The sequence below is a fragment of the Pieris napi genome, chromosome Z, assembly GCF_905475465.1.
Source record: "Pieris napi chromosome Z, ilPieNapi1.2, whole genome shotgun sequence".
Taxonomy (NCBI): Eukaryota; Metazoa; Arthropoda; class Insecta; order Lepidoptera; family Pieridae; genus Pieris; species Pieris napi.
Window position 1 is genome coordinate 7444545 of NC_062259.1, and position 442995 is coordinate 7887539.

Sequence of the window (442995 nt, forward strand, 5' to 3'; positions counted from 1 at the left end):
TGAGTGCTCCACCCGGCAGTCGGTTTTTTGGCGAATCCTTTGAGTGTTACGCGGTTTGGTCAGTACGGTCTTTGTCAAAAGTCGTCCCGAGCGCACGCGCGTCGCGAGTAATCACACGTCAATCAATCAATCAATCAAACATGGAGTGGAACAAAGAAAAATCTCTGTATTTTTCTATAAAATGGAAGAAAAGAGGAAGTGTTGTGGAACCCAGCTCATCCAGAGCAAAAAAATTCAACAGTTCTTCAAAATCGATCGGAGACATGCGTACTAAGTTTTTATACTGTCCAGTAATCATTTGGTTTTTCAAAGTTGCTATCAATGACAAACCACCACATACGCCTCTGTTTTTAAATAAGTTTGATCTCCAGTAACGTTTTTTCTTCTTCTTAATTTGGAAGAAACAATAATTAAGTAGAATCAAAGATACCAACGCGTCCTCGCTGTCGGCCATCTCGTGAATACTGCCGGCGAAAGCGGAGCACAGACGTTTGACGAGCATATTACGCCGATTTTAATACACAGCGTAACATGCTCGATGCGTTACACGCTCGATGCGAATGCTACATTACACATCGTAACTTTGGTCAGTTCCCACCTTAACGCGATAAAATTTTCGGTCAATGAGGCTAATTTATTATGACTTTCGTTGTGGGCTTACTCAACAACAAAGCTATGATAGGCTGCGATTAGCATTTCTATCTATCAACAGATACGGGCAAGCGGCAAGCCTAGGCATTGGTATGAGTCAACTTCAAAAAATATTACACGAACATTAAGCCGTCAGGAAGCTTTGTACCAGATGGATTCCCCATACTTTAACCGACGACCAGAACACCTTCGCATAGACTGGTGTCCCCAAATGTCAGATAAGTTCAACGGCGTTGACTCAAATGCTGTATCGTCACAGGTGATGAAAGCTGGATATATTGCTACGAACCCGGAACCAAAAGACAATCAGATCAGTGGGTATTTCCTTTCGAGGATCGGCCAACTAAGGTAAAGAAAGGAAGAAGTCAAGGAAAAAAGATGATTGCCTCATTTCGCGACAGTTGTGCTAGAAGATGGAAGGACAGTTACTGCAGACTGGTATGTTAACCGCTGTTTGCCTGTTGTCTTGGAAAAAATTCGACAGCAGTGCCCTCGAAACAGGATCCTCCTTCACCACGACAATGCTTCAGCGCACTCCACAAAACGGACTGTTGAATATTTGACTATGGCAGGTGTCAAGATAATGAGTCATCCGCCATACAGTCCTGACGTGGCGCCCTGCGACTTTCATTTATTCCCAAGAACTAAAGGTAACATTCGAGGTATTACGAGCCCTAAAGATGCGGTGAAAGCGTACGAAAATGCCATAGAAGAGACCTCTAAGGAAGAATGGGCCCACTGCTTTTCTCAGTGGTTCCATCGAATGCGACGATGTGTAGAGAGGAACGGAGATTACTTCGAAAAACAATAAAAGTATTGGCAACTTTCATTTTCTAAACATTTTCAGTGCTACCTAGGTAGTTCGAAACCTTGTCCTTTTGACTTTGTTCCAACTTAATAGTTTTTAGAAGCTGAAAAGCTTCGAGTTTCCCATTCTTATATGAACTACATTTGGCACACAAAAAAAATTAAGGCATCCCCGTTTTTTTGCAATATATTATTTGATAATATAATAACATTTTGGTCTCATACGGTTAGCACTTTTTCTTACAGAATAATTTGGTTCACCTCTCCATAAAAGGAATTTTAATAAGCAAGTTCGCGCTCGGTTTCCCATTTATCTCCCTCAACTGTTTGGTTATCGCTAATTGTATTTCGATACTGTGCATAATGAATTTATCAATATCCCGGATGATAGAAAATTTGTGGATATCGGTGGTTATTCGCAATTAAATACTCCTTAACCACAGGTGCTTTTACTAATGTTTAGGCGCATGTATTTGTTTTCCATGTGAAATGTAATGGATACAACATTAATTAGCGATGTAGGTAATCGTGTATCTAAGTGACGTGTTAAGAAGAATAGGTTCATAATTATTTCAATAATAATATCATAGGCATCAGTGAAGCTTGGGGAATACATGACATATTTCTATGCATCTGACATTTTTAAAGGACAATTTAGTTTTCGTTTATATAGAACAAGCCGTTGTTTTATGAAAAATTATGTAGACGGTTAGAAAAAAAAATTGATTAAATTAAAAAATATTAATTTGAAGTTCAATTAAAATTTAATATATAGCAGGCTAGACGTGATTGTCTAGGATTAACCATCTTGAGCTGCGCCTTCACATGCCAAGTGGTAGGCATGGAACCGTACGGATAACTAATTATATATAACGGGATAAAATAAATCTATCAAAAATGTTTGTACTGCAACACAGTATTTCAATTAATATTACAAAGCAACAGTTTAACGTCGCTCTCGGCTTGAATCTGTGTCTGGTAGTCCTATTGTGTTTTCGTTATATAATCGGTTTATGTGCACTGCTTAGTTTCAAATTCAGTAATGAAATTGACAATTCAGAAGCTCTACAATTTGATAATTTCACAACGCTTAAGTTCAAAACATTGCCTCAAATATTTGTATGGAAATTCTTAGAGAGCGTAACCACCAGAGCGGTATTGGCCAATTCGCTGGGCGCGCAACTTTCAGTGTGACTGTACGTGCACCTATAGATCGTATGTGCGCAATTAATGAAAGGCTCGTTCGCGTGAAGGAAAACATCGAGAGGAAACCGGCATACCCTAAATGTTGATATCGTGCATTAGTCACAGGAGGCGTCTAAGAGAAAAATGTATGGCGTGTGTCAGGGATTGACGACTTATCACCTACATGCCTACATAGAAATATTATCATGAAAATAGATACGGATATCTCAGGCCAAGGGCATTATTTTCTTTTGAGTACCCATATAAAGACCTTTTATCATTTATACAGATTTTGTATCGAGTCGAGTACCGCCACAAGCATTTTTACTCGGAACTTATAACAAATAGTTGATACAGAAAAATTTCCTTCGAGAACCTCAACGGAATTGTGTACATCTACCCTAAGCTAATTATAAAGACTGAGCCAAGAAGCTTACGGCGTTATGCATCTCAATAACGAACATCAAAGGTTTTATAAATTACAATTTTATAACTTCCATCCTGTAGATCGGAAATTACTGTTAAGAAAACTGTTTGCCTTAGATCTATCTTCGCGAATATTACCTTTGTTATTAAGGTCATACTGCAAATGACGTAGAGTTAACAGACTCAAAGAAACTTTACCAATAATAATCAATACTCATTTTCCCCCTTTTTCTATGACACTCTGATATGACATTGAATCGTTGTATATGAATATTCTTTAATATACATAGAAATGTATTTTTTAATATTATAATTATATTATAACTGGCTGTCGCGCAGTGCCCGCAAGATGATTGATGATTAGGGGCCGCATTACCTATGAACTAGGGACAATGGAAAATTAGGGGTAATTATTGAAATGATTTCGAAAACTTAATCAAACGTTTTCTGCTTCCATTAAATATCTTATGTCCGGGGTGAGCGGTGCGCTGGGCCGGACGCGTCCCTTGATTTGGGAGGCTAAAGGATTTGAATTAGGGAAATAGATCAAATTCCCTAAGAAAGATAGGATTCCACGATGGCAATTACTTGTCCAACAAAAAATGCTTTCAAATACCAAATCAAACACTTTCCGGTCTTGGTAAATTTCTGATGTTGAGGGTAAACATGCTGCCTGTGAGATGTGAGATTAAGGGTTCGGAGCCATATTATCTCGGAATTTGGAATGAAAATCATATCCTACAAAGCGCTGTATTACGTAATTAGAATACGTTTGAAATTCTCATTCGAACGCTTTCCGCCCTCGGCAATTTCCTCATGTCGAGACTTAACGTGCACTGGGCTGCACGCCAGGGACTAGATACATAACTAAAAAACATAAAAATAAAATAAAAATAACACTCTCAGGTACCTACTAAAAAAAGGATGACACATATTTTCTTTGAAATTTTCATCAAGACCGGACAGAGATCCTGGTTAAATTTTATGGCTCTTCTCTCTATTCCGCGCCATTTCAGACCACAGAAAAGAATGCTCAATACATTGCATTTTATTTATAATTCAAAAAAATTTAACTACTTCTAAAAGTGCTCCGGGTTCCTGGTCAGTTTTTAACCCCACATTGCTATTTCAAATTGGAAAATGGAAATCAGGTGTTTGAAAAAGCTCTCCCGTATCAATTGCTCAAAAACTTTTATTAATTACCCTAGTTAGATCTCTTAAAGTTTGGCCAGGACATTGACATCTCCAGGGGAGCAGATGAAAAGTTTCTGATTAGTTCCCCGATCTAGTGGGAGTTTAGACACACTCATATTTTCAGCATAGCGCCGATTACTCCTAACATATCGGTTTATGATTTGGTAAAATTATAAATATTCAGAAAAAAACGCTACACACGCAAAAATGCCTCTTAGCATTAGCATAGCCCCAAGTACCTGATTAAAGTTTGTTCGACCACCCCCTTCTATCTGTCTTAGTTAAGACAAGCTGTTGTTTTTTTTAGAATTTTCAGATCCTGGACTGATCCAGTACTAGCTGACCCGGTAAACTATGTACCGTCTAACAGTGAATGACTGATTACAGATTTGCTGAACTTAATAATTAATTTTATGAAAGTAATAAAATTAAATAAGTGGCGCCACAACTTTTTTAGGTCACGGCCTCAGATTTCTGCATCTGTTTCATGATCATTTGACAATCTAATAGGCAAGTAGATGTTCAGCATTCTGTACACGTCGTCGACTTTTTTGGGTCTAAGGCAAACCGGTTTCCTTACGATGTTTTTTCCTTCACAGAAAGTCCATTGGTGCAAGGCTGGGAATCGAACCTACGACCTCAGGGATGAGAATCACACACTGAAACGCACGTGCACTATGAAATGAAAAGAAAGGAATACAAAGAATAAAAAACAAATATTAATTCAATGTTTTTTTTTAAAATGAACAGAAAAAGGAATATACTCATGCATAATTAATGTTTGACAAATAATAAATACATAATATGTCAATCCTATTTCATTTATCTACATTTAAAAAATCTAAAATACGCCATTAGATTTGTGGATATGATTGTGATTTGAAACTTTTATTTTAATACGTTCTTTAATTTGATTTCATTTACCGTATTGATGAACATGAAATGTTTACGAAACCCATGAACATTTTGTTGGTCTCGATGTTTTTTTTCTTTTATTTATTGTTCGTCTATTTTCCAAGGGGGTTTTTATAAACCATTCAAATCAGTCTGGATGTTCTAGAGTTATAAGTATTCGAACAAAGCCAACGATATATAAAGCTACGAAGGTATGGTAAAGGTATTCAGAACTTAGGTGAACATCCTCCGTGACGTTACTAGGAAAAGCTGGATGAGATTCCTGGGACACAATAATTTTACTTAAAAACCATCAGTGAAACACGCGTAAAAGTTTCTGCCTGCCAGTCGGATTACGAGACATCAAACAAAACCAAGGGACTAGAATATGAAATACTATTAATTGTGACTCTTTACTGTGATTGGTCTAGACTATTGACCAATCGCAATCAAGCATTGGAAGTGTTCGTTTTTTAAAAGATAATATATTAAGCTGAAAGTAGGATGTCTTATATTATTAGTAATACAAGAATTATTATTCCAATAATTATTAGAATCTGTTTAGAGAAATTTGAAAGTACGAGAAACAAGTAGAATTTTTATTCATAAAAAGTTCTTAACCCCCTTTACCTAATACGAACATACTATTATAGAAACACAAGTTCCGACCACAAGTTCCGACAACAAGTTCCGACCACAAGTTCCGACCTGCTTTTGTAGGAATCATATGACATAAAACTCATGGGTATAACGGATATGATTCCTCGACACTAATATGAATATAATTTAGATATGAAAATTGCTTAGAGGCAATTTGTTACGTATGCCTGCAAGAATATTACAGGCATGATATTAAAGAACACAAGAATACATTCTAGAGCATATTATCTCCATATAAATTATTTCACCCTGGATTTTTGCCTTTACAACGAAGGAAGTTTCTAGACGGAATTTATGACATAACGGAAAATTGTTGAGATAGTTAAATCCTTTATAATTTAAACTTTAAGAATCAGTACCATAGAAGTAGAAGATAACGCGCATGAATTAGCTCAAAATTATAAAGTTGACCGATGTTTTGTCAAAGCCGTAAGTTGAAACGTTGGAATTTATATAAAAAAGTGTAACTGTTGTAATGTAGAAGTTAAACGCGTTGAATTAGCTCATAATTCTATTCAAAAAAAATATTCTATTCGAAATGGCCACCTATGCCTTTAAAACAGGCCTTTAATCTGTTTGGCCACGAATCTATGGATTTACGCACTTTTTCCAAGAGAAATTTCGCTACTGTTTGCTCCAAAGATTTTGTAAGAGACTCAATGTCGCTGTGTCGTTGAGAGAAGGCCATGTTCTCTAAAACTGACCATAATTTGAAGTCTATTTTCTTTAACATCCCATTCCATATTGTAATTTGATAATAAAGACCAAAAAAATTGTGAAATGGCGCAAAATCGAAATACTTTTTTAAAATAATGTCCGTATTAAAATAAAGTGTAAAAAACGTGTTCCAAATTCAAAATAATTGAAAAATTGAAAAAAAATGCATTTTCATTTGTAACTGAACTTATGGCCTGACTAGTTATAGATTATCTGTGATCCTTTGTCCATACTCTCAAAATATTCAACAGATTTGAACCCGATCCGAATCGTATCGCAAAGCCATTTCAGTAAATTACTAAAACCAAATTAAGTACGATATCTACATAAATGTGTATTTTAAAAGCTGTTCATACATCTTGTTTATCTCTAAAATTTTCATAACAAGGATTTGTATTTCAGCAGAATGTAAATTCGATAATTTGTAGTCGATTTACAAAGTAGATGCCAGCTTTTGACGCTGAATCTACACAAAATTTTGCTTTATCTATATCAAAGTATAATTAAGCCCATTTATCTTAGCAGCGTAGCTAATATTTGTATGGTTTCATTTTCAACTTATCAAGTTTAATTACCGTGGAAATTAAAATATTCCCCCTTCAACAGTTGATATCATTTAACAATGAGGGATGACTACATTTCCGTCAATTGGAATGGTAGATGCCATCTCGTTATATTCTTTGTTATATTGAAATCGTCAATTTCACCTGTTCAAATCAAATTTAGAAAAAAGAAACCAAAGTGGAAACTTACGAACTTGCATAAGCACAGAAGTGAATAAAAAGCAAAAAACTTCGCCATAAACATGCTAATTGAAATAATAGGTAATCGCATGAGCTTTTTTGTGTCAAATAAACAACAGTTATATTTTTTATCAAGATACAGAAAAATAATACAAAAAAAAAATTAGGACATCAAAACATCTAAAGCATCTCACCTCTAAACTCCAATCTTATAACCCTCTCAGCTTTGGATTTAATGATTTTAAAACGCTTTAAATAAACCGTTAGCGACATTTTGAATTAATTGAAATAAATATCACTAAAAATAAAAATTAAAAGGCATCACGCAAAGCGCGCTCCGCCGCGCGATTTTAACTTTTACGCGATGAGGTCTATGTTAGTATTTTCCTAACGACCGCTTCCGATGAACGATGGAACTGAAATGAAGCTCGTTCTCCGGGCAATGAGGTGTTCTACCCAGGAGGCGGGGTTGGGGGATGATGGCTGACAGGGTGGCACCTCACGATTGTGGAGAAAACGCATATTCGCGTATAAAGGACTTCTTTGTCTGTGTGGCGATCAGAATCCTAAAATAAACTGTCAATATTTTTCATAACAATGTCCGACCAATTATTGTATACAAATAATCTTTCTTCTCGATGTTAAAATATGGAGAAACAATAGTTAAATGCAATTTAACGTAGATGAAGCAACAGATAGGTGACAATGATTTTTATTGACATGATAACTATGAACTATCTATCTAAACTAAAATAAAAACTGTCAAAGACAGTGAATGATAATATTTCCGAGATAGCGCTGGTCATTTTACCAGTCCAGTACCAGTTTTTAACAGTCTAAGAAGACTGATAAAGTTTATGAGTAAGGTGATGAAAGTTGTGCCCACATGTATTATACATTTATCACCCAACCAGTTAAAAATTACTTAGCCATTTCACCTAATCAACTTACGTACAATCAACAAAGAACGTAAAACTGATAATAATGTTAAAATTCGCTAATGTTTGCAAACGAAAGTTTTATAATTATTGTGAAACCTTTGTATTAATTATTCAGTTGATAGGGATGGCTTCTATTCAATTGTACTTTATATTAAACAAGCTAAATTGCTAAACCACAAATCTAATTCATATTTTAAACTATCAGCGCTAACTAGGGCTGCCAGATGAAAAAAACGCATGATCGTACACCAACTAAAAAAATCGTATTCCAAGGAAATTTTGTAATGAAAAGATCGTACAACATAAAAGTGGAAAGTTTTTATTTAAAATGAGTGGCTGCCTTTGCCTTGAAGAGTGTAACTTTAAAACTCCATATTCTGAAACCATTTCGACGTCACAAACAATGCATCTGGCTTTAAATTGGTTTTTACCGTGCCCTAACCAGTCCTTAAATAAATCAATTTTTTCCCAATCGATACGATACTTCTGTGCTCTGTGTTTGGTCCTCTCTGTTGCAGAAAGCTCTCCTATTTTGTCTATTCTAATTTTTTTTGGAGTACCTGGCGCAGGTCGCTCTTATTCATTTTCACTACCCATTCTTGCTTAAGCGTATTGAAGTAACACAATAAACACTAAAGTTAATATGCAGATCAAAAGAGGATAATATAATTACTTAGAGCTCGAGACTGATGAGAAAAACAGGTTTTTGACTATCCAATAGAAGTCGTCAAGAGAAAAATAATAAGTTTTGTAACAATGCACACAAATACAGACTTTACGAAAAAAGGGTCTTTAGGCGTAAAGAGTCTTCATTCAAGTAAAAGATCCAGGCATACGTTAGGTTGTTGAAGAATTCCCCGAACACAATATGTTGCCAGGTACAGAAAAATTTTAAATTTTCTGTACGATCTTGGCCTAGCGATCGTACATGAGTAAAAATTACAAAAAATCGTAATAGTACGATTTAAATCGTACATCCGGCAGCCCTAGCGCTAAGTAGTGTTATGAACTGTATAATATATCACTGTAAAACACAAAAGTGTAGTGTAGTTATGTTACATAGTTAGATGGGAAACTTACTAAGTTACTTCGACGGCCTTTTTTATGTAAATGTAAATCGTAATAGTTCCAAACGTAACTATTACGATAAACACGAGTGGGCAATAATCCTTAAGTATACTGAAGTATAGCGTTGTCTATTTCGTAAGATACATGGCCGCGTAACCTGTGATACCTAATAATTTAATAATTGTTTCGAGCAAGAACCAAAGCGTAATCTATTTTTTTTTTATATTATGTTGTCTGATTATAAATTATTAAAAGACCCCAGACCCCTGATTGTGAGTAAGGATTTTAATAAATATTCTTAATGGTGGAATGAAAGGATGCATTACATCTATTCTAAGTTGGTAGACTGCCCTGGCACCTGGCTTTTGAATAATTGACAGACAGTGTCGCAATGGAGTTTTATTCCTATCGAACACTTTATCAAGTTACTAAGATAGGAGAAAATGAAATTAAAAAGTTTTAGTTACCGAATAAACGGTGCTTATCTACGAGCCTTTAAGAAATAATAACAGATGTATTCTTAAATTCTCAATACTGGCTTGATTTTTTATGCAAACATTTCGTAAAGCTTAATAAATAAATCAAGAATATTATAAAAAAAAATAAGCTTTATATATATCAGAACAAACAATGCATACGCAAAACAAAAAAAAGGATTTCTATTTGAAAATACTCGTAATGAATAAATATTAATTTCAAGTCTGGTTGTTAACATTGATACGTCTGCCTTTGAGCACCCAATGTGTTGGAAACGTAATTTAATACTCGTATATCCAAAATGTTCCACACTTTGTATTCAAAAATCGAAATAGAATTCATACTACGCCCACATACGATTTGGATTACAAATATAAGAATATAAAACTAGTCTATCGACGAGTGTCCAGTACACTTAATCTTTTCAATCCATATTCTATAGAATTTATTATTTTGCGCTTTCGTCCAAATACGTGTATTTTGGTCACGTCTTCAATATCAAATTATAGCTTTTCTTTAACACTATTTTGTTAATAAATAATCTAGTGGGGGATACAATTATGGCCTCAGACTGCATTTTATTTTGGTAATTTTATGAACAAGTTGGCGATTAGCCTTCAGCGCCACATTTCCCTTTTTTAATCCAAGATACACCGGTTTGTCATTAACACTTAGAAAGAAGAAAATGAGCTGATATTTAAAATTTAAACCTAAGGTTAAGATTTGCTTAATCACTAATATTTGCTTTTTTATTACGGTATAAGTTTATTATTATATAGCGATTTTTTTTCTTTTTTGCTTTTGGCTTCAATTTATTTATTTGTCGAGTTTCTTTATAATTTATAGGTGCCGTTTATTAAATGTATGTGTATATTACAAAGAGTATCGGTACGTGGCGCTTCAGTCATGCAACCATTTCCGCCGGACCCGAATAGGTTCTTGCTTAAACAAATAACTCTCCATATAATATTTTGTCACGCAGTGGTATAGTCATTGTTTATGTCCTGGCATTTTTGTGCTCCTTGTCACGTATTGGCTCCTTTTCACGAATAAACGTATTATTTAGTTTGAAGGAAACACACGTCGTTAAAGTTTATGCGGTCTTATCTAATTTTTAGTTTAAACATAATATACGTAATTTATAATATATATATAATAAAAAGGATTATAGTAATTTAAAATTTGTAAATTGTGTTATATTATTATAAAGCACATTGCATTTATTCTCATCTTCCGATATTAAATTCTCATTTCTATTGTATGAGAAATCGTAAAATAAATAAAATTATCCTTAGCATCCGCCACACGTTAGTCCACACTAGTTACTCATATTAATGCATTATATTAATTATCGTAAGAAAAGTAATTAAACTAATGGCCTAATTCATCTATCAAGTTTAGCAGGATTAGTTTTAACTCTCGCTTTTCTATACCTAGTCTCTTACTAATAAATTAATACAATATCTATACGTTAATAAAAATGTATTGCAGAATCTGCTAAGCGCAAAAGTTAAAGACCAAATCGATTTTTTTCAAATTTTTCCTTCAACAGAGTATTTTATAGAGAGAAATTTTTTTAGTGAAAACATTTAGTTTTAGCAAAAGTCTCTTTGAGGAACAGATACCGGCGAACTTCTTGAGCATTAAACAAGGGAGTGGGGGAAAGTTTGCGCATCGTACGGGACGCGCGGGACACAAACGTCTACTGATTTACCAAACACGCGATCGACACGTCACTCTTCCGCCCCAGTGATACCTAAAAATCGCTTCTGCGCAGGCAAGGACAATTGTTCAAGATGTTTGCCGGTATCTGTACAATAGTTCCATATGTTGCTATGTTGCTATAATAGTACTAAAAAAACATTAAGGCGACAATATAAAGAATTAAATACATGCTTTTTCACGTCATTTATACGATGTGAGCAGTTAAGTTATAACACAACGTGAAAGAAAATAAACTTATACATGTGTTATCAATATATTCTTTGGTAGAGATTACTCAGTTCCATATTTGAGAATTTAATTTTGCAATTAAATTGTAACTTTCTTCCCTTAATTTAAGGCTTAAATTCGCTTGCCGCAAGTACTCGATATGTTACCAATTAATACCAAAACCAAATCACGTTGTGTGCTGCGTCATTGGGCATGATGCGCGGGCGCATCTCGTCATAACACGAATATAAGTCGGTGCGTGGTATACATGGCTATTCTAAAACCCGTTGCTCATTCAAATTCACGTAAGAAAACAGCTTTGTAAGCGTCATAAGTGTTATCGGCGTTTAAGAATGCGGTCTCACTAGTATTCATTCCGACTAGCTTCAGTTTGATCTCCGCACGCTTTGTGAGTTGCTGAACCTGTGATTATTTCTCCACATTCTCGATATTTCTAAAATGCACGAGACAATACGTAATCAGGTAAGGGCTTTGTTACTAATAGCACTTATAGCGATGTTTTTTTTTAGGTTAGTTGTTTGCGATGCAAATTATTTTGTGTTAAATTTTAAGAAATAAACTCTATTTAATTCCATACTATAGAACAAATAAAAATGTTAACTACGCTGTTTCACCCAACCATATTAATCGATTACCTTTTGTTATCCGATACGTCGTAGTCTATCTATAATACGAAACGTGTACTGTTTGTAAATTAAATATGTTTTAATTAAAAAACACGTCCTTATCTGTAACGCGTTTATAATTGTTCATTAATAATGTGTCCATAATTTGAAATAATTTACGTAAACATCTGCCCTCGACAAGCCGATAAATTTATTATAATTTAATAAGTACTCAATTTATTCACAATCTAAATATAATATGTACTATACACATACGAGTTTCTAAGATTGGGACAACGCGTCATTTTTGCATTACGCACCTAAAGTATTCATGAATTCTTAAAAGGCACGTTGTTAGATTTCAGTTGTGTAAAATGCGAATTTCTTTTTTCGTAAGTAAGACAGACAAGGAACAGGCTTATACATCTTGCTTATGAATATTATTTTAAAACATATTATGTATTTATCCATTACTATACATATTCAACATTCTTTGTATTTATCCTTTGTTATTCGATTAAAATGCCTGTGTCACAATTTACGATTTTTTAATTTATAAGTACTTATTATTACGCTCTCCTGCTTGCTCAATAAAATCTTTAAATTATATATAAGTGTAACATTTTAATAATTTTTCCAAGGGCAGGCCGGGTCATTTGAATGGCCTGCCAAAACTTCAGGTTGCAAAAACTGTCTGCGTCGCCAAATCCGTAGGCGATTTGTACTGCTATGGATAATAGGTCTCCATAGTTATACTTAGTTTTATGGCTTTGTAAGTAGATCTTCAAAAAAGTCCATTTTAAAAAGTTTTTATATAAATATACAGTGTTACTTTATTCTAAAAGCGTTTCACACAGAGGTAACATTTTCATAATAACTTATTATGTTATTGGATGCCTTAAGGCCGATTTACATTATCTTAGTGTTTAGGAGAGTGCTTTAGGATAGTAATTTAGTTGAAACATGTAAACGCTACTTGCTTTAGTAAACGCTACGCTAAAGAACTTACCTTTCAAGTTGTACTAAAGCACTCTCCTAAACACTAAGATAATGTAAATCGGCCCTTACGTTGAATATTACACTTGCATCACCGTAACAGTGGCATCAAAGACTGTAGGTACTATCCTTAGTTGAAGTTTTATATAGCCCTTACTTTTATTTACTAACATTGAGTATCGATCCAAGACGAGGAGCGGTAGTCCAAGGCACCCTAGATCTGCCGCGCAAGATTGCTTTTGAACTTTATACGGACTTTCCTGTCTTGGAACTTTGTCCTTACAAAGTTAACCATAAATATCATCACGTTTAATGTCAATGTGACAGATAAGCAAACGTTCTTCGGTAATCGTTAAATGAAGATACATATATTATGAGAAAATAATAATACATTGTTTATTATCGTTGTTATCAGGATAGTAACTGGTACGCTTATTAACTAATATATATATATATATATATATTGACACTGATAATAAAACTATATATATTAACAGATGATTAATATCATTTCAGCGCAAAATTTTATTATAATACTTGTAGTGTTCCAATAAAATATATAATTATGGGATTCTTTAAATCGATTTCGCGTCTCGAGACAAGCCGTAAAGCATACAGTTAAAATAACCGTAAAATAATGTTAATAAAAATGAGTAACCGAAAATGAATAAGAAAACAATAACTCCCTTAAAACCCTTCATAATTGAGGCCAGTACTACGCTTTTGCCTAGTAGCATGCGATACAAAATTATCATTGTCTATTTTTATGACTTTAATAAATATAGTATAAAGTATATATAATAAGATCTTTAATAGAGTCAAACTACATTCCGTATCTTCCTAGTTAATGGACCGTACACGGTCGGGAAACAGGCTGGAAACAGGCAATGATTTCACGTAACTGGATAAGTGAATGCTTAGCAGAAATAAATACTTTAACGATATAAATGCCCTATAACAATCCAAGTAAATCCATTCACATTTAAAACATCAATATCACTAGAACGAATAAAAGCTCGCATCAGTTCTCTTTTGCATAGCTGAGTGGTGAGCCAAATCTCACGTGAAATACATTTTGTTAGTTGCTAAGTCCTGCAGTTTTTACTCGTGTGTTACTGCGTCGTAATTAAGGTTTTATTGTGACACTGTTTAACCAGGTTATAAAAAAACGATTAAGTCTTGGATTTCTCTGGTAATGTTACATGAAAATATTATATGCCTGTTATCAAATAATAAATATTCTTAATAGTCCATTGAAATGTTACAATTTGAGGGCCAAACTGAATAGAGGACGCAATTTTATTAATGGAACATGTAGGGGGGGTCAATAGAAGCTTAAACCCAAGTTTGTGGTGTTGGCGCCCTTGTCCTCCGGCCGCCATCTTGGAAAAAGGGGTGAAAACACGTTTTTGGCTATATCTCCTAAACTATCCATCTTACAAAAAAATTGTGACTACATATTTTGTAGCAAATCACTTTGCCTATAATGTCTACAGAAAATTTCCTTTTTCAATAAAAGCGTCCCATTTTAAGCGCGCTCTTGACCATCAATTAAATTAACCCTCTCTAGCGATCATGTAAAAAAAAAATAAACGTGTTTTGGTTTTGATTTAAAGGCACACATTTTTATTATGTTAAAAAGAATTCTTCGGTGTCTTTATAGTCGGTAAAAGAAATTGTACAGTTATCATATGAAACACCTAACCAAGGTGCTTCCAAATTTAATCTATGCGACGACTATTATTAAAAATATAATCTTGTTATGAACCACAGTCTTTAACAGGATGGTTTGATAATCGCTGCGTTGTGATTTGTGTATAAATAGAAGTTCCAAAAATAACAATATTAATAATAAACGCTAGGTGGGGTCGTCCGGCGTAAAGAGTATTAATTCCTGTTCTTTATATTACAAACAATTTTTCTTTTTCACTACATTTAGAACGCAGAGGTGATAAATGTTGTTTATACTGGTATGACTTAGTGACTGGTATGATTCCCAGCGAAACAATAATTCCAGTTGGAAAGCAACTAGTTACTTGCTATATGTAAATAGATCAGAAATATGATCTACACTAAACGTATGTTTAATGAACTACGCTTTACATTACAAATACAACGGTTTTGCTGACGTTTTGCACTCGTCTAGTCAGCAGATTTATACATTTGTTAAAGATTGCAATAAATGTTTATAAATACAATTTTAGGCCCTATATTTCGTTCCATAATATAGATCATAGATTTCGTATAAAACACAAATAAATAAAATGGCGCTTTAAGATCTGAGCATCAGATTCTAGTATCTGATTTGTGATTATTCCAATAGGCTAGTAGGTGATGATCCTTATGTTCTTGACACACGCCGCGAAGTCTTATTTCCAAACATATTAGATAAAATATTAATATGTGGTTAACTTAACGAGTGCCAGAATAACCACGTGGAAAAAGTAGCCCCACGGGTCAGAGCCGATCATTGTCCATACTAATAAATATTGTAAAAACTTAAAGCTAATATATTTTTTCGTTTGTTTATAAGAGTAATCTCTATAACTACTAAACCATTCCTTTATTAGATATAATGGCTCTGTAATTTCTCTTTTATATTAAACATATTATAATGATCAATGAATTGCTTACAATTTATATATTTGTTTTTTTTGTTTAAGTACTTAATAATTCTTACCTGTGTTTTATGATGTTCGAATGTGTATTACGTTTTTGGCTTTTGTGTATAATGTAATTGTTTAGATATTATATATTAAGTAGCTGTAGCAAATAAATAAATAAATAAATGGGCAAAATAATAAAGTAGCATCTGTTTAGTATACATATACTACGCGGTTTGATTTGAAATTTCATGGAATCTTTTTTTTTTAATTAATTAACTACGTATTATATATTCTTACTAATATTATAAATGCAAAAGTGTTAAGTTTAGTTTTTGGGAATGGTATTTATTGACCGCTGCTGGCAGAGTGAGGGCGAATGACTAGTGAAACAAACGTGGCATGAGATGAGACGGATGATACAGTGCTTCGCGGAACAAAAATGAAGTCAACGTCCAATGCTTTTTATTTAAATAACTCGTAAAATATACAATATTTCATAAAACCGCTAGTAACAGCTCTCGGTCAAACTAATTTGCTGTAGTCAATTAATTTTGGACTCCATATTACTCGCCATGAATAAATAAAAACTTTGTGAATTTTTTGTATCGAGGAATTTATATTTTATTGTGTTTTTAATTAAAGTCACAAATCATTTATTCGTGTAGGTAACACAATGTACACTCATGAACGACAAAAAAAAGATATATACATTAAATGCTTCTAATTTTACACTTACTGCCAGTTCTCTCCACCACTCTTTACAACCCCCAAGTTTTTTGTTTTACACAACGTTTGTAAGGAGCTGCAACCATGTTCCACATGACATCTTAAGTAATAAATAATAATAAAATAAATTAAAAACAAAGATTTGTCCTCTATCAGCAGGAGGCAAGGTGAAATGGGAGTACGCACTTACATTCTCGTGGGAACAACACGCAAATACATAATCGAAACAACTAACATCACCGCATACACGAATTCAAGTACGACCAGAGACCACAAGTAGCACCCGTTCACGAGTATGACGCATGGCCAGCCATAGTCGACCATTGAAATTATAGTGAAGGATCAAGACATATTTATTATTTATAAATAATTAAAACATCACATACTTAGATAAATCAAACTACGATGAGTGATTTTACTAATAGCCCGCTCTTAAATGCGGACATATACATTGCTCCAGATCACGTATGGTTCTATGATATTTGTAAATTACATTTTCATTCTGATTTCAAAGCTACAAACGTCATAACGAATATACGTATTAGACCAGTGCCGATAATTTTTGAAACCAAAAAAAATTACAGTAGGATGAAACCCATTAGAAAAGCAGGGGAATATGATCAAAATGAAAGGAAAAATAAATTACGGTCGATCTGAGGTCGGGAAGGGGTAGGGGGGGGGGGAGTTTTAAGGGTAAAAAACGGTTTATCTCGATTTCCGGCAAAACTAAAAGTCCTATCGAAGAAAATTAAATGGCAAAGTTGTAGTTCATAAAAAGATCTACAACTTTTTTATTCACACTTACCACACAAATTCAAAAAACCAACTTTTTGGTTTTTTATTTCTATCTTTTACAAAAATTTATTTTTTTAAACGAAATTTGGTGAAAACTTACCTTATTATGTCCCAAATATACTGTAATTTATTTGATTAAAAATATTTATTTTTTCACCTTATTTTGAATTAATATCGAAAAATATCCTGTGTATGGGACCAATGTACAAGATGACTTTCCATAGAGTATGGGTCTGAAATCGCTATAAAAGATATTGGTAACTAGAGATCTTGGCGTTCTAATAAAGAAGACAAATAATATAAAATATTTCTATCAAGATTCAATTAAATTTATTTGCTTACTCCTCTGGTTTTGTGACTACTATTACCATATTGCTTGTATTTATTTCTTACATAATTTACAAAAAAAGTGTAAAATCTCTTTCGACCGCATTAGTGCATATTAATATTCTCATTCTTATCAATTTAGTATATTTTGTACCACGAAATACACAGATATTATAAACTAATAATATTACGAAAAGATTACGCCTGCGGGTATCTTCGATGAGGTCCAATTAATACATTTATGAAATACCTATCTATTCAGGTAGGAGTAATAACTGGTAAACAATAGGAATTGTTCTGCTCCTGTATGTATTATAAAATAGCACTGGAATAATGTTTGAATAGTTGTCGTAAATTTTCAGTTGGACCGAGATGGGTTTGCCGTTTTGGAGGATTTTCTACGACCAGCAGAATGCGACGAGCTGGTTGCAGCGGGAATTGAAATTACAAAACAAATCCAAGATGGTACCCATAAATCCGTGTTTTCAGCTAATTTAGAGAATCCCGTAAGTATCTCCTACGAGTGCTTCTAACGAGTTTATGTTTGAAGCTATTTATCAATACTGAGAATTTATATCTGCACTTTGATGCCCAAACGAGAATGGTTGTTGAAACTTTATAGTACCTAACTTGTTAGTCAATTTGCATGGTCAGTTCAATTAATGGTTCTTTTGTGTAATAAAATTTTCAAATCGAATATCTCAAAAATATTTCTTATTTAACATGAACCATTGATACAATCTATTTAATAAAATAGTGCTTTTGATAGATTTTGCGTAGGTTGCCTCAATATAGGTAATAGGATTTCCAAGTTTCTAATATCCTTGTAGCTGAAAGAAAATGCTATTAGAATTTATAAAGGTAGTTGGAAAATGAATAGAAGTATTAAATTATGCTATGCCTTTGAAGTAAACACATCAATTTTCCATATTTCAAACCATTTAAGGTTATTTCACTTAAACACTATACAATTACCAAATCGATCCATGTAATACGACTGGCTGATTTATTAACGCGGCTTAACCACAGTAGTCAAAAACTTCGCCTTTTCATCAATGATGATTTTACAGTAGAACGTATTTAGATATTCATACTAATTTCATATATTAATAAAAAAATTAAAATATATAATTATTAAATTCATAATAATTAAGGGTATTAAAGGTAGGTCCTTTCATTATCAGTAAATTTTGGGATAGTTTAAAGAATGATATTTCATATAGTATCGTATATATACTAATATTTTGGAGAAAATTTTACTTAATACATTATAATTTATGCACGAATGTAGCCGGGATCAGTCACGAATATTAGAAAAATATATTTTTGTTTCTTTTTTCAGGCAACAAAGGATAAATATTTCTTAGAGAGCAATGATAAAATAAGATATTTCTTTGAAACAGACGCTCTGGATGAAAATGGTGAACTGAAAGTGGACCCCAGCGTTTCCCTCAATAAGGTATATATTTAGCAAGTTTGATTCGTTCTTTACATTTTTACTTATTACAAATTGTATTCTAAAACTGAATAATATTTAAATGGTTTCAAATGTTACTATAGGACATCTCCAGTAGGCGAGCATATTTCTGTGCGTATTTTTTGTCATATGCAATTAGATCATCTATGTACATAATATGCAATATTATACTTATTTATGATATTCAATTGTCAGCCCATCGCTGCCCGATTCATGGATGCGTTCATATCGTATTTAGTCGTACAAAATGCGACTCAATTGTTTCTGCTCGAACTTTTACTAAGAATTTGCAAACTCCTAAGCGACGAGTTCATAAAATATTTGTGTTGTGTTCTAGGTCGGGCACGCTCTTCACCTCCTGCATCCAATCTTCAGATGTTACACATACAGCGATCGGGTCAAGGCCGTCTGTCAACAACTAGGTTTCACAGAACCAGCTGTCGTACAGAGCATGTACATTTACAAAAATCCCGGGATCGGTGGAGAAGGTAACATTTTGCGAAAATTTATTCAAATTGCTTTACTTCACGTATTTCTTTGATGTTATTTCGATAATGCCTATAAAATATCTGCCAAATAAATGTAATATTTATCTGTTTCCGCTCTAGCATTTGGAGACATGGACTGGTCTTGCTATTTAATTTTATGAAAACTCTGTTATATAAATATTATTTTGGCATAAAATCGATTTAGTTAAAACGTCGTCTTTGCAGTGAAGCCTCACCAGGACATTACATACCTACACACTGATCCTGTCGCACCAATTGGGTTTTGGATTGCTTTACAAGATGCGACAATCCAAAATGGTTGTCTCTGGATGTTGCCGGGATCTCACAAATCAGGTGTACATAGGAGAATGAAGAGAACACAAGAAGGGACTCTGGACTATGACCGACCAGCTCCAATATACCCACAGTCCAGTTTCACGCCAGTACCTGTCAGTAAAGGTAATTATCAAGGTCAAAGTCACATGATAATATAAATCTTCATATAAGATTATCACCAAATCATTAAAAATTTGAGTTAATCACCAATATTAACTTAATAAAAGGATTCCTTAAGAGCGAGAAGTAATTCAAAATAGCAAAACGTATATGATTATTAATATTACCGTAATATTATTCTTGACAGGCAGCTGTGTATTACTTCATGGTAATGTGGTCCACAAGAGCGCACACAACAGTTCAGATAAGAGTCGGCACGCCTACACGTTTCATATTATTGAGAGAAAGAACAACAACTTCTCACAGGATAATTGGCTTCAAGAGGGCAAGGAGGCACCGTTCGTAAATATTTACACAACTTCGCAGATAGCATAATGAATATACCATTTTCGAAATAATACATTTAATTGATTCTAATTATTTTTATTTCTCTTTGGGCTGAACGAAGAAAACTATGTAAGGACCTCTCTACTTTGAATCATCATAATTATTATCATTTAGATAAGACCGATTATAGTTTTGCTTTTAGCACATTCCTCACGATGCTTTCCTTCACCGTACGAGCAAGTGTGAATTGCGCATATAGAAAAATAACTATGTTCGTGTAGCCGGTGTCTGAAAAAACCTCAGCTATGCTTCTTATTTCAACCTCAAAGAGATTAAGTAAGGGGATTTTAATAATACTTCTGAACATGCAACGAGAATTAATTTACGCTTCGAGTAGAATATCATGAATTATTTGTGAAATATGTGCATAATTTTTTAATCATAGGGAGAACGTACAAAGCATTAGCGCTACATTAATGTCGTTTTTACCTTTTTAAAAAGTACTAGCTTCGTTCGTATGAAACGTAAGGTTTCGATTTAAAGGACTTTGGAATATGGAAGAGGGTTCGAGAAAGTTATTCAATCATGAAGTATTAGAGGTTGGTAAACGTTGTTTAATAGTTGTATAAAACGACACTTTAGTGGGCGATGTTTAACCGATTTTTCAAGTAGTCCTCATATTTTCCATATCTCATGGAAAATTTCTTTGAAATCTACAATATAATCCATTATACTTTATTATATTAAAAACAATATAAGAGGCGAATCATAATGAACAGAAGTATGATTGGTTACAGAACAATTAAATTGGCTAATATTGAAGATTTTTCGAACTTTTTACCCTTACTTTTTCTCTTAGTAAATTAAAATATTGACGACGGATTATTTTCGCCATTTGTTACAGGACCTAATTATTATGTTATTAGCTGAGTTATATCGAGTGAATCTTATTAATGACTTTTACAAGTTTTCTTATTAAACTTAACTCATCCTGTAATAAGTTTGCTTCCATGCAACCTTTAGATGCTCATTCCTGGAAAACTGTGTCCGCTGAACCGGATAAAGGATTTGCGCTGCAGATTTTTAATGGGATGTAAGTCGCATTTGTTTACTTGAAATTTTTTGTATGTAAGCAAATAACCTTTGTATTTTAATAGTACTCAGAGTGGTTCATTTACTTATATAGGTATAATAATTGTATTTAATATTCGAAAACTGTGCATGTCGGATTTGAAATCAAATGTTTACTAATTCGTTTATAAGGCAGCGAAAGACTTTAACTTAATGAACGACTCTGAGTCAGGAACTAAGTGCTCGTGTAAGTCCGACAGGAATTAGCGGTACTACTATTTTTATTAATTTATTTTTTTCGTTTAATCTATTGTTAGAGAAATAAGTCCTTTGGAAACAAAAAACTGTAACGATATAGAATAATCATAAAAGTGTAAATACCTGATTATGATCAGCTTGATGTAAGCTATTTTATATCTTAGTTTTAAAAATATCATACCAGCGATTGCACTTGTGATATTTTTCAATAAAGATTCTTATTTTGTCTATTGTGGTTTTTTTTTTAATATTAATATTTTACGATTTTTGTTAAAGCAAACAGTAGAAAATGTTACAAATTGTGTGTTACAACACCCTGTATTGCTTGAGATTGGGAGAGGGGATTTCCAAAAAAAATAATGTCGTCGACAAAGATCAGATCGGTCATGTAAAGAATAAATAGCTAATATTTGTAACTGATAAGGAGGGAGTTTGTAGTTTATTGTTTATCAGAATGCCAAATCGTAAAATGACTGCTTTACGACTGATTTGAGCGCGACCGCCGCTGTGATAACCGCTGTGTGAGTTCGAAAAGTGAGTTACAGAATCGCAAGGCTGAACTTATAAAATATTAAGTTCAGTTATATGAGGTAAAGCTAATTGTAATTGTAGTAATTTTTGGTATGTTGTCAATTCATTTTCTTAAATTATTTGTTTAATTGCCTACAAACAGATACTCAAATTAACTAATAATTCTTACTATCGATGATATATTTTATAAGTATTTTTTTTAAACTCCATTACTTAGAGTACCCTCCAGGCGCTGAACCACTCCGTTTCTAAGAACCTCGCTATTGTTCTAGTAGGTATTAAAGGACATTGACCTTAAGTTTAAAAAACAATCTCATTACTACAATGCGTTATCCGATAAAGTTATTCGGAAAAGAGTCAGTGGACGCAGTAGATAACAGAAAAAAATATTTATGTTGCATTATTATGGAACAAATTATTCCTCGATGCGGAATTTAATTTTTTTACTAATTAGACAACCTTTTTTTTATTTTTATATAAGTCTTTATCTTGCAATCAGTCAGCTAGACTATGAGCAGATGTGTTGAGAGCTGTTAGGCGTTCAAACCAAAATCTCCATCGAGACTGCTCCTCTCTTTCAAACGTGTCTATCAAGACTTAGGATTTGTCGCCTTTTAAGCCTATTTATTAGGTCCGGTATGGTTAGTTGCGTGGCAAGCTTATTAGGATGCATTTCTAGCCTTCTTCTGTATTTCATACTCCAGGTCTTGTTCTCCGCTTTGAGAGTCCTGATTTTGAGGTGCTCATGAATCTCCGATGTTTTTATAAACCACGGATAGTTGGATATTTGTTTCAAAATGTAATTTTGAACCCTAAGACAACCTTTTAGATAAGATATGTAGTACCATCCACTGGGCATGGGGACATTTACCTTTTAATTGGTCTTTTTCTTTATATATAAGCAGGCGATCACGCGAGCCAAGTGCTAGTAGATGTACATTTGGATTAAGACGAAGAACGCATAGGATAAGACCTAACTTTATACAACACAAAGAACACAATTACACGGGAATGCGCATGGTTTACTAGGTACTTGAGCTATCAAGATCACATCGCGGTTAACATTACAATATATGTTAGTTAGTAGTTAGTACAAATCGACGCTGTTATATTTTTAGTAACTTGCTATGAAGCCTGACAATAAATAATTTTATTTATTAAGCATTAGATTTATTTGACCTGTTGTATATTTGTAAAGTAGGAAAAAGCCACGTAGCCACACTAAAGAAAATCTCATTTGGCTTTTAAATATTTATGTCCTAATGCCAAGATACAGTGAGATTTTAAGTTTATCCGTTTTCTTATAAAATTTCGCTCGCAACGTGTGCTTACGTATACGTGCTCGCAACTATACAAGTGCGCACAATATTAAAATAAAAAATAAAGCTTTTAAAAGATAAAGGCTCTACATCTCGGTCATGGTCTCAGAGTTCTCTATCCCTTTTCTTTCTAAATTTTGTATGTACCTATACCGTCGATGTTAGGATCTTCACTATATTTTCCTTTACCGTATAAGTATTATTTGCCTAGAACAATCAATTGGTGCAACGCCGGGGCTCAAATGCGCACCCTCAGTTGAGAGACGCGTATCATAGCTAGGCTTAAACTAATTTAGTAACAGTATTTTTTTTTACATATAAGTCACAGTTTTATTCTTTTGATGAGGCAGCCAGTTGCCCCACCAACGTTCACTATGCAAGGAAATATAGAACCAAAAAAACTGTTACAGGTGAAAGTGGTGCACTCTAAAATAAATAATATGCATAAGAACCCAACCGAAATAATCATAAAAGAGGGTTACATTATCCGCATAGAGCGAGCAATGAATGTGGAGGTCGTAGTTTACTATAGATATCGGTGATACGAAGGGGCGTTCACTCTTCCAGAGGAAGTAGCATATCAGTAGAAGCCCAGCAGCCGTTTGAACAGCACATACAATGCATTTGAGGCTAGTATTTCTTCTGCTCCTAATCGCCTACTTGCAATGTAAGTACAAACAATACTAAAACGCAATCAGCGAATTCGCCTTGCAATTTTAAAATATTTAATTGTTAGTCAACACTATCTTGTATATATAGTTAATTAAAATTTAATGCAAAAAATACTAAAGAGTATATAGATGTATAATACATTTTATTATGCAGACCCATTCGATAAATAAAACCAACTAAAAGAAATAATGCGAATTCCAAACAACATAATAAATATAATAAGCACAGTCCATATAATATTATGCTGGGTTAAATCAAAACTACAAGTTATAAGTTCAGATTTTTAACGCTGGATCACTTTGTCTTTATTTTACATTAACAATGTCTATTCATAACTCATTAGAGTAACACAATTCGATAGCGACCCACTGACCCTAAAAGTCCGATATGCTTCAGAATGTCAATGAATTTGTTCATATTTCATATTATGTTCTGTTATTTCTACCAGTTGCTGTCCGCGATTTGGGTACCTAACATAAAAGTATGCTATTTTTAATCTAAAGAATCAATCAATCGTATCATTATATTAAATAAAAAGAGTCAAATCTGCGTTGTTTAGGTAACAATAATCATAAAAACGTATATTGTATTCCATTTGCGGATGCTCACTTGAAAAGTTTTTAAATCTCGTAACGGCTTTTCATGTTTGAGCTGTAGCAGAAGTAGTGCGCCGTAAATACCAAATCGATAATAAGTATTAATGATTATTTAATACAGAATACAAAGAATAAAAATCCCTGGCATTTCATCTAGGATTGACTTGTGTAAAGCTAGCCGATAGATTTACATATTCAATTAAATTTATCATTGTCCTCGGTGGCAATGAACCCAATGTAGAGACAATTAAAATGTAGGTGAATAGGAAAATAATAGCAACTGTCGCTTTAGTTAAGTTGCGGTAAGTTGTCTAATACTTCTGACATGTTTTAGGTACGCATGCTTGTGAGCCGAGCCAATCTCAAAATGGCTGCAAAATGAACGGATCATCCTGCATGTGTGGATATGGCTGCAAAACTGAGTACATTTACAAATCACGACGTTTTTGTCTAAATGCACTACGAGGTAACGCCTTTAATTATTCAATTCTCAATTCAAAATGAAACGGAAGATAAAAATTTTCTCTCCAAGAAAGCGTCTGTGTGCAAAGGAATTACACAAACATAGACCGATTCCACGATTGCCCTTAGAATAATAAAAACATTTGGATTTTTTGTATGACATCTAAATCTTTATTTTTATATGATTACTGGCTTGTAACAAGATATTAAAAAAATAAAACAGCTTATGGCTGAAGAAAGAATAAGAGGGTTATGACCTCACTTTAATTTGCAAATCAAATTACTCTATAATCGAAACTAAGGCTAGTTTTATATTACAATAAATATTCAACTCATAGGTTCCTAGAAGTTACGTTAGGTACGATTCCACAGAATCAACCTCACTTTACCACTTCAATTGACTTTGTAGTCCACGAAATAGTTTATAGTTATTGTTTAGTTGTGTTAACCCGCAGATTTAATAGAATAGAACAATAGGAAATTTAGAGAAAAGTTATGTTGCAAGTTCGTTCGTGAGTTAAGGATCGTACATAAAATAATAGATAATTGTAATACTTATTCACTATTTTAAATCCTTTTCGCGTTACATAATTTGCGTAAGAGATTATCAACTGAGGATTACATTTCCGATATTGATAATTATATAAATATTAAATATCGGAAATAGTTATTTGCCCACAACAATAGCCTGTATTATTGTAGGTACCGTAACTTTTTGGTAGCCGTACCCAATTAGTTCTCTATTATATATACCAAAATAGATTATTGCTGGCCTTTGGCAACTATTGCTATGATTGCCCAATTATCTATAACATCTGATATTGTAATCGCTTGTTGCACTGTACTGCATCTGTGGTTAGGTGAAAATTGCCGGATGTTGCATTTTGACCCATTTAGCCTAAATAGTCGTCAAAATTGACCCATTTCAATCGTTGTTATGGACCAAAGAGAACTTGTACTTTGATTGTAAAGCAACGGTTTGAAATTTTAGAACTCAACTCAGAGTTGTTCATTAATAATAAACGGTTTCTCAAGGAATTTCGTTGAATAAAGTCACTATAAACGGAAGCTTAAAAAGTTTTTGTTTAAAACCTCAAATAATGGGGCAAATAATTTTTATTAGGCGATTAAATTTATTAGTCGTATTTACTACTACTACTACCATTGTATTTGTATACGTAGTATTATATGAGTATTAATTATTACATTAGGAAATTACTGGTGACATAAGGGAGATTTTTATTCCATCGTATGCCACATCCACCGATTCAATTTTGATGTGTTGACCAATATGCGTAAAATTTTTTGTTTTTATAATTTTCCTAATCGGTTATAACGTTAAAAATTGAGAACCTCTGAAAAATTGATCTTATGTTGAAGATAATTTTTCTAACAGGGATTTTTTTCTACTTACACTCTTGGCCAAAGACCAATCTGAATCATAGCTACGGAATCAAGAGAAGGCCCGGACATTCTTGCACAACTTTTATATTATTTTCTTTCGGGTTGCCTGGAAGAGTTCCCATATTAGCAACAACGCCAACCGTTTCACAATATTATTATATTTTTGTACTGTTTTATGACACCTTTATTTCAATAATCTCAGAAAGGAGTTCAAATGTATGTGCTCGGATGCCTTGCGTTCGGGGGAACTGCATACAAACTGTACTGGACCCTGGCTTTACTTGCAAGTGTGAAGGCACTGGCTTCTACGGGCAAAGGTGTGAGAGAGGTATGGCCATCTCAATTTCAGGCTTGCTGAATTTTTAAGGCATGTGCGAACCGTAACTCGAGCCTACCAATGAAAACGTTTTTTCTTTTGGAGAGTACCTACGTGTATACTGTATAGTATACAATGTTTTAGCTTTTTTATTCACGTAAATAATATAAGAATATATCTTAGTGTCATAGGGCGTAGCTTGATTCTAATTTGTTGCCGTTTTATCATTTAAAAATTAATTCATGAAATACAAGCAAGGGCGAGATTTGGGATGAAACTTTAGTTACATAATACATATGTTAAGGTATTCAAAAGGGGACTTTGTTCTTATTCATCCTAATAAAAGTTATTGTAGTATATTGTTTAAAAAAGATACATTATGGAATTCGATATGCTTATTCTGAATTTTGCATGTTGCTTTGACTTGACAAAAATTGCAAACCATGGTAAGACGTTTTTTCATGGTACCACGTTTGTCTGTTTTAAAAAGTTTTTATTGTTTCTTCTTTATCTTCAGAGCACATATTTCTACTATTCATATGAGTTTTACGGAACAGAAACCCGAACCTTATATGCATAACGTCCCTAAAATCATCTAAGTAGATTTGTGTAATGATTAAAAATGTTGTATCTTTTCCCAGATTCTGTATAAATAAATTCATATTTATACGTTGTAAAGTTCAGTTAAGGTTTAATAGTAAAAGCCTGGGTAAGGAATATATTCGTTCAGATTTATTTTCTAGCCACGTCTTCTATATAAAGTTTAATAAGGTTAAGACAATTTAAGCTATCTTCTATTTTGTGCGTAAAATAACCTTTATTTAGTTAAATATTGTTTTTGTCACTTTTTTTGTTTTAAGATACATAAATGGTGCTTTAATTAAAATTACGTTTAATATAAAAATTAAGCAAGGAGGCCCTCAGTTCGATTCCCAAGTATTTCGGGTTTCAAAACAAACGCTCCCTTATCGTTCAACTGCACTAGGCGTTTGCCTGGTAAGGAACATGATCTCTGAATCAGTAGTTAGTCAACCCTATAACCCCAAAGGAGCTACATAATTACTAATAAATAATTTATAATTTCAGCATGTCCAACAGACCAATCACGGGGATTGGTATTTCCACACGAATGCATTGTTATTTAGTGGAACCACACAGCTAAGGATACATGTACCTTATAATTTATTTTCATGGTATTACCATTATATACTGTATCACTGTACCATTCTGTAAAAAAGTTATTAAAATAAACGCATCGTTACTGTGTTGTATCTTTATTTTTTCGCGGAGTAAACCACTGATCCTCCATGACATTAACAAAGTATTCATTCCAAAAAGTTTAACCAAGTATGGCTCGTACAACAAAAACGTTTTGGATTTTGTTATAATTCGCGCTACTCTCTACTATGATTTTTGTCCAAAGAGTTGGTAGGTAATTTATTACTATTATTGTCTTTGTCTATGGCCAGTAATACGAATACATATAGGTATCAGAGGCTAAACATAATAAACCTTAATATTTTGCATATTTTTTTTTCCAGCATTGAATACAAAAAAACGTTCATTGTATTCAATGCTGGAAAGATAGGCTTTTTTCAATACAATTTATTAGTTAGATAGTTGTATAATATATAAATCAGATACATATTATTATATTAACCTCTAAATCTAAAACTTTTTATACACAATAATGAAAAACCTCTCAGAAAAGAACTACGCGATTTTATAGGTACTCCTATTCAATTAAAACCCTTGGCAAACTTTACACAGAAAGTTTGCGTCAATGAAGCACCACCAACAATGCAAAATGAAACCTAATATTATTGTTATAAAAAAGGGATATTTCATGTCTTAGTGCTATTCAATTATTATGATTTTGTAATGAGGACGAAGAATGAAATATGAATACGAATCTATACTCATTAATAAAATTGAGTAATTATAGAACGTAAAGCTGTAATTCGTAATAATAATATTGCGCAATACATAGTACCTGAAAACATCATTTTTAATTACATATTATATGGAACTCCTCGTAAGGCGCCCTCTGTTATAAATTTTTGTAAAGAGCAAATATAAAAAGCGCCATCTACTGGTGCCAAATATTTTTAATATAAAGAATATTTGACTATTAATGCCATTATTATTTCTGACGTGAATTTATCACATAACTCATAATTGAATTAGTATATTAAGAGTTTATTAAAAGTGAATAATATTGCAAAGCAAAATATATCTATGGTCTCGACTCTCGCGCCTTCATCAATGTGGAATGTCATCTGTCAATTGTCAGTTGTTAATATGGCAGCTGGTTAATTTTTTATCTAAAAATATTTTATTTATTGTTTACAATTTCATTAATTGTCACAAATTTATATTATGATGTTTCATATTAGATTTCTATCATGCACTGAAGCTGAATATTACCAAAACACAGTTTTTGAAATAATTCATTTTTTAAACTAGGTTAACCAAATTTTATATTCTTTCTATTTGCTATTTTGTTGGTAAAACATTCATATTATAATACCAGTGAACCTTATGACCTTATGATTAAGTATGTCGATTTTAAAGCAATTATATAAATTCAGACATATGTATGAATAAGAGATAATATTAAATATAATAGTACATAATAATTCTTGACTTAAGTGATTCTGGGATATAAATTCCCTATTGTTCATGTTTTCATATAAGTTCTCCAAGTTCAAATTTTATTTTTTTTCTTCCATTCTGAGATGATCTTACCTATCTCTTTTCAGACCATTGCGGATAATGCTGTAGTTTATTTAAAAGTGAAGATGTTTTAAACATAGAGGTTAAATTATACTAATTTCTTGCAATGATTTGTACTAATTATTTGTTGTAGCAATAACATGATGTTCATCCTACTTCATTGCTACATTAAAACCTAGGATTAATATAAATTAAAAATAATAAATAGCAATAGGAGTCATACTTCAAAAATTAGGAGCAATATCTAAATAGTGTGAATGAATACATAACTAGGATAATATATTCTACTTGATATAATATAATTTTTATTTCAACTTTAATCTTGTATTAAAAAATGAAATAAAAATCTATACAACATAGGTACATGTATAATAGTACAACACTAATAGATTTCTTATTTTGAATTGTAAATAAAAAAGTAAAATAATTAATAAAATTAAAAATAAATACAAAAATATTTTTTTTTTTATTTGAAGTCAGAGTGAACTCATATACATTTAAGTTATGTTACATAGAATACAGGTATTATAGTCAATAGAGAAAAATGCAAATAGGTTTGAAGACAGGCAATAAATACATTGTCATCTACAACATTATATAAAAATTAATATAAATCATAAACAGCCTCGCGCGGCCGCCGCATATGTAAAGCTACGTAAGTACGATCCCCTCGCCCTTAAACCGCTTTACCGATTTTAGTTGTGTGACTATTTCATTGTAACGTAACAGAGAGCCCTTATGACATAGTTACCCTAATTTTGTGATTTGAAATACACGCCTTATTGCAATGCATTAAATACGCCTATTCATGAAGTAAAAGTAAAAATGATTGAATAATTATTCATTATTGTTGTGTAAGACTTTGAGCCCCAATCAAACAACCAAAAGTCAATATAAAATAGGTATATTATTATTTTATGTTAATATAGCTCACAGTGCTGGTTAGAAATTAGCATTGCACCCATGTAAATAAAATACAAACGATAATAAAAGGAGTGAGATTTACTATATAGGTATGCAATATATTATCAGTTTTGTGTAATCTTTTGAAATTATCTTCTGGAAATCCTCGTCACTTATAACACAATGGCTTAGTCCTACTCAAATTACATACATCAGTCGTCAGCCATTTTGTGACATCATCGCAAACATTCATTACTTGGGTCTTGGAAACTGAAATTATTGAGTCATTTAAATGTACTGCTTACACAACCCAAAAGTTGGGTGGTTAAATTACATTTTAAATGTGATAGGTACCTAGTTATAGAGAACAAAAGGTTAAAGGACCCATTCGTAGAATAGCATTATCCTTAATAGGACAATGGGTTTTTACTTATCTCTGTAATCATTGGCCTCCATATTGAATTTAGTATGTCCGGGTATTGCTTCATTTATTAAAAAATGCAAACCCAATCGCTCATCGATGTTTTTATCAAATTTGATATCAGTTAAGTGCTTGAAACTATTCACAGTGCATACGATAAACCATTTCATAAATCGTCCTGTATCAATTGATCGAGTGTATAGGAAATTCAACCGAGTTTATTTGTAATTTAGGTAGATTTTGGAGGAGAGTGCAGCATTTATTCGGGCATGCGTGGTGGCGTGGCTTCTAAAATGGATTGTTGAAGGTCACCTTGAATTAACTCGCCGGCCGCCTCGCAGCTGGTGTCTCTATAACATCTCCAGACGCCCCCACTACGTGACCTACCGCACGGCACTTTCTACCTGGAAGTGTGCACGTAGGTAGGTACACTACGTGTTTATAATTGCACCTACTTCCGCAACTAAGCGTATACGCTTCGAAGCGAATAGAAATAGTGTAAATTGTTAGTTTCGATTGAACTTTTAAGCGCAACAGTGGTTTTTGTTTGTGTTAGGTTTTAGTGCGGCGCCCGAATAACAGGTAAAGTTCAGTCTTTGTATGTAGTAATCATTATGAAACTGTATGATGAATTTTTACCGATGATTACTCATATGTTGCAATAGTGAGGCAAAATTTATTTGTACTCAGGATTTTAAAATTCAATAATTATATCCTTCAATCTAGTAAAATTTGCTTTATTATATTTCTATTTATCAAAACATCGAACGTTTCTTTTTTATAAATCCATTAAATAGATAGAGATGTCAAATTTTCTAATCTATTTGTGGAACTAAAAACAAATATTTGTATTTACATTATACAGTTCAATTAGAAAAAAAATTAGTCATTTTGATAACTGATCTTGATAATGACCTTGAAGACACACCAGACACCAACCGTTTTGTTCTAGCAGCTCTATCTTTTATTTAAAACCTACTATACAACAGCGATTTTGGTTCTGATTTGTATAAACCTACAAATCGCTGTTAATAAGAGCTTTAATATTAGTAAATACTTACTATGTTTTGACAAAATTCAATTTATTATTGATTTTAATTATTGAACAGATATTTTTTTATAATTACGAGTGTAATTTGTATTCATTGGATTAATCTATTCAAGTAATGCAAAGCAGTTTTTTAACCGAATGCAGTTATCAATTCGACGTTTAATTTTTTTCCGAAACATCCTTTTTTTTTACCATAAAAAGTGCATAATTTTTCGCGCTCTACTGTTCTCTATATTGTGTCTATTATAAAATAATTTAAGTAGTATAGTAAATACCTAGCATTAACTAAACTTTTGTCCTGCGTTGCGCAGTTTACGTGTTGCGTCCTTCAGTTGTCCTTGTAATATAAAACTGTAATTCGAGAATGAGAAAGAGAAGTAAATCAACACATGTTTAGATGAGTTATTAAATTGGTGTTTTAATTGATCAAGAACATTTGAGATATATATATTTTTTAATATCTCAACTGTTCATTTTCTAATAAAGCCAATTTATTAATGTTTTGTATCGCTTTAAGTGTTAGCAAAGGCGAGCAGTTTTAGTTTGATGTTATTAAAAGCTAAATTTTCGTATAATGGAAATTTTATACTCTAGATAATTGATATTAGTGTAAAAGTGCTTTGGTTTAATAATTAATTATTCAATTTTATTACTAGTAAGAAAAATGTTTATAATTGCTTCAGCTAGATTTTCAGCATACGGTTGAGGGGCAACTTAATACATTCATATTATGAAATATGAGAAAATTTATCAGGTACAGTCAACATCATATTATGGCGTAAAATTAATAGAGCGTATAAAACTTGATGTACAAGTTTTAATAATAATTATTTGATATTCCCATTCTTCAAATGTGAAAAAAATTATGATCTGTTCTGAAAAGTCATTTAGTAGCAAACGTGAGCGGTGACACTCAGCATGACCGTTTAGTTCTACACAAGCACGCGATCACGCTGAATCACTTCCCCCACCGCCGAAAACTAAACTAAAACAACTGCACCTATAATTTGCCGGGTTCAATTCGATCGTCACACATTTGTATCAAACTTTCGTTACGTGCTTACCCACATTTAATTCAGTGCTGACTACTTTACATAATATTAATTTAATTTCATAATGCCTTCAAATCAAGTAAATGGACAAAAATATTATGATCGTAAGTTAATTTTTCCTTCTAAGCTTATTCGCAATTATTTTATGCTCCACAATTATCCTTAATTGCAGCGAATTGCTATTTTATCCTCAACCGCGATGTAACTTTGTGTTATAATGTTACAACTAGCAGTTACTAGTGTCAGTAAAATGTTTGTGTATAAGTGTAAGTTTATTTTATAATACAAATTGAATTTTAAATATTGTATGTTTTTAATTGCCGAGTTCTAAATTTAATACTATTATTTTTTCCGAGTAATAATTCGAGTTTATTTTTTTCTATGTAGACTTTTATATACATATTAATGTTTTTACAGGCTTTCTTGATTTTAGATTAGATTTTTTGTGATATAGCGTGATAACAATAAGTAGTAAAATTCAAATTCTAGCATTGTATATTTATATTTAAACCGTGGAATAGAAATGATATTATATTATTTTATTTGTTAAATATTTTTTGATATTAATAAAGTTTTATTTTTAGAAAAGTGTTAAATATCGGTACCATTTAATTATTAATAAGGCAACATTATTCAGGGGATTGTGAGAATAGGTTTATATTTTATATATTTTTACATACGTAACATTATAACCTAACTTATAAACTAACTAACCTAACGTACATTGTACATGTTATATATTTTTAATTTTATTGCACTATATAAAAACTATTTACAAAATATAAAACCAAAATAAAAAATCATTACAGAGTGCGCGCTTATGGCTATTATTCCTAGCAGCCCTAAGTACTCTAGAAACTAAATACATAACTTAAAAATATTAATTATACTGAAGAATCCCAATATATTGTGATGGATATGTCATCAGATAAAGAGTATAAATGTAAATGCTAAATTATTTATTCATTTTATCAAAAATAAAACTTTAAAGAAAAATCTATCACGAACTGTCAAAATATAAAATTTGCAAATAAATATACATTTGAAATTTATAATATAATGAAATAGGATAAACTTGAGATATATAAGTCTAAAGATGTATATCTGTGGCTAATTTCAAAAGTGTTAGTAGGTTGTGGTGTTACATAAAAATCGGAGTTTATTTCCGTTTCAAAATAAATCTGTTTTGACCGGGCAAAATGTATATTGTCATGCTCGTACCTGCTCAAATCCACCCGTGACATGCCATATAAAAAGAGAGAGGAGAAAAAAAGACTAACTTATCTTAATTATTTCTACTTCTAGCTGTATTATATTTCAATGTGTTAACTGTGTGTCTATCATTACATTTTTAGCCAAAATGGCGACAATACTGAAGCTGTTTCAACCGCTCCAGCCCAAGCAGGAAGACACTGGCTGTAAGATAACTGTCGTTGGAGCTGGCCAAGTCGGTATGGCTGCGGTCTTCTCGATGCTTACCCAGGTATAAATTTCAATATTAATCTATACCTAAATCCATATCAGCTTTAAAAGTTTACTGTTAGTAAATTTAGAAATTTGTATAACTTTTTGTTTTAACATAGTACATTTTAACAAAGTAAAAAGTATGTATCTTCTCGACTACTTGGATTCTTAATTTGTTATAAACTGAATTATAAAATATTTATTCTTCAGTATGTTCTACCGCTCCATGTATTTTATGTTTGTTGTAGTCATCCAAACGTCAGTGAGACTATATATTTATAAAATGTAATTTAGTTTTATACAATGATTTTATTTCAAAGAGTTAAAAGTATTGTCACACTCTGATACAGAGTATAAAAATAACTTCGAGAAATTGCATTTCAGCGTGCCTGACATTCCAAAGATTTTCATTTGAGTAAATTAAATCGAAAAAGATCGCAACTATATCGTTTTATACTTTTGCTATTACGTTGACTCTTAAATTCATTTTACTATTAAATAAGACTCAATAATTTTAAGTTTATTTCAAGGTTGTATAGAAAATTATAGCTGTGTGAGTATAAAGCAGGTTTTATTTAATACATGATATAAACTTTGTTCATTCGTTAGTAGAGTAAATAAATATCAAGGCGTTAATTTCGTTTTATTATAAATGAAACTTAGGGATGCGATAAAACTACAGAATTTTGATTAAATCGTTACTCTTTTAACAGGACACGATGTAGTTCTCATTAAGGTTTTCTCAATAAAAATATAATTCAAGCATCTTACAAGCGGAATCAGACTCATTTTCCGCTTGAACGGTTAACTTTTTGATAAACACAAATTTTTAATTGCTTGAAAATAAAAATTAAATATTAATAATCATATCTTAAGTTCTCTATAACGTTATTTTTAACCCTAAAACTCCTAGTTACTTAAAGCTAAATTTTATATTCCTTTCTGGCGGTAGTTTTGATTTGCGTTCCCGTGTCAATGTAATTCTTGAAACCCCTATTCATAAAACTGAATTCTATCACTCCTCCTTTACTGTGCAAAGTATCCTGCTTTGGATCTTCTTACCTCTTGATATCAGACGAGCTTTGTCTTTAAATTTATTTTAAAATCTTCTTTTTGATCATTTATCTTCTGCCTCGTAAATTAGCTACTTATATATATTAATTGTGACCCATTAACCATTGGATTAGCTTTTACATTTTTGTATAAATTATATTTTTTTTTCTTTCCAGTCTTTAGTTTTGTTTTTGTTGTAGAGTTGCGCTATTTTTAAATATAATTATAAAGTAGCATTTTCGAATTATGGCTAAAAAACTTATCTTTTTTGTCAGGGAGTTTCAAACAACATAGCTCTAGTAGATGTGATGGCGGAAAAGCTTAGAGGAGAAATGATGGATCTTCAACATGGATCGGCTTTTATGAATAATGCCAAGATTAATGCTAGCACCGGTAAGATTCTTTTCTCTTCATTATATCAAGAAACCATCATGAGGTGTGGTGAATATTTAAAATTAATAATTACAAAAATTGTTTGTAATTTTAAGTGGGAAATTGACATATATTTCCCTATACGAACTATTGCAAAAATAAGCAAATCAAGGCCTTTAAGTTAATTGTTTAACATAACTTTGTTTTATCTTTCGCATGGTTCACAGTTAACACGTAGTAATATTTGAAAGATTGTTTTAAAAAATGCGTTAATTTCAGTTACTAGTATTGGAGGCTTGCCTACATTTAAAAGTTGTTTCTTATTTTCTTAAGTGTGGCGGAGGTAAGATTTAAATAAATAATAGGCAACGTTAATTCTCGATAGATTATGCAATTACTGCTGGTTCAAAGATTTGTGTGGTGACTGCTGGTGTCCGGCAGCGAGAAGGAGAGACTCGGCTCGATCTGGTGCAAAGAAATACTGACATCTTAAAAGTCATCATCCCAAAAGTAAGAACTTTTTTGTAACAACTAACAAATATTTTAGTAGATTTTTTTATTCAAGTTTGTACGAAATCTATCGCATTTTTAATTTAAGTGTTTTCAAAAATGGTTTAGTAAATTATGCCTTGTAATATAAATTATCAATAAATTATAGTCCAAATGTAGCTCCGATCTATGCTTCTATTGGCGTAATGCGTTCAGTAGTGTCGGAGGTTAGCGTCTGCACATGGTTAGAGACTTTCTTCTCTTCTTAGAGAAGTCTTTTCCTATTTTGGTTATATTGTTATATGACACGTGGTGTCTCTCTCATTTATTATGTTAGCGTAAAAGTGTAGCAGATAAAGCGAATTTGTATATTTTTATAGTAGTAGCGTTTCTTAAAAACGGTTGATTAAAACCTGGACGGCAGGCGTACAGTGAATAAGACTAAGCTAAGGCTTTCAGACTTCAGTCTGAAAGCAGTTACGTCCCCAGTTTTTTTTTATTGTTATAATTTCTTGTAGTCTATGTATTAGTAGTTTTTTGTGGTATAGCGATTTGATATAAAATACTACATCTCCAAGCACTTGGATAACCCACTGCTCAGCTGCCGTTTACACCTCACGTACGCACTACGGCGACTACTTTTTAGTGTGTGCTATTTGCGTTCGTTGTATAGTATTTGTTAGATAATAATTTAATTTTAATGCGCATTCAATCTAAAGTTTGCCAATTAAACGTACCGAAATCTCGCGTGCCCCGTGATAAACCTGAGGTTGACACTGTGTGAAATTGTAATTATTAATTTTTGATAAGGATACCAGATTTTAAATTACATTGTTTGTTTAATAAATGATATTAAAGTTTCAAATGTCAATGTTAACTTTTTGATTATGTATTTTGTTACTTAAGCATATCTAAGATATTATATAATGAATGTTTAAGTGTTGTGTTACAATCAGTCATAATATATGTTCTGACTTCCTGAAACGTCTACCAACATTGCCATATATAGTCATACATATACCTTCATACATACACAGGTTTAAGGTCCTCAGATAGTATATAGTCCTATAATCCACGAAACATCATTAGTTTTTTTTTATAGATTAGGGGGCGAACGGACAGGAGGCTTATCTAATGTTAAGCGATACCGCCGCCCATGGACATACTCAATGCCAGAGGGCTCACGAGTGCGTTGCCGGCCTTTTAAGAATTAATACGCTCTGAAACTTAAATGGCTGGTACCATATTAGTGTTGTTTTCCTTAAATCGTGTATATAGAAATCAATATGATGACTTTTAGGCCAACGCACTTCAAAAAGCTTAAGTTTATGATATGTAGCAGGTGTTAGCCCAACACACTTTAGCTATTAAACTCTACATTACCGCTAGGTATTGGGAATGCTTGAGATCGCGAAAGCTACCAGTTGATGAAAATTATTCCCCTACTAATTATTTGTACATGCTTTTTTAATGATGTCGTTAATAAAATATTTTTTGTACAGCTGTTACAATATAGCCCTGACACAATCTTCCTGATTGCCAGTAACCCGGTAGATATTTTGACTTACGTCACGTGGAAAATCAGCGGGCTCCCAAAGCATAGAGTTATTGGTTCAGGAACGAACCTCGATTCTGCAAGATTTAGATATCTTCTCTCTGAAAGACTCTCTATTGCAACCACCTCCTGCCACGGTTATATTATTGGAGAGCACGGAGACAGTAGTGGTATGTACTATTTCAATATTTATTTTCCAAGTTATGTAACTAAGAACGTTCTCTGATAGTTAATTTTAAGCTTTTGTATACGCCCTTTGTATTGACACCAGGTTGGAGGCAAACTTTGGGTTTTTTATTGGGAATAGCGATTCATATTTTGTTTTTGAGGCCAGAATCAAGAGTTTTATGCTCTAAAAAAAAATTACAATATATATATTGATTTACGTATACTCGTAAGCATGGCATAAGACATGAATATGTAAGGATTTACAAATTAAAAAATATGACCCAATTTTAATAATTAAGGGTGCAACAAGTTAATTACTTCAAAATGTAGTGACAAGCGTACGGACTTTTATTTCTTCCAAATATTTCTTATTTGATAATTATAATTACGATGGGGTCAATGTAATCAATAAATTATCTCAAAAACTTTAAATAAGTCTGAATTATATCGTAAACCGATAAAAATAACTGGTTATAATTCTGTACTAATTGGTTAAAGATATTAAATAATGATGACTTGCTAGAAATGATGATGAGACTGTAAAGGCCCATTTGGACAGAGAGAGTCAAGAGTCAAATCGTCTAGCAATGATCGCCATAGCATTATCATATCAAAATGTTTACATACAGGCAAATTTCCTGCGTCTGTTTATACATCGACATTTTAGTAAGAAGATTCTTACTTATGAGATTCTCGACTAATATAAACACGATCTCGTATGACATGTTTTTATGTTCATACGTGTATCGTACAAATCAGTTTGAATCGTTTTGAGTTCGAGATGTTTCATTCGAGTTTAGTGATTATTAGAGTATTGGGTATTGTATTGGATTTTTGTCTCAAAAATGACACAAAAATCCTTTTAATTTTGGGGCTGCCGATAATATTATGTTAATTGAACTTTTTAAAAGTAACGAGTGTTTGTGGAACACGGAAAAAATCAATTATAAACACCCATTTTTTTACCCAAAAGATTTTGGATTTCTTTCCGTTTAATTTATTCTTATATTAATAATTAAAATACCCTCACGCACTCCACTCATGGTAGCAACTGCCACAAAACCTCGAAATACGATTATAGCGTTTGGAACTCTGTTTACACGGACACAATAAATTTTCCATTGCGAGGCAATTGTCGCCAAAGTGGAAGAGCAATTGGTGTGAATGTTTACGTTTGTAGACGAATAAACTTTTTTTACATTCTTTCGATAATCGTTAACTTCGGACCACTATCACCGGTACCGGTAACTACCTTTTTGCTTCCTGAAACTGTAGAAGATGCCGCTAATATCTCACTGCTGCTAAATGATTTACTCTTCACTGGCTTCATAACAAGCATAGAGACTAAATTATTTATTGAAATAGCTTAATTTAATAAATTTGTGGAATTCTATTATCGTTAGAATAATATATCTTTTAGTTGGTTCCTTTTTTATGGCATGTCGGCGATCAGATAACTAAAAACAATACTTTTATACGTGCCCCATTAAACTTTTGGAAACACTGCTAATACATATTATATACTATACTTTACATTTATACCTGTTTATTTTACAGTGCCAGTATGGTCGGGTGTCAACATCGCTGGTGTTAGACTCAGTGATATGAATCCTGACATCGGAACTGACAAAGACTCTGAAAGCTGGAAGGATATCCACGATATGGTGGTGAAAAGTGCGTACGAAGTAATCAAATTGAAGGGATACACATCATGGGCCATTGGATTGTCGCTTTCGCAGCTGTGTTCTGCAATACTAACAAACGCAAATAGCGTGCACGCAGTGACAACATATGTGAAGGTATTTATTTAATTATATAATTATGTTGTCTACATAATAATAAGTCTCATTTGTCTCAATATGTGGTTCGGTTTCGATTGGTGAAACAATATATATTGGTCTCGGATAGTCAAACACGCAGGCATAGAATACTATGTCTAAAATTATGTTTCCTTAATTACAAAAATTCCAGATTGAGATATTAAGGAAGTTATGTTTTTGTTAGGCTTTGCAGCAGGCGCAGCATAGCTGATATCTGTAGGCCCGAACTTTTGGACCATTACCTGAAGTTGTGATTTGCGTGCGGGTGATCGTGATTCATGTGATCTCTCGAACCGCCGCGTCGTACAACTAGCAACTATATTTAAAAACATTGTTTATTGCAGGGTGAACACGGAATCGAGCAGGACGTGTTTTTGTCTCTGCCATGCGTTTTGGGCTCTAGTGGCGTATCGGATGTGATACGACAACGGTTGACCGAAAATGAACAGACCCAATTTCGCAAATCGGCTGAAATGATGGCAAAAGTTCAGTCGGGAATAAAGTATTGATTTGACACCAAAGTTTTGTCTTAAATTATTCAATGTATCGTGTTCGATGTTGTGATGATCATTTGGTTTATACACGCAATATGATATGCGATATTTTTTATCCTATTAATGTCTCTTGCATTTTATAAAATATTTTCAATAATATTTCGAGTCTATGTCTATTAAAATGTTTAATTTAATTAATACGTATATATTTAAGAAGAAGAAATGTGTTTTTTATTTGAGTTGTTGGGAATTTGAACTGGATTAATTATTACATCTAACTGCACTGATTTTATGAAGTATTTTCAGAAATGTTAGGGATATTTCAATTTAAGTTTATTTTAATGTTTAATTAAACCTCAACACAATGAGCCAAAGTAGGTTTTGTAGTTTTGATATGCTGTAACACCTCTTTTTGTATTTAAATATTACTTTAATAGGCACATGATTTATTTAATAAATGAGTTTCATTACAACTGTTATTGAATTGACTCAAATACCTAATTGAATATGAATTATCAGATCGAGACTTGGCGGCTAAGTACATGTTCCTATAAAATATGTACAACTATAACAAAATATTCTGCCTTTTCAATATTTAACTTTTTATTATATTTTATACGAGTATTTATGGATCCACACTTAAACATTCTCTCTCAATAAAATTCACTGTTGTTGATCTATTTGTCACCGTAAAATTGTAAAAACCGTTAGATTGTAATCTATCTCGCGAGATTGTAAACTGTCGAAAGATTGTGAACCTCAACGAACTGCTTACAAATTAACGTATTATTATTCGGTAGTTATATGAAATTGTTGGGAAGTAAAATTAATCTGTAATTGACCAAAGAAGTTTAAATGATAACTAAGTTAGTGTAGTACAATAATACGTTAAATTGTAAGCAGTACGCTGAGGTTCACAATCTTTCGACAGTTTATAATCTCGCGAGAGAGATTACAATCTAACGGTGTTTACAATTTTACGTTAACATATTCTAACGGTATTAGCGTTCTTATCTACATTTACTCTCAGACTTAAATAGCGTTTTAAAGCGTAAAAATATAACATATCTCTAGTACGAACCAGAGCGATAATCGAATTAACGTAGAATTATTTGGCACGAAGCATACGGGCATACATACGGGAGGTGACGCAAAGCAATCTCCTTGTGTTGGACTGTTGACATTCTATTGACCACATTCAAACGGGCCGTGCCGTAAATATCTCTTTTCTCAGCGTCACGCTCTTTAACCATATATTTGTAAAGAATAAGAATTAAAAAAACTCACTTCTAAACAGAGAACGGTAAAAATAAAACACAATATTTTCCGAAAATTATATATTGAGTTTTTATAATACGGTGATTGAAAATGATAATTATAGATATACATCAAAGTACATTAGTACTTACAGTTTCTTTTAAAGTATCCTTCAGTGTCATTATTATAAATATTATTTTAAAATAATGCTGCTGAAGAATTGCGATGACCGTTAAAGCGCAAAATGCCTTGTGTGCGTTATACTAAAGTACATATGACAAATAAGAAATAATTTCGATAAAGTATGCAATTTTATATTCATCAGATTATACTATGACGAACTATTAATTATAAGGTTCGACATATGAAGCTTATAGAAATTAGAACAAATTGCGATTGAAATACTTTATAATTCTTAAAATTATAATGAACGAAATAAGTAAACTCAAGTGTACATTGAGAATTTTCATACAAAATACGCCACAATGTTGATATTAGTGTGGTCAAGATCAGGGAATTTAAAAACATTTTCGATTTAAAATATTTTGACTAGCAAATTAACCGATATAATCATTGTCAGTATGGCCAAAAAGTATACAAAGTGGCAAATTAATTAACATCAAAATATGTAAATAAACGAAATTAAAAAAAAACCTAATATGTGTTTGTGTAAATATAAGACAAAACAAATTCCTTACAATATTTTTACTGAGCCAAAATATGCAATTTGGATCGACGTCTTAATAATTCATAATTTGGTCAAAAAATTAAAATAAGACTTAAAGCTATTAAATCTAGGTGCTATATACATTTATAATTAAAAGTACAAGATTAAATTAGGTAAAAGCACGTAATACATTATCAAGCAAAAATCACAGACACTTCCCTTATACGCCCAGTCGTCATGAGCTCCACAAAGTTTAATAACGTCTGTTTCAAATATTTGTATGACATGTCTCTTGCGTAGCCACTAAGCGTTCTACCGTACAAATATACTCAGACGTTTAATAGTTATTAAACTTACCGTGGAGTTTTACGCAGTCACTTTGGTCAAAGCGTTTACGTCAATAACAGCCTATTCTCTTATAAATGGAGAATAGATATACAATTACCATTTTGTGACTCAGGGCTAGATTGGCGTAAATGCGTTAAGACCATCAGAAATTATAAAAAATCTGAGAAGATTTCTGCGTAACTAAATTGATTTTAAAAAGTCCCGAGTGGTATTCAAAAATATTGTGTCTTCAGAGTACCCTTAGTATCTTTGATTTTTTTAGTAAAGTATTCGTAAACTAATGTTCGTTCCGGACGAACGAATTTGCATCCGTTAGTTCCAAATACGTCCACAGCGTCTTCAAGTTTCCCATGCTAAAATCTATTGTTAATTTTACATTCAATTATATAAATATATTAGATTAAAAAAAAAAACGTATTCATCGTACTAAGGGTGCTGCGAGATAGCAATAGGTTTGAGTAGCTCTCATATTTGACGTTTAAGTTTGACTTTATTCGGACATTAAGCATCAAGTTCACCGACATATTAAATGATTCAAAATGTTATCTACGCTAAAAGAAAACGGACCATTGACGGTATCGGTGAAGTTTAATTTCTTATATAATTTCAATAAAAATAACGACTGATATTTTTGATATAAGAGTAGCCTCCTTATTCATAAAAAATAAATCAATTTAATTACAAAATTTTAACTAACGTACTCATGTCACTTTCAATCACAGCGTAATCACAATTTGACAGAAAGAGACGGAAAAGTACGTTAGTTAAGACTGTAATTAGATTGATTTAGTTTTTATTCATAAGCCTTTAAGTCAGGAGAAGTAAACACGAAAGTTGAAGCGTGCACGCGTTCACACGCGAATTAAAAGCGAAATTCATTTGGCATAAAAATATCGACTAAAACATTGAAAATATCGCAGTGATTTCGTGTCGAAACCGGAAGGTGGGTACAATGACTATATTATACGATAAACCTTTGAACCGTTAAGATCTACTTTACAAGACGTGGGCCATTATCAAGCAAAGCTAAGCTCGACCGCCCGCCAGACATCTTTAAGCAACACAATCCGTTGAAAAAGTGCTGATAACGGCAAAAGCCTAAAGGGATACAATACTTCATTGTAAAATGCACCTTAACCTCAAGGATTACAGCATATTTAGTTGATATATTGTATCTGTCCAGCTAGAAGCTGGATTCAAAATCGGTTTTAGCGTCGGATTAGAAAAATACAATCCAATACCAACTCAAATTCGTATACTTGGTTATTGAGATTGGCCGTGACCAAAATGTATGTGTGTAAATGAGCTATCAAGTGTCGTTGGGTGAGCGCAAAGAGTGAAGTGCGTTACCATGGCCGGAGGGTCGCCGTCGATCGAGGAACGTCTTGAGTTGTGTTGCTGATAGGCATGAGCTTGGTGCCTGTAAATAATATACAAATAAATATATAAGGGTACTATTACTATACTAGGTCTATGTAATATTCCTATAAAATTCCCTCTATTCTAAATATCCCTCCTATAAAATTATATTGATTGAATTATTAATAATTGCATTTCATGGTTTACTTCTGATGTCTGGGCCTATTCCTACATACATATATTATATGTTATAAACTGTTAATAAATGTTTTTTAACGACTTATTTTTTATCTATGACAAGGACGGCGCTTCAACTTACTAACTATAATGATTTATGTTTAATATAACCGTATGGTTATTGTATATTTAATGCTTTTTAAGAAGACTTCTCGAAGGTTTATTTCTTAATTGAATTGCAGAATGTCAAAGTCAGATAATAAAAAAATCCAACCCATTTGTCTATACAAATTAGCATTGAAGAGTGCTCATCTTTTTTACATATAAATTATTATTACTGTAGTAATTGAACACGAATTTTGGGGGCGATTCTATGCTATGCAATGAACGAAGGTGTCCCGGCTTAAATAAATTAGGTATGAGACCCACATGATCTTAATTACTCATATATTAAATAAACGTACATCATCAAACCAGGGGTCCGTAAGGGCGTCCTTTGGTGTAAGTCGACGACTTGGTGTCGAGTCTAGAAGAGATCTAATAAGTGTTTGTGCGCGTTCCTCTATCCCCGACCAATGTTCCGGCGGAAAACAATAATCGCATTTAATTATATTTGCTGTTGTCTCCTCTATAGACTCGTCCAGGAATGGTGACAGCTGAAAAAGAAAGAAAATATTTTTTAAGTATCTCTTTTCAAAATTCAACACTGAATCAAAAAAACTCTGGCTTTTTTTTTTGTAAATAAATTACCTGAAAGGGTCATTGGCTATATTTAGAATTAGAGCGAACTATGACTCTTGATATATGTAATTATTATAAATAAAAAAGTTACGTACCCCAGTTAGGAACACATATAAAAAGACCCCAGCCGCCCAAGCGTCCCATGCGGGGGCGGGCGGACGGCCAAGGACGCACTCGGGGGGCGCAAACTCAAGTTGGGCGGGCGCAGGCGGTAATACAGTGCCACGACACCCTTCTGTTTCCGTGTTTATTTCTATAGCCGATCCGAAGTCCACCAATTTGAGCTGAGGTTGACTACCGCTGAGTTCCACAAGGATGTTCTCAGGCTGAGGAAAAAAGAACCAAATGTATAAGTGTTTAACCATTAATATGTTTATATTTAAAAAAATATATATTCTTACTAAATTGACTATACATAAGAGTACAGTATGTGTAAATTAGGCCAGATGAATATTTTTGCTACTATTGAAGAAGGATAGCAAAGTAGTCGTTCAAAACTAAAGTGTGTATCGTACTATAGAAAAAAAAAATATAAAATTGTAAATAATAAAGTTACTTATAAAGGTTGAGAGGGAGTTAAAAATAAAGCACTTACCCGGACATCAAGATGTGCAACATTATTGGAATGAAGCCAATCGAGGGCAGATAGCAATTGTCTAGAGTGCATTGCGACTGCGCGTTGTGTATACGCGAGCGGGTTAGCAGCAGCGTAGTCAAGTAACGCGCCGCCAGCTACTAGCTCCAGTACTAGAGTGTGTGCACCGGCTCTTGGTACTTCCGCGAATAGAGCCAGTGCCCGCACGACTGCATTGTGAGCTCCACCCGATAGAATACGGTATTCTCGCATCGCATCTGCACCCCTGCCTGCTACAACCTAAAAAGTATGCAAAGGATTGTAGATAGCTTACACGGTTCTTTGATCACGCCATAAATGGGTGATTGTTAATCAATTGTATTCTTTCTAAGAGTTTTAAAAATAATTTTCAACAATTTTATCCGTGTTTCAACACCAGCATTATACATTCCATTATTAAATAAAAATGATGTCTATACAAGACTTAAACTAAAAAAAATAAGAACCGTTACGCCTTTTACTTGATAATTTATTAATGCCTATTAATAATTATTGCCTGAGAGAGGCATAGTCACAGAAAGCTAACGCTGTAGATTTTTGGGTCTAAAGCATGCTGGGTTTCCTCACAATGTTTTTCTTCATCATATGAGCTAATGCTAAATGTGCACTTACAAAGAAAATTCCTGCATGAAAACTGATGCACTGAAACATTCGAACGCACTATATCAGGGTTGAGAGGCGCACGATCAAGCCACTAGCTCTACTCTGCTCTTAAACTGATAGCATTTAAAGTATTTCTTACACTAATGAGAACTTAAAGGATTGACAGCACTTTTCAACTATTTCTAATAATTTTAAGAATTTATTAGGCTTAAACATAAAAATGTACCTGTTTTAAAGCAACTCGCTGTCCAGTCCCAGTATCCCGGGCAGCCAACACGCGAGCTGTACGACCTCGACCAATCTCTTCTTCAATAGAGTATCTTCTTGAAAATTGTTCTCTTTGCCAACCTCCACCGCCACCACACGTTGCTGGGTCAGACGCCGCGCCTGCTGCACTACTACGAGCACAGATAAGGCGAAAGCTATATTGGCCCGCGGGAAGTTCTTCTAAAGCCAAAGTATTTGCAGCAGCAGGTGTTTCTGTCGCTCGTCGCCACTCGCCTTCGCCAAAACGACAATATTCGAGATGGGCGGCTTCAGGTTCATCCCAATGCACTACAAGTCCACCCCCGGGGTGTGCTCGCACAGCAGGAATACCGGGTGTGCCACCGGAGCCAACAGTCAACCGTGCAGATGTCTGCACACCACCCAGCTCGTTACCCACAAGGCAACAGTAAACACCAGCATCAGACGCGCGGCAAGCGTGTATGACTAAAGACGCCAGTCCGTCCGCTGCAAGGCTTATAGCGAAACGACCGCCGTGTCGTAACGCACGTGTTTCAGGTGCAGTTTTTCGCCACGAAGCTGTGGCACGTGTGGCGTTAGCCCGGCAAGAAAGAACTGCAGAGGCCCCTGGCGCGACCGTCACGTCTGTAGCTGGCTCGATCAGCTCAGGCGGTCGTAACTCAGTGACCAGCCCGTCACTCGGTTCGCCAGCGCCACTTCCGCCTCGACGAAGCTTCAGGCCCCAAGCCCGCTTTGATAGACCCTGCCATACATATATTCATAATAATCGGGCACAGAAAATAACATTCAAGCCATTCATGCACGCTTACCCTATTGCAGTCGAACCCACTGTCCATTAAACTAATTATAGTCAATAAAAATAACTTTAAATAACTTGGCGCTATTTAATAACACTTAACACATTGCAGTCTTGTTTCTTATCGATCGTATCACAGTCTATGTTAAAAATGCATTCCCGTGTATATCATACCTACAACAAAAGAAATAAATAAAAGCGTTAAGAACATGCAAAGGAGAAGAAACCACAGAATGCAGAAATAGAAATATATTATAGTATATTGTAATAAATGCATAGAAAAGATTCCTTCATGATCAAGCTCATAATGAATATAATAAAACATAGTAAGCAAACTCCGAACTTTCAATTTCAGCTATATTAATGGAGGCAATGTTTTCGTACCATACTTGCAGTACACTATGCAATTCCAATAATAATTAAATACATATGTTTAATATATCAAGCCTTAATTTAACCCATAAAGTGCAGGAAAAGCTTTAAATACGCCAAGAAGTTTTTATTTTAGTTTAATTTTTGCTCCTAAATTTTCGTATATTCTGTGTCTTCCCAACTGAACAAATATATTAAGTGCATTTAACAGATCAACTGAGCTACGGAGACGGCATAGATGGTTTAATAACCGTTTGTTCGACTTAATAACTATACTTACATTGGCGTGAGGCGGTGAAGTTGGGCTCACGGCAGAACTGGCTTTCTTGTGATCGTCTCTTGCGCTCGTTGGAAGATTAATAGTGTTCGCTTTAGCGTGCGGACGTTGCGTCCTTGGAATTAATTCTTGTCTGTCACCCAAAGATGGCGACACGCTCTCAGCCTTTCGAAGCGCCCACCAACAATCACTAGGAGGGGAAAAGGACGGGTTAAAAAAATAAAATAAAACAAAATAAAATTGGGCACACCAGCTCTTAAATTATACATTGTTCACTATAAAGGCCTACCACATTTTAATAATCATTCGACTTCGGTCTTGTCAACAATTGCTAACTCAGCATATATAATGTTAAACAAAAAGAAAACTTATAATAAATTAGCTGGTATAATAGCTCAGCATCGATAAATGTTGTAAGCTGGAAGCTGGCCCCCTAAAAAAAAAAAACAACCAAATACATAATAAGCATGCAGGACTAGAAGCATTAAACCACAAGCATTTCTTTATTCACATTTATTGGTTACTCATTGTAAAAGATACATGGTTACCATTACAGTGATTTAGCACTAGATATATACAGCCCAAAACAATATAGAGTATATATATATACATATATATACAGTCTACAGTTCAAAATTATAAATACACAGTGTTACAAGTATAATTCGAACAAATACATAGTATCTAAGTGGTTAGTTGGATCGTGCAGTTACTTTAATAAGAAAATACGCTTAATATTGTTTGAAATATACTAGTGTTAAAATCAGTAATGGATCTGTATGTCTCTAAATGCTCTCACGTTACAAAAGTTACAATGATTTTAAGTGCGGTTCGTAAAATACAAGCGACGACAACCGACACTTAAATAACTACGGCGTAACAAATTACTTAACATCACTGATCAATTTTTCACTTTTATAAAAACCTTCACCAGGTGGAAGACAATGTACCTAGCTAACTCTTAATAAAATCAATACATAATTGGGTAGCATCTAGTGGTCGCCTATATACCTTAGAATCTAAACTGTATTTCAGTAGTACTATATGCTATTGCATGGTGTTATTCAACCAATTAGTGCTTAAACATTTTCCATAAAATGACGTCGATATACGAAATATTGTTTGCACTAGATTCTATTGATTCTAGATATCGCAGAAAATTTTATGATGTTGTTCGTAGCGTTTTTAAGCATTAATAATACTGAATTCCTATTTCCTGAGAGCGTGGGATACTTGCAATGAAAATATTAATTTCATATATGAATCTTAATAGAAATATAAATAAATCACACGAATAAGATACATTCTTTAATTTAAATCAATAAAAGTCATAATTCCTCCCGATTGTATAAGTTTGTATGGAAAAACTTGATTGATTACAATAATGGGCAATACTAAACGTAATATGTAAAATAACATCAAATTTCCCAGTCATAAATATCTAGATTCTAAAGCATTGCAACTTACACTAGTTTACATGTATCCTAAAGAAAAATATAGTTGTATAAAGTATATATTGCTGTCTACATGCAACTATGTCCCGTTAAAATGAGCAAATGTGTACTTTACAAGCGTAAACAGTGTATATCAGAAATAACTTACACACTACGTAACCCGATATGTATTTTTTTTACAAAGATTATAATAGAAGATGACGACAATTCTATAGTATTTAGGAAATTTCATCTTGAAAGTACTATTTTAACAACAAGTCCAACTATTCCTTCAAATACTTGATATAAGATTTTGTTTTCAATAAATGCTGTATTAAGTATATATGTTAACTACATAGAAGTCGAATAGCTGCCATAAACTAAACACGTGAATTATCGATACGAAAAGGATCTTTAATATTGCTTTAATGTGTTAAACAACTACGTGGATCTCCATGCAAATTTTATTCATAATGCAACCCAAACGCAACGTACTACTGTATGTATACGCGTATACTATGACAATCTTAATTTCGATACTGTTCCATGTAAATATTAAGGCTTTTTCTACAATAAATGCTCATCAATTGCTATCTATATTAAAAGCACAAAGCACACTCAATATATAAAACTTATACAATAAGACACCGGCATAGAACGGTATAATGTTAGTTGGACCAGAATATCATAATAAGCAATATTGATGACGTTAAAATGTTTACTAGCGAATAGCTAAATATGTTAGTGATTTCTGTGAATGATATTATTGATAATCACTAATCGCTAATTCAATTCCAAATTCCTAGCCTACGCGTCTAATAAACACGATATAATGACGAACAAAATGTGACATAACACTATGGCAGTATTTTATTGCGACTCCGTTCAAGATTCGTTGGGAAGGCATGTGGGCCGACTCCTTACATTTTCAGGCTATAAAAGATGGTGTAAAATATATTATTATGCAAAATATAAAGAAACACGTACATTTGATAACTGTTGATTATATAGATTATAGCATAAACCACAACGCAAGTAATTAAGCCAAGCACTGAATTTTTAAAATTATTATAAATTCTTTGTTAATAATCGTGTAACGACATTGGTGCTAGCATAATACAACAGTTATAGGCCGCTTACTAATTACTTAATACGGTTTATAACTAATACATTAAATAAATAGCAAGTTAAATTATGTTTCGATAGTAAACATTTAAAGAGTTAGCACCTTACAATCTTAGTATGTGCCACCACCAATTAGTTTGAGTTAAATAAGGCTTTAATTTCTGAGAAAACCCGATATTTATGAAGAAAGCTGTTAAAACTTACGCGGAAGGTTCACGTGGCGGTTCATCGTTCATGAACGCGCTAGGGTTTTCAAGTCTCATTCCAAAATTGAGTTGCGACTCAAGGATACTGGAAAGTGTCTTAATCCAGTGTTGAAGGCGCCCGTCAGGAGCACGGCAGTAGAAAGAGCGGGGCTTGTTCGAATTGGACTTCACAATGAACAAATTGGCGCCATCTTCGTGCTCCAAACGCATTTTGTTCACCTGAAATAATTATTATAACATGGTTCACTTACTCTATAGTAGGAGGACATAAATTAAAAAGATATAATTTGGCTTTAGTGAAACATAAACCGGACCTATTTTATAATGTAGTGGCGTTTTGAAAGGAATCACAAACAATAATGCACATTTATAAACACCCATTGAATTTTAGAAAATTTAAAATTTTGTCAGACTAATTTAGTAATAATATTATAGTTAATAGGGAAAACAATTATAAAGCTTTATTTCGATACGTGAGAATGTAAAACCAAAGACGCAAGACGTAACGTCGCGATCGATTGTGCTTTGTCGAATATGTCGCGTATCGTACGTACGTATTTATTTATATATAAAAGCGGGGTGCTTTTTTATACAGGACTGGTTAGGACAGGGTACAATCCCACCTGATCTTAAGTGAGATGCGGCCTATTGGAGACTGTATAGGGGAGATTGAAAGAGGCAAAGAATTCCAGTCCTTTGCTATTTTTAAGTATTCTCCGGAGTTCAATCAATATATGACTTAATGGCTTAACGGAACGGTGATGGTCAAGACTTAGAGTTGACATTCAAAAAGTGAATCGACATCTATAATTAGGTTAGTCCACCTCCACAAAGTTTGTGTTCTATCACTTAGCCAACTTTGACGTCATTCATTCAATATTACATTAACTTTTTATTTTAATAAGGTAATTTATAAATATATGACTAGATAATGTGTAAAATTAGATATAACCAAAACATCCAAATAAAACCGTTAAACACCTCACTTTATCGATATTTAACATTTTTAATAACCAAAATCCGTAATAATGTAACGCAACTTAAAAGCAAACATGGTCCAAAATTTCATAATTAAATAAAGAACGAAAATTCCTATATTTTTTGTGTCATTTCCAAAATGTATATGTAAAATATCAATTATTGATTTAAATTATTTCGCCTCAAACAATGATTTCCTACTGGCTTACATAATTTAAGTTTTACCTGCACTTGCGCCTTGTAATGGTAAGTGGGGCTTGTAAACTGTGTCCGCTTGCCGACGGGTTCAGTAAAGATCATGCACTGTTCAAATAGAAACACATGCAACTCTTTTCCTTTATCATTAGTGGCTTCAGAAACTATCAGCCCCTCTTGGAACAATAGTTTGCCCTGCGCCGCTATGTTGCCCTGAAAGAAAAAACGACAAATCTTCACTTAATTAATATTCGTTCACGAAAACTAATTTAACTCTTTCGCATAGCAAACTATTCATTATTTTAAATCTTTTTATACGCAAATCAGTAGTCATGGCAGAGCTGAGTTTGTAAAGGTAACAAAATTATTGTAGCTAGGACGCGTCAATTAATGAAATTTCAGCAAACGACGTAAACATTATAACACAAGCACTAAGTATACTGTAATCTAGTTAAGCTAAACCAAAGAAATCTGATCGTTAGATCGTTACAATGCTTGTTAGTACGCCACTCTAATTTGTCAAACTCATGTTACAATCATACTTTACGAGTTAAATTTTATTTGTTCTCATATTAGTTGGTTAAATTTACCAATCGTGATTTATAATAAAATATTTAAATTCAGTCGCTTTAGATACATTTGCATTAGCAAAACACCATTCGCAAATAGAAACACAGATTGCCAAATTGAAATAATAGAATAACGCTCGCATAGCATAAACATAGATCAAATACAATTTCAATAATTAATACCAGAGCCACTCAAAGCTTGTGATTGCTTGTAAATTATTTTTTTATAAATTATCATGCAATTTAATACCTCTAAAAGACGCTTAGGGCACCTCTGATATAAGGCACACATTCAAAACGTATTTCAAGTCACAAAATCAACTTTCAAGTCACTGAAACCACTACTAATTGTCACCAATTGACCAGATTAAAGTCAGGTGTTTTCCACGGTCCGGAGATGAATTTGGACTGACTTCAGGACAGTCAAAGCAAAACTGATACTTAAGTAATGTTTATTTGAGTATTGCATCGCAAAATACTTTATTAGTATTTAGCTGAGGTAGCTTTGTAATTTGCGTCATAAAAATTTACACCAAAAAAAAAAAATGCAAGAATCGTATTAATGCTGGCCATGGCACATGCTTCGAACCCAAATCTAGAACCAAGATTTACAATCCAATTCTCAAGTGTAGATTATAACTTGAGATACGTTGCAAAAAATATGCAACTAAATTATCATAATGCATACCGTAAATCCCTGAAGGCGTCCGACATCCATCATGTCATTGGCGTTCTTCGGAATAATTGAAGTGCATTGCACGGCGTCAAGAAGCGAATCGATAACAATTGCCGGCTCGTTCGCAGTCTCCGAGTATTTGAGGATCTTCTTCACCAGCAAGTGATACTTTTGGATACGTTGGATCGGCTTGATCAGTAGATCACCCAGCTGAAATTAAGAGAGAAGAATATTTTTCACATCTCTCCTCCATATCTTTATTCATGCATATTAAGATTCTTCCATTTGAGCACCTTTCAGTGATGCCTAGCTAGCTTTTTTTCCAGCACACGGGCTGGAGGCTCATCTGATTTTAAGTTATGTTATTATCCGCTTATGGATACTTTTATGAAGGACTTTATAATATTTTTTTGTAAAAACGCTTTCTTTATCTCTTGGTAAACAAGTTATTCTTATATATGATGACATTTAAAACGTCTGATAAGACAGTTCATAACAATATTTCAGGTACTGTCAAACAATAATCCGCGCAGAAATATTCGAAGCACAAGAGCGGAGTGATTAAATAAATCGTACACAAACATAGCTCTATTGTAAGAAGTGCAGCGAAGAGTGAACGAGTAATAGCCGTAGCGAACAACATAAAATGTACCTGTAGCTTGTGTCCCAGTTTGTGTCTCAATTCTTGAAAGTAATGTTCGTGTTCAGACACAATGTACTCGGAGACTGGCTTGTTACGGCAATACGCTTCGTATAGGAACATTTTCTTCTCGAGGAACCGTCTGAAAAGCGGCCCCAACAGCTCTGGCGACTCGATACAGGCCTCCAGCTCGCGTACAAATTTACTGCACACATCATTTTAACGTCACACTAAATAAAAAAGGTCACAACATTCGCAATACAGCAATAAAAAATTCGCATAGGATATTAACGCGAGCGTGTATCAGGTAACATAAGTGCGTCTTTATATCGCGCTCGTTAAAGTTACGTGTCGATAATGAGATGTCATCTCTGGCCATCATTTGTTAACAGGATTCGCTATAAAATACTGACATTTTGCAAAATATTGGGATAACAAGGTCAGTTACTCACTCGCGGTGCCATTCGTAAATAGCCTCGACGTTACCGAAGATCATACGTAGGCGACGATCGCGAAGGCTTTCCGGGATCGGAGGGTCAGCATTGGGGTCCTGCGTCATTAATTAATAAATATTACGAGTTATCTAATCATAGATACAAAACAAGCCACAACCCACTTTTTGAAAGACAATATTTTTATAATTTTGTAGATTTCCAGCCCCTTTTAAAATCGATCTTGTAGTTGATTGTATGTATGTATGTATTTTGTGTATGTTTGTTTTATTTTTAATTTAATTTGTTTACTCCTACTTTTTTTTTGTGTGCAACAATTTAAGGAATCTTTTATAATTATAACTTGTTTTATTTTGTACATATTTTGTCTTATGATGTATCTGTCAAGTTTCCTTATTTATAAATAAATAAACAAATCAAAAGTGTGTTCGTGAAGTTATTCTAGGGTATTTATATCATTTTTGATCTCCAAAACACTTGAATAAAGTACTAATTGACTCGCTCCACAAAGTCTACTCGACAGCTTTACTTAGCAATTCTGACGGTATTCGAGACTGGAACTTGCTGAAAGCTTACAAATAAGTGCTCTACTTATATATTTAAGCGCTTTAAATATACCGGACAGTTCCGCTTTCAAAACTATTTAAACAAAGTTAATTTTATTGCATTTAAGTACCATCATGTGCTTCATATATCCCTCGCAGACAAGACGTAGGTCGGAAACGTACACTTCTTCAGTCTCATAGAGTTCCCTGAGTACATATTCACGCTTTTTGAGAATTGCATCCCTGCTCTCAGCAACAGGTGTTGAACTATCGTCGTCTTCACCATCTCCACTACGCCCTGATGTGCTGGCCGTACCACCATGCTGCTCCTACATTTTTTAATACTTTAACATGTGATACCATATTATAAGAATAACACGCAAATATGAGGTAAGCAAGAAACAATAGAAACCGAAAGCTGAAGCGAAATGCAATACAACAAAAAGCATAGGTATGGATATAAACTTAAAAAAAAATTAAAATGTTATTAAATCTTACATAATTAATGGTTATGTGTAAGATTTGACTCGCGTGCAATTAAGTGACTGTTACCAAAAACAGCTACATTAACAATTGTACAGGTTTTTTTTTAAAATTATATATAGTCTCCATTTTAAGCCGTTGATTTTATCAACACAGTTTATTATACCGTGGATTTGGGTTACAATAAAACGGTTAATGTATTACTTAAAAAATAAAGAAACCACAAATACAACAGTTTAGTGGAATATAATAATAATAGTATATCGCCCAACGGCAAGTGATAAATGCTAAAATTAGCTTTACTTTTGGATCGCACTCCAATCAAAAGCCGATGAGTTATTTATAATCCGGCCGATGAAAGCTTAAATATTATCTGTGATATCGTGTCCAATGTAAAATAGGGCTTTGTGCTGATTTACGCAAAATTGAATTGAGTGAGCGCGGTCATTAAATTACACGCTCAACTACATTTATTTCCACTCGCTGTTATGATCTTTATGAAAAGGCAATACAACGATAATGATATTTAATAGTCAATTAATCGGTCAATGTTATTTTATTATAGTTCAATGACACAACTGAGTGTTTCATTCGTTCACAAATTATCAGACTCCATAGCACAGGTTTAAAATTGGGTCAAGAGCTCGTCCGTCGTAACAGACGATATTCATAAACCAATGACTTCATCTAAATGGTCTTGTAAATGCATATTCAAAAACCAAGAGAAAAAACTAATAAAACGCAACCATGCGCACACTACATGCTCATATTCGAACCATTTTTTCCTTGACAATTTGCTCAATCTCGGCGATATCAGCGTGACCACCGTTAGGTTCCAGTGCATCCATAGCCAACGAGTTCTGAAAATGTCACCAACGTTACACCGTATGAAGCACCTATACCTCGGTTAGTTACAAAGTTAGAAGGACAGCGTGAAAGTTAGGTAATGTATGTAGTAATTTGGCTTAATGAGTGTTAGTCGTTTTAACTCACGCGAGTGTTGGGTACCGAAGCAGCTGTCGGCGTTGGGGTCTGTTGAAGAACTGCTGGCGGGTTCTGCTAAATCAAAAAATAAAAATAAGAATATAATAGCGCGATACAGTTAAAGCTTTCGTACTGTCCTGAATAGTGCAGAAAATCGTTTACTTAAACTTAAATTTCGTCCGGTTTGGCGATTAGTCTATCCTAACGGGCCAACTGTGCTTACAGGTTGAAATCTCTCTAAAGTGTAATGTTATTTTAATGCTATCTTAAATTTAAAACTACGTGCCCATTAAACTTGTTTTTAGCGTTGAAAACGTGTGACAGTTGGTTTCAATCAGGCTAAAACATAAAAACATTCTTTACATTGATTAAATGAATGAGTCCGATAGTCATTTATTCTAGCACGAAAACAGCTCAGTTTCCAACAAAGTATGAATATGCGTTTCTAGTAGTAATTGTCTGATACGCAATGAAGGTCAGGGCTATCAAGTAGGCGTTATTTTAAGATTCGCATCCTGTACTACATACTAAGGAGAGATAAGGTCTTCTTCTGTTTAACTACATCGTTCATTAATACGTATTTATTGATTGTAGATTTTAAAAGAAATACAATGCGCGTGTGTCGAACAACAAAGTCTTAATGTAATATTAGTAATTTGTAATATCCTTTGATATGGGTATCTCGCCTCGTAGAATACTATATCAAATCTACAAAATATGCAAAAGATTTAATAGTTCGATGATCAAATTATACCGTAACAACAGGCCAGTTAAAATTATAATATGAAAGGGGTAGTTTACGTAGAATTATCACTGAACTATGCAGAATGTACACTACGCGTCGAGTACGCTAGTTGCGTTAATTAGATAGTGAGGGATGTGAGCTATTCAATTACATATAAGGGCTAGTGACGTAATAAAGTATACATGTCTCCATTACATCGTGAGTGAAGTTAACGAGATGCCGGTTTCATGTCAGTGAATTGGATATGACAATGGACGAGGGCGCATTAATTGGAGTAAAGAATCATCTATTCACTAAACCGCGAATCAATTTAACAACTGTCAATACAGGAGAGAGAGTCTGTTTACACTTTACGCACAAGGCCTGTAAAGTAAAGTGTACGTCTAGATGCTTTTTGGGGAATGGAGTTACAGTTGAGACTTTGTGTTTGTTTTAATATTTAAGTTTTTTCTGTGCTTACTGGTGGACATACTTCTTACATTATGCCTTAAAACGGAAGTGGAAGAGGGGACTTATAACAAGACGTACAGATACAACTACACTTGGCAAATATCTGGAAAGGATTAAGTCGAAGATGAAGCAAAACGCGCCCTAGAAAAAGGTAGATAGACGATATAGAAGCGATAGAAAGAAGTGAATGGAGAAAGAAGACCCATGGATGGAAAAAGCAGGAGAAGGCGTTTTACCCGAGAAGGGGTTCCGTTAATTAGTACTCAAGGATATTGCAACAAGTATTAAGAAAAAAATATGTGTAAGCTTGCTTAAATAAACTTATGTTGAATCTGAAATGCGTTGAAATGGTTCTGTCTCTTTTGATACTTTACTTTCTATTAACCCTATCAGGCTCCATACCATCCAAGATATAGATAGGTAAGAGTCGTTTCACAAAACATAGTTTTACAAGTTATCCAACCACTAGATTAAGAACCCAAAATCATATACATAATAACATAGTTACGGAAAATAACTAACCTAACTAACCTAATAACTCGATTTAATAATAAAACAAACGAGGTATTCAAGATTACCCATAGAACGAAAAATCGGTATGCTGAAATAATAAATTGATGAACATAATAATAGCAATGAAGCGGCCTACGCAACACTCACGATGTCGGACTAACATTTTATACACAATTGTACTGTCTGTGGTCTTTTTCAAGCCAATCGTGTTTATGTTTTTAAAAATTTGTATATCGTGGACCAATATAGCAATTTCATTTGAATCAAGAGGTTGGGGTCTGATACTTATTAATAGACTAATGAATTTGGATTACTAAATTATGTTTATAAGTAAAAACGTTTCAGGCTAGAGTGGCTAAGAAGATGATGGGAGAGATTTGAATAAAAAATGGCCTATTTAGTAGCCCTTAGTAAACCTCATGTAAAAGCATATCTAATGAGATTTATGGTGTTGCAATAGAATATAATTTAACGTGATACGGAAATATAAAAAATATGCTGTATTTGGAGCAAGTATTTGAAATTGAAGATCGTAGGATCAATACGATGAATTACGAACTGCATTGTTAAAAACATCGAACATTTTGTGAATTTAAACCTCACCAACAATTCAATTTCAATTACGTGAACAACACGTTACGATTGATAACCACGTTCGAAATATGCAAAATTTCAAAAAAAATCAGGACGCTTCATAAAGGCGAACAAGCCTGATTGGCAATCAGTGTCGTCCCCTCTAACCGGACGAATTGAACAGTGCCCTTGTACTCAGGAAATATACAAGGTGAAAATTTTATCCCATGTGATGAGGTAGTCTTGCGCATTAGGTAATTAATACATAAGAAACTGAAAAGGGTTTCAGTATACGTAATGAAAACTTAATGAGATAGAATTAGACTTGTTATAAATATATTCAGCAAACGTTAAGAATCATAAGAGGATATAAATAGAAACAATTTTATTTAAATACATTCTTAGAGGCCAAGCCTTGAGACACAAGAAATATTTAAGATAAAAATTGAAGTAAGGTTTGGTTTTGACAATAATTAACTAATTTCGTCCAATAGAGTTTAATGTGTTTAACATCAATGGAAAAGGATGAAGGAATTCTGTATATATAAACAAACATATGCAATCTACTAGACCTATAAAAGTGGTATTATTAGTAATAACTTATTGTTATTTGGTTGCTAGTTATACATTTTTCTTCTGTCACTCTCATAGATTTGAGCCTGAAACACCTGGAGGGGTAAATACTAGTAGTTTACTTAAAGAACTTTTTAATGAACTTCATTGGTTAAAACAAATCGATTACTATTTCTTTTTCAATTAAAGTTTCGATTTAATTTGTCAATTAAATTACCCCGTTCATAAGGATTTATGAGTCTACAATTGGTATTAAAAACGATAAAATTAATTTTAAAGTGAACAAATTTTTCTGACGCAAGACTTAATGGGTTATGACTTTGATTTCTCGTAAATGTAACCGTAATAGCATGTTAATTTCTTTGTAAAAAACGTAGTTTTTAATTATTTCAAATTAACTCCAACAAATTTTATTCGGGAAATTAAATAATTTTCGTCACATTTTCTCAAGTTGCAAGAAGACATCTTTAGATTTATTGGATGCATTCTAACCTGTAGCGGCTTCATCGGAGGCGGCAGTTCGACGTCTGGCACGTCATCCTCAGCTTCATCAAGCGCGGAATTGACGCTATTTTCACCAAGATCATCAACGCGACGATTGTCACTTAGCGGCATCTATACAAACAATATTTCTATTTAAAAAACTATCATACCAAGTCATGTTTTTGTCTATTTCTAAATTTAATGCAAGCTAATGTGCTTCCTACCTACCTAATCCATTCTTGAGTAGAAGGAATATAATTATATTCGGGGTATATCTCACTAAGCAAACACAACCAGGAATTCTGCTAATTCGGAAACGAAGAAAAAATTCTGTGAAATTGCGATTACTGATACTTTTACTATCAATTAAAAATTTGTGTATGTGTTAAAACTATATATAATAAATAATGCCCTCATTCAATTCAAATTTATTGTAATCTAAAACATTACAGTCACCGATAGTATACCTACACAAGTCACCTTTGTGGAGTAGTAAAAATTAATTAATGTTGAAATAACCATTAAATAAAACTGCACCACTCGACTCGTTCAAATTGTTCAAAGTCACGAATTGAGACAGTTGTTATAACAATATAACGAGACTATCTTTATATAGATAAAGGAAATAATTAATATTACATTAACGTCTGCAAGCTTGCGACAATAAATAAAAATTTCCTTTCAGTAGCGTAAACTAAAAGTTAATTAGAATTTTCTCTGTGACTAGTCCAGATGTTTTATAAATAAGAAATGTAATAATGTATATTTACCTTTATTTTCTTTTCAGATGGAACCTTTTTGAGAGCAGGTTTCTCTGCGGGGGACTTAACTCCCGCTAATGCCTTTTCAGCTTTTCCTTGCGACTTGTTCGGCTTCATCCATTTCCTCCTAAATTAATAAATTATATCTATACTAACATAGATAATGGTATTCGTTATCGAAGCGATGGCAAAGTGAATAAATGGAAAATTAATTAGCTGATATTAAAACGGGACTTTTAAATAATGCTTACAGAATTGATTAATACTTTTAATGGCTGCTCAGCAACGCTCTTTGTAAGGGTTATATCAAAAGCTTATCGGACAGACAAGTCACGGGAATTAGCAATTATTAATAATAATTCAACAAAAGCGATTCATCAGCTCCTGTCACATATTTGGAATCCTATCACTGTGTTTAATTAACGGAATATGGAAATTAATATCTTTGAATAATGTCTAAATTTTGATATGAAGCGTCCAGGCATTTCAATTCCGCCCCAATGCTCCGAACGCATTTGTGCGCATTCAATGTTTATACACAATAAACTTCAACACTGCATAACACTCGGAATTATGCTGACTAAATACTCAGCATAATTTGGAATGTGTGTTTAATTATTGAAATATGTATGTAACCCGTTTGTAAAGTTCGCAATTTGAACATTAATGTTTACATAGGTTCAGTGAATCGGAAAAATGTTAAATTAGCATGTTGTGAGATAGAAAGCGACCAATGTATCCGAACTTCAAGAACCGCCCGCCGCATTGCGGTCTCAAATGAGAAATACCGCGGCCGTGTTGGGATATTACACAATTACAAAAACTACATTTTTGGTTATTATCTGTAATCTATTATTGTCTGCTAAGATAAAAAATTAAAGTTACGCTTATTTTATTGTGTTTATTAAACGCATAAGACAGAGGTTGTTTTGTAAGATTCTACCCGTCTTATTTATATCAATTAATTATGTCTCAATAGATTATTATAAATTAACAACTACCTACTGCGTTTTTTTTAAAACAGCGAAACAAAATTTACGGAAAAAGTCGAATGGGTACTTTAGTTAGAACAGAATGTATTGTTTAATAATAATAACAATGACCTACGCTATTGGAAGCAATGCAAATGATTACATTTGATATGAATACATTAGAATTTCTGTATAGATAAGCATTTAGATTTTAGATTATCATTAACGTGCGAAAACCCATGACAAATCATTCGTAAATTAGTATGATATTCTCTCATGGACTTAAAAAGAACATTGCGCGCACATAAGAGAATAAAATTTTATATATTTTATTTGACTACTCTAGTTTGATATTGTCTTCATTGTATAAACGCTACCCTTAAATATAAAAAAAAACTCTACTCACAAAACGTAGCACAGCGTACTTATATGTTGTGTGAATCACAACATACATACGTATATATAGCCTTATACAATATTATATTCATACAGAAAGATTATGCAACCCTATGAATTTAATTCACTAAAATTTTCATTCGGTTTATATTTAAATTACTGGTCTATAATGAGCTGAATCAATAGCATTGTAAAAATTTTACTCGTATTGAAAACAAAGCCCTGTAATGTATTCATTATTATTGTATTCATATTATTATATTGAATATTTCTTTATTATTCCCATTACAACTTACTTTGAAAATACTAATTGACTCCACATAACTAACGAAAGCCTTCACGATATAGCACATCACTATACTGATTAATGCTTCAAAAGCCACTATGTGCGCACAATGATTTCACAAATAATTTAAACATTTATTGGTGCAAATTTCCTTATCGAGCCGAAGCTGACAACGAACAGTCGAAGTACTCCGAGGGTCGCACTATCAATCGTCAAGATTACGATAATAATTTTGTAATCTATTCGGGCGAACGTCTACAGAAAGGGCTTACGCGCGCTCGTTGTGCAAGCGGACGGGACTGACCGCGCGACTCGCGGCACACACTCAATGCCACTACTATCCCTTTAATAACATTGCACATCAATTAAGCCCGTGTCCCTTGTCACCGGGCCAATCGCCGAAATGTCGTTCACTAAAGATACCTATCACCTATATACTATATTAAAAACGGCTGTCACGTTTCTATTAGAGCCAATTATGTATATATCTAGTACATTCGTGTGCCGTTCAAAACATCGGTACCAAAGATAAGATATGCGCGTGATAGACATTAGTTCGCACTTGTTCTTGAGTTATATACTCTGACATAATCAAATAGTACAATTACTTTACCGTCCAATCCAAAAAGAGTTTGCATTAATACACCCCAACATTTTAATCTCACACAACAGACACTAGACACTGTTACAAAGGGAAGTGAAAAGCGCTAACCAAACCTGGGTATAATTAGTGTACGTCATTAATGCTAACAATTTTAAACAGAAGCAAATTACCAAAAGTTAATTATTATTGGAGAAATGATTATTTAATTACTCTAATCCTTCAATTTCAATGAAAGGACTTGATGTGAAACAGTGTCGGCTTATATCAGAATCAATTAACTAAAATGTGCCGAGATCGCAATTACAATATCTCAACAATAATGGTACACGGTGTGTTAATCAATAATGTATACCGAGAAATCATCATGGTATACGCATCATATTGTAAGCACATCATATCAGAGAATAAACAGATAATTAATATTAAGTCAGCTATACAGTGACGTGAAACTACGTTTTCCTATGTTCTTGATTGCTTCAATTCATCTATCCTTCAAGTTGGGAAATCTATTCCAATTTGGACAATCTGAGAACGTGTAGTATTAAATTGTTAATCAAATATTAACACAACTAAACAAGGTGTTTTTAACATTTCAAGTTCATTGAGACATATATAAGTCAAGCGTGAAAAAGAACAAAATAAAAAGTACAACATAAATTTGGAGTAGAAAAGCACCTGATTATACGACAGCAACACTCAGATATACGATTACGATCGTTTTGTCGTCCCTCAAACATAGCGACAAACCACACGCCTACTTCACACAAAATTACTGAACACACTATCAACTAAGGAATAAGACGTAAGAAAGATAAAAGATGACTAATGCAATGAAACTGTTCAGTCAGATGATGTGGTAGCAAATAAAAACTAAAGGCACCTCTAAATTCCCGTGAAAGCATGAAATTTCCAATTCCGTGAATGGTCTAACTTTAGAGAACCGACCTGCGGCGTTTCAATTTCGTAGTAACCAATCTGAGTAAAATCGTTCCGCATCGGTTACAAAAATAAACAAACGAATACTCACTGCAATATTCCCCTCCTATTTTTCCCGGGGCTTGCTGCACTCACACTGCCTCCCGGGTCTGAAGTCGAGGCATCTGTAAAAGAAATTATATTTAAAAGTAGCACTCACAATATCGTACAAAATTCTCACGTATACAAATGTTCAAGGGAAATTTTCTGTTAACAACTAAGTAAATTTCCCGACCACGCGCGTTACGGTAATATCAGGAAAATAATTTATTCAGTCTGAATTGTAAAAGCCTTTAGGGCGTCACAGTAATGACATCGATATAAATTGGCCCATAACAATCACTTGAGGTAATAGTGGATATGATTAAAGCCTAGCGGCCTTTAAAGTTAAAAGTTAGTTCTTAGGGTTAATAGCTTTTTGGAATTAGGCGCACTCTTTAATTTTGCTAATTGCGTAGGTTACAAGAATAGAACATGTTTATTTTAGTTTCAAATTATATTTTATCAATTCGTCGAACTTTGGATTTACATGTCTATAAAGCAGACGGTGCCGTCAGTTCATAATTGAAAGCTACGATACCAAGTACCGTCTATAATAGAGGCTTTCTACGTTGAATACTGCGGCCGGAAATTTGATTTAGCATGCATTAATTGCATACGATAGATATAAATGGTAGATTAGACATAGGGAAATTGGCTTGACGTTTAACGTCCATAGAATTGGAAAATAAAATGGATTTTTTTACTTCGTATACAATGATAGTTTTGCCAGCGAAGCATAGACAGCATAGACACCAAGCGAGGTATGTACCTAGTTTTGAACAACACAATGTATACTTGAACATGCACTCAATCTGCAACGCATACACGACTAGTTAGAGTGCAGATTTATTCAATATCAATAACAGTAAATGAAAAATCAAGCCAACTACACGTTGAGATTGCAAACTGTTTAAATAATTAAGATCCTTTCAATTTAATTGGCTTTTATCTCGTTAGCAAAAATTATGGATCACAATACAGTTTTGTAAATAGCAGTTTATGGACAGTACACAGCATATATAGGTAATGCACTTTATATATTACCGACAAAGGAGTTTATTCCAACAATAGGACAAACGGAGACAAAATGTTAACTTGATTAAAAGATAGCTATTTTAAAATTGATATTCTGCCTAAGAAGCTTTATTCACTTATTTTATTTCAGTAAGACTATAAAATTTGAAGTTTGGTATAGAATGAATGCTATATTATGGGTATTAATGCTTTGACTAAACTAACTAATACATTGGTTATTATAGTTAAAAAAGATTTAGTAACGATTATATTGAAGTGATACGATAGTGATAACAAAAGATTCAATAGCTTATTTATAATTTTATAAAATTCTTTTCGCCTATATTAAATACGAAAGAGATTTCTCACTTATTAACACTTCGCAAGTACAGAAATATAATACAATTGACACAATTAAATAAAAAGGAGGGCAACTAGCGGCGTTATCGCTTGCGAGCGATCTGTTCCAGGCAACCACTGGTTATTTAGTTACGCATTATAAACTTTTGGTATACCTAAAGATAGTACATTCTTTCAGAACGAATCTAAATCAAGACTCATTAAAGATGATCTATCTATATATAATCTTGTGAGTATGTGTTCGTGGTAGTCGTAGAAAATAACGGTAAAACAAAAACGTTTCTTACGAACGCTGCCTAAACTGCTAAGAGATTGATAACGCCTACAAAAAATCACTTTTATACTACAATCACTTATTTACTTTTATATTATATAAAAACAACTCCTCCGCCAGTATTTATATATGTATTTTCGCGATAAACCTTAACTCTACTGCACGGAAATCATTGCGGTTTGCAGCAATATCGAAAATGATTGTTGAAGAATTTTTAAGAATTTTTCAAGGTAAACGCGGCACGGTGGCCCATGCGAAGGCCCCAAAGTAGTATTTTATAAAAATGCAATGTATACGTAAAAATATATCACTATGTACAATGTACATAATAAGCAACAGAAATACAGACGTTACAACCAAAATTCCGTATTCAATTGTAATTATAGGATATTTAAAATGGAATTTCATTAGCTTTCGTGTTTATCGAATTTTATGTACAGTTTACCCCGAGATATAATATATTTTAACGCTTCAAACTAAAACATCTGCGAATAATATATTTGCTTTGAGTATATGCATATGTTAATTCATTGGCCACATTCAAAACTTCAGATAACGATGACATAATAATGCACTCAAAGTTGTTGACCTGTCAATGATATTTACATTGATGGTTGAAATAGCAGACAATATCAGAACAAAATATAACAATGATTTATTACCGTTCGCGGCTAATACTCGTTTCAGATATTCTTATCATATCAAAGGTTAACCCGAAGAGGAAAGCGTAGCATATGTCAGATTCAGTATTCTATTTGTAACAAATCGAAATGGAGAAACGTGCGAAACTAGTTGGCTGTCCGCCCAATTGTTATTCTCCTTCATCTACTACCATGTGTACGCAGGTAAAGCATGCGGTTATAATTTAGATAATTTATTCTTACCCAATACATAAAATAATTGAATACAACAATTACTAAATTAACTGTTAGACTCAATAATTTAGATAACGGAGTTTGATATTCAGCATGATTTTTATATATAACAAACGGGCAAGAGGCTCATCTGATGTTGTTGTGATCTTGCAATGCCGGCCTTTTAAGAATTCCTACGCTCTTTTCTTGAAGGACCCTTTAATTGGTTCGGAAACTTCAGTAGGTAGCTAGTTGCACATAGTGGTGGAGCGCGGCAAAAACTGTCTTAAGAAACTCAATCCGAATAACTCCTCTGAACATAGTTTAATACTCATGGTAATAGAAACTCCTGCGTAGTTCGGTCAGGTTATTCAAAGACATATATAGCGTAAGAAGATATTCTGCAATTTATATCGTCCCGTCCTCTCGCCCCTCCACTTGTCAACAAAGGTAAGCAAAGCTTATAAGCATATGATAATCATAGCAAAGTAGATATTTTGAGTAAATTAATCACTAAACCTATTGGCAACTATACAGGGTGGCCAAAAAGTCGTGGATCAAACGCAAATAGGGGATAGATGAGGTCATCAGCGGCAAAAAATTGTTCTACGGGAGGTCTCTAAGGTCAACCCCTGCAGAGTTATGATTTATTTTGGTTTTTATATGAAAATTGACTTTTTTTTACTAATTCTTCTTAAAATTCGAAAATATCTACATCCTGTATCTTTCTCATAATATCCACTAGATTGGTACTGATGAGTTCTTGCGTTAGACATACTATTTATAGTTATTTATTGAATGTATTGAAGATAATATTTAGTTATACGATATAACATTTTTTCAAATCATAAATTTTTCTTTACTTTGGACCCCACTGTGAAAAAAAATTACTCCACCGAAAAGTGACCCTGTACTACAAGTTTTGGCGCATTTAATACGGATTCTGAAAAGGTATTACACGTGGCCATGAGTCGCTCTAATATCTTTCTAGGAAGAATTACAAACAACGATTTGGAAATAATAATTGTATTAAAACAATTATTTCTCAATCGTTGTTTGTAGGAAACAAAATATTTTACAATAAAATATGCTCAAAATTCCTGACTCTGACCATAATACTTAATCTGCATCGTCTAATCAAATTTGTAAGTGGGTTACAGCCATCTGTCCAATTATTTGAATCTAGTCCGATTCACACAGTACTGGTCACAGGTAGGTAAATAATCTATCATAAGTCCGAATCGTTGTTGTCTTTTCGTCCTAGAAAGATATTAGAGCGACTCATGGCCATGTGTAATACCTTTTCAGAATCCATATTAAATGCGCCAAAACTTGTAATACAGGGTCACTTTTCGGTGAAGTAATTTTTTTTCACAGTGGGGTCCGAAATAAACAAAAAGTTATGATTTGAAAAAAATTTATATCGTATAACTTAATATTATCTTCAATACACTCAATCAACAACTATAAATAGTATGTCTAACGCAAGAACTCATCAGTACCAATCTAGTGGGTATTATTAAAAAGATACAGGATGTAGATTTTTTCGAATTTTAATAAGAATTAGTAAAAAAAAGTCAATTTTCATATAAAAATCAAAATAAATCATAACTCTGCAGGGGTTGACCTTAGAGACCTCCCGTAGAACAATTTTTTGCCGCTGATGACCTCATCTATCCCCTATTTGCGTTTGATCCACGACTTTTTGGCCACCCTGTATATTCAGCAATAAAAAAATCCCAGCTATGGAATTCTGTTTTGGACCGTAACACTGTAGATTTCTCTTTTCAGATGACTGAAAATTTTCCCTAGTTAGAGCTTGACCCTTAACATCGTGCACACGGCTGCTCTTTTTATCTCTTAACGGTTGAATGAGCCGTACCAAATCAAACTTCTTATACGGTATTTTTCTGTAGTAGATTTATGTTTACTTCTTGTTGACTGTACCTATTCAAATTTATATTTTTTTAAACTAACGAAGGAATTGTAACCGGAATAAAGTTTAGATTAATTATAAATAAAATATTATATTCTAGTAGTAAATAGTATAAAACATACATAAATTGTTTGGTCATAGTTTATTTTTAAGAACTAATTTAAAATTTACGAATAGTGTAATATAAATAAGATGTAATATTGGCATGTGTTCTCATGTTCTTCTATATTATGCATCAGTAAAATTAGCAGTCTTGAATCATGACTTTTAACAACAAAAAAAATTGCTATTAATAATTATTATGATTAACATATTGTTTTCTCTACACTATTTTATATGCAAGTAAGTAAATTCCTTAATTCTTTTGGCAATGTAGAGTAATAGCACGAATGGCAGATTCACCACGGACATATCAGAAATAGTGTCTCATAAAATATTACAACACTGCGTTGTGGATTAAAATAATATAAAACTGAAATAAAAATAATGTGGCGCCGGCGCCGAAGCCGTCTCGAATCCGGTCATCGTCAGCCGTCTCTGACCCTGGATTGTTTACATTATTATGAAATGCGAATATCAACCAGTACAACAACAATGACGTAAGCAACAGCTGGTGTATAAATGATCTATGTTAAAATCTATTCAAAATGTTACACACATATTATACTTTATAATAACCACGTAAGGGCGGTACAATGTTAGCCAGGCGTAAAACGGCTTAAATTTCTACTGCCTTTTGTAATGGTACGAGTTTGTAGTAAGAACGTGGGACAGGTTTTATCGTGATCTCTGTAACATTTGAACGTGAGAATGGTTAGTATTTGCACCGGTGCACATGGTAAACAGTGCCAGCATATATTCCAAACATGCACGGCGGAGTCACGTCGTTCCAACGGGTTTCACCGCACCAATGCCATTTATGAATGAAACTCAATTCGTATATAATGTTATGCGGAGTAGGAAGTCTCGTATAACATATTTAGTAGAAAACTAATTTAACTGCCCAGTGGGATCCTGTGATCGCAACACAATTTAGTGCTTTGAAATACAGACAATTTTCAAATATAAAACTTTAATGGATTAGTTTAAATAATTTAATAAACATTTTTGTATAACGAATTCACACACATAAAAAATTTCCATCAACAACTATTCCCTAACAAAAACACTACCACAAAGCTACATTGTCACGAACTATACCGTGGGATATAAACTGTATCTCGACGTATAAGAATTACAACAAAGTTCAGATTGAATATTTAACCTTCCAGATATAGCTTCAAAATACACCTAATATTGGTACGTGATTATCGCATGATTTGTGAAATTTATCTTACCATGGTGTTTGTCCATCAACACAAGCTTCACCATGAGAACACGATACGCGTATCAAAAGGATCGTGTGCGAGTCTTGAGCTCACCAGCCGTACATTATTGTGCAAGACCCGTCCGAGCTATTCAATTTCGTATATGGTAGCAGTCGCGCACGCACGTTCCATTGGCCGCCTACCGAATTCGAATGAATTCGCCACGAAAAATCATTTGTACATCGCTGATCCGATACGGTTATGCACGGAAAATGTATTACAACCGAAAACGGCACAAAAAAGATATTTACGCTTACTAAAACCGAGTATACGGAACTTTAACGAGTTTATAGAATAAAGGTTTACACGAACTTGTAATAACACGAGTTTATCATGTGTTAGGCTGGAAGTATACAAACGCGTGAGTCACTCAACTGTTTTGAGAATATTAAAAATTTCATATCGTTATGTAACAAACAAGTACTCTGTTATAATAACCAGTGCTACCTCAACAAAGATCTTCTTATATAAAGGAAAGTTGTAGCGCTCTTTCTGACGACATTAAACATCAAAATATTTAAGCGTATCTTATGCCTTTTTGATTTATTAAAGAACGTTTAATATCCAAATCAAACCACACCCTTTGATTTGAAATTCATAGAACCATTCCAATAATAATGTAAAATTACCAATACTAATACAAAATAATTTATTAATCGTTCACAGTTTTATTAAAATAGCATCCAAAATACTGGAAAGAGCGATTAATGGATTCCGTGGAATTAATTAATATTTAAAATTAAATGTCAACATGTATGACTTTGTTCGTGCGGGATTAAAATTTTGAAGAGGATTAATTTATGTACTTTATCAGTTTCGAACTCCCAGCAAATGAATTGCAAGCCGGCTTAAGTTTTATTACACAAATTCTGAATTGAACTAAACACTGATTTTAGAAACTAAATTCTTTCCGCTAAACTGTACCTTTGCCTGTAATTACCATTTAAATTTAAAACGAATACAATTTATTATTTCCGTTTCAGTTATAGTTATCGCTAGAGCTATACCTATAAACATTTTCTTACTTTTACAAGTAAGAGTAAACTTTTGGTACTTTAAAATAGAATTTTTACAAAGTTATTTTAAAAAAACTTTTGTAGCATTAAATAATTACTATTGCATATTTCTAATACTATTTTAATAATTCGCATTTTATTACAATTAATATTTTATACAACAAGTCATAAAGTGCCCTCACCTGATAGACTTCCATTTGTAATCGAATGAGAAATAATTTTAGACATCTTATGGTAAGCCGACCTCAGGGAGATGCGAGAGTTACCGTTGCTAGACGATCCGCTTGAGCCATTGCTTGATGAAAAGCCGTTCAAACTCATCGAAGACTCGATGTCGGAGGGAATATCCGAATCACTAACATGGCTAGAATCCGTACCCGAAGCCATTATAATCTTCACACGCAAAATTGTTTTATAATAAAGTAATTTGCAAATGCAAAAAAGTCAACGAATGCAATTTATACACCGCTGCGTTGTAAATACAGGAGGCGAGCAGACGGACCGGAAGTAGGGCTCGTTGTGCTCGCAGCATTCGGCGTCGACGACCGGTAAGTTCCGGGTCAAAAGGCGTTCCCGACGCACCGGGGTGTGTGTATGCATCGGAAGGAGAAGGCGACACGGACAGCGAATGCAGCGGGCGGGTGCACGCTTTTCATCCGCCCGCCCAACTGACCTGTGCACGCCCATCTGCGCCGACGATCTTCCTGGCGACCCAGTCCCGGCGCGGCACTGGTGCCCCCGTTTCTATACCAACGCGACGTTACACAAGGTCGACGCCGCGAAAAAAGCGGCGCATACGCACGTTAACACCGACGCGTAAATTACTACTGTCGTGTAACTGCGACGAGAATTCGTTAACAATAACAAAGTGACTTAACATAGCTACGCCAACGCTAACATCGCACCGGGCCAAAATATACACATATATACGCACTGTATTATTATAACTTTTTCTTTTTTATATTAACACATGTAGACACTTAATCATTAATATAAGCCTTCATTGTAAATTTAGTTTTCTTTAATTTTCTTTAAGATATAATTTACTAATTGGGGAAATCAATTAAGTAATAATAACATTTTAAATATTTCTGCATTACAAGTGCAGATCGACAAAAATTGTAGAAATACAAAAAATTCTTATCTTTTAATTAAGTTGCTAAAGAATTATAAATTAAATTTGACGCATGGAAAAGACATTATTTTTTTTAAATTTATATTTCGGGAAAGTAATTTTATTTATTTAAAAGTCAATTAACTGCTGAGGAATGTAGTAAGAAATTATAAATTTCATATAAGTGAAAGATTCCTAACAACCGATGACTTGCATTTATAATAATGATTAATTATAATTTAATTTATTTATATAATATGAACATTTTCTGTTTTTTGTGTACATGTATAAATAGAATTTAAATTACAATAGAAATCAAATTACCACTTAATTCATTCTAAATTACTAAATCCAGTAACTTTTTCGCACCTGATTGGTATACTATTTATAATAGGTGTAATTAAAAATTTCTTCGATATTTATTGATATACCTATGCAAGGTCTAATTTAAAAAACGTGTTAACTATATATTCGTAAAGAACAAAGAAAAGCCGTCAGTCAATATTCATTCTTAGCAAACATTTTTAGTATGCTTTTGTTAAAAACTTTGTTAAAAAAAGAGGTGGTTTTTAAGTTTTTTACAAATCATAAATGCACTCAGTTTAATAAAATTCAGTTCTTGACGCTGCGGTTATAAAGACAAAAATTGATTTAAATGGAATTTTATAAAACAAAAGTGACAATGCACCCAAAGAGTTCACGGTAATGGCTTAGCGCGATGAAGTTACGGCGTGAGTTCAAAGTTCGTTATAGTTCAGTAAAATAGTAACAAAGGGATTTTGTGTAACGCAATAACATCTCATTATTCTAGACTCTAGAGTAACTTTCGGTATAATATCAGTTAATTTACGTTGCGTTAATTTGATTTAGATGGAGAATCAAAATCCCATTATAAAAGTTACAATGGACTTAGTAGAATCTACTGAAAAAACGTTTTGCAACTAATTAGGATATTGTCACTTTGACTACCGGCTGATTACCATGCCATATATGTGAAGTAAGTGAACGCTAATAATAAAGCCCTAAAGCCAATATATTATTAATCTATTTAACCCAAAATAGAGTACTCAGTTTGAGTGCAACGACCAAAGTTACTTTACCTTAAAATAACAGTGTCGCTGAAATATCCGACTGAAATACGTCCAAGTTTGCTACTAATTTAATTCCTAAGATTATATTTGGAATAGAACGAAAATTTTAACATTGGAAAAATAATGAACGTGTAGACGGAACGAAAATATACCTATATAAATATGTATATAATGTTTTGTTATCTACATTATCATAGTTACAGGTCTTAAAGAAACGATTGGCACTACAATACATACAACATTTGGAAATATTTGTTGAGCACATAAAATTCAACGGTGTGAGGTTAGAACGCACGAGTCCAGGGTAAAGAGGCGCGCCTAGCCTGTATGCTATTTCTGCTTTTAACAGTTCTAGAGTTCATACATATAGGCTTTGTACACAAGTACTATAATACTAATTAACTCCTTTTCTCGTAGTCTAGATTGATCTCCCTAGAACGTTGGTTCTGTCTGATTAAATGTCTGAGAGTTGTCTCAGACATTGATCAAATCTCTAGAAATGATTAACGTGTTCCATATACAAATGAAGTCATCAACTAAGATTAAAATCCCACGGAATAATACAATAATCTACCTCTAGTATGTTATAACATACAATAACTATCGCAGTATCAAACAAAGTGTTTAACAATTTAGTTTTCAAATTAAAATTGCTTATCTAAACAGAACTATTTATTTGAAACGTAAGTACTACCCAAATGTAGTACTTACGTTTCAAAAAGCCATGCTATGGCAATATAGGCTTGTCTAAGTTTTTTTTGTAATAAAAAGGGGGTAATCGGACTGGATCATCACCTGATGTTAAGTGACACCGTCGATCATGGTCACTTACATTGCCACAATCGGTACTATGATATATTATATTACTACTTTTATACACTATGTTAATCTAAATAAATTATATTAAGAATCCAAATTCCACTAACACAACTATACGGTACACCTACACCAACTTGTGTATAATTAAAGGTAAATTCCATTAAAAATTTAATGAATTAGTTAACAACTGACCCAAGGAATCGTATGTATGGATATGAAACAAGTTTTGAATGTATCACGAATTTATTAAAATATTTGGTAAATAAGTGGAAATTCTGACGCAATGAACAACTTTGAGTACCTAATTGCTACGCATAAACTAAATAATCAATCTGAAAATTATTCACAAAATGTATTATTATTATTATTTCGTACTAGCTGGCCTGGCGAACATCGTACCGCCTAACAGTCGATTCTTTATTTTTTTTTAAATACTTATTCTGCTATTCGGGACAACGGTTTAGCTAGTAAGATAAAAAAAAGAAAGTTGATAATACAACAAATACATTATGTCAAAAAATAAAATTTACCTTCCCGGAACCCCACCACTAACACTTGAACTTTATGATATGGTATTAAAGTTCAAATTGCCTTTAAATATTATTACGAATATTTTGTATGGGAATATAGAAAAGTGTTGTTTTTAGACTTTTTCACTCAATTTTTTTAATTTTTCTCTCCGTATCATCCATCCGAGAACCATCCTCGTACTTCAAGGAATATTATAAAAAAAGAATCAGACAAATCGGTCAAGCCGTTTTCATGTTATGTCGTGACAACGGAAAACGGGTTTCATTTTTATATATATAGATTATATAAGAGTTTTTCTTTTTTTCAAAAGTATAAGAAACTTCCAAAAGGGAGTTTCTAAGTCAATCACTTAAAATTCAAAACACGTTATATAGGTATACGTTAGTATAGCATATGGGAGGTAACACGGCATTTTAGTGAAAATTACATACAGTAACGTAACGTAAAAGTAGAATACACAGAACATTCTCAAAGGAAAAACCGTTCTTTATAGACAATGTTCATCTTTGAAATGGAGAGCTCTTTATGAAATACCCCGTATTGATTCGAAAATATTTCTATCACGCATGCTATGACAGACATGGAAGTAATATCGGTGGAATTCAGTATTCCGCGTGGACGAAACTCACATGGAGTAGTTCGAATATTAGAAAAATTTCAAATGAAAAATTGTACTTTCTAGCTAGAAATATTTATTTCAAAGCGGAGATATACACGACAATTCACCCAGGAAGGCGAACAAGTAAATTATTTACAACAATAAAACGATTTTGTTATTTGTGAATGCGGATTGAAATATTCAATACGTACCTAAAAAGATTCTTCTATACACTTAGTTATCAAAAATATTTGTTACGTGAATTGTATTCAATGTATGTCTTAACTGAGCGCAAAACTTCCGCGACTTTTCATCTAAAACTACAAACACAAACTACGCAATTTAAGTAGAAACAAAGGAACGTCTAAATATCGATAAGCCTTAATGGCATCATTTACTTTGCACATTAATGAATCACCATTTCATCGTCACTTAGGGCACACGAAATAGGGCTTATGTAGATCGACTGATGCTATTGACATCCCCTATTGATATTGGCAAGGAGTTGATTACGTAGCATAGCCAGATTCATTTGCATATACGTTTATTTCAGGTAACTCTAGAAGCTTTAAGTTTGTCACCCCCATATTAGAATATTGATTGGATCCGCCAAGAGCCAAAATATATGTATCTACGATAAGAATTCGTAAAAATTAAATTTAAACTGCATTTTCATATCTTTTTTTACAGCAAAACGTAAATAAATATTTCAGTTAGTGCAAAGCATGTCTCCAAAACTATTCGCCTATCGTCAGTCTCGAACGAGATAGACTACGTGAGCGGTATCTACTTAGACTAAGATACAAACAATTTCTTAACTCACTTGAGATTACTCAATAGGAGCTCACAACTTGTTTGAAACGCCCAGAAGAGGGATGTATTTTTAAAAGTAAAGCCTAAACGCTCGCTATGATATCTATTACGTACGTTAATTTTAAACCGGCAAACATTAAAATATCCAGTTCCATTATCAAAACTAATTTTAGTACGTTCGAATGCCTAGGCAACATTCCAAATTACGTCTTAATTGTGGTTTTTAAACCCAGTTAAAACAATACAAATTCTAAGAGTCATTAATCAAATTGCAATAAACGTTCAATTAAAAAACCTATTAAGAACTAATGGTTTCGCAATCGTAACAGTTGGTTTGGGAGTGACTGGATTTAAGTTCGATGTTCGTTTAACTAACAGGTGGTTATAGAATTTTAATGTTAGGTATTTCGTAAATGTAGTGAAAATAAAAATCAACGTTTTGTGGACCTACGGTAGTAAGACTTCACGGTTGAATTGACGTACAAGTGCTACGACGTGAAAAGAGTGGCGGCGAGTTTCTAGCCAGTTTTTCTCGTCCGGTCTACGTCAATTAATTGAGAAGTGGTAGTAATTTTAAATTTGTAATAATTTAATTTCTACTAGCGTTCATAAGTAGGAATTATGTTAGCTATTATTAAAAAATATCAATTCCGGTAACCTAGGTTTACAACTTTAAGGCAACTATATGGAAAGGATCAAAGGGAAGAAGGAGAAGAAGGCGCCCTAGAAAAAGGTGTATAATAGAAATAGAAGAGTTAGCAGGAAAGACAGCCATGGACAGAGAGATATTTGGAATAAGCTTGCGGAGGCCTTTACCCGTGAAGGGGTTCCGATTAACAGTACTAAAAGAAGCTAGGATATTAGGATACATTCTATTTTTGAAATTTGTAATTACATTAATTTTTAATTATTGAAAATTACACATGCTTTTATTATTATTATTATATAGGTTTAATTTCTTCTCCTCTAGTCGGTTACAAGAACACTACAAAACGGTTAATTTTCTCGTATGAATAATTTCACAGTAGCCGACCGGAAACCCGGTGTTGGAGACCAAAGATCCTAATTGCGCCTCAGAAATTCCTTTAGACGATTATGTCTAGGTTTCTTACTTAAACGACTTAAGCGAACCCTGAGAGTACTCTAGAGACCCTGGACAAAAAACGCTTTTTAGTTTATTATGTGTCAATTATGTGCAGCACTCTAGTTAGTAGTTCTCTACTTTCCTACTTTCACAAGATCGCTAGTATTGTTAACTATGAAATTCAGCAACTTACCGTTGGCTTCATCTCCAGTACCCAAAGGTTGTCTCGAAGGTGATGTTTTTTGATGTGGTTGCGGCTTCAGAACTTGGGCTGGCACAGCGCCCTCTTGTGGAGGGTCGCCATGAATCCTCACGACCCACCATTCTAGTCTTGCCTGCCATGCCTCTAGCACTTCTACCTGCTGGCCTTTCGAGACTGTCAGCTCGCCGGCACCTCCAGATATGTGGTCTGCGACAACCCATGTCATCTCCGGACCGGCCTGATGACAAAACCCTTATTAGATTTGCTGAATATAACAAATATTAAACATTATTGATATAATAATTAAAGACTTAAAAGATTATTTTATTCTTGCAGTTAGACAACTTAGTTTTTTGTAGACCTTATGAAGAGTTTTTAGTGTAAAAATAATAAATTTCAACTTTTATGTTATAACCTCTTACATAGTATTTATCGAGCATTATTAAAATATAAATAATAAATCACTAACAATATATATATTCATATAAATAAGCTTAGCAGCTCCGCAACATGATCATGTAGAATAACCTTTTATTAAATTAAATGGTTCACGTTCCTTGACTCAATTCCAAATGAAAAGTCTTTGTCTCTTCAAAAGAAGGTAAGAAGACGATCTACGAAGATTTTTGTCCGTATTTCTCGGGAGAAATTGCATGCCGCTAATCCAAAGAGGCGTTTAAAGTATTTTTAAATTAAGTTTACTTGGAGATAATAGACATAAATATACAAAAGTGACATGACATGAATCCAACCGAATTGCCAAACGCTATTTTGCAAATTTCTGAACCAATATATATCCAAAAAAACTCGAGTGAATAAAATACATATAATAGCGACAAATACCGCGAGATTTGCGTTCTAACTTTTTCCACAGCAAAGTGTTAGGTACGCACAAATTTAGGAAATCTATTTTTGTATACCATGATATTCGCGAAAGTGATAATGATAACCCGTGCAGCGCTGGCTGAGTGGTTAATTGTGCGACTTTCAAACCTAAGGTCGTAACCTCTTGCTGTGCATTAACAGATTCCTCCAACACTTGCTGATACGATAACGTCTTAGCCCAAATATCAAAAGAAAAGCCGTTTTGGATGATTGCAAAATGTTTTAATACTATTTATTAATTTATTAAGAATGTAATTATTTTCAAGTACTGTTTAATATAACACGTTTCGGTCGCACATCTTCAGTATTCCAGAAACATGAAGCTAGCTAGTGTGCTTCTTTTGTTTTTAAAAAATTCACAAGTTTCTTACGTTTTTCATTTTATTTAATATGAATATCAAAGATCTAAAGCTTAATTTACGTTTTAAATTATCTCACACAAAGATTTATTCCGATTAGCTGGCGAAAAAGTACATTTATCCACTTAATATGGAGCGCCAACTTCCCTATCCATAAAATGAGTGACATCTAGAACTTGAAAATAGCTCCATTTTACTGAGAAAAATGGACTGCATTTTACAACCAAACTGAAAGCACAGTAGGTAAAGTTTTCGTAGTAACTTATTATTCTTTTAAATACTGTATATCATGAAAATTGGCTTTGGTATAAGTCTTTGTGTATATATATATGGTTAGTATGTCTTATGCAAAAATAAATTTTCTAATTTTCTCTTACTAATTGCATTGACTTGAATTAACAGAAAAACACTTTCCCATAACATTTAATGTCAAGTCGACAACAGGCTCGGGTGCAATTTAAAATATGGAGGAGTAATATTAACCTTTAAAAAAAACATTTCAAAATTAATGTATTTTATTGATTTATTTTTTGCAATTACCAAGAGATATGCTATCATTAAAACTTTTTTATATAAGCCCAACAGCAGGGAAGAACTATAATAGTTTATTATTCGTCCCTCCATAATTCGGAACCTTCTAAATCATTTGATAAGTCTTGACACCTATTCTCGACGCTGGGAAGCTTCCATAAAGTCTTAAAGTCTGATGTTACAACAAACTTTTCTTAAAAACTCTAAATGATTTTATCATCCGTAAAAAACAAACAACAAACAAACTTATAAAGTTTGCAACGTTTAAAGTTTGAATACCAACTTCATCAAAGAGCTAAATTGATATTTATTAGCAGTAAATGTTGTATGAAAGTAATTAAAAAAATAATTGCCACTCAAATTAGGTCCCAAGCCAAAGAACCGCTTTTAATTATTCACCAGCACACCTTTCACTCTCAAAAATGCAGCGACTGGTGTAGAATTTAGAAATTGTTGGAGAACACCTACCATCATCATCATCACGAATATACATCACACACAAATCTATTGTATATTATACGGTCAAGAGCAGGGATCGATGTCAACACTACAGGCTGTTGATAACCAAATCTACTAATACAAGATAACAACCGCGATAAGGTAACATACTGACAGATAAATATATTCTATTGCTTCTATTAACACTTATTGAAACTTATGTTTACATAATTATTAGCAATTTGTATATCACAATTACTTATGCGGAAATATTTCGCAGATACAAGCGAATATGTTTTTAATGCTATATGTGCTAAGAGTACATTTTCTTTGTCATAAACCGAGAGACTACAGCTATTGAACCGAGCAAGCAGTTTTTCAACCCTTTTTCTTTCAAATTTGATAGTATAAAGCCGACAGCCATGACCGTGTCGCATGACTGATTCAAAATATAAATGTATTGTTAACATAAATATAACGCTAGTATATCACTAGCACTGATTACAGAGCTTTAAATAAAATCTTCTGATATCAATAAAATAACAGGTTCTAATTATTTCGTTTATATTAAATAGAATTTAAAATTTTATCTATTGGCTGTTACCGACTACACTGACAGCCAAACAGGATAAAGTAGATTACTATTTATTCATAATAAAATAAATCAGTGGCGCTACAACCTGTGGGCTTCAGATTTCTGAATCTGTTTCATTATCATTTTTTAAATCTAATAGGCAATTAGGTTATCTGCCTCCAGTGCCTGACACACGCCGTCGACTTTTTGGGTCTAAGACATGTCGGTTTCTTCACGATGTTTTCCTTCACCATTCTAGCTAATGTTTGCACATAAAAAAAAGTCCATTAAAAGTACAGCCGGGGATCGAACCTACGACCTCAGGGATGAGAGTCGCACGCTGAAGCCACTAGGTCAACACTGCTCTTATTCATAATAGTTATATAAATATTGTGTGCATCCAATAAATTGTATAAAATCAATTCCGCGAGATGGATCGCTGAACGTACTATAATTATCTAACTGATCCTCGGCCACTCGCGAACCTTGAACAGATATTTCCATCACTAACATTCGAAAGCGTCAGTAACTCGCTCTACAGCTTTACTTGTGATTGATGACAAAAATAGCGATCGCATACCAATACATTGTTTCCATTCACTGATTTCAGTTACTAAATTTTAATAATTTTCTACGAAATTAGGAAGTCTTAAGTGGCTCTGGGAAGTTGCGTATATCGCCCTCCGTCATGGATATTGATGGAATACAAGTGAGACTTTAACATAGACCTCTGTGGTAAGCCGATAAAAAAACTTTAGAAAATACACTTCATGAATTAAATACATATATTTAAATATAGGAGGATATTGCCACAGCGGTTCTAGTAGATAAATAAATACCGCGAACAACGTCGTCATATTATTAATAATAAACCATTATTATTTCCTCTTCAATCAGGATTCCTGAACTATATAATATTAAATGCATAACGAACGTTGAGTGTAAATAAATATGTAATTCATGACATATTTTTTTTTAATGAATTGTCATCCGGTGAATAATAAAAAACTACTTAATAAACAAAAAAGATCAGGAGAACAGAATATTGCTAGTCTCAACTAATCGCTGCGGATAGTTTGTGACGTCATACTCCCAGTGTATAAACGCCGGCTGAGGGTATGTTTTCGTAATCACCTGCCGGCGGCTGCCCTTAAGGAGACGAGCATGGAAAGAGCTCGGCGTGTCTATGGTGTGCTGCCGCGTTAGAGATGCATGTGGCGAGGTGACGGAACTCTGCCGGAACCATGGCAGAGAAATCTTTCGCCGGCTCTTGTCCTGTTTTGTGAGCGGCGCAGGCGAGGGGTGAGGCGGGGTGGCAGTCATCGCGCGGGCGCGGCGGCGGGGTGCGGTCGCGGCCGCCTCGTCCGGTGAGGCGCGCGGCGCTCGTACCACTGCCGGCTTCACTCACTCGCCTCAACACTCGCACACTACGCAGCCTCTGTATCGAGCTATCTTAGCTGATTTACTCCTAACACTTCCTCGCCGAAGGACGCGCGTAGTCCAATGACAACTTCCGAAATACGTAACCAATATAAGTTGTACAACATTATAGCAAATGTGTATAAGAAATTATTTCATAGTGTAAACGAAGCATATTCCCACAATTCAGAAATCCTCAAATAATTATAGCAATAAGACCGCTTCCAATTATTATACAACATTCGATACGGGTAAATTAAGCGCTTAGGTAGAACCTAACTTTGAGCTAACTAAACCAATTTAATGTTCCATGCACTAAATTGGTAAAAGGCTCAATTAAAACTTTGGTCTGCAAGGATTTTAAAGTCAAACTTATTTCAACCTTAATTATGATATTATTTAGTATTAAATACAATATTTATGGGAGATGCAGGGGTAGTTAAGAATATACCTAAACTAAGGTTCTGTGGACTTTACGAGATGATGATAAAATAACTGAAATATTAAACTAATCAAGTGGAAACATTCAAATTATTTTTAATAAATTGTGACTAAGTTTATTCATGTATGAAAGTATCAATCAAAGCGCGGGCGAGAGTCGAGGCGTATAATAAATGTATAGCTCTGCTACATCTAGTCATTCATTTTCAACTCTCGTTAGTGTAACGACATCTCCAATTACCGGGACTTTCTTAAGTTTCCTTTGATAGTAACTTATCAGGTACGTTCTGAGGAACATACGAGATTCGCAATTCGTTAACTTGTATTGTTTACAGCTTAATTCATAACAAAGATCGTATCGTTTGTATACAATAGTTAACTTTAACTTGAAGAATCTTCAAGAGTCGGTAGAAATTCTATTCGATCTTATTTTAATATATTATACGCCAGAAATTGTAAATAAACTTTACAACAATATGAACACGGAAAAACATCCTAAACGGTGGTATCGGCACCCTTTTGAATATAAATGAAAAGACATAGAGGTGTTAACAAACTAATTACAAGTTAGCCCTCTAATTAACAAGTTGCATAACTCCTCATTTCTCACTACCATGCAGTTTCTAATAAATAATAGATAAAATGTTCAGCAAAGATGTAGTTATAAGTTTACAAAGTGTTAAAACAGAAGAAAATTTAAACCTTTTATTATAGTCATTTAAAATTTGGGTCCATTGTACAACGAATATTATATATAGAATATAATAATATGTAACAATATATAATACCTAATGATTGTAACAATTGCTGTTCAATTACATGCTTCCGTTTCTTTCTTATTACCTTTGGATGTATTGATTGTACTATTTTTGTGCCACTATTATGCGATACGAACCCAAAATATAGTTTTTAGTGCCGATTAGTTTAGAGGAACACAGTACGACAGTGCTGCATAATTATGCATTCGTTTTTTACAATAGATTAAATAACTACTACTTTCCAACGTGTATTTCAAAAATACAATAACCTGTATTCATCATATCTTTTACAGTGGTAGAAAAGTACAAAACCAATTAAAGGGAATTAAAAAGCGAATCACGTAAATGAACATAAACCTATCATTATAACTAATCAGATATATTGGTACATGCATTCGACGCATTTAATTTTCTCTAATCTAGTTTTTTAATTTCTTAAGTGAAATAATAAAAAATACTCCACGTAAAAAGCATGTAATTTATAAAGCTTATCGTTGAACACAAGCATTCATTTATAAAAAGACCAGAAGCTTTGAAATGCAATATAAAATAATATTTGAAAGGTATCCTCTACTCTAATTAATTGAATTTTCCATTTTATAAAAATTGTCGTATCTTATGAAAGCAGTATTACATAATAAAATTTCGCCTTTACAAACTTGTAGTACTGCTTGCGTCTCTTTCGTCCGTTATTCTTCATTAGCACCAGTCCTTTGTTTATTGAAACCTAGAGTTCCTAGCAAAATAATTGTTTTCGCAATAAGCCTTTAAATTTGAGACAGAAATGCGGTAAGATGAGGACGTACTCTAATGAAATTATGACTCTTAATATCAATCTCGATAAATAGTTCTTCGAGTGCAGCTATCCAATCATCTAAGGCCACAGCGTTGCGAGAGATATTCTAAACTAAAAGCAGTAAATGCAAGTTTGTTAGTTACTACTTAGTTACTTGTATTCATTAGCTGAATTCAAAATACATTTTCTTGATATATATTGAAAGGATGACATATTCATTTGACTAATAGCTCTTCTCAGAATCATTCATTAAGTGTTAAGTTAAAAAAAATGTGTAGAAATAATGAATATAACTTATAAAATACTGTTTTCATGTCAAAAGGAAGAGACTGGCTGCCCACAACACAGGGAATCCTAGTGTGGGGGCCAGTGCACTTTACTTTATCTAAATATCTTGTATTTTGTGCATAATAAAGTTTTCTTTCTTTCTTTCTTTCTGTTAAAAGTTACTTAAGTAATTATATAAATTACAAAACCTAAAAATAGATTGAAGAATAAATAATGCTTAAATAAGAAGAGGCTTTAAATTTTGTAGCCTAGTTGCACGGTCTTAAAATTGCCTAGATAAATTTTTTTACCTAGCATTAGTGTTATCGACCGAGAGCACAAGAAATATATAAAATAAAATGTTACAAAGATACTAACATGGAAAAGGATAAATTGTTAAAGCTCTTTATATAGAGTAAAGTTGGGGATGGTTTATATACGGAAGGACGACCTTTCATTCGACATTCAGGCTTGAGCAAATCTAAAATTTTATTGATGTTAAATGGGGAATGGGATTTTGTTATTTTTATAAGCATTGACACTAGAAAACATCAAGGCAAAAAAAAATATTACAATAAAACGCAAGATGTGAAAATTATGTACACAAAAGGTTTTAAAATTAATAAAAAAGGCTAAAAAAAGACCACTCAAATCATATTAATTGATTAACCAAGATAACTTTTCCATTCGCTCGCTTAATACTGAGGTTAATAATAATCTATTCTAACAAAGAAAACTCAACATTCGTTATTTAAAAAGCGGAGGTAGAGACCGTGTTAGTAAAATGAGTTTCTTGATAAAAGAAAAATGAGTTTGCAAAGTCTACGAGAATTTCATAACACATATTCTCTCTACAATTAAGAAATGATCTTTAAAAATTTGTTGAATTTTGTTCATAACATGCTTTCAAGAACTTCGTTGTCCTCTTAAGTCTTTATTAAAACAACAATAAAGAGACATTACATCAAAGGACGCTCGAGAAATAAGCTTCAGAAAGGATTTTAAAACAATTATTAATACTTTTACAAAGACTACATATTACGATGTAGTTTATAAAAATCCTCTATAAATTTTCTTTCTATAATTCATAACGCATATATACCTTATTTACTGAGTAATAATGAAATACCTTTAGTTAATTTTCATTATTCTTTTTCCGTATCATATACCCGAAGCTAAAATTGTTTTAAAAATCCACCCCGATTTGCATATTTATTTCGTATGCAAAGCATTGAGAGAAATGAATTCCCTCCCGGTCGTTTTCTCTGAATACCTGGTTCAAGGAAACATGATGCTTCGTTCTACATTTATTTATATCATCCTTCTCTATGAACATATTTAATATTTAGACATCATATATGGGATATAAGCGATCGCCTGAGTTTTAAGAAGTTCGCTAATTTTTTTAGCTAACTAGTGCCCTTAGGCACTATTATAATCCGACTAACAATTTAAATGGGTAACAAAACAATAATTTATATTCCCGCGTGAATTTTGTGTTTTAAGCCAAGAATCTTAGCTCATCAACAATAAACGTTATATTAAAGTAAAACAATTTTCATTAACTATATTTTGTAATACTTATTATATATATCTCAAGAATATATATTGGCGTTCATAATACATAAATATAGATACATCATCGTCATCTAAAACTAAGATAAGAAATGTGATCAAAATAAATGCTGCAACATAAATTTTCCATATTTCGATAATCGATTTAAAATGTAATTAGAAGGCTACTTGCAAGATCTAAATTATAAAAGAGCTCTTACCTTATCTGAGTCGGTGGTATTTCCACTGCCGAAGGAAGCTAGTGAATTGCGGTCAAGATTCTCGGTGTCCGTGTCATCGAAGTCCCTGTTGAAATCACTCATTAGAACCACCAGTATTTTTACTACTCGAGTATATCAAATAAATACGTAAGGGAATAATTATTGATTATTGAGTGATTCTTCAGATTGTTAATTATCTATTATGTGCTAACTGAAGTTTTATTAAATTTGTAATATTGAGTGTTTGTTGTAAAAGACGAGAATTTCGGATTGACATTTGAATTTTTACAAGAATAATTTTTGTTCACAAAAACACAAAAAACACATTTTTTTTTGGTTTTTAATGGAATTAGATTAAAATAAGTGTTTTGGAGAACTTTTATGAAATACATGTACAGTAAAACTATTGCAGTATTAGGCGCAAATGTAACATTTACGAATAAAAATTGATGCAATACGAAAGAACGGGTGTTTCTTTACAGTCTGTCCTTTAACGTATATAACTATAGAATGTTTGAAACAGTATCTAGAATTTTCAAATAAACAAAAAATAGACCGTTTATAATTGCTACATAAAAAAATAGATGATTGTTACTATTTTAAACATAACATAACTATAGTATTAATTAGTACCTCGCTGTTCATATGGTTTACTAAAATATGAAACCAGTAAGACAAAAGTCTAGAGTACTTGAAACAGCGTAAATGCAAAGTGCTATACTGAACTTCGCAAACTAATATTGGCGAACTAAAATTTCACAGACTCGAGTATTAAAGCGTTCAGGTATTTTGATAACCTCATCAAACATAAAATTACTGACCAACATGCAACACGTAATTATAATATTCATGTAAAATTTTACACGCTCAGAACTTTGAGAAGCGTTAAATTTATTAAATCTCTATGAAATAATACACTGACAAAGTATTAAACGCTGTTTTACAACGAATTCAAATGTTTCTACACAAAGTTATACGTGTGTTTTAAGAACTTTCATACATTTGCTGCAGACATTCGCTGCACTCACGATATATCAAAATTCTATTTGATATTAATATCAAGATGTGTTTAATATTAAAATTAAAAAGAGCTATTTTAATTTTTTTTTAACATTTATCAGATATCACGTGTACGTATAATTCGTAGTACGTAAAAGGATGTCTTGGCAGAATTTTTACAAATAAATGTAGTAAGAGCTGAAATTTAACGATTATCCGACGCATCACTGAGTAACGTAAATTTCCACTTAATATTTAAAATAAGAATTTTAAATATAAAGTCAGTTGGCCGATACAAATATTAATAGTTATTTTTAATATGTTTTTAGTTTACACAGAGGAACAATTTTTTTTTTATTATTGTATGGAATTTTGAACCTGTTGTTAAGTAATTTGGGGAGGCTGATATCGAATATTTTTTTAGAAGCTTTATTTTTCAGATATAAAGATAAAAACGTTCCGTTCTACCCTGTTAATATATTTCATGGGTTGTCATGAATATTATTGATGAAATTGAATTTAACAACGTATAATAATGTGAATAACTTATGTATGTTTACCTGCTGGAACGCTGTGAACTTGTAGGTCGTACGCGGGCCGGACTACGCGGCGGCAACGCTTTGTTGAAATATGTTTCCTGTAGAGAAATAACATTTTAGCAATTGACTAAATCAATGTACCTTAGAAATATCAGAGGCACAAGTTTAAAAACTCAACGCTTCGGTACAGTTTTGCAAAACTGTACTGTGTTTGTTGAAATATGTTTCCTGTAGAGAAATAATATTTTAGCATTTGACTAAATCAATGTACCTTAGAAATATCAGAGGCACAAGTTTAAAAACTCAACGCTTCGGTACAGTTTTGTAAAATGTATAATAATTTTCTTTAAAAAAATATTGGTTTAAACAATCGTTTGCACACTTACACGAGAGTAGCGGGGTCCAAAGACCTTAATTATAGTTTATAGTTCGTTTATGTACGTAAACGTTGAGAATAAATAATTTTATCAATTGAGGATCCATGGTTGTCTTCATTCTGTTGTGAATCAGAGACAAAGCCTTTTTCAGGTTAACATTTTACTCATATCGATTGATATCGTAAAGGTAAAGAGTGTTACTTATTCTATGATTGATTCTTATCGTTTCAATTACCGAGTAAAACAATCGGATATCAATAACTGTATTAATTTTAATTTCTTATAAAGTATTTTTTTGAGACTATTCAAAAACTTCTTGCGGTACTTGAAATAATCTTACCACAAAAATGGAACATGTCCAACGATCTATAGATTTTTATTAAAACCGATGTGACACGAAGAAATTCGAATACTACTTTCCTTAGGTGTATAGTATTATAAATAAAACATTTGCTAAAACACAATCCTTTTCCACAAACCAATTTCCGGGCAATAACGTTAGCAAATGTTGTATCAGATTTTATTTACGCGCAGTAAACAAGCTTCGATTGCTATTATATGTGACGTCAACATGTGAATTTACTTATACTGTTCATAATCAAAAGCCCTTTATATAAATCACAAGCCTCAAAAGCTTCAAAGCTTCAAGTGAACTTATGTATGAACTTTACTAGCTATTATTATCAATAATATTTCTGTGGCCAGTACAGTTGTAGTACAATATCAAAATTTTAGACTAATTAATAAGCACGTTCCGGCTTAGAAGAGCTCAAGAGAGAGAGACCCAGACGGGGTCAATGAAATACGAGAAAATAAACTTAATAACTTAAGAAAATAACGTTAAAAATGTATGAGGATTTTTCGCAATATTTATTTAACCTACGACTGATGATAGTGGTATCATTAATATATATATATATTCGATCCCCTGCAAATCGTCACGATGAACCCAATTTTATGTGACCACAAACAATCATGATGCCAGCAGGAGAAGTACTATGTCGGCCTTTTAAGAATTGAAACGCTCGTCTTAAACAGTATTGATTCGTAAGTAGCTCGACGGGCAACTGTTGGTAATTCGCGGCAAGGATATTTCCCAGGGCACATAAAAAATTCAATAGAAATATGTATTTGAAAGAACCGAGCTAATAAATTAAAAAGAAAAGAGAGAGAAAGTCTCATTGGTAGATTTTATTACCAATACGTGTAATGAGATTATAATAACGAAATTTTTTAGTGATTACGAATACTTTAATAAAACAAAACAAATACAAAAAATATATAAATAAATTGTATACTTACTTGTATAACCTCCCGCAGTCTTCTAACCCAAGTCTGCTTGACCTCAAGTGAAGGGGCCTTAAGCATTATACGACAATCGCTGGCCATCGGCTCTCGGCCAGTCCACACAGAGAACTTGCATTCGTCACCTTCAATGTGTTCTGTTACGCCCAGTTCTGACGTCTATAAAAATAAAGTAGCTTAAATTTGCGCACTTTGACTAACGCCCTAATACTATTGAAAATACGCAACGCAATTACATTGTGCCATACTTTTCTATAGAATATATATATAATAAGAATAACCTGTCATAATATGCAAGATAGAAAAATATTATCTAAAAAATAAATAGGTCTATATGTTAGTTGTAAACATCATAACGAACAAAAATCAACAAGAGTAACAGTAAGATTTATGAAATTGTAGGGTTTTACTGTACTGAATGTTTATAATATACTGTTTTTATGTACTATTTTCGTGTTACTATATATTTAGATTTAAAAACAAATCTTACCATGAATTTAGTCTTGTAGATATATTTAGCCTTTCCATGGGTATCCTTAACCTCCTTTGCAAGCAGGAGATGCAGGTCGAAGAGGAAGACTCGTCTTTCACGACACTTTTTGATAATCTGACGAAGATCCCATACTTGGAACGAATCTTGGAGTACAACTTCACCCAGACTATCTGTCGGCACGTCACAACCCTCAAGATTAGAGAGGTGCATCGCATCATTTGCTTTCTTCGGCACTGAGAGCATAACCTCCAAACCGTCCTATCAAAACAAGCACATAATTAAATTAATACTTTTGGTTTTATATATTTTTTTACTTAACTTGTATGGGCTACATCTATTGAATTTTTAATTAACGATTGCCCCTAGGCTTTTAAGCTTTACGGCTTTCGTAGCCACAGTACATTTAAAATTCATGGAACGGCGCTTCGATGAAACTTTGTGTTTACCCTTTTTATCTGAGATGGCCCATGATGGATTCCGTGTGGAATTAGGCAAAATATAATCATAGTTGTTTATTTAGTCTTAAATCACATTCAGGAAAACCACCGCAAGACTATACCGCAAAGGAAAATACTTTGTATTTGACGTACGTAATGAAGATATGGATTGATCATTAGCAAAAAGGACGGTGACACACTTTTATTTGTGTAGGACAAAAGTCATTACTAAACGAACGATAAAAATTAAAAAATCCTTTTGCGCGTTCTAATTGACTAGCTTATTATATCGACAATATTTTTTTAGGAATTAAATTAATTAATACAAAATAATACATACAACATGTTGTGCAGGCCCAAGACGATTATGCCGATGACTATTTAGATATTTTAACATTATAAAACAAACACTATCAACACTGAAACGAACCATTCCATTTGTATTATTAATCAAATGAACGTTCTGAATACGTTACAAGTCCCGATGTGTAACTCTAATGGAACACAAGGAAAATTGTTTCGAACATATGTATTGTTAATTACAGCGAATTAATTTGTTTAATCTCAAATATTGTTCGACGTATTGTAATGGGGCAAACATCTACTTGATACGACCTAATGGCTTCGACTATACAAAACAAAGGTCATTAGTTGATAAAAGAAATTTTGTCTTGTGTATACAAGTTCAAAGCGTTTCACTGAAGCTGATTAGAAGCGCAGCTTAACGTTTTTATCGATTCGCTATGCTCTCATAAGTGACATTTATGTATGAATTTAATCTAGCGTATAGTGATAACATTGTATTTTTAGTTTAGGCTATATACCGCAGAAGTTAGACATAGTAAATGTTACTAGTAAAAGTTACTCTTAACGGTAACGCACTAGAATTTTATGTGTCAAGCGATATGACTAAACCAAACACAAAATGGAAATTAATCTCAATTGTATTGTTTGTAGAAGGAAAAACATGTCTATCGTGAGCCAAGGGGTTTCCTTCACGCATATGCAACAATCTAACGAATAAATTATAGAATATTATAAAAAAAGAAAAACTACTATCAGTATGTTCACTCAAAAGCATTTATCAACAATATATACCTTTTATTGCAACAACAAAACAACTATAAATTCGTTTCTTTCTTTTATAACAATTTTACAAACAACTTACTTGAATTCTAACAAACACTGTAAACAAAGTTTGCGAAGAAATTTTGTGTTCTGTGCACACCATAAGTCATTACGGCGTTGTTATCTTATCTCAAGTATCGAGGCGAAAGATAAAATTCACGATTAGTGTCTTTGACACTTCTATTGTGGTTCTAGTTCTACTATTATATGTTCAATTGTTTACATTGTTTTTTCTTTTTTTTAGTTTTAATACCGTATTTGCCTTGCGGTTTAACCCTTAAATGCGTTCATAACGTTTTGTTAGATACCTATAGCCAATGGGAACCAGATTTTCCTGAGATTAGCGGATTCAACCAAACAAACTTCTCAGATTTATATTAGTATAGATAAATTTTCGAAATTCTTTTGTTTTAAACAAATTCATCATGCCATGAAATAGCGCATCTCAAACTTTATAGTCGACTTCAAAATTCTAAAAACGTTATTGTTAATGTTCCTCTATAGTCTGTACCAAAAACACTGGAATGTGATGGAATACCTTTGCCTAAAAAAACTAAAAGTGCTATTGGACACATTCTTATTACCATATATGATTAAACTTGACACTGTTCTTATATAAGACAAATCCTATAATTAAAAAAAAAATTCCTTGACAGCGCCACATTTTTTAAAACATTTATACTATTGTGAAAACGGAATCATCGTATCAAATTAAAACATAATGGTTAAGTTCTTTCAGTCTGGTTACTCAATCTAAATTAAAATAATATAGTTAAAACTTATAACTTACTTTTATTTCTCCTTGTCCCTCAGCACAGCATGCTTGAAGATCTTTGAGTAGTAGCTGGTATTTGGTAATTCTTTGTACCGGCTTGATTAGATACGCTGCGAGGGGATGCTCCAACTTTTTTCTTCTTTGAACCCTAAAAATTGGAATAGTATAACTAGGGACACCTATTGGATGATTACTAAACAGCATAAAAAAATTAAAAGCGCCATCTATTGAGCATTTATTTGAACATAATAGTTGAAGGTTGGTTATGGTTATGGTTGGTGGACTCATTTTCCGCACTTAAGACTCATAATAATAGTTGAAGGTTTATGGTATAACAGTACATGATCTGCTCTATAGATGTCGCTCCAATGAGTTCCATTTAACTAATGTAAGAATCTGATTAAAATATTTATTTTAATAATTTTATTTATTCACTTTGCAGATAAAAAATATTATTCATCAATGTTTTGTTTGAAATTCTGCAAGGGTATAATACAAAAATTGAGATCGTGTATTTTAGCCCCGAATATGAACCATTAAAGTTTTCCTTTATTTGCGCAACTAGCACATACTTGTATAGTAACCAAAAAATTTAAGAAAACCGGCATATTAGGGGAGATTCAAAGTCGAGACAAGTACGTAAAATTGAAAATTGGGTGTGACCCTTACACTCCAAAATCTATTTGTTAGCCACGGCTAAAAATTTAAGATTTAAAAAGGGATGTAGCAACAATAAATATATCAATTAGAACCCTTTAATAAAATCAAGTCTCGCGACCGCTTTATGTCTTTGTGAACGCGAAAGCTACCGAATGAATTATTAAGGAAGCTTTTAATTATGGTGTTATTAAAGTAACTAAAATGTAACAACAATTGTGGAAGAGGTCGCAAAATATCCTGCCAAAATCAACGGGCAAAGCTACGGAAGGCAGCTGTTAGTATAAGTTTTGAATCGCGGAGCACACAGCGACCACTATTTAAGGTTCGACTTGTTTAAGCTATCTCGGAATATGCTTAAGGAATATTAAGAATATCCAAAGTACGAAATGACGTCATCATGAGCGCGCCCACATACACGCCCGAATTAGGTATTACTAAATTAAGTATATTTAATATTTGTTATTATACAATTAAATTATTACCATTTTTGGCTATATCTTTAGTATATTTGTTTTTGTTATATATATTAAAAGTTAGCTGGAGGAGTAAAAAATAAATAAATAGTTCACCTTTCAAAATAATCTCCTGCGTGCTGTACAACGGCCGCATTACTGTCCGGCTTGTTACGGCAATAGGACACATACATATCGAACTGCCTCGCCCAAGTCACAAAACAATGGCCAACGTCCTCAGGCCACGCCTCATACTTGTCCAACTCACGAAGGAATATACGCTCGTGGAAACGATGGATCTCTTCGATGTTACCGAATATGAGTTCCTCCTGAAAATAGGAACAAAATTAGCTTCCCATTTAGTACAGTCAGGTAGAAAAGTTGGTAAGAATCGAATGTTTTCTTAGAACTATTGCAAACACGCCAACTAAAAAAATATTGCCAACTTCGTAACCTACCTATTAACTGCTTGAAATTTTTTTTTTTAAATGTGCTTGCGGAAGTCAATTTCACAGACACATTTAATCGGTTTGTTTACAAATTTGGATTCACATTTCAAGAATGTTAGGAAGCGTTCAAGTATTACGTCACGTAATTTTTTAAGATTATTGACCCTCCCCCCATGTATCGCGCCGTAACGTTTTTCTGTACCCAAATATAGTAAAATGTTTCGTGACCACTTAGTGACTCTTTATACCTAAAAGTTACCATTATGTAGTGTAAAGTACTGGAAAGTCGAAAATAATATTAGCAATAACGCGTAATTCAATCCCCGCCCCGCATCGTAACGTTTTACAAAAAGACCTCCCCCCCCCAAAATTCGTTACGTAATACTTGAACGCTCCCTTATTTCTCATCTTCTACTAAATTTAATAAATATATTTCTTTATCAATACTAAAATTGTGTAAGGCATTTATTAACCTTGCCCTGAAGTAGCGCTGGAACTGAAGCTGGATCTGTCCGCATTTCACGTAAATACCCCGTGATGCACGTCTCGAGATCTTTAACGTAGGCGCGCTCAGTTTGCAGCAACTCGGCCATTATGAACCTGCAGCAATTAAAAGTTGTATTGCTTGTAAAGCAGATGAGAATGTTGAACTGAAAAATTAACCTATATACGATAGGATCTTCTGGCGTGTTGCGCTAGAAGATCGTATCGCCGTATGATGTGGCGTATTAACGCGTTGGACTAGACTTGCTTTTGAGGAAGCAATATAAAACCGTACCTACAATCGTTTGGTTTTCATACTTAGCTGAGATATCGTTCTGCGAAAATAAGATCGCGATTTTGGTCACATATTTGTATTATTTATTTCGAAATTTTCTATTCGTTTCTGAACTAAATTGACAGGGATATTATTCATATTATAATATGGCATGTGTTATATAATAGTATCTAGTTGAATTAAATTAACGGTTTTATTACAAACTATATTTTTTCTTCCTAAAGGCTGTCAAGTGTAAATTGATTGTTTAATAAATAGATAATTTGTAAAATACGTGATAAATACTAAATTATAGTGAATAATTACTCTTTTCGCCTGGCACTGCGTCTCTTCTCATCAGTGGATGCTGGTGGCTGTGGTTCTCCTCGTACCTCACTTTCAGAATGTGTCGAAGCTAGAGATGGCGCCATACCAGAGTCACTTTCCACTTCCACCTCACCAGCCTCCATGGTACCACTGAACTCGGCATATCTGAAAAATAATTTAATTCAATCCTTCATTATTTTAAAATATTAGTTCATAGAAAAATCAGCGGAAGGTACATATGGGTACAAATATGGAAAAAAAATTAAGAATGATGTGGAACAAAATTAAAATGAATAATTCAAGAGTTATTGCTACACTAATACTGTTAAAAAGCGCTTCATTACTCTTATCAAATATAGAAACATATCATTACTTCCTAACATGTATTGCGAGACTGTTATATATGAAATTGTATCTGTACCTGGCATCAACAGCAGCCACCCACTCCTTGATCTGAACGGCATGCGGATGTCCCTTTTCAACAAGTCCGTCGGCCAATTGTGCGAGCAATCTGACACGCTCACGGCTTTCTCTTGCCACACCAGCGGCCGCAGCAGCGGCGGCCGCCCCACATCGCTCTTGCGTCTCCCGAATCCATTCGACAGCCGCACGCGCAGATCGCTCAAATAAAGCGAATTGCTGGCACTGTTCTAGACGCTTTTTGCGAACTGTCCAGTGTTCCAGTACCTACGATTAACGTTGATTTATAGCCACCATAATGCCACAATAGGGATTTATTAAATCAGTAGAAATATAAAATTATTCATGTATAAAAAAAAATCATGTAAGAAAAATATTGTGGTAGACATAGATATGTTTTTTATTAGAATATAGACATAACATGTCTATGTCTATCACAATATTTTTCGATCATGATCACAATTTTTTATTAGAATATAAATTATTCCGAATATTACATTCACATTGCTAATTAAAACAGAAGTGACGAGATTTGTATACACTAAAAATCTAAGGGATTTTTAAATTTGCTATTTTAATTCATAAAATCAAAATAAAATTACCGGTTGTATCAAAATCATAACAACAGTTCCCCACATGAAGCACAACTACGTTTGACAACCGACCATTATTTAGCTACATCACTGATATCATCGCAAACTAACAAAAGCTTTATTGTGTAAAAATATAAAAGCAATGCCACTGACAATGACTCTTGATTACATTCAATGATTTCAAAATAATTGTGTGTCACTCGTCACGGAAATAGTATATCGTCAAAATCGCAATAACTAGTTTACGTGTGATCGCGATCGTATTCAGTAATTGTATTTACTGTATATTGTATCTTGTACCCGGAAAACAACAATTTGTACTGATAGACTAAAAATAGAATTAATTGCATTCGATCGGTGCCAGGCAGTCTAGTGGTCTAGGCTAGAGTGTTATCACATAACCACAATTAGCAGACATAAGTCACACGTGATAGATGTTATATATTCCTGATGGTATAAACAAAAGAATCTAAAATAAATAATAAATACGAATTCAGACCTTATTTTCTTGACATAGTAGAGTATCGAGTATGGCCCGGGTTTGCTCGTGGTGGGCCTTACTCGCTGCTGCAGTTTGTCCGTGAACTTGAGCTGACCTTGCCGCGTACTTGAGGAACGTCTCGGCAGTGCGTCGAGCGAGCGTACATGCTTTGAGGAACGCCTCTTTTTGCTCGCCATGCTTTACTATTAATGCTGCCACCTACAAATTATCATAATCAAAATAAAATTTCAGTTTATTAGAGATTAAGTGCAAAACATTATTAAAAAAACCAGCCGAAACTAGTGACAGCTAAATCTTGTTGACGTCTCTTAAGTGAGAATTTTTTAGTTAATGGTTTATGAAATTAAGAAATATAATTTGGTATATATCTAACAAACACATATTAAACAATGCGATTTTGCCTCACACGCACGCACGCATAGTATATTCACTCAATATACTATATAATTGAAATGCCCATCAAATAGAATAATAAATATCACATAAGGAATAAAAGTTTTTTTAATTTTAAATGCTGATAATTATGGCATAACACCAACTCACATGGTAAAAAACAGCTTAAACATGTACATAAATGTATGCTGAAGTAATATTGAATATACCTGAGCAGCCTTATCCAAGTTCTGCGTTTGGTTATTCTGTGTATCTTCTGTATTAGTTGTGATTGTGGAAATAGCAGCGCCTGAACCACACCAGTCTTCATCACGGCGATACTCCCTCTCCAAGGAATCGAGTACAGAGCAAACTTGTTCAGCCGTTTTGTAGAAATTCAACGAAGCAGTGACTAGTTTGTGACGCTCTTCCGCGCACGTAACAAGGCGCTGCCAACGCTCTGTCACCTCTTCGGATATCTCTCTGAAAAAACCAAGCAAATGTTTCACTTACGAATAGGGCACGAATAATGCAAAGATATAAGTATTAATGATATTGAATTTCGTAAATTTGTATGCTATTTGTAACTATCATGCTGTTCGCGTTTGCGATGTACTTAGCTGATAAATGTAAGCAAGCGAAGTACACAAGCTATAAAGCAAGCGCTAAAATTTTACCGAGGAAACAAAATATTTTGGTATGGAAGGCATAGATTACTAACAATTGATTGTAATGAATGAAACAGTCATAGATAGCGTAGCGAATTATTAAATAAAATTGACGAGAATTCCCTAGATGGTATATCTATAATGTAACGTAGTAATATTAGTTTTTTATGACGGCTATTTAGCGTTTCATTAACGCTAATGATGTTTATGGTATTATTGGAAATTGGTTATGCCAAAACCATTTAACATTTCCCTGCACAACTATAGTCAGATATTTTCAAAATATTAATTGATTTGTAGTATTTTTTTTTATATCAAAAATTGTGCAACTAAAGTTATAAATACCTTATAGTATGTGGATCATAATGATTGGCAGCTCGCAGGGCATCAGCTCTATACTTCACTTGAACAGCACTAGCGTGAGTTTTCTCGACAGCCACTTGGAACTGGTCGTGTTCCCGCTTCAACTGTTCTGCTTCAGAAAGAGTTCCGGGAATCGAGAATGAAGCAGCCAACATCGCTTCACCATTTCGTATCCAGCTAACAACTTGTGCCGCATCCTTTTGAAATTGACCTGTAATCGTATTGAAATATTCGGCCTAAATATATGAATGATACATAGGTGGAAACAGTTGTACTATGGAGTTAAGAATATATATTATAGGTTTATAAAATTTACGTATTTCACTAGCTCTTGATACTGAAAAGTAATTGACTCAAACAAATATATTTGTAATACATAAGGCCGTGAGTCAATAAGTTAACCAAAGAATTATTACAATATGTTTATAAGAATAAAATTACCAAGTTGAACGCATTGTTCAAATCTGGCTCGCCGTTCCTCAGCCAGCTCTTCCAAGTCTAGTTGTCGATCATGCAAGAATTCCAGTAAAAGTTGTACTCTCGCCTGGGCGTCGAGTGGTGCACCCTCAGAGCTATCGGAACTGGACGCCATTACGTCTGACGCTTCCGCAATGGCCGAAGCTAAGTCCTGACCTTGCTGCACTACCTTTAAAAGTATGGCAAACTTAATAATCAAATCAAACTAAAAAATATATTAAATATATGCACTAGTAGGTAGGTTGGCTAAGGGAGCGTTGAAGTATTACGTAACGAATTTTGGGGGGGGGGGGGGGCAATTTTGTAAAACGTTACGATGCCGGGCGGGGATTGAATTACACGTTATTTTTAATATTATTTTCGACTTGCACCACATAATAGTAACTGAAGAGTCACTAGGTGGTCACGAAACGTTTTACTTGGGGAGGGGGGTCAATAATCTCCAAAAATTGCGTTACGCTCCCTAAGGCCCATAATATACATAAAAGGGAGTTAAACTCAAATGTGTTGCAAAAATATTTATTTTAAGAAAGAACATTTAGAGTTTGCTATTTCAGTTGAAAATCACTTTTATCCTATTTCTTTTATAATCAATTAAAAATGTACTCATAACAAACACTTCATATTCAAATTAAAAATGACACATACCTAGACAAATAAAACTAGTGTCTTTTCCACAGACTAACAAACAAAACTAATTGAACATTTATAAAAGCAAAATAGATAATGTATAATCTAATTTAACCCTAGAAAGATAACGTTATTTTTTTGTACTGAAAAGATAAACATGCGCCTGCGAGGCGCACTATTTTAATAGCAGATTTTTTTAATGAATGTCAATTATTTTTATTTCATTCACTACTGTAAATTGTTGAATTATTTATAAGTAAATAAAATACATAAGTATTATCATAAATTTTTATTCAAAATATGAAAATTTGTAGGTATTTATAAACCCTTAACAAAAATTAGAAGTCTTCTGTACTTAGGTAGAAATTTTTAAAAATAGGTAATTTTTATAGTGTTTTTTCTTATTAATTAATTAATTATTATATAATCAGTCTCAATTTAAAAAAAATACTGGAAAAATCAACGGCTAAAGACAATTGTTGCAACCATCTTTTTTATGTTCTCCGCACAATGTCTTTTTACATATTGTGCAACTCATCTTGGACATTCTCTTCTTTTTTTTGTATATAAGCTACAGTACCGTCGAATTTTAGCTGGAGGTTCCTCATCAGCTTCTTCAGACATCTCTCGGTTAGTTTGTGGGAGGATATTCTCAATACTTTCTCTTGCATAATCTCGTCAGTTGTAAATATCTCAAAGCATGTAAGTGGTTCAAAAATATTTCGAGACATGCGACTAGGCCCTCTATTGGAATGAACAATATTGATCGCAGACGTTCTTCTGTTATTTTGTCCTTTAGCAGTAGCCCAAACATGCCTATTCTTGCCCCTGATCACGTCATTAGGCGGCGTTGGTCATGTCCAGTATTTTCAGTGACATTCTGCGATGAAGGATCATTCGAATGTTCATAAATCTTAGCTTCATCTACGTACTCATCATCAGTATCGATTTGCACATTGTCTTCACTTACATGGTCCTCGATCTCACTGTCACTGCCGACATCTGCGCCTTCATCTTCTTCATTCAATAAAGAAACAATTTCTCTTTCATCCAACACTCTTCTGCTCGCCATGATGCTAAAACGCTCCTAAAAACAATTAATTACAATAAGTATTCACCAATAAAAAAAACCTACCTTTAAACTTACCGTACATTGGTAAAAAAATATAAAAACAAAATCACTATGAAAGTGGCGAAAGTTACACAAAAGATAAACATGCGCCTCCCGAGCGCAACGCATCGCTCTAACAGCAAAACTGTGGTACTTACCGAACAGAAGCAGTAGTCTCTCGGAAGTGATGACCAAGGACTGAATTGGCCCGGAAACACAAAGTTGTATGCGCGTCGGTAACAAAATGGCAGCGAAATATATATTTCGCGGGCGCCTCTGAGGCGCACGTTATCTTTCTAGGGTTAAGAAATATAATTATTTCTTTACATACATTTACACTTCATCGATTGTTTTTAAGAATGGATGGTAAATAGTCAACGACTCATTAGTCTAGTGGTTAATACCCCTGACTGCGAATCCATGGTTCGAACCCCGGCTGAGACAAACATCGATGTGATGAGCATTTGGTGTTGTGCTTAGGTCTTGGGTGTTTAAATATGTATTTATATGTCTATCTATCTATAATATGTATGTATGTCCGTTGCCTGGTACCCATAACACAAGCTTCACCAGCTTAGCATGGGACTAGGTCAATTGGTGTGAATTGTCCAAAAAAAAAAATCTATAATATATTTAACAGCATATAATAGTCAAGTTATTTAAAAGTTACGTCTCCGGCAACACTCATACTCCATTGTTACCTTTGGGAATTATGTGATTGGGAATATAAAATGATTTATATGTCAGTCTGAAACACCAATTAAACCACTCCAGATATTTAAGTTTTACCTGAAAAGTAGCATGTTGCATCCTAGCTACGCTCTCGTTGTGTGCCGCTAGTGCTTGTTCAGCCTGCTGTGGGTCGCGTGGAGGTTCACTGCGCTGCAACTCGTCTCCCCATAGTTCAAGTCGTGATGATACCTGAGACGATATTTGGTTAATATGTATGGTTTTAAATTCAGCACGCCCCATACACCGTGACTATGTTCAACTGCAGATCATAAGGCCTCATTCGATCATCGGCTAGTCACAATTGATATTTCCCAGTGCGGCCGAATTGCGTGAACATTTTAATATATGATACTAGCAGACTCGGCCAAGCGTTGCTGTGGCTAAGGTTTTTGTTATATTAAATAGTAGTAAACTATGGGGACCATGCTTTTTTTAGTGCTTATGCCATTAAATTGTAGCTTATGTGAAACGTTGGTGCTTTCAACACAGCGCCATCTGTTAGCTGTGACTATCAAATAATAAACAAATAATTTGCAATAAAATAATATTGCGGGCATAAATGAAGATGTTAACTATCCTATCTTTTAAGTTAGATCAAACTGCACACCGTATGCAAATTTGATTGAAATCGGTTAAGTAGTTTAGGAGTCCATAGCGGACAAACAACGTGACACGTAATTTATATATATTAAGAAGATGTACATAATCTTGGTTTGTTAAGTTTTTATAAGTTGTATATTTTCAAGTTGTATATTATCCCATATGACTCTTAGTGGACACTCTTATATGCTCATGTGCGATACAATATTGGGTTAAAGTTGTTAAAGTTTTCGGCTTGAGTGTGTTACTAAAGTAATCTTCCTAAATAATATTAGTATAAATATTATCTAGTGTCTTTATTTATTCCGCAGATATACTTGATGTCGCATTTAGCTTCTTTAGGAAAACTTTATCTCATCTGTATATTTTCTGAAACTTTGAAACTTCATCTAACTTTTATTCACTACGTACAAGTTTTATAAGTTATGAATAGAAAAGCAAAGGCAAAGTTTTATCAGCTTCATGGCAAATTAGAAACGTTGCGTATGTTTTTTATACAGATGTATAATTTGACAACATACTACCTTAAGCAACTATGTAGTTGAACATTTCAACTTGTATAATTACGTAAATATGCACCGGGCTGCAATTTAGTGCTCGTACAAGAAACCTGTTCGCTAAATCCTAATTAATCCAACTACTTTTAGACAAGTCGTGTTTTTATAAGACACGATTTTCCCGTTTCCTTTGTCGAAGGTCGTGGATTCTGACCAGATTACTAATATCAACTTTTATTTTTTTAATGTTAAACTAAGTATATTTTCTTTACGTATAGGGAACTCAATTCACAATTATTTTATTTAAAAGTTAGTATATCACTTAAGCAATGTAATACCGACATTATATATTCTAAATAAAATTTATTTATAAGGGAACTATGTAACTTCATGTACACTTCGATCGTCCGTAAAAAAAATAATTAGATTAAATTTACTGCTATTTCTCAAATCAAGGGCGTAGAACGGACAAGAAGAGCTGAGTCATAAACTTTTCATCACTGTTTGAAATCGATTTTGTGAAGAAGTCAAGAGGTAGTTTTATTAGAAAGTAGAAGGCATTATTTATGAAATCAAACAGCGTTTGCTAACGATAACGATAAACCAAAAAAATTTATTTCCGAAAAACTAAGATTTAAAATGTTTTCGTACTCATGTAGATATTATCTTGATCTGATTTTAAAAAGTGTTCATTGTGAGTAAATCTAGTTTTTTACTATTCCACTATATAATAGTATCAAGGCTATTAAATTTTTTAATTTTCCATTGTACCATTTATAAAAACCATTGTTCCGTAAATATGTAACGGTTTAATCTGTTTGATAGTCAACTAGTTCAAAACATTGTACAAAGAGCAAAAAGACCAAATTTTTTTTGATTTTAATGGTTTTTTATTATTATTTATATAATAGGAGGCAAAATGGCTTTTATGAATCGCTTCGGAAATACTTCAGTGTGGAACCTTAAATACTGGTGCTCAGTTGTGGAACCTCGGCGGCGGAAGGTTAATCCTTCCAAATTAATCCGAACAACTCCTGTGATCACGGGAAGTGTGTTTCGAAATGTCGACGCCCAGTATTCCGATGCTAGCTGTGGCTTTAAGACACACTGTCTTCGAAGAGGAGTAGCGACAAAGGATGTTTTTATAGCGGTCTTACTCCAACTATGCTTCGAATAGATATTTTATCGTCTCCTTATAAACACAGTACACCTTTAATGACTATTAATATACGAAAGGCTTTATCCGAAAGATACATCTAGTAAAATAAATGTAAAGAAATGGTATGTCTTCATTTTCGTTAGTGTACATGACGATTAGCCCGTGATACTGGCGTTTAATTGTAAAATTATAATAGTTGTATAAATAAGGGAATAGAATGATAGATATTATAATTTATATGAATTTGTTGTTTCAGCGAAGCACTTTTTCCAATTTCCAATTCCTTTTAATTGGATTACCTTACTTAACAATTCCTTATAAATTAGATATATTATTCGTAAAATAAAATTCTACTATAATCATAACGTATTAAGTGCAACGCATAACTTGTAAATTAATAATGATACATTATCCCTCTATGATACAAAAATTAGGAAAAAAAATAAATAATAATAATTGTTTAATTTACTTTCTTAAAAATATATTTGTAAAAATAGTATTAAGTTAACTCTGTTCTTTTGCAAGAAATAAAAAGGCTTTTTTTATTTATTTTATTTACATTAACCCTACACAAACGGTAAGCAAATGATCGTTTTATATACACATTTGCAACATTAAAGACCTGATTCACTATACATTTATACCGAAATACTCTAAGCAGGTTCATTTTAGTAGTCAATGTAAAGCTTCAAGATCTATAAGCAAAATATTTCAATACAACGAAATATCTAATAAACCCCCGACAGCAGCCAACTTACCTCCAGGGCGTCCCTCTCAAAATGTCTCAATTGGAGGGTGAGTTCAAGACGCCGCTCCCGATCCGACCAAAGTTCCTCTAGAGCGCTTCGAGTACCGCGTAAACGTTCCAGAGTTGTCTCCACTGCGGACGTGCTTGCTGTATCTGAGTCTCCCGATGATCTGTAAACAGCATATTATTTATCACTAAGCTGTAGATGTTATATATTTTTTAATTTAGTAACGTACTGGGTCACAACTGTTTCTGATATCCTAGTGCTAGTTACAGATAGTGAGGTCGCAGGTTTAATCCCCGGATGTGATTTTTCTTTACGACTTGCTCATGCGGTAAAGAAAATATCGCTCTTTTAGGCTACATACAATCAGCGTGGGTTATCAAAATACTGATATAGTAAAGTAGTTGTATAAAGGATAATTAGCAAGGATACACGAATCTGATGCCAAGAACAAGGGCTCTCACGTCACTGGCTTTTTGTCTTGCTCGTAACGCTCGCTCGACATCTCAACTAATTTCAGGAATACAAAAAAAAAGCTGACGGACAAACTAAACCGTTTTTTGCTCTTGCCCGAACAGACGCGTCTTTCTCATGACCGAAAGGGTCATTATGATAAGGTTATTTTTAAAAACATCGATCAGTTAAAACTGACTGAATCGATTAAAAAAACACAGCAGATTTGATAGCTATGAAAATATACAAAGTTTTTGGAAATAAGGCACCGACCTGTGATAGTTGGAACAAGGTTCATTAAAATCAGAATAGTACTTTAAACAAACCTCCATCGTAAGCATCGTACGGGTGACTTGTGTCTGTGGGAACGCCGATGATATTTGAGCATTTTTTTACAGGAAAATGTTCATTTCATCGCCTTCCGCGATCACTTTTTATACAAAAATCGTTAATCATGAACAGTCGCTACGAATACTAATAAGCGAAGAACAGTTATATCACGAGCACGTTGTTAACTATATTAACCATTACATACGCATGGTGATTAAAACTATAACCGACTGTGACCTACAATCACTGGCTACTGTTATGTTACAGTTGGTTAGCGAATCTTTTACAGCAGTGGACAACAGTGTTTACATATCTGCTATTAAACACATTTGTTTTCATATTTGATTTTGTTGAAAAATACCTGACGCAATACGATAATAAAAGAATTTTAAATTCAATGCGCATTGTCTTCATCTAAATATTATATTGAAAATTTATACTTGATATCGCAAGGCCTACATATTGCGTACTTTTTAATAAGTACAGTTATTTCTACCTTTTTGTGTCAATTCGCAAGCCTTAGTAATATCCGTAGTTTGAACGCGTTGCATTGTAATTTTAAATAGACTTTATTTTCACGCTTTGTCTAGGATTAAGTTGTAATCGGTATACGTTTTCTTTGCGTAACCCAACAGTAAAATTTACCTTACGGCACGTTTTAATAAGATATTCCTAGCATTGTCATGCAGTTCATATACAAAACAAGAAGCTTAAATACTTATAAAGTTGGAAGACGAAAGCTTTGTGAAAGTACTCCTTGATTTCCCTGAGTCGCGATGGTGCGATACTACAGACGTTTAATTTTAAGATGAATATTCCGTGAGGACGTTTTCTACTGTCGCCAGAGCGCGGCATTCCTCACGCGTCGGCGCCCAATCGGAACCAAAGATTCTAAGTCTGAGAATGGCATTGTTTTCGCAAATACAAGGAACAATATTTATATTCATAGACTGTTTTGTCGGCAAATATAAAGTAAAACAAAGGTCAAATTGAAGATTACATCTGCTCATTGAGCTTACGTATGTTAATATATGTTTTAAGCTTTACATGTTGGGTAAACAGTTTTGTATTTTTGATTACACAAGCCACATTCAACTTAAGTTATTAAAAGTCAGTCAAGACCTTACCCACACGATAAGCGATAAATAAAGTCGTTTAAGCCACATCAACGACAGCACTGCCTTTTAAAGTCGAGGGAACATTCAAAGTATATATTAACAGTGCGTTAAACTTTATGACTATTAAACTCGTAAATATTCTGTTCCGAAGTCCTCGAGGATACAACAATTAAGGCTCATTCATAGTTTATGGTACGTTAAAATTCACTAGTCAACGTTTTATATCTTTTATCTATTTACGGTTCCTTAACCTCTAAAAGACTATGTTTAAAATCTTACACAATTATTCTATATCTTTTCAGAAATTCTAACTAAATAATAATACTAACACCTGGATGACTTCTACATTAAATATAAATTACTCTCCTGAAGTTGAAGTAAAATCAATTTGACTTAACAAGATTAAAATGCACATAGACAAAGACACAAGATGGTAGGTAGGGACACAGGGCATCTCGTCGAGAAAGTGACCATTTAGTAAAAGCAACTACTCTAGACAAACGATACTGAATAAGTACATTTAAAATCGTTATTCTAATGCGAAAGTAATTCAATACGCAAAGCAAATTTGTAAATATTAAACGTTGAATTAATTAAATTATTTATTTACAGCATAGCCAAAGAATAATTATAATTAATGAAACAATAACATTTTTTTTTGAAATATAGTATTTAGACGTGGTACGTTTGAATCATTATTTTTTTAAGATTACAGAGTGATTTACAAACTATTGGATTATTTAAGGTTAAGGATTTATGGTAAGAAATAAGAATCGGAACGAGACTTATCGCACAGACTCTCGTACGTCAAAATTGTATTGGATTTGATATACAGGAGACATGTTCGCACTAAGTCACTTATGGTCTAAGATCCCGCTATACAACGACCTTCACCGAGATGCTTATTTAATGAAACTTATTTTATATATAATTTAATATGTCAATAAATATAATCCATATGGGTTGCCTAGCAAATTTCAGTCCAGAGTATTTTTAATTAATTTTAAAAAAAAATATTTTTTTAAACATTTCTCCGGTATGATTATTAGATAAATTCTATACCAATCGAAAGTATGAAGCCCATAGAATATGCAAAAGTTAGGTTGTTTTTAATCAATTAATTATTTATGTGTATATTTTTTATGTGACACTAAAGTATATATACATCTTTAGTATAAAAGAAGTTTTTAGTGACATATATAATACTACCCTGATTAAAAATATTGATTGAAAAAAGTTCAAAAAATTTACTACATGCAAATTATAAAAAAAAAATTTTTTTTTAATATTCATTAAAGATACTCTGGACTGAAATTTGCTAGGCAACCCATATGGATTATATTTATTGACATATTAAATTAAATATAAAATAAGTTTCATTAAATAAGCATCTCGGTGAAGGTCGTTGTATAGCGGGATCTTATACTATTAGAGTGACTTAGCGCTCTTAATGTTATCCTTAATTCTAGAGTATAGAGAGTTCAGTAGTCTTATGCGCCTCTTAAGCATTAACTCCCTTATAAAAATTGAATATAAATAAACATTCATAAACTAATGTAGGCAAAGAGAAGACGTTTGAATAAGATCTCAAATTTCAGACTTAAACTATGTATAAAATAAAATAACAGGAACTTTCGACTGTTGAATTTCAAAGGGAATATTTTTCTCAATGTATGACAACTTTTTTCAAAGAAACATTGTTCCCACATCGGATGCACCGAACCGGCGTCACCTTTGTATTTGTTCGATGGATACAACTTTTTTCTATTATAACACAACGTCAATACACTAAAAGTCGCTATAAGATACAGTATATGTATCTATGTGATGTACATCCAAGCTTTTCAATCTAAAAACTATATGTAAAATGGTGACATCAAAGTAACTCAACCAATCTATGTATAACAATATTTATTATTTCAATAAAATTAACATTATTTAAAACACGTTTCATTACACGCGTAGAAACTTCAAGGCGTGTACATAGATCATCCGCAGACTTTCTATAGACCACAACACAAATCGCGTGACTTGCCACTAGACACTTGACAGTGGCGTATGGAATCCCACAAGAAAGCTTATTGCTAACCAAATACGTAAGCAATCGTTGAGTAACATGGTTAGACTGATCTCAAAAAAAAAAAAAAACATTTCCTACGAATAAAATCAACGGCTATTAGAAACCGATATTATTATTAACATGATAAATACTAGGAACACGAAAGTCTATGACACGCTACATTGTTCAAATACTATTGGTTTTCTTTTTGATTTCACCGTATTATTACCGTAATGTGCTGGATGTGAAAATTTTTACATGAGAGATAAATTTAGAAGTGTAATATCGAAGATGAAGTAAAAGTTCTATATCTGAATGAGGTAAACGACGTTATTAAAAGTTGACGTGAGCGAATATGCTTTAGATGTTAAATTATGCAGGGTTGGCGGAAACCTAAGTACTCTCCACTCACGAAGCTGAGTACAGCTAGTACAAGTACTGAACAATATAATTAGCAATTCGTAAAACCGTAATGCTATAAAATGTAAAACTACTCTTTAATATTCAAGCCACGAGCTAGTCATCATTGGAACTTAATATAACGAATTTAGAAATATATGCAATGTTATTCACGGTAATTGAAAATGTTTGTAATGATTAAGCCATAAGACAATACCGACAAATGGCGTAAAGAAGAAAAACATTATGTAATTCGCTTAAGTTTAGGACAACGCAATTATTATAAAACCGAAACGAAGTAGCCGTGAGAGAGTTCAGATTACGCGAGTTTCCGATGATTGGTAGAGTTTTAGACGTCACACACTGCTGATTAATGAGATAACTTGACACACCTATATAGGCAGTCAAGGATTTTTGCCTAAATTGTAGAAACATTATGAACCAATGCTTGGAAATTTTATACCCCTACGAAATAAAACAACGCTTATGACGAATTAATTTGCGATTAAAACAGAGTTGTAAATAAGACTATAATGAATTTAAAACAATGAAAATCTCTTGAAATGGCAATTATAAATGTGAACAATTGTATGCAGGGGGCGCGAGGGTCCCACGGATCGGTGGGAGGGGGAGGTAAAACGTTCCGTCAAATCCTGTTCTTAACCGTAGGAGCGAGCCGGAAAGAACGATTGTGAGACAATTTAAATCACTCGCAACCCATTAACCATTGTTGTCGACTTCCCAACAACTGAGACTATTCCCCACACGACCGCTATTGTATATTAATAAATCGATCTTATAGGATATCTTAATAGACATATAATTAAAGAAAAATATTAAAACATCCTTATTCTGTGATTTAAAAAGCCCACATGTCACCAGCCTAACAATGGACTAATTACATCATAGCATTATTATTTGCAATATTTTAATCAATCACCTCTAAAAGCATGTTCAATGTAGGGTATATCTGACAGCTGAATAGTATGATGTAAAAGGAAAAAAAACAATAAGAGGTAGGTTCCTATAATCACAATAACCGCCTCCCGGGGGAGAGTAATGTAGCAGGAACAGACTTTCGCATTGCAAATATTGACCAAGACTAGACAGGAGGGTTTCAATACAGATATCAAACCGTCAATAGAGAGATGAAAAATTCGAAAACATCTGTGCTAGAAATCTTTAACAAAAGCTTATTTTTCTACAAGCGAGCGAAACAATTTTCCATTTACGGTATATAGAACATGGGAATATATTTAACAATATTGAAAATATATACATTTTGGAATTGGAGCTATTAAAACCAGTTTAGTGTTATAATAAAGATAAAACTACTAAATAATTAAATTAGTAAAATACAAAATAAGGTTTAAGTTATATTTTTTTAATGTAAATTACGCTAAGGTTATTTTATGTGTCTTTTAATTTGGTCCATTGAATAAGTAAGTTTATATGATAGAAAACAAGGAAATTGAAAAAAACGGCCGGCAACGGACTTGCGAGCCTTCTGGCACTCTGAGTTACAAAAAAAAACATATTAGTTAATAACATTAGAATAAGATTTATGTAGGTTTATATAATTTTTTATTAAATTGCGGACCTTCCGCAGGTAAGAATATTAATCTGACTTCACCATACTGTATAAATATCGGAAATTCTGTACTGTTACGATATTATAAATAAATTTGTTATTACCTGAAAAAAAACATTGACTAAAATATAACAAATTGTGTCAAAAAGCGAAAAAAAAACTATTTCAATTATCACACATCTGTAAATTGTGGGCAGAAGTATCGTTTTATGAACCCTCGTTATGTGTTCAAGTTTTGGGGTGCCGGTCGGAAATTCAATCATACCTACAAAAAGTACTATATCATTGAGGGGCCTAATCCCTACCGAACGTCGAACTTTCCCTGTTCGAAATATATTTTTGATTACACTACATAAAAATATGTTTTGACTATTTACCGATCTATTCATCAATAAAACCAAACATAAATATTATTAAGTAACAATATTAATTATATAATTTTAAATTTAAATTCATTGTCACAAATCACCATGCTTTAGTTAATATAATCAACGTCACATTTTAATTCAGAAAATATTTCTTCCGAAACGTGGTTTGAGCGCGAAAGCGTGTTACACGGAATATACGTGTCGACGCGATGTTGCCCGACAGTGGACTGGACCGCGATCGGATCTCAATCCCATCCGAAAAAGAATTTACTAAAGAAAAACTAATTGGCTTCGCGGAAAATCAACCGCCTAAAATCTTGCCAATCAGAATTAATGATCTTTTGAATGTGTTCAATGGCTAATTAGACCCCACCCCTGTGACCTCGATTTATTATGGGATAACACAAATATTTCGAAAAAGCCAAATAAACTAATAGTATAAGTTTAGATACTGTAACCATATTTGCGATGTATGTTAGAAGTTTACAAAAATATTAATTTGGATTTTAGTAAATAATTATATAGCCTAGTCCCTATAACCGTTCAACATTTGGCGTCTGTTTTAAATATGTTTTTTTATAGTTAAAGATCAACATTTCTTGGACTTCTAACACGAAATAATTATAGTATCGCCGTCTACTAATAGGAATCATAAATCTTAACTAAACAATACTCTGTAGCTACAATGTACAAAAAAAGATAAGCGGCACAGACGTTCTTCATTGGATAATAGCAGAAACTCGACGTTCTATAATATTATGTCGGCAGACGGATTTATGTATGAAAACAGGGGGAAGCGTTGTATGGGCTCTACGCTTCAAAACGAACTTAAGTACTGTTTTTCAAGTATCTGCCGGTTGGAAGCAGCCACTGAATATTATATTTACCTTAAACACAATGCTGAGATATAAGAGAACAACGCGGCGTTAATTACACAAGTTTTTCAGTTTTTTAATTACGTAATAAAAAAAAGGGAAATTTTTACGTGGACAATTTAACTCAAGTTGTACTGTTTTAAAACTTGGAAAGCATACGTTGATCACCTATTAAAAAAATAATTCGTTAAACAAAATTTTTATAATACATGTTTAATGCAGAATAAAATGTTTTAGGGCATATTATTACACCAACTTAAAACAATCGTGTTAACAATACCTATTGTAATATTCTTTGAACGTTAAAGTATTTCAAAATATACTTAATCGCTCTCAATAAATAGTATGGCGTATTTTCCGAACATTATTAAAACCATTATAATAGAACGTATTTGTTGAAGGGCGAAACAATTGAAGTCGTTGAGTACGTGCGTGAGTGTTAGATATTTCTAAAATATTATTGTCAGCCATTCATTTATGTTTGCCTTCGTAAGTTGATCACGTGTATTTACAAAAATAAAAACCCTTATTAATGGCTTAAATATTTACATAATGATTACTATGATGTGTATTGTATTGGAAGGTACAGAAGACTAAATATATTACTTGCCCAAAATATCAAAAAAAAAACAGACGCGAAACAGTACAGCAGTGTCGCAGTATTTAGATAAATTCGATTATTAGTATACCAATTTTAAATTGACCTTTGCTTTGAGTATAAAATTCTATCAGGAATATTTATAAAGAGGAAAGAAAGTAGCGTTTCGGTGTGACGCAGTATTGTAAATTCTAAATGCGTAAATAGACGACATGATGGAATACTAGTGAACCAAATTATATTACGCAATTCATGATTAGTATTTAAATCATGTACTCATGGTGTCTCTCTTATATAATATTTACGGTACATATTGTAACATGTACATTTTAAGGACTTGTCTGATAATTTTTCCAATAAATAAACACGTACGAAATGCATTTTTCTTCAATATTCATAACGCACCATAACATTATTTTTATGTAGAACGATTAAGCACATATTAATTAAAACAATAGTATTTTTTTATTAAAAAATATATTTTAAGAAATTTTAACTTTCTTTTAATTATAGAATCGGAGAGTTTTTACCATCTAACATTTACGTTATAGCCATTAATTATAAAAAAATATATACATTTAAAAGCCATTCATTATAAAAAAAATCCTACTAATATTTCAGATACAACTCGGCCTAAAGAAGTCTATAATTTATTTTAAATCTTTTAAAACATCGCGCCATGTAGCGTGAAATATGGTAGTGTAAATACGGAATATCGTCAAGTAATAATTATACCGTCCACTACTAGAGGAGTTCAAGTGGCCTCACAAAACAAGACACAAACGACTTGCTAGGCTAAATATAAGTTTAATCAAATCGTGAATTACATAAAGGGCAATATGGTCCCAGTCATCCTAAAGGAGTCTGGCGCCAATACAGACGACAACTTTTCCTCTTACGGTAAACAAGTTGCACAGGCTCGCTTATGGAATGAAAAAAAAAAGGAAAAAAGTTCATCAAACTATCACCCATACAAGTTTCCCTAACTATGTTTTATAAAATATTATAGAAAAAACTAAGACTTACACTCTGCCGTTGCTGATATTAAATAACCTTATAGACAGAGTGCTCTGTAACTTTAGAATTCTTTTAGAAACTAAGTGCTTGTAAGATCTTTGATCGAATTCCACAAGTACAAGTTTGACCAATCAATTATATCGAAGTTTAAATTTTAATAAGAAAACATATTTAAGATAATCTTGCAGTGAAATTAGAGGCAATGTACCGGAAATCTAAGCTCTTACACATCTAAGTTAATACTGCGAATGATACGTCAACTTTTTTCATAGTTGAGTCAGTACGTGTACATATGCACCAGAACGAGCCGATACCTTGTAAGGTGCACTATATTTATAGGTGTTTAGGCGACCACGACACCAGTAAATTGAGGATGTTGCTAAACGACTTAAGCGAATGACAATTTTATTTATACAGATCCAATGCGCGTGCAATAATAAACAATTTATTTAACAAACAAAAAAAACTATTATACCATTGTAAAACAGTTAGTCTATCGAAACGCATAAATGATTCCGTATCGCGTGTAACGATACATTTTCAGTGAAACCGAGTAGCGTTCATCTGCAATATGGACGTAGAAATTGGGTCGCAGTCCGTTGTGTAATGTCCCGTAGGCAATGACAACACAGCTATTGTTTGCATTTTAATAAAAAAAAACATATTGAATGTATCGTTGATGTTTGTTTAAAAATAATCAAACATTGAATAGAACTATAAAATACTCGGGTAAATATGCATTTACGCGTGAAAGTCTCCGTAATCCCTACCATTGACATAGTTTGTTTAATGTTCTTCGTTGTCTTCATTACCTGTCTTGAAAAGCCCTAACCGATATGTCGACTTGCTGCCTTCACACCGCTCTACCCTCAGCTTGTTTCAGGGATGTTGAGATCATTAATTGTATTAATTAGGTCAGACCAACGGGTAGCCGATCGACCCCCGACATCTGCCGCCATCACTCCTCCCTACCATTACCAGTTTGTCGAGACTAATCGGTTCTCTCCTAGAAATATGGCCAAAGTAGCTAAGCATCCGTATGTAAATGATAGTTGACAGTCTTGTGGTGATCTTTAGTTGGTTTAGAATGGACTTATTGGTTCTTTTTGCTGTTCATGGTATTCGCAACCGCAACAAATTCGTTTGTTTCATAATATCTTATATAATAATTGGATACAATATTTGGAGCCCTACGTGTCAAACGTAAAAGCGTTTCAAACCTGAATATATTTTTCTAATGACTAAAGATTTTCTTGTCAAGTTGTTGTTGTTTACGCTTTCAATATTTGTAAATATGTGAGGAACATGTATACTAACAATAAAATAATTGACCAATCCGCTGCATTGCTTAATTTGTACGTAATACTTTGTGCCTATTTAAGGATAGTAGTTTTATTTTAGGAGTACATTGTCTTCACATATAATTTTTTTTTTTTTTTTTTAAGACAATTCACACCAATTGACCTAGTCCCATGCTAAGCTGGTGAAGCTTGTGTTATGGGTACTAGGCAACGGATATACATACATATTATAGATATATAGACATATAAATACATATTTAAACACCCAAGACCTAAGCACAACACCAAATGCTCATCACATCGATGTCTTGTCTCAGCCGGGGATCGAACCCGGGACCCATGGATTCGCAGTCAGGGGTACTAACCACTAGACCAATGAGTCGTCAACTAATGTAATTTAACTAATGTAAACAAAATATTGTAAAACCTATTTTAAAAGAGTAAGTGTGGAGTTTCTCTCCCATTCTTCTCCACACGAAACTACCCTTTGGAAGGGACATCTAGAATTATCTTTATATTTTATTTAAAGTTCAAAAGTGCCTTTTTAGGTGGTCTAATTGGAATAAATGATTTGACTATTGACCAGTAAGTAGAAATTTTTAATACCTAGGTAACACTGAAAATGTTTAGAAAATGAAAAACGGCTTAATGTAGAAAATTGCCACTACTTATATTGTTTTTCGAAGTAATTTCCGTTCCTCTCTACACATCGTCGCATTCGATGGAACCACTGAGAAAAGCAGTGGGCCCATTTTTCCTTAAAGGTCTCTTCTATGGCATTTTCGTACGCTTTCACCGCATCTTCAGGGCTCGTAAAGCGAATACCTCGAATTTTATCTTTAGTTCTTGGGAATAAATGAAAGCCGCAGGGCGCCAGGTCACGACTGTATGGCGGATGAGTCATTATCTCGACACCTGCCATAGTCAAATATTCAACAGTCCGTTATGCGGAGTGCGTTGAAGCATTGTCGTGGTGAAGGAGGATCCTGCTTCGAGGGCGCTGCTGTCGAATTTTTTCCAAGACAATAGGCAAACAGTGATTGACATACCTGTCCTTTTATCTTCTAGCACAACTGTCGCGAAATGACCTTTCCGACCAAAGATAAGGCAATCATCTTTTTTCCTTGACTTCTTCCTTTCTTTACCAGCATAGTAAGTGCAGCATAGTAAGCTAGTTTAGCCTTCGACATACTCAAGTGCTGCGTCTGTATGGCTGATATATTACACCAAATTTATACTGATTACAGAACCGGTTTTCTCTAAAGGAAATAGTAGGAAATACCTACATTTCCGCAAAAATTGCATATATTTTTGGATAAAAGTATTATAAGTGGTCGGCAACTTTAAGTGAATTAACAATATTATTAGCTTCTTTATATCACACACCCATTAAGTACACTCCAATTAGTTTTATACATCAATTCGTTCAATGGCTAGGGCGTGACATTTATCAACACCAAACCTAAATATAACCGCTTGCAGGATACAAATTAATTCTTTAAATAATATGTCAATAAAGTAATTAAAAACCTATTATGCCTACAACATAAAAAGAGTACCATCGATTTTGACCTATGAGATTACCTGGGTGAAAAGAAAATTTAAGGAGTATTCATTTAAAAAAGTAAACTTCAATTCCAAGTGCGAGTTATCCGGGAAACAAGCCAACAAAGTTAGAACCTTCATAATTGGAATCGGTTAAAAATAGAATTTAATTGCATTTTCCAATTTGATTTGCCTACGGTAACAACGGATCTCACTAATCCTCTTAACTCCGATAATTGGCATTTCACTCAAATCCTCTTTCATCTAGGGAGTTATTACGCTGGCATAAATCGTAATTGAGTATCGATTTTGAAACGGTCATATACAAATGAGATAAGATGTTATGGTTACATATACATTATTTATAAATAATGTACATGTATGATATGTATGTTACGTTTATTTGTAAAAAAGATATTAACAATTTAATACGTATCTAAGGCGTCTATGACTAATGGTCTTTTAGTAAACTGGGGCAAAAACCTTGTTGAAACGGCAAGAAACAAAAATTTTAAGAATTTTTATAACTACATAATAGTAAATTTTCGCTCGCGAAACCGACACCTCGCTGGTGTGCGAAGTTATTACCTAAATTAAAGTTAACCCAATAATCAATCACCAGCACTATCTTTAGCATTGCATTTCATAGCCTTCACTTAGCATTAAGTTATCTGCTGTACGCGGTAATCAAAAGTAAAAAATATATTAGACATTATTTAAACAAATACACCTGACCCAGCTACGGTATCGTACCAACTCGTAAATATAAATTTGTTAAAATTATTATGCATGCATGAAAAATATTAAACAAGCTTATAAATAAACATTGAACGAGGTGAAATATTAATTTTAACCGAAAATAGATTTTGAATTATTTTTGATGATGGTTTCAAAGGCAGGTCAAGAGCCCTAACCGGCGAGCTTGCATGAAGAATTTAATGCGAGTATATGAAGCAAAAGCGTGTCAGAATCACGTGGAAAACGGTTGCCTAGCGGTGCAAATATTTATTTTCACTTTTATACATTTTTAAGAGGTTATTAATGGCTGTTTTCAATAGTAGAAACACTTTTATCGAAGGTTAAGTTCGTTTAGGAAAGCTGTCGAGAGGAAACCGTGATACAACCCAAACAAGCATGTCAACTGTTATCACTTATTAGAAAAAACAAATGATCACAAAACAAACAAACAAACTAAACAGATACAGAAATCTGGGGCCCAGATCTCGAGTGAAAAAAAAATTGCAGATTTTCGGCGGTATGGCGGCCATTTGGAACCGTCCGAAAAGTATGGCATGGTGATTTTCGTAAATGGCTGCACGTCGATGATAAACTGTGCAAAAATTATCCTTGTACAAATGGTTGAATTTTTTTTTTAATTAACGAAAAGCCCTCGCCTCGGTAACCCGGGCTGTAAGTCACACCGGAGAAGTATGGCATGACACTGCCGCCTCTTATTCTTTTATGGACTATCGGAATATACTAGAATTGTTGTGGAACTAATCGTTTGAGTTTCGTAATTAATCCGACTAACGACCACGCGATTGGGCCGCCGCTACCAGCGCTCTCACCATAATTTTTTCTTGTTTTCATTGCATAATAAGACCCCTGAAGAACCGTCATACTGGTACACATGACCCACTATTTTGTGTCACTATCTCCCGGCCTATTAGTACGTATGTGCTGTATAAATTTTTTAGTAGGTATTTAGTTATCGGTCGACTATATATAGGTATAGTTGTTTTGATTTATACTTCTATGTTTAAAAACTTATTAGTTTACATAGTAAGTTTCGCACTTACTTCAAGTCCGTATAACGTTATATGCATTATTTATAATTTATATACAGTGCCTAGTAAAGTTCTTACCTCAAATCCTGTAGCAAGGCTTCGCCCTGCGCTATAGTAGCTGCGCAGGCGTCGAGACTTGCTCCGCGATGTTGTGCGCATTGCTCTAACGCGCGTCGTGCTGCTTCGGGACTATCATCTGCGGGGCATACACCACCACCGCTACGTAGGGTTTCCAACCATTGTAATAGCTGCAAATAAAATAATCGTTAATATAATCTGGACATCCATATAATTTGTATTATTCTTCGCAGTCTTCCTTATGTTACAGGCACATTGACATCTTAAAGGTACGATTGCACCAGTGTGATGACCTGTGCGGCACAGTGTTGCACAGCGTACGGCACAAATGTATGTTTTGGTCGACTCACTCAAGCAAACAATAACAAATTGTGTGAATATTTAAGCAAAGTTCGCGCACAGCTGTGCATATGTGTGCGCGCACACGTTTACAAGAAGTGGACTTGTGTCGACGCGCACACGCTCGTTGTCCGCGAACTCAGTCTTGCTTCCGCTACCAAAGCGAACATTAAATTGTGTGCGCACTATGCCAAGTAATTTTTTGAATGATCAAGAATATATTACAAAGCACAACGTTTTCCAGTTTCCTGTCTGTCCCTATTAGCTACTGTTGGCCAAAAATCTTCTCAGTTAGCAAGTTCGTAAACAAGTGTGCAAAATTGTGCGGGCACAAAAGTTACACACAGCATTGTCGGTGGAGACTGAAGCCAAACTTGTTTTGCACAAATGTTTGTAAACGAATGTGCCGCACGCTATTTTTAGAGAATCGTACTTTTAGGATAACAATTTCGGCCTATAATAGTTATCCTATTTTATTAGTACTAAAATAGGATTATTGTTATAGGCCGAATGGAATGGAAAATTACGCGGTCCAAACAATTCCACTAAAATATTGACAAAAAATTATGAACATTTCTACATGAGCATTAATCATTATAGATTGTATATTTAATGCCTATTTTATACTGACCCATCAGTTTTAAATAACTGTCCTATGTTCTTTTCTTCTTTAACAATTGTCCATTCCTTATAATTTTAAATTGATGCAAAAAATATATAATAAATACAAGATAATTACCTCCTTCTCATGCGTATAGAGCAAGACAGCAAGATCTAGCCGTCTTCGTCTTCGATCGACTCTAGCCGCGAACGCAGCAACGTGAGCTTCCAACTCACGCGCAACGCCAAGAACCTCTTCGGGATCGCATTCCCCAGAACGCGCTAATTCTTCAGCTGCTGATAGAAGTTTCTCAGCATTCGTGTACGTGTTCTATGGATAAAAAAGCGTATAAAAAGACGGAGAAGATCAAGGGCAAGGAACAAACATACTCTTGTATGTTTTTTTTTTATTTAGTAAATGAATTTATGGCTGATTGAATGGCTTCAACGCAGCAATTTAAAGAAACTAGCTTTCATTCACAGCCCAGAATATAATACTGTATAATGAAGATATTATACGGTTTTATAACCATACATATTTCACTCAAAATTTATTATACTTCCGAGTAGTCTCAGTTTCGTATTTATTTTATCAGTTTGATATGTAAAACTTATAAATGAAAATAAAGTAAGTATCACTCAAAATTTAATTCAATATTGCAAGTATAATGATAACGTAAAGAAATTGTAAGAAAATAAGCAGTTTCTTGTAAAACTTTAACATTACTTACTTGAGCAACATTTTCAAAGTGTTCGTGTGACTTCTGATATACTCTGGCCTTATGGAGATTTCGTCCTATTCCAGTATTCTTCTGCAGAAATACTTCGCCATGATTCGTCAACCAGTCGAGTACCTTAAAATAACAATCATTTTAAAAACAAGGAAATAATGTTAAAATAAAAAATAATCACTTGGTTAAAATCTTGAAATAAAATAATGCTATTATAAAAATTATGAAAATGATTACGAAGGTAAACTCAACGGTTTCTGCGGATTGGGAGACAATAACCAATCCAAAAAATAGTTAGGAATTATCCAGTATATTTAAGCTTATTCATTCACAACTTTGGAGAATGAGAATATACATATATATAGTGGTGATATTCATGAAATGTTTTTGTTTTTTTTCACACACACAGGTGTACTATAAATATATGGACGCTATACTAGTGGCGCTACAACCTTTAATATCTGGGCCTCAGATTTATGTATCTGTTACGTGACCAATTGTTTTTTTTTAATAGGCAAATAGGTTCTGTGCCTGACACAGCCGTCGACCAGTCGCCAGTCGCCTTTTGTGTTAAAGCCGGTTTCATCACGATGTTCTCTTCACCGTATGAACGAGTGTGAATCTCGCTCATAGAACATCCATTAGTGCGCATATGATCGAAACTACGACCTCAGCGATTAAAGTAGCACGCTAAGCCTCTAGGACAACTCTGCTCTACTATGTATATTATACATATGCATTTAATATGATGTACAGAGATTAAAATAAATTTAGTTTAGTCAAAATGGATTGGTTGGAATCTCCCATCACGAGCAAATTTTGCTTAAAGGTCTTCAAAATTATTTGTTATATATTGAGTGAAACCGCATAGCGTAGAAATAAAAACTCACCTGTCTGCAATCCTCCTTATATAGCAATAAAGCGAGTCGTTGATGTAATTTAAGCCTTGCTTGATGATATCTCGCCTCTAAAGCTCGATGGTGTCCAAGTATTTGATGTATCACAGCTAGTACGTGATTGGCACCCGAACTATAATCTGCGGCTGGATCACCACCACTACTACCGGCCGAACTAACTGTGCCGTCTTTTTGCTGTTAAAATAATACACTTGTTCAGTAATACGCCCGTTGCTGTCCTAATTGAAGTGAAACTTCTTTATCGGGGTTGGAAAAAAATTTTGTGTAACATTTTTTCGTTACGCGTCACATTTTTCCGTTACGCGCCATCTTTTGAAGTGAAACTTCTTTATCGACGTATGGGAGAAATTTTGTAGCAGGTTACGCGCCATGTTGCTTTTTGAAGTCAAACTTCTTTATCGGCGTTGGAAAAAAATTTACACACATTTGTCACATTTTTCGGTTACGCGCCATCTTTTTCTTGTCCCTACCACGGTTGATCCGAAGAGATTCGAAGCCATTAGTAACAAAAATATATAATAACGATAACAATGATAGTAATACTAATAATTCTATTACAATTAATGAAATTCTGTAATAATCTTAGTACTACATAGTAGTACCTTTTAGTAGTAGCCTTTTGCTAAACTTTATCTAATTTAACTTTATTTAACCAATTTCTGTAAAGTTGCATATAGTAGATCATTTTTCGAAAAATAAGGTCATAAAGAAGTTTCACTTCTTACGTGTGTACACCTAGTACACGCACACATTTTTATTTAAGTATTCGTTGTTCAGGTTTTGTAATGCAAATTGAAATACATAGATAAGAACCTCGTTGAGTACGGAATAGAATGTAAATGGAAGCCACATTTACATTGCCACGTGAAACAACCATACTTCAAGTATCCCGGGGCATGGGAAACATTTCTGTGGTACGTAATTATTAGGGCAAAAGACAATCTGATTTTGGGGATCTAGGGGATCAGTTTGTCTACTAAATCGAAACAATCATTGCAGTGGAAATCAATTCTAAAACAGCCTATAGAACAGAACTACATTTTTTAAATGTAATTTCATAGAAATTCGACCAAAGGCGATATACCTTCTATATTCCATAATCTATGGTATTATAAACGCGTACGAAATTGCTAAACAGATTAAGATGAGTTAAGTTATCGAAGTTTAAACTGAAGTGACCATTAGACTACCTCCCTAATTCATAAAACATATAACACAAACATACTTCGACATAAGTACACTTTAGTTTATATCAAATAGCGTTTACGTTGCAATAGAAAAAGAGACACAATTACTTCAGTTAAAATGATGCAATTAGTGTGCGTTTTTATGATAATACAATATATGTTGTATAACATACACCACACACTTTCTGAGCAGTTTTTTCCGCGCACTAGGTAGAACCAGCTACCAACTGAAGTGTGAGCGTAAGAACGATTGATAAAAGCAACTTTTTTAATTTGCCGGACAGCAACTTGAAATGCATCACTGTTCCCGTCTACTTTTATCTATAAATAAAATACCATACATTTTTTGACAAACTGCTCTATTTAGTGACTGTTTAAGAATTCTGCGTAAAAAACCCATCAGCGAAACCAAGGAAAATATTTATAAATAATATGGGGACTCTACAACATCAATTTCCCCTACTTTGAGGGAAATCCTATTATTTGGAAGGAATAAATACATTAGAAGAATGGAGGGTTAAATTTATCGAGATAAAACGAGTTTTGAAAAATAAAATCGACATTTTCCGAAATATTTATTCTTTATACAAACAGTCACTGCCTTATCAAACCACTCTGGTTTTTCTAAACCAATTCGAATCAGGGTTCTCCAACCCTAAGTTGATCGAAAGGAGCTTAACGATTATTTAAAGGCCGGCTCACAAGTAGCCTTCTGGCAGTGAGAGTGCTCATGGGCGGCTGTATCATTTAACATCAGGTGAGCTTGCTGCCCATTAGTCTCCTCTTCATAAAAAAAATATGTCACCCGAATAATACATACCAAATCGGCTGGGTCTGTCTGATGACAAACTTGAACTAAATGGTCAAGTTGGTACAGCAGCTTCTTACTCGTTGAGTGAACCTGCAATTAAACACATTCATCAAACATAATCAGATAACACTGACAAACTTTGAAAACAACAGCTTGTAGCTATGAATACTATATTTCACAGAAAATGCGAAAATGTAAGACATACACAGCCGGCATACGAGCACATGATCAAGGTTGAGGGGCTTTAGACATAAATCACATATGCAAAAGACTTTTTGTTTTGATTATTTATCTATTGTGTTATATCTAAAAAAATATGTATTTTTATAATTTACCTCGGTATACGCCTGACACATATGTTCATACAATTGTCTGTGCCTCTGTGCATGTTGTTCCAACGCTCTTGGATCGTTACAAGGAGCGGAGCCCTGTCCAGTAGCCAATTGTAACGCCACTGCACACTGGGCGCCCCAGCCACCAACAGCGGAGGCATAGGCCTCAGCCTTATGGTGGAATACCACGGATAAGGAAAGTACTGCCGAACGCTCTTCAAGACCTATTCAAAACCACATAAGCAATTTATTTTCATAATTCTTTGTGGAAAATCATGTATATATACAAGGGAACGTTCAAGTATTACGTCACGCAATTTTTTCAGATTATTGACCCCCCTCCCCAATGTAACGCGCCGTAACGTTTTCTGAACCCAATAGTAAAACGTTTCGTGACCACCCAGTGACTCTTTATACCTAAAAGCTACCATTATGTGTTTTAAAGTACTGAAAAGTCGAAAATAATATTAACAATAACGCGTAATTCAATCCCCGCCCCGCATCGTAACGTTTTACAAAAGGAAATTCCCAAAATTCGTTACGTAATACTTGAACGCTCCCCAATCGTAAGTTAATATTTTTTATAATAAAACATTTAAGATGAAAACGTCTAAAATAGGAACAATAAAATAAATAACATACCGGCTGACAGTTGTTTATATGCTCGCTCCAGACGATGCGCAAGAGATGTTATCTGTGCTTCGGCATAGTGTCGCTTATCAGCTAGTCTTCGAGCTGCGGCCGTTACTCTGGCAACACTAGGCCTGCCGCCCCCAGTACATGCTGCAGCAAACCTGTTACAAGAAAATATATTACAATTATATTTGAACATTATTAATCGCAGCCAAGAGTCCCTTATTAATAAAAATTCCATCAGAATGCATTTTTAAAAATTCACGTAGCTCAATTGCGATACAAAATCTTTGCTAGACTAATACGTGTTGATCGTTAATTCAAATAATTAAAAAAATCGTCCAGAAGAAAAATGAATTCAATTGTACTTGAAACCTCATACCGTGAGTTTGTCGTTCCGAGTTCTGAACGTTCTACTAATTATTCACTCGTAAATTGTCACCGTGACCAATTTTGTGACCTTGGAAAAAGTTCAATTACTCAGAATACTGAAAGCAAAAAGACAACTGTCTTTTCTATAGTTATTAACAAATAAATTCGAAAATGTACCTGCACTTAAATGATTAGAATAAATTAACCGTGATATTAAAAAATATTAAATATTTACATGTTCCTGAGTAGGAACTTGTAGTTTTCATTTATAAATAATTACAGGAAATATATAATGAACATGTTGGCTGTTAATTGCAGACAAGTTAATGATTTCACAACAAACCATCCACTTCCAAGATGTGTTTTATTAAAACTTGCATTTGCTGCGAGAGAAAATTTTACATTTTTCTATGTGCTAAGGGACCTGTGTCGATCTTTTTAGTTATTGTACCACGATCCCAAGTTTACCACCACAGCGCTACCGGTTTTAAAAATATTGTATCGAAATTGAGTATTAAAGTGGAATCTATAACTGCTTAAATAGACACATACAGTGTAACTAAGGAGGTGCTGTTTATTTAACAGAATTTATGTGAACATAATCTGGCATAATTGTACACATAAATTGTGTTGCATTTTTCAATAGACGACACACATACTAATTTAAATGCTTGTCAATTATCCAATCTTCTGTTTAAAGCAAGAACGATTTCGCTCCTTACTTAGATTGGCTTTAAGATAAACATCCTTGACGTATACGTACATCTGTACATAGTGATGACAGTTTAATCAATCATTCAATCAAGAATTCTACTCGTTCGTTATAAGTACTCCACGGGTTATGATTCGTTGGAATTGCGATGTTATGTCTTGGAACCTTATTCAACCAAACAAATGAACTTATAAAAAAAAATCCCAGATAAATAATATTTACCTGGCATGCTCTTCTTGTAATCGTTTAGCTGCAGTACAAGAGCGTCCAATTTCGACGTATGTAGAGAGAAAGGCCGTGCGGTGGTTAACAATCCATTCCAGCATCTAAATATAATATTACTATATTTGCAGAATCACATACGTGTTCGCGATTGGTTGAAGATTACTTTCCCTTAAGCGTAACAAGGCCGAGATATAAATATATTATTATAAGGTCTTCTTTGTTTACGATTATACTAATTATATACAAATTTATCTTCAAGTTCATCAGTAAAATCAACCTTAATCTTTAAAATAATATTATACTGTCTTACGTTAGGGCTAAAAAGTGAATTTTACGTGGATTTATAGAGTAGGTACCAGACCTACTGTATAACTTTTTACCACGATAGCAAGTTAAGCATAACAATACCTTTTCACAGTCTTGTTCAAACAGTCTCAATTGAAAGCATTGGTCTAGTTGCATCTTCTTGTGTTGCCAGAGTTTATGCGCATGCGCGTGAGCGGAGCGTACAGCGGATAGCTGGGATCGTACTGCGCTCGGTGAACCACAGTGAAACGCTGATTCACCTCCACTGCCGCTGGCTTCTGAACATACTGCTTCAGCTGCCTCCAGGCGTTGAAGGACGCGCTCACCTAAATCGTAATTTTTTTTTATGGCTTGATCGAATACTTAGGAATCATGTTATATACACATAAACATCATATTAATAGCTTTGATCAATTTCATGAATTGAAAACGTCCCAACGGTAAATCGTGCGTCCCAATTGAAAATACGACATAGTCAGAATCATTCCAGACTTTTATCATGAGCTGCAATAAGGATAGTGAGTCATCTTCCCGCCAAATTACAAATACTAACGCGCGCTGATACAGCAATATTTTATCGTACCTTAGAAAAGTCAAGTTTCATTTTCATTAAAAAAAAATCACCTTAATATTTGACTTATTGCGAATACAAAATTCCTACATAGCAAAAAAACAATGAAGAGGCAACAACCGTCCGGTTACTTGATTTTTCTGAATACGACGATTTTTCATTCAAAATGCAATGAGCGTTTTTAAAGCAACTACGTTAAATTTAAAACAGTCGGAGATTCGTTAGTGCGATATTCTTGCCATCACTTAAAGTATGAGCCTTATAACACTATTAACAGAAGCATGCCACTTTGCAGCTAATCCAGGTTCTTTGGAAGCGGTACATCAGTTTCAAAAAAAGCCAGAATAAACCGTCTTCATCACGCCTCTAACAACTCTAGCTTACCAAAAACATCCAATGGCACACATTTATTTTAGTTTAAAGTTGAATACAAATCGTAATGATTATTTCTGCTTCAATCGAATTGGGCCAACATTCGGGAATTACTTGGATGCGAAATTTAATTTCGTATCAATAATAGTATCGGAGATATAAATGTTAAAAATTAAATACAAAACCATTCCGCGGCATCTAAAATGCAGCCAAGCTAAAAATATATGATAAATATCGAGAACTATATATAAGTAGAAATCAATATCGTGCATCCCGGTGAAACGATACGAGAAGCTAAAATAACTATAAATTTATTTTATCGACTTATAACATATACGCGATTTAAAATGATTTAGTTTCACTTCAATAAACTCATAAAAAACGTATTAAATGCCACAGATTATAAAAAGAAATTAATTAATCGTACCACGGTCATCGTTGGATCGTAGGCAATCAAAGCACATGTTACACCGACATTGTTTAACGTGTTATGAAACAATTGTGTGCAATAATCCACTGAAACTTGATAGGCAACAACTAGTGTGGCCACGCGGAAAAAATGTCTATGCTGCTTACTTAAACTACTTTGAATACGAAATAATGGTAATTCATGATTTACTATTAAAAATTTCGCTACGCTACTAATTAACTATGGGTTCCAAATTCAATGCACCAGTCGTAATAAATACATGTCGTAGTTTTCAAAGGAAAATAAAGTTAATAGCGCTTTTGTACAAGCTTATTGGACTCGAACTTATACGACCAGTATTAGCAATATAATATTAAAAATTCTACTCACACTTTCAAAATCTCTATTACTTTATATAATAAACTAAATATTGGTTATTAAATGTGTTGTCTGTTTAACAAGATATTAGAAAGCATAAATAGACTTTACTGTTTTAAAAACATTCATATCTTATTTACTTCAATTAATTTGTTTCATTTAAATTTATTTATGATTGCAGAAGTCTTTGTTTACGGAATGTTTAAAGTATAAAGGTCAACGTTAAGAGATTATATATTAAGAACACTGTTTAATAGTGTCTTAATAAATGCTATTTATTCTTATTAATAGTCTGTTGTATGTTCAACTACTTTGAGGAGCCTATTAAATCCTCGGAAAAGATTAAAAAATATATATATAAATTCCGCCTCCGTGGTTTGCGCTTAACGTCTACAAAAATTGCTGGACATCTGGGGAATTGATAATTAAATTTGTACAACTGTATGAATTCGATTTTAATTTTTTTTGCATAAAAAAGCAATGTTTATTTATATACCTTGAGCCTCAAGTTCATCAACGGGTACTTTGGCGAGACGTTTACTTATGTCAGCATGAGCGTCGATAGCGCGCCTCGCACCAGTAACATCATCTGCAAAGTCAGCACGTGCCACATCCTCTTGTAAATCATCTAGCCGATCAAGTAATTCACCAGCTTGCCACATTAGATCTTCCAATGCCTGTATTTATAAAAAAAATATGATTCAAACAATATAAGTTTGCAACATGCAATGAACGAAACCTAACATTTCCTTCCATTCTCCAAACCTTTCAAAACTTTGCAACTTTTTATATAGGTTACATTTTAAGAGTTTTATGTTACTAACTTTACATAACATAAGCTCTGCCAACCGGAACTTACTATCTAATAAGGCCTGAAATAATTTTATAACACATCCATAAACGTAAATCATTAGCCAGTACATAAATTAGAAACTACTTACCAATCTAAGATCTATCCATTGTGCATGGTCATATTGTAGTGTACCATCTAAATCTGGTGTTAATTGAGAACTATCTATCACTTTAGGCAGTGCTTCTAGACTAATCATTGTTGTCTGGAAATAAGTTATAGAATATAATACACATATACATAATATAAAAGTATAATGATTGCTTTATTTTAATCAACTAACAAAATAGTCCTATTTAGCAATGTACCACTAATAGTATCTTTTTATTATTTCATGCAGAGCTGACCACACTATAGACATCACTCAATAACTTGAATTCTGAACTAACAAAGTACAGGAATTCAAGTCTGTGCTTAATAATTACCTCAAACTTGTACTTATGAGATCCTATTGTTGTGCGTTGTTTCTGCCAAAAATTGTCAGGTTTCACTACAAGTGCCTGATGGACGGATGAAGAAAAGTGTTCTTGTAAAATTTTTAATATTGGCTTTATTGCAGCCCATGCAGAACCTCTCATATCAATCAAAATAGTAAAGCCATGAGTTCTCACAGATCCACTGAAATCAAATATAGAGCAAACAGTGTAATTACATGAAAACAGTATATATTGTACAATGTTCACATTAGCTAGTTTATATTAAAATTTAAAAAAGCATATAAGTTTCCCTAAAGATCAATAAATTATCTTGCTTTAAAATTCATACTTTGGAATGCTGATTAAATAATGCATAAGGCGCCTATAATCATCTGGAGCAACACGATCTCTTCTTGAGTTTGCAGGGAACCAAACAATGGGACCTCCACGTCGATCTCTTCCTCCAGTTAGAGCTGCCACCCTCTCCTGTAGAAGGGGCAGCACATCCAAGGCACGTGCCCCAACCTCCATGGCTGGGTATATAGGCAACTAATGTAGAAGCCTGGTAAACAATATCTATATTATACATTAAGATATAAGATAAATCTGTTAAGATGTATTTATTACAGTTACATAATTTGTTAACTCAATAACAGTATGAGGCTTCATGGTAAGTTAATCACATTAAGTCTTCTTATATCTACTTTATTTTTAACTAGTATTTAAATTTCATTTTTTACATAACATTCTTTAATATACCTATATTTAAATTCCAACAACTAGTGAATATTCTGCTGCATACTACTATATCTCAAAATAGTAACTTAATAGTCATGTACTACAAATAAAATATGATCATTTTCATCATTCTGTTTATGTAAGAATTACAAAGGAATTTTTCAGGACTTTTATGTTGTATGTCAGTGCATATTGTTTAATCAGATCATATTCTTGGTTATTGAAATTGAAAATTGAAATTGAAATAAGTTATATTAAGATAAATTAATTTTATATTTTCAGTTTCGTGGTATTTATTATAGCTATGTAATAAAATAATGTTTATTTATATACTTTCATGCCCGTAAAAATATTTAAAACTTTGCGTTAATAATCTCGTAAGTTATTCTCACTAAAACGACAACAAATTGGAGTTACAAGAGTCATAATATCAGTGTTACTAACGTGTCTTTTAACAAAAATAATATTTACGTATGTAAAAAAGGGTTATGCATAAAATTCGGAAGAAAAGCTATCCGCGAAATCAACAGTAATTATTATTACACTCCCTTACAAGCGTTAAGACCAACGCCAAGACCCTTGTTGGGGTGCCGCCAGTTAACGACCTTATTGTGTTGAATGAAATATATCGCGAATAAGATGAATAATAAGAATTTAGACCATCGGGCTTTGAATCATAAGCTCAAGTAACGGTTAAAATTACTTTTATTTATCGCTGATGACGAATAATTTCCTGAATATATAGCTAGTATGTCACAACAAATAACCTTTAGTGAAAATCAATTTGTACTAACCGTGATTCCAAGATGTTATGAAACTGGTATAAAAGGTTCGGCACACATTATTGTCACTGTTATTATTTTCACTAAAAAATTATATAAAATATATTCATTTGTGCCCTTTGAATCTCACTAAAAACACACAAGCCAAAGAGAATTTAATCACTGACACAAGCCTAGACATAATGACACACAGAGAATACTGTGTTGCCAATAAAGCAAACATAAATTCCTAAGAATTTTACAATATGTAAGATTTCACTTTATACGCAAAATTAGTCAAGACATTTCTATTGCAATTAGAAATATAATTTTTGTTTTTTCAAAAATCGCTTCATTGTGTAAAACTGATACTAATCATATTATAATCCAAGAGCATTCATTTACAATTAAGATTAAAGCAAAACTTTAAAATAATCTTTTCTCAGATAAATAAAAATTAAACTAAAGTATAAAACATGTTAATTTCATGAAAAAGTTCGAGGTTAAATATATTTTTTAACTTTTATTATTTCACGTTTAATTATTTTATTATGTTCTGTGGATAGGGATACCATAAAATAAAATAATTAGTATTATTATAAAATAAAATTGTTAGTAATATTACAATAGTCAATAATGTTTAGGTTAATGTAAAGGCTTATTGAATAAACTTTTTTTCATATTAATATGATAATGTGTAACGTAATAATTAACAACAACATAATTTCTAAACCACAATACGAATTTTAAAAAATTTACTGTCATCAGGATCAGATAAAATTTAAAAATTATTAAACACAATATTTTTAAAATGTTTATTTTCAGCTACAAAATTGACTGGGGCACATGTAATATGTATTTAATTATTAATCCGTTGGCACTAGAAGTTTATATTTAATTTGCCTGACAATCCGTCAATACTTTGATCTGAGTAAATAATTCAATGAACCAATTATTGTTAATTACACACAGAAATAAAATTACGATTTGTATAGGGGTTCGAATTAATGTTGAGAAGCATACACGATGGTGTATGATTCTGATGCATACGTAGTAGCATTATATTGACATCTTTAACATGTTAGTACGTAAATTTCAATATAATGCTACTACAATATATTAACATTTGTACCGTGTTTACTATCTAGTGTACTTAAGTTTTAATATTATTTATAACATTATGACATGTTTGTTCAGTGAAGATCTTTGAGGTACGTGTCGTAAGAGGTTTGGTCCATTAACTGTTCCACTTCTTCGGGTTTGCTTAGCTTCAGTCTGAACAGCCAACCTTCTTCATAGCAAGATTTGTTGATTAGAGCTGGACTTGATTCAACAGCGCTATTCTTTTCAGTAACCTGTTAAAACATTTCCTTAGTTTTACAAAGATAAAGGCGGTAAAAATACATTTGATATTATACATTTCCATTTATTACAAACTGAACAATTTATTTAAATATATTTAACTTTGCGAAGTTGCCACGCAGTTTTTAAAAGGCGTTGTTTTATTGATGTCGTAAATATTGCGGACTTAGGATGGTGTACTGTTCCTCTCACATAGAGGGAGAATCCTTGACCAGTCTGTCCTGACTGGCCAACTCAATACCCCAGTGGTTCAAGATCAATTAGTTGTTTATATTCTTAGCGTTCGGAATTACTTTGCTATCGCATTTCATGGTATGATGTCATCGCAATAATTGATAGTCGAAGATTGAAGATAATGTCATTGAAGATCACTATGAGAAGTACTTACGATACCAGAAACAGGCGAATACACCTCCCCAGCTGCTTTAACACTCTCTAAGGCACCACACTCATCTCCACTAATTATGTTTTTTCCTACATCTGGAAGTTGCGCGAATACTACCTCGCCAAGTGATTCCTGTAAAGTAGTTCTGTATGTAAGCGCCATCTATTTAATATTTCACAAAGCTTGTATCTGTGTAATATTATTATACAAATATGGTTCTAAATTTTACTGAGGAGAGTTAACACTGATATTCAGATGGGATGAAAGCAAAAATATAATTATTTTTCTATTAAAAATTACATGTGTATGTTCTTGGCTTGTTACAGTTTTGTATTCGTGATATCAAATCTCAAAGACGTTGTTTAGTTTGGGTTTTTTGGTTAAGTGTCTCTAACATTTCTAACACGAACTTATTATTGTTAAAATATTTTGTAAGGCAAAAAAATTTAATCCTATTCTAGTCGTGCAATTTTAAGAGTAAATTAATTTTATTTAAAACAATAGCCTGCAATAGACTTGCCTGCGCAAATTTTGAGATTCCAATAGTACCGACACCAGCATCGACCTTCACCCACTCGTGCTTTTTAGTGTAAAAACGACCTAAAATGTAAAAAAAATATTGTTCAGAAAAATTCAAAACGCAATGAAACCATCGCCATTTTCGCTAATCGAATTAGAGCTTAATATTTCATATTATTACATTCGCAAATCGCAGTAATAATATTATAATAATTAATCAGCATTATATTGTTCACGTGTTCGAGAGTATAAATGATATAGAAACTGTATTTTCTCACACTTTGTAATTAGCGTGATGTTTTCATGAACTTAAGGATAAACTATTTTATCTGTCGCGGGGGGCATAAATAATAAATAGTTTAATGTAACATCATTATTGATGTGATCATTATAATTAAATAATATATATATATATATATATTCATTACTATTTTGTACCTTCCAAGCCAAAATACATTTACAACGTGAAGAATCATACATTTGTGCTTAAAGTTGGTTGCGTTAAGCCCAAACAGTGAGAGTAGACAATACTTAGGTAAGAAGTGTTTTCCCAACAACAGTATGCTTATTATGACGCCGAGTTAATAATACACCAATATTATTGAATATCCCCTTTCATTGATAGAGTTAATTCAGTATTGCTGAAGAATAAAATCCTAAACAAAAGCTTAGCTTACCGTTTCCATTGTGTACACGTCTGCAAGTCGATACTATGCCTTGTTGTGAAACGCGACACAGCCCTTTAACAACATTGCTTATAATCATCTTTCGGATCCTAAACAACAATAAAACATAATTAGAGTTAATTTGTTAATCAATAAGTACAACTTTAACTAGCCATAGTCTGACCGAATTCGAATTGTATAACCTTGAGCCCTTTTGTTTTATCGCAAACATATCGTTAAGACACAATATTATAACACAAATAAAGATAGGAATGAAGGCTAGGACAATTGCGTCAAATATAATGATGTAATTAGCATTTAATAACTGTTATTTTAGTTCATATTACTCTTAATATACATGAATTTTATAATATGGATTAAATGGATTGGAAAACAAATGGATTTTTCTATCTATTTGCACACTAGTACCTACTTGCTCGTACACTGTACACATAGTCTAAAGGCCGATTTACATTATCTTAGTGTTTAGGAGAGTGCTTTAGTACAACTTGTACGACAGGCAAGTTCTTTAGCGTAGCGTTTACTAAAGCAAGTAGCGTTTACATGTTTCAACTAAAGTACTATCCTAAAGCACTCTCCTAAACACTAAGATAATGTAAATCGGCCTTAAGCCTCAATGGTAACATTCAGTCAAGACTTAACGCAAAACCAATACGGAAATTTGAGGCCAAGTTCCATAGAAGGTTTTTAGGAACAAATGACTATTATTATACCTACTTTTAATCTAAACAATCTAATCATAGTAAATTGAGAACCATATATAATTTATTGATTTTTGTTTATTACTTTTATTCATAAATAAAATAAACCAATTCGATTAATTAAGTTTAAGTTTAATTGGTCCCATTGTGATTTGTCAGAATTAATAGCTCGTATCTTCAAGTATGCACGTGTTTTTATCATTTCACGTGATAAATGGGAGGTTCAAAAATTTGCCAGAATATTCGAATGATTTAACATAAATGTAATATTTGTGTAATAATATGTTTTGCCTATTTCTACTAAAATGTATATGGCTCATTTTCTTCTACTTTCTGTTCTCGATTATGCTGTCTTATACAGATTATTATTTGAACTGCAGCTTTATGAGTTGGAGAACAAAATATTTGGTTTTAGTATATCAAAGTTACGAAGAATGCTCAACTGGCGGCGCAATATACAATTACAACTTCTTTATAATGTTCTCTTTGATCCTAAATTCCTTACTTTTTATGTTTTTTTCTAGCGTTGGTTTTGGTTTGCGTTCCTCTGACAATCTAAAGCCTATATTACACCGGGGCAACACTGTGCGGCATTGCGGCATGGCACACGGCGGCATGCTGTAAACTTAAAAATGTCGCACATTGTGGCAAGAACCGTACGGCATGGCAACACCTAGCGTCGCAACTTGTATCCGAGCACAATGGATTGCATGACATTTTTCGTGCGTTAAAACAGTTTGTATTTGTTTTGGAAACTGAGAATAATCATCAATCGTTACACCAGTAACGAAAAAAAATTAGACTTAAATTTTTTTTTAAAAAATAAAAAATTCTCATTGTCCTCAATTGACTTTCTGGTAAAGTTTTTAAACAAGGTACTATTGTCTGGCTTAATTTTTGTTAGTAAACTAGCTCATGAGCCATTCTGAAGTAATCTTCTTTTCCACCAACGTTTCTTCTTCCGTTGTTTAGCTGCATGGCTTAGTAGTACAAAATAAGCTACAAGGTAGACCAGTAACACTCCATAAACAGCACAATGCTTTGTAAATTATCCAGGCACGATGTTGCCTCAGCGTAAAATATGCTGCCGTATGCCACATATGCCGCAAATACTTTCAATTTGTAGCATGCCACAAGCTTCCGCATGCCACAATGTGTAGCATGCGGCACTGTCGCACGTTATTGCCTCGGCGTAAACAAGCTTTAAGTCTTGAAACTCCTACTCATAAAACTGAATTTTATCACTCCTTCTTAACTGTGAAAAGCTGCTGTCTGATATCAAGAGGTAAAGAGTTCCTTTAAAGAGAGCTTTGGAACTCTTTACCTCTTGATATCAGACAAGCGGGGTAGCAGAGTATTTTTAAATTTATTTAAGAATCTCCTTTTTGAGAATTTCTCTTCTGCCTCGTTATCAGCTACATATACGTATATATAATAATTATGATTTATTAACCCTTAGATTAGCTTTTATATTTTAGTTTAGTTCCTGTTAGTATATTTGTAGTGTTACATGTAATTTAATGTCTTTTTTTGTTTATATTTATTCACAACTTGTACTTTACCCTCACCCGGTGTTCTTTTTTTACTTTTCCTTACTAGGGTTGCCTGGAAGAAATAGGTTTTTATCGATAAAGCCCCCCGTTGCCTAATAACTTATTTAAGCTTTTTCTTATATGTATGTATGTTTAGGTAACGAAGTATAAATAAATAAAATACCAATACAGCATGAAAAGCGCTTTTAGATAGACTGTAAAATATTTATTTTACCATGAATAATAATTGTGTAATATTATTCTTAATAAACTGTTTCATCGAAAATAATAGCCAATATTAAAACGCTCTAGGTAAAACTTCTGACATATCGTAAATAACAAACGATGGGGAAACATAGTAGGTACATAATTAAAAATACAATTTTAATTTTAACAGTAAATTATTACTTAATCTATATATCACTTACGTCTAAGTAGATGGCTTTTAAATACGTGTAGTCCGTGAGATTTACGCGCACAATGTGCTTCCACTGACCTTTGCTAGATATGCTCCGAAAAGATCAACTATTACATTAACATTATCTTAATTTAGTAAGAATAATAAGTATAACTACAATAACATATTCAAACAAAAAATCGAAGCCGATAACGAAATGTCGACGCTAAATTTTCAACTAACGAGAGACAAACGTACCTACGGGTAGCTAACTACATTGGTAATAGGATCTGAAGTAAAATACAAACTAAACTTCATCATCATCAAGGGGTCATTTGACGTCGTTTTATTAAGTTTCCTTTACTTGTGAGCAATAGTAGTAAGAACCAAATACAGCCAAGTATAATCTGTTCGGTTGCTGAGCGGTTCTTTCCACGTTAATTTGAAATCCGATGTCTAGACGCGCGCATGGTATTGATCATTATTTTGTCGCGGAGTAATTTTAGATTAATTATACCTTGATATTCGTTGAAATAATTAATGTTGTCATCGGTGACTTTGTTTAAATTTAAAAATAATAAACGCATGTGTTATAAATTAGATTTATAAGACAATAAATAGGTTTAATAGAATCAACGATAAACGATAGACATACGATGGTACATATTTCAAGAGCTTTTTAATAAAATATATTTGTTTTCTTAACACATAAATTTCGTATAACTTGACCTCTCATTCAAGTAGAAAACATTTTCATTTTGCAACGACTGTGACTGTTGCTTCGCTTTAATAAATGGACTATCCAATCCATGACAAAAAATGTTTCGATTTAAACAATTAGCATCTTCTACGAAACATACAAACAAATTATTCTGTTTAATTATATAACTATAATAAATAAATTATTTAAATACACATTTTACAATGACGTACGAAATTATATTACATAGAATTACTGCAGCAAATGAACTTAATAAATCTCGAAAATCTATTGAAAACTTGCAAAATTTTCGTACGCATGTAATTCACTTATTCTTAGAAATGAAAAAATAAACGCCTTTTGCTTTATATACAGCAATAATGAATACTGACTATTTCTCAATGAATAATTAAGGTAAGGCTAATATAATAAATTTAATGAAACCAATTGTAGCATTTTAATTAACAATTTTATTTTTTTAAACTATTAAATACATGCTATAGTTATTAATTGAAAATATCCAACATCAGACAGTGTGACCAATGTGGCTATTAAATTCTTCTATTCTAGGCGTTGTTTATGGGAAACATCACATTGTAGATTGTGGCGTATTAACTGAGGTAATAAGTAAGTTCAATCAATAATTAAGTATTATACATTTTAAAAAAACCAGTCTACAAAATGAACCTCAGGTTGCCCTCCCATTTTTGTTTAACATGCATGGAGAGTATTGGGTTGGATAAGTTATAATAGTTATTATCATTAGATTATTTTTATTTACAATTCTATTTTTGTTTCTTAAAATCTCACATCAAAACTAAAATGTATATATATATACATATATATGTGACATACTACGTTGTTCGGCAGTAGTATTTGTCTTTAAATCTGACAAAGTAAGGCAGATTTTGCAGCAATGCTTGGGAGATTTTCAAGTTGGTCACCCTGTTCGCTATTGTGTATTGATTTTCTAAAATTGTCCGCTCACGGCCCGCCGCTGCAGAGTGGGATCGCCGACTCAATAATTATCGTTAGAAGTTTATGTGGTACGTCCATGTAATAAAAATGAATATAACCGGATTTACTTAACTATTCAGGTAATTCATTATAAACATATATTGTAATAACTCGGTACTTCTAATATTCTGCGGCTTATGAATTGTATACTGTATTATAGTATATATATACACTAGTGACTGAAAATTTATTTAAAGGATTTTAGTGAGATTTTTCACTTAAACTTGTGCAGAAATTTCGTTATTCGAATCAAAATGGCAAAATGCATGCGCGATTTTTTTTTATATTATACTTACTGTATAACCATTTGCGATATCATAATTAATCTTTGTATGGCATTTTTGCGTTTAAGTTATTTGCGAATGCTGAGTTTCATCTGTTAAGTATATTTATAGCAAAAAAGTCCTGTTGCTACGGACTCTTAATACATGTTAATAGTATATTTAAAAAATTATAATGTTTCATCCGTTATTCTAATTTTAATACAAAATTAAAATATCTATGCCATTTTTGTATAATTTATTATATTATATTATGTAGTCACCAAAAATGTAAAAAAATCTGTTCCATCTCTGACAAATTCCTTAGAGTTCTAAATTAAAAAGTTGGTTAACCGTGTTTGCTTATTATTATATTATATTGCAAATTACATTTTTGTTAACACAAGACTTAAAGAGACATCACTTTCAGATCTTCGTCCATCATGGCTCAGAAGAATCAAATGGCAGAGATAAGATGCATGGAGCCAGAAAATTATCGGAAATACTTTCGATCCCTTTGTTGGAGTGGAAATAGGTACTATATAAAACAATTAAGGCAAATATAATTGACTGTTCCATTTAATGTATTTCATGTTTATTATTGGTTTTTCAGAAAATTGGACAGAAGAATTGGTAGGAGGGGTATAAGAAAAGAAAGGTCAAGAAGATCAAAAGGGCCAAATGCATTTGCCATATGTTTTGCTCCAGCTTTACTTGGCAATCCATCGCAGTTTGCTGTTTATGCTACTGTCCGAAAATCTATTCTGTCCCGATGGAGACATCTACAAGGATCAGTCGCTGATTTGTCTGATGAAAGTGATAATGACGATCAAAATCAACTTGCAAATGTAAAATTACCAAAAGTATGTTTCATTAATTATCATCATTGTTGCTATTTGCTATAGATGTTGTTGTAATATATAACATAATAATGTTATATTATACTTGGGGGATTATCCATAATTTTTGTATCTTGTTTTAGATTACAGGAATTGGTCTTCGTACTGTGTTTAGTCTAATTGATCAAGCAAGATTTAAAGATGCCAGTTTGTGTGAATCTGCACTTCGAGCTTTGCTTGACGTACTGCAAGCACATGCCCCTGAAGATTTGTCCCATGAAAATTCTGAGGTAATTCAATTTTATATATTTTGAGGTAAAGGCTTTTTTGTGACATAACATGTCCCTAAACCCAGCAGCATTATTTTTTAATTCTGTTTATAGATTTACTTTTCTTAACATAAGTTAATTAAATTATTTTGTTTCCTTTAACAGATAATATCAAACCTTCATGATATACTGGTTGAAATAACCAGTGGTATTGGAGCCTCTGGAAGACCAGAAATTCCAACTGCACTTACATCTATTAGCAGTTCCTGTCTCATTGCCCTTTCAGTAGCTAAGGGTGAAGCAGAACTCATTCTCAACACTGTGAAATGTCTCATCATGGTTTCTCCAAGTTTATCTGATCAATATATTCAGGTAAAAACCAATTCAGAACCATTTATTTTGATTGGTTTTCCTAGTACATAACAAACAATGAGTCTTCACTTCTAACATTTTTAATTACAAAAAAGAGTAGCATAATCTTTCTGCCTTATGACTACTACTACTACACACATAATATGGGAAGACAATTAGTTCAACTACTTACTTTTGCTGACTACTACTACACACATAATATTAGAAGACAATTAGTTCAACTACAAACTCATGCTAGCTAATACTACACACATAATATGGAAAGACAATTAGTTCAACTACAAACTCTTGCTGACTACTACTACACACATAATATTAGAAGACAATTAGTTTAACTACAAACTCTTGCTGACTTATACTACATACATAATATGGGAAGACAATTAGTTCAACTACTTACTTTTGCTGACTACTACTACACACATAATATAAGAAGACAATTAGTTTAACTACACACTCTTGCTGACTACTACTACACACATAATATTAGAAGACAATTAGTTCAACTACAAACTCTTGCTAGCTAATACTACACACATAATATGGAAAGACAATTAGTTCAACTACAAACTCTTACTGACTACTACTACACACATAATATTAGAAGACAATTAGTTTAACTACAAACTCTTGCTGACTTATACTACATACATAATATGGGAAGACAATTAGTTCAACTACTTACTTTTGCTGACTACTACTACACACATAATATAAGAAGACAATTAGTTTAACTACACACTCTTGCTGACTACTACTACACACATAATATTAGAAGACAATTAGTTCAACTACAAACTCTTGCTAGCTAATACTACACACATAATATGGAAAGACATTTAGTTCAACTACAAACTCTTGCTGACTTATACTACACACATATTGGAAGACAATTAGTTCAACTACAAACTCTTGCTGACTTATACTACACACATATTGGAAGACAATTAGTTCAACTACAAACTCTTGCTAGCTAATACTACACACATAATATGGAAAGACATTTAGTTCAACTACAAACTCTTGCTGACTTATACTACACACATATTGGAAGACAATTAGTTCAACTACAGACTGACGACTGAAAACTACACGTAACGTTATGTACATAATGTGGAAAATATTATTAATATTGATTAGGAAATTTTATTAAAACTAGTTTAAGTCTATTATTACTTTTAGGTACCAATTAATCTGACAATGTTACAACGAAGTGTGCAGTCTATCATACTAGGATCACCATCAAGAAACCTTTGGTTGGACTATGGAGTGCCCCATCAATGTCTAGTGAACAGCTTCCCAGTAGATTTACCAGCACAGTTGATTACTGGGTCCCAGGAACTTGTAATACGTTCCCTTGTATCTGACGGTTGCTTCTTGTACGTATTTACGTCCAGGGGTCTTTTGAAAATCGGATCTGGGTATGGCAATTCTATACGGCAGCATGTGTATTTATATAAGCCAGATTTCTTCGCTTCTGACCGACATGGCTGGCTTGGACTTTGTAAGGTATGTTTTGTTTAATTTTGTACTTAATTAGTTATACAGTGTAAATTCTGTAACGTCGTTAGATTAAGCGTCAAACTCCATAAAACGTAGAAATTTCTTGACTTTGATTGGTTTACCTTGTGCATTTAATTATAACTTCCTTTAGTTAACTCTTTATAATGTCAGTTTACACTGTATACTAATTTGCAATATAATATGTACATTACATTATATAAATATTTTATGCTAAATGTATGACGATTTGGTATTTCATTTAAGGATAAGTTATACGTGAGAATTGGACGTAAGAAAACTGATATTTATGAGATAGACAAAGATACTTTTGAGGTTAAAGGTGTGCTACATCTAGAACCTGGGACACCAGTTGCGATTGAACCAAAATCCGCAGTATTTTCTGACGCTAATCAATTGGGATTAGTATTACTCACAAATTTTGTAAGTATATTTAAAATAATAATTTCATGAGCTGCGCGAATGCTGCCTGATTTCGTAGAGTGCTACGAGATTTTTAGTGTTTGAAATATTCTGATTTCATTTTACATCCCACAATATTATTCTTATCAAAACTATATGCATACTTATTAAAATGTTGAAACGGTAAAAATTTATTATTATATTTTGCTATTAAAAAAACCAAATATATGTTACAGTATTTAAAACTTTAAAATCCTCTTAAGCGGCTGTGCTTTTCTTACCCAATTATTTGATTGTTCACGATATAAAATTCGTGCTTGTTTTTTTATCACCTTCAAAGAAACCGAAGGATTGAATTCTTCTTATTTGTTTTTAGTCATATGTGTGTGTGTATGAGTGTATTGTAGTGATAGAACTATTACTATTATATATCATTTATTTAAGTATAATTTATTTATATAAATTGTAATTACATTAATTCCAGGACAATCTAACCATCAAATTCTATGACTTGGATTCGACTTGCAACAGCCGTATAGAGGGTAATTCGAGAATAGTGGAATCTGTCAGGGAGCTTAACGTTCATCTCCTTAGGCGAACTTCTTTGATTCTTGGGCGAGCTCCATATGAAGACGGCATTTCTAGAAGAATTACCGATCTGGACGCACCAGTTGCCATTCAGCTTGATGATAACGAAGATGATCCACTGATGGCAATAAGTGCTGGACAAGATTTTGGATTACTCACTACAGCTTCTGGAAAAGTAAGAATCCGTATAATAATGAATTGTTACATTATTTAGCTTACAGTGAAAGTTGTAAGGACTCGTTTTGTAATTAATGTCAGATATTTTAGTAAAAAGTGTTATTAAAACCAGAATTTTTATAGTTGAAATGTCATTGAAAGTCGAGCGCGCTTCAACCCTGTTAGTACCATACGAGTTGAGACAAGATCAATTGTTTTCCTGTGAAATAAGTTTGAGCGTTATATACTATACTTTCAGTGTTGGCTCGTGAGATCGTAGGTTCGATCCCTGAGTACCAAAGAACTTTCTGTCTATGGGTGCATTTAACACTAGCTCGTATGGTGAAGGAAAACATCGTGAGGAAATTTTAGACCCAAATTGTCGGTGGCGTGTATTAGGCACAAAAGTCTGATAGCCTACTTTCTTATAAAAAAACAAATAATCAAGAAACTGATACAAAAAGGCCGAGCGAAACCCAAAAAGAGCCATTAAATTTTTTATATAATGTAGTGCTAAAACCCCACCAAAGCTACCAAAGTGGTTAAAAACAATTGGTAATTTATAAAATTACCTAAACACGCACACACACTTATACATCATATCCATATTCCCACACACAAACACATCAACAAGCAAATTATTAGTACATTGTCTTTGTTAGTACATTATTTTCGTCACATATTATATTGTGTAAGCCGTTTTCTCTATATTTAAAAATTGTAAATATAATCATTTTTAAGCTGTTAATTAAGTGTTAAATAAATAAACAAAAAACTAGTGGCACTCGGGGACCGCCGCGGTAAAGCTATTGCATAGCATTTCTTATCAACTTATGCAGTTATAATTATTTATTTATTTTTTATTTATGCATTATTTGTTTTTCTTTGATATTATTTCAATCTACCAGACTCAGACTAAAACGCCTATATAGTCTGTCTCACTCTAACGCGTACCGGCTGCACCGGCCGGGCTCACGCTACGTCATCGATCTCGTCAGAGAGATGGGAATGCGTAGTATGCGTTCTGTCCCACTCTAACGCGTATTTTCCGCACCTATATCGTGTGTTAGGTTTTTTTCGTTACGGAATTTCTTGATTCGGTCGCCGCGCTCAAAGCCCGCGATAAAATCTATGCAATAGCTTAAAATGATGTTCTAAAAATTTGGACTCTGTAGATAAGTAATAGCTTGATTCCATTTAATTACATACAAAAATATAACGTTTATTTCTAGGTTTATTATACTGGAAAAGCAACAAGCCTGGGTTATAAAGTGTCATCATCTTATATAGGACGCTGGACGCTTATGAAAGAAACGGTATTTGTCAGGAATGATCACCCAAAAGTTAGAAAGACCAGAGTGATACAGGTAATTGATTATATTATGTAGTGAATAGGGTTGTATGGTGGCAGTTAACTTTAATCAGCGAGGTAGTTGTAGATATAAAAAGTTTTATTTATATGAGGAATGTCCATAATTCGATCAACATCTTTAAAACTCATTATTGTTATAATTAATTACTTCTTTACCAAAGTTTAAACATCCCTTTATACAAAAATAATATGATTTCATAATAATACAATAAACTAAAGCACAAATTTTCAAACTTCGGTCCCTGCAACTACGCCATAATTTCGCCATAAGTTTATGTAAGCCAAATATACTGTAAGGTACACTATACGTATTTTTTACTTAAATACTAGCTGACCCGGCAATCATTTGTTTTGCCATGTATATTATTTCTAGAAAACATTTTTTTAGTTCAATAAAAATAACTATCTACAATAATAAAAAATAGGGGTTGATCGTAGAGGGGTGAAATTTAGGGTTGTATGTATTTTTTAATGGCACATTAAAAGTTAAAATTTCGTCCTAAAAATAAAAATAAAATGTAAGGGGTGGACAACCCTTATCATTTAGGAGTATGAAAAATAGATACTAGCCGATTCATACCTACTGAATATGCATATAAAATTGATAAAAATCGGTCAAGCCGTTTCGGAGGAGTATGGTAACTAACATTGTGACACGAGAATTTTATATATAAAATTAATAGCCGAAGTCAAAGAAAAAGTGTTGACACGTTACTATTATATTTAAAAAAAATACTATCTTTAGGTCGCAGTTGGTCATGAAGGCGTCCACGCCATACTTGTTCTTGACAATGGTACTGCTCTATTTACCGGCATAGCACGACGTGGCGAAGACGGTGATGGAAACAAGAGACGATCACCTAAACCTAGCCGTCCTAAGAAAATTGCTAAGGTAAGCATTTATTTTTCGATCAAATATTTCTAAGTTAGAAAGAAGTATTAATTCTTCTTTTTCTAACTCTCTGACTACACCATTTTAACTGCACTGCCTAAATTCATGCTAGATAGGATTGGTTATGTAGATATTGCTACATAGGTATTGGAAGGGTTTCATATTTTTTATAATTATAAGAAATTAAGAAAGAATATTTATAATTATAATTTCTGTGTTATTGTCGCTTGTCTTTTATTTTATATAAAGAATAGAATTACACTGGTACTTGTAACAGAACTGTGAATTAACGAAACCGGAAACGGTTTTAAACATAATATTTTTGAATATTTGTAGCACGATTAAATATATTTTGCTTGCTTCATTTTGCAGGCAGAGAATTTCTACATAGTGTACGCCGCTTGCAACTATGGTTCTACTGCCCTGGTTACTCGACAAGGAGTTGTCCTTATGTTTGGAAAAGACACACAGCATTGTGATTCTGCTGGAATAGTGACCGGTTTGAGGCACGAAAGGATCGTACAGGTATTTTTTACCTTTGTTTACAGTTATTTATTAGTGAAGGAAGTCTGCGTAGCAAGTAAGCATACCGAAAGTGTAAATTTTGTCTATGATTACACAATCATACTCCTTAGATTTTTTGTATGCGGAAAATTCAACCTTATTTTATTATTCTGTGGGTATTATACAGATAGTAAGCTCAAAGAAGAGCGGCGGTAGTGGGTCGCGTTTTCTCATTATCGATTATGTAATATAAATAGTGATGTAAGAATATTAACATAACTGAAATTGATGAAACGCTTTTACTCCTAACTCTTGAAGCAGGATGTTTTAGTGTACTGTACTTGTAGATTACAGTTTTTAGAATAAAAAAAGGGTGCATGTACTTATGTACGCGCGTAAGAAGTTATACTTCTTTGGCATTACTAATAATACATACGGATAGTTAACCTCAATTGTATTGAAGCACTTAGTTTTTTCACAAATATTTTATAATATTAATTAGTATTGATTTAAATATTCAATTTAAATCTTCTTCTGATCTCTAATCACTTCTGATTATAATTCAGACGCACATATAAAATTCTCACTTGTATAATGAAAACAAAATGAAACCACGTGTTTTAAATGCACAAACACTCAAAGCATGTGGATAAATATTATAAATATAAATACACAGTGAACAGAGGCGGCGTGCGTGCCAACATGCGCCACTAACAGAGGTTCCATTTCTGTTTTGTTGGTAGAATTTTTTCCCTCAACTTAATGAGCGATTTAGTGGGCAACTTTATTCCGTTAATTTTGTGTCACGGTGCGTGCGCTTCGTTAAATATCACTCTCATCAATTTTTCATAACGCGCCTACAGAAGTATAACTTCAAAAAAGATCATAAACAGAAAAAAATTATGGCGTAGCAAGAAATATTTCGTGATCGTGATTCGTTTCGGGAGTCTTACAAGACAGATTATACACAAAGACAATACATTAAACGAATATTTTTATGTCATATAAAATAGGTTGCAACGTTTTTACTTGAACTATACCGCTGAAATGATTTTGATGGATTTCGGATTTATCACGTCGAACTAATTTTAATTAAATCAATAATTTTATATCTTACTTTAGTCTAATAACACATATTATTTTATCACCAGGTTGCCTTAGGAAAGGCTCATGCAGTGGCATTAACAAACTTGGGCCAGGTTTATAGTTTTGGTATCAACAATAAAGGACAATGCGGCCGAGAATTCGGTTACACAAAAGAAAGTAAGTTATCTAAAATAAAAAAGTTATCGAAAACTATTTAAGCTTCTATGAGGCTTCGTAACGTTTGTTTATGAATAAAGTTTTGGTACAAATAGATTGGCGTTTTCTTAATATGTATGTAACATAAATATTTCCAAATGAAAATTTGGAAGTTTGACTATATCAAAGTTATTACGAAATTATTTTATTTTGAGATGAAAACTACTGTAAAGTATAAATAAATTATTTTACAATATTTTTTATCTCTGATTTGCGTCGTCGGTTTCCCGATAAATTATAAATACGTAATTTTTATAGAAGACGCTACACTGAACTCAAACGTGATGTTGAGTGATACCACTTATACTTATTAAAATGTCGTAATGTTTGCGATTGTGTTGCTCGCCTTATTTTACTTTGGAAGGACCGCCAAATTGTAATTTAAATATTATTCGTTCTAGTGTGCGTTAAAAAACTTAATTGTGAAATGCTCTTATTATATTATATACCATCATATTTATTTCAGAACCATATCCACAACGAAAATCATCGTCAAGAGAGGAGCCAAATATTTGTAGCGAACAACATACTTGGTTGACTGATTATTGTCGCATTTGCGTTAATTGTCGGGAATGCACGGGATTCGCTGGGAACTGTAGTTGTGCAGCCTTGCCAAACCGAATACCTGGAGAGTGAGTATACATATTTTATGTGCTTTTTATATACTTTTTTTTACTTAAGACGGATTTTAGACTTTCTCGCTTTGGAAGTCATCTTTTCAGATTCAATAATTTTGAACGATATTATTGAGTACAATCGAAGTAAGTATTAAGTTATATTGACGCAATGCAGAATGGACTTAATTCAACATTTCAATTCAAGGCAAAAAAACTGGCGCTACAACCTCTATAGGTCTGAAATCCTCAATTAAGTCAGAAATCTGAGGCCCAGAACTATAGAGGTTCAATTTTTAATCTAATAGGCAAGAAGGTGATAAGCCTCTTGTGCCTGACACTCGCCGTCCACTTATTGGATCTAAGACATGTCGGTTTCCTCACGATGTTTTCCTTCACTGTTGGAGCGAATGTTAAATGCGCACACAGAAAGAAAGTCCATTCGTGCATAGCCGGGGATCGAACCTATGACCTCAAGGAGGTTAGAGTCGCACGCTGAAGCCACTAGGCCAGCACTGCTCGTCAAGTCAGGGCAGCTTTGTTTAAATATATATATAAATTATTTTTATATCGTCAATTTTACTTATCACCACTACCGAAATTGGGTTCTAACCAATGGTTCTAACAACGGCTGATTTTTTTAAAACGCGAAATGTATAATTTAAAAAACAATAATTTTAACAATATTCGCGTCAAACGCTCTGAAAATATATAGTTTTTATTTTGTTTAGAAAATGCGGATGTGGTGAAGGTGAGAGCGGTTGTAGCACGTGCGGCATTTGCCGACGTTGTGCGGACGTTGCTGACATGACTCGTGAACGCGTACCCGATAGTGAGGACGATATATCAGTATATGATATCCCTAGTAGTAAGTTTCAGCTTTGCTATTATAGTTATTAACGCGAGTAGCTCTTGAGTTAAATAGACATTCAGAATTTCAGAAAATTCAAATTTGAAGTGTTTTGGTATGTGATTTCAAAGACCTAATCACAACAAGTCGTAGATAGTAGTAAATCAGGCTCGTGAATATAATGGTTTTAATTACAAATATGAAGCTAGCGTCGCGCTCAGTAACAGTTCTTGTAACAATAATACAACATTGGTATCATCATATCTTTATTTCTAAAGCTAAGAATCTCTAGAAGTTTAAATATGTAGTATTGTTGTTGTACAAAGTACTATTTATACCTTTCTTTTACCTAGTAGAACCTTAATTTTAAAGTATAGTGTTACAAAATGTCTTTAAAGTCTTCCGCGTAGAATGAGCTGCGATTTGCAAATGCGCGATAGTCTTGCTAATATTTTATATAAAAAAAATATTTTCATGATATTTATTTTAATGTTACTTACGTACTGCTACTATAGTAAATGTAAACGCTTCGCGCGTACATATCGTGTATATTTTTATTATATAATATGTATGTATATTATTTTACGTTGTTATATGGTTACAACCAAAATTTATTTAATTTATTAGGTACAAAATGAGAAAAAAACAAATTAGTTTTTTGGTATTAGTATTGAAGGCTTTTTTTTTCATGTTCTTTTCTGTGTTATTTTTAATGTGATAAAATATATTTAATTTGGTTTTCTATTAATAATTATATAAATTAACATAAGGACTGTTGGGTAAGGCCTGTTTGAGTATATGTAAAATGAAATAGTGAATAAACTTAATGCGTTATTGTAAACATTACAGCATCCGAACAAGTTGTAGAAGAAGAAATTAAATACATTCAATATGAAGCTCATTGTTCCAAAGATGAGGGTGAGAAAGATGCTGGGTTCAAAGGGAGTAGTTTGACACCAGCGCGTATACCCTTACCCGGAGGGCATAAGATTGAAGCGATAGCTTGCGGCCTACATCATACAGTTTTGTTGACTCATATGGGTGAGAATTTTAAACTTTTCTAATATTAACATAATTCAACATATTATTATTATTATTATTTAATTAACACACTGGCAGCTTTTAATAAGCTGATGCGCGTGTATTAAGGGATTTGGAGAAACTTATCCAGTCTATTTTTAAAGGGCCACTACACGGTTTGGAATAAAGTTCTTTAGGGAATTTGTGTTGTGTTGAGTGGTCTTAAGTTTTAAAGAACTACCCCTCAAATGCGTATTTTCACTTAAAATGAAGAGCTTCTCAATTCCTGGAACATTATAGTGGCCAGTGAGGATTTTATAGGTTTCAATGAGATTTCCTCGTAATCTCCTACTTCCTAAATCAGTAAGGTCAAGTGCTTTCAGGCGCTCATTATAAGATTTCTTCCTGAATGACCTGATCATTTTCGTGGCTTTTCTTTGAACCCTTTCAAGCAAACTAATATCCTTTATGAAATAAGGATCCCAAATGCTGTAGGCATACTCTAATAGTGGTCTAATGTAACATTTATATATCTTTAAGAGTGTTCTTGGTGACAGGCATTTGAATGATTTTCTCACTAAATAGAGCATGGAATTAGCCTTTTTCACTATATTCATAATGTGACATTCCCACTTCAAATCACAACTGATGGTAACACCCAAGTCTTTTTGCGTGAATACTGGAATTAACTGCTGTTGACCTAGGCGATAAGTAATGTGCGGATTTTTTCTTTCCTATGTGCAATATTGTGCACTTATTAACATTTAGTGACAGAAGCCACTGCTTGGTCCAATCAAAAATATCATCCAAACCACCCTGTATTGCTTGAGATTGGGAGAGTGGATTTCCAAAAAATTTTATGTCGTCGGCAAAGATCGAATGTGAAATCTGTAGTGAGTTCTTCAGATCGGTCATGTAAAGAATAAAAAGTAAAGGGCCAAGTACTGATCCTTGAGGAACGCCACTTAGTACTTGTCGAGGCAAGGACAGTACATCTCCAATGCGAACTCGAAAACATCTTTCCGTAAGGTAATTCGTAATCCAAGCTAATATTTTTCCTCGGATCCCTAAGTGCTCTAACTTGCATAAAAGTCGGCGAACTGGGACACGGTCAAAAGCTTTTTCAAAATCTAGGTAGATTATATCTATAGGATCACCCCGGTCGAAACTTCTTACCCATTGATTCAGGCACATGAGAAGGTTAGTTGCGACAGATCGTCCTGGTACAAATCCATGCTGTTCGCAGTATTATATTTTCATCCAAAAGGAATTTCCTTAATTTCTCAGCTATAATCTTCTCCATACATTTGGATAATATACACGTAAGACTTATAGGTCGATAGTTGGAGGCTGATAATTTGTTACCTTTCTTAAATATTGGCACAACAACAGCAGATTTCCAATCGGACGGTACAAGGCCTGTGTTTAGCGATGCATTCATAATTTTGGCTATGTTATCTGCGAGTGATTTGCCACATTTTTTTAATAGTATGGATGGAATGCCGTCTGGTCCTGACGCTGTTGTGTCGTCAAATGTATCTAGGGATTTTAAAACCATTTCACTCGTAATCGAGAAAGCATCAAAGGAAGCTTCAGTCCTGGAAAGTTTGATGTTCGGTATTGGTCCATCAGGTTCTGGGGAGTAATTTAACTCAAAGTTATCAGCAAACATTTCCGCTATCATTGATGGCTCAACAACAAGTTCATCTACCTCATTTTTTAAAACCGATGGAATTCCTGTTTTAGAGCTGAATTGTTTTCTAATGTATGCATCAATGACATTTGATTCAAATTCACTTCGTCGTTTTCTTGTAAGTTTAATAATCAAATTATTTATATATCTGTATCTTTTGTACATGCTATCAGTCCTGGCTATTCTGTATAAACGCCATAGTTCTTTTTTCTTCTTAGTTAGATGTAATATTTCGTGATTTATCCACGGCTTTTGTAGGTTTTTATTCTTGCTTTTAGTTTTAAGAGGTATAGATTTTTTAATTGCGTGTTGGATTTGATCTTTAAAGTTATTAAGTATCTGCTACTTATATATCAATTATTTGTGGTAGTAAATGTTTTTGTGAGTTATTCATATCTATATATAGTTATTCATCTACTATATAAAAATAAGTCGGGTTTTTCTTCCTGACGCTATAACTCCAGAACGCACGAACCGATTTGCACGGTTTTGCATTCGTTGGAAAGGTCTCGGGCTCCGTGAGGTTTATAGCAAAGAAAATACAGGAAAAATTTCAACAGAAAAGCGGGATCACCAAACGAAATGTTACATAAAACGAAGCCATCTGGTGGCGAAACGGAGTTCGCCGAGTTTGCTAGTTACATATACATTTAATTATTATCTGCTTTCGTAGAATCTTGGCTATTCAGAAATTAATACCACATTTTAATTCGCAGGTGACGTTCTAACCTTTGGTTCAAACCAGTATGGTGCTTTGGGTGCAGGGGACATTTCAGCCCATCACAGAATCATACGCGTCAGGGTTCCTAGGGCTTCTGCTATCGCGGCTGGCAGTAATCATACCGCCGTTTTGACCAGGGACGGAGAGTTATATACGTTTGGAAATTACCAGGTATGGTTTTATTTTATTGCCTTTGTAATAGCCAAGACAACTTTAAGTTATAATAGTTTATCTGTTTAAGTAATATCTAAATAATCATAAATATAATAAAACGGGTTTCGTATTGGCACTAAATATAATGAATTACTTTCCTTCAAGAAAGTAATTTTCTCTACAAATGTGGGTAGTAATACATTTTTTTGCATTCATACAGCATGTTAGTCTAAAACGGAATACATATTTTAACATACGGTTTTTTGAAATACTTTGAAGATATTCATTTTAAAAGATGAAATGCGAATAAACACATACAAAAAATAGATGCATTATAAAGCAGCGTTTTCGTTTTGAGGCTAACGCAAAATATTCAAGGGGAAGGTGATTGGGTTTCTAAAGTCAAGGTGCTTTTATAGCGTAGGCGAATATTTGGCCTATAAGTATGACAACAATTGATTATAAATAGCTTGACGTATTATCATGACATTATGTTAATGTTTTTATTATATGACATAGCAAAAATTTATGACATTTGCATGCCTATTTATATATGGCTGATTGTCCGGATATAAAAAATAAATAATGTGATTATAAAATCACATAAGGTTTGATTGTAATATAGTAAAATTCTAATTGTTAATTATGTAAGATAAATTTGCACGCCATTATATGTGGCAGAATATGCGGAGTTAAGATTGTACAACCATAAGATTTTTATACCATATTCTTGCAAATAAATGATTATTATTATTATTTAAAATGTGCATATACTATATAAAGAATATACATAGTCGTTGATATAAGCCAATTTCTTTTACAGAAAGGTGCGTTAGGCCGGCCACGTATTGACGAACCAAGAACTGATAGATGCCCGATTTGGTACGCAACGCCTGGAAAAGTACCACGATTAGGGCCCAAGTATAATTGCAAAGCAGTTTCGGTCTCCGCCTCTGGAGATCAAACTTTTGTACAGGTACTTTAAAATCTTCCTTTAATATGTTTGTTATTTACTGGTTTTAAGGTTAATATGTACTAAGGTTCTCTGATACTGTTGCGATGGGTTTTAATAGGGCTGTGTCTTTTGATTTGTTAATTTATCGTTTATAATGAGGTGTATAATTTAAATGGTTATTTATATTTCAGGTTTCGCAAGCTGTGTTAAAAACAGATACAGTATTCAGCGCAACTATAACGGCAAATAAAAACACCATAAGTAAGTCCCAATTTATATTTATACTTTTATATAAAAAGTTATAATAGGGAGATAATTCCAGGACACTTGTGCTAAAACTATTTTTGCAAATTTTTTTTTTGGGGTATGATCCAAATTTGACAAATTCAAACATGCATAAATAATAATTTCATTTGCAGTCAATTCAATCTTCATGCTTTTAATCGTCTTAAAAAAAGGTTATTTTTTTTATAGATAATATTTTTTATCATGTAACTTTTTTTTAGTTATACTACCCAATAGACCGGAACATACATTCAAGTGCGTAACAATCTGTAAAAGCGATGGCTCCTGTTACCCATGGTCTGGTCCAGAACAAGTTGACTTTGTCAACACTTTAGCCTGTCTCGATCCCTTGTATGACGTATTATGGTGTTACCAGCCCCAAATGAGAGTGATGAAGTCATACAACATAAAGGCCTTTGACGCGCACAAACTGCAAAGATGCTGCAAAAATGATCCTGAAGGCTTCATAAATGACATGGACTTTGAATATCCCCATTATGGTATAATGCGGAGGCTAGAAGAATTTAAAAACCTTGATAATTTTGAATGGATCAGTAACAGTGATGATCGGCCAGCAGATGGTGTTGCCATCGCTAATATATCAATTCTAAACCAAGACCTTGCTTTGCCTTGTGTCAAAAATTGCTCTGTTACAAGAATACATGCAGCGTTACATTTACTTGGATGTTTAGATTCCCTGTTATATGCACATGACAACAGGTCAGTCAAGACATTTATTTTGTTATTAACACTATGTTTTATATAAGTAAAATGAGTTTCAAAAAGAGTTTGTATATTTATAGCCCGGCTTCGAAAGAATAAAAAGTGACTATACATTTCATAATTTAATTGAATTCTTTAAAAAGTTAATTGGTTTCAAATAAAAACTTTTTTTGTACCTGTTAATTAAATTCAGCAAAACGCATAAGCATGTTTTATACCCTTCTCTTTCTTACTTTTTTAGGCTGTCGCAAGTGGAGTGTAAGAGAGACAGCTTATCGATACCCATTTCGCCGCTAAGAGAGGATTACTTAACGGTCAATCGCTTCGAAAGTCACGGCGGTGGTTGGGGTTACTCAGGACATTCTATTGAAGCAATCCGTTTTATGAGCGACACTGATATCTTACTCGGTAACTTTTATAACATCGTAATTGATTTAATTTAAAAAAAAAAATAGTTTAATTATTCACGCAGATAATGTTTTGCCTACTTTTCGCCTAAAATCTAAAACTAATTTTAAAACCAGTGCTGGCTGTAAGCTATTACCTACTCTCCTAAATTAAATTTAGGTTTAGAATTGTACATTTATTCCCGTCTTCTAAAAACAATACCAATAGTTAGATAGTAGATAGAGTTAGATAGTTATATCGAATTTAATTCATAACACACGCTAGTTATATTTTCGCATGACTTACTAATGTTAGTTTTTTAAATAATTTTCAGGTGGTTACGGCCTCTTTGGTGGGCGTGGAGAGTATACAGCCAAAATAAAACTAATTGATATCGGTACGGAAGGAGGAGATCAGGAAGGTGATGGAGATGTTCTCGCAGAGACTGGAGAAATTCCATACGAATGTGCACCAAGAGACAAATATCCTATACTATTTGAATCGCCCATTGTACTTGCGGTACGTTAATGTTTTTCAACAGCCTATTTCTATTTCGTTTTGAAAATTTTTAATGGAAATAAATATAGCCTATTCTCATATGAGCATAACATAGTAGTAATGGTGAAAGAATTTTCTGAACAGGGTGGTTGAGTTTATTAGTATAGACACTATGGTTACCCATATATTTATTGATGTAATTTTCCTTAAATATACTGTAGCATTCACTTCATCTATAAACAAATTTCAACTTTGAGTTTGCTTTAGTATGTATTTACCAGAATGCCTATTTTATCTCATTATAAAAAAATATTGTTCAGGCACAACGGTGGTACGTAGCTTGGACGTGCATTAACGGACCGTCATCTGATTGCGGTTCAACGGGCCAAGCGATTGTTATCAATGATGATGTTGGATTTCATTTCAAAACGTCAAAGAAGTCGAATAATGGAACTGATGTTAATGCAGGTCAAATACCCTGCCTTCTTTACAACGTAATTAACCATGAACATGTGCCGAAACGACGCAAAGATCCCGGCGAACCCGTTATTATTCTTTCAAGGAACATCTCCAGAAAAGTAACAGTTGCCTGCTTCAAATCCCTGATAACACTACTTCAGTGGAGCTGGAGCACATTCAAGGAGCTACTCCTAGATACAAACGGACAAATACCGATAAATTACCAGAAACTAACAATTATGAAACACCAGAAACGCTTGGTGTACGTGATTCGAGCGTGCTTGAGGCTCGTTAAGACGTATATCAATGAGATATATCCACAAAATAACAGGAAACGCAATTCTCAAGAGTACATGGCGTATGTTGAAACAATAGCGGATATTCGGAATCTGATCCAAGCGATGATGGCTGATCAAACGCCCACATGTGCTATGTTGCCTCGCAAGCCGGGTCGGAATAAGTCCCAACGAGTATGTTACGTACAATTCGCTTTAGAGATGACAAATGCGATATTGAAGGAAGCCCATGACACAGTTACCGTATGCTTTCATGCGTTTTTCCCGACTCCTATTTTGAAATGGCATCACCTATGCTCGCTGCTATATAATGTCTCGGTAAGTTTAAATCGGCGTAATTTATGTGAAAGTATTCGCTCGTATGGTGAAGTTAAAAATCTTGAGGAAACCGGCAAACAATCCAAAAAGTTGACGGTGTGTATCAGGCACAGTCCAGTTTTAAATCAAATCGTAATATATATAAATTACGTGTCACGTTGTTTGTCCGCTATGGACTCCTAAACTACCCAACCGATATCAATCAAATTTGCACACCGTGTGTAGTTTGATCCAACTTAAAAGATAGGATAGCTTACATCTCAATTTATACCGCATCTCAATTTATTTTATTGCAAAATATTTGTTTATTAATTGATACAATTCTAACAGATGGCGCTGTGTTAAAAGTACCAACGTTTCAAATTAGTTCTCCTACCGCTTTCCTTGAATAGTTTACTATGTAATATAACAAAAACCTTAGCCACAGCAACGCTTAGCCGAGTCTACTAGTGTCATATAAACACAATTGACACATGGAAACTAGGGTTTAATCCAGAATTTGAGACATACTATTCGAACTCTAGTTCTTTATGGGTTGTTATAAGGCTACTAATTAAATATTTCTGACACCAAGCCATTATAATACTGATTTCAGGATGGCATAGTACCAGCCTCACAGATACGTGAATTGACATCTACATGTGCTGCAATGTGTGGATTTCGAAGCATTCGTGACGTGTTACAATATATTGTTCCCGTTACACAAAGCTGTATCATGCTTAATGAGATGAGAAAAGAAAGTAGGGTGAGTTTTTTATAGAACTAGTATATTTAATTATTAGTTATTATCTCTTAATAAATCAAAATATGGGATATCTAAAAAATAACGTGACAAAATTTCATTTGTTATATTTGTTAGGAAAAATTACTAAAGAGGTTACCTCTTATCTCTAAGACCAGTATGCCTTGTAAACTAAAAACTTAGCGATAAAAAAGGGGGAAAGATAATTGCCAGTCCTTCTTGCTCTACGCTCCATTTGAGCATAAATTACCTCTATAAATAATTGATTTGATTCGTACATTTAGTGATATTTTTTGTATTATCAGGTGGTAAAAGAAGTTCCAAGCAAATCAGCCACGGTGCCCCGTTCAGCACATTCTCAACATTCTCCAAAGCCACCACCAATTCCACCGCGCGCTAATCGCGAAGCAAGGGTAAGATAACAATTAGTGTAAAACATCACACACTTTGTTGTTCGGAGTACCTGCAGCTGAGTTTCATCATCGAGTTCGAGGCAGAGTATGAAATCCTTATCACGTCTGTCGTTCCACAACTGAGCGTTGTTTAAGGATTTTTTTCCGCGGCCCACCCGCTTGAACCAGCTACCAACTGAAGTGTTTCCATACCAATTCGACTTATGGCCCTTCAAAAAAAAAGCGTACAACTATATAATATATACGTTGAACACTTGCTCGTACGACAAAAGGATATATTGCGAGGATTAGATCCAAAAGTGACATGTGTCTGCCATGATGTCACGGAACGGTACAGAAATTTGTAGCCAAAACCAAGGGTTGTAGGGCCTCTGAAGTTTTACATTAAAAATTGAGATCTGATCTGATCTGATCTGATATGTGTGAGATATTTAAGTCTTGTTGATGTAATTGTCTATAGGTGACATGTTCTGAAATGGTTTTTTGTTTACAGCCACAGAATCCCGCTTGGAAGTCCAATCATACAGACTGGCATCTTTTGGATATAATTCCGAAATTACTGGATATGGTAATGCTACCAATTAAAGATCAGATGATGACACGGCAATGTGGACAATCCCACGACCATGGCGAGATACAGCAGAATGATAAACTCGCTGACTTTTGCTGCAAATTTATTGTGAGAATAATCGCTGAATTGGCGTTTAGCTCAAAAAATATTAAGGTAATTTGTTTTTCATTATTACGAATTATGGATTTTGTAATTAAAATAGTTTGTTGTATGGGTGTGTATTATTTGCAATTAAACTGATATTAAAAATGTGAAAATGTTTGATTAAATTTAGTAGTTTCAAATATATACGTATACGTAAGGTATACGTTTTAATTGCTCCGTCCGTACCGTCTTATCATCAAAGTCCTTTAAATTCAAGCTTTCAGAAAAAAAAATCCTAAAAAACACATACTTTTGAAAACTTTATTATTTTTTTATGTTTTACAAAAAAAATATATGTCAATAAATTTATTTTTCTATCTTGATTACAGGAGGACTCAGATACAGCTGCAATAAAGCATCTAATTACTCCATCACGATTTATTCGGGTGAATCCGACCCGTTCCTGGAATACTAGTAGTGGTAGTCCAGATGCCATCTGTTTCAACATTGACCGCCCGGGTATTGTCTTAGTAGGTGCTTGTGTCTATGGCGGCCCGGGTACCTTTGAGTATACCCTGGAATTGCTTCACGATGTTCGGGTAAGATTAAATCATCTGACAAAAGTATTTGTATATATGTTATTTCTTCTAAGAAAATATAAAAATCGATAATCCACGTTCAAATAAGCCGTAAAAAGTTTATATTTTATCAATATTTTGTTGTAGCTACGGACTGTGGGTGAAGAGGCGCGATCATCGCATTGCTGGATTAGTGTTGAGGTCGTGCACGGTTCATTTTCCGCTGCGGACTGCCAACATGATATGGTACAGATTAAATTCGATAGACCTGTACCTCTAAAAGTAAGTAATTTTAAATATTATTTTGCTCACAGGCAACATTACTAAGCCAGTTATGTATTTGGGCATAATTTAAAAAAAAATCAACTCATTGCCCTTTGTGATGATTGTTTGTATATATTTGGAATCACCTAACAAAATGTAAAAATTGGTTCAGTTTTATGTTCTATGTGTTTGTGTGTGTATAGATGGACTCGTGTCTGTAGTGGATACATAAATTATCCACTTCCCTAAAGTAGTTAAAAGCGCAGAAAGTGTAAATTTTGCTCACACTATACAATATGTGTACAGCTAACCTTGGGGATTTACCGCGTATTTCTTAACACTTTTTAATACGAGAAAATATTTTGGTATATACTAATACAAGAGTATTTGCAGGAAGATCTGCGCTATGCTTTACGATTCTGTAATAATGGTGGTCGTACGGCTAACGGTGACAGCGGATTGTCCTCTGTGAAGGGACCTGATGGTACAACATTCACATTTTCATCTTGTTCGTTGAGTTTTAACGGGACTACGCTGGTTAGGGGACAGGTTCCCTGCCTCATTTATTATGGGTATGAAAAAACAATTAACTGTCTTCTTAGCTCCTAGTTATTGCTGACGTGTAGCGGTGGAATGAGCAGCCTATGGCCTAGGCCTTCTGCGTGCGACTCTCATCCCTGAGGTCGTAGGTTCGATTCCTGGCTGTGCACTTGACTTTCTTTCCATGTGCCCATTTAACATTCGCTCGAACGGTGAAGGAAAACATCGTGAGGAATACGTCTTACCTTAGACCCAAAAATCGACGGCGTGTGTCAGACACAGAAGGGTGATCACCTATTATAGTCGAATTTTTAATTAGACGAAGCCAACTGACAGTAGCTAATGTCACTTTGTGAAATAATGTTGCCATATTTAAAGTAATAGTGATACGTTCAGTTCTTGTTCAATCAGATAATGAACAATGAGTGTGAATAGCTAATCATTTCAAACAATAAAATAATATTATTTCTATTTTAAAATTGTATAAAAGTGCTCTGATATAAGTTAGGTACTAGTAGTGAACTACAATCAGTTTTTTGTCGGCTTATTACAAAGCGCGGCGTGGTGACTAGTGCCATCACCGATCATTAATTCAGGAGTTTTTTCAATCATTCACTTTGTCACAACACTATTTTTATTTCATTAAAAACTGACAACACCGTAAACGTCAGTTGACTTCGTCTAATTAAAAATACGACTATAGATAGACTAATGAATCATGAAACAGATACATAAATCTGAGGCCCAGACCTAAAAGCGCTACTGATTTATTTATTTTTATAGCGGATGAATAATATATTAACGTTAATATATTAATACACAACCTTATTACCCAAAAAAAATATCAATAATAGGACTTTAAACAATAGACTTAATTTTTAATATTTTCTAGCACTACAAAACCGTCAAACTCTTCGGAGAATCCTGATACTTTAATGGCTGCCCTCAGAGCAATAACTTTGAAAGTTGCTTCAATGGTAATAGAAAGAGCAGCAGAACTATTTTGCACTCTACGAAATGAGTTAACGACAGAAGATTTGCGCAGAAATGCGGTTGTATTACAACAATCGTCTGTCATCAATACCTTGATTCCATATGTATTGGCTTATCTTGAGGGATTGGATGATTCAAAGGTAAATATCCTTCTGTTATTTAGAGAACAACAATTTATAAGTAGATTTGGAAAATGCGTTGCACCTGAAATTTTTTATTCACTAGTAGATTATCAGAATAAAATCTTTCCAATAAACATGGAAAATTAAACGGAAACTAATTGAAATCTAAGGAAACCAGAAATTAGGTAATTTAATAATGGTTATTTAGAAATGAAAGGTACTGTTGTGATCTTATATTTAAAGCATTTAATACATAATATAAAAACTTCATAATTATAATTAGTAGTAGCGTTTCGTTCTATACAATTCAAAACCTATAACCCATGACTTTTATGTTCAGAGCGTAATCCACCTTTTGGAAATAATACACAAATTGCTGCCGCATGTTTCGGCTATGAACTTACTGGTTCCAAGTGTGGAAGAGATAAGCACCACCACAACAACCCATTACTATACATGGATAGAGAGTGACCATCCATACAAACAAGCAACAGTCTCCAATATGAGGTATGGGACAAAGCACTTTATCGTAATAATAACTATATTTTATCCCACTGATGCCTTTATCTAAAAAATTACAGAAAAATCCTATTTAAGGAATTAAAGTATATAATATGCGTAAGAGTATATTATTATATATAAAATAATAATTACTGAAATTTTTGGTTACTTTGATTTGGTATATGGTTTTTATTAAAGTTTACAAATGGGATTTCGTTTACGCTAAAGTAGACTCAAGGAAAAAAGATATAAAATAATGCAAGCTCAATGAAATATTCAACGAATACTTGTATAAAACAAAATTAAACTATCATAAACCGCTCCAGGGTACTGTTCCCATCCCAAGTATCCTGGATAGTTCTGGAAATGGACCCTAGGAGTATAACAGCTCAGCCTGAAGACAACCTGACAATCTACGCAGTAGCCGGTTCCCCTCGCCACAGATGCCACTGCTCTAGCGAGTACAGAGTCCCGGATCCACCATTCCGTAAGGTATATCAGGTAGTGCATCGTCCATCACAACGCATTTGTTCCCGACACTTTCATTCACTCTTCATACAGACATAGTGGGGAATTGTAAGTCAATTTTTTATCCTTATTGGGACCTGCTTGGCATGCCCCGTTTTTCCCTTACCACTTCAATTATCTGACTTTGTTCATAATATGTAGTAATTTTTTGCTAATTTAATATTTTTTTTGAGTTTATAGACCTTATATTAAAAGTAGTTAATTTATTAGTGGCCAGTTTTTTATCGAAGTATTTTGCTGTCGTTAATATGCCTTAATAAGGCTAAAGTTTTTATGAGCTGCGATTGATAAAAGAAAACTGGTTATTAAATTTTATTACATATTTATCTTTATATAACACGATTCCATAGTTTGGTTCTTATATCTTATATATTTGCATGTGTAGGTTTTAAAACTTTACAATGGCAAGCAGGTCCTAAGTTTACTAGTACCGCTTGTGAATAACGCTTAAAATTTTACGATCGCGTAATAGTTTGGCTTGTGAAACACAACACGGTGACAGTTTTCGGATTTTTGCTTGGGTTAAGCTTGATTTGTAGCGAGAATAGAATCTTTTTGATTAAATTTAGATCATGTGAGGTATCGCGTGGCTTGGCATGAGATAGATAGTTGAGACAGTTTACAGACATACATGAGTTTAAAAGTCGTCTGTGCTTTTACTAACTGGAGGGTTATTTCAGAGGATTGTTCAGCTAACGTCAGACTCGGGGGAGGTAGAAGAGCTTGATGAGGGATGCTTAGACGCGCCCTGCATGCAATATAGCTGCACCTATGTCAGTGTTACGCCCAAACTTTCCAATATGTAAGTTTTAACATACAATATTAATAGGATTAGCTATGTGTGGATGTGCGTAAAATCCTGATTTTATTAGGAGGATTAACAATGTAAAAAATATGCATTAATAACGCAATAATGAGTTTAAAAAATTACGATCAGTAAAAAACTGTAGTGATTTTAATACAGCGAATAGTTTTCTGTGACTGAATTGACATTAATTTTAATATAGGTACGTATATTACCTAGATCGACGTCGGATGGAGGAAAATTATATCATATTTATTACATGAGTTATTTTTAATATATTTCAAAATCCTGCTTTCACGTACATAAATGAATATGACAAAAATAAGGCTTAGGTAAAAAAAAATATAAAAAAGTTTAAAAAATCATTAATTGATTTTTCATAGACTTTTTAAAATTTGTGTGACATAAATAACACTGGACACGTTCTGGGTTGTAAATATTTTCCCTTTAATAATGACGTATTTATCTGTTAAATTACACAATTTCGGCAGGGATTATTTTTATCATATACTTGAGTTTGAATTGGAGGAAATATAATACATAAAAGTTGAACAGTACCCCGAACTTACCACAAACAATATTGTGGTGGTAAAAATTCACACAGGTGCGTGGGAAATGGTAGCCGTCTCTTACTACTTTGAACCTTACCCCAAACCCTTGGTGCCATACCTAGACCAACTAGTTAAAATCAAAGGCAAATTTAAACGCAACTTAATTTTTGGAGGAGATGCAAACGCAAAGTGTCTGGTGGGGCAGCTCAGTAATTGATGAAAGGGGAGAAGATATGGCTGCAACACTGGAGCAATTAGAAATGCAAATTTTAAATCAGGGAGACACCCCCACATATTATACCATACGAGCCAATAAACAATATACCAGTTTTATAGACGTAACGGCTTGCACATTAGATATGTTACAAAAAATTGAAAATTGGCAAGTAAATCAAAACTTAATTAGCTCCGACCACAATGCTATTACCTTTACAATAAAACAGAAAATAACAAAGAATAACACAGAATTAAAAACAACAAGGATATATTATACTAAAAAAGCTAACTGGACTAATTTTCTAGAGAAAATCGGTCAGTTACTTTTGGAAAATAGAATAAATCAACAAAACGTAGATAATATAACCGATAAAACAGAGTTAGAAGACATTATAGCAACATATATAAATATTATAACAGAAACCAGTAATGCCTGCATACCTAAAATAAAAAATAAATCACTCCCTACCATACCGTGGTGGACCAAAGAACTGGCAAACCTTAAACGGATAATGGTGACTAAAAAGCGTAGGATTCGATGCGCTGCCGCGGTTCGAAGACAGAAAGTGATAAAAGAATATCTAGAGGCTAAGGATATATATGAGAAAGAAGCAAAAAAAGCACAGATTAATAGTTGGAAAGAGTACTGTGAAAAACAGGATAAAGAAGGAGTCTGGAAGGGGATATATAAAATTATAAATAAAACCACTGAGAGGCATGAAGACCTACCGCTAAATAATCAAGGTAAAACTCTATGTTCAAGGGAGTCGGCTGAGCTACTTGCAGAGGTTTTTTATCCGCGCGATCAAGAGGAAGACGATGATCAGGAACATAAGAAAACAAGACAGCTCGCTGAAACAGTAAATGAACAGGACCATGATGACAACCATGATCCTCCATTTACTGTTACTGAACTCAACATGGTGATTGGTAGCTTTGACTGCAAAAAAGCACCTGGATCAGATGGCCTCACTCTCGATATTTGTTCACGAGCTATCCTGCGGGATCCGGGAGTGTTCCTATCAATGGCAAACAAATGTCTAGAACTTGGATACTTCCCGAAACTATGGAAAGTCGCAACAGTAGTGGTTCTCAGGAAACCTGGTAAGGATGACTACACGAGTCCAAAGTCCTATAGACCAATAGGTCTTCTGCCCGTGATGGGAAAAATTCTAGAAAAGTTGCTTGTGTCTAGATTAAAATGGCATGTGATACCCAAACTAAGCCACCGTCAATACGGTTTTATGCCACAAAAGAGCACAGAAGACTCCCTCTACGACCTTGTCGGCTATATACGAGACCAACTAAATGGGAAAAAACTGATAACGATAGTTTCCTTGGACATAGAGGGCGCCTTTGACAGTGCCTGGTGGCCAATGATACGGGTTCAGCTGGCTAAGCTAGGGGTCCCGATTAACCTGAGAAAGATAATAGATAGCTACCTAAAAGAACGAAAGGTTCAGCTAAAATATGCGGGAGAGGAGGTAAATAGAAATACGTCGAAAGGATGCGTTCAGGGATCCATAGGTGGCCCTATACTCTGGAACCTACTTTTGGATCCATTGCTGCAAGAAATGGAAAAAAAGGGGTACTATTGTCAAGCCTTTGCAGACGACGTCATCATGGTGTTTGTCGGAGAATCAGCATTTGAAATAGAACGAAATGCTAATGCTGCTCTTGCCTATGTAATAGATTGGGGTACCAAAAATAGACTCAGATTTGCTCCACAAAAAACCCAAGCTATGATTATAACTAAAAAAAAAAAATATGACAAACCACATTTGAAAATGGGCTGAGTGTCCGTGAAACTATCAGATGAAATAAAAATACTTGGTTTGACTCTCGATGCTAAATTGACCTTTAATAAACATATCTCCAATATATGCAGGAAAGCAACAAATATTTACAAATTAGCAAGGGCGGCGAGAATTGGCTGGGGTTTACACCGAGATGTAATTCATATTATTTATACAGCAGTCATCGAGTCGATAATCTTATATGCGGCAGCAGTCTGGGCTCCAGCCACTAAAAAGCTAGGAATTAGGAAGCAATTAAATTCAGTACAACGAAGCTTCGCGCTGAAGCTCTGCAGAGCTTACCGAACCGTATCACTGAATGCCAGCTTGATCCTCGCTGGACTATTGCCCTTAGACCTTAGAATCCAGGAGGCCGCTGTGCTATACGAAGCAAAGAGAGGATTATTTCAGTCTGAATTGGAAGGTGACCTGGAGCAAAGAGTATCGTGGATGAGTATTCCTCACCCCTCCAAAGAACCTGATATCAAATTTATAGCCTATAGAGAACAAGAGCGTCCTAGAACAGATGCACCGGCAGTAAAGATATATACGGACGGAAGTAAAGTAGACGAATTGGTCGGTGCCAGCGTTTCCTTATGGAAAAATGGTGCCGAATTCGAGACTTTTAAATTGAAACTATCTTCATGCTGTTCCGTGTATCAAGCTGAACTGGTGGCTATTCTTAAAGCGACTCAAAGGATCCTTTGTCACCCAGAAACAACCTACGGCGTATATAGTGACTCCCGAAGTGCACTCGAAAGTGTCGCTCTTTCAATCCCCTTGTAGTTGAAATTCGTAAGAACATAAATACAGCGCATTTAATCAACAAAAAAATTGATATTTTTTGGGTTAAAGCGCATTCGGGCATGGAGGGGAATGAAAGAGCAGACCAACTAGCAAAGGAAGCTGCGCATCTAGAAGAGGCGCCCGTGTACAATAGATTTCCCATATCGCATTTGAAGAACTGTCTACGTGGAAACACGATAGAAAAATGGAATCACAGATATCGAGACGGTGAAACAGCTGCAATAACCAAGTTATTCCTTCCAAATGTTGCTTCGGCCTTTTCGATAATTAAACAAATGAAACCAACGGGATTGATTACTCAGATGTTGACAGGTCACGGTGGCTTCTTGTCGTATCTTCACAGGTTCAGGGTTAGACAAAGTGCTGCCTGTCCTTGTGACGATGCAGCTGAAGAGACAGTATTGCATGTTCTGACCGACTGTCCCATGTATGGATACGACAGGTATAACGCTGAGCAAGCTATGGGCATGAGGGTAACGGAGACGAGTTTGAAGGGAATAATGCTCAATGTTAGGTTGAGGGGCATCTTTTTGGGATTTGCTGTGAGGGTCATGCAGGGGGTTGTCAAAAGAAATAGGTAGTAGTAGAGTAGTAATATAGTAATAGAAAGTAAACATTCGGGTTACCAATACATTTATGTAAGCTTTTTAACACCTCCGACGACTATATAGTCGGGGAATAATCTGGAAACTTTAAAAAAAAAAAAAAAAAAATACATAAAACCATATTTAATTCAATCGATTTGAAAACGGTACTTGAATGATCTGAATCTCTGAATTATAGTTGATTTAGTCCTTCCTTCGTCGTTAGTCGTATTATATTTACTCCTATTTTCCTGTCGTAAATATTGCCCTTCTAACAAGTAGTAGTGAATCTTCACACCCACTTCTTTTTTCTTTTAACGACCGACTCGCAACATTAGCATTAGCAACGGCAGCGCGAGTGAACTTACATATTCACACTGCTCACTTCTCCGGGCAGTTTTATTATGACAATTGTTCGTCACATTGAAATCAATGTCTATATTTTACTTAGGTCTGCTGATTGGCCTCACAAAGGACTCCTGATTCCTGGAAACGAGGTCATATTTTCTCTAGAGACGGCTTCGGACTATTTAAACGAATATAAGAACGACGATGAGTAAGTAATTTTGCTAATGTTAACGATTTTCATTACTTTTATTTTTAAGAAATCCCGGCTGGGCATCAGTGATTTTATCTTGCCTAATCTTTATAGGTGCCCAATGAAAACTCCTCCACCGCATAGTGAAGGTATATCGATGGTATACGAAACTTATATGATGATTTTAAGTTTAACTGGATTATTATTATTTTATTCCTCTTCAGAAATTCTGCTATTTAAACAAAACATCAAAGTAGTTGCAACATTTTTTCCTTTCGTAGGCCGGACGAGAGCCGATTCGGTTTCCGATGCCTCTGCGCCGGCTACGAAGACGCACCATTTACATCTCAACGTCAAGGCTTGGTCTCTTTAGAGATGGAACTGGTATATACTGGAGCCGCGTGCGCATCGCGTTTACTAGCACCTGACATCGACATATCACCATTGAGTTATTGTGAGTATTAAATGATTTGTTAGCTACTCGTGTTCTCAGCTTTATTGGTCCAATTGTCGGAAAGACTGCACATATACAGAATTCAAGTAGGGTGGAAAAATAAAAAACTCCATTGCGGTTTTAATTCTAAGTAAAGGAAGGGTGTTTCAAAACTTCCTCGTGTGTAAGGACGCCATTAGTTATGCAGTCCAGTCTGCGCACGCACTTGTGCGATATATCTCTTACCTAAATGGTTGCTGAAACTTTATTCAGCTGTTTGCTGAAACTCTATTCAGAAAACATTATGTCTAATCTATCCAAATAGTTGTATATTTGGGTAGCAAATGCAAATTATACCTACCACACTCAAATATCTTACGAACGTACGGTCTACGCTACCGGAGACTACGAGTATATGTCTGTTGTGTATGCTTTCATTGTAAAGTTTGTAAAACAATTATTTGATTTTTATTTCAGACTTGTCAAAGTTATGGTATGAATGTGTTGTTAATAAATTAAATTTTTGTTTAATTTCCAATATCCTCTGTCACTAATTACTTTATACTCATACAATTTGTACTTGACTATGCAAGCTACGAAACAATGTGACACGTTATTCTAGGTCACGTTTATTACAGTGACGGGTAATATTTACTCTGGATTCATCATTGATTCACACAGTGTATCGTGAATATTTATGTGCAGGTGTGAGCTATTCAATATTACTTGCGTAGCATTTGAAATTTGCGGTTTCAATTAGAACCTATTTTCGTGATATGGTTCTAAAATCAAAACTTATTAACAATATACTTAACCTACATAATAATAATTAAAATTCAATAAATAGCGAATAGAGCTCGTACTTAAAATAATACTTTAAGAATTAATTAAACCATACGTGTATTCCGCACGCAATTTGATAGACAAGTGATTCGGTTACATTAAATTATGTTATGTATGATTTGTTAAGTCCATTTACCAACTATATAATATTTTAATAAAACGTACTTAAAAAATTTACTGAAAAATAAAAAATTGTAGCTACAATCTTGATATTTTGTAACATTAATCTGTAGAATGTACTCGGGTTTACATAACCTAGAGATGGTGGTTTAAGTGCTATTACAGGAGAGTTACTTGTACGTGGCGTCTCTACGGAATAGACGATCGAAAGAACCTTTGCTAAATGTAGTACTAAAATTAGAGGCACCGCTTTGATATGAAACAATTTCAAAGTTTTAATATGTTTATTCACACGACATGCTTGCGGTTATTATTAATCGATATAACCGATATTTATTAATCGTACATTTTTAATTTAAACGTTTTTATAGCATTACTAGAAAATTGTTTTGGGTTACACTGGAAGAGATAGCTTAAAGCTTCAACTATTTAAGTTTACATTGTAAGTGTGAAAAATATAAGAAAAGAAAGAAAAGCCCTTACTTTAAAAGCCTGCAGCCGTTACTGTCCTACTCGCTAGCACAACTTTATAGATACGTCAGGTAGATTTTAATGAGAAAACAAAAAGTCACACAGTATATTGTTTCAGTGACTGTTGTGGAACTTCAAATGCTAGCGGGAACGGGCAACAGTCCAGGAGGCGAAGCGGATGGGGCTGATGAGAGCGAAGCCATGTTTCTTTACCGTGGACTGGACTTGCCATCGCCGCCAACTGTTCATAATGTACTCGATGGTCAAGCTTTATTGCGGTGAGTACACTTAAACTTACAGATTTATTAACTGAACGTGCCATGGTACGAGTCTTCAGCCGTTCTGACGTTGTTATGTTTTACAGAGCGAATTAAAAATACAAAATTTGTAGATTTATAAAAAAAGACAAAAACTAAACGCCAAATGTCCGATTAACGGATGAAACGTTAAAAAAATATTTTTAGTGAGTTCACTTGCAACCTCGCATAGTTTTTGTAAGTACATTATCCCGGAGCCAATCCCCTCTTAAAGGGCCGGCAACGCACTTCCGAGCCGATAGGTAGGTGATATACCTAACATCAGGTGAGCCCGATGAGCTCCAGTGAGCCCCTGCCCGAATAAAGTGTTTGGATTACGACAACGAAGTATGTTTGCGAAATTACATATAATAATTTTATAGACAGTAATGATTTTATTCATCTTGTATTGATGTATTTAAATCACTGATGATTATGATGGCGAACTATTAACTTTTGTTATATTGCGATATTTATTTTAAAATAAGTGTTGTTTGATGATTTGCTATTTTAAAAGAGAACCGAGAGTTTTTTACGCCGGCTTTTTCTCTCGGCCTACACCCTCTGTCCTCTTTGCCGATGAGTAGGGATGCCTGCAGTTTCAAATTTAATAACGTGAAATAAGTGATACCTGTATCTTATGTTCCATAATAAACATATTTTTTTTAAATCCTTTAGATCTATACGTAGGTATATATTAGTATTCTTCAGATGTTTGGTTGCTATTAAAACTTAAAAGAGAACATGAATATATATATACTAACTCCTTCCTTAATGAAAATCACGTCTAAGACATCAGTCTAATATCTCTAAATGTACCGTATCGTACTGTCATATGTAATTTCGCTGTGTTGAAAAGAGACTTTAGAAGGGTTCAATCAGTCACATTTTGGGTTTATGAATAGGAAAAAAATATCTTAATAGTACAACACGTTCTATCATTTATTTACTTTATATAGGATTGCTGGTGCATAGAGATTATTGTAAAAGTATCAAAATAAATTTCGCAGTAATGGCATATAGCGCATTCAGTCAGGCACGTCATTGACGCTTAAACTTTTTAACGATCGTGTCCGAACTAGGATTATCTTATATATAAAATTCTCGTGTCACAATGTTAGTTACCATACTCCTCCGAAACGGCTTGACGGATTTTTATCAAATTTTAGATGCATATTCAGTAGGTCTGAGAATCTGCTACTATCTATCTTTCAACACCCTTTAGAATTTTTATTTGTTTTTTTTATGATACAGCATACAAAAATAGATACAACCCCTAATTTTTCACCCCTCTACGATCAAACCTTATTTTTTATTGTAGATAGTTATTTTTATTGAACTAAAATAATATTTCCTAGAAATAATATACATGGCCAAACAAATGTTTGCCGGGTCAGCTAGTGTAAGATATATTTATCCATAATATACAACTGACGCGCACTAATGGACTGTAGACCGCTACCTAGTTGACCCCAGCGTCAACCAATCAAATTAGCCTGAAATAAATGCCTCGCGGTGGCCTGGGATTTTACCATTATTACGAGAGGACAGATATAAAAGGAAATGGAAAACTTTTTTCTCTATTCAATGCAACTTGTTACACCGCACAGCGATCCTACGTTCTACGAATATTACATTAGACAGTATTTGTTAGTATACTTGTTACTTTGAGCGTTCGCTAGTTCTTTTGCGAACTATCGAACTGTGGAATCGGCTCCCGGTGGCGGTATTCCCTGGGAAATACGACCTGCAATTATTTAAAGAGAGATCTTACTTACAAAAGCCGGCACTTTTGAGGAAGGAGTACTGCACCCACTAAAATTGGTGACCATGGGCTGCATCTGCCTTTTATAACTGTCCCGTAAGAACGCCTATCTTATAATAATTAGTAATCGTAATGGAATGACATTTGCCCGGGAAAAGTACAAAGCTAATGATTATACAATCTAAAGACTGATAAATTATTACATTGCGAGAAATACAGCAGATAAATAAATCTCGAAGTAGAGAAAATTGTTGTACTTCAAGAGAAATAGCGTAGCTTAACCAATTACTTATTCATAAAAACTAAATCAGCCTCAATTTTTTACTTAACTCATCCGTCTCTTTCTGTTTGCATAATTAAGCTGTATCGAAAAGGGAACAGCACTAATGACTGATTTATTTTAATAGTTGAGGGAATACTATTAATTATAAAAATAAATCAGCATAATAAATCTATTGTGTATGATGCAAAAGGTCTTAATAAATTTCGCTGTAAACATTGTTGTAATCGCTATTATGATTCAGGTGCATTCTAATAATAGAACATAAAAATATATCAAGGACTGCAAACGCAACGCTCATAATAGTTCAGTCAGAGTATGAGATATTTCTAGGAAAGTAAGATCGGTATTGTATGAAAATATATTATATAACGGCAAGCGACGTGGAAATTTTAATGAGGCATATACGTAATGACTACGTTACATATTGTACGTATATAAAGGCAATAAAAATCTATGTTGACAATTTCTCTGCAATTGTATTGTAGTGATTACGTAAAATGTATAAACCCTTACATTCGCAATGACAACATGACCACATATTTTTAATAACATGTAAATTATAATTAAAATTCGCTAGAAGCACTATATTAATAATGAATACAAAATTCTAACTAAACCACGTATAAGTATGTATGTATTTTACCTAGTTATTTAAACACATTTGCTTTCAAGGAGAATTATTTACATTATCGGTTTCGATTTTCAGGTTAATCAAATTTATAAAAACAATAAAGTTTAACTAAAGTGTTTTTTTTTAATGTCATAAATAACATTTCATACACCAATGGCGCTACAGCCTTCTAGGTCTAGGCCTCAGATCTCTATCTGTTTCGTGATATTTTTTTTCCAAATGGCAAGTAGATGATCATCCTTCTGTGCTTGAGACGCCGCCGACTATTTGTGTCTAAAGCATGTCGGTTTCCTCACAATGTTTTCCTTCACCGTACGAGCGAGTATTAAATGCGCACAGCCAGGCATCGATCAACCACAGGAATAAATATTGCACGCTGGAGCCGCTAAGCCAACACTGAATTTTATATACATATATATTAATTATTAACATGCATTATTGTACATATTTAATAAGTAGGGGATTAATGATGGAGCTTTGTTGCTGTACTGTTTATTAATAATTTTATTACAAACCACTTAAGTCTAGATTAACCTGTTTTAAATTTACATAATAATACTGTTGGAGACTAAATTTAACCGGACTTGGCACATCCTCATTTACTTGATTACCTGAGGTAGAAGTATGTACTTAACTCTATCCTCTCAAGGAATGTTTGATTAGGACAGTTTTCTATGCAACTATACGTTAACTTTACATGTTAGGAATATGATCACTATTCTCACAAATCTGTCGTAAGTAGCTCAGCTCTTTCTACGATAACATGAAACTCAGTTTCTTTATAAGTCTTACCGTCTGGTAAAACTATTTGTAATTTCTTTTTCTTTTCATTCTCCTTTCTGACTATAAAAAATATAGAAATGCCGGCCGCTAGTACAACAAATAGAACGCCTACCGCGACAAAGATCCAAAACGTTTGTTTAAAGGTTCCACACCGTATACTGACGAAAGTTGGCAGCGAAATAAAATATCCTTCCAATTCGTACCAGCAGTTTATAATTCCGCCTTGCTTATTATAAACATCATGCCATTCTTCTGCCAGCTCACAAGTGCAAGAATTATTTAAATTTAGTCCATCAACACGCATTGTAAGAACTGTTTCATTATACACTAAAGCGGCGGGAGTTAAATTAGTTATTGTATTATTATCTATTAATAATTCTTGACGGCCCATTACAGCTATTACTTCCCTTTGCACAGAAAAACCTAATAAAGCTCCCTTATTTAATACAGTTACAGAATTATTTCTAAAGGTTATCGGACCTCTAGAAACCATGTGAAAGCAATCACCTTCTATTGTATCAATAACATTATTTTCTATTAAAATTCTCTTTGGTGCGGTGACAAGAAACGTCAGACTTGATAAATATTTTATTTTTACGCCATCTAGTCGAAATAAATTAGTAACTTCTACATCTGATAAAAATCTACTTGGTAAATGATGTATAGTTCCACCGCGTATTATAAAATTAGATGTAGTAAACTTTTTAAAAGTCTGTATGTCTATATTGATAAAATCATTGTTAATGAATTCGACACTTTTCACTCCCGTTAGACTAGAAAACGCGAAGGGTCGTAAATTAATAATCCGGCTGTTGCTGATGAGCACTTCGTTGATTCTTCCTTGAATAGAGTGCGATGCTATTTCACTTACTGTACTATTTTCTATTGTTAACCGAATTCCTGGATTCATTTCACTGTCTCTGCTAAAGGGAGACCAATCCAAAGCTCGTTCACGGATCACGATGTTGCTGATATTTTTTAATTCTACAGTTCTTAGTTGAATAAGACTTCGAATAGTATTTTCAAGAAATGTTACACTATGACATCCTTCTATGCTTATACCAGTGGTCATAGGTGGTATTCTATAAGCACCTTGTGGCCTGAGAGTCACTTCCTGTAAGATATTATAAGATTATGCATATATGATTAAGATAAAACGGAATGAGGACCATTAGTAATAATGGCTACCGATAGAAATCCGTACACACCTCTAACTCCTTGGTACAGCTGCATATGACCCTTGTAAATGAGTCACAGCGGCAAGCTTCATCCTCGCAGATGGTCGGCGTGGCTGTCTGCCCTATGGAAGGACCTGGCGCGTGGAGCGCTATTAGAATATTCCACCAGATCACCCACCGCATGCTTAACATGTCACGTCACCATCTCCAGGTACTGGTCCTTCCTGAAATCAGTATTTTTTATTGATATTAAATATTATGAAGAAAATATATAGAAAATCGCACACTAAGAAACCTGGTTCTGATTTTTGATTAATAAAGAATTAATGCATAAATCCGAGTGTATTACTTGCAAGTCAGTTGATATGTGACTCAGTTAGGTATCGTTATCAGAGTGTTATCAGATACGCGGTGCGGGTCACGAATAGTGCTAAAGAAACGTTTGTGTGAATTAGCAAGGCTATCGTTGAGCTGATAACGTCCAGCGTTCTAATATACGGCCTATTTCTTAATTAATTGATTACAGTTTAACACCTTTATACTTATCAATTATATCTTTGCGTTTGCTTCAGTAATATGCACTTATTCACATTATAAGAAAGCTAACAAGACAAAATTCCTTCAACGTTGTCTTAAAAATGATTTGATCAATAACTGCCTACCAAAAAAATCTGTTATTTATGATGTCTTTAATCATTTACAAACACATTTTCTGCATATATTCTATATATATAACGTGGACCTACGTTCATACTTAATAATAATAAATCAATAATTACTATAGCCAGACATTCCTTTCCAGGTGACCGCACCCTTGTTATATTACATTGTCATGCACCCACCGAACGGTGTATTACAAGAATGTGTACCAATAAGAAAAGTAAATACTTCGTCTGCTGGCTTAACTAATTGCAGCTTTAAGCTATTTTAGCGTTATTAAGATGTTTTTGGATTTATGTACGCGCGATCGCATCTCACGCGGAATTCGAATTTAATCTATTTCTGGAATATGTGGTGCAATTCGATTCATTAAATCCAATACAACATTATGTTATGTGAACCGTATACTTCGGTGGATAACCGCTAAATGGTTGAGTCCAATTAAATTCTTTAAATGTAACGTTAATGAAACAGCAGTGGTTAAATTGCGATGAATAAGAAAATTAAATCATGCGCGTCAGTTATTTTTCGCTGGCTCTTTTTTAATATACATTAATTTGACTTAAAGATATATATTCCACTTTAATTTAAATGTCCTTTTGTAACCGCCCTGGTCTAAATCGAACAAGCCAAGAATTTCAGCCGCTTTTTTATAATCGTTCCAATCTAAGTGAGAACTAGCGCATGTTTTTTATTTCTTTATGTAGTGTAAATAAATTTCCTACTTCATATCTACTAAAGGTTAACCTCCATAAACATATATACGTAATACGTATATCTATTTGTTTGAAAATTGATATTGTATTCAGGTCATTTAACGTTCATAAAATTAAAATATAAAATACAGGATGTGAATTTTCAGAAGTAATTATGCCTATTTGCCACTGACTACCTCATTTTATCAAATAAACCCAAAAGCAATAAGGTACTTGTTTGATTTATATGTTTACAGTTTACTTAATTGCGATTTCATTGGCATAAACTGATAATAAATGGAACATTTGAGGGTTGTGTAAACGAAATTTTTGTGTAGTTCTTTCAATATTGTGTATACGTGGTAACATAACTTAATGTTGAATGTTCTTAGGTAGTAAGCATTCTGCTAAACCATGCGGGTAAGGTGTAAGGATTTTAGGGTTTTCTTTTGTAGGCTTCGGTCCAGTAAGTGTATGGGAAAAACGCATGAATAGAGTTAATGCATTTTTCTTAATATCGTCTAATCGAAGTTTGTTTTTTAAGCTATTGTACGAACTCACCCTGCTAGGTATTAGGTAACAAAGTTGCATGATCATATAATTCGGTAGCAGGAACCAGCTCAAGAGCCGTCTCTACATATGTACTGACTGTACTATATATATGAAGGGCTTTCGTATCCGTTATAAAAAATATTTTTTTCTCATAGCAATAATGATTAAAAATATATTATAGAAATACACAATGTTTTCCTCTTAAATGCACTCCACATTATAACTTGAAACTATTTACTGTAATTTATAACGCGGAACGCCGTGGCCAGAGCACGTTCGTAAAGGTAGAATAATTACGAACAAAGGTGTTAAAATATAACATTCGATTTCTAGTTTTGGTTAGCTTTTAAAGGAACGTATAATTTTTTAACATAAGCTGGCGTCTGATTTATACATCAGAATTTGAACAAACTAGAGAAAGCGAGCTGCATCTTGAATACTTATACGAGTTTTTATATTGAGCTAGGTACTTGATAGAGATTTTATTTATTGATTTATCAACACGCCTGTTTGCCGAAGAGGTAGGCAGAGACTCCACTTGCTACTGTACTGGCTTACCTCTCATGACATTCACCATGTAACTTGTACTAGAACGTCCTGTAAATTTACGCCGGGATTCAAACCTAGAAATTCGCGCCTTTCCCACTGTATAGATTAGCATAATGGATTTAAAATCATATATTATGTTATGTACCCTTTATTTTAACGAACATAGACACATGAATCTAAAGTATTCCTAAATATTTTTAAAATATTGCGCAGCGGAAGTCTGGCTCAGATTTTATAACATATTTGTTTATCGAATGCACTGTAATAATTTTGTGATCACGAATGTTGATATAAATTTTGCCTTTTATGTTCCTATATTATTAGACGTATTATATCGTGATGGCTTAGACCCCTAAGCCAGTTTGTGATTCTCCATGAGGTCGTGCGTACTAAGCTGTTGTGTTTTAATGAATTATTGATTCATACTCAATTAACACTTGCTTATTTGGTGAAGGACACCGGCACGTCTTCAACCCAAAAATCACGTGTATCTGACAGTAGGATAGTGTAAATAATACACATAAATGTTACAACGATTTTAGTAGTTTATAAACTGAACGCATATGTCTGTATAACTATGTAGGTAAATGTCAAATTGGGTTCAAAACTTCTTGTTTACGAAGATACTGCTGTTCTCAAGACAACATTCATTTTATTCCAATTTCAATTTTACATAACGGATATTACAAGCTCTCTAAGAAAGCTAATTCGTATATAGGATACAAATAAGATTATTACGTATAATTATTAAAAGCCTTTAATAACGTTATGATATTGTTCGCCGGATGTACTAGGAACAAACAAGGGGGTTGCATACAGTTTAACGAGCTTTATTTTCTTGGAAATCTACTTGTTTCATCCTTCTACTGATAACGGATTATACTGAGCATCTTAGCTGATACAATATTACATAGAATTAGTTGCACTTAGCATATTAAAACTCGCCAAAGCTACAAGGCGATGAAAATTAAATCACGTTAAAGTTCGATTGTCCTCAATTGCTATATAACCTTTAATACAAGGACTTGAAAATACCCCACTGCTCGCAGTCCCTCTTACATTTCATAACTACACTAAACATTAATTATTTAATCGGCTACCTGCACTATACAACGACTTTATTTCAAAACTAACTCAATTACCCTCACAACTTTTTAAGAATGATATCCTTAAAACACTATCAGACATTTAAAGTCACTAAATCAACCCGATTCTAACACAGGCGTCAGTCATACACTCACACCCTATACGCATTCTCTCTCTCTCATATTATTAAGTCTGTAAACCTAATTGGTGTTTCAATTTTAAAATTAATTATTAGATTTTAGTAAATAAATATCCAGTTTTTATTTCGGAGTTGATTTTACGTGTGATTCAGAGCCTGAATATCGCGGTTGACCTTCGACCTTTTTGGATTTACAAAAGTTATGACGATAGGTAGTGCTCGCGTTGATCAATAATGATCATTAAGACCACACAATGAGACTTCTAAAATTATGCTTAGATTTTTATGTACATCGCATTCATAAATTATGAGTAAAACAATTTAATTTTAAAAAAGAAACGGACCTTGAACGAACTCTGTGGGTCTAGCGAAATAGGTTTTTATTTTTGAGAAAAAGCGTTACGAAAGCGCCCAAACATTTTAAATGATACTGTGCATTATTTTAACATATATATTGTTTAAAAACCTTGTAATTATGATATTAAGAACGTTGTAGACATTGTAAACATAACAAAACTATACAATCTTATAGAACCTTTCTAAATACTCATTTATTTCTATAGATTTTTGGTCGACGATGTAATAAAAAAGACTGATCAGTTCTTTAATAATAAATATATAATAAATAATCGGTTCTTTTAAAATAAATAATAAATTATTATGAAGTTATACTTTAGAGTATAATAGTTCATGGCTATTTCTTTTTTAGTATTTAAAAATTAAAAATAAATAAATCAGTGGGGCGCTACAACATTTTAAGGTCTCAGATTTCTTTTTATCTGTTTCATGATCATTTATCAATCTAATAGGCAACTAGGTGATCACCCTCTGCCTCAGCTGGCAAGCTGGTATCCTCACGATGTAGTCCGTCACTGTACAAACGAATATTAATATATGCGCACATAGGTAGAAAGTCCATTGGTGCACAGCCGGGGATCGAACCTACGACCTTAGGAATGACAAACGCACGCTGAAGCCACTAGTCCAAAACTGCTCTTTTTTTAGTATTTACACGAGCTTAAATAACACAAAAGCTTGCTTAAAGTAATTATCGCAAGACAGCTCTACGCTCACAGGTCGACTCCGTCAGTCTTATGTACCTACTATATTTTTTTAAATAAGAATTTTAACAGGCGAATTGCGTGCGGTATTCCACGTTTGAAGCAATTAAGGTACGCCAAATATATGAAACCGGCTTACAGAAACTTTCCGAAAAATACTAGATATCACTTCAATGCTCAACGATTCTATCTTAATTACTTGCAATGCACTAAGTTAATAAAAAACTAACTAAAAAACGTCACGTTGAATTGATAACCTCCTCCTTCGGTGTTTTAAGCCGTTTAAAAAGTTATAAAATTATAACGACAATTTTGTTAATAATTCAAAACGCGATGTATTGCGGTCGTGTGATTCGTATAGAAGAATAGATTGAAGGAAAATATTATGACGATTCGGAAGAAATGTAAAAAATACCCATATTATAGATTTATATTAAGACCACGACAGCTTTATATCTTCACATTTATTAAGGTTTGTTACCCTAAATAAGTAAGAGATCTTAACTTTTTACAGATAATGTTTAAGAAAGTGTACGGTGACTCAGTTCAATTACTCAGCGCTTAAAAATGCATAACAACCTATTTTTCCAAAATTATTATTCATTATTTCATTGGAATTTGATGTATTTCAATTATAATTAAACGTTGATGCACGACTGAACATATAAAGGAGAGGACGTTCATTAAATTTAATTAACTAATTGTAAAATATTGGCCATGTTTTCAGTCGTGTCTTTTTAATTTGTATTTAAAAAAGGTAACTCACAATGCAGGCCGATTTAAGTACTAACAGTGCTACAGTACCGAAAGAAGAATGGTATTTGGTAATTTGAAACGCAACTTGATGTATCAAATAGTTGGACAAAAGCTGAACTAGATACTATAGTCTAGAATGGGCGAGTAGAAAACAAAGTGTAATTTGACTCTGCCTCGCTGTTTATTACGTTTCCTGCATTTCATGTACGAGGCATCTATTGTTATCGCAATTTGATGTTACGTATTTCATTTTAACTAAACCTAAACTTCGATTTCTCTATTTCGGAAAGTTATTTATAGATAATAATTGTTGAAGTTTACGCTATTCTATTTAAATAAAATATAAATGTTTTTCTGTGAACTAGCATCAAGTAAAACTCGTTGGGAAAAGTTGATTTAAAATAATAATTTACATATTCGGTTCTTCTCTTCGTTGTTTATTTTATAGTTATTGAAACAATAATGTCGTTTCTTTATATGGACGATGGACTATTGTAGCGATAATTGAATTAAACGGTAATTCGCTACTTCCCGCTTGAAAATGTTACACTACCGACCTGGCCATTGTACACTTACGTTATAATATATTCTAAAATCAGAAATTAGAATAAATTCCGAACAAAATTTCTTGAATAACTGTAGGTGCTAAGATTCATTCTAAACCACACGCTAGTTTACTATGACACACTTTTTTATTATAAGTCAATTAATAAATTAGTAACACAAACATATTATATCTGACTCCTTAACGCTACATTCATCTAAAAAAGTGAATTTGCGAGTGAGATGCGAGTTAAGACCTATAGATATTAAAAAAGGCACGAAATATCCAAATCGACATTTCTAGGAAAGAGATAAGTTAAAAATTGAATCATATCTTGGCCATATTATATTATTTTTATATAAACATAAAGCTATTAATAAAATTACGTAAGATTAATTTAAATAAAAAGAAAATTGCCAAAGTCCAACAAAGATATTTAGCTAATTTTAATACTTCGACGATATTTAAATAGCTTTTTATGGCGCTTCTGGTAATTCCGGTTTAATTATTATACAGATATTAGTCGTACTGATACTCAAAGAACTTATGCGAAATGGGCTAAATTAATAAATCGAAATACCCGTTTGGATTTTCTCAATCTTGGTAATTTATTAATGTTGGTTATTGGTTATTTGGTATTTTGATTAAATTTTAATTTTAACCGACGAATAAGAAAAGAAATAGTGCAAAATTAGAAGTATATGTTGAGTATTACGTGGGTAACACTGAAAATGTTTAGAATTGGCCAGTTAAAAACATTGCTAATGAAAACTTTTTTGAATTTCAATTTTAGAACTCTTTGGTAACCTAATGTAGTATATTGCATTCATTTGTCATTTGTATTTGTGAATTGACGGCAAATCTCAAAACTCTTGTTACACGTGAAAATGAAACTAAAGCGAGAAAATTTTCGGTCAATGATTTATTATGACTCGTTGTGGTCTTACTCAACATCAAAGCTATGATAGGCTGCTATTAGCATTTCTTAATGAAGCCGTTTTTCATTTTCAAAAATTTTCAGTGTTACCTAGGTATCAGAAAAAAATAGAATTAAAACAAACTGTGTGTAAAAGAAAAGCTTTGATCAAATAATGCGTTGATTTTTAATTATTTCTGCAGCTACAGCATTGTATGCCTCGGTAACGATTTCAACAAAGCATAGTTTCATCAAACCTTTTAACAAGCTAGATTTGATTTAATTTAATTTAATCATTAATGTTTTAGTACAATAATATAATGAACAACTGTACAGCTTTTTGGTAAAAAAAAATCAGTGGCGCTACAACCATTTTAGGTCTGGGCCTCAGATTTCTGTATCTGTTTCATCATCATTTGTCAATCTAATAGGTAAGTAGGAGATCGGCCTCCTGTGCCTGAAACACGCCGTCGACTTTTTGGGTCAAAGGCAAGCCGGTTTCGTCACAATGTTTTCCTTCACCGTTCGAGCGAATGTTAAATGCGCACATAGAAAGAAAGTCCATTGGTGCATAGCCGGGGATCGAACCTACGACCTCAGGAATTAGAGTCGCACGCTGAAGCCTCTAAACCTAACACTGCTCCTTGGTAATATAAAAGAGATTTGATTGTAAACTAATATTTCTTACTTTGTTTCATGCAGAGTTTTTGTTTACACTACCATTTCTCAAAACTACTTGGGATATTTAGTTTCAAGTTCTTGCTAAGTCAGTTTACTGTTTACATTATAATTCGAATGTATTCGTTGAGCCACTCATTATGCCACATTAAGATTAAACGCAAACAAAAGCTGTATGTAGATATAAAGCAGGTATGGTTATATGTATACGTAATATAACCATACCTGCTTATGTCTAATATGTGTAATAATTTTGGGTAACTAAGGGTCCTTCGAAAGGATCCTTTGAATTTTTCCTTAGCTACCTTAAGGCCTACAACGCACTAGCGGCTGGCCGCAATGCGGTGTGCCGCCGCGGCGGGCCGCGGTATATACGGTCCGCCGTAGCGGCCTGCCGTATTCCGGCTAACCGTCCCTATTGCGGTCCTATTGCGGTCTGCCGCAATCGTCACTCGTCAGTGCTTCTTTAAATATTACAAATTAAAATTTAATGACGTGGAATAAGTGATACATGTATCTTATGTTCCATAATAAACATATTTCATTTTTTTATTTTTTACTCTTTTAAAATAGGTTTACAATATTTTGTTTACATTTGTTAAATAATTATATGTGATGACGTAGGTAGGACGGCTAACCGCGCCGAGTGCGTGGAGGGGACGCGGCGCGCCGCATCATTCAACCGGTGCGGCTCGCCGGAGCTCCAGATCAACCGGAGCGGTTGACGGTTGACCGCAAGTCAGTGCGTTGTTATCGTGCGGTTTCATATAATAATCGATGTGCGGCCCGCCGCAGCGGCACACCGCATTGCGGCCAGCCGCTAGTGCGTTGTAGGTCTTATAGGTAACTAAGGAAAAATTCAGAGTCGAGATTTAGCGTTAAGTATTATGTCCATCTATATTATGTCAAGGACGTGTTGGAATTGTCATACGATAGTCGAGTGAGTTTCAGTCAGAATCTTACATAAAATCCGTTTCAAAGGATATAAGTCCTCCGCTTTGTGGTTGCTCAGAGCCATAGTTGGTTGTTCATTAAGAATTTACTGTAAGTTATGTAAAGTAAGAATTTAAATACGGTACGCTATCAAAAATCATTGCTCTATGCTTTGCTCAGTTTAAATATTGTTGCTGAGTTGCACGGTTTTTAAGATTATGTAATTATTACCATTAGAAATAGTTTAAACGTAATTTAAAAAGAAAGAAAATGAAAATACGCAAGAATTTAACGAATGAAATATAAATTTATTTTAAACAAGAAACAAATTTACTTGCAAAAGTGAATCCAATTGGACTACGCGGTCCGAGCAAGCTTAGGTCGTGTTTACGCGGATTATAAAACTTTTAAATTCCAACCTCCATTTTCAACAATTGTTAACACTTTTTATATTTAACAATACACGTACTCTACTCTTAAAGTCGTGTCATTATTATTTATATTAAAACTGTCGTCAAGACACGAGTATTATTATAAATTCCACTTATTGAAGCTGCTGATACTGCTGTATTACTGCGTTGTCATATTCAAAGGTAGTATCAGAAATACAAAAGATAATACAAATTATGTGTTGTTTTGATTGTCTGTGGTTATCCGTTGAGTAGTTTATAACTGATGTAAATAATAAAACAAGTATGTTATCTGTTGCTTATAAGTTATAACATTCTTGGCGTGGATAAAATCTTGAATTTAGAATCCAATATATATTTTAAAATGAACAATATATATTTTAAAGCAAACGCTTAATTCAAAATTTTATCTCATCAACATTTTTAAAATCTATTCTTCTATACATACATCGCATTGGCCATACGCATGGCATACAATACCATTTTACGGATAACTCTTTAAAGATATAATATCGATCGGCCTTTACTAAATCATTTGGATAAAAAATCTGAATAGAATTTTTATATCTTCAGTAGATTTGGCCAAAGCTGTTGTAAATTGCATCAAATAGTTATACCCGATAGTTCTAGTTACGCAATGCACTTAATACTATCAAAGCTATTTCACACGTCCTTTGAGTACTTTTAAAGCTTTGAAACCTTTGTTTGTACATCAAAGCCTCGATATTGACTTTGTGGTCTTTTTTTTAAAAGTGAACTGTTTTTGATTTATACATTTTGAATATTTTTAAAATAGCTTTAACACAAAGGTTGACATTCTAAATTAATATTAATTTCGTATAATAAAGGAATGATTTCCTACAAGTTCATTTGTTAACTTGTTAGGTTAGGGCCAAATAGAGCGTCCACATGTGTATGCTTAACTGTAGCCTCTCGTAAACAGACTTGCGATGTTCACTGAGAAGGTCTTTAGTCGGGGATTTCGGCAATTCCCTGATATCCTCGACTCAAAATTGATTAAATAGATACTTGACTTTTCATAAATAATTTTACTATAACAATGTTGTATGCTTATTTTGTATGTGCTACGTAATTGTAATGCGTAGAAGAAAATGGCTGCGATTTTTAATCCTTATCTTGTTTTACAATAATTCTCGATAATATTAACTACCTAGCCATATTGCTAACATTAATTATCAGTATTATTGCAAGTAATTTATTTGCAGTGCACTCGACGTCTACCGTAACCGTGCTCTAACAAACCTTGACGCATAGGTGCTAGTTCTAATGTTAAATTATTTTCAAGTGCCTTTTGCTTTAAAACTTTGATCGTATGCCAACGTTTCAGAACACAACTAGGATTTACTAAATAATTAAAAAATCTTACCGGAGGAGAAATCCATTTAAAGAAAATCATTATATCCCACCATATTGAGAAAATGCGTCGTATGATAAATGGTTTCTTTATAGCGTGTATTAACAATGCGCAGTCGGATTTTCCACGGTTTATTTTACGATTGTGCGCAACACGGCACATGCGCGTTGTTGATTCCCGCGCGAGCGACTGTCGTAATTCGTAAGTCGTTCGGTTGAGATATGAGAGAGTTAGAGCTGTCAAACTCACGCAGACGAAGCCATACCTATAAACTCGACTCATGTAAATTTATATAGTCTGTAATCTTTTTGCAAATATGTATTTAAAACTATATATTTGCCATTCGATATTAATATTGCTCGAATTGTTTAATAACTTCGCTCCTATTGCTCATGTTGAGAAAATGCGATCATTTTTTAATCATTATTGACGCAGTGTTAACTGAATGGGTACCTGATTCATGCAAAAATCAGCTATTCTAAGTAGGTACGACTGACAATATATACGTAATAAGTAAAAAATCGGAACATTAGACGATTTAATTTAAAGTTTTATTCTACTGTTTTATTCTTATTTTTACATCACATAGGTAGGTTAATTTAAAAAACATTTTAATGTGATTTTAAAGTTACGTATCTTTTGAATACAACGTGTAATTTATACCTTCACAAGGTAAAACTCGTTTCGCGATGATGTCATTGTTGCGTTTGATATCGCGCTTAAATCTAAAAAATGAATAATCTTACATTTTGTTTAAGAATTTACATTTTTTTTGCTTATTAAACATTAGCAGTTGTTAGTCTTACGTAGTTATGTAATTGATGTTTTTTGTTCTAGTTTGATACATTATAAGAAAGCTTTCTTTTACAACAATAAAGCATTTTTCTGCATATTTTTCTCAGTGACTTTTATAGCCATATACGGCTATATATATCATATATATATGTATAGTGATATACTAAACCCATGGTTACGATTTCGGTATTTATTTTTAACTCAACACGAATCGTATTCCCTTTACTGAATGCACATGTATTGTATAATATAAAACTGATAATGCCAGCGTTAATTAAACTAGTTCAGTTAGCTAATAAAAAAAAAATGTTTAAATCATCTGAAAACATAAGTTTAGAAGATTTTTTACTCTGGGACATTTTATCAGTTTATGCTTTTACTGTTAATAAATTTCAATACATTTACTTTGTTGATAAGATACAGTAAGTTGGTATTTTTGATTGTACGACAATCGTATAAAAATTTGAGGATAAGGTCACTTCATAGGAAGCCAATTTACGCAATTATTTACTACCTATTTTACGCAATTCGTTCGCATGGAAACTGGAAAGCTTTTAAGAAAGTCATCTAAACTTACAGAGTTTCTTTTACTTTAAAAATATTATAGAAATAAACCTATCTCTTAAATCACTTGGTAAAAATCAAGTTGAAAATCCGTATCGTACTTTAAAAGGTCTAAGCATATAGACGGAGGAAAGCGGCTTTGTTATATAATATATAAAGACGGTATAATTTACTAAAGTGTCCTATACAGTACAGATTCGATCGAAGCTTATCTACATTGATTGTTATGTTTCAACTGATAACCTTACATTTGTGGATAAGATTTTATACATACAATGAGCCGCGAGCTTATCACTAAGTTGACTATTTGAATAAACAAGCAATTATTTTTACCAGAGGTATTCCTGGAAAGATAATGCTTGTGGGATTTGTGTATTTCTTTTTGCTAATCTAATTAGGGTATATTTATTTTAAAATTTTGTGTGTGTTGTGTGGAGACATTATTAGTAAAAGTGTAAACATATTGTGCAAGTGATAACACTGCCTCCGTAGCTTAATCGTTAATTATGGGTATAATGAGGGGTCCTGGGTATGAACTAATCTTAGTATGGACAATACCACGTAAAAGTCTACGGGGATTCAAAATGACGATCGAAGAGACTACAGGTGTAATTAATAAACATGAAAACAAATGTCAAAAATATAGACTCATCTAAGTCATATCTTTTGATAGCCATAAGCTATAATATTATTGCCGCTAATACTACTGTCTCCACAGAGCAGTTTAGTCCGTGTTTTGTTGGGCTGAGAACAAAAAAAAGTTTTGACAGTAGGGTAGTCACCTACTTGTTATACAAATTACCGGTGAAACATAGATATTATATGTCATGCAACATCCCGAGGCAAGATTTTCTATACTGTTACCTGAGGATGATATCTGATAGTTGACATATAACAAAGGGATACGCGCCAAAATTTTGAATACTGACATGTCATTAGAGCACCTCTCAAATGTTTGGACCACTGAAAGCTATCGGCTTAAAGTGAATAACGTACCTATATGTGCATATACTGTATGAAGCTTGTTTATGTAGGAAGGATTACTGAGACGAAATCCAGGAGCTTTGTAATTACAGCTATTGCTTTGAAATTTCTGTTCTATAGATTTCATCGCATACCACCAGTCGTATATAGAAGTTTACTTCTATCGTTAATTCATTGTATTTGTAACATCATTCTTAATTGTTTTATACTTAGTATATTGGAAAACATATTGTTTGTAGAATTCAGATAATTATTATATATTATGTTAATTTATTTAAAATCAATTCTATCTATAAATTACTTTAGTATGTATTAATATATACTTTAGACTGGTCCAGATAGTCTATTTTGTGTTTGTAATATATCTTGATTTTCGAACTATTTTTGAATTGCATTTTATTCAAAATGGCACCGTGTGTAAAAGCACACGCATATTGTCCTTAACTTCTGTTAAGTTAAGAACAATATGAAAACAGAATGTTATGAAAATTTAACTGTGATTTTTTCCTGTTATTAGTGTAATTGCAATGTAAAATAGATTGGTAAATATGCTGTTCAAGGATTTAGTATTAGTATTTTCTTGGTTATGACAGAAGGTATAATTTCATTATCGGTTGACTTCGCTTCTATAGCCTTGAGATGAAAATTGAAGTGCACTTTAACGATATCGGTGGTTGGAGTAAACGTACCGGATGCCACATATTATTTTCGACGAGACGCCGTCGCCCGACGAAGAATTACAGCATTCACACATCTATTAACTTGGCCGAATGTGCTGTTGTTTTTTGTCTGTTCCATTTGTGAATATTTATTGTCAACATAATCAGGAGTTCATAATTCTTTAAAAAGTAAAATAATTTAATTTTATAGATGGCTTTTCATTAAAGTAATCCGCTTAGTTTTAGATTAAGCGTTGTGCTCGTACTTGAAATGTTACAACATTTTGGGTAGGTAAGCCTCACACGAGGATACAATTTATTAGATAAAATCTATACGATTTTATGATGTGCTTTTAGAGTGTAGAGTTCTCTTCGGATAACTTAAGGAAATGTTATTCAAACTTCGATCGATCAACCCTCATCTCGGCTTAACCTTAGCTTTGTATAAACTTTTATAATTTACTGCTAATATTATGTTAAAGTACAATGTTAACCAATATTTTAACGAGCTTGTCTATAAAGGAAAATTAAAAAAAATAATCACATCTAACATTTATTTTATTTATTCGCTTCAATAACACCAAATTACACATCAATATTAGATTAGAGTACAATTTCAGAAATAATTTGTGACGAGTGTAAGATACAAGGAATAATTAATTTTACCATTGCATCTTTGGGCAATTACAATATTGGTTATATTTAAATGCATTATTTTACAAACAGTTAAACACGTCAAAACTTCTACACATTAGATTAACCTCATAGGTTATCCTTGGAACAGATTAAATTATCTAACAGCCAATATAACTATTCAAATTACTGAATACATTTCATTAATCTATAAATAACAATCTCATCTAATGTACATAAATACGACATTTTATTCTTACACTACGAGGATATAATTTGAATATTAAAAATACATTGAGATTTCCTTATTGGATAGAATTTAAAGCAGTTGGTTTTGGGAATAGGGTCTTTTTAGTAAAAAATAAGCTTTAGTTATAGAATTAGATGTAAGTTATAACACGTCGAATAGATTTGAACAAAGAAGGAAATAAGTTTTGAGTAATAAAATTAAGAGTAATTAAAATTATCTCTCACTAACCTTTGGGACGATAGATCAGTAGTTTGACTGTGGAGATATTTATTTAACGATACAGTATTACAGTTATCATCTAAAATATCTGTACTTATTTAATACATTATTCTATTTCTTTAAATGCTTTCAAACTCTAAATACTAAAAAAGCATTGTCTTTTAATATAAGTTTCAACTAACAGCGGGTAACTCTTATTTGGTATAATTATAGTGTTGTTATTTTAACATTGAATTTTTTTACCTACATGTATTGTGCGACGAGCGGCTGTCATCAAAATTTACAGAGTTTAAGAATAATTTATACACCATTAATATATCTTAAAGCTAAGCAAGCATTTATGGCAAATATTATGTATAATGTTAAATTGTGTGGCACGATATATTTTTACTTCAACATACAACTAAAACTACTACAGAAGAAACAATTATTTACAAATACAGCATATCATGCATGATTTAATGTCTCATTTCCAAATTATATAAATAAAAACAAACAAAAGTAATATCACAGCAAAGAAACGCATAAGCCGCCATCCCTTATCTTTACATCGTAATGCAAGGGTCAAGGGATAAGTAAAACTCTACATCATCGGTGTCAGGAATTAGAGTCAGACGATTGCGCTTGCGCTTGGATTTTTTCTTTTCCTTAGAATCGACATCCTGCCTTGACTCTATCACCATTTTCTCCATTACTCATCCGGTCTGAAAAGATGTGCCTTCGCCAGGGTCAGCATGTACAGCAGGTTTTTCTGGCAGTGGCCTGTTTATCATTTTGCTCGAATTATTAGAATTAGTCGATTTGTTTGAAAGTATTGTTGAAGTGTTTTTGGGGAATGAATCGTTTAAAGATTTCAGTGGTGTGTTAGGCACGCTTGAAATCATCTTTTCTCTAACAGCTCGTAAATATGGTCCACGTGGCACTGCTTGTTCTGCGATAACATCAGGCATAGAACCTAATAAGCTCTTTTTTTCTCTATCGTTATTTACAATCTCAGCATACAAATGAACAGCAAAATCTTTAGGCTCGAAATATTCGTGGGATAGAGGTGGATGTCTACTGTATGGAGATAATGGTGTAAGTTTATCAATAGATGGGGTCCTAGTACCAACACTGATCATTTGCTTTTTGTTTTTTCCTACCCGCGGAGTGGTATTCTGAAAAGGTAACTCGTAAATGTTTTCTTGGTCAGTTGTCGGCACAGAATTGTTTGAGTTACAACTTTCTTCGACTTTTATTAGTTCGTACAAATGTTCAATCATTTCACGAGCTTCGACGTAGTTCTCGGGATCGTCTAGTTTTTCTTTTAAGTTTTCCAAAAGTTCTTTGGTTAATTCTTCAGGCAGAGTCTGTGTTGTTTTGTCTTCTGCAGGTACGAGTTCATGTTCTTGGGGTGCACTCGGTATAGTTGTTTCTTGTATTATATTTTCTTGAACTCGTGGTTCATTTAATCGATGGCGTTCTGAATATTCATTAACTGATAATTGAGATATGGACGCTGCGTTATCAAGCCCGATATTTCCACACACGCATAATCTATCGCAAAAACCACACGAAGAGTTAGAGTTTCTAAAATAGTCTTTAATACTTGCGCAGTATCCTCTTTGTTTCATCCATTTAAACAAGGTGAATAACAGAGCCATCGTTATACATCCTAATATTGTAACTATAACGATACCAATCACCTTTGCATTACGTCTCGATAGTCCGCTTTCATTGTCCTCCATAAAAATGTGTGGAAATCTTGGGTTCTTGACTTCTTTTGTTGCTTCTTCGCCTTGAGAATTGTACGATTCACATTCAATACTGGCTTTATCATTGCATACGTTCTGGAAGAATTTACTCAACGCCATATTTTGATCATAAACATTAAAACATCTTGCGAAGAATTCATCAACAGTACAATAACTTTCATTTAAAAAAGGTTCGGCGGACTCAACTCCTAGCCCGCTTGCAAACCAGAAAGACATATTGCAATAGCAGGGTTGTCCATAGTAGTTATTTTTATAATCTATATATTTTTCATATTGCGTAAATGCTTTTCCCAGAAAATCCAAACTTCCGGGATTCATTATTTCAATTTCATTGCCTTTAAAAATAACTTCATGAATGTTTCCACTCGATCCAATAATTGCGTTAGGCGCCAATTCATCAAAAGAATTCCCAATCATATAAACTTTGTTCCAAGATGATAGCTCAAATCCTCTTTCTTTGAATATATGAAATATACAATGTGAGATATCAATCAATACTACTGTTGAATTAATAGCGCCTGTCTCGACAATATCAATTCTGCAACAAAAGTGATTATTGTATAAATTGTATAATTCAGGTGTAATATAGGGTATATTTAAGTCAATACTATACAAAATTGAATTAGACTCACTTAGTGTGCGATATATTCAGCTTAGCCACAGCCGACTGTAGTGCTCCGGTTGCTAAATGGTGAATGGTGCAACCATAGAAATGTAGATTGTTGATTAGAGACTTCTGTGAAAACGACTCTCCTTCAATAATTTGAAAAGTAGTATTCATAGCCATAACAATATTATACGTATTTGCTGAAAATGCTTCCGGGTGAATTACTCGTACTCGAACCCCCACCATAGATATCAATGCAGCTGACGAACCGAATGTTTGTCCGGCTAACTCAGTTATCGACAAGTTTTTCATTTTGATCTGAAAAGGTTTAAGACTTTTTTATTATGTCTAAAGTATGTTAGTTATTATATCTAAAGTAAGTTAATTATTATTAATGTTAATTTTTTTATACATACACAAAGCAAATTTCGCAATGCAAAAATACTGTCGCATTCATATTCTAGATATAGATAAACTTGGAATCGAAACTAACCGTCATCCCAGGGCCATGTTCACCGACATTGGCCGCAGTTGGGTCCAACATGAATGATCCGCTTCTCAGTTGAAGTTTTCCAACGTTATCAATGTTTATGGATAAAAGCCAAGAAAAAGCTTCGCTCTCGATCGAAACATATACGCAGCGATGGATTGACACAGAGAGAGGTCCTGAAATAATTTTCAAATTGGTTACCTTTCAATGTCATGTAAATCAAATGTTAAACGAATTACGTTTTCTATCAAAACATGGGTCTGGCTTGGCATGTTTGATATAACACGTGCTTTATTATTGTACCAGTGCAGTAGCACATGCGTGAATACGCCTCTATTGTCTACGATACATTCACGCTTTTGTATAACGTTCGATTTGCTTCGTGAGTCATTATCCTGTAAACCGCGTATACCGAGTCGGGGAAACGATATTTTTAGATAGCTATCCGCGTACGTCTGCTCGCTACCGGTAAGCGAGAATGCGTTGGCCAATATTGTGTGACATTACAAAAATACTGCTTGCGAATTTAATTATTGATTACTCAATCTTTAGATTATTATTTAAAATAATATAACGGTCTGCGTGTTCGAATGAGAACACAATTCTTGATAACTGAGATTGTCCAGTTACTCAGACCCCTCATGTCTTGCGTGTACGTACAATAAACCAAGCGGCTAATAAGTTGAAACGGGTCTTTCATAAATGGAGACTACTTTATGCTGAATGAGAACAGCAATAAGCGTTTACAAACAGGTTTCAATAAGACTCATGATGCATAATATGACAATTTTATCACATTACCTATATGTGATTTACCGTAGTGTTTAAAATAACTTTTCTGAATACAGAAAATTTGAATGGATTTTCTTTATGGTTGTTTTAATAAATCCGTATTGATCAAAATATTCGGGCACACTGTAGCGTAAAAGGGATTATAGAGATTTCAATCTACTTCGCAGGTAAAATGCACTAATGAAATATTCGTAACTACCAAATTTTTTACAAAAATATTGTACAGTATATATTACGTTTCTTTGAATTTCAAAATCACGCTATTCTTTGTATTGATATGATATAAACGAGGAAAAGTAAATTAATTGAATGTATCCAATGTTTAAAACTATGAACATTATATTATGTATTACATGGGAAATGCCTATACAAATCGATGCATAGGTATAAAATTACTGTAATTAAGCATTTGCAGATAAACATACGAAACTTAAGAACATTTCTAAATTGTTTGCAAATATATCAATACAATTGTAGTAAAATCATAAACATTCATCGTTTATTGGCAAGTTTGAAAGCAGTTTGCTATTTTTAATGAGCATTGCATTTTATATTATGGATTTTCATAACAGATAATAATTTTCATATAAAACAATATTTGTTGTTGGAGAAAAACTATATATCTTTAGATTTATTCTCCTAAAATCCATCTCTAAGGTCCAAATTTATCCATTATTAGAATTAGTTTAGCGTAATAATTAATTAAAGAACGTTATTATATTTGTATTTTTGTATTCGGGTTACTATTACTAACTCCAAGCTGTGAAGATCATTACCGCTAGAAACATTCCGTTGCTATTTAATAATACTGCTGAATATAGGATACGTCACTGGTCACGTCGATATAACAGTCCACATGTTAATCAAATGAACCTCTCGATATTGTTATATTAATTTTATTCTCATTAAAGTTTTAATCTTGTTTGCGCTTTATATTACTTCTGTTCATGTGCACAAAGTTATAGAATAAAATTTTCAGTCTCAGTTCAAGAGAAATGTTCAGGCACTATTAAACTTTAAACACAATATTGCACTTAAAATTTGTACAACCGAATGTGACATTAGTATCTAGACTTAGTAATGCGTCAAAGATGATGTGTTATTGTGTCCAACAAATTTAGTTTAAAATTTTACATCCTAAAGGTCGACAATTGACTAACTCACAAAATACGAACGAGTAGGCGTACGTCAGTGGTCATTACGTACATGACTGACCCCGTATAACAGTCGGGTAATCAACTTAGTTTGCCATTTTAAATTGTGAGCTATTACCTTTACATATTATTGTACTAGCATTTATATTTTTACGTAAAACAACACTTGGTACGCCAAGATAAATAAATAATGAACCGTATTTATGTCACGTCAAGTATCTAAAGACGATATAATCAAAGCAATTTAGCAACGAAAATATTAATACCTTGCAGCGAAATAAAAATACTACAGATTTTAGTAAAACACAACGACCCGATAATCGGGCTCATCCGGCAAAGCGGCATGCGCTTCTTCGATGCAAGGACCGGTTCTCTCAATAACTACTACTTTTCCTACTGTACGCTGAACTTTTACTTCAACAAAATTAAGAAAGTAACAACTCGGTACGCTATAGTGGAGAGAGCTTGCACAGCAAAGTTTCGCAAAAGTTTCTTAGAAAGCAAATTATGTATGGTTGACATTATCAAAAGATCGCAGCTCGCGTAAATACAACTAATTGGATCGCATTAGCAAATATTCTAAATCGCGCAGCATTAATTTTAGGTAAGAATATAATAGATTACCTTTTATATTGATAAAGCTTCTCTCTTCTATGCGTAGGACTTCACATGTGCTTATGTCGAGGTATAGGTTGACGATGTTCATCTGCATGGCGGAAGACTTTGATATGAGTATTGACTTTGTATCTGATATATGAACAAGTCTCGCATCGCTGAGTCGGGATAGAGCGTTCGAGTTAATCGTCACAACTTGGCCTCCGGTTATAATCAGGTCAGTCGTGGTGTCGGGAAGTTCGCCCTCATATATGTCCAACTCCTGAAATAAAATTGTTGGATTAACATTTTGTTAATTCATTTTAGCAATTTACACTGTAAGAGACTGACCAACTTTAATACTCCATTTTCGTACAATCAAAGAACATTCCACAGTCATGCTTTGTATGGCACTACTCTTCAATAGCGAACATAATTTGTACGCGTATTTTTCACATTTAACACGCTACGGTCGTTACCTTTGCTGGCTAATGCACTTCATTTACAAACGTGCATCCGATGGCATAGTCAAAAAGGGAACGGATACGGGCTGCTAATTGAATTGAAATGGGGAAAGTGAATTACTGGACATTTTACTATAAAACATGGAACATAATACATGCATTGGTTAATCTTTCTCTGTGGCGATTAAATTAAAACAAACGCAGAACGCAGGGAACGCAGTAACTTTTCAGACGTGAATAAAGTGAGAGTGGACGGGCCCATTCACTATGAACAATTGTTGCTGCCAACCAATAGGCTCACATCCGCAAGTTTCTACCGAATTTAAGCAGCTGATATCCGTTCATTAAATTTGAATTAAGTAATTGTGTAAAGAAACAATAAATGCGACAATGTTATCTATGGAGAATGCAGATAGTTAAATATATTAGTTTCTTGTGTTTAGTCGTTATCGAGGAGTTCACATTCACTTAGCTCAGATAACGACCGTGACTCATAAAATACAATATGGATGTTACAAGCATTGTGTTCTTAGTTCTTCAGAAAGAACTTATCACTGTAATTTTTCTTCTGCTTATTATAAAGTACGTTTTAGAATCGATAATATATATTTTTTTCACTTTAAAATGATATCCTCGTACATATGCGTAAAGGTTTTCTGACTCAGAAGCGAGTTTGTAACAATTCAACTTTTGTTTGCCTTTTTAGGATACATGAATTTACTGCAATAAAGCTTCTGTATATCGTGTAACATTTGCTCGTTGGAAAGTTAATATTACGTAATTAATTAAGGATAGTCGCATGAAATTTGAGTGCTGTATATAAAAATATAAAATGTTATTTAGACCCTCATTTAGTATCCCGTTCATTTCTTTTCGTTTTCAATGCTCTTATTCCATAATTAAATACTATGTGGGTGCTATATGGCATACTCATATTCTTAAAAACCTTGATCCATATTTTAATCAGAGCATATGACAAGGTAGCTTGTATAGCTCATAATTTATTAACAAAATGTGATAAGTTCCTACGAACAATAGATGGGCGTAACTGCCGGGTTCAATAGCAACAATTTGTAATAGGCACTGATACAGCGGTTTATTTTTTGCTTTGCAACGATACATATCCATTAAAAATCATTTCAAGATTTTAATAAAAAAATTGGCCTTTTCATTCATTGTCATATTCACATAAATTGTAAACCTTTACAATTATGATTGAGAATGTTTATCAGTGAATACAATATTGAGCTTTATGCCGTTGCTGTATCGATCATTTTGCAGTAAAGCAAGTGTGTTATTGTGCTAGTTCGATGTTATGAATGACTACTTGCTATACGTGCTACATAATCTCAGTGAAATGATTGTTAACACTAACCGGACTCTATACTGCGTACCTAAAATATCAAATAAAATTGCTAATAGTTTGAAAAACATTGATTGTTGCTATTGTTCATAACATTATATCTACCTATTACTAACAATGTTTTTAAATTTAACCCTAAATAAAAATTTAAGGCACATATAAAGAAATAATCTGCGAAAACAATTTTATCACTATAGATTTAGATATCTCATATCTCTGCGAATATTATCGGCGGCCTATTTTTCATAATTCATATACGGAATGAATAAACTCCTAATCTTCCCCAAATAAATTAGAATAGAAACTTGTGTTAATCTTGTGTGCGGCATGACCGGCTAACCCGGCGCGGGCGCAGGAAGCGATATCTCTTGATGATTTTTTTGTGGTTTGTTCGTTGCTCCCGCTACACTTAAGTTTTTAAATACGTATCTCAGCATCATTGGAAACAAACATTTACGTTAAATCTATAACCACTAAAATGTTAGTCTGTGTATGTGTACACAGTAAAGATAATTGAAAACAATTCTTGATGGGATATATATCATTGACAAAATAGATGCTTGATAAGATTTTTCATACAATTTATTATTTAGGCATAGTTTTCTAAAACGGTTAACCTTTTGATATAATTTGTTCACAATACGTTAACAGCGTGTAACTTATGAATACGTACTTGAACTTTTTTAATGTTCATCGTAGCGTGGGTTGTCGGCTGACATGCAACAGGTGTACAGCGAGCTTCTTATTAACGCGTGACTTACACTGTTCTACAACTGAGATTTTAAACAATTTATCTGGAACATAGGCTATTCTAAGCAAGTTTTATACTTGTTCCCGATTTTTTAACATTATATATTGTATTGGTTGCATAATTTTATTGATACGATCAAGAGGCTACAAGTTTATGATATATACAAATAACACGTGTACGTAAGTTAAATAATTAACGTAACTAATAAACCGTAAATTTAGTTATGCTATCAATTCAAAAAGAATGTTATGCGAGCTATCCATTGATGAGAGAATGTTGCTCACACATGTTGGTAGTCTGAACGTGACGCAAAACAATGCACTCACTAGGGGCTACACATAACTACAGTACATAGTTTCCGGTTTTACTCTATTGCCTTGTTAAACTATGCAGCGATTTAGCAATTTTGACTACGGTAGATAATTAACGAAATTTCATTTGTCGAATTCCGGATTGGACGAATTACATTTGTATCAAGTACATTTCAAAAACGACATTTTCTTTTGTTTAACGTATATCATTATAAAACACAATTTTCGGTTGGCTACCTTGAGGAAGCTTTAGAATAATTTAATTATTAAAGCGTTATCTTTGCCGTTTCGCTAATATGGTTTGAGGCTATTTAAGTGTAATTGTGCCGTAGGCGTCTCATCGCGTAATTTTTCTAGGTTTAAAATGTATCGGTTTAAAAGTTTTCGGTCGTAAACATTATTTGCTTTAAACAGACCAACCTATAAAAACGTAATCTTGGCAAGTCTGGTGTTATACAATAATAGATATAAAATAGAACAAATCACATATGATCACTGGTTGAACTAAATTGATAATATTTTAGATCGTAACGTTCTTATGTCTACAAAATAAAATTCAATAATTAAAATAAAATTTTAACTTTTAATCTGATTGTTGTTAATAATTCGAAAACACTATTCTATAAAAATTCCGGCCTGACTTAACTTTTATTAATTAGTGAACGCGATATTCCACATTAGATAAGTACGTAAACGAAATATAAATGATGCACCGAAGATGTTATTTATTCAAAACGTGTAGTCACAATGAACCATTTCCGTAGTAGATATTATAAGACAACTTCCGAGTAAACGCATCATTACAATTAAGTATATTGGAATTTATTTTACTGTAATTTCCAAAAGGTAGGTAGGAAGACATTTATATTTTCACACGGACGATTCGAAGTATTCACCTTAGTAACAACACATGTCCCAATATTTGTTTAAGCATATGCATTGTATGTATGTGGATGCTCATTTAATTATTATAGTTATTGAAGGATTATGTCACTTTATTAAATTACGAGAAGATTTAAAGTACATTACACTAAAATAACTCGTGGTTCGTCTTCCTGAGATTGCGACTATGGCAAGATTGGAATAACAACTTGTTTATGCGATGTCTTGAGATGACACACAATGACGCTTTGAGTCCAGGCTTCTACCTGCCATTGTAACAGTAGACTTTTTTTTGTTATAATTGATAATGAATTAATGCTTCTTATTTGTATAATCCGAATTTTAACAAAGAGTATTCTTAACTATGGCGTTCATTCTATGAATCTAAAACGTGGATGTGGATATACATATCCAGTTCACTTATCAGATGCAATTGGTCCTTTGTTCCTAATTACACAATCAATATAGCGATAATATTGTTGTCGTTAATTAAAAACTTTAAGTATGTAAATTAAGATGATGTATATAAGGTAGGTACTGGTTTCTTTCTTATAATGGCTGCCCGTTCAAAACTTAAAACAATTAACCCTCATCAATTATGAGACCAATTCTCGCAAAGGAAAATATAACTCGACCATTGGCGACCGTATGTTTATTAATACACATTCACTTTGTATACCTGATCATTTGAAAGAGTGCAGTTGACGACCAGCCAGTTGGGGTGTCTTGCGGGGGTGCATTCACAATAATCGCGTTCACATATGTCCTGGTGGTCCACCACTTGAGAGGCATTGATAGAAAAGAGCATCAAAAGCACTAACATCACTGAGGGTCGCGACATGTTGCCGCGCACGTGCGCGACGAACCGCGCGCTGCGAACGTCATACACCGACTGCCGCGGGCCGCTAGCCTGCCACCGTCTCTAGAGATCGCGCTGAGCTCTATCCACCAATAGTGTTGCCATTTTATTCATTCCGAGAATATCGATATCGATGATTATATCTAATTAGTATTTGTTAGCTCCTTGTTAGTAACGATCGTGCTTCATTTATTTAATATGTCTACTTTAATTAGTGTAATTCGTTCTCCTTGAAAACCATTATTTTTTTTATCACTATTTATGGCGACTAATGTTCGTTTCGCTTTCAGAGTTACAAGTTTTGATACAAAAATGTAATTCTTATTTTTTTTAACATTTGAAGGAATTAAAATATACTGAACATTCTTTATTAGAAAATATTAATAAGATTTGTCCTAAAATTATAATTCTGTAAAGTTCAGAAGCTTCACAGCCAAGTGTTATATAACTAGATCGAGAGTTTTTATTACATAAATGTGTATTAATTTTATTTAGTATTTTTGTAATGTCATCATGTAATCTTACTTAATTTTATATCTGTAGCGAATATGCATTGTGTTAATAAGTTTATATATATATATTAGTTTTCTTAGTTACTCATGTGGTTGTTTGAAATGTTTTGCTTATAAAAGATAAAGTGTTACTCAAATGTAAATGTCTCCCTTATGTAATGTTTGACCCTTGTTGTCAGGGTATGGGGAGTGTTGTGGTATTCTTGAAACAAATATATTTTATTATATTAAAGCATTATGTCAGAATTGTCGACGTCAAGTTAAAGTTATCGTAACGTTAACACGTCCCTACCTTTTTGTGTAGAACTCAGTAACATAGACTCGGTAAGGTCGAATAGCTACATTCCTGTATCCAATAAAATCTGTCAGATTTGAATTACTTAAGATTTCACTAAACGCTTGAGCTTAATTGCTTGCTTGAGGCATGAACATTGCCATGTAATATAGTTCATAGATAAATTTAATTAAACTGTATCCTTTAATTTACATCGATAAATCCTCTTTTTTAACTACATACCTAGGTAACACTGAAACTGTTTAGAAAATGAAAAACGGCTTAATGTAGAACGTTGCCAATAGTTTTATTGTTCTTCAAAGTAATCTCCGTTCCTCTATACACAACGTCGTATCGGAACCCGTGGGCCCATTCTTTCTTAGAGGTCTCTTCTATGGCATTTTCGTACGCTTTCACCGCATCTTCAGTGCTCGTAAAGCGAATACCTCCAATTTTACCTTTAGTTCTTGGGAATAGATGAAAGTTGCAGGGCGCCAGGTCAGAACTGTATGGCGGATGACTCATTATCTCGACACCTGCCATAGTAAAGTATTCAGTCCGTTTTGCGGAGTGCGCTGCAGCATTGTCGTGGTGAAGGAGGATCCTGCTTCGAGGGCGCTGCTGTCGATTTTTTTTGCAAGACAACAGGCAAACAGCGATTGACATACGAGTCTGCAATAACTGTCCTTCCATCTTCTAGCACAATTGTCGCGAAATAACCTTTCCAACCAAAGAATGAGGCAATCATCTTTTTTCCTTGACTTCTTCCTTTCTTTACCTTAGTTGGCCGATCCTCGAAAATAAACACCCACTGATCTGATTGTCTTTTGGTTTCGGGTTCGTAGCAATATATCCAACTTTCATTACCTGTGACGATGTCAAATACAGCATTTGAATCAGCGCCATTGAACTTATCTAACATTTGGCGACACTAGTCCATGCGAAGGTGTTTCTGGTGGAATATGGGGAATCCATCTGGTACAAAGCTTCATGACGCCTAAATGTTCGTGTATTATTTTTTGAACTTGACTCATACCAATGCCTAGGCTTGCCCGTATCTGCTGATATGTCACTCTCTTATCTTTCTCTATCATGCGTCGCACAGCACGAATGTTATCTTCAGTAGTCGCTGTTAAAGGACGTCCCTCACGCGGATCGTCATTGAAATTGCTACGTCCACGCTTGAACTCGTTAAACCAACTGTAAATATTCGCACGAGATGTGGCTTCATTAAGAAATGCTAAACGCAGCCTATCATTGCCTTGTTGTTGAGTAAGCCCACAACGAAAGTCATAATAAATCATTGACCAAAATCTCACGTTAGGTTCATTTTCACGTGTAACAAGAGTTATAGATTTGCCGCCAATTCACAAAAACAAATGACAAATGAATGCAATATACTACCCCTTAGGTTACCAAAGAGTTCTAAAATTGAAATTCAAAAAAGTTTTCATTAGCAATGTTTCTAACTGGCCAGTTCTAAACTTTTTTCAGTGTTACCCACGTATATACAAAAATTTTATTCAAATATACAGGTTGTTAAATTTTTTTGTTACTTGGATCATATCATGATGAAATAGCTTAATAAAATTTATATTACAAATAGTTAAATTAAGACTTTGCCTTTAAAAGAAGAAAATACGTTAATTGAATTGCCAATAGCTATTTAACACCAGTATTAAAAATCTATAGTCAGAATAATTCATTGGTTCCAGTAGTAATAACTAGTACGCAAAATACAGAATAATTTGTTTACGTAGGAATATTTTCATATCCACTTTCAGAGCTACAATCTCCGGCGCTAACAACCAATTTTGCAACCCCGATAATTAAAAATGGGATGACAATTTGATTCTAGCTCAGTGTTTTCGTTCCTATTTTTTACTAAATAACACATGTAACAACATACGTCTATTGTTAATTTATTGAACATGGTTCTAAAAATAAACTATATTTGTCAAAGTTAATAAGCAAAATTGCATAACATCGTTATATTAATTTAATTAAATATTCCTTGAAACTATATCGCTTTTACTTTATAATAGAAACTAGAAACACGCTTTGGCATGTTTGAACATAAGCTAACGCGCAAACTGCAACTTTTTACTCTAATTCATAATACTTATCGACGCCGTACTATTTTCAACTGTAGCCATTTTCGTAATTAATTTCGCCACGTAATTTTTTTTTAATTATATGATATCCGAGAAAAAACTGCTTCAGTTTTGAAACCGTCAGCAGCCTTTCGGGACTGCGAAGTAAAATGATCAATTGACACAACAGTGTCCTTCTGAGGGTTACAGTTCCATTCTTTCTTCTGCAGATGTGTTTCGACAGAGCGTCAGTTTTTGTCGGACTTCGTGGCGGGTGCTGAGAGTACTGCTGGGGGTAGATTGGCACGATGGTTGGCACCGACGCCTCGTGTCGAACCTTCGAACTGTGACCTTAAAGCTCCAGTCACCGTGGTTCACCCATCAACACGAGTTAATTTACCCGTTGTAGTTCGAGATCAATACGGAGATATTGTGACTTCCTCTGCCGTTAAAATAGAGGTAACACAAATTTATTACTTTGAATTCGAAATGCAAAAATATTAAATTTAATATACCTAGTTTACTTCAAAGATATTTAATATTTATGAAATATGAGCGTCTCCGGAAATAGATTCCTTGAAATTAATTTTCTAACTCCAAGTCAAATGATATTAATTTATATAATTTTCGAGAATGCGTTATATCCTTGACTCTATGTGAATGTATTTAACGTGTTGTTTATCATTAGATAAATGAACCTATCACGAGCTATTGTGACGTAATCGATGCCAGAGGAAGCTATTTTAAGAGGCTTTAATTCTATTGGGCGTAAGCACGGCTAGTTTCCAATTTCAGTAACATCGGCGTCGTAATAAAACATTGAAAAATGAGTTTTCTTACTTACTAATTTAATAAAAATATGAAGCGGGTTATTATTTACACAGCTGTAGAGGAAAGCTTTCACGAATTTTATTTTAGTTTTATTAAAAGTACAAAAACGAATGAAACGTCGCCGCTAAACCGATTGATGAATTGGTCGTACCTTCATTCGATTATATCTCTGAATAGTTTATTGTTATAATAAATAAATAATTATTTTACACTTCTATATTTGGGTTTATTTTTAAAGGTCATAGTACAAAACATGGCCATGTCCCTACGTATGCGTCGACCCACGGAAGCAGAACAAGAGGGTGGAATACCAAATGTACGGTATAGTCCAACAATAAGGGAAACTATGCGTTTTCAAACGATCACTATGATGAAGGTAAAATTTCAGTTATTGATTATATATAACAAAAATTAAGGACAGTCACGACCACGTAAACTTATTTCTTATTTAACAATATAGGCATACCAAGATTATTCTTGGGAAGAACTCCGATTCGCCAGTGGTTTATGGGGTGAGGAAAAGTTGAAAGGCATTGGAATACTGAACGTCCCTACGGAAAAGATAACCGTCAGAGCTCAAACTGATGGTTCATATTCAGCTCTTTGGATTCCGCGAGCCCCAGGCAAATACTTATTTAGATGCACCCTGGACGACCAACCTTCTCCACAGGTAAGTTGTGTAATAGATTGATTCACCGTTTTTTTTCTTAAGTTTAAGGATGACAATATAGTAATAAAAATATAATATTTCTATATAAGGTTATATTATTTTGGTTTTCGTCAGCCAGTTTGATGGACTCAATTTATCCTTAACCAAATCTCTTATGGATTTTATGCTGGAGCTCCCTTCCATTTGATCGCATACAACACAGGGCGGTTGCAATCTTTGACGACCGTACTCTTTCCGATCGGCTTGATCCTTTGGCTTTCATAGAGATTTCCGTTCCCTCAAAATCTGTTACCGGATTTATCATGGGGAGTACTCTGAATATTTGTTCCAACTACTACCTGCGGCTGAATTCCATCATCGGACGTCGAGGCAGAATATAAAATTCCAACACAGCGCTTTTTAAGGCACTTTCTGCCACGGACCACCTATTTATGGAACCAGCTGCCAGTTAAGGTATTTCCAAACCGATACGATTTAGGTACGTACCATTCGGGTTTAGTTGGGCGGCGCGGCGGTTACTTTATTCAAAGTGCCCCCTGGTTTGCCTCCTTGTCCGATGAAAAAAACAAAAGTGCCTCGTAAAACATTTTTTTAAGTCTTTTGAAATATTCTGAAATTAACTTCGTTTATTTGTTCTTCGGCCATTACAAGTAATATTTATTAAAATAATAAGTAGTTATCATGTATACATTTATGTAGAAATTCACAAAAATGAGGTTTCATGTTACCAAAACACTATCATCGTTTTTTGGTTTCCTCTGAGGGTAAAATATTACATAGGGGTGTTAATATAAAAACAATTGTGATATAAACATCTGCCAAAAAATCAAACTTTACATATTAAACATGTTACATTTCAATAACAGGAGGTAATAATAGAAGTCCCGGAAAATGAGAACGTGGATTCTGAAGAATTATGCCCCACGGCAAGGGCTCCCACAAAACTTAAGAAGTTCATGGCACAATGCAGTGCTGGTCTCCGTGTTCGTGCCAGTCCCAGTTTACAAGCTGAAGAACTTGGCAGAGTTCCATCTGGTGCTTATGTCACTTTAATCGAGGAGGTAAACTGTTGTTCCTTGAAATTCTACACGTAGAGTTTTAAAGCTATACTTAGTTATGGGTTTATTCTTACGTGGTATAGTATTGAATAGTTACGTTTAGGAAACAATAAGGAAGGCAGTAGCTCAGTAACGTAAATGAATTTTGAGGGTTTTGATTAGGTGACAAACAAGGATGGGACGTGGGTACGGTTGAACAACGACTCTGTACAAGCTTACGTAGAGGGAAATGTAGACGTTGCCTGGTGTTTGCAGTATCACAGGCAGCTCGACCGCGCCCTACTCGGACCTGTCGAGGATGGACCTACCACTCCAACAGTAAGTTTTGCTGCATATTTTCTACTTCTGTTGTAGTCCACCTATACTCTGATTTTTTATTCCGTAGAATTCTGACCTTTCATAAGTGTTGCTACTAAAAAAGTTCTCCACCGAAAAAGGGACACATTTGACTTATTTGAGGAAAATAAAAAAAATGCTACGTATTTTTTATGTTTTACCTACAAAAAGGTAAATTTAAATATTTACTTACTCAAGTGACCTAATACAAAAATAACAAATATTTGAATATCACGAACAATATATCGAATTAACTTTAATTACTTTATTTTATTCTTTAGCTGGCATCACTATCTACTAATTCCAGGTTTAGTAATCCTTTAAAACAAAAAAAAAATATCTTTACTTGTGCGTTTTTTACTGTTTGTGATGAAAAAAATCGTAATTGCCACTCGTCGTTAAACCATTTTTAATGTGGAGCAGTGCACTTAATAAAATGGGTACATTAACTAACAATAAAATGTATGTATAGATTCAAAAGTTCAGACTCGTTTTGAAATTGAAACATGTGCCCGGGCAAAAAGGTTTGCCATCTTGACTGACATGTCAAAAAATGATAGCTGTCAAAACTCTACGGAATTAAAAATCAGAGTATAATATTTTAAGGCCTGTATTCACTTTGATTAGGGCGAGTGCAAGTGATTAGTGCAGGTGATTAGTGATTAGGAATAAACAAGTGTGGACAGCGACTGATTAGTGCAGGTGATTAGTTGGCTGCGTAGTAAAGTGATTAGAAGCGTGTTCTATTTTTTTGCGAGTGAACTGCGAGTAGTGACGTCGCGTGCGCCCTTTCGTCGTCCCCACTCGCAGCGTGCCTGTCAAACTATATAACAACTGAATTTACTTAACAGAGCCACTAATAATTGGACACTACTTGCACTACACACCTGCACTAATCAATGTCAATTACTAATGACTTGCACTCGCACTAATCAAAGTAAATACAGTCCTTGAAAGCGAAAAGCGAAAGTAATTGCGTCAGTTTTATTATCTAAATTCATACCCTAACTTTATATATGCGAAGATTATTTCTGTATGCTTAAAATAACTATTACACTGATTATTAATTTACACTTAATAATCAGTGTAATAGTTATTTTAAAAATAGTGATTGTCAAAAAGTTATGGCAATTTATTCATAGAGCAAGGGTATAGGTGCAATAAGCATATTTTTATAACAGTACACGGAAAATGCAATTAATCGCTAATTTCTCATACTAACAAATTGAGATTAAATTGATCGATATATTTGACATCATTGCAAATTCATTTATACTAGAGAACAGCATAAATGGCAACACCGCTCATTGCGGTTCGGTAGGATGAAAAGAATACATATACCACCGGAACGTAAATATTGTCGCTAAGTTCTTTGTGTCGAAATCATAAAAAAAAAAAAAAAATTTTATGGCTCTGGCACGATTTGTGAATTAGCCAGCGTCAAGTATAGGATTTTTTATAATTCGTGCTTGTCTTTAGAAATTCGACCGTGCCCTCCATGTACGGTTTAGGCACTCGCCCGGTACCGCACAACCCTCCCAAAGGCCGAGAACAAATTTAAATTAAATTTAAACTTGCCCTCGAACCGGGAATCCAACCCGGTACCCCTCACCGCTAGGCTATGAGGCCTCCAAACCATAACATTAATAATAAATTCAAAACAAAAACTAATTCGAATTAATAATATACGATATGGATACGATTGTTTACTTTTAGATTAAGTTAAATCTCAACTATACACAATGTGTGCCGCGAAGCGACCTATAAAAACAATTCGATCGACTTTTTAATTTCAAAACCATAAATTGTAAAAAATATTACAGCGATTCTACCAACCCACGATTCATCATAAAGTTACTTAAGGTAATGAATAAAATCACAAAACATGTCTTCAGCGATAAAGCCCAAAAGGTAATATTGTTTGGCGTTTCTAAAATTGTATATATCGCGTAAAATTCCTAGAATTAGCGGTCTAAATACTTAATTCAGATAAATGTATATATAGCTTGTAATAAATTCATTAGGTTCACGTTTCATTAAATTGGGTTAACTCACGTTATTAAACATTATGTAAAAACCATACATAACATAGTTTAAACAAGAGCTGTTGCTGAGCTAGGCGAAATAAAAGAATTTGGTGATAGGGTAACCGATCATAAAACATTTGTTGTTTTTTGTGCTTGACTCATTAGTCAAGCTACTTTGTTTGTACGTACGAGATTATTTTATGTATGAAAATTATTCCTTTAAGATGTACGAGTTCTTGGTAAGTCTTCTTTAGAATAAAATGAAGTGTTGGATCACATACATTTTTAAGGTTTCCGAGTAGCTTTTCACTCCTCTTTGCGGCACTTCACTTCAACGGTTAACTTTTATTAATGTCTAAGAAGACTATCTCTTGTTAGCAAATATAATTTTAAATTTATTTTTACCTATAGTTTATTAAAATGAAGTGTCAGCCGGAAGAGGCAATGTATTTCCTGAAGAACTCAAAAACCTCGGAGAAAAAGGTGTTAAAATCATGAAAGACTTATGTGACCAGATCTGGGAATCGGGCAAGTGGCCGATGGACTTGGCATAATCTGTGCTAATACCGCTATACAAAAAAGGCTCGACAAAGTAGTGCGAAAATTTTCGAATAGTAGCTTTTATTGCGCACGGTAGTAAAGTCACGCTCCACATAGTTTTCGGACGCTGACAATCATATCTGCAGCGACAAATAACCAACGAACAGGACGATTTTACCAAAGGTACAAATCGCGGGAACTCATTAGATACTTTAGGCAACTCAGAAATAAAGCCGAGAATTCATGCTATTCAACGTGCCCATGATTAAGTGTTTTCTTGATTATTCTATGGTTTTCGACTGTGTAAGATGAGATAGCTTATCGAAGATCCTTAGAGAGATGATCGTTACAGAGCACTTAGTGGAATTGATTGCCAGCCTATGGGAGAAGGGAGAGTCAATAGTCAGGGTAAATCTCGTAGAGTCTGGGCCTTTCAAACCGCAAAGAGGCGTTTGACAGGGATGCATCTCCTTCTGTTCAATATTTATGGCGAATATATTATGAGGGTAGCGCTAGAAGGTTGGGATGGAGGCATTTCGATTGGAGGCAACAAAATTAGATACGCAGATGACACAAAATTATTTGCCTCCTCAGAACGGTAAGTGACGGAACTCTTTACCAGGGTGCAGCAAGCAAGCGAAATGGTCGGTCTTTATATTAATAGGGTAAAGACAAAACTCATGTTAGTGGATCGGGCTAGACTTTTGGACTGGACAATTTCGGTCACATAGACAAATCGACTGAGGTCAAAAGTTAAGTAGGGCACAGCAGGGGATGGCCCGTGCGGCGTATTTTGTCTACTAACGATATTTCCCTTCTTTTCGCTCAAAAGCCTAACACAAAACGGTAACATCTCTTGTAAAAAACTATCTATTGTATACATACAAGTTGTTGTTTGTAGTAAAAAGGAAAAAATAATGTGACCAAAAAAAAACGGCTAAAATAATTTTGTAGTAAATATTTAATAAAAATTTAAGTCAAGTAGTAGTAAGTAAAACAATTCAAAAAGTTTACTACAACAGACGGTTATATCTATATTCTTCTTAATGGAAGTCACCTTAAAGTGTTGTTTCTTTAGGAGGAGGGTTTGAGCAGCTGGAGTCGATTAGATGCCCCATCAGCAATACCAACACGGCCTAACAAAAGTGATGCCGCCGATGATGGTAAGCATTTTATCTCTTTTTGGATAATTATTATCAAAGAATGGCTAACTCGTCTAAATTTCTCATTTCCAGATATAACAACAGAAGAGAGACCTTTTCCGTTTTCTATCGGATGTGATCTTGGAGATGTAAGTTTTTTAAATGATATTTATAACCATTTGTTATTTTTTTTTCAGTTAAGTAGCTAAAATAATACGGTAGAAATCTCTAATGTTATACATTTTTTAGGAGGACGAAAAATCACATGTCCCGGAACCAAGTAAATTTGAGAGACGAATGAGGAATGAAGCAGTCGCAAGGATGCAGCAGCAAGCTGCAAAAATTGTACAACTGCCTGAATTACCTATGTATGTTTTAGAGTTTACGCTTACCTAAAGGGCTACGTTCTCATAAGTTATGTACAAAATAATTTGTATTTTAAAACAGATATTTTTGTTAAATAATCGAATTTCTTGAATTTATGAATATAATAAGGGATTCTAATATTAATCTTTCTAACTTTAATCAAAAAATGAATTGTTTAGAGACCAATATCGTCGCAACAACGGAAATGGGGATGGAGATGACGAAGATCTAGGACAAGCTATACGCCCCGTAATAAATGAAGTAAACGTCGCAAATATTATTGCTGATGTGAACGATGCAAACATTATTAATGCTGTGGATGCTGTAGCAGCAGTTCTTGATGAAAGCGCTAAAGTAGTCAACGATGCTAGCAGAGACGATTTCGTTCATAAACCACCAGCTATGGATCCAGCCGATAACGCACAAGAAATCGCGATTGGATCGGATGATAATGAGGCTAACGCATTGAAACCTTGTCCTAAAGATGTTGAAGTCGATGAAAACATAGAAGCTGTTCAAACTGCAAATGACAAGCCCGATGCCAAGAGCCTTAATGATGAAAATAATGTAAGTAAATTAAAATGTTGTTTGATTGAATTTTAGCAATGCATTATTATAATCTGTGCAACGTTTACATATAGGATAAAATAGAAGAAGAGAAAAAGCTAACACAAGCTGCAACACAAACTTCGCCCGAGACTAGTGTACAAGGACAAAGTTCCGATCAACCTACACCCAGTACATCAAAGGTAACATAAAAAACTAAATTATAACTTATTTCATCGGTATGGCACATTCTTGATTTTGACACACAACAAAGATAAAAGATAACAACTATAAACATGAAATTTGACTTTCATTGCAAAGCATTAAATTTCGGTAGTTTAGGTCGTAATAAGACGGAAAAAAAATATATGGCATGAAAAACTTTGCTTTTGTGCTTAGAAGACTGATTGAACAAAATTTTAAAAAATCTCGGATTTTAATTTTTGATTGAAAATAAAACGATTGAAATAAAAATGTTTATTATTTTTGCTATCAAATTAGCTTACAGAAAAGTGGAAAATAACTTAAAAGTGCACACTTTTACTTTTTCTTTTATGTTCATAGCTTCTTTCTCTCAATAAACCCCAAATATAGTCGCCCATCATGTTTTCATTGTATTGGCCTTGATAGCGTTGTTCAAAATTCATGATATCCTGATGGAACCGTTCTCCTTGCTCTTCGGAATAGGCTCCCATATTGTTTTTAAATTTATCCAAATGAGCATGCAGCATATGTACTTTTAATGACATCCTGCAGCCCATGACCTTAAAATTTGTAAGCATATCCTCAACCAACTTTTCGTAGTTTTCAGCTTTATTATTTCCTAAAAATCCACAAAAGCAAACTTTATACCGAAAAAAGGTATTTTCGTTTTTGTGCATAACTAACTGGAAAATAATAGTATAAACTTTAGGACAAAGAACGAAAATTTTTTTGTAGAGTCGTGTAATAGATAGAAAGCCTTCAATAACGAGAATACTAGAATTACAATACTTATCTATTCAAGGTACAAATTTGTATTGACAGGGTGAAAAAAGAGTTGTCGTAAGAGAACGTGTTGGAAGTATATCTAGCTTTAAGCAGTCTTCACCACCGCCTTTACCGGCTCGAACTAAGCTAGCACCCATCAAGAAGCAAGCACAGAGCCCAGCCCAGGGTGAATGTCTACGAGCCATATTTGCCGCGTTATTGTGGCATGAAGGTAAAATATTATATATATTTATTTTTTAGCACTAATAAACAGTGTCAATGTCTCTTGTGATTGATTCAAACATAATGAAATTTTTAGTTTATTTCTTAAAGATATATAGATTCTAATTAATAATTATCTTATTTTTTTTATTACTTATTTACTTGTTTCATTTGGTGTATTCAGAAATAGAGAATGCTAGGCCCCATTACAATAATTATTACTTCCACGGTTGTAAGCTCAAGACATCGGGACATAAAATTCAAAATCAAAACTAAAATGTATACTTTATATACCTATATATTTCTAATAATATATTTCCAGGGACCGTCCATGATGCAATAGCGTGTGCAGCCTTTCTTAAATTCCATCCACAATTACCAAAGGCTGGTGCGACGGTAGTGACACGGGCTGTCGCACAAGATTCCCTTTTGCCCAAACATCAGCGCCATTCTGTTGAAGTTTCCAATGCAGGTATGATCACATTTGGGTTTAAAAGTAGATATTTATTAAATTAATAGCACTATTTTAAGTGTAATTTTGTATATGTTATATATACGATCTTGCAATATAATATCCATCACATATGCGTGTATATTGCAAAATAAATAATTTTCTTTTATTTAATACCAGCTCAGTTTCACATGCGTTTATTTGATCGTGGTATCATGTCGTTAAATGGACTCACCTCGTTCGTTCGTTCGTATCGTTTCATCAAAAAACTCTTCATGTCTGAGTACCTATATACTTTTAGGTATAACATATTTATTGCCATATAAATTAAGGCAAGGTGATATTGCCTTTTTAAGCATACTTTAATTTATTTTTTTGTAATTTCAGGCCAGTACCTTCGAATAAACCCATCCACGCTAGAAACGTTGACCCGTTCAGGTACCGAGGCAACTGCAAGTCGAGCTCGGCGAAGCGACATTAACATAACAATACGCGAAGAAGATTCCCATTCTACCATATGTGAAGCTGGTCAGTATATTTCTTCTAGTTTTCTCAAGTTTCCTTCAACGTACGAGCGTACGAACTTCAATTGCGTACATGTAGTGTCGCGCGCCTAGCAACTAACTAATACTGCTCTCATCTCATGTTTGTGAATAAGACTAAGATAATATTCAGATACATTGACAATATTATCGTGATTTTAAAATATTTTAAGGATTAATTATATGCGAAACGTGTTCAGAGAATCGTGGCATGAATATGTATGAAAAGATAAGTACTTATTACCATTGATGCATTTGGTTTTAAATCAGCTTGATTCAAGTATTGATTCTAAAAAAAAAATCAATTAAATTAAAAATAAGCCTGTATTGACCCTACTTTGACAATTTATTACTTAGAAAGCAATAAAATATATACTACGAACATAAACCTATCAATTAAAATAATATGATTACACAATGGAAGACTTGTAGCCATACTCAGAGTTGTTCATTAAATGATAACGACAGCAGCAATACATTTAAGATGCCTTAAATTATTAACTAATTAGATTTTTTTTAGTTTATTTTGAAACGTTAACGTTTTTGAGACGTTTCAAAATACTGTTGTTAATTTTCACTTACCTAAATCCTAGCGCGAGGGACGATACAAATTCCGTTTCAGGATCTGTCAAAATTTATTTATTCAGTACTCAACAATCTTTAACTCTAATAATAAGCAAAATCTACTATTTATCGCATAATTTATTTATGAAATTTATAACATCGCGCCGTGGGTGTTTTGAGAAACTAAACCTAAGCACGAACATGAAAAAAAAATGAAAATGTTTATTTGTATCTCAAATTTTACATTAAATACATGAGTTGAGACAGCCCCCGTAAGTAGTCAGACACTTGTGTTGGGGTTGGCTCGCTACTTCCCTTATTTATACAATATTGAGACAGTTAAAACGGTAAAAAAATAAATTAAATGAAATGTAATTCTCATAAAGAACATACATCGTTAATTTAGAAATTTACTGAAAATCGATGCGTTCCAGTCAAAAACTATTGTATTGACGTATATAAACGATATACGACGTATATAAACACGTGAAAACATAAAAAAATACGGTCAAACATTTCCTCAGGCCCGTCTACTGCGTCAACCTCAACATCAGTAGTAAACGTGCTTCCTCCGGCACTGCGCGCTCTTGTTGCTTTGTGGGATTCACTTTGCGACGCCGACCAACTAAATGCCGCTACGGACAAGTAAGGAGTTCAATAATTTCCTTATTTAAACACAAGCCAAAAAATTCATACACATATGCAAGTGTGATAGTTATTTGTAAAATCTATCGTTACTTCGGCCTTAAATATTTTCTAAGGCTTATTATAAATAAAAGTTTTAAAAATCTCAAAGTTGGTTAGCTGATTGTATAAATTACTAATTTTATTACGTATAAGTGCCCTAATAACTTCCTTTTTGGCTTTCAGGCTTAAAAAGGAAGAAACGAATGATAACGATGAAATAGGACCACTTGGGGGTGCTTTACGTAAGAAAAATTGGAAGCAAGCACCATCAATGAAGTTACCTTCTATGAGTAAGTTTCCTTACATTTTTCTAAACTTTATCAATTTATAACATTAGTGAGTCAATTTCGGTCGGTTTATTGATACTGAATATTAAGATAATTATATTCACAGAGTATCAATAGTGTTTCGATTCGGAATACCAAAAAATACACTTTACAAGAAATGACAATGACAGATCATGGGACTTCATAGTTTATTAACATATACGAACTAATCAATAATTGCCGTATTCATCAAGCACTTTCAGATATCATACTTTAGAACAGAGAAAAACATTGAAATATTTCTTCTATTAACTCCTTGTAAAACATGACAAATACCTTAGCAAGTCTTCATTATCAAATACATGACTGAAATATTGTATCTTAGTCCGCTGTGAACTATGTGGTGGAGCGAATGTTTCGCCACCCTTGGCCTCGCACATGCGTAACACACATCCCGGGTGCCGAGCACCAACCAACCGCGGCTACGACCGAGCTGGTACTTATAAACACGCTGATCCTATACCATCCACTGCTGACAGCCCAGCGTCTGCCTGTGGACAACTTGCTCAAGGTACCAAAATTTCACAACGCACGAGTTATAGATTATTATCGAAGGCGTGTGCTGTTTTACTCGCGTTCGATTTGACGCAAAACCGGTTTTGTTTTTAAGTTTACATTTTAATAAGGTAATTTTTAAGTTTTACGGTTTATATCAAACGCGGGAAAGATCGTTAAACAATACCGTTTAAACTCGTCGATTAAATTTGTCTACGTTTACCTTTGTTCTAAAATTTTGGTATTGCACTGTGCACCAATAATACTGTTTAATACTATTCAAAATCTCTAAGGAAGTAATTAAATAAGGATTTAATCTCATAACCCGTGACCATCACTAAATATAAGTAGAAATTATATCTCCAATATAGTTGTGATATGTGATTTTTATAATTTGTATCTGTATATATCTTGAGTTTATATTTGTATAATTTATGGCAATTTATATTTATTTCTTTAAAATATAGTATTTATTATAATTTTGCATGTAAAGCATGGTTTGATGAATTATTTTATATATTAATTTCCGTTTAATTAATTTTCCTTTGCAACGTCGCCGACCATTTTAGACCTTATCGGTGTGAAAATACGCGCTACCTTAGCAGCGTACCAGCTCTGGTACTTGTACTGCGAGAAATGTCGAGAAAAGGCGCTCAAAGCTTCGAGTGTTAAGCCGAAGAAGACCGTAATGATTTCGGACACGCCTTTGAGACCCGAGCCCGAGATTGACCACAACATTATGAAAGATAACGCAATCTTTCTCCTGGATTTGACTCCTCTCAATACATCCGGTAAGGATTTTTACCTTTAACATATCGTGTTTTTGACTGACTAGCGAGTTGTTTATGCTGACTACAGTCCTAATCTATTAATAACTCATATTAAGATCCCAACCGTTTAAAAATTCATCAAACTTGGCCAGCTGTTTAGTACGATGTTAATTACTATATAGTCTTACGTATTCGATTACAAACCCTAAGAAGTATAAAAAAATAAGCAAGTATGAAATTGCACATAGTATTGTCTTTTATTGACATAACTTTTAGACATACTTTTTGACGACTTTTTGACGACTTTTAGTCGATACCAACTCCAGGGAAATAAATACAGATAACACAACTTTTTCTACAGCTGTGATACTTTTTGACATTCAACACCTTTTGTCTTCAGTCACCGTGACCACGCAAGCTGTAAAGCACGCGAAACGTCGGTTTAATTTAAAATTATGTAACATAATTGTAAATTTATAATAAAACATAACTTCAAATCCGTTAAAAAAGTGTTTTTCTAAGTATGAAATCGTTGCGTTTATATTTGTGTTTCGTCATAACCAATAACTGTATTTATTTAACATAAAAATTTACATTTAGAAGCTCCTAATGCATCACCTTGGCAAGACGTCTCTTGCCGAAGTCCGCCAACTCCTCCGGGAAGCTTATGGCAACCAGCGCCCCCCTTTCAATGTCTCCCAGCCTTAGGCGTTGCCCCGAAAACAAGTGCCGCTGACGCAGCAAGATACCACTCACTTGGGAGACCTATGCCCGTAACGAATGTGGTAAGACATATTTAGGTTTTTGTGTTCATAATAGTAACTAGCAAACTCGGCGAACTCCGTTTCGCCACCAGATGGCTTCGTTTTATGTAACATTTCGTTTGGTGATCCCGCTTTTCTGTTGAAATTTATCCTGAATTTTCTTTGCTATAAACCTCACGGAGGCCGAGACCTTTCCAACGAATGCAAAACCGTGGAAATCGGTTCGTGCGTTCTGGAGTTATAGCGTCAGGAAGGAAAACCCGACTTATTTTTATATAGTAGATATATTATACTACTTATTTTTATAGACACTCGTAACAAAGCTTTTGCTTCATATATATTTTAATCAGTAGAACCTCGTTAAGTCGAACCTCGATAAGTCAAAAACCTCCAAATCTCGAAAAAATGTTTTGTTCCCTTCCCTTAAAACACCAAAACCTCCATTACTTGAAATCTTGACCCTCTGTTAATCGAAATAATCACCGAGTCCCTCCAAGCCATTTTGGTACATATTTTCACTCTATAACTCGAAAAATTAAATTTGACCTCTGTATCTCGAACATAGGAACGTTTTATTTTACAACCTTTAAAATTTGATCATTTGGAATTTATTATCTCTATTGTTCGAACAAAAATAAGTTACCGACTTTAAGAACTTGCCGACAATGTGAGTACACTATTGTTTCTTAGAAAACATTTTAGGAGTATACAATAATAAATTTATGACTCATGGAAACACGTGTTTGCTTGCTTTGTGTCAGGTGTTCAATTTTGATTCCCATTGAAATTTAGCTATAACTTTAACTCAAAATTTATAAGAATAAACCTCAAACTCTTTATGTCGAATCAAAATCCGCCTAAGTCGAAATCCTCCATAAGTTGAAAACTCTATAACTCGAATTTTTTGGCGTCTCCCTTGATGTTCGACTTATAGAGGTTCTACTGTATTGAAACTTTAATTTATTATTTTATTTTCATAGAATAACCCATTCGTTCCAAACGAAATGACAAGCTCTCAGTATCCAAGGGTACATCGATCTGTTTCGATGGGACAGGCTGGTGGAAGGGATTTGGCTTCTGCCGCAAGACCGCCACTTACTAAATTTGAGCCAGATTCTCATGAGGCACTTTCTGGTGAGTACTTTTTATACGGGACACTGGGATAACAATAATATTATTAGTTTTAAGATTAAATTTCATCTTCTTTAACAGTTTTTTATATACAAGGAGATATCTACTGAGCCTGATAACATGTAGATTTTTAGGTCTAAGACATGCTGATATTACTCACGTTGGATGTTTATGTTCACCATAATAACAAGTATTATTGGCGCACGTATACCTTATTCAATTGAATTTTAGGACCTTTGGGTTGAGAGTCGCACGCCTAAACAACAAGGCCAACTTGGCTTGTATAACACATCAAAACGAATACCTTGTAATATATACATATACATAATAAGTTAAGTCGCGACCTAAGATTCAGAATAAGTTTCAGCGTCATTCATAATCCTATGCACATCAAATAGAGGTACTTACCTTGACCATACATCTAATTATGAAACCGAAAGGCAAAAACATCAGATCATTTGGTTAAAAATATAATAAAGAGTAGCCTTTAAGTTTACATTTTTTGTAGGTGCTGGTTCCTCACTCCTCTCTCAGCCAAGTGCAGCCCTTCAGAAACTTGTTGGTTGCGATTGGACTTCAGAAGGTGGAGGAGTTTCCGCTTTCACAACTCCGCGAGTCGAGTCTGACATCTTGATGAGAAACCCTGTCCTTACATTTATCGTCGCTAAACGAGATCTGCAGACCCATAAGCAGAAACTTGACGCCATTGTTCGTATAAACACGGTTCGACAATATGCGTTTGAGGTCAGTATGATTCAAACCATATTAAAATATGTACTCTGTCTTTAACTTAGCTAGCTTATCAATTATCCTAAAGATTAAAAAATATCATTATTTGTGTACGTATAAGTTTAAGCTATTACCGCTAACTTACCTTAAATTTCTATGTTCTTCTGGTGAAATGAAATTCAAGTTCCACATTTAATGAAAAACGCTTATAAAGCAAGGTTCTAATGTATTAGGTAAAATTTTACATTATAGGCCCTAAACTGGTTCCTGCGTTCGACAACTCAACCGACATGTGTCCACGATGTCATGTGGTGGTTCTGCAACGCACTCGACACGTACGCTCGAATAGTTCAACCACCTGATGCTGATGAGGAAAACAAAGAGGTGAATGGAATTAATATTTAACTGGATTATATATAACATATAGTTATTACTCATTATAAGATCAATTTGTATATTAGCGAATTAGGTCTCAACCCCGCGTTTGAATTTATGCACCAATGCGTTTTTCTTTCTGTGTGCCAACAGCATTTGTACGATGAAGGATATCATCGTGAAAAAACCGGATGCACTAAGCCAAAATCTAAAGAAAAATTCAGTGTTGAAATAGACGCAAAAATGTACACACTTATTTTCGGAACTTCATAAATTTTTTATAGATTTTGTTGAACTGTGTATATAATAAATAAATTGAGTCCAGAGCTTTCATCTCGGTAATAATTGTTAATGTCGTAAGACGTTTTAGACCATACCATAACTTATAAAGAAATATGGTTTGTAAAAAAATGTGATGGAAATATTTCAGAACGTCTTAAACAACGATGCGAGCCGTGGTATAATCCCAAGTGCTGCGACATCTGCTCTATGCCCTGGAGGTAGAGCGGCACGTGGTGCTCGTGCGGCCTTCCACGCCTTCCTGGGTTCCATCAGCGCCCTTGCCCCATCCTTACCACCAGCCACTGCTGCCAACCTTCAAGCAGTTCGCTGCTGGGAACTGCACTATTCACAGCACGATCGGGCTTTCTTGCACAGGTATACAATTGACTTAACTATGAAGATGTCTATTTCTCAACGGTGATTGTGTTAGAAGAATTTGACGTTTATAAAATTGTTTTGTTGCTAAAAATTATACTACTTTGACTTACACACTTATGATATTTTATCTCTGTTTGTGACTCAATGTCTCGATTGTAAAAAAAATCCGTAGCATTCTTAGAATTGAATACACAACCAATGATTTCACTTATTAGTAAATGACATGTGATAATGATGATTTAACATTGCTTTTTTAATGCTGCTTGGAATAAGATCGCAAGTGTTTAGTGTTATAAGCAAGATATTGTCGCATACTGAGGACGGGGTCTATGAAGATGGCATTTTGGGAGCACTACATGAAAGCTATCAGAGCTTTATTAATAAGGTATACGTATTATGCGATTATCTGCAACATATTTTACACTCAATTCAATTTTATAAATTATTTTTTAAATCATAGGTTAGATATTTTTGTAACTGTTTGCTTATTACTAAGCTGATCTTATGTGTATTTTCAATAATGATGTTCATTTTTCTGCAGCAGTGTGTAGATTTTATATGTTAGCTATATAAAATCTACACATTATAAATTCGTATAGTACGGAAATACAAAAATTATTCCTACCTCATAATTTAAAATGTATTTTTAGCAACAAAATTATTTATGGAGCTGTCCAGAAGTCACCGGTTGGTGTACTATAACGGTCTCTTCGCGAGAAGGCATGGCTGGTGCCTTAACAGATAATACCACTGAGACATTTTGGGAATCGGGTGATGAAGACAAGAACAGAACCAGGTGGATTCAAATTGCATACAACGGAGGATCAGCTGAAGATCGGCCACATATTGTCTGCGTACACATTGATAATACGAGAGATACTGCGGTAAGAAAATAATTTCTTCTAATTAATATTTTTAGTCACAGATTTTTTCTAGAGGCGTTGAGGAAACAATGATCTAGTAACAGAATTCTGCAACAATTTTTCTTGTAACGATATTGTAGCTTATATGGAACACTATTGTAATGCGCTTATTAAAATGTTTTCTATTTTAATCCGTGGATATTTGACGTATGCAACTACGTAGTCTGTGGTATGGTAGTCAACGATTTATGAAAAATATTGGTAGTTGGAATAAAATTATTTAGATATTTTGCACTAGTTTACTTTGGTTTTATTTTATTAAGGCGTTGCGGATAATATGAGTAAGATAAAAGTAACCGTTCTAATGTGCCAATATATCCCAGTTTAATTTTATTTAATCTAAACAAAACGTTATCTATTTGCTTTTTCAGACAAAGACGCAATTGATAACTTTTTGGTATAGCGGTGGACCATCAGAGTTACTGCAAATGATGGATGTTGATGTTGATACGAAAAATGCTCATTGGGTGTGCTACATATTGCCTAGTAAGTCATAATAAAATACCCGTGAAAACCTATGCGACAATTGTTTCCCAAACAAAACATTACTTCATTAACATGAATTAAAATAAATAAAATACGTAAATGAATCTCATTAAAAAACGAATTTAATGATTTGATTGATTGTAGTATGGTCATTGTAAATGAAATTGTCTATGTCATTTCAACTTTATTATAATTAATTTAATATTCTCGCTTATTACTGTAATTCAAGTACATCTAAGTATAACCATATATTTTAAATATGATGTAATTTTATAGAATCCTCAAGCATATCTGTACGTGTACGTTGTGAATTACGTGGGCCTGACCCGGCTGTACGTGTACGCCAAGTGCGCGTACTTAGCGGTCCACAACCCCACGGTACGCTCTCACTACAAAACCATCCGTTACACTCATTGACTGAAAAAGATACGCTCCGTGTCTTCAGATTATTGACGTCACAAGTAAGTATTATGATTCCGCGTGCAGTAGTAGTAGTAGTAGTAGTAGTGTTATATAAATCATGTTTAATTTTTTACTATTATTAGGTAGTGTTGCTTATTGAGGCAAGTTCAGGAGAAGGTTTTAAATCCCTTAATGTTTTAGGTATTTGGTAAGCTCCTGGAGTGGGAACAAACTGGTGATTCTGAAGGTGTGGTTGCTGGTGAGAGCACTGGTGACGACAGCGATCTACGCGAACATGTTGTTGGGATATTGTTCGCCGGGCACAAGCTTACCACCTTACAAAAACAAGTTAGTGTTATATTAATTAGGTTCTAACCAACTCACCGGCATGTTTCAATATATTGAAATGTACTGTGATGAAAAAACTTTAGCAAATTTCAATATTGCGGCAATTGCTCATCAAAAATCTAAAACATTTCTTCAATTATACTATTTAAAGTATATGAATATATATTTTATAACTACTACCTCGTGACCGATACATCGTCTTATGAATATAAAGTATAAGATAGTTCAACATATATACAAAAATAATACGCAAAAATCGATGACGCGTCATACACTAAAGGCTGATTGCCTGTTTGTCTGTAAAATATTCTTTTGCTGAAACAGTCGCAGTAAACACACTCATAAAGGATCGTAATTTGTAATTATTAGTTATGAGAACTAAACTCATATTTTTTAATAATGTGAACAAGAGATGGGCTAAGTCAGGGATATTTTAAGGCCTACAATATTTGATGGTGCTGTGGGATAAGAAAGCTATGGAAAGCCACTTATCCGACAGTATTTTTTAAGGATATTTAAGCAAGATGTACCACGGTTTTCTTCACTTTCCTTTCTATTAATATGATTAACAAACCTAAAAAAAAAATCACAGATTAGCTTTTAATACGTTAGCTAACTGCTCCACAGTTATACTTGATCTAATTCGTTGCTCCAGGTCTGACCTGGCTGCTGCGAATACTGGAAATTACTTTTTTTTTGTAGGTGATGTCTCATATTGTTTGTGCTATTGGCTGTGAGGCGTCCCGAGTTCGTGATGATTGGGAGACGGCCCTTTTATGCGCTGAAGCAGTTGACAGGTCTGATGAAGATGCGCAACCGAGATTGGCACATCAGCAGGACAACTATTGCTTTGAAATGCTGTCATTGGTAGGCAAAACTGTTCTAAAAGATAGAAAATTTAAATAACATTCTGAAATTTAGTTTGTATAATTTGGCATTGATTAAAATTTTAAGTTTAGGTAAAAATAATACTTCAGATGTCTAGTTAGATATGTCGACTTAGAAAACAGTGTGTCTTATAATAAAATGTTGACAAATCTAAATGTTTGTGTTGATCTGTGTAATCTGAGTATGTGTATTTAATTGATGTTAACAGCTTTTGGCGCTAAGTGGAAGTGTGGCCGGGCGTTCTCATCTTGCCCAAAGAACTGAACTCTTGGCTGATTTATTAGCATTGCTTCATACTGGCAGCGACCGCGTGCAACGACAGGTAATAATATATATTTAGCAAACATAATTATGATGTAACGTTATTCGTTATATTAAATTATGTACTCATTTCAATGTAAAAGTATAAATTTTAGACATCAATTAGGTTATTTTTCTAATAGAATTAAATTGCAACAGCACATTAGGTAATTACTATGTAGTGAAATCTACAATCAGCGCTTATAAATCACTGCGCTGACGTCATACCCTGAAGCGTGTTAAAAAAGTTATTCCGGCCGCTAAGGATATATAAAAATTCTCCACTATAGCCACTGCGGCCCGGATAGACTGGTCAACGATCATCACCCTCTTTAGTTTGGAGGAACATTACACCATACCCACTCCAAACCAGCATACTTAGATTGGCTAATTTGACGCTTAAACTCACGAAATATCCGGTCCCACATCCAATAATATACACGTGACAGTGACACGAAAGACATATTTGTGTAAATTTCGACCGCTGTAGAGCGCGGAGTCCGATTGTGCCTCTCTGTCGCTTCGCGCTCTCGCTTGCACTTCAAGCCTTAAATGGAACGCCTCAGAGCAAGGTAACGCCTCAGAGCGAAGTAACGCCTCAGAGCGAGGTAACGCCGCATGAGTCATGTTTTTTCGTGCGTGCAGCCGGCTCCATCGAATTATAAGACGTTGTCACGTCAAAATTAAAAGTTGCTTCTATATTACTATACTTGTAGAATAGTCCAGGTTTTCCAAGATGGAAGCTATTACTTATAAAAATATTTGTTTTAGGTCATATCTTTATTACGACGAATGATTACTGAAATACCGCCGCAGAAGATGTTAGCTGCCCTCAACTACGGGTCAGACTTAGGCGCAAGATATGAGACTATGTAAGTGAATTTAAGTAGTTTTTTTCTATTATACATCTATGTTGTGTGTGCATAAACATGAAAATTTGTATTTTAAATTGGTTTAGCAATTCAAACGGAACCAGCAAGTTCACAGACAAACCTAAAAGGAAACTAAAAGATGACATTGCTTAACCATGTCTTTCTTATTCTTAAATATAGTGGCTGACGAAATATGCGGTATATTGCCTTTTGATTGAATTTAATCACAATTTTTAAATGATTGTGAATTTAGAATAATGAATCAGTCCCGACTGAGCTAGCGTACCCTATTCCGCCGATCATCTAAAACATTGTCATTTTAAATTGTACAAAAATATTTTTTTTATTTATAGGGTAACACTACTAGATCACTTAGTGTGCTATGTGGGCAAAGCGGTAACTGTCCAAGTCAAAGTCAAAGGTGCGAGTGGTGCCAATTCAAACACAGTAACAATGGGAGGATCTGTTACGCCTGCACCACCAGCTACTTGGTTTATGAGGGGCGAAACTACGAGGAACCACGCCCAAATTGTTGCCAGACTACTCGTCGATATGGCTGAAGTTAGTTTCAATATTTATCACTTTTACCCTTGGTGTCTGAGCAGTAAACATTAGCATAAAGACAAGAAAAATACCCCCTACAAACGGGAAATTATGCCCAGGCGTGTATGGAGTTAGAGGCGTACTTATTTATTTTTAATCACTTTCTCGTTAATTAATTGCGGTGGCAGTTAATATAGAAAATCTTAATATATATAAATTACGTGTCACGTTGTTTGTCCGCTATGGACTCCTAAACTACCGAATCGATATCAATCAAATTTGCACACCGTGTGTTGTTTGATACAACTTAAAAGATAGGATAGCTTACATCTCAATTTATACCCGCCATATTATTTCATTGCAAAATATTTGTTTATTATTTGGCAGTCACAATTCTAACAGATGGCGCTGTGTTGAAAGTACCAACGTTTCACATAAGCTACAATTTATGGCATAACCACCAAAAAAGCATGGTAGTCCCCATGACTGGTGTTCTCCTACCGTTTCCCTTGAATAGTTTGCTACTATCTAATATAACAAAAACCTTAGCCACAACAACGCTTGGCCGGTCTGCTAGTATCATATAAATACGAATAAAATTATATTCGAATTCTAGTGAAGGATATAAAAGGCGTGTTGTCTATATTGGCAATCCCGTCAATGGGGCAAAAGGTAGATATTCTGCATCTATCATCTCTTCATTGATTAATCACTGTTTCGGTATTACTCTCGGGTAATTACGCTAAGTGCGTTTACCACTAAGGCAGTGTTGATCTTTTATGTAGGTATATTGTATGTATACGAACCATCAAATTATCGTGTAAGGCTCTCAAACTATGGGTGCTTTTGGCGTGAATCCAACAACAATAATCGTACTTTTATATACCTTCTTTCCCTTCTGGCCAGCGATACTATCGAGCAAAGGAATTTTCAGAAACAAATGCTTTTGTGGATTTATTATTAAGACGAACGTAATTTCAGTACGTGTTTTATTCTATTTTAGGATAAAATATCTCCAGCATGGGGAACAGCGACTCGTATGGCATTAGCCGAGTACATACGGGCAATCGCAAATGTGGACGAAGGGGAAAGACGACCTCAAACATGCATTGCCCAACCCACAGTTTGGCTTGCTTTAGCGGCTTTATGCGTTTGTGAACAAGAACATATTGAACTGTAAGTTCATTTTAAATATTCTTATTGAAATCCTCAAATCGAGTTAATTTTTTTTGTCAGTTTTAAATTTTTTGTTTGTCAATTTTTTTTTCAAGTTTCGTATCGCCGTTTAGATTTTTTTCGGTATTTAATCAAGCATGTTCCAATTACTTATCATTCCAGTAATCGGACTATAAGAGTATTGGAGGAGAGAGTACGTATGTTTGTAAAGAGAGACCTTACCGGTCAAGATTTTTTTTACATTATACGTTATACATAACATTATACGTAACATTATACGTTTTTTACATTATATTATATTATATATATATATATATATTTTATTTTACGTTGTATATTTATTTTTCACAAAATAATTAATTTTCTTCATATTGGTAGTGCTACTTAAATATTTCATCAAACTACAGACAAATTGAGAAATATATCATGTAATTTAATACCCCTATATGAATATTGAAAACGCTTAATTTGTTAAAAAGTCTTAACAAATAAAATGTAATATGAGAACTTCAATATGATGATGTCACTTGTTATTGATGCATTTAATATGATGAGCTAGGGCACACACAGTAAATATATTTTGCTGACTTTTTCAGAATTAACAACTCAGGTCGTGATTCTCGTAACCGGGACTCTATAGCAGACTCTCGCCAGTTCTGCGCCAACCACGACGACGGAATAACATGTGCTGTTATAGAATGTCGCACTTGTGGTACACTATGTGCCGAATGTGATCGCTTTCTTCATCTCAATAGAACCGCGAGGACTCATCAAAGACAGGTACAAAAACAGTTTTAAATTCTATAATTTTTTTGTTAATATTATCGAAATTATTAAGAGAATTTATTTTAAATAGATTTGCAAAGAAGAAGAGAGTGCCATTCGTGTTGACATTCATGAAGGCTGTGGCAGAGCTAAACTCTTCTGGCTATTGTTGCTTGTGGATCGACGTACTCTCAAAGGTAATTAATAATAAAGAGAAACCTCATAATCCGAGGTATTAAGTAGAGTGATTTCAGTAACGGTTTCTTCTTTCACCGAATCTTTCTTTTCATTTCAGTGATGCTTTACCTAAAAAAACAATATATTATTGGGAATAGGGGCTTTTAAAACCTTTTTGTTTTAGTTATATGATTTAATTCTCCATTTTCGCAAAATTTCTAGGGAAAATAAATCGATTTACATATTGATATAAATGTTCAAGGTCAATAGTTAGATTATAGAATTTGATACTTTAATAAAATCTTCCAATAAATTTTGTTTGCAATCACATTTCTTTGAAGAAGAAGTCCATTCCACAGTATGTCCTATTGATTTTTTTTTAAAGACGTAGACGTAGACCTTACTTACCGGATACACGTCATTTGTTAAAAAAATCTACCCTTAACCACAATGGTTGTCTCTTAGGACTGGCAGAATTTCGTGGAATGAGCTGTGAGACAGGCGAAGAACCACCAGATGCAACTGGCCTTGCCGGTGTCTGCCGCTTTTGCGGTACACGTGGCAACTCTGGCCTGCTTGCTATTGGCAATGTATGCGCAGACCAACAGTGCCAGGTAAATGTTACTTAACTTGTAGATTTGTTAACGAGTTAGTAATTTAAATAACTGAATCGAATAGTAATCTAATATATCACTACTATTTTGTCTTTATAAGTAGTAAACATTTTGCTCGTTACTCAATGATTTATTCAAACGAAAGAACATTCAGACAAAACTAAGTTTAAGATAATATTATTAATTGATATACTTATTATTATTATGTATTTGAAAAAAAAATAAGCCATAAAATAATGATGTGGTTAATCTTACTTGAAAGTTTTTTCTTCTTGAAGGCCTGCGTCTGGCATCTTCATGTTTTTCATTTTGTCTTATATTGGGGAATTTAAAAATTTAAAAACCTGAAATAAGACAGAACTGCTACAGCTTTTTGTTTATATCTACAGGAACATGGCCGTGAAGCGTGCGCCCGTATACTTACTTGCGGTCACCTTTGCGGTGGCGTGCGCGGGGAACGTTCATGCCTGCCTTGTCTCTTTGGATGCGCCGGCGCAGGCTCGTTGCGCCAGGACGCTGATGATATGTGCATGATCTGTTTTACTGATCCCCTACAAGCTGCTCCCGCAATACAGGTATTTTTATTTCCTTTGTTACTAGTATCTTGAAGTTTGATTAATTTATTAGAAAAGCGTGATGATGATGTGTTTTTTATCTTATATCGTTTAGCTACTGTGTTATGTGTACAAAAATATTAATAAAAGTAAAATTTAAAGCTTTTTTTATATTCTCTGGAAATTTTGGAACATTTAACTATAGAACATCAACGTTTGTTTCTTTTACAGTTGACATGCGGGCATGTTTTCCACTTACATTGCTGCAGGAAGGTTCTCTTGAACAAATGGAATGGGCCGCGTATTACATTCTCTTTCTCGAAATGTCCCATCTGCAAGGTAAGCCTTTAAGAGTACATATAAGATATGTATTTGTCTGTGGGTTTTGTAAGCCGACCCTCCGACGAACCTAAATAAAATGAAAGAAATAATGTGTATGTATAGTTTATACTAATGTAATTTTGATTTAGTCAAGATTTATATCTTGTTACATGTTTATATGTTAAAGTTTAAATATATCAGACGTATTCAATAACTGTTTTTGAAGACTTTCCTTAAAAATCAGCATAAAGAGATGCGTTATAATAATCATTACGTCAATGAGTAAATATGAAATTCTAGCCAATTAAAGACATGATAGTATGCATGATATGGAATGACGTACCTTATAGGAAGACATCTCACATTGGACCCTCGAAGAGCAACTAGCTCCCATCAAAAAGTTGCGTGAAGAAGTACGTCGCAAAGCCTTAATGAGATTGGAGTATGAAGGCCTGTCTGCTGGAACCTCGAAGGGCAAAAACGTCGGAGACACTGCTGGCTATGCTATGGATAGATACGCGTACTATGTCTGCCATAAGTGTGGAAAGGTGAGATTTTATTCAGTTATCTGGTTGTATAAAATGCATGTCATCCGTAGGGTGATCGATAACGGTCTACTACAGTAGAAGTAAATTTAAAACTACTAAAACAGAAGTAATTCCCGGAACTGAACGGAACTTGGAGACTACTTAGCTTATATATATATAGACCATAGCTTATATTCAGATACATTTCCATTTTAATCCCCTTATACACTAGGTATCTGTGTGTTTTTGGCAAAGGCCTCCTCCAAACATTCAGACAACACACTCCATTATTAAATTTTAAATTGGTTACGCGTTCTTAAAGTAAATATTTCGATATTAATATTATCCTAATATATTTTCATTGTAGGCTTACTTCGGCGGGTTGGCACGTTGTGAAGCTGAGTCGAATGCGTCATGGGACCCCAAAGAGCTGGTGTGTGGCGCCTGCAGTGACGTAGCTGGAGCAAGGACTTGCCCCAAACACGGCTCTGACTTCCTCGAATACAAGTGCCGGTACTGCTGCTCGGTGAGTGGAATATAATATTCTATGATTCTGATACCATTCGTAATAAATGCGCCATTTTTATGAAAATACTAGCACACTGGCCAAGCGTTGCTGTGGCTAAGGTTTATATTATATTACATACGTAGTATTAAACTATTCAAGGAAAACGGTAGGAGAATACCACTCATGGCGACCACCATGCTTTTTTGGTGGTAATGACATTAAATTGTACATTCAACACAGCGCCATCTGTTAGCTGTGACTATCAAATAATGAACAAACATTTTGAAATAAAATAATATTGCGGGTATAAATTGAGATGTAAGCTATTCTATCTTTTATGTTAGATCAAACTACACACGGTGTGCAAATTTGCTTGAAATCGGTTCCGTAGTTTAGGAGTCCATTGCTTGAAATCGGTTCCGTCATAGCGGACAAACAACGTGACGCGTAATTTATATATATTAAGATGGAAAATCTACAAATCAGTAATTACGTAAGCGAGTTTGTGAAATAATAAATCAGATGTTTTTAATTACATGAATAAATATTTTTCATTTTATAATTTATGTAAAATGACACAATTCATGGAATTAGCAGCGTAGCGGTAGGCAGCTTTCTCTCTCTCATCACTGATTTCGTGTGATCAAACCCCGGCTGAATATGCAATAGTAATTCCATTTTTAATGGAAAATGGAATTCCTAATATAATATAAAATATCAAGTATCTCACATACCTCTTCACGCGCATACACAGACACTATAGGTGTAAATGGGGTAGATTATATTCACTAGGGTGATTAATAGCAATTTTTGTTTCATATTTAGAATTATAATTTCATATAAGCCGACGGCTGCTATAATTTATTTTTAATTTGTTCGTATGGTGTGAGAATTATACGATTTTAAGAGACACAAAGGCTGTTCACTTGCTTGTATATACGATATGTAAAAAAAAAAACAGAACTTCAAGACTATTGGTTATAATAAGTGTATAATATTGTAACGCCTATTTATATATATGTTTTGTTATTCAAGGTGGCAGTGTTCTTCTGCTTTGGCACATCTCATTTTTGTAACGCGTGCCACGATGACTTTCAACGCGTTACCAACATACCTCGCCATATGCTGCCCCAATGTCCAGCAGGTATTTCAACTTATTACAAAAGAAAAAAAAAAATATTTTAGTGGAATTGCTTGCGATCTTAAAGTACAAGACAGAACGAAACAATATTAATACGTATGGTATTAGTAGATTAACGTTACCCACAACGTTTTGTGTTAACTGTAACTATAAAGAAAACGTTGACCAATGGAAAGTGTCTCTTTTGTTTTCTCTCTCTTTTCACCGTGGCCTAATAATAGATAGCCATCATACAAAGACCGATTTAGTTATACTCGCGCGATGGAGTTCAGATATATATGGACTAATCTTGCTTATGGAGCATTTTATAAGAGGTCGTAAAATCTCCCATTAGCAATATTATTTATTTAAATTCGTAGACACGGTATCTTCAATAGTTAAACATTTTAATACTTTTTTTTTGGACCGCAAAATTAAGACAAACACATTATATAAATTGACATACATACAAAAATATAAAAAGCGGTGCCGTCCTTATAACATGTGGAAATCAAGTAGACACAATAACAGTGTCAATACCTATCCAAATGTATCTACAATAAATTAATATATAATTTCTAAATAAGTTATGATAAATGTTTGAAAACTTCTTGTTTTGTAGGTCCAAAATGCGAGCAACTACCAGGAACGACAGAGGAATGCCCTCTACACGTTTTGCACCCTCCCACGGGAGAGGAATTTGCCCTCGGCTGTGGAGTGTGTCGCAATGCACATGCCTTCTAAACTACGTTGTCAACACATCACAAATGCACTTTGGTTGATAGTGAATATATGGTTACAACTAATTCTGAAACATTGAAATGGAACGAGGATCATTTTTCGTAAGGGCGTTTGTGCGCTCAAAATCAATACGATTTTTTTTATTGGTTTAATGACAACCCAAATTAATGACGACGAAATTTTTTGTTGATTGTAAAACTCTGTATTATGCTATGAATTTCATGTTATTTTTAAGAATATTTAAGCTATTGACTAATTTCATTCTACTATTGACTGGTAATCCATCCATTTTTTTTGAAACGTCTATCTGTAATATCAATTTATAGTTCTGTCATATACTAATTTTGATATGTGTAGTAGTAAAATGCATATAATTTGTTTTAAAGGTTCTAGGAAACTACACTTTACGATTAAAACATTTTGTCCAATTATACTAATATAATTTACCTTACTGTAATACAGTAAGACCCGTTTATGACGATAAGGCAAAGCGTTCTAAGCCGGAATCGTGTTTTGTTTTAGGGGCTGACCGTATTATGTGGGAAATTGTATTAAATGGGTTTTATTGTATTCATATAACCTAAGTATACAATTAAGGAAATGATAGGGTATAAAACTTATATGACATTATTAAACTATATTAATTATGACAAAAACCAATTCCGACACTACCACTAAAGCAAGATTGTTCCAGTATTACTTTAAAGACTCGTGAATTGCAGTGAATTTAATATGTCAGTCTTGCTTTGACTGTAACCCCATGATTGTATAAGAATCGTTTGGGCGATTTAATCGAAACATTTATTTATTTATTTCGTAAATTAAAAATTACCCCCTTAAGAATACCAGCAGAATTGATTTTGAATTTTCATTCGTCAGTCAAATTTTAAACAAATTATAAAATTTCGGATATTTAAAAAAAAATATTTATAAAATAATATTTTTATAAAAAAATCCTGGCGCTCTTTTATTTTTAGATAGAATTAAGAAAGTATAGACATATGAGCTTAACTTACGATGCTTATTGATCGAAATCTTACGAAAAAAGGTTTAAATTATTTATTTTAGAAAATTGTTGCTTCGGCAAAACACGACTTAAGTTTATAGAGCGCACTTGGACATTGACTTTTAAATTGGCGATTATTCAATATGTTACTTTCCTATAGAAAGGTAATTCTTGTATTTACTTGTATTATTTCTTATATATTTATTATGAAACGCGTTCGGCATACAATTAGATATTAATTTTATGACATCTATTAAACATTGCTGAAGAGTCTGGTAATATTGGTAACGTTTTCCCAACAATTATTAAAAAAAATTGTGTATGTTATATACATAAGTATGCATAACAATGTCTAACTTTTGGAAACCCTTTTAAGTAAAAATACCTGTGTCAAGGTTCCTAGCAGCATAACAAACTCAATATGTATTTAATTATTTATTTTATAACTTATTATCTAGACTAAACAGAGCATTGGTTTTAAACAAATATTGGAACTTACTAAAGTTCTTAAAAAACATATTAATTTATTCTTGTTTTTAAAATGGTTTTAATCTATATGTTCATAAATTATAACCACAATTATAGGAAAGTCAAATAGGTCCAGTGCGCTCGATAGCTTAGCGATATCGAACGTGGGCCTATTCTGTTTGTCTTTTAAAAAATAGGAAAAAAATGGGAAATTTCATAACACCACCTAAAGGTGAAGTGCACTAAATACTGGAGATGTAATTGAAGGAAAGAAATACTCTCAAATTCTTTAATTATAAGTTAAATTTTAATATTAAATTCCAATGGTTTCCATTTATCTAAACATCTTTTTAGATTCTGATGAAAGATCAGATTGTAGTTGATCAGTAGTTCATTGGGTCGACTCGCGCTTCTAGCAAGTTTTTTATTTTCGAAAAGCAGTTATGTTAATATCCAAAGTTAAATTTACGTGCGGCACTTCATCGCGTTAAATTTTTTCAGCCTGTACAATGATTTAGCTTACCCCGTTTTCTATAATAGACGAGTCGAAACTTTTTCTTTAGACAGCTGGTATATCTCCTATTCATAATTATTTAAGATTTCAACTTTGAACTCGGGTATTATTATGAAGGTTCATGTCATGCGGATGTTCCTGATTGCTTTAATCTATGATATTTTTGTTACTTTATTATATTTTTTGCATTAGCTCTTGCATATCCGTTGCTTATTATTGTACTTATAGTCATTATGTGTAGATGTAATAGGTGTATAAATGTCTAATATTGATATATCTTTCGTCTGTAATAAATACAGATTTAATTGTTAGTTTTGGTAGAATTTAACTGTATATTCAAATTGCCGCTACACGATATTTCTGACTGGTATTTTGACCATAATGTCCATTGATAAGATTAATTTTATTACAAATCGAAGCATGGAACAGCATAGAATTTATTAATATGGATGAAAGATAATGTCCCTCTATCGTTCTGCAACAAAGTTATTTCAACTAATCTGCGCGTTTGCCACTTTGCAATGGAGAAAATTATATTTATTTATTTCACACTTAAATCATGACATATAAAAAAATCTTATTACATGGCGTGTCGTCACTGACACGCTTTGGTATTTTAATGTTGTGTCATAAGCACGAAACTTTTTAGAATTATCTACGTACATACAGATGTTCAGTTTTACAGAAAAATATTCATAATTATATAATTTTAAAATAGGGATGTATTTATATTTATTTTATAATTGATTATTATAACAGATTTTACGTAGTAATGCGCAAGCGGCTGATTTTGGGCTAAAACCAATTTATATATAAAATAACCAAAATTTATTTCGTACTGACCTAAAAAACTTTGTCACGGCAAGAAGGCCTGTTGGTGTACAAAACAAACCACCAAAAATATTATTTTAACTCAGGATATAGACAAAAAGAGGCGACTAATAGATCACAAACCTTACCATCCTTATTAATTATCTATTCTGTAACAAAACACGATCGCATACGTAGTCCAGAAATCCAGTCACTTGCATAATATATTTAAACCACATTGTAAAAAACTAGATACAAGCGACTTACACACAGTACATCGTTTTCATGCAGATAAATTCCAACACTGGATTTGAATAATACCAGTTATTGATATTTCAAGTCATTTAATTTAACTTCTGTTTCCGTGTCAATATTGATAAAATTGTAATTATTATTTATTAAATAAGAATGGCTTTGGCACTAAGAAAAACTACTTTTAGTTAAAAAGGAACCAATTATTGATATATTAGTTTAGCCATTTTAAGGTTTATTATATTATTAATTTGTTATAAAGATTGGTTGTATGTAGCGCGATTTGAATTTTCAATTCCATGTTCGATATATGTCATATCAATGTTGTGAATCGATTGCAAAACTTTCATATATACGTAGTAGTGTTTCATGTTGTTGATCCTAAATGTCTAAATAATAACCAAAGACTTTCTCTGAAAGCAAGTATATGCGTATTTTAGCTTAACTTTTAGTTATATTTATTATACGACGAGTTGGTTAAAACGAGTTTATAGTAGTATGGAAACACAAAGAATTCGTAGTTTTTCTGTCCACCTGGACGTCGAAATTTTATCTTGCAATATAAACTTCCTACAAAATGTCACTACTTTGAAATTAAAAGAAAATTAAACGATAAAAAACCGCAAGTAAACTCCATTCAAAATTATATACAATGTCTTCTTGGAATGCACTAAACTTCCTGTTTGTGACTTCATATTTAATAAATGTAACACTTGCTAGATTAAGAGTTTTTAAATAAAAATAAAGAAATTAATGCTGTTTTTTGTTACCCTACGAATAGTACGATAATATAAAATTACGATATATATTTCTGAGATTAAAAAACAAATGAAATAAGGTTTGAATTAATTACACTTCTGAATCTTGTATTCTTCTTTAGAATTTTAAAGATATAAGCGCCTTACAGCTTAAGCCAAGATACAGGCCTTAGCTCTGTATTTCTGTATAATCATTTTTTAAATAAGCAAGTATGTCATTAGCCTTCTGTGTAGTAAATTTTTAGACCTAATAGATTTCCTCAAGATATTTTTCTTAATCGTATTGAAGCACGTGATAATTGCGCATATAGAAAAGAACACAATGCACAGTCGTTATTCGAACGCACGACCTCGGGATTGAGAGGCGCATGCTTAAGCCACTAGATCAACACGGCTCATATAAGCGTAAGGGAATTTGATTTTTGATAAAGCATAAATTATACCTGCACACATTATCTTCAACCACTATTCATGATTTTATATTTAAATTATAATCTAAAAAAACTCATGTCAGAATAGAGTGGTACGATTTTTTTTTATCTTATCAGTAGAAAATAAAAACAAATGATATGCTTTATCGTGTTCATGTCCAGGTTTCCGGGAGATCAGCCTATGCGAGACCGTACCTGTTGTTGGCGAATATGAATTTTACAATATTATTTATCTAATTTGGGGAATATTTTTGCGACACAGTCTTCACAAGTCACCAGAAATCAACTCGGAGCTTCGGGTCAAATATTTAGAGCAGTTCACCACGACTATTTTTAATTTATGTTTTTGTTGCTCATATTATTTATGTTTTGCTGACTGTGTGTACTAAATTAATAAGTGTTTAAATTTAGTACTAATTATTAAAAATAAGAGCGAAAGTGAGTGACTATTATTATTTCGCTGGTCATCTATAAATTCATTTGGCCTAAAAACCTAGCGATGTACAAATTATTATTTACTATTTACATTCACGAGTCATTGTGTAGCACTCATGCAACACTAGTGCATTAGTTTATCATTGTACAAACAAATACAAGAGACACTTCAGTCCGATATCTTCGAAAGATTTCATCGTACAATCGATATCTTTATCTCAAAAATTCTAGAGCACCAAAACTTACTTATTGATTTGGGTTCGCCAGTTTGTGGTGCTATTTGGATTGGGTGTCATCTATGAAACTAAGATGTTCTTAAAATTTAAGGTAATCTTTATATTATTATATATTTTAATAAGTTCTCATTTTTAATATGCATGGTTCATTTATTATAAATAAAACTAGAAAAACAACATTTCTTTGGAAAAACGAAAAAATAGTTATTGTAACAGCCTGCCTTTAGCCTTGTCACTATTACCGTAAAACAGTAAATCATTTTTTAACTTCTTTAACGGAAATTACTACATATGTAGCATTTACATACATTTTGAGTTTTTCACGACTCGTGGTCACTGAGTCTCTATGTTTTTATAAAGTTGAACGGAGATTAACAGAAAAATGTTCAACAGCAGAACGAAGCGTGAAAATTTACCCAATTTCTGCTTTAGTAAACTTACGACCGAGTCATGCTTCCAAATTCGTAACTGTTAAGAGACATAGATATCTACTTTCTATAAAAAAAAATTAGATATTTAAATTTAGAACTCGTGATTGCCGAGCATATATTTTTTTTTGTTTTTGCCAATTTCTACAACTATACATAATAATACTAAACTACCTACCTATAGTAATACTATATATGAACTAGGTTTATACTACACACTAATCAATAAAATATTTCTTTAAGATTTGGAAAGCGAGGGCGCGTTCGTATCTTGGCATATTGGCTCTTTCCTTCAGCCTGAACACCACATGGCGAATTCCACGTGACGCATTCCACTATGGTGGATTAACATTTGCCCTCCTCGTTACTATAGCGCTGGTAATGGTCGCCTTGCCAGTAGTACTGTTGCAATTGTCAATGGGTCAATTAAGCCAGCAAGATCCCGTAGGAGTTTGGACGGCTGTCCCTCTGTTTAAAGGTAACACTAAATCATCCCAGAACGTCATTGCACTTTTAATCTCCTTGTATGTTTGATGCGATGGTAATTGAAAGTATAATACCTATAACTAACTTACATATGGAAGTAGAAAATAGGTGAATTCGGTACATAGCGTTCACGTAAGCATGTTTTTATCTGTGTTTGCGTAATAACATTTCTAACTATTCCGAAGCAAAATAAAGTTTGATATTTACTTCTTCACTTTGGATTAGCAAAGATCATCATTAACTTCAGACTAAACGAATCCTCCTAAGCGTAGATATATTAAAAAAACAATTAGTTATACAGGTAATATTGGAAGTAGCATCTTCAAAAACATGTTTAAAAAAATTACATATATTATAAATAGTAGTCATAATTTTTAATGTCGAAATTTTCTAATTTGTACAACAGTGAATTAAAAACTTTCTAGGGGTTGGATACCTACGGCTCTTGATTACATATACTGCATCAATTTGTGTCATCATATATCTTGCAATGTCCGCCACGATTTTCCTGTATACTATCAACAACTCCATTCCCTTTGGAGTATGCACTGATCTGTTAGATATAGCGGTGAGTGATATAACTTTCAATTTTGCCATAATCTCCTAGCGACATCCTAAATACACATAAAAAACATATATAGAAGACTCTAATTACTATATTAGCATTATGACGAAGTCTTAAAATGCTGTGTCGGCGCCTAATCAGCCAATATTATGATTTAGCTACGTTGCAATTGGCATCGCATGAAAAAAATATATTTAATTTTGAGTAAATTAAAATCCTGGAAGCTCAATGATTAGGTCTGTTTTTGTATATTTTTCTTTGGACTGTGCTATTACGTAATTTAATTATCTAATATAACCGCTGCACTCAGTTACCTATTAAATTATCTATAAGCTTAGAGCAGTGAATTTTTAGCTTACCTTTTTTGAAACTAAAATCTTGGCTTTAAATTGATTATTAGATATCAATATTTCCAGGGTCAGGAGCCTGAAGTGGTCAATTACAACGCCACACTATGTTTTAAGTGAGTATTTGTTTGTAGCTATTGTATATCCAAATATGTTCATGCATTCAAAGTTCCGTATTGTTTTAGCGAGACGTTTTTTTCTCCCATACGTGAGAAGCCAGAATACTATATTGCATTATCGCTGCTTATTGTTTTCATTTGGCTCCTCTTTCCTTTTATGTAAGTATTCAATTCGATTAACAGACAAACCTTTGTTGCATAATTATAATATTATATTACCTATTCAAATTCCATGTTTGTAATCTTAGTGGTTTTTTTATTGCGTATTACTAATCAAAATATGCGGAGTGCGTCATTGGACGTTCGGAGTCCAGGGTTTTTCCGAAGCTAAGTTTAAGTTAGATCTATGTCATGTATGTAACCCCAATAAGACACAAGTTTGCGCCGCGCCAATAAACACCCTTTGTCGCTACTCCTCTTTTCGAAGACACTCTTCTTAAAGCCACAGCCAGCATTGGAATACCTGGCGTTGACATATCGAACGACCTTCAGTTTCGCGGTCACTTGGAGGGAAAGGCTAAATTAGCCTCCAAAAAGCTTGGTGTGCTCAGCAAAGCGACACGGTACTTCACTCTGGGCCATCGCTTGCAACTGTATAAAGCGCAAATTCGGCTCCACATGGAGTACTGTTGTCACCTCTGGGCGGGGGCTCCCCAGTACCAGCTCTTTCCACTTGACCGTATTCAACGAAGAGCGGTTCGAATCGTCGACGACCAATCCCTCTCCGAGCGGCTTGATCCTTTGGCGTTGCGTAGAGATCTGGGGTCACTCTGCATCTTCTACCGCATATACCATGGAGAGTGTTCAGAAGAGTTGTTCGGATTAATACCTGCAGCTGAGTTTCATCATCGGACGTCAAGGCAGAATATGAAACTTCCACCCGTATCACCTCGGCGTCCGTTGACAACTGATCGTTTTTTAAGGCAGCTTTTGCTCCGAACCACCACTATGTAGAACCAGCTGCCCACTGAAGTATTTCCGACCCAATTCGACTTAGGGTCCTTCAAGAAAGAGCGTACCAATTTTTAAAATGCCATCTTCGGTCTCGCGGCAGTGTCCATGTGCAGAGGTATCAATTAATATCTGGTGAGCCTGTTCGCCCCGTGTTCTACTAAAAAAAACTTTCTCTCCGATACCTTATTATATTTTGTGTGTTATTAAAATATGTTTATTAGACTTTACAGACCTGTGAAGTCGTTGAGAGTAATTTTCTTCGTATTGGGCCCAACTGCCCCAATACTGTGGATTATAATTTTATCAGCTGCTGGAGATAAAACTAGTCTTAGCTGGTTTAGTAAGAGAGACGACTGGGTAAATTTGTTGAGGCCACACATATGGAATAAGGCAATAGCCCAAGCGTTGATAACTGCTCATGTAGCTGGGGGCTTTCTTATATCATCTGGAGACTCAATATTTGTGACTTCGGATGTGGAATGGTAAGTAGAAATAAAGTATGTTAAGTCGATCTAATAATGTCGAAATGCGAATCTTTGCGAACTTTGCGATTTGATATGTCAGCATATTTTGGTGTACCAACGGATATTAATTTACTTATATATATTTAAATCAATTTATGTTCGGTTGTTTTGCTAAAACTCGAGAAACATTGGAAAGTAACATGTCAATAGGAATGACGCAATGACTCCAAGACGCAAAACGGGAGATGTCTTATGGGGAAAATTGGCTTTTAATCATAAAAATGTCCCAAAGATTCGTTATATAAGGAAATACCTTTAACTAAGGAATTTCTCTAGCCATGATGATTATTAAAAAATATTGCGTTCTGAAAACGTAAAGTAATTTAAAAGAAATAAACGTAAAAGTAATAATAATCCTTTTATTATTTTATTAATTAATAATTTGTCAGACGTTCGACGACTGAAAAAAACCCATGTTGTAATATCTGGGGATGATAGAAGGGGTAGATCACCGTAACTTAGATCTGTCATTTTTGTTAAATAAAAAGTTGTATAACCTCTTTATATAGATTACTTAATATATGAGTTCTTAAATGCGTAAGATAACACGATTATGTAACACAAATTCTATAATCAAGTTTCTTATGTTTAACATAACCTGATAATGTTTAAACGTACTTTTCAGGACCTCGCTTTCATTAGTTGGAAGTAACATTATAACAGTTTGGTTTGGGTTGATTGTATGGTTTGCCCTCGGCGATGCAGAGGCTGGTAATGATGTGTTTGCAGTGCTGACTCGGACATACAATTTTACTATAGAGAAAAACCTCAGTACTGTGTGGCCTATTTTAATATTTGCGACGTTATTTTTATCAGGATTAATAAGTATTGTGAGTAAATATTGCCATCGCATTATTTTTGCAACATTAAGATTGAATGTTACTATATCAAAGGATTGCCTTGTAATTTTAAAATAGTTATTGTGTAGCTTGTTTTCTAGTAAGTAGAAAAAATTACAAGATTACATGCTACCAATGATTTTTTGTGATGTTTCAGGCATCTGAGCAGTGCCAGTGTTGGCCTAGTTAGTGGCTTCAGGGTGCGACTCTCATACCTGAGGTCGTAGGTTCGATCCCCGGCTGTGCACCAATGGACTTTCTTTCTATGTGCGCATTTAACATTTGCTCGAACGGTGAAGGAAAACATCGTGAGGAAACCGACATGTCTTAGACCCAAAAAGTCGACGGCGTGTGTCAGGCACTGGAGGCTGATCACCTACTTGCCTATTAAATTTAAAAATAATCATGAAACAGGTTCAGAAATCTGAGGCCAAGATCTAAGGAGGATGTAGCGCCACTGACTTATTTATTTTTATTTTATTCAGGTATCTCTACTCTATCCTTTATATGATCGGTTTCGTCGTATCCAAGGAGTCAAATGGCGATATATTTCAATTGGAAGCTCCTTAGTCGGATCAGGCCTAGCAATTGCGTTATTACTTGATCACAATGCACTAATTTTATTAGAGGATACAGTGTTGCCGTTTCTTGTTAATTTTACTACTATAATTGAAATATCCGCTTTCGTTTTTGTATATGGTATGTATATTTCATTACCATTACAACCAGTAACATTAGGGTAAAAGATATACGTGAGAAGTGTAGGTTAATAGACGACGTAGTGAGAGGAACGAAAGGGAATGCTTAGGTGATTTGGCAACGTAGAACTTATGAATGAGAAGCGGTTAGCATGTAGGATACTCGTATACTACAAGGCAACTGTTGATGGTGAAGCTGGGTTGGATAGACCTTGTCGTTCATAGAGAGGGACAGTTAAAAGTACCCATAACCAACGAGCATGCATGATGAATGTCATGAAATTGGATGAAGCAAGATCTACGTTAGGACCGTAGAAAGTAGATGTTCTTGGTATCAGCGCCTACCTCTTCGGGTAGAAGAGTATAGAAGTTTATACGTTTTTGCTTAACTCTTACGTAGGAAACGTAAGTTGGTAGTAGGTACAAATAAAATATCTTCAGATTAAAAAGGGAATGTAACCTTACTGCTTTAACGGAAAGTGTCTCCTGTTAACACCCCATGTTCCGTGCAATTCGACGCGTGTCTTTTTATATCTTCACTAGCAGACCGGCCAAGCGTTGCTGTGGCTAAGGTTTTTGTTATATTACATAGTAGCAAACTATTCAAGGGAAACGGTAGGAGGACACCAGTCATGGGGACCACCATGCTTCTTTGGTGGTTATGCCATTAAATTGTAGCTTATGTGAAACGTGGGTACTTTAAACACAGCGCCATCTGTTAGAATTGTGACTATCAAATAATAAACAAATATTTTGCAATAAAATAATATTGCAGATATAAATTGAGATGTCAGCTATCCGTTCTTTTAAGTTAGATCAAACTGCACACGGTGTGCAAATTTAATTTAAAATCAGTTAAGTAGTTTAGGAGTCCATCGCGGACAAACAACGTGACACGAGATTTATATATATTAAGATTACTAAAGCTGATAGTGTCATAGTAATGAAATGAGATGGATTCAGTTATTAATAAGTTATAATATAATTGTTTGCCATTTTTTATCAATATACAATTTTAATTATACAATAACTTTTTAGTTTACGTTTTCACAGAATGTTATGTAATTGACAGTAAAGACTTTTTACAGGATGGAATTTGCTTTTACACGATATAGAATTTCTAACTGGCAGAGAGTTACTACGCTTTTGGGTTTGGGGACTATGTTCAGTTCCTGGTATTATAGCACCAATTCTAATTTGGTGGTACACAACTCACTATTTAACAGCGCCACAGTGGACACAAGCGCCGTGGGCAGCGACTGGTCTAACGGCAGCAACAACAATAACCATTATAATTATAATATCTTTTGCTATATATTCGGTTGCTCGACAAGTCCAATATGATACTATCTCGGTAATATATTTTAAATTTTATAACTTGCATTGCGAAATGTCGTTTGTTTCCTTCTGCTTCAGCGAACTTGTCTAATTTTCCGCAATACCGGAACTGTTTAATAAGGAAAAAACTTGAAGGTAAAAGAATGCGTCGCATATACGATTTTTTTTGCTTTACAGAAAATGAAATCATCTATACGACCTTCGCGGCATTGGGGACCCAGAGATCCTATAGCGCATTACTATTGGTTAATGAGACGTGACGAAGCAGATCCTCACGCTCCACGATCTAGGTACCACAGACGAAACTTGGGACAATTCTCCGGCACGTCTAGTGTTTTAAGTATACCTAAATCACAGGAAATTAGCGATGTACCTAAAGAAGTCAAGAGACGTTCCAATTCTGATGATTGGCTTTATAGTTATCGAAAAGAATACCTAGCAGAATTATTTGAAATGCATTACCCAACAAGACGAAGATCGAAGTCTCTAGATTGGCCAAAGACAATAGACAAAGTAAAAACGAACAGCCGAACTTCCACCGACGCCTCTGTTATAATAGTTGAAAATAATGTTACTTCTAAATGTTAGGATACATCTTGTTTCTAATGCTTGTTAATACGGTGTATTACGTACGACAGATTGTGCATTAATTATGATTATCTGTTGTCTAGTCACGATTCAATTAAGAAAATCAAGGACGTACTATTTATAAATTATAATTTTTTGTAATATGGATCCTTTTATTTCGGGCTAAAAATCCTCTTTGTGAATATTTAAAGTGTACAAGGTTTGTCTACATGGCCACTGACCAATTAGTCATTTACAAAACTTTGGTATAAGATATTTTTGTTTCCCTAATGTACGGTAACGTTACATAGCCTTATGTTTGACAAGGAAATGAATCAAAGTGGCCTCATCTATCGCGGGACGGCCTACGTGACTGGTCAAAGCCGACCTTCCTTTAGGAAGATGACGGTTGCCTTATTTCGTTTCTCTTTGTTAATAAAAGATCGGCCGATTATAATATATTCCGAACATATCATATGTGCGTCATCCGATGCACCAAACGCATGTCAAGAACAGTAATTGCTCTTTACTTTTTTATTTAAGTACCGCAGATATCTGTCGCAATACGAGTATATGAATGACACTTATAGGAAAGTGTAAATATAGTATTTATATATTTTTATACCCGTACTATGGTCTGTTACGTAATCGATTTATACATAGTGTTTTTCACTAACATTCCATAATTTCAAAAGTTTGATTTCGGTACACCCTTTTTAGGATAAATTGGCTTATGATTTAAATCGATTATCAATTGTAATAAAAATTAATAAGAGTTATTATATAATAACTTTATAGATATATATATAATATATAAATATCTATAAAGGTAATTGTGAACCCATTGCACGTGTGTAAACTGGTTCGTCTTGGAAAAGCCCGCGATTCGTCACCGTGTACATTCTGCGTTCCCTTCGGGAACAATTTATTTACTTCTTCACCTTGCTTAATCATCAAAAGTATTTTTTAAAAACGTTCTCTTAGAATTGGGAACATTTAATGAAACATTTGTTTTTACCATTTGGGATAGGGAAAAACATTATCTATATTTCATGCTTGAAATGAAGAACAAAAGATGTACACAATTTTTTTTCATCAGGATCATTGACCATAACAAAGGTTGCTTTTTATGATTCATGAAGAAGGCCAATGTGCAAAGAAAAATCTATAGGAAGTAAGATTTTTCCAACTTTTCCGTAAAATCTAGAGGAATCAAATTAATCGTGCTGATATACGTTTAGTACCATTATTCCGATGTTTGATTCGTTAATTTTTTTTTTGCTGTATTTACCTTAAATAATGGCCCTATGGTGTGACTTATCCGAAAATGATACCTTTGACCATGACTATTAGATTGATTATAATAGCTTAAAGATCTATTGTACTCTTTCGTACAATGCGTAACCAATGGCGTTTTTATAGTCTTTTAAATTATTTCTTTGAACATATAAATAAAGGGTGATTAAATGATCCAAGAGGGATGTTACTTCCATTTAAATATATTCCTTATTTCATTGAATACTTGACCTGATCATAAATATCTTACACGAGAAGTATTTATCAAAAACAAAACTCAGTTCCTCTGTCCTTCATAAAAAAATAGTAATCCCCAATGCGTCGAACACCGGTGTTGCGCAGAAAGCGCGCGCGCATTCTCGTTTCAATCTGCGCGCGAAGCAGATCGCAAAGCGGTTACGGTCGTGCGTACTCGATTCTATAATGTCTAAAGACTGTCCTCGACTGAGTAGACTGGGAGTTCTGGCTCCAGCGGCCCTCTCAGCTTGCATGGATGCCTCGGTTTTGGCAGTACCAGCTGCAGGGGCCATTGTGTCCACAGTCCTGAAGGAACTTAGCAAGGCATTTATGTTAAAAAAGTAAGTTTAGACAGTTATGTTTATTTAACGGTTTTTCAAAAACCGTCTAAAAGGAAACAAATATTAATTATTACTTTTATATTATATGTTGTTATTGTTAATTAATTTTATAAAATGCTGGGAACTAACTTTCTCGACTATTTTACGACCAATAAAATAAAAAAAAATACCATAATTTTACTTTTTACTTTTCATTCCTGACCTGGAATTCATACTGAAGAATTAATTAAATTTATTATTAATTAACTGCAGCACTATAAAAGGAAGACGACTTACGCTCATGATTTCTATGAAATTGCAAATTAAATCAATTTATTACTTGGTCCAAATCAATATTATATTTTACGTGAAATAATTTAGAAGGCTACTTGTGATTATTATATAAAACTGATTCGTTAGTAGCCTAAAATGTAGTGTTCTTATCACCCTTGTGTGCTATTTCATGCTTTTATGTATGGCTTCAGGAACGCCTTCAATGACACCAACAGGCCTCAGCTCAAATAAAAATAAAAACTGTCGTTATAGAAACGTTATGGTAGATATATGTAAAACTTAGGAAGCGTTCTGTCGACGTATTTGAAAATTGAAAGCACGAGTATTGTTTGAATATAATGGGTCGTCCTTTGGCTCTGCAAAAAACAAGCATAGTTCCATGAAATTTAAAAAAAAAATTAAAAAATCTATGCGTTTAATTTTACCAAGCTTATACTATTTCTATAATAGAACAAAGATAATAAACAAATCTTTGAGATAATAGTTTTGATTTTTTCAAGAAATTATTGACACATCCTAAATTCTTAACCAAACATATTTAAAGATTGTATGATCTCGTAGTAGTATTAATACTTAAACTGCAGTAATAGTGTATTGACGCATCAACCAATTATTCATAACGTAATTAATTGTTCCGCAACGTCACTCATTTTTTATTTCCAATAGTTTTACGTATCCATTGTCTTTATTTTTCCTTTATCATGTAACAGTACATTCGCAATAAATAATGTCATCGGGAAAATCTTCGGTTTGTACAAAGATGCACTTTTCATCTCAAAGTTTAGATTATATCATTTGACAAACTTAAACGGATATACAATATTACATTATTAACATTATCGTACGTATCGCGTGTGTGTAATGCATGTTTATTATATTTATTATATTTATTATATTTATTATATTTGTAGTATTACTGTGGTAATTCAACAATATATTTTGTTGAATACTGTCATATTCTTTGAAATATTATTGGTATCATAAGCAGAAACAAACGAAGAACGACTTCGGCGCATAACATTAATATCATAATATATAAAGTTTACCCTTTTACCCGGTTACGTATCCAACTTTGTTTGTCTTGGGTAAAGTGTATACAATCATTTAGAAGTAAAGGGGGACCTATCGTACGAAATTTTTTAGGGTCCTTAGAGGTAGGGTACATAATGCGGAAAAGTTAGAGCGAGTGCCAAATATTCACACTCGGCGTGGAAATCGGCCGTAATTGCTAGCGTATTGCGCACTCTTAAAAATATTGTATGTAAGACTGATCTATTTCATTGCACACTGCCTGGATTCAAAAGGATCACATTATTCATAATCTTCAAATAAATAAAATTCTCGTGTCACAATGTTCGTTCCTATACTCCTCCGTAACGGCTCGACCTTTCAAACCCCTAAATGCTTAGGGTGGTCCACCACTAAATTTTTTTTATGTTAAAACATACAAAAATTACATACAACCCTTAATTTTTAACCCTCTACGATCAACTATTTTATTATAGTAGATCAGTTATTTTATTGAACTAATAAAATATTTCCTAGAAATAATATACAACGTTTGCCGGGGTCGAAAATTTAATAAATTTTTACGGATATGTGTGTTATATGTTCTTTGTTAATTTTTATTGGAATTTCAATTCGATGTTTTGTAATGAACTTAAAATAGATAAGCGTTATAATAAAGTTATTTTATTTAAATTAATATAAATGTCTACGCAGACCATAATTTTAGTATCAAATGACATCATATATTATCCAAAAACATATTACTTAGAATAACATTTAACTATCAAAATATTTATTAAAGTATTCTTAAATAGAACGTAAAACGATTTATAGATAATAAATTAGTCGATACATATGCAAGATCACGTTTAATTCTTTACAATATTTCAATATTAAAGTTATTATTGTAAACTTTATTGATCATATAACATATTAGCGAAAAAATAATTTTAAAAGTGATGTTAGTACATATACGTATATGTCAAAAGTACTAAGTTGCTTTTGGCTAATACAAAGTAACCATTTACTAGTTGGTATGCTCAGCTTAAATGTAATTTTTATACATATAAAAAAATAAACTCGTCAAAATTATCATGGATTATTAGACACTATAGGTAACATGATCCACTTCACGGCTCGGCCGGAGCCTTTACCACTATACTAACAAAGCTATATTTGTCTCTGCACTGCATTCTAAATTCAATATTAAGATCGTTATTCTTTAACCATCTAATGATTGTTCAAAATGTCGACATAAGAACTTCCAAATCGGGAGGCAGTGGGCTGAGTCATGACGAAATATTGTGAGGTCGCCCAGGCCCAAAGCCTCAGGCGATCGGGTCACTGCACTAAGGCCGTTCTTATTAATTATTTTAATATCTGCGTATTGTACCTATGTTAGCCTTAAGGTTTTTAAGGTGACTAAAATATATTGGTTAACAAATTTATGCTCAGACACTGTAGTAAAAAATATATCTGATGAAAGCTAACTCTTTGAATAAAATTATATCTTTCCAATAAAACAGATTTGATACTATTTATCTGCAACATGTCCAAGAGGATCTTTTGCCTTAGAGGGTCTTTTAGTTCCATACTTTGCTTCCACGTTTCCCCTTTTGTTCGTGGGTTGACAAGTTTGTGGCATACCTTTATGTAAATAGTCAAGTGCATTCACGATGTCTGGCTTCATAACTTATGTTGGTGAAATGTCATTTATCCCTAATACTAATAATTTGGACAAAATAGGTGCCATATCTAAGTTGTGCGTATCTGTACGATGATAAAGAACGGAAGTGATAGTTTTCGAACACCTAACATTCTCTTAAATGTCAAAGTCATAATGGCTATAGATGTAAATATAACAACCTCCATTATGTAATTTATATCAAGGCTCGTTTAGTACGCTTTAAAAATATGAATCTATTTTTTATGTTTCATTAAAAATGTGTTATATACGACTATATAATCTTAAATTATATATTTTGACATTATCTATTTTTTTTATTTACGAGTATTAACGTTTCGCGAGCTCGACAGGGGTATTCTGTGACCAAATCCGCTTCGATGAAACATATCTTAAAATTTATTTTCTTTTTTATCTTAGGAATATGTAAATATTTCCTATATTAGAAATCCTTGTTAATATCAAAACCTTCAAATTCCTTCGATGCAATGTTGTCATTAGTGCGGGTGTTAAATATGCTATAAACAATGATACAATTTGTATGATAATTCATAAATATTTAATTTATTTACGCTTAATTGCATAAATAAAATAACAATAAACACAGTAAAATTAAAAGGATTTAAAATTACGCAGTGCAACGGGCCTTATAGCTAACAAACGTATTCCGGAAAAATACACAAAAATTAAAAAATCAAAATTGTAAGGAATGTTTTATGAAATTTATATATATACATACATCCATCAAAGCCAACAATATGAGAATTTTTATATTTCCGTTAAGGAAGTTTATGCGCAATTGCTACATTAAAAAATAAATTTATCGACAATGTTTTTGTAAAGTATATTTAGAAATGCGCTTCATTTTTCTACTTCCTATTATTGATATTTTAATTACACCTGTAACAACATAAATTAGTTTAAAGTGACTCTTGAAACCTTTATTAATTATGCATTGTTATATTTTGTAGTACCTAAACATCTTAAGTTATGTATATGGAAGTAGAATAGGAGATAGTTTGTTTGTTTTTATTAGTTTTTTTTTTTTTCTTTCTTGTCTGTTAAAGAAGGTATTATATAAACAAATAATCCATATATTATATTGATTGAATATGTACTCAAACTTATATCTTCGTATCTTCTAGCTCCGTAGAATATTTGTCGTAATCGTCTCCGTGCCACAATTTTTAACGTACTTGGTTTAATTATTAAAGTTTTAAACCACATCCTCCGTGAAATAGGAATACATACTTCTCTGTAATTAATTATGTTATAGTATGCTTTATTGTTATGTTTTGGAGATGAGTTGGAGGGAGTTGTCAAGGAATTCGAAAGAATAGGAGTTCGAAGTTGGACGCAATAAACACGAGGTAGATTGCGATGGTGAAATATACATGTTGAGGCTAAGGCATAAGGAGCTGTATTTGCCATTGACGACGAAGCCACGATTATTCTTATTCCCAATATGTTGTTAATACTTATTTTGTGGCAATACTTGCATTTTAAATATTTTAATAAATCAGCCGTTCTTTATACATACATAATAATAACAATTTTGCCCTTTGCTTACCACAAATTACAATTACCTATTTATTTACCTATACGAACTGGAGATAACTGTGTCATTTTCGTTAGAAATAATATATTGAAAAAGACAAACCTCTGGACATAATATATGTATATAGTTATACATATGTCCAGAGTCCATTTGTATACATACAAATGTATGGACATAATATACGCCATACAAATTGTTACTTTTATAATGTTTATCTGTTGTTATTTTTATAACGATTGCAAAAACATCGATTGTCTGACATTTTCAAAGGAATGATTCTCATAGTTATGTTCACGTGACCCTACCGTGTGTTCATTTACACGCACATTAAGCAGCTATGTACCTTATTCATATGCATATATAAATACTTATGTCACCAGACGCATAACAAATTGTTATAGTACGTTACAATTAAAAACGACAATGTATTAACGTAATTTAGAAGTTGATAAGCAGTTCATGTATACCATTATTACAGTATTTATTTATTATCTATTTACAGATGGTTTCATGGTGTAATGTCTGCAAAAGATGCGGAGAATCTCATCATGGAGAAGGGCAGAAATGGATCATTTCTTGTGAGGGAATCTCAAACGCATCCGGGAGAGTACGTTCTCTCAGTGAGGGTGCGTGGTAGAGTCAGCCACGTTATGATACGACGACAAGTACGTATTTTATATTAATTGGTTAGCTGGCTCTGTACTTAAAACGAGGATGTGCGTTGAAGCCCTTTTGTATATACATATTATAACTTAGTTTAACTTTGCTTGATTAAATGTATAATTAATAAGATTAACTATATGCCCTTATGTTTTTTTGACTTTAAATAACATGTTTCATTTAATCATTTAATAGGCATGATAAGCCTTGCTGCTGTCGATTTTTGGGTCTGAGATATGTCGATCTCGTCGCGATGTTCACTGTCCGAGCAGTAAATTGCGCAAAAGAAAATGGCCGTAATTCGAACAATTAACCTCAGGGTTGAGAGTGTCAGTCACGCTTTGGCTAAATCTGTGTAAATATAATATATTGAATATAAGGCTTAATTAAAGTTTAGGTGCTTTTTAATTTATTAAAAAAAAACCCTGAATGTATTTTATTGTTATTTTTGTAAAATTACATTAAAATATATGCTTAGCCACACGTATGGGCTATTTAAGTATTTTATAATACTTCCGTCTTTAGCACAATATACACCTTCAAACTTTGATCAATTATCATTGTACATAGTGGGTTTTTTTACGTAACACATTTGTTTACAAAAAATCCGGTCACTTTTTTACTCTGTATTCCATGAGCGACCACGGCACGTCGCCTACGTGCCATGAGGACCGATTGTTTATAAGCTATTAATCATTCTCTTCCCATTTTGGATAAATAAGGTAAGTTAAACTCAACACTCGCGCGCTTTTGTTTTCTTTAAGTCAAATTGAATGGAACAATAAAAGGCGAAGAAGTAGTAAATTGTATGTTAATTTTATTTTGACGAAACAGAGGTATATTTGAAAATTTTGCGAAGAAAGTTTACTACACACTACAGTTTACTATAGCATATTTTAAACGAATAGCATCTATATCTACCAATACGACTTAGGGTCCTTCAAGAAAAGAGCATACCAATTCTTGAAAGGCCGGCAACGCACTTGCGAGCCTTCTGGCATTGTGAGTGTCCATGGGCGTGCACATCAGGTGAGCCTCCTGCCCATTTGCCTCCTATGACATAAAAAAAAAGAAAAAAACTATTTAAAAGAAGAACACTTATCTTTGTACTACGTACTTATCTTTACGAGCTTAATGATTCTAAATACCGTTTGAAACCAAAGGAACTTATATGAAGTTCTAGCGACATTGAACACTAAAGATCCCTCTACACCCCGCTACAGTGTATTTAAGGGTGGTGAACTGACTTTGAGCAACTTCAGATGAAATTCATATCAGAGGATTAAGCATACAATCCAGATTTGAAGTGTTGCAAGTGTTTCATTGTGTTTAGGGAAGAAAAATGGATAGCTTCTAAAATATCCCAGTCAAAATAAGCTTTTAAAAAAATACAGATATTAATTTAACCAATGATTTCTGTGTCCCACGTACTTTGTAAAAACAAGACTCACGAAAATCTTTAAATAAATATACAGACAAGTTTTTACTAGAGTTAGGGTCTGTTTCACAATGTACGGATAAGTTCTACATGAGTTCCAAATTAACTATTTATTACTTATTGGTAGGACAAACACTATTGTTGCGTTTCACGACTGTCAGATAGCGATATGAGTCCGATGAATGTCAAATAACACAATTTATCTTCCAAATAATTTATGTGTTGCATAGCTATTCGGTACTTTATCCATACATTGTGAAACAGACCCTTAATACACAAATTCAAACATCTTCTACCCTTACTCTACCCATATCAATGAAACGTAACGGGTAGGTAAAACGTATAATATCATGTTACTAGGAGCGCATAACATTTGAAGAGACGCCAGTTCCTTTTTATTGATCGTTCATTGGGGGTGGGTGTGACGTGACGTATCTAGGTTTCTAGTATTTCCGCCATATAGCCTTCATGCTAGGGGTTATCTCTACTAGGACAACATAACTTGGAAGTAGACATTTCAATAAAATGCACGTACTCACACAGCTATAATTCCTAAAATCATCGGAAACTTTAAAATATTATTTACAATTACAATTATATTAATATAAAGCGTTAATATAGGAATTAACATAATGTGTAGGTGTGTCCAGATATGTAATAATATGACAAGGTAACAAAAACAAGAGGAATACAACAGATTAGAAACTAATACTAAAAAACAAGTAAACATTTTTAAGTTTGTTTTTTCTAATGAAGTATGTATAAACTATAAACATGTAATATAACGCATTTGAATTAATTAAACATGTATTGAATAAGAATAGGGTTACGTCTGTTTAGCGTTCCGATAACATGACATTCTAGAATATATTTTATAATTATATGTATATGTGTAGTAAAATACACTTTTTAAAACATGGAACCTTGGATCGCATCGTATCATTGTACAACTAACTATAAACTTACCATCCATTAAAACATACATAGTTTTTTTATGTCTCTACTCGAATCCATATATCCCAAATTATAGTTTGGAGTTTCTCAATATTCCTATGTTTTTAAACGAAAAATAACGATTTCGGTGAAACTAATACTGGCTCTTGTTATTTTTGGTGACTACAATTTTGGTGTTAAAAACAGCTTAGGAATGACTAAGTGTGCATCACAATTCTTGGAATCCAGTCATCTTAATGAATCGCGTGCAGACTTATTTAGTTATCCTAAGCACGTTTTAATATATATATACTTCTATATCCATGCTAATGTAATGATATCCGGTTTATGTAATAATTAAGTAAGGAGTTAGTAATTAGATATTGGTCGCGCAGTTCAATCCTATGTACCTATTGCTTATATAACTATATCGTAATAAGTTTAATTTCTTCATTGACTTATGTTAATTACAAGTGTCTAAATATAATTACTACAAAACAAAGCACTTTACTTACTACAAGACAGGAGTTCTATGGTACCTTATAATAAAACTCGCTCTTTTGCATGTCGAAATGGAAATGCACATTCTCACAGTGTAGTACGCAAGTCAAATACATGGGTGAATTACCCACTAAAATCACCTTGGGTGCTTCCAACTCTTAAGCCTTTAGAAGCCTTCGTGATCGCCGAAGCTTACAACATCACATAATCATCAGATAATGGCGACACGAGACACGCATTCTTACTTTTGGCGTAATATATTACTTATGTATTACGTAATATATTTTACTGTATCATATAATCAATGCAATCGTTTGATGAATCATTATTTAAATCATTTTGGCTAGCTGATGCTACTCGAGGCATCTAACTTTTCCAAAGCCCGATCCATCGTCTAAACTCTAAACTCTAACGGTTTAACATAGAACACTTGTTAGTTCCAAAACTAAGCATTGAGGGATGGTGATAGAACGAAGATGTTGACGTGGGCTGAAAATCGAGATTCTACTTGTCACAAAGTAAAATCACAGTAAACGAATAAGACGATGCTGACGAAATAAACTAATAAACAAAAGACCAGAACCATAAAGTAATTGAATCCGTAACCTGTAATCGTGATCAAAAATGGGTTTATGATTGTTCCAACTGCTTGTTGAACTATAGCAAAAACTTCCCCCAAAGGCAAATGATGTGGACATTAGACCTAGACCTGTTGCATGTTTGACTTTCAACCTTTCGTATTAATTTGGTACCTTCCTAATGTCTATACGCCCTTTTCATATGCACACGGCAACGGTACGGTCGCCGTGTCGTGTAAAGTTGTAATATATATATGTAGGCAAACATGTACGGAAAAAACGAAAATGAAACGTTTAAAGTTTTTATGATTTACAACACAGGATAACAAAGTGCATCAAAAATCGTTCTCTCTCTCTGACTAGCCTCTGTATCAGTGTGTGCGACGAAACAGTAGCAGTTTCAATATATATTTCTGTTTAAAGCATTCGTAGCTCGTCACACGTCAGTCAAATCATAGCTTTATATAACGACGTACACTAGCCGAGTGCAGTGCATGGGAATAAATAGTCAATACACGATCGTCGGTGCATTTCTGCACCATGCTTACCAGGATCCCAGAATCGTGTTGGAGGTTGATCGCGTTGGAAATGCAGTTTCTCGGGTGCAACCGTACCATGTTATCTCGAGAAATATTGTATTATTATATGTTATTTTATATAAATAAATTATTTATATATTGCCTTCGATCGAATTTTTAAATAAACTTTTTTTTTATATTTTGAAAGTTATGTTATAAATAAAAGTTGTATAAACTACTTATTTTTAATTTGCTATATGGGAGTGTTTATTTACAATTAAGTATACAGTATTGTAAATAAATTAATACTACTTATTTTTAGTTACTTATTACGATTTAATAATAATTATTATATACAAAGGTTATGGCTGATATTAAATTAATATTTACGAATAAGAAATACATTTTAAAATTGAATATTCCATGTGTAACTCATTACAATATGGAATCATTTTCATATCACACGCCTAACATACAATACTACTTACTACACATTTGATAGAAACATAGTTGTCTTTAATATATCTAAAGTACCAGGGAAGCAAAAACTTGAACAGATGAAAACCGGGCATGCGCGCTGAATCTAGATTACCTGTCCACAATGAACTTCTAGTGCATCCTTCATGACCTAACTTCAGCACCTAGCCATTCCGAATGAAGTTAGGTGACAGCTGAATGCGATCTATACGGTGCATAATATTGCATTGTGAATACTAGGATATCACGAATTAAAAGGAGTTGAACCGGATGAACGCGCATCATGAAGTGCATTGTGCATCTGCGCAATAGTCATCTCACTACTTCGTCGTGCTGCAATGGTGTCTAAAGTGTCCAGTACATATTTTTTTACAAAAGATATAGTTTAAAAAGCATGTTTCGATGTTTTCCATTAGAACCTGTGTTTTAAAGGTGTAGAGTGAACACTATAAGGTACCTCTTATGTCTTGATTCGTAAATAAATTAGTAAAACGATTTATGTTTAATATTATTATATATCTATTTTAAGGAAAACTCCCAGTCTATCCGTTCTGAGATATTCAAAACATGATATCTTCATTTGAAATTATAATAGTGACACAAATAGATCTAGCTCCAGACTGAACCAGTGAACTAAATGTACAATTTTCATTTAATTAATCAAAACGATTGCTTTATATGAAAATACCAAGAAATATTGTAAGTGATTTTTACTAAACATGATTTGTTTCACTATGTAAACAGTGGTTAAAATTAAATATATGATGTGATATCAGGATATTACGTCGCTCGATAATAATATAACCTGAAAATAAAATTACAGCGCATTATACTGCAATTTTATTAATTTAATTGAGTGTTATATTTATCAAGCTTAATAATGCACCGCTGTGATGGAATGCAACAGGTTTTGTTGTTTACAAATTGTAGATGTTTATTACAGAAGGATATTTCTCAGAGCCGAACGACTGGTCTGACCTATCAATATTTTCAATACATAAGTTTAATACATTCGATAACCATGTTTAAATAATGGTTCGTTTGAGTTAACTATAAATCTAAATCTCTTCTGCTGCTTTGATAATACATAAATCTCCTTTCATTCTTCTGCATAAAAGCTAATTAAAGTTATAATGATAAAGCCAGAGCTTTTTCGTTGGTTAAACTTAAGGTCTTATATCCCCTACGTGGGGCAAAAGTCAACAGAGTGGTACAACCTCATCGGTCTTATGCTCTCTTTTAATCTCACTCGTCTTTCCAGCATCCTTTGTTTTTGCTCCTTAGTCTTTATTTTTTAATAGCAACTTTATTTTCGGCTTATTTTTTACGATCTTTAATATTTTTGTTACAGCAAAATAAATATGATGTGGGCAGTGGTGAGCAGTTTGATGACTTGGTCGGATTAATTGAGCACTTCCGATCATATCCTATGATTGAAAATTCTGGAGACGTGCTCCGTTTGCTGCAACCTGTATCAGGGACCTGTCTGAGAGCTCAAGATATTAATCGAAAAGTGCAGGTAGATTTTATTGATGTATTTAATTCGTTAGTAGAAGAAGAGAATAGAATATAAGAAAAAAAAAGAACAATATAATAGAAGTGGTGGATAAGCGGATACACCAACAATTTCACCTTTGATTTCTAGCAAAACCAAAAGAGTTTCCATTTGAAAGGGAACATTGTTATATACCTCAAGTAAATATATAATAGTGAAAAGAAAAATAAGGCATGTAAAAATGTATCGAAAAAAATTAGTAAGTAGTCGTAATCAGTGGCGTAGCTACCTAGGGGCTAGGCGGGGCAGTGCCCCGGGGCCCTTAAGCTCATGGGGCCCTCGAACCCTTACAAGAAACCTCGATCGTTCTGAACTTTTGGAAATTTCTCCCATTTTCAAAATAAATATGACAGGTTGCAAGCCCATTTAAAAAAAGACATTAATTTGAGAAAAAAAGTTATGCCTAGGGAATTCGCAAAATTTCGGCTACGGCTATTTGTATATCGCGAATTAGATAGCAATTGAAAACAAAACCGCATCAAGCCTGGATTTAAACGAAGTCATTGGTACTTTGGCGAAAACTAAAGCTAGGATTTTTTTAAATATAATTGTTATTTAGTCAGTTGGTAGGTAGGCCCGACCTTTATATAATAAACCCTTGAATCTTCTCTATGTTGTTACTGTTTATTTTTTTTTACCTGCCCTGAAAAAAAAGCTTAAGTAGCTTAGCATTTTTAAAGTATTTGTATATTTCATATTTTTATTTGATAAAACCTAATCAGTTTACATAGCAGTGGGGCCCCATTTTTGTAATTTGCCCCAGGGCCCTTTGTCACCTAGCTACGCCACTGGTCGTAATACTATATTATAAATAACTAGCTGCCCCCGCAAACTTTGTTTCTCCTTAGTCTAGTCCTTTTTAGTACATACCAACATGGAACATTTTGCTCTGCTACCTCGGAGACGATTTTCCGGAATGAAAACTTTTTAGGTTTTTCTTTGAATTTTTCTCTATATAATCTCTGAGTTCAAGTCATAAGTTTTAAATTAACTAATAAAAAATAGGGGTTGGTCGTAGATGGGTAAAAATTAAGGCTTGTATGTATTTTTGTATGTTGTATCATAAAAAAATAAAAGTTTATATTTTATCCAAAAAATAAATTTGGGGTTGACACCCCTTATCACTTAGGGGTTTGAACCATCGATAGTAGCCGATTCTCAGGCTTAATTAATATGCATAAAAAAATTCATAAGAATCGGTCGAGCCGTTCGGAGGAGTATGGGAACGAACATTGTGACACGAGAATTTTATATATTCAATAAATCGCATAACGTGTAGGGACAATTTGGTTATGTTATTTTCATTTGCAGGTAAAAGTAATAGTATATATATATATAATCTTATATACATAATCTAAAAGATTATATACATATATAATATTATATACGTATATACAATATCCATGTGCATCTTTTTCAGGAGATGAATGACATACAAATGACGGAAAATAAGTCCGGCTTCGATAGTGAATTTCTTTCTTTCAAGATTTTTGACGAAGTTATTGGACTTTCACTGAACGAAGGCATGAAAGCTGAAAATGTTAAGAAAAATCGATACAGGAATATTTTACCTTGTAAGTACTTATTCTATTTTAAGAGAAAATAAAATTAACCTCCACTATAATTAACCTAATATCGGTATAATTATTTCATAATGACTTAATATATCTAAGATTATTTGATGCACGGTAGCGTTTATATGGCTACGTCGATCTCCGATGAAATAGCTTTAAATTAGAAATTTGGCAGTGTTTGAACTCCCGTAGATGTGCATGATGAGCTGTAGATCGTGCGCCTGATTAATCGACTCATTGGGCTATGAAACTATAACTGTTTCTCCAGAGGCTAGTCAGAGAGCGATTCGCTTTGGTGCACTTTGTTATCCTGTCAACTCATCAAAAGTCTAACGTTTCATATTAATTGTTCTTTATTTAGATGACCAAACGCGGGTGGTACTTCGCAAACGCATTGGTCGTTCGATGAACACAGATTATATAAATGCAAACTACATTCGTCCATCAAGATTAGGAAGTTACTCCAGTTCTGTGCAGTCATCGAATGAGAGCCTCGACAGTGTGCACTGTAAGTTGTTGGTCTGTTACTCTTCATACTCTGAAAAATAAATCTACCATCACATATCTTGATTCCATCATCAATTTATTCAGTCCCTACTTAAGGAATCTGCTAAGTTATTACGTAACTAGCCAACCTAACAACGTCTTCCGTCAAAATCGGCCGTCGCATGAAAAGTAATACATATTATATTTAATTAGATTCTTTAATGAATTAGAAAAGGCTTATAGTTATATAACAATAGTGGGGTCAAATGGCCTGAACTGTTTCAAGAAACTATCCTTTCCAAAGGACGTGCCGCTTTTTCGCTCCATTTGGTATGTGTGCCCCCAGATAATACAGCCAACACATGAGTGACCGGAAATGGTGTCGCCAAACTCCATATTTATTACATTTCCTACTGTTTTAAATAGGAATACCCTTACTTGATTCATTGAATACCTATGTTGTAAAACATAAGATAAGAATGATTTCAGATAATTTCAGTTTTTTTAGTTCTATTGAACAATCAAAAACCATATTCAAATCTCAACTATTTTAAATTATCATCTAATATTTCACATTAAGTAAAATAGGAAATAAGGCCTATTAAAAAACACTACACATGTTTCTAATAGAGGCTGTATACAGTCAAGGATTTGTGATAAGATCTAATGTTTTGGTAAATACAAGGAAATCAAGTATGGCTTTTGTTTGCTTAATAAACAAGGACAGTGATCACATTGTTTTTTTTTTTTTTTTTTCAGCTTTAATACTAAGAAGCGAACCAAAAGAGATGGTACCATTGGTCACGAAATCTCTATCAGAAGACACACTCAGAGAAGTAAAAAGATGTATAAAGCTGGACAAGTTCAACGGAAATTTATACAGAAACTTAGGTAATAAGAAAGATTCACTTACCATGAACACTTAATTTAGAATATTGACTACTATTACATAATATTAAATATGATAATAGCTTTGTAAACTTATGAATTTTCAATATTTTTAAGCTTGCCATTGCGTGTCATTCTTCGTAATTTGTTAATTGCCGATCGCGAAAGTACTCGTACTGCTGTTAATTTATGCAAATTGATAACCATGTTTCAATTACAGTCAACGATAAGATATATATTGCAACGCAAGGGTGTCTATCAAATACAATAGACGATTTCTGGCAAATGATATGGCAAGAAAATGTACGAGTTATTGCTATGATTACAAAAGAAGTTGAAAATGGAAAGGTATATTAATTGATTTAATAAAAAAATGATAAAAATAATAAGAATATTTTAAATAATAAGGTATTTTTTTAGAGAAAGTGTGAACGATACTGGCCGGATCTTAATCTTAAAGAAACATACGATGGTCTTACTGTCTCCTCCAACTCAGAGTCATTCCATGCGGACTATATAATTAGGGAGTTTGTAGTCAGCGACAAAATTTCTACCAGGACTATCTATCAGTATCAATTTACAGTAAGTTTTTTTTCAAATATGACTTAATAAGAAAAAGTTTAAGTATTAATTTCATTACAAAAAAAATTATCTTCGCGGTTAAATAAACATTGTGTACATTGGATTCTTTTAAAGGAACAAAAGATGAACTGATTATCTTTTTACAGACCTGGCATGACCATGGCACACCACCAGATCCCCACGGTATACTAGAATTTATTGAAAAAATAAACAGAAAAATGTGTGAAATTACTCAAGAAGATGATGCTCCAGAAAAGGTACTATGACATTTAATATATTTATTAACTGCTTCAATAGACGTGTTCTATAAAACTATTCAATGAGACGTTATTTAATTAGGACGTAATTCACTTAATGATAAGGGAACCTACTTATTATAAGTAGTCCAAATCCCGTGTACGTTAACAAATTGCATACATTGCTTTACTCACTTTGAAATATATTTTACAGAATATTTTGTGCGTCCACTGTTCGGCTGGCGTGGGCAGAACGGGAACATTCATTGTAATAGACACGCTGATTGACACAATCAAGATTTCAGGTAATTTTTTAGGATTATAAATTCCTTGCTTTACGCGAATTTATGCTAATTCAAAATGCGCTGCGACTTTTTTGAACCTTGTATAATGCTAATGCAAATGACTTGCTATTTTTAAACGTATTATAACCCTCAGGTAGTTAATGTTGTCACAGCCTAGTGGCTTTAGCGTGCGACTATCATCCCTGAGGTAGTAGGTTCGATCCCCGGCCGTGCACCAGCATGGATCACGGACTTTCTTTCTATGTGCGCATTTAACATTCACACGAATGCTGAAGGAAGACATTGTTAGGAAACCGCCTTGCCTTAGACCCAAAAAAGTCGACGGCGTGTGTCAGGCAATGGAGGCTGATCACCTACTTGCCTATTAGATTTAAAAATGATCATGAAACAGATTCAAAAATCTGAGGCCAAGACCTAAAGAGGTTGTAGCGTCACTGTTTTTTTATGTACGTTTATGAATAAGGGGTGAGTCTAAATGATGCGATATAACCCGCTTGTCTTATTGAATATAGCGCAGTGTTCTCGTATTTTAGTAGAGTAACGCTAGGATTGTGATATCGATAATAAGGTTTACATTTCTAAATAACCTGATCTAAGTTACGTTGAGAGTTACGAGATCGTTGGAGTGCAGCACACCTAATTGTTAGTGATGACATACTGTTTAATTTTATTCTGCAATAGTATTAAGTTATTAGGACTCACTGAAAATATACAACGGAACTTTTTGATCTTATCTATATTAATTAGCTAGAATATACTTTCAATTGTATTTTGTTATAGGGTTTAATTGTGAAATAGATGCGTATAATGCAGTGAAATCACTTCGTGCGCAGAGACCGGGCATGGTTCAAAATAAAATCCAGTACAGATTTATTTACTTGGCCCTCCAAAGTTATATTGACAACAAAAATGTAAAATTAAAAAAGAAAGTAAGTATATATTTACCTAAGTATTCACAAAACTCCTAGTGCGAAACTATGACTAAAAACAGGTACCTAACGAAATTTACGTTCTAAGGTCGATTTCAGTTAATAAATTCAAATTTAATTGCCTGACATAGTCTTATTATACTTATAATCGTGCAAAATAAATACGCTTGAAGTGAATATTTTTTTCGAATACTTTAAAACCGATGTAAACGGCTAAACAATAAGTGGTCGGCAATAAAGACAATAAAGTTACAAATGTAAAAACCTAATAAACTATGTGACCTCATATGTCGTACACTATATGTTAATATAAATAAAAATTTAACCTTTTTTGCTTTCACAGGATCTATAGAGGCGTAATCGTTAATACACACGGACATCCAATAACATACACATACAGTAGTATTTTGTACAAATTATTTATTAATTTCTATTTTAATATACCAATTAAGTTCAGAATTTGTTTTTATTTCGCCCTCTTATCGAGTGTCGAATTAGCAAACCTACGAGTTATTTCTTTAATTAAGTACTGTTTAATGTATTTTTAAATGTTTGTGGTGTGGGTCTTGAGCATTTAACAAGTATCTACTAACAAATATTTTTTCTAGTATAAATATAAAATTATATTTAACCGAATAAAGTTTTTATTGAAAAAAATTAATATACCTGTATCTACCAAGAGATCCAACACGGCTGTTGCTACACGATGTAATTAAAATATTGTTACGCCATGGCTATCAAACTATTTAAACAGAAGTTATCACATGAGTGATCACTGCCACGTAATCCTTTCAAGGGGAAGATGATTAAATATTTAAAGGCAATGCAATGTGCCTTTATAGTGTGAGAGAGTACCACCAGTTCAAACCACAAGTTTTGATAACAATTATTAACTGTTCTTATTATTATAGCATTATGACATTTGCATGCCCATTTTTTTAAGGCTTGTGTTTTTTTTTTTAAATAATCAACATGAATGTACCACACTTTCATTGCAAATAAACGATTTATTCTTAGTATTTTTAAGGAGATGACAAAATAATACAATCATTTGATGTGTATTTATTTTTATTAATTTCGTTTTAAAACATTTCAAGCTATTAGTAAATCTATTTATAAACATGAAATATTACAAACGGAATAAGACAAGAAAATTAACACTCAGCTATAACATATAAAACAATGAATTTTTAAATACGTATAACTAACGCAATTTCATACTGTACCTTGATAAGTAAATAAGTGCCTCAATGGGAATCTTTCATTTACTCAAAAAAATTATTTAATTTTGGCATTTAGGTATTTTTTATTTATAGTACTTAATCCAAATTATATGACTTTTGAACGTTTTGTCCTGTTACGTCAGTGGCACAATTAATCAAAATATCTTAAACATCAACAATAATAGTTACGGTGGCTTAGTTAAACAGTAGATTAGAATACGCAGATATCTATGTATTTTGTAAATAAAACTATAACCTACTTGTTATATTAATATCATAACTTGGCACAAAGTTACTAAGTCGGAGTGTAAAATAACAAAATCGTAAATTTTGATATGATATTACTTCAGACATCTTTATTTAAATTATTTTAGATTATGCAGGCCACTACGGCGCTAATTTTAGATTATTTCAATGATATTTTTCATTCAATTGGCCCATAATCTAATATTATAAGCCTTTTTACGAAAATTACTAATCTTAGCAATGCCAATATTTTCCATACCGGTGGTAAAAATGGGTAAACTAAACATCATGTTTAAAACGCATTATCCAAACATTTCACGACGTATAATATTTTGTACAATCTAAATGTAATAGGTAGGTATACGATTTATAAAAATAATATGTAAACTTCAAATATTTTACATTGAAGATTAAAAATCTCTCAAAAATAATATTCCAAAGTGCGCTAACATCAAACTCACAGTCGGGTATTTATTTATCATTATTCAAGTTAAATTGCAACAGCAAAGTGTAGTTTTAGTTTGTGAACTTTATTTCATACTAGCTAATATAGGTTTTGAAGATGTGGATTCAACTACTTTAAAAAGAGGTGTTTATACGCTTTAAGTTAAAAAAAGAAATAACTATGATTACAAGTTAAATTTTCATCTAAATTAAATGGAATCTGTGCTCACGGTTCAGTTTAAATACGAATTTCAATAGGTATCTAAGAAAATTACAAAAGACACAAATTTGGTGTAGTTGTTAATTCATTATATTAAGCTTAAATATAAAGTGAATAATGTGCATTACTACTTAAAGGGAACACAATCGTATATTTTACAACAGATAGACATCTATCTATAAGCATATTACAATGTTGTACAAATCAAAATAGTTTAAAATATTCAAATAATTTCAATCGTTTTAACAAGAAAGTCAATAATAAATACATTTTTTACGTTTCATAATGAATGTATACAAAAAATATACAAAGATAAAATAAACATAGTTATCACCAAATGCCCTCTTTCTCGTCGAGAGCCATCGAAGGCACTTAACATAAAATGGTAAACAATTTTATAAAACAAAGCAAAAAATACAATCCAAAACGTAACGAAACAACAAATATTATTTTAATTACAGAAATAATTATTTACATAAAAGCACCGACTGTTGCTTTCAAAGCTTTATCGTAAACTAGACATATGATAAAAATTGAACACATTATTTTTAAACGATGTGTCTATAATCAAATATTATACAAATTAGTTTCATTAATTTCACTAATTATTTAATCTAAGTGAAGATAAGTTTGTGCTCGATAATTTTATATAATATGGGTTGTTTGAGATGATGGTAAAAATATGCTGAGGCGAGCGACTGGAACACTTTAGTATACAGATTCAAAACAGACAATAAGAATTCTCCTTTAACTTTGCCCTTTTCATATGAAGGTTTCGTATAGTGGCTCTGTGGAATGTGTTATATTTAAATGCGAACTTATATAACCAACTCGTAACAACTAGAACGAATAGTTTAATAGCGAACTTATAAGAATCCATAATTTTAGAAGTCATACAGGCATGTCAAGTCATATTTCTATATTAGAGACTTCCGAAAAGTAATACCAATAAAACCTTATTACTTAAGGAATAAATACAAAATATTACCTTCCTATTTAAGACGTTTGCAGGATGTTTTTGCCATTAAATACTATTTCGAACTCTATAAACATTTGGTTTCGTTTTCGGAAGCGTTCTGATTACACTTTGTATGGTGAAGTTCAAAAGAGGTTTTCCTTTACAGATATTGCATAATTGTATCTACAGCTATAGTGCATCAATCAATATAAAAGATCAATAAGCGTGAATATTCACACATAATATATACAAACTTACGTCCTTTTCGTATGTCTAGCCTATTCCGAGACTACTGCGATATTTTGAGCTAAAAATTAAATATACAATATCACCTCAGACCCCTATAAATGCTGGCTTATAAATGAAAAAAATAATACTTATTACTATTTATTATTATTGACGGAATTCAGCGAGTACATTGTCAAAAAGTTAATAAATACATCGTTGTGTGTGGTTCCGATATAGAATTAAAGTAAAAGGTATATAGCTTTTAATTAATCGTTCAATTCATATGCATTGCCTAGGTAACTTTTCACTTATCACAGATATTTAAAGTACGAAAAATTCAGCTTCAACCAAATAATTAATGCAATGTTCATTTTGGTATGTTAAGTCGCGAGGACTGAAAATATGCCTGTTTTCTAGTAATAATAGGATTCAACACAATATCATATAGCAATGTACTATAATTGATTGACAATCTTGTAAGCTTTAAAGCTCGTTTTCGAGGCTTTTACGAAAAGCCACACCTATATTTTCACTCTTGCATACATTTAAGTAATTTTAATTGTCGATTGCAAATCTGCTCGTTAAAGAATATTTCGACAAAATAAAATATAACGACTATAAAATAAACTCTTTAAAATTTTTGCATGTTAATAGTTACCGTCAAAAATATTAAATAGTTATTTTCTTGGCTTTATTATTTTCGTTGTAAAATACTTAAGTATATAAAACTTCAATGTGCAAGTTAATAACCCATACCTACTGTGCAAGCACAGTCAGTCTCAAATGGGAACTCGCATAAAAACATATGCATTTAATGCGATGTAAGTAAGATACTGAAGCAATGCCTAAGTAATAAAAATATAAACTAATTATTTAAAATCAATACTGATAAAAAAATCAACGAATAAACAAGTTCTAAGTGCATAAAAACGGTGTATTCTGGCACTTTAAATTTTTTTAAATACTATAAATTAAACTAGAAAAGGCAAATTTTCGTCTAAGATGACTAAATATTTATGTATATTAGTAAAATATGTTAGTTATTACATATTAGTAAATGTATGAAAACCGAATTTATATTAAGTCCTAATTCCTTCGTATTCAAAAACTAAATCAGTCTGCTTACACTGTTTCAAATAGTCATTTTTCTTTACGCTGTGATGAAATCTGACAGAGAGAGATAGAGAGAGAGACGCTATGAGTTTGATAATACTAATTTAAACGCAAAAATCTAATAAGACCGTTTTAGTTGAGTAACACATTAGTCTATGGCAATATGGTGAATATAACAACAACATTTTAGGGTGTTAATTGTGGTATTTCAAAAACGGTACTTATTATTTAGAACCCTACAACAGTAAAATTAACGTTTGCATACAACGGCGTATTAAATTTTATAGCTGAAATTTTGAATGAGTCTTTTTAATTTAAAAGGAATTATGAATATTGCAAAATAACTGGTTTTAGGCCTGATGTTCCTACAAAAGTGTGCATAGTTATGATAATTATATTTAAAAGTGATATATAAAGCGTGTTAGACATTAAACTACTTTCGTTAATTAGCCACGAATCACCTCAATTATAATAAAATATTGGAAAATAAATAAGAAAATATTGTGATGTAAAATTTCACCTATCACTTATAATTCTTATACTATGGATTAAACACCGATTAACAGCCACGTTATGTTTACGTAATTTTAGGGTTCCTTAAAAGTTACTGTTGTTATAAAATTTATTTAAATCATGTTCCAGTAAAACTTGCCTTGTCGTTTGTATAGCGGATCGAAATTATCTAAAGGTAAAGGTAAAGATACATAGACAATAATACTCCTAATACTAAACTAGGTATACATGGAGTTCTAGCAAGGAAGAGGAAAGGTCAACGTCGTGGAAGATTAGGATCAGTTCTTACAATTTCTTACATACGAAGGAAGTGTTGTGTGACGTATCGAATACTATATAAAACAACTACAAAGTTTAAACTGATATAACGCAACAATTACACGGTCACAGAATGTCAGTCTCATATACTTTGTTTGTGGTGGCAATCGAGTCGCATTTATCATGTGAGGAAGGCGTCTCGGTACTATTGCTTCTTTTCCTCTCACTATCGCCAGCTAAGTGTGTCATGCTGCCCGATATGCTAGCCGGGGCCAGATTGAAGTTCATTTTGGTAAGTAAATTGGATTCACTACCAGTCTTCTTTAAGTCTGGATGGGCAGTAATAGGCAACGTGGGTCCGCTACGTTGTATCATTTGCAAGCGGGCGTATTGTTCTTGGAGAGCCTTTTGTTTTTTGAGTAGTTCTTGGTGCCGTTGTTCGAGAAGAGACTGACGCGCTTGGGCGTTTGTGTCGTTTTGTTCGGTCATGTCAGTGCAGGGTGGCGAGGGGGGCGAAGTGGGCGAAGCGAGGGGCGAGCGGGATGTGGTGCGGGGCGGTGGGGGCGGCGGGGCTCGGCGCGCAGCCATTGCGAGCAACTCTGGATGTCTCTCGGGAACTGGTGGCTTGGGAGGATGCTGCCCGCGGGCACGAACAGGCGGCGAGGCGTCCGTGTCGCTTCCGCTGGGATACGAATGCAGCCTTCTGAGAGGCCCGTCGCCTCTGCCGCTCCGCTCTGCGGGTTTGGCAAACGTCTGCAGCTCGTCTAGTAGCGCATCGAGGGCGTTCTCTGGCCGCACGTCCGTTGTTCCCCGGGACGTACACACTCGCCCGCCGCCGGCTGCCTATACCAGTCCATGCTACTTTAGTTCAATGATTTATTCATTAACGCACACAAAAACATGATTTCTCTTCTCCTTAATAATATTTTTAATTGAGAAAAGAAACCATGTTCAGCTAACATATAAACATTGACAGAAACATTTAGTAACAACCATACAGTAATAGAAAAATCCATTAAGAACAATCAGTATTCACAATATTTATATAGCTAGTCTTAATGGCCACCACAATCATTCAAAGAGAAAATAAAACGTATAAAAACGAGGCGATTGCCGTAACACCGTAGAAGAATACTTAAAAGAATAATTACATAGAATGTTTAAATTTTCTTCTACGGCACAAAAAAAAACAAATAATCTAACCTAAGATTGGAGGACGACATGGTGGTAATATTTCGGAAACGGGTGTAGAAATTATTTAAGAAGAAATAACAATACGGAAATATTTTATTATTGTTGTGATAAAAAGTAGCAATGCATTAATTATAAAAGAGATTTCACTCTTAACAATTGTGACGATTTTGCCATTAGTCAAAATTTTAAACGTGTTGGTGGTAAAATAACTGTGGATGAATATTAAAACCTACGACTACTCTGAAAGCTGTATTAGTGATATTAAATATAGTGAAACAATACAATATGTAAGCTTGTAACTACTTTAATCGAGTTAATAACTTGTAATGTCAATTATATTACCTGTGATCCGGATGCGGGAATTAATTTCATATTTCATATTTTGAGGTTCAGGAAGGGAAACAATTGTATAACGATAAATAAATTTAAAAAGAGGGAATACAGGAATTATGTGCTGACACTAGCTATCGTAATAATTACGTGCAATTATTACAGGGATATCAACCGTTAAAAATGGGAACTGGACGGGGAACGAATATTTTTGGAAGTTAGGTATAGAGTTAGTTTCCAAGATAATGTGAGCTGCTTCTGGTATCGACAACGTGCTGCAACAAAAACAAAAACGCCAAGATGCAATCTATTAAGCGAATACTAGTGTCATGCCGTGTTGGTTGAACAGTGATATGTTTTAAATGTATTGGGGCTTATAAATCTACATATTTAAACTACAGTATATTACGAAGCTTTATAAAATACACTCAACTCAATGTTTATGGCTAGTGTTTGTACTGTGATTATATTATATTAAAATTTTATAGTAAAACATGTGGCATATATATGTTTCCGTATAACAGTGTAGTTCTGCATTTCCGGATATAAGTAGACTAGGTTAATCTAAAATTTAATATATATTCTAAGCACTAGGTACCAACGCTGCTGGCTATTGTATAATTAAATTGATTTTTGTTTGTGTGAGAGAGTACATGATTTCTCACTACGAAACTAGTAAATCATGCGTTAACAATAAATATAATATAAATACAAAGTTAGCGATCACATTAATGTCTCGTCATAAAGAATTTGGTAAGAATATAAAATAAAACGGAATTTAACTTTCAGCTATAATTGGCATCCACATAATACCTGTATTTGATTACAATTTAAATTGAGTAAATTATTGGAACATACAACAATATTATGTGGAATTTCGTGAACTGAGTGATATTAAAAATATATTTTGTTTAGGAAGAATATGAATAATATTAAATATTATTAAGCTGAAAGTTATCTTTAATAAGATTATGAAAGCGACTGCTCAAGCTAAGACACTTTAAATGAGCAATTTAAACATGGTCCAAACGTGTAAATTAATTAAATAGTATTTAAGAAATTGAATCACCACATTTAGATTGCAATAAGCCTCACAAGCAGCATGGACATATTGTTTAGAAAAAAATAATTTCTGTTAGCATGCGTACCGATTGACTTTTCAATAGTGTCTGAACTGGAAAAAAATATGTAAAACGTCTATAAATTTAATCACGATACAGCGAAATATCTTACAATATCGCTAAAGCTTTTGTGCGTCATGCCTTCATGAAGAAACGAATGTGTCAAATCACCCAAATAGATGATACAAAAACTTAAAGTAAAAGACGAACGTGATAAAACTATACAAATAAATATTCGAAACACAGTAAATGAATAATAAATAATGTATATAAATTAGTGAGCTTAATTACTCGTTAATAACTATAGCTTCTCTGAAGTATTGGCTCTGTCTCCACGCGTACTGACGGGATACGGAAAAAAGACGTTGAAATTCATCATTAAACAATACGATTACAACATAAATTCATCATCGTGGGGACGCAAATAACAATATTTCAATTCAATATTTACCTAACTGCTCAACAAGCACTAAGTATACGCGAGGGACAAATTGTATGGCAATTTTCAACTTTTTTGTTGCTACATAATTGTTTAAAGTCTTGATTCATACAAGTTATCCCGAAGTAAAGAAAGAGAGCAGAATACAACTCGACTTTTAAATTATTTAAAGGTTTCACTTACAATATTACAATATAATCTTGCGAAGATAAATACCTAAAACTATAACATGTTAATTACTAATATAAATTAATGAACAAATCCAGACGCATTTGTCCGCTAGCGTTAATCATTCACTTAAATTATAAAATAAACGTATTAAAATTGGCATTATTTTCCTTAAGCGAGGGCAAAAGTACAATGTTGGAAGTGCATTGGTTGCAGGGTAAGTGCAAAAGAATATCTTATATATTCTGTTTGCTGTACTAATCACACTCTGATTTTTCGACTTGTTCAAAACTCCGCAGGCTTGATTACATAAAAATGCCACAAGGTTAGATTTATTTACATTATCTTGGTCGGTAAGGATTGTGAGAAAAAGCCAGTTACCGGGCGGTGCCTTTTAAAATTAAAAGGGGTCGGATGTACATTCGTATGAGCAAGAATTATAACATGCATGTTTCAAAATTATACACACCAATTAGTTAAAAAGGAAGGTTTTCTTTATCAAATACAGAGTGTGACGTACATATTGTATAAAAAGATTAGAATTCTTACATATGCCAATTTCATTAGAACAACATTTCTTAACACTAACAATTTTGTGGGCAATTTATCATCCAGAATACACAAGAAGAAAATTTAAAGAACATTCACAAAGGGTGATAGCGGATATAAAAAGTTAAGGATTCTTAAACTATATATAGTAAATGAAAGAAAAATAAGAATCTACCTCTAAGGACTACACTTCTATCGTACAGGATTAAATAGTATGCATGAGTAGATGAGAAAATGATAAAAAAAGGTGACGTGTAATGTGAAAAATTAAAATAAAGTATGGCAGAGTTTTTGCCAAAAGCCTCTAGGATTGAGTGAGGAAGCAAACAAAAAATATCTAGTAGTCATTCCGCAAAATAGTGGAAGTGTCGGAAAAAATGCAAATTTTAAACTTTTGGCAAACCTGCAATTGTTAAGCGAATCTTTGGTACACATCACGAACCAAGAGAACTGACCTAGCAGAGAGTACTGATCGTATAGGAATATTAAAATATTGGTACTATACTCCATTCCAAGTGATGGGACAAAGAAAAAACAATTTACATCTGAGACACATATTTTAACAGTTTTTTAATGTAGCAAATAAGACAGGTGTTAACGCTTTTCTTTACACTTGAATGCATATTTTATATTTAGATAATGCACGGTTATGAACATATTGGTTTGTTTAGCTTGAATTATACAAGAATAAATTATTTAAAATATTCAAATATTGCATATTAGGCGTAGGCTATTGGAATAGAGTATAGATATAATATAATAAAATTTCCTAATTAATGAATTAGTAGTATATATGAAATAATGATACCTTGTTAGCCTGTGAGACGTGGCAAGTTGATTCAGAGTGATATTCCTCAGAAGATGGTCCAGCGGTGGTAGAACTTTGAGAGGAAGTTGGTGAAACACGTCCATCGCTCATTGGTAGACGTTGTTCTTGTACACATGCCAATCTATGAATTGTTTATTATTAAAAAATTAACTTGAAACTATGAGAAATTATTCTCTAATGCCCGACTTCATACATAAAATTAATAAAAAAATAATATATATAACTCATTAAGGGAGCGTTCAAGTATTACGTAACGTTTTTTTGTCCTTTTGTAAAACGGTACGATGCGGGGCGGGGATTAAATTACGCGTTATTATAATATAATAGTAACTAAAGAGTCACTAGGTGGTCACGAAACGTTTTACTATACTTGCGTACTGAAAAACGTTACGGCGAGTTACATTGGGGGGGGGGATCAATAATCTTAGTTACGTAATACTTGAACGCTCCCTTAAATAGGATACAGGTGAACGTTTTAATCATTAAATTTTTTACTAAGATACAATTCATGGCAATTTGTTCCATATTTTACATTTGGATGTTTATTTTTCATAAGCTGTTGGTTAAATAAATAAATTACATAACTCAAAATGCCTAACTATGCTACGAGTATAGAAAACGGGTTATATGTATATTGTATATTAAAATTCTAGATGGCGCTGACCTTGTATTAGCTGCTAGCTGGCTAATATTGAAAATGAACCCTGAATGAATGAAATGAATAAAAACTAAGGCAAATAGTATATACAATTCTGAAATATACCTTTTTAAAGTAACAAGAGTCCCAGTTAGTTTCTTACACCGACGCAATGCCAACTCTAACCGCTCTGGTTCTTCTTCTAGCATCTTCTCTTTACGCACCACCTAGAATTAAATAATTACGTGCTGCATAACCTGTATTTATACTGTACTACAAGTTAAATATGAAATAAATATGTCTGCGTGATGAAATCTTACACCGCCATCTTGTGGTTATCCGGAAGACTATCTCGTATATTTTACTTAATGTTTAAGTAAAACTTATAGGTGAACCTGTACTATAGACTATCCTAATTTGGAAAGTTGTTAACTATTGTGCTTGAGCCGATAGGTGGCGCTGTAGTCAGTAAAAGCCGTGAAAGATACACACTTTCAATTTAAACACTCACTTAAACGAGAAAACGTATTATATTATATACAGGGAATTAAATATATTACGCATCATTAAATCAAATGTTGCTTAAGAATATATTGGCTGAATACTGCTGGCGTATATACAGTAACTAGTGGACGCGACAGACGTTGTCCTGTATGATATTTCAAGCAATTAGTAAAGCAAAGTATGAAAGTACCGACGACAGCGCCATCTGGCGGGCTGATTTGTGAATCTAAACCATTCCCAGATCCCCTTGAACACACACAAAAAATTTCATCAAAATCGGTCCAGTCGTTTGAGAGAAGTTCAGTGACATACACACTCACAGAAGAATTATATATATAAAGATTTACATCCAATCATAAACATCAATATGCGTATATCAGTAACATAAATATACATGGCTGGCAATGCACTAGCGAGCCTTATGGCAGTGAAGTGTCTATGGGCTTATCGCTTTGCACCAGGTAAACCTCCTGCCCGTTTGCCCCCTGTTTTATAAAAAAGATTGGAACATATGAGTTATTATTAAACTGGTAAAATTTAAACATACCTTTTCCATTTCAGCTGCTAGTTTCACCTTCATTGTTTCCTGAAGAACGGGAAACTTCAACTTCCAGTCAGCGACAGTTTTGCTACTCTTCGATAGAACCATTGCAATGCGTTCAATGTCCGCCATGTTGACTCGAGTTTCCCTGTAATGTCGAAGGACTTATTACTTCAAGATTTTCTTATAATGATAAAAATATATTACTCTAAAATATTGTTATATATGTTTAATAAAGATAAGAGAATAGGTAGAAATTTAATACAAGCTACTTATTTACATGACAGAACAAGAAGATAATTAAACCTAGCTTATAAATACAAAAAAAAAGAACAATAACTAACCTAAAAATATAAAAACTAAAATATATTATTAAAAGGAGTCCCTTTAGGCAAGGTTCCGAAGATACTGGCAGCGTTCCCCCTTTGAATAGCTAGACTAAATCTTTGTCCGAAGTAGCAGCCTGCTCTTCGGTTTAATAACTGAGATTTTATGTATAATACAAAAAACTATTTTAATACATTATTATTTTGCGTTTCAGCAGAGTCAACACAAATATGCTTTGAATAATAGGTATTTTTTAGTCGTAATATATTTTTGTATTATTATTTGCAATTCTCAATTCTCTTTGATTAGGTCTAACATTTATTTGCTATTTAAGGTTAAATTAATGTTAAAAAAAGGCTAAAAATACTCACAATCTATTAGCAGCCTGTCCGCGAAGCCGCTCTACGGTTGCTTCTAATTCATATAAGTCATTTTCTAACAAAAGCATGTCTTGACGGTAAATTTCTTCCTCTCGCGTTAATTGCTGTAGAGAAAATATGAATTTTAGCAATTACTTAACTTTGTAAGAGATCAGTAACGAGAATTCATACACAAATGTTAAATAGGATACTAAAATCGACCCTCAATTATTCAAGAAAGTGACGAAGTTTTTATTAAAGCATTATTTATAAAATACAACGTGAATACGGAAATGGGTACGTAATCGGATGGTTGGTTTCAACGTGACTGATGAATTTGTGATAGTAATTATTTCTAGTTATTTAATTAAAATATCTTCCGTTCTATTATTTAATATAACTCTTATTAAAAAGTAAAAAATTGCCTTTAAAATAGTTTATATGTTTAGTATTTAAATAAAACCTAACAAAACGTCAACATCTGTCTATTTGTTTGTATACGATACGATCATAATTGAACATAGCTAACCATTTTACATATGTATTCTATTAAAACTGTTTATACTATATTTGTGTCATTTAAGATAATTGTTATTTCTGTGTGTTTCCATTAAAATTTAATAAATACTGGTTTAAAACTTACAGATTCCGGGTCTTCCTCACAAAACCTTGCAGCGAGTGTACCAATTTTCACTATAGTATCAGCCATCATTTGTCTCATCTGCATCGCGTGAGATAATGTGGTACGACGTAGGTTACGAGTCTGTGAATTGTAGGTGTAGGCTTTACTTCATACATAAAAAAGTTGGGATTAAAATTCGCAAATGTATTGAAAATTTCGCTGCGCAGTGTTACATTGTGTTCAGTGTACTGCATGTATGTTTAGTGTAGCATCATACCTCTATTCTGAGATCTCGGCTCTGTTTTTGTAGATGATGGAGCTCGCTAAAGAAGTCCGGTGTTACGGTGACCGTATAGGTCTTTTGAGGAACTAATGCCAACGGCTGACTAACAAGCCCAGCTGGTTTAGGTGGTGGTGCTGGCTTATGTCGATCGCGTTCTGCAATAGCAACCATTAGAATTACAATATATGTTTTGACAAAAAAGTCCGATTTAAGCTTAGGGCTACTTTACAATAGTGATGAGGATACCTCGGTAAGAAGCATGATTAGTATTGAAAATTGTTTATAATTCTACATAATTAAAAAGTTCTTTGAAGTATGAAATGTAAATAAGTGATGATATTTGCAGTTACCTTGTGATGATGTCCTCGGCAATGTGGATGACTTGATTGCCGGTTTTGTTGGTTTTGTATCAGCTTGTTATGGCAAAGAAGTAAGCGGAAAGAAATCAAATATAAGAATTATGAATATGGTTTATGATATTAACTACGAAAGAGGGCATACTGGTTCTTCATTCTAACTATGGAAAATATTTGATGTTGATTATGCCACAAATATTCGTTCATAAATTTATTTGTTAATAAACTGTCGATGTGTCTTAATTATTCAATAGTTTCACAGCGCTATTTCAGTAGTTTATTTTCACTTTTCATTTGGTTTGTTTCAGAGAAAACACATTCAATACATTCAGGAAGTCGTGATTTTTAAACAAGAATATGAAGAAGTTTTCGCCTTTAACAAACACGCTAGAAAAGTGAATTGTAAAAATGATTTAGAATCTTTCATTTCTTTTATAAAGTAGAGAAATTACATAACGAGTAAAGCTTTCATATACACGAAATAGAAAAGAATTGACCGTGGTATGGAAGTGAATAGACGAAACATACGAATACTACCCATATTCTGAAAAATAAACAACACAAGGACAGACAAATCTTTACCCTAACTCAGATTCATATTTTTATTTATTTAAATATTTACCTGCATGCTGAGGAGAATGCTGTTTCGGTGAATTCATGTCTGGAGGATCATCGCTGAATGATACCGATTTCTCGAACGACACAGATTTCTCTGAAAGTGTTTCGTATTTGGTGAATACTTGGATATAATCAGTTTGTTAACACCAAAAGTAGTTATTTTGACAGACTCGAACTACATATATGACAGTCTATTGGGAAAAGTGATCATAGTAGAAGCGAAGTTCCGTTGGTGTATGTAGAAACGCAAGATATAGTGAGGGATGTTTCGGAAATTGAAAGATAATATAAGTGCACATGTATAGGGATTTTCACTAACAATGAAACAAGTTATATTCAAAATATAAAAAATGAACATTTTAATTAATGACTTATACAGTTTGTTGAATATTATCACCAGAAGGATAGATTACATTACGTTATAATCTGCATGCAACAATAGTTATACTCATTGTCTCTCAATATATCAATCAACATTAATTTAATTTTAAAATAAAAAAAATAGCAATTCTTTTCTGATATGCACCAACCATACATACTAAACATGACTGCCTCATTTCAACAAAAGCCTGACTACAAGAACATAATATTTTTGCATAATATCACTGAATATAATGCTGCACATATTTTAATATATAACTACTATGGTACTATACGGTACATTTATCCTTCATAGTATATTTTAAGTTACATAATATTATACGTCGAATTAACGTACGCAATATTCTAAATCTTACTTGAACTATACAGCAACTGTTGCACAATCAATGATTTGTAAACTACATTTAATGAGAACGATTGCATCAAGATCATATCAATTAATTTATGGGGATTTAAATATGCCCAATACAAATGTATGATAAGATGATAGTAAGGAAACAAAATCACACGATCGAACAAGCAAGCGTTTGTTTGGCGTGATAATGTGCGGATTCATTAAAATGCATTGCGAATGTTGTAATTTGCAAACAGGAAGTTTTTCTCACTAATGTTCGTGCATTAGAAAGGGCCAATTTTCTTGTGCGTTTCATATTACATGAAATTGAATAGATTTTTGCGGTAAGCCTGAAACTCATTGAGATTTCAATTAGATAACATTTATCCAGTGTATAAACACAACATTAGCAATACACCATCACAGATCCAATCCGCATTCAATAACTTACGAAATCTGTCCCTCCCCAATTTGGGAGGTCTCTCGGTGCTGGCAAAATGTCCGGCATCTGAGTGCAGGAAAACGCAATCCATATTAACTCTATATGGCCTTCATTAGCCGAATTCATATACACGTTAGTATTTCAAATAAATAAATTGATATAGATTTTTCTTAACAAATGATAAACTAGCGTTATATGTATTGAAGGGAAATCTGGAACTCACCTTGATTAGCACGTGGCGGATGAAATTCTTGCCTAGGAGCCACCGCGGGTGGTGGTGTGCTTCCAGGTACCTGAAGAGCTTTTTGGACTAGTCCAGTAAGATTTGCGAGTTGTCTTTCCATTTTTTCTACTCTTAGACGTTGCATATCATCAACGGGTGGACCCAACCTATTTATTTTATGGAAAATTACTTTTACTGCTAGTATTTAAGGATAAGTTATTGTTCGCAAGGCTTATTAATTATTGTGGCCACAATAACGCGCAGCATTTTCATGTTTCACCAAATTAACATCATTTCACCATTTTATTTTCGCAATTCGGTTTTACCTGGCGTCGTAAGGGGGCCTCGGCATTGGACGTGGCGCGGTTGTGATAGCATTAACGCCATACATTTGGTACGAGTCATCAATAACAACACCATCACTGAAATATTTAAAAAAATCTCAAAATATCTGACGGTTAAAAGTTTAGTTTGAAAGCTAGATTGACTTAAAACTGATATCCTTAACGTAAACACATTTTGAATGAAATTAATAAGGTTATTGTAAACCACCTTGACTCCTCGTCGATAATAGGATTGATTCCAGGTCTTGAGCCCGCTGGACCCAAGAACTGCGTATAGTATGGATCTTCGTAAGGTATTCTAGCGGAACTGCGTTCAGGGGATGACATGTAACCCTCGCTTGAGTGTGCTGCTAAATACAAAAAGGATTTATTTTAGGAAATATTTCTCTGATTCAGGAAGACTTCAAGTGAATCAAAAAGTTGAAGCAGTTGTTAAGGAAGAAATAGTTCAGATTAATAAAATACCACTCAAGTTATTTTGAAATTGTCTCCGTTATTATAAACTCTACACAATGTGTGTTCTTTTATAAGAATTACTACACCAGAGTATAGTTTAACCAACAAAAATTTTGCACCGCTAAAAAAAATTGGCCGATGTTATTCGGTAGTATGGTATAAGCAAAAGTAATATTGTATAATTAACTCAATCGTATTAATATTATAGACTATCGTCAGTTTAGCGAAAAATGAATATAAAAGTTTTATACTACGCATCTAAATAAGTATACCTACTATAAGCGTATATTCTAGTTGAAAAACCTGACGCACAAAATCGGAAGTCATAATATTGTTGAGTTTTTCCGTATGGTAGAAAACTAAGTCGCAACCGCAGATAAAATAATGGAGTTGGAAATATTTAGTAAATTGTACTTGTGTAACTATAGCAATATTTCATCGATTTATTAAAAGAAATTACCTTTACATCTAAAATTACTGCAAGAGTAATTTTTATCCCTGCTACTGATAACTCTCTTAAACTAATATTATTGAAGAAATATTATATACATATAGAAACACTCATACCGCAGATACATATAATAAGAAGGATTCTAAATTAAGCAACAAGCAAATATTTCTCTAAAGCGAAAGTAATGCGTTCACAGGGCGAAGTGGGTTTTACCAGGGATTGTGTAAAGTTGATCTGTACCCCGGGGGCAATCACTGGCGGAGAATGGAAAACACCTCTCAGAGCCAGTGCCTGGAACGTAGGAGCGAACTGGCTTGACCGGTGGACCTACACACACACTGCGGTGTACCCAATGCCAAACTTCAGAGCTTATCATGGTTTAACCAAAATATGAATGGATGAATATAGACAAGCGTGGACGCTAGAACAATTTATCACCTGCTGGAGGAATGGTCTTCCCACGATCAGCTGGAACTGGCGGTGCTGCCGGTGAGAAAGCACGAAGTACTGTGCCCCCTCTTGGTAAAGTGCTAGGCGCCGCCGGACCCATGTAGTATGCTGGGGGCTTCGTCTAAAAATGAGTTTTAGTTACCTACGGTTTAACAAAACGGTTCGTATCGTCCGTGGACCGATTTCAAAATCGGTCATCATCAATGATGTTCAAGCTATAATCCGTATTTGGTTGTTCAAGTCATAAACGTCCAAAGTTATCATTTTATATGTGAGATAAAGAAAATATGTTAAAATAACTGTAAATGTAAATAAAAATATGGTGATTCCATTGAATTAACTTCTGTATACAACAATGTATTGTTATGTATTTGTGGTTTACAAATATACTATCAAAGCAATAACAATCTAACCGCCACGAAGAGAGAGTCAGTTAACGATTTGTTTTTATGGTGAGCACACTGTGATAAATTAGAAAACTGTTAAGTGAAGATGACCTTAATATGAAAGTGTTTTGTCATCAATTTCAAGAATTTAATTTCATCACACTAATAATCTTATGGTAAACGGTTGTGTAAAACGTATATAACATACTGTGAGTAACTACTTAATAAAAATATATATAATATATTTATTTAAGCAATAAGATAATTAATTAGGGTAATATAGTATTACAAACTAAACTGGTTTCTCCGAGACAACTTTCACGCTATTGTTCAAGAAGGGTGTCCAATACCTAATGTGTTGGTTAAAATTGCAATCAGTTTCGTCACATGATTTATAAGGTCATTTTCAGTTCTGGTTTGTGTGCCGTATATGGCATCTGGTGTTATTTCAATAATTCCATTCATATACAATAATATCGATAAGCACAGCCCTCACAAAAAAGGTCTTATATATTCTCCAATGGGAATACAATGAAAAGCTCTTAATATTGTGGGATAACGAAACTTGATTACACAAAATATCGAACATGTTTACGTCAATCAAAAGTACTCATAAAGTTTTGTTTACTCTACTACTCCGATGTTAGAAGCTTAAAAACTTCTTGGGTTTCGAAATCTTACGATGATTACAGTGTATCCCTTCGTAGTACATAACTTTACAATTGCTTTGCTTCTGAACAAAGTAAAAAACTCCTTTCAAAGCAGAACCAATACCGGCTTTACAACATTCACTAGATTATTAAATCCTTTGATAACGCTACGTATAATCAATTTCTATTCTATAACCAGTCTCTAACTAATATTTTGAACAATGACTTTGGTATTGCCACTACGAATAACAGTTCCTAAGCCTGTTTTTTTTATTATTTCAGAAAGGAAAATGAGATTTATGACTTATTTTACAGTATTATTAACTGCGATTAACTGTGGGGCAATGAATAGGCCAGTATATAAGATAATATTGACACAAAAAGGCTTTACACAGGTATTTATTACTTAAACACAGTCGAAATAAGCAACTTTGTGTATAATCTTTCTATTTTTATTACAATATCAAGTAATAAAATTATTACTTCGGTTTTAAATTATGAACACATTTAATCGTAATCAAATACGAATCAAAGGTTTACCTTTGATTATTGCTTCTATTACATTAAGAAAATTAATAATGTTTCACATTTCAGTTTCTTCAGTATGATATTGATACGCCACCACTGAGAGAATTCACATTTTGTACGTGGATTAAATTTCGTGATTTCACTCGTGATCAGACTTTGTTTAATTATATTCGTGAGTATTATTCATGGCCCTGTAGATATTATAAAGTACTGCATAAATTAATTAACTCAAAATCCAAGCTCACAAATATATGACTATACATCATATTCGCCATTCGACACTAAAAACATTGCTATTTAAAGAAAACATATCATTCTCGACAGAATAATTCATATTGAAGGACATGATAGTGAGATACTCTTGCAATATTACCTGCCACACCCACACGTAATTAAATAGTTAACGCATTGTTGAATACGTTGTTCGGTGAACGCGATATCCTTAGGCATGATGGGCGTTAATGCAATCACATTTCAAATACAAGTATTATTCAGTATTTATAACATAGTAAACAGGAGTTTGAATTAAATTTCTGTCGCGATGTTATCCTGTCTACATGGCTCGACGTTTCGAGTTTTGTAGTTAAGATGACTGCTGCAAGGTATCCGACTTAAAGGACAGTACCATCAAAAATATTTGTTTTAATACTACCAAGAAAGCCAGATTAAAAACGATAAAAGATAATGGCGGAATCGTAAGTTTTAACCCTGTGATAAAATAGTATAGTTAACACTTAACAATGTAATGTCGAGGTTATACTTTACCTAAACAGAATCCTGCGAATCGCCCGAAATAAATATACTTTTCATATGTATCTAAAGCGATATTGAATACACTATGAGTAATACCCACCGGTCACACTTCTCTCTAACCGGACACTGGAGCACTGGGTTATTGAAGCGTTGTTCTGTTCATTTCATGGCACATTTAACTAATTAGAAAAGTCTTTTAAATTAAATATAGATAACACCAAACATGTCACTGTGTAACAGGAACGTTTGTAGATACTTTAAGTTTTTATAATATTTTTATAACGTTACTATAATTTGATAACAAATATATTTTTTAGGTTTTTGTCGATTAGATAAATTCCCCAAGCTTTATATAATAGTGCATGACCCTATGGAAATGATGTGGCGAACTGTATTAGCATTAAAGCTGTTTTTAATTTCAAATTTATCACGAATTTTTACCATAAATTTTTTTGTCGAAATGTATGACATATGTTTGCGAATTTTATTTAAAATACATATAGTTCGTTAATCATATGATATGTCGATACCGATCCAATTCAGACTTGTTTAAAAATAGAGTTACATAACATATGTTAAGAAATGTGCATTTAGTGTTTAAATTGTAAATTTGTAATTCTTTGGCAATTATTGAAATGGTGTAATTATAATATATCCATTAAATATTATGTAGAAGTATAAGGTAGAATTAATAAATAATTAATGAGCGCGTGATTGGCGACGGCACGATCTAGTTACCGCGATTTTCTTCATTAACGCATTCGACCACGTCATGGCGATAACCAAATTGGTATAGGTAAATTATTATGTTAGCTTTCATGTTAATATGTAACAGAATGACCACCATATATATTTGCTTTGTTTTGCTCTTTCGCACAATTTCATGATTTTATTAGATTCTACAGTCTCCTACTGTCTTATCTGTTAGAATAACATAAAAAAATATTTATGTTTAAAATACTATAGCGTTATTTTGTAAAGAGTAGCTTGTTTTTATAAATTTCCACTTTCAGAAACACAATTGTGTTTATTTTGATTCAATACACCTACTCAAAATTATACGTTGCATCACTTTAATCATAATCGGAAGTTATTGCGTAACTTTTGTAAAAAACAAAACAGAAATTCTTATTTATTTGATTTTTGTTACAGTTCACGGAAAAGATCACATACTAAGACTGTGGTTAGAATCCGGAGGGCGACATTTAAAAATTTCTGTGAATGGAAAAACATCATCTAGTTACCCTGTCAATTTAGCTCAAGATGTATGGCAACATATATGTCTATCGTATCAATCAGATTACGGGGCCTGGGCGCTCTACATTGACAGCCGTCTTGTTACATGTGAAGTCGCACCGAGTGTAAGCTATAATTTAATTATTATAAGAATATGTGAAATAAAATACCTTTATGTTTTCCAATTGATTGAAAGTAAGATATCTGTGACACCATGTCACTTCGTTATACGTGTATTTGATAACATAACTTCCGAAGAGTGTATCAGTTTCAATTAATTTTTTCTTAGTATTAGGAAAGAATTCAATGCTTCAATTGTTTTTACTTTCTTACAGTTACAAGGATTTGTTTTGCCAGCGGGTGGTAGCGTAATTATAGGGTACGGAACTTCAAATGATGGTAATTTAGATGTCTTATTAAGCTGTTATTACTTTACTTGAAATAATACAGAAATTGTGGCAAATGTATTGTAATATTACAGGTGCGCCAGGTGGATTTGAAGGAGAGATATTTGGAGCTAACATGATACTGTCTTCGACCATTGAAAGAAATCATACAATGAAAAGAAATCCTAAAATGAGCCAAAAATATTTTCATAGAAACAAAGTGACGGGTTCAAACGACATTAACTATATCATTCTTGGCGATATAGAGTCGGCCATGTCTCATCAAGACTTTGAAACCACCTCGTCTATTCCCAGCAGTACTAAAAGTTATGTGTCCATAAGAACACCATTTAGTGTAGTAGAACATGATGTTGGTATTGATTTGACGTCCGGAAATAATGATGAGCTAATTCGAAATAAGGTTAATTGGGGTGACCCAGTTATAAAAAAAGGAATGAACGATGACGATAAAATAAGTTTTAGTAATATAATGGATGATGCCACCATGACTCGACCTTTTAAAGAAAAACAATTAAATTTTAAACAATTAAATAAAGGGCCTTCTGTGTCACTTTATGAACAGCCACCACCGCCTGGATCGGTTATTGACTATTCCAAATTTTCAACTAATTCGGTAAAAGAACTTTTTGGCAGTCAAAATATGAGCAAATTTACCCGCAAGACTGTAAAATTACAAAATAATGTTATTTCATATAATAAGCCTCCCTCGTTAGCTTCACTGGATAATGATATCTTAACTAACTCCAGATCTAATTCTCATTTCGCAAATAGTGTGTTAAATTTTATAAAAAACAATAATATTAAATTGGACCACAAGAAGGTACCTTCAACAATTCCTCTATTTAAAATCTCTGATTCATTTCCATATGCTTCAGATTTTAGAGCATCTAAAGCTTATACGCCTTATATTTTTCAAAGGAAAAATTTATTTGATAAACCATATAAAATAATGAAACGCGATGTTCAAAATCATCGAATAAATGTTCAAGTTATTCAAAACGATGACATTAGAAATCAAATTTTAAAGTCTCATTCTAATTTAAATCCAACCAATGTCGAAGTAACTAATTGGGGGGAAATTAAAAGTAACAAGTACTTACGCGTTTATAGAAATACAGGGAATTCAGTCCCCGAAGAAATTATCTCAGATGTATTTGTACCTAGACCATTTTCCGTCGAATCGAAAAAGAGGAATAAAACTTTAATGCCATTGGAGTTTCGAAAGAATAGTATTAACGCAATATTACCATTTATAAAATCTAGTGAATATTTTCCTGAAAGCAATCCCGACATAAAGATTAACCAAAATGATGTCTACAGTCGAAGTTTATCCGCTCCAAATAAGTGGCACAATGTTAAATCGTATAATAACGACTACTCGCCAAGAAAAATTCAAACTGAATTATCTGAAAATAAAAACGATAAAATGGAGATGTACAACAAGAAATTGCCGTCCATTAGGTTAAAATATATTCCAGACAATCATAAAATAGTTAAAAACATAGATAACGATATTTTAAAAGGCCGTGATTTAGCCTTAGAGGTGTCAAACGTTTCCGAGCCATTTACAGATTCAGTTTCAATATTAAAATATAATCACGGATTTTTGCCTAGTAGAACTAAAAAGAAAAAAGAGTCACAATTTGACAAAAATATAAAAATCGGTAATGCCTTAAACGAACGTGCTATTATTGGTGACGATGAAATAGAAAAATATAAAAGTTTCATCGGTGGTAATGACAAAGTTCCAGATATAAATAGTTATAGATCTGACTTAGACAAAGTAAATGAAGAAGTACCTCCATCGTTAGGTTCAAAAATTTGCAAAAATCTTGAACTGTTTGATCGGTTGCTTTATATTCAACCTGATGGAAGTATTGACGTTACACATATATTATCACCAGTGAAAGAAAAAAACCTTGGTATAGCATTTGTAATACAAAATTATAAAAAATGCGCGTTACAGGAATCGATAATGGAAGACCACTCCTTGTTATTTATTGATTGGAGTAACACACCTGTTAGATTGTTTGGTGGTGCAAAACCAAAAAAGACAACTGATCTATGTGGTTTTTTTTAACATTTATTATGTACGACTTTACTAGAATAAGTTTAAAATTTATATATTTTTTGGAATATATATTTTTAACCCAAGTTTCGATTGAAAATCAGAATTTGTTCAAAAAACTTTTATTTTTAACAAAGCATGCTGTCGTAGTAATCATTGACTTTGTGCGTGAAATATTTCAACATCCAATGAAATGATATGTGAAAGGAAATAAGGCCTGCTAATTATTTAGATCACAAAAAGTACGACTCAATTATGTCATAAAAACTGTGTAACCATTACATAATGCTTTCAAACCAATTTAAATTTATAGAATAATGTTATTTTTTATCAGTAAAGGTTATATGTACCTAATACTTTTCATTGAAATATTCTTCAAGAGTCGTTTTATTTATTTTCATTTGTCTCGTGAATTGAAAAGTTATTTTAAAAGATTGACGGGCCTCCACTTCTTCCCACAAATGGAAGTTCTCGGACTTTTGTTAATGAAATTTAAGTTTTCCTCAACGTTGAATCAACATGTTTCGTAACGCTTTTGATTGGTATTTAACATTCACAAATTTAATTTTTTAATGTGTAAGTTTGTCAAACGTACAAAATATTTATTCGTATAATATTATTGTAATTGGACACGTCGTATATCCAAATTCCAGTTTAATCGGAAGTAGAATTAACAGAACAGAAAGGAAGAGAAGATATATGAAAAATGAATTTTGATTATAAAATCAAAACGTCGTAATACTATCCAAAACTATTTCAACTTTGCGTATCTACCTTTTTTAAGAATCACATCACACAACCAAAAAAACGTACAATTAAACGAACACGAGAGAGGATCGCCCTACACACGTTATCAATTATTAATTTGATTACGAAATTTGTGCAATTTCAAAGAAACCACGTTTATCCTGTAACTTTTAAATAAAATGAATTGGTTATATTAATTGCAAACAACATGCAGACATAAGAACGTAACTGGATTTATTTATGGAGTAATGAAGCTGAAGGTTATTGCCTTTTTTAGATATCAAGGACACGTCTTTATTTTTAGTGAATGAATATAAAAGCGGTCATATTTTTTTACGAGTAATTTATTTGTGAAGCCTCTATATTTTTATAAACAGTTTGATTTTGAATTACTTTCATGTCTGTTCAAGATGCAACAACAATCGTTTTGCGCGAAAGTTAAATTTAGGGCAACATTTTTGGATGCACTTCCAACGTATTTACACAAAAAATCAAATAAATGAAGACTCAGAAACGTAAAACCATAAAAAATACTATTATTAGAGTCTCACATAAATTTACTAAATAATTTCATATATAATCAAAAAGTAAATTGTGCGCCAAAAAAGTTTTTGGGAATGCAATGCATGAGCATTTCTCTCATCTTTTTTATATTTACTGTTATTTCAAGAAACTCAAAGATGCCATAAAACTCCCCAGATATCAGATATTATCGAGATGGAAGGATAGTAGACCTAGAGACGAGAGATTTCTGCTAGACCCAATTGTAAACTTTCCTGCAAATGTTATTATTACATACTTTAGATATTGCGTCACCTAAAACCCCTTTACTTATAAATTCATTACTAAATTAAGAAGCAAAATAATCTTAATTAAGTTAAATATTATAATATGTATGATATAATTATATATTAAGACAGAATTCTGCTTTAATATTCAAAACTATGATTCTTAACTCTCCGATAAAGATCCTTGAGCTAAGACTGACAGTCTTACATTCAATAATTACTTTATGGTTTAACAGTAAAAGACATCTGCTGATTGAGTGATTGCATACAAATTTCGAATTTTGTTTATCATATGTTACCATTAATTTTCGACTGCGAATCATGGTCATCACTCTTGATGACCATGATTTGTAAATCGAATGTTTGGCAAAGTTTTTTGTTTTATGTATATAATATATAATGTGGGGGGGAATTTTGAATCTTGTATACTTATTACGTATAAGATGAAAACTAATCAAGCAACAGAATTAACTAATAAAAGATCTGATACTTATTTGAGTAATCTTTTTTCACGAGCCCACAATATCGATCTCACTTTTATATACTCACAATGGACGTGAAATAAACAAAACACATCAAAGTAAATGAATATCAATTACGGCCTCACGGCCTTACGGCCTGTTTAAATTAAAGAACCACCGGTAATTTTAGTGATCTACAACAGCCATGAAACGGTAGCTTGCCGGTACTAACAGGATGCAAAGCTTATCAAGACAAACGATATTTGAACATAATGTTCATATTGTTCTGGAGCATGTATCGTAACGTGATTACCAAATGGCATATTCATTTCATAAGATTCGTAACGATTTTGAGTGGGGTGGTCTTGTGACCACACGGCAAAAGCTGGTTAGTGTTTCTTTGCTAAGTGAATGTGCGCCCGCGCTACAAAAAACAAGAGGAACGAAGGAATCGTAAGTTAATTTTTGTGATATTAACTTCACTCATTATTGATAAGCGATGCGAAATTATTGCGACTTTTAGATTTTCCAATATGTGTAATAAACTAAAGCCCAGATAGTAAAAGTTATATTTATTTACATGTTGTTAGCGCTTCAGTGGTATTTGTAAATTAAAAATTAACAACATAAAGCTGCGACGTATAAGATATGGTTCATACAATTTAATTAAAATATAATGTAAAGAAATTTCGACTAACGATTTCAGAATATCAATAAAATCTCATTGAATTTTGCACCATTTATATCTCCAGTGAAATGGTTTCCAGAAAATAATAGTAATCAATTCCCTGTGCTTCTAAAATGATGGTTGCTTTTTAATGGCTTTAATTTTGATTGAACAAGCTTTGACCGAGATTATATTGTAAAATTCTCTTTGCGTTGTTGTATTACACAATGTTATGTATTTATGGCAAGTATTATAATGAATGATTTATTGTGTATACATTAAAATATTTATACTATTCCTTGTTTCGCTTCAAACATTTGCAAAGACTTAAGGTAATAATCGTATGTCATGTGATGTGGAAATAAAATAAGTTTGAATTTTATACAATTTAAGCTTTACAATGCGCTAAACGGTATTTCACGCGGTATAAACTTATATTCAAAAGCGAATAAAAAGGAATACTTATATTGTAAATAATCAGTTATGACAAGATTAAATCAGGTCACCGAATTGCTTAGAAATCTATTTTACATATTCGAATAATATTACCTGCTTCAAATAACATTTATGAGATTGTTATTTATCACAAAGGACACTCCGCATTATTCGGGAGAAGGGTGTGGAGAGAATTTATTCGTGACAAAAATTTTTATTCACCCATTCACGGTATCAGTGTGTTGATATTACCCCTGACTGACTTACTATACTTTAAGCTTCAATAAATGCGAAATAAGTCGTTAAATTATGACATCATTGATAATAGGCGACTATGTATAACTATTATTAAATAAATCAATAGAATAACAGTAATAATATTCCAGTTCTTTTAATTAAGTAAAAGTTTATTGTGTAGTGTGATGGTTAGTTTGTTAATTAATAACAAATACAGAAAAGTTCGTAATTTTAATTGGACTGCAAACGAGTTTTTAATCGTTAATTAATTTATATATTGTTCCGCAGTGTTGTAATTAAAATAAAATCCCCACGGAAACCTTCATTCGGGATAAGCACTCTCTTTTGTGTAAATCAATTCGTTCACTTTTTAAACAAGAAACTTTCACATTAAATATCAAAATGTTATCTCGTACGCTTGTAAGATCTATTCTCATGTCATTATAGTTACGAAATGGTGTAAAAGAGTAAAAAAATGTTTAGTAATCGGGATGTTGAGTCGTAATAGAGTGAAATTAAACTGCTGTTGTACTTTACGTAACATTCCGGATATATTGGATGCTGCGTGCGAACACCTACTAGACCTTTCCGTCGCGTATATATTATTAGCTTATTGACGACAGTCTGCGTTATTTTGTACTCAGTATTCTAAGTTATATTTTAAATCATACCACTAGTATAGCAGTTTAAAAAAAAAACACAATTTCATCAAAGTCGGTTCTAAACAGCATACACGGTGATGTGATCTTTTCTTTATACCATTAATCGAAAACACGTTCCACTGTCTTATTTTAATGATCGCACGATATTTTCGATTCGCGTTTAACACTTTCTCCGAGAAGTGTTATGATGTTAATGTCATATATTACAGAAGCGCATACCAAAATGTATTGTGTCATATAAAAACATCGCCGTGATTATTAAAAAATTAACCTTACGAATTGACAAAGCTTTGTACGGTTTTCACTAACAAGTGTGACTTCTGAGAAAGACAGGTGTATTATTAAATATTAACAATTATTGGAGAAGACGTCGCAAAAATGAACGAAATATACGAAACGCATAAATCTTATTTACTTTTTTTAATTAACACTAACTAATTATTCCAATTTTGTAAATATAGATATAGGCCATCAAAAAACTGATTATTTATTCACATTATACGCAGATATTATTGCGAGTAAAATCGAGTTAATTAATTGCAGTTTCTAATATCCAAATTTACGAAATATCTTATTCACATTGATTGAATTGCTTGACGGGGGTGGAGTACATGAAAGAGTTTCCTGTATGATTCAACAGTCCTTCATATAACTTATCATATACGCAAATTTATTTATTAAAACCGATACAGATTATGTAGAAAGCGTAACATTATTATAGACGACAATACCTGTTGGATAAACCGGAATTCCGCGAAAGAAATCACTGATTCTATATATCGTGATAAATTATTTCTTACGTAAACTCTGTTACGTGCTAATAACATATTCTTTTGTTTTTATTAAATAAAAAATTTTAACGTATTAAATATATCTAAAGATATAATATCAAGAACTCTCTTTCACAATTTGGTGTAAGTTTTTTACGTTGTCAGCGTATATTTACACAAATAAGTAGAGCACAATAACTTGATTTTTTTAGGCTACCTACTAACAACACCTGTATCATGCAACTGTAGTGATGAAAAGCCAATTATAAGGTATTATGTTCTACTCAATTACTCTTATGTCCTTGAGGTTTAACGATTACATCACCACATATAAGATGCTGATCACTTTTAAATAGGTAGCAAAAATGACAGGCAAAAAGCAACGTACTTAAAAGATTTCTGAGTTTCGTCATAGAAATATAGTTTGGAATATATCGCTAAAGAAGGCCATCTGTAGCATGTATCTGTATTTTGAGTTTATTGTTTATAATGTGTGAATAAATATTGTTTATAATCCTCAAAATCTCAAATATTTCAATGATCATCGATAGATTATTAACAATTAAAACATTGACCAAATAAAACTTTACCAAGAAATCGAACCCAATACCTAGTAATACAGGTAAAGCGCCATGCGAGTTATCTATTAAGTTACGAAGACAATAAATAAGTATCGGTAAAATCAGAATATTAGATATATTAATTAAATAAATAATAATAATATTTAATTCTTCCAGATGCGGATTTTAATATCACTTGCGATATTGGTGGGAGTGGCATGGTGTTTCGAAGAGGATAATTGGCAACCCATTGTACCAGGACCACACGTTTACGCAAGCCTGACGCCAAATGACAGATCTATCGAGCCAAGGTAAAGAAAAACAAAAAAGAATTGTTTTTTAATATCAATATTAATTCAATATAGTTTGAATTGAGAGATAATTGCAGCACCAGCGCCTAAACTAATACCTAGCAGTATATTAATTTGTTCAACAATGGCTAAAACTAATAGTACGACGGCTTATCGATTTACTGGATGGCACATAATAGGATCTTAGATCAAAGGAGTTATTATAATACGTCATACGCTAGAGGCCTTTGTTAACCTGTCTGTAGGTTTCTCAGCAAATAATTGAAAGCGTAATGAAACTTGTGTACATAACACATGTCCTATTATAGAATTCTGAACAAATGAGTTTGTAAACTCTTTCGAAAACATAATTAAAATACATAAATTGTAATAATAATAATAACTTATTTGCAAATATGGTACAAAAATCTTATGGTTGTACAATCTAAACTACGCATATTCTGCCACATATAATGGCGTGCAAATTTATCTTACATAATTAAAAAATAGAATTTTACGTAGTAGTTATATATTACAATCAAACCTTATGTGATTTTATAATATATTTATTTTTTATATCCGCATTTTGTATTCGAATAATTCTTTTTTTTTAGCCCTCAGTTGAAAATTGTGAACAGAAGACCGATATTCAGCAACGTGCAATCGTTCGAAACAAACAAAGTGTCGAGCCCTTACAACGTAGCTCCTACAAACGATGCCGATACCTGCAGCGTCTACAAGGCGTCCATGAATCAGGAACTATTCTACCAGTACCTCGAATACGACACAGTGCTTCCTGATCTTAAGGAGTTTACACTGTGCATGTGGGCCAAATTCCACAACCATTCATCCGACCACCCTTTATTTTCGTACGCAGGTAATGTACTAGCACTTCAATTAAAATAAATACTGCGTTACGTAAGACGCAAGTCCTACATAGGCAGTATTGGAGTACTAAGTACCTATACTTTCACTTTTTGTAGGCATCATAGGAACTGGTGTAAAGCTTCAATGAAACACGTTTAAATTATGGATCATGTCGTGTGTGTTTACATATTTCAAGCAGCAAACCACTTTATACCAGGATTTCTAAACTAGGCTAAACTAAACAGATATATCAGTGTGAACAAAGCTAAGTCTTTTAGGAACGTTTTAGTTAATTTAACTGTTTCTGTTTCTCTAAATAATAAGAACGAAAGCTACATATCGCATATAAATTAATAAGGGTTTAAAATTTTGTTACCAACACAACGGAAATTCAATAATAGTGCGCCAGTGTGCGAACTTCTTAACACAATAACTTCATAACACGTAGTATCATCTCTTTGGCGAAATAATTTAATTTTCATAATGCATTCCTAGACGTGTCTTTGTATACTTTGCAGTATGGGAATGGCATAGAGCACAAAGTGCTATAATAAGGTTCTAGGATTTTCCAGTAGATTGAATTAATTAAGAAATATTCACTTAAACTTGTAAAAAATTTTTATTAATAAAAATTTTACAGTCGAAGGCAATCCCAAAGAGATATCTGCCTGGATCTCAAACACTGCAGAGGCAAGCTACTTCAGCATGGCTGTACATGGCCAAACATTTTTCCGGCTCAACTACCCCATAAAGTTAAACACGTAAGTAAATAAAGAAAACAATAGTTTGATTTTTTGCTTTGACTTCGTTGTATAAATCAGTACAATTATTAGAATAATTAAACAATGGGCGAAAAACGAAATTGCTTTTAAGCAATTTCGTTTAGGCAACAATGTTAAAAAAAAAATTATTACAAAACTAAGAGTATCGTAACTAAAATCGCGTACGTGAGTTGAGAAGAGAGGTATGTTAGATTAGGCATAGGAGACAGTTGTCTCTGCCTTTTGTAAAAAGGCCGTATATGAAACACTACGTCACCTCTTTTGTAATATTAGTAAGTTCGACTTAACTTGAAAGAGTTGTTGATTTATTCTTTTTAACATTCCAGATGGTATCATAGCTGTCAGTCATGGAACGGCAGAACTGGAGAGTGGCAAATATGGATTAACACCGAGAGAGTCGGTAGAGGATTCCATAACAGGGTATGATTATATATTTTATATCCCAATTTGTTAAACGAAATATGATGCTATAGATAAGTTAAATCCGTGGATAAGAAAAACTGCTAGTTTTACTCACTAATCATGACAGAATCAATCAGGGGAAATGTTTATGTCTAATAAAAATAACAATAAATTCATTATTATTTAGCCATCATCTTTTGCTTAATACCTTAATACTTTTATGATACTAGTTTCTACTAGAAATAATATGAATCTGTTGTATTTTAAGACAATACAAATATGCGGTACCTATTGAAACAATCGTAACAAATGAATTCAGAATAGTCCAAATCATAAAATATAAAAAAGAATTATCAGATGATGCAGTTGTAATCAAAAATAGCTCGTCTTTAATATGAAACTAGTTCACAGTAGTTATTCGGAGCATTTCGTTCAACTGGTGCGAGACACTAACTTTTGTATTCTCTTATTTAGGCCAAACCTGTTTTTTAGCTGTGCGTATTAACTTAAACACCGATTATTATTTTCCGGGAACAATTTTGTATTTGTAATTTGGAGAGAAGAGTTAGCGTAATTATGATGTTAAAATTCCCCAATAACCTTACGTATCAGAATATATTTTGCTGATTCTGTTCAGTTGAATTTGTATAAATTCGCATGAAATAATACGCTTCGTTATAAAGATTTTATTTGCTACCATTTATTGGACTGTAAAATTATTAAAACCAACAAGTCTTTGTTTGTAAAATAAAATATATAAATAAATCGAGGTATTATATTTTTCTGTTTAAAGGTGCATTAGATATTAATGTACGTATTTTGGTACGCTAGTCCATGACGTGTGTGAAACTTAATAAACGTATGTTTTTAGCTTGTGGGACACATTATTAAAGGTGGAGGCAAAGTTATAAGTGGACAAGAACAATCACTGCTCTATAAAAATGATGGTTTGGAATCGGTAAAGAGTGAGTGCAAGATTTTGAAACAGTAGATTTTTGTTACTATATAACAATGTCTAATTTTGTTGATATATTAGACACTTAAAATTTATAATATATTTTTTTTTTAAGGTCAATCTGGCTTAGTCGGAGAAATAACCATGCTACAGCTATATCATGTTGCATTGACAGCTGGAAAAGCACACAGAGACCACAAGCACCATCACGCCCATCGCTTTACCCACGATGGGTCTTTCATAGAAACATCCTCAGAGTTTGCCACTGAACCTCCACCACCAGAACCTACTCCAATAGGCAATGGCCATTTCTTAATTGGTGGACAGTTGCAGAAACCTTCCCACATCAATGTTGCAATGCCCCCTCAATCAAATATGTTAACAGCACAGATTCCAAACCAGCTCCAAAATCAACAAGATTTCGCTAACAAATATCAGTTAGTAAATGGTGTAACCCAAATTCCTTTAAACTATATCGGAAACAGACCGCAGAATTTACCCCCAAGTGGGCTACATCTTAATATACAAAGATATCCTAATAGACCGTTTGGTCAAGTTAAAGGAACGAGTGTTTCATTATCAGGTTCACTACTGAATCCCGCTAATGTTCAATATATTGACGATACAGCTTCCCGTAACTTATTTAAAAGAAATTCAAACAAACGTGATAAAAGAGATAATCCTGAAAAAGAACTAGCAGAGGAAATTAATTCAGGTTGTATTTTTATACATATTTGCATTTCACATGAAATATTACTAGTTCATATTACTTATTTAAGTTCTTGCAGGCAAAAAAGATAAACGCGGGCTAGTAGCACTATCCGATGGATCGATAATAGATGAAGCTTTGCTGAGTCCTGATCTCATCGACGATAATAAAGATGATGAACTTCTATTCCAACAGTCGCTCTTAAGCGGTTTAGCAGGTGTTGTTGGAAATTTGCCAGTGCAAAATCTCCAAAAGATGACCGTAAGTAAAGAAACATTAATTTATTTAACAATTAAGAAAACCTAATTAATTTCCACCAATGTTGAAAAGCAGTTATATGTTAAAAGTTGACCGGATTTAAAAACAACAAATGCTCCTAATTGGTTGATAGCTATCAACAAGAGCTAGAAATAAAGCAATTCAATAATCTTTGTCGTGAAAGTTTAGTAGAATATACAATATATTATTCCCAATTAATATTGAATTATAGGTGGATGAGAGAGAGCCAGCTGAAGCAGAAGTCAAAGCAGTAATGAAAGTCTGTAGTGGGTGCACACCGGAACCATTCAAAAAGGTTCTCGTGCTTTCGTGGAGGTCGACACCCAAGAAATTATACAGCGGAGCGCATTATTACAAAGGACTACCTATATGTAGGGCGTTTTAAATTTTTATAAGGTTATAAACAATTCTATCGTAATTCCAAAAATTTTGAATAACACAATCCAGTCACAATATTTTTATAAATATTCTGGGATGTAGATATTCTTGAGGTTTTAATTCACTACCGGCTTGCCATTTATAACCATTATTTATTTTAGGTTTAGACATTTTACTTTAAATTAATTAACCTGTTATTTTTCTTAAGAAGACGTTATTAACATTGTTTCTAAAATCTTAGTAATATAGATGAAAAATAAATACATCTAAAAATGTAATGTTTCAATTTCCTAAGACCGAGACATACACAAATTATAGTTACACTTAAATCTCGTCTCTGAATTTCAATCTAAGTACTCACAATGTAGATTAATTTACTTAATGATATATTAATTATTTTTTGTTAAATAATAAACCATATAAGATCCACGAAATGAGTGATGATATCGTGTATCAACATAAATAATATCCTTATCTTCGTTGTTTCCATTATTTTAAGATAGAACTCAATCAATTTAGTTTATTTTTAACAAGCATACTGAAACATGTGCTCAGTCCGTTGAGAAAAAGAAATCCTAAAAAGACTTATGACTATTTTATACTATAAATATATATATAGTATAGAATATACGATATGCTATTTGGTTCCTGCCCACTGATATCAAGACCACTATTTAAACGATTGATATGAAGAAAATGTTCTGCAATCGAAAAGAGATAGGGATCTTATAAACGAATGTCACGAATAGTCACGCTATTATAGTTTGGCCGTAGTCGTTTTAACCGACATTAAAAAAAAACAGAGGAGGTAAACAATTCGACATGTTTTTTTTTTATAACCGGTAAAACAAATTGTCCTTTTAAAGAAAATTAAAACTCCATACGATGATAAGTTTAAAGACTATCAGATAAATAAATTTCATTTAATTAACTGAAATCGGGCTTAGAACATAAATTTCCCTCGATGCCGTTTTTTTTTGCAAAAGAGTTTATCTCGGACCCTCATGCGGACTTTACGGGTTGAAAAGACTTTTTATATTGTCTTTTTTTTATTTTGAAGGGAAAAACAGCACGTTACAAAGAAATTAGTTTTATACAATGCACTATATTTTTTTTATTCTCACTTTCAGATTTTCCTAGTTTTGTTGGGACGTGAAAATTTAAGAAATAAACAATTTTTGTATGAAATATATTAAAGTATGAATATGCATTATCCGTGGCTTACCTTTGCTTTGTGGATGTTGTGAATGTGATCGGAATCGATTTCTGGCTCGCTGAAGTATGTACTTGAATCCTGAAAACAATACCAACGTTTAATTGTTTCTTTTAATTAAAATATGTTCACGTTCAATAAATAATATTAAAATCTCTTACCTGCAAATACATAAAAATAGGAAAACAATACTAAAATTGAATCTTATTTCGAATAACAATTTTTCATACCTAATTTAAAATAATCATATAAACTAACGAATTTTATACAATGTAATGTGTCGATGGATTGTTTTTTATTAATAATGATAATTTGGTCTAAATAAACAAGAATAAACTTTATGTATCAACTTATATGGTAGAATAAGTAAGTTATATAATTATTACCTCCAAATTAGCGTTTGATGAATTGGTGGCGGCTAGCGCTGGAAGCCTGACTGAACCAACACCCAGAGCTCCAGGAAAGACGCCACCGTTTAAATCTTTAGACTCAAACAAACGAAGAACGGATCGGTCCCTGATGTCCCGAAGATGGGCCCTACACAAATATAAAATTCACTTGTCACACAAGAGGTCTTGAACTTCGTTACACATATTTTCTATATTCTTCTTCCTCAAAAACCACTATTTCGCTAACCCAGGAACCCAAATAAACTTGTATGACAATGCGAGCGTCGGGGCCGGCCAATATTTAAATTAATATATATTTTAAATAATAACATACAATTTAATTTTTCAATGTGTTAAGATGAAACAGAATTTTAACTTTTTAACTATACAAATAATGTCACGTCAGTAAAACTTACGGACAACGATAATCATGTTCATGTATTATATGTTTTTTCATTTTCGAAAAACCGACCGAAACTTTTACTATACTCTGAAAATCGTTTGATATTAACAGCAGTCGGAGATACACTGAAAAGTTATATCGGAGGCATCATGTGTATCGCGCAACGCAGGTAACGCCCTCTTACTATTTCATATATATAACAATTTACAAATTTCTACTAAAAACATCATATTCATTGTTTGAACGTCTACGATTTTCTAAGACCCCCTTTAATATAAAAAATAACAAGTAGTTCCCGAATGTTTTGTCCTTATCACTTCTGTACAAATAAACGAAATAAAGCATGCTATTGCGTCTTATAGTTTAGTCAACATACCTATGGTCTTCTAGTTCATAGAACATGTCCTTTGAGCTGTCATGTATATAAACCTTGACTAATGGACTATCTAAGTAATCCATTGTGAGCTGCTTCGGAAAACTTCGTACAAATAAAGCTTTTACTGTGTCGAGCGATGTGATTTCATTCGGTAGAAGAGCCCTTTTAGTCTCGTTGCGGTATTGTAAAAACACAAGACCTAAAAATGCCCTTAATTCTTTAAATTGTGTTCACCAAATGTTAGCTTACTATTTCAATAGATTAGGAAAAGGTTAAGAAAACAAAGGGTCATTACTCCGCTATATGGGTCTGTGAAGACGATGTGCGTCACCATCAACAGGTACGTTGATGGTGACGACTATCAGGTACTAACTATTCGAATATATTTATACAGGTAAATTAATTAAAGTAGGTACTTAGTTTTTAACCTATAAATAAAATTTTTGGTATTTACACATTAGATTCATTAACAGACTATGAGGAATAGACAAAATAAAAAAAAAATTAGTAATATTTAGAATGACAGGCGAGTATTTGTCTTTTATCTTTATTTCGATTTTATTATTAAAATGTATTTAAATAAAAGAAGAAATGCAAACCAGTGTGAAATTGAGGAATACAAGTTGACATTTTTGTGTGAAATGAAAGAAAATATTGTTTACGTTTTTATAAATTTTAATGAAATGAATAAAGTTTATATTATTTATGTCTGGAAGAAACTGCACTTTAACAGTAAGACATTACAAGACCTATGTGTTATTGTGATATAAATAAAGTGGTGTTACTATTATTATATAAGATGTTATTTCAGTCCATATGCAGGTGAATTTAGAGTATATTCTCATGACAGATTGCCATTAAACGGATAAAAAATGTTTAACTTGTCATTTTTTTTTTAAGTACACCTAAAAGTTTAACCTCTCTTTACACTGAATTAGGTTTAAGGGAGATAGTTTTTCGTTCTCATTTAAACTTTGTTAAATTGAACCACGTTCACGCCGGAAAAACATAAACTTAATTATATATAACGTACCTAAGGGTCTTTCGAGTGTCTTACTAGGTGTGCGAACCACTGGTAATGATGATCTTTGCTTTCCTCCGCGTCTAAACCCAGTAGAGGAAGTCTCAACCTCTGACATAACACCGGGATCATCGTCGTAATACAACATTTGCGGAAGATAACCCCTTGGTAATGGTGGCTGTAAAAAAATACAACCTTAATTCTGATTGTAGTCAAAAGAATAAAGGGATAAAACGCTTTTGTTTTAGACTTTTACTAACAATAACACATTCTCGAAAGCTCTATTTATTTTTACTTTGCTTTCGCTTACACTAGAGTTGCGCCGATTACTCGGGTATTATTCGGTACTCAGCGCTTTCGGCACTCTGCCGAGTAATTATTTTAAAATATTTGCACATTACACAGTGCTCGGTCAACCTAATCCTACCTACACTAGATATTTTTCTGTCAGGATGGTATTAGAAATAAGTATTTATGCAGTAACGTTTAGTGTTTTAATTTTAGTAATAATTATAGAAAACACATATTACATGGAATTTAATAATGAAGGCGCTAGGGCCTCGTTACACTTTTTGTATATTGTAGGTTCTGTTTTATCCGATCAACTCGACAGAAGACTCGGTTCGCTAAAGACAAGCGGCTCCTTGGTAAAACTGCAGCCGGGGCATCCGCACACATCTTAACACTACATATAAATTATACTGTTTAACTGCACTTACTTCAAGCTCAGAATTATTAAGATCTCCAGGATGATGAGAATGGAGGTATAAATGATTTCCAGCGAGTGTATGGCGTCTCGGATCATCGCGACGAGAAGACCGGCTTCGTGGGGCTGAACGGGTTGCTTCTCCATCAGATAACCCTCCTGTTAATACAAAAATTATATATTTGTATGTTTAATGTAGACCATGTGCTTTCATTCAATAAAATATATATGGTACATTATTTTTAATTGTAAGTAAATTTTTAAACAATTTCTTTGCTGTTTGGCCCTAGAACGAAACAATTAAGATATTTAATGTATATCTCTATGTATATCTGAGGCTGGGGATGGGGAAAGCTAAAACTATGGAAGGCCATCTTAAATGTTATCCGCAAGGAAAGTTTCGTTTCAAATTTATTGAGGAACAAAAAACAAATTAATTGAAAATTGTACCTCTTTAAAACTAACATATTTATTATAAACAAACAAAAAACGCTCAACTCGTTCTTTAACCGCTTGGCCACACAGTGTTCATCAAATGTATATAGTGGCTTATTAAATAGACTGTTTTACTACATTATAAAACAATGTCCTACTATTGTATGTTCGCAATAAACTCAAAAACTAATGCATAGAAGGTATAAAGAATTACCTTATACATTTCGTGAAATACACGTAGTATGAAACACAGAAACAGTCGTTAAAACCAAGCGCTTTGAAATGCTAAGAAAACATTCTAGTAGTATAAAGTAGTTCTTATTCAATACTTTAATTGTTGATTGTTCAGGCAAGCCGAAGATAAAATCATTCGGAATTTCTGGGGTAAATGAACTTGCTGCGTAAGTAACATGAATTGCCTACATAAACAGGGACGAAACAAGCATTTTGTAAACAATCTTGACATGGGACATTGTTTCAAGCAAATACAAATAATCGTTTCTTATGAGCGAATCCTGTTTATTTTTTTTGGCCCACGGGATCCCTAAATAGAAGCAGTCTTGGATGGCGTTAGGGTAAAATTCAGAGACGCGACTTAGTGCAAGAACAATTTCCGTATTGACAAAATGGGTTAATATTGGATCTGACAACTTAAGAGCGCCCTTCCTCGTCCGACGAACGTCAACGCGAGCATGGCCAAAAAGCTTGTTGTTTCATGCAGCACATTGTCAGCAAGTGAGAACGCGATAACATTAAAAGAAAAATAGGGTGCGGAAATTTCATAAAACTTGTTCCAAGAAATACGTGTTTTTTCGTAAGGCTTACAAGATTATGAAAAAAAAAGTTTTACATTTAGAAACTCCATTACATTTGCAAGGTTTCTATACAAATATTTCTTTCCGGTTAGAATTAATGAGTACATTATAAGCGCCCAAACTTCATATAAAATTTGTGCAAAAAGGCTGATTTTTGGAGGTTTGTACTGAATTAGTTTCTCAAAATTTTGATTTCACGTTTTAATAGAAACCTAGAAATAGTGCACAAGGTGCCAAGGTTCAAAAGTTTCAAAGAAATATCTGTTAAAACGCCATAATCACGTACGAGCGTCTGTATGAAAAGATAGACGGGTTGGCCGCTCTTAATATGTACGTATACACACTACAATATGACAAGTTAATAGTGAATTCACTTGGCGATAACTTTCAACTCTCGAGTCTATGAAAGATGCACAAATACATTTCCACGCGGGGGAAAAAAAAAGAATATTTTATCCTTTCAACTGAATTATGAAGTCCGTAAACTGACGAAAACAATTCTTACCATCAATTCTGCCATCTGCTTGCCAGTCTTCTTCTGGAACAAAGGTTACGAAATCAAAAATGTATCTTAGAAAAAAAAGCTTTTTTAAATAACTTTAAACGGTATTTTTAAAATAAATTAATGTAAAATGACTCATGAGATTTCTAATACTTCGTACTCGAAAATAAATATAGTAAGTATATACTCATATATACTGTTAATTTATATACATTAAAATTTTAGTATCGCCATTGCATATTATTATCTTAGATTAATAAATAGTAAGTTCTTCTTAAATTAGAACAAGTAAAGTGATAGGTTTTTTATTTAAATGTTTCTAATGTGGTATTTAAAAAAAATAGCAGCCCAATGATAGCCCCTACATTTCAATGAACTGCATGTGTCTACATAGTAAAAATACCCTGTGTGGGTATGTGTGTAGAAATACTCACTTTGATTTGTTAGTAATATAATACATGACTGATAAATTAGTACTTAATATAACCTAACTAATATAATAGTTATGACGATTTTATAACTAACATAAATCTTTATAAATAGAAATAAATTGCAAAACATGCACAAAACTTGAAGACTGCTGGAGCTCTGAGAAATATTTATGGAGAGGAAAGTTACAAAAAATATTTTAAAAAAAAATTACAAAGTTAGTTTTATTTAGAACTAAGGTTTTAATCCGGAAAAGAGGTAGCCTTATTTAGAGGTAGCATAGGAAAATATTCCATAAGTGGGTATGTATCTACTAAAACTGTAGGCTAAGTAAAAAAAACGAAAACAAAATGAGGTTATTAAATAAGTAAATTCCATACATAATAAAATAGAACACAACATCGCAAACAAACCACCGAAAAAACATTTTTCTACTAAATGTTTTCCTATACGGACAAACACATACCATTATCACGTCCTTTTCGTTTCTTCTTGCCACTAGATGTTTTGCCGGACTTCTCTGACTTGTCTTTACTTTTCCAACGACTCAACATCGTTGTTTTCTTCATATGCAATCCCACAGATTATTACGCATCTTCACTATAAACTAAGTCGAATTTCTCACATTTTACGTTACAATTCAGCACAATTACATACATAATAGCACTATCATCCTAAAGAGGCACCTTGTATCGAAAACGAAATTTAATAAGTGTTATTATTTAAATTTAATCATCCTAATCTACAGTAGTTATTAGTAAATAAGAAAAGGAATATGGGTTTCAGTATTTTTTTGGTTAGATTTATCTCAATAGTCATGTTTCGCATAAATAATTTATTGAATATTGGTCACAATTCTTTCTCAAAAAAACTAGCGCTGCAAAATCCTCAATAATATTGAATTGAAATTATTTAAAATACAGAAAAGTTTGAGGTGGAAATTCGTTGATATAAATAAAATGAAATATTAGTTCTATAAACTCTTTGGAGACCGGCAGCGCGAGGAGTGAAACAATAAATGTCATACAATTGGTTTAAACAGACTTAAAGCTGCGTTGGACAAGTTCATGAGTAATATAACAATGCTAGCATGGAGGTCAAGGTACAGTAGAATTTAAAGTAAATTACGACGAACTTTTTTATATACAAAATTTACAAATTTTTAATTGCAAATTGACAGTACCGATTTCACGTCTCATCGCCAAAAATTCAATTTCCATTTTAAATAGATAATTATTTACCATTACAACTTCTGCTGTGTACAAATTAGAAATATTGGTTATTTTCGGGTTTCCTAAATTTTTATTTTATTTATTGTTCTTTATGCCAGAACTTGCCTATCTAGAACTGAATAACATCAAGTCTGATAAGGTAATTTAAAAATGTACGATTTTTAAAACTTTCTTTGAAGTACCACTGAAAACTGTATGTGTATAGGTACAGCGCCACGTGATAATTATCTTGTTAATTATCTTTTGATAAGGGACATTTATTCAGACAGTAGAAAGGCTGTTTGATCAAAGACAGGACATCCATTTCTGCTAAACATGGATTCAATCGTGAAAAAATACTATTTCAGTGAGACAGGATATTTTAAAAGTGATCCATATTGTGAATACAATGTATAAATTTTCTCGCTAAGTGAATGTAATTCTTTGAGAAATAAAGTATCTTTGAACCGAATCAAATAATGATTGTAATGAATGAAAATATTCGAGTTTTATTGTTAAATCCATACAGTATGTATGAGTGAGTGGCAAAGCACTTATGAAAATTAAATATGTATTAATCTATGTTATCAGAAAATTGTTGGGTCCCTAATGTTCTGTGGGACAAAACCTTTTATAACATACGATTACATCAAATAGTTAAGTTATATTAGCTAGTTTAATTATCTTTTGAATCATCAACATGGCGGCTCGTAGGCGTTTTTTGTTCTTTTGAGGTTCGGGTTCGCTTGATGTTTTGGTAAGGCGGCAAACAAACGTTAACAAAAGTTTATAATTGAAAGCCAATCGTTTGATTGGCAAATTTTTGTGTAGTTACAGTGCAATCTAAAAAAGGATAGTTTTTGTATAGATCGTCGAACAAAATATATCGAAATAGGGCATCAATATTATAGGATAGAAATGCAAAGGAGAAATTTAAAATATCTACAAATTGGCAACTCATTCTAGCACTCTTCACTATTTTTAAGAACTTATCAACTTACTTAGTTTTGGTAATAAAATAATTTTCCTTCTGCCCCTCGTGTCCTAAGTTGGCATCACTCACACGACCATTTAATGCATGCTATTATTAATTTCAATCTTTACAATTTCTGTGATCGCTATGCTGATACAACCATTAATCTTACTACCGCGTCTTCTTATCTATGTTTCTAGGTAGAAATTAAGGATGTTAAATTATTAAGAGAGCATGCGCAAATTCAGACAATCGATAATAGAGTGTACTCAATCACCCAATATGAACTTTGATCAGTCGCGGTCAAGGGTAATGTGTGTGGATGGCAACAATATTACGTGTTTCTACAAAGATATATATTTTTAAATTATATTCATATTGACACTAAATCATCCCAAAAATAAATAAGTATTAAAATTATAAATTGGTTTTATCTATTTTTCAAGCGTTAAATATCATAATTCATTTTAAGAGTAAAGAAACGATAGCACTAAATTGTTATTTTGTAGGTTACGACTTTTTTATAGTTTCAGGCAATTATCTTTAAATTGAGGACACCAGGAATATCTGTGGGAGGCGTCACTATTAATTTTGGTGGCTTTCTTCAATAAAAGTTATTACAATCATTAGAAAGTATTCAAATTAACCAAAAGTATCATATTTTGATGTTAAATAAAGGTCAACGTATTCTATACATTATACAATATGCTAATATGGAAATGATAAGCAAGCTTTTTCTTACATATTCCACAAGCTATATTTTATTTAGTAAGTACTGAATTATATGTCCTAATGCACATACATAACTTTTGATGCAACCTCAAGGGAGACATGAGAAATATGTATAGTAAAAGTTTTCTATACATGAAAGAAAAGTTAAAAGTCCTCGGGCCACGCCCACGTAATTGGACCACAAAGTACTACATGCGGCTCCGACGTTCGAAGTACGAGTCATGCGCTACTTCACACTTTATTAACAATTAACAATCGAAATTAATTAAAAGTTTCAAAAAAAAGTATTCAAAACAATTGAGTAATACTCAAAATACTCCGACCGCTGCACGAAGTACAGTAAACTTCACAACAACTTCAGACTATTGAACCATCTGCATAATATTATGAAGGAGACCTATATAGCACGTACAATTGATATTAAACATCAATCTACAAATTCTAAATATTCTATATGTAATAACATAACTAGTTCCTTTTTAAAAACTGCAGATCTAAGCTAGCTTTAATCCAAAAAAGTAATTTAGCATCAGTTTACAGCATACTTATTTTTCTTTTATTATTTAATCTCAACGCTACCAGACATAAGAACGCGTACAGGCAAGATAATCACATAATATTTATAAGTTACCAAGATTCATGTTTCAATTACCATGAATCATTCTTAAAAGTGAATCTGTGTATAAAACTATTTCCAATTACGATTCCAATATACTGTTAGCCCACGCCTTAATTTCAACTCGTATATAGAATCAAATGATGAAATATACATACTCACAAACAGTACGCGTTTGTTGTAGGATTTTTAATAATTTTAAATCAATGCACATCCAGTAACGGTGGCACATTAAAATACGGCACACCATTTATCACTGCCAAGTTTTAATTAAATGAAACAGAGATAAGCCTCCATTTTAATAAGAAAACGCGATCGATTTCAGGAAATTCATTTATCAAATCACGTCACTGATTTCGAACATATTAATTATTCTAGTACGTGGACATCCAAGTTCCTAAATTATTTTAATCGTGAGATACTGCTATTTGTTTTCTCTATGCACTCAAACTACTATTTTGTCCAACCAAATAACGAATTTAAGCTGAAATGCAAAGCGCAGAATCCTATCTGCATGACTACTACCGCCGCCCATGGGAGGCGTCTTCCTACTGGAGTAATACTAATATATATCACGTGTTCGCCATCGTTATATCCACAGACAACGCACGCTTATGCATATCCTCATATCATTATATCATTCTCATTAATTCAGCAAAATATTAAGAATAAATGCTAAGATATCATATACAAACATGAAATAACTTTTGCGCACTGCCCTACGATACGCGCCGCATAGGGCGCCGACTGCGCCCTTGGAAGCCCAGTTCCAAACTGATTCTACGCATGTTTAAACTTATAAAGTGTTGAGGTTAGAATTTGCCCTATTTTACGTCGTGTGCAGTCAGTACCTACCGCACAGGCGCAACATTGGTTCTTATTGATCCACGAGTTCAATGACCTTGCGCATTAAGCTTCCTACTTTATCGACGGTGCAAGTATTTTTCAGTACAGCGCTTGCGTGGTACAGGTGCAGAGAACACAAATATTGCTAAAGTCGAAAAGAGCGCAAGTATTAAAGTACACTGGTAAAATCAGAAAATCAACAAATAAAATAAGTAATTCTTTGCAGACTATATTTCCCTATAATTTAAAGTTAATAGAACGAAGCATTCAAACATCAATAGGGTATTGTGTTAAGTAAACTAATTAAGACTGCATTTTGTTTCAAAGTCAAAGTAAAAAAATATTTAATCATATAGGTAACACAATGTACACTCATGAACGTAAACAAAATGTATATAAAATGCTTCTAACTTTACATTTAGTGCCAGTTCCAAATCAAGGGCGTAGAACGGAAGAGAAGAACTGGCAATAAACTCTTTTTACCCGCCATGTTGTTTTTTACACAACGTTTATAAGGAGCTGCAACCATTACACCATGTTCCACATGACATCTTAAGTAATTAATAATAATAACATAAATTAAAAACAAAGACTTGTCCTCTATCAGCAGGAGGCCTGGTGAAATAGGAGCACGCACTTGGGAACAACACATAGTCGAAATAACTAAGATCACCGCATACACGAATTCAAGTACGACCAGTCACCACAAGTAGCACCCGTTCACGAGTATGACGCATGGCCAGTCATCGGCCCCCTCGCCATATTTTAGGGAGAGAGACAACCCGACGCATGGACGCCGCCACAAGCAGCGACATTTAAGCGAGCATGAAGATCCTTGAAATGTGAACTTTCGTCATTATTACTAAGGGACATACAAATTGAAGCAATATATCTATACTAATATAATAAAGTTGAAGTTGGTTCGTTTGGTAGTCCGCGCTAATCTTAATCATTAAAGTAGTAGAGGAAGATAATAAACATGAATTTGGAGCCTCCCTAATGTTAAGTGATACCGCCACCCATGGACACTCACACTGCCAGAAGGCTTGCAATCGCGCTGCCGGCTATTTACGAATTGGAACGCTCTTTTCTTGAAGGACTAATAGTCGGTTCTACATAGTGGTGTTGCGCGGCAAAATTTCCTTAAATAACGCTCAGTTGTGGAATGACGGACGTCGAGGCGATACGGATGGTATTTTCTATGCTGCCTTGACATGCGATGATGAAACTCAGCTACAGGTATTAGTCCGAACAACTCCTCTGAACACTCACCATGGTAAATGCGGTAGAAGATGCAGAGAGATCCCACATCACTACGCAAAGCCAAGAGATCAAGCGGCTCGGAAAGTGACTGGACGTCGATGATTCGAATTGCTCTTCGTTGAATACGGTCAAGCGGAAGGAGCTGGTACTGGGGAGCTACCACCCAGAGGTGAGAACACTACTCCATGTGGGGCCCAATTTCCGCTTTATAGAGTTGCAAGCGGTGGCCCGGGGTTGAAGTACTGTCTCGCCTTGCTGAGCACACCAAGCTTCTCAGAGCTTACTTAGCCTTTCCTTACAAATGACCGCGAAACTGTAATTCGATATGTCAAGGCCCAGTATTCCGATGCTAGCTGAGGCTTTAAGGAGAGTCATCGAAGAGAGGAGTAGCGACAAAATGTGTTTTTTAGCGGAAAACAAAGGAAGTATCAAAAAAACGTTGACAAAACGGAAAAAAATACTTCAATGCGTGCGCCTCGTTTATATCGCACTCGTTTCTCTTAAGTTTTTAAAAGTTTCCGCGTATATATGTCCATCATTTAAAGGTAAATGATTATATGGTAATAAATATGTTCATAAATAATGCATTAGTTTTTTTATAAAGATAATATTAATGCTTATGCAAATAATGACGCTATTCATCACAAGTATTTATTTTGAAAAAAATTGTCCCTGACATCATTTGACTTCAATGAAACTTACGTTAGGAAATGTCATTCTTAATGTTAATGTTAGTTTTAAAATATAAAAGTGGTCGAACTTGAGCATTTGTAATGTCGGATTCGTCTCAACGTGGGTTAATTAATATTAAATATGATTTATTAGGAACCTATTTCGGAGTGAGTCTACTACAACTTGCATCCTTGGAGAAATATTAGCAGTAGGTCAGTTCTGAATACGCCTGCTTGCGATTTTGTAAATGGACTTAAATAACGTAATTGAGTGCGATCTGTTTTACTTTTTACGTATGTGACATGCATGTTCTTAGTATGAAAACTTCTTTACACCGTTCTTGAAATTAACTTTTATCAGAATTAAAAATAACATATTGTATAGGTTCTACAGTCACCAATAAATAATCTTTGACTTTAAAATGTCATCCCTATTATAATTTCCTCTATATTATTTGAGTTTGTCATGTTTATTAAATTTTCATATGTAATACCACAAGAGAAGAAATACCAGATAATTTTGAAGCTCGAGTGGTATTCGGGGGATTATTTTTCCGACCCAAATGTCGGCTAATAGAATTGCACCATGAGACGAAATGTACAGTTAACAAATAAGAATTTCATAATGAATAAAACAACTACTTAATACTTTTCTTGAAGCAACGACCAGAGAAAATTTTCACAAAAAATTTTCAGTATAATACCATGTAGGTTGTACCACGTGACGTCGAATGGTGCAATTCTATTGGCCGACATTAGGGTCGGAAAAATAATCATGTTTAATAAGTCACCTAGGGTAACGACTATAATAATCGTATGATGTTTCGATTTTTTTCAAAATATTAGGTCCTTACATATGAAATTGGCGTTTCGTATGGGAGAAACAAAAAGTAGATTTTGTTTAAAAGAATATAATTAATCAAACCATGTACCACTGCTATCTATGCACTTTTGAGATCTTATAGGTTGTTCCTTGATCCCAAACCAGACCTAAATCGTATATAAGAACAAGAGCTTTTTTACTTCGTTTTTGAAAAAGAGTTTTCTATAGTATCGAATACACACATACGTAGAATTCATTTATTTGCAGCAGTGTATTGACTTTGGACGATAAACAACGCGCCTCGGCGACCAAGTGGCAGATTCCACGATGGCGACTCCGCGAGCGATTGCACCGAATATATATAATAAGCTACATTATACCGTATTGTGTAATTATTTTTCCAGCATATCATTATATAGTTTTCACATGTAGGCGTATTGCATAGTTTTGGTTTATTACTCACACATTCATAATTGAGTATTACTTTGTCTTAAATTTATTTTATCGAATGAAGCAATTAAAAAAAATATATACCTTTATAGATATCCTTCGGCAACAACTTTGTTTCACCAGCGTCTGAACCGCTCTCCGACCCAAAATAAAGCGCTCTTCCGCCAGTCCGTACCGATTCATTTTTTCTGTAAGTTGATGAAGAGCTTCTGACACTGGATGTACGAATGGGTGGTTGAGGGCATCCCGCACTAATGCTTTGATTACTAAATCTGCCAGCCATTATTGTTTGATGTGAAGTGCAATTTACACACTTCTGTACCTTTTGGGTATTGGATGTAACTACATTTGTGTATAATTTATTTTCAAGAATTATTGGCGTCGATGTTCTTTTTTGATGGTAGTAGTCATTAAACTCTGCGTTGTTCGATTTTCTTACAAAACTATCAGTTCGCCGTTCCGAAACACCTCGAGTGAATGGTGGATTTAGGTGTAAATAATTATTTGACATAATAAAATTATTCCGCCGTCTTACATCTTGTGGTAAGCTACAACTTTTGGAGTTCATCATAAACGAACTTGGAGAGCTGCAGTTTGAATATGTGTTAGCATTCGGAGAAGGTAACATATTGTTCAATGTTTGCTTCAATATATACTCATCTTCTTGAACTTTTAACTCCTTGATTTTTTGCCAATAGAACGCTTCTACTTTAAGTCGAGCCGTTTCTTTAACGTCCTTATTCATTTCGATTGGCGGGGCTGAAGATTTTGATTGAATACTCGTTCGACTAAACGACTTTCGGCCCTCTTCTGCTTCGAGCATATTTTTTTTTAAACTTTCGTAGGGCGAGTGAGTTAGTGGCATACATGGTATTCGATGACCAACCGCGATAGGAGAGGTTGGCGCAGAATAGTGGTAGGGTTTACCTACATCACGATTTTCGTAGTATGTTCTTGATAGGTCTGGTTGCTGGACAAGTCTATTTTTACTAAGGGACAAACTGCGCGCCCTGGTTGGTTGAATTGTACGAACCTCGGCTTCTTTTTTCGGAGAAATTAGGAACTTGGTGCTTACACGTTTTATTTCAGCCCCAACTGATTCTGGATTTGTTTGAAATTGCGATGCTTTGTATATTTCTATTTCATCTACAGGAAGTGTGTTACTTGGTAACTTATCTAGAGAGTGATAGTATGTGTCAGGATATCGCCTTAAATCACTTGACTTTGTATCATGGCTATTTTGTAATGATAATTCTTGTGGGTAACTAGTACCTTGATGTTGATACCAATTATCATTATTGTGAAAACGCGTTTTAGAATCTTTCGTACTTTGTTTATCTTTATAGCTTTGCGCTACAGTACATGGTACAGAGAGATTTTCATATATCGCTTCAGTTTGCTCCGAAACATTTTCTTTATTATCTTTTATCACAGACTGTGGATTGTAATATTGATTGCAGACTTGATTGTGACTCGATCTCTTGGAAATATGAGGAATATCGTCATATTTCTGTTTACATTTTTTTGTGAAAAATGGAAATATTTTGCGAAAACTGCTGCTCTTTCTTTTTTTATTATCACCCATATTGAGACAAAAATCCTGGAACAATACAAAATAGATACATTTATTTGAATTTCACCAAATTGTATTAAGATATACGTAACCTAGTTATTTTTATCTGTATTTTTTTACTAATTTGTTTAATTAAATAATAAATATTAGTTACGTACAAACGAATTAAATGCCCAAAGGTACATGCCGCCGCGCCATTTTGAATATTTAAAGTTTTCCTGTTGTTTTATGTTAGCTGCGTTCAATCAACAGTAGATAATATTAATATATTATTTCTAAATAACCATTATTTTCAAAATGGTGTACTGCATTGTTTGGAATTGCAAGAGTCCACGAAAAAATATGTGTTTCTTACAATGCAAACAAGACGCTTTATTTGACTACTTTTGAGTGTGTAAAGTAAATGTTTTGAGGGAATATTTATTACATTAAAAGATCGTTTGTTAGCCACGGCAAATCCGATATTGTATTGAGGAAGAGATATCAAGTGGAACATTATCTGAACAATTTTAAAGATGACTGTTAGTAAATGGTTCATACTTCTTATGGCATTCCTATAATTAATATAGGATATACTAATATAGTTTCAGTAGGTATTTTATAATCATTTTAGCAACGATATAATGACGACAGACGTTTGACGATGAATAGTTTCGTATGACCATGAGTCATTGACAAACTACATTAATAGTAAGTTTATTTATATTTTTACTCATTTGTAAAATAAAGTCTTAGCAAGAGGATACAACTGTTAAGTTTTAAATTAAATTATACATTTCTGTACTGTTTACAGTATCAACAACAAATTATTAATTTTAACCTTAGAATGAAGGCGCGTAATATGCTTCTTGATAGGAAGTAGATAATCTTATCAGATGATATAACACTATGGGTTTAACATATAAAAACTTTGGGTAATACAATAATTAAACAAGTATATACTGTAAAATTCTTAGCTTAAACTTAGTAGCATAAGAAAATTAAAGTTTTCAAGGCCAATTATTGAAAAGAGAAAACATATAATATTTCTATATGTATAAAAGTTCATAAAGATAAAACTAACCAGATTTTTCGTAAATTTTACAGATCACATAAACAGGATACATTTACTACACTTCGATTAATAAAATAAAAACTTTAAAGTTTTGAATAAGTTTAACATCAAAACAAAAATATAACCAAATGAACTTATGTAAACACGCACAGCGCATAGCATGCACTCGTCTATACCATAGATGACAGATTTAAGATTCACATATTATATCCTACAATACACACTCACAATCGATCCAATGACCAATCCATTGTTACTTAGTACCCCAAACACAGAAAAACGGTCGAATGGTTGCTATGTTGAGTAAGAATCCAGTGATACGGAACTGTGTGCAGTTTCCTATATTTGTACTGCACCGTCCAGCAGGAGCAGCAGGCACCTAACGTACGTGAGAGAACCATATTCTATGATAATTAAGACCTTTCTGTATTTTTACCGATAATGGTTCTTATATACAATTCATTCTAAAACCAGGTAGAAAGAACTGTACTTAAGCGAAATCCTTTAGACCCATTAATAATTATCATCACTTCGATCTTTCTGATGCTGAAGACGCTGGGGGACCTGTAGATAAGAAACCAAGCAACCTTATCTAAATTATTGAAGGCAAATCAACATAATCATCACTGGTAAATCGCCACAACGTGGTGTCTCGTATTTGTAACTCTCTGAAATCAAAGCATTTATTGACATAAAAGGTGCCTTTAACAGAACTAACTCCAACGAGTTACAAGAGCACTAGGAACATGTGGAGTAGCATCAACACTTATGATGAACAACATGTTAAAACAACGAGCGATGCAGTTCACCGTAATAAACAATTAGAGATGACTTACCATGCAGTTTAAGGTAAGATTAATTACGAAGAAATAATGTTAGTACTCTTGAACCATAGTCGTTGAGAATAAAACAACCCGTCATATATTTATTGCATAAAAAAAAACAACCCGTCATATAATTATTGCATAAAAAATAGTCACGTTTTATTGTTAAACATAAAAAGTGAAAAACCCGCGAATAATATAAACAGGTTCACACTTCTTCAACATCACACGTAAATGGTGAATCAAAGCATTTATTGCGTTATTAAGACTAGGCCGTGAAAGAGGTACGATTTTGTAGGTACAATGACCCTAGGCGGGATGCGGTAACACAGCAGAACCTTATCCGCTGTAAAAAAAGTGGAGCTACAACCCTTGGTGTATTATAGTTACTACATTTTAAACACTTCATTGCTGTACATTAGCATCGGTAACAGTAATGGTGCGGTGCGGCGTCGCACCGCAATTACTTCCAGCTATAGGGTGCCACACGGGCGATCTCGTCCCCGTCTCCACGTCTCGTTTCGCAGGTCACAACTCCGGCGCGCTTGCGGTGCGACGCCGCGCGGCGGCGCAACGCTTCGTGTGACATGGTATAGAAATTTGTATGTAGGATGACGTTGCGGCACCGCACCGTTACAATACAATATTTCACAGACAGTATTTCTTCTTAAAAGTCAATTGTCACACGTTAATGGGACTGTACTCTGTAATCTGTACCTGCGGTCAGTTTTTACCGACGTGTACTTATAACATTCGGTAGAATAGTAATCCGTTTTTATAAGTTACTCTTACGTTTTTAAAAATTTTCATTAACAGTTGTAGCATACGTGTCCTTTAAAAAAATATGATTGCATCGGGGTGAACATTCATACAATTTTAGTGTAATACTCTACATGAAGAGAAGTATCAATTAGAAAAGTTCAAATTGTAGTAAACAACTTTAAAATGAATAGAAACAAGAGTGAAATTCGTTTTATTTTTTATGCGAGTGGCATATTTATTTGTTATTTTATATTTGGTATGTTGCAAGAGAAAATAACTAGAGGAAAATATGGAAACAATGATAAATTTACGTGTACTCTTTCACTCGTTCTCGTTCAATGTGTTGTGAATTATATTTTCGCTCAAATTTTAATGGTAAGATTCCTAAATGGATATCCAGAACTCTTTAAAAATTAAATACTTGCATATGATTTTACCTATGATTTGTTACATAAATTAAGATTTTGTTCTGTGTTAAATTCTTCTAGCTATCTTGGAAGCATGAGAAAGATACAACAAGCAAGATATATTATTTTTCTTCAGCACTTACCTACTTGTTGGGTATGATCAGCTCTAATATGGCTTTACAATGGATCAATTACCCGACACAGGTAATCTTCTTCTAAGAAATTTTGTGTTATAAAACATTATAAATCTTTAATGAATCTTAAATGTGGTTTTTCAGGTTGTCGGAAAAGCAGCAAAACCAATACCAGTGTTGATACTTGGTGTAATTTTGGGTAGAAAAGTGTATCCTATAAGAAAATACTTTTTTGTATTGCTAATTGTGATAGGAGTGGTTTTGTTTATGTACAAGGAACAAGCGAGAATGGTTGTGGAAGAATCTCAAGGTTTAGGAGTAGGGGAGCTTCTACTGTTTTGCTCATTGACTATGGATGGATTGACTGGTGCTGTGCAGGTTAAAAAATATATATAATATTATATTAATGATGAAGTGAGGGAATTCTGCTAATAAATATATAAACTGCTATAAACCCATATTGACCTTATATTGCAAACATTTTTTTTATAGGCATATTATTTTAGTGTGATCAGCTTTCTGTGTTGTAATTTCTTAGGTATTACGGTTTTCTTGTCTTGTCTATTATTACAAAGTATTAATCACACAGATACAAACTACAAATTTGCTGACATGACCTCAAGGTTAAGGTTTGCTTGTTTAAGCCAATAGGTTAACCCTCCTAATGAAATGTAGACAGAAATAAGACTGTAGCCATTAGGCATTGACAACTATTGTTGACGCTAGTTTTGGTGTTAAATCCATAAATATATCTTTCATTACATTGACTTACTACTCTCAGATATTTAAAAAACATCTCTTCTGCTTAGAAATAGCAGAACAAATAATAAATTTGATATTATACTAAGATTAATTTATTTTTAAATTATACTTGTTACATGTCTAATAATATAACAAATTCAGAGAAGTTAATTTAATTTCAGGAGAGGATAAAAAGTGAATCTTCTCCTACAGCCTATTCCATGATGTTAAATACAAATGCATGGTAAGTTTATAAATTTTAATATTATATGTTTTCGCCTGTTAGTTTGTATATTTATCATTTGATCAGTTGTTGTTGTGAGTCCTGATCAATATGTTGTATATGTATTACATATAAATATAGTAAGTTACTTGTAAGAAATGTAAACACCAACCTAAACTAAATAAAAACAAGTACTATACAAATTGTATTTGTATTGACATTGTATGTATAGCCTGTGATTCACTTGTCTTGCGTTTTTGTCATGTACATTGTACATCATTGGCAAAATTGCAGGCAACAAGTAATTAAAAATATATTATAAAGTAATTTTAATTTAATTATGATGTGTTTTTTATAGAACAGGGGAAACTGCCGTCCATGGACAGTCTAATTCCAGAGGGCTTGCAGTTACGTTGCCGGCCTTAACGTACTCTCATATACCAATGAGGTATATTTACCGTGGGCAACATGGTTTTTGTGCCTTATAAACCATTTTTGACAATATTTCCAGAAATTATGCTCTAGACTTCCAAGTTCCGTACAATACACAAACCATAAACATATATTTATATATAATAGGTCCTTAATATGAATGAAATTTTCTGTATTTTTGTTAATGGTAATACATCACTTTTATAGGTCATCAATAATCATAAGTGTAAGTGTTATTCTTACTGGGGAATGCTTCAAGTTCGTCGCTTTTGTCAAACTGTACCCAGAAGTTCTAATCTGGCTTACAGGGTTGTCTCTAATGGGTGCTTTGGGACAATTATTCATATTTTTCATGGTAAGTTATTCCTAAAATGTGTGATGATGATTATTATTACCTAGTATTTTGTTATAGTTACTTTATATTTACAATATAAATGGCACATTGCCTAAATAATAAAAATTACTGACAGTCCTAACTGCCCTGGCAACAAGGCCTAATAATAATTGCCTTTTAAGCTTTCAAATTACTAATAACTTTTGTTTTGCTAGAAATTGTGCCCTAAGGGATATACACATTAAATAAACAAAGTTTACACTTAAATCTAAATGGCAATTGTTTTTAAAACATAATAAATTATGGTCCTTGTTATATTGCCATAAAATATTTATGTCCTTTAAATAATTATACAGATTCTATTAAACCTTAAACCACTGGCAACCTACCCATTATGTGATTGTTGAATTTATGTGCCGGATTTTTTATAACTTTATACTAAAAAATAAAACAAAATATTTTTTTTAGGTTTCTGAATTTGGACCTTTGCCATGCTCCGTAGTAACCACAACCAGAAAGTTCTTCACTGTCCTGGCGTCTGTAATTATTTTTGGCAATGTTTTGATGTTAAGGCAATGGATCGGTGCTATTCTTGTCTTTTCTGGTAAGTTGTTTTGTATGTAATTATCCATAATTAATAGTAGGAAGTAATACATAAAAATCAATCTTTACTCAATTTACTTTTCAGAAACAATGGATCTGTTTTAATGATTATTACATTTATTAAGGGACAGATTACACTTTCCATCTCTTGGAGATGAAAAGTCCTTCTCTTCTAAACATGGAATTAATCTCAAGAATACGAAAGCAAATATTTTCTAGTTAATATTTAATTATTTTCTTAATATTAATCAAAGAATATACAATTGATTAATAATTATTATTAACTCTCATTTATACATTTTATTTTTTTCAGGTCTATTTTTAGACATAATCTGCAGAAACGGAAAGAGTCCCCAAACGAAGATAGCTAATAAATAAATTTGTTTAATGTGCTACGGAAACATCAATCATTTGAATATATGTGAAGTACAATGCACAAGTGACATTAAATTATTTCACAAATATATAAAAATGATATCTGCTGTTTCTATTTTCAGTAGGTATTCATTTTTGTGTGTTTGGAAATTAGAATAATTGTAATTTTTAACAAAATATTATTTTTTAAATGTTTTTATACAAGAATATGAACTAAACGGGTTTTCCCAAAGATTTCTGAATACTATTAATGTGTATATTCACATTTTTAATATATTATACTGAAAGCCAGCTATTTGGGATATCATACAAAGTTTGAATATTTTAACAGTTATATATGTCTGCGCTTGTTTATTGATAATTCTTAACTACCAACCATGACATCGCGGGTATACAATCTAGTACTTCCGATTTATACGCCTTTAAAGTTAACCAATAAGCCACAGAGGCATTACGATACTTATGTTTTGTATCAGATATTAAATTTTATTTAAATTAAATATTTATCATGATTGAGGAGTTGGTGTAATTGTCATGTGATATGATATTTCGTTTACTTAATATAGCTAATTTATAAAAACGTATTTTAAATTTGAGAAAATTAATAAATATTTGACAATATTAGTGGTTTTAATAGTAACGAAAATCTATGGATCAAATCCTTTTACTAGATGTGGATACAGCGCAAACATCTGTCCTGATATTTCGTACCAAAAGGAAACGTTCTATCGGTTACGTAAATTTCGTAATAAAAAGTATTACCCTACCTGTACCCAGTTCTGCATGTGTCCTATAAAAAAAGTTAAGAAACTAATTTCATCTTCTCTTAATAGGTACCGGTAAGAATTTGGCGATTTTCACGTTCGCAAGACTAGTATGAAATTTAGTCCATGAGCCTTAGCTTATCTAGAGGCATGTGTGTGTGTGAACTTTCATAAACCGTACATCTCATGGTATGGACACTATGACCATACTGAAGTAAGGACGATCCTCCCGGCCTTCTGTGGGTATAAGATGTATATAACTTGGCAACTATTAAAAAAGTTCAAATTGCGTATGAATGAAAATGAATCTTAATAAATTTTAATGAATTTTTTTCGATTCGGTCAATCGTAACCGACTTCAATAAAAAAAAACCAAAAAAAAAGTAAGAAATAGATAATATGTTTTATGTCTAAGTTGTCAAGGTAACGTTAATGTAGGTACTATATTGGTGTTCACTCTTGGTAACATAGGCCTATCAGAATGTCAAAACATCACTAAATTTCAAAGAAGCATCACAGTAACCTTCTAAATGGGTGATGAAGAAGCTGCTACTCTCGAAGGACAATTCTATGAATTTTCCAGAATGTTAGATAATAAACGCGACGGCACTACCATCACATTATATCGGTCTGATTTTTGGATGCGTCAAGCAAAGCTATTGGATGATAGAAAGCTTACGATGACTGATACTGGAATATTATTTAATAAATTTAGGTAAATATACGCTCTGTGGCATAATTTATCCTGTATTAAGTGTAAAAAGGGAATAAAATACGAAAAATATATTGAATTGATGCCATGCAAATATATTGAAATGCCCAGAATTCCAATTATGTATAATAATAATAAATGTTATTTCTATACAATATTTCATTTTTACGGGTTTGCATGATGCAGGGAGAGGTTGGTGCCTATAGTAGGACTTCAGAAATCCTGTGGCAACAGGTCTCCGTCCTTTCATCAAGGACAGAAAATATACAAAACATGACTTGATACTAGACTAAACTTAACTAATAAACAAAATAAAACCAAAGCATGCGTGGTTGTAGGTGTGCAAATGTGTGTAAGAGTGTTTGAATGAATCATGTGTAAATTTAATTTAGTGTTATACACACCACACCAATTAGTTTAACAGCAACAAATTTATTTACAGTAAGTCTGAATTAGACTGGGATGAGTGGAACCAGTTTTTAGATGAGGTTTGTGAATTAAAAGAATTTGACGAAGAAAAATGTCGTGAAACTCTGACCAATTGTGGGCTACCCGGTCAAACGCCAGTATTAGTGCCTCAATATAGAGATTTCTTTGCGACTTATAAACCCAAAGAAAAATTGCCGTTTTAATCTATATTATGCTATCTGCTTCTTTAAAGGAATTAAAGTTTTTTAAATTACACGGTTGTTTTCATCTTCAAATTAAATTTCTCTACTAGCGAATTGTATCGGCTATGCGTGGCTACTATAATTTTAGAAATGATCATTTTATTGAAAAAAACGACCATACCGACTACAATGGTTAATTTGACTTGTGAAATTTGAAAAAAAAAAAATCTTTTCGAAAAAATTACTCTTTTGCCTTCATGTCAAAGGCTTTCAAAATACTTGTATTTTGAAAGCCTAATCTTATTTAAATCACCTATTATACGTGAACGACGAAGACCTGGGCTTTACACAGCGCCGAAAATGAAATAATCACTCCAACAGTCGATAAAATGTAGTCATAAACAAACATACAAATATTTTTTATGTTTACGACATTTTCTAGCCGCACATTCACAACCATTATTGAAGTGCTTTATCAGAAGAATTAGTTATAGAAATGAGACAGACTATAAGACTACAGGTACGGTCTACATTATTTAATTTAGTTTTTTATGTCTTTCTTATAAATATTATTCTTCGCCGTTAGTTATATTTGTCATTATTAAGACAAGTGCGTAAAAAGATGACAGTAACAGAAGGTATACTCTTTCAGGTTCTGCTAGTAAATGTTCTTCTTTTAAAGACAATTATGTCACTGGAGATAGAGCGATTCGTGATAGAAGATAGGAGTGACCCGGCAGACCAGTTAAATTTTAAAAGAATTCTAGATATTATTTCTAGATCTAGGGAGACGCCGCAGACTTATCGAAGGATGGAGGAACGAGCTGAAAAAATTAAATTCTTGTACAATTTTCTCAGGACTAAACTTGGTACTAGTAGAATAAAAAAAATTCTTCGTAACCAAGGTGAAACAGCCAGTGTCCCTAAGATGGACTTGGAAGGATTAATCGAGAATGAACTTAAAAACGCACTGGCATTAAAATCGTCGGCACTCAATGACCGGCCAGTTCTCCAAAAAAGGGGAAGAAATGATTTTCTTGTGATGAAACCTGATGTTGTGGACCCATTTGTAACTGTGGTCCCAAACAATATTTATTATAATATTGAAAAGAAATGTGTCAATTGGTTAGATGATTGTAACCTTCAAGGTATAAGGTCGAGACTGCTTCAAAAAGTTAAATCTCCATTTAAATAAAACTTTTTTCCAAATATTGAGCTATGTACACGATAGCATGTGCTATACAAGTTTCAACACTAAATATTTATATATTAAAAAAGACATTGGTAAACCTTTAGGCCTCAAAGCATATTGTTATGATTATAGTACGATTATGAATAAGGATAAAATAAAACAATTTTCTACATATTCACAATATTTTTATTTATTGTTAGTTGCATTTATTCACTTACAATATAGGAAAAACATTTTACATGCAAGTATCATTAAAATAGGTATTTGCTTTATAATTCCACAAAATATTTGAAATCATTATCATTAATACAATGTATCCTTATTGGTTGTGCAAATTATTCACTTAGAAAGTCGTTCCTTAATAAAAGCACTTAAAATATGTACGCGGCCTAAAAATAAAGTAATCTATCAAATAAAAAAGCAAATTAAATGGCAGTGGTATAAAAAGCTAATGACGTTACTTTTGGCACATTACCCAATAGATCGATACTTTCAGAAAAACATAATGAAATTATAACTATGTGTATAAAAAAAATATAAAAAAGCCTGCCACAACTTTTAAATTAGAGTACAATACTTCCTTAACTACAACAATTAATTCTTATGGCACCAAAGACCCCCAAAGGGGGATATGTAACTTTAGATAACATACCTATAGATATAATATATACGCAATAACAAAGTCTACTCAAGAAAATATCTAGATTGATTTTTAACAAGGAAAAAAGCAATGATATTTTTATTTCAAATTGCATTTGTTTCTGAAAGTAACGAAACATAATTATTAACGCTTATTATATAATATTATCATCAATTGACATTTATAATGCTTGGAACTCGAATATTTATAGAGAGTTTTATTAAATAGTGTCCCATAAATAGATCTTATGAACTAAGCAGGTTTGTAATTCTGCTTTATCTGTAACAAAAACAATTATTTAACTTCACAACAGAAAATAAGTTTTGCTAAGTAAAGCTACCTATGGACCACGAACAAACCGTGAAATTCATTTGTTTTAGGTAACTTGAACGTGCGTGGGCTATTATACATACATAGTTCGAACAATATAAAATGCTGTGTTTTAAGGAAACAACTGAGATACTAAACAAATTATATAACATATTGTTATGTTATTATATGTATTCATCATATTCAAACCGCAGAAATATTATCGTATTATTTTTTTACTAAAAATAACAAAAACTCACATAATTATAATCGACTCGTATCTCGTATCGTAGACTCAGTAGTGAATCGCTTGGCTGAAAAAGAAATTCTCATGAAAATATTTTTTTTTAATGATTGGACAATTCACACCAATTGACCTAGTTGGGACTAGTGAAGCTGGTGAAGCTTGTGTTATGGGTACTAGGCAACGGATATACATACATATTATAGATAGATAGACATATTTAAACACCCAATACCTAAGCACAACACCAAATGCTCATCACATCGATGTTTGTCTCAGCCGGGGATCGAACCCGGAACCCATGGATTCGCAGTCAGTGGTACCACTAGACCACAAGCCGTCACAATTACTACTACTAGAATGTTTAACCATAATTTTAGCACCACAGCGATTAATTAATGTAGTTATTTCTTACATAGCGTAAACACAATTCAACAGAGCAGATTAGGAAGTGTATTTACAATTATTTTAATTTAATATAAATATTTTTAAATTGTGTTACGATTGGATAAATGTTCTTATGTATAAAGCCGAATTCCACTTTTGATTAAAAAATATACCCCATATAGGTCTAAAGTATTTTCAATTATACATTGCAAACTATGTATATTCAACTTAATCGTAATAAATACGTACCTTTTTAATAATCATTTATAATAAACTTAATGAGGCATAGTAAGGACGGAAATAGTAAGTGATAAAATTTGTAGCTAATTTGAGGAAGGGAGTTGAAATGGTATCCGCGTGGGGGGGATTCGAAAACTTCAATTTCTTCAAAAAAGGGATAAACGTCTGGGAACATAGAACTAATTAATCCAGGGTAGCGTGAAAAGGGGAAAAGAATTGGTTAGTACGAATATATGTAAGGGTTAGTGGTTTTATTAATATACAATTCTAAACAAATATACAAAGGTATCTAATTGAGTCAGTAAATTATATACGCAATAAGTTTTTTTTTTTTTTTTTTTTTAATTTTCTTTATTTTACAAAAAAAATATAATACAATAATAATAAGTTACATTTGAAAACCGCTGTGGTTTGTATTAATGTAACCATAGCAGTCTTGTTTAGGAGCGCGACAAATGCATATAAAAGTAGTTTTTTAATTTGCTGTTTATGTTGGTTGGCGTTAGGCAATCTAATATGTTATTTGGTAGACCATTTATTAGCCGCGGTAACAAATACCTCAACGTTCTCTCGCCATATACGTTGTTTGCTCTCAATGTACAGAGCCGAACTTGCGTTACCGCTCGGGTCTGAACGTCATGCTCCACTCGTTTTTTTATGTCATCTCGAAGAAAAAGTGACCCAATACTTACAATCTTTTCGAGAAAATATATCAGCTAAAGCTCACCATCGAAGGTTACACACGTGTGTGTTAGGGAACACTATTACAGGTAAGGTGTCCACAACAGCCAAATAAATTTGTATGGGAATAACATTAGCTTACGTTTGATCTTGTGACCATTCTCGTACAAAGACAGCCAGTCTATAGTAATTTATTTTAAATCGTCATTTTTTACAATTGGATTATATACCCGGGGGCCAGAGTCTAAAACTTAAACGTTGTCAGGCGTACTTGTCATACGGATTACATAGACCGATCATAAACAGACGAAAGTTCCTAATTTTTATTTGTTTTACACTCTAAGCCCGCTATTCTCTTTTAAATATTGGGTCACTTAAAATCTGTGCTAGAAACTAATTTCTTTTGCAATTTTTGAAAAATTTTATATAAGTTAAAATAGCTATAGCTTTAAATGAAACTTATTGGGAGGGTATACTGCAAATTACTATGAGGGTGTGCCGTATTCGTAACATTGTATTATATTTAATAATTTAAAAGGGTTTTATAATGATACATTATGAGCTCCGAAAAGTAAAATTACAAAATTAAATCTCTGTCCGATGATGAAGTGCGATTCGCAATGTAATATAATTAAGTTTTAATTTGATTTAATTGTCATTTTGTAAATGAGTATAAAGTTCTTTAAACTTTAAATTTGCTTGCTTACTCTTTGCATCGTTGTGTGTTTCTGCCAGCGACAGCGACCTTGCCCAACCGAAGCCCTCGCGTCTCACCAGTGAATTCTACTTGCTCTATGCAGCCAGTTAGACCTTGGTAATTGTCATATTCCGAACTCCAACTCTCAGGAATACCACCTAAGAAAAATAATTTTGTTGGTATCGGCGTCAAACAAGCGTAAACTTATAATATACTCAAAACAGTTTGGTCAAGAAGAAATAATAGAGCCAGCTGAAAGAAAATTTATTGTATTACCATTTTCATTCCTCTTACCTGATCTCAAAAATATGTTCATGGCGTTGAAACGCTCGCAGATATATAGTAGCAAAAGGCCTATCATCTAACTACTTTTGCCAATGTATGTGTTGCAAAGTATAGTTCAAATAAAAATAGTAATTGGATCTCTGCATAAGGCTACGACTAATATAATACCACCATCAAACATTTGATGGAAACCAAAGCAAGAATGTATCTTCCGCATAGGCCAAGTCAATTCACAACAATTTATTATTGATTTGTATAATCGCTTTCTTTAATAAAATTGGTTTTTTAACTTAATTACATATGTTCAAGTACAAACATAGTTGAGTATTCTCAAAAATTACAACTCCCCTATGTCAAATACGTTTTTGACATGTTGAAGTCATGGGGTATGTTCCGATATACACTGCGACCACTGTACAGAGTACCGTCAATTTAGTATACTGTGAAACCGTTTCTCTATAGCCAGCTATACTGGTTACAATTTAAAACGGAACGCAGTCCAGTATACTAGTCAGCTTCGTTTTTCGACACAGTTTTCAAATGAGTGCATCAAAGTTTTTCAATTCAACAAGAAAAACTATTATTGGAGTATTATCGCATTAAAAAAATCTATATTAATATTAACTGTCAATTGAATTAATACTACAAAGAAAGTAAGTTAGAATTTTAAATGTTTGTTATTAAACTGTAAGTTATGTCAGCCGTTAGGCATTCAAGTGGTTTTGATTGATCACGTGATCAAAGCACTGCGAGTACCTTACCTCGAAAACGCCAGTGCTCGCAGTAGAAGTATAGCGGGGATTTGTGACGTCATATATTTCCCTATGACGCTGCGGCTGTATACTGGCAGTCCATATCGGAACGAATTTTTGAACAGTGGGAGCACTATACAGTACTCGCAGTGTATATCGGAACATACCCATAGTTGTAGAGTTTAAATTTATTTTTTAATATTCATTTCAAATCTACTTACCAATATAAATATTCGAATCAGCGTTCATGACATTGGAGATACCATTGGTCGTTTTGGATTTAGAAACACCGTCCACTGTCAATTCAACGCTGTTATCAGGGTTGAGCTTGGCAATCACCTGAAACGATATCATGATTATACTATGGATTCTCTACACATCACATAGACAATATAGTTAAGACTTTCTAGATAAATCACCTTAGATAAAAACTTAGTCATTGTAAATACTAAAATTGTAAGAATTAGATAAAATAAATAATAAGTAATATGATTATTTATTGGTTATGACTGTTTTCTATATGTTTAACGGTTTAAAAAAAGTCATTAAATAGGTCTGCGACAACTTTTTGTCTTGGCTTTTGGCCTTAAACACTGATCAAATAATTTACTCTCTCTTGTGAGATTTTTTTGTAGTTATATTATTAATATAAAAAGCGTTATTATAAGATTTTTTAAAAATAATTAAACGTTAACGATTAATAATCCATCGTTTTACGTTTCATTCACTTACTGCGTGTCTCTCTCCATCGATTACAGTTACTTGATCAATAAGTATACTGTTCAGTCCACTGCCCGTATCCCATTCCATCTCCACAAGGCCTCTATTGACTAAAATATTTAAAAAAATACAATTACCTACTCTCAGAAAATATACAATATAGCAAACACATCAAAAGTAAAATTACTATATATTCTGTGCCTCAAAACTATTTGATTTGTGCTTTTAGCCAGTTGACATGTCGGTCTTACGTCATATTGAGGTATCCAGAATAGGGATGTGACATTCTGCATAAAAAATCGATTTTTTATTAATCGATTACTAAATAATCCATTTTTCTTAAAAAAATAATCGATTTTTTCCTAATTTTTGAATTAATTTCAAAATAAACACCCTAAATATTTTAATGGTTTTTTTTTAATTAAAAATAAACAATAGAATTTAGGAACACAAATTAACGTTTAAGAATAATCAAAATCGACATTAACTCTCTCGTAACTTTTCTCAAAATCTCGTTTTGATAGATTTTAGGTGAAATTTGATAAATGCTGAGTGTATGCCTTTTCAGTAGCACATTGCAGTATTTTTGTTGTCTTTTTAATTGTATGTAGTCTTGTGCTGCTGAGTAAATTGATTTTACTTTTAAATTATAGTGTTCCATTCAAATTTCAAACTTGAGTTTTTGTAAAATGAACTGGTTTTATCATCCTTTCGATGTTTTACAAAAAAACATCAATGCATCTAGTATATCACAATACATCTTCAAAGAATCGGATTCAATGTATCGCATTGTAAACATCATTGTATATCGAATATCCCTAATAGTTCGAGGTCCGGGTTATAAAAGACCAGGCATAATGTCGGGAGGTGGCAGATAAAAAATCGACTATGATTGATTTTCAATTATAAAAATCGCGTAAAAAAATCGATTTTAACTTTTTAAAAAATCGATTTTAATCGATTTTTTCACATCCCTAATCCAGAAGTTTGACAGGATCTTACGCTTACGACTACTTCTTATATTAGAGGCACGTATTATATATTAGCGTTAATTAGTTTGTCAAACTATACATTATTGTGGACGTCGTTTCATATTTCTTTTAATTTTAAAAAACATACCTATAGAATAAGAATTAGCGTCGAGATTAAGTGCTAAATACGACTTTTGTATGAATTCAATACGTTTATGACGTACGGGCGTCATACATGGTCTATTCGCACTAATCCCAATCAAAAGAAACGCACTATAGTTTCAACAATTTTTACCCGTGAACAATTTCAATTTCAACTTCAACAATTTCAATTTCTGCTTGTATAATTATATATATAATAAGACAAATATTGACAATTTTTAAATAAGTAATATAATTACTTTTTGTGGTTTCCTTTTAACTTACCCTTAATTAATATGTAGTCTCCTCCACTTCTAAGTTTAGCTTCCCGTTGGTACAGGAGGACTCCATCGTTCGTTGTGTGGAAAGCAAGTGCGATTGCTGCGGGTTCCAGTTCCAACTGATCGTATCTCAAATAACTGGCTGGTAGTTCTAAGTAACCGTTACCATTGAAGCCGACGCTTTGCAGGAGTTCTAATTCTGTAAACATTAATCGTTTGTTTAGGAAGTTTCTTCAGTAGCTTTGCATTTCCATGTTTCAGTGCATTAATTGTCATGTCATTGTCGTTTATAATAAAAGTCGTTTTTTTGCAAAGAAAGTGGTAAATTCAATTTGATTTATTATAAAAAAAAAACCGCACAATCAGCCATAGAAAAATAGGCATGCAAATTTTATGTTAGTTAACATAGTGACATAATAACGAGAACAGTTAATTTATTGATAATTGTTGTCAAAACTTATGGTCCAAATACTCTCCCACGCTAAAATGCACCTTGCCTTTAAAAATTAATTTAATTTATATTATATACTTAATACTTATGAATATCAGTAATTTACGGTTTCTAGTGAAAAGTGGCGTCTAAAAATAATAATAGAGTGCTACATCCTGCTGAGGCCTTACATTGCATGTAATTTTTTTTTACCTGTCTTCGAAATTTTTCGTAACCAATATTACACCATAAGCAAAAAAAACACTTACGCATTTGGCAACCTTGACCCGCGTATCCCAAGGGACAGTCACATGTATAATTCATTCGGGTTGAGAAATCGCTTTTACACGTCCCACCATTTTTGCACGGCAGAGCTGCGCAAGGGTTGTTCACGGGCTGTCTTTGAGAACTCAGAGGCACCCTGTACTCGCAGTATTGGCCGGAGAAGCCAGACGGACAAGTGCAGTACGCCGAGTCAGCGTTCAGACAATAGCCACCATTGCGACATTGAGAACATATGCTCTCAACCTGAAACAAGGTTAATAAAAATTTTGATCAGATTAACCGCGTCTAGTTGACTGGAGAGATGGAGAGAGATATGCAAATTGTAAAACAGTCCTGACTTTTAAGTGCACGTGCCGGTTTGACATGGTGTAAAGTGAGTGAAGAGAAAGAAAATAAGAGAAGAAGTTAAAATAAATAATTGATAATTAAACGGATTTTAATTCGGAATTATATGTGAAAAAAGTGCAGTAAAATATTATAAGCGGTTACATTTTATTACAGTATTTAGGGGCTTTAAGGACCTCTGAAAGCCCCCAAATAATGAATAGTTTTGACACGATAAGTCTCTTAGCGGTATCCGATTACTTTGTTAATATGTATATAAATTAATGAATGTATACTTATATTCAAGAAATATCTTATTTATTTCTCGAATAATAGTAATCTCGTAAGAATGGTTTTAAATGAAATAAAATATGAATATTAAATAATAAAAAAAAGTGTTAAAATATAGATTAAAAAAAATATAATTCTCACATCTGGTATGTCTCCACGATCGTAGTTGACGCATTCCTGAACATTTGCTGATTGAATTGACGAATTTATTAAGTTCAAGTCATCTCCTTGCAGTTTGACCTTTAAAAAATATTATTCACAACATTTGTCTAAAAAATCTACAAAATTAACAATTATGGTATCGTGAATGAACATTTAAATTAAATCAAAATTCGGATGCAGATGACATTATGACACAACATCAAAATAGTGTTAAAATATTTTTATAGTTACACTCACATCCTTGATGCATCCGCTAAAGCCCCCAACGACGCCAGTATTGTTGTTTAGAACGACAGAGTCATCAACGCCGCCCACGAACAATGGTGTTTCCAAGCTCAGATACTGTTGGGAAATGGAACATTTTATATAGAACCATCTTAGGTGCTATACTCAAGTTATCGTCTAGATGATTACAATGATTTTTATTGAAAAAGAATGTACCTATGTATAATTGTATACACAAAACTCGTATTCATATATAAATCTTCTATGTGTGTTTTTTTAATTAAACTCTTTAAAATCCAGCCGATTTTGATTAAATGTTTTCTTCAAGTGGATTCTAGAATGGTTTAGATTTAAAAATAGTTGTTTTTTTTGTATCAAAGACATGTGTACCGTGTACCACGTCCACTAGTTATTCTATAAAAAGGAAAGGAACCGGCCTCTCACTATGATAAGACGTGTTTTATGAAATCTAAACTGGTATCATAAAAAAATAAATCAAAAACTGGTGCTTCTTTTGGTTTTCTTTCACGAATATAAACGCGTATTGTTTTACGTGTAAATATACATCAAGCCTCGTTCATCATTATGAAGAAAAACTACTTAGGTAGCAGATGTCACAGTAAAATTAACAAACTTAAGTGGAAATTGACTTAAGGGCACATGGGAAGAGAATCAGAAAAGTTGAGCAAGAAACAGATATTTAAGGATGTTTGCCAGCTCATGGCAGAGAGTGGCATATTGCAGATAGAAATGGCGGGATTTGATGGAGGCCTTTGCCAGAAAGGGCAGATGAGATGATAAAATATAAACCTCTTTAACTGTAAAAGTATCTGAAATAAAAGGCTATTATTATATACAACCTATGAGTTATAGTATGTAATATCCATGTTCGGTTATATACATGAAATAAATAAAACACAATATTATATTTACTTTAAAATAATACATACCCTAGGTGATGTCAGCTTATGATTGTAGCTATGGATCATATCTACTGTCAACGAGACTAAATCCCCGCTTCTTATAATTTGAACTGATGTCCATGAGTTAGCTTGAAGGGTCTTGTTACTTGTCAGTACCACCGGGTCGGTATCTGAAAATAGTACATTTGCGGAATTTGGTAACGAGGAACTGTATTATTATTACAAACAGAAGACAAATATAAAGTTAGAGTATTGCATGCATCGGACAATTGTTTCACATAAATATTATAATGGGAAAGTCAAGTGGATAAGACCAATAATACAAATAATTGTAACATTGAAAGCAGATACAAGATTAAAAAAGATAAAAAGTGTCAATTCTTTGGGTCTCAGTATGGGATGATACTTGTGTCTACACACGCACACTTGGGGTATAATATCTCCTGCATACACAAGAAACACGTGGCGTTTCAAGCCCGGTTCTCGGCATCTTCCTATATATGTATATTGTTTTTAATAGGCAGGTAGGTGATCAGCCATCTGAGACACTCGCCTTCGACTTTTGAGTCTAAGGTCAGCACACACGACGCGGCCGTACTAGGAGAACATTATATTACAAATAAATAATATCTTACTGTCGCCAAGGTCGTATCTGAACTCCAAGTGTCCATCACGGACTGTGAGTGATGTGAATCCACCGTAGCCTCTAGGTGATTGTGCGCAGTACATTATAATACCATCAGTCACAGGTGGTTTTGGTTTGATCTTCATAGACATTTTGAGATAACGTGAAGTCTGAGGCGGTTTGATCGCTAAGAATGCGCTACCCGTAAATGCTGGATATTCGATATTTTGCCTAACGTCGCAACTGAAAATAAAAAATATTATATTTTATTTATGAAAGCTTTTGAGAACCAAAATCAAATATAATGAAAGCAAGATACATAGCATTTTAGTATACTTTATACAGCACTTCAACGCTTTAAAATTTATAATGACGAAATAATGTTGCTGGAAATTGCGGCCTCCTTTATTTTGGAACCTCATTTATGAGTAAATTAAAATACCTTTTTAATGAGTTGAGAGAATGAGAATGGTCTAGGACAAATTCGAGTCTCATTAAAAAACAGGACTCCTAAAAATGACGGCTTACTTTCTTCCAGCATAAGTGACAGGACATGCGCATCTATAGCCATCGGCGGTGTCCGTACATTTGCCTGGTCCACACAACCCTGGGCGGCAGGCTTCGCCGGTCTTGTCACAGTTTTGACCAGCAAAACCGCCAGGACAAAGGCATCTGTAGCCGCGTTCATTGCGTGCTTCCTGTTACGAAAAAAGTAATAATTTAAAAGTGTTTTCAGCATATAGTATTTTTAATATACAAATATGTTTTATATTTTTTCTGTATATATCTTCCTATATTTATAGCCGATATAAGAAAACAATTTTTTAAATATATATGTTTTCAACTCGTGGATAATGCCATCTAAGCGGGACTAGACCATTATTAATTTCCATGTTCCATAAAGATTTGGCGATATATAGCCCTAAGAGAGTAGATATTAAACCGGATATTGGGATTTTTACTTTCTTGGTTTTGAGTGTAAAGCTCACAACCTGTGCTAAAGTACATCCAAGTAAAATACTTTACGATTATTGACTCTTTCATACAAAGTAATATTTCACTTACAGCGCGAAAGAATGCTCAAAACTGATATCAAAAGAAATGGATCTAATAGCTACCTGACACACGCCGCTATTGAGGCATAGATTTGGTGTACAGGAGTCGCACTCGTAGACATTGTTTCTTTCTATGCTATCTGCCATTATATTCTTTTCTTCCTTGCCAAGTATCAACATGCTTACGCAACCTACGAATCTGAAAATTAAGGCAATTATTTATATCCTACAAAAATCGCATGCTTTCGGTTTTAAGGCACTATGGGAGCTATGGAGGAATACATTAATTGTTGACAAAAGTCAGTGCACCATTATTATACTTGGGATAAAGTACAATTTCTCTCAGTCGAGTTATTTTCTGTAGGAACATAAGGCTATAAATATTCGAATACCTTTATATCGTATAACTTAAAACATCGTAATTCATTTAGTCCGAGTGATTCTTACCCTGAAGTAGTTTCAAGTTCATATGGCCGTTGTTGTGGTGCATTACCAATGTATAATGGTGCATATAGATCCAAGGTCTGGTACTGAATTGATGATTCCGCTGAGAATGGTCCCGTGTTGTCCACATCCATGGTGACTATAAGATATAATATTATGTTGAAATAATCGAATAATAGATTAAAGCTATCAATGAATTATAGCTTTCATCGAGTAGTATTAAAATAAATTATAAATGCTGCTTTATTAGCGAATCCTTGAAAATTTAATATAAAAACATTTTAAGACACGTGTAAGATTGTATTCATACAAATACATTGTAAGTTTTTTTAGAACCTTGCTATAAAAGTATACCACTATTACTGAATTAATAAATAAATCTAGTTAAAGCGTTTCAAGCATAACGCTTAATTTAGCGTTTTTTTTTCTGTGACTTAAGTGGGATATTTAAATTACCTTTAGATCCACTTCGTCTGAGGCGAATTGTATGCCAAGCGTTAAGGGTAAGTGGCCTATCGCCCCTAGTCACTAAGGCATCAGCTGCATCAAACTTGAGGGTAAATTGTGGTACTCCATCGACTAATTGCAAGACCAAGTAGTGCCCTGTTCCGTCTTCTTTTTGACTGTTGTAGAGTATTATTCCGTTAGAATCTAAAACATATATTTTCATTAATAATTTGAAAATTCAGTGCGATCGAATTTGGGTAGATTTTTTAAAATATATTTTTATAACACGTCTGAATTTACTCCGCTAACATCACCGATTTATTCAATACCTTAACCTGATAAATGGTTGCTGTAAGGCACGCAAAACATCAAGTATTTCGATCTAAAATATTTGTCAAATGATAAATACAAAAAAAACTGTTTATTTACATTACGTTTAAGTTTATATACATTAAAGGCATATAAATGTACGATAAAAATAAATTATTTACCAAATCAATTATATGTATTTTTTTAAATGGAAGCGCTAAAATACAGCAAAGGATAACTGTCGAAAACTTTACACTAGAAAAAAAAATATGTAAAAGAAAAAGAACTGGAGAATAAAAGAAAATTACGGTGGATGTGTACAACTCCACCTATTTAAATTTGGAATGATGATTTGACGTCATCTATCACAATACTAATCATGTGTTGAAGTTGAATTATGATTAATGACATACCAGCAGGTTTGAAGGAGACCTCAATTTCAAACTGCATGTATGCATCCTTCAAGGTAGGTAGAGCCAGCCATCCATCGCCATTTAATTTGGGTACAATGCCAATGACGCGTAGAGTAGCTCTTGTCTTAACACTACCTACGTTGTTCCTCACATGACACACATAGGTCCCAGCATCGGCTTCAGTCACACTGTCTATGTGAAGGCTCCGCTAAAAATAAATTAAATTTTAAGCATACAATCTTAAAAACCCATTGTACAAGAGCGATATTTTCACTAAAGCATTGTCTATTGTCGTCATAAACATTTGAATTACTTTTTAGTCGGAACATGTGCTTTTATATACATAGATTATTATGATGGCTGTAAAAACGATTTCTTCAGTATTATCGAGGTAAATCACGTCAGTTAAATCTCAAAAAATTATAACTAAATCTAAACCACTTTTTGTTGTTTATTTTAAATTGACTTAGACGACTGATTTAATTTTTTTTTCTTTTCAATTACATGTTGTACTTTATATGTTTTTAACGCGTTAAAAATAAAAAGTTTGTTTGAAAGAGTGTAGAATTGGTAAGTTAATATCAAATGCATGTTTTATAATAGGTTCAGCGATTACACTAACTGACCACATTTACTTAATATAATAGTTGAAAACTCTCATTTATTACTCTTTATAGTCAGTTAGACTAGACAAAACAATTAGACCTGTTTATATTACCTCATTTAGCCCAACGCCGGCTGGTAGTGGTGAAAATTCACGTCCCCATGAAATAACTACGGGTTCTTGTAAATTGCTGGTGCATGGCAAGTCAATCGTATCACCCAAGCGTGCAGTGTACATGGTATCATCATCATTTATGGGGTATGGTTTTGAATCAGACACTGAAATATATTTAATACTATATTTAATGCTAGTTGAGCCGACGACCATTGGTTGCCATATAAACTATAAAAGACATGCTGCTGTCTGTACTTTATTTTAGGAATTTATATTTCTCTATAACTCCATAAGACTTAATCTTTTCTCGTTGTTAAGACAGGGTTCGTTATAATATACGTTTTCGTTCGACCGATTTTTCAAATCTTACTACCACTAAAATGTCGGATAATATACCTATTAAACTCGCAAATAATGTGGCTTTATGGTAAAAGAATTTTCTAAATTGGTTCAGTCGATCGAGATAATCCCTTTACTTCTTTGTAATATTTGTATCAATTATTCATATTATATTAACAAGACATTTCAATGAAACTTTAACTTATAAATAATGGACTCCCTTCCAATTACATAATGTTAGAAATAGGTACAGTGGACAACTTATTATAAATTTTAAGGTATTATTATTATTATAGAATTTTTCAAATTCCCAAAAAATATTTGTGTAAGCACAGGTACAAAATTGAAATAATTCTAGATATATTAGAATAGAAATTGGGAAATAAAAGGACCTCTGCTTTATATACAATTGGCCAACGAACGGAAACGAAGAAGTTTTACCTGGCACAACTTCAAGTACGAAATCATCCGAAGATTGTCTTCCATAGGGGTCAATTCCAGTACATCTGTATACGTCAGCATCGGATTGCTCAACATTAGGTATCAGCAATAGCGATCCATCGCCATAGGTCTGTAAAGAATTATGTAATAGTTGTGTTTGTTGAAGTCTCGAAACCTGCTAAGGGTACATATTTCAGTCAGTGAAGAATCTGTGGTACATACCAACCCGATCAATTATAATTTCGATTGGAATCAAGTCTTAATAAAAATATACTTTTTATAAAATATCTATGAATTATCTTACCCTTGTTTCTACGTATTGGTTTGTATTATATCTCTCCCATGAAACTCTGATATTTCTAGATCTTGCTCTGCAAAGGACTTCCACTTTTTCTCTAACCCTAAAAGGTCTCCGTGGCTGATCGATTGAAACTAAGGCCGGTGTTTCGTCACGAGTTCCTAAAATATATTTATAATTACAGACCAAAATTTCTATTTCTAACGCCTTGAAAGTTTTATCCAAATCACAGAGTATCTAATAATGTCCCCTAAAATATTTAAAACAAAGACATTCAATAATAAATTTGTGTACATGTATGCCCCATAGCAATAAAACAATAGCCGTACTCAGAGACTTTTAATTAATTATCTCAAAGGGTAGATATTTTGACTATAACGAACATATGCTAGTTTAATGATGTACAGTCAAAATAGTCTTATAAGCTTGGAATTGGATCTACTATGAACTTTTGAACGTAATATTTTAACATCTTATAAACGACTCTGAGTACGGCTGATATAAAAAGTTAACAGCCACTTATACTTAGGTTATCAACAATTTAAAAAATACACAAAATCGAAACATATCGTGCAAATACTTACATCGTCATCATCTCTAACAAAACAATCGCAAACACATGCAAGAGGTTAGTAAAATAAAACTGTTATCACAAGTAAAGGATTCATCATAAAGATCAACAATTATACAACAAATTGTGACACCGCTCCCAGCATAATTGGTTACCTTATTCATTTTAAAACGAACGACAGTAGAAGATACGTAGACTTATTTGAAAATTTCGTAGAATTTGATATGTTTGATTTGTAAAATGAATAAGAACCTTTATTCACAATTCTTAACAATGAGCTGAATATATCTTATTGCAATATGGAGTACATTTGTATTAACACATATCAAGGGAATAAGACACGCCCGGGAAAATACTGCACAAAGACCTTTACACATATCCCTTTAGCCCTCATTAGAATTACCAGTTCGACGTGGATCCGAATGCGGCTGCAATAGTCTTTTTTCTCTTAATATGCAGTTATTTTCATCGCTACCATCCAGACAGTTATCATATCCATCGCAAATTAAGTCCTCGTGAATACAAGCACTGTCGTCATAACAATGAAACTCTGATGGTGAGCATTCAACACCTTTGGCGTAAAATAAAAATATTATTTATCAGCAACTATGCTATAGAATTACGTATACGTATACATAACTAAGAGACAACTTACAAAAACGATGATAGAAGAAAGAAGTTTTACATGCTAGGGTTAAAATAGAACAGTTAAGCGGACTATTAGACCAAAAACCGACCACTACTTAATGGGCAAACACTGACCCTCTATGTGAAGGTTGATGTAATTGCTAGTTTGTCGTCCATAGCCGTCCCAAATGATACAAACATAGCGGCCACTGTCTGTTTTCTGAGCAAGTCTAATGAATAGAGATCCATCTGTCTTCTGAGTTACGGTGCGTGGTAGGGTTCTGCCATCTTTGTTCCATCTTATTTTCATTCCGGGCTGAGTGACGTTGCAGCTCAGATGAACAGCGGCTCCCACGTGTGCGAATTGTTCGTTATCATGCGACTTCGACGGCGCACGATCGGCTTCTTCTATGATTTATGACATGCAATACCCTTAGCATTCAATGAAATTAAGCATTCAACTGAAAATCTTGTTATGAAATTTTATGATAAATATTCATTGCAAATAATTCGTTTACTTGATTAACGTTGGTGCTGTACAATGTGTAAAGCTCTAACATTGTTGTAATCGTGGACATTATATAATATACTTATTTTCTCTCATAGATTGAAAGGTTAGAGCATGGAATAGATGAATAATGTTAATTGAATCTTGTACGAAATCTGACCCGAGACCCTTGTAACCTTATTAATCTATTCCGTGGGTTAGAGATGTTTTTGAATGCATGGCTCCATTAAGTCGTTTCAATCTAGGAGAATGATTGTGTTGCTACGTGCTTTTCGTTTTCAGGCAAACATCATGTATAAAACTTACCGTTAACAATAACCTCAGCTATCGCAGTTGCATTAGCCAATCTGTTCATTGCAAAACATTCGTATTTTCCAGCATCTTCAACCTCAATTTGACGGAACAATAAGGTGGAATCACGGATCTCTACGCGGCTATAAAACACAAAAGATTAATGTAAATGTTTATTTTAATCATTTTTTTTATCCAAAACAAAGCGATTGACAAATAAAGTATTAATAATAATAAGACGGTAAGAGAAGCAATCTAGCCATCCCTATATTGGTTCTAGCGTAATATTACTACCGTGTCTTTGCTGAGGATGTTCTTACACAAGAAGTACTAGTAAGTGTTAAAAAACGCGTATAATCTATGATTTAAAAGCATTTCCCTAAAGCCACCTTACCTTGAAGGTAACCGATCAACTGGTCTCCATGAAATGCTAATAATATCGTCTCCTTCAACGACACACTCGACTGTTGGTGATTGTCCTGGGTGTACTATTTGTGATGGAGGTCTCAAAGTGATCCTGGGAGCGGCCATCACTTGCAAACTTGTGTACACAGATTGCTGTACTTCGTTCGTACGTTGGTTTATCAATGTGCATTCGTATCTGCCAGAGTCTGCTTTTGATGTCTGAAAATTTAAATTTAATACGTTACTTATTTAGTTTTGATGTAAGGGTAAGATGTAGAATAGATCCTAGCGCGTGCTATCAGTCGCGAATGTCAAAATGCAAAACATTTTCGATACGAAATCTTACTTAGCCATAAGCATGAAATGGTGTTTTGATTTATAATGGGTTATATTTAATAAAGGGTTTTCTTTTAATAAAAATATAATAAGGTATATCATATGTTAATATTTTTTATCCATTGTATAAAGGAATAGTGATACTTGATTTTCTTTAATTTTAATTCTACAGTAATCTAGCAATAACATATAAATGAAATTATAACTTGAAATGTACTTTTTTAAAACTTTACGTGATGCACAGATTCATCGCTTCTTCTATCTGCCAAATGTACTTATTAAACACTCAATTAAAACCCGTAGGACCTATTACTCAACGAAATCGACCATGATATACTTACGTTGTAAATGATAAGCTCGGAACCATATTGTCTAGCGTTGAACTGAAGTGGGCTTCTGTCAGCTCGTCCCCAAACAACTTGGAACTCCCTCGACGCATTGCACCTTCACAAAAATGTGTATTATGAGTTAGTTACGTGCATTTTTATTGCTATAAGCGTATACTTTGTCACCTTTATATTTTTATGAACTGACTCGGAAGTAAAAGTGAAATTATTCAAAAGAATTTATTACGTAGAGGGTAGAAAGTATTACAATTTACAAGGAATATAATATTTATTATCACGTACGCTGGATAAGGTGAACAATATGGAGATTATTGTAAAATAAAATATATAGATATTAATAAAAGTATTCTAGATCAATAGAACTTAAATCTAGTCTCTAGAACCGTTTTTCTCTATATGAAGTTTGACTTTTTGGAAGCGTTCAATAAGAGATGTTGACTAGAATCAGAATATGGACCTAATAGTATTTTCAAATTTATATATTGAGTCTCAAAACCTTCTTTAACTTGGCTTGACACAGAGCCGCTTGTTCATATGATAATTGGTATCTCAGAATAACTTTATAGCTAAAAAATCAATCATATGCCGTCACTACATGATGTTTTTTGTAAAACCAGACAGACGGTCTTAGGGCTAGGTCACATAATCTAAGTCTACTACTATTTTGTTACTTACCCAAGGCGACTTTCTTGTCCTTCAATGGCTACCATATTACTCGGTGCGTTTTCATCAAAATCTGGTTGATACTCTGACCCAATGCTGTCTTCGCCACTGCCTTCTACTAAAAAAAATATAACTTAAGAGGTCTACTTAAATAGTATGTTACATTACAATTAAACATAGCTCATAAACATAACTCTAAGAAGTTATAACAGTTTCGATATCGTTTATTACGGTATAGGCAACGAACGAAAACAAAGACCTCTACTTTCGCTTGATATAAGTATGAATTAATCTTACATCATAACTAATACATATTTTATAGATTATTAGAAAATATTTGGTTATCACATCTGTCTGTGTAAACACTTGATCATCAGTGGCGTAACTATATCTGGGGCCCGTGGCAAATTCTTTTGATGGGCCCTATCAGTATCGTCACGTTGTACTCAGTTTAATTTTAGTAAAATTCGAGATTTTCAGCGTACTCAATTACAAGTTGTATATGTCCCACTAATGGCCATAGGCCCCCTCTCTTAGGCGAGAGGATATGGTCTGTACGCTAGCCCAATGCCAAGACTTCACATTGATCTAGAGAACATAATATCTCTTGGGTCTGGGGCCCGTGGAAATTTGCCAGCCCTGCCACCCTATTGTTACGCCACTGCTGATCATGCTGTAACTAATTCTTGTCAAAATTCGATTAGGCAATTTAGGTATTGTGAACATAATTTTTTTTTAATATGATATCTCCAATTAACTTTGACTTGTGTTAGAGTGTATGGGTATTTAAAATTGGATCATTTTCTGCTCTCTCGAGTCATGCATGTATAAAAACGTAATTTTTCATTACTGAGGTACTTACCATCATTCCCAAAGCCTCCGTCACCCCTTTCAACTCGAATAGCGAACTGTTCTTCGACAGTACCAGCAGCAGAGGTAGCAATACATGTGTAGTCACCCTCATGCCTTTCATTCACATAGGATATTGACAACACAGCGATTCTAGGTGATGGAGACACGAATTCACGATCAGCTGAAAAGTGTTTATTATTTAAAATTACGTGATGTGGTATATATGTGATTTTAAATATATAAAGAGTAGATAGTACTCCCCCTTCCTAGACAATGTTCCACATTCACATGACATCACACAATTATTTCGATGTGATTTTTAGTTTCCAAGAAATTAGTGGCCAGACATTAAGTAAGCTACATATCTAAGAGTTGAAGCTTAAACAGATCATCATATTCTAACAATATCAGATACATACAAGTCAAACTATTAACCTTTTGTTGTCGGCAAAAAATAAAAGCTTGTGGATTATTTTCTGAATTAGCTCCTTGCAATAATTTAAATTATGTTACTTACATAATTTAATAGAAACCATTGGCTCCGGGTATCCATCTGCCCTACATTCGACATCAACCTTGTCTCCCTTTATCACTTGAATAAAATTGCTTGGAGTGATAGTTATTTCCGGTGGAGACCTAACTTTTACAGTTGCACTCGCGCTTGTTGATCCAGCTTCGTTGGTTGCTGTACATGTGTAGGTGCCTTCGTCATTGACCTCTACTGTTTGGAAACTGAAAAAAATACCGTCACGTTTTTAATGATTATACTTTAAATATCGTTTGAACATAAAAAAAACTACAATAATTAATCGATGACGTCAAAACACTTGAAGCAACTTTACAATTCGGCAAGTATGAATATTTATCTAAAATCCCCAAATTTAATTTAATACTTGAAGGTATTTGTTCGTATTGGTCTACGTTTTGGATGATGCCTATAATCTTTAACTTTTGTTGATGTTTAAAATTACCTTAGAACATTGTTATTCTGTTGAATTTCTACGTGCGGTGACAACTGTCCTCTATTCTTGTCCCAAGTTATAACTGGTGAAGGAATGCCACCAGTTACACGGCAGTGTATTTGAAATTGGTTGCCTAATGTAACGTAGTTTTCTCCTTGTGGATATATTTCTAAACGTGGAGCCTCGCGTTCTAGAAACGTTAGAATAGAGAAGTTAGTGTTACATTATAACATTACGTCCTAAATTACTATTAAAAAATACAATTTGAGAATTAACATTGTATGAGAAATAATATAAAAGGCTGATAAGCTTCAAAGTGACTTTAGAAACTAACTGACCAATATCAAAGCCTTTTACAACATTTGTATAAAGATTTTAAACACGGGGTTTTAAAAATTAGTGGAACAATAAAACAAGACATACTTTCAATCTCCACATAGACATAGGTGCTGATAATAGGCACTCCCTCCACTGATCCCTCGCAAAGGTAGTAACCCTGGTCGCTGTCTTGGGCGTTACTTATTATAAGAGTATTCTCGCGTTGGCTGGTACCAAGACCAAATGAATCTTGATGCTGTTGAGAAATTGTCTTATTTATTAATTTTGGCTAAGTTATATGTAAAAAATATGACATTAGAGTATTTTTATCAAAAAGCAGGTTGAGTCAGTTTTGATTTTTGTGAAAGCATTAACCGTAATAAAGAAATTAAAATACATTTCATAAACTCGTGAAACTTTATGTATATGTGCAACCTATTTTCACACATGTCACGCACTTTTCTAACTAACCTTAGTCCATTTAATAAGTGGTACTGGATATCCTTGGGGAGTGCATTCTATTGTTCCGCTTCCACCAGTTGGAATTCTGAGATGGTCGACAGAGAGGGTGATATTTGATGTTTCTACGGGCGGACCTAGCGGTCTTACTTCAAGAGTAATTAAGGTTGGATTAACACCAAAGGCTGACGTTTGGCAGATGTAAACTCCAGAGTTTTCGAGTCGAGCATAATCAATGTACAAAACACCACTATCGGAGCGTACGTTTGGTAAGAAATCAGTACCGTCTTGTCTGAAAATGAAAAATTTGGAACGTTAATATTTAATAGGAATGAAGATAATAATATTTTTGACCGAGAGTACTAAATTATTAAAGAGGATTCTATAAAATTGTAAATAAGACAACAGCGAAAATGATTGACGCTGAGATGGTGATGAGATTAACAATTTAATTTTAAAGTAAATAAACAGATACATGTAAAAAACTATTCGGAAATACCATACCTGACCCAATTAATGGCTCCAGCTGGCACATTAGTAGTTCCAGTGCACACGACTGTAGTGCTTCTACCCTCATCGACAGTCGGAGTTTGAGTAGACACAGTCAATTCTTGATACGATGGCCGTGAAGGTCTTTGGCGGATTGTCACAACTGCTGTTCTGTCCCTGGTTCCAGCTGCGTTTGATGCGATACACCTGAAACAAAATGTTTTGATTATTTGGTTTAGGCAAAGATATAGATGAAATATTTGAACGAAGTCAAACAAAAAAATAGTTTCACGGCTTTATAAAGTGTTTCATTCTGTTTAATCTGTCATCGAACTTCATGGATAAATTTTGATTTCGCCTTTGTTTTTAACGGGTAATGCGATAATGTATTTATACATATTAAACAACAAATTTTCAAAATCTATTCCGAAGTTTTTGAGTCTCTTCGTTACCTTCATACTAATATTTCCTGTTACTTGTAGAAGTCTAAAGCTCATAAACGCTCAGTAATCATAATTTTATATTTCTTACAGATTTTACTTAATTTTTTACTAGTAATATTTGTTAGACTCGAGGAAGACTCGAGGAAGTCTGAATCCCGGTCGGATCAATTCGGGAGGCATATTCATTCTAAGTCAAAAGTCAGTGAAAAAGTGAAGACATCGGGTATTTTATTTGCTTTAAGACATAGTTAAATATAGTTTTCGTAAAACTGTATACGAAATTAAAATTATTACCTGTATTCGCCTGAATCGTCCTGTCTTGCATTTTCAATAACCAATAAAGCGTCATATCTTTGAGTTGTTCGTGGTAGTGGCCGGTTGTATGCTCTCTGCCATGTGATTCTTGGTGCAGGGTTGCCAGTTGTGGAACAAGTTAGTTCGATCCTGTCACCTTCGTAGTATTCCGCTATTGGCGGGCTGATAGATACAGTTGGTAGTCTCATATCATTGCCTGTAAATAATTATATATTATAAAATAAAACACGTTGTTTGTAGAAAAGTAAACTTTGGATAATCTGTTTTAACTGCTAATTTTTGCTACGAAAAAAAACAATATAATTAACAGAACAGTCACTAAACAAACAAATTATGTTTCATTAGTTAAAAAGCTCCGACTGACCTCTCGCATAAAACACAAGTTCCGGTACAACTATTCCAAATGAGGCATGGCAAAAACGGTTATCAGAAATATTCAAACCCAAATACAACACACATATTTAAACAAATAATGCTTATTTTACCTGGTACTTTGAGCGTTGCGAAAGCTTGGTTCGTGGATACTCCATCGCTCGTTTGACATATATACTTTCCACTGTCGGAGACTTGCAGGTTGGTTATACGAAGCATTCCGGAGTCTTGATCGAATTGCGTTCTGCCCTGTGGTAGCTCCCCGTCAGACTTATACCAGTTAACAATTAGTGGGCCTCGGACATTGATGCTTTGGGCCTGACATGTGAAATTAACTGTGCTTCCCACTTCCTCAATTTTAATAGTTGGACTTGTAATGGTCACTGTTACAGTGCTTTGAGGTGGAACTGGTCTTGTTGTCTGATCAACGCTGGAATCACCACCTGGAAGTATTAAAATACTAGTTAAGCGAAATTTTAGATATTTTTTTAAGGCTTGTTTTACAATAATTTACATCTATCAATGGAAAGAAAAAATCATTGAACATGTCGAATAAATATTAAAATATCTGAACTTGAGTAACAAAAGCACGAGTAAACAATATAAGTGTAGACTACACTTGAAGTAGACATAACAAGACATTTCAACATTAGTTATCATGATGATTATGAGTTATTATTCATCGATGAACAGAGTATAAGCGTGTGGAACAAAACAGACATGGCACTTTCTGTCTACCTTTCTCTGGTAGAGTAGTTGTTAAAACCCCAAGAGTGAAGCCGCCTTTAGTAAAAGTTCGGCATTCGTATATGTCTCCTTCTAACATAGTATTCCACGTAGTGCGCACGCTATGCTCTCCCCGCCAACCATCGTTGTAAAGCTTTGATTCGTTATATAACTTTTCTGGTTTTATTTCTATTCCAGCTCGGAAGAATTTTATTGTAAGAGGCTCGGGAGCTCGGTATTTGCACGTTAATGTTACTTCGACAAATATGGAGTTTTGGTAGTCTTCATGTATTTTCGGATGAAGTTCCATGATCACGCCTATATTAAATGTATAAAATAAGGATATTGTAAACTTTGCTACAACACTTCACTTGAACTTATAGTAGAATGTCAAAATATCAAGCTTGACGAAAATTAAAATTGTAAATCGTGGAAACTTAGTTTCTTGATAATTTTGAGCTATAAATTTTTGGACGCTTAAACTTCTCTCAAGCTATAATCGGTTAAAAAATAAAATTCTTCTCACTAAACCATAATTTCTAATTGGTAATTTTGAATATTCTAATAGACAAAAATTATCTTACCGACGGTCGAGCAATCTGGTCCTATGTAGGGCGGACGGCAGTTGCAGATGAGTTCGTCGTAGCTATTCAGCTGACAGTCGTGTCCATTGCAATTGCATTGCCTGCACCGGCCATTCTGATCCTTGTAATATCCAGCATTACATATTTCACAACTTGTTCCTGAGTACCCTTCCGGACAAATACAAATCTAAAAGAAAAAAAAAATCATAACATAACTTTTTTATAGTCAAAAACCACCAACAAGTAACTCGAGGTATCTGTAGGTGAACTAATCTGATCTACCATAGAAAGGGATTCTAAGACTGAAAACAGGAATACCAGGTATCCAAAGTGTATGCTTCAAATGTGATGTTATGAAAATCCAATATAACTATCATTAAAGAAAGTGTCTTCTAAGATTCTTTAAGAACTGAATTGATGTAAATTCTATAAAACAAGCTCTCTACGATATCATTTTTTTAAATAATAATAGCGATTCTAAAATGTACTAAACTTAGGTTTTTTAACAGCTTGATTTAATGAATTTAATAAATTGAATTTTTCAATAAAATAAGGAGGTTTGAAACTTGCCTCAACGCTCTTAGCAACAGGGGAAGATGAGTCGGAGAGCTCTAATGCGGTATCCATAGACACGTCAGCAATTGCCGTAGACAAGAGTTCATCAGATAGCGTCGCCCTGACCAGTACACGGCGAAGGTTTTTCAAGACACTCATGAAGTCCCGACGGCTCGCTGGTGTTGCTGTGTTCAGAATGAACCAGCCACTTTCCTGAAGCGGCACTTGGTAACTCTGAAGATAGGTTGTTTAAGATTAGTTTTTATTCAGCCTTAATTGTTGTGTTCAAATATACCAATAATTAAATTATACATCAAATAACAATGATGTTATATTTTTTTTTAATAAAATTAAACCACTATTTCGAGTCCTTAAGAAAAACATTTTATTTATATGTTGTCTTGCGTAAACCAAAGTTAGGAATTGAACAATACTTTTATAGTAAATATTTCTATGCGAGTGATGCTTACCAATGATTCACCAGATCTAATAGGTGTTGGGTTTGACCAGTATACAGAGATCTCATCACCAATGAAGATGACGTCATTTCCAGGTACAGATTCTTCAGCATATCCGCCAGTTTGGAACTTCTGCGTTAGTGACAATGTACCGCCGTATGAGAGAACTCGGTTACCTGCAACAATACAATAATTATTAATTTATACTTCAACAATTAAAACATTGCATATATTTTAAGAAGAATACGGCGTGTTTTGAAAAAAATATATAAGGTTATCTATCGAAATATGTTCAATAAAATCTCAAATCTAGTTTCAAGACCTGACAATTAGACTATCTTGACAATAAAGCATTGTTTTTGATATAGTATACAATATAAAATGCCTTATTTCTTATAAGCGTTTACTTCCAGACAACCTGTTATTACTACTGTTTTTTTAAACTACGCACAGATTATTGTTACTTAAAACTGCTCTAGAATCATTATTGATTTATAAGAACCAATTTAAAATTTATTGCGAAGGTTAAATGTTATACGCATACAGATGGCGGAAAGAACAGTAAGATTCAACAAACTTTATAGTAAAGGATTAAGAAAAATAATATTACCCGGGAAGACCGGCAAGGACCAGTATAATTCTTCTTGAGGAGGAGATGAGAACGTGTACATGAGTTCGCTTTCATCGGGGGCCGGTATGAATTGATCGTTGATAACCAATTGTCCATTCAAGTCAGTAAGCGTATAACCTCCATAGTTCTCACCAAATATAGGAGCTGCGATTGGTATTCTTGCGTAGTGACTTGCCTGTAGGAAAAAAAATCAGAAAGTAATAAATATATTGAAGCAAAACTTAGTATTATATTACTAACCCCTTAATTGAGAACACTTTTAAATCATAATACTTGTATCAGGGTTCCCTGCTCTTCCATAACAAAGTTACTATATATATTTAGAATGTATTTAAACAGCATACGTGACGCGTATCACGCGTGAGTATACCTACGTGTGCATGTGAGTGAATGCGTGAGTATAATGTGTATGAAAGGAACTACATGTTAAGTATCAGTAGCTGACCTAGCAGATTATATTATAGTGTCATTTCGATCTTGTTTTATCTTAGTTTATCCTTTTTCATTTTCTTTTCAAAAAATCATATGTATTATATGATTTATTGTATTATATGTATTTATAATATCAATTCATACCTCGTGACAGTTGTTGGTGACTCCAGAGCAATAACATGACAAGCAACCGAGTGGATTAGCAGCATCGAGTCCAAACGTTCCCGTCCTGCAACGACCGCATGTATCGCCCTCTACATTCTGCTTGCACGTACAATATCCAGACCCATCACAGGGAATTTCTTCTCCGCGGGGATCGCAACTAGAGAAAAAATTATATTATACAAAGTTTTGTACCCAATAATGCGATGAATTCAATGTTTGAATTTTTTTGTTGAAAACACAAATTTAGAAAAACAATATCAGGCAATACTTATTTTATAATTAAATTGATAGTTGAAAAAAAGTAACTATAGCCTTATAAGATATATGACAAAACATTAAAATGATATTAGGCTCTTAACTTCTGTGGAAATGTACTCAATAACTGACTGTTTTTAAAAACCCTTTGCTCAACACTTACTTGCATGGAGCTGGCGTGTTAGAACTACGGAGAACACAGTTATTGTAAATATCCCTTTCATATCCTTCCTTACAGTCCTCACAATTGGCTCCAGCGGTGTTATCGGCACAATCCTATAAGTATGCCGTCATTTAAATCTCGCAATAATTGAACCGAGACTCCAGGTTATATTGGACGTCAAACATTTGTTAAATTAATGTCATCACTTACTTTATTTAATTTATAACAATTAAAAAACTTGTATTGTAACGATTTAAAATTAAGAGCAACCACGATGCAAGGAACGAAGAATCATATAGCCACTTATTCCTTGCGTCTTTAGTTTACTTTGAAAAAAAATAAAAAAATCTCTCGCAAACATTCAAAATTAAAACCGTATTTGTACTAATGTTTACTATATATCGATTTAAGTTCATAATTACAGTTGTTGTTCATAAGAATTTGAGAGTAAAAGTTCATCAGAATATGAATAAAACTTTCTTATCAAATAAACACAAAATTTGAAAAAAGTCTTAAATAATACTTACGTAACAAACGCCCGTTTCCGGGTGACACATGCTTGAGTGTCCATTGCATTCACACGCTCCACAATGCTCCAAATATAAGCCACTTGATATTCTGTAATTCAGGAATTTTATATAAAAATAAATACAAGATGAATATTTTTGTGTAATGTTCAATTTTATAGAGATTTATGTATAAAAGAATTGGTACAAATTGTGGTCTACATTCCAGTAGCAATACAATATTTTCTGACGCTGGAATGATAAAGTTATTTTCATTAAGACATACGCCTGCTCTATTCTTATACTTTATCAAAATCTCCGCCTTTATAGGTTTTTAAACCCCAATTGGCATACTACGTACTATTCCTAACATGTTAATTATATAACTTTAATCCCTCATATACTTTAGCCTTACGATTATTTCTATATTGATCTAGTCTCCATAATCAAACCACAAGTATAATAACTTAGCCAACAGGGCTTGAGGATTTAGCACTAACCTAGTGTATCCAGGAGCACAGTCTTCACAAGATGTTCCCATATAGCCTCCAGGGCAAACACATTGTTCGACATGTTGGGCCAATGGCCCATCTCCACCAGACTCCGCTGTTTCAATGCTCGCACTAACAACGGACGCTACCTCAGTATTGGTAGTGTATGTGGCTTTAATCAAAATCGTCTTAACGTCTGCTAAAGCTAAAAGGAAGTGCTCCCGCGATACTTCTTTACCATCAGGCCTGAAAATGTGTAATTGAAAAAATAAAACTTCTATTGATTGCTAGTCTTTACATATTGCAAATCGTTATTTTTATCCTTGGAAATACTACGTTTAGATTTTTTTATATATTTTTCTTTTCTTTTTCGACGCTGCTAAATAATCAAACAGTTTATATAGCACTATTTTCAGTATTTAAAAGAGATTTCAGAATGTAAACAATTTCAAAAAAAGCGACGAATGCGTAACAGTTCAATTCAGTAAATAGTATACACTGGGAGTGAGAATGTAAAATGGAATACCAAACGATTGTGCACTCCGTTTGATTATGATTGCTCAGAACATGAACATGTTCGTTTGTTCAATCAGAAAACGATCGCAAGTTTGCGTCCTAGGTTTTACATTCTTACCCTCTTGATTTACAAGGATGAACAAGGATAGTTTATTTAAAAAGTAACTTAACTTAATCATAAAAATAATTAATAGAAGTTTATAAAAGCTCTATTTTACATGAGCCTCGCATACCTTTGCCATCCTTTTTCCAGGAGTTGTAGACTGGCGTTCAAGTATCCGTCACCATTCGGCGCAAAGCTTCCAAAGTAGTTGAAAGTCAGACTATTGTCCTGCAATTTGTAGAAAATCGGACGTTAATTTCTATTAAAAATAATTTATATTATAAATTTAATTTAATTTAATTTAATTGTTTAATTCAGAAAACAAGGTTCCATAACAATGTTAGTAAAATTACAGCTTAATACCTTAAATCTAAGTGTTAGTATGTTTACATTAATTCATACCGGAATAATTCCGCATGAAATAGAATAAAGGAAATTGTATGATATTTGAGAAAATAGCCAAGGGGATATTATATTATCTTTTATCTATCAAAGTCTAGTATTTATTGAAATATGGGCACTCAAAAGAGCATTAAAATTATGTTATATTGAATTACAAATATTTGAATAGGAACAAAAAAACGAACATAAAACATTTTTGATTTAGCAATAGATTAAAAAAAAAACATCTTTACCTTAGTAAAATAGGTAAAAGGTATAAAATAAAAGATAGTTTTGACAAAAGAGCTGAGTTGGCTTAGTGGCTTCAGCGTGCGACTCTCGTCCCTGTGTTCGATCCCCGGCAGTGCACCAATAGACCTTCTTTCTATGTGCGCATTACACATTCGCTCGAATGGTGAAGGAAAACATCAGAAGAAACCACCATACCTTAGACTCAAAAAAGTTTGCGGCGTGTGTCAGGCACAGGGGGCACCTACTTGACTATTAGATTGAGAAATGACCAAGAAGCAGATAGGTACAGAAATCCGAGACCTAAAGAGGTTATAGCGCCACTCATTTATTTTATGACGAATGACTTACACTTATAAGCTGAACATCAGCAGCGTTGTTTCTCGATCCTTGGCTTCCAGGAGTAGGCACGTGCCGCAGTTCGTAATTCAAAAATCCACCGTAGGAAGTAACTTTATCTCCCGCAAAACTGAAATACACAAGTTGAGTTAAATTTAAGATAGGTGCATGCCATTATCTATGTGTGACAGTTTAAATCTATTTTGAAAATGACAGTCAAATGAATGACAGTAAAATATTGTTTTACCTCGGCGGTAGACTCCAATAGTAAATAGATGGCTGCGTTCTATCAAAGCTGCTTAGACTCATTTCGCCTCTGAACAACTCCGGTTGGGCATCGGTCTCAATTGGTGCATTGTATCTAACTGTACCTCCAGAACCGAAGGGAGCACTCTTGTACAATTTTACTTGTCCTACTATTTGTGGTACGTTGAAACGAACAATAGTGGTTTTCCTGCGTAAATTGCTGCTCATACACTGTTGGGATACACCCGAACAGAAACATGAGGCGCATCCATCTCTGCAATAAATGATCAACAATATCTAAAATGGTCAGATATAAGATAGGTGTTCAGCCTACCAGCCAGATTTAAAAGCCTTAAATTATTTTTTTCTTGGACGAAATAAACGAGGGTCAACGTGCGTGTTCTAAACACTTGTGATCGCAATTTAACTTATAAGAATTAGTGCTATATTTCAATAAAAATCTATTAAAATAATTTTATTCTTTGCACATAAAAAAAATCCGTTAAAATAATTGATGCGGTATGTTACGTACCTGAAATCGTTAGAAAGGAAGAAGGTTCCAGCTTTACATTGATCACAGTATCTTCCTTGAACGTTGTCTTTGCAAACACATTCATCTGGTAAGCGAACTTGAGCAGTACCCAGACCATTGCAGTTATCTGACGGTCTTGGTTTGCAAGAGTCACCAGGGATCAGAGGATTTCCGAAATAGTTAGGAGCACAACGGCTGCAGTCATTTCCTTCATAGCTAAAAGGACAATTGCAAATTTATAAAATCACTTTTTTGGGAAGTTATGCAAAAATATACATATTTTTATTTGTAGTCTAGATCTTGAACAGATCTTTGCGTATCGTAAATCAATAAAGCTAGAAATACCAACACTGTACAGTGTACATACATTGTAAATATATGTATTCCTTGGGTAATTATCAGAGCCAAAAGATATAGAAAAGGCGTGTTGTTTAATGTTCTTCCAAATCACAACGCAAAAGTCGTTGAAATTATTTGGTTTACTTTTCCTTGAGATTATTTTTTCATTTCACTTGACTGAGTGAAGCAGGCTCATTTTTGGTTCAGTTCCAGACAACATAAGTTCTATATGACATATATTTAATTAATTGGCTTACCCTGGATTGCAGTCGCAAATAACAATTCCACTGGGTCCGAGTGAACATGTTCTAGCGAACTGGTTATCTCTGTTAGTGAGAGGGCAGGGGCAAGGTCTGCAGTCTCCACCACTGTTAGGGTCTCCATAAGTTCCAGGAGGACAAGCGCGTTTGGGGACACACGATCCCAACCACGGACCATTTCTCTCTCGCGCGAAGCCTGATGCACATTTCTAGGGAAAAATAAATATATATATGACATATGAAACCTTTTAAGTGATTGTTAGTGTAAGGAATAAATTAATATTTCACATAAATTAGATGTCTATGTACTACGCGTAGAATATAGTTTTGGAACGAAGTACCTTATCGCGCGTTGTGAAAGGGGGCTAGACGGAAAAAATTCTTACGAAAAGTTGTCACGACACTTTTTTGCTATTTGCTATTGTAATACACCGGTTCTCGTCCGATCACCGAAGTTCAGCAACGTCGGGCGAGGTCAGTACTTGGATGGGTGACCGCCTGGGAACACCTCGTGATGTTGGCTTTTTTTTTCGTCGTAATTTGGTGTCGAGAAAATCTATCATACTGTTATGATACCAATTAACATATAAATTAATCGAAAGGAATTTCGTTCCATCCGGGTGTCCCTTGACACCTCTAAAGTTTTTTTTTTTAATTTTGTACCTGACAGGAGAGGCCTTCATATCCAGGAGGACAGCTACATTCTTCGACTAAACTTGCAGAGCCGAGACCAACATTGATGTGCTGAGCAGACTCCATAGTAAAGTCGGTTATGTTGACACCAGCGTTGTTTAAGTCAGCGCGGACTAAGATCATTTCTATGTCATCCAACCTTCAAGAAAAAATATTACTGTCTAACATGTCATGTCATTTAAACTTTTTTTCGCCTGGAACCTATATTTACTCTTTTAATTTTTATATATCATTTGGAATACTTTATATTCAAGAAATTTTATCAGACATATTACCGATATAAAGTGGTTTAAACAGTTTGCAGTGAAATTAATACTGAAAAAGGTCATCAGCTGATTATGATGATGTATACATCAAGAACGATTGTAAAATACATACGCCATCATAATGTCCTCTCTAGTGACTGCAATCAAACCGCGAGGGCTTGGTTTCATCCAGTTATCCGGAGTCAGGCGGGCGTCAACCACCAAGTCTCTTCCACGATCTCCCCGAAATTGATGTACAAGGCTTTGATATTTTCCCTGTTATAAAAAGCCCCAGTGTTAGTTTATAAGCATTAGGCATATAAGACAGACAAAAAAATATTAAAAAATATTTTGATTACTCAACGTAAAATTTGCATGTTCTATTGTAATTCAATTGTATTAATTAAGTTTTTATGAACCGATTTAATTTAAACAAAGGTTTATCATTAATATTTTCGATCGATTGAGCAATTTTTTTTATTTAGCAAAACTAGCGCATTCCATCCCAAATTAAATTCAAAGATATCACGAACTTAGAATGTATATGAAATGTTACTCGCTGTCCCGAGCACAAAACTGAATTGGAAAAACCAAACCAATAAAAAATGCATTGACATTTTTTGTGGATTCTGCTTTCTATTTATTATGTTGAAAATAGGTGAAAATCATGTACGTACTATTATAACGACGTCAGGTACATTGTCATTATAGCCATAAGGTTGAGGGTTGTGTGGCGACAATCTATATTTGATATGGCCACCGTAGGAAGTGAGTTGGTTTCCATTGTAGCTTTCTGGTAGAGTCAAGTAGGGACGGGACCCCGAAGTTCTTGACCCGGCAGGGCTGTAGTCTGCTAATTTGGTTACCTACAAAAATAATCGTTCGTTGCATCTCGAAGGTTAAGTTAAGGTTAAGTTTATTTTAGAAATTTGATACTACTTTTATTTAATCATTTTCATCAGCGTTATTTAAAATACAGTGAAATAATTTTATCATAACGTATTGGTCTAAGATCCCGCTATACAACGACCTTCACCGAGATGCTTATTTAATGAAACTTATTTTATATATAATTTAATATGTCAATAAATATAATCCATATGGGTTGCCTAGCAAATTTCAGTCCAGAATATTTTTAATTAATTTAAAAAAAAAAAATTTTTTTAAACATTTCACCGGTATGATTATTAGATAAATTCTATACCAATCGAAAGTATGAAGCCCATAAAATATGCAAATGTTAGGTTGTTTTTAATCAATTAATTATTTATGTGTTTATTTTTTATGTGACACTAAAGTATATATACATCTTTAGTATAAAAGAAGGTTTTAGTGATACATATATAATACTACCCTGATTAAAAATATTGATTGAAAAAAGTTCAAAAAATTTACTACATGCAAATTATAAAAAAAAAAAATTTTTTTAATATTAATTAAACATACTCTGGACTGAAATTTGCTAGGCAACCCATATGGATTATATTTATTGACATATTAAATTAAATATAAAATAAGTTTCATTAAATAAGCATCTCGGTGAAGGTCGTTGTATAGCGGGATCTTATACTATATACAACTATACCGTTGCTCCATTCCTTAGTGGTTGGTAGTAATACTGATTGTTGATCGTCTGTTGTTTGTCAATCTGTACATCACCGTTGTAGGCCTGTTTCACGCCAATAAGCCTAGTACCACCTTCGCCGAGCGGAGTTGGCATATTGTATGTGAAGAGATCTGCGCTCTTGCAAGTTGTTGATTCTCCGAAACAGAAGCATCGGATGCATTCGTTTTGAGAGCGAGCCTCGCTGCAAGTTATATTATTTAATTAATTTAAAATAAGCTTTCACAATAATATTTACAGTTATTTTCAGGATTAACTGGATTTAACATAACCTATAAGTAAATATTATAACACTATACAATAAAATAAGTCTAATTATACACGAAATCTCATACCTATTGAAATATCCAGCTGGACATAGAGCTTCAGTTCTATTAACGTACACAATAGCATCTGGTATAGCAAATACCGTCCCACTATTGTTGATAGCTTCACAAGAGTATGCGCCACTGTCTTCGGGCTATAAAATTAACAATCATTAACATTACACAAAATTTTTACTGTAACACCTTGACTTTTTTTTAAGTTTACAATAAAGATAGCGTGAGTCTATTGTCTATTGTTGGCCTAGTGGCTTCAGCGTGTGACTCTCATCACTGAGGTCGTAGGTTCGATGACCGGCTGTGCATCAATGGATTCATTTTCTAAATATGTGCTCGCAACACTTGCTCGTACGATAAAAGAGAACATCGTGAGGAAGTTTGCTTTAGATCCAAAAAGTCGCTGGCGTGTGTCAGGCACTAGAGGCTGCTCACCTACTTGCCTATTAGATTGACAAATGATCATGATACAGATACAGAAATCTGAGGCACCTAAAATGTTGGTTCTTTTTTTATACAATAAAGAGGAGCGTATAGATTTGTACGTACGGGATTTTGATTTTCAGCGAAACAGTAATGGTTATGCATGCCTGGCTGTTATGCACAGTAAAATGATTGCCTACTTGCCTATGTTCTTTGGGATTTCACGTTACTTACTACTACTATAGTTTATTATAAAAAACTCCACTTAATGGTGTTTATCAAAGTTTACCTGCATGTTTGAACATGTGAGTCTTCCAATTCCTTTTTCACTGGTGGATGTACACTTTTGTGGCACATGGCCCCAATTCAACCTCCAGGATATAAGAGGCGTGGGCACACCGACGGCTTCGCAAACAAGCGTTAAGGTGTCACCAGGATTCAGTCTTACATTTGATGGTGCAGGTGGTCGAGTGACGTGAACGGGGGCTGAATAAAAAAAAATAAGTATGGAACACATGTTAGAAAATACATTACTACTTATAAAAAAAGGTTATTCTTATCTTAAAATGCAGTAATATATTTTTGCATCTTTTTTTATTCAATAGGTACTGAATAAATTGAAAACAAATACGTACCGCATCCTGTCTCATCGGATTTATCAAGACAATCACTCTGTCCATCACAATGAAAGCTTCTCGGAATACATTGGTCATTGCTAGTACACGCGAATTCTACTCGACTACAGTTTTGGTGAGGATCGAGAGTGGGACAGTTGATTTCATCCGAACCATCACCACAGTCATCGTCAGAGTCGCAAAACCAAGTTTTTAACACACACTTGTGATTCGCGCACTGGTACTCGTTTGGTTGACATAGTCCGTTTTGACCACAAGTGTCTTCATCTGATCCGTCATCGCAGTCGATTTTACGGTCACAGACCGCTGTCTTTGGTATACACTGTCCATTACCACACGTTGCTTCGTCAAACTGACATGTAATGAATGGAGGTCGGACCGTAGCAGCTAAAACAATAAATCAATTATACACTAGACTAACAATAGATTTTTTTATTTATTTACACTTCGTTAGCTTATACAAAAACATAGATATAAAAAAGCAGGTTACATAAGCTATTAGGCAACGGGCTGCCTTATCGCTAACAAACGATTTCTTCCAGGCAACCCTAATAAGGAACAATAAAAAAAGAAACACATAAAGATGGTAAAGTACAAGAAGTGCATAAATAATTAACAAAATCACAAACTCAAAATTACATATAACACTACCTTAACTTAAATAAAATCTAAACAAATAAATAAACAATAATATGTAAAATCTAATCCAATATTGATATAATTAGAAGAAAAACAACATAATACTTACAAGGTCTTTCGACGACAAGAGTAACCCTCACTTCGGAACCAGGAGAGCCCAAGTATCTAGGCGCTTGACACATGTAGATACCGCTATCGCCCATCTGTAAATTTTCATTACGTTTGTAAATATTTCTAATGAAGAAAATCCTCTTCGAAAAACCTATATTTAAGATGTAATCGCCGTAAAAAATAATAACTATTATTTTCCAGGTTTCTGCAGGTTCTGCTTATAAGAACTCTTCGAGTATTTTCAATCAGTGCCATTATCTCTAATAGGAGATTAAGTATTAGTGTACATATTATTACATAGGTGTTAGGGATGTTGTTATCAAAGATGTCATCAATTAATTCATAATTCAACTACTACAGACTAAGCTCCTCATTATTTACCGTACTTTTTGTCACATAATAAAAACCAGTCATCATACACCAACAACGGGGCAATGAAAGGCATAAATAATCATTAACTTTTAATAACGATTCTGAGTATGATACATACTCTCTGTGTATCAGCTATCCCATTCTAAATAAATTATTAAATACGTAGTATAATGTTTCAAGAACTTTTACTTACCGTCACGTGGTTCATTTCAAGACGACCGTTTCTGTCCACCGATCCGGGTTTGAGGGATCTGCCTCCTTCCCTAACCCATCTCACTGGAGCTCTGATGGGACCTTCGTCTCGGCAAGAGAAAACCACATCACCACCTAGAATGAGCTAATGAGTTAAATAGAGAACTACATCTTGCATGCTCCCAGGCCCGATGCATCATTCAATGAATATGTAGTATGCACTGTATACAATTCCTAAAATTTCAGAATCATAATTCGTATTAAGGTTATTTTTATCAAATAATGTAGATATTATTTTTTATTTGTTATGTTTGTAATGTGTTTGTGTAAATATGTAACAAGAATCATGCTCATATTAGAATAAGTGATATTAAAAACCCAAAAAAAAACTGTAAAACTAGCAACCGTGTTAAATATGTCATTGTTCTTGCTGATTACCAATAAATGCGTAGAAATTACAACATTTATCTATTCCAAGACGTAATTCAAACTTACATCAAGTAATAATTTTGAACAAAGCTCAAGTTTGATTGTGTCTTGAGATACACATTGGAATGCAGGTCTTAAATGTTGTAAATTAAAAACCATAATACCATTTATTTGATGTTTATATGATAGTTATGAAGTGATGAATTAGGTATAACTTGCCTACCAGCCACAATGTTAGACTGAAGAGTCTGCGCGGAAAGAGAACCTCGACCTCAAATCCTACGTTGAGATTTGAGGTCGCAGCAGTAATAAGGTAGGTAACTTATTTTTATCTTGACAACACTAACATTGTCATAGTTCGAAATTAATCATCTTGTAATATGAAGAATTAATAGCACATAATTTTTGTGAATAAATGACAAAAAATGAATAAATGACACGTAGCAAAAGACGCTTGTTTCTTTCCCTACAGACTCTATACGTTTTTAAAATTGTATACATCGGCTTCTGTAGACTTTATTATTAATAAAATATCCATTATGGTACTTGCAACACTTGGTCACAAATTTCTTCGATCTTGTTTTACAATTTTCCATTGTAAGAACAATAACACATCATACAACCCATTATTAAAAACCACACCATTATGATATTATAAATAATTATAGAGTTAAATAAACATAATGATTTCTAGTATAACTATGTGAAATATACTATAGTGTGCACCCATAATATATTTATCCTGGACTCACCATAGTGTACTGTTCCACCACCATGAAAGAAATAAAGTTCATTAAAATTTGTTGACAAATATTTGTTCCGAAGTAGTTAATTTATGTACCTATTACTCCTCTGATTTAGCCGCCACCAAAATGTTAGTTTGGGAAAAGTATTATAAAATTTATATATTAAATCGTTCATATCGTGTTACTATTTATTTTTGGATCTTAAGATTTGGGTTCATAGCTCTCAGCTCTGATTAAAATATTATTTAATTATGTATAATAATACTAACACGTTTTACTAAAAAACACAAAATAGGTCTAAAACAAATCCTGATCCTTTGCTTGCTATTAATAACACCACAATATCATTTTTGAATGAATACAATGAACATTAAAAGATATCGGACTGAGTAAACAACAGTGCACTATCTATTGCTAAAAGACTGAAATGTTTATTTGTTTGGTTGCGCGATCTTGGGTTCAAAGCAAAAGTTCCGAATCGACGTGGTAGAAAACAGATTGAAGACAAAAAAGAACATAGAAAAAATATATAAGTACTTTTCGGTATACTAAAACCATTATACATATCTTCTTACATCTTTTTGTTTCATCAGGTAACATTTCTATATTAAATTTTTACTCCATATAATATAACTAGCAGACTCGGCCAAGTGTTGCTATGGCTAAGGTTTTATAAGGTTCTATATTACACAGTGGTAACCTATTCAAGGGAAACGGTAAGAGAACACCAGTCATGGGGACCACCATGCATTTCTATATTAAATTTTTACTCCATATAATATAACTAGCAGACTCGGCCAAGTGTTGCTATGGCTAAGGTTTTATAAGGTTCTATATTACACAGTGGTAAACTATTCAAGGGAAACGGTAAGAGAACACCAGTCATGGGGACCACCATGCTTTTTGGTTGCTATGCCATTAAATTGTAGCTTAAGTGAAACGTTGGTACTTTCAACACAGCGCCATCTGTTAGAATTGTGACTATCAAATAATAAACAAATAATTTGCAATAAAATAATATTGCGGGTATAAATTAAGATGTAAGCTATCCTATCTTTTAAGTTAGATTAAACTGCACACGGTGTGCAAATTTGATTGAAATCGGTTATGTAGTTTAGGCGTCCATAGCGGACAAACAACGTGACACGTGATTTATATATATTAAGATTTATAAAACTGAGCAATTGATATCTTATATAACAACCACCAACAGACTAGGTTTACCAAATAATATATTATTTATTTAATTGCCTTTATGGACAGAATATGAATATTAAATTTGTCCAAACTTTTTTTAAACGATTGCAACGCAAAGGCTCGACGAATGTTTAGTGCTTCCTCGAGTACTACACTCTCAATGCCATAATATTTCTAGCCCGTTGCTGTTCAATACAGATTAACAATAAAAATCTTACAATAACTAATAAATGCTTACCGTTTCGCACTGTTTGTTCCACGGGATAAGTCTTCAAATTGAGTGCTATGGGGCCTGAAATAATTAAATATTCTTAATAAATTATGTAGTAGTTTTATTAGGTAAAGCATACGAAAATATTTTTTATGTACAGAATAGAATACAATGATTTTAAAGTGTCATTATATAACTTATTAATAAAAATAAACCTAATTTTTTTAAATTACGCTATTTTGTATTCAACATTATTTTAACTAGAAAACATATGTTAATAATTATATACAGTATTGTTATTTTTAACCACATTATTAAGAATACGGTTAGTAATCCATCTCCTGTTTGTATTAAAAGAAAACATATTAATTCCGTTAATTTAAATAAAACTATATATTATATTAATACATTTAAAGATCATGCTACCGAACCAATTTATTAATCTAATTAATTTATTAAGGTAGAGAGATACCTTGTTTAAATTTGGTAAACCAAATCATTTAAATATTTTATAGAAGATTTAATGAGTATTCCAGTTGCATGTCGGATCTTGTCAAAACAATTTATCACTTAAGTTTTAATTCAAACGTGATTCTAAATCCCTTTGTTACATTTATATAAGGTTGTTTGTACAAAGAGTGAAATTTGAAACAAAAATTAAAAAACTTAATTATAAAACAGGCTTTCTTTAGAATAAATTCATATCATGGTCAGTAAAGTTCAATTTTACAGGGCTTCTTTCCAAAGAACAATAGAATGCTGCACGAGTTTAAAATCATTTCAATCCACAAGCATTTTTGGTCGTCATAACTTTTTAAATAAAAAAATAATAATCGGAAAATCGACTACTTACAATATTTTTCTAAATATACAGTACAGACCGACAGTAATTAAACAATTAACACGTTAGAAGTATTTACATCCATATTAGTTAAACTTATAGTTATTTACAGAAGAAAGTAAGTACTTTCTGAGAGAAGAAAAGATAAACGTTGGTCGTGCTTTTAGCACAACCATTTACTTAAGGTAGGTTAGAAACAAAAGGTAGCTGTAATAATTCGATGAGCGATTTCTGTATTCATTACATATTTGTAGCGCTTTTATTTTTGTACAATTCATGACCCACATTCTCAAGCTTTTTAAAACTAAATACTGTATCGGATGATCTTTTCTTCTCCGTTATAAATTAGTAACAATTCATTTGTAATATCCTCCTTACTGCCTGCTGGACAATCGAATTCATCGCTGCCATCTTTCGGACAATCCACATGACCATCACATCGTTGGTTCTTGTTTATACACGGTCCGTTTTCGCACCGCCATTGATGTCTTTTACATTCCCCTACTGTTAACGAAGCTTATCTTAGTGCGAGAACTAGAGTGGATGTAATGGATATAGCGCGACTAGCTCTGGTACTCTAGCAAACTGCTATGAAGATGTAAGTCAACCCAATCGTAAAATATTATTTTATATATTTTTCTGTTATGCGTTGAATAGTAGCTTAACTTAATAATACTAATCATGGTATGTTGAAATATAATGATCATTGATATTCTTTATTAAAAATAGGAAAAAGCATTACCTCGATTGTCAGGCACATATGGGTTTAAGAACGGTGCAGAAGTAGTTGTGAAGTAGCGCGGAGGCTGTGTCGGTGGCGGTTGAGTATAAGGATAAGCAGTGGTAAAAGGTCTGTACGTAGTGGGACAGTTGTTTTCATCGGAACCATCACTGCAATGATAGGTTCCGTCGCAGTGTTCTGAGTCTCGGATGCACTGCCCAGTTCGGCATTGCCAGTAACCGTCATCACATGCTAAAATAAAATGAAAAGTTAAACGTCTACAATATTTTTTACACATAAATTTCTACGATAACGAGAAAATGTCTATTATAAACCATTAATGACAGAATAAGTAAAGTAACGTTACACATACTCGTAAATACTGCATGATATTCACTTCCGGAGATTGCCACTACTTTAACTTTAAGTCATTCAAAAGCATTTCATGCTGGTATCATTAGTTGAGTTTGCAAGGGTAATAGGCAAAAAAGGAATAGAATCAAAAATAGCGAATATTGATTTCAAAAAACATGCGACAAAATTTTAGAAAAGAATGTACATAGCTTCAAACGTTTATTTCTCTCGTCTAAAGGCGCCTAAAAATAATACGGAGCATAACAATAACTGGGGCTCTACAATTTGACAATCGTATACCAGAGTTGTAACAGTTTTGTTCATCAGAGAAGTCCATACAATCGTAAAAATTGTCGCATCTTCGGATGTGTGGTATGCACTTGCCATCGTTACACGTAAATTCAGATTCTTGGCACGTTGTCGTCTGTATCGGTGATCGGGACGGCCTCATCATGAACCATGCTGTATAGTAGTCCCATTTAGCTTATACATTAATTAACAACTTCTAAACTACCTATTTATACTTTGTTTGGCGCGATTAGACGTTCACGTCAATATTAATTATTAAGACAGATTGAAGAAATACCTAAAACAATCCTCTAATTGCGTGCTGTGTATAAACAGAGTTGTAGCGTGACAGTGCTTCAATTGAAGTGAGCTTAAGCAGTATTATTATTTTCAGTGCTTCGTGCCGCTTTAATACATTGCGACGCATTTGTGCTTATTAAACTCTAGTTAGTTATGCAGTGTCATAATACTTAAGTTGAGTACTTACGGCAGTTTTCTTCGTCGGAGTTGTCGGTACAGTCTGGATTTCTGTCGCAAAAGAATTGCATGTCTATGCAAAAACCGTTTCGGCACTGGTATTGGTCTTCATTGCAAGTGACTGTTGAGACAAATATTATATCAATTGAATATAAATGTCTTATATGCATTTATATTTTTATTGTTTATATTAATAACAGTGGACACTTACTTGGTCCAGTTGTCATCGTATCGTTACATTGCAACTCGTCACTTGCATCGGAGCATTCCTCGACTGAGTTACAGCGCTGAGAAGCTTTAATGCATTCACCATTTCTACATCTAAGGACAAAATATTTCAAAATTTAATGAGATAATAATTTAAAACATTTTACACATACATAGCAATATGTTATCAATAACAATTTGCAATTGCTACAGAGTATATTTAATTAAAATCGCATAAATCGCAAGCCATCATCGCGCGCTACTTACCGATACAATAAATTTATTATAGCATCATATTAACACAATTACCTGAAGTCGTTCGGTCCATCGCAAGTGTTACAGTCGATCTCATCCGAAGAATCAGAGCAGTCGGAGACGCCGTCGCATATTAGAGTTTCATCTATGCACCTGCCGTCGCATTTGTGAGCGCAATCTTTAAAACAAATACGATTTATTTGTAGAATATTACTATGAGATACCAGAATATATCATAAACATAAACTTAAATACAATCGCGTTGCGTTAATAATTTGCAGAGCATAACATTAATTAAAATTCGCAATATGAATGACAGACATAGATACAATATAGTATTACCACCGAGTATTTAAAATTAACCTTAAACTAATCACGCTAGTGCGTGCATAATATTGAAAAAAATCTACTTATCAATTACATTTTGGGCAAATCAATTGTAACCTTTAATTTAATTTAAAAATGGTCTGGAGTCAAATTTTATTTTATATACCAGTAGGTCTTAACGTCTTCATTAATAAATACTCAAGGGTTCTATTTTATTTATCCCCTATTCCAGTATCAAAAAATCTGGACCTGATAAAATACATTATTTATAAGACCCAACGACTGTTTTGTTCTCTTAAGTATTTATTTAGTTATACATGGTAGAAGGTATTTACCAGGACAACCATCTTCATCTTCACCATTGTCGCATTCGGGATTATTGTCACAACGAGTTGCACAGGGAACACTGGAACCACGGTCGCAAGTAAAACTCTCTGGAGAGCAACGTTCGACACCTGCAAATTGAAAATCAATTTTAGTTTTACGTAAATTTCATACTATGTTGTATAACAAATGAACGAGATTTTGAGCCATCAATCGAAGAACACCCAACTAAAACAATATATAAAGTATCTACACGAATATTCATTCTACAAATGAACAGTTACATTAGGTTATGTAATACGTCTACATATAAATAGTTATATACTTACATTGTAGTCACTTGGTGGATAGTCTACCATGCGGAACTGACATACAGTCATGAAAGCATACAAACATGCACGTGCTTAACTTACACAAAAAGATCAGTAATAAATGAAACACGTTATTTACAATCGGGCAATCTAGCCCGATCACTTACCGCAGTTGTTTTCATCTTCACCACTAGGTCGACAGTCTCTGAGACCATTACATCGTTGAGCAATATTAATACAAGAGCCGTCTCGGCATTGGAATTGACCTCTTTTACAAGGGCAATTCTTTTCGTCAGAACCATCATCACACTCCACAGTCCCATTGCACCTAGCTTCAGCCTTAATACATTGTCCGCTCGAACACTTATACTGATAAGCCATGCATATGGAGCCTGTCATAATATAAGGCATACACCATAACCAAAATAATATCATATAAATTTAAATTGTTATATATTTGATTATATTCATAAGTGAAGTGTATACCAATAATGCTGTAGTCACAATCCTTGATTGCGACTTAAAATATTATATTCATAGAAATATTAGAATTATTTTTTGTATTAATTTAACTATAAACTGCATTATTAGTATGTACGACACTGTGCTATAGGATTTGTAACCATATTTTATGTGCTGTAAGACAAATAATAAAGCATAGGCAATTACTTATAACATAGGGTAACTTCATGCTAAACGTACAAGTAAATAGAAATATTTTTTGCATCTCATCAATTTTGACATCAATCAGCTTAAATGTACAAGATCTGTTTGATTATTAAATTTTGAAAAGAGCCAAACCATAAGTGCAATGTCGTTCATCAGAACCATCCTGACAGTCATGCGTTCTGTCACATTGTTTAGATCTGGGAATGCAGTAGCCATTGTCACATTTGAAGTCGTCGTCACCACATGCTGACCGGTAAAAGAAAAACCAAACTAATTTCTGGCTCTCATAAAAGTAGTCATTAATACTGAAGATTTTAGAGAAATAGTTACGAAAAGAAACGAAAGAAATGATGATGAAACATCGATAGACACAAAACGTTCAACTAAAACAATCCAAATAAATTATAGAAGGAGAAACGAATATAAACAATAGAAAGAGACAATCAATATGAAAGTAGAAATAATGGAACGAAGAAGAACGAACATAGGGGCCAAATTATCGAAACTTACGACAATTTTGTTCATCGCTATAATCTCCAGGATCACAATCGTATCGACGATTGCATCTCGCATTTTCAGGTATTAACTTGCCACCTCTGCATCTAAAGTATCCCTTTGCTGTAAATACATGCAAAGCTTATCAATTGTGTTTTAATTATCAATACGTGCAAAAGCTTTGAAAAAAAAATTTATATGTAAAATATAAAATATATTTTGTGTCACATATTTTTTTTAGTATTGTCGAAAAATGCATCACACTGTGTACCTGAATAATCCAACGATGTTGTTTTTATACATGACAAGGAATGAAATGATAAAGTACCCATAATACATACAATTTTATTTTAAGGACCTTACCCATGGTGATAATAATGAAGTGCTGTTCACATGGTAAAAAACATATTCGTGTATTTGAGTGCTATAGTGACAGATAAAAGAGAATTGCTTAGATCTTACCTACACAATTCCTTTCATCCGATTTATCGGTTGGACAGTCGACACGACCATCACAACGTTGGCTGCGCTTGATGCAGTTGCCATGATCGCATTGCCATTGATTAGAGCGGCATGCTTCGTAAACGAGTAATTTATAAATAGTTTTATATAATAAATTGTGTGATATATTATATTTTTATCGAGATACTTACGACATGCAGACTCATCGCTACCATCGCGACAGTCTTTGAAACCGTCACAACGGAGGAGCACAGATATACAAGATCCATCTCGACAATGAAATTTCCCTCTATCCTTACAGATATGATGCCCAGACCAACTAAGTAACTGCGAGACTTACCGTTCCAAATGAAGTTAACGAAGCGTGTGGAAAGTAATGGAATGGCTTGTTAGATATTCATTAAGGTTTATAGATTAGAATACTAGTGGTGACGTTATCGACTTGCTTCTTACCTGTGCACTGGTTTTCATCCGACCCATCTCTACAATGATTGATACCATCACAACGCTTTCTGCTTTCTATACAGGACCCATCATCTTGACACTGGAATTCATCAGGCCGGCAGTCTGCAATTGTATGAGATATTTACCAAAATGATCAAAATAAAATTTAATCAGCGTATACCTCGTTTGCCTATACTATTACTCTCTATGATCTAACCTTCCCAAGGTATTGCTTTACAGTTTGCATGGTCACTGGTTACTTTGATGTATTTAATATCACTGGATTGATATTTCTCTGAATATAGCAATGATTGTGTTTTCTTGTAAATGTTAACAAAATAATAATAAGGAGCATAAAAATTTAAATAAAATCATTGTAACTCGGAAGTGTTGATAGTTTAGAATCAATAAAGAATTTTACCACAGGCAACTTCATCTTCTCCATCTGGACAATCTACCACGCGATCACAGCGTCGATAACCTTCTACGCATTTTCCATTATTGCAGCGGAAATAGTCGACACCACAAGATTCTAAAAAGAAAATATATTTGTTATTGTGGTAAAAATTATTATACTCTGAAAAAAAAACAGAACGTGAAGTCCAATTTTGCTTTTCTACTTTGTTAATTTTGGCATAGATATATTTGGGTAATTAAAATTGGCTTCAATTTCGCATTTATGTTCTTAATGGGCTATAGTACTACAAGGTATGTGTTTAACAAAACGACACTAGATGGCGTTTCATATCGGATAAACTCAGCTTTGACTAAGAAAGTTTGCGTAGTAATTAATACGAACATTTAAACCGCTGTGAATCTTGTACAAACTTCAAGCGTATCGCTGCATATCTACTGTTAATTGGTTTGTCTTTTAATAACTTAAATTTTATAAATGAACATTTTGCTTAAGTTTCATACGAAGGGACATATTCTCACAAAATTAGCATAACTCACTATTTTATTACATTTTGTTATATTACATGATTGTAGTATATTTTACGTAAATTAACATAAACTAAAACACGCTGAATTTTACTAAATATAATGTTTTATAGTTAACTAGCTGGCCTGGCGAACATCGTTTCGCCTAACAGTCGATTCTTTATTTTTTTTAAATACTTATTAAATTTTAAATACTTAATACTGTCTAGCTAGTAAGATGAAAAAAGAAAGTTGATAAGACAACAAAAATACATTATGTCAAAAAATAAAAATTTACCTTCCCGGAACCCCTCCACTAACATTTGAACTTTATGATATAGGATTAAAGTTCTTTTAAGTATTATTACGAATATTTTGTATGGGAATATAGAAGTGTTGTTTTTAGACTTTTTCACTCAGTTATATAACGCAGTTTCATGTCACAATTGTCCAAAACAAAATAAATTTATTGAAATGTAAACCCCACAAATACGAATATTGTCAACGCAACGGAATCACGTAATAGTCGTACAAACATGTTTTCATAAATCTGTCGTAAAATGTAAGAAAAAGAGATTCCCCTCGCAGATTTTTTCTCGGTAAAATATTTTCAGGATCACCTTTGTATCGTTAAAATTCTGAGGACGCAGTCGGCCTACGTGATATACTTATCGCTGTATTCTAAATACGTCCAAGTTTCCAGTTAAAAGAGCTGTAAAACGGTTAAAACTTACTTCGCGTACTAATAATGTGGATTTTGTATCTTCAAGTAAAGTATTTTGTAGCAGTAAAAATTAAAGAACTATTTAATCCATAACCAATACTGCGTTAAATTAATATGATCAAATATTCCTTAGTAATTCTCTTTAAATATCTCTATCGTAGATCGGTGGCTAATCTTTTTTCCCAGAGTTCGAATTGCAGCGAAAACTAATTATTATAAGGACAAATTAAGTAAGTACTTTTGTGAGCTTTCAAAAATCTCATATAATGTGTACTACGTATTTGTTTTAAATTATATTCATATATGTATTTTAGAGCTAAAATTAAATATTAATGATAGGTCAACCAGACTATTTGGTATCTATAGTTCAGGTTATTAGTACATTTGACTTTAAGTAATAATAACCTTGGATTGAAATACATGACGTAAACACAGTGTAATTTAGGACAGATTGGTACTAGGGGCAAGTTAGGAATGCAATTTATGAATAATATTTGAATATACTAAATCTCTTGCTTTATTGCTATTGAAACTTTATATCTACACTTTAACACATTGAACGCGAAACAGCCTTGATCGCGTCTTTCCAAAGGAACAGCTTTGAAAAACATAATCTAAGTTAATATGGGGTTTCCTAAACTTAAAAAGGAGTATAAAGTTTTATTACAATGCGAACAAAATAAAGCTTTAAATTGTTTTAGAGTTTACTAGGTCTCCTTCCGCCGTGTAATAGTGTAAGTATATTATATATAACACAATGTGGGAATTAAAAATAAATGTACTGGCAGGTAGATCAGTTTTTTATAAAGTTTCTTAGGACTCATCAGAGTCCAATTTTAGCTTAAAATAATACGGTATGATAAAATCCAATACTTTTTTCCGTAGTCTCTACTCAGAATGTTATCGTAAGTTCATTATTTAATATACGAGCTTACGTATAGGTGTTTTTTGAATTAACGCAAAGCATGAAGGCTTTTAAATAACAATAATTGTATTACGTAGCATGATAGAAATATTAAATTCTTTGAACATCGACCTCAATCGTTCTACTTTTAGATTTAACGCTGACATTTCACTAAAGCTATTGTCAAATTATCTTTAAGCAATATACGTCACACATCGATATGATACAGTAAATTAATTAAATTTTCATGTTATATTTTTTTTATAATGTCATTAATTTCACATTGTGTATGCACTTCTATCGTAAAATATGTAAAAATACGTAGAAATAACATAGCGCTATTTATAATAACGGGATACCCACAACTTTGCCAGCTTAATGTAAAAATAGTTGTATATTATATGATTTTAGAACGGTTAGCATCCGAATGAATATCATGTACACAATAGCCCATATAAAAACGTAGTTTATGAGACTTAAAAGTTCGCTCCAGTTCTTAACGGAACAAATAGTTCAAAACGCTAAAAATTAAATTCATATCCAACTGTTTTTCGACGATGACACTAACATAATGGGTTCCAAACAAGCCGGAATCCACAAATAAATTAAACTGTGTTATAAGACGGGCTGCACCAGGCACAGCCTTCCCCTTATTACGAAATTGTCCCCGCGAGGTTTTACTTGAGGCCCACTTCTTTACATACTTTGCCCTAACTGGGACATATCAACGAAGTTGGGATTGATTATTATTGGACGAAAGTTATTACAAGTTAGCATGCGCTTCAAACATTATTTAATGTCTAGGTAACCCCCGTTTCTGCAAGAAACGATAATCAATAATACGTTATGTCTAGTAGAAGTGATTAGACACTATTTTGGCTATGGTATCAAAATGTAAGACACGAAATAGACTATATTTATGTCGCTATGCATGAATTAGTTCGAGTTTCAATGATAATTAATGCGGTTGAAATTCTCTATTCAATCGAACTGTTTCTCGTTTTTTTATGATAATTGGCGGAGCAAATCTAACCTTATGAAATCTTTAATTAGCTTTGCAATACATTAATGTATTAACATAGAAACATTACAGTTAGTTATAATTTTAGTAAATAACATCGATAAATGTATTTTTTAGTATTTCATTTCAGTTGACATTTAAAGTTTATGCAGGCACATTTAACATTTTATGTTTGGTCGATACGATTCCTTGAATCACACCAAGCTTATTTTTATCAGAAATGTTTAATATGTTTTCAACGCAGTGAACAATCAAGCAATTAATGTAAACTGATCTCTTAAAGGATGGTGAATGCAAACTGAAGCATATAGTTCTGTGATACAATGTTTAAGTAAAGCAATATCTTTTTTTTGTATTTTAATACAAGTAATATTAAATTGACTTTCATTTAAAAGTGTACGTACCGCGTATAGCAGTTCTTTTTTATAAGGATATCGCGGAATTACTAACTGTTAATCAAGGTCATACAAGAAAACATAATATCTTATCTTTCGTGTCTTATATTCTTATCTTTGATTATCTTATGTTAATATCCAATTCGTAATAACATTCGTTAGTTTTTCTTAGTGTCTGTTGGTTAAGTTAAAGTTACAAATATAGGTACCATACTAATTTAGACGATCTGTACGCTATTTAAATAAAGGGCTATTTAAATGATACTCCCTTTTCGAAAAAAACATAGAAACGAAAGATATTATTGCTACTTAAAAAAAGCCAAATTTGTTGTTGTCTTATATTAAATTCAGTGGTTATTAAAACCATCCTATTTGTACGTCGTTAGTACGGGACACAATAGTAATTGATAAAATATGCAAAACAACCATATTGGGGTCTGCTATTTAAAAGAGCTTTGTCCCGTTTGTTATCCTTTCATTCAATGTACCTTTCTTAAATATTTATAAAAAATACTGAATTAAATACATCTTAAATAAATCATCTTAACAATTGTATTTGAGAATGTTAATTGAGTTCTAGTTTTAACTAGGATTTTTCAGATTCTCGAACTGCCTATAATGCTTATATATGTGTCCAAATATATAATTTTATATCTATATGAGTTTTGGTAGTTTTATGACTTACTAAAATATTGATCAGTAAAACAAAGCAATCTTAAATATTACAGTTTCCTCTGTCATGCGTCAATGTGTCGCACGATTATGACGTCTAATTGCAAAAATTTGCATTAATTAAAATCTTCAATTATTTCTACGAAAACCTTCATGAAGTTCACCCATTATTACTTTTCTTGTTTCATTTATATGAAGTCTCTGAAGACAAACTTTACTATATAAACATTAAATATAAAAGTATACGCATTTAATAAAACATCCCTGGCTCCAAATAGGGTACGGCAATATAACATCGTCAAATTCTTGTATCATGCTAAAATCTGTGGTTAATCTTTCGTGAAGCGCGGAGGGTCGTTTCACAAAAAATAGTATAACGAAAATGCATCTATTAACATCATAATATGTTCAGGATCAGGTCTTCGCATGTCTAATGTTTATACAAAAATAAAATAAAATTTTGTTTTCCCATCTGTGGGAAATCTAGTCCGGTCTCTAGATTTTCTTAACATTATACTTTAATGTATGACTAGTATATGATCTGTAACCCGGATGTGTTAAATGGGTACTAGAAAAATGCATAATTTTAGTTTAGTTTTGTTTTAGTACTTCCTCTCTTTACTTCTCTTCCGTTCTACGCCTTTGATTTGAGAACTGGCAGTGAATGTAAAATTAGAAGCATTTAATAAATATTTCTTTTTTGACGTTCATAAGTGTACATTGTGTTACCTATATGAAAAAATGATTTTGACTTTTGACATAAGTGCACAGCCGGAGTTCAAACACACCTCAAAGTATGTGTGTCTCCCGTCCAACCATTGTGGTTGAATGGGGTAAGACTAGTAATGAAGAATATTACGTTATGTCCGAAATAATTTTGATATAAGTATATTAATCGATAGTCTTATTGAAAAACCTACTTCTTTGTGGCAAACATCGAGTGTGACACAAAGGGGCCATGAATATTAAACAGCTGAGTCTCATCAGATCAATTACCTCGTGACCAAGTCTTAAATATCGAATAAAAGGCAATAGACTTTTGGTAAATGGTCGTCCCTAAGAATACAATTGGAAAAAGCTTTAGTTAATCGCATTCAGGACATTATTAGGTGTAATAAGTGTAAATATAATTCTAATTACAATCATATTTCCAAACAACGATATCTACTTCTTCGATTGGAATGCACAACTGCTATAGAGATTCAGAAGAACTTGTGGGGCTGCAGGAACATATTAAAATATAACCTTCAGATATATTTTATATGACGCTGTCTAATGAATTTTGACTTCCTTTTCACTAAAAGAGACGAGACAATAACAAGCTAAACATTATTGACATCTAATTATCTAATTTACAAAATTATTTATTTATTATTATTATAACTGACGGGATAAAATATAAAGGCCAAAATAGTCTTTGTAAGCTGAATGAGCAATACCTACTATTAAAATTGACGTTGCCAATAAATAGATCTTTAGTTGCAATATTGGTTTTGGATTAAAAGTAACTATTTGCAACAGTCTTTTGTTTATGGTAATTGATAAACAAAAGACTGTTGTATATAACTAACACTCATATAACACCTGAATACAACGTGAGCGGATAGCTGGCACACATTGTTCGACAGGTTACGAGGTAATTCATAGAGACTGTCACATTCATACTACAGCACTCTTTACTGAAAGATGATTTATTTAGATATTGATCGGTATATTTCATGACACCTCTAAAAGAACTAAAAATATTAGAGGCCTATAGTGATCGTATGTAACTACAGCCTATGTGTTAGGTAGATAATTATCCAATATGGTTTAAGTATAAGCTTTCGGTTTTAGGTAGTCTGATACACGTTCAGTCTACAGGCAAGACCTATCTCTAAACAGAAGACTGCAAATAAAACATAATCATGAATACTTTCTTTGTTACCAAGTTAAATATCTTCTTCGCTTAAATAAACAGTTATGAAGCGAGCTCTTCCACTAAACACGAATTAAGAAATAATTTAGATTTTTCATCTTCCAACCCTTATTCATAAAATATACACATATTAATGAGACCAACCTCTTCCAGGTAGAGTTGTATATTTCGAGAGTTACAATAAGCTCTTGTTAAATACTAAAACAGTTGCCTGGATTAATACCAGTCGAGAAGCTGGAACTTTCTTTTGCACTGGAATACATTACCAAAAGAGCTTGTGGCATGAGGGGTTTACCGTAGGAACAAAATTATTTAAATAAGTTATTTATTTTGTCTGCGTTTGCGAATTAATGTACATGATATATTCTATTTTATTTAAGTTAGGTTAAAACGCCACCTACTGTGAAATATAAATCTTTGTCGTTTACTTGTAATACAGTTGCAAACAATTATGTTTTGTGGACGAATTGTTGGAGGACCGCAATCTGATTATACCACGCCCACAAGACCCGCTGTATAAATTTTGGCGTTAAACTTGATTGTAAAATATGAAATTATTGCATACATTTTAGCAATCTTGTTCTTGGTCGATATCCTAATTAAAATTATCCAGGTTTTATAAAACACGGGTTTAATAGAACGCGGAGGGCGTTCTAATCTACTGTTTTGGTATTCTGTAATTTCTAATAACGACAGCAATACCGATCAAGATGTTATTATTTGCTCAACATTCAAAACTCGACTGCTTTGATATTGAGAGTACGCACCCACACCGATAAAAATGGTTGACGTATTTGGTTCTAACAAAATTGAACCAGTAGCAAATCCTTGAACAGATTTGGTTTAAAACGAAGAGAATTCTAAGAAATTATCTCCGAAAAAATCGCAAGAAGTTATCTAATTCTAATCAGTGAAATTCTATTATAAGTATGTCTACTGTCTACCAATATGTAATATGTACACTATTTTCTAATTCTTATGACTAATAATTAGATGATTTTCTATAATCTATGTACGCGTCCTTATTAGTAGTGTAAATATAAATAAAATGACTTTACAGATTTTATAATTCAATACCGAGGAATAAATCACTCAAAAAAATATCTAATGGTAAAAACCTTACATAACAGAATAATTTATTAAGGTAAATAATGTAATCAAAGTCATTTATTTTCAGAATAACAAGAGTATAATATTATTATTAAGGCTTAGTATAATTATGAATTAAGCTTAGTATTTGGAAAAGCACTAACCAGTCTTTGAAGCTTTAAAACGCTTTAGAATGTAATATTTAATTATGTTTGCAATAACTCGCTCGTCTCTAATGAAATCAAATTAAATCTGAATCATTGAATTTGATTTGCAAAAATGAAAAATAGGATGCGTTGGCAGTATGCAATAAGCAATTTATGAGATTTCTCGCTTACAAAAACGTAATAGAAGAAAATTTAATTATTATGACTATTAAAATATTTCTGAATATTTATTACGTTCATATTGGACATGCTTTCATAAAATAGCCGTTATGGCAGCGGGTTCGAATCCAGGGGGCAAAAGTAGGCACTGCTATTTTCTCGCTATGATTTGATTAAATATACTAACAAACCGGTTATGGATACCACCCACACGCAATATCTATGTTTGTTTGTTTTTCATTATATATAAGTAAGTACGAAATTCGACCGAAAGTCTACTAACCTTATATGTTGCCTCGTTTGTATATATATGTATAACAAAGCAGCACACATATTAAAGAGTAAAAAATGTATTGATCTGTTCATCTTAAATTAGACTCATAAAATTATAGGTATGCAATAAAAAATTAAGAATTTTCCTGTATAACACGTTCATAAATATTTTGACCCAAATATCTGATCTCTGTTCGAATTATGATGAAGTTATTTCTGATCATAATAAATGGAATCTATGCTATTACGTATGTGAATTATGTCTACTAATATTAACCATCTTCATTAAGCGATCGGTTATTTCTACAGTTATTTTATTTAATTACATGGTTCGCAGACATATTTCTGAATCTGATTACTAAGTGATCTATCACCGGAATGCGTTAATACAAAAACAAATATTTTTCTTTTATTTTTGGGAGATGAACCTAGGTCCTCTAGATGTAACACGAAAAATATCTCGGCGTAAAGGATTCAAAATATTATAAATTGAGCAGAGGAAATGCTTTATATTTATGCATAGGTACTTTTGTTAACATTTTCCTTTTCCATTAATTAAAATACACTCTAATGTTTGAAAACGCTTCAAGCTATTTTTAAGCCAGTATGTTCGAATCCGTAGTTTTGAAGGATGGCCATTAAATTCAAAACTAATATGTGTTTTATGATGTGATAAAAGTTAGCTAATGGAAATACTGTGATTGTCTAATCTAAAGACCTGAGTTTGACTTCCGGATTATCATTGTACCTTATTTTCTGCACCGATAATAATCAAGCCGTTTTAGGCACATATGGTTGAGCACATGTCTATAAAGAAAAATTACTAACGAAATATACGTCGATATCTGAGGACATACATTAAGAGTTGTAGAGGCACTGTAGTATAAATGAACTTTATAAAACATTTGGGTTAGTTTGACATTCTTTATTCGACAATAACTTGATAAATAAAATAAAAACAATTTATTTCAATAAGAGTAAGGATAACGTTAATAATTGTTGATAATAAAAATGAACTCACTTCTGAGATAACTTCATTAAAATATCGTATCTGAATAGAAAAAAAATCAAATATATTTCATAAGTGATAGAAATGGTCAAGTTTAATGATAGCGAATTAGTGTTAAGTTGCTGTAATAGTGTAAAATAGAATTCAAATAAATAAGTAGAGTAACTTCGTAACTTACAATTTAAGAATTTATTATCTTAAAGGGAATAGATTTCATTATACATGTCGTAATTGTTTATATGACTTAATTTCCTGTTATTGTTTAGTCTAGTACAACGATAATAGCTGAGTGTGAAAAATAACGACAGACAAATGTTACAATACACATTCACGCTTTAATTTCATGAGTCATGTAATATAAAGCAATCTTAAAAATGTCATACAGATATAGTATAGCGGGAAAATGTTATTTTAGATTTTTAAATACCTCAATTCTTGATGAATGAAAATGAAATGAAATTAGAGGTATTAAGAGGTAGAAAATTAAAATAGTAATAACAAGCAAGCTATTCCTTTTGTCGAGCCAGGGTTGTCCAATCTTCACTATCTATAAATACATTAAGAATACTTACGTCGTATGATGTTCTGGGCGTGAAGAGATGAACAAAGTAGAACGCACAGGGACACAAGTGTCCCTTTGCAAATAATCATTGTTAACACTTTGTTATTGCATTTAATTTAGTTTCACTGTAGCACTGCGATCTAAAAGTATTGTGACAGTTTCCCAAACATTATTTGTTAGCCGTTGAAGCAATACCGACACAACATTATAAAATAACAATAAAGGATAATTTAATATCATGATACATATTAATCTGTCAATTTAGTAATAATTAATTCGCCGAGACTTAAATATTTCTTTTATAAGATTGCTATTCAGCAACTATAATATCAATTAATTATTTAATTGATATTATAGTTGCTGAATAGGAGCTATGTACGGCTTTTTCGCACCAAAAGAACACTGATGTGAAATGAAACCGTTTCTGTAATGTTGAATTGCCCAAACCGTTAGAATACTCGCGATTGTGTTACGGCCCTTTATGAGATCAAGGATCTTTGACTTAAACAGTAATTTGATTTGTATGGACTTTGATCGGTTGATAAGTAATCATTATTCGAATTTAGCACTAAAGGGTATATCACAGGAAGGCGCTAATGTGTGTCTTTACATTATTCTTAGAGGTTACTTACGAGTACTTTAAAATGTTTAATAAATGATAGCTTTATGCTTCTTCCGTATGCAATATAAGGATAGAGTACGTTATTTCAACACTTGATAAACTTACAAAAACGTCCGTCTTGATCTCAGTAGATAAAGGTATCATAAAAGTACATGACAAGGTTGGTTTCGTGTTATCAATATGATAATGTAGGTACCTAATGGTCCATTAAACTTTATAATGATCTTGACGGTATAATTTGTTTAATTATTATTAATACTAATTAAAAAATCTTTTATTCGGATTTAATGTTTTTTAACCTCTATGGATTTATAGAATTATATATTGCATACCCGCTAATTCCCCTTTTCAAAAACGCATTATAACCCTCAATTAAGAGTTGAATATTTTACCCTTGTCACTGTCGTGTCACATTGTAACTATGTAAGCGAGACATTCTTTAAACGTTTGAGGTTATGAATTTTACCTTATGTTATACTATAGGACCATTGGCATGTACAATTTAGATTAATCTGCGTGTCAGACCAAATAGAATGTGTTCATCATTAATTTATTACAAAAATCGATGAATAATTGTAAATGTATATTAAAGATTCACGAAAGCTTTCGCTGCTGTACACAGTTTATTATAATATCTGTCACGGTGCAGATTAGCTTTGATAGACATTATTTATGTAGGTCATTCATTAAAATGTTCTAAAATAAAACGAAGCCCTTGAATTCGTACCATCTGGTGTCTATTTCGCCGTCATAGTTATAACTGAAAAATTACGCCCACGCATTTTAATTTTAAGACTTAATGAACACATATCCTGTCTTAAGATGTTATACAAATAGCAGTGGCCATACTTATAATAATTGTTAATCAAAATGACTGCATCATAATATCTGTTATAGATACATTCGTATTCAGAATAATGTTAAAGGCACTTTTGAATTTAACAAAAAAATCGTGAGAATCAAATGATATAGAAGAGACAACTAAACGTGGGAACAAAAATAAAAATTAACTCACAACACACCATGTGTGTTTTAATCTCATCTGTTTTGCAATGAATATAGACATTTTCTTTCAGTACCAAAATCATAAGAAGTATGCCATACGTGACTCAGAGTGACAAAAAGCTCGCTTTAATCAGAACCTGTTGTTCTGAGACATTACACCTTTTCATCCCGTAGTTTGAGAGGGAAATCTCACCCCTGTACCAAAACGTTGCATTTTAACATTAAGGCTCAATGGGTTAATTAAACATAAAAGTAATGATCCAATAGAACATTTTATGAAATTATTATTACAGAGCTTTGATTAATATTTGTGATTTATAGAATTACAATTTATAAAAAAAATTGCTGAACTAATAGTGGCAAGCCCCAGGTTCGACCGGCTGAACATTATCATTATTTATAAAAAAAAGTCAGTCTAAATGCGATCTTTTAACTAAGGGAATGATAATGATGGTATTTTTTATGTTACGGAAATAATTAAAGACTATGGGGGATAACGGAAGATTGTAATGGTGAAAGAAAGTTTGAAACAAAAATATATTTTATAAAATATTAGATAGATTTTAGTTATAAAATGTATTGAATATTTTTTCCGATACATTCGTTGATTATACGCATTTGTAAAAAGCAAGGCTTATCGTATTAGTCACAAGCTGGCTAATGTCATATAAATTGTCGAAGGAAATTGCCGACGCTACGATTATTACGATTCTAGTAAAACTTTAACTAAAATCAGGTACGTGGGTCGAACGAGGCGATATATTGGAAATACAATAACGGATTCTAAGAATTGAACTATACAAGAACGTTCACTGTCTGTTTTTATGGTACACCATTAATAATGCTATTTATAAAAAACCTATTAAATTTTAGATTTTCCAAAATATTTTGAAATAAGGTTTTTATTAATCAATGACAACATTTAGGTCCTGACACTACTCAAGACTCTCTTGTCGTACCGTAACCTCGAGTGGACTCAAATAAGTCGGTGACTTCATATAGGCCTATAAGAGATAAAGAAGGCAACCGTACACTTTCTCCTTATAAAGATCGGACTACGTCCTCCTGGTAAGTTGAATTTTTTTTGATGTGAAACAGCTATAGATAGCCGCACGTAAAACCGATTTCTGGCGTGGCGACGCATGCCGTGGCGGTATATATATATACGGTCTATATGAAGTAGTGTGTACGGTGTGTGTATTTCGAAGTCACTGATTAAATGAATTAAGTAGTAACGATTTGAAATAAATTCGTAAATTTTTGTATCTAATGAAAATAAATGTTCATTCAATAAATAGTTATTGTTATCTGGAAAAAAAATCGTAATATTTTATTATATCATTATAACATATTATGACATATTTAGTTCCTATCACAATCTGTTCTTTTCTGCATATTACTTTTACAAAATAATGTCGATGTCTCACATTTGCCAGGCGTCCCGTGACTGCTCACATTTTTTTATAGTTAATTTTCAATTTGTAATAATTAACAGATTGAAAGTTAACTCAATATTTGCTCTGCCTCTCGAATAGTTAAGCTTTAATAACTGTTTTCCAATTACAAATAATATTTATATGGTTGGAATTATTTTTCAATAACAAATTATACGAACGTCGAATAGCACCGTAAATGTTGTAAAATGTCTTGATGTCGATAAGACAAAGGCTCCCTAATGAACGAGGACACTCAGACTCCGAGTCGTTTGCTAGTTCATCCAACATTATTATGAGAACACTCATTTTAAGGACACGCTTTAAGTTTTCATACGGGTAATACGGCAATTATAAGGAATGCATAATAATAGAGGACAAAGTAATGTCCTTGGAAAGGCGAGCACCTCCCATGTTCTGTGAATTCCAATAGCAATACCGATCGCAAAGATTTAGTATGCAATTTTGAAATAGTTTTCAAAGGCTTTGACTGTGAAATAATTATAATTTTCACAATACATTGAATCCGTTATTCGTTCCTTCGGTTTGTTTAGTCAATAAGATTCAGCATAAACTACGCAACAACAAATGTTAGGGAAAATAATTCAGAGACCGGTGACAGTTGGAACGGAATGGAAAGTCGCTCAAACTCTGCATTATCAAATTTACCACAAAAATGTCTATGCGAGACACTTATTTATACTGATATTAATTTCACAAAGAGGCACCATCGCGTGCGCATACCACCGTGATTGCTTGTGTGGTTTAAGTCATAAGCAAAATTATTCACTATGAAACCTCTAAGACAGTATTATGTAATAATTAGTCTACCGTTGAAAACAAGTTAATAACCGTCAGACGATAATAAGACTACACAATAACAAATACATAAAACTGACACAATAATATTCTTTTTGTAAAGCAAACCACATAAAATTGAAATAAACAAATTTACTCAATAATTGCTCTGCCTCGCAAATAGGTGAAAAGTTTTTATTGTTTGTTCCTTTATAAGGAAAAAACGACGTTATGGCATGGCACTATGATTCAAAGTTATAAAGAAATTATGCTTTTAGAAGTAAAAAATTGTGGAGGCCTTTGTTTGACACCGTTTGATGATAGGTATTAGTAGAGACTAAATATCATATTACTTAAGTCATATACATTTTATATATTATTATTTTTGTATGATTGGACAATTCACACCAATTGACCTAGTCCCATGCTAAGCTGGTGAAGCTTGTGTTATGGGTACTTGGCAACGGATATACATACATATTATACATAGATAGACCTAACACATATACATACATACTTAAACACCCAAGACCTAAGCACAACACCAAATGCTCATCACATCGATGTTTCTCTCAGCAGGGGATCGAACCCGGGACCTATGGATTCGCAGTCAGTATGTAACTTATATAGCGTTAAAGGCTTATTATTATAGTATGTTAGTAAAAAAAAAATATTCGAAAACCTAACCCTATTCTGGTGTGGGAATACTAAAATTCATATTTCAAAATATGGAATACCCTAAAACGCTACATTTTATAACATAACGATGAACGAAGTTAATCGTTAAATAGTTGCTCTTTATGCAAATCTGTACATCGTCACGACAACTTTATGTTTTTGTCTTTTTGGGCCACAAACTTTATAGCATTTAATAACAAAAGTTATGATCTGCATTGAAATTAAATATTTATTTTTATTTTTCAAACTTTTTATGTAACAACAAAGTTTTTTCATAAACATTAGTTAATTCCATATTTAAAGTTGTGAGAACTAAAACATTTTCTATAAGTTTAGTTGGAATAGGATTTCTTTTATTTAGATGTATTTTAAAATTAAATAAATCAGTAGGACTACAACTGGTCTGGGCCTCAGATTTCTGAATCTGCATGATTTGCCAATCTAACAGGCAAGGCAACTTTTTCGTTTTAAGCCAAAGTTTCCTCACGATGTTTTCCTTCACCATTCGAGCGAATGTCAAATACGCAAATACACAGAACATCTATTGGTGCACAGCCTGAGATCGAACCTACGACCTCAGGGATGGGAGACGTACGCTGAAGCCACTAGGCCAACACTGCTCTAATTTGCTGTATTGCAATACAATTATACGTATGTACGTACTATTGTCTAGTATTGTGTAACTATGTAGTTACACAATTATAATAAAAACAATAATATATATATTTTAAGTGGTTGTGTTGTATATGGTAAGTAGTTACAAGTTTTGAGATACTAATATAGAATATGATATAATAAATAATATGATTGTTTTTAATAATAGTTTGCATTTTCATGCAGGTCCGGTATGGCTAATTGTGCGGTTTCCCTTTTAATTTATCCATTATAATATCACTTTCAAGGTAAATAAACCAAATACTTTTAGCTGTTTATTACTAATTATTAAGGAGGTATTTATTTATTTAATTGATTTGATTACCATGGTTAGTCTTCGTCTCATTTGAGCCTATTGAAAATTCCACAATTAATATTTTTCTCAGTAATGCCAAACTTAGTTATGTAACTCAGTTCACAACATTAAAATGCGTTCGAATAAGTGTTGCTTAACGTAAATTTTTCAAAATCAAACTTAAATGCATTTCCGAGTTTAAACTTTTATACAACTTAAATTGAAAACTTTTTATCGCGTAAGTAAAAATTAAATTGCTACCTGCAATAAAGAACTTAACCCTTATGATATGTAAAATTAACATATTATACAAAGAAAAAGTGACGTAGGAAAAGGGAACAGCGCATCAGACTGCTCACAGCAATTCTAGTAGGGATCTTCGGATAAAAGTGGGACAAGTGTGGCTTATATTACATGGAAGATATTTGCATCGAGCAGAGATGAAAACTATTTATTGGGTAGATAAGATGACTAAGGATGTGTAAGGTATCACTAAGCACAAATAGTGCCGAATATTGAATGACATTCTATTAGATTTACAACGTATATATTGGTTATAATCTATTGAGTGTTTTGTCCTTATCGCTCTCGTGACATTTTGCAAATAAATAAGCGTGACAAAACATTCTTTAGCGAAAAATGTCGATAAATTTTATGTCAAGTATACATTTGCCTCTAGTACGAAGACACTTCGGTAATTCAATTTATATAGTCAAACTGATCACAAAGAACATCTTTCTCTTAACTTTTTACTATAGAAACCCATTGTAAACTTGAATACGGTAGTTTAACAAACAATCTAATTAAAGTTGACACAATATACGAGGCGGCGTGCTACACACTTGTGCATTCGATGTATAACATTATTATATAAAGTATAACATTAAGAAATTTTCACTGAGAAGTGGTTTTGACTGACCGGTTTGGTTCAGCTGTACTGTGTTATTAACATTCAACTTCATAAGCTCTGCAATTATTACGGGAAAGTATTAAATCTAATATACAAACATATTTTACGCATCATTTAACTAAGGATTATTGATCTAGTGATCTAGTGGTCTAGTTAGACGGCTCATTGGTCTAGTGGTTAGTACCCCTGACTGCGAATCCATGGGTCCCGGGTTCGATCCCCGGCTGAGACAAACATCGATGTGATGAGCATTTGGTGTTGTGCTTAGGTCTTTTAGGTGTTTAAATATGTATTTATATGTCTATCTATCTATAATATATATGTATATCCGTTGCCTAGTACCCATAACACAAGCTTCACCAGCTTAGCATGGGACTAGGTCAATTGGTGTGAATTGTCAAAAAAAAAAAAATATTTCACTCACTAAAGTTATTCAACGAAAATATTTATAAAAACTTAATAATCTGTAGAATAATTTATGCGAATAATCTCTGACTTAAGCTTAAGAATAAAGTGTAGACAGATGGTGAAGAATTCATACAACTCATTCGATTTTATTATGAAGATTAAGCTCAATAGAACGGAATATAATCTGATGTTCACATTGCTTTGTTAATTACTGCTGTCCATCCGCATGTCGTCCATGATTAGTAGAACACGTCTCAATTTGTGTAAAGATGACTGATGACTTGGACCGATTGTTTTGTTTAAAAAGTTATTTTCTACTATAAAGAAAATAGCGGTGAAAATTGCAATTCACCCAAATTGTAATAATTGTTATATTAAAACCCAAAAATATGTTTTCCTTTCAGTTTTCGTTTAGTTACGAATGTATTTTTTCGATTTTTCTACATTTAATTGTTGCATAATACTTTATACGATTAATTAGTTTAATGAAATACAGTTATAGGCATAGATTTGATAAGTTATTTACACAATGCGTGACCTGAGTTTATCATCAGGGTCCTTTAGGGCTATTATGTCAACTGATAAACGTTATATTAAGCTGTACTCTACAAGATCTTGAAAAACAATTACTTTGACCTTAGTGTCTATGGAAACAACAAACATATATTAATTAAAAATGATTGAAATTGTGTTTATTGAGATATCCAAAGCATTTATCGCAGAGAATTTTGTAAATTCAGGGACACTTGTGTGACTAAATATTTAGTGTTTTTTTGAAAAAGATTATAAGGTGAATATTGAAAGAGGCAGAAGGCCCATCTGACGTTAAGTGATATGCCCACGGAAACTAAGTCTCGCGAGTGTGTTGTCAGCCTTTTAAGAATATGTACGTCTTTTCTGGTACTACATGGCTGAGTAATACCTCGATGTGCAGCTGTTTGCTTAAATTCATTAATTTAATTACCGTAAAAAGTTCTGAACGAACGTCTACATCGAAAATAATATCGTATTAAACACATTAATGACGACTTTACATTTGTGCGAGTGCATTTCAAGCCTCATCAGGTATTATGTATTTGTAATTACAAAAATAATCGTATAAACTTAATTTCATTTTTATAGCATTTTAAATTCACAAACACAAACATATAGCGACCGCTTCTAACAGTGTGTTTAATTCATCATAGTTTAAATACGATAACATATTCATGAATATTATGATCCCGCATTCATACTTTGATAATTATTCAGTGAATATATTATTTTAAATTTCTCTCAACAATTATATGTGTTTAAGAAGTGTATTGTGGTATATCTTAATCGTTATACGATGAAACATTTCTAATTTCACGAGTAAAGAACACATATCGTTTCAACAACACGACCCTACATCAAAGCGAATTTAAATGGCGGCAATAGCAAAATAACAATTTGTAAAGGTCTTGAAATGTTTGTTAAACAAACCCTAAATACATTGTTTTGTGTATAAAAAGTAAATTGAACCAGTATTGTTAAGCGTGTGAGGCTCAACATTGAGATCCTGCGTTCAGATTATGTGTACCAATGAATTATTCTGGCCGCAATTAATTTACTTGTATGATATAGAAAACATCGCTAGGCCTAGCCTGTATTAGAATGACAGAGCGACGCGCGAGTTTAACTAATGTATAAATTTATTGATACAGTTGAAAATAGCTATAAAGGACACGACACAGGATTCTATCTACATCTATACTAATATTACAACGAGGACCATTTTGTATTTCTATATGTTGTTACCCAATTAATTAATAAACTACGAAAACCTTAGAAAAATTATCTATAGACTGCGTATAAATTCATTTTCATATCCAAAATATTAGAAAAATGTCTTAGAAGGACGCTAGTGTACATTATAATCGTCAGTGTAATTAAAAATATTTGAATGAAATTCGCTGATTCGTTACAATGTGTCTCATAATGAACTAACACCCAAATGCTTATCAATTCGTAGTCTTTTTATAGCAGGAAATTCTAAGAACACAAGCAGTATCAATGATTGATAATACTGTTCATGTTACATTATTGACAATTGACACCAGAGACAAAACTATTGTGTTTATTTCTTTACATTTCAACTTCAATTTATGGGTGACATTTGACGAATGCGTAAGATAGGTTGGAACGATGTAACCTAGTACTTGGAATTAATTTGAACCTGACCAGAATGATAACTCAGTAACTGCGCATTATTCATTCAAAGATCTGCTTTCAGATTTGTTAGTTACCCGGACTAGAGCTTTTAATATTTTTTTTAACAAAGAATCGATTTTGGATTTTTTGATAATCTTACATCAGCTCTGTATCTTGTATAGAATTATTTTTATTCAAATAATTCTTAAACCCGTTCAAGCGGACTAAAAATAATTAAAGGAAATTTGGATAGGTATCCATTGTACAAATATCATTAGTAAAGTTGAATAGCTTCCACTCTAAATTTATTACTTTGACGTTCATATAAATATAATCATAATTTAAGAAAAGATAATTTATGGAATGGTTCTGGTACATTTTTAAAGTTTATTTTTTGTACTTACTAAGTTTATGCTTATGATTTTTGTATGTCTCAAGCCAATGGCGTGATACTGACAATACAGCAAAGTCTTGCAAAACAATATTAGATTATTACTTTACACAGATATATTCTAAAAAGTTCCAAAAGGCATTATTATTTAATATTAGTTACAAAATTTAACAAACATAACAAAATTCAGAAAGAACGGACGGAAGAAGACGTGAAAGCTGATTGTAATAAATGGGAACCCTTGTTTCACTCAATGGGCGGCTGAAACAGGGTTGTTAACCTGCCGATACCGTTAGATATCTCAACTCACGCGCATCTGATTCGTAATGCCGGTGCTAGTCTCTACTGACGGTATAATGAAATGTTATGAAATATTTGTTAAGGGAGCAAACTACTATTTTAAGACGAACTTTTGGAATCAATAGTAGATTCAAAGTAAGACTCGAATAAAACAGTGTCGCTTTCAATTTGGAATTTGTACCTTTTATCACATCTATGAGAATAAATATGCATCGCATGAAATAGAATTACGTTTAATTAAATAATTATTATTCTTGAGACAATGTTTTTTAATTATTTATTCAAATTATAAACGATAACAAAGGTAGTAATTTTCTTTCTTTCACTCTTTGTTGGTCCGCGTACGGATTTGTTTTTGATCGCCAGTAACATGTCATACAATGTTCGATTAAGACTTATACTTATAATAAATATCCAGATCTAAATTCAATACTTTTAATCCATATTAAATATCTAAATGTGTCCCGGGTGGAGTTAAAAATAGAGTGTTTCTTGGAATTATCTCAATAAAATTAAAACGTTATTTTCGACCTTAAGTAAGTAGTAAGTGTATCGAAAGGTCTTATCTCAAAAACGAAATCCGATTTTGTTAAACATTTCAGTTCTCTTACTGTTAAATTATGGTTAAGCTGATAAACAATTATTAACTGAAAACAATAAATTTTGTTTGTACGAAGAAGTGCGTAAAAAACGCTTACGCTCTATGTAGTCTTCATACAGTAAGTAAAAATGTTATCATTATTTCGTTTAAAGATTAAAAATAGTTTAGACTCTACCTCTCAACAGGCATAAACGTGAAACATACTAAATAAAATTCTTGTATTGTTCAATTGCACTTTAGTACCTACTGGTTCATTTCAATTATGAGTTCACGATAAATTTTTCCAAGTTTAAACATGCTTTTCAGACTGAATGAGGCAGTTATAAGTTATTTTATTAGTTTTATATGAAGCCTTGAAAAAACAAAGAAAATCCGAGTACGTTTTTCCTTTGCCGTCCTTCATCGTGTCTTGATATTGGAAACTCTATACGATACACTTTCCTTTGATTTCTAGCCCGCTTAGATCTTTAAGGATTTATTTGATTCTTTTTAACCCAATGCATGTTTTTCCGTGTATTTTAAAAGGAAATGTGTAATATAACACTGTCATTATTTTTACTGTTTCGAGTATATGCCCCGTGTCATTCCCGGGGAACTGTGTGCCTTAGTATTGAGGTAGAAAAATATGTTTGCTTACAAAGATTGTCTTATATTTATTTTATTTGAAAATAAACATATAGCATTCTGAACACCCTCTGCCCCAAATTGTTAACGTAGGCAATTATCAAGAGCACTTGAATCAAACTCGGGAAAAATTAACATTTTGTAAACACTGGCTTGACAGTAAGATATCGACGGAAAATATACAATATTTTATTAATTTCATTTGCAACTTTCAAGGTTATTTTGAATCAAGTATTGTTAGCTTTCCAATCATCAACTTAAAAAAACTCATACATTAATGTTTTAATGTCTGGCTGTTTGTAATGTCCAATTATGTGTTGGTTATAATTCCTTTATCATATTATGTACCCTTTAAATTCAAGCTGTCACACTATTTTTGGTCTTCGAGTTTTGGATCTGATGTCATAGTACCTATTTTGGTTCATATTAAAAGGGATGTGCAATAATATGTCACATTAAATTAAACCTATCATAGCTAATTGAAGAGATTGAAGAGGGCTTTTAAACAGTTACTTCGGAAATATTCTTAACAGTTAGCTATGGGATGTTTTATCCTCCAAATTACCTATGGCCATTGAAAAATATTAAACGTTTGTATGACTATATTCATTTTAGTATTTCCATACACTGCGTATTAAAGCCAGGCTTTAGGTGTCACTAACAAAGTCTGGTTGTCAATTGTTGCAAACGCTAAACTAAAATGACTGAAATTAGTTGTGGCCAGGTTTTTGTCAAATAGAACAACAATACATCCGTTACTAACAAATACATAAACCTACATTCAACGGTCTCTTTCGAGCATAAGTGAATTTTATAGTTTCACAGAATCTTATTTCTACACAAATATTGCTAGTTAAAAATAGAGTGTCCCAGAATGCCTTTTTTTTTACTAATTACCGCAACAACTGTTTCGAATATATATTGTTTTGTTTTCTTATTTCTTTAACAACATACATTGTTCAGTTTATGTAAATTTAATTGGAATTCTAATGACGTTTTTAAATAAATTTTCCAACCACCACCTAGAACCAGGCGTAAAAAGTAAGGCAGCAAGTTCCCTTGGATTGTGATTATCTAACAGCATCTTAATCCAATACGCGACAAGATATGTCATGACCATATGTCCACGTTCCATTATTACTATGTCGTTTTACAATATCAAATTTCCTTCTGAACACCGATATATTTTTAAAATCTTAAAGTATGTTTTTAAATTGCCAAAAGTAATATTACTATAATATATAAAGTACAAATACCTAGAATACTTAAATTAATTTGATATTTTCAAGCACGTAAAGCCGTAATTGACCGGTAACAAGAAATAGAGTTTATTTATTATAAAACGTTTGTAAGAGCAGATTGCTACCCACTAGGGCTTAAAATAATTAGAACACCAGAGAATGATTAGAAGTGAACTCGATAGGACCAAAATAAACAATTTAAATTCATAGAAAGATAAATAAAAATGTATCTCATAATTAGTTAGAAGACTTTTTTAAATGACACTTTTTTTGAAAACCAATGGAAGCAAATTGGTGCATTTATCATTTTTAAACACAAGATTTGTAACTATCGTCCGTTTACGTGCAAATCAAACCTTGGACTTTGTTATCCGATAGTTTGTCGCGAAAGGTTTATTTTTCATAAAGGAAATGCAATTTACGGACGCACTGTAGTAATATTATTAGTAATTAAAAATTTTGCAACTAGAGCTTTATTTTAAGCAACGGTGAGATGAGGTTTTATTATATCCTTATAGTTGGTTACCTAATATTATATAAGAAAACTAATGTGTGTTTGAAGACGGGTAAGTTAGCATCCATATAATATGTCATGCACTTATGCTATATCCGAACATAACTCTCTAGACTCTAGCATATTTTAATAGCTTTATTTTTGGCGTAATTTCATGATTGACACTGCATAGATGTATCAGGATAACGAAATAAATTTTAATAAGGTTTTAATGCATTTTGTACTTTAATTCCTCCTACGTGTTTTAATTGTAATTAATCCAACACAAAAATCTTACGCAGATTCATAAAAGCTTAAAGCACCATTGTTTAAAATTCAAATAATTAAAGGCATAACTACTGTATATTTAGATTTATTACTAATTTAATTAAGTTAATATTTTTTAAACCATAATTATTACTATATTCTACGAATAATTATGTAGCATGCCCTATTTTTATATAATTTATTTTTATAATATGTAGATTTTAGATATATATGAACACGTTTTTTTATTAAAGAATACCTAGACGTATTAATTCAAGCTTGTTATTGAAATAATGTACAATTTATAATTATAGTTATTAATATTTTAAATCTTACATTGAACCTTTTATGTATAGATAATCTACAAAGCCTTTGTAACTAAATAATCTTGTGACCAAGATTTAAAGTCCATACACTGAACGCGTTTATGTAAAACTGATACAGTTTTGCTGATAATTATTCTAAAATAATACGTTTTCAAAAACATTTGCGTCAAATTGTAAACCAGGGAATTTTCGGTCAAAAATAAGATTATAAAGTTAACATAGTAAGATTAAATTTTTGTTATCTTAAAAAATTTAAATGTTAACTATAATTTTCAGCAATTTTCATATTGTGTTTTCCAACAAAATTTCGGCGTATTGGAAGTTTCGTTTTTATTATAATTAATGAATCTCGTTGCACGTAAAAATAAATTTGTTTTTATTTCGATAATATTTTTCTTTAAGCTCACTGAGCCGATACGTAATAAAATTAGAGGTGTTTGTTTTACAAAATTTAAGTTATTTTCGCAAAGTTTTAGGAGTAGCCCAGTGAAGTACACATTGACAGCTTTGAACCAATATTATTAGAACAGCGACAAAGCTTAATATTGGCGCTCCATTTAAAGTAATTATCATTTATGTTTCGTTACTCAAAAAATGTATTATTTCCTTCGGACAATACTATTTTAATTTCATTTATCTTCGTGATCGCACTCTCTAAAAATTTAAAGGCATGTTATACTCTGTTCTGCGTAATGATGCTATCAATTACATAGACTTCTGTTTGCATTGATAACGAGATTACGTGCGAAGCCTTCAAAAAACTCTCTTATTAACGTAACGATACATCCGCGAGCAATCGTTTTAATCCTATTATTATTTTAAAAATTCCTACAAAATATTGTAAAATAAATATTACAAGTAATAAATATGCGGGAATCTATTTATTTAGGCCATAACCATTTGGATATTTAATATGATAATAATACAAATATAGACATCATTAATTACCTAATATGAAAATAATCAATCTACATAATAGTGACGAATTAACTGCCCCTTTCGCACGATTTATCACAATTCAACTTCTCAACAAATCAGCAGAACGGCAATTTTAAGTTTAAAAACTCCGAATGTAAGTGGAGAAATGTTAGAATAAAATAAAAGTTTTGGCGCGGGATTTCTTAAATTGGTGCACATCTGTGAGTAGCCGAGAAGGGACCAAGAAAAGTTGTGTCGGGTTAAGTTTGGGATACTGTCACAAAACTTACGGATAAATGTGGACTAACCGCGCGGTAAGGGAAACGTCCAACCGGCAGCCCGTGCCGTATTCGACTAGCTGTAGCCTGTAAGCCGACTGGCGAGAGCGGGCTGGAGCCTTGCAGATAGCTTTATTGCTCCAGTGGACTCTAAATTAACGCATTAATAGGCTAGGGTACATCGTGTCACGCTAAGTGCATAGAAGGGCCTGTCAAACCTCTCGAACACATGCAGGTGAACTCACTAAAGCTGTTTTCAAACTTCCACATTCTATTGAAAACTTGTTGGACCAAAAATCCAATTAGCATAGACAATCATGTGATTGCGTCCATTACGAAATGAATCACCTATTGTTGTTTAATGAACCTAAAATATTTAGGAGTAAATTAGATGCCGCACATATTTAGTACATTTTGGATATTTTGGATATATTTTGACGGCTGTTGAATAGTAATGGAAAATAGCGTGTTAAATTTTCTGTATGGCTACCAGATCTTAGTCCTTGTACTAAAAAGCCGTTTTAATAAAACCATGGTTTATTCTATTCACATTTCCTGCTTTTGTCGCGAACAAAGAAACACATCCAGTTAATGAGGTATGTTAAGTCCAGTTTCATTACAGAGCGCACTGAAGGGAAAATTTGAAGTAATGTAGACAAGTGTCGTTTGAAAGTTGGAAGTGCGACCGCTGTACCTTACCTTGTAAAGTGTTACAGAAAACTTTGTCATCGAAAACGTGTGACTGACGTGGCACTTTGAAATTTCTAAGTCCCTCAATATGGGTCGTCTGGAGTACTGTACTATTTATAGTTGCACATCTTATGGCACTCGAAACGTCTTGTTGGATTAAAGCTATATCGAATTCATTGATGAACGTTAAATTTACTTGCTGATCGATTTAGTCGCAGGAAATTTCTACTGTCTTTCCACAAGGTGCAACTGGAGTTTAAACCAATAATATTCTATGTCACATCTATCACGATCAAAGACATACTCCAAGTCAGGTCGCTCGCTTTAAACTACAATCTTACATACAAAGGTTAAAGCGAACATAGGAAGCAACGGGTGTAAGGCTTAAATTGGTAACCTTGATCGCTCCCATAGACTTAATCATATTCAATTATAGAAATATAGATAACATTAATATCTCTTATAGTCTATAGCTGTACTTAAATAAGCTTATTGTAAATTATAAATAATCTGGGGCTCAAATATGATATCGTTTTTACTTTTTAAAATTCAGAGGCGAGACAGGGCTCTGTATGACGCCCGTCAAATACTTTTTTTTACGGGATATTGTGTTAGTGTGTTACATAAATCATCACATAGAGTCTTTCTAATAGACTACTAAATATTACATCTTAGTAAATCTTAAGTTTAATCTTCGCTGTGTTAACAAAAAGTGTGATTTATATAGCTTCATATTTTTACGTTGCACGTAGGTACTTATAGTATTTTTAAAGCGTCCTTCCGCTAACAGCTTAGCACATTTAAACGGATTAGCAATGAACTCAAGAGTAGAAAGTGCTACATAGTTGAAAGGGTTGTCTTATAACCAAAGTTTTACTTCGAAAAACTTATATTATACCGTTTTATATAAGGTAATAATTTCTTTTTTTATTTAGCACTGTTTATAACACGGTGTGCGAAACAAAGAGAAAACGACCTAGCTTTAAAAAGGGTTAATTATATTATGTGTTGGGGTTCTATCCTATTGATCCTATTATTTTAATAAAAACTTTTTTTTTACGACGATAAAATAAGGTTTTGTACATTTTATTTATTATCTTATTTAAACCAAAGGAGAAGTTTAATTAGTCATAAATGGCTTCAAGTTCAAGTAACAAAAATAAATGTTTACCCTTCTACGTTCCGTAAAATATATGGGGCTAAGTAACAAAAAGTGTAGCCTATCTGAGTAAGACAACCTCAAGGATCTCTTTGAGTAACATTAATCGGGTTTCATAGTCTCCAAGTTGACTAGCGCATTACTAAAGGTCGTAACTACAGTTAGACTCTTTCTCTGTACATTTAAGATATGTTTTAATACAAGAAAGTTATTAAGGTTAAATAGACGTGTCACATGTCGATATTCGTTTACCAGGCGTGATTAAAAATGACGCGGTCAAATGTTTTAAACGTTTGTTATGTGTTTGTAATAGAATGGTATTCTATCATATTTAAAGGGTCTTCCCATAGGGTTGTAACAAACAAAAGAGATTTTGATAATTCGTGATACAATTCAGAGTCATTCTTTAAGAGTCAACGGTTAATATTTAGTAAGGTTTGAATGAGTAAGGATGATCGTTCGCATAATTGGAGGTTAGAACAACTTTACTGCGCTACTATAAATCGATCGGAAACTAACCAGCATGAACTTTACTATAATTTCCTCAAGTATTCGTACATACATATACGTTTTTGACAGGTAAAAATTATTGTACCTACAGTTTTACACGTATTCTGTTCGATTTTACGTATTGTATTTAAACTTACAACAACCTTTGGGCGATGTAATAATGATAAATGTCATACAAAAAAAATTGTGAGGGTGAACTTGAAATTGGTGTAAGTATAATTCTCGTTTATTAAATGCGAGTACTGGACATTCAGGCTTAATCGTCTTTTTAATGATTTCCATCAGAAGGGAAGTTTTGCTTATTCTGAAATTTATTATATAAATATAAATACTATAATTTTATTAATATATTATAAATTGGTTTCTTTATTTTCTTTTGTAATAAAAAAAAAGTGTCGCGGCAACAATGCCTTTAATTTTGAACAGCTTATATATAATTTTACGTATAACTATTTCTCAGTTATATATTAAGGTGACGCTATATGGTTGATAATAAATATATTATTAGTACGTTAGTCACATAAACTACGGAACGGTATGTTAAACTAATCTAACGATGACGTTTCTAAGAAACTCATAACATGTATGCGAAACCATGTCAACTAGTAACCTATTTATTATATATTAAGTGATAAATAGGACAAGCTTATAACCAAAAAATTGCAGTTATACTCGTATATAGATTTGACAAATTCATTTTTTGCCATGGAATATTTATTAGCCCCTTAAGGTCAATATTATTAAATAATTAATGCAAACCACATATAAGAAATCGATGTTTGAATTTACCGAGAGTATAAAGCTAATCAACAAAAATTATAAATATCCGGACGATTCCCGTGTTTAAGTAACACTTTGTTTAAGTACCAATAAGGATTTTTTTGTAATTACGAAAGCCTCGAGGTTAACTTAGAGATTCTTCACCGTAATGCCGTGAGTTCAAAACAAGACTGCACTATTCCTTTTAATACCTCGGAGAGTATAGGGATGAAAGCGGCATGCCTCAGAGCCAGAAACGACGTGTGTCAGGCACATAAGGCTGATCACCTACTTGGCTATACTTGCCTTGATTTGCCGAAACCCAAGAAGGTTTGTGTATGGAAATATTATAATCACTTACATAAAATACATTAAAAAAATCGATTATAACTACTCAATTCACGACCACGCCACGGACAGCCCTTTAATATATTTGTCCTCGAACAAACTTAATCATTGTTACCAAATATCTAACCGTTAGCTTGATTAAACGACATAATATATTGTTGTAGTGAAAACTGAACCTTGTTTTTATACAAAATAAAATTCAATTTTGTTTATATTATGGTGTTTTCATCAATCATTATCAACACATTGTTGTTGAGGTTTTGAACTGGTTAAGCTGTAATTCTAATGCGTGTATTGAATTTTGTCATATCGCATTAGTTTATTGAAAAGGCCTAGATATATATTAGTTAAAAATGTATATCTTTTTGTACCGAGAGATCAGTTTTGGGGCATAAATAATTATTTACAACTCTACAATTTTCATTGCTTTATTAATTTTTCATACTTACTGAAAACCGAAAAATATTTGAATTGGCTCGCAATAAGAGGTCCTGGTAGGGCCGGGCCATAGACGGACCTCTTAATAGGAATGGGCTTTAGAACGACTTCGATTGCAGTTCATATCCGTCCTTTTCAAAGGTCCTAGGCTATGTGTTCGATTTCGTGGAAATAATGGTTTCTAGTTGCTAAGTATGGATGGCTACTCTATCTATTTTTTACTGATAAGTCTTGGGTGAAAAAACGGCATTTGAATAGTTTTTTTTTATTGTAAGGAAATACTAATTCCTTTTTACAATTACTTATAATAGAAATTAAAATACTTGTCTCGGATAAAATAGAAAGCATAACACATTTTCGTATCACCTTACAACACATCGCGATTGTTTAAAATCTCCTATCGTATCGAATTGACATGGTGACCAAGTGTTCACTAAAAATTTGTGGTAAGCTTATTACTCATCAGACACATGACGTCATATAAGAAGATAACGCCTGCATTCCTGTGCAAACCAAACAAACATTGCTCCAATTTAAAAGATTATGAGCGAGACGTGAGATTGTTTTGTCTGCATTTAAAATTCTAAACAAGAAAATACACTTCTATAATGTGTGTAATAGTAGTTTGAATTTATATTTCAGTAATAAATTAATAAAAATATACCTAACCAATTTTGATGGAACATGGAATGATCTCTAAGTTGGAATACATTTAATTTAAATAGACATCTATAGTCTGAGATATTTGTGACAAACATACATTTAGCGCATGCTTCGAACCCTAAATAATCATATCTTTACAGATACATCAAACTGATAGCCTCAGTTTGAATTCGGTTAAAAAGAAACCACGTCGTAAAATGTAGTTAAAATTATATTAAACATATAGTGAAAACTAAATCATAAACATAAATGAAGAAGAGATTATATAAAATCGACATAGCAAAAAGTCCAAACAAACGTCCCGTTATCGCCCGCTGACTTAATTATACGTTCGTTAGAATCGCAGGACAGAGTGCAAAGTTCTGACAAAAACAATCACATATATTACATATATGAATATGTAGAACTTGTGGCAGGATATGATCACCGTCTGACGTGCATTTTAACAAAAAGCGATATACTGTCGGAACTGTGTCATAAAATGTGTTGAATGGTGGTCGTGCATGCGATACGAACTGATTTTTTACGGGAACTCAACACCCCTTTTTAGCCAAACAAGCTTGATGTTTAATATATATATTAAACATCAAGCTTGTATATATTATGTAAGTCAATAATATTATGTACTAGCTGACCTGGCAAACGTCGTTTTGCCATGTATATCGATTGTAATAAAAAATAGGGGTTGATCGTAGAGGGGTGAAAATTGGGTGTTGTATGTATTTTTAATGCTGTATCATAAAAACATCAATAATAAAAATTTATCTAAAAATTAAAAAAAATATATATGAGCGGTGGACTACCCTTAACATTTAGGGGGATGTAAAATAGATGTTATCCGATTCTCAGACATACCCAATATGCACACAAAATTTCATGAGAATCGGTCAAGCCGTTTCGGAGGAGTTTAACCATAAACACCGCGACACGAGATCTTTATATATGTATTAGATATTGATTCATTCCTTGTTTATATATAGAAATTTCGTATAAATTTTTCTAAATATGACAGCCGTTAGTTTTCAAAGAATACGACTCGTAAGTTGTTATGATAATAACGCTAGTTACCGAATTTTATGCATAAAATTCTAAGTTATATAGTTATATATGAGTGCTATTGCGGTACGTTCCAGGGAAACAATAAATAATTTAAAATTGGAATGCTGTTTATACTTTTGTTAATTTGCAGTAAAATTTTGTCTCTATTAAGTTTTAGTAAGAGACAAACACGAAGTTTTATGTTTTATATATGCGTATACAAAGTCACTATCACTACAAAGATATATATTTGTAGGGTTCATAGATACTAACCTAATGGTTTTGTAATACAGCGAATCATACATGATGTCATCATTCTTACGCAATGATACACTCATTCAGACTAATTACTTTACAATGGAGGCGTCTAATAAATCAGTGACAATTACCGATCTATGGAGCAAAGCCATGAGCACAACACTTGTTACTTTGTTAAAATATTTCGAAAGATTTGTTTTTTCCTAAGATTTTTATTTCAACGCCTACGTTTAAGTTATATTAAGATGGAGAATCTATCGAAACTATTTTCATCCTGCAGAAGAGGGCTTTTCGTGCAATCTATAATTTAAAATGTAGGGAATCTCTGAGAGATAAATTCAAGGAAATTCATATACTTACCTTTCCCTCGCAATATATATATGAAAATTTTATTTATGTGTACAAAAATAGTGCTAAGTTTACTAGAATAGAACATACTCACAATGCTAATACTCGGAACAAACGCAGCCTGCAATTTCCCCGTACTAGACTATCTAAAGCTAGTAATTCTTTTCTGGGAAAAGGGATACTTTTCTTTAATAAAACCACAGAGGCTCTTTTATCTCTGCCTTTTAATAAATTTAAGAAATGTATTAAAGAAAAGCTGTGTAAAAAGGCTTACTATAAAGTTAACGATTATCTAGTTAATAAAAGGGCCTGGGACTAGTGCAAGACAGGCTACTTATAATTAATTTGCGATATTTGTTTTAAAATAAGTGTTGTTTGATGATTTGCTATTTTAAAAGAGTACCGAGAGTTTTTTACGCCGGCTTTTTCTCTCGGCCTACACCCTCTGTCTTCAAAATTTAATGACGTGGAATAAGTGATACCTGTATCTTATATTCCATAATAAATATATTTTATTTTATTTATTTAAGAATGAAATATGAAAGTGATATGAAATATTTAGTATTATTTGTTGTTATAATGTTAAATTTCAGTTTTCTTTATATGGTTTTGTCTATTGATGTGCTTTTTATTTTTCGTATATAATATTGTTTATCTATGTAATCTGTTTTGGCTTTCTGTACTGTCTAAGTGTTTGTTTTATTATATTAGGTATGTTAGCTGTAAGATTACTCATAAAAATAAATAAATAGATTTTGATTTTAATTTTTGGCAAATCAACCATTGTTTTGTATTGGTAAGTACAGAATAGATAAATGAAAATAGGAAAATGTTTGCCTTATTGCTCAATTAGACAACACAACAAGCTATTAAAATATCATAAACTTTCAAAGGAAATAAATTTATTTCTTTCTTATCGATAATTGTAATATGAACATAAATAAAATAGCGAAAAATTGTGGTTACTTCATTTTGTTTGACTCAAACGCAAAACAAAATTAATAGCTTTTTGAAGTTAGTATCAGAAAGCAATAACTACTGTGTTTATCCGATAAGGAGATAGGAGGTCTGGTACATTCCCTAATCAATACCAAACTCTCTGTTTAGAATATCCCAAGAAATCGTACATAAGTTGTGGGTTGCTTGGAGCTACTAAGAGTTAACGTGTCGCGTCGGACGCACGACAATTCTTCCGTCGCGCGTCATTCCGATCGCGACACTATCTTCTCACGTCAGCCGCGCCTGATTTATGTGTGGACACTTTTATAGAGAACTCGTGCACTAAACATTCACCGCTTGTCGCTGATTCAGCCCCGTAATTTACAACTCAACATGCATTTAACTTAACATAAGATTAACTCCGTTTAGGAATGTTAATTAATAATGCAATATTGTTCGAAATATTAAGGATATGTTTTTAATATGACGGATTGAAATTTGATACAACATGTTAACACCGTAGACTTAAAATCGACGACGTACCTATGGCACAGTACGTGCCAAAGGATCATATAAACAGACAAGGAAATTCATCAGTCCTTAACCCACTGGAAGGTTTCAGGACGTTATACTATCTGTATACATATTTCCAATACTTGTATTAACAAAGAAGAGGTGTCAGTGGTCACTTACTACTTAAAATGTCACATGGGACATGGTGTAATGGTTGCAGCTCCTTACAAACATTTTGTAAAAAAAATGGCGGTTAAAAAGAGTAGCGGAGAGTTTATTGCCAGTTCTTTTCTCCCGTTCTGCGCCCTTGATTTGAGAACTGGCAGTAAATGTAAAATTAGAAGCATTCATATGTATTTCTACAGTCATAAGTGGAAATTATGTTACCTATATGATTAAATGATTTTTTACTTTTTACTTTACTTGGTTCTTTATGGAAATATAAAAAGAAACGATCTAAGTCTTGTTTAGTAAAATTTTTATGTAAAGTTATGAGAAAGTAATTAATTATAAATCGTACAACTAAAGCAAAAATACTATAAGATTGGATAATACTCGTATAATAACATTGGGTTATTTTTTACAATGTCCGGCCTCTTTGCTTAGGTTATCTAGGTATCAAGAGTTGACATACTACAGATAATACAATTTAAATAATGTATATTTAATGAAATTGCTACTTGTAATTCTGATAAAGTGCCAAAACAAATAGCAGTTGTGGAAAACAAATTTTAAGGTATATCTAAAAAGATCGATTATTGTATACATGTGGTTAGTGGCCATTCAATTTTGTTACTAAAAGGTCAATATATTATATTTTGAACAACATATTTTTATTTATAATTTCATTGAAACACGACCCATTCTATACAATTCACAGTTAACATACCTTTTTTTGGAATTACCTAATGCAAGTTTTTTAATTGTCACTCATCTTCAAAAACATAATTTGTGTAAAATAAGATGAACGACTAACTCCAAGCATCTAAATAAACCTAACCTAACCCTTTGGTTACATACAAAAAAGACGTTACTTGCAAGTTATAAAGAACACATTTATATGCATTTATAATATTCTATTTAGAACGAACCCAATACTCTATTAAGAAAATTTTCAACTGTATTCAATCTAACTACGTAAAAGTACTTTTAGATACTTAATCGGGTTAATATCGGCAATTTTGTGTATTCCCCAAAGATTTGTGGGATATAGTATATAAATCGAAAAGTGAACAGCACGAAGCACGCGACCCTTCTTCACAAACATTCTATTAAAGGAAATTGTTTCGTTTTATAAGGAAATGTTAAGCAATCCATAACAATTCCCTACTTGTTCATCGATAAAAAACTTATTTTTTTGATAATTGATGTTGAGGAGTGTTAGTGAGAGCTTTATGGAACGCGAATTTTCAATGTTTATAGTCGGTCGTTAAAACGCCTATATATTTTTTTTTACAGTGACAATGAACGATATTGTCAGATGACCATCCAAAAATCGACGTCAATCAGACAAGGAGAGCTGATTACCTATTTGCCAAAAAAATATTACTAACAGAAAACAAACGAATTTTACCTAAGCTAACTAAATGTTATTTAGTAAATTAAAAAATAATTTCTTATTGAGTGAATTATTTATTACCATATTAACTTAAAAATATATAAATAAAATCATAACAAAAAAAATTAATTAAAAAATATTGGAAATACGTAAGAATTAGGGTCACTTTAAATGAAAAAATATCAACGACATAATTATAAATAAGACAGAATAATCATTCTCATAAGTTGCTTCCAAATATAGACATATATCTAATATATAAAATTCTCGTGTCGCGGTGTTTGTGGTTAAACTCGTCCGAAACGGCTCAACCGATTCTCATGAAATTTTGTGTGCATATTGGGTATGTCTGAGAATCGGACAACATCTATTTTTCATCCCCCTAAATGTTAAGGGTAGTCCATCCCAAAAAAAAATTAAAATTTTAGATAAAATTTTTATTCTTTATTTTTTAAGATACAGCATTAAAAAATACATACAACTCCTAATTTTCACCCCTCTACGATCAACCCCTATTTTTTATTATAAATGATAAACATGGCAAAACGACGTTTTCCGGATCAGCCAGGATTAATATAAAATTTGATTGATAACGCTTGACCACTTACTAAACTTGTTTCTATATGACAATACGAGTATACATACAATATGATTTTATTTCATTAATTCGTTAATAATAATTTGTTTATTTTATAGACTGAAAAGTGTATATCGAATCAAAAATATCTCGTTTGATTAAAATCTAAATCGAAACAAAAATTTGAATTCAAATTGAATTAACTGATTGTTGCCGCTCAAATTTTGCTGCCATGCGACGATGCACGAACTATGCACGTCTAGTTTTAAGGGCTCTACACACTGGCTATTTTCTGATGAGTTTTGAAAATATAGTTTTAAACACGTTAATGATTGTTAAAATACTTTTAGTTCAATTGGACTACTCGGTATCCAAAATTACAACTGCAGCGCATACTTCCTACTACACTTTCATAATTTAATTGTTTATGTTTATAATAACGTTTTAAAGTGGTATTCGTATCCGCTAGTTCTATCGCTCTATCATATATGAATATATAGCCTTACCTTCAACGCAATATTAGTTCATATTAACCACATGCAATGATCAAAGTCTATGAATCACAATATCGATTAACAAAACCACGCAAGGTATCTAAAAGTCACATATTTTACGATACTGACAAACTGCCATCCACTGGAATGAATTATAAGTCAACCAGTTTAACAATATCCCGACTTTGTTGACGGGGCCAACTTATCGCGGTGATCACGGTGAGAAGCGAATCAGCCAATGTCCAAGAGAGCTGCGTAATCCAGGTAAAGAATATTAGATAGGATAAATGTGAGCCTGATAGGACGTGGAATAATGAATATTGAATAATTGTCTGAGGCCACGGTTCACTTCAAAGACACGGCGCGTAAATCGTAACTTCATAATAATGGCTAAAATAACGTATGTAATTTTTGTATCATTGATATTGGTAGGAAGTAGATTTGAATAACATCATTTTGGATTTATCAAACTAAGACAAATTTATTGTTTCTGTGGGAATGGAACCCAAATCATATAAGAAAGAATGTGTATATACGCACGGAGAGCTCGAAAAGCGCAACGTATAGGTTTTTCAGTTAGAAATTAATTTGTAAAAATCGTCGAGCGTTTGTTTTTATTATTTATTTCCTCCAACTTTGATTTTGTTCTCTATGGAGTAGAGACTCTTGGACCATGGAGTTCAAGTGCGCTAATTAAAGATTTAAGTTGGCGACTGGTAGACAGTATTTACTGGTAACCCCAGAGCTGGTGCTATCCTCGCTCAACGAATAAGTAGTGCAATACAGCTAGGAAATACTGCCAGCGTTAAAGGTACACTGCCACAGGGACCAAACTTTTTAAATTTATTTATTTTTGACTATTATTATTATAACTATGTAAAGCTGTAAATTGTAAATACTGTGTGATTGTTATGTTTCGGTTTTAATAAACGATAAATATATGTTAATAAAATGCAATTAAGTAATTATTACATTGTCAAATACAAAATATAAAAAGTATTATGTTAAAGTCTTATAAAACCGAACCAAGCCGAACTAAGTAGTTGCTATATTTAAGTGCCATATTGTTATAGAGAGTTAAGCTTAACATATCGAGTATCAAAGCGAGTGTAGTGTCTTGAATCTTCGTAAACGTTATATGATCCTTACAAAGGTAACTCCTTAACCTTCTACACTTTGGTAAGAAAATCTTTAAAGAGAGTGCGTATGTTGTTGTGCGTGTGTTCTTGCCTCATAATATAAATTCTTAAATCATAAATAAGTACAGGAATTCTCGGATAATTGATTTTTAAAACGTAGAAGAAACAATAGTTAAGATTCACCAACATCTCTCTAACCCAACTTACCTACTATGTCTTAGTTGGGTTAAATTTCCTTCCACACGATAACTGTGACAGGCAGGAATAGAATGTGTCCCATACACTGGAGAGTTAGAGAGAAAAGACAAATATAGAAACCTAGTCATTTAAGGATTTGAATGGAATATTTTTCCCCAACGAAATAATTTAAATTAACACCGCAAATCAATGAAAGCGAATGTTAATAATAATTAACAATAGGCCTAAGAGGCGCCGTCTTGATTGGTATAAAGTGGTTCAAATTACATTTATACGCACAATTTACGAGTATGCTATAAATTCAGCCATTTAAAATTTTTGTACCAATTTACACCTATCAAATTATAACAATTAATTCTTTAATTTTTTTAGTATCGACACTTTTCCATCTGTTTATATATATTTTTTTAGTGAGGGAATTGTTATTTTACGATGGTGAAGGGTAGGTAGACGATGAATAAGGCATTACCAATCATACTAGAAACGTTAAAACCAGTGGTACAAGTGATCAGCCTTGTGTGCCACATGTCATACATTTTTATTTTCTGATGATGTCTACCGTCACAGCGCGTGTATTAATAATCCATATTGAAAAAAAATACATTGGTGCAAAGCCTCGAATTGAACGCACAGCTCAGGATTTAAAGTAACATGCTATAGCCAGTAGACCAAGAAGACATTATATGTAAGAGATACTTCCAAAAGACTTGACCTTATGCTTATATATTTAGTGTGCTATACGCCCAACGATAAAGAGGAACTGCTGAAAAACTCATCACCATAAAGACAGAGCTGTTTTAGCGATTACAGATATTATTGTTGGTTTGAAAATTACTTTGAAATTGAACGATGTAATGGGACGTTATACATCATTATGGGCTCCAGTTTAACAAGATGTTTGAATAGATTTTTTTAGATCTACATTTAAAATATTTGGACTGGCATTTGTATGGGATATTTATTTGAAGTCTTTTCTACAATAAATAACATGCTCGTAGTAACAATTTTAGGCTTATATTTTTTGGTGGAATTTGAGTCTGTAATTTTTAATTAAAATATTATAGTATTTCTTATATTTCAAGTTAGACCATTTAAAAAGTACTACTCGTATAAATGTGATTTAATAATAATTAATTGATTATCTTTATCATTTCACAAAAATAATTATTTAATGACATAAATTACATTCCTGTATCTATTACATGTTTTTGTTTTAATACAAAAAAAAATGATTTACTTAAATAAATTTCGCGTATGGTTTTGGTACTTTTAATTAACACTCATTTTACTTGTAGGGTAATAAATTCACATTTTAAACAACGAAGTGGACTGGACCTACTGTAAAGAGATGTATAGGATGACAAAAGAATAGATAGACTGATGACGTAATAAAACTAGAAGGGAAAAACTGAAAGAATGATGCTCGAGACAAAGGGAAATGGAAAAATATGGAGGAGGGTTTCACCCTAAAAAGGGGCCAAACAAATACAAATACTAGAACACTAACGAAACTTACATGAATTTTTAGAACTTATACGAACACATCTAATACTAAATGTCTTAGATGTAAACTTCAAAATGTAAACTAAACAATTAATTACCATATGGATTAATTAATAAAGCTTTAATAGTACTGAATACACAAAACCATAGTACTAATTTGGCTCTTCTTGTCACATTTGGTCAACGCTATAATGAAAGAGATTATAATTAGGATAAATCAAGCAATAAGGCATTAGTTTGTTCATGAAGAAATTAATAAATATAAATTTTTATTCCCACGATACCCAAGAGCATACTAGAATTGTTTATGTAATAATTATACACTGTTTCAGTACTTGAGATTTCTGGTGCACTCGACATTCCTTAATGAGAGCATTACGCTGTTTAGTTTAATATTGCTTGTCAATTATGAAATAGGAATATTCGAAATATAAATTTGTATACAATCACCTAGCTATGGTATTATTTATAAACTTTATTTACACGATATTATGCAACTAAAAGCGTATGCCTTTCTACGAAATTAGTATTAAGTACATATATGAAAGTGAAGAACACAATGTATGAAATGTAAAATATTTTTTATGCACCTTGATTTATATAGCATATTTCTAAAATTGTTAGAAATCTTTATATTTTATTACGATAAATAGTATAGATTACACTAGGATAACTTAGTCTAGGGCCGGGTTTCTATATCAACGCAGTCGTTGTGACTACGAATTGAAAATAGCTTCAATAAAATTAATCATTGTTGTAGCGAGTTTTATATTTGTTCTCTAAACCAATAAATTTGATTGATTCTTTGAATAGTATATTTAATTGCGTAAGAATACGCAAGACTGCCATTTTCAATTAGGTCGGTTCCGTATTGTGATTGAAATCAATCCTATCTTAATCGACGATAAATTAATTTTATGTACCATTAAGATCCATTCAAATATGCCTCTAACACTAGTTAGTAATGAGTTACGGCAAGGTTCTGAATCTTTATTGAGTGTGACAATGAATGAATCTGTAACGTAAGGTAAGAACGAGGACTTAAGCTACTTCTTTAGTTATTTTTCTTACAAGGTAAAAGTACTTTGTCAATTATTGTATGAAAACGACACGCACGACACGCTTAAGGAAATATTAAACAGTTGAAACTGTTAATACAAAAAATTAAGAAGAAAACAATCTCTTAAATAAACATAATATCCGTTTGATCGCGATCGGTTATCTAAAGAATCAGTGACATTTGGGATATATTAGGTTTGATTTTCGATCATAATGATTCATTCATTACGTAGGTATAGCCAGAGTGTTTTTCAGCAATGCTTGAAAGGCAATTTTTATTGTATTTTACAGTAGTCATAATTCATTTTATGGGTTTAATTATCTATACTGTACAAGTAATACAGCAACCGAATCACGTAAAATAATCTGTTAACGCTTCAACTATGCACATATAGATAGGCGGAGTTAGACTTGATTCTTGAAGCTTACATATATTACCTTCTCCGGTGGCTTACATATATTACCTCTCAAGGTGTGACTAACGAAACTTTTACGGTCACCAGTTTTAAATATACAAGTTAATTATAAATTTACTGAAATTGAGATATCTACTCACCATCCGGACATCCCTCTTCATCAGCTCCGTCGTTGCAGTCTCTGTATTGGTCACAACGTTTTGCATTTGGGACGCAACGGGTCTCATCACATCGCATTGAATTTTCTGGACAAGCTGTAGACAAAGATGTGTTATATAACTTATGAGTTTTTATTTTCGTGGACTATATTTTTTTGTCCTGTATTAATAAACACCCCTAAGTCACACATACATCTGCCTTGCGATTCTGTAACTCACTTTTCGAACTCACACAGCGGTTATCGCATCGGCGGTCGCTCTCAAATCACTCGTGAAGCAGTCATTTTATGATTTGGCATTCTGATAAACAATAAACTACAAGCTCCCACCTTATCAGAATGCCAAATCATAAAATGACTGCTTCACGACTGATTTGAGAGCGACCGCCGATGCGAAAACCGCTGTGTGAGTTCAAAAAGTGAATTACAGAATCGCAGGGCTGAATGCAATAGTGAACTTATTTCAAGCGCATCTATACAATTGAAGTTTAGTGGCACTTAGCATCATATCAGCCGAGTAAGCTTAATTATTTGATAATTATTCCACTGTAGTTATCTACCCATGAATGTCGGGACTAGCATAACTGGCCTAACAAGGTTTCCATTGACATTTTCGTTCCGTATATTTTTCTATAAGTCTCTTTTATTCAGCTATCACTGGTATGTTTATAAACCTGGTACATACATTCTGATGTTTCGTCCAAGCCAGGATAGTCCGTTGCAGTGTCTGTTGGTTGCAAATCAGGTGTGTCTCCCCTGTCTTTAAGTAAAAGAAACAAAAGCAAAAATTAAAAAAAAACAATAATACTAACGAATAAAAAAAACAATAATACTAACGAATAAAAAAAAACAATAATATGAATTTTTTTTCGGAATAGTAACCGTACTGTACAAATATGTTTGTGAAGATACAATGAAATTACGGTATATGAAATTTCAGGTACTGACTACGCTTAGCTCTGTTTACCTGTTTCTATTTCTTTATGTTTACATTATACTTCTTGCATAAAAAAAACAACAAAAATAAACTTAAAAAATAACAAAGTAATACCTCCGTTGGGGGATTCTCCAGCTCGATTTTTGTCTTCAGAAATTATAAGGTTATCATCATCAATCTCATTTGCATTTGTATTTTCATAAGGATCAGCTTCGTTATTTACGTCTCTTGGTTTATCATCTGGAGATATAAGCTCATCTTCCCTTTCATTTTCACTGTATGGGCCTGGCGTATTTTCATTTACTTCTGGATTAGGGTAATCGTCATCGGAACTTTCTGATACAAACTGATCATCATTTTTGTTGTCATCTGGGTTTTCCGGATCGTATGGATTCTGTTCTTCGTTGTTGTTATCTTCTTGGATAAAAAAATAAGGTCAAATAAACAAAATAATACATAAAACTAAAATAATTATACTTATATAAATTAAGATAGGATATAATTATAAAGCTGTGTTAAGCATTTCTAAATACTGTTACTAAAATTTCCATGATTGTCAAAGTTCGACAAGCTTATGAATATTAAAATTGATGTATATTTAATCCGAGGCGGTATAATCACAAAAAAGGTATATAATGACATAGTTCGTTAAGATCAAAATGGTAAAGCAAACGTTATAATACACGTGATTAGCAAAATCTACATTTCAATTTCCTTGCTATTTATTTAATTTGTACTTAAAAATTATTCGGATGCGATATGACATGGAAATGAACGAGGTATGAAAAGGAAGCGCTTTTATTTTGTTTTTGATTGGTCTATAGAAGTTTTTGTCTGATCACTTGTCTGTGGGACACTGTCCAATATTTATCAATGCCTACCTACTAATTTAAATTCAATAGAAGTAAGAAATATAAACCAGATTGATTTTTGTTTTATTTATAGTTTTGTGTGATAATTTATTAATTTTTACCTTTCATTTGAAACACCAAATTTTACTATTCTAAGCTCAAATTATGCTCATCAAGTCATACTTAACTTATCTAAGGTAACGCTTAAAGAAAGTTTTTAGTAGAATAAAATACATATTCTATTAACAAAGTTTAAATTATAATATACATACGTAAATACCACATACGTTAAAATGCTAGCCAAATAATATTTCATAGAATAAATAAATTTATAATAAAAAAAGCTTCAGATATAATTTTAAATTTTTTTTTTGAAAATAACTGAATACCATAACGACACCCAATTTCATCTGAATTATCGGCACAGTCTCTGTTTCCATCGCATCTCGCTGTTCCCGGTACACATCTACCGTCTGAGCAAGTCAACTGATCCACGGAGCATGAATCAAGGGGCGTACTATATGCTAAGGAATGGAAAATGGCCAATTGTAGATTTTGTGACATATTAGTAGTGCGCAATTTTTGGGGAAAATTTGGAATTCGGTATTCTGTGAGGTGCTTTTATTAACATTTTCAATTTGATAATACACAACTTATAACTATAGTAAAAAATATATAACTTTGCAAACCGTATTTGTTGTTATGTACTTTTTACAACCGACAACGTCTAAAATATTTACAATCGTTCCATTTCAGATTTTTAATTAACAACCTTCTCTCCAAAAACTCTAAAATAGTAAACCTTCTGACATATTTGATATCTATCTAATGAATGAATGAATGCCCTATTTAAGTGTAATACTTTTTTAATAAGACCAAACCTGGATCGATGACAATAGTACTAAAGTCTTCATCACTGACAACGACATCACCAAGTATCCTCTTCTTTTGGATATGGGCTCGAAGAATTTCAGCAATCTTGTCGGTGTCATCATAGCCTGTAGTGACGATCTCAATCGTCACTTTACAGGAGAATTCATCTGTCGCTCTGGATCTGTAAAAAAAAAATGTTTATTATGGAACATAAGTTAGGTAGTAAGAAGACAGAGGCCGAGAGAAAAAGCCGGCGTAAAAAAACTCTCGGTATTCTTTTAAAATAGCAAATCATCAAACAACACTTATTTTAAAACAAATATCGCAAATTAATTAGAAGTAGCCTGTCTAGCACTAGACCCAGGCCCTTTTATCACCTAGATAATCGTTAACTTTATAGTAAGCCTTTTTACACAGCTTTTCTTTAATACTCTAATACATTAATTTCGTGAATAAACCGTTTATCCTTATAAATTAGAATGTATTACATGATTTATATATTTATTCAAGAGCTTTATACAAGTCAGTAAAATAAGTGACGAGAATAATTGGCTACTAATTTCTAATATATCTAATGGTCTAAGATCCTGCTATACAACGACCTTCACCGAGATGCTTATTTAATGAAACTTATTTTATATATAATTGAATATGTCAATAAATAAAATCCATATGGGTTGCCTATCAAATTTCAGTCCAGAGAATGTTTAATTAATTTAAAAAAAATATATTTTTTTAAACATTTCACCGGTATGATTATTAGATAAATTCTATACCAATCGAACGTATGAAGCCCATATAATATGCAAACGTTAGGTTGTTTTTAATCAATTAATTATTTATGTGTATATTTTTTATGTGACACTAAAGTATATATACATCTTTAGTATAAAAGAAGGTTATAGTGATACATATATAATACTACCCTGATTAAAAATATTGATTGAAAAAAGTTCAAAAAACTACATGCAAATTATAAAAAAAATTTTTTTTTTAAATATTAATTAAACATACTCTGGACTGAAATTTGCTAGGCAACCCATATGGATTATGTTTATTGACATATTAAATTAAATATAAAATAAGTTTCATTAAATAAGCATCTCGGTGAAGGTCGTTGTATAGCGGGATCTTATACTATAAAGACACGTTATTTTTATTTAAGTATTATTTCTTATGGACTGCGGATCCTTGAATAATGAATAAAATGTAATTAAGTTAATGATTTGCTAATCCAAACATTAATGAAATATATGCTAAAATATTTTTATGTAATATATACACGAATACTTACTGAATCCTAACTAAACTTGCTCTATGGGTCCCAGGTAAGTCTCTAAATACAGCATTAACTGCCTCAGCTAAAGACTTCGAGAAGTTTTGGAATTCCAACGAATCTCTGTTCGAGTAATTCGTTTGATAAGGCTCCCTTACCACAAATGTTACTCGGACAGTTTCTGAAATATAATAACTTTTCTGTAGCACACAATTTTTTTTGGTATATATATAATTAATTATACAGTCATAGTTTTAACGAAAACTTTCTGTTCGCAACACGGATATCGTGCGTTTCAACCTTTACTGTGAATATGTGTGGTAGAATAAAACTACAAAGTACTACAAACTATTCTATGACGCACAAACTAGTTGGTCCATGTACCATTAGGGGTTGGAATCAAATATTAACAACTATTTGTGTATATAAATTTTTATATTCTTGTACGCAATTAACTAAAGTCATTAAAAAAAGCTGTGTGAGTAAACCAGTCTGCGGTACTTGTAAATGAAGTTGGGTCTGCCAGTGGTGATATCGTAAATGTATTTCAATATAATTTATCAACTTTTCCAGGATAGTGATGAATAATAATGAAGTTTAATATGGTTAAAAATCCATTGACGTCATTGTTAATAATCATAAATAACACGTCACAGGAACTACAACCCCATAAGGGGTCTTGGCCGCGCATCGCGTTTTATTTTCTCGGACAAGTAGGTGATCTGCCTTCTGTGCTTGACACATGTCGTAAATTTTCGGGTTTTGGGAGTATATTGTGCACATGGAAAGGAAATTCACGAAACACGTGATTCAAACGCACGACCTCAGGATTGGAAGTGGGACGCTTACACCACTAGGCCAACATTGCTTTTTGTATAGTTAATGAGAAGTTAATTACAGCATGAATAATTCTTATTTCTAGGGCTCTAAGCAAGTGTGATTAAAGCTTTAAATAAATTAATTTAATGTATAAGTCAGTTAACATAAATGTGCAATATTTTATTTTACATATTTCATATAATTTAGTAGATTTTCATCATCTTCGTAGGTAAATGATATTGTAGTCCGTGATTACACTTTTATGCTGAAATTGCTAAGCGTTTTGAATATTCTTATTATTTGACTTTTTTCTTTACGTATACAAAAGTGATGCAAAAAATTAAGTGTATAATAATTAATTTTATAATATATTATATTGTTTAATGTTAAACCTAATTAAAATAAATCAAATTATTTAAAGTAAATTCACCATATAAGTTTTACTTTGACTTTCTGAGTGGGACGTGTTTTATATACCCGAAACACATGAAGACACAATACAAGGTAGAATACAACATTGCCAAGAATAAAGTTAATAAATGCTTACTTTCTTTTGGTTCAGGCTCAGTTCGATCGGGAACTCCAGATCCCCCATCGACCTCGTTTTCCACATCTTCGTACTTATTTCTGAAATTGATTTTTGAACTCATTTGAAAAAGAATTAACATTTTCTGTAATATTAAATATTGAGAAATGAGACATTGCATTGTTTCAATACACATATTAATACTGTGACAAAAACGGACCTCAGACCAGTGCAACGTAAAGATTCGTAATATGTTTAAATAAATAGTTCAAAATTGTTTATTCTATCTTTGTATATATAATTCTACTGTGTGCATGTCACTGAACTCCTCTTAAACGGCTGGACCGATTTCAATACATTTTTTGTATGCGTTGGTTGGATGGTTTAGATTCACAAATCACGGGCTGATTTGTGAATCAGATGGTGCTGCAGTCGCTACTTTCATACTTTGTTTAATATCCTAATCGCTTGAAGTATCAACGTCTTGTTGAAAGGAATTGTTTGTGCCATCCTTCCGTAACTTATATGGTCTGTATTTTAGACTGTCACATACTCCTGTGTTCGTTACCATACTCCTCCGAAACGGCTCAACCGATTCTTATGAAATTTTTTATGCATATTCAGTAAGTCTGAGAATCGGCAACTATCTACATTTCAAACCCCTAAGTGATAAGGGGTGTTTACCCCAAAAAATTTTTTACTTTTTATACAAAATTTTTTGTTTTTACTTTTTATGATACAATATACAAAAACACACACACAACCCCTACTTTTCAATCAACCCCTATTTTTTATTATAGTAGATAGTTCTTTTTATTGAACTAAAAAAATGTTTCCTACAAATAATATAGGTAGGTACATGGCAAAACAACGTCAGCTAGTGTTATATAATAATTAGCTAGCAGCTATTCCACTTCAATAGATCCCTCATTAATTTTGTCCATTAATCTAAATGCATGTTAATGTAGTTGACAAATTTATTTCAACATTTGAAATAGATCTCACATAGAAATTGATCAGTATTTTAAAAAATAAAATTTTAGTTTAATATAAAAATTAAATTACCCAATATCTTCATCATCTTCGGTGACGCTCTCATTGATCTCAGCTGGTGGAGGCGTCGTTGTTGTGAAGAATGCTGGAATGTTATTAGAATTATGTTATTGCAATAATTGCTTAGCGAACGCCAATCTGTTGATGCTTGCACAATGACACGAATTATGTTTTTTTTTTAATTTATATTCATGTTTTTTCACGGATTTATGTGTCCCTTATACGGTCATGATATGGCGTTCACGATTACTAAATATTGGTAAGTGAGGATAAGTTTCTCTGTACTGGTCTAAGATCCCGATATACAACGACCTTCACCGAGATGCTTATTTAATGAAACGTATTTTATATTTAATTTAATATGTCAATAAATATAATCCATATGGGTTGCCTAGCAAATTTCAGTTCAGAGTATTTAAATTAATATTTAAAAAAATATATTTTTTAAAACATTTCACCGGTATAATTATTAGATAAATTCTATACCAATCGAAAGTATGAAGCCCATAGAATATGCAAACGTTAGGTTGTTTTTAATCAATTAATTATTTATGTGTATATTTTTTATGTGACACTAAAGTATATATACATCAAAGAAAGTTATAGTGATACATATATAATACTACCCTGATTAAAAATATTGATTAAAAAAAAATTAAAAAATTTACTACATGCAAATTATAAAAAATATTTTTTTTTTAAATATTAATTAAACATACTCTGAACTGAAATTTGCTAGGCAACCCATATGGATTATATTTATTGACATATTAAATTAAATATAAAATACGTTTCATTAAATAAGCATCTCGGTGAAGGTCGTTGTATATCGGGATCTTATACTATACTGAAAATGAGTGTTTTGAATGTGGATACTAGATATATAGCTGTCGTGATTGCCACCAAAATGTCTGTCGAATCAAAAACAACTAACAAGATAACTCAACACAAATAGATTTTTTTTTAAATCTAATTTTCGTTGTTACTTAAAAACCTGTAAAAACTGTTAAAGGACTGGAAAAAATAGTACATGTATACATATCAAGAAATAAAATACACTTACAAAAGAAATTTAATTGTCGTTTTAGCCTCTCTAGATGTTTTCCGATGCCTAGGTCTCCAGTATCCACTTCTAAGAACTCATTTGAAGCTTCATTTTCCCCTTCCCAATAGATATCCTCTGCCTTTGATACCTGAAATTATAAAATTTTAAATTTAGAATAGGTGAGTCACAAACTTGGACTATGCATCAATTATTAAACTATAATTTCTATTGTTGTTTCGACTTCTCTTTGAACTTTGGTTTTATATAATTTATTTAGCTTTGACAAGATGGTCCCGAGATCCAAGCAAATTAAGTGGCAGTTAGGAATGACCATACATACATAATAAGATTCCTAAATTGTTATTAAAATGTATTGGGTAGGTACCTATAGAAATAAGCCATATGCTATGGCAGGTAGCCGGAGCTACAGACTTATATAATAACATAGATTTATTATCACGTCAATTCAATTTATTTCCAGGTAACTGCTATGTCAAGTATCAACATAGCGTAACTTTATGATAAAGTAGGAGAGAAGTTTTGTTGTACGGTATTCTTGAGATAGATATTTATAACTTTCCTGCATTCATTCCAATAGGTGTCTTTCATAGATAGCAACGATTTGTGATAACGATACGAAAATCCTTTCTTCCCAAGAAAAGACTAGGACAGTATGCATACCACAATTTTAATAAGCGATGTTAGAGTTTTTAATCTAAAGGTCCTTTACACCTATACGCATTTATAACGAACATTTCTTACGGAAAACTATTTCTATTTCAACATGGGGTGGAATAAAGTTCCTTTCAGTTTTTCCTGTTCAACCCAAGTATATAACAAGCTATATAATTACAAGGTAGATATTTTGGGATGTCTCCAAGAATAGGTAAGTACAAGAGAGTGTTAGGATTGGCCGGCGCGCGCTTGCCCCGCCCAAGTAACGATTTCGATTTGACAACCGCCCGGTGGCGAAATAATACTACGGTCACCAAATCCCAATCAGATAATATTCCTAATCTTCTATTTATACCACATTTTATATAAGAAATTTTATGTACAATTATATATACATAACTTTCTTATATGCATTATTTTCTCCGATTTCCCTTAACTTATTTAAACATAGCTATATTTGCAGTCTCATAATCGAACTCAGCTCCTTGCATCTCATAGGCGGTAACCAGTAAGCTACAGAGCAGGTTAAATAAAACTATACCCCCATAATATATATATTTAGATATATTTGGATCTAAATAGACTAAGTCATGTTATATATAAGCAATTATAATTCTGCACGAAAACACGAGCTGCCACTGTATAAAAACGTCAAAGACAAATCAGACAAGAGCAAAACTAATACAGGATTCTCATCAGTAATATATACGTATATATACATCGTAAAATAATAATTCAATATCGCTACGATCCTTAACGAGGAGATTATTATTTATGGACGAATAGGTATTCTCTGCCTTGTCGCTTTTGAGTTTTATGCCTGTAGTGTTAACTTCAATCTGAGGCAACAATCAACGATGATAACGTCATACCCTGAATCATGCAAAGTGTTGACCTCTCGAAGGCCCCTTGGGACCTTCGGACCAGCAATGCTTAGACTGGTCAAGAAATCTTCCTTTGGTTTGGAGGACTACATTACATCCCTTTTCCATATACCAGTATTCTAACAAGATTTTTGGCCTCATGGGAAATCAAATTTTATTATTAACCTTTACTATTTATCTATTAAATGTAAATTGATTACTCAGTGGGAAATAATTTATATATTTAAATATTTTCCACTAACACATATACAACAAAAAAATACTTCCCCAACGAAATTAACTTAATCAGTACTTTGCCTAAAGAAAACTATTTTAATTAACTTGAAGTACAGGAAATCCATAACATTTGCACTCTTATAAATTGTCATTAATCATAATACGTTCGCGATTCTCAAATAAATAGCTTTGTAAGCCGCAATTAGGGGGAGAGAGCCGACTTCATCGAGAAATCCCCAGCAATTTTATATAGTCCGACATGATCCGTAGACGAGTGTGGAAAACGCGACTTGCAAACTAATAGCCAGCCTTATTCATATAACTTGTAGAACATGTTTTTAAGTATTTATTTGGGTGGTTAAACCCTATATAATTATACGTATATATGTTGCAATTAAATTGCTTTAGGTTTTAAGAAACGGATTTTTATATACAATGTAAACATCAATTAGCGTGCAGTATTACTGAGCCACAGCCCGTGCACTAATGGAATGAAGCAGTCATTTTATGATTTGGCATTCTAATAAGGAGGGAGCTTGTAGTTTATTGTTTATCAGAATGCCAAATTGTAGAATGACTACTTTACGACTGATTTGAGCGCGACCGCCGCTGCGAAAACCGCTGTGAGAGTTCGAAAAGTGAGTTACAGAATCGCAAGGCAGAATTTATCAAGCACTTACAGAAATCTCAGGCTACGTGTAAGAGTGTTGTAGCACGACTGGATTTAAATGAGTTCTTGAATTGACGCGATATTTGTTCTTTAATAAGACAGTTTAAAACACAATAAATCATACCACTGAATCAAAAACAACATATTTATTATATATATATATTATACAGGTTCCTTAAGACGATCGATGATAAGCATTGTATCGCGAATAATCCTCTAACAGAATGAATCAATTTGTGAAAGCTGTATGAAGTTCCTGTTAGGACACTTGTTTACAGGAGTTTTCATGAAAACATCGAGGCTTAACGTAGTTTTCGAATTTTTTTTTATAAATAAACGAACAATCATAAACGAACTTCAATATTTATATTTTCAGATGATACGTTAATAATGAAAAACAAAATAGCGTTTTAAAAGTAATTTGAGTTTTATTGCAAGCATAATGAGGGGTTAATATTTTTGTTTGTTACTGCAACTATAGACTAAAAAAGGATTCATTTGAATATAGTATAAGGATATTCCGATGATTAATTAAAAGATGGCAATTACACTAAATTAATTTTTATAAAACCGGCATTGACGTGTATGATAAACCTGCGTGTTCGAAGGTGATTTAAATAACAATTCAATTATCTTCTTATACGTTCTAAATATATTTAAACAACATATTCACCAATAGAAATGGTTAAGCATTATTTGCATAAGGTCGTAAACCTACAAACGTGTTGATTGCGACACACTTATTAAGCCAATCACACAAATTGATGTACACAAATATTAAATTTGGAGACATAAAGCCAATTGTAAATGGACCCTTTAGAATTCGGTCAAGTACAATTTAAGCTCATCAAGACTTTTGAGGACACTGTGAATTAAAATCGGGGCTTAATTGTTATTTTTATGAGAAGTAAGAACTGTGGTATTCTCATATTTAGCGCCAGCGCCGGGTGGTTATTTCTGCTCAGCTGCAGAATGTGATACAAATTCTATATAATGAATTGAAATGATTGAGATTTTTTAAGGAATAGCATTCGTTCATTCGGTAATAGGTAAGTAATTTAATTAACCTTGAGCGGGAGCAAATCTCACTGCCCTATGCTTCCTTAAATCTGTCTATAGCATAAAATTTCACCGCTGAAATACACCGGTTTATGTATTTATGTATCGTAGTGTTGGCCTTCGTCGTGCGACTCTCAGCCTGATCGTAGGTTTGATCCCACGGCTGCGCACCAAAGGACTTTCGGTCTATGTTCGCATTTAACATTGGCTCGAACGGTGAAGGAAAACGTTGTGAAGAAACTGACTTGCCTTAGACCTAAAAGGTCGACGGCGTGTGTCAGGCACAGGAGGCTGACCACCTACTTTCCTATTAGATAAACAAATGATCAAGAAACAGACAGAGAAACCTTTTTTATTTGTTCCCCGCGAATTTACCGATGGTTATTGGTTAGTCGTAGTTCTATAGCAGCCTATAAAAAGGCTACACAAAAATATTCAGAAACAATGTAAGTCGTAATTGTAAGTCGCATGTGTGTGTGCGTGTGTTTTGTCAATAGTTTTTAGACAAGTAGCCCGTGTATTGATTTACATCACATAATATAAAAACAAATACACAGGTAGACTATTTTAATAATCACATTAAAATAGTCTACCTGTCACCTACCGACGACACTATATAATAACAAAAACTTATGAAAAAACCTAAATATTACATTATAGAAATTAATTAATTTTTCACTAGAACAAGTGCCAATAAAGATATTGCTAAACCCTGAAATAATTGTGTTGTTAAACTTTTTTCTTAAATATATAAACTTTACCTTTAAAAATACATAATAACTTATTTGAGGAGTAAACTCGTCAGTATTTATAACTAAAAGAAAAATGTGATAACTCCATTCTAAACAAACAACAGTCGGCGATAGAGTTACGCAACTATTAAATTAAACCTCTACCATAGAACAATGCATCGTTGCTTTATTAATTTTCTTGCTCTATATAAAATACAAAAAAGATACAATTTATCCAAATAAGATGAAAAAAACAAATACGTACTATCTAATTCCTATTAAATTAAGTGTTAAACGTGGTTCGAATGTTCACAATCAATACTGTTTTAAGGAACTTATTAGTCCCATAAAAACATAAAGAATATTTAATTTCCTTGAAAATATATATATGACATTGTTATACGTGAGATCCCAGAACCAAAACGAGATTGCTCAAATATAGTAATTAAATTTGTTTCGACTAAAGACAAGTAGGTGGGACGTCCGTACCTTCCAACAAGAAATAATTTTAGTTTCGCCGGTAACACCAACCCAAGACAAGCAGAAGGTGTGTGCGTTATCAAGTCAACGACCTTTATATTATTTATTTCTTCTGAATTTTTTCTGCTATCCAATTTCGCAAGTTAATAAAGCATAGCAAGGTTATAATGAGCAATTACCCACGAGACGGTAAAGTTTAGAATATTTACTAGATGTTTGTAGCAAAGTGTAGAAACATGTTTCGTTGTTTAGAACGTTGCCTAAACAGTTCTAGTTAAATTTAGAGTTTATTGCTTCCGAACGCTGTACTAAAATAGGGAAGGACACAGTATTGTTTTTATAACTAAGATTTTACGTTTTTACGTAAATCGGACCTTGAATGTACATAAATGTAATTCTAGGAAGCAAACACACTGATTGAGATGGAAAGTTTTGGTTTTGAACTGATTTTCTTCCAGTCGCAAATTCTTCAGCGTACATTAGAAGACGGTAATAGAACTTTTCTCAACTCTTCAAGTACCTTCAGATTGTTTATACTTAACACACAGCTAACTAAACAAAATAAATTTGACCTAATTACTGTGAGTATGTTTATGGTACTGCGTATGCAAATAAAATGAAACACAAAATATAAAACAAATAAAATTTAGCGCAATATATAAAACATGTAATAACAAATACACATGAAATAAAAACTTTAAAAATTAAGTTTTTATTTCAGGCTTATAATGTACATATTTGTATGTACTAAATGAATATTTTGCATAGTTTCTTGCAGCGTAAACACGTATATTTGTGTGTTATTATTCTGTGCGACGTGCTGACGTTTTAAAACCCGAAAGTACTTGATTAGAAGCTGAATATTGTGGCTTTTAATAATGAAGATCATCAAAAACACTAATTTATTTTTAAAAACACAGGAAAACAAACTAAAAATTTTAAACAACCGTTTATTACAGTTTGAAAAGAACATTTTTCTAATAACTCTTTAAGGACATACATACGACGTTGGCAACTGACAACTTAAACTGTTGTAAAAGATACGTACGGAGTGAATACAAGCCTTTTCGCCCAGATGCTATAGACTTTCGCCCGAATCTTAATTCACCTACTTTTACTACCTAGATCTGATCCACTTTCATCCTGATCTTTTCTGATTTGTATTCAAAGATTCGACTAACAATAATTTTAATTAAATTTTAGATGTAGATGTCACCACAAAAAACATTATGTTTATTGCTACCTCTGAGCATAATCAATCTAAAATTACTGAGCATCAACATACTATAGACGAATTGAATGGAATTAACCTTGTATATACTAAACCATGCTTCAGGTAAGACGACAAAAATATATACAAATAAACACTTGACGCTGGATGATAAGAAATTGCTTAGAAGTGTTTGTTCGAAAGCTACTGAATCACAGTACTAATATGTCCACATTACACGTAAGACCACGTAAAGAAATATTAGAACATGTAATACAAAAACAACGTAACCTGTATTAAACTTTTCTACTCGTCTGAAATATCTTAGAATACGGCAGCTGCGTATGATCCTCCCCATCTTATAAAAATATAAATTTGACATTTAACTTGTTCAAATGAATTTTCTGCGCTACCTAGATTTTAAAGTGCGAGACGAATTGCTACCAGGAGAGGTGTTAAAATATAAACTCCTATCTTTACAGGATTGACGGACTCTCCAAGATCAATGTTTCATAGGCCTCTTTCATGGGCGATTAGATCACGTCAAATTTTCTGTCCATAGCACATAGTACCAGACACTCTTTTCTCGGTAAACATAAAAAAATACAGATTTATTTCCGAATATTGTCCTTTTAATAAAAGAAAGACATCCCACAATAGTTATATCCTCTACTCTCCTATACGCACACACTCATACGTAGGTACGTATTAAAACATACGTAGGATAAGCCGTTCGTGGCGTTTTTTTCTAGTAGTTGTTTTGTTTGAGTATTAATAAATAAATTATGGTCAAATATAAAATAGCTATCAATGAATACAATGTCATATATGGATTTATTTGTATTTATTAACGCTATGTTGCATTAATAGTACATACAATTTGATATTATTAATGAGGCAACAAGGAAAGGTAGGGAAAAATAAATACTAAGGGTATACTGCAAATAGTGCATTAGAAAAGTAATAAAAATTAAATTACAGACATATGATTAATAAACGAACATATTAAATAAAATCTGAAAGCTAATCTTAAGAATCAATATCACAATTAATTCTAGTGTCTATAAACATATTACAATTTAAAAAAAAATTTATGGCATAAGTCACGATATCCACTTTTTAATCTATTCATGGAAAGAATATGCTATTTACATATAACTATAACACCAGCTATTTCATTTGATCATTACATTGACGTGTCTCTTGCAGTTATCGAATAAAAGTATGCTAACTTTTATGTAACATCGTAATAAGGTAGAACAGTGTTGACCGAGTGGCTGCTGCGTGCGATTTTCATCTCTGAAGTCGTAGGTTCGATCCCCGGCCGTGCACCAATGGAATTTCTGGCTGTGCGCATTTAACATTCGCTCGAACGGTAAAAACATCGTGAGGCAACCGGTTTGCCTTACACCCAAAAAGTCAACGGTGTATGGCTGATCACCCACATGCCTATTAGATTGACAAATGATCATGAAACAGATACAGAAATCTGAGGTCCAGACCTAAAAAGGTTGTAGCACCACTGATATAAGTAATATGAGAGAGCACATATTGTTTCTAGTAATAAACAAAAACAACCCTTAAAAGTTTCCACTTTCGTGTGGCAAAAGTTACACAACTGTCAGGCGAATATGGATCATATTTAATATATTATTTAGGTTAAATTTGAGTAATATGAAAGCCCAAGGGTCGGATTACCTCATTAATACCTACTTTAATGAAGGCGAGGCTCTAATTGTTTTCTCAATTAGACAGCGACTTGGAGATTTTATACCTAAGAACGAAAATTAATGTTCCATAAAGGTTCATTATCATTCGAAATTCAAAAAATTTCAACTCACCGTTTAAATTTTTTGAATTTTGAATCTCTTTACCATGGAAAAGCTCAGTAAATTAATCAGAAAGCACTTTTTATTCTTCTTATCATCCTTCTTATAAACCTCCTTGCGAAAGTTGGCGATCATCATGGCTAGTTTAATTTTGGATGCGGCTCTTCTAAACTATAACTTAGTGCTTTGACCATACCATTGTCTAAGCTCTTTCAACCAAGAAGTGCTGAACGTATGATTACTTGAAATAGCTCGTATTTTTGGTGGTACGTAAAACGTGTCCGAAATACTCAAGTTTCCTTGTCTTAACGGTCGTAAGCAGTTCTTTGTTCTTCTAAATTCTGTATGCAGTCTGTCCAAGACATTTTAAGCATTCGTCGATAAACCCAGATCAGAGATCTTGAACGCTTCCAGTTATTTGTACTCTGTCAACGTCCGTTAGCGATTGTACGCCGTAGAGCAGCATAGAGATGTAATTTTTTAGAAGAAAATACTACCAACTGAATTTTTTAAAAACACGAAAACAATATAGCCTGGAATCATTAGAAGTTGGTCAGACTAGCAAAAGTTTTTTTTTAAGTCAAGTAATAAAAACACTTCTACGAGTAAAATTGAATATTCGCGAAATTCTAGGTTAGGTAGTAAAAATAGGCAGTACTAACGTTTTGTTATTCGTAATTGCTATAACACACCAAGATTAGAATCATTACAGACAATGTCAAGGCTGATTACAAAAGAAGCTATTATTAACCATTAATCGCCGAATATTTTGTCAACATAAATGAAGTTAGAAAATAATAAACAAGGTAATACGCTCATGAGTGATATCATTAATTATACAAAACACTTCTAAATTATATTAATTATAAATAAACCCCTTCTAATAATATTTCAGTAATATTTTATTACGCAGTGTTGGCCTAGTGGCTTCAGCATGCGACTCTCATCCCTAAGGTCGTAGAATTGATCCCCGGCTTTCTGAACAACCTTTCTTCCGACCAATGGACTTCCTGTCTGTGTGCGTTTAACATTCGCTAGACCGGTGAAAACCGGTACCATAGACGCAAAAAGTCCACATCGTGTGTCAGGCACAGGAGACAAATACAGAAATCAGGCCCAGACATAAAGAGGTTGTAGCCACTGGTAAATATTATAAGAATTGACAAAATTTTATACAAGTGATAAGTAAAAGGCATACATTAGCCAAACGAAGTCAGTGTATTAAAATTACCAAAACCGTACTAGGTGATAAATATATAACCACAAATACAACAAGAGACTGAAGATTATACCGTATGGAGTAATGACATTTATGTGCGGCTACCAAGGTAGGAGTAAATTTGTAAAATGAAACGACGGCCGCGGCGCGTTCCGTTCGATCCTGATTAGTCAGCAGCATCGCTAATCCATCGAGTATTGAAACTCGCCACGAAACGCAAGACAACGGTCGGTTTCGTTTTTCGTTTACAGTCTCACCACTCAAGCATTTTTTATGATATTCTCATGCATTCCTATGCATAAGCGAGATCCGCTATCATAATATGAATAGTTCTACATTGGAAACCCGACGAACTCGGCAGGCGTTAATGGGTCACTCCTGTCGCAAAATATCTCGAATTATGGCCCTGAGCGAAGAAATCGAATGTTATCAATTATATCAAAATTACAACATTAATTTGTCATCAGATGTTATCCAAACATCCATCCCTAAATATTTGAATAGCATTGATGTAACTTTAATTCGTAATGATTGATAACATTATGATAACACCATCCGATCAAATGAGACTATACATAATAAAAAAGTTAACTATCCAAATTGCTCTATCGACTGCGTAACATTGTAATATCATGTTTTAAGCTAAGGAATGAGTAATGTCCTATTATAATATGAGAATGCTAGGAACAAGTTTAAAAGATGTGTAAGTAATGTAACAGAATTTGATTTATATATCCTTATATGAAGATTTTTAGCATGGGACATATTCAGCAACTGTTTCATTGACAAGGCCTACGAATCCTAAACAATAATTAATCCGCTGAAAATGGCCTCAAAGACGCCACAATGTAACAACAAAGCCTAGTTATGGTTGGATATGAAAATCTCTAGCTAAATTTGAGTTATATACGTATTAAAAATATACGTTAATAATACGTGGTAAAATGAATGAAATATGTTTTCACCTTGCATTCATCATCTTGATGAAAATATCTTTTCCAAACGTGAATTTCAGAGACGAAACAAACAATGCATGCTTAAAAATACGTCATGGAAAGCGTATAGAATATTCGTAAGCGCCGCGGTGGAAAGTAATAATGTGAAGTATCGAGTAATAGGCTAGCAATTAGGTTAGGAACGTATCAGGCTAAAAATAGAGAAACCATATTTGGATGTTAACGCTATTTTTAACACAAATTATTTCTTACAACAATAATTTTAGAATTCGGATTATTTAACAAGCATTTTCAAGGTCGACAAAGATAGTATGTAAAAAGTAATTTTACACTTTCTTCAATCAGTTGGTTTAGGAAATTCTTACTGCGTGGTAAAAAAATATAGGAGTATTCACCAAATATGTTTTAATGCACGGTAAGTCCGGAAAGTTTCTTCATATAAAATTAAAAACATAAATATAAAATGGTGCCAATTAAATCTTTTAATCGATGTAACGTGTACTTTAATCACACGTAAACCCTATGATGCGATTTAATATTTAAATTAAAAAAGTTAATCGGTCAGATACAGATATTGTATAACAAAAAAAGTATTCTTTTCGTACGGGTAAATAATTAACAGTTATTTTAAATTTGATAAGAATGAAGTTAGGCGATGACCTAATAATACATAACTGAGTGTATTTATGGTTAGTATACTTTAGTTTGTTTCACAAGGACCGGGAGTGTTATGTCAGCTTTTATAAACAATGGGTTATACTTTGATACTTAAAGTCAATTATTGCGTCATTTAACACTATGCTAATTTTAATAGTTGTTGTCATGTGTCTTATGTGTTTAATACTAATCACGAGTTTCGCTTCGATAGTATTTGTTTTATATAGTATATATACTTAGTGTATTTGAACAGTAGTTACATTTGTTAGTATTCATACAAAACTACCCCTTATAACGCACTGATCCGTCACTTTCATCAAACACAATTTGATAAGTCTAAAACAATTGATAAAAATATACTTATTATAATTAATAAAATAATGTATCTACAAGTCAGTGATCAGCGTCTCAGAGTCTAACGCCTTATGATTTTTCCTTCACCAGTGAGTGAGTGAGTAAATACGCATTATACATACTGTTTAATTGAATTTAAATTAATTGATTCGCAGCTTTTACGTGTACTCTAAAAGCAATTACGCAAATTAAAAGCACATTATTTTCCAACCACCATATTTTGCAAACGCAGACTTTGCATGCTTGGTATATTTATTTCTTGTTGTATACAAAAAACAAATTTTGTTGGCCTTCAAATTATGTTTACTTGCTAAATAGATTAAACTGTGCGCCCACAATTCTGAGAAAAGATGACGTTATTTTCGTATCTTTGATTTTATGAACATATCAAATTTTTAGTTCTAATGACACAATTTACACATAGAAAGAACATTTTACCAATACACCTAGTATAGAGTAGTAGTGGTAGAGTAGAGTATTCTACTCGTAATCAACCTGAAATGAAGGTATTGTTACTGGAGAAACCTTAATTTTTCGATTTCAAGTGCAAACCTAGTGGCCAAACGTGATTCTAGAGTCCACAAGTTCGATTCCCGGATGTGGACTTAAAATTCCACTAACGTAAAGTAAACGAAAGGCTATAAATGGTAATATTTATCTATAATAAATAGGGTAGCTCGGTAAAACCCGCACGGTGTACAGTCTTCTTGTAGTCTGTCTTGTGATGTTGCAGTTTGATGCACCTTACTAGTTACGGTTGATATGTGAATGGCGGCCTGGCCTTCAGTTTTGTGTGTGTGATATTTACTAAGTTTTTTTTTCTTTTCGGATGTTAAAATGTTTTAAATCAATGTCTTCAAAGATCTCAAAATTTCTTATATAGAAAACTTTATTATAATCTAAATAACTAAATTTCGACTTTTCATATAATATATGTTTGCATAGTTATTATTAATCATAAATATATGTATACACATTCAGTAATATAAATACTCAAAACCAATAAGAAACGCCCCTATAATAAGAAAACAAAAGATCTATTGCTGTTATTAAAAACCAATTATTGAAAAACATAAGCTTTGTAGATATCGAGGTCAAATGAAAACGCGGTGAATATAATTTAAGCAATGTTATTATAAAGGTATCAGACATCACATCAGGATCTCACGTCCTTTTCAAACACTGCATGCACTAGACATATCAGAATAGATTTCTGTTTCAACACGATGTGAAAATGAGCTTATGAAAATTCAAGAAGCTACCTTTGTTACGTGATATTAGTAAGAAAATATGTGAATATTGTTAGGCTTAGATATAAATGTATATTACTTGTTTTCTTTGGTGTGACATTTTGTAATGGACTTTTAATGCTGTTCGATTCTATTTACAAATAGGTTCTTAATATCTATAATTTAGTTAATTTATATAATAATACTAGCTGACCTGGCAAACGTCGTTTTGCCATGTATATAATAAAAATAGGGGTTGATCGTAGAGGGGTGAAAATTAGGGGTTGTATGTATTTTTTAATTCTGTATCATACAAAAATAAAACAATAAATTTTATCGAAAAATTAAAAAAATTTTTTGGGGGAACTACCCTTAACATTAAGGGGGATGAAAAATAGATGTTGTCCGATTCTCAGACATACCCAATATGCACACAAAATTTCATGAGAATCGGTCGAGCCGTTTCGGAGGAGTTTAACCACAAACACCGCGACACGAGAATTTTATATAATAGATTAACATTTCATAGAATCTTAGAATCCTGCAATATGAGTCTGGTATTGAAAACATTTCAGTGTTTGTTAAAAAGATAAGCTTTTATACATTTCTCAATCACTGTATTTCCCGTACATACGCCTTTGACTCTTGATAACAAGGCAATATGACCACCAATATCACTCTAATACCTAGCAACTTCTCTTTTGTTCCATAAATTTTTCAGCTTGCTTATAACCTACACATATTAATATACTCGTAGTCATCGGGTACAATTCACATGAAGTTATGCTAAGTCGCAAATCGTCCTTTGTCAGGTTTTCGAAGTGTGTCGACGAAAGATTGAACGGTAATCACAGTACTTGTTGAAGCAACTTTCTTTCACTTTAAAAGTTCAGATTACATTAATCCTTATTTGAACACGACAAATATAACGTTACATTTTTGTTTTATATTCATTTACGAATGTTGCTCTCACTCGCACTTACTCCCCTGGCTCTGTGAAAAATTTGTTTTGTATTCCTTGAAACTTCCTTCGAAGGACTGAAGATATAATGGACGAATATTATTAAGTACATTGATAACATCGTTAATTTGAATAAACAATAGTAACATATTTTTTGAGTAATATGGTTACGTGATAAAACGCATCCTTAATTTTCTATTTTGTATAAGAAGTAATACAATACAATAAAATTCAATTATGCAAAAATTTAAAAAGCCCCGAAGGATACAATACGAATAGAATATTTTTATCTACATTAAAACTGAACTTTCCTTTAAATAATGAACCAGTTATAATTTCCAAGCACTTCTGGAGAGGACAAGTAAATATAAATGTATCTAAGTATTTTTTAAATTACTTCTTTCATTTTACTGCAAAAAATAATATTGTCGTATAACTACACTGTGATTAATATTGTCCACGAAAATACGCATGATATTTGCACTACCCTTTTTTTGGTACAGCACACGTTGATTAATTTTAGACATCAAAGTATTGGATTCACCACGTACAAATACATATGTTAAAAAAAAATCAGCCTTTGATGTTGGAAGTAATTTTAAAATTCAGATTTTTTTAGTAGCTTAAAAAGACTGAAAATTGTATTTTGACATTTTTTTCCCAGAATTAATATTTCAGGAATGGATTTTGTAAAAAAATGCCTTTGACATGTCGCAACTAAATTAAAATGAAATGAAATGAAATGAAATTACACTATACTACGAATACTATACAGTTTATTATACGTTATACGTTACGCTATAGAATTCAAGCCTTCACGTGCAGTGATTTTAAGCTACGAGAAATTCAATGACTTATAATATATAGATTTGCTCAATTAAACACCTACATAATAATAAATTTATTTAACCTATCTTTGTTCATTTAGCTGAAATACCTGACACCTATTTTTAACCATAGTTTGACCTAATTGTAAAAGATCTTATACAATACTGGTGCCAATTAAGAAAATATAGTAAAACTAAGTTTATTGGGGAGAAACCCAGTACTTGAGAATTAGGACTGAGGTGAAAAGAAAACGCAAAACATTTTTAAATGTTACATCTCCGTGCCGCGTCACCTAAGAGTGCTTTGTCAACGCTCAGCTCACCAAACAATTGTTAAATGCTCTCTCGCACCCATATCTGCATAACTATAGTCTTCACTCCGGGTAGTGGTAATTTTAAACCAAACACTGTGTTTTGAATATCTACATATACTTTACCAATTGATCAAATTATTATTATTTTCAATCACCAAACGGATGTTTTCTATAATTATCTGAAATATATTTTATGGTGCATAAAGTTACATGAAAAAATATAGGAATTTAATATTACTAATAATGTAGAATGTGCCAGATTTGACAACCGTTTCAAGGGAGGCTCAACACGTAGAGTGTTGAAACTGATGCCCAAAAACTTTCTTACAATCGGCCACTTATCGGTCGGTGAATTACTATGTGACGGATTTTATATCAAAATTTAAAGAATTTGTAACCCTATTTCCTATTTAATGTTTAATGTTTCCTAGACTGAGCCATTAAGAGACCAACTTCTCAAAGCTCGAATGGCTAAATTTAAACGTAACTAATATCGCTTAACCCTTGACTACTGTATAATTCATTTGTAGTATATACGTATGTTAATGTTGCATATATTTGAATATACTCTCTCAACAAGTCATAGACACAAATGCCGCCTTGAATTATGCAATTGTATGCTGTTTAGGGCTTTAGTGACTTATCGTGAAACTCTAATAGAATTAAATTTCGTTACCAGAAAAGGACATTTACACAAAACTTAAATCCTGCTAAAACATGAAATGTTATCTAGTTTTAGTCCGGTTAAATGAATCTCTCTATAATTGGTAGGTCATCTCTGAGCGTCGTGGTAAGTAACCATATGAAGCAGACTATCTGTTTCCACCGGTTTCTGTCCAGCGTCTCTCTTATGACAGTGTACAGTTTTGAAAACAATCTTTCAAAATCTTTCACTGGATCGGTGCATCTGGTTGGTGACCGGCCACATGATCTCTAAAAAGAGTGGCGGAGGAGTTGCCAGTTCTTCTCTCCCGTTCTACGCCCTTGATTTGAGAACTGGCAGTAAATGTAAAATTAGAAGTATTAATATGTATTTCTTTACTGACATGTCATAAGTGTACATTATGTTACCTATGTGATTAAATGATTTTTTACTTTACTTTACTTTTGCCTTCCGTGTTACCACGATCAGTTTCTCCAAGTAATCATCGCCTCCGCATTGTATGGCCGAAATAAGATACAATTCGCTGCATATAAAATCTAAAAATACACTCTGAGATTGTAATGTAATTTTAATTGGAACACAGGTTTGATTTCCGCGACATAGGCGATATTCCCTAACGTACGAATTCGATAGTTTTTTTCACTTTTTCAATAGAGGAAGCTTAGCGTCATAACTTCTGTTAAAACTCCAAATAGTTATTTCGGCACTATACCTATATACAATATAGATTTTTTCAATGAATATTTTCATGTCAATCTAATCGTTCTGATGACGAATTGTGTTGAACGTTACTCGAATTTGAGCGGATCGACGTTGCACTTTAAATTATTGTCATGTATTCTAACACTGATTAATGGTTTGATAAAATTCCACTTAATTTTCTGTAATCAATAACTTCCTCTTTCACTTAGTTTGAAATGGAACTTGGATTTTCCTTTATGTTGTCATTGCTGATTATCATTTCTAAGTAAATGTAATCGACTGTGACTATTATTAGTTATGCACATGGCATATAACCTAGGCGTCCTGTATTCGATTCGCAGGAATAATTTTATCGAATCTCAGGATTAAAGTGCCTTTGCTGATGCTGTATGATATTTGCATAAAACGCACGTATGATATTTTCGATTAACGTCACTACAATTACGACAATTTGGTTAAGCAGAAAGTTCTATGGACTAATCTTACTCTGCCTGCATCTATATTTTTTTGCAGACTTATTTAACGGTAATTAACAGACAGCTGATTATATACTTGAATACTTAGAAGTAATTAAAATAGAAGACGAAATACATTTGCACAAAGCTCTATAAATACACAATGTTATTCGTAAATTGTTTTTTAAAAGTTGAGTTCAAGCTGAGTCTACTTAGCTCTAAGTTTAACTTCTGTGTGTTAAAAACGTATTAGATTTGATATACGGGAGTCGTACTTAGCGCTTAGGTTTGAATTTTCTCTTAGGGTCTATATACTTTTAGGGTTACTTTAATTTCAAAATCCACATGTTTTATGTTCCCCGTATGTTTAGTGCACGATGCCCAAAATTCTGCGTTTCTTTCTTTGACCTTTTTTGTTTATTAACAACTCGGCTTTCTACACCTAAGACATTGACAATTTATTTAATGGAATAATGTGTTTATTGAACACAGATAGATCATAGAGACATGATCATCACATAGTAGTAGTTCGAACGCACTACCTTTGTATAAAGAATTGCACGCTTAATAAACCTAGCTATTTCACAACACATATACGGTCTCAGTGAGAGTATAATAGTGGAAAATGTACGATGTACCAGACACTCCCTCATTCCAGGTAAATGCGGCACTTATGAGACTTATCTATTTGAGATCACCCTAAAAGAACCGCCACAGGTCCAAGTTCGAGCATCCGGCAGGAAAAAGGGGTTGTTCTATAGAATACATATGTTTGATGACTTTGTCAGTTGGATATTAAGACCAATTTGTCTGTACTTGAATATTGTTTTAAACAAACATGTAACACCGAAAGAATGATACTCTTACATCATACATGCCACTTTGTTAAATATGATTATTACATATGAAATTTAAAATGAGATGGTTGATAAAATAAAATCAAGGCTTATTTAACAGATTATTTAGCAGAACAGTACATATTTTAACAGTACCCACAAGAATTCTATATAGTTACTAGTGGACCCCACAGACGTTGTCCTGCATGATATTTCAAGCGATTAGGATATTAAACAAAGTATGAAAGTACGGACTGCAGCGCCATCTGCCGGGCTGATTTGTGAATCTAAACCATTCCCAGATCCCCTTGAACACACACAAATGTTTCATCAAAATCGGTCCAGTCGTTTGAGAGAAGTTCAGTGACATACACACTCACAGAAGAATTATATATATAAAGATGATTGTATTCTTACATATTGTCATGTACTAAGATCCGTTGTTTCATTATATTAAATATTAGATATTAACAAATATTACATTAACAATATCCATAATAACATCCTAACTCAACAAAATATATAAATTGTTCGAATTTTCTCCATGGCATTTCTGTTTACATCTGTCGGGGTTGAGTTTAATAGCTCATGAAATGTATGTAAGCAAGGCGAAGTCACTTGAACGACACCGACAAACGCAAATACATCTATAGAGAGCACAGTCATTGTTAACTCTGCCGTAATCCCTTTTTGAGTCGCTATACGAGTCATTTTTCGTAGAGGAAGACAACTTGATAAACATAAGCCATTGTCTCCGCTACTTGGACTTTTATGTTAAACGGTAATCTTCCGAAAGGAGGTAATTGTCAAGCGTAAAGCTTCTTGTGATTTTGACATACAAATTAGAAATCTATATTTATACTAATATTGTAAAGAGGAATTATTTGTATTCTAACTTATAAACTCAATTCTTTCAACACTGGAATGCTACGTTATCCCGAAGTTATGGCTCTATTTATTTCCAGAATATTTAATAAGATAAACGTCCAGCCGTGCGAAACCGGGACGGGCAGTTAGTCAATCATAAAACGTTGATTCTTAATTTAAACGGCATAAACTAATTTCGTATAAGCTTTAAGACAAAAGATTGCGACGCTTGAAAACCTTCACGTGTGCGTAAATATGAAAACGGATTAAATCTGCTTGAAAATGAAATATAATAAAGATCTTAATTACGCGATGCATGAAGGCTGCGTTTGTTTTTTCTCATGTGCACAGTAACGAGGCGGTAATCCCCTGTTGATCGGCTGATACCTATGTTATAAAGTTACGAATTTTATAACGGAAAAATATATCGAGCACAGGACAACGGCCGAAACATTGTCGGCTTTATGTTGCGAAACGATTAACCCAACAAAGGATAAGTTCTTATATAAATTTTAAAATTCCTATGGATACCTGAATCGCATATCATTTAGTTAGAGGGGATTCAGATTAGGGAACAAAGCAGGCGTTCTTAAAAATCTTTGATAATAAGAAAAAAAATTGTAAGAAATGTTCAGAAAATATAGTAAATCCGAATGTTTCTTGTAATACATAAATTCATACGTTAATGGCGTGTCCGTGTCATATGGAATCCTGACCAGAATTGCTTTTCTATTGTTATTCAATGGAGACCCGCGGTTCAAATATTTTATAACTTTATTGTGAGTGACCCTAGTATAAAGGGTAAAGTAAACCTATCTTTTTTACAATTTTATTGTATAATACGTCAATACTTTTAAATAAAAACATAGATTGTAAAAACTTAATATATTGTTTATGTATTAAAGTATTTATCCTCCCATTATCGAATAATGCATTTGTAAGCTGTCCGTTTATTATGAAGCTTTTAAGTACACTGAATTAAAATATTGTCGTACATTCGCGCTTATATTTGAAAATTCTCCATATCAGTGTCAACCTTGCATTTAAACCACCGGAACTAAAGGAAACATTTGGCAAATGAGTCTGAAAAAAATTTAAAAAAAAATGTATATACGCTAAATAACCACAAAACATTACTGAAGCAGATGTATCCTAGTTTGTTAAAGCTGCAAAGGCTTAACATGTAACTAAAAGGCGTATCGCCGTTTACAAGGATCAATCAATGTGTCCCGGCTGCTAACAAAGCAGCGGTCAAGGCGTTAAGAGGGGTTCCTTGTCAGCGCCACCGCTTTCCGCCACGCCGTCACCCAGGCCCTATTGAGATTGATGTTCCGAACGCCAGGCTTCAGAGCTCACTCCGACTGAATACTAAGAGACCGGCCATTCCTCGCTCAATTAGGCCCGATCCGACCGGGTTTTGTCTCGGGAAGCTACGATGCTCTCTCGACACTTCATCGCATACCAAATTAACGCCATATTTTTCATATAAGCCCCCCGATCAAAGTATCGCAATGAACGTTAAGTTGAAGCCTTTTTCAGACCACAAATGAGTTCATGCTTTTAATGTCTTTAGTTTTCGGTGTTTTTAAGTTACTGGGATAAAAGTTTAATAATGAAGCTCGTTAAAAACTTTGTATATTTAAAACACTGATTTTATATTGAAGACTTACTAATGAAGGTATCAAGATATAAATTTATATTAATTAATTAGCATATCAGGAGGAATTAGCTATCAGAGCAGAGAGCTAATAAGCGTAGTTACTGAAGCATCCATTGCTATCGACTATATTTATATGAACAACACGTTTCCCTTTTCACTGTCTTGAATATACATATATTATTAATGGTATTAAAATTCGGAAATATATTTTGGCTATTGTTGACATTGACTAGAGTAAAATAATCACCGGAGTTCGGGCAGCCTGTACTTTAATTTATTCAAGTATCCAATTGTGTGAAAGCTTGTTTCCAAGAAACATTCAGTCATTAAGCTCAGCTAATTAGCTTCACTTTTAGGGCGACGACAATTATTTCGTAAAACAATAGTAAAGCGCAAACACTTATATAAATTTATAATTAAAAATAAAAATATTTCTTTTAAAGATGATTTTTTCATAAAAGTAATTAACATTGTATTCATTTTTATGTCTTTGTGGCTTAGAAAAGTGCAGCCACAACTTCTAGGTCTTCGCTTCAGATTTTTGTGTCTGCTTCGAGACGATTTTTAAATCTAAAACACGCTGATTTCCTCACTACATATACTTTTGCACAAGCGTGACTCGATCGCACGACCTCAGGGTTAAAAGCGCACGCTCAAGCCACAATTCTGCTTACCTTTGTGGCTTAGTAGCATAAAACCAGTGATCCTGGTTTGATTCCCATCGTATTTATTTGGATTACAAGGTATTATATAGATACACCTAATTATTTATGTGGAACTAAATTATAAATATATACAATTTCAATTAAGGTCGTCAACGTTTATTGATTCGATGTTAACTGACAGAAGCACATAAATCTCATTTAAGTATTATGAAGGTAACTGCAATGATTCATCTCAAAGTGGATAAATTTGTTCAATAAAAGAAAACATACATAAAATTCAAATATGATGGCCAAACGCCATTTATGATTCAAGGACAGAACTCTAAGTAGGAGGGCCATATAAATTATGTGACTTGTAAGCGATATACCGATAGTTTATTATAAAGTTCCTAGATGTAATAGCATGTACAATATGTATGATTACAAAACGAAAGTGATAATAGGGAATGTGCCGCTTCATTATGTTCTACATAGACTAACTAAACCCTGGTTTTGTTAATGCAAACCTTTATAACCGGTTAGCTTTGTCATCGTGAAATTGTAAAAACCGTTAGATTGTAATCTATCTCGCGAGATTGTAAACTGTCGAAAGATTGTGAACCTCAACGAACTGCTTACAAATTAACGTATTATTATTCGGTAGTTATATGAAATTGTTGGGAAGTAAAATTAATCTGTAATTGACCAAAGAAGTTTGAATGATAACTAAGTTAGTGTAGTACAATCTACCGAATAATAATAGGTTAATTTGTAAGCAGTACGCTGAGGTTCACAATCCTTCGACAGTTTATAATCTCGCGAGATAGATTACAATCTAACGGTGTTTACAATTTTACGTTAACAGCTTTGTCCAGTGCAAGTGGTGGATAGGTACCCTGGAACTTCCAGTAGCTATACCGACTTCATTGAGTTCTATACCACACGATCCAAAGTTTACGACAGAATACAACGTATATTGAAAAAATTAAGAACCTTTGGGCACAAAATCTTACTATTGAAATCAGGAAGCTTTAAGAAGATACAGAGTACCGGGATGGAACAATTGTCTCATTATTGGTGCTTAACAAACGCATGAATCAACCCTTTGCCGCAATGGAAGTTAGGGGACTTCAGACGCACAAATTAAAATCCTTGTAATTTAAGGCTAAACTCCAAGGATGCATATTAAATAATGCAACTATCGTGAAATATTAATAATTAGAAACATAGTATTGTCTTTGATTAACATAACTCATAACATTAAAAGAAAAACGCTTTTTACCGGATTAAAGTTATGTATTATTATAAATTTACAACTATTTGACATAATTTTAAATTTATCCGACGTTTCGCGTGCTTTACAGCGTGCGTGGTCACGGTGACACGCTGTAAAGCACGCGAAACGTCGGATAAATTTAAAATTATGTCAAATAGTTGTAAATTTATAATAATACATAACTTTAATCCGGTAAAAAGCGTTTTTCTTTTAATTAGAAACATATTTTTTTTATAATAAAGAATGAAATAATCAATTTATAATGTCTATCTGATAATATGATTACAGTCCAATGAAGTGTTATGTCCACGCCATCTATTGCCGAGCAGTTGACAAAACTTGAGTAATGTAAATAATGTAATAAATTCTCATTTAAATCCGTTAAATATATTTTTTAATTTGTAGTATTCAACACACATAAAACATCTGAGTTTTTGGCTACTAAATTGCTTATTAACATGATACGATACCTTGTCTAATCTGTTACACTAAACTGGTTCCTAACCGCGATACGAGTCTTCTCAGAAATAACTTGAGACAAAAATTTAAAAACAAAGCAAAACGTGTTGATCTCCATACGTAATGTCAATCGCAAAACAGCTTTTCTGTTAAATAACTCAAACTCATCTGCGCGGAAATTAGTACGAGTTTTTAGATACAGACGAATTAGCGCTTTGATCAACTTATTCCAACTAAAAGTATGAACTTTGAAAACAATTCGTTTGCGCGTGCATTTCACGTAACTACATTCTCAAAGTTATGTAAAAAATTTAGCGACATTCCACGATGTAATTAAAATTTTATATTCAATTTCACCTTTTGATATGTATGACTTTTTATTGAAACTCATTCGGTCAAACAAAGTTTTAGCAGACGCAGCAAATGATGTAGCTATACATATTGAATTTCTCGGAACGGTGATGAACTCTGCGTTTTATGCAAACAATGAGACATTCGTCATCGGAAATTTAAACCGTTCAGAACTAAGAATATATTTTGTACTAAATATGGATCGTTGTTTTATGCAATTTAAATTATGTATTGTATTATTAAATGCATAGTCGACCGTGCTCACTTGTAAATTAGAAATATTGTTTCTTCATTTTGTCGAAATGCAATTTCAATTCGAGACGTAATTTCCTGATCAGGATTCAACTCGTTTGTAACCCAAGTTCCTAAATAATTGTATTGCCGCACCTGTTCCAACGTCCTTCCAGCTACAGATAAATTAGTTCACTATACGTATATATTACTTTGTACATAGGAAAAAATACGATGAAATGTTTTTGCCTAATATTAGGTCCTTACATATGAAATTGGCGTTTTGTATGGGAGGAACAAAAAGTCGATTATTTTTATTTTATAACGAACTCGTACTCGTAAATAATGCGATACTTACTATTTTGTAAAATGAGTGACGTAAACAGAAAAAAAAAGAAGAAAAAAACAAATGAAGGACGGTCATCGAAGCACAGATACATGAGTAAATAGCTGTACACATTTGAATTTGGAATTCCTTACCAAAGAGGACTACATCGTGTTTACATATGAAAGGACCTAATATATTTAGTATATTGTATTCAGAAAATCTTTTTTGCTTGGACTATGAGTAGAACAGGCTGGATATTAATACGATATGCATACTTTTGCCCCAGGCATACACTTAACACTTACGTAGGGATGTTTCCTTGGCCCCGATCCTCCGCAAGAGACAAGTACACATTTGCATGTCAGTAAGTGCATACATTAATTCCTGTCTATAGATACTAATAATAAACCTTTAAGCCAAACGTTGAATACTAAACTAAAGGATTGTCACCTCACGTCAAGGCACGTCCATTATTTGCCGGTCAATTTATTTAGCACAGATGAAAAAGAAATTAAAATACCTGGATATTTATTGAATGATGGGATCGTGAAATATAAATAGTAGACTTCCGACCGGATGTTAGTGATGACTCTTTAAATAAATATACCATTATTTTGTTTGACACAATACGAAAAAAAAATCTGTTTTTTTGTGTAAGAACAAAGAATTGAGCTATAAGTAATTTGCTTGCAATTGTTTATTTTATTGTATTATACAATACGTATCGTTTTCATATTACTTCATTTACATGGCGCATTAACATAGTTAGATATTATTTTTTTTTAATTGTAAATTTTAAACTATTTTAATATTTATAATTAAAGTTCAGTTCAGGTCTAAATGTTGGTAGGTCAAATATATGAAACAACTATGTTAGAAGAAATCAGGACTAGTTACGATACATAGTTAGATATACAATAAGCAGGCATCACTCAGCATTTAGATACTCACACTCAGAATTTAAAAGAAAAATAAGTTACCACTATCGCTACCACAGTATTTATATAATATATTATTCCTATAGCGAAAGATAATCGACACGCGCACTCTATTATCTTAGTTGATGAAACATTTATTTCAGCAATAACATAATTACAATTTCTAAAGGCATTTTATAAACATTCCCACATTACGAAGCAAAATTTATAAAAATCTACTGCTTGATACATCTGATAAAATATTTACTAAGTTCATTCACAACACCGCTATGATTTGGATGACGTCGATATGCGCCAAGGTCTTCTGTCTCAAATCGAGATGTAAAAAATCTTTACGTAAGTGTCAAAGTTTAATAACAATAAGCCGTGACGGTAACACATGTGGTAATGTTGAATTCCGGTAATCTTATATTTTATAATGCGGTTGGCATTAATAGACATTGATTAGAGTTTATATGTACTTTACTTTCATTTAACTCGACGCGAAAGAAGTCAGGGCATTAGCTCTAGTCTTATATAACTGATCATAAACAGTAGACCCTATAGAACTTACTACAGATAAATCCTCGAATAGCCGGATCAAAAAAATTTACGAGAACCACACTTTTCAAAAGAAAAATCTACGATTCGTAGCAATGTTCAATATGGATACTGCGTGTAAGTTTCATGCATGGAAGGTTTCGCAGTCTCAGGGGCTAGTAGATACTAAGAAATATAAAAATGTGGCAGGAGAAACATGACTACAATAAAGTAGATGTCCTGTCTAAACTGTAAATACGGCATTAAAAAACGTAATCAATGAGGTATTTATCGATTATTGATAATGTACATATATTCCGAAACAATTATTGATTTTGCCGAGAAGCAAACATTTATAAATGAATTTCTTAATTATTAATTATTATTTCCTAATACCTTTATAATACAAATTTTAAAAGCAAAAAATTAAGATTGTGGGATTCCTTGGAGGAGGCTTTTAACCTTAAAGTAAGCTGTAAGTAATAAATATATTTTTTGCGGCGAATGTCTTGTATGCCTCTGTAGTTTTATTTAATAAAATAAAGCTATATTATTATTACGTAATAGTAAAAAACAAATGTAAAATGTACTCTTGACACAAATTTTAAAAATGTGTTACCGTATTTGTATCGGATCTTGTTATAAGATCGCAGTCGTCTGAAATATCAGTAGATAAAAAACTTAAGTTTAAATTTTAAATTTTTCTAACTCAGAGGCTTAGTAGAAGCAAATAAAGATAAAAATAGCGACGGCCGACAGTGAGCAATTTGCCTTACGTCATTTACCTGGTCATAATGTAAAGATTAGACACGTATTAAAATATGTTTAGGTGATCACTAAGGTTTAATTTTGGACAGTGCTATAAATCATCTTTTTAATAGCGATTATTGTGACCACGACAGCAAATGCTGCAAAGCTATGGTTAGTAAATTTCTCAAGTGAATTTGAAAAAGGAATCTCAAGCAAAAAGCAGAAAACTCAATATAAACTAATGACTTTAGACTAAACTTTTCATTTATTAATTCGTAGTGATAAAAGTATAATTGATATAAATTTTGTACCTACACAAAAACTCCGAATACTTTTTCTTTTACTTTATCCGTAAGGGCAAGATTCTTTAGAAGAAGGATTTTTAAGTTTCCTATCAAAATACTAACGAAACTATCGCGACTAAGCAAAATTTAAGCGCCGAGTTTTCCGCCGAAATTTACAAACAATAATTTCACGTTTATTATTTTATTAATTCGTAAATGCGTACGTAAGCTCTATACTAGGTTCTATAACTGTCTTTAAAGTGCAATGCGCCTAAAGCATCCGTTGCATCTAGATTAAGCAACACTGATAACAATGTGGGCCACACTATCACGAGTTATCTAACTCCTACACACTGCCGATCATATATTAGTTTAATTACCTTTTCATACATCTTCATAAAGAGAATTGAACTTTCTTAAACAATTACTGTATCCTTACCATATCCTTATTCATAAATTAGTCTTATTACAATGTTTTAACTAAAGCACTATTCTGTAATTATTCAACGATTATGAAATAGTACTTAAGTTTAAAGAGTCCCATGAAACTGATTTAAAATTCTCTAGAAGGGAATAATATATAGACACAGCATATATGGACCACTATTAAGAAAAATCTTCGACACGTAATAATTATGACTATTATATATGTGGAACCTAGTTCTTGAACGGCATTAATAAATTGTTGATGTATACATTATTATATAACCTAAATAATATTTTGTGTGTAATTGTTATTTTGTATAAGTATTTCTTGTATATTATTCTTATCTTGTATTTTTATATGTAGGTTGTAAGAGTATTCATAATTAACAAGCTTATAGGCAAATTGAAGTTATCGTGTATTGTGCAAGGCGTCGCGTTGGGTCACATATGATAAACTGGACAGATAAGTGTGCCCAAAAATCTGAAAAATGCTTCGTACAATTAGTTTAAAGGCATGTGTAACTAAAATTGGGAGATTGACACAGTCCAGCGATAACATGGATAACCTCAGACTGGCAATCTTTGGTCAGTCGAGATAATACTTACGTTCATAGCATCAACTTTGAATAATTACAATTTTTGAAATATGTTTTATTTAGCTTCTCTTTAGTTTTTAACTGGATTAAGATAAATAGATCTTCGTTATTCCTATACGCTGGCTTACTATAGGTAAAGCAATCATATGACTTTGAACGATAGATAATAAATACAATGGCTACATCAAATATAATGGAAGGGCAAGAAAGAGTATGTTAAAACTATTTATAGTGCATATGACGAACCTTAATGGTTTTTTATTCAGATCGACAATAAAAAAAATGTGACGCTACAAATCTAAATCTGAGCCTCCTGTTTCGTGATCATTTCTTTTTCTTAGTAGACAAGTAGATGATCAGGCTTATGTGCCTGACACACGCCATCGACTTGGGACTAAAGCCAGTCCGTTTCCTTACGATGTTTTCTGTATTAATTCTCGCTTGTACGGTGAAGGAAAGTGCAGGAAAACAGAAGACCGACACTACACATCGACAACAAATGGAACTGTCCCTTACACAAATGTGATTTATGGATAGATTAGACATTCCAATGCTTTATTTTCTTTGTTTATGTCCCTACAGATTTAAGGAATCGCGTCCTCATTTGTTATCTAATAAGGAAAAAATAATTTTAAAATGTCATTATTTTGTATAAATAGCGGTATATATTGTGCAATTATAACGGTAACCTTTTGCAAAGGTTAAAGAAAACATATTATTTTTATAATCAAATGACCTGTACTGATAGGAAATAAATGATGTTTGTGTCGGGAAGCGTCCTACATTTGTAGTCGTCAAATCTTTTAAGAACGAAATATTAACTTTTTTAACCCGCAGTTCATCTGTCTTAGGTCATTGCACGATAGTGTCAATTGTTTAAATAATACTACTTATCTTCTATTATAGTTAATTACTTCTTTCTATCCAGTTTAGCACAAAATAAGTTTCTCCATTCCATTTTTAAATATATATTTAAGTTAAAATTGCAAAAAACTCCTACATTATCGTTATCCATATTTACAAGTATATTAAAAACCCATAAGTCAACATGTCACGTCGCTCTATTTGCACATCCTATAAATTACCCTAACTCTAAAGAGGCCAAATTTTGCGGAATGATTACCAACAAGCGTTTTCGTTGAAGATAATCATAAAATCTTTATCAATTAAATGTTTACACAACTGCCTGTATGCATATTAGTTGTCCCTTTCGCACGTTCAGTGCAAATGAAATGTATGGAGAAGACAGCGCTACCAAAATGTATATTTAGGCACTTTGATATCTAGTCGTCAGGAAGCAAAAGATAACCCTTGATATTCGATTGCGGATTTGACGGGGTCAAATTCAAATAACCATTTTTTAGTTTATACAATATAACGAAGACTTTTGTGTATAATATCTTTCATATCTTTAAAGCGGAACAAATAAACCACCGAAAAATGTGACGACCTTACTACACCAAATTTCAGAGTAATTGTTTCTTCAATATTTCTTAATTTTAAAAATAGTTACAATTATAAACTAGTTGAGATTCTCAGCCATTAGCGAACACAACTTCTACATGGCTAAATATAAACTTTGTCGCAAAACTTTGTCTCTATTGTGAATAGGAATACAAGTTGAATTTGAAGAATCAGAGAACATCAATATTAGAAACTCGTGTAATGAAACATCGCTGAATAGGCATCAACAACGCTACCGACGGCAAAAAAGTAAGGAAAACTAGGATCTTCAACCTCGACCAACCGTACACGTGCCATAAATTTCATGAAATAAACAGAATATGTTAATAGTACTTACTAAGCTTTATTATTAATGTATAAATGCTTATAAAGTGGTGCTTTGCCTTGAAATAGAGACACTAATTATTTCATCTAAATATATTCGTTGCTGTTATTTTCTGACGGAATTAATTTTCGCATGTTCAGTATAACTATTAATTCAGGTTATATTAATTATCCCATTGCTAAGGAAGAGAATATAATGTTTTCTACATTATTACTACAATGTATACATATTTATTTTAAGAGTGCCTGTTATTGTTTTAATATAAATAGATTTATTATAAACACGTGTTCGCATGACTAAAATATATAACATTTGGCAAATTTTATAAGGAAACAAGAAACTATAAACATATTAAGGTAAACTTTATATTATTGTCTCAGTTCAAAATCAATACTAATTAAAAATAATTGAATACCTATTTTCATTGGGAAAACATGCTTGAGAAAATCTTACATTTCATTAATATTTGATCGGATCTTAGTGCATGCAAATCGTATTGAATTTCAAGTCTCACAGTCAATTTATAAAACAATTGTCATGACCATTGATCATTTCATGGACATAATAATTTTTAGACCTCTTGTGATTTTTGATTAATTATTGTGTTGTCATTTAAATGTGAATAGTGATAAATTGTTTTAGTTAAACGATACTGTCTATGACATATTATAGCCAGAATGGAACATTACATGTAAATCAGTTGAAATAAAATCAGATTTACTAGCTGTGCTGCTGTCGAACCGTAAAATCCGGATGTTTTTGTAATCAATAAGAAACGTAACATTGATAAATAATTAATACATTATAAATTACTTTAATAGATAATCGGTGCACGCACTAAACGTAAAATTAAAAATACGGGTGTCATTATAATGTATATAACTTTTATTTATCGATTTGCACGCATTGCTAACACACAGATTACCTATTGATTTAAAATATAAAAAGTAAAACACGTTACCAAACGTTAAATGCAAGGTAAAACATGTTTTATGTGTAAAATGAAAGCTTTTAAGAGTATGCCTGTATTTTCGAGAACGGAAAATTGAATAAAGAGTGAAGCGACGCCTTCTGATACGAGATTGATGATCCGATTGCACAAGGATATTCGTTAGGCTTGCATATCCCGCATTGAGGCAAACTTTCAGTTTGTAAAACCATATTTGTTCATACAACAGAGAACAGAGCTCTCAATTTTAAGTAAAAATCTCTAGCATATTCATGCACTAACACCTCGCAGACTAATAAGGTAGTCCGTTCAGGGCAGCTTTATGTGAGACCGTTTCTTTTGTCATTATATAAATGTATCAGCTTTCAGTTCCTATGAAAGAATTATTATTCTCCGGAAATTGACACTAGAATGTTTATTAATGTGGGAATAACTATTTTTTTTTTATTCTTATACAACATTACTTGGAACGAATGAGGAATATGATATTAAAAGTTTGTGAACACAACTCGGTGGTTACCGAACGTTTCTTGTTTAATAATAGAATACCTTAATTATGGATTTAATCTATACATTTCTCTATTATAATAACGTTATTATACAAAATATATTTTCAATACGTAGAGGACTAATTAAAAATTGCCATGTAATATTGCCGACGGAGAGTTTGAAGAGAAAAAGTATAATATTACCTCAACAATTACATTATATATATTATTTTCTTAGAAATTATTAAATTACTATGGGAATAATTTTATGCTATATGAAGCTATAATTGTTTAAAAACTGATGTGAGAACTGGCAGTAAAGACAAGGAGTTTAAGAGTCATTTCATCATTTAAATATATATTAAAACTATAAATATATATAAAATAAAATGCAAGTCTCCTTAATTGTACACGGTACACAATAAAAAGATTTCTGAATTAATTGAAAAATATATTTAACATAGTTTCATTTGTTAAATATAAATGTTTTCATTTAGTAGAAATACTAAAATTTTATGAAAATTAAAATTTCTCTTGCTATAGCAATTGAAAATACAACAATAATTATAACCATTTCTTTATAATCGCAATTATGTTTATATCGGTACGTTCCGTTTATTTTACAGTACCATTCTTAACAAGCTATAGGGAATACGCTTTATAAGCCTTATTAAAGATAGTTGGTATTTAAAAGAAAAAATCGAGCCACTTAAAATAGTTTAACATCTAGTAGCCCGGATTCGAGTTCCTGCATAATAATTATTGCGTCGAAACAAACGAAAAAGTCTCTGGACAAGACTAGAAAAACACGACTTGTATTAACTTAAAAATGTAGTCAATTTAAGACCTACTAAATTGAAGAATTATAATGCATATAATAATTTTAAGATGACAATCTAAAATAATATTAACATTCTATTTTTCTGACGCATGATATTAGCCAGACATGAATAACGCTCAATTATATTTGTTAGCATTATATTTTTTAAATGCACTATTTTCGTTATTACAGATATATTGCAATAGCAAAAGGTTAATGGATAGAGTTTGAAAATGTATACAATACTTAATGATCCTATCACTTAGAACTTAGAGCGTCTCAAACACCATCAAACATTGATTCGGGTAACAATTATGTCTGGCTACTTACTATGAGATCGCAGAACTGATGATGTTTGCTTGCCAGAGTTTACTTTTGAAATTACTCTGAAAATATTAAATATCGTATTTCGGAGCTGTTGTCGTATTGTGTTGCAATGCTCTACTTCCGATAGTCAGTGGCTACTAAAATTATTGTATCATTTATATTCAAGATAATAATCTTAAAATAACGAATACATTAAATATCATTTGACAAATATGTAAATTATTAAATAATTATATCGAAAATATTTGATGATTTTATAAATAGCGCTGTGATTTCACTATTTTATGTTATAAGTCTTGAAACATCCTACAACAAGTTATATTGTGCTAAATTAATATTTGATTATAGGAATATCCTACAAACAAATAATTCAATTTATTATTTAATAAACCGGCCCGGAGATTATTTAAAATTTAGTTTATAATTTGCGAACGTAAAAACAATAAAGTTTACGCCAATGAATGAGGCCTACGTTGAGGTTATAATATTATAATAAAAGTTTTTGAAAACTTTAGTTTCAGTAATAAATTCGCAAATAAGCTACTTACCTCGGTAAGGAGTGTGATGAGGACGAGAAGCAGGGCCGTCGAGAGAGGACGGACCCTCATAATTCTGGCTGATGAATTCTGGTATTGTGTAAAACTTGGTCCGAGGAGACAGCGTAGGCACCGACCGTGCCCCGCTAGCGTCAGACCGCGAATGGGACAAGCGGCAAGTCGCGACGAGCACGCTATTCATGTACTCACTCAAATTGCATCGCTAAGATCTCGCAACAGGCGCCTACGCGAACCTTTTATCCAAAGACAAAGCCTTATTTTCGTGCGTAAGGATTCTTTGAATAAAGAATATTTTCTTTGAATATGTTTTGGAGCTTTCACCTCGTAATATTTGCACAATGATTTTTTATCAATGTTATCGAAGTACTGTGAACTCTTTAACCTTTTTGATAGGTAAGTTACGAAGAAACCGTTATTCTATTGTGATACTATTAAAAATTAATTTACATCTTTATTGGAACATATTGTTTTTATAAATAGTAACCAGGTCATTCAACTCATTTTATGTAATTGATAATAGAATTATCCTCATCTTTTGTGCGTTACAAGAATAATACTATACGGTTATAATATTCCTACTCTTAACTGAGTCAATAAGTAGAAAAAAAATATTTTAGCCGGCTTTATCCCGCATACCAAAGTCTACCCAAGTAGGTTGCAAGGATAAAGGTGCACGTAAGGAAAGCAGTGCATCCCTTTTACTCGTAAGACACAATCTTCGAGAGTTCCATGACCTCCTGCGCTTATCACTGAGGTATAGGTAATATAATAGCAAGGCGCAAACGCATATGCTTATTTAAACCTTCTCGAAATTGCAAATTAAATTACGTTCGAATTTTAAGGAAGCTTTCCAAATGGAATGATTTAAAGTTACTTTGTAATGGATTTCATGTTATAATACATGAAAATTTTCATATATCGGAATATGGACGTAATTATTATTAGTATGAATTTTGTCTCACTGTAATTTAAAATTAATTTTACGTGGTAGATATTAAACGAATAGACAATAATATAAAAGAACCAATGAGACTCATGTTCTCGATTCCTATAATTCAAATTTATGGGTGATTTGATTTTTCGGACTTTATAACCGAAATAAGTAAGATTTAGCAAAAAGCAAGATTTCATTGCCACGCTAATTTAGTTCATGAGATACTTAGCCACTGATTAGGTTTTTCTAGCATTTTCGTGTATGTTCTGAGTACGTACTCTCAATTTTCCTATAAAGAATATTTGCCTAATAGTTTGTTACGTTAAGAGATCAGCAAAAATGAAATATAAGTAGAAGCATAGTTTGTGATTGGTCTTGTGTTTTAGTTGTACACATTACAGGTACAGTGGTTTATAATTATTGGCGATAGGATAATTAAAAAGATTTAATTTTGTATGCTTGCGTCGCTTCTAGATTCCAAGTTCGATTCTTAGTGAAACAATATTAGTGAATTGATAGAAATAAAACTGACCCCTTGAGGTGTCATTGAGACTGTAAAAAAACATGTGTGTGTACACGCGTTAGAAGTTATATACCTTTTTGGCGTAATAAAATAAAAATCTTTAAAAAAAAAAATCTTTTGAATTATTCTACGTTTGTAAAAATACGACACTAACAATAGAAAAAGGAATAATACATTGAAAGTTTTATTATAACGCATTATCTAGTTAAATAAAATTTATTTAAATATCACAAAAAAGCTATTTCTACATAATTAAAGAAATGGACATTTTTTATTTTAAAATGTTTACTATGCTAACTTCAGGGTGTCGGTTTTCATGACGGTGTGCATCGTAAAAATTTACTCTCATTTCCCTAACGCGCCAAAATAAGTATAACTTGAAATATATTTATAAATAATAATTTATCGAATTTAAATGTTATATTGTTGAGCATAAAGTTAGTAGTGCCGTTGCTTCATACTTAGCTGCTTAAAAATATAATGTTTTGTAATATACTCGTATAGAGCATAACCTAAGTGTGTGGCTTATATCGCAAATCTATTATCTTTATTGACTTTTAACATGAGTGACCAAGATAGCTTAATTTTAGTGAAGTCCCGACAAGGGTTGACTTAGACTAGTCTTTATATTGATAACTGTCTTTTGCAAATTTTCTTATTTTTTATACCATGCGGAACGAACGTTTTCCCGGGATTATTTGAGGTAGGGTTTTAGGGTATTAGGTCTAAGGCAAAATTTTAAAAACACTAGACTACTAAACTATGGTCATTCTTTAATGTACATTGGATACATAGATTAAAAAAAAACAGCTTCCGTTTAAAAAATAGTTCGGCAATCGTAATTAAAAAAAAATCCAATATTTACTCTTCGTAATGTTTTTTAATTAATAAAAAGAAAAGATGTACATGTTCTCCGGATATCATTCTCGAATGGTTGATAAATTCTGATACCATAGATTCAACCAAAAGCTGGCCTTCTGCCATTATGGTCATTGGTCTTAGGTCTTATATTAGGTAACTTAAGAACTATTTGTTTTGATATACTTATATAACTAATATAACTTGGTTGATTATATGAGTTATTATTTTTGTACAATTTTCCTGTTGTAATACGAAGAAATACCACCAAATATATAGAATATGCGCTTCATTGCAATTCAAAGAAAACACATTGAAAATAAAGAAATAATTTGCGAATGAATGTTTGTGTATACTCTTACGTTTTCTAGAGCTTTTTAACTCCAACGGAATAACCTAGATTCAAAGCAAGCCCAGTAATAAATAGTGGATCTTATTTCACGTATGTAAATTCTTCAAAAACTTCAGGAGATTCTGAATTCTAATCCTGGTTAAATTCCGCATAACACAATAGACATTTCTCCTTTATAAGTATTAACTACGTTCCTTCAAATTTTAATGAAGTATTTTTGGATATACAGCAAAATATGATTAACACGTTATAAGCAAATCCTGTTCTATGCCTTCTTACTATATTTATAATCTATGTATTATATTTATTATAGTACGTACACAGTGGCGTAGCTAGGTGACCAAGGGCCCTGGGGCAAATTAAAAAATGGGGCCCCACTGCTATGTAAACTGATTAGGTTTTATCAAATAAAAATATGAAATATACAAATACTTTAAAAATGCTAAGCTACTTATGCTCTTTTTTGTGCAGGTCAGGTAATAAAAATATTAAACAGTAACAACATAAATTACAATTAATACTTGGTGTAGGTTTGGTGAATAAAATGAAATAGAGAAGATTCAAGGGTTTATTATATAAAGGTCGGGCCTACCAACTGACTAAATAACAATTATATTTAAAAAAAAATCCTTGCTTTAGTTTTCGCAAAAGTATCAATGACTTCGTTTAAATCCAGGCTTGATGCGGCTTTGTTTTCAATTGCTATCTAATTCGCGTTATAATTTATATAATGAGCTGTAGCCGAAATCTTTAGATTTGACACGATTTATTGACTTTAACGGACATCAATATGAGTGGTAAAATCAAATAAAATTGAACCACTATATTGACCAGTACAAAAAAGTTTATTGACATTAGCTTACTTACTCCTGATACAGCATGAATTTTTTAACCGTTCTCAAAAAAATCGGTTGTCTGTAAAGTCGGTTTACTGACGATAGTTGAACGTGACAACGTCATAAAAAATATTGATGGGATGGTTGCATTTTTCTATCAAATAAATTTTATTTGTTTGATAGGTATTTTGTATGGATATAGAGAAGGAGGTAAATGGAAATCACAATTGAATTGATCAAGTTACATTTATTTGTACGCATAAATACAATTATGTCAATTTTAAATGGAACGCCTCAGAGCGAGGTAACGCCGCATGAGTCATGTTTTTTCGTGCAGCCGGCTCCATCGAATTATAAGACGTTGTCACGTCAAAAAAAAATCTTAACTCGAATTCACAATAAAACGCACATCGATGAATAATAAAATGCACATATCACTATCCGTCAAATTGATAACACTGCCAACCTACAGAAAGAATTTAGGGGAATTTCCTAGGCATAACTTTTGAATTTCTCTCAAATTAATGTCTTGATTAAAGTGGGGTTGCAACCTGTCATATTTATATTGAAAATGGGAGATATTTCCAAAAGTTCAGAATGATCGAGATTTCTGGTGAGGATTCGAGGGCCCCCTGAGCTTGAGGGCCCCGGGGCACTGCCCCGCCTAGCCCCTTGGTAGCTACGCCACTGTACGTACATCTGTATATTTTAGATGACGAAGTTCTGGAAGCGTTCTGAATTGATTGAATGAAATCGCTTGAGTATAAGGCCTCCCGAGATCCTCTATATTATTTAACTACTTACTTTCTATTGTTGTAAGTAAAATTTATTATTATGAGTGATTTAAATACATAATATATGGATTATTGTACAAGTCACAGTTCTGTGTAAACTGAAATTCTTGTAAAGCCGCTTAAAAATATCACTTAATAGTGAATTGATAGTTTCTTGATTTCGCAATAGCCTGTAACTTCTTCAATACAAAAATTACTGTTTCTTTGTTTAATTGAAAACGAGTAAGATTCAATGTTATTTTTAAGATTATATTTGGGTTTTTGGTGCATGAAGTAATGGGCGCCCTCTATCGAGCTTCATAGAAAATGCTCTCGCCCTCTCTCTACATTTCTGATGAATTGTTTCACAGTACTGCGACATGTATCGTAACGTTTCAAATCACAACTTATATGGTACGAGGCACAGATGACGCGGCAAGAATAATATCTGATAAAAAATGTAATTTTCACTGAATACTGTTCAGTTAAAGCGCATACATACAATAAGCTACAACCCTTTATAAGTTTTGGTCTTAGACGGTATCTGTTACTTTGATTACTCATTATAGTCTACTTAGCCTAGGCTTTCACTGTAACAACTTAATTACTAACTTTAATGAAAATATTGATTTATTTACAACAATCTTCCTACTTACCGTAATTTTCTGTATCACGCCCTTAATGAGGTTTAAGTATCTATTTGGTTTAAGTTATTTTTTTATTTTTTCCTTGCTAGTTTGGAATTTTTATGTTCTAATATCATTGATCTGTATGTCTGTAAAATTTATGAAGCCATTTATTATATATTTTAACCATACATGTTGTTTTAGGAGTTACAAATAAATAAATAGGCAGATGAAAATTTATTTTTGGGCCTAAAACATGCCAGCTTTTTTTTATATTGGACAATTCACACCAATTGACCTAGTCCCCTGCTAAGCTGGTGAAGCTTGTGTACGTACATATTATAGATAGATAGACATATACATATATAAACACACTACATATTTAAACACCCAAGACCTAAGCACAGCACCAAATGCTCATCACATCGATGTTTGTCTCAGCCGGGGATCGAACCCGGGACCCATGGATTCGCAGTCAGGGCGAACCACTAGACCAATGCCGTATAAAGCTTGCTCACTTTGGTTTCTTTACCGTTGAATAATGATGGTTGATGTTCGAACGCACTACCTCAGTGTTGCATGTTTAAAAACCACGCTAACACGTCTTTAGTAACAACGGATAGAACCAAAATTAGCAAAGTTTTTGCGTAGAAAAGGTTTAAAAGGAGTCTAGCAATTCGTGTCCGTGATTAGAACCCGCTAGGAATGAAGAAGCGTGGCCGTCCCAAGCAAACCTGGCGTCGTACAGTTGTAGATGAGGCGAAGAGAACCTGAAAGACTTGGAGCTAGGTGAAATACGAAGCTCAAGACCGATAGCGATGGAGACTCACCGTTGACGCCCCATAACCCCTAGATGGGACAGAGGGACATAAATCAAGTAAGTCAAGGAGACTAGGTTTTAGAATCTATTATTAAATTTACAGTTTGAGATTTTTACACCTAATAAACTTCATTCATTATTATGAACAACGCTTTTTTTAATTATGAAATGTACATCATAGATGCATTCACGCAATTGTGAGCGGTGATACAAAGGCTTAAATGGTGATATTTTTATATCAATGAACTCAATATAAATACCATTTTCAATATAGGCTATATTTATATCCAAAACATTTCGACGCCCAGATGTGCCAAGCCGAAAAAGACTAAGGCTGCCAGTCACACTATAACGACGACTGTTCAAAAAATGTTAGAAGTACTCTTATAAGTGAACGCTTTAAGTTTATCATAATATACAGGCTATGCTATGTACGAGGCATGCCTTTTAAGTTCTGTCGTTTCCATATTTCCCGGCAACTTTGAATTTGGACATGTACTATATTCGAATGTGTTTACATTTTGAATCTCAAAACAGTTAAAAGTATTAGGATTAATGCTATTGTTTAGTCACAGCGTCGATTTGAATCTGTTAAGTTACGTACGAAAATGAATCTTTCTAAGGAAAATGTTCGTGCAATAATTTTCTACAACTTTAGAAGAGGCCTGACACGGCTTCAGTATTTTGAAGAGCTAATATCTGTGTTCAGTGATGAAGCCCCATGTCTGCGGACTGTCGAACGCTGGTATTTAGAATTCCAGCCTGGAAATACTAGTGTTAGTGACCAATCTAGCGAAGGACGCCCAAAATCCGCCTTCACTGAAGAAAACATCATTGCTGTGAGATAACTAATTCTCGAAGATTGTCATGTGACGTATCGAGAGATAGAGGCTCTATTAGGCATCTCAGGGACAACCATTCAGAAGATCTTTCATGAAACGCTTGGTGTGAGAAAGCTAGTTTGCCGTTGGATACCGCATCTGCTTTCCGACGATCACAAGGCGGCCCGCGTCAGATGATGTAAGAAAACTCTGCAAAGGTTCAACCGAAGAGAGTCAAATCACGTCTACGACATCATCAGTGATGCCAAATCTTGGATCTATGCCTACGATCCTGATTCCATACAACAATCTACAATATGGGTCTTTCAAGACGAGCCAAAGCCGACTAAAGTCATTCGTTCTCGAAGCACTTCAAAGAAGATGGTGGCCACGTTCGTTAGAAAAACCGGCCTTGTTGCGACTATTGCACTTGAAGATCGTAGAACAGTTAACGCAGAGTGGTATACCATAGTTTGTTTACCACAAGTCATCGCCAAACTTTGAAAATCTAACTTAAAGCGGCGCATCACCCTGCACCACGACAACGCAAGCTCACACAGCGCTTGTCAAACAATTCAGTATTTTAAGCAGGAAAAAGTAGAAATTCTTGACCATCCTCCATACAGTCCTGACCTAAGCCCTAACGATTTCTTTACATTTCAAAAAATTAAGAAAAGTCTTCGTGGTCAAAGGTTCCAGTCCGGAGAAGAAGCAGTTGACGCTTTCAAGTTAGCCATTTTGAACACCTCCACTTTAGAGTGGAATTAATGTTATAATAACTGGTTTAAGAGAATGGAAAAGTGTATTAAGCTACGTGGTGAATACTTTGAAAAACAATAAAAAGTACTATAAGGTTCTAGTTGTGTTTTTTTCTGCAAACGACAAAACTTAAAAGGCATGCCTCGTATAACCCTATCAGATATTCAAGACGTAAGTCAGCCGTTTTCGTACAAATCTTTTACGCCAGCCACTTCGTTGTTGATAAAGTGGATATAAGTTTGTAAGAGCATTTTAACTCTCTGAATATAAACATGAAAACATGTAATAATATTACAATTCAAATATTTAACGAAGAAAAAACTACCACCACCTACCCTAGTGAAGTGTAATCTGAATATAGGTCTGTCTATGTGTGTGTATTAATAATATTGATGTAGAATTTATTATCCACAATTGCAATAACTATCGAGTAGGCGCAGAGGAGTGTAGGTGTTGGGAAAAATCCTCACTCTAGAAATAGCGTGCTTACCCCGTAACATTTATTTAAAGGAAATATGATTCGTAAATCCTGATTCCGTGTAATTTCTCTTTTCGTGTAATAACTCCAAGTAAGTACGGATGTTGAGAACAAACAAACTCGTTTTTGTCTTTCGACTTTATAATTAGCAGAAACAGAACTTCTGTTTCAATTTAAGCCAGTCTCATTTGTAGTTTCAAACCCTGGCTGTTCAGCATTGGACTTTCTATGTTGCATTCTCGTACGGTGAAGGAAAACATCATCAAACCGACATGCGTTAGACGTCTCCCCTGTCAATGTAGCCAAGTCGACGACGTGTACAGAAGGCTGATCACATACTTCCAAATTAGTAAAAACAAATAATCACGAAACAGAATCAGAAATGTATGGCTACAACAATTTTCTCATATAAAACTCGGGTTTCACAGTACCTATGCTTTAGAATTTCACTCATTCGAATGGGTTCATTAAAAATCCAATGTATGAATTACTCGTAGCCTGTCTCGACTTCGAACTGCTGGACCATACTTACATATTAATTTTGGATATAAATACAGCCTATGTTACGGAAGGATAACTTAATCTAATGGTGAAAGGGCCTCATAGCCTAGCGGTCTTATTAGGTGTCCTCTAGGTGAAGGGTATCGGATTCGATTCTCGGTTTATTTCCATAAATTTAAATTTGTTCTCTGCCTTCAGGAGCGGAGGACGGTACCGGGCGAGTGCTTAAACCGTACACGGAGGGCTATCTTAGAAAACAGGCTGTGAGGTTTAGGATGTATTTATCAATACGTCCTAGGTCGAGGTTGGAATTTACAAATCTTACAACGGCGAACCCCGAGACTCATCTTAAGGGCGTGTGGAGGGCCGAGGTTTTTTAGTAGGTAGGGTCTCGCTACACCTCTGAATAGCAGAGGGCTTGGAGTGTAGATCTAACCCCACATACCCCGTTGACATACAAGGCGCGGGCCAGCGTAAGCGCATTGTCACCTCATTTAAAAAAAGCAATCTTATGGTGAAAGAATGCTGAATCTAATCTAGTAGATTTCATATATTATCATACTTTGTTAGCAATTTTTTCATCAGCTCAACAACTTCATGTCAAGCCGCTATGT

General features: G+C 33.0%; 17 protein-coding genes and 1 long non-coding RNA gene across 67 annotated transcripts; 11 read left to right on the forward strand and 7 right to left on the reverse strand.

The window, feature by feature from the left end:
* The first annotated feature begins 11929 nt into the window (after window positions 1–11929).
* On the forward strand, window positions 11930–22076 carry LOC125062414 (phytanoyl-CoA dioxygenase domain-containing protein 1). Its single transcript, XM_047668328.1, has 6 exons — window positions 11930–12178; window positions 18134–18277; window positions 19114–19230; window positions 19586–19736; window positions 19962–20195; window positions 20380–22076. Exons 1-6 carry the CDS (start codon window positions 12155–12157, stop codon window positions 20565–20567), a joined length of 858 nt encoding a protein of 285 aa, XP_047524284.1. The 5' UTR covers window positions 11930–12154; the 3' UTR covers window positions 20568–22076.
* A 2139-nt stretch (window positions 22077–24215) lies between these two features.
* On the forward strand, window positions 24216–28419 carry LOC125062797. Its single transcript, XM_047668959.1, has 4 exons — window positions 24216–24365; window positions 25301–25432; window positions 27035–27160; window positions 28235–28419. The coding sequence occupies exons 1-4, from the start codon at window positions 24317–24319 to the stop codon at window positions 28291–28293; spliced, it is 366 nt and encodes a 121-aa protein (XP_047524915.1). The 5' UTR covers window positions 24216–24316; the 3' UTR covers window positions 28294–28419.
* Window positions 28420–31491: 3072 nt separating this feature from the next.
* Window positions 31492–41196, forward strand: LOC125062438 (L-lactate dehydrogenase). Of its 4 annotated transcripts, none has more exons than XM_047668373.1 (7): window positions 31492–31630; window positions 34667–34794; window positions 36104–36221; window positions 36586–36710; window positions 38192–38414; window positions 39970–40211; window positions 40577–41196. In XM_047668373.1, exons 2-7 carry the CDS (start codon window positions 34672–34674, stop codon window positions 40739–40741), a joined length of 996 nt encoding a protein of 331 aa, XP_047524329.1. In that variant the 5' UTR covers window positions 31492–31630; window positions 34667–34671; the 3' UTR covers window positions 40742–41196. The 4 variants fall into 4 exon arrangements, with proteins under 4 accessions (XP_047524329.1, XP_047524330.1, XP_047524328.1 ...); XM_047668374.1 differs by having other exon boundaries at window positions 31511–31614; XM_047668372.1 differs by lacking the exon at window positions 31492–31630 and adding an exon at window positions 31659–31790.
* An 852-nt stretch (window positions 41197–42048) lies between these two features.
* Window positions 42049–128246, reverse strand: LOC125062761 (kalirin). 6 transcript variants are annotated; one of them, XM_047668882.1, is made up of 47 exons: window positions 127964–128242; window positions 126781–126993; window positions 126441–126633; window positions 126107–126220; window positions 125662–125842; window positions 123538–123761; window positions 123127–123230; window positions 121830–121981; window positions 121191–121411; window positions 120865–120945; window positions 118831–119031; window positions 117941–118063; window positions 117349–117540; window positions 116271–116440; window positions 102758–102917; window positions 99801–99932; window positions 97235–97439; window positions 96776–97004; window positions 95993–96245; window positions 95388–95588; window positions 94297–94562; window positions 93876–94040; window positions 93265–93391; window positions 92460–92671; window positions 91246–91378; window positions 88888–89148; window positions 88395–88556; window positions 86737–86813; window positions 85178–85262; window positions 76926–77172; window positions 63872–63944; window positions 60597–60714; window positions 59836–59958; window positions 56499–56561; window positions 56282–56365; window positions 55154–55351; window positions 54478–54575; window positions 54038–54230; window positions 53398–53595; window positions 52171–52353; window positions 50966–51186; window positions 48207–48393; window positions 46739–47500; window positions 45871–46149; window positions 45371–45601; window positions 44999–45190; window positions 42049–44418 (listed from the first exon to the last, which is right to left on the reverse strand). In XM_047668882.1, exons 2-47 carry the CDS (start codon window positions 126960–126962, stop codon window positions 44308–44310), a joined length of 8367 nt encoding a protein of 2788 aa, XP_047524838.1. In that variant the 5' UTR covers window positions 126963–126993; window positions 127964–128242; the 3' UTR covers window positions 42049–44307. The 6 variants fall into 6 exon arrangements, with proteins under 6 accessions (XP_047524838.1, XP_047524837.1, XP_047524840.1 ...); XM_047668881.1 differs by having other exon boundaries at window positions 56499–56564; XM_047668884.1 differs by lacking the exon at window positions 56282–56365.
* Window positions 98175–99316, reverse strand: LOC125062763. Its single transcript, XR_007119325.1, has 2 exons — window positions 99170–99316; window positions 98175–98987 (listed from the first exon to the last, which is right to left on the reverse strand). It is a non-coding gene; the product is annotated as an uncharacterized LOC125062763 (long non-coding RNA).
* A 485-nt stretch (window positions 128247–128731) lies between the features above and the next one.
* LOC125062460 (glycine cleavage system H protein-like) lies at window positions 128732–133674 on the reverse strand. Its single transcript, XM_047668412.1, has 5 exons — window positions 133544–133674; window positions 130874–130971; window positions 130198–130277; window positions 129681–129809; window positions 128732–129285 (listed from the first exon to the last, which is right to left on the reverse strand). The coding sequence occupies exons 2-5, from the start codon at window positions 130959–130961 to the stop codon at window positions 129124–129126; spliced, it is 459 nt and encodes a 152-aa protein (XP_047524368.1). The 5' UTR covers window positions 130962–130971; window positions 133544–133674; the 3' UTR covers window positions 128732–129123.
* A 1521-nt stretch (window positions 133675–135195) lies between these two features.
* LOC125062457 (E3 ubiquitin-protein ligase MYCBP2) lies at window positions 135196–228742 on the forward strand. Of its 6 annotated transcripts, none has more exons than XM_047668403.1 (76): window positions 135196–135309; window positions 135920–136024; window positions 136103–136352; window positions 136472–136618; window positions 136763–136969; window positions 138152–138478; window positions 138737–138913; window positions 139377–139655; window positions 140869–141003; window positions 141754–141900; window positions 142273–142425; window positions 143556–143667; window positions 144173–144338; window positions 145052–145188; window positions 146020–146211; window positions 148600–148775; window positions 149581–149733; window positions 149904–149973; window positions 150219–150717; window positions 150962–151128; window positions 151442–151626; window positions 151926–152678; window positions 153274–153423; window positions 153726–153833; window positions 154327–154557; window positions 154878–155087; window positions 155214–155348; window positions 155724–155902; window positions 156763–157003; window positions 157326–157492; window positions 157813–157987; window positions 158695–158816; window positions 163225–163329; window positions 163593–163765; window positions 165297–165456; window positions 197703–197931; window positions 198542–198679; window positions 198764–198973; window positions 199840–200034; window positions 200194–200349; window positions 204013–204097; window positions 204170–204225; window positions 204326–204444; window positions 204622–205009; window positions 205084–205191; window positions 206015–206189; window positions 206502–206651; window positions 207018–207158; window positions 208261–208381; window positions 208607–208713; window positions 209075–209260; window positions 209814–210035; window positions 210615–210799; window positions 211759–211912; window positions 212418–212653; window positions 212891–213022; window positions 213444–213670; window positions 213947–214058; window positions 214324–214557; window positions 214968–215082; window positions 215359–215543; window positions 215686–215832; window positions 216535–216699; window positions 216929–217042; window positions 217792–217892; window positions 218246–218453; window positions 219439–219611; window positions 220208–220391; window positions 220468–220573; window positions 221019–221167; window positions 221557–221742; window positions 221953–222060; window positions 222393–222590; window positions 222937–223095; window positions 224113–224221; window positions 224820–228742. In XM_047668403.1, exons 2-76 carry the CDS (start codon window positions 135933–135935, stop codon window positions 224939–224941), a joined length of 13275 nt encoding a protein of 4424 aa, XP_047524359.1. In that variant the 5' UTR covers window positions 135196–135309; window positions 135920–135932; the 3' UTR covers window positions 224942–228742. The 6 variants fall into 6 exon arrangements, with proteins under 6 accessions (XP_047524359.1, XP_047524361.1, XP_047524362.1 ...); XM_047668405.1 differs by having other exon boundaries at window positions 209847–210035; XM_047668406.1 differs by having other exon boundaries at window positions 209850–210035.
* Window positions 168630–180673, reverse strand: LOC125062459. The gene is made up of 3 exons (XM_047668410.1): window positions 180481–180673; window positions 170145–170338; window positions 168630–170050 (listed from the first exon to the last, which is right to left on the reverse strand). The coding sequence occupies exons 2-3, from the start codon at window positions 170304–170306 to the stop codon at window positions 168875–168877; spliced, it is 1338 nt and encodes a 445-aa protein (XP_047524366.1). The 5' UTR covers window positions 170307–170338; window positions 180481–180673; the 3' UTR covers window positions 168630–168874.
* On the reverse strand, window positions 184011–194639 carry LOC125062458. Its single transcript, XM_047668409.1, has 5 exons — window positions 194414–194639; window positions 189994–190246; window positions 187427–187599; window positions 186959–187251; window positions 184011–186864 (listed from the first exon to the last, which is right to left on the reverse strand). The coding sequence occupies exons 1-5, from the start codon at window positions 194573–194575 to the stop codon at window positions 185268–185270; spliced, it is 2478 nt and encodes an 825-aa protein (XP_047524365.1). The 5' UTR covers window positions 194576–194639; the 3' UTR covers window positions 184011–185267.
* A 989-nt stretch (window positions 228743–229731) lies between the features above and the next one.
* Window positions 229732–236842, forward strand: LOC125062134 (sodium- and chloride-dependent neutral and basic amino acid transporter B(0+)-like). The gene is made up of 10 exons (XM_047667723.1): window positions 229732–229939; window positions 230520–230754; window positions 231188–231330; window positions 231744–231790; window positions 231860–231952; window positions 232969–233229; window positions 233897–234101; window positions 234596–234809; window positions 235897–236162; window positions 236324–236842. The coding sequence occupies exons 1-10, from the start codon at window positions 229922–229924 to the stop codon at window positions 236732–236734; spliced, it is 1893 nt and encodes a 630-aa protein (XP_047523679.1). The 5' UTR covers window positions 229732–229921; the 3' UTR covers window positions 236735–236842.
* A 1535-nt stretch (window positions 236843–238377) lies between these two features.
* LOC125062743 (tyrosine-protein phosphatase corkscrew-like) lies at window positions 238378–255226 on the forward strand. Its single transcript, XM_047668849.1, has 12 exons — window positions 238378–238587; window positions 243613–243775; window positions 249567–249734; window positions 251191–251344; window positions 251706–251852; window positions 252590–252721; window positions 252939–253066; window positions 253139–253300; window positions 253447–253557; window positions 253751–253841; window positions 254622–254770; window positions 255114–255226. Exons 1-12 carry the CDS (start codon window positions 238433–238435, stop codon window positions 255120–255122), a joined length of 1569 nt encoding a protein of 522 aa, XP_047524805.1. The 5' UTR covers window positions 238378–238432; the 3' UTR covers window positions 255123–255226.
* A 594-nt stretch (window positions 255227–255820) lies between these two features.
* On the reverse strand, window positions 255821–304570 carry LOC125062189 (coiled-coil domain-containing protein AGAP005037). 23 transcript variants are annotated; one of them, XM_047667920.1, is made up of 25 exons: window positions 298465–298546; window positions 296450–296617; window positions 294704–294844; window positions 293812–293844; window positions 292070–292215; window positions 291363–291528; window positions 290330–290528; window positions 289548–289698; window positions 289174–289242; window positions 271920–272052; window positions 271695–271808; window positions 270783–270924; window positions 270557–270652; window positions 270231–270397; window positions 270017–270073; window positions 268855–268944; window positions 268227–268289; window positions 267871–268031; window positions 267615–267734; window positions 266984–267096; window positions 266292–266433; window positions 265367–265467; window positions 265268–265288; window positions 264583–264724; window positions 255821–260816 (listed from the first exon to the last, which is right to left on the reverse strand). In XM_047667920.1, the coding sequence occupies exons 3-25, from the start codon at window positions 294804–294806 to the stop codon at window positions 260100–260102; spliced, it is 3246 nt and encodes a 1081-aa protein (XP_047523876.1). In that variant the 5' UTR covers window positions 294807–294844; window positions 296450–296617; window positions 298465–298546; the 3' UTR covers window positions 255821–260099. The 23 variants fall into 23 exon arrangements, 22 of the variants coding, with proteins under 22 accessions (XP_047523876.1, XP_047523874.1, XP_047523860.1 ...); XM_047667918.1 differs by having other exon boundaries at window positions 294704–294923; XM_047667912.1 differs by lacking the exons at window positions 294704–294844; window positions 296450–296617; window positions 298465–298546 and adding exons at window positions 262910–262959; window positions 301907–303422; window positions 304459–304568 and having other exon boundaries at window positions 260624–260816.
* Window positions 272356–280083, forward strand: LOC125062193. Its single transcript, XM_047667925.1, has 6 exons — window positions 272356–272526; window positions 273250–273362; window positions 273562–273667; window positions 275401–275609; window positions 275820–275883; window positions 275966–280083. Exons 2-6 carry the CDS (start codon window positions 273258–273260, stop codon window positions 277969–277971), a joined length of 2490 nt encoding a protein of 829 aa, XP_047523881.1. The 5' UTR covers window positions 272356–272526; window positions 273250–273257; the 3' UTR covers window positions 277972–280083.
* Window positions 280283–288392, forward strand: LOC125062194. The gene is made up of 9 exons (XM_047667926.1): window positions 280283–280408; window positions 283464–283597; window positions 284191–284453; window positions 285084–285204; window positions 285552–285645; window positions 286499–286592; window positions 286698–287297; window positions 287371–287552; window positions 287782–288392. Exons 1-9 carry the CDS (start codon window positions 280367–280369, stop codon window positions 287953–287955), a joined length of 1704 nt encoding a protein of 567 aa, XP_047523882.1. The 5' UTR covers window positions 280283–280366; the 3' UTR covers window positions 287956–288392.
* Window positions 304571–305995: 1425 nt separating the features above from the next.
* On the forward strand, window positions 305996–309905 carry LOC125062198 (solute carrier family 35 member B1 homolog). Its single transcript, XM_047667946.1, has 7 exons — window positions 305996–306410; window positions 306524–306646; window positions 306721–306954; window positions 307500–307561; window positions 308180–308327; window positions 308775–308910; window positions 309223–309905. Exons 1-7 carry the CDS (start codon window positions 306219–306221, stop codon window positions 309285–309287), a joined length of 960 nt encoding a protein of 319 aa, XP_047523902.1. The 5' UTR covers window positions 305996–306218; the 3' UTR covers window positions 309288–309905.
* A 528-nt stretch (window positions 309906–310433) lies between these two features.
* Window positions 310434–311442, forward strand: LOC125062201 (tubulin polymerization-promoting protein homolog). The gene is made up of 2 exons (XM_047667948.1): window positions 310434–310763; window positions 311203–311442. Exons 1-2 carry the CDS (start codon window positions 310579–310581, stop codon window positions 311390–311392), a joined length of 375 nt encoding a protein of 124 aa, XP_047523904.1. The 5' UTR covers window positions 310434–310578; the 3' UTR covers window positions 311393–311442.
* A 265-nt stretch (window positions 311443–311707) lies between these two features.
* Window positions 311708–312722, forward strand: LOC125062200. Its single transcript, XM_047667947.1, has 2 exons — window positions 311708–311891; window positions 312024–312722. Exons 1-2 carry the CDS (start codon window positions 311868–311870, stop codon window positions 312564–312566), a joined length of 567 nt encoding a protein of 188 aa, XP_047523903.1. The 5' UTR covers window positions 311708–311867; the 3' UTR covers window positions 312567–312722.
* A 590-nt stretch (window positions 312723–313312) lies between these two features.
* Window positions 313313–434277, reverse strand: LOC125062196 (basement membrane-specific heparan sulfate proteoglycan core protein). Of its 15 annotated transcripts, none has more exons than XM_047667944.1 (77): window positions 434092–434277; window positions 402932–403061; window positions 401881–401953; window positions 400837–400916; window positions 399489–399651; window positions 398203–398375; window positions 397711–397845; window positions 396585–396887; window positions 396219–396293; window positions 395517–395630; window positions 356963–357073; window positions 356551–356664; window positions 355651–355758; window positions 355273–355386; window positions 354172–354291; window positions 353564–353687; window positions 353259–353368; window positions 353058–353168; window positions 351950–352180; window positions 351586–351711; window positions 350394–350447; window positions 348965–348973; window positions 347785–347918; window positions 347218–347311; window positions 346470–346856; window positions 346124–346320; window positions 345427–345551; window positions 345053–345275; window positions 344145–344333; window positions 343601–343743; window positions 343193–343361; window positions 342527–342738; window positions 341931–342146; window positions 341400–341672; window positions 341165–341282; window positions 340314–340411; window positions 339574–339810; window positions 339095–339185; window positions 338568–338680; window positions 338129–338306; window positions 337532–337727; window positions 336934–337097; window positions 336479–336697; window positions 335909–336095; window positions 334712–335041; window positions 334206–334422; window positions 333484–333675; window positions 332992–333271; window positions 332626–332776; window positions 332212–332392; window positions 331758–331972; window positions 331251–331421; window positions 330401–330506; window positions 329720–329822; window positions 329032–329261; window positions 328653–328780; window positions 327974–328246; window positions 327615–327782; window positions 326647–326801; window positions 326343–326472; window positions 325563–325726; window positions 324845–325052; window positions 324132–324326; window positions 323679–323814; window positions 323295–323430; window positions 322705–322874; window positions 322187–322419; window positions 321579–321721; window positions 320641–320745; window positions 320383–320481; window positions 319611–319869; window positions 318916–319110; window positions 317531–317628; window positions 317020–317137; window positions 315772–315919; window positions 313773–313826; window positions 313313–313482 (listed from the first exon to the last, which is right to left on the reverse strand). In XM_047667944.1, exons 1-76 carry the CDS (start codon window positions 434149–434151, stop codon window positions 313808–313810), a joined length of 12057 nt encoding a protein of 4018 aa, XP_047523900.1. In that variant the 5' UTR covers window positions 434152–434277; the 3' UTR covers window positions 313313–313482; window positions 313773–313807. The 15 variants fall into 15 exon arrangements, with proteins under 15 accessions (XP_047523900.1, XP_047523887.1, XP_047523886.1 ...); XM_047667931.1 differs by having other exon boundaries at window positions 396585–396884; window positions 434092–434250; XM_047667930.1 differs by having other exon boundaries at window positions 330401–330503; window positions 434092–434250.
* Between the last annotated feature and the right edge of the window lie 8718 nt (window positions 434278–442995).

Excerpts from the sequence above, each read along its gene's own strand:
- LOC125062414 (XM_047668328.1), top strand. The coding sequence starts at position 12,155 with ATGCACGAGACAATACGTAATCAG. Across the intron at positions 19,231-19,585 it reads CCAGCGTTTCCCTCAATAAG|GTCGGGCACGCTCTTCACCT; the intron begins GTATATATTTAG and ends GTTGTGTTCTAG. Across the intron at positions 19,737-19,961 it reads TCCCGGGATCGGTGGAGAAG|TGAAGCCTCACCAGGACATT; the intron begins GTAACATTTTGC and ends TCGTCTTTGCAG.
- LOC125062797 (XM_047668959.1), top strand. The coding sequence starts at position 24,317 with ATGCATTTGAGGCTAGTATTTCTTCTGCTCCTAATCGCCTACTTGCAA. Across the intron at positions 24,366-25,300 it reads CCTAATCGCCTACTTGCAAT|GTACGCATGCTTGTGAGCCG; the intron begins GTAAGTACAAAC and ends GACATGTTTTAG. Across the intron at positions 25,433-27,034 it reads TTGTCTAAATGCACTACGAG|AAAGGAGTTCAAATGTATGT; the intron begins GTAACGCCTTTA and ends CAATAATCTCAG.
- LOC125062438 (XM_047668371.1), top strand. The coding sequence starts at position 33,376 with ATGCCTTCAAATCAAGTAAATGGACAAAAATATTATGATC. Across the intron at positions 34,795-36,103 it reads TCTTCTCGATGCTTACCCAG|GGAGTTTCAAACAACATAGC; the intron begins GTATAAATTTCA and ends CTTTTTTGTCAG. Across the intron at positions 36,711-38,191 it reads TAAAAGTCATCATCCCAAAA|CTGTTACAATATAGCCCTGA; the intron begins GTAAGAACTTTT and ends TTTTTTGTACAG.
- LOC125062761 (XM_047668881.1), bottom strand. The coding sequence starts at position 126,962 with ATGGAGGTTGGGGCACGTGCCTTGGATGTGCTGCCCCTTCTACAGGAG. Across the intron at positions 121,412-121,829 it reads ATATAAACAACTGTCAGCCG|GTCTTGAAGAGCGTTCGGCA; the intron begins GTATGTTATTTA and ends GGTTTTGAATAG. Across the intron at positions 60,715-63,871 it reads AATAGGAGGGGAATATTGCA|GAGGAAATGGATGAAGCCGA; the intron begins GTGAGTATTCGT and ends TTATTAATTTAG.
- LOC125062460 (XM_047668412.1), bottom strand. The coding sequence starts at position 130,961 with ATGATTATAAGCAATGTTGTTAAAGGGCTGTGTCGCGTTTCACAACAA. Across the intron at positions 129,810-130,197 it reads GAATCTCAAAATTTGCGCAG|GAATCACTTGGCGAGGTAGT; the intron begins GCAAGTCTATTG and ends ACTACTTTACAG. Across the intron at positions 129,286-129,680 it reads ATTCGCCTGTTTCTGGTATC|GTTACTGAAAAGAATAGCGC; the intron begins GTAAGTACTTCT and ends ATGTTTTAACAG.
- LOC125062457 (XM_047668403.1), top strand. The coding sequence starts at position 135,933 with ATGGCTCAGAAGAATCAAATGGCAGAGATAAGATGCATGGAGCCAGAA. Across the intron at positions 150,718-150,961 it reads TTATATGCACATGACAACAG|GCTGTCGCAAGTGGAGTGTA; the intron begins GTCAGTCAAGAC and ends TTACTTTTTTAG. Across the intron at positions 205,010-205,083 it reads GCCTTAATGATGAAAATAAT|GATAAAATAGAAGAAGAGAA; the intron begins GTAAGTAAATTA and ends GTTTACATATAG.
- LOC125062459 (XM_047668410.1), bottom strand. The coding sequence starts at position 170,306 with ATGTTAAGCATGCGGTGGGTGATCTGGTGGAATATTCTAATAGCGCTC. Across the intron at positions 170,051-170,144 it reads GCTGTACCAAGGAGTTAGAG|GAAGTGACTCTCAGGCCACA; the intron begins GTGTGTACGGAT and ends AATATCTTACAG.
- LOC125062458 (XM_047668409.1), bottom strand. The coding sequence starts at position 194,575 with ATGTCGCGACCCTCAGTGATGTTAGTGCTTTTGATGCTCTTTTCTATC. Across the intron at positions 187,600-189,993 it reads AAGCTTTATCAATATAAAAG|GACCTCTCTCTGTGTCAATC; the intron begins GTAATCTATTAT and ends AAATTATTTCAG. Across the intron at positions 187,252-187,426 it reads AACATGGCCCTGGGATGACG|ATCAAAATGAAAAACTTGTC; the intron begins GTTAGTTTCGAT and ends AAACCTTTTCAG.
- LOC125062134 (XM_047667723.1), top strand. Across the intron at positions 230,755-231,187 it reads GGCTGTCCCTCTGTTTAAAG|GGGTTGGATACCTACGGCTC; the intron begins GTAACACTAAAT and ends AAAACTTTCTAG. Across the intron at positions 234,102-234,595 it reads TATCAGGATTAATAAGTATT|GTATCTCTACTCTATCCTTT; the intron begins GTGAGTAAATAT and ends TATTTTATTCAG.
- LOC125062743 (XM_047668849.1), top strand. The coding sequence starts at position 238,433 with ATGTCTAAAGACTGTCCTCGACTGAGTAGACTGGGAGTTCTGGCTCCA. Across the intron at positions 243,776-249,566 it reads ACGTTATGATACGACGACAA|CAAAATAAATATGATGTGGG; the intron begins GTACGTATTTTA and ends TTTTTGTTACAG. Across the intron at positions 251,853-252,589 it reads GAGCCTCGACAGTGTGCACT|CTTTAATACTAAGAAGCGAA; the intron begins GTAAGTTGTTGG and ends TTTTTTTTTCAG.
- LOC125062193 (XM_047667925.1), top strand. The coding sequence starts at position 273,258 with ATGAGATTTATGACTTATTTTACAGTATTATTAACTGCGATTAACTGT. Across the intron at positions 273,363-273,561 it reads CACAAAAAGGCTTTACACAG|TTTCTTCAGTATGATATTGA; the intron begins GTATTTATTACT and ends TTCACATTTCAG. Across the intron at positions 273,668-275,400 it reads GACTTTGTTTAATTATATTC|TTCACGGAAAAGATCACATA; the intron begins GTGAGTATTATT and ends TTTTTGTTACAG.
- LOC125062194 (XM_047667926.1), top strand. The coding sequence starts at position 280,367 with ATGTGCGCCCGCGCTACAAAAAACAAGAGGAACGAAGGAATC. Across the intron at positions 286,593-286,697 it reads TGGTTTGGAATCGGTAAAGA|GTCAATCTGGCTTAGTCGGA; the intron begins GTGAGTGCAAGA and ends TTTTTTTTTAAG. Across the intron at positions 287,298-287,370 it reads AGCAGAGGAAATTAATTCAG|GCAAAAAAGATAAACGCGGG; the intron begins GTTGTATTTTTA and ends AAGTTCTTGCAG.
- LOC125062189 (XM_047667901.1), bottom strand. The coding sequence starts at position 303,407 with ATGGGTGATAATAAAAAAAGAAAGAGCAGCAGTTTTCGCAAAATATTT. Across the intron at positions 291,529-292,069 it reads TTAATAATTCTGAGCTTGAA|CCACCATTACCAAGGGGTTA; the intron begins GTAAGTGCAGTT and ends ATTTTTTTACAG. Across the intron at positions 270,925-271,694 it reads TCAACTTTACACAATCCCTG|CAGCACACTCAAGCGAGGGT; the intron begins GTAAAACCCACT and ends TTTTGTATTTAG.
- LOC125062198 (XM_047667946.1), top strand. The coding sequence starts at position 306,219 with ATGAATAGAAACAAGAGTGAAATTCGTTTTATTTTTTATGCGAGTGGC. Across the intron at positions 306,411-306,523 it reads TTTTCGCTCAAATTTTAATG|CTATCTTGGAAGCATGAGAA; the intron begins GTAAGATTCCTA and ends AAATTCTTCTAG. Across the intron at positions 306,955-307,499 it reads GATTGACTGGTGCTGTGCAG|GAGAGGATAAAAAGTGAATC; the intron begins GTTAAAAAATAT and ends ATTTAATTTCAG.
- LOC125062201 (XM_047667948.1), top strand. The coding sequence starts at position 310,579 with ATGGGTGATGAAGAAGCTGCTACTCTCGAAGGACAATTCTATGAATTT. Across the intron at positions 310,764-311,202 it reads ATATTATTTAATAAATTTAG|TAAGTCTGAATTAGACTGGG; the intron begins GTAAATATACGC and ends ATTTATTTACAG.
- LOC125062200 (XM_047667947.1), top strand. The coding sequence starts at position 311,868 with ATGAGACAGACTATAAGACTACAG. Across the intron at positions 311,892-312,023 it reads GACAGACTATAAGACTACAG|GTTCTGCTAGTAAATGTTCT; the intron begins GTACGGTCTACA and ends ATACTCTTTCAG.
- LOC125062196 (XM_047667944.1), bottom strand. The coding sequence starts at position 434,151 with ATGAGGGTCCGTCCTCTCTCGACGGCCCTGCTTCTCGTCCTCATCACA. Across the intron at positions 400,917-401,880 it reads GAAGATGATGAAGATATTGG|AAATAAGTACGAAGATGTGG; the intron begins GTAATTTAATTT and ends AATCAATTTCAG. Across the intron at positions 355,387-355,650 it reads TAGCGATGAACAAAATTGTC|CATGTGGTGACGACGACTTC; the intron begins GTAAGTTTCGAT and ends TTTACCGGTCAG.